Below are 576,716 nucleotides of genomic sequence, written 5' to 3'. Positions count from 1 at the left end.
TCTCTGTATGGCAATAACAATTAACTTTCGGATATTTCCAAGAACATTTCACTCCCATTTAAAATAACTCATTCCCATCTAATCCAGACTCTTTCCTGTGGCACACATTTCTTCTAACATGTTTTAGGCCATGCACCTTCTATAGGCATCCAGTTTGCTCACAGGAACTTTATTCATTCTTTATTCATGGCTATAGAACAACAAACACATGCTGTTCTATAGCCAAAGCTTTTCTTCCACTTGACATCATGGCAACTCTATTGAACTCTTACTGCCTTCAGAATTATTGCAAGCACTCAACTTCAAGTTTCTATCTTGCTCATCACTCTGTATGAAAAACCCGTGCCAAGCCCTTTCCAATATCTTGTGTTCTCCAATGTTAGGTACTATAGTGACAGTACAAGTCTCTATAATTCAGCAAATACTCAATGTGTGTGTGTGTGTGTGTGTGTGTGTGTGTGTGTGTGTGTGTTTAGGGAGTATATGATAGTGGCTGGGTAGTTGTTTTGGTGATATTTAAAATCTATAGCTAAAATAATATGCTAATCTTTACTTTTTATCTATTATTTCCTGGATACGTAAAACAGATTACTCACTATGTATTTATTTACTCAACAGGTATGTATTAAGAGTCTACTTATTGTATTCCAGACATTTTTCTTGGCATGGGTACTGTATATACCAATGAACAAACCAGAGTAGATATTATTTTACAATAAAGATGTTCTAGTTGTAGAAGACAATTAAGTCAGAGATGGAGACATAAGTTGTTGGTGAGAAGGTAGAGAGTGATTTCATAGTATTTTCAGGAATGATTTCAATAATGGGGTGGCATTTAAACAATTGCCTGATGAAGCCAGGGATAGATCTATTCAAATAGTATATTTTTATGAATATAAAGAGGTTTCTTCTTAATATAAAAGCTTTATTTTGCATGTCTAAGAAGTTGCTAGAAGAACATTGTGGAGCTGAGGTCAGGAAGCAAGTGGAAGAGTGAGAGGGTATGAAATCAGAGAGCAACAGAATATTTATGACTATATGCCTATATTAAGAGTGAATGTTTGTGACACAATTGAATATTCAAAACATTGCCTTTTTTCAGTAAGTGCTGTATAATCATTTTGAAACAACCTCTTGCAAATTAGAAAAAATAAACTTACAATGGAAAATGTTTGGCAAGCTTTTATAACATAATTTGAAGCATTCATCAAATCAGTAAAAAGAGAAACATTGTTTGTTCTTTAATTAAGAAGAATGCATTTCATTATGTCAGCAAAGTTTTAACCAAAAGGCATGCATATAGAATATATTTAGTACACAATAGCAAATCAATATTAATGACAGCTTATACAGTACAAATTGATTTTGCAGTAAATAAAAGCTTGAAATAAAAAAAAAAAAGGGAACAGCTTAGTGGCACATGCTCATATAACCTTTAACAATATATTCATGCTATGAATGTAATTTAAAATATAAAAAAAACAATAAAAGTATTCAGACACAAGGGTTCCCTCTCCAACAATAATTCAAATATTTTAAATAAAATAGCATTACACAATTTTTTGAACTAGAAATAATATAATCCCTACGACAAAATAACCTGAGGGTTTTCTATTATCATGAAAAATGTGAATCTGTTAAAGACTCATGGTTGTTTGATGATTAAATTCTTGACCTATATTTCTAGAAACAAGAGAGGGGCAGCTATCTGCCAAAGTAATTTTATAGGTTCAAACTCAGAACTAGATTTTAGAGAATCTAAAAGTCATAAGGGCCTGCTTAACAGATACCTCCATTTATCTCCTGTGACAGTGAAACTCCTGCAATTTTGAAACCAAAGCAGGTATGGAACATGTGCATGGTGTTAGAAACACTTAATATGAAAGGAGAAATAAAACCCATCCCTGGAGTAATGATTTTTATTATTTAAATAAATGTGTGGATGATTCTCTAACTTTCTCATTGAGAAGTCACAAGAAAAAGATTTGTAATATACAACGGGCAGCCTTAATTAAATGGTAATCAAAGGAGTTTGATTAAAGTTTAAGTTTGTTCAGATGAATTATTTAGATAACCAGAATAAATCAGGGAGGAAATATTTTTTTATTATTATTACTACTACTACTACTACTACTACTACTACTAGTACTACTAGAGCCCCAGTGCACAAAATTAAGGCACTCCTGGAGGTCCCTCAGCCTGCCATGAGCCCACTCACAGTCTGGGACCCCTTGGGGGATGTCCGACTGATGGGGAGTGGGCCTAAGCTGGCAGTTGTACATGGCCCCAGGTGGTCAGTGCACATCATAACGACTGGTCATTCTGATGTCAGGCTGAAACCAACTCTCTGACATTCCCTGAGGGGTACTGGATTGCAAGAGGTTCAGGCCAGGTCAAGGGACCCCACTGGTGCACGATCGGGGCCAGGGGGGGATGCGGGAGATTGGCCAGCTGGGGAGTGACTGGGAGGGCTCCAGGGCGTGTCTGGCCTGTCTCTTTCAGTCCCAATTGGCCAGACCCAGCAGCAAGTTAACCTACTGGTCAGAGCATCTGCCCCCTGGTGGTCAGTGCATGTTATAGTGACTGGTTGAATGGCCTTTGCATATCATTAGTTTTGATTGCTTGCACGACTGGCCAGACAACCAGGCACTTAGTATATTAAGCTTTAACTATTCAGGATTCTTATTGTTTTGATAAAAGTGGAAAGCTTTTATGATATATTTCAGGTGCTTTATGGAATTTTATTTTATCTGTGAGATTTTGTAAAAGTCAAACTTGAGAATAGATGATTATAAGAAAATCAGACTGCTGAAAGAGATGTCAGTAAAAGGTACAATGCTAGTTACTTCTAGGTCACATCATTAAAGTAATAACCTGGAGACAATGTCTTTTTTTTCTTCCTTAAACCATACTCTTAATTGTATAGTAGGAAAGAACATTATTTCAAAAAAGGCTGCCTGGATTCTTAGAAACCCAAACAGGCATGTTCAATCTTCGTTCTGGAAAATTCAGTGTTAGTATTCCTTCCCTTATTGTGATCTCATCTGTTTTCCTTACATTTATCCTGCTACTGTATGCTCCAGCTAAGGAAAGAAACAAATCTCCATTTCTATTTTTCTAAGACTTATTCTAGAGACCATATTGCCTGGGTGAAAATTCAAGTTCTGCTGTACACACAACATGTACAGGATGTGGCAAAAGTATGTAATACAATACAATAATTTATACATAATAATAGAAAAATAAACTGTTTTGTGTACTCACAACTGCAAGCCTACTTTTCTCCCACCCTGTTGTCTTTGTCATGTTTTTTTTTTTTAAATAAAACATTGTGTTTTCTTTCTTTTTAAAAATATTTTATTAATTTGAGAGAGGCAGGAAGAGGAAGAGAGAAATAGAAGCATCAATAATGAGAGAGAACAATTAATTGGCTGCCTTGTGCCTGCTCTTCACTGGGGATCAAGCCAGCAGCCCCGGATGTGCCCTGGCCAGGAATCAAACTGAGACCTCTGTTTCATGGGTCAATGTTCAATCACTGAGACACACCAGCCCAGCAAAACTTTGGGTTTCCCATCTTTTCTCCATGAAGATAATCCTTGTGCCTAAAGCACAAAGGTGTTGTGAGGATTGAATGTGTTTATATTGACAGTGTAATGATAGTTGTTATCTTCCCCTATAAAATGTAATCAGAATTTTTATTTAAACAGAGTTTAGTGACCTTTTCTTTAGCAGAATCCTTGGACTTGAGTTTATTGTCATCCTTTCTATTGTCCTGTTAGCATGTGTGTAATCTAGACATAGACCACATCTCTTTACCTTCATGGAACTGTTATCTATGAGGAGTGCTGCCCTGCAGATGGCCAGCTGGTCCCTGGGAAATGAGTGAGTTCAGGGCAGCGCTCCTGTTGCCCAGGTGCAAGGCTTGCACTGGTGAAGGTGGCTTTAGCTGAGCTTTAACTACAAAAGGGACAGAGAGGAAACAGTGAGCATTGTAAAGGTAAGTACAGCTAATGAGGGCATGTGTGGGACAGGATAAATACTTACATGTTATTTTAGTTTGAGCTCCATATATGATAGGATATGTGGAAATGCTAGTAGGCATGTTAGTACAAGATTACAATAAAACTATAGATATCTGTTATCATTTTTATTATGTTGATGATTCTGCTATTTTGGTTGTTTCCTCTGATGGCAAGAGGACGTTTATAAACTTCCATTTATCATATGCACTTTCATTATTAACATGGGTCTATGCATTAGTATTGACCCAGGAGTCAATTAAATCAGATAGCCAGATGTAATATGTGTAATAAGAAAATTGAGAGCTAGATGTAACATAAATAGTATTGGAAATGGTCTCTGCAAAGTGCAAAAACAAAATAAAACAAAACTACCTGAAGGCAGGAGCATGATGTTTATTAAAGAAGAACTAGATATGACTGCATTTTGGACAGAATGCAGTACTTTCCCTAGTTTTTGCAGCCACAACTGGGGAAAAAAAAGCAAGGGGTTTGACTTGATTCAGACCAATGCAACATAAAAAATGTGGGTTTTAATTAGGCATAACTCAAATAAAGAAGATAAGGAAGATACTGAGGAGTATGTAAAATTATAGAAGCTGTACATCAAAAAGTAAAACTCTATTCTTTAGTTTAATTACTATGATACAGATTCCTGAACTGTTTTGGTCCATAGGTATTTCAGTGTTTCAGTCCTTTATAAGATCAGTCCTAGGCCAAATTCTAACAGTTTTGTTCATTAAAGAAAAGGGGCTGAACATCCAAAGAGTAGAAGATCATTGGGTTCCTACACATGTCCTTGTGCTTATCTTGAAACTGAAAATATCTGCAACGCCTCACACACCTCAGCGCACAGTGTGCAGGCATACGCTATCGCCAGAATCCTGTAGAATTGCATTCATGCAATAGCACCCTCACTGTGCTGTCTGTTCTTGAGTTTTAACTTCTGATCCATGTTTACATCCAGTGCCCTCACAAATATCTGTGCATCTTGCTACTGTCCTGAAGTAATATATATAATGGTTTCCCAAGTGCTTTTGAAATCAAGTTAATTTTTTCCCCATTTCATTGTATTGCCTCTAACCTACCTACATGTATTTCTGCTGCTTACTTTTAAAATATCTATTTATGAGTCAGGCGAGCACCATAATTCAACCTGAAACACTTTATTTTATTAACCGCACTTTTCCTCTCTCACAAAATGTTCTTCTCTGTGTGTTCTTCCTAGTAAAATTATAGCAAATCTAATGTCAAAGTCTAGTTGTACTTGACCCATTCTGTTATTTATTCTCTGTTACAGAAAACACACACACACACACACACACACACACACACACACACACTCTAACTTTCATTAATGTATGCTATATTTCTTTTTAAATTCTATAATATTTATTTAACAGTAATATTGTATGTACAGAGTTAGCTCATATGCATATGCAAGCCTGTTTTGAATTCACTAGTGTTAAAGATTGAATTGAGTTCAGCAAAATGTTTATTGAAATCTTAACCCCTTATAACTGAATGTGACCATATTTGAAAACAGGGTCTTTGCAGATATAATCAAATTAAGATGAGGCCATTCGAGTGGGTCCCAATCGAATATGACTGGCGTCTTTATAAGAAGAGGAGTAAATTACTATGAAAGGAGAGAGGCACATAGGAAGAAGATGGCTAGGTGATGATGGAGGGGGAGTCTGTGGTGATGCACCTCCAAACCAAGCAGCACCAAAGATTGCTGGAAATCATCAGCAGCCAGAAGGAGGGAGTATGGCTCTGCTGATATTTGATTTCAGCTTTCTAGTGTCCAGAACTGCAAGAATAAATTTTAGTGTTAAATAAACCTCCCAGTTTGTGGTGGTTTGTTACAGCAGACCTGGGAAACTAATACAATTAAGATAGAGGTAAACAGCCGAGACCGGTTTGGCTCAATGGATAGAGTGTCGGCTTAGGGACTGAAAGGTCCCGGGTTCGATTCCGGTCAAGGGCATGTACCTTGGTTGCGGGCATATCCCCAGTAGGAGGTGTGCAAGAGGCGGCTGATCGATGACTCTCTCTCATCGATGTTTCTAACTCTCTATCTCTCTCCCTTCCTCTCTGTACAAAATCAATAAAAAAAAATACATAAAAAAGGATAGAGGTAAACAATGAAAATGAATGCACTACATCCCAATGCATGAGAAAAAGGGTGTTTTACACTTTAACTAGAGACCCAGTGCACAAAATCAGTGCACAGGTAGGGTCCATAGCAGCTACAGGTTGGGGATGCCTCCCTTTCCCTAGCCACCTACCACTGCCACTGCTGTCAGCCCTGCTCCCTGGTCAAACTTCTGGTCAAACTCTTGGTAGAGAGTACAATTTGTATATTAGGCTTTTAATATAGAGGATGGGGTCCTTGGAAATATGATTTTCTTTTTTGACACAAAATACCACAACTGAATACAAATAATCACCTGATTCTGTATAGCAGTCATTAGTTTACAAAGCGCTTTCAATTATCATGTTTTCTAAGATGCTGAATATCACATGGCATGTCACATGCAGCGAGTATTATCATGGCTTTGGTATGTGAGCATAGGCCTGTGGAACTGCAATATCCCATCACAGATACATATATACAGGCCATTTAGTCTTTCAGAAACTCAATTTGTAAGTAAAAGAGCCAGCAATTTTATTCTGATTGCTGATTCAAGAGCTTGATATTTGATCTACTGTGTCTCAAAATCTGATGTTTACTAAGGATACATTTAATCTTCTTCATTCCCGTTCATTTAAAATAGGTCAAAAGATAATGTGTTTAACTGTATTCAAGAAGGTCAGTGTGCCTGAGAAAATTTTCTGATTGAATGAAATGTTTGGTATCATTTGTACAAAAAAAAAAAAAAAGCAATTTTTATTAGAATATATGAATAAGTCATCAGCCCTAGAATCCTGGTGCTGAATTTCGAATCTTACTTTTCAACATCCTCTTTATACGTTTATAGCACATCTAAACATTTTGCTTTCCAAGTAGTCATACCATTTTCTAGCTTTAATATTTGCCAGAAGTAAATGTCGCACCAACATTTTAGGATGCAGGTATAGCAAATAACAAGAGTGGCTAGATGTCCTAGGACAAAATCATGATCACTGCTACTGTGATGGTATTTGTGCAAAGACATTTTCTGTCTCCCAAATCCAATTTCTTGAGTCTATTAATTTTCATGAAGAGGGTATTTAGGAAAGTTGAACTACTTATGAGCATTCATTTAACACAAAATTTAAACTAATGGAAATTATTATTTTCTATTTAGAAATATAATTATTTCCTTGAGATAGTTTGATTTATTGTCTGGGAAGTTGTATTCATTTATTTGGATACTATATATAAAAATGGTTATATAGTGCAGGAGAAGTGCAAAGGAAGAAATAAAACGTGTACTTTATTGTTTCAGTTTATGCTGTTAAACATCATCTCCCTGCAACACTGCTCATTTCAAATACACAAAGTGGGGTTCTGCAGAGCTCCTTTGTGGCTGTATGCAATTCTTCAGGTGACTGTACAGGTATAGAACTTTCATCTAAGAGGATTTGTGGGTGACGTCCCTGTGAACTAATTAAACAACTAACATGTTCAGATCTTTAAAGAATGTGATTCCAGCTACCTGTGTTTACATGCTGAGAAAGTACATATTCCATTGGAAATTTTCTTATAAAGACATTGTCTTCTGTTCAGATCTATTTAATATGAATTGAGGCATACAAAAATAGCACGTTGAGATGTAGTTATTGGTATATTGCTATTTTTCAATATGTAAAATTGAATTTAAGTAATAGACTTAAATTTTCCAGGACTGCACAGTTAGCATTCATTGAGAGACAGAGCCATGTAATGTTGGAGGGCAGAGATTCCAGAATCAGATTCTGGAATAGCATTCACTTTGTGGATCTCCCTCAGATATGATGTGTAATTGTGGGCAATAACTTCACATATCTGTGCCTCCATTTTTGTTTGTTTTGTTTTGTTTTGTTTTTAACAGGAATAAGGACAATTGCTGTCTAATAATTACTTGTGATAAAGAACCTAATGTTCAATTATAAATTAAATATCAAATGATAAAACATATGTATGAAATGAACCCCTTGAGACTATGTCTTATTTAACATGTCAAATTTCTATAAAAATATGTATACATATTTAGAATTTTTTTCCACCAGAAGTTAAAACCATGTAACATTTTGATATGTTGTTATTCTTTAATTATTTTGAAGAATATTTTATTGAAGATAATATATTTATTTATTGACTAAAATATATTAACATATTTCCATGTACTTAACCAAAGATTATAAGGATCTATACAGTCTAGCTATACAGTCAAGAAATTTGGCCCTTATCAGGATTTTATATAATTATTTTGCTGACACTGATTTTATTTCACAAATTTTGCTTCCCAGGGATATAATATATAATCTTACAAATAAATTTTTTAGATTGTATTTAATAAAATAGTAGAACATGATATAATCAATTACTCTGCAATGATAGTCATCATTGAAGGGAAGAAAGATATAGTGTTTTTACTAGGTGGTTATAGGTATCATAGAGAGATGATGTGAATAAATATAGATACTATAAATGCATTCAAATAATGCACATATCTATGTGCTCTAAAATACTAAAATTCCTTTTGTATAATAAGAGTAAACAGTAGGTAATAGCAAGTACTGAATTTTGTGGTTCACTGAATGGTAGGTTGTTTATGAAATACAATGCTCGGAATATAATGATAATTGTGTACACATAAAACTTGCTGCTCTCGAGTTAGATGTAGGCATCTGTAGGCTTCTGTGCATTACTTACTTGAGACTTTCCTTTTGGCATTGCAGTTATACTTTTGGATCTATTTTCCATTTTTATACAGTAGTTTATATTCAAAACTATTACATTTATTAACCATACCAACTATAGACTTTGAAACCAGCATGACAAAAATAAAAAGTTGGAACTGAATCTGACAATCTTAAGTAAGGATAACAAACCTAGAGGGAAATAATTAAATCAGGCTTAAAGTTATGGTGATGAAATGCAAATCTGAAATTGCCTTTTGGTCTCTTAGGAGAACAAATCCAGGTAGGGGTGATGAGGGAGAAAGAAAATTCTCTCCTAGCAACTCAAATGAGCTGCATCAACACTAGTGACCAAAGAGGTATGAAGTGTTGCAGACTTTGCATCTAAAATGATCAAAGGGTACAGATGGGAAATCTGACAAAATGGAAAAGGTAATAGGTTCCATTCACAGTTTTGCACACTCACTCTTCTGGCCCTCAGCCCACTAAGATTTATAATGTTCTGTATCAGTTCAGAATCTCTGACTCTTTAGCTAACCAACTGATTCTTCAATAACTTTAGATTTTCATATATAAATTTAAAGGCTGCTTTCTTAGATTTCATTTCCCTATGGCATTCAATGCCTATAGTATCATTTTGGTGATTTTAACCATTGGGCTAAGACAATTCAATTCAAGGTAGATATAATATCTCCAAAAAGACATAAAAATGAGGTAAATATAATATAAGCAAGACATTTTATATTATATTATTTATTTTATTTTATTATTTTATTTTATTATTTTATTTTATTTTGTTTTATGTTATTTTTTATTTTATTTTATTTTATTTTATTTTATTATTTTATTTTATTTTATTTTATTTTATTTTATTTTATTTTATTTTATTTTATTGGTGCAAAGGGCCTGTTGGTTGTGTCTAAAAGTCCTGGGTTACCAAGTGGAAAATACTAGATAGGATACCATTTTAACATTTTCCAGGAATCATTGGTTGGCTCATTTTTGAGGAAGTATTTAATAAAAATAGATGAACTTCAGAGTAAGTAAAACAAGCCAGTACATCACAGATTTTTCTCATTTTATTCTTTACTAGAGGCCCAATGCATGGAATTCGTGCAAGAGTGGCCTTCCTTCCCCTGGCTGCTAGTACCGGCTTCCCTCTGCACCCATGACCTGGGCTTCCTTCTGGCACCTGGGACCTGCACTTCCCGCAAAGCCCCAACTTTGTCCGAAGATTGTCTGGAAGGACGTCTAGTCTAATTAGCATATTACACTTTTATTATTATAGATTCTTTTTATTCATGATTAAATAACATAAGAAAACATTCAAAAGCATTAAATTATTCAATAAACACATTTTAGTACTTAAAATGTACAATGAAGTTTCAGGTTTAGAATATGCGAGCTATCCCTGCCAAGTATAATAGTGAAATTGAGTTGAAAGATGCAAAAGTAATAACTGCAAAGATAGATTTGTGGTGCTGTGGAAACAAAGAGAATCCTGCAAATTACTCTTCTGGTGGAGCATTTCTCCTAGATCTCCAAGGATTACTGTATAGACTAACCAAAAATAAAAGGAAATTTTAGAGAATGCTATCATAGATGGCACATATATCAGGGCATAAAGACAGCAGATGTAACTGGTGGCAAAAGACCTCCAATCTCTATTAAGATAATTAAATTTTATGTTGTGGATCAGGAGGAGTCAATGGTAATTATGGCTTCATCAATTTTTATTTATTTTTTTTAGCAATATGAAGACACATGTGAAGCATATTCTTAACTAAGGCAATGATATTGGTTAGGAAATATCCAATTAGAAGACTCATAGAAGATAGGGAATTGATAAAAAAATAATAATAATAATAACATGACCTGAGGCACTGACCTAGATTAGAGGGTAGGACATTTGAAGAGATACCATCCAGGTTTAGTTGATGGCACCTGGTTGATATACTGAGGGGACAGCAAGAATGAGGAAGAGCCTGAGGCTGTGCCACTGTTTGGCTATCAGTCAGTGTTTAGTTAGGAAAACAGAAAACATACTAAATATTTCAAGCCAAGAGAAATTGAGGCTGAGCAATGATAATTCAGGTCTGTAGGCTATAAAAGTAAAAGAAGTAACTCAGGAATGAATACCTGCAGGAGCAGTTTTCACCTCAATGGTGGAAGAGTAGGATTTTGAGGATAAGCACTACAGGGCTGGTGTTCATTCTTTTAGGACAGATTTCAGCATTATTTGTACGTGGACACCCATCCTACCCTGATTGCCCTGGTCTTTCTGAGGGGGTTTAGAAAAACCTATACAGAGAGTGTCTGAAGAACATAGGGGCTGAGTCTATTCTAACCTACATTGAAGTGATACCAACATGAACTCAAAGAAGCCTCTTCTCCCCATCTAACACATTCCATCCACACTCTGTGCTCCCATGCGGCCAAACCTAATAAAAAAAGGATAAAAGAGTGTGAGTAGTTCCCAGCCCCAGCAACCAAGACAAGTAAACAGAGGGCATGAGTTGGGCTGAGAGACAACAAATACATAACTGGACTGGGCATTTCAGGATAAAGCAAAGCACTGAGGTACATGTGAATTTATAGTCTTAGAATGGCTGATTTAAGGTGAAGGAGAGGCAGAAATTGGGCTTAGAAAAAGATAATCTTTGGGTTTGTTTGATTCAGTTTATAATTCTCCTTGGTTCTACCTCTAAATAGTGTTCAATATTCTGCCAATAACTTATTCTCTCTATGCCTTGGCTTTCTCATTTACAACATGGAGACAATGATAGTATCTCCATCATATAAATTTCTACAGGGAAGTTAACTTTGTTATCATCTGAATGGAAGCAATATACTAGTAAAGGATTTCAAAGGCTTTGAGAATGGATGATAAGTCCATGTAGGGCATGCAGATTATCAATGGAAGGTCATACTGTCCACCAATAGTTCAACTGTTGGTGTAAAAGAAAAAAAAAGTATTATTAGATATCAGGAAAATTAAAGGTGATTGTATTGAGGGAAGTCAGAAGTATATGTTAAGAGGAGAGTGATTATTAAACTCCAATGATCAAGAATAGTGATATGACAATTCAAAAACAGCCAATGTGCCTTCAAAGATATGAAATTATTTATGATATTTTTGTAAAGCTCTATAGAGAGGATAGAGAAAGAAATGTTTGCAATCGGCTGAATGAGAAATTCTGGCAGTGAGATATCACTTAGGAGACTGGCCCTTCTCAGGAACTGAGATATACACAAGTGAAAAGCAAGCAGCTGATGACAGGAATGGAGACAATGAAGCAATTACCTGAGGAGGTGGAAAGGAGTGACTAAGAACTCACTTGGAGAGATTAGCTTTTCAAAGTTGCAAGTACATATACTTCAAGGACATTGGGATGTGATTAGCATAGAAAGAAAATGAGTCAAAGCTTTAACAAAAAATATTGTTATTGATTTCAGAGAGGACTGCGGATGGAGGGAGAAGGATAGAAACATCGATGATGGGAGAGAATCATTGGTTGGTTGCTTCCTGTTTGCACTCCATTGGGAATCAACCTACAACCTGGCTGTGTGCCCTGACTGAGAATTGAACCCTGACATCTGTATTTATAGGTCGACGCTTAACCACTGAGACACAGCTGGGCATCCAGGCTTTTTAAAAATCGGTGTCAAATAAGGAGAAAAGCAGAGAAATAAAATGGCTGCAATTGCCTAGGTTGTAAAGTGGTTCTGTACTTGGGTCAGATCTGTAAGCAAGGAAATGAATTAATGGAAGTTTCTGAGAGGAACATTATAATAAATCAGTGAGAGCTGGATTTAAAGCATCAGTCCCACTATTTACCATCTGCCTAATTTCAAACAAGGTATTTAAGCTCTCTGTGACAGTAAAAAGGAAATGTTATTTTTTTCCCTTCAGATGAGTATATAGAGTATTTAGTACAGTACTTGAAGCATAGTAAATGGTTCATTTTGAAAAAGATGATGATGATGATGATGATGATGATGATGATGAAGAAAAAACTGTTGATTAAGAAATTGAAGTGGTTAACCATGGTGCCAATGTGACTAAAGAGAATGTAGATCTGGAGTGAGAATGATTAACACAAATAATTGGGAGTGCTCAGGGAAGTAAGACCTTCCAAATGTTGAAGTCACTTTCTAACATCTGAATAGCACTCAGATGCCTCCATCTTCTGAACCACATTGGTTCTCTGTGGCTTTCACCTGGGGGTTCTCAATTCACTCCATGGCAAGATAATTATAATATTTAATTAACTTGACCTTTTTTCAAAATAAAAGCATAATAAGGATGGCAGTGTTCAAAAAAAGCCATGCACTGCACAATGATTAACATTGCAGTCAATGATAAACTGTGTGTATGATGGCGGTCCCATAAGATTATAATGGAGCCGAAAATTTCCTATTGCCTAGTGGCATGGTAGCTCACTTAATGTAGTTCAACATATTACTCAAGCATTTCTGGTGAAGCAGGTGTGAGACCAAACAGTCACACAGAAGTATAGCACATATAATGATGTACAGTATTTAATACTATGAATATTAATATAGTATCTAATACTATAAAATGACTATGTTCAGAGTTACTATACTATAATTTATGTCATTATAAAATGTACTTACTTTTTCTACTTATACAAAAAACTTTTCTGTAAAGCAGTATGCCGAGTTACACTTGCAGCAGCCTCATATATCTGTATCACACAATTACATCATTTTCTCTTGTGCTTGATGTAATCTCATGTTGTTTTGTTCAGTAAAATGCTGTACAAGTTTATAGTCTTGGAACAATAGGCTATAGTATAGAGCATAAGTGTATAGGAGGCTGTACCAACTATGTTCTTATAAGTGCACTCAATGATGTTCACACAATAAGATCACTTGATGCATTTCTTGGGAGGTATCTGTTATTAAGCAGCACATGACTACATTAACTTAAATATTAGATATATTTCAGTTACTGCAATATGTGAAATGTAACTAGTTCTTCCTTTTAATTTGCAAGCTCTATATAGAACATTTATAACACTGAGAAAATAAGCTAAGTACTTTAGAATTTATTTAAAATTTCAAACTTCTTCCAAAAAAGTTTGCTGTTTTCTTGGATCTCCCACTTCAGGAATGCTTCCTGATTTTTGGTTAACATATTCTTGATGTCACATACATTGGAGAGGTTATGTAATCTCTCAGTGTTTTCATTTATGTTAAAATGCAGGAATGGCATATTTGTTGCCAAATCATTTTTAGAACTAGCAAAAATTCCTGGAAGGTTCCTCTGAGTTAGCATGTGTTCAGTAAATGTAGGCTCTTGCTATCACAGTTGTTAATATTATTATTTTTTCATTAACATACTTTTTGAAAGGTCCTTCCCTTTAGAGTACATGCAATTCAGGCCCTTTTTGCATGATACACAACTTCGCCAGACATCTATTCTTTATGCAGCTATTAGTTTCTCTAAGTTGTAGCATCATTCTTGCCTTTTGGAGCAGAAATCCACTATGTTTTATTTGTCCTTTCTTTTTGGATTGACTGTCAACTCCTTCTTGAAAGATATAATTAATGTAGCTCTGTCCACAAGCAGAGCCATTCCATTGTAAAAACACTTGATTTATTGTCAGAAGCCCAGGTGGAAAATTTAGTTCTGCCACTTACTTTTTCTCTTCAATGCCTCCATTCTTTCATCCATAAAATATAAAAATATCTACACTCCCACTCTCTAGTTTTTTGTATGATTTGTGTTATTCAAATCTATGTGGAAATGCTTTGAGAACTATGAATTACCATGCAGGGAAAGGTATCATTATTATTGCCTGCACATGCCTGCTGTTTTTTAAATATTTTTCACTCACAATCTGTCACCCAGTATGTGAAAAAGGTAGAACATATTTCTTTAGGAGAAAGAGAGAGAGAGAAAGAGAGAGAAAAAAAAAGACACACACACACACACACACACACACACACACACACAGAGAGAGAGAGAGAGAGAGAGCGAGAGAGAGAGAGAGAAATTAACTCTACAGTAATTATTGAAGGTTCACTCTCACATCTGCTCTAAGTGTTTCATGATTTTGCTTTTGTAAATACAACTTAAAAGAAACTATTTGTCTTCAATTAGCTAACAGAGGCAAATAAAGTTGAAAGACTGTTGTATTAGTCAGGGTTCTCTGGTGAAACAGAAACAATGGAGAAAAAAATTAGATGATAGATAGATAGATAGTTAGATAGATAGATAGATAGATAGATAGATAGATAGATGATAGATAGATAGATGATAGAAAAAAATTGGGTCATGAAATAATGGAGACTAAGCAGTCCTAAGGTTTGTAGTAGATAAGCTTGAGATCCAAGAGATGCAGATGGTATAGTTCTAGTCCAAGCCCAAAGACTCAGAACCAGGGCAGATGGTGTAGTTCTAGTCCAAGCCTAGACTAAGAACTAGGAGAGCTGATGGTGGCATTACAGTCTGAAAGTCTATAGGCTTGAGACCCAAGAAGAGCCAATTTTTCAGATTGGCTCTAAAAAATTATCCCAGACTTCTGGTTTCCAATTCCACAGTAAGAGAGCTTGGAATTTGCCACAGTGTCTTAACAAAAAAGTAAAAAACTGAACAGACTGAAAATCAACAGCTCTTCCTGGATTTGTAAGAAAGCAGAGAACACAGAGTAAGCCACTGCCCCCAATATCGGAAGGACAGAAATAAATACAGATATTTATCAATGGAAAATGCCATGGGAACCAGTGCCAGAGTAGTAAAACATAAACTATAATTGACCAAGTTCTGGAGCCTCAATCTGGACAAGTTCGAGAATTAAAAGAACTTATAAGGGGTCCACAGAATATTGTGAGGAATATATACCAGGTCCACAGAGTAAACAATGAAGAAAAATTCCCTTATGCTTCTAAAAGAGAGAACTATTTTCCTTCCTTCCTTCCTTCCTTCCTTCCTTCCTTCCTTCCTTCCTTCCTTCCTTCCTTCCTTCCTTCCTTCTTTCCTTTCTTTCTTAATACAGGAGTTCTCATTTATCTGCAGTTTTGCTTTCTGTGGTTTCAGGTACCTGTATAGTCAACCACAATCCAAAAAATATTAATTGGTATATTTCAGAAATAAACAGTTCATATGCTTTGCATGCTCTTTTGAGTAGCATGATGAAATCTTGCACTATCCTACTCTGTCTCATGTGGGACAGAAATCACCCCTTTGTCTAAGATTTTCATGCTATACATGTTACCTGCCTGTTAATAACTTAGGAGCTATTTCAGTTAGCAAATAGATTGGTTCTGTATTAGTGTTTGTGTTGAAGTAACCTTTATTTTACCAAATAATATTTTACCTTATTTTACCAAATTATAAAACCCTTATTTTACCAAATATTTTACCAAAAAATAGTTTAACAAATGTTTTACCGAATACCAGAGTGTAATAGGAGTGATGCTGACAATTCTGATCTACCAAAAGAGAAGCCACAATGTATTTCCTTTAAGTGAAAAACTACATAAATATAAGAAAAAAACATTGTGTGTATGGGGTTCAGTAATATCCTAGCTTTCAGGCATTCACTGGGAGTTTTAGAACATACCCCCTGTGGATAAGTAGGCACAGGGGTGGGAACGGAATCTACTGTTATGTCAGAGCACTCTGTACTTTTTAATAGGGCCTGCCCTCAGGGGATGCTAATTAACAGGAGCCTAATTTCTGAGGGTATTATTAGAGTCTAGCTGACCTGGCGAAGGAAGTTGCCTAGCTTTTGCTGGCTCTAGTCATCCTGCTCCACCTAAGACAGAGAAAAACTCAGAAACACTTGTTCTTAGTACAATATCATTACACCGGCACCCAAAAAACAAAGTGAACAAACCAAAAACATGACATGCTTACCCTGTTTCTCCAAAAATAAGACAATGTCTTATATTAATTTTTTGCTCCCGAAGATGCGCTAGGTCTTATTTTCAGGGGATGTCTTATTTTTCCATGAAGAAGAATAAGGTACACATTTATTGTTAAATGAAAATAAAGGAAATTTATTACCTGTATATGGTACGGTAGTACGGTAGTTGTCAACACAAACCAGACAAACTGTGAATCCTATAGTATCAAGAATTTACTCATTTATTCAGTGACAATCATGTCATCATCTTCTGGAACATCATCATAACAATCCAATTCCTGAATTTCCTGGTGAATTTCTTGTGACTCCATTTCTTTCAGAATCAGTGGACCAAATCTCTCATGTTTAGCCTAAGGGGGGCCTTATTTTTGGAGGAATGCCTTATATTTCACTCAGAAGGAAACCTGTAAGTAGGTCTTATTTTCAGAGGATGTCTTATTTTCAGGGAAACATGGTAGATATTAACCTAAGAAAGTATGCTCAAGATCTATGTGAGGAAAACTAGAAAACTCTGATGCACAAAATCAAATACATAAGTAAGTGGAGGGGTATTCCATGTTCATGGATAGGAATACATATGGTTAAGCTATCAGTTCTTTTCAAGTTGATCTACAAATGTAGTGCCAGCCTACTCCTAATCCTAGTAAGTTATGGTAAATATCAACAGGCTATTTCTAGAGTGTATTTTGAGAGGCAAAGGACCCAGTATGGCTAACATAATATTGATGTATAACAATAAAGCCATGAAAATATGTGCAAGAACTTTAAATTCACATTACTAGGTGAAAGAAGCTAAACCAAAAGTCTACATATGAAATGGTTTTAACTACAAGACATTCTGAAGTAGACATGAAAATCAGTGGTTGTCAGGATTTGCTGGTGGGATGGGGGAATGATTAGATTGAGCATATAAGACTTTAGGAAAGTGAAAGTACTCTGTTTGACACCATAGTGATACATTTACATATTTGTCTGAACCCACTGAATGTACAACATGAAGAGTGAAATGTAATATCAAGTGATTTTAATGTGTTGCTGTAGGTTCATCAGTTACAGTAAATGTGGATATTTATAATGTAGGAGGCTATGCATATGTGGGGCAGAGTATATAGGAAGCCTTTCTATCCTCTCCTCAGTTATGCTCAGAACCTAAAACTTTTCTCTAAAAAAAAAAAAAGCAATGTAAAGCACATTTCCAGTTCCATCCTCAGGCAGGAGGAGTTCTCCTCTATTTAGGGAAGGGCCAGTTCCCCCCCCCTTTTTTTCTATTTAGGTTTCATTTGATTGGGTACATGCCTTTCCCATTGGAGAGCATACTCTGTTGTACTCATTCTACCCATTCAAATGTTAATCTCATCTAAAAACATCCTCACAGATATACCCAAAACATGTTCATTACAATGTCTGAGCAAGTTAAAGCATAAAATTAACCATCACAACAGTTATTTTTTCTTTATTGAAATTGCAGTTGTTTACATGTAATATTAGGCTCTAATATTTTCAATTTAATAATTTGTTCTAAATTGGATTTCTGTAGGAAACATTTGGATAATAACTCTAAGTTACAAACCAAATTTCATCTTCTAATTTTCAACATCCTGTTTCTGGGACTCTGTGATAGAAGGACTGTGATATGCATTTCTATGTATTACAAATACATAGCAGTTGTGCCACATGTATTTCTCCTAACCTATTAATGTGGCCACTGTATTTCTGCTGGCGCTACCCCTTGTAGGAAAATTATGTCAATATTAATAGAATTTTGAAACTGACACTATTATATTTTTAAGCAAATAAAATCATACAGCAGGCTGAATTCATGTTAAATATGTGATACTTTTCATAAATCCAATATAATTATATAAGCTTATTTTTTTTTTTAATTTTCAGTGTGTTTATTTATTTAAAAAAAGAAATGGAAATAAAACTCAAAATTTAAAAGTGAAACACCAAAATAAATGTATTCTAACATGACTTTCTTGGAATGATACTTAGTAGGATAGGAAGGAAAATACATTTCTGTTTATTTTTATTATAAATTGATTTTTTTTTTTCTGAGCACTGCCAACTCATTGCAAATCAACTTACCAGCACCTTTTAAGTTGAGATGTTAATTCCCTTTAAAAAAAAATAAGGCAAGCTGATTTTTAGATAGCAGAGATAGAGTCCTTTGAAACCAAAGAACTTTCAAGACACCATTTTAATCACTGAATTAAAATATCCACATGGAGCAAGATAGGCTACATACATTTATATAATGCATAGACTGAATTTAAATGTCTTCCAAGTACTTTTCATAGTATTTTTACCCTACTTCTATTAAATTAAAGGTGAAAAAATTGTGTAGAATTTACGGAAAGACTCAAAAAGTACAAATTCACATTTTATTGTAAGCCTAGGGGAACATTAAAAAACAACTTTGGCCTTGTAGATGTGGTACAGCGGTTGAGAACATGCCTAGGTTACTGGCCATTCCCCTGTAGCGGGGATGCAGGAGGCAACCTAGCAATGATTCTCTCTCTTCATTAATGTTTCTATCTCTCTCTCCTCTCTCTTCCTCTCTCTGGAATCAATAAAAATATATTCTGAAAAATGTAATCTGACTATACATTTTATATAGTAGTTGTGTCATTTAAAAGTAAACTAGAATATCCTTATCCTCGAAAGCAAAGTGTGGAAAGACATGTACCAGAGCCATTTCACTGTATATTGTAATATCCTACTTGCACAGTAGATTCTGTAACTTGAAATATCATCTTCTGCAGGTGTTTGATTACGTGCATTGAATTCATCCAGTGATATCTGCCTCTCACTAATAGATGACACTATTTATCCAAAGGTAAATTGGGGAATTTTGTATCATCCTCAACAACAATGATTTTTATATTTCACATTAATTTACAAATAAACATTTCTTTCCTTGATTGGTTCATTTTGAGCCTTGTTAAATTATGGTTCTAATTAGCTATATATTAAAGTAGGCTATGCATCAGCAAGTAAATATTATCAAGCTCACCATAAACACATTACTAAACTTTTATAAAACATTTGAAAAACACATCATTGATTTTTAATTTTGGAAGTCACATTGTTCATTGATTAGCATCCCTAAAATTATTTCTAATTAGTGTAGCCATGATAAAGATTCTTGCTTTATGAAGCAATTTTACTATTATTGTCATGAAACATGCTGTTTCATGACAATAATAGTAAACCTCATCACTTAGTTAAGGAAATTGGAAAAAAAAAAAAAAGAAGAAGAAGAAGAAGAAAAAGAATAGCATACAGACTTTCTTTCAAAAAAGTATATATAATATATATAACAGGGTAGAATAAAAGTAGGTTTACAGATGTAAGTACACAAAACAGAGTTTATTCTTGTTTTATTATTTATTATCATATTTTTCCATATAAACGGATGTAAAGCTACTTTTACCCTACACTATATAATATGCTATATATTATATAGAATACCAGAGGCCCAGCACACGAAATTCATTCATGGGTAGGGTCCCTAGGCCTGGCCAAGATCAGGGCCGATCTGTGGGGTAACTGGTGAGGCACTGAATGGGCCCCTGCTGATAATAGTCTTGGCCGACCTGGCACCACCCACTCATTGGCCCTGCCTCCCACCACCACCTCCAGTTGTCTCCCTCTGCAGGGCGACTGGTGGGGCAATCAGGGAGCCCCTGGCTTCCACCCACTTTGGCTGGCCTGGGGCCTGCAAGCTGGGGATAGATCTTGAGTTGAGAGTCTTCCCCCTTGTGGTCAGTGTGCATCATAGTAAATAGTCGTTCTGCTGGTCATTCTGCTGTTTGGTTGATTTGAATATTAGGCTTTTATTATGTAGGATAACATATATGCGTATATGTATGTAATATACTTCTATATAATAAAAAGGGAAATATGCAAATTGACCCTAATGGTGGAATAATCAGAACAATCACTCCACCAATCACTACAAGATACAGTGACCACCTTTCGGTTCCTTCCCCTGGCCAGGAGGCTCCATTCACCCCATGGCAAACGGGGGTGGTGACAGGAGGCGGGGTCAGCTGCCCGCATCCAGGGAAGATACTCCTGATCTCAGGTCAGGCCTAGAGACCATACTCACACATACATTTCATGTGCTGGGCCTCTAGTGTATTCTATTATACTTGAAATGGTAGTGCCAATTAATTGTAATTTTATCTAACAAACTTATCTTAAAAGACATTTACCATCCTTAAAAGAAATTTTACTGTGGTTTGTTTTCCTCTAAATAGTACCTGTGTTATTCAAATGTTATTTTATCCACCTTTTTCTGGATAAAATTGTCAAAGATGTAAATCACTAATTAATCATTTGCTTTCTCTCCATCTCTCTCTCTTATACAGTATGGATTTAAACTATTTGTCAAAAACTTGATTTCTGCCCAGTGTTGCTCAGTGGTTGAGCATCAACCTATGAACCAGGAGGTCATGGTTGGATTTCTGTTTAGGGCACATGCACAAGTATCAAGCTTGATCTCCAGTAGGCAGCCAATAGTTGTTTATCCCTCATCAATGTTTCTATCACTCTCCCTCTCTATTCTTTTTCTAAACATCAATAAAAGTATAGTAAAAATAAAAACTCTATTGCTCAAATTGGGAAAGAGGTTCAATGGATACATAGGCAGTTACACTATGAGCAGTCATTATTGTATTCTATTTTCTTTTACTCACACGCTGGGGAAAAATCAGGTGGAAGAAAGGCAACTACAGATTAAAGAATGGAACACACAAAGCTTATGTTGTGTTCATAAATTCCACAACAAAATGAGACAATATATAAGGAACAACATTTTATTTTTTAGATCTATTAGGAATAAAACTTTTAAATGTAACTAGTTAAAATTTGGACTCATTTCTTTGTGAGATAATTACATTTAGTATTATTAAAGAATCACGTCTAAATAAACATTGTTCTGCAGTATCTTTGTACTCTAAGAATAATTCTGCTCTCAGGCTAATTTACTCAAATCTTACTAGATCCTACTCAAAATCTTGTTATTTTATCTGCCGGAATGTAGAATTGATATCAGAAGATGAAAAACACTTAATTTTATAAACATTGGTTAAATTAGAAAAAATGGTTTTAGAAATTAGCTTTTTTTAAAAATAAGAAAAATATCTGTTCTATACTGCAAGGAACTGTTGGTATATATTTTAAACTATCTATATATTCACTAATATTTTGGACCTCAATATGGAGAAAATAATTATTATATTGTTGGATTCCTAATCAATATATGTGAATCTGTTAGTAGTTTTCAATAAATGCTGACTATGATGACTTCTATCATCATCAGTATGAAGTATTATGCATTGAATAAATCTTTTATAAATACTACAGATAAATTAATCAATACCAGTGCTTCATGATTAGGTATGAAGAAGGTAATTTTCAAAGATTATCAGATTTTTACAATATATGAAAATATATCAATACATTTACATTTATTTCATGGCATATTATATGTTTGCACAGCAATCTTTATAGTAGAGAGAACTTCAGTTTGTTGTCATTGTTTTCTACTTTGTCTTCATATTCACTTCATGTACTTCCCTCAGTATTAGTTTCCTCTACTGGGTAACAGAAGAAATTGCAGACAGGTTATTAGTAACTAGAGGACCGGTGCATGAATTCGTGCACCAGTAGGGTACCTTGGCCTGGCCTGCGGGATAGGGCCAAAACTGGCTCTCCAACATCCCCTGTGGGGTTCTCGATTGCAAGAGGGTGCATGCCAGGCTGTGGGACCCATCGGTGCATGTTCGGGGCCAGGGAGTGATGAGAGAGTTTGGTCAGCTGGGGAAGGACCATGAGAGGGGATGTCCAGCCTATCTCGCTTAGTTCCTATAGACTGGACCCCAGCAGCAAGCTAACCTACTGGTCAGAATGTCTGCCTCTTGGTGGTCAGTGCACATCATAGTAAGCAGTTGAGTGGCCTTAGCATATCATTAGCATACTAGAGGCCCACTCTATAAAATTTGTGCACTGGGAGGTGGTTCCCTCAACCTGCCCTGCACCCTCTCGAAATCTGGGAACCCTCAGGCAGGTAAGAAGGCAGAGTGGTTAGAAGCAATCAGGCAGGCAGAGTGGATGGGGGTGATAGGGCAGGCAGGCTCTCTCCTCCCAACAGTGGATTCTGAAAGGAATGGGGCACCCTCTTCCCTCTTGTCACAGTCCGTTTGAAGGATGGCCACACCCATGAAAGCATGAGACCCAGAGTTCCTCAGCACCCTGGCAGCCCGGGGCCCACAGACCCTTCTCACCTCCAGGCATCGGTGGACGGTTAAAGAACCTGCTTGCCACCACTGCACCACGGAGGCCCAGGACTCACAGATCTCTCCCGCTGCCATGTCCCAGAGGCCCAGAGCTCAACAGACCTTTTCCACCTGCGTGCCTCGGAAGCCCAGGGTTAAAGACCCTTCTCGCCCCTGCTGCTGCCACTACCACCACCATGCCTCAGATGTCCAGGGATCACACACCCTTTCTACCTGCATGCCTCGGTGGCCAGGGCCCACTGTTCAGTTGTCTGCCCTGGTGGTGACAGCCTTAGGCTATTATTAGTATAGATTATGCTTTGATTGGTTGAATGGCTGACTGGTCAACTGGACACTTAACATATTAGGCTTTTATTATATAGGATAATGCTCCTAATGTCGCTATTAAATATTCGCATAAGATAGGCAACAGGTAGGTTAGTATGTTGCTCTTTGTAAGAATACATGAGGAATTCAAGTCACATCCTTGATTTTCTACTGTTTAACTTCAAAAGAATTACTTTTTATTAAAATCTGTTCATGTGTTCAAGCCTAAGGGAATTTTTTTATTAAATAAATCAAACTGATACATTACCATCCTGTGTACCTTTTCAATTGTTCTCCAAGAAAGTGCTGTAACTCTTCAGTAACCCTTGTGCTATTTTAAACATAAATAATATGAATTGACTTGCCCTTTTCTATACGTAAAAATAAAACTACCACAAACTTAATAGAATAGATGTTCTAATTTTGTTTTTATCTTTGTTTTCTCTATTGAGTGTTTTTTGAAGGGCTGTTTAACTCTGCAGCTTAAACTGCAGACAGCCTATCTCTAGAGTTAAATGGCTTTTGTGAAATTGCATGCATTATTACTTAATATGTTAACTTTTTAGGCAGAGGACCACAAAACTTTCCAGTTCATAATTTGACATCTATAATCCCAAAATATTTAAAATTGAGGTATTTATATGAATCTATAAAAAAGTTTTCTCTGTTGTTTGCAACATAATTTTGCAACTGTTTTCTATATGAACTCAACAGGAAACAACTTTTCTCTAAGAAAAATTAATTAGTCCTTAGAGAACTAAAACTGTGTATGATCTTAGCCTCACAAATGACATTCTCTAACTCAGTTAACTGGTGCATCATGGTGATCTTAATTTAGTACTAATTTCTGTAAAACTATCTTGTATTTATTAAGTGCATTTTTACACTTAATTTTAGTAGAGTAATATTTTTTCCCCAGAAATTCAGAATTAGCCCTCAGTGAGGAGATAACTTCTATCTTCTTTTAACAAGCTTTTTTATTTTTGTGGGAATTGAGATGGGGCAATAGATTATAAGGATTAACCAGCTGAAAATGCAGTACTCACTGTGCAGACATAGAGAGAAATTTAATCTTTAAGTCTACAAGGATAAGTGCTCCAGACCTGACAGTTTACTTTATTTCTGATATTAGACTCTGTAAACAAATGTTCACTATAATACAGACAGTAAAGACATCCAATGAATACCAAATTGAGAATAAAATGTCTTACAGGAATTTATCCGTTCATAGTGTCTTAATATGCTCTTGAAGCTTCTCTCTTACTCAAAGGGTCCTTAGCACTAACATTCATTTGATTTAATCTCCCCTAACTTTTAGTTCCACACACTTATAACATTTATGAATAAATTTCTAAGAGTAAATATAATTTAATTACTAGTCTGAATATGTCTCGCACAGTCAATGGCTATTAATAGAATTTCTAATTGCTGACATATATGAAAATATCTACTATTGGTACTGAATTCACATGTAACCTTGTATTTCTTGTGATGATTCTACTAAAACCATATCCTTATTAGTTTATGTTAATGTCATATCAAGTATTAATATCTTCATTCATGTATTCATAAAGTGTTAAAAGTATGAGAAAACTAACCTATATCTTCTTTATTAAGGCCTCTTAACTTTGGATATAGGATGCAGTAATTAAAAAAAAAATAAACCTACGAGTAGAAAAATAAAATTTTAAAAAATTACAACCTCACCAGAACTAAAATCACAACCAAATTGCAATCTATTGGGGTCTTGTATCTTTAGATAACATAGTTATTTTAAATATATTACAATTTGGGAAAAACAGCCAAACTGCAAATTTTAAGTATGCATTTGATTATCAGGATGACAACCTTCCTGTTAAACATTTTCTTCGAGATAAATCATAGCTCTCTCTACTGCAGCTCTTACCAATGGTTAATTATTCAGTCTTTATAAATGTTTGTAATATACACACAATGACATATAAAACACATATAAAATGAAAATACTATTTTATAGAAAAAAATAAGAAAATGGTTATCTTTGTAACCACAACTTAGTCAAAAATAAACCATAATAGACAACTCTAAATCTGTTGAATGAGCACATCTCAATCATAGCCTCTCCCCTTTCTCCAAATGCAAACACTTTCTTGATTTGGCTTCCTTTTGCTTTTTTATGCCCACCAAATTTATTATAGTTAAATGTATCTCTGTCATTTAAAGAATTCATCATCACTGTTTTATAGCTCTGATCTTACAAGTCTCTTTCATATAATAATCTCAAGTAACCTTTACATCACTGGTAAGATTTGCTCTAGTATCCTAGAGATTCACAATGGAGCTATTATTCTTTCCATAACACAGACTGTCAAGCACTTGAGGAGGTGTCATAATGTTCTAATAATCTTCTTCTGCAGATTAAATATGTAATTTTAACTCAGTTCTTCTCCAATTAGTCCCCGAATCATTGTCATGAAAATCACCCACAGAACTCATTAAAAATATTTATTTTTAGACCTTATTTCAAATCCATTGAATAAAAAATAACCCTCTAATTTAGGGTACAGTCATCATCTTTTCTTAGCCTGTTTCCCAGGTAGTTACAGACTCACTTCTTCTAAAACACTATGGGTAGGCAACTCTGAACTATATTAAAGAGCAGTGATGAACAGAAAATCTATTTAGGAACTTAAGCTTATTTTTTTCTAATGACATGTTCTAACCTTTCTTTTTCCATTCTTTTATTTTTGCAATAGTTAAAGACTAAGTGTCCTAGATGACAAAGAAATAACTATAAAAATGTGAATGGCTCAGATGACATTATCTTGGTTAAAGTTTACAGAATAGATTTTTTTTTTTAAATAGAAAGGATAATTTTCCACTTTCCCCAACTCATTAATGAGTATCCATTAAAAAAAAAGTGTCTTTCTCTCCAAGTACTCAAAAAGGGAAACCATGGCTTTCTTGGGGAATTCAGTCTTGAGATTGAAATGATATGAATAGATAATTCTCCCTTTGTTTTCCATCTTTATTTCTAGACATTACTTTGCTTGGAAGAGAAGTGTCTAGCAATTGATCAGTCATACCCTTTGTCACTTAGGTGCATATCTGCCCTCCTCATCTAATATCCCTCCTCAGGATCAGTCAGATGAGGAAAATACATAAAACCGTCAGAGTATAGTGTCAAAGAAAATAAGTATCAAGATTCTTTCTAAAAGAACAATGGTAGTTGCAAATGCTGCTAAAAAATCAAATAACAAAAAAGATACAGTTTTTTTGACATCGACATTATGGATGCTCTCATCAAGAGCTGTATTCATATATCCAAGAGGGCAGCAACTACCTTAGAAATGATGCATGCATGAGTAGGAGGTAAAAGCATTACAAAACATTTTAATGTAGACAATTATTTTTTAAAGGTTTTTTTGTGAAGATGAAGGAACAAAGAGTAATGCTGGATAAATAACAGATTTGCTGATGATTTTATTGTTTTGTTGCCATCCTTGCTATAGCTACACTGAGAAGTATTTAATTCTGTTCAGATTTTTTTTGATTATGTACCTTCATCATTTGAAGGTAGGAGAAGAGATCATTGATTGTAGAAGGATCTTTGTAGAAGTGAGGAATGGGGAAATTCACATTATTAAAACTGGGGAAACTAGGAGAAAATGAAAATTCATATGGATATCTATGCTCGAAAACAGTGAAAAACAAACATTCCCAGCTTTAAATATTTAATATTATATATATATATATATATATATATATATATATATATATATATATTTACTTTCTCTGTTAATTAGTAGGTGAGAGTGTGTGTTTTTTTTTAAGTGAGGAGATATTGAGGAGATTGGAGAAAGTTTGAAATTTTTGTTGCAGTTGAAGAGATCTTCAGACTTTTTCTGTAACAGAGTTGAAATTAGTAAATTTATAGTAACAGTAATCAGCCCCCTATGATTATTTTTATGGCAGTTTTACCATAAAGAAAGGGACTATGTGGATTATATAGATTTAGAGTTTGGATGAAGTGAAAAACCATGAAATGATGAAAACAGCAAAGTATTTGACAAGTTGAGGGTTTTGGCCTCCCATTTGTTTGTTTTCAGCTTTTGGCAACATCAGCAAAAACAAATGTAGATTCCTCATTTTAATATCTAGTTACACATACTTGGAAAAGTCTTCTGGAACCTATTCCAAGTAGAGAAGAAAGTTCTAAGAGTAAATGACAAAAGTAGTTTGTACTCTGGGGCAAAATGCAGAAAAATGGTCTATATAAAGAGAGGAGAAAATGAAAACAATAACAAAGCAAAATTTTTTAAAGAAAAATATGTGTTTTTCAAATTTATACATTGCTAAAATGTATATTAAAGTTTATATATTTTATTATAACTGGATTATTTCTAACTTTAGGCTACATGATAGACATGAAAGCAAAAAGAAGGTTTTCAGAGATTAATGTGTATTGCAATTTTTAAATTTTCTCTTACACCACATTTCCTTCTTTTTACGAATCAATATATCTTTAACACTGTAATCTAACACTTCTGGCTGAGCTGGAGGGCATAAAAATGCAATCAATTTATTTCTGCTTAATAACTATTACAGAGCCTTGATGTAAACATTGCTTATGACTATTTGTATACTTACGTTAAAAATTCTAAGCACAGAATAAGCAATCTTTGTAATTCCAAATCTGTAATATTCCTTTCAATCAGCCTTATTAAATATAAAACATATGCAAATTAAACCCAAACAATAAGAATTTGCAACTATAATGTAATCATTTCTATATCTTAAAATTGAAAATGAGTCAGAGGAATTCTCCCTTTGGCATGCTTGCAAAGTCAGGTTTGTGTGTGGGTTTGTGTTTGTGGGTTTTTGTTTTTTTTTTAACCTGCAAGTGCTTTAAACTTTAACAAACCTCACAATAAATGCCTCTTACAAGTAAGCATTTTAGAAATGTGTGCATTCTTTAGAACTATGTATAAATGCATAAACAAATAAAATAATAGGCTCTTACTTTTTAATTTCTCCTTATAAATGTCAAGGACAGTAATAATAAATTAGGAGTAAATAATGCCTAATATATAGATATGAATCAAATAATAAATTAGTAGTAAATAATGCCTAATATAAAGTCAATCTATATCAAAAGTTGAAAAAACCATTGCTCCTGATTATACTATTTTCAAGGTACATTATTACTTATTTGAAATAAATTATTAAAAAGAAAACTGCCTTCAGAAAATTGTACTGTTAGTTAATACATATTTAATTAACTATAGTTTAAGTAGTTTGCCACTTTATTTCTACCATGAGCTAAAATTTCCTATACACATCGTTTAACTTTTAGCTTTACTAAGTTGTGGTAAATAAAACAACTTTATTTGACTGTATTAATTTTTTCATTCCTCATACAGGCATTCATTTTTGTATTTGTTCAACAGAATTTTTACTACTTACATAATATTTTAAGCGCTATTTAAAATATTGCAGATAGAGAGCAGAATACATTTGAAGAAGGCTTTGCCTAGACTTCTAATGGTAGCTACTGTCATAATGATGGTTCCATCAATGATGACCATGTATTTGAAGGTGATCTAGGAAGATTATAATGGAGTTGACTTTCCTGTAAGAAATGGAAGAATATATGGTTCAGGAGGAATTTTGTTCTTTTTGTCTGACAGGAGCAATATCTGTGGAGGTTGGCAATAGATGCCTTTTCTCTCTCACAACACCTCAATTTTGAGTGTACAGATTATAGCTCAGTCAGTCAGCCCCTGACCTGTCTCACCACACACAGAGGACTCCACCCCACCCATGGTCCTAGCTACACATTCAGAGGATGCTTCAGCCCTCCCAGATACAGCTTGATGGTTAGCAGAGTACATGGCTATAAGTTCCTTGTTGAGGATTCAAGATCCTGTACAAGGACATGAGGCTACAGGAGCTACCTTAATACATATCAAGTGCCACTGCCACTTTAGTAAAAGCTATCTGTGGTTTGGAGCCAGTCTGTCCCTGTACTTTGGAAATGTTTTCATGTCCCAGTGATATAATAAAGTATAGATACATTTTATTTCTGCCATCAACTCAATGCCAGAGAGTGCACGTTTTTGTCACATCGTGTCAATGAGACCAAATTAAATTTCCAAAGTCAAAATATTGAGTCTTCATTTCTATACTCTCTCCATGTTAAACACCTTTCTTTAAAAAAATGAATGCCATAGAGATTTTAAATTTGATCACTGCTCCAACATGCAATAGCCAAAACCGCATTACTAAGGCAAAACCCTGTGTTCCTTTATCATTCCGTCTTTATTTCTTATTTCTCCTGACCCTGAGGCCACCTTTTTCTCCCAGCTGAAGTCACTGTTATAGTGATCTGTGCCTTATCCAGCCACTTTCTCCTCAATTTTTCCAATCAATCCTGCCCACATTTCTGTTCATGGAGCAGCGTGGGCAGTTTTAGTGTTCTGTTTCTGGCTCTGTTGGAAGGTGGCAGGGGGAGGGCTTGTGGCACAATAGTTATAAAGTCTACTATAGGGTACGTAATATACTAGCCCTTCACATTCACTCAGCGCTCACTCACTGACTCATGCAAAGGAACTTCCCACTTTGCAAGCTCCATTCATGGAAAGTGTCCTATACACATGTACCATTTTTTAAATATTTTATACTGTATTTTATTGTACCTTTTCTTTAAATATGTTAAATATGTTAGAGACATAAATATTAATCAGTACAGGAACATTATTCAGTACAGGGACATGCTGCATAGGTTTGTAGCCTAGGAGTAATAGGCTATCCCAAATAGCCAGTATGCAGGAGGCTGTAACACCCAGGTTGTATAACTACACTGTGGTGTTCATACCATGATGAAATCACCAAACAACACATTTCTCAGAACATATCCCCCTTGTTAAGTGACACATGATTGCAATTGATAAAACACAACACAAATTCCAGGTAGAGGAGTAGATCAAGAGTGACTGAATTGAGCCTGTCTGGCATGGCTCAGTGGTTGAGGGTCCACCTATGAACCAGAAAGTCATGGTGTGATTCCTGGTCAGGGTACAGGCCAGAGTTGCAGGCTCAATCCCCAGGAGGAATCATGCAAGAGGCAGCAATTAATGATTCTCTCTCATCATTGATGGTTCTATCTCTAGTTCTCTCCTTTCCTTTTTCTGAAATCAATAAAAATAAATATATACTAATAAAATGGTAATATGCTAATTAGACAGGATAGATCAGATGTCTTCCTGACAAAGCTGCAGTGGCTGCGCGGGCTGAGGAGGGCAGGCACCTGCAGTGGCCATCAGTGGCAGTAGCTGGCAGTGGCAGCAGCAGTGGGTTATGGGAGCCGTGCCTTCCCCTGATCCGCCTGGTTGCCTCCCACAGAGGGTGGTCAGCCTGTGGCTTAGGTCTCCAGTAGGACATCCCCTGAGGGCTCTCGGAATATGAGGGGGAGCAGGCCGGCCTGAGGGACACCCCCCCCCCCACATCCCCCCCACATCCCCCGCCTCCAGTGCATGAATTTTTGTTCACTGGCCTCTAGTAAATAATTCAAAGGAGTGACTTCATTGAGAGGATAGAGCTGCCTTTTTAAGAAAGTAAGGGGATGCTGCTCTTCACTTGGCAAAATTCAAGAAACATTTTATGTCTTTATAGCCTGCCCCAAAGATTTCAAACTTGCCACCCTCACAATTATACGTGTCTATCTTGTCCTGCTGGTGTGGCTTGGTGGTTGAGCATCCACACATGAACCAGGAGGTCACTGTTTCAATTCCAGGTCAGGGCACATCTGGGTTTTGGGCTTGAATTCTACTAGGAGGCATTCAGGAGACAGCCGAGGAATGATGTTTTTCTTGTGGATGGCTTTATCTCTCTATCCTTCTCCCTTTATCTCTTTCTAAAATCAATAAAAACATTTAAAAATAATTCTCGCTAATTCTCTTTCTACCCCCCCCCCCACCATTGATTTCTATTCCATTATTCGTTCATATAATGGAGCAATACTGGATAACAGCTCTCTCATATTCATATCAATATTGCTTTAAGACCCATGCAGAATAATTTCTAAATCCCAAATTCAGATATTCATATTTTTAGGACCAAGGATCTTACTGTTTTAGCATTTCTCAAGAGTCCACTCTTGGTCTAATCAACTTTGACCAGGTTATTATTTCCAAACATGACTGCCAGAGTGTTTTCCTTATAGAAGGATAATTCTGAAAAAGAGTTAACGGTCATTGAGTTGGACAGGCATCCTGAAAAGTGTCTACTATGTTGTTACTGATTATGGTGCTTCAGGGTAAATGCTGCTGTTTCCACAAATCTTTAAAAAAGTCTTCATGTTTATTTTCCAAGGTTTCATACTTTCCTTAGATTTTCTTTAAGTCAATACAATAAACGTGCTAGCAATCACTAAGAAAACGTAATAAAACTGTGGGTTTTTTTCCCGAGTTATTAGTTGCAAGCTCACATTTGGTTCTTACATGTTAGGAAAGAGGTAAGCTAACAAACTCAGCGTTCTTTAAGAAGAGCATTTTGATTCGCATTAGGAACAGAGAAGTGGATGGCAGTGAAGTTCCCCTTTAGGTGTGTGAAAAGACATGACTCAGCAATATATGATGGTCTGTACATTGGTTTATATCAAAGATACATATCAGAATACTGTAGCACTCTAAAACTAAGCTCAGTAATTACCCAGATTTAGATGAACTATTTTACACATCACAGAAATGCTCTATTTTAAACTTTCACCCTGTATATCTTATTTCTCATAAAAGATTCCTTTATAGTTCAGAGACATTTTGGCTAGGTTTTCTTAAAAATAATAACACTACTTCTTTATATAGTCTTCAAAGAACTTTTCTTCAGATTATCTTTTACTTTTTTTCACATTATCTTTGTGAGATGGATAAGTTATTATTATTACAGATGAAGGACTTTGAGGCTCAGAAAGATGAAAGTCTGTTTAGTGACAGACTCAGAAGTATCTTTACTCAAAGAAGACTTTTATGAAGTAAATGGAGTAATGCTGAAATGTATCTCTAGGGATACCCCTTGGAGAGAATACAGTGAATCACTAAGAAAATGGCGACCTGTTTGGAGGCCATGATTGCCTGGATAGATAAGGGAAATATCCTCTTCCCAGGAGAAGACTAAATATTCATAAATCAATTTTGGGACAGGGTGGCGATGTCACAGCTAGCCTGGACCATATTCATGGTGCAGGAGTCTTGGGGACTGGAGAAGATGAACGTAATTAACTGGAGTGGTCTTTGGGAATCCAGTCCAGGTACAATGCTCAATGAGAAGTTCCTGGCCCAACAACAGCAAAAGTTTTGTAGATTTTAAGAAACTTCTATGTGTGGCATTTGTGTTTATGCAGCAATCTTTCTCGTATAAAGAAAAGGCTATATAGAAATCATAAGTAAAAACAGTAATTACAGGGTAAAACAGATGTGAGAACTTATCTTTTATTTTTCCTTCTAAATATAACATGAGTATATAAAATTTAAATTGTGAAAAGAGCAAGGAGAACCCACTCAAACATAAATTCTCTCTCTCTCTCTCTATATATATATAGTATGAATATATTATAGGGTATAAACATTTATTTTAAATAAAATACAATGTAGAAAATAGAAAATTGCCTAGACAACTTCAAAAAAAATGTTAGCACAATTTTAAGAAAGCTATATCTACATAAACATTCTCAGAAGAGTTGTAGAGTTGAGCCAAGACTTCATTTTCAGTTATATTTAATCTTAGAGTTTTTCTTGAACAAAAAATTTCCCTTTCGTAGCAATAACACACACACAACTATCTGGCATACATTTATATTGTACGCAGGTGTATTACTTATTGGCATGTGTGTGTATGTGGGAGTAATCCTTGTTTATTTATTTTGTGTGTATGAAAACAGTACCAATAGCCTACTGTTTACCGTAAGCCTTACCTATAATATAGTCAACTAACACATATTTTGTGTTATATCCATTATAAACTGTATTCTTACAATAAAGTGAACTAGAGAAAAGAAAATATTTTAATAAAATCATAAGGAAGATAAAATACATTTACCATATTTACTGAAAAATATGCATATAAGTGAAGGTTTGTGGGAGAGTCATCAGTCTAGGACACAGGTTGAACCTTGTGAGAGTAAGAGAAGGAAGGTCGTAAACTAAATTTCAGGGAGGTTGTCAGGAAGCCAGTTTTCCTCTTAGCAGTATGTCTCCGTACCTGGGCCATCCCCAATAATTGCTGGAAGTGGACCAAAGGAAATCTGCTCTACAGCATTGCTATGGGGCGAGTCTCAGAATGCAGCAGCTGGGCTGTGGTCCATTACATTCTCCAGTAGGAGACCTGGGCAACACTTGTCCAGGCGGATGTGACAGTATGTAACCCTATACTGTGTATGTTTGCATATCTCATATGCATGTATTCCATGTGCATTCAATACACTTACCTATTTTGTGGTAGTAATAAGCTGTTGTTCCACGTATTTTGTAGAAAAAATATTCAAATCCTATGCATATATAAATATGAATACAAAATGTAATTTATATACCTGATTACATAAACACACACATAGATATACATTTAATTACAATAAATTATAATAACTCATAATTATAAAATATTAAAGAATAATATGAAATGCTCTATAATGATTAGAGAGTAGAGTATTTAATAATTTCCACAAAAATACTTTATGGTATGGGGATAAATTCCTTTAAGATGTACTGTAGGGAATAAATACCTTTTATTCATGTAGGATTAGGGTCATGTTTTGACATAGTCACAAGGCATATTGTGATTTAATAATAGCCTAACATTTGTATTTAGTATATACTTTGTATGTGATGTCATTTGGTATTTTCAGTAGAATCACCTAAAACAGTCCTAATAGTAGTAGGGAGTTAATTTAGTGAAATTCAGTATAAATTGATGAGTCTATATATATATATATAAAGCCAAAGTGTCAGTCTGACTATCTGACTGGTAGCTATTACTGCAGGGGCAGATGCTCAATGCAGAAGCTGCCATGACGGGTACTGGCCATTTGAAAAGAAATGGCACCATGGACCTGGCATGGACAAATCAACACTCAGCTTCCCCCAAGTGGGGCACAGGCCCTGAGCGACGTCCCACCAATGCTGCCAAGACTCCATGGTGCAAAATTCGGCCCACAGAAAGTGTTGCTGTGGACACCAGGTAATGATTTCATGTAGCAAGGCCCAGCTTTCTCTTCTTAGCAATTAGCCTCTTTTAAGTTTCCTCAGCCCAGGAACACAACTTTATTTATAGCCATGTCCAAACATTTTACAGTTCAGCCAAATGTCTGTGAAGTGTTTTCCCGTGCCTTATCTCATTTGATCCTCACAGAAGTTCTGAGGTAGGTAGGTAGGAATATTGGTGGAATCCTATTTTCTTTTCATTAGCCAGAAAACAGATATTTAGAAAGATTAGAAACTTGACCCAACTGAAAAGAAGTAGGAAATGGCGGAACTTGAAAATGACTTCAGGTTTTCTCACTATGCAGAATACAGTCAAACACTGCTGCAGTTACATATTTTACCCTTTGTTCTCCCTGGGTGATTGACAATAATAATCTACCTCATGTTGATATTTACTGCTGTGTTGCTTACAATTACCTGAAAGAGAAGTTGGGCTGGAAAATATATATATTGCTAAGTTGATTCACACATGCATGATACATATAAAGCTCTCGCTGGCATGCCAATCACACATGTGTGTTTTGATCTGTCATTGTTGATGTCAATATCATGTATTTGGTTGACATCTTTTATAGAGAAAGGGTGAATAACAATATCAAAATATTTCTTCTAATTCATTTCCTTTCAATGTGCACAAATCTGTGCATTGGGACACTAGTTTAATAATAATAATTAAGCAAATAGCAATTCAATGTTAAGCAGCCACATAGAGAAATGATGACCATCAAATAAACACATATTTGAAACTCAGAAATTCTTTTGAATTTAGGAATTAATAGTTTTTGTACCTTTAGGTGAAGTCCCTGTTTCATTTTTTATTGGCTACCTGATGATATTCGCTGACATTTGACAATTTCTAATCTAGACCATTACTAAAGATTTTCTATTTTTCTATGAATTGCATTCACGCAGTATTCTCCAAATTCTTCACAAAGAGCCGCAGCGAAACAGCAAGGCAGGCTAAAGAAAAGTAATTTCTTAAACTTTCAAAGGCATACATCTAATGACTCTGTTGAAAACAGCAGAGTGGAGGTGTTATATTTGCTGGTGACAAACTGCATATTTATGGGTAGTGTTCCCTGAAGCTATGAAACCAGGAACCCGTGGAGGAAAATTGCTTTGAGATTCATATACACTACGGAGAAAAATACAAGAAATTATTTTACTCTTTCCGCTTTTGCTTTTTTCTAATGAAATCTCCTTCTCTACATGCTTTCCAGGAGGAGGGGTGCGGGATAAACGATGCTGTTTCTACACTTTCTGGTAACAGCGCAGTTACAGTAATGCCTGCAGACCCAATTTTTAGCTTGTATTTGGGGGTTTTAGTGTATACCATGATAATACTGGGCTTAGCAAAATATTTTGAACCTTCTGTTTTTGTTGTTTTATTTGAATTCCGCTTTCAAGAACCTTCCGCAGCAGCTTACTAATAGAAAACAAGCGGAAATTCAGCCTTGCTCTTCAGCTTGAACTTTTCAATGATTCTGTTTTCTGTGTGATCATCGGAATTTTCCTCCCAGAGCTGGAGACCTGCTGAGATGTGTTTTTAAGTGCAAAAGTGCAATATTAACCTCGTGTAGCAGGAAGGGAAAACTGTAGCTTTTTATGTTTTTAGTCTTTTCTTCTAGAATGCTGATTGCAAGTTAACGGGTAATAATTTCCATCTGGTTGTGTCTCACACCTGCTTTACTTCCCCCATTCGCATCTCTCTTTTTCCGCTGTTTCTTACAAGAGTGATTAATATCTACTGTATGAATACAAATAGTTGCAAATGTTGTGTCTCGCATTGTTTTCAATGAGAGCAGGCTTTGGTTACAAAGCATCTGAAGTTACAAATTTATAAGCAAAGTATAGTAGATTTAAACAAATATGAAGAATTCCTGTGAGTTAATTCTATTTAATCCTTCCTAAAGCATCCGTGTCTTGTAAACTCTTGAGAAGATTTTTGACATAAATTGCAAATTAAATCAAGTTATAGATCATTTTCTTGCAAATAAATACTTTTGGAAGCATTATTCAAACACCTGGGAGAAAAATACAAAGTCTCACAAAATAAAGCATTTTCACTGTTGTATGTACAATGTGCTTTGCACAAATTAAATGTTAAAAATCCCCATTTGACTTTGCAAATTACACTGAATGAGGTTGTGGAGGTGATGGGAGAGTATTTCTGGATTTTCATTCATGAATGCACAAACATTACTATTCAGACAAATCTTATGATAATATATCAACTACCTCCTTGTTTGATGGGCAGTGACACTCTATGGTAATTCAAAATACTTGTCAACTTTTTATATGAAAATCCACATTTGTTATATGAATGGCAATTCATAAGGACAATGAATATAGCAGGTAAATGCTGATCATTTAAACATTGATAGTGAAATTCCCAGAAAACAAATATTGCAACGTTGTTGAATGAAATTTCTGTCTTCACTTGCAAAGTCTAAGTATCTAACTCTTTTCAAGAAAAATTTAGGATCCATGAATACCACTCAGGCAATTCCCGTTATGTAAAAACTGTGTCTTAAATATTTTTATCTTTTAAACCAAAAATCCCTTAATATATTTCATGAAATACCTAAAATTGTTGTTGGATATTTATTCCAGAGCATAATCACCTGAATTAGAAATATTTAAAAGTTCTTAATAGTGTCATGTCTTTTAAATCTGTTCATTGCATTTCTAAAATTTCTCCCATTTTAATTTGTATTCTCTTCTTCTAAGTCAACATGTTTTGAACTTGTGGTAAATGTTGTTTATAACCTGAATGTGATTATAAAACTACATCTTACTTATTGCTTAATAGATCTTCAATTTAGAATCAGTGCACTCAATTTATCTCTACTGCATTTAAACAAATACTGCATTATAAAGTTTAGACCTGACTGACACAAGTAAACAAGTAATCTTGATAAAGTCTCATTAAGGAGAAGCATTTTTTCTACCTTCAGTGAAGTTGCTCTTCAGAAATAATTGAACAGTAATTAGTCATATTTAATTTTCCTTGGTATGTGTTATTTATTAATGCAAAATAATTTGTTTAGATTGAGGCCAAATTAGATTACCATGTTTTCCTTGACGTCTAACATATGTATATGTTTATGTGCTTTTAATTTGAAAACCTACATAGAAGAACTATGAAGCATTGACTCTAGAAGTAGATATAAGCATAAAAGAACTGTTAGTTATGGTTAAATATTGAGCATATACACTATGTGTAAAACACATTTGATTAGATGATAATATTGAAATCAAATCAGACACCCCTCATCAGTACCATGTTAAGAAACTAGCCACTATTTTTTTTCAAGTGAAAATATTCTAGTACAATCTAGGTATGTTTAAAATATTTTGTTTTCAGGTACAATTCAATAGTGGTTAAACATAGTTTTCCATTTTATACACAAGTATAACTTTCCTTCTGGAAAAGTTGATTGCCCTGCCAAATATGGTTTTTCAGATCTACAGCAAAAACAGCTTATTTCCTGTATTAAATTCCAGTTGCTATCTGTGGCCTTCACAAAACTGCAGACATCGTTGTATCTTCTCCGATGTGTCATGCCATGATGAATGTATACTTCCTTGTTCTGCTACTTTTCTGCTAAGTTTTAGGCAATTAATTTCCTAGGACATTAGAGAAGTAATTTCAAAAGATAAAATTAAAATTAGCGAATTGTGCTGTTATTAGCAAAAGTTAAAGTGTTTTGGTTCCTTCTAGATTTTAATACCATAATGCTATTTAAAAGTAACAGTTTAGCCCTAACTAGCTTTGCTCAGTGCATAGACCACCTGCCTATGGAGTGAAGGGTCCCAGGTTCAATTCTGGTCAAGGGCACATACCTAGGTTGCAGGCTCTTCCCAAGTACGGGCCCTGGTCACAGCTCATTCAGGAGGCAACCAATTGGTGTATTCCTCTCACATTGATATTTCTCTCTTTCATTTACTCTAAAAATCAATGGAAAAATGTCCTCAGATGAGAATTTAAAATAATAAAATAAAAAATAACAGTTTAACTGAGGTGCATAAAGATGTGGGAGATGAGGACTTCTGTCCTACTCACCAGGGTACAGTGTACATCTGAAATTTCGGAAATAACTGAGTGGGTGCATTAAAAATAATGCCTACATTTAGGGCTGCCCAAAATTCATAAAACTCCATTTGTAGTAATCATTGATGCAGAATCCAGCTTTTTTTTTCCTGAAGGACAGAGAGAATACTACTTGTTGGATTCAGCACTGGGAGAAGATGGGAAATATGGGAAATTTCCCCCAGAGACTTCCAAACCCACCTCTTAAAGAATCTAGCAGGGAAAAAGAGTGCTTGGCCATGATGTGAATATGATTCAACCATTTAATTAAGCAACAGAATGGTTGTTTGTTTGTTTGTTTTTCTTTTCTAAACCAACATAAGGATTAATGGAGATTTATAAGAATACAGTCTAAACATTTACATCATTGTACATTGTGTAGCACAAGAATGATTCCTTGACTCTTTGACTCCCCAATACTTCCCATTTCCTTTCACTTCTTATTCTTTAACCCCCTTATCTAGAGACCCACCCCTCTCCAAGTATGCAACATAGCTCTGCCTGCCTCTGCTTCACATTTGTCCCATAACAAACCTTAATGGGGTTTTAATAGTTTTAGATTTCAGCAGGTCCTAAGGTTGGGGGAGGATCCTGGTGCTCCATGTGGAGAGAGAGGAAAAAAAGTGGGCTATGGAAGCTGCCAGACCCTAGTTCTTCCTCCCAGTGATGACTGATGGTTTACTCCTAAATTCCCTAGGGACTGGCACAGCCTGCCATCTGGGATACAAATTTGCTTTTGTGTAGCTTAGAGTATGCTCATATAAGAAACAATATTTTATCCGTTAACATGATTTTTTTCTCCCATTTCCAGCAAAAAGGATTGTTGAATATTATTTTTTTTATTTTTATTTTTTAATATTTTTTTTTTTTATTGATTTGTACAGAGAGGAAGGGAGAGAGATAGAGAGCTAGAAACATCGATGAGAGAGAGAGTCATCGACCAGCTGCCTCTTGCACACCCCCTACTGGGGATATGCCCGCAACCAAGGTACATGCCCTTGACCGGAATCGAACCCGGGACCTTTCAGTCCCCAAGCCATTGAGCCAAACCGATCTTGGCAGATTGTTGAATATTATTAAAACAAATCCATGGCATTTAAAAATGTCTTATGTACCTGAAAAAAATAATAGTTGCTTCATCTTTCTGGACCTTCCCATGCTTCTAGAACACATCTCCCTCTTGGTCTTCTTAGTTACAACAGTAATTTCTTCTCAATCACTTCTAGTAATTTTTTTTTCTAATTTTCTCAAATGTGAACACTATAGGTTAAGGTCAGGGTTCTGAATTTGTTTTAATCTCTCACCTTTTTAGTGACCTCATATAGATAGACTTATATAACATCTTTTGTGCTGATAAATATCAGATTATCTTTGGAAAATTGACTCATGTAACATCCCAGTGAACATCTCTAATATGATGTCTAATTGGAATGTCAAATGTAAACTGACTGCCCTGCACAAATATAAACACATACACACACACCACAAACACACACACACACACACACACACACACACACACACACACACACGGAAAATGTTCAGAAAACACTTTTTAAAATAATCTATTTTTTCCTGCAATTTCTTATTAACCCTGTTCTCCCTCATCTTTCTGCTTCCCTATGTCTCCTTTCTCTATACTTTCTCAGCTTCTCTCTGGAGTGACTGACTGTTCTGGTCTACTCTCTGCAGTATTTCCCTCAAAACTAATGTGATGATTATTGACATTTTTACTGAAGTTCTTTCTTCTCTTACTATTTTTTTCAGTTCCTTTACATTTATTTATTTTTATCTTTATTATTGAAAGTATCACATAGGTCCCCTTTTCCCCCTCATGGGCCCCTTTAGTCCTCCCCACTGCCTATCCATGGGTTATGCATATATATGCATACAAGGTCTTTGGTTAATCTCTTCCAATCCACCCACCTCTCTCAGCATTGCTTTACCTCTGAGATAATAAACCTTCAGGAAAACTTTTGCATTGACCTTATTATTTCCTAGCTAACCCATGAAGTTGCCATTGCTAATAACACTTTTGAAATGCCTTTTATTGAAACACTCTGATCAAGAGCTACATTAGAAAACCAGTTTCATTACTTTATCACCTTGCCTTTGTATCACAGCTAAATTCCGAAATCAGACTCTTGGCATCAATCAGAATGCAATCAGCCTGCCAGAGACGGAATTGTGAAGTGGTTTGTTGTTTTTTTTTGTTTGGGCCTGGAGAGAGGTATTGCACGCTTTGAATACAAAATGCTTTGAATAAAGTTGCAAATGGAAAGTATAGCTTCCTTAGACGAAGAACAAGAAGAAAAATACTAAGGACTCACATGCAGACTTAGAATAAGAGTGTCAATGTGGGAAAAATGCATGGAATTCATCTTTCGATAATTGGGAACATTGTGGCATTCCACCCCTGAAAGCAGATGCCAGCAGTTTGTCTTCTAAATGTTCCAGTATGGTGAATTTTGACTCAGTATTTCTCAGCATGAAATTCTTTGAAAAATATGACTATATACTAAAGTGAAGCATTTGTGAAGGTATCATTAGCATATTAGAAACACTTGCGTTCACCTTTGCTGTCAGAACAAAAGAGTGGGTTCACGAAGAACAGGGAAGAGACAAGTCCCTACTGATTATGTTGTCTTATTTTAAGCCAAAGCAGCCTGAATTTTATGAAAATGTTAATTTTTTGAAAATCAATAGAAATATTCTACTCACATTATGGTCTCAGTTGCAGAGCAAAATTTCAAATTTTTCTAAAAATAGTATTTGCAGTATCTGCTCCACAATTAAGTTTAAAATTCTCCCACAAATATAATTTTATATTTTTTAACATTTCAGCCAATGACAAGGGATATATGCGGGTATATGTTTGTTTAAACATAGAATAGATGAATCATTTGCATCATGAAGAGTGATCATATTGTTAGTTAATTAACAATCTAACTAAGTTACACATATTTACCAATTACCATAATTATACTTGTCAGTAAAGCAAAATTTTTCATACATTTGACTAATTATATGATAGTGTTTGATGGCATACTATTATGGCAATGAATAGTGTCAGACCTTAAGAGAAAATGTTGTTAGGTAAAAATTAAAGCAAATATGAAAGGTTGTATAGTGTGCATATCTATTAAAATTTCAAGTATACATTTCACATAAAATATGTTTCCTTAGCTAAGATGATTTCTGTGACCCTAATGTATATCTGAAATGCTCACTTGTCAGTATTAGTTAATAACTTTTGATGCAACCCCAAGTAATCATTTCTGACTTCACGCTGTTACATATGTTATCTATGTTACTTTACTCTGATCTCTTACTGCTAATCATTACTGAGGAACAGAATCCTGCTTTATGAATCTGCTAATTATTTATAATGGCTGTACTTTTTAAAGCAAGGGGCACTATTAATTCAGGTTCAGACATTAGATTGCTATTTCTGTACACTTGGCAATTATAGTTTTTGCCATGTGTGGATATAAAGTTCTTTAAAGGGTGGCTGGCCCTTAAGCAGATGCTTTATTCATTAGAAGAATTCTCACTAGCTATTTAAAAAATAAATAAATCCCCATATCACCTTGGTTTAGCCCATTTTAAATGTATTCCTTGCTCACCTTTGATGGTAGCTTACATGAACCTTTCTTCCAGACAGCGCTTCTCCAAGGGGTGACTCAGACAGCCAGGCTGCTTTCTACCGCTAGTTTTTCTTTGTTTTCAGAATCTGAGTAGACACAGAGTGCACAAAGCAACGCTAAGGGTCAGGCTTAGAGGAACTTTGTATCTCTTCTGCTCACACTACTTTGACCCGTCTCACCCTACCTGCCAAAGGGGCTTGCAAATGTAAGTTTTCTATGCTCTGGAGGAAAGGAAACTAGACTGAAACACATCTGCCTAGTTCCATCCAAGTAAAAGAAAGAAAGAAAAATGCTGACAGGTTTTATAGCAAACCTGTTTCTATATAAAATGCCTATATATATATATATATATATATATATATATATATATATATAATAGGAGTTCCTCTGAACCTTTAACTCAGGCAGAAAGTGAACTTAGGAGGAGGAAAAAATATTATATACAAATGTAACAAATTTGTTCTACCTTGATGAACCCCTTCCCTTCTTAAAAAAGGAAAAAGATGGTATTTAGGGATTAATACAATAGAGAGAATTTTTAAAAATCACTATTATAAAAACTGTATTTGTATAGTAATAGTCTCACTCAAAAATTAACCTTTTCCCCCCCTATTATTTGAGCAGTTGAAAACAATGACAAAAAAAGATTTAAAAAAAAGAAAGAGAAAAAGGCTTCCCGAATCCAATTGCTGATGACTAATTAATATAAACAGGATTCTTTCTCCTTCTTATGAGACAGTATCATGTAGGGGAACATTTTCACTTATCCCTCATTATTCTTTTGGATATTCTAGTCATTAAACTGACATAAGACAGATAAACAGGAGGAAACAGATGTTGATGTTTGTATGTGTAGAAGCCTATAGAAATGTGAGACGAGAAAGTGACAAAAGCAGGCAGCTTTCATACGTTAGACAGAGAACAATACACTGTGAAGAGCTGAGGAGACAAAGAGACTTAGGCCTGGTGACTAATTAGTGAAGGAACCGGGCAGCGCCTGTTGACCCAGCCTGTCTGCCCTGAGTTCCCTATCTCTGGCAACAAGGCTGTCTCACTGCTCTGGGTTCAGGGAGGTTATCTTTCACGTGAAAGGTTTATTTCCTGCTTTCAGGGGAACAGAAAGGAGGGTCAGAGTGTCCTCCTTGCACAAGCTGTTTCTCAAGTAACTTTAATACAAAATAATTAATATGCCAAAGTGTCACATCTTGCGGTGGCCTGGCCAGCACTCCATCAACATCAAAGTACTAACACAATCAGGAGACTAATCTGCATGCAATTTAGACTTTTATTCCAAGGAACATAATTTTCTTCTTTTTAATATATAGTTTATTGATTTTTTTTTTTTTACAGAGAGGAAGGGAGAGGGATGGAGAGTTAGAAACATCGATGAGAGAGAAACATCGATCAGCTGCCTCCTGCACACTCCCCACTGGGGATGTGCCCACAACCAAGGTACATGCATTAACCAGAATCGAACCTGGGACCCTTGAATCCTCAGGCTGATGCTCTATCCACTGTGCCAAACTGGTCAGGACCATATTTTTCTTTAAACATCTTTTTTTGTTTGTTTGTTTGCTCTGCTATGAATAATATATTTCATTAGAGAAAAGTACAAATGCATTTTCAGAAGTCCAGGTTTTCAACTCTTTTTTTGTTATTCCACCATTACCTTGGATGAGAAATTGATATAAATGTTAGGAAAGGTAATGGGTCTTCATATTCCATACACAAAATCCTAAGGGTTTTTGAAGTAATGTTTGAAAAATATTGTCACTAAAATGGAGTAATTATGAAAGCATGAGCTGAGTAATTGAAAACACACATTGTATGATGTGGAAGCTCTGATTAAACTATGTGTCTGTTACCCTTGTAATGAGCTAGTTATTAATAATAGGAAAGGAGTAAATGGGAGGCCAGCCATTATAGGTATGTCATTTGGGCAGCTTCCGGAAGCTGCAATTTCCCCCCAGGGAACCACTGGCCTATTACTGCAGAATCCTTGTGGGTAAAGGGTCCAACAAAGAAGAAATACATATGTGTGCAGTGAACTTGGGGTGACATAGAGAAGGTGCTTGTAGTCAATCAAACCTAGGAACAGAGATCATTGGTCAGAGTAGGCAGGGCCACCACAAGCCCACAGAATTTGTGGATAAATAATTCCCCAAACAGAGGAATTGCCTCTCTCTTGTGGTTCTTGGTTACCTGTTGGCTCTCCCATTATTTTGGCTTTGCTCTTGCCCACATTCCTTTATAGCCACATGGCCCATAGCCATGAGGACCCCAGATACAATGGGCTAATGGACTGCAGCTAGGAACACAATCTAAGCTTGCTTGATGCTGGATTGGATTGCTCCAAAATGGACCAGAAACTCTGGACACTGGCTTTGATTCTAGTCCTATTTAAGTCACAGCCACACTGCTTCCTGGGGGTGGGGGAGGGTGTACAAAGGGAAATGAAACCTTGGAAATTCAGGGTGTCATTCCACAGGAATAAAGCCTTCTCCAATATCTCATCCTCTTCTGCAAGTTTCAGAAAATTTTTTTTCTCAGGACATCACAAGACCACCCCCATGAGCAACAGATGGAGATTAGAACCCCTTCCCTAAACTATCTATAGGTGATCCAAGGTTAACAACAACAAAGCAAGCATGAAGTTTAGAGCATGATATACTTTGGTAGACGGATATTTAAATGTAGGCTCTTGGAGGGGAAGAACTGGCAGTTATCAACTTCAGGGCTGAGAAATACATTATTTCCTGTATGTTTTCCAAGCGCATTATTTCCTTTATGTTTCTATGTGGCAACCCCAGTTGGAGAAAGTGTGAATGCTGAGAGGTGCCGTGAATGTTTCTTGTCATGATCTCTCCCTCCTTCTCTCTCTCTAGATTATATAATAGCATTAAGAACTGTAGGGGAGGAAAAATAATTTCCCATTACTATTCTAGGTTCTTAACTGAGACTCCTGCGTAGTAAAAGGCAGATTAACAGGAAGAAAAATCCACAGAAGTTTAATAACATGTATGCCTCCCACACACATGGGAGATATCCAGAACACTGAATAACTCACTGAAATGTTGGAAGGAATCAATTCAAATACCATCTCCAGCTAAAGAGAAATATGTTGTAGGGTGTGAGAGTCAGTTATAGAAGGATATCAGGGAAAGAACAGCAGACATAATATGACTTCTATAAAAAAAAAATTGTCAGTTGACTCCTCCATTAATAAAAGTCTCAAGTGATTGATGTACTCACCTCCCTTTTCTTGGTATAGAGAGGCATGCATCCTAACAAATGGAGTTTGCTCTATCAATGTAAATTTCTCTTACAAAAAAGTAATGTCTACTTGGTTTTTAGAGCTTCTGATAAAGAGGCATATTTTGGAATGGTAAATTTTGGTCCCTTTTAAAAACATACAAAAATGTTGCTGCACATTTTAACACAAGTATCTAGTTTTAAGGGACTAAACTTATTTTGCATTTCTGTATTTCTAAAAAAACACCACACAAAACAAAATAAAAAAACACCACACACACAAACAAATAACCACATGTCTTTCTTTTCCCCCCAAAAAAATGTTTATTATTCAAAAGTCTTTTGAAGTTGGAAAGGAGCAAGCAGTAGGGGGGAAATCAAATCTTCAAGAAAATCTTCTGTTGTTGCAAAAATGAAACAAAACAATAAAGTAACTATCTCCTAAATTATCATACTAAGAAAAAGAAAATAACCTGGCTACTAGTGCTCAGTGGTTGAGTGTCCACAGATGAACCACAAGGTCATGGGTTCAATTCCTGGTCAGGGCACATGTCTGGATTGCAGGCTCAATCTCTAAGTAGGGGTGAGTGCAGTAGGCAGTTAGTTGATCAATGATGTTTCTCTCTCAAGGATGTTTCTGTCTCTCTATTCCTCTCCCTCTCTCTCTAAAAAAATAAATTTAAAATAATAACAATAATAAAAGAAACTCAAAATGGTTATACATCCTAGCCATCGAAAACAGTATGAACTTAGAAGGAACCTGCCTTGAGAGGTCTGCAGGGAAGCTACCAGTTAAGTGGACATTTGCCAACCCTGCCAGCTGCTTTTGGCTGCTGGCTCAGCACTACCAGTTATACCCCTCCTTCATCCCTATTTTACTGCTTTTCTGCATAGTGTGGACATGGCAGTCTTTGTTATAAATGTATAGCCTTTCCTTTATTTGGTTTAATTTGGTCTTTTAAGTACAGTTGCTATGTCTGACACGCCCCCCACCCACCCCCACTGAGAGCATTTCTCTGTACTTCTAACCTACACATCTGAACTCGTTTTTCAAAATTATTTTCAGGACTAATCTCAATTAGTATTTCCAGTCCAATTATAAAATGCCAGACTGTTCTATATCTTTGCCATTATTCAATGCATCAATATGTATGGAAAACGTGTTGCATGTAAGCCCTGTACAGGGCATTAGGATCTGGCAATGAGCCCACCAAACTTGCTTCCAGACTTTATGAAGACCACAGTCTATGAGGATAGATAGAAGATTAAATAAATGAGCCCAATGAGTTAACACTTGTTCACAACTTACTAAGTGCCAGAGACAGTTCTACTAAGTAATATGACTTATCTAATTTAAGTTTCACTGCATACAAAAATAAAAAAAAAGAATTATTTTCCTCCTACCACTTTTAAGTTTTACTGGCTAAACTAATAATCAAATAAATATAAAAGATAAAATATGGGACTTGAGCACAGATCAGACAGGTAAGGCTTTCATGCCCTCTTCTTGATTTAACGCTGGAGGTGATGATTGAAAACTCAAAGGGCAGAAGTGTGTGTGTGTGTGTGTGTGTGTGTGTGTGTGTGTGTGTGTGTCAGGGTGGGGGGGGAGTTCAAGAGACACTCAAGATGTGCGTTGGTGGTATGCAGATGACTTTGAGCTATAGGCAATGTTAGCCTCAGGTTCCAGAGAAATCTCTGCCTTCTCTTCACCTAGAAGGACTGAATTAGGGGCCTGGATGCAAAATAAAGAGATTATTAGAGATGACCTTTTGACTTATCTCTAGGGCAGGACAGACTTAAGATTACTAAAGGTTTGTTCTCATCATCCTGCAGTCACTCTTTGAAGCCCCTGAAGTGCATACCTTGTCCCTAGCTTGGATGTCTTATATACCTCCATCCCCCTTTTTACTTCTGAACCTCTCCAGCCATGGAGTCTCTGACTCTCTCCTGTATGCAGGTTCCCTTATATATGTATGTACTAAATTTAGTTATTTTTTCTTGCTAATCTGTCCCATGAGCCTTTGATTATTAGATAAGCCAGAAAAACCTGAGGGTGGAGAGGAAGGTTTGTTTCTCTCCCACAAAGGCAGATCACTGGGAGGCAGAAAACCAGATGTTTGGTGAATGAATGCTTGTTGGGCCATCTTCAACACTGGGACGGTGAGAGGACCTTGGCCACACAAGCATTGCTGGGTTTCTCCTAGTCTGTCACACTAGTTGATATTAAATTATATAGCTTCTTTCTTGGAGTACCTTCTCTATCTAAATTATTGTAAGCAGTTGTGAGAAAGTCAAAGTCTTTTTGCTGGGACTTCGATTTTTAAAAAAATAACCATCTTAAAATAATCACTACACCTTAAAAAATATCTTAGGGTGTCAAACTCTGCCTCCCCTCACATTTGAAATTAATTCCTTTTATGAATAAGAAAACTGAAGCATAGAGCATTTGAGTAACTTTCCTGAAGTTTGATATGTAGTGAGGGGTTTTGAACTCTAGAAATATGACTCCACCATATATGTGTGTGGATATGTATGTATGTAATCCACATACACATAATATGGGCATGCATTGTATTTGCATATTTTATATGGGTACATATTTGTATATATAAACAAATTATAAAATGTATATAGAAAATATTAGGAGATATATTTTGTAGACAGAAGGGGCCACATGCTAACTTGACAAGCTCAGGGAAGGCCTGCATGGCAGTCTTGCAAATTCAGAGACCTAAAGCAACCACAAAAAGGTCTGAAATGAAACTTTTAACTAAAAGTAGTTATGGTGGGTAGTTAAGTCCTAGGCCAGTATCTTCACTGACAATGTCAACCTTTACCTCAACTGAGCCTATCTGTTGTTTTTTGTTGTTGTTTTTTTTTCATCTATAATAACATACCCTTGAAGTTTCTGGGTAACTTTTAACTCCCCTTTTTTTTTTCTGGACCCCTTGGGGCACAACCAAATGTGCTGGGTGCCAGGAATGATGTCTCAAATTCTTTCATTATCATGTTAATTGTTCCTGCAGCCACCAATATATATGTTCATCATTTTACTTTTTATCTAATTTCAGGGATTTCCCCCACTTTGCTTTCCACTGCCTTACTCTATCTCCAATGAATTTCATGTAAAACACTTATGTCCCTCCTTTGGTTGCAATGTATAAGTACATATGTAACATGCCATTCTCCGGAGCATTATCTTAATTTGTTGAGGTTCTGTTGACAGTTTGGACACTGCAGGTTGACATAGGTTGACAGTTTGGCTCAAATAAACTCACAAAAATTATTTACAGGTTTCAAAGTTGTTGTTTTTTATGTTAACATTACAATATAAAATATTAATTAACACCATATTGGCGTGTGTGTGTGTATATATATATATATATATATATATATATATATATATATCTGTGTATATTATACTTAAAGACTTACTTGTATATGCATACATATGAATATTACCTAAGAATGAGATCTGAGAATTGTCTGTTTTAAGGTGTGTTAGAATCCAAACTGTTAGATCATTCTGATTTGCCCCCAAGGTTGATAAATGCTCACTTGGGGGGGAAAGAGAAAAGAATAAAAGGCCATAGGCTGAGGCTTTGAGAACCAAAACAGAGATGACTGTATACAACTTAAAGGTCAGTCTCCAAAGAAAATAAATGTTTATTTGTCCAAGTTTTCTGTCTTTGGGCTCATATGTACATAGTTGCCACATTATAAGATCTGGGAAATAAATCTCAGTTGAAGGTGTGATCCTTTATCTACTTCCTATGTGTGTGTGTGTGTTCTCCATTCAAAATGCAATCACAAATGTTGCTTTTATAAATCTTAGGCCAATGATATATGAGTCTGAATTACTTTTCAAGAGGATATTTGAAAGTATTCCAGGCAAATTGTCAGTTTTGAAGAGCACTGCAATCAACTACTTGCAAAAACAGAGAAGACTAAAAAGATACATGTTTCAGTACACTTCTTAAAAAACAATTTGACAAAGGCTATTACAAGAATTCTTGTCTGTAGTGAATGGATACATGACACAGAAACACAGAAATATAATTAGTTTCAAAAGGCATTTTCTAAGGCTTTAGTTCCTGGAATGTTCAGTCTGGGTTCTAGAATTTTGACTGAAACTATGACTTTTGAAAAGTTAGTTGAGACAGTTTGTAGGATTTTGTTTTTGTGCTGATATGTGTTCTATTCCACAACCCTATAAGATAAGAAGAAGAAAAGTTTTTTTTAAAAAATATATCTTATTGGTTTTTTACAGAGAGGAAGAGAGAAGGATAGAGAGAAACATCAATGAGAGAGAATCATCGATCAGCTGCCTCTTGCACATCCCCTACTGGGGATGTGCCCACAACCAAGGTACATGCCCTTGACCGGAAATGAACCCGGGACCCTTCAGTCCGCAGGCTGATGCTCTATCCACTGAGCCAAACTGGTTTCGGCAGAAAAAAAATATTTTTAAGGAACAAAGAACTGGTGCTTTTTGTAGAAAGGTGTTCTTAACTTTTCCCCTTTTTATTATTCTAGTCACAGGTGGTTTATATTATCTTTCCTTTCTGCTAATGTTTCAGTACACTTTTGGTTTGTGAAATTCTTCACAAACTGTTTCCCATTTTCACTGCTTTCCCAAGGGCCCTGCCTTCCATCCTTCCTTGTTCTAGTTTTGACTTTACTAGTGTCTGAAAATCCACAAATTTGTGTTTGTAGCGTCCAATTAAGCTGATTATCAAGAGAAATGGGAGATGCATTCTCAATTTCAATGCGATCCAGGTGCCAGGCAGTTGCAGCTGACCCAGTGGTTATATAGTCCTGTTTCTGCAGGAGTCCCCACATGTTCTCACTTATGGGTCTTCTGGCCTCCAGGCCCGCAGCTCAGCAGCTCAGCACATCACCTTCCAATGCAGGGAAGAAACTGCATTTCCTTTTGCTGAACCCCAGCGGGTGAGGACACCATACTCTCTGTTGAGGCGTCCTGTCCATTGATTTTGCTGACAAGCCCCTTAGCAGTCGGGGAAGAAGGTAAGGCCTTGGGGAATCACCGTAGAGGGGCTTCAAGAGGAAGCAGAGCAAATATTCAGTGTTTTCAGTTATTTCAGCTTAATGATAAACTCTCTCTCTCTCTCTCTCTCTCTCTCTCTCTCTCTCTCTCTCTCTCTCTCTCTCTCTCTCTCTCTCTCTCTCTCATCTCTCTCCAGAAAATGCCTGTTACAATCCCAGCATAGTTAATAGGTTTACTTCATCAAACATTTGGAAATGACAAAGGTCAATCCAATGAATCACCAGAGTAGTAATGAGTAAAATTAAAATTCTATCGTGCACATACCAAAACCAGGACCACTCAAACCGAAGCTGAAGCCGGGCCTCATGACCAGGATTGCATTGTTTTAAAGCAGCTTATAAAGTGAGGAGGCAGGGACAGTTTATTCTTCAGAGGAATTGATTATAATGTTAGTATTTTCTTAAATCAAAGGGGATTGGTTAGTACTAGTTACCTCACATCACTTTGGGAAGCAACTTAATTTTCTTTAATGACTTCCAGAGGCATAAACAAGAATTAACCCAGGTCAAGTTATCTTGCAAAATAAGCTCAACTGAGCTGTGGTTGCATGACTAAGCTGGTTTTGTGTGCTCCGGGAATTTTAAGGCTGCTGTGTTTGTTTTCTGTTTCGCTAACTTCTATGTAAGTCGTTCAGTTTAAGAGATTGATGTAAAATGTTATCCATACAAAATGAATATCAGCTTTGCTGGTAATCTCGGCACAGTGGCTCATTGTCTATCCTTCCGTGATCCTCACTTGTGTCTTTAAATTGCAACCAGCTCTGCTGCCTTGTCTGTCTGGCCACTGGTGTATGAACTGCAGTAACTTCTCTGTTTTTATTGATTAAAATTCCACACTCATAACAGTCATATGACCTGTACTCCCGTGGTTTTAGTTCATGATTTTCCTAGTTTGATGCTTTATGGGCCCTAACAACAGTGAAAGTTAGCAGGGTCTCATATGTCTGTTTTGAGTTGGTTTGTGGCAGGAGCCTGGATCTGCTGGTAGACTTATTTACTTTTAAAATCTTAATCTGTTGGTGCTCTGGAAGGTTTGTCAAATACCAGCAGAGTGTCTTTCCCGTTACCCAAAATGATCATCTCTGAGTCCTTCCTGGAATCCCTTTGTCAATAATTCCTACTGGTTGCAGATATCTGGAATTTTATTCTTTAATGACACTAACCATATTACAGGCAGACATATTCACAGATTTATATAAGCAGTCATATAAACATTATTTATATTTACTCACTTGATTAGAATTAGAATTAAATAGGGATTATTTCTAAGTGTATTAAAGTACAGAAAGCAATCCATACTAACAAGTAAGGGGACAGATATGCACACATACTTCTGTTACTCAGTGTAAATATTTGTGGTGGTATGAGGGGAATACAATGCACATTAGTATAATAAGTATCTTTGAAAGCACTTGGAAAAGGGGATGAGAAAATGCAGGCCAGGTGTACAGAACCGAGGGCTAATTTTAGATGCTATTAAATTATGTTTTGACATAAAATTATGTTCTGACATAAGTAAAACTAAGCATCTAACATCTGAGAAAACAGTGTTTATTAAAATCAGTATACACAATGGTGACAAACAATAAATTTCCAGGAGGAAAATCTTTTGTAAACACAGTTATACAGGTGTTAGGAAAAGAGATTAAAATAGATATCCAGCTTTCTCTATTTATGTATTTTAATTTGTATAAACTATAATCTTCCCTGATATTAGAAAAATACTGTTTAAACAAGGTTAATAGTACTTCCAAGTAGATATATGATTTATATGAGTAGGAAAAATAAAAAAATGTTTGATAATAATTTTTTCCTAAAAATAACTTAAAATTAATTTTAAAGAGCACCTTCTTATCAGAAGTGGAAAAACCCAAAGTAGATTATTATCCTTATTTTGAGTCATATCAAAATTGTTGTAGCAACAGGCACACTGTTAGAACTTTTGCTGTCACTTAATTCAGACTTTGCTAAAATGGCATGGGCATTGAAATGACTAATAAATACACCGTCTTAGTCTTTTCTTATAAATCAGGATTGTTAATTGCTACAACCATCCAACCTTGATTATACTCTCTTTTTAAAAAATTGAAAATCAGAGGAAAAATGGCATTTTTATGTAATTGAGATTTTGTTTATTCATAGAGTATTTTGTTTTCTTTAGAGCTGCCACACATCTGGATAAGACTGAAAAATATTAACATCTTTCCAAGTGTGATTTTTTCCCCTCTAAACATTTTCCAAAATGTTGATTGCATTTTATGTTTCACTCTAAATGTTTGGTAAATTCTAGTTTTAGCTACAAAATATATATTATGTCACCTTATTATCTTTGAAGTCATTTTTTTTACTCTATCATGCCAAAGTTAAATATTGTATCAGTTGAAGAGAAATAATAAATTTAGTAAGGAATTTTAGAATTGGAAGAAATTAAAATAAGGTTATCCAACAGTAATATTTGTGGTTAATAATTTTAAGAATTAAAAATTTCATAATGTAGGATTTATAGTATAACAAGTATCTTTGCCTTATATAATAAATGCTATTTAATTTTATCTCAATTAAACAGCCTTAAACTCTAAAACCATTAAAATGAGAACTTTACAAGGGATTACCTGTTAGTCTCATTACTGGGTAGCACATTCTTTGAAGTTCTACTAATTGGAATCATAAAATAAAATAAATTACTTAATAATTTTTTTAAATAATTCAAAACGTTATTTTTGCTAAAAAATATTATGTGGATCCACTAAAACACTTTTGTAAGCTTAGAAAAATATAATGGTTAAGTTGTATTGAATAATTTTACTCTGTATTCTAATTCTACCTAAAAATTAAAATGGGAAATATATCCCTTCTTTAATATAGAAATAAATAAAATAAGAGTTAAAAATAACAAGTTGGCAGAGAATCCATAATTTAATGGAAGAATATAAAATTTTATCAAAATAAGTGGAAAGTAACTCCATAATATCAAGAAATATAAAGCTTACTGACATAAAAGTCAATTTTAATATTGACTTTTTAATATACTATACTATACTATACTATACTAATTTAATATACTATAACCTAATTACATTTTCAATAAAATTAAAATAGTAATTTTTACCTTTAGACAAAATAATATTAAATATATGTTAAATGATAGTTATTTAAAAGCAACCCAGAAAACTTAAAAAGAAGCATATCAGGAATATTATTTATTAGTCATTTATGACAGTTTTTGATCATGCTATATATTTTCAATTGATCTATTTTTCCAGTTCATTGTTTCTTTCCTCCCCCCCCCCCCCAATCCTTTAAATAATCTATTTTCTCAATTTGGATTATCAATACTTTATTTATTTATTTATTTATTAGTTCAAGAATTTCCATTTAGTTTTTTTTTGAGTAGATTATAGTGGTAAACTTCTACATTATTTTAATGATTTTTTTAACATATTAGGCATAGTTAATTAAAGTTTATTACTGGTAACTTTAACATTATAGTTCTGTATAGATCTGTTCCTGTTGTCTTCATATCCTCCTGTTCTGGAATTTAAAAAAAATTATATAAGTCATGAAAATTACTTCCTTCTAGTAACTATTTACCAACCTGTCCTTTCTTGTAGCTAAACTGGAAACACATTACACAACCTGGTACCAACTAAACAGATTCCACACTAGGTTATAGCTCTTATAATACTCAATTTACATCTCAGCTTGCTTATTGCTAGTCTGAAGATCTCTGAGTCTCATTTGAGAGCATGGAATATTTACTGGGTTACTACTTAGAACTTCATGGGTAAATAGGATTGTTTTATCAGTTCCAAGGGGAAGCATAGTGTTATGTATATTTTATCACAATAAAAAACTTACTGATTTAAATTGGTAGTCAATAAATTAAATTTAAAATGATATTATTTACATACTTTGTATTGAATCTCCTTTAAGAATTTTTCCACAGTGAATGAAATCTCAATCGCATTTAACATCTGTAAACATATTACATCAGTCATTCTTTCCATTTCAGTGTCATAATTATTCATATTTTTCTTTCATACATTTGGACTCAGATATAAAAGATGCTGTCTGATGCATTGAGAAGGGCCCAAAATAAATTAGGTTTTATGTTATTTGCCTAATATAGTAAGCAAAATAATAATTATTATAAAGAATTGAGAGAAAGTATCTGTGGAGGAGGTCATAGATGAGATGGAACTGGGAAGAAAACAGAAATGTTTCCATGCTTATACAAAGTTTTAAACAGAGAGCACAATTTGCCTTCAATAATGGCGTGAAAATATGTGAATCGTTTTATTAAGTGCTCAAACATTTAAAGGCATATTTAGAGATACATTAAATCAACTATTTCAAAATTTAAAATGTTTCTTCTTTATAGGCCATTCATTCTTGCCAATTCACAATCTCAGCTAAAATGGTATAAGACTTTTCCCCTTAATTTATTATGCAATGATAATGCCATTAGGTCTATTTTCCTAGTTCAACAAAATACAAATGCCAAAGTCTGTAAAACAACATGGAAAAATAATTGTATATCAGTCTCAAATGGATCATTATTTTTCCACTGTAGGGGAAAGCTTATTTTGCATCTAGTGGAGTCATGGGGAGTAACAATCTACAATACAAGGGAAGATGGGCATCCGTTTTTCAGCAATCTGAACATTGCTATGTTCTTTATGCCCCAATAACATCTTTCTGTTGTCTTTTATATGGCTGCAGCACCTTGTACTGAAAGAAAAATACCAACAGCTTAATAATTAAATCCCTTAACAGTATTTCAATCAAGTGTAGTAGCAGAAGGAATCAATATTCTTCTTTAAGTATAGTTCCAAAATTGCATGGTTTGGCAGCAAAACAAAGCCTCTTGATTTGACATATCCTTTCCCATAATCATTGAAACTTCAGCTCTCGCTATGCCTAATCTAAAGGTACTGTGATATTTGAATGTCATTTCTATTGAGCAATTTTGCTTTTTTTTTTTTTTTTTACGAATCACCTCCTGTCTTCCTTTTAAGCAAAAGCAAACAGTGTGTAAGCCTTACAAAACTACAAAATAGGGGATTCTTACTGACATATAGATGAATCTAACAAAACTAATAAATGAATAAAGAAGTCACTGGTAGTCTATAGTATCTCAAGTAAATTAGCAATTACAAAAAACCCAGGAGAGCCATTTTGCCTTCACGTTTGCATTTATATTATAATTCCTGAATTGTTGGAGGTCATGGATATCTTTCAGTTTTCTATTTTAGAGTTGGCGCCATGGCACAGGTTCATGTTTTGAAAGAGAAATTCATTCATCTTTGATCTGCCATGCATCTTTTTGAAATTTCTTTCCTTAACTTTAAATACCCATGGGTTTCAGTCCATTGACAGTTTATCCTAGTGTACCTCTTTCACTATTTTTTATAGTCACCACAGTTCTTTGTGTCTATTTTCCAAAGACAATCATTTAATAGACACAAATAATTTTTTCCAAAGAACTAAATGAAGTCAACATATTTGTACCTTTTTATCACAGATCCATTGTTTTTTTATTTCCTGTTTTCATTTATAGACCTTTAAAAATTGTCACAATCAGCCGGGACCGGTTTGGATAATGGATAGAGCGTTGGCTTGGGGACTGAAGGGTCCCGGGTTTGATTCCGGGCAAGGCCATGTACCTTGGTTGCGGGCATATCCCCAGTAGGGGGTGTGCAAGAGGCAGCTGATTGATGACTTTCTCTCATCGATATTTCTAACTCTCTATCTCTCTCCCTTCCTCTCTGTATAAAATCAATAAAAATATATATTTTAAAAAACTGTCACAATCACTTAATTTCACCAACAGGTGTAACTGTACCTAAGAACTACATTTAATTTATTGACAATACAAATATTTTAAATATACATTTCAAAAGATTATTATTTAGCAGTTATAAAAACTTTGACACTATCAAGGTCGCTTTGTATAAATATTCAAAGGAACATTAGAAAAATAATATGTTTTGCTGATTATTAACTACTCCAAGTCATGATGCAACTAGTAACAAGTAGTGTGGCAAAACTGAACTAACTTCTTAAAAATATGTTTTTACTGCTTTCAGAAAGAGGAAGAAGAGAGAGAGAGAGAAAAAAAAATCAATGATGAGAGAGATTCATCAATCAGTTTCCCTCTTCATGCCCCCTACAGGGGCTTGAGCCAACAACCAAGCATGTGCCCTGACCAGGAGTCAAATCAATGACCTCCAGATCCCTGGGTTGATACACAACTGCTGAGCCACATTGGTGGGCTGAACTAACTTTTTAAAATGATAATCAAATACAATATTTTACAGGAAGAAAAGATTTATTATACCAAGTACTTAGGATCTAACTATGGATATTTGGCCACTGTTCTGCTCAAGGGAAGTTTTATAACAACAATAATGTTGCTATAAAATAATATAATGGCAGACAATGGGTAATTCTCTGTATTGCTTATGCCAAATTCTTGATAATTTTAAAAAGAAGCAGCAGATTGAAATGAGATACCCCTCTGGGGTTTTCACTTTAACACTTCTCTATGTAAATGGCACTTATCCCAAATGAAATATTTACTCTAAATCAAAATGCAACAATTGAAAACTAAAATGCGTATTTTTTTTTGTGGCATTTGATGTGTTGATCTTGAAAACACTAGAAATAGTTATATTGAAGAAACTAGTTATTCATATTAGAAAAAGAACAATTATTAATATTTAGGTTAAGATAGAAGAAACATTTGTATAGGTTTATTTTAATAACTAGGATAAGAATCAAACTGAGAAGAAAATGTGTGAGATCATTTTACAAGTTTTCCTCCCACAAATAGTCTACATAATTTTTTTCCCATTTGCCATTAGACCATGTGGTTAATGTATAATTTAAAAAATAAGATAAAGAAAATTAGGAAAGTCTACAAAGACAATTCAAATATTCTGTTGTACCATGGTGCCATATTGTATTTTACACTAGATTAAAAAAAAAAAAAACTTACTATTTTGGGTTTGTTTTATCTGGTATATTCAAAACCAAATGATTACTCAGTTATATTCCTCATTAATTCATGGTGGCAAATTTAAGGTTTAAAAAACATAATAAGTTGGGGCTTTACCCCCCAAAAATATCTCTATAATCTTCAGAAATATATGGTAGTTTCTCTCTCTTCTCTGCTCTTATATTACCAAGTTTCCAGAAAAGACAATAATATAAGATGATTTTGTCAAGCATTGTTTTACTCAAAAGCCATGAAGAGGACCAAATCATAATAAATCTAAATGTCTCAGTATTTGAGACATTTTTAGAAAGGAATGAACAATACCTAGTGAGGCATGGAGATTGGGATTAAAGACAGTGGACCAACTTTTAGCATTAAGATCATGGGCAATTGAGCTCACCATTGAAATCTGCTTTGCTCCTGTATAAAATTGAAATAGTTCTATTTGTTAGCATGCTTTCAGGGAAAATTTACAGAAAGGCCAACTTAAAAAAAAAAAAAGCTTTTAACAATAAAGAACTTTATTAACCCATCAAGGAAGGAGTTTAGGGATACTCCTTGGTCAGAGCCAATCTGTGTTCTGACCCTGTTTCTCTCCTACCGTCCTGTCTGCATGTTCTTCCATATGCTGGCCATGTCTCTCAGTATGGTTTCCCTTAAGGACGGAAGTTTCCATCCAGAAACCTTCAGGACCAAATGCTTCCTTCGTCACATCAGCAGGAAGAAAACAATACATATTACTCTGAGCTTTCTCTTTAAGATTGATAAAGTATAGGTGTCCCCCAAAATGTACAATATATACATTTTAACAGAAGATAGCTCAATTTTGAAAATGAAATATATTTTAATAAATACTGCCTTTATAGTTATTTAAAGTGTGTGTATACATTTTGGGGGGGGCACCCTATATATTTTAGAAAATATCTAGCAACACGATGGACTAATTGATAGCAGCAGGGAACTGTAAGCCAAGCTAGCCTGATGGTGGACTGGACCCAGATCCCACATGGGAAGGAGACTCTGGACATTAGCTCTTAATTTTAGCTCCACTGAAGCCCCAGCTACACTTCTGCTCTGACTGGACTAAGAGAAATGGGACTTTGGAAAACAAGGAATACAATTACATGGAAATAAAGCTTTCTACTATACCTCATCCCCCCTGGGGGATCTCCGAAATGCTTATCCCACCAGTACCCCAAGGACTCTCCACTTCAACTTGCAACCAGGAGAGACTGACCCCTCTCCTATCCTGTAACACTAGGAATGAGAATAGTAATGGTCATGGTGTATATTCAGTGTTCATCGAACTGTATTTTTCATCAAATCTCTGGGTTATTATTTATAAACTTATACTCTCTTTTAGTCATATTAATTTTCTTGCCCCTATGTTAGATCATTCTACAAGTTGTGATATTTGTAACTGCTGAATGCCAGGCTCATTGCCTTAGTGTGGCAGATTAAATCTTTCTCTTTATCTCTAAATCTATACCCTTTATTTATCATAATTATATTTAGGACACCTTGAGTCTATGAACTTTAATGAAAGGGACCAGTGTGCTGGTTACAGGAGTCTGTACTTCATTCTAAGATATTCATGGTCAATAAGGGCTTTACTCTCTAAATTAGGCTTAATTAACCCTTATTACATTATTGCTTTCCCCTCTCAGTAAGTCTGTTATTTCCCTTAAATTCCCACCCAAAACTGGAGCAGCCTCTAACTGGACAATTCCATTTTCTGAGTGCTTTTTGGACACCCACTTTATTTTATTTTTAAAATATATTTTATTGATTTTTTACAGAGAGGAAGGGAGAGAGTTAGAAACATCGATGAGAGTCATCTATCAGCTGCCTCTTGCACGCCCCCTACTGGGGATGTGCCCGCAACCAATGTACATGCCCTTGACCAGAATCGAACCCAGGACCTTTCAGTCTGCAGGCCAACACTCTGTCCACTGAACCAAATCTGTTTCGGCTGGGCACCCACTTTAACTCTTTGTTTAAATATCATGTGCAATGACCTTTTTGGTTCATTAATTGCTTTGTAGTTATATTTATTTGTTGGAAATTAGATTAAAAGCAATTGACTTATTTGTCAAATCCTGATAAATGAAGTATATTAGTTTCCTAGAAATGCTGCATGAAGTACCAAAAGTTGGGTGCCTAAAACAACAGAAATTTATTGCCCCGCATTTGTGGAGGCTGTAAGATCAAAATCAAGGGTTTGGCAAGGTTAGTTCCTTTTTTTATTTTTGTTTTTGTTAAAACTCATTTGAGGATTAACAAAAATAAAATTTCCATTGATAGTTTTTTTTGAGGGATTGGAAGGGAGGTTGCAGTGGGGGGAGAGAAAGAGAGTGAGACAGAGGGAGAGAGAGAGAGAGAGAGAGAGAGAGAGAGAGAGAGAGAGAGAGAGAGAGAGAGAGAGAGAGAGAGAGAGAGACATTGATATGAGAGAGACACATTGATTGTTTGCCCCCTGCATGCATCTCACACTCACACCAACCAGAGCAGAAATCAAACCAATGACCCTTTGGTGCATGGACTGATGAAATATCCAGCCAGGCAGGGTTAGTTTCTTCTGAGGGCTGGGAAGAAGAATCTATGATTTTCTCCTAACTTCTGGTAGCTTCAGGCCTTCCCAGGCTGATAAGATGGTGTTTTCCCTGTGTCTGCACATTGTCTTTCCTCTGTATGAATATTTCTTTGCATCCACTTTTTATTATTTTATTTTGTTATTTTATTTTATAAAGACATTAACCATATTTCACTAGGACTATCCGTCATGACCTCATTTTAACTGAATTATTTCTGTAAAAACACCATTTCAAAATAACATCACATTATGAGATATGGAATTAGATTCAATATGATATCTTTTTTAAAATAATTTTTAAATGTATTTTTCAATTACAATTGACATATTATATCCTATTATATTATATTTATTATACAACATAGTGATTAGACATTTACTTACTTTATGAAATGATCACTCTCGTAAATCTAGCATACATACATAGTTATTACAGTATTATAGACTATAATATATCCCATGTGCTATACTTTTCCAAGCTCATGACTATTTTAATAATTGGCAATTTGTTTTTCTTTATTCTCTTTCACCTTTCACCTTCCCCGTAACTATGCTCCCATCTGGAAATTATCAGTTTGTTCTCTGTGTCTATATGGAGTTTTTTCAAGAGTAGGTTTAGGTTCACAGCAAAATTGCGTAGAACATACAGAGATTTTCCCAACACGCATAGATTTCTCCATTAGCAACATCCCCCTCCAGAGCGGTGCATTTTCTAAAAGTTGTGAACCTAGTGAACCTATTATTGACTCATCATTATTACCTCAAATCCATAGTTTACATTGTGGGTCTGCCTTGGTGATGCGCATTTTATGGATTTGGGCAAATTTGGACCAATTATATATGTCCACCATTATAGTGTCATACAGAGTATTTTCGGTGCTTAAAAAACCCCCTGTATTCTGCCTATTTATCTCTTCCTCACCACAAATATGTATTTTAAAGCTAGAATTCAATTCGTTATAGGGGAAAATTTTTTAATTAAAGGATCAAAAAATTGAACTGCTAAAATTGGCTTATTGCATATTATCTTACAGCATAGGTTTATAAAATAAAACTAGAGGTCCAGTGCATGGATTCATGCACATTGAAAGGAAATTAATGAGAAGAAATATTTTAGAGGATGGGGAGGGACCACAGAGGGCTCTAGGGTATGTCCAGCCCAACTTGTCCAGTCCTGATTGGCTGGACCCCAGCAGCAAGCTAACCTAACAGTCGCCCCTGGTGGTCAATGCACATCATAGCAACTGGTCAAATGGTCTAATGTAGAGGTGTCAAACTCAATCAGAGAAGGGGCCAAAATCTAAAATCTAGCCTAAATCGTGGGCCGAATGGTTTACTGAACAGTCATAAACTGTCATTGTGATGGAAATGCAGTGGAGTGCAGTGATGACAGCGTGGTGCGGGCCACATTGCAAGGCCTGGCGGGACGGATTTGGCCCGCGGGCCTTGTGTTTGACACATGTGGTCTAATGAATGGTCAGACACTTAGCAGATTAGGTTTTTATTACATAGGTTAGGTAACAACATGTAGAAAGGTAGCCTTAAATTTGAGAAAAGTAATATTAGAAACTATATGCATTTACCTCCTTTAAATGAAACTCTATACTTGGAGTATGATAAAATGTAATATTATTAATGTTCCAAATCAAATACAATCCAATTTCATAAGAGCTTTTGCAAACAAAAATTTATTTTGTACATTGAAACGGCTGCCATGGTCTAGTTTTTTCTTCCAGGTTTTTAAAAACAACCCACCCTTCTCACCAACCATTAGTCACATAAACTAAATTTGGAAGAAAAGTCTTTTGTTGTTTTTTTCCTCAACACACTCTTTCATGTTTGGAATTTTGTCTTTTGTATTTCACAGCCTATAAATCAAAATCCTTGAGGGACTACTGCCATTCCAGCCCAAAGACCTGATTTGGAATGACCCCAAGTTCATTGGTGGGGTATATTCTCCTAAACTCTGCATTGGCAGTTTGCTGTGTCATCAATCTTGTTCAGCTGAACAGCACAACAATTTGTCAGGATTGTACCACATAAATGATAGCAAAAGGTTACTGTTAGGTTATGAAGTTTTCTGACAAATGCAACATGCCAAGGTTTATATAAGTGTAAAACAAACCTTAAACTCAAGAATTGCTTTTAAAGGAGACTTCTGCCTCTGTTTTATAGAGATATTTTGAAGTCCAAGTTTATATTCTTCAGGTTTCAGGGATGCAACCTGAACCACAGCAGTCGACTACATTCTATTATATCTTTTATAAGATCATCTAATATAGGGGTGTCGAACTCAATCAGAGAAGGGGCCAAAATCTAAAATCCAGCCTAAATCGCGGGCCGAATGGTTTACTGAACAGTCATAAACTGTCATTGTGATGGAAACGCAGCGGAGTGCAGTGATGACAGCGGAGTGCAGTGATGACAGCGGAGTGCAGTGATGACAGTGCGGGCCACATTGCAAGGCCTGGCGGGACGGATTTGGCCCGCCGGCCTTGTGTTTGACACATGTGATCTAATACTAGAGGCTCAGTGCAGAAAACTTGTGCATTCAGAGGGGGGCATCCCCCAGCCTGGCCTGTACCCTGTCACAGTATGGGAGCCCCGCAAACAATCACCCTAAAGAGGTCAGCCCTGCACACACATCCAGGACTCCTGGATGGATTGCCCTAATGAGATAGGCTGGAGCCAGGGTCCTACCTCTGCGCTGGGCGGAACAAGAGCGAGGGACCCCCAGAGCCTCGGGGCAGGCCTCACCATGCAGAGCCTGGGGAACCCCAGGCAGGCTTCATGCCATGCACAGTGTCAAGCCCAGCCCCACCCCTCTGTGCGCACAGCCATCTTGTGTAGGCATGAGGGCATCATAGCATGATGACCACTTAGGCTTTTATTAGTGAGGACTATTTTACTGAACTAGGTGATGCAAGAGTTTTGATATCAACCTCAATGTCAAAGGCACAGGAATATGATTCCATTATTCTTAGGAATAAAGACCTATGATAATTCAAACCCACTGGATTATCATGTATTTGGCATTCCTTGTTAACAGTACAAATGGTTTACACAGATGTGTAGCATTTCTTTTGAAGTTGAGGATGAGAATATGTTGAAAGGCTTCTAATCCATATATTTTGTTATTTTTATAATCTACTTATACTATCCAGAAAATAAAAATTTGTCAATTCTTACAAAATAGGTTGATAATGAAAAAGTTGATAAAACTCTGTATTTTTATTCTACACTTTCGATATGTAAATATTCTAAATATTTTCTTAAAACATTTACCTCTTTCAGAAGGTCTGTACAGAACATCAGTGCAAATTTGCTAGATTTGTTAAATACATTGGGAAATCAAATACTCATGTAGTTGAGGAAGCCTAAAACTCATGTTCATTTGTGTTACTTATCTTTAATTAATCACAGTATTTAGTCATTGTACTTGCTTTTATAACTTGGTCCTGTTCATTTGGCAGGGCTGGAATCTATTTGAAGATATTCACTTATTTTATTGCCAACTAATGTAATTTTAATGACACATTATATAAAAGGTCAACATTTTAATATAAAATTAATAGTAGATTTTTTTTATTATGGTTTCGTCCAAATTGTCATCAACAAAGGAACATTTACATTAGAAAGATCACAGACTTCAGATACAGATATAGGACAGGGTTCTGCTGTCCCACTTTGAATTTTGTGCAAACTTCTTAGCCTTCTCTTCATATGAAAAATAAAAGATTGAAAGTTGCATTCTAATGTTTTTTTAGTTTTAAATTTGTATCTAGACCTACATTTTAAGGCCCTATCTCATGGTCAGACTCTGTTATTACAGAGGTATGGCACTCTCCAGGGTTTAATGTCATTTTCATTCAGTGAGGTCCAAGGACCTCGGAAATTAGTTGGAAATTGGTCATATGTCATATGTGACCTTCCTTGGTTTGACCCACAAAATTCTAATCATGATCAAGACAGGCCTACAGGAAGAAAAAATCAGTGGTATCCATACTATACAGGCTATCATGTTGATTTAGTTCACCAGCCCATTTTCCATCCTTCAATTTTTCATCCCAAGAAACACCAGTCTGCATTGGTTCAGGATGCTCTGTATGAATAAGTGAAATGTAAAGTCAATATATCACTTTAAATTGAAATACCTCTACTATTTCAATGTTGAGGCAACCATAGCCTTCAGAGTATTTCACTGCAGAAACTGCACTTAAAAATAAGAAGAAATTAACAACCTTATAGATGCAAAAGCAATGCATTAAAACCCATTAAGCCATTCTCATGTAGTGGTATGCATTGCCTATTCTGATTGTAGGGTCATTCTTATTCCTCCCTAATTTTGAAAGCACAAATATAATCACCATTTATTACCAAAGTGAACTAAGAATATGCATCTTTATTGGTTTTTATTCTGCAGGTCTCACCTGTCATCTAAATGCAAATATATTATTTTGTAACTGTTAATTTGGCATTATATAGCTAACTTATTTCAAGGAGTATTTAGAAATTTTATTTAGCTATTTTGTCTCCAAAGCCCAAAGCAGTTATTTTCAAATCTATGCACAAGACATTATTTTCAAGAGGTAGTTATTATTGGGTCAACAGTCAATTTAAAACCTATCTTCTGCATAAGGACTCTGCTCAGTTATTAATGAATAAAAGTAAAAGCACTCACAAATAAATGCAAAATACAGAACATGTGATAATTGTGCACCTGTTAGATATTACAATAGCAGAGACATCGAATGTTGACCCATATTCCCAGTTATATTCCCCAAATAATGTTTGTCATTATGATATTATTATCATTATATTTGTCATCACTTTTAAAAGGGATCTGATAAATTTATAGACATTTATGAGATTTTGACTATTTTAATACAATTTTCTAAAACAAAAAAAACTGTAGTATTTGGGGTGTAATCTATATGTCTGAGCATCTCTGATTTCTTAAAGGCAAATTCAGCCCAACATCATTGGTCACTACAGAAAATAAGTTCTTCAAAAGGATGTCCCTAGTAAAGAAATTGGATTTACATGAGATGGTACTTTTTCTTGTGTAAATGATAGGATTCCCTAAGTACTCACTAAATCTCAGAATAAATACTATTTCCGTTGACATATAGATGTGCCTGAAAACAATGTGAAAAGCAAATTCATTGATATTATTTTTTTCTCAACATCCTTTCATTTTTTTTTACCTTATTTTTTTTTGTATTTTCTTATTTTTCTGTTTGCAATAGATGTTGTATATTAGAAACCTGATTACCCTACGCAAGGGTTTCTGTGGTAAATGAAGCTCTTATACTAGCATATACTAGGTTCTCTCTCCTATTCTGGACATATCTAAATCTTACATTTAATCAACAACAATTAAATAACCAATACAGAGCTTGATTCCTATGGCTCAGCAACATAAGAAAAATTCCATTTATCTAATAAAATGAATTTTGCTTCAAGGTGCAGTGAAAGTTTACATTGGGAAATACACTGAATTGTCCTCAAGGGGGACCTACCAGTAAAATAAAGTTTATATGAGGAATTTTTTTGATAGAGTTGAGTATGGTACTGAATCGATAACCCCGTTAAAAAATAAAGGGGGGGGGTGGTGACAAAGAAAAGCATTATTTTCAGAGATGTGCAAGTGAAATATTAGGTCAGATCACAAAAGCTGTCTTGCAATCAGCAAAATTTTAAAAATGTTACTTCCATCTCGGAATTTTTTTTTTCTTCCAAATTTCAGATGGCTGTGAGTGTAAATTTGATGCTAGAGAATATATTTAAGAAAGGTTTCAACTAACATTTCAAAATTTGGTCACACTGCAAATGTAACTGCATTGAAATAAAATCATATGTATTCAATAGTGCCAGAACCCACAGTGGAAGAACTACATAGGCTATGGGTTAGTAAACATTGACATTTGGATCAAGTTCCAACTGAAAATTTTTAATTTGAATAATAAATTTGTTAGTTGTTCTTAATTTTTAGAGCATTATGAAGTTGATATCTAATGACTCTAAACACTATTGATGTACATTTTCAATAGCTTCAATAATGAAAAAAACATTGAAAACATATGCTTAAGAGCTAATGACCCAATTTCTGTCATCCTCATCTTAACAAACATGTAAACAGCATTTCCTGATCCATCATCTGTAAAACAAGCATCCAGATGATTTCTAATGATCTCTCAGCCATAAATGTCTTCAGATATATGAAAATGTTTTTAAACACATTCCACTAAAATTTCATGGAAATATATATTTCAGTCAAAATACTAAATTATATTAATTTTTAAAACCATAGATTAATTTGCCAAATTTTCCATTTGCTATAAGGAATGATACTGCTTACATTTTTAAAATATTTTGAATTCTCTGGAGCTCCAGATGTTCTCAAAAACAATTAGGAACTGATACCATAGGCCATGCCCTGGATCTTCATGGGAGAATTTATGAGGGATGTTTTCTTTTGGTTAAAGATAATAGATTTGTATTAAAGCATCACTTCTCTAGAATCACTCCATTCTCTCTTCTAAATGTTTCTGAGATCTCTGTGTTCTTGTAAAATCCATTTTAGTTGTCTCCACAATTAGAATAGTCCCACGGAGTATCTAAAAGGTGTGAATGTGTAATCCTCCACTCTGTTAAAAGTCCCATGCAGTTATTATCAACATAATTGAATGTATTAAGCGATTTTAAATCCCACATACATGGTGGAGTACAATAATCCCCTTCTAACTGGGAAAAAAACAACACAGGAGGAGAAATTCATGGAGCAGATCACTCAATGTGCCTCAGGCTTCCTATTGCTCCAAGTAGTTTCCTGGTATACATGTCTCAACTCAGCTTTCAGTTACTGTGTAGTTTTCCTCAAAGACCTTCTCGTTGCTTCATCGTCCTGTTCATGTTAAGATCTAAAATGGGACCAAGTACTTGAGATAAAATTGAGAGAACAGTTGTGAGAATTGTGAAACCTATTATGTCCCAAGTTAAGTATCCTGCATTTGTCTTGTGAAAAATACCAATTTATTAAGGAGACATAAGATGGCACTTTATTTTCTAAGGCTACTCTCAGCTAAAGGCATGGTCCTCAAGTTGGCGGTTGACTTCTCTTTAACTTATGATGGGGAGAAAGATATCTACATTCTGGGAGGGTGAAAGGCAGACCTGAGAATTGGAGAAGTAGGTTGCAGAAAATAGCCTATGAAACTTGAAAATGTGGCTGTGTAAGAGAGAAAAAGATTTTGAAGGAATGTATGGTCCGTGTGTTCAACTTACAAAATCAGTTTATAACATTCAAATTTTCCAAATAACTATTAAAGAGTACAGGAGCAGGTAAGAATATTTTATTCCCTTGCAGTTTACATATTAATAGTTATCAGACACTCATATTTCTAATATTAAAGTATTAGAAAATGGTAATATATTTTATTTTGTTGTATATTAAGTGTTAATAATTAAAGTAACAATAGCAATTTAATCATATAGAGATTGCCTTATATTTAAAAAATTCTAAATATGTAAATCAGGTGGTTGTTTACAAATTTTAAGTGCCCTAAATCATGGCTGATTTCAAAATGTAGTGGGGTGCCCCAAATACAATAATTTTGGGGAGTTGTATCAAAATTATAAGAACTCAGTGATAGATTTTTGTCTCGGAATCCTTCGTTTAGCTTATGTCATTTTAATATTTCTCTTGCTAATTTAGGAAAAATCATAACACACTCAACCACCCTAAGGAAAAATACAGAGCAATGTTTCTTGGGACTTAAATATTTAACTAAATCTTAATAAGAATTCAAATATTATTTCAGTAGCAGTAGAGAAGGAAAGATAATTTACTACATAAAGCTTAAAGATATTTTTCAGATCTGAAATTCTGATTTGTCTGTAACTCCTCATTCTATCATATTTCATCAGATACATTCAAATGACCAAGACCAGTTATTTGCACTTCAATTTCAAATCTCAGTTTCATTTGAATGTGTTTACATAGCCTCAAAAATTATAATACCTTTATTCTCTAGATGAATCAGGATGAATGAGTCCATTAAATGTATTCACTAAGATTGTAGAAAATAGGATAAAAGATCTCTTTAATACAGGAGTTTTAAAACTTTTGCATCTCATATCAACTAATTATGTACTGAAATTCTGTGACACACCAAATATATATTTTTTGCCAATCTGACAAAAAATAGATATGATTTTGATTCATTCACATCAGATGGCTATTGTGTAGGCTATTGTTTTTGTTTTGTTTTATTTAACAGCTTAAGAGAAAAAGGTCAGTGCCCCTGACTAAGTAGTCAGGTATGTCATGTTTATAAAATTCTCTCAGCACACCAGTGTGCCTGCTGAGGCACACTGGTTGAAAAATTGCTGCTTTAATGCCATTATATGAGCTGATGAATGATGTTTTATTAGAAGTTAGTACCTACTACTAGACCAAGAATTGATTAAAGGATTATTTTCAGTTGAGTTTACTAAATTACCTTCTTTCTCTTTTCCTTTTTAATTTTCTTTGCTGTATTTCTACTATATTCTAAAAACATTGCTTGAGGTTAGCAGCCTTTACTTCATTGAACAAATTTTATTCTTTAGCAACTTCTATGTATTATACCTAGTTCTAGAATGCTGAAATACACTTGGAAATAACAACAACAAAAAAAGATAAGCTTTCTTCTCCTATTGATTTTAATTTCTAATGAGGGAGATGTAAGTTACAATACACATAAATATACACTTAATTTAAACTAAGAAATGCTATGAAGATAATGAAACAAGGTAGTGTGTAGTGTGTGATTAAGCAAGTCTTTCTGAGAAAATCACACTTAAAACTCAGATATTAGAGAGATCTATTGATATCTGGTAGTAGCTAGAGTCTCAGGAAAGGAATCTTAGAGGCAACAGCATGTACAAAGGTCCTGAGGTGGGGTCAAGCTTGGCATGTTTGGAAATGTTAACATATTACAACATGGATGTAATTTAAAGACATTTTGCTACGTGAAAAAAAGATAGTCACTAAAAGATAAATACTGTATGACTCCACTTACATAAGTTGCATAGGCTAGTCAAACATGGGGGCAGAAAGTATAATGGTGGTTTCAAGGAGCTGGAGAGAAAGTGAATGGGAAGTAAGTCTTTTAATGGGCCTAGTGTTTCAATTTTATAAGTTGAAAAAAAGTTCTGAATATTGATGATGGTAATGGTAGCACAACGATATGCATGTATTTAGTACCACTGAACACTACACTTAAAGGCATTTAAAGTGTTAAATGTTATGTGTACTAGTATTGTCCCTAAAATAACGTTTGGAAAAGAAAGCACTACTTTTATGCTGTGGCAGCTTTTCTTGTTACCTTATTTTTATCAATACATTTTCTAAGAGAATACTAGCGAGAACTTAACTTAGAATCTACTTTGAAAGTGTGTATGTGACAGGGGTTTATATTATAATAATACAAGGTTTTCAAACCAGATAAACAAAATGTGATTCTATTTTGTTAGAGTCACAGTGCAATCCTAGAAATAAGCCCACAGTTTATTTTATTTGGTTTCAAATTATGGCAAAAAGACAAAAATATCAGAAAAGAAAGAAAAATAGCAGATAATACTTCTGGTTCATTTCTTATTTACTTAGAAACAAAATGCATAATATATTTAATTGTCTATATAATGATAAAATGTGAGGATATTAATAATTAATGAGCAACTTTCTTTAATTTATAGTTGGGTTAAAAATTAATTAGCCCTTCATTGGTCACTGGAAGACCTTCATTTAATTAAAATCACTAATGGCCTGAGGAGCAATGCTTATAGTACACTGCAAGTCTGAATTAATAATTAGTTTGATGCTGAAAACAAGTATAAACTATCAATATAGTAACAGGTTTGTTTAAGTAAGATTTATGTGTGATTAGCTGAGTCTTACAACAAAGGCCAAAGATAAGTATATTTATTTTATTATGCCACGTGGACAATGTTAAGAATTTTTTGATAGTGGTTATAATTTTTAATGTTATTTTTAAATTAGTTGATATTTAATATTACATTAGTTTCAGGTGTATAGCACAGTGGTTAGACAATCATATAATTTACCAAGTGATTCCTGTGATATTTCAAATTCCCACCTGGCACCATTCATATCTATTACAACATTATTGACTGTATTCCCTATGTTGTATTTTATATGCTGTGACTATATAGTAACTTCAAATTTGTATTCCTTAATCCCTTCACTTTTTCACCCATCCCCCAAACCCTCCTCTCTTTTGGCAATTATTAGTTTGTTCTTTGTATCTAGGAGTCTCTTTCTACTTTGTTTGATTTGTTCTTTAGATTCCACTTATATGTGAAGTCATGGTATTTGTTTTTCTCTGTCTGACTTATTCCACTTAGCACAATATCTGTAGATTTATTCATGCTGTTGCAAGCATAACACATTCATGCTGACACAATTCCATTATTTTTCCTGGCCAAAAATAATGGAATTGTGTCAGCATGAATGTGATATTCCATTGTATTTATGTACCACATATTTTTTTTATCCATTTGTCTATTGATAAAATCAAATTGTTCCCCTGTGGGGTGTGTGCTTGGGAACCACTGAGCTTGACACTTTTCCTCTCTGAGCTTCATTTCTGAATACATATGCATATACCATGGGAACTGTAATCTCTTCTCTGCCTACCTCACTGGGTTGTCATGAGGAGGTTCTTGAGCTAATAAAACTAAAAATGTTTCATCAAGTAAGTGACGTCTAAATGGGAAGGGACTGTTATTTTTAAGCTCATGGGTACCCTCGCAGTTAGCAGTTGCTGATTAGGGGAGGAGGGCAACCCAGCACTGACTGCAAGATTGACCTCCAGTTGGTCAAGCCGTCAGTGGCTTTGGACGTTATGAACCCTGGGTTTTTATATATTCGAATAATATACAATATTTAGTTTAAGGAGATTACCAGAAAACTATTTTTAAATTACATAGCTGTAATCCCACTTCTAGGAATATATCCCAAGAAACTAGAAACACCAATCAGAAAGGATATATGCACCCCTATGTTCATAGCAGCACAATCTACAATAGCCAGAATTTGGAAACAGCCTAAGTGTCCGTCAGCAGATGATTGGATCCAAAAACTATGGTACATCTACACAATGGAATACTATGCTGCCATAAAAAAGAAGGAATTCTCATCATTTGCAGCAACCTGGATGGAATTGGAGAACATAATGCTGAGTGAAATAAGCCAATCAATGAAAGAGAAACACCACATGACCTCACTCATTTGTGGATAATAAAGAGCATTATAAACTGATGAACCAAAAGATAGATATAGAGACAGTGTATCAACAAGTAGACTGTCAAATTACAGCAGGGAGGGGAGGAAGATCTGGGGGAGATAATAGATCAACCGAAGGACTTTTATACATGCATATAAGTACAACCAATGGACACAAAACTCTGGGGAGGGAGGGGATGTATGGGAGGGAGGGTGGGGGCAAAAAAATCAATAAAATATATAAAAAAAATAAATTAATTATTTAATTAAAAAAATAATTTACAATCTTATTCTTGATTTTATACTGGAATTTATAGACCAAATCATTTGTATCTATTTAACATAAAGAGAAATGAGAAACCTCACAAATTATATTCCCCAGGTGAAACTTCATATGTATATTTTTAAAAACTAATTTTTAGCTTAGTAAAGAAAACAACAAACAGCCGAAACCGGTTTGGCTCAATGGATAGAACGTCAGCTTGGGGACTGAAGGGTCCCGGGTTCGATTCCGGTCAAGGGCATGTACCTTGGTTGCGGGCATATCCCCAGTAGGGGGTGTACAAGAGGCAGCTGATTGATGACTCTCTCTCATCGATGTTTCTAACTCTCTCTCTCTCCCTTCCTCTCTGTACAAAATCAATAAAATATGTTTAAAAAAACAACAACAACAAACAAATGTGAAATCAACTCAAATATTGAAGATTATAAGATTCCCCAATATTTTGAAAAAAATATGGAAATCATAAACCTTTAGGAAGAGAACATCATTGAAATAGCTAGGACAATAAACTATGTCATTTTCTTGATAACATTCAGTGTATTGAAGCAAGGCAAAGCAATTTGGATAGGATCACAATGCAGGGACATGGCCTCAACATGGAAGAGCAAACTACATTATTAACTTGCAGAGCCTTATTTCAAGGCCTTCAGGGAAATTTTAATTATAAGATCCAACAAGTACACAGCTGTTGCATGAAAATCTACTCCTGGTCATAAATTAAATATGTACCCAAACTAGTTAGATAAATATATAATATTAAAAACTGTGTACTGTATTTATAAGGGAGTTTATGAGCACTGTAAGATCAGGGGTTCAATTTCTGGTTGGAGCACATTCCTAGGTTGCAGTTTGATCCCAGGTATGGTCACATACTGGAGGCAAGCAATCAATGTGTCTCTTCCATTTCTCTCTCTCTCTCTCATTCCTTTCCTCCATCTCAAAAAAAAAGACTAATAATTAAAAATATATTTATAGGAGGATTTATTCTGTGTTATTATACCTTATGTGGGCAGAAGATTTTATAAATTTACAAATATGTTTTCATAGAAATTACCTCAGTTGATCCTCACAACAGTCATATGTACTAAGTTGAGCAAATAAAAGGTCTTTCCACAAGGTCTGCCAAAAACTGATGATCAGAGTTTAAATGGCTTTTGTAAGGTCACATGCCAAAAAGCCTCCGTCAACAAAAGAAACAGGGTCTTTGGTTAAGTTCTATTTTGCCAATGGTTCTCTGAAAAATCAAATTATAGAAGGGATAATTTAAAAAATGACTGAAGTAAACTGCATCTATAAATACATAAAGTCACACAGAAATTTAAAAGAATATAACATTTATTTCCTAATCATGATAGATGGAATTTCAGTTGTTGACATGTAATTGTACATAGCAGTGAAAGCTTACCCTCTAAAACAACAGCCCCTGATTAAGAAAAAGAAACACAAGAATCAAGATAAAAAGCAGTGCTGAAACATTTTATTTGCCAATTCATCTTTTGCTCTTCAGTTTATCCAGATATGAAATGGAGGGGAAATGATCATCAGGCTTTTTTGTTATAGTCTAAACCCAATAACTAACTTTCAATCATGTGTTTTCAATTTATAAAGTCTAGAAATTGTCACTGTCACCCTTTGTGCAGTGTAGTTCGGAGGCTGTAGAAAGGGTTTAACTGATGACAAATAGTGATTGTTTTTGACAAAACACAGGAAAGCTGTGCTTAAGCTGTAAATATGCTATTGTAGATTATTTTTATTCTGGACACTGACTGTTATGCTAAGTACCAGACTTACCCATGAAGAGCACCAAGACTCGTTTTAGAGATGCACAAGTGGACAGGTAAGATGTAATGTGTTCAGTGCTAACTTGGGACCGGCTTAGTGCTAGTTGAGGAATATATAGATATGAAACATATCAGGGGAAATATGTGGTATTTATAACTAAAGATATTTAGGAGGCAGAATGTCTAACTCTTGTAGAGAAAAGGAGATTTAGTATCTTGTTTAGTTATGTAGCCTCCATCCTGTCTGGTACACAGAATTAGCCAATGCAGTTCCATTATTTGAACGACATAACAATCAATGGCCAAAGTGACTTTTTAGCTAAGTAGGACATTAGACCAATTGTTAAAATTCACTCCCAAAATGTTGTATTTGTCATTTTCATGTGGCTCAATCAAAATATTTTCTTCTCTATGGCTCACATTAGAATTCTGGTTCTTTGGAATTTCTATTATTGTTTGTTGTAGTAATAAATAATTGAAGATGCCGATAATTACTGCTTACTCCACAAAGGCCTGCTTATAATCTCTCAACACCATAGCTAATTCCTGACATGGGGAGCTCATGAAATTTATTATTGTTGAAAAGATAATAAATGATTTGCAGAATCATTTAATAAGGTGAACATTATTATAAAAAAGTAAAGCACTGTGGCTTCTGTTTTTATTTTTATAAGTGAATAATATTTTTTTCTGATATAATTGTATAAACATTTTATGAAAATATTGATCCACTATGTTTATAAGCTGGTTAATAATGTTTTGGTAAAAGATCTTAAATAAAAAGTTCTCATTTGGTGTAGTATTAGATCAAATTCAATGTGTATTATACCAAAAAAAAAAGTACCAATTTAGAATGAGATTTACATGAAGAAGAATTTAAAATAATAAATTGAGAACATTGATCAGTTATGTCTGATCTTTTGCAAAATAATATTTTGCTTAGCTGTTAAGACTGTTGTTTGAAGGGTTTGACTTGAGCATTCTAATATCAATGTATTTGAGAGGATTTGGAATGCGTATACTAGTAAGTGCATAGTTTTGTAATAAATATTTTTAAAAGGTGCACAGTTCTGTCTCTCTCTTAACAGTGTTCCCATGGCATTAAAGCCTCATTTGGTGAAATCTAAAATCAAATCAAGGATCTTTTTATTAGTTTACAAGCCAGGAAGATAGAGACATTTATTTTCTCATATGTTGATTATTTTTTTTTAAATATATTTTATTGATTTTTTACAGAAAGGAGGAGAGAGGGATAGAGAGCTAGAAACATTAATGAGAGAGAAACATCGACCAGCTGCCTCTTGCACACCCCCTACTGGGGATGTGCCCCCAACCAATGTACATACCCTTGACCGGAATCGAACCTGGGACCTTTCAGTCTGCAGACCGACGCTCTACCACTGAGCCAAACCGGTTTCGGCATGTTGATTATTTTATGTAATAAAATACCTTCATGTCTTGTGTAAGTAAACATGGTTTCAGCATGTCACATTCTGAACACACAAGCCTTTATTGTTTAAAGCAAGCTAAGGAAAGAATATCTTCTACTCAGAATTGCTGAAACAAATCAGGAAAATAAAAAGAGTTCAGTTCCATATTTTCAAAGAATAGAGGAGCAGATAGAGTTGACCTCTCTGTTAAGACATCACCCATATATAAACAAAAGTCATGTTATTAAAAAGTAATTAAAAGTGACAAATATTTTAGAATATAGTGAAGTTAGAGGTACTCAATTTCATGAGTAATTTTTGTCCAGGGTTTTGTAACCCCAGTGCCTAGAAGAGTATCTGACACAATGTCCAGAACAAAGATATTGTTAATTTAATAAATATAGTTTTAAATAAATGAGTGATGGATGAATAAATTAGTATGTAATTAAAGAGGGTGTATATTGATTCTTATATAAATTCATAATTTTGTTGCAGTAGGTTAAAAGAAGAAATCTATCTAAACTATAGAATAGAATTGCTTTTAATTATTCCTTATAGGCAATTCAAAAGTATATGAAGAAAAAAAATTTATGCTCCTTCCAAACATTGGAATATATTCATAATCTTCCTCTTTTAGTTATTAAGATTGTATGTGGGCCAAGTGTTCATGATAGGAATTGATAAACGGTATGATCACAAGTTAACACACATGCTGAACAAATATTTTGTTGCTTTTACTGTCTGAAGGACTCTGTGCTAAACACTGAGATATAGCCATTAATAAGCAATCTGTGCTTTTGTCTTCATGAAGTCGACATTCTAGCCCATGGTTGTTGTTTATTTAAGGATGACATCTTAGGTCTACACAAGGAACATAAATTGGAGACATTACCTTTTTGTTTGAGAATATGGAGCTCAATTATCATCTTTCTGATTTGTCTAAACAATTCTGGGTAGAGATTTTTTTCCCCTTAACTTCCTTTCAAAGCCAAAAGACTACATATATGGGATTACAATCTGATACTACATTAACTTAGACAAAATAAACTGGGACTCATAAAACAACAAAAAGATAAATAAAGTGAAAATTTATATAGAGGGTAAAGATTTATTTTTTGAGAATCATCACATCCCTGCATATGAAAGTGCATATTTATACATTTAGAACATATAGAAACCTTTGGGATTCTAATTTTAGCAACAAGCCGATGTGTCAATGTGCAAGTCATATTTAATACTGGCAAAGAGCCAGTCACTTTCTTCCACAGACAGCACTGGGTATTGCTCATAATGATCTTAGAAGCAGGTGCTTATACATTTCTGCCATTAGTATAAAGGACATTCTATATCAAGTCAAATAATAAAAACACAAAAGTCTAAAAATTTATTCCAGTACCTCTGATTCAAAAAGGCAACTGTATGTTGTTAAACTCATTAGGAGATGATTCCAAACTGTTAAACGTTCACTTCATTCATTTCCTTCAGACAGAGGAGCAGCAGTAACAAGGAAAGCAGGTTTTCCTGAAAGCCAATTATGGGACTATTTTACTTACTTATTTTATAAATGCACACTTTGTCTGACTCTGTGAGTATGGGTGAAGAATATAAAGACTCAGACCAAGAAAATTATACCATACTTGCAGGCTTTTTGTAGGGATTCTGTCTTTTCGGAAGTTCTGACTTCAGACGCAGACTTGGTCTGTTTTATCTATGATTTTGCTCCCTATGGCCACGGTTGATTAGATTCCACATGTCTCAAAGCAGTCAATCTATAGCTAATTGATAAAATATGAAAAAGGAACAGATGAAATTACTTTTTTCCCCAAGGAATCTGAGAAATTAATAAATTGAGGCAATTTGGTCATAGCAAATGCTGTATTTCAAAGTATTGATATGTACACAGTCATAGGGGATTCATGAACAACCATGGATAAGCCTTGCTATATGTAAATGCAGTACTCTTCTAAGTGGGCACAGAAGCTTTTACACCCAAAGAACATCTATAGATATCCCTTATGTCATATATTTTGGAACTGATATCATACAGTTCCAGTACCTCCAGATTCACAATAAGACAGAATTGTAGAAATAACATCATTTAGCCTTTGATGGACACTGTATGTCTCATGTTGCATTGCAGTCCTGACATACCATTTTTATATAGTTGCAGGTAAAATTAGGAAGCTAGGCATCTCCTCTTTAATGTTTTAATCTTTGTAGACTCTCTCCTTGTATAGACCTCTCAGAAACTCCAGGCATGGCCTTTTGGACTAAAGTACTTCATAATTTAATCATTTTAAACCTGGGAACTTGTAGTTAAGTGTATAGTCAACAGAAACATTCTTTTTGTTAATGGCCCACCCAACAGAAAATCAGGAATAACAGCTGAGTGAAGCTTGGTAAACAAAAGAGCATAAACAGTGATATCTGGCCTCTCTCTTCAGCCCATTTAGTTGTGCTTTCCCCTGCATTGGAGTGATGTTTCTCACCTGACACATTATCTGTCAGAAACAAATCAGGTTCACCTTTTCTAATTCTGTGATAAAAGAATAATTTTGAAAGCTGTTGGTTATTCCTGTTTCTCCAATACTAATTATTTGAATCCAATCCATACACATTTCCAGGTATTCTGTGCTCTATCTGCATCTGTATCTCATAGCCTTCCTATTATAATTCCCCTCTCTCCAAACCTGGTCTGTGTTGTTGACTCGCACAACTGTTCATCCATGTGTTTGAGTCATACACTTCTAGGTCATGTCAGTAAAAATTATTTTTATTATTAAAATAGTTAAAAGAAATTAAATCAACCTTAAAAACATTTCAGTAATTAATGTTTCCTTAGAAATATAATCTTTATTTTAACATAATACAATTATAACTCAAGGCAATTACAATTATCTAGAAAAATATTAGGAAAAATTACAGTGGTAGAAGAAACATCACACAGACTGACTCTGCTCTAATCAGAATTACAGTGAATAACATATTGTAGAAAAATGAGTAAGAATGCATGTGTATTTCAGATTTGGAGTTTTCAGTGTACATACAATTTTCATTACTAAAACGCTGACTTTTGCCTTAAGTCCTCAAATAGGAAGCCAATTTTATTCCTTGTTGGGTATGAAATTATTTACCCTTCTGCAATTAATTATAAATCACACTTGTCACAATTAATAGAAGACATGTACTACATTTTAATCCTATCTTTCTTTTCTGGATAATAAGCAAGTGTGGTAAAGTGAAAGTGCATTCTTGTTGCAAAACTCTGTTGCCTTTTTCTGACTCAAGCTCTTTTAAAATTATATAGAGCACTGTAAATTGAAGAGAGTGAGCTGGCCAGAGCAAAAGCCTCACCCGTGATACTGCTACCAAAAAAAAGAAAAACAAAGGCACAGTTTCCAAAGAGCTAAATGCCAGACTGTGTCCTGACATTCACAGGTTAAAAATAAGGCTGCCTGAGTTAGAATCAGTAATTATTTTGTGTTATTTTGGTTACTAAGGGCTGTCATTATTCTGCTTAACTGACATTTCAGCCATACTTAAACTGACTATGGCTAAGCATTACCCTTCTCATGACCTCAGTAGAAAAATATAGTAATATGAAGAAGCTTGAAGTATCTTATTATGTCTGTGCAAAAAAATATATTCTTCTGTCAAATGAAGCAATATTTGTGTTACAACATATTGAGCTCATAAAGGCTTATAAATGTATTTAAAATTCATTTAAAGCCCATTTACCCATTTACATTTCAGAAATACAATATGAGCTAAAATATTTGTAAATCAACGGGTTTTTATTCCCTCATAACACAGGCTGACTAGAGTCCTCTGGTCAGACACACATGGCATGTGCACAGTTTGGAGAAAATTGCCACTAATATTCTGCCTCCCTCCTGTGGTGTCCATGCTCTTCAACTTACAGTGGCCACAAGTGGCACAGCTCTTTAGCTTTAGAGACCAAGAAAAGCGATACAACAGAATAACCATTCAGCACTAAAAATCAAAATAATAAATGTGAAATACAAACTGCAATAGAAACTCTTATAAGAAAGAGGTCCCCTAGCATCAAGTTGCCCAGAGCTAAAACTAATAATATGTTTATCTACCATGAGGGTTAGGGGTGGGATACCTTTACATCCATGAACAAGACCTTTTATGATACTATTATTTATTTGTTTTCTTTAAATGTATTTTTATTGATTTCAGAGAGGAAGGGTGAGGGAGAGGGAGATAGAAACATTAATGATGAGAGAGAATCATTGATCAGCTGCCTCCTGCATGCCCCCTACTGGGGATCATGTCATCAATCCCAGGCATGTGCCCTGACTGGGAATCGAACTGGTGACCTCTTGGTTCCTGAGACAACACTGAACTGCTGAGCCACCCTGACTAGGCCATGATACCATTTTTTAGTTAATCCAATTTACTCATTTATTTAGTTCCTATTTTTAGAGGAAAGGCTTTGGCTTATACTCCATATTTCTCAATTTAATAGTTTTAATGGTTGTGACAACAATTTTTGGTCTTTTCTCAGTTTTATTTTCAACTTTAATGAATATAATTTGTTTATTTTGTTTCTAATGTTTCAACAGTATCTCTTCTCTTGATGCCATTTGAGCCTGTGAGTCAGTGCTCCTGATTTTCTGTCCAATTCTGTTCTTTTTCCTGCTTGTTTTTAGTAACCTTAGAAGCTATTGCTTTTCTATTACAATGTTAAGGTTGATAACATGGCCATTTTTCCTGAATTAAGTCTCATGCATGATTTATAGTGGTTTGGCTAAAATCTATTTATGTCAGTTAGTATGACTATAAAAATATCACAAGGTGCCAAAAAGTAGATATGTGCTGCTCAAAGGAGATTCCTCTTAGGTCAACATAGAACGTGCTCTTTTTTTTTTTTTTTTTTTTTTTTTTTTTTTTAACATTTATCACTTACTCTAAAATTTGTCATATTTTAGCATTTCTTTACTTCTTATGTTTGAAGCATTTATTTTAATTTTATTTATTTATTTATTTATTTTTGTAAGGCTTTTTGGTGGTTCTCAGTGGTTCTTTTTACTTTATTGTCTTGCTGAGATTCCAGGGCAATGTTAACGGTCATTAGCTTTTGATGCCCTGGTTTCCAGCAGGCATTTTAGGAACTCTCTGATCCATGCTATTTTACTACTGCCTTTTAGCTATCTCTATAATTTTATTTTATCTATTTTTGCTTCATAAAATATATCACTTAGAAAATATATGTATTAGATAATTATTAACTCATAGTACCACTACAATGAAATAAATACTTTTCAGCAATGCATTGAGTACTTCACACTTTACTGGCAAATAAATAGTATGACTTATATTTTCTTTAAAACAATATAAATATCTTACCCTAAAATGCAGATATTTAAGACAATCTTTTATTTTGAAATCTATTATGCTTTGAAAATTTGTCCTGATGGTTACCATGTTGTGTTTAACAGGAACTGCTAAAAAAGGAGAAATAGCCGAAACCGGTTTGGCTCAGTGGATAGAGTGTTGGCCTGTGGACTGAAATGTCCCAAGTTCGATTCTGGTCAAGGGCATGTACCTTGGTTGTGGGCACATCCCCAGTAGGGGGTGTGCAAGAGGCAGCTGATCAATGTCTCTCTCTCATAGAAGTTTCTGGCTTTCTAAGCCTCTCTCTTCCTCTCTGTAAAAACTCAATAAAATATATTTTTTTAAAAAGGAAAACTAAATATTTACAACTGTAATAAAGAACTTGCAGGAGCATATGCATGCCATCATTTATGTAGAAGGGACTGCTAAGTATTTGATGAAAATAAATCGGAAATTTTATTTAACTTTTAAAGACTGACCAATGGTAAGGACTGGGAATGTGTGGTTCTGTATAGTCCTTATCAACTAGTCACCTTTGAGTAACCAGGGGAACTTCCATAAAAAGAAGAGCCAACTGAAGTTCAGATCCTCAGTCATTTAATTACTGCCTGGAAGTTCTTGCGAGTTACTTTACAAACTCTCTGTGATTCAGGTTACACTTATAAAAATGGGTATAAGAATGCCTCTATGTTAGCTTATATTGAAATCTAAATGTGATAAGGCATTAAATGGTCAAATAAAAGGATAGTACATAGTTGGAACTCAAAAAAAAGTTTTTTAAATCTTCGCCTGAGGATATTTTTCCATTGAATTTTAGAGAGTGTGGAAGAGAGAGGGAAACACAGAGAGAAACCACATCGATTGGTTGCCTCCTGCAGGAACCCAGATCAGGACCCAGTCAGGAGGAGCCTGCAACCAAGGAACATGCTCTTGCCCAGAATCATACCTGGGACCCATGGGTCTAAAGGCCAATACTCTATCCACTGAGAAAAACCAGCTAGGGCTGGAACTCTAAATTTATGTTGAGTTCTAAAGAGGATAATGTCTATCTTCTACCATCTTACCAAACATTAAAAAAAAAAAAGGCATTTTATGAGGCAGTATTCCTCAAACTGGTTTTATGACATACTAATTCATGCGTTAGCATTTTGAGTGCATTAAGAAAGATAGCATTAATTCATTTGACTGGTTCCTTCTCCAGCAACTAGTGTAATAAATTATAACATAGTTCCAAATGCTAAAAAATATATAAATTTATACCTTATTATTTTTGTCACACCCAATTTTATCAGCCTACTTAAAAAGCAAAAATGTAATAAAACATCTGATTAAATCTCAATAGTGACTAAAATATTAAAATTATATTAAATTCATTTTAAATATAGTAAAAATCATACTATAAAACATGTAAACTCTGGCTATCTACAGTTTTAAAATGTGTTTCATAAATTATGCATTGAAATCAATACTTCAAGGGACAAACAAAAATAACCTGAAACTAAATTTTCCTAAACATTCTATTAGTTTTACATAATTAGTGCCTTAAACTGCATATTAATGATTTTTAAAGCTAAAAGAAATAATATGGCACTGCAGTTTGTTAAAAGAATATCAAAAATTTAATAGAATACTTAGAAAGCCATTTAAATCCAATTAGAACTGTATGTAGAAATGGGACTTTTCACATCTGTAAGGTTGACGGTAAATATTTATTTTCTGAGTGATAATTGCTAATACTCTGCTTCCTAATTGCTTTTCTATATTGAGTAGCAGACTCAAAAGCAGTTTGAAGAGATTGCACTTTTCAAACTTTAATAACAGACTATCTAAAAACAAACATTTGCTCACTGGAGTGCTAAGGTTCTATTTTAAGTTACTTTGAAATTGGGTTAATAAGGCTGCAAACCTTTGTTTCCAACATGCTGCAGTTAGCAGCCATTTAAAAGGGTAATATTTCCCTCACTACTTTCAAGGATTTCCCAACTACCTCTCAGGTGTAGTATTTTCCATTCTTGTATTTAAAAAATGAAAACAGTATTAAGGTGCTTTAAAGTTTAAACAAAAATGTACATGTACTATCCATGGGCTATCATTTCCTCTGAAAAACAGACATTTCTGCAGAACTGTTTTTCCTTTGGGATTATAGACATTCACCTGATAATTTTTACAACAAAATCTACCAGCGTAAACCCATGCGTTAATATGCCCTCTGACATGTTCTGTTTGTTACATTAGTGGAACACAATTATATTTAATTCCAAGCCCTTCTAACTTTGGTCCTTCTTGCTTTTTTTAAATCTTTGCCTGTATAGTATATTATTCTCCTCAACATGTAAGCATACTGTCGTATCTACCACTTTAAAATTTGATTTTTTCATAACCCACTCCACTTTGGATTCCCCTTTCTCTTATCCTTCCTCATTGCAAAATTTCTTGAAAGAGTTGTTCCTTATTGTTATCTATCTGTATCAAATCTTTTTTGAACAAACAGCACTGGGGTTTTCTTTACCTGAAATATACCAAAACCACCCTTGGAAAGCATTGTGAAATTCACCAGCTAAGCCTTCATCAGCACCATTGTAACCTAGCGTGACATTTGGCCCAGGTGTTGCTTCCTTGTCCTTTACTTTTTTGTTTGTTTATCTGTCCTTTGGGACATTCTCCTCTCACATCACTGGCTAATTCTCTCTGTCTCTTTTACATATCATATTTGAAAATCGTCTGTATGAATGTTTGGTGTCCAAATACATGGCTATGTTTATCTTTGACCCAGATACCACTTGTAGGCTCACATTCACCTATCATCTTAGAGAACTCCACTGTGAATTCATAGTTGGCTCCTTCACATTTTTTACAGCTCTCTGTTCAAATTTCCTCTGGTGAAATGATCTTGACAACACTACCGTATTTTCCGGCGTATAAGACGACCCCCTAATTTTACAGTTAAAACATAGATTTAGGCCTATATTCGCTGTATAAGACTACCCTCACTTCTGAGGCAACACCAGTTCTTTTTTTAATAGACCGCCTCTCTGACTCTGGCCAATCTGAGCAGGCTTTTTACTAGAACACAGTGTAGCTTCAGGTACAGAACATGTATAATTTGCATGCAGAAAAAGCCTGCTTGGATTGGCCAGAGTCAGAGAAGCGGTCTATTAAAAAAAGAACTGGTGTTGCCTCAGAAGTGAGGGGTAGTCTTATACAGCGAATATAGGCCTAAACCTGTTTTAAGTGTAAAATTAGGGAGTCGTCTTATACGCCGGAAAATACGGTATATAAAAAAAACAACAATACACTATTCTTTGCTAGATCTCTCGCTCTCTATTTCTTTAGCCTCTCTTTAGTTACACTTAAAAATATTGTCCAGTAATGTTCTTATGATTACATCTAGTTTAAATGAGGAATGGGAAATATCTGTATTCTTAGGAACCATCTATTTAGCTGATAAATAAGTAAAAGAGACAGTAGATGTAGCTCGGAGATAATAGGCAATATGGAAATCTTTACCATACACTCTTTTTATAAAAATAAAGGAATAAATCTATCTAGGGAAATACATTTTTCTCTTATTTTTAAATATTTATTTTATTTATTTCATGAAGGGAGAAGGAGAGAGAGATAGAAATACAAATGATGAGAGAGAATCATTGATTGGCTGCCTCCTGCACTGCCCACACTGAGGATCAAACCTATAACCTGGGCATGTGCCCTGACTGGGAATCTAACTGTGACCTCCTGGTTCATAGTTGACGTTCAACCACTGAGCCATGCTGGCTGGACTAAATTTTTCTTATTGTTAAAGAAAGTGCCAGAATTAGGTGAGTTCACCAATTTCTGAACATTTCAAATAAAATAAAAACTTTATTCTATTATACTTGCTTCCTGCAAAAAATAATAGAAAATAAAAAAAAGACATCAGATAGTATTGAGTTATAGGGATAAAGATATAAATCCAAGAGGTTTTCAATCATGAGAGTTTTCAAGGCAGAGATAACATCTTCACCATAACATAATGCCTAGACTACTTTTTATAATTTAGAAAGGGTTAACAAGTGAATATAATAATTAAATGCTTCATTGCTTTTTGGTTAAATTAATCTTCTCAATTCTGATTTTGCATAATTACATATTATAACTAAATACATGGGTGAACAGTACATAATTAGGTCACTCACACTTACAATGTCTATAGGAGGTGACGAAGTTATACATAACTATTCATGCCTTTTGCAATTATTCACAAAGAATATCTTAATAAAGAACCTTCTCCAACCTATTATATTCCTACTAGTATAGTTATTTCTCTCAGTTATCCTCCAGATTTAAAAACATCATTCAAAGGTTGAAGGTCGACCTATGAACCAGGAGGTCATGGTTTGATTACTAGTCAGGGCACATGCCTGGGTGTGGGCTCAGTCCCCAGTAGGGGGCATGCAGGAGGCAGCCAATTGATGATTCTCTCTCATCAGTGATGTTTCAATCTCTCTCTGCCTTTCCCTTTCTCTCTATATAAAAATATATTTTAAAAAAACTCCAAAGACCATGAATCATGTCTTGATCACCTGTGTGGTAGTTACCATACTTGGTATGTTGACTTTCATCCAAATAGACTCTTTTTTAAAATAATCAACTATATATATTTTTTCTTTATTGATTAAGGTATTACATATGTGCTCTTATCCCCCCCCCATTGCCTCCCTACTCCTTCACCCCCTCTCGTGCCTCATCCCCCTAGTGTCTGTGTCCATGATTAGGCTTATATGCATGCATAAAAGTCCTTTGGTTGATCTCCCCCCTTCCCTCCACCCTCCCCTACTTAATGTATTACTCTGTTGTTGTTGTTTTTGTTTTTTAAAAAAGTAAGACATGATCTTAGGTTATAAAAATCACCTCTTTGAAATACAAAGGATTGTTACAGTATGAAGTCAACAACCGCACATCTATTTATATATTTATATAATTAATGCTTAGTGTTTACAGGGAATAGCAGTCCATATATCACTCTATTCACTTGCTGTCATTCCCCCCCCCCCCAAATTTCATGTCTCTAAAGGAACATATGCTTTCATATGTGAGGAATAAGCATGAGATAACTATAAGGAACTTTTGTAAATATAAGTTCTGGGAAATTGACAAGCTGGCATAGAGAAACTGAGATATTATGATTTAAATATTTTAAAATTTATTTATTTGAGAGAGCAAGCATTGGTTTGTTGTACTACCCATCCACACATTCACTGGTTGATTCCTGCATGTGGCCTGGCCAGGTATTGAATCCACAGCCTTGGCACACAGGAATTACACTCCAACTGACTAGAAACCAAGCTAGGGTGCCATTATTATATCTTACATAATAAATGCCTGATGTACTAAGTATCTGGTCATCCATCCAACCAATCAAGTGTAATACATAATACACTAACAATATGTTAAGGCTATTCAACCGCTCTCTATCATTTGCACTGACCACCAGGGGGCAGACGCTCCAACTGGTAGGTTAGCTTGCTGCTAGGGTTTGGCCAATCGAAACTGAGCAAGAGGACATGCCCTGGAGCCCTCCCTTGGTCCCCCCCCCCCCAGCTAGCCAACCTTCTGTGTCCTTCCCTGGCCTCAATCATGCATGGGTGGGGGCCCTCAGCCTGGCTTGCACCCTCTCTCAATCTGGAAACCATTGGGGAATATTGGAGAGCTGGTTTCAGCCTGATCTCACTCAAAGGAGCTGCCCCTGGAGGTCAGTGTGCTGCTCAGCCAGAAACTGGGCTCATGGCTGACTAGGGCAACAGTGGTGGCAGTAGTGGAAGCCTCTCCAGCTTCCTCAGCAGTCAGACTTCCCCCGAGGGCTCCCAGACTGTGCAAGGGTGCAGGCTAGGCTAAGGGGACCCCCTCCCCTGTGCACAAATTTCATGCACCAGGCCTCTAGTAATAATAATAATAATAATGCCAACAACAACAATAAAACACAGGTCTCCTCGTTACAAACATTTTCTTTCTCAAAAAGTAACAGATTGTGTGTGTTTTGTAGTATGCCACTTCCTAAGATTACTGTGCAATAAAAACTCTAAATTTCAGGAGAATTTCCCCTTGCTATCTTGATCCACTCATTTTTATATAGAATTGTTACTAGAAATTTCAGGAGAATTTTCAGGAGAATTTCAGGAGAATTTCCCCTTGCTATCTTGATCCACTCATTTTTATATAGAATTGTTACTAGAAACTCTTTACTGAAGTTTAAAATATGGAAGTTGGAGATGCTCTTCAAAGATATTCAGTCTCAGCTAAAAACACACAATAACTGCTAAAATAGAAATTATGTGGGAAATAAGTTTAATTCATTCAGGTTGATTCCAGATTTTATTCACAGTAAAATTATACTCCTCATCCTGTATCATTAAGCAAAATCTTGGCTGGAGGAAGCATTATTTTGCTTTAGAACAGGGAAGCGTGAGAAGTGTTTTCTGTGCTTTGAACTTTGGCTGACACGGCTCACAACTACAGTCATATGTAAACTCAGGTGATACACCCATAAATGCATACTCCAAGTAGTTCTGGGTATCTGTACTTGTATTTAAATAAAGCATAGTATACTTCTTACTTTTTAAATAGCAAAGATGCATGGTATTACAGTTTTATAATCCTCAATTCTAAATAATAGGAAGGATCTGTTATGAGTATTGTTTACTTTGTCACGTTCAACAGAATTATTATTCTGATTCTTTTTGTCTGCAAAGTGCTGTTTAATACCCTGGCATTGCAATTGCTAACTCATCACAAAGGATATGATGGCATTATGCTGGCAGTTAAGAGAGATTTGCTGTTTAAAGCAAAATAATTCATTGTTCTGAACATTTAAAAGCACATTTGGACAGTACAAAAGTGCCAAGATCATCACTCAAACTACCTCTCTATCACTCTCACCTTCACCTTATGCCTTTACTTGTGAATATCACTACATTGTTTTATCACATAAGCCAAACAGCTTAAATATAAGAGGAAAGAAAACCACATGTTATATTGTCAAGTCATTTAATTAGAGGATGAAAGATGAAACACAACCAATAATATTTAAAAGAAAATGCCCTAAACCCTAGGCCTAATTTTTAAATCAGTTTTCCATACTGAAGTTCATAAAGATGAAAAGAAAGACAATAAAATAAGAACTAAGCTACACTGAATCGAAGATGTGTCTTATGTCTGAATGTATGGAATGAGGACTCAAAAAACTGAATGCACTGTCATGTATTATGATTCTACAAATAATGCACAGCATCATGAGAAAAGAATTGGAAAATCCAAATTTTAGAATCCTTTTGCTGGGCTTTTTGTACCATTTAGTAGCTTGTGATGGTGCACACACTGTTTAACTTCTTTATCCTTCACTGGCCCCATGTGTTGTTGTTGTTTAAACATTATGTTAGCGGTACCTTTCTCATAAGTTAAATGAAATGATGAGTCTGTATCACTAGCTCATAATGCCATAGCCGTAGTAAGTGCAGAATAAATATTTGAAGAATCTCTGAGTAAAGCTTAACAGAGATACATAGAAAGCTAATCTTCTTATTTCATAGTGTGAAGGATCCTTTAAGATCAACTGGCCGGTCTCCCCATGAATGCTGTTCTCTCCTTTGGCTCTCACAAGAGGGCAGTATAGCAACTGCTGACCTGTCTTTGACACAGGATTTACTACTCCAGGAAACACATATGTCATGATGACTAGTTCCTAGGATCCTATTTAGATAACTCTAACATTTAAGAAATGTTTTCTTTGAATGAGCAATGCATATCCCTCTCTAAATAGTTTGTTTATTGAAGCCAAAAGCAGGGCCTTGTCTTCAGGATCCTTTTCATTTACTGGAAGCCGACACTCATGCCCACTCGGCAGCTTGTCTTTATTTTGAAATGAAACATTTCTGGTTTCCCTTTCATGACAAATTCCAAAATGCTATGTACCTGGCTTGCTTTCAGATTCAAAGCCGTCTTCAAACACAACATGCTTCAGTAGACACAGTGTTTTTGTTGTTTGTTTGAATCCCAATATAAGTGCCTTTTGTTTTTTAGCTTCTGGGGATATTCAGTGCTTTTCAACCTGCATTCATTTCATTGTTGTTTTCATTGGATTTTGTTATAATTTGGTTTTGTTTGTTTATCTGAGCCACATCCCCCTTTCTGAGCCATGTTCAACAGAATACCTAAAGATCATATTGTTTATTTCATTTATTTTTATTTTTTATTGTTATTGTTGACACTATTATGGATATCCTCCCTGCTTCCCCCCACTCTCCACCAGCCTTTGCCTGTCTCCACCCAGTCCTGGACGCCCCCTTCCCTCTGGCCACCACCACACTGTTGTCTGTGTCTATGTGTTGTGCATGTATGTTCTTTGGCCAATCCCTTCACCTTCTTTCATCCAAACCCCCCCCCCCCCCCCAGCCCTCCTCTCCAATATGACAGCTGTCAGACTGTTTCCATGTATTCATACTTCTGTTTATTTTGTTCATCAGTTTATTTTGTTTATTAGTTTCCAAATATAAATAGTGAGATCATATGATATTTGTCTTTCTCTGTCTGGTTTATTTCACTTGGGGTAATAATCTCCAGGTCCATCCATTCTGTCACAAAAGGTAAGATTTCCTCCTTTTTTATGGCGGTGGAATAGTCCACACGTGCATATTTGTGAACCATCCAAAATCAATGCGCCACACCTTCGGGCTTCTTTCTAGTCAATTAAAAGCTTTGAATAAGGCAGCCCTGAAAACTGAATTTTGGTTCCTCTTCTTCCTGTTCACTTTTTTTCTTTTCCTCCTTCTCCTTTATCCTTCTTGTTATCTTTTCAAAAAATTATTAAGGGTGTATTATTTGCCAGACTGAATAATTTAACTACGTTATTTTATTTAATTCTCATAACCAGTAGACAAGGAAGTTACTATTTTTTATTATTCAAAAAATAAAAACAAAAAACTGATATACAAACAGATTGTCACTTTCTTAGTCCCAGGCTGCTTGACATTGGAACTCAGGAACTTCACCAGGAGAAAATTGTGGACAAGCAACTTTGGGACATACCTTTGTAAACAGTTGTTCATTTAGTTTATTGCACTGTTAAAAATATATTTTTTATTGATTTCAGAGAGGAAGGGAGAGAGAGAAATATCAAGAGGAGAGAGGAACATTAATTGGCTGCTTCCTGCATGCTCCTCACTTGGCCATGTGCCCTCACTGGAAATTGAACTATGACCTCCTTGTTCATAGATCAACACTCAATCACTGAACCATGCCATTTAGACTATTGGACTTTTTAGTCTATATTTTAGACACTGTATTCATAACAACTTTATGAATAACTTTGTCAACTATCTTAATGACTTTTCAATATCTTTCCTGAGGGGCAAGTAACTAGATATTATTCATCTCTCAAACCTCAACAAAAATAGCTACAATCACAACAATAAAATATTCAACCACAAGCCTGTGTCTTTCCTGTTATAAAGTGAAACCAGAAGCAAGAACAAAAACAGCAAGCAATAGTGACTAGGAAAAATTATTAAGGGCATTAGACACATCTGACTTTGGTGTCAGGCTTTTTACCTTCAATAAGTTATTTAATATTTTGAAGGTTCATTTGCTTAAAAATTATTTTATGTGTTCTACAATCTGCAAAACTATTAGAAATACAGTACCTGGCACATTATTGTTAAAGTAAGCAATGCTAAAATTTAGCACGTGGTAGATTGCACAATCATGGTAGGAATGTAACAGCCAGCATAGGCTAGTCTATGCAGTGGTAAGAAATCTCCCAAATTCGATGACTGATGCTAAGCAAGTTTATGTCTAACTAACCCTGTGTGTCTAATGTGTAATGACGGGGGAGGGGAGATTTACTCACTGGAATCATTGACAAACCTAGGATGACAGAGGTTCTTCTGACATCCTTGCTCCATTGCTGACACAGAAAAAAAGAAAGGAGTTACAGCCAATCATATAATGACTTTTAAATTTTCCAATGGATGCAATTAGTACACTTACAATCACTGGTCATTCAAATCTTACATACTTTGTATGATTTACTAAGCAGTCTATGGAAGGAGGAAAAGGACATGAGTGCTTGTTGAACTGTGTATTAGTTGGGGCTCTTCAGAGAAACAGAACCAATAGGATGCCTGTGTGTACACATAGATTCTACATGTGTACACAAGAGACAAAATGATTCGTTATATGAAACTATATCACATGATTTTGAAGGCATAGAAGTCCAGACCCAGGAGAGCTGATGATCTAGTTCCAGCAAACAGCCTGGTCTGGAGGAAGCAGGAGACCAGTATCCCAGCTCAAAGAGATTAGGCAGAGATAAGGAAACATTCTTCCTTACTAGGTCTATTCTATTCAGGCCTTCAGTGGGGTGGACGGCCCACCCACATTGGACAGGAAAGTCTGCTTTACTCAGTCTGCCAATTCAAGTGTTAACCTCATCTAGAAACATCCTCACAGGCACATGGAGAAATGATACTGTAAGCCAATATCTGGGCACCCCGTGGCCCTGTCAAGTTTAACACATAAAATTAACCATCATGAACTGTGAATCCAAAAGACTGTAGATATGAAATATCTATGAGAATTTTCAGAAAAATAATCCAGACAAATGATTTTAAATAAGTAGGAAAAGGAAAGTTACTTCTGTGAATTTTTTAAACTCATTTACAGAAGAGGAACCTTCCCCCTTTTTGTTGTTAGGAAAGTACTCAGTGTAAATGAATAGGGTCCTTGTGTTTTAATCTCATGGTAGAGAGACCTGGACTCCATCAATTTCTTATTTTCATGTACAGTCACAGTTCTTCCCATTCACACTCCATCTTCCTATCTGCATATGTGTCTAACACACTTCAGAAATTAAACCACACAGCTGTTCCTGCAGCCATATGTTTTAATGTAAGTTCTTCTTTTCAATATTATGTTATTTCTTAGAATTGTGTCATTCTTATGTGTGGTTCCTCTTTTATAGTGTGCCACTTCAGGATCAGAGGATTTAAAATAAATGTGCATACAATTTTATGTTGCATTTATGTGCTTATATTTTCATTAGAATAACATTTAATCACCATGAAGTGCTTAGAATTTCATAGCCAATAACTGATGCTCGCTCATAGGAAGTAATTTCTATAAACCAAGGACAAACTACACACAACTATATTTTTGGTTGTCTAAACATTATTAACATTAATGGAATAGGTTAGTCTTTATGTGAACTGAAATGCTCATATACATGGTTTGCCAGTGGCATAGCAGAATATAAAGAATCTCATTGTTGGTAGTAACAGATTATTGAAAAAATAAAAGTTTTGCTTTTTGACTTGGTAAGTGGTTCCACCATTTCAAAATAAGAAATTTAAGTTTACAAATCAAACAGAAGAAAAAAAAATACTTGTAGCCACATTAGGAATAAACAACTCTAGAACAACTCTAGAATCTAAATGTTGAAGTCATTTTATTCCAAAGGGTGAAACACTGAGATTGTGAATTTCAGACACTCTGCTTTCTTTCTGGTGAGCTGTTCATTCCATCTCATTTGATCCTTCTACATCTGTTTTGTAGTTATCTTGATATTCTGGCTAGCTAAACACAGTTGTTATTCCCGGTCTGGTTGATCAGAGACACACCTGCCCTTCAGATGTTTCAATATTCTCTGATAGCTGTGGTGCACCATACAAAGGCATTTTAGATGACAAAACGTTTTAGAAATTACCTAGCATGACCTCATCGCTTTGTAGAAGAGGAAACATTTTTATAAAAGGGACAGATGCAGCTTCTGTCACTAACAGAAGTATCATTAATAGCTTCTTCTTTCTTAACACCTTACTGAGCATGCATTGCATGTAAATGAAGATTGCTTTAGAGAGCTGTGGAAAGGTGACAGGTTTGTTCTACAATATCTTATGCAATGAAAAGATCAAGGGAAAATGTCATTTGTGTTCCCTTTGCTTTCCAACCTTTCAACCTTGGTACTCTGAGACCTAACTTTATGTATGATCTCAGCATACTGACAACACAAAATCAAGAGACCACTAAGGATGAGTTGGGGAGCCCCGGGTCTTTTATAAATATACTACTAAAATGTCACTTGACCTGGGACACATTGATCTAGATCTAACTCTCATATGATAAAGGAAACATTGTTATATCCTAGTTTTAAGCCTTTTAAAACAAGTCTTTTAAAATTCCAGTGAAATGAGCAAAACCACTTTTCAGAGAAAGGACCATCGTCCACATCTTATTTATCAAATTAGATTGTCAAATTGAAGAGTGGAATTCTCTCAAAAGGAAAACAGCCTTTGACAGCAAATGAATCACATGTTGCTGGAAATTATAAAACTCTTAAACAGCCAAGATCATTCAAATATATAATCTAGGGCCTGGCACATTCAGTTAAAGGCAATAAGGCAGCAAAATATTAAGATTGAAGACACACATTCAGGTTCAAATATTGACTTAGACCCTTATAATAAAATAAACTGTCCAAAGTTTGATTCTGTATCTATTATTTCTATTTGTACATGGAGGTAAGCAATCATGTATCTAAGCGAATGATGACAGTACAGTACTACACTCAACATAAACATTTGAATTATAACTGGGAGATTAGGATATGGGAATTCTGGGAAGGTCATTATTCTTCTGTTCACCACACTAATAATTTCTTCGACCTCTGCTTATTGGAATTTTCTATCCTCTCTTAAAGGCTAGTTTTATACCTACCTTCACTGTAACATCAATTTTGTTCATTCTTACTGCAAAATAGCTTGCTGTTTTGAGATTTTTTCAAAATATATTTTTATTGATTTTTTACAGAGAGGAAGGAAGAGGGATAGAGAGTTAGAAACATCCATGAGAGAGAAACATGGATCAACTGCCTCCTGCACACCGCCTACTGGGGATGCCCACAACCAAGGTGTATGACCTTGACCGCTATCCAACCTGGACCCTTTAGTCTGCAGGCTGAGGCTCCATCCACTGAGCCATACTGCTTAGGGAGTTTTGAGATATTAATAGATCCTATTATCTGGGTCATTCATTGACTTCCTCTGTACTCTGAACTTTGTATATATATATCTAAACCAATTTTGATTTATTATATTTTATTAGGCACCACATTCATATTTCCTTAAGAATCCAGATGTGACAGTCATCTCAAAAAAATCTTCAAAAGAGGGAAAGGACCATATTCTCAGGCCTGAACTTAGGAAAATGGCTTCCATCGCATGAAATGATAGTTTGATCTTGTCATTGTGTTTCTTTCTGTCTCCTAATAATAGCCACCCACCCTCCCCAGATGCCATATTTTCTTATTACAGATGTTGGACCTTCTATTTGCTATGAAATAGATAAATTCTGCCTATTTTTTTGTGAAAAGTGAATTTACTCATTCTCTCTTTTATAGAGCCTTAACATATGCTTCCATAGCACATCCTTGTGTCCCTCACTTCTCTGCAAGGATATTTGTAAATTGTGGAATCTGAAATATCTATTATCTGCCTTAAATAATTATCCTAATCGTGTTTCTTCGCAGACATCAAGCAAAGGTTACAGGTTCTCAAGAGTTGTTGCTCTGGGAACACAAAGTAGTTTATGCATGAGCATCATGGATTTCCTCCACAATCCGTGTCACTACTTGACTTCCCAATTAAAGAAACTAGAAACAGGAGCAGAAGAATCAGCAGGGGTGAAACGGAGGTCTCCCTTTATGAGGTGTAAGTGAAGTAGTTAGCCAACTCCCCAGTGCTCTGAGAAATTGCATGAGGTCACTGGGGAACTGTTACCTCTTTTGTTACCTGCCAATTTAGATTTGTTCATCTGTTATACCCGATACTATACCCAGACATCTGTGATGCCCCCAGCCCCCTCTAAAGCTTGCTGATACACCAACATTTTAAATCATTCACTTTCCAAGTCCTTCCTCTCTTTCTATTATATATAGGTTAAGGAATCCTAGGTCTTTCTCGTGATTATCATTATAGCAAATAAACTATAGAAACCCTTCTTTTACAGTAAAGTTAAGTCCAACATAAACATGAATGCATAAGAACAGAGCAGCTTACAGAATTGTAGAATTATTCCATCCATAAACCCCGTTTGAATAAAGTCATGTTCATGCACAGGTATCAATAATGATAGAATCAAGATATTTCATGACTTTCTTGGACTTCTGTGAATTTTTGAAAAAAAATAAAGGAAATGTATATAGACACTCGGGTCCTCTGCAATGAGGAGAGGGACTATTTAACTGTATAAGTATTTCTTCTGATTGCTAGTAAAACTCCTTCTGACAGAACAAACATGATTATATTAGATCAGCCCCATCATTTTACAGTATTTACAGAATCTTTTTATAACTTTTTAAAACATATATTTTTTATTGATTTCGGAGAAGGGAAGGAAGAAGGAAAAAAGAGATGGAAACATCAATGATGAGAGAGAATCATTGATTGGCTGCCTCCTGCTTTTCCCCTGTTGGAAATTGAGCCAGTAACCGGAGCATGTGCCTTGACTGGGAATCAAACTGTGACCTCCTGTTTCATAGGTTGACGCTCAGCCACTGAGCCATCCCCATTGGGCTCCACAACTTTTTTTTTTATAACTCTACTTTTCCTTGTGTTCATGCAGGTGTAACCAGTACATAAAAGTTAAATTTGTTCAGATTATTTAGGATCCTTTGTGAGGTTTACTTACTAATTCCTGATTAGACAGCTTTTATTGGGATGGGAATGATTACCTCTATCTCTTCTATTGACCAAATTACATCTCAGTATTTCAAAAAATTTTTTTATATTCTTAACCAGTATTTATTACCCACATCAATATAACTCAACCATTCTTTTTTATTTTTTTTTATCCACTACTACCTTTTACTTTCTTCAAAATGGCCAATCATTTTAACTTATTTTTAACAAATAACAATGATGATTTTCAGTGTATCCTGAAGCAAATATGTATTGGTACATACTAGAAAATCTATAGTAATTACATGTATGTATACTTATGATCATGTAAGGATATTGACAGACATCTCATAACATTTTTGTCCATGTGCTTCTATGGAGAGAGCCTCAGAGTAAACACTACATGAAAGTGAGAGTCTTTCTTCTATATATATAGCATATACGAGATATCCTATCAGACTTCTTTTCAGGGAGTAGGTTAGCTGACAGCCTCTGGCCATTCACAACTAAAGACTCCATCTTATCTTTTGATGGCCTTCTTGAATGACTCTCTGCTAACGACAGAACAAGCTGCTTAATACAGGGTCTAGACATTTCTGCCTAACACAAGCCTTCTTTAGTGACCACTTTCGCCTGAAGCTCCTGGTTGATGTGAAAGAGCTTGACCCAAAAGTTTGTCATGGACCCTGTTAGAGGAAGGGCTTACTAAGTAAGAGAAAAAATGGAGTTTTAAAGTAAAACAAAAATAAATCAATTAATAATGGTTTAAAGAAACCAGTACAAAATCCATATTTTATTTATTTATTACTAAAATCACATAAACTCTTAGGGGAGAAAAAAAAATCTACCAGGCTGAAAACAGAAGAAAAAGTTATAAGTTTTTGTTTGTTTTAATTTTACCCAGACACTCAGTTACAAGACGAAACAAATGTACACTTTGTGTTTTGGTTATTATTTTTAATTATCTGCTTCTTTTGCATGGTGATTAAAAATTCACATAAAATTATAAGTAGATATATACACATTATTATCTCCATTTGAAATGCCAAGAGTTCTAAAATGGATACATTTTATGAATGGTTCACCCTGCGATTTATCTTTACAATGGCATCATTACAAAGATCATTTTTGAGCAGCAATAGACTTTGAGAGCCCTAGAAGCTCCATGACCCACTCTCAGTGTTAGAATCCTAAGATGCCTTTAAGATTTCTATCTCTTTGTTGTACTGGTACAATGCAATACCAGAGGCTGTAGAAATGATGAATTTTATTCCCATGAATAGGTTACTTTATCTTATGATAGGGAAGTAATCCAGGTGGATCTGACCTAATTATATGAGCCCTTGGGGAAGAAAAAAAAAAAAAGAAAAACAACAACAAAACACACACACACACACACACACACACACACGAAAAATACAAAACAGAAGAGTAGAGTTTTCTTAGGCTAGAAAGAGAAAGGAAGTCTTAAATTTGAAGCAAACAAAGGATTCAAAATACCATTGCTAGCTTGAATATAGGAAAAGCCATGAAGCAAAAAATGGAGGCAGCTTTGAGGAATTGAGAGTGGCCCCCAATAAACCAATCTCAAAGATAAATAAAGAGACCTCAATGCTGTAACTATAGGGCACTAAATTCTGACAATGACTACAATGAAGTGAGGAACAGATTTTTCCCCACTCCTCCAGTTGAAAACTTGAACTAGCATATACCTTGATTTCAGCTTTGTGATACCTTGAGCAGAGAACTCAGTAATGGCATCAATTTGCTTATTACCTACAGAACCATATTATTTTTACAGTGTTTCATGCACCAGGGCAGGGAGAGGATTCCTTCAGCCCAACCTGCACCCTCCAATCTGGGTGGGAGTCCTCGGGGGAAGTCCAACTTGGACCTCTGGCTCCTAACCGCTCACCTGTCTGCCTGCCCTAACCACTCTTTCTGCCTGCCTGATCCCCCTAATTTTCCTCCCCTGCCAGCTTGGTTGCCTCTATTAACTTTTTTTTTTTTAATCTTATCCCCTTCACACACAATTGTATTTGACTTCCTTATTAGCTTCTCCCTGTCACAATTTTCCTCTCTCCTTTATGTAACACTTTTTCCTACTGACTCATCATTTATAAATTTTTCTTTCCTCTTTATGTCCTATTTCTGTTCCATAATCCTTTTTCCATCTTTTTCCTACTCTCCTTCCCTCCCCACATTCCTTCTTTCCTTTATCTTTACCCCTGCCCTCCCTCCCCTTTTCCTTCAATCCCACCTTAATTTTTTTTCTTCACTTCCTCCCTGGGACCTGCTTTGCTCCCTTCCTCATTTCTTCATTCTTCCCATTCTTCTTTTAAGCTCTACTGGCTCCCCTTTAAAACTTCTCTTCCCTCCCTCTTTCTCTCTCATCCACATTTTTCTCAACTTACTTCCACTGTTTTAATATCTACCTATCTGCCTAATTATTCACTATCATTTATCTTTTTTTTTCTTTTCTGACTCCTACTTTTAAAATCTGTCCCCAGTACACAACTATACTTGATTTTCATTATAGCCCCTACAGTTCACTCACAGATCCTCTTTCCTTCTTTAACTTTGCTCTCTATTGACTCCTTTATAAAGTTCTTCCCTCCCTCCTTCCTTCCCTAAAGCTTCCGTTGGGGCAGAGCATTCACCCCCAGCCCAGGGCTCAGCCCTGGCCAGATGTGCACTGTCCCCTCCCCCGTTTCCCAGCCTCCTCTGCTGTTGTCCTGTTCCCATTTCCTGCCCGGGATGCCCGGCCAAGCGAGAATGGCGGAGGCTCGTGTGGTCCAGGCAACGCTGCAGCAAAGCAGGAGTGCCTCCACCCAGAAGTCCTCAGACCTTCCACCACTCCATTTGGACCTTGGGTGCCTTCCTGCCAACAGCTGTCACTTGCCCTCCTCCTGCATCTGGGCAGGGATCCCAGCTCCACGCTGCCTGAGCACCACCCCTCGCCAGGTGCACCTGTTCTGCACACCTCCCCTCATTCCATTGCCACCCTCTGCTCGTGCAGTTTCCTTTTCTGCTTCTGCATCTTTTCTTGTTCCCTTTCTATATTTCTGTTTCTCCTCTCCAACTGTCTGCATACAGGCTTGCTTTCCTCTCCCTCTCCTCTCTTATAATCTCCTATCACAGTAGCCTGCAAACTCATTAATCAACAGAGCCAAATATCAGCAGTACAATGATTGAAATTTCTTTAGAGAGCCAAATTTTTTAAACTAAAATTCTTCTAAAGTCACTTCTTTAAAATAGACTTGCCCAGGCTGTGGTATTTTGTGGAAGAGCCACACTCAAAGGGCCAAAGAGTCGCATGTGGCTCCTGAGCCACAGTTTGCCGACCACGGTCCTATCATATCCTATCCTACCCCAGGCCTTGCAGCTGCCTGAGCAGAGGGCAGGGATGCAGCCTGATGATCTGGTCATGATGTGACACTGTAATGGACAAATCTGCATATTCCTCTATTATTAGATTAGATATAAATTACAGTTATATTATCTCATGCTTTGTAAATAATTAGAAAAAAATTTCACTCTCCAAAAATAAATTGTATAATTCACTATTTTGTTTCATAGAGAATTTTAAAAATTAGTCATTTTTCAATAAACTATTAGCACTGATAATCTCATAACCAAATGGAAACATTCTTATTTATAACTTGATAATAGAAATTCAATAACTTTTCTATAAACTTTGCAAGAAACTATTTTTTATTTACATTATGTCCAAATACCGTAAATGAATTTTTCTAGAAAGATGACCAAGCATTTTGTATATTCTAATGAGAGTGTAACACAAAGATTTATTGGTGAAATTATAAAAAAGCAAGGATATTCAATTCATAATATGACATAGCATAACCTATATTTCTGACCCTACTTATTTAAGGGTAGGCTTTTCCATAGGCATCTACCTGCTTCTGACCATGAAGATTCTCTTTGGGCTTTGCGATAATTGCCTCGCATAAATAATAGTAATATGCACTCATACAACATGTTATTTATACCACAAAGTAATGGAAGGATTATGTAAAGAAAGTTGTGATAGGAGAAGAATTTGCTGAGTGGCCATCTGAGAAAACATATTTGAACATTATAATTTTGAATTTGTATTACAAATAGGGAGGGGGCTCTTTTCCCCTTCCCTACTTGGTAGTCCATTCTGTGGGACTCTTTCCCCTCCCTACATGGGAGTGTGCACTTGTTCTTCAATAATTCTCCATCTTTGCTATACCAAAAAAAAAAAAAAAAAAAAAAAAGGAATGTCTGTACTGATTACAGGAAAATGAAGCTTAGGACAGAAACACTGATTAAGAAGAAATTTTAGTACTTAATAATGACATGAGCCTTCACCGTACATTATTCTGTTAACATAGAAGAAAATCATATTTTGGAAATTAAACTGGCCATGTTTGGCCAAAGACTGAAATAAAATGTTGATTGGCCTTTGCTAATTAACCAAATGATTAAACTGTGGTTCACTAGCGTGAAAGTATTGGAATTTATTTTATGTGTTTGTATTATTCCCTAATGGGAAACATGTCTAATTAAGTACAAAAAGAGAATGGAAAAGTTGAAAACATTCTGACATGTTAATTATCTTGATATTTTTTTCGTAAGCTTCCCTCCATATCCCAGAATAAAATTGTACACTTTTCATTAATTTATATACATGTTCTGTGTTTTTCTCTCCAAATCTGCTCCATTCTACAAGTTAAGACATAACCTGCACCCATCAGAAGCTCACAGCCAAGCGGGAATGTAGACCACACACAGATTCTTACAGTGAATAAGATCTGTAGTTTTACTCGGAAAAGAAGACAGACTCCTTCATGCACTGAAGGGGGAACGTCCATCACCGCATCAGCGTGTGAAGGAAGATTTACAAAGCAAAGCCCTTTGAGCTGCATCTTGTTAGAAAACTGAACAGAAAAGAGCGATGGGTTATTCCAGGCAGAGAGAAAGGAATGTACAGAGACATGAAACAAACGCTGTGGCCCAGAATGCTGATTAATTCAGAGTCACTGGAGAGGGATATGGGAGATTATCAGTAAATATGCCACAATATTGAAGACCATCCAAACAGATTGATGCTATTACTACATCCTCATTTGTTTATAATGAATTAGCTTCTTCCAACAATCAAAACCACAGTGTGAATGTGAATTTAACCTTACAATAATGGCTTCGAGGAATACTACATGATTTTAGCCTCTCCAGTTCTCAGTCTGTGTTCCTAGTACTTACAGAAAGAACTTCATATGCATCGCTTTGTTTAAACCCTTTCAATGGTGCTCACCCACTCACAAGACACCTTTTTGTAGAGATGAATTTTTCTTCATCTGCTTAGAGCCTCATCATGTCAATACAATAACACCATTTTTTTTTTTTTTTAGTCATTTCTAAGAACAGTAAGAGCAAAGATGTATTGCCCTTGCTGGTTTGGCTCGGTGGATAGAGTTTCAGCCTGCATATTGCAGGGTCCTGTGTTCAATTTGGGTTAAGGCAGTGGTCCGCAAACTAAGTAGTCTACAGAGCCAAATATCAACAGTCCAACAATTGAAATTTCTTTTGAGAGCCAAATTTCTTAAACTTAAGCTTCTTCTAACACCACTTCTTCAACATTGACTCGCTCGTGGTATTTTGTGGAAGAGCCACACTCAAGGGGCCAAAGAGCCACATGTGACTCCCAAGCCGCAGTTTGTTGACCACGGGAAGGGAACATGCTTGGGCTGCCAACTACCTCACCAATAGGGGGTGTGCAGGAGGCAGCCAATCCAAGATTCTCTCTGATCATTGATGTTTCTTTCTCTCCTTTCCTCTTTGAAATCAATATAAATCTATTATTTTTTAAAAGAAAAGAGTAAAGATGCATCACTAGAGACTAAGGCAAAATTATCTATACCCTCATATTCCCACTTATTGTATACCGATACAAAAATTAGAGAAGGCTGATAAGAAAAACAAAACACTGGTTCACTTAAAATACAGTGTTGGAGGGTGCTCTATGGATAGACCGAATTGCCAGAAAGACAAACAAGAAGGTTCTGGAACAAATTAAGCCTAAAACACCACTGAAGTCCAAAAATGATAAAACCAAAGTTTCCTACTTCCGACACATCATAAAAATGCAGGTTCTTTACAAAGGACAATAATGCTGAAAAAATAGAGGAAAACTGGACAGGAGTACGACCAAATATTAGGTGAGATAACTCCATAAAAGAAGCTGAGCAGGGCTATGAGGACAAGACTTTGTGGACATCATTCGGTCACCAGGAGTTGGGGCTGAATCAACAGCATGGAACCCACATACACAAGGACTTCCTTCTTTGACTTTTCACAGTTTTGTATCTTTACACAAGTCTGTAAATTCTGCTTTTCTCTGTCTCTTTATATTGTGTTAAAAGGCCATCAGGCCAGCACATGTTTATGGTTCAAAAACTTGCTGGAATACCACTGGCTCTTTGAATCATTTCTTCGCCTCTGCCTTTTTAAAACTCAGATGACCCCTTTAAGCCTTATAGGACAATTTATGTAACTTTATTATATAATCCCAGCTTGCTTTGCCTGTTACTTATTTTACATAGTGCCCTAACCACAGTCTAAATTATTTGATAGCAGGGAAACATATCTTACTTCATAGAATCAGAGTTTAAAAAAACACTAAGCAAAATTGGAATCTAAAGAAAGTTTTTGAGCCAACAAATGGTTATATAAAGTATTCATAAAAAAGTTTGGATTTTAAACTGTAGGCAATGGTTAGTTAAGACATTTTACCAGAAGAATAGAAAAATAGTAGTTTCACAATGAAATTAGTTTTTAGCAATATATTTCTGTTTGCAATAATTGATGGATATTGTGAATTCATTTTTCAGTACTTACTCCTAGTATCCCCCCTTGTACTGCCTTGGCTGGAAAGCAAAAGTAATGCATTTTCCAGAATCCATTGCAAATAGAAATCTAGGTGGAATTTGAGTTTCTCTAATCAGTACACTAATGGGAGGGAGGCTGTGAAGACCTGTTATTGGTTTGTGAAAGAGGCAAAGTGACTTGTTGTCTTAGATTAGATCATTAGCAGTATCATTCTGGAGTCCTTTACTATCATGGTCATGGCTAAAGTTGCTCATTTAGTGGCTCCACTTCTGTGATGAAAATGTTGGAAAATTTTCCTAGAAGTGTAACCTACAATCTATTTTTTTTTTTTAGCTCCATTAAAGATCCTGTGAGTTTTCTATAGGACTTAATACATCTCTTTTTCTTTAGCTAGAATAGATTATTTTTTCTATAACTAGGGACCCTGACCAATGAAGCGTGTAAAGAATTTAATAAGAGCAGTGAAGAAAGGAGACAGCAGGTACAGTTGCAACAGATGAGACATAATGAGTGCCTTACAAAGGGAAAGCCGAGGCCTATAGATACTGAATTTTGGGATATGACTGAGAGGCATCTTTGAAATAGATATACAGGTTACAAATTAATTGAATGGAGAAAAAATGATCTTTAACAGAAGTTAGCAAAATTTTACTATAAAGATCTATCTATGATCTCTGTTGCGGTTATAAAAACCTATAAAAATAAAAGGATGGTATGCTAATTAGATGGGACATCTTCCGGACATCATTCCAGTTGTCCTTCCCAGTGAAGCCAGGGCAGGAGAGAAGCCGGCCCAGGTCCCAAGTGCCTGCAGGTGGCCCAAGGGAAGCCACCTGGGTCTCAGTTGCCTGTTGGTAGCTGGAAGAGGAAAGAAGCCCAGGTCCCGGGTGCCGGAGGGAAGCAGGTGCTGGTGCCAGCAGCCACCCAAAGAAAGGCCTGCTCTTGCGTGAATTTTCATGCATCAGGCCCCTAGTTACCTATATAAATGTAAAACCTATTCTTAGCTCTTCACCTATAGAAAAACAGAAAGGGGCGTGGTGCTGTTGCTTTTGGTTGAGGGCATTGTTTGCTGACGTCCGATCTAGAAGAACACCGAGAGGGGAAAAAACGTGATATCAAAATATCATTGAAACTAGAGGCTGGAGGCATGAAATTAGTGCAAGCATAGGTCTACCTTTCCCTGGTTGCCGGCATCGCCTTTCCTCTTGCACCCTGATCCTAGGCTTCCCTCTGACCACTGGCAGGCACCCGGGACCCAGGCTTCCTTAGGAGCCCCAGATTCAGAAGGTTGTCCAGAAGGACGTCTGGAAGAATGTCCAGTCTAATTAGCATATTATACTTTAATTATAGATAAAAAGGAATTCCAAGGGGGAGCAGATATTTGGGAAAAAGGAACTCTATTAGTTTGATTATATTTCTTAGTATCAAGAAATGAGTAGCAGATATTAAAGATATGTTCTATGGAAGAAAATATGACTATTTTCTATAGACATTGAAACTGATCCTTCACCTATCTGATATAAACTTGTAAACTACAAATATTACTACATTGAAAGTTCTATAAAAGATGCTAAAATGTGGCAGTTTATCAACCTTGGTAGAAATATAGATCAGTGGAAAATCAAGTCAATTATATATGCATGAAATGTTTTCCCTTTCTAATTTCAAAATATCGTTGGGTTGAGTTCCACAAGATTAGTAAACTACTTAAAATTATATGAAACATAAATTAACTCTAGTATAAACTTTGGAGTCCTGCCCAGCAGGTGTTGCTTAGTGGTTGAGCTTCAACTCATGATCCAGGAGGTCAAGGTTTGATTCTGGGTCACAGGGCACATGCCCAATTGTAGACTCCTCCCCTATTTGGGGCGTGTAGGACACAGCTGATCTTTGATTCTCTCTCACCATTAATGTTTCTAACTCTGTCCCTCTCTTTTCCTCTCTCTGAAAAAAAAATTCTTAAAAACAACTTTGGAGTCTTGATTTTTATTCTAACTTTCATATCTCAACCTTTTTGAGAAGAAGGGGGTTGCTGAAATTGTTAAAATCTTTTCAAAATGAACAATTAAGAAATATATTTAGAGGGGATCAGCTAGCTAATTGACTATATTAAAGGTGTGGATATTGTTAAAATATGTAGCAAAGAATGTCTTTTTGTATCTGTCACATGTTTATTGCCAAATCTTGTATATTTATTTAAGGTCTTGATTAAATGCTTTTTAAAGATATTATTCCTAGGGTCCCCTCAAGAACAGATAGTGGTATCATTCATCTAAATTTTGGAGTAGAAACAGGCTCAATTTTATTAGGTTTTTATAGAATCAATGTATTGTATAATCCTAATACTGGCAAATCATCTCCCAATTCTTACTACTTATTATTTTCATTAAATCATTTCACTAAATCCAGCTTAAGAAAAGCAAATAGAAACAATGGAACCAGAGGTCCTTACTAAATAAAAAAAATCAATGGAGTAGTCAATATTCAGGGTGTTTTGTGGGTAAGTTATAAAAATGGGTTTTTAGCGAAATACAGATTACTAGAGCAGAGTTCAGGAGGACATAAATAATAAAAACTAGAAAAATGAATCTATATAAAACCGAATCTCTGTGTGGTCTGTTGAAAAGCCAATTGCTTTGTGATATCTTTAAAATGGTTATTTTCCTGGGATAAAATTCCCTTAACCACACTATTTTTATTAAGTAAGTATTTATCAACTGCTGCGTTTATGGCTTCTGCTTGTTGAGAGAAGGAAAAAAAAAAGTGGTCCCAAATGTCTGAGTAATAGTATGTTATTCTCTACTGTTCTCATTTAATTAAAATGCTTATGGGAAAAATATCAAATAAAAATTTATAATGATCATATGCCATTTTATAATGACGATATATCATTGGTTTTTAAAAAAAGTATGTAAACTTGTTTATTTAGTAGTATATCACTTTTAAGCCAACATTTCTTAACTTTAGCTACTCTATTTTCTGCTTCAAATGGCATAATCATTCTCATTTTATTGTCTAGGTATAAACAATATAATAATCGCTCCTTGGTTAGTGATATTTCCTTGGTGCTTAATACCATGAAAATAACAGGGCATTGCTTACCTCCTCAAGTTCATTAACAGTGCCTATCCTGAAATGACTTGGTTAATGATCTTATATCTAACACGGCAAAATTTGCTTTTGTCCCATCTGAATGTTCTAATTATTCATTTTTATTCCATTGGAGAAAACTCTTAGCTCTCCTCACTTTCAGTGTTTTATTAATTGCATCTATTACCTTATAATATAGCTTTAGGAAACCTATAGGAAAACATAATATGCCATAAATATCTCCTCTTTCTTTATTTTCTTAAAATTTCTTTTGGCCAAATAGTAAATAATCTTTATGATACAAAATGGTTTACTTTATGTATATGAACTCTATGTTATACTTACTCAGAAGCAAAACTCAAAAATGAAAAATTATTCAAAGGATAATGCTTGGTATATTTATTCTATTCTGAACAACAGGATCTTGTTTCAGAAAACCATGCCCGTGGGTCCTGGTAACTCCAAACATATCTAAAATTATCTCTACCAGTTTTATTTTAATAGGGGCCAAATAAGAGTATATAAGTGAGTAGACTCTGGATCTAGGACCTGAATTGGCCTCCCAGGTCTACATCTCTATGGCATGGGCAAGTTATTTAACCTCTTAGTTACAGCCATGAAATAAAGAATAATAGTAATAATAACTTCAATGCTATTAAAATCAAATGATAAATACTTTAAAGTGTTTAGGTATATTCTGACACAGATTGAATACACACACACACACACACACACACACACACACACACACACACGTCTATTACCTATTATTTCTTTCTTACTCTCAATGTCCCAAATTTTTCTCCTTCTCTCCTGACTTAGAATGAATCCTTATGTCAAAACAAAATCTCATTGAGCCTGGCCGGAGTGCCTCAGTGGTTGAGTGTTGACCTATGAACTAGGAAGTCACAGTTCAATTCCTGGTCAGGGAATATGCCTGGGTTATAGGCTCCATCCCCAGTGTGGGGCATGCAGTTGGTGGCTGATCAATGACTCTCTCAACATTGATGTTTCTACCTCTCTCACCCTCTCCCTTCCTCTCTGAAATCAATAAAAATGTGTGTTTTTTAATCTCATTGAGAATGTAGAACTGATACAGTGGGTAGAGACCCAAGTATTCATTTAATGTATGTACTCTTATCTAACTAACCGTAAAACATAAGGCATGGAACCCAGTTTGGATTCACTGTAGGAAGTGGTTTTCCTTAACACTGTGGCTAAGAAAAAGTTTCAATCCACTAGGTATCCTATTCTGCTCTATTTTTTTCCTTGTTTAAATTCTAAGGCCTACTGAGAGATGCCCACTTCTTTCTTAAAAACTCAAGAATCTTATGCCTTGTTGTTATTGTTTGTTTGTTTTGCTTTTTTGCTTATTCACTTTCTCCAAACCATATTTCTTAAGTATGGTATCTTCGCCAATGTATTCTAGAAGAAGAACTAGTTCTTCCATATGCTGTATCAATTGTTGGCCACTGGTTTGACAACAGAGTTCTCTCTACAGTTGTCAGATGAATTTTTAAAAATTCAACCACTCAAAAACATATGTGATATGGGAAGTTTAGTGATTTTTTTTTAATTTCAAAGAACATTTTAGTGTATTGCAAATGTTAGTTGTTGTTTGTTTTTTTTCTACCATGAGATAGTCAGCTTTTAATGATTTTGTATGTTGTTTGTTAAGACAGCAGTTTAATGTTATCTGTGAAAAGTAATATTTCTTTCCTCAAAGGACAAAAGGAAGAGAAACAGGATATTTTAAAAAAAGAAAAATAGCAAATTTGACTTTCTCTTTTTTCTGGGTTTGAAAATGTTCTTATAAATAGAATTTGGAGAGGACTTTTATTTTCCTCCCAAACTGGCATATAGAAACATGAATTTCAGAAAAAGAAGATCCTCTCAATTAGTCAAAGCCAATTTTCTAAGAAAAAGTCTTTCTTAAGTATTTGGGGTTTTCCAGTACCTATCTATTTACCTTATAATTAAATATAGTGAACATACTTGTTGAAAATGATTTATTTTAAAGCAGAACTTTATTTTAAAAAATCAACATCTTTCCCTGAGGAATTTTGCATTTAAGGATATTTTTACTATGTAGACAGTCTTCTATTGGTAATTCCATTTACTTAAAAAAGACAAGGAGGCATGAGGTAACAGAATGAAGGGCATTAGTATTAAAAATGTACATTTATAATACACATAAATTATTAATTGTTGTTTTCTCTTTAGCAGTAGGCAATTCTAATATAACTTGGAAACTACAAACAACTGGCCCCAGGGCTGTGGTCTAGAGAGGCAGACCTGCATTTATGCACAGTAGAGCTTATGAATTAAAGGAAAAGCCTGCAATCCCCGCCTAGAGATTTATAAAAAGTGAAAGATAAAAATATTTTCATACATTCCTTATGGAACAAAGGCTAAATACTCTATTGTATTCTTAAAGTTGAAAAATAAAATCTCTACATCTTTTATGCCTTTTTCACAATCAGCACTCTGCCTGCCTGCCACTGTGTAAGCATTGATTTTCTATTGATGTAAAGAATGTCCATTTTTTTTGAAAATCACAGATCAAAAGGTAGTGTTCAGTATATTTTTTAAAATATATATTTTAAAATATTTAAAATATGTATTGCTTTTTAGAGAGAGAGGAGGGGATGGGAGAGGGAGAGAGAGAGAAACATTAATGTGAGAGGGAAACATCAATGGTCTGCCTCCTGCATGTTCCCCATTGGGAATCGTGCTGAAAACCCAGCACCCCCTACCCCTCCACACACACACACACTCACACACACACACACAGGGAACCAAGCAGATGCATGGGTCAACACCCAATCAACTGAGCCACACCAGCCAGGACAGTATCTTCTTGATTTATTTCTACACTGGTTGTTCCTACACATTTCATATCATCTTCAAACCTTCTATCTCCTGATTTAATTCTTTCCCTCTTACCTCCCAATAGAGTGAAGACCTCATTTCATCTGTAATCCCATTACATCTTACCAAAGCAAAATTCTTTGCTCTCTTGTCTTACCACACCAATTGGCAACACATCGATTATCCAAAATCTTAACCATTCTGCTAATGAAATACAAACTTATTCTCTACAGTTCAGACTGGGCACACTCAACAATACCTGAAAACGTTTCATAATTATTCTATTTAGTTGTTTCATTATGCATTCAGCTCTCTGTCCTGTTCACTATAACAGAGTGGTAACTGACATATTAATTTCTCAAATGCAGTTCAGTAAGGATAAAATAGTAAATGTTTACATTAATTTCAACCTAAATTGGCATTGTTTGCCACATGTGTAAAGATGGTATTAATCTTCCCATATTGTCATAGATCAAGTACCCTTAGAGTTGATCAGGTTCTGCTTTTACTCTCATATATGACTATTTCTATGAGATGTAGGTGTTCTAGGCTCTTGATCCTTAGTATGTTCTGTTTGTACCACTTCCTTCAGATGGTAGTCTATGCTCATCAATTTTGCCTTCCAGGAGACATGCCTACTCTGTTTCTTTCTTATTTGTCTTGGTCCAGACACCCTTTTTTATCAAATCGGAAACTATGGGAAACTTGACCCAAGGAAGGCAGTCCATTGTCTATGGTTTAATATGCACCATCTCCATTTCTGAGCCAGAGTGTATAGTCAACATGAAGTGCAATTCTACCATTCATGAAAACCCCTAGAAATTCCATCCAGAACCCTGGTTAATTCTCCTATTGTCCCCACTCTGCAAGATTCTTTCCTTATTGATATAGACTTTTTTTGATCCAGGATACATTCCTTTCATCTCATCTCCAACTCTAGAGAAGTCCAGAGCCCCTCTTTCCACTTTAGAGGAATATATGTGCCCTGGGTTGTTGAGGGGTAATCTCCATATGAAGGGGGACATCAGAGGTCAGACAAAATTTTTCTCCTGACCAAATCATCAACAGTTGAACAATTTACTATCATCAAATACTTATCCAGTTGGCAAGAAAATAGATATTGTTATGCTTACACACATGCCTGCCTCTAACTCAGTGGCACTATTTCTTAATGGTGCTTCCTTAGATGAGGCTCCAGCTTCCTGGGTTCGCACTCCTGCTTCCACTTCACTTCCCCATCTATACCATTTTTATTCTTGTCTGCTGTTAGAGGAAAACTGACTGTAAAAAGATGACTGAATCTTTCTTTTGGTTAGCCTTTGGCTTTTAAACTACATATACAATTATTTGTATATTTTGCTTTCTTATTTATACAGCTGAAACCTTAGACGAAGCTGCTTGCCTTGGAAGGTCCTGGTTGTCTCATGCCCTTATTACATGATTATCTCTTGTATGCACTTCAGGTATCAGCATAACACATCTTCTCTGGGAAGATGTTTCCATTCCTCTCAGACCGGATTAGATGACATTTGGGAAAGTGTTTTCATCCTGATATTATCCCTTCATAGTGATACTTAACAAATGGGCCAGCATATGTTTCTGTTTCTCTCTGTTCAATGCACTGTAGGTGGCTTGCAAGCAGAAGCTGGGTTTTTCTTTCTTGTATCCTAAAATTAGAGGCAGGGCTTAACACAGAGCCTTCCCTTGTAAACATCTGAAATGAAATGTGGTAGCTCTCTGCCTCTCTCTGGCATATTTGGAGAACCTCTATCCTTATCCTCTGAGTATTAGAACAATGTTGTAAATACTCTGCCATTGGCAGTTTCATACCACTGAACTCTTGTATGTCCTCTAAAATGGCACATTAAACAGCAGGGTATCTATTGACTTAAATAAGTAATCTAAAAATATTTTAGACTTCACCATAAACAACTTTCCTTACTGTTAACAGCATTTGAGGAAAGCACTTCAGAAATACAGTTGACTGCATAAAACAAAACTGACAGTCTAATTTTAGGTCTCAAAATACAGTTATAATAATGTCTACAAAAGAATTTTTGGTTCCCTTAATTTTCAATATGTAAAAATAAGTGGATAGTTGTGAATTTAAGTATCCATGTTGTACCCTAAAGCTTGTTTGTAACATCTGTGTTAAAATATGTAAGTGTAAATAAAGGAAATGATGAAATAGAATCCTTAGCTATTGATATCTAAAAATAAAATTCAACAAGATATTAGCCAATCGATCTAAATATATAAATAGAGTCAGATACTAAGAGGCATTGAAAATAATCTTTCCTTTCTCTAATGTCCTAGACAAAAATGGTGCAAAGGCATTCTAAATAATTAGTCTTCAATCTAATAAATTAACATATTTTTGAGCTGCAATGCAGGATTTATCAGGGTCATAATGCCCATTAATATAGATTGCCCTTAGAACTATAAGGCAGACTCAGTAAGAAAGGGGCCCATGGAGAGAGGAACCCAATGAGATGTGGGCCCAGTGATGGCATTCCACATACTGAAATAGGGACCCTCTTGACATGATTCTTCTGCATTTGAATTGCAAGTGCCCCTCCATGTTGGTTACTTTTAGCAACAGTATTATATTTTACAAAATGCAAGTTCATGTACATACAATATAAATGCTTATAGGGAAGAATCCAACATGTGAAAGTTAACAAATTTTAAGGTTTTCTATTTTTAGATGCATTTATTAAAACTATGATGATTTCTTATTATTGTTAATATTTTAGCATCATTCCAGATTGTGATCATCAATTTTTTTTCAAAAGCCTATTTAGCATTTGTAATCTTATTCAGATAAAAATGTAAAAAACAAACAGACAAACAAAAAAACTCTGAATACTATGGAAATAGTTTCAGATGATTATCATTTGCTAGTTTTGAAAAACATTTCATTAATAAAAAATCTTTATGGAAAATATTAATGACATTGTCAATTAAAAATAAAATAACTAAACACATGTAGACATTGAGAAAATAGGGGTGATATAGGTGATTCTTCAGAAATGTTTATTGCCCCCAGATAATATATCTCAACTTCTTATAAAGGACTTATAAAAAATAAAACAAAAACTACACAGACATATTGGAAAACATACAACTCATAGTATATCTTTGTCAAAGGTGCTCAAGAATAGCATTTTTAAAGAACATTAGTCTCAGTGACTTTATCTTAAATTTTCATTATTTCCTGACTTTTAAGTAACTTAGAATGAGTTCCAATATTCATTGTATCTATTTAGGGAAGTGAAGCCTTAACTTCTAAAAATAAAAAAGAATCTTAAACTAAAAATATCTTTCAAATCATTTTTTTTCTCCACATATGGATGGTGCCTTAAACATTGAAATTTCAATGTGTCCTACACACATGTTCAGATTTCATAGGAATCACAATTATTTTTTTGAGTTATTATTTCACTGATATTGGCAGAAATGTAGAGTGCACTTAAGGTAGCACAAATATATTTTTGACTAGGATATTTGTTACAACTACCAAAAATATTTAATAGTGATTTTGACATTGTCTTAGTATTTACTCAAGTAAATACTTTACTTTTGTCTACTTTAATATTTATAAGATTTATTTTATTTTTTCAAATATATTTTTATTGATATTAAATAGGAATGGAGAGGGAGCAAGAGATAGAAACATCAATGATGAGAGAGAATCATTGTTTGGCTACTTCCTGCATCCCCCTATTGGGGATCAAGCCTGCAACCTGGATGTGCCCTTGACTGAAATTGAACCTGGGACAAAACAGTCTGCAGGTGTTGCTCTAACCCATTGAGCCAAACTAGTGCCATAAGAGTTATTTTAAATATTCTTACATGAGAATAAACAAATTGAAAGTTAGGAATTGATTTGACTCTTCTTGGGAATCTTCTTCATCTTTTCCTCTAAGTAAGAGAAAAAAGTAATGTCTCTTTGTTTTCTCCCTACTTTTTCTGGGATCTCAGTAGAAGAGTTTTGTTATATCTTTACAAAGCAACAAAGAGAACTTCAGGGAGAGTGCTTTGGTGACAAGCATGAAAATGTGTAGATAAGAACCCTACAAATGTGACTCTTCTGGTGTCATGCCCAATTTTGATCCCTCCTAGTTAAAATCAATACTTTGCAGTGCTAACTACTTTTGTTAAAGTTCCTCCTTGGACTAAAATGTCCTCTCCAACTTTTTACCATAACAAATATCTCCTTATCCTTCCTATGCAAACTAGTTAGGAAGCTATTTCTGTTAGGAAAGCTGGTGATAAACAGAAAGATGTCTGTTGAAATGGAAGGCATGGATAGAATTGACATGTTACTTTAGGGCAGTGGTTCTCAACCTTTCTAATGCCTCAAACCTTTAATATATTTCTCATGTTGTGGTGATCCTCAACCATAAAATGATTTTTGTTGCTACTTCATGACTGTAATTTTGCCACTCTTAATGAATCATAATGTACATATCTGTGTTTTCCAATGGTCTTAGGTTCTAAAGCAGTGGTTCTCACAGGTTGAGAACTGCTAGCAGGGTCACTTGAGAGACGGTTTTAGCCTGATCCCACAAGGTGAGCGCCACTCAGCCAGAAGCTGGGCTTACCGCTGGCAAATGCAACCAGTGGTGGCGGGGTCTTCTCCTGCCTCTGTGACAGCACTAAGCATGTCCGACTGATGGCTTAGGCCTGCTCCCCTTGGAGAGACATCAGTCAGACACCCCCTGAGGGCTCTCACACTGCAAAAGGGCACAGGCCAGACTGAGGGACCCTCCCAAGTGCATGAATTTCGTGCACCAGGCCTCAAGTTTATTTATGTAAGCACATGGAGGTTTTATTGACATATCTCCCAAGAAGAGGATAGAATAATTCTCAGTCCAGTCCATATTAGTTAAATTTTAAAAATAAAGATTTTATCTGTAGGAACAGGGCATTTACCAACCACAGGAACAGAGAATATGAACCAAATATTAACATTATCACCCATGAAGGGCTCACCATGGCCAGTTGCTATTTTTAAAAAAAACATAAATTAGGTTGTCTTAGTTCAATACCTTTGAACATTTGAATGGTATTATTAATTTTCTTTATTCTCCTTCTGTTATCATAAAACTATCTTTAGATAATATTCACTTCTTTCTTTGTCAATAGAGAATCTCTCTATACACACACACACACACACACACACACACACACACACACACACAAATATACAAAGTGTCCCCACAGGAGTTTGGCTGAGAGTTCTATCACTTGTTATGACTTACACTGACCACCAGGGGGCAGCGTGAAACAAAGGAGGCAGGGAAGGGAGCAGCCAGGGAAGCGAGGCCCTGGCCTACAGCTGGAACACCCCGATTGGCTCTGATTGCCAGCCAGGCCTGGGGACCCTACCCATGCACAAATTTCATGCACCAGGGCTCTAGTACTAATATAAGAACTTTCTATTTTGATCTCTTTAGCTGCTATAGGTATCTACATAGGTTAATCCCTCACCATTTTGATTTTATGCATCAGGCTTTTGAGATTGGTTAATGTCAGTTTGTTCTTGAGCAATGAACTTAATCTTAGCAGAATTCTGAGTCTACAGTCGTAAGGGCAGATACTAAAATCTGGTTAATATATCATGGTTTAGGCCTCCAGGTGGACTGATGGTAGAAAACTATTTTATGCATGTTCTGCTTATATCTGACATCAGATATAAAAATTTCCTATTTCCATTTTCATGTTTACAAGTCTGTATCTCGTGTATTGTTACAAGTACTTTTTGGGCAGATACCATTCATTTTTCCACAGCACCTAGCAAATTGCTCTGTACATATTGACTGCTGAAAATAACATGAAATGGTAAGTGTTTATATAATTTTATCTTTATGACTTAAGCATAGGAAAGGCATTATTTGCTTGGTCACAAACTCTGTATTTGATACATATTATTAAATTAAATTACTTATTGAATGCTCTCGAAGTGAAAATTAAAACCCTGAGAAGCAGGGTATTATTGTGAATATGACATGTTTTCAAGATCTTGGGCTTTAACTGATAGATAATAATTTAACATGAAAAAGTTGAATGCTTTAGTAAAATTAACATTCTTGTGAGGGATAGTGGTTATGTACCCTTAAAGAACAGATTGCCCATAACATGCTCTGTTTGTGATGAGATATTAAAGACCAGCTCTCATAATTTTTCACTCCACATTTATAGATTTGTTTCTGCTGACAGATTACTGGAAATGTAATTAAATGTGCAGTTTAATTAAAATGGAAAATAAAGCAGTGTTTCTCAGAAATTCAGTAGAGCCCAAAGTATAGCAAATGTGAGTGATTATGTGTCTCAATAGCATGTAAACTTATTTTTTACATACATATATTTTTATAATTCTCAAATATAACTACATATATATATTGCTTGATCCTCCAAACAGCTGTGCAGTGTTATCACAAAAAAAAAAAAGATGTACTTCCAGAATTCACATAAAGTTTAGAGTAACATTTATATATGAGTATTTATCATGTTTTGCTTATCAAGTTGATGGGATGTTGTATGGATTGAGAAACTCACAAAAGATATGTCTACACTAGATTTCAATCCATTTTTTATTTGTTTTAGTTTATAAAAGGCCAGAAAATAAATGTTTTCATGTTTTCAGCTTTGTGGGCAATATGGTCTCTGTCAAAACTACTTTTTTCTGTTATTATAACATGAAAACAGCCACAAACTATAATCAAATGGGCATGACTGTGTTCCAATCAGTCTTTATTTATGGACACTGAAATTGAATTTCATATAATTTCATTTAGCTAGTCTTATTTCTTTTATTTTTAACCATTTAAAAAAGGTAAAAACTCTTTATTAGCTTACATTAGATACAAAAGCAGGTGGCAATCCTAATATTCTCCTAAGTCTTTGCAGATGTATAGTCTACAACCATCCTCTTGCACGCCAAGGCCCTTCCACCCACACACAAAAACACCACTATTTCTACATCACACTATTAAATAAACATCTATAATTTCAGTTCCTGTTATTCTCTGCTTTGCTCATTATATTTATTCTAGTTTACTCTGGTGTGTGTATGTGTTTTCTGATTCCACTAACTCTATTGTTTCTATATTTTCAGTCATGCTTAAAAATTCCTTCCACATTCACCTATGTTATAGACATTTAAAGAATTTTTTTCTCAGCATTTTTATGTGTTAATTTTTTAGTAAAATTATTCATTATTCAAATTAGTCATGCATAAAATGTTTTTATGAAAATATATCTAAATTAACACTCTGGTTTTTAAGTATTTGTTCCTGGAATATGTTTTCATATGTGTCAGATCAAAATTGGTATTTGTTTTTTGTTCCAAATGGCTATTCAGTTGACCCTCTATAGTTAATTGAATAATCCATCCTTCAGTTTTCTAATTTTATTTGGCACTTTGCTATCTTCTGGTATCTATTTCTGAATTGATTTTGATTTCTTCAAATCACTTCTTTACTTATGTATAATCTACATATTTAAGAATTTACATTCAATGTATATTTGAAGTTTATATGTCAATTCAATATAACTTCCTTTTCAAAATTGTCTTGGTACTTCCAGTGAATTAATTTTGAAATACAATTGTTAACAGCTTTCAAGTAAAAAAAAAAATTTCATTCAAATGTTGATTGTATAAAGCTCTTAAAATACAATATTTACCTGAAAATTGACATGCTTAATTTTTCAACTAAAGAAATAAAATATATCTTTTTTTCAAGTTCTTTAAATTTTTTTCTTAATAATAAAACACTTTTTTAAAGTTATAAACTCTAATGTCAGTCAGTTTTCTTTCATTTTCCTAGTAGATCACCTACTTTATTTTTTTCTATCTGAATATAGATTTTTCTATATAGTTCTGGTATTTTAAAATGTCACCATTTTTTTTTCATTTTTCTCTTTTTATTCCCAATTACAGTTTACTTTCACTATTTTCTATTGGTCTCAGATGTGCAGCATAGACACTAGGAAACCATACATACACTCTACAACATTTGAATACCCACCTGGCACCGTACACCGTTATCACAATGTTATTTACTATTTTCCCTATGCTGTACTTTATATTTCCATCTGTACTTCTCAATCCCTTCACCACTTTTATCCAGTCCCCTAACCTCACTCCAGTTTGGCAATCACTAGTCTGTTCTCCGTCTATCAGTCTGGTATAATTCTGTTTGTTCATTTATTTTATTCTATAGATTTCACAAGTAAGTGAAATCATATATTATTTGTCTTTCTCTGACTGACTTACTTTAGTTAGCATCATACCCTCAAAATGCATGGATGCTGTTGCAAATAGGCATGACTTCATTTTTTTTTATGGTGGAGTAGTGTTTTATGGAATATATGTACAGCAGTTTTCTTATCCACTCATCATTGATGAACTCTTGTGCTGCTTCCATGTCTTGGCTATTGTAAATAAAAATGCAGTGAACATAAGAGTGCATATATTGTTTCAAATTAGTTTTTTTGGTTTCTTCAAATTAATACCCAGAAGTAGCTTTGCTGGCTCATAATGAGTTATCACTTCAAACCTATAAGAATGGCTATCATCAATTAATCTACAAAAGACAAGTGTTGGTGAAGATTTGAAGAAAAGAGAACCATTGTGGACTATTGATAGGAATGAAAATTGGTGTAGCTATCATGTGTATGTTTTTTTTTTTTTTTTTCATTTACAATTTTATGGTCTGGTTCAATTTAAAGATTTATATTATTGCAAAATCTAGGGAATTTGTATTTTATTTACCCTTCAGATTCATTTTTAATTTCCTTGATTTTTAAAATTTTTTTAGTTAGATAGCTGAATTTAATACACTACCTGCTTATCTTCTTAGTCATATGGTTTGTCTCTTCATATAACATTCTTATATGTAGTACATTTCTAATTTTGTTTCTTCTGGATGAATAATTAATTATTTTGTATGGCCATTCTATTTCCTAGCCCTTGTATTGAATTTTTAAATTTATAAGTGCTTTCTATTCCAAAGTGGTATCTATTTATTTCTAAGGTTACTACTCTTTCACAACTTGGATTTCTCATTTCTGTTTTTAGTTTTCCTCAAATGCTCCCTGATCCTCAATTTATATTTATGGAAAATAGAATTGATTAATGAATGTAGAAAATATTAAGTTGCCATACAATTGTGCAAAGCATTCTCTCCAATATACCTCTCACTTCAAAGAGAGGGCTATTCTCAATAATTATATAATTTAAAGAAGATGGGTATTTAGATCTCCCTTTACATTTCATGTACAGAAAACAAGGTCGGGAACATGCTCAATTGCCATAATACGGAATTTTATTCTGATGTAAATAGCACTCTTCTTTCTGTATGAGAAATGGGAAGCTATTGCTGGAGCTCTGGAGAGACAGGATAGTGGCGTGGGCCAGGGGAGATAGTGGGAAGCAGTCACACCAGATTCAGAACATGTTGAGGACTTCAGGTAGATTAGAAGACTAAAAGTGAGAATCTAGGACAACAACTAGCTCATTGGATCAATAGCAAAAGTTAAGCAGTTGAGGTTAGCTAAAGTAGATTTACAATTATAAAATGACAAGATTAAGAATTTATACTAATAAAAGGGTAATATGCTAATTAGATTAGATGGACCAGGCATCACCTTCCAGACGTTATTCTGGATGTCCTTCCTGACAAAGCTGGGTCTCGGCCCAGGGGAAGCCAGCAGGGGTCCCAGGTGCCTGTGGCTGGCCAGAGGGAAGGAAGTCCTGGTCCCAGATGCCAGAAAAAGGGAAGCCAGTGCTGGCAGCCTGGGGAAGGACGGCCTACTCTTGTATGAATTTTTGTGCATCGGGCCTCTAGTACGAGTATTATATATTATATGCAAGTAGTTTTCCAGATTTCCTGACAAGAGGGAAATATTTATTTATCTATTTAATGATTTCAGAGATAAAGAACAAAGGAAAGAGAGATACAAATATCAATGATAACAGAGAATTATTGGCTGCCTCCTGAATGCCTCCAACTGAGGCCTGAACCCACAATCCAGGGCATGTGGCCTTACTGGTAATTGAACCATGACCTTCTGGTTCATGGACCAGTGATCAATCACTGAGTCCATGGTCCAGGCAGCAGTGATTTTGTGGTCATTTCTATTTTGTCAATGGAATTGATATAAGTTCACTCACTGACAGTGAGAAGAAAAATAAAATTGTAGGATAGAGAGAAGAAGTTGAAAAATGGTCATTTTGGAAAATTTAGTTGGGAAATACACAGGGTGGAGCAAAGGTAGGTGTCTAGTTGTGAGTATGTGGAATATAAAGTTTATTCTTGCAATAAATATTACTATTTATTATTGCATTATTTTCCATCTGAACACCTAGAAACCTACTTTGGCTCACCCTATGGTACAATTAGTAGGAAAAAAATAATCATTTGCATTATGTGTTTTAAATTTAAAGACAATAACTTATAGGGTATTATGATATTTCTGTAGCAACTTCAACCTTTAATAGAAAGTGTTTATTTTTATCTTCCATCTATAAATTTCTTACCTCTTCCCTCTCTTTCTCACACACATAAACATACGACACAGATATTTATGTGTTGTCAATTTCTGAAAAGTTTAAATATTTACATGACTTTTGTGGTCTTTTCAGCTCCTTTTCAACTTTCTAAAAATGGAGAAATATTGTTTGACTCCTTTAAAATGGTATTAAAGTACAACCATCTTTCTTTCCACATCTTAATGCATAGTTTTCTGATTTGATATAAAATCAGACAAAATTTGGCTGAAACTGGTTTGGCTCAGTGGATAGAGCGTAGGTCTGCAGACTGGTTCGATTCCAGTCAAGGGCATGTACATTGGTTGGGGGCACACCCCCAGTAGGGGGTGTGCAAGAGGCAGCTGGCTGATCTTTCTCTCTCATCGATGTTTCTAGCTCTCTATCTCTCTCCCTTCCTCTCTGTAAAAAATAAATAAAAATATATTTAAAATCAGACAAAATTTAGAAGAAGCAACACTGATAATGTCCTAAAATAATTAAGTTTATGGTAATGAATTTAAATATAAATAGCAACAACTTTGCAGGAAATACACCCAATAGGTGAGTAGTTGCTTTTTGCTCAGGTTCCTATTCTGACTTTTTCTCTGTTTCACTTACTCACTGTTGTGCTCTGTAGGTTCTGTGATTGGCAAAGCAATCCTCTTTATCTCTGAGCTCTGATTTTTGTACCCTGGAACTCTGAAAGAGAGAAAACATGTATCTTCCCTGAACAGCGTGTACATGGCAGCAGATCCCTTCTTTAGTTCTACTTTTCACTTTTCAGAGAAATTGGTAATCACAATAGCACAAGTGTCAACAAATGAACCATATCGCTATCACCCCAAATCATAACCTGTTTTTCTCTTGTAACGTGTTCTCTTCTTTTGTGCACTCACCTTTAACTTAATTACATATAGGAAGAGTCCATTTATATGAATACTAGAGGCCCAGTGCATGAATTCATGCATGGATGGGGTCCAGCTGGTCTGCCCCAATGGGGGCCTACTGGGCTGGGCTGATGGAAGGGAGGGGCTGCGGGTGGTTGGCCAGGCCAATTGCACCCCCAATTGGGATTTTGGGGGCTAACTAGGGTCCAGGCCAGCCTCAGGGGCTGATCAGGCCCAGATCAGGTCCATTGGCTGCCACAGTGTGTGTCATAGCCACCAGTCATTCCTGGTCATTCCAACATTCTTGTCACTAGGCTTTCATATATATACATATATATATATATATATATATATATATATATATATATATATATATATATATATATATGTGTGTGTGTGTGTGTGTGTGTGTGTGTGTGTGTGTGTGTATGTATTTTCATAAAATCATAATTGTAACTTGAGAGGTCATGACTATTTTTATCACTGCTATTTACTGAGTGTATATACCGTATTTTTCGGACCATAAAATGCACTTTTTTTCCCCCAGAAGTGGGGGGAAAAAGTCCCTGTGTCTTATGGTCCAAATATAGCCTACACATATACTTTAAAAAAAAAAAGTTTTTTTACTTGCCCGGCTCTGTGTGGTCTCTGTGTGCTTGCCCGGCTCTAAAATGGTTCTAAATGCTGCTGTTTACTTTACAGGGTTGATTACATATGTTTATGACTGTGATGTTGGGTTTTAATGCACATAAAATATTTTAGGACACTATTTGTTTCAGAATCTTTTTTTCTTCATTTCCCTTCTCTAAAAACTGGTGCGTCTTATGGTCCGGAGCGTCTTATGGTCCGAAAAATACGGTATATTGTGAACCAGATACTGTGAGAGTGAATTATATAAATTATCCCCTTCATTATATGTAATCACTAAAATCTCACCTCCAAAAATATACAATTATACTACCAAAGATAAGCAAGCTGAGAGCCATTGCTCATCAATATCAACACACCAAATAAGTGGCAATGCCAGTATTAGACCCAAAGTGGTCTCTACCAAAGTCTAAACATTTTTTAAAATATATTTTATTGATTTTTTTATAGAGAGGAAGGGAGATGGATAGAGAGTTAGAAACATGGATGAGAGAGAAATATCTATTAACTGTCTCCTGCATATCCCCTACTTGGGATGTCCCGCAACCAAGGTACATGCCCTTGACCAGAATCGAACCTGGAACCCTTGAGTCCGCAGGCCGACACTCTTATCTACTGAACCAAATAGGTTTTGGCAAAGTCTAATTTTTTTTTTTCAATTTCTTGGGGGTGGGGAGGGGATGACATAAGGGTTTTACAGTAAAGATCTCCATTATACAATATATTCAGTAAATTTCTAATGAAAATTCAGAAATCAGTAACTAAAGGGGCTCAACACTTTTAAAATATTGGATTCCTGTTATGTAAGAAGCAAAATTCACAACAGTAGAAATGTATTAACTAGAAAGATTTATGGAACTTTAGAGAGGAAAGATTCTTGTTTGAAGAGTGTAATGAGAAAATTATCAATGCCAGTAATGAGTAGTTAGTAATGACAGGCAGAACATATGGTTACTGACAATATGTGTTAAACTGTGATATATGAATACTGGAAGCTTGAGGAATCTTTAGATCAGCTTAGAAATAATAACCTAACCCTACCTACAGTTTATGTTGTCACTCTCAGCACCAAATATTGAGCAGGGCAATGAATGAAAAGTCTGAATTTTTACTGATCTCCTGAGTCCATTATGAAATTTTTCCAGCTTATGGTGACCAAAAGATGGGCTTACACAGCATATGAGACCAACAGAGAAATTATTTTAGCAGAACGCATGCACTTGAGGTGCAGTAAAAAAGCAAAAGGATAATAACCTAAGTCATCCAGATATGTAGGTATTTGAAATACCTTTAGATTTAACAAGTAGTTCCAGAGCCCCAAATTACCATTGGCAATATGAAATTTAGTTTGAACGCACTTTGTAGGTAATACTTAAGAGACACTGTTCTCTTTCTAGCTTCTTGTGTTTTTTAAGGAGTGGGTGCCCTCTATAAAATTTTCTCTCACTTAACATAATAAAGCCTATAATTAGGCTTTATGTGATAATCCAAGTTTTCTTTTAATGTATCAATATAAATAACCTTTTATATAGAAGCACTATGCTTAGTATAGACATTCAAACACATATACATCTATACTTTCAAGGTAATAGAAAGTGATTGTGTTCACATTTCAATTTCTTGCTTTAAATACAATCTTTCATTTATTTTATGAGTAATTATATACCCTTGTAGCTGGGAAATCATTTTATTAAGCAACTCTGAATAAGCTGGGAAATTGACAAGCATAGCTAACAACACCTTCTTAAAGATCAAGCTTCTCATGCATCAACATAAAAAGAAAGTATAGATTTCATTTGTCAATTTTGTATGCTATAGATGCAAATCTCTACCAAAGTAAGACTTAATTTGATCTATTTTTAGTTAGATATTATTTTCCACAGTGATTGAACTTTTATTGAGATGCCACATTTTTACATTGCCAACTTTTGCAAATACGAGAAAAGTTCTTTTTACTAATCAGTAATATCAACTTCATATTACTAAAATGACTTTTTAAATCATATCAACTTAAGATTTTTTTCTATTGTTTTCTGTTCATATCTTCTGACTTTTAATTATAATATCTCTCCTTTAATTTCCTATTTCTTCTTCTCTCTTTCTTTCTCTCTTTTCATCTAGTATGTCTTTATCATTCATCCAGTATAAAATTTAGGGGCTATAACATATTTTATCATTAGTATTATTATTTGTGGATGACTCATATAATTATGTATCCCACTCAAAACTATTTCCCAAGCTACAGTCTCATATTTTCAGGTGACTTTTGTGTAATACCTAGTAATATCTAATTAAAACCTCAATATCAACATATTCCTATCTGAATCTAGTATATTTCCTAACCAGATATTACTATTTCCTTCCATCTTTCTAATAGTGACAGTATCATCATTTCCTGGACCACTCTTAAAAACTCTGACCCATTCTTAGTTTCATTATGTTACAGTTTATTATTTCATTAAATAACTAGGATACATGTACCTTTTCTTTCTTTCTCTTTTTGTGCTAAGTTAAAGGCATTAATTAGATTTTTTTCAGAGTTTAACTATAAATTTGCCACAGCTTTTTTATCCTGCAGTTCAGCATGCAGTGATAATCAACCATCATGTATTCAATCAATGTATTTTGTTTATTAAGTCTTAGCATGGGCCAAAACCGGTTTGGTTCAGTGGTAGAGCGTCGGTCTGTGGACTGGAAGGTCCCAGGTTCGATTCCGGTCAAGGGCATGTACCTTGGTTGCGGGCACATCCTCGGTAGGGGGTGTGCAAGAGGCAGCTGGTTGATGTTTCTCTCTCATTGACATTTCTAGCTCTCTATCTCTCTCCCTTCCTCTTTGTAAAATATCAATAAAATATATATTTTTTAAAAAAGTCTTAGCATGGGCAGTGTTCTCACACTTTCTTACACTGGGCTCTTATTCTGATTTCTCCACTCATATCTAAAGTTCAAAAACTACTAAAAATGTTTTCCTCATACCTTTTATCCCTTACTATTGTATATGGTTTGGTAGCATCACAATGGCATGAAGTTAAGCACTCATGTTAATTGACAGTCATCCTGACTGCCTAATTAGCAAATATTTAGCTAAGTACTAATGTTGGACTGTGGTATACTGTATGAAGATGGAAAAATTGAAATAGGACTTAATGGATGATTTCAGGATTACCAATAAAGAAAAGTGAGTTGCATCTGATTTATTGGACTGATGTAGTGGAGAGAAGAGCTGGTGTATGGGTATGCAATCTGCATAGTCTCACAAGGCCTCACTTCAAGAAGGTCCCATGCTTTGCTTAATGCTGTGGCCATCTTAAAACCCATGATAATTTTTGACAAGAGTCCCCATGTTTCATTTTTTACTATTGATCCAATTATACAACTGGTCCTGGTATCATGGCAAGAAAAGCATCAAGGCTAATGTCAGGATTTTGTATAGACCATTGTGTGCGTGTGTGTGTGTGTGTGTGTGTGTGTGTGTGTGTGTTTATGCTTTATCAATTCCGTTCTCTCACCTTATCTCAAACAAGGTGTTATTAAAAGTAGCTTCTTAATATGTGAAAAGCATTGTCTGTATTCAGATCCTAGAGGCCTGATGCACAAAATTCATGCAAGAGTAGGCCTTCCTTCCCCCTCGCTGCCAGCACCAGCTTCCCTGTGGCATCCAGGACCCTGACTTTCCTCGCAGCCACAGCCCCAGTTTTGTCCTGAAGGTCATCAGGAAGGATGGCTAGTCTAATTAGCATATTATGCTTTTATTATTATAGATGGAATTTATAGTGTTGCATTGCATTTTAGCATTTTATTTATTTATATCTTAAAGTTAGAGAATATGCCTTACATAGCTTTTTATTCCTCAATGGAACCTATATCAGTGCTTTCAATATGGTGCTATGTAGTTTCTGAATACATCTATTCATGCACATATGCATACTAAAATATTATGTATACATATGAACATATATAAAGTGGTAAAAATTTATACAATTAAAGCATATATCTCAATATATATAATATTTTTTGCTTAATATGAAAATAAAGTGTAGAAACTTTTGTTGAATTTCATTTTCTAACAGTCTTCCATTGAGCATTAAAACAATGTATGTCTAGCAGAAACCAGTTTGGCTCAGTGGATAAATCATCAGCCTGTGGACTGAAAGGTCTCAGGTTTGATTCTGGTCAAGGGCATGTACCTTGGTTGTGGGTACATCCCCAGTAGGGGTGTGCAGGAGGCAGCTGATCAATGTTTCTCTCTCATCTACATTTCTAGCTCTCTTTCCTCTCCCTTCCTCTCTGTAAAAAATCAATAAAATATATTTAATAAACAACAGCAATGTAAGTCTGTTATATTTCTCAATTAGCAATAACATGTTGGGGAAATGAATATGGACAGAAAATTACAAGAAAAAAAACACAAGGACATAGTTAGTAAATATTTCAGTAATCACATGAATAGAAACTAAAAGAATGAGATATGAATTTTCAGCTATTAAATAAGCAAATTGAAAAAAATCCTCTTGCTCAGGAGTAGCGAGGGGTCAATTCATCTTTTCTCTAATGGTGTTGAGGAGCAATAGGGTTATCATGTGTTCTGAAAAATGTTCATATATTTTGCTTAGTAGCTCCGCTTCCAACAGTCTATCCAAATGCAATAGTCAGTGATTCGGGAAAAGATTTATAAACATATGTTCATACAAGCATTATTTATATCGAAATCTTAGGCACATCATTTATGTGTAGTGTGGGGAAGAAGATTAAATTAAATATATTACACATATGTTGTACATTTTTTTCTTTATTTAGATTTGAAAACGTTGCATAGCCTCCTGCATTCCCAGGGTCAAATTCAGCATGAGATGTCATCTAGAGAGGGAATTTGCCGAGTCTGTCTCTCAGGAAACTATCAGAGTCTAGCATTACATTTTTATCTTCCCAGTTTCTATAGCCTGACCAGCATCAATCGTATGGTGGATGCTTCTCTGTCACCGGTGAAAATGATCCTTATAACTCTTCCCAGGGAAACATAAGAGGGAACTCAGGATCAGAAGTGTCCAAGCTTTCAGTTTCAGAGATTACCTCTGTAATAAATTCTGCTGACTGATACATTGTTCCGTTTTCTGAAGTCATCTTTGACATAAAGAGCAAAGCACAAAACAAAACCCCAAACCACCTGCCCGCTGCCTGGCTTTCCCCAAGCAGCATGTTCCGCGGTGGCTCACTTAACTTTCTTCTTTTGATCCTGCAAACACAGGAGACGCACAAAGTGGATGACAGCTTCACCTTTGTGTGGCTAGCGGAAGCTGCAACTTCAGAAGCCCTTTAAAACCAGTGTACATTGCATCATTGGTTTTGCGGGGAATCTAGAGCCCTTAACCCGAGTACAGTCTCATGGGCACAAATCCCTTTTGGTGAATGGATTCTTTTTCTAGAAATGGATTCTATTGCTCGGTGACGCTGGCAAATCCCTCTGCGTGTCATCCACGTAAGGAGCATCTGCCTGTTGAGTTCCATTGTGACTGTCCACTGGATGTGCTTACCATGCTTTTATCCAGGGACAGGCCCCAAGAAGACCAGCAGAAACACATTTTGCTTTCAAGTTTGTCCCTAGGATGCTCATCGCTGGTGTCTCAGCAAAGGCTTCAGGTTCATTTTATTTCATTTAACTAGTGGAAGCCAAATAAACAGTCTTCTCTAGAAAATGCCATAATGTGAGGTTTTAAAATTAAATTGCATGACCACTTTCAGATCAAAAGTTCTTTATGTCCTTTTTCCCCTCATAATTAATCCTTCCTGTGAGTTCCCAGGGCTTCATCAACACGGAAAGATTCATAATTCTTTCTTTTCAATCACCAAAAGCAAATAAGAACTTATTTCTGGATACTATGCGAGGAAAATCTCATTTAAATCAGACGGGCATGAGGGAGAATATAAAAAAATATAATACAGCATTGGCTCATTATTCTGATGCTATTGTTTCTGCTCTGCTTTTCCCTGAGACTTTAGGTTTTTGGAAACTTCCAAATTCTAATTGACTTCTAACAACTTCTATAGGAGTAACTATGCATTTAACTGCACAATTCCTTTCACACTTAAAAAAAAATCCAGTAAAGTTCTTTTTTTTCATTGTGTCTGTTAGTTTGTTTAATCATACCAAAACCCCAAACCAATTAAATGCCTCCACATTTTGCATCACTCAAGCTAAATAAAGGTAGTCAAATGTAGCCCCATTGTATTAAAAACATTCCTTCCTATGCCCTTTAAGTTTTTTTTGTTTGTTTGTTTGCTTTTAAATAGACACCTTTTGACTCAGGAGGCCGAGGGTCCTGTCTTCTCTGGATTTCTTTGACCTTTCTTGAGGCAGGAGAAGAGGGAAGGGTGATTGGAAATAAACTAACATTTATTAAAAGTTTACTACAGATGCACAGATTTTTGCTATTATTCACAGAAACCTTCCGAAGGGAGGGCTACCTCCTTGATTTAAAGAGAAGCCTCCTGAGGCTGAGCAGTGAAACAGCTTCCATGGGTTCAGGCAAAGGGGAGTTTCAGCCAGGATTTTGCACCCGTGTCTCCTGGCCTAAGAGAACGTGCCCCCTCACAGCTACAGAGCTGTTAAGCGTAGACCTTATTGTTCCTTTGAACCTCTGGGCATGAGCACTTTTAGTACCAACTCACCAGAGCACATAATGCTTCTCTCTTCGTGGCTGCAATGATGTAGGGACTTACATAATTCTAAATATATCCGCCAGTGATCCTTGGAATAGCCATCCCATTGACATTAACTCCTACACATGTTCACTACACTGCCTTAAACGGGGCTGCGCCAGCGATGCAGCTAATGAGTGAATGAGGGCTGGCTTGGTGTTTGGGAGAAAGTGCTGAAGTTATTGCAACTGTTCACATCAATTCTACAGACAGCTCACCCGTCCCGGAACCCCTGGCGTCCAAAGCTATATACAATACAAATCATTTTGAATTTATTCCAGAGTGATAAGAGGGGGAGATGTGGATGTGTTGCCAGGCTCCTGGCACACGCCAAGATGGGTAGGAGAGGCATTGCAGCTCCTATTCATCTTCCCAAATCCGAGGCTGACCTCCAAGGCAAAAAGCTCTGTCTCACAGAACGCCCCCCCCTCAATGCCTTGAGTACTTTGGGGTGAGGCATCAAAGGGCATCACTCAAGTTCAATCTCATGGCTACTCCCCCCTGGGCTGTGGATCACGGAGGACTGAGCCAGCAGTTACATGTTCAGCAGGCTGTGACGACTTCGCAGGGAAAGAGAAACACGTATTACCAGCCTGCCACCTCGGTGCCTGCCCTGCCTGCTTTTACTCCGGTCCCCCCCCCCACCCCACCCCTATCTACTCTCCCACTCCCTCTGACAGTCAAACCCTTCCTGGCTCCCCAGCTTTCCCTCCCTCCTCCCTGCCTCCGCAGACACTGACAGTCTCAACTGTCCCCGGAGTCCTGGTCTCGTCTTATTTCAAGAGCTTTGGCACTAAAGATGATGCCGTGGGTACCAGGGTGTTTTTATTTTATTTTTTGGGTTGTTATTATTATGGGTGGCATTGCTTTCCCCATGACCTTGCTCAGGGGGCTAAAGGGTGTCCGATCTCCATACTATAGGATGTGTGCAGCCCTGAAATATGTACGATGGGGGAGAAGGAAAAGGAAAAAAAAAAAAAAAAAGGAGGCAGTGGGGACGGAGGGACCTGGGAGCCAGGGAGGAGGAGAGGAAGGAGGAGAGGCTGCGAGCAGAGGATCAGGCGGGCAGGCGGCGCCAGCCAATCAGAGGCGCGCTCGGCGCTGCAGGAGCCGGAGCAGCGAGCGGTTCCAGGAGCGGGGAGCCCAGTTCGGGCTCCGGGAGGGAGGACGGAGCTGCCCCGCTGCTGCGCCCCGAGCCTGGGAAAGTCCCCTCCGCTTGCTTCTCCTCCATCAAGTTCCCTTCCAGCAGTTAGGGCAAGCCCGCCAAGGTAAGGCTTTCACCCATGCCACTTTGCCATGGAGGGGCATTCATATCTCTGTACGGTGGCGGGGCTGCTGATGCAGTTCTGAGTCAAAATATATATGTGTATGTATTGGGGGAGATCTTCCCCTGGGCTGGGTTTCCCAGGACCTGGTGCCAGGGGAAAGTTGTAGCTGATGCTCCCTAAGCCTCAGCGCCAGCACACATATTTTTTATTTATTTTTTTATTTTTTGGTTACCCAGGAATGTGGCTACAGAGCCTATGGAATGTGAGCCCAATAGCCCAGCTGGTCTCTGTTTATGTTTGCCTGTGCTTGTGCCCTGCCCCTGAAGAAGTTGGAAGGATACTCTCTGCAAGGCACATCCGGATAGGGATGGCCTCAGCATCAGCTGTCATGTCTGTCTGGGAAAGTGAGGGGAAATCACGGTCAGGGTGGAAAGGGAGATGCTGAAATTGAAATGTTGATAGTGCTCTTTAATTATTGCCTTTCCAGTATCCTCTAAAATTACACGCTATCTGAGCGCCGAAGCTGCAGCAAAGGAAGGAAGGCTCATTCTCTCTTTTCTTTTCATTCTTTTTTTTTTTTTCAATGCCCAAATCACTTCCATAAATGCTTATTAAAGCTTAAGATGAAACTTTTACTTCTTTTAAAGGGCGCTGTAAATGATGCATGAAAAGGAATTAGGTAGGCTCCTGTGATCTGTAACATACTTTATTTAGTACATGCACTTATTATATATGTTAACTCTGATTCATTCCCCTTTCTTAACTTCCTCAACCTGATTTGTTTGGGTATGGAAATAACGATTATTTTGTCTTCATTTTCATGCCATACAAACAAGGTAAAATTATGCTCTACGATGTTTATATGCCTCGTGTGTGTGTGTGTGTGTGTGTGTGTGTGTGTGTCTGTGCTGTGTGTAGAGATGCAGAACTAGGAAAAGCTCTTCTATGTAACAGGTGAAAAAATAGAATTTTATTAGCTAGTTATTAAAGTATTACCTTATATTAATACCTAGTGTATGTAATGAACTTTTAGGTTAATCAATAGCCAATGCTCCTTGCTATTTCCCTGCTGGAAGTTAAGAAATACTAAAATGAAAATCTTAGCTAAAATTATTATGGTCTTCCGTCTGCACAGGTGATGGCATCAGTGCTTTGAGCCAAGAGAGACAGATCAGAGAAAGGTTTTATTATGCAGCCCAGAAAACACCAGAAAACAAAATCTGCAGGCTCTGACTGTGTTTTTGGAATCTTTATTTTCCACTCTAGGCTCATCCACAGATTGTTCAAAGCAGGGGCCTTTCTTTCTGCAGTAATTGCTCTGCTCTGTTTTAGTGGACTTGTCTTATCAGAGAAATATTTATTTCTAAATCAAGAGTTTGAAGTCCAGACTAGATCTCATATGCCCCTTACTGCCTGTGGAAGGAAAAGGGAGGAAGGTTTTGATGCTAGTAGGAATCAGTTCTGTAGTCTTAGCACTCTGGTCCAAGCACCAGTCATTTCATTCTTTTTCAAGCCTCATGTTATCTATGCAATTTCGGATTTCCTGATGATAAATTAGCCTAGTGTACGGCAAGCCATTCATTTACTTCATGCAATGGGCCTGGGTGATAAGTATTTTATAAACCACAGTACTGATGCTTTTTCACAGTTAGCCAACTTAAGGGGTCATGGAAACAAATGTATACTAATGGTCAAGTTGGAGCTTCTATCCTGACAACACTGGGAGGTAGCAAATGATGATTTCCTATTCAGATTCAACAGAAATGTCCAAGTGAAGATAACCCAATGGCAATAAGGAAAATAGTAGAATGGAGATAAATGAAAAGAAACTCTAGCTTTAACTCTCTTTCCAGTGAATGTTGAATATAATTAGTTATAGTGGTTGTGAGCTTGGTGAATAGCAACCAACGCTTGAATAAAGGCTATCCTAGTACATTGAGCAAATTGGAAATTATTATTCCTCTTAATGGCCTGTTTCAGATGGTATAGTGGAATCATGAGAATGAATGAGTTATTTAGTCCCAGGTTATACATTCTTTATATGAAGGATGCTATATAAAGTAAATATAAAGTGCATTTGCCATTTGGCTCATATAAATAGCCATCTTACACTTCTTTTTATTTTTATTTCTGTGGTCTATTGAATACAGACCACATGTTTAAAAGTGTGCGTGTCCTACTTCACCTGGATGTGACTTGCTGGTGGTTAGAAGAATGCAGCATACCATATATATTTGCAACCTGAAGTAATTGTCCCTTAGAATCTACACATGCATGTGTACTTCAAGTCAAGGATAAAGCATATTTAACTTATTGACCTGGAATAATTTACTTTTCCTGAGTAAATGCATCAGTTGTAGCAGGGTCCAGTGAAAAATAAGAGAAAGTGATTGAGAGGTTAAAGATAGCAAGGGTGAAAGGTGATCTTTTGCTTTTCTTAATGAGCACTTGAAAATCTTTGATCTCATTAATAAAATACTTTCCTTATAGTTGCATTAGACCTGCCATTACACTATATTCTGTATTAGAGCTGCTTGGCTTTGGTACCATTGACATTTTGGGTTGTATAATTTCATGCTAGGGTGACTGTACTGTGCTTTGTAGGATTCCTAGCAGAACCATTTTCTAACTACTAGGTAACAATAGCAACACCCCCAAATTGTAGCAACCTAAAATATTTTAAGACATTGTTAACTATTCCTCATGTAGGGGGGGCGAAATTGTGCCCCTCTTCTACTGAAAACTGCTGCTCTAGGACAAAAATGCGCATGCAACAAACTGAGTCAGCAACTGCCTATATGTGTAGTTCCATTTGGGTGTTGTATGATAATCCTTCTTCTCTTGCTGTGAATGAATTTTAACTTTAAGGTGGTTCATTTGATCACTAATGAAAAAGTGTGGAAGAGTTTACCTATATATTATTTTCCTATAAGCTGAGAGCCTTGTCTGTATATTGTCATATACAATATATATTTATATATATTGTATATGACATTTATTGTTTATATGTTTGTATAGATTTTTATATATTGTATATGACATTGTATATGACAATATATTTTATTGTCATATACAATGTTTATATATATTTATACATATAAATATATATAAACATATATTGTCATATACAATATATGTTTATATATATTTATTATCATATGCTAACTTTTATGGGAACAAGAGGAAATAAAAACTGGAAAAAGGAAAGTGTAGAGATGTTGAGTCTGAAGACAAGTTTCAGTTGTATTTGTTATTTCAGTTGTGTCTTTATTATTAATGATCAATGGAAGACACTGATTTTTTTTTGTATGTATATGTTTGGGGTCTCAGAAGACATCTTCACTCTGGTTATCCTATGAGCTTGGAATAGTTTATGATGTTCAAAGATTCTGGAAGTAAAAGTAAAACATTTTGGTTTCAAAAGCCCAATTCATAACTGGTAGTGATGTTAAGCATAATGGAACAAAATATAAGCTTAATGCTTTTTAAACATGGCAGAACTTAGATCCTGTCATAAATTACTTGCATCACATGTCACTTGTATATATAAACCATTTTTCCTCATTTGTAAAAGGAAATAAGAATAGGCATGGGAACCAAATAACAGAAAATGTTTTAATTTATAAAAATCTATACCAATGTTTGTCAGCTATCACGGATTCAATGTCTTAGGTGGTTTATTTTATGAGAATTGACTTAACATGATAAATCTTCCATCTATTTTGGGAAAGGGGAGGTAAAATCATCTCTAATAAATGGTAATATTAGCTCTTAAATGTGTTGTTTTTTTTTTGGTGAAGTAATAAATTGTCATTTTGAAATATCTGATTTAAATTATGAATGAACCTTAATTTACTCACATATTTCTATTCTTTCTCATAGTATTCAAGTTTATAATTTGTTTTAAAATATATAAATGTAAAATATGGAATGCACCTTGTAATACTTTCTTCAAAAAAAGCCACTATTATCAATTTGGTAATTTTTAAATGATTTTTTTAAAAAATATGGGCAGCTACATATAATTATGAAAATAATATAGATTTAAAGTAAAAGTTATATAGAAATGTATACATCAAATAGTAAATGTAAACAAACATGTATTAAGATAAAATAAACACAATTTGATATGATACCCAACTAATTTAATAGCATGTTTACTCTTCAATGTAAACATGGAATTATATAGAGAATTCATGAACATTTAAGAAGAATCCAATATGCCTGTATGCACAGAACTGATATTTAACTCTGGTTTAGTGTTAGGGACACACATTTGTTTACAACTTTCTCTATTCATTAGGTCCAATTTTAGATTGGACATATAATTTTATAGAAATAATATCACTCATTTAATTAATCTCCCATATTTTTTTATTATTAAATTAGGAGTAAGAGAAAGCCAAGCAAATTAAATAATTTAGAATCTATTATTGCTGATAGTGTTTTGACTTTTAAGTGTGTGTGAGTTCCACGGAAATTATGGACAGCGGGGGATGTAGGAGCAGATGAAAGAGGAATGTTCGCTTTAGAGTACCCTGACATGCCCTGATGTTGCTTCTGTAGCTACCAGAAATTCTGATATGCAAACTTCTACATTGATGAGCTACATCAATTTAGGAAACTTTTTGGTAAGTTGAGAGTAAAATTAACAAAATATGATTCCTAAAGATATTTGAGTGAAATATATGAATAAAGGACATATTTCACTTATCTGAGCTCTGAAGGACTATGTCTTATTCAGTATTTTACTTGTATCATGTGGATATGATAGATTGACAGTAAACTGAATTTGGGTATCACAGATGACTTCACTGAAAAGAGGAATTGAACTATCATTTCCATTTTGTTTTATCTTTAGGTGACCATAAATAGCTTAAAATAAATATTTATTATTATTATATTTAGGCCTATAGGGCCAACATATGTGACTTATATATAACTATGATGTGACTGGCAAGTTTACATAATTCCATTATTTTTACTCATTATAACTGCTACCGAAAGTTTTTAAAATAAAATATTTGTATTTGGGTTCAGCTCACAGTTACCAGTGGGATTTAAATGAAGACAGGATGTCATTGAATCTATTCAATGATAGTTTATTGAGTCATCATATGACTAAGAATTTTTTAAACCAATATTGGCATTAGCAAAAGTGTAACAAAACTCTTATTTACCGGTATACCAGATGAAAGTGAAAATTAGTATACCAGGTACAAAAAACAAATTGCAATCCACTGTCAGAGACAGGAAAAGGCAAATTCACTTTCATGCAACTTCTGGGAATAAATCACTAGGAAGTAATAAAAAAAAAAAAGAAGAAATCCCTCAAAAGTTAAAATTAAGAATATGAATCAACATAAATAATGATGAATATATGGAAATTTAGTGTAACATATTAAACTTGATACAGAAATTTATATGTACTGTGATTTCAAAGAATTCCATTTAGTCCGATAATGTATTGGGACAGAAATGTGTATCCTCCCCAATTTCTCTAGATGCATATTATCTATATATATTTTAAACATGTAATTAGTACATTCTTACTCTAATAAATGTGAAATATGATGTATCATAAATGAGTCATGAAAATATAAACAAAATTTATTTTAGTGGTAAGCAATTTTCATGCTTTATGGAGAGCCTGCTTGTTGGTTGATTCAATTTCACTTAGTGATAGATGAGATAGCTTTGTGTTCTTGATTGTACAGTAGACTAGTGCCAAAGACTGTTCAGTAGGATTTTTCAATTCCGGTGACTGAAATTCTATTGTTGGGAAGGGTGAGAATTCCCCGCTTCTACCTTTCTTTAATTCTTGCAAAGGGGCTAATAAAATTGACACAAGACTGGATTAATGGAGGAAAAAACAATTTAATGGTTGTGCATGGGAGAAACAATATGATGCTCAGATCATAAAATGTGGCTCAAATAATGATGAAACTAGGCACCTTTTAATATTGTTTGAACAAAGAAACAGTAACTTTGTAAGAAATTGACAGTGCAAAGGAAGTTCTCAGTAGAAAGAAGTCAAAACAATGTTTGAACTTGAGTAATAAATTAGCAAATGTACAGGTTTTTCAGACTCTGGATTTTATAACTCTTGTGATAAAGTTGTCTCGATGTTGTATAGAACATAGAGATGGCGGGGGGAAGTGAGGGTCAAGGACACATTGTGTTTTATGTAGGATAGAGTTCCTAGGCCCCATGAAGGGAAATGATTGAGGAAAAGGAAGTGTTGCGGTAGATAGGAAGAGATTAGTTTTGTACATTTTTAGATATAGGTGTCCAAGTGGAGATGGAATGGCATTAGTTGAATATGTAAGTGGAAAGTTCAGAGGAGAGCTATCTGTTGGATGTAGAAAATCAATAAATCACACATACATTGTATTTTAAAGTAAAGAGACTGAATGAGAATGAAAGATGAAAGAGGGACAAAACCTGCAGCAATCAGACACCCATCAGCTGCGAAAATTAAGAAATAAAAAAACAGCACAAACAGTTAAGAAGCAGTACCTGAAGAGGAAGCAGGGAACCCCACAAGTGAAGTATCTTGAAAGACAGGGAGCCCTTGCTGGCTTGGCTCAGTGGATAGTGTATTAGGTCTAGTAATAATTAATGTCGTTTTCTAATACTTTTGAAAATCGAATTTATTTAAACAATACAACAAAATTTAATCAACAATATAGTTGCCGTTGTTTTCTACTACTTGTGCCCAACGCTCAGGAAGCATTTTACTCCCTCTGTTGTAAAATTCTTGTGATTTTGATGCAAAAAATTCGGTCAATGCATTTTTGAGGCATTCTTCATTATTAAATTTTTTTCCAAGAAGAAAGTTTTGCAAAGAACAAAACAAATGGTAATCGGAAGGGGCAATATCAGGAGAATATGCAGGTTGAGGGAGAACTTCCCATTCCAACTGGCGCAGTTTTTCAGCAGTGATTCTTGCAGTATGCGGTCGTGCGTTATCGTGGTGAAGAATTACGCCCTTCTGATTAATCAGCGCGGGTTCTTTTTCTCTTAAAGCTTGGGCTAACCTTTCCAATTGGGCACTATACACTGCACTTGTAATGGTTTGGTTAGATAGTAAAAGATCATAATGAAGAATTCCTTTAAAATTCCACCAAACACACAACATCACTTTTTTCGCATACAAGTCAGGTTTTGGCGTGGGCTGCAGAGCCTCATTTTTGTCCAACCATTGAGGCCGCCTTTTCAAATTAACATACAGCACCCAGTTTTCATCTCCGGTAATAATTTGCTCTAAAAACAGCAAACGGTTTTGACGAGAGAGGAGCGAACTGCAAATTGTGACTCTTTGATTGTGGTTGTTGTCGGTCAACTCATGAGGAACCCATTTTCCAAACTTTTGGACTTTGCCAAGTGCACGCAATTGATTGGAAATTGTTTTTTGTGAACAATTTAAAGTTGTCGCAAGCTCTTGGTGGGTAATTTGAGGATTTTTTGATCAAGAAGAGCTTCTTGATCAAAATTGGACACACGGCCTCGACCACTCTTGTCCTCTAACGAAAAATTTCCCTCGCGAAATTTCTCAAACCAACGCTGGCATTTTCTGGCTCTAACTGCATCTTGACCAAGAGCACTACAGATGTTTTTTGCAGCCTCACTTGCTTTTCTTCCTAATTGGAACTCGTAAAGCATGCAGTGCCGAATATGCTCTTCATCCGCCATCTTCTTAGCCCTAGTTTTGCAACAAAAACCAAACCAAACACAAACTTTTTCAAGCAAAACTTGTTAATTGCACTTCACACGTTCTGTAGATACCACGTGTTTGAAGGTTATGTCAATACAAGTCAATGCCAAGCAAGATTTTAAAGGAATGTTGAAAACGACATTAATTATTACTAGACCCGATAGTTCTGCGGAGTAAAGGGTCCTGGGTTCAATTCCAGTCAAGGCACATGCCAGGTGTGCAGTCTCAGGCTCCTGTAAGGGGCTTGCAAGAGGCAGCCCATCAATGATTCTCTCTCATCACTGATGTTTCTATCTTCCTCCCTCTCCCTTTCTCTCTGAAATCAATAAAAATATATATTTTTAAAAAGCCAGAGAAAGATGGATTTTAAAGTAGATGCTGTTTATTGAAATGAAACTTCTAAGCAAAGATTCTGGACATTTTTATTTTCTGTATAAAAATTTCACATAATGGTATTTTTAAAAGTTCACCTTCAAAGGACTTTATTTATTATCGCGGCTTACTTTTTTAAGACTTATCTCTCTATTTATAGTAATCATTTTCAAGTCGATATGAGCCTGACATTAGAAGCAACTGGAAAGTTTCTTGATGTCATAAAAGCAAATATTGACACCAAAATTATTGGTTTAATTATCTATGGATTTTATACATTAATATAGATCTTGTCTGCTAATGTTTTTATTGACTTTATATAAGATTTTATGTTATAATTATTGCTTTTCACATCTGAAAAGTGAACAAAAAATATGTTTCTTTATTGGTAACTCTGAAAATGTTGCTTCTTGCCAACTCAAAATTATGCTACAAGTAATTATAATATAATAAAAGTATATATGAAAACTTTCCTGTAACCAATATTACAATTAAGGGGCTGTATGTTTTGACTCCACTGTCCTACAAGTGAATTATGTCCAGCCTTTGAAGTGGGGGTGAAAAAAACATTAAAAACACAGATATAAATCTATAGTTTCAGCTGCAGTTTTGAGATGGCTACGACATTGTGAAACTGATCTATAAACACATTTTATTTCAGTGATTCTCACATCAATTAAAGTGTTCTTTTCATACAAATATTCTAAGACACACACAGAGAGAGAAAGAGAGAGAGAGAGAGAGAGAGAGAGAGAGAGAGAGAGAGAGACCTCTTCCTTAATCTAAACAGACAATAATCAATTTTATTCATTAATAACTTATCAATTGAGCTTCACTGAAAATATTCATATTCTCTGATGTATTAAGTGATGTTACTTCTGAAGCTCAGTTTCTTTTAAAGGAGTCACAGTACTTTGAACAATTTAAATATCTAAGTGCTTTATATGGCTACATTGAAAACTAATGTGGTAGGCAAAACAATGGCCCTCAAAGATACCCAAATCCCAATTCCTGGAAGCTGTAACATGTTGCGTTCCATGGCAAAGGAGGGCTAAGAATGAAGAAGGAATTAAGATTAATGTTGCTAATCAATTTCACTAAAACAGGAAGATGGAGATAGAGGCAGGCAGGAAGTCAGTGTGAAAACACGTGACAGGAACTCCATCTGACTTTGTTGGATTGGAATATGGATGAAGAGTGCCAAGCATCTCATGCTTTGGGCATCCTCTAGAAACTGGAAAAGGCATGGAAATGGATTCTGCCCTAATCCTCCGGAGGGAAATGCAGCCATGCTGATATCTTGATGTTAGTCTGTTGTGACTCATTTCAGATTCTAACCTGTTCCTGGTTGCACTTCTGACTTCAGAAACTGTAAGATATTGATAATAACTTTGTAATGTTGGAAGCCACTAAGTTTGTGGCACTTTGTTATAGTAGCAATATGAAATTAATATAGCTAGCATAAGGAGGTATATTAAGTTCTGCCTTTTTAATAAGCAAAGCATCATGTGAGTGTTCTGAGAATGAAGATGTAACAATTATACCATTAACCTGATAATGATGTTATTAAATTAATGAAACATTTATTCTGTAGAACCTGCAGGATGTTTTCTAAAAGAGATTATAAGTGTTCTGGCTCAGTAGGTCAGTTGGGTAGAGCATTGTTCCAAGGTTGTGTATTCAGACCACAGTCAGGGCACATACAAGAATCAACTAATGAATACGTCAATAAGTGGAACAACAAATCTATGTTCTCTCTCTCTCTTTCTCTTTCTCGCTATTTTTCTACCATCTTTACTCTAAAATCAATCATTAATTTAAAAAAATAACATAAAGTACATTTTTCTTAATGAAAGAAAATAATGGCTCCTACCTAATATGTACTCTTTGTCCTCAATAAGTAGATTGTCCTGTTATTTATATGAGTTTACTAACCTTCTGGTTCCCATGTTCAACTGTGGTTTAGAATGTATTTGAGCCAAAACCGGTTTGGCTCAGTGGATATAGCATCGGCTTGGGGACTGAAAGGTCCCGGGTTCAATTCCAGTCAAGGGCATGTACCTTGGTTGCGGGCACATCCCCAATAGGGGTTGTGCAAGAGGCAGCTGATCGATGACTCTCTCTCATCGATGTTTCTAACTCTCTATCCTTCTCTCTTCCTCTCTGTACAAAATCAAAAAATATATATTTTAGAATGTATTTGAGTTATTTTATACAGCTATTTTAGATAGATTATTTATGTTATAATGCAAATGTTGACACACAAATAGAGTAAAATATAGAATGTATGACATAATAGCCCTCTCCTTGATACATGCTAGCAGTGTAGGACATATTTATTCAAATCTGAGCAATTTCATTTTTATAAAAGCAAAATTACCATAGAACATTCTATAGCTTGCAAAGTACAAAAGATATAACCCAGTGTGATTATTAAAGATGGATTTAAAATGAGGATGTGGAAATCTGTGTGCTTTTTATGATGTGACTACTTTTCAAGAAAGTGCCTGAGATGCTGCTTAACCTCAAAATTCTTAAATGGGGAAAAGGTTATTTATTCTCTTAGCTTGAATGGCTTTTTCTCATGTTTAAAGCATAACATTTATGAGAATGTTTACAGAAAAACGTTGAGCACAATGTAGATGTATAAAAAAAATAAAAGAATGAAGTGGGGCAAATTATCTAGGAATGTTTGGCTAATTATACTTTTAATTCAATCTTTAAAAAGTCCCATGGATAGTGTTTGCTTACAACTGGTAACAAAACCCTATTTAGCACGTGATCTTATCAATGGCAGTATATCCTGCCCACCTGCACATGAGCTAACCTATGACAGGAGGGAGAATCCAAAATAGTCATGCAGACCAGTCTTCCCCACTCAGGCAGTGGGTGATGTTAGAGGCACGAGGACAAATTCCCCATCTGAGTGTTGTGTTCTTAGCCAGTGTGGTGATCTGCTTCCAAAGGCCCAACTGGTCACCCAGAGGCAGAGCAACTATGAGTTACATGTTCATCCCTGGTGCATGATCAAGTATTATTTTATTTCCTCTTAAGTGCCCGGCTTTTCTGATCTGTTGTATTCATTCTATTAACTTCTTTTTTTTAATATATTTTATTGATTCTTTACAGAGAGGAAGGAAGAGAGACAGAGAGCTAGGAACGTTGATGAGAGAAAAACATTGACCAGCTGCCTCCTGCACACCCCCTACCTGGGATGTGCCCGCAATCAATGCACATGTCCCCAACTAGACTTGAACCCGGGACCCCTCAGTTTACAGACCAATGCTCCACCGCTGAGCCAAACTGGTTTTGGCCTATTAATTTCTTAAGTGGTACATGTGCTGTAAAACAAGCCAAATAATGAGAATAGTTTCCCTTTCTCTAATCCCTTCTCAGCTGAACTATTTAAAATTATAATTTTTATTCACTATGCCTTTCTTTATATAGCTTTAAAATATGTATGTCTAAACATATCCTATATAATAAAAACATAGTAAGCAAATTGCCCCCTCTACAGAGAGGTCATCCGGAAGTTCATCCAGGGGGTGGGCCAGCTAGGGGAAGGGAGGGAAGCCCTGGCCGGCAGGCAGCAGCCACTCAGGACCCTATCAGTGCACAAATGTCGTGTACTGGGCCTCTAGTATATGAATATTTACATACATCGAGATAGCAATATGCCCATATAGACCTTTTCAACACTCTTCACCCTTGTTTCCAGCCTTGTTTCTGCTTTATGTCCTGCCACACCACATCTTATCCTCCTAATTTTTGTGTTCCTATATTAACTTAGGCAAGAGTAAAAAACACCATAGACTGGGTGGCTCAAAAACAGGAATTTGTTTCTCACAGTCCTAGAGTTTGGAAAGTGCAAGATTAAGGTGCCTGCCAATTTGATTCCCTTGTGAGAGCTCTCTTCCTGGCTTATAGATGGCCCCTCCTTGCTGTGTCCTCACACAGCAGAGAGGCAGAGAATAAGCACCCTGGTGTATCTTCAATAAGGGCACTAACCCCATCATGAGGGGCCCATCTAAACCAAATTACCTTCCCAAGGCCCATCTCTAATACTATCACATTGGAGGATAGAGCATCAACATAGGAATATTCCCTATTTTCAATTATCATTATTATTATTTCTAAACATCCTATTTCTCCCTGCTGCCATTGTTGAGTGTACCAAGCATTCTATCCTCTTCAGTCAGCTCCAGTCCTCATTCACTTCTTTCTCCAAAGTCTCCTTGTGTGACTCCTAAAGAATATACCTGGGGATTAGTTATAGTCAGCTATCCTTCTGAAACCTTTCAATTGTAAAGACTAGTCCACACTCCTTCCCTGTACTGTTTCAAGTAAAATCATCCAGTAGGTCATTCTTCAAGACAGTTTAAAGGTCATGAACATTTGACTACTGTACTCACTCTATACTGTAAAGTGATGTATATTCAATTCTTTTCCCCTTTATAAAATTATATAGTAGATTGCTAAAATCTGTGATTTTTTGTGCTGTCAATCATTTCTATATGCACACCCCCACACCCTCAGGTTTATTGGATGTATTATGCAAAGTAAAGTTCAAAATGATTGAGAGTTTTTAAACAGAATTTCTGGTACTTTCACTAAGGAAATTTTACTTTGAGCATTTAGCACTTACTTGAGTAATAAAAGGAAAAACTCCTGAAATGACTAGGTTTGGTGGCATTTGGGTATCAGTGGTTTGAAATTGCCAAGACATGAATCACCTTTTCCGATGAGATGCTCTCACCAACTTCAAAGGCTGCTCCTGTGTGACTCAGGAGATATGTAACATCGAGGAAGAGCTTGCTTCTCTGAGTAGGCATCCCACTCCTTCCCAGTTCAGTGCTAAGAAGATTTCATGTGTATGCAAAAAAAGTATTTTTAACACAAATTAAGTATTAGCATGCTGGAAATGCTGACTCTTAGAAGTGTAAAATTGTGGCTTTCAGAGAGAAGTAAAGAGGACACTCTGTCAGCATCCTGGAAATGATACTTATTCTTTCACTAAAGGAAATGCCAAATGTTTAGAATGAAAAAGCAACACATTAGCTCAATGAAAAGGCTAGATTGCCCTAATCGATAAACTCAACAAGAATAGTTTATTCTTAGCTAATATGTGTTTATGTCTCCAATGCATTAACAACAAAAAGCATTCTTTGCAAAAAAATTTGATTCTCTCAGAGATATAAAATATTTAAAATAACAATTGCTTCCAATCAGATTGTGTTTAATTGTTATTGATCTTTCTGCTGTAGCTAAATGTCCAACTCGAAGTCTGCCCTTCAGATCTTTATCAAAGTATACATTTTTCTAAAGAACATTGCCATTCACTCTTGTGCATATTAAGTTTACATGTAATACCATTACATTTACTCAGTTTATTTCATTAAATTTGCTGCATAAAAAAATAACATAGTTATGAAATATAAAAGTTGAATATTTGGGTAAAACATGTTTCAATGGACCAAAATGGTGAATTTAGGTATAATTTTTCTTGTTAATTCTCACCAGAGGATATTTTTCTATTGATTTTTAGAGAGTGGAAGGGGAGGATAGAGACAGAGAGAGAGAAATATGGATGTGAGAGAGAACATTGAATTGGCCCAAGGATTATGCCTGCAGCCAAACTACAAGCCATTGACCAAAATCAAACCCATAATCCTTCAGTCCATGAGCAGGCACTTTATCCACTGAGCCAAACTGGCTAGGGCTAGGTATAATTTTTATAGAGTATAGAAATGTAATATACTGAGAACATTTTAGGCAAATTATCTAATTATACTTTGAACTCAGATTTTAACTAACCTATCGTATAGTTAGCCTTGTTAATTGGAAGTCCTTTCTGGAACCTCTGGAGGTGGGACAGGTATCATTAACTTCATTTAGTGTAAGAGTGAACTAAAGCCTTAGAAGTTAGATGCATAGACTTGCTCAGAGGTGCACACTTCCTAGGTGCTGAAACTGAATGGAGCTGGCTCTGCCTCTTCTATCTTTATGCCCCTCAAACATCCCTCCTGAACCCTTGACAGTGGTTCTTAGCTGATGGCCTGCCTCATGTTACTGATATTAAATTTCTAAAATCAATAGGACAGTCACCTCCTCCAAATCTGTCCATGCAGTGGTACCTATACTTCCACCCCTGGTCTCTGTTCAAATTACAGTGTTACAGAAGGCCAAAGAAATACCAAGCACGCTTCCTAGAGAAAGGGGTTGGACCCGGTTTATTGAAACTAGTGGACTCAGGGATACTTTCCAAATCAGAGTGAAGACACAAGCAGAGAGCCTGTCTATATATATATCCCGCTGGGGTTTTTGTCTTGCCGATATGCCCCCTGCCCACTTCGTGGCCCTGCAGGAAGGCCCCCAGGTGTCAGGCCACATCCAATGGTCCATCCTGGCACCAGCATAACAACCCTCCCTCCCCACCTGTACCAGGGCCACAGTTCCATGGTCTCTGCATTTAGATCACAAATTCTGCAAGACCATTTTTCTCTTCAATAGTAAAGGAAGATCTCTGCTAATAGCCACACCCTGTTCTCAGGATTCCCCGCTCCAGACCCTCCCTAAATCCTCCCTTTAACTGACTTTATTATCAAGTCATCCCTCTGTAAGGATCATTCCCTTAAGTGTGCATGGATAACTCCATCTTAAAAAAAAAAAAAAGAAAATAAAAAATCTCAGGACCCCAACACTCATTTACTTTGCTCTGATTTAACTTAGTTCAGTCATCTCAGCAAACAATACACCATTTGCACAAATCGAAAAAGTAAGAGATCTCCTTTATGCCTTTATCATCCTCATTCCTCACATGCCTTAATTATTAAGTCCTAAATATTCTACCCCTAAATTGTATTTAATATATATATTTTCTACCTTCATTTCTCCTGCCACCTCACTAGTTCACATCACTGTGACCTTTTCTACCATGTTTCTTCTATTTTGCTTGTACCAGCAATGTCCTTCAAATTGTTTACCATATACTGCCAGCAGAATCTTCTTCTATGTCAATATAAGCCCTTAAAGATAAGCCCTTAAATATAAGCCCTTAAAGAAAATATAAACCCTTAAAGAAAAGATAAAATTCTTGCTATGGCCTCTAAAGCCCTATATGAACTGGCCCAGCATTCCTCTCCAACTTGACCTTCAATTATACCCTCTCAGCTATACTTTCTTGCTTTCTTCTCCTCAAATATGCTAAGCCTGCCTTGAGGCATTTGAACTAAATTGCTGTTCTTTTGTCTGAAATATCCTTCCCTCATATTTTTCTAAGGCTAGCTCTTTATCTTTTGTGCTTAATCTAATCCTTTAAAAAATAATGCCCTCTTCCCTAAAGTAACTATCTATCATTCCAGCTTATTTTCTCATGCTCTTCAATGGTACTTTTTATTTATTAGTTTATTCACTTCTGTATTTCTCACCTAAAAGTACAATGTAAACCCTACTTGAGCCAGGTTCTTGTAAGTTCATTTACTTTTGGATCCCCAGTGTTATTGTATGGCAGGTAGCCCAGAATATATTCTAGAAAAAAATATAAGCCAAATATATTTATAGACTAAAATGGAAACATCAGACTTTATAAAAGGAAGTTCTCAAAAAATTGAATTGAAGAATACCACATATAGACATAGTACACAAATCATAGTGTAAAAATAACTACCACAGACTGAACATACGCAGGTATCTACCACTTATATAAAATAAAATATTACCTTCATCTCAATATCCTTTTGCATGTGTCTTCACCATTCCTTCCTCTTCCCTACATAGTGTGCTTTTCCTAACTTCTTACAATATAGATAGATTTTTTTAGTGTTTTTTTTATATAGTGGAGTCATTCAGTATTTTTTTCATTGGGTGTCTTCTCAGTATTACTTTTACAAAATTCATTTTGTTGAGTGAATCAGTAGCTTAATTAGTTTACTGCTCTTAAGTATTCTATTGTATAGATATATTACAATTATTTTACTGTTGAAGGACATCTGGGCTGTTTCAGTTATTAACTATTATGAAAAATAAATCACATTCTTATGTATAAGTTCTGGAGAACATATATGTGCCATTTTATTGAGTATCTACTGGGTTGGAATGCTGTGTTATAGGGTATGCATATATTGTACATTAATAGATATATCCAAATGTTTTTTCAAAATTGTTGTATTAATTTACATTCCCACATCATCATATGAGCATCATTGTTATTAGTTTCAATCTTGTTCTTCTAGTCACTATGACAGGATCAGAATACAAAACTTCATTGAGTTCCTCCCAAACTGTACTTTTAATCTTTAAAGCTACAGTAAAACTAAACTAATAATGCACTAACATTTGTGTCCTGCAAATGGATTTATCATTTGCTTTTTTTCCCCAATTTTTTTTACCTTAGTCATAAGTAACCATATTTATTTCTCTGAATATTGCAAACAAGTTTTAGACATTAGATACCGACTTTCAAAGATTGAAAACTGAAAGACATTCTGAATTTAGAGATTGGGCAATTTTGACATTTATTGAACATTTTCTTGATTTACTTTGACAGTTTTTCAAGTAGAATGGTGAGATGCAATATAATTACACTGTACTAAGTATATTTATTTCAGATACTAGAGAAACAAATTATGCTTTGCAACTTGTGATGATAACATATAAATGAGAAAAAAAACAAACGTGTGCTAAAAAGAAACAAGCTGATTCATTTTGTGCATCATATTTAAAACCTGAATCAGGCCTGAAATACCATTTGGAGAATATTCTACCCTAAGGACAAAAAACACACACAAAAAATACCACTTTTTTATTTTTTTAATAATCCCTCATTAAATAATACAAAGGTAATTATTAACCACCAAAAAATAGTAGTAGGATCTTCAGGAAGCAAAAGTTTGCATTTTTTTAAAGATGCATACTTTCTCTTTTTTTTTTAATGTTTGCTGGCATAGTGGGACAACCAAATAGACATGTCAGAGGCACTGGTGAGCAGCAAGATCAGGTTCTCGCCTCTTGGAGGAAAAATTCAACACAAGAGACAGAATATTGCAGCAAGAGGCAAAGTCTGATATAGAAGTGAATGTACATCTGAGAGACAGTGAATCTCAAGCGAGGGTCCAGAGACCTGCCTGGTTCTAGTTCCTGGCGTTTTATCTTACTCTTGCCCCTCCCATGTTCTGCGCTTTTAAAAAATTATATAATATGTCATTATTATTAGCCACATAATAATATGATACTTATTCACATATATTCAAATAGGACTTATTATGTATTATAAATTTCCAGAGGATTAGAGTTTTAATTTTTATATGTTATAGCACTAAGATATGGTTGCATTGTTTATTTTTATTTAACTATATGTAAAAATAAATACAGATTTATTTTTAAAAGTCAGATGTAGACAAAGCCTAAAGTACAAAATAAAGTCCCCCTATAATCTCACTTCTCAAAGATAATATTTGAAATTGTGAATATTCTTCAAAGCACATATAAGTACTAGAGGCCTGGTGCACAAATTTGTGCATGGGTTGGGCCCAGCTGGCTGGGGGAAGAGGTGGTGGGCAGTTGGCTGGCCAGCCTCACCCTTGATAGGGGTCCAGGGGAGGATCCCCTGGGGGAGGGGCCACAGGGAATTGGCCAGTCAGCTCCACCCACAATCAGGGTTAGGGGGCCTGATTGGGGATGGGGCCAGCCAGGGGCAGGAATCATGGGCAGTTGACCCTGCTCCCTGGTTGAACTCCCGGTTGAACTCCTGATCCAGGGGACAATTGTCATATTAGTCTTTTATTATAATATATAGGATAGGATAATCACTTTCTTATGTTATATATTGCACATATACCACTTTTAAATATTTTTGTGCCATATAATGCACAGTTGAATGTTCCAGTAGCCTTAAATATTTCAATATAATTTATTTTAATGTTTTTATCCATTGAGCGGATATATCAAAATGCATTTATCCAAACCATTATGTATTTCTCTTTAGTTTATTTCTGCCAACATTTCTGCATTATTTTTGCATTTGTAATTATTTTTCTTAGCTTAGTTCTTATAGTGGAATTATCCAACACATGAATATTTTTATAGATTCTAAATTATAGTTCCATATAATACTTTAAGACATTTGAAAATCAAGGACATTTCTTTGTGTCTTTGTCTTTCACACTACCTTTATTACTTTTCAACAGCATCTTAGTTCTATACATTCAAATGAAAAAATAGATTGGAATGAAAATCACTTAATAATTTTCATCCTTTTCAGAAATCTTTGGAAAATACATAAAATAATGCATGAAAGTATATTATGGAAGCACAAAAAATAAAGTTTTCTGACAAGTTTTATCAAGATGTCATGAATAGAAATAATGTAAACTTATAATTTTATGAGAGGAATTATGTGATTTGAATGAATGGTCCATGTGACATGTTTTTTTCTCATTTATATGTTGTTGCTGTTTCTATTTTTTCTTCAGATCTCTTTAAAGCAATAATCTGGGCCAATTTTAAACAAGACATAAAAAAATAAATTTAAAAACCTAATATCCAAGGATATACAATGACTTCCTTTGTCATTACATAGTGTCAGTGAGTCATAAAGAGAGATAATAATCTCAATAATATCTTTTTGCCTTGGTAAATTACACAGAAAGTCATATAATTTTAAATGGATTATGTATAATGAATATGTTAAATAGTATTTTCTGAGACTAAAGGATTATACAAAATCTCTCAAAAAAAATATTTTTGAAGAATACAGGATAATGCCATCTGACATGAAGTTTGATAACAGACTAAAATATGTCATATAATCAGAAAGGAAATGAATTTATTGATTCTTTTATCTTATGGTTGCTTCACTTTGTGAACTTTTCATTAGTTACAGATAATTATAAATCCACTAAATATGGATTTATTACTGGGTCTGTATTACTTATCTTTTCAAATTTACTTATTCAATGTTTGTAAATAATAAATATGACTTGAAAATATATATTTTAATCATTATAAACTAGAATCTAACACTAATATAAGTAGGACAGAAGAGACAAATCAAGGTAACAATATCCCCTAAACAAATAATTTTACACATAAGCATTTATCAGGCAATCATGGAGATGCCACACTCAAAGTTAAAAAGAAATCCTACAATAAATTATGGCAATATTGGAGAAACCAATTAAAATCTTACCTTTTTAAAAAAAAAAAAGTTCTGATGTACTGGGAATTGATTATAAACAGTAAGATCATAGAAAACCAGAAGTAATTATGATGAAATAAGTATAATACCTGTGGGAGGGAAGGTTAGCATACACTTAAAATTTAGTGTATTAGAAATTACAAAAACTTAGAAAAAATATTGCAGATGAAACGTGGTTATGTTTAAAAATATATGTCTTAAAACTCTAAAGAATAAACTTTACGAGGCTAATATATTTACTGCGATCTTGATAAAGGATTAAAATTTTTATTTTATGATAATAATAAAAAATTTAGAAATCTCATCATCCATAGTCATAATTATAAAATAACATTATTATACAAATAATACATAGAACTATGAAAATAAAAATAGGCAACAGACAAAACAAAATAATGCAGTCACAAAGAATATAATAACTATGAACTCCAGCCTTATATGTAATCAATTCCAGTAATTTTATGCCAAGATATTATTTTTCCAAGTTTAACTTTGAAACAGATAGAAAGTATAAATGCTAGTAATGTTGTGTTGAAATGACCGCCCTCCCTCTTTGCCTAAGACACTCTGTTTTAAGCTCTTGGAGGGCAATTCAACAACTGACATTGAAAGCAATACAATATCCTAAATACTTTTGCTCACTCTTTCCAGTTTCAGAAACTCATCTCCAAGCAACATCCTTAAATATGAAAAACATATGTTTAAGGCACCTGCTTTTGTAATAATGAAACAATGGAAATAATCTAACTGTTTAACAAAACCTGGGACCCTTCAGTCAAAGCTCTGTCCAAACTGGCTAGGGAAAGAAAATATTTTTTTAATTACATGCATTACACACCCATCATTCCTTCCTCTCTGAAATAAGTGAAAAACAAATAAAATATTTTCACATGTTTTGCATATATGTTTTATATTTCCAGAGGTCTGAAATCACTATGAATGTACAAAATGATTCTCAATGGTTCTCTTGCCCATGCTTCATCAAATTAAATACAGATGCCTCAGGATTGCAATTTCTTTAAAATGATCAATGAAAGGATCAGAAATAATCAATATTTATAGCATGAGAATCATCAAAAGAGATTTCTCAATACTTAACCAAAAAGGAATAATTTTCTTTCCCCATAATTTCCATATAAAAATATAAAATTTTAAAATATTTTAATTTATAAATCAGATTTATATTTACCTTTACTACTTGAGAGTTTACTAAAGTATTCTTAGTTTACAGTTTTGTGCTCTTGAGATTCATCTATGAATTATGCATGACAATTGAAACAAAAAGAGTTGAAGTGTGAAAATCTGTGAGAAGGATTAACACCCATGAATAGCCTTAAGGTTAAAGCTGCATATGATTCTCTACTCTACATCAATATTTATCATATTGTTAAGGTTATGAAACTTTATGATATTTAATGACAAATGTGTTTCATTTCAAAATATAGCAGGCATATGAAAAACTGGCCTGATAGCTTGTCAGTGCTGATCTCTTTTGCACTGGAAATGAAATAGAAGGGACTGACAAACTGCCATCTTTTAAAGAGAGACTAATCTATCTGAGGCCGGGGATTAGGTCTTGAATCTTACTCTTGTGCCCTTTGTGCATACCACATGCCAAAAATTCAGTAGGCACCAAGTAGTATTGGCAAAACAAATACATAAAAAGCAAAAATGTAAAAAAGCACACATAAAATAGTCCCTATAATATCCTAAAACGCCTGTAAGGATGAACCTAAAAATCCCCAGGTAAAAGACAGTCATCTTTTCAACTCTAAATAGAGTTTTCCCTAGCCAGTTTGTTAAAGTTTGGAGACACAGGGGATAACAAATGAGACATAAACACATGTTTGATGCTGTGTGTTTAACCATTTCTGGTGTTATATTTTATGCAGAATGTTTAAACTTCCAAAACTGTGATGTGGCATCATTTTGTCAGGTCCTTTGCATCAATGTCCTTGAAGACTGTTGCTGACTATTCTGTTACATGTCCTACTGCTATGACCTCCTTGTGTACTCTGAAATAATTTACCTAGTTTGATTAACTCAATAATAAGTTCATGTTATTATTAATATATACATTTATATAAATTCTACTTGATTTCTAGAATTCTGTTCGGATTGATCATCTTGATTTCTTTTTCCTGCTGTGTGCTTTCTCTAGATGTGTGGAGATTTTTATTATTCCAACGAATTTATGAATTAAGGACATATTTACTATAATCTTCATAGGATTATATCTATAGTTGTGCTGGGCTGATTCCAAAATATGACAGCCCAATGTGGCATCTTTTTAATTGTACTAAATAAGAACTTTGTCATATTTCAAATATCTATAATAATTAAAGAATAATATGCTAATTAGACTGGGAGACCTTCCAGATGTCCTTCCGACGAAGCCATGGTGGCAGGGCCAAAGCAGAGACAGGGGCAATCAGGCCTGGAGGGGAGGGCAGTAGGGGGTGATCAGGCCAGCAGGGGGCAGTTGGGGGCGAGCAAGTCAGTACGGGGGATATTTGGAGGCGAGAAGGCCAGAGTGGGAAGCAGTTGCTGGCGAGCAGGCTGGCAAGCAGGTGAGCAGTTAGGAGCCAGCTGTCCCAGACTGAGAGAGGAATATCCAACTGCCAGTTTAGGCCCAATCCCTGATTGAGTACATCCCCCAAGAGGTCCCAGATTGGAGAGGGTGCAGGCCAGGCTGAGGGACACCCACCCCCCCAAGCACAAATTTCGTGCACCAGGCCACTAGTCTATAATAATAAAAGCATAATATGCTAATTAGGCTGCATGTCCTTCCAGAGGACCTTCTGGATGAAGCCAGGGCTGCAAGGGAAGCCCAGGTCCCAGGTGCTGGGCAGCAGAGGGAAGAAAGGACTACTCTTGCACAAATTTCATGCATCACGCCTGTAGTAGATTAATATGTCTAGACTTTTCCCCCTCTCAATTTTAATAGTGAATATACATTTAACACATTTAATAGTGAATGTACATTTATAAGATGCAAATTAATGTATACATCTATAAAACAAAACAACAAAAAAATCAAGTCAATACAATTTCCAACTTTTCACCTATTCTTTTTCTAAGGTTAAATTTGTTATATTAACAAATGTCAGCATGCCGTTAATAGTAGCTCTTTGAAAAGCAACATTTATTTGTGGATATCAGTTCAAAATCATAAATGATCCAAGTGCTAGATTTAGTTGGTCTTTTTAGAGTAATTACTCAATACAGATAACATAATAGAGTCTGAAATGAATACAAAAACATGGTAGGATCAAACTTGATAAATTTATTATGATTTCCTAAAAATAGTTACTTAAGTGATAGCTATGGCTTTAATATCTTTCCTTTAAATATCCTCTTCAACTATTTTATTGAAAATATTTTCCTTTTCCTAGAAGCAACTGGAATGCCATAACTAAATTGATGAAATTATTTTTCCTTACTTTCCCGCCCCACTCATCCAGATACTCATTACACACAGACTGAGGCAGTCACACTTGCCCATATTTTGACAAGACTCCAGTACTCCAACTCTGCTCTGATGTGAAGACAGAAAGCTATGTCAGGATGATATAAAGCGACATCCTAATTTTCTGTGCTGTTTCCTAGTCTGCAAACTAATCTACACCATTAAATCTACTTTAGGAAACAAATCATGTATCACTATATCAAAGCTAGAGATGAAGAGCAAATGGATTTATTTTTATGTCAGTGAAGAATATGCATGTTATTCATTAGTTGTGGTGGTGTCTGTTTTTAAAACTCTAACCATTTGATCTTTTTATTTGAATGGAACTGTTGTCCCTACTAATAGGGCCTATCAATAAACCAAAAAAAAAATATTAACAAGTATAATTAATAAACCAGAGAAATGCTAAGGATTCCTTATTGTTACCATTCAAAATAATGTAAACCAATAACAAAACTATAAACTGTATGCCAATTAATTAATTCATTGAGTTTTTTCCTTTTGTAGGTATTAAACTCATCTATTTTTTTCCTTAATATAATACTCAGTATTGATTCTGAACACTTCATGTATTTTTATTGTTAACTCTATAAATAATTTATAGGATATTTGTGAATATGTGTTTATTAACAAATATTCTTGGATTTTAGGATGCTGCTGAGATTTTATGTTCTTTCAAAGTAATCTGTGAGTATTGTGCAAACATTTCTGCCTTGGATCTTTACATAAAATAGATATTTGTGATTCAATTTTATAAATTTATTTTCTGTTTTAGAGCTTAGAGCTTCTAGTTTCAAGCAGTTGAACAACCTTAAAATTAAATTTCACGGTTGGAATAAAATTTCATTTTTCTATGACAGAACTCCCCTCCATATTATTCCCATATAGGTAGATATATTAATGGGGTTTCAATATATATTGATTATTTGGAGCTATGGAATTGCTAAGATTGCTATGTAATGGCCAATTGTATGTATCATAAAAATGCTGACAGCATAAAAGTAAAATACACTATATATTGAAATACAGTTTTACAAGTTACTTCAGTAAAATATTTTTGTTTATTTTGAAGTATATAAATGTTTGCTTATTCTATGAAATAAACCAAAGAGATTGCATGTGCTAGTAATGAATGACAGAATACCATGGAGAGAACCACATCATCAACAGGCATGATTTGTGTTTATTCCTCTTCTGTGTATTTTGGCTTCAGATCCTCAGAAGGTAGTGGAGGCACAGAAATGGATGAGTAAATCAGAAGTCTTAGAACACTGATCCTGGAAGTAGAGCAGTTAAGTTACAGTTCAGCCTCTCTTGTAGTTTGAAATTAGAACAGAATAATCAGAATGATCATACATAATAACAAAAATTATTTTTGCTTCATAAATATCTGTGTATTTATATATATTTACTTATATCTTTCATATATATGAAAATGGATATATATATATATATATATTCACAAAAATATATACACAAGCTTTGAGTAATTATAAAGGCAGTGCTTATTAAAATATATTTAATTTTTATTTAGCAGCTATCAGTTGTTAAAGAATATATATTTTTGGGACACCCAGTATATTGCTTCTGTGGCACTTTTTTATTTAATTTATTATGGTGGCACTTATTTATTTATTATGGTTATGGTTAACAAAATTAAACAGGTTTCAGGTGCATAACCCTACATCATCTGTACACTGTATTGTGTATTCATATCCTAAGTTAAGTCTCCTTTCATCACCATTTATCCCTTCTATACTCTTATCCTCTACCTTCCTCCACCTCTCCCTACCCCCCTACCTCTAGAAATCACCACACTGTTGTCAGTGTTCATGAGTTTTTTTTCTTATTATTATTTTTTTAATTTTTGCTCAATCCTCTACACCCATTTGGATTTTCAAATAAATAAGTTGAGAATGACTGAGTTGTATTTGTATTTAGAATCAACAGATTCCATGACTCTAAAATGCTTCAGATTCCTAAATATGTATAACCATCTGGATACCTATGAATGGTGAGAAGTCAAAAACAAAGTAGGAAATGATAACAAATAGCTATACCTTGCCTCACGCTCACCCATGCTCACTATATAATAGAAAAATAGTGAGGATCCAAATATACAAGTGTGTATTCTTTTTTTAAAATATATTTTATTAATTTTTTACAGAGAGGAAGGGAGAGGGATAGAGAGTTAGAAACATCGCTGAGAGAGAAACATTGATCAGCTGCCTTCTACACATCCCCTACTGGGGATGTGCCAGCAAGCAAGGTACATGCCCTTGACCAGAATAGAACCTGGGACCTTTCCCTCTGCAGGCCAAAGCTCTACTCATTGAGCCAAACTGGTTTTGGCTATAAGCGTGTATTCTTATGTAAAGTGTCAAAATGTCCTTACAATACAATAATTGTAGCACTTTTAGGAGACAAATATGTATTACTTCAGTGTTATATGCATCATAATATAGAGTACCATAATTAACTCAATTTTATGATATCAGATCCCCAATTAAGTCTGTTTAGATTTCTCAGGTACAACATAAGCAGGTTCCAAATTAGACTAGATTCTCCACACTTACTATCTTCTTGAGATCAACTTTAAACATAAAGTACCTGATGTCAAATACTAAGTGTTGTCAATTATTAATATATTTGTAAGGAATAAAAAACTATGAATCAATACCAGAGAAAACACAAACACAAAACTTATGGATTCATAATCCTTTAAAAGATTTTATTGCGTTCAGTTTAAGACTTCTGTTAAGTAAAATGAAGTTTGTTTTGTCACACAAGCTTTCATTCTCATTTATGTTTACTGTATTTAAATGTCTTATCAATCAGAAAAAAAGTACTTAGCTAATATGCCATGACAGGCAGGGTGTTGTACTTGGAATACATCTCTAATCTTCTCTACTGAACCTTGGGTTTCTTCTCAAAATTGCACTCAAGGCTGCCACAGCCAATTGAATGGAGCTAACACTGAAGCTGAAACCTCTTCACCCCAATTCTAATGATCATTTATTCTTAAAATACCCATTCCCTGTCATTGAACCAAAGCAACCAATAATCTAATCCAAGTGAAGGAAAGTTATCCTGCTCATTTGATTTAGTACATTGCAATGTGATTTTAATAGAGAAATGTGTTAGTTATAAATATTTCTGTAAACTGACAAACTTGGTAAGTATTTTTAAACCTTATATATAGTAAAAGTAGCATTTACTTGTCATTAATTTAATATTTATATGCAATATAAAACAATGCATTAAATATTTGTTATTTTCAATAACCATTTGCAATGCAGCTCTTTTTAAAATGTTTTAAAATTGATTTCAGAGAGGAAGGGAGAGGGAGAAAGAGACAGAAACACCAATGATGAGAGAGAATCATTGATCTCTGCCTCCTGCACACCCTCTACTGGGGATATGCCCTTACTGGAATCAAACCCAGGACCCTTCAGTCCATAGGCCGATGCTCTATCCACTGAGCAAAATCAGCTAGGGCTACAGTAGGGTTATTGATTTATTATTTAATGCACCAAATTGTTTCTTGAAATCAACTTTATATAATTTATCTATGAACTTAAATTCCAGACAGTGATTAACAGAGATTAATGGTAAGAAGAAAGTTTTGTTCACAAAATATTTTCATGGTTGTAGTTAGTATTTTCCATATGTCATGAAAGTGAGTTATCTTCATTGTAACTTTTTAAAAACTATTATAAACCAAGGTTGTTGTTGTTGTTGTTGTTGTTGTTGTTTGAACTGTAGGACTTTGTTAGACAAAAAGTGACCAAATAATTTGTAGCTATATTTTATCTAAACAAAATAGATATATTCTGGTTTAGCCAAAGATTTTAATAACCTTTTCTTACTTCCCAGCAAAATTTCAACAAAGGAATTCGATTTGAAAAAGAATAATATAGTCATTTAAAATATTTTCTTCCCAGACTCAGTTATAAAAAGGAAGATACTTTGATTTGCTTCATATTCTCTTTTGAATCTGGAGGGGATATTATTTAAATTCAAAACTTCCATATGGTTTCCAAATGGAGGAGATGACCTTGAGAGTGTAGATCTAGCCTATGTATTGTTAAGCTCTTTAAACAGGAGTGAGATATCCCATCTAGATGCCTATAAGTCAAGGGCTATGCTACGAAGTAGGAAGTGGCTGTGAAGTCCAATCTGTCAAACACTTTAATGGTTTCTCTCATGAAGCCTTGAACGGGAAAAATTCACACACCACAACACTTTTTTTGTCTTCCTTTTTCTAAACACAAGGCTCAGATCTCAGTGTGAGCCCACGAAAAACTCATTTTGAGGTAGAGTCTTTTGGGAAATATTGAGTAGACTTAGTGTTATTTCTTTTATGCCTAGGGAAAAAAGGTCCTGAGGAAATACAATTTGGTGATTATAGCCAATGTAATCTTTGATTCCACATGTTTAGCTGTTTTTCCTTTATTGGTAAAACATATCTTTCTTATATTAAGAAGTTGGTTAACATTTCATTCATATTAAAAATGGAAAGCTTGGCCGAGACCGGTTTGGCTCAATGGATAGAGCGTCAGCTTGGGGACTGAAGGGTCCTGGGTTCGATTCCAGTCAAGGGCATGTACCTTGGTTGTGGGCATATCCCCAGTAGGGGGTGTGCAAGAGGCAGCTGATCGATGACTTTCTCATCGATGTTTCTAACTATCTCTCTCCCTTCCTCTCTGTACAAAATCAATAAAATATATTTAAAAAAAATAAAAATAAAAATAAAAATGGAAAGCTTGAATTAATGTATTGCTTAGTCATAAGTACTATGGAGAAGAGCAGTCTTGACCACTTTGAACATTAAATTTTCAATTATTTGCTAGTTTTCTTTTATGTGCGTGAGTTCTTGGGCAGTTTTGGGCACATGTAATGCATTTTCCTCACACATTTGCTTTTTAAACATATAGTTTTATTGATTTCAGAAAAGAAGGGAGGGAGAAAGAGAGAGAAACATCAGTGATGAGAAAGAATCATTGATCAGCTACCTCCTGCATGCTCAACACTGGGGATCAAGCCCAGAACCCAGGCATGTGCCCTGCCTGAGAATCAAACTTTGATATCTTAATTCATAGGTTGATGCTCAACCATTGAGCCATGCCAACTGGGACACATTTATTTTGAAATTATTATAGATTCACAGAAAGTTTTAAAACATAGAAGGAGCCTAGCCAAGCATGGCTCAGTGGTTGAACATGGAACTGTGAGCCCGGTTGGGGGCTTGACCCACAGTATAGGGCATGCAAGAGCTGCCAATCAATGATTCTCTCTCATCCTTGATGTTTCAATCTCTCTCCCTCTCCCTTCCTCACTGAAATAAATAAAAAATATATATATTTAAAAATGTAGAAGGAAACCCCATGCATTATTTATCCTTCTATCCTAATATTAGCGTCTTGTAAAAATATAGAATTCATATTTGTACAATCCACAAAGACAATTCCAACAATTGTATATGCACTCATTGATGTATGTCTGTATGCATAGTCTTTGCAATTTTGTCACATGTGTAGTTTATATAACTACAACAGCAATCAAAATGCAGAATTGTTCTTTCATGCAGGTTCCCTACTGCTACCCTTGATAGCCACTTCCCAAATTTAAACTCATGTACATGGCAACCACTAATATGTTTTCCAGTGATATAATTACTTTATTTCGAGGATGTTATACAATTCCCTTGAGGTCTTTCAAAGTTGTTGCTTTTATCAATATAGCATTTCCTTTTATTGTGAGTAGTATTCCATGCTATGAATACCTCAGGTTTGTTTAATCATTTACCCATCAAAAGGTGTTATCTTTCATTTTTGATTATTAAATGTTAAAAGATTTCAAACTCTTGTCATAGAATTCCAAGATCTGATTCATATCTGTATTGGTGTTCGTCAAATAGTCTTTCTCATCAGATAGTGAATTTTTTTATTCTTGTTATGACTAGAATTTTTTTTTTATTTCATCCTGGATAGTTGAAAAGTACGTTAGGAGACTTGATCCCATTTAAATCTTCTATCTTAGCAATGACCCTTTCAAGCTTATGGTGTATGTTCTGGCTTTTTTTGTGGGCTGTGGTTCCAAATTAATTTTCAGAATATTTGTGTGTTTTTGTTGATGTTATTGTTATTTTTAATTTCTTTATTGATTAAGGTATCCCAGATTTGTCCTCAACTCCCTATTCCAATCCCTCATCCCTCTCCACTCATGTCCACAACCCCCTATTGTTCTTGACCACTGGTTATGCTCATATGTATGCACATAAGTCCTTTGGTTGATCTCCCTTTTTTCCCTACCCTCCCTTAGAGGTCTAACAGTCTGACTCATGGCTCCTTATCTCTGGGTCTGTTCTTGTTCATCAGTCTATGTTGTTCACCATTTCCCCTAGATGAATGAGATCATGTCCTACTACTGGAAATATAAGAATAAAAAATGAGACAAGCAATAATTGTTATGCCGAAAGGCATATGAATCAGTCTGTAGTGAGTTTCTTTCTGGGCCAACAGTTCTTTTGAGACCCAATTTCAATGTCAAACAGTTCCTTATGTGTACATGTCAGCAATGATATTTCAGTTCTGGATGGTGGACAAATGGTGGTAATGCAGGTCTGACTCTCTGGTTAGGTCCTGGGCAACCTGCAGTGATACACAGCTGCTGACTGCTATTATGGCAAGGTGTCATCAGCATCTTCCATCTCTGGACTTTTTCTCTTCTGTCTTCATGACTGGAGTAGTCCTGTCACTTCTTCTCTGTTGTCAGAATCCACATGGTCTCAGAGTTGTTTTCTGAAAATATACATATTCTCAACCAAAAGTTAATAAAGGAATATTTTCTATAAATTTGACTTGGGATCCTTTTTCATTTTTTTGCCCGAATGATTTTCCTCTGGCTTGTTTTACAATAATACCATGTGTGTTTTTTCATGGGTGTCTTGCTGTTAGCATTACAATTAATTTTCTAAAGTACAAATTTTCTAGATATAATTTACTTACAGGATATTTTTCCTTACATGATATTCTTCTACTTTCCATCTTTTTTATTTAAATATTAGGAGGCTTTTGAAAATTTTATAATGTAGTCTTAATAGCTTTTAAATTTTAATTTTTTGCACTATAATATGACTGTTTTAGGTTCATTTTCTGTTGTGAGATTTTATCCTGAGATGAACTACCAATAAAAAATTTAGTTAACACTTTAGGACAGCTTTTTATCCAGTGCAATTATTTTTTCTAGAATATTCGCTTATTTCAATTAGCCAATTTAAATTAGCCTGAAAACTTATCTACTATTTTACTGTCAAATTTATTACTCTAAAGCAATATTATTTTACCATGTAAATATTAGGGGAAAGGATTATATTTGTGATGTTTTGTTATCTGCATTTTTATGGTACTCCTGGGTCTCCGGCTTGACCACGGATGGTAGAGCAGAGGCCATGTGGGGAAAAGCTACGAGGCTTCTTTTGCTCCCTCGCACTGATGGGGTGCTGACTGATGTGGGACTGGATCTCCTCATGCCACAGGTGGAAGCCTGGAGACACCAGGCACGTGGCCACTGTGAAAGGATTAGCCCATCACTGCCCTGGATGTGCATGGGGGTGGGGGGCTGGGAAGGAGGGGAAGACACCCATGCTGTCTCTTATGCTTTTATTCTGGTCATTTGGCCAGAGAGGCAGGCTCCTAATGGTTTGTTATTGTTGGTTGCTGGTTGTAGGTCTCTCTGGTGCCTGGACCAAGATTAATGGAAATAAAAAAAAGCCCAGGAAATTCACTCTGATCTTCTTCCTTGAGTCTTGAAGTCCTTAGCCAGTCACCCTTTGTCCAGCTTTCAGAGCCTTTTTATAGTTGTCTTCTGGATTATTTCTAGGTTTGGTTTTATTTAGAATAGAAAATGGGGGGGTACTGAATCTACATAATGTCATCTGTATATGTAATATTTATTGAAGAAATGGATATAGCATGTGTTTATCCAGATCAGTAAACATACTAGCTTTATATGCAGCTGTTAATGAAGTAGGTAGCTCATTTTCAACAAAGATATTGAGTGAAATGGGGAAAGAACAGAAAGATGAACTCCACAAATGGAGGCTTACCTTCACAAAGCACAAATGTGGACAAAATTGAAAGAACTTGGAGATTTATATGTTCCTATCTTTAACTCCATCTTAACAAATAGTGACCATATTAAAAGTAAAATTTTAATATGAGAAATGATAAATCTAGTGCTATTATCAAATTATATGAAGGATTTAGTGATACCGGTTTCCCTGCAATTGATATATTATCTATGAAGCACAGGATTTTGTTTTATTCTATTTTTTACCTAATCCTAAATTAATGTTGAATACTGTAGGTGGATTTTGCTTTTTTTATTTCTCATAAAATATGATCTTAAAAGACATAGGGTAGTTAGATTTTTAGTTATAAATAAATCAAAAGCTTGATAGCAAAGGTATTGAAAATTACTTATTAGGAGGTTTAGTGTGAGACCAAAACAATCATCTGGAGAGTCTAAGAAATATATTAAAATGGAAAAGGAAAAATAAAAGATATCAAGAGGTACTTTCATCCCCACATCTTCAATTAATATAGATCTTTAAGTTATAAGTAAATATTATTTTGTTTTACTGGTTGAAATAGTTAACTTGGGTTTGTGATAGTGGGATTTGGAATATCTGCAGTCAGAATGGATACCAGTAATTACTGCTTTTGTTAGCAATACAAAATGATTATTGAGAAGAGAAAACCCTGCCTATAGCTCATTTCTTGCAATTACTTTTTTATGAATCAATGAAAAATAGGTGTAGAAATAGCACAGTATTGGATTTTTTTTTCTTTAAGGAAAATGTTTAAATATTTCCCTAGTTTTTCCTGTTACTACATAATTAAAAATAGAAGACTGTAATTGTCTAAGTGGTAAGGAATCAGGAAATGGACATGTATTAAAAAGTACTCACTGGGACCTCTGGTTCTTGATTCTTAAAGGTTCATAGGCTATAATAGAAAATTTATATGTTGGCATGAAAAAGGGTTAACTTGTTTGTTTTCATTTTCTGTAAAATGAGATCTTCAAATGTATGACAGATGATGGATCAGAGGACTGTTATTCAAATATGACATTTAAATTACATCTCAGTTTAGAGTCAGGATGGCTTTCATATCCTGACAAGATTGGTTATTTACAGCCTGAGCTCTATCTCAGGATTCATATGTTTGGATTCATTCTATCTCTCTTTGAAATATTGCATTTAGCTTCATGTTTCCTTTCAATTCACTTGGAGAACTGAATTACTTAGACTAATATGGGATAGTGGAATGAAAATGGCATTGGCATTCAGGAGACCACATGTGAATTCCAACTTAACCACATAGCAACCGCATACGCTTGCCAAAAGCTTTTAACCTCTATGCTTCTTACATTCCTTACTGAAAAATGAGGATTACAGGTATTTCTGCCCTTTGTACTTTGAGGTCTTATTATGAGGATTAAGATGAAATGAGATGATGTAAACACACTGTATAAATTATTGTGTTATTACTATGGTTTCTAAAATAGTTTCTTTACAACAAAGTCATGGTTTTATAAAATTAAGCTTAAAGAGGCAGCATGCTTTCTTTAGGCATAAGGGTCAGCTAGCAAAGAGTATGTCAGAAGGCAATCTTGCCGAAACCTGTTTGGCTCAGTGGATAGAGCGTCAATCTGCAGACTGAAAGGTCCCAGGTTCGATTCCGGTCAAGGGCATGTACATTGGTGGCGGGCACATCTCCAATAGTGACAAGATGTGTAGTCTGCTTGCTATCTAGACTGCTTTTCTCTGAGGGTCAGGGCTTTGCATGGTACTAGCTGTGCACTGAGGTTTTCCATCAGCTTCTGCCTTGATCTCTATTTTGTTCTCATACTTCCCTATGGCTTTGGGCTTGATATCAAATCAAAGTCTCATAACTTACTCTGTTTTCAGCAAACATTCAATGGGGAAGGTCAAAAGGGGGCAAGGAGTGTGACATCTGCCAGCCTTTTGGGTTCCATTTGGAAAAGGATTCAGCCTGTGGGTTGACTTGTTTTATGAAAATATTAGTAAAGTGGCAGATTGAATCCCGAGGTCAAGGATCAAATAACACTGTGGAGAACTTCAGAACGGACATATTTTCCTTTGTAAATTCAATACTTTATGGAAACATAGTTCCCCTATTAAAATAAAGAGGGATTTTATATGTGCATCTGAACCCAGGGCCAGAGATCACTTCTCCATGGCAGTGCTCTTGGCTGTCAGTGATTTAGGGGCTAAAGTAAATTGCATTTCCTTTCAAGGGCCAAGGCTGTAAGCAGTTCGAGGCTGATTTAGCTCACTCTAGGTAAGGAGAGAATCTCTTGAAGAGAAATCATGTCTGAGTCAAGTTAGGAAAACTGGCCTAAGTGAAGGCTACAAATTCTTCTTCCAAAGTGGGGTCTGTTCCTGAAAGTTCATTACTATTTGAATAAGGAAGTACAGATCATAATAATCTCAGTCACCGGCTTAATATAGTTCTCTGTGCTGACTCATTATCTCCACCCCCATCCTGCTATTTGCCCCAGGTAATAATACTGTACAGCTGATGACTGCTAGCATGGCAAGAAAGATGTTCTCAGGCATTCTTGGGGTTCTGGTGACCTCACAATTTCTTTTCTCTGAGTCATTATTTATCTGCCTCCTTTGTATCAGTGCCTATTTGAAATCCACTTTGCTGATCATCTCTTCATGCCCTGAACTCAAACTCAACTGCCGTTCCTTGGCTCACATGAAACTCCAGGAGTGGGGCTTGAAAGGAAATGGAGTGAAATGAAATGAGCAGGATTGGGAAGACAGGACATTTACCCCAGTCAGGTTCTCAGCTAGCTTGGTACATGTTCTTAGGCAAATGTGTCAGTAATGCATCTTCCTTTCTCTCTTGTAAAACACGGAGTCAGACAGGATGTTTGAGGAAGTTGTTAACCTGTTAACCGGGGAGTTCTCTTTTTAATTATGCAATGTACAACGGGCGCATACTCTTTCACTAGGACGTGTCAGTACGTCACGCCTAGTGGACGTAATTTTATATTATTATTTTTTTATTTATACTTAATTAAAATAAATGAAATATATATTTTTATATATAAAGCACAAAGGAAAATTCAAAATTACAAACAAATAGAAAAGAATACCAACAAAAAAATGGAAACATGGAATTAAAAAATTATTAATTTTACAAACAATTATAAAGATTACAAAAAATATATACCGTCCCTCTCAGGGCACAACATATATTTCAAGGATATATTCATACGTCCTACCTGTTCCGGAAATTGTTTATGTTTGAAGTATTTATAGGTCCCGCTCAGTTAACAGGTTAAATATAAAAGGGGATGGTCTAGAGCAGGTATTCAGGTCATGGGCAGTGAAGTAAGACCACCCATGTTCAATCCTGTCTCAACCAGATTCTTATTGTGTGACCTTTGTCAAGTGGATTACCTTCCCTGAATTTTTTTTATACCTTCTTTTTATTATAGGATGATATAGGAGATTGTATTGATTCCTGCAATTGGAAATATGAAAGTAGACAAGAAAAATATAGCCCCCACATTCTAGAACTTGCATTCTATTTGGGATAAATAAGCAAACAAACAAGATAATGGGTGAATATGTTTTGCCTTTGTTGGTAAATGCTGGGGGGGGGGGAAATAAATGAGTGCTTAGAGAAAATATACTGGGTGAGGGACCTCATTTTAAGCAGGATAGTAGGAGAATCCCTCTTTGAGGTGATACAGTCACAGGGCACCATGAAGAGTGAGAAGGAACTAGCAAAATAATTATCTAGATCCATAGGCCAGTAGGTACAGATTTCATTAAGGGTCTTGAGTGGTTGAAGCAAATGCAAAGAAAAAAAAGTGCTTGAGTGAACAATATTTTCTTATTTTATTTTATGTTAAATAATATATATTAGTCATGTGGCATTTTCTCATTTCCATGCCTGAAAAATTTACCAATTCTTAGGCACTTGCTCCATAAACAAATATTTAAAAGATGACTTTTACATAATTAACATAGACATATTTACTTTAAAATGCTTAGTTTCTGAAAATTTAAAGGAGTCAGGACTATATTTAAGATAGAAATATTGTTATTAGGGAGTAACAACAATAGCCCTTATATCTCAGTCTCAATTTTAATCACATTTATGGGAAGAATATTCATCACAATTTTTACTGCACATGTTCATTTCAGGGGAAAATAGAATTTTTTTCTAAATCAAGTATTTTTTTATATTTAAAACTATAAAACAGAGAGAAAAAATTTAGCTGGAGATATGTGTTAGCATTTTAACTAAGTTGAAGTTATTTTAATAGATGAAATTCCAGCTGATGTTAGATTGGGAAGACAATTATCATTGAAGAATCCTATATGAGAACTAAGAAATGAAGAGGAATGATTTTAATCATAAAAATATGTGAAGGATTATGATGTTTTTAAATAATAAGATATGACAAAATCAGCAAAGCAGTTTACCTATTATAAATGCTATACCTCATGTGAGTTCATTGTCATTGTATACATAGTACTAGTTGTCTAATACATCTAACATATTTATGTACATAGTGAGGTGACACATGACTGCAGTGTATATTTTGAGTAGTCTAGATATTAAAAGGTATTGAGAAAATTAGACAGATGTATGCAAAAAAAAACAAAACTGAAACTAGACCACCTTTTTACACCATACACAAGAAGAAACTCAAAATAGACGTAAGACTTAAATGTTAGACTCAAAAGCATAAAAATTCTTGAAAAAATCAAAGGCAGTGAAATCTCAGACATTTCTCTTAGCAGTAGTTTTTCTTATATATATTGCTTCAGGAAAGGAAAACAAAAGAAAAAATTTAAAGAAAATGATCAACAAAATGAAAAGACACTTCCCTAAATGGAATAGCATATTTGGCAATGATAGATCTGACATAGAGGTTGATGTCCAAATAAAGAAGTTGCAAAAATCACACACACACACAAGCAAGCCACCCAACTTGAGAAAATGGACAAAGGACCTGAATAGACACTTCTCCAAAGAAGACATGCAGTTGGCCAATAGACATAAGAAAAGATGCTCAAAGTCTCTAATCATCAGAGAAATAGAAATTAAAGCTATAATGATATCACCTCACATGTGTCATAATGCCTGTCATCAATAAATCAGTAAAAATCAGGTGTTGAGCATTGACCTATGAACCAAGAGGTCATGTTTTGATTCCCGGTTAAGACACAAGCCTTGGTTCTGGGCTCGATCCTCAGTGGGGGACGTTCAGAAGGCAGCAAATCAATGATTCTCTCTCATCATTGATGTTTCTATCTCTCTTTCTCTATTTTCCCTTCCTCTTTGAAATATATAACAATATTTAAACACACACACACACACACACACACACACACACACACAAAAAAAAAAAATAGGTATTGGTGATGATGTTTAGAAAAGGGAACACTCATGCATTATGTGTGGAATGCAGATTGGTGCAGCCATTCTGGAAAGCATCATAGAGTTACCTCAAAAAAATTAAAAATGAAACTGCCTTATGGCTCAGTGATCCCACTTCTGGGAATATACCCAAAGAAGCTTGAAATACAAATTAAAAAGAATATGTGTACCCCTATGTTCATTGCAGCATTATTATTTATAATAGCAAGTGTCCATCAGTAAATGAGTGGGTAAAACAGCTTTGGTTCTTTGACACAATTGAATACTACTTGGCCACAAAAAAAAAAAAAGAGAGAGAGAGAGAAAGAGAGAGAGAGAGAGAGAGAGAGAGAGAGAGAGAGAGAGAGAGAGAGAGAGAAAGGAAATCTTACCCTTTACAACAGCATGAATGGACCTGGAGAGCAATATACTAAGTGAAATGAGCCAGCCAGAGAAAGACGAGTGTCACATGAACAAAATAAACTAACAAACAAAACAAAAACAGACTCATAGAGAACAAACTAGCCCTGTCAAAGGGGAGAGGGTTTACAGGGCTGGGTGAAAGATGTGAAGGGATTTATATTAAAAAAAACAACAACACAAAAACTCATAGACACAATAGAATCAATATGGTGATTATCAGAAGGAAAGGAGATGTGGGGAACAAGGAAGAAGGTAGAGGTGGATAAATGGTTATAGAAGGAGATTTTATTTGGGGTCATGAACACACAGTACAATATACAGGTGATGAATTGTAGCTTTGTACAACTGAAACCTATATAATTTTATTAACCTATGTCACTCCAATAAATTCAATAAAAATTAAAAAATATATCTCTCAAGATGTCATCATGACAAAGCCTTGATCACCTTTCCAGTTTCAGGTTTATTTTTTATTCTTAGTTTCAATTTCCTACTCATATTTTTCCCCCTTTTGTATTTTTCTGTATTAAATTTCAGAAATATCTTAGGACATAGATTTTAAAATTTGTTTGAATTTTTAATTTTTTTTTACTTTGTAAGCAATGATGTCCAAGATCTCCTTTAAATATATGTGGGATCTTGTGTGATACAAGCAAGGCCTGTTTTATAAGCTTAGCTGTAGATTTATGTGGTTGGCTCGCATCCAGCTTGTTCCCTTAGCAGCACACTAGGCGTCTTGTTATTGAACCACTCTGAAGTCTTTGCCCCGACTACCTTACCTTTTTATGTCTTCTCACGTACCAGTATCCCTTGGAGCTTTAGGGAGCCTCTTAGATGGTAACCACATGATCAATATTTCCTCCTTGATTGATAGGTCATTGAAAACAAATTGCGACAGAAAATGTAGAAGGACCTTCTGTATCAGGGTTCAGTTTTCATAGGATGGGGGGATTTCTTTCTTTTTAATATGGGTTATCTTTCACCCCCAACTTTCTCTTTTCATCTTTTCTTTACTCTTATGTTGTGACTCTGCTTCTTCAGTATATATATTTGTGTTTCTCTTTTCTTTTTCCCCCCAATATATTTTTTATTGCTTTTTAAAGAGAGAGGAAGAAAGAGGGCTAGAGATATAGAAACATCAATGAGAGAGAGAGAGAGAGAGAGAGAGAGAGAGAGAGAGAGAGAGAGAGAGAGAGACATCATCAGTTGTCTGCTTCCTGCATGCTACCTACTGGGGATGGATATGTGCCTCAGTAGGGAATTGTAACCATGACCTCTTGGTTCATAGGTTGATGCTCAACCATTGAACCTCACTGGCCTGGCATCTTCTATCCTGACCTATATTTAGCTTCTTAACACATCCCATTGGTGATATTTGATAGTAATTAAGAACGTACACTTTAGCACCAGGTTCCCTGAATTGGAATCCCAGAATTACTCATTATTAGGGGTGTGTGTATGTGACCTTGTTAAATTACTTAGCTTCTCTGTGATCCATTCCTACTGTCCATTTAGGATGTAGCCCTTAAGGCTCTTTTATACAAAATGAGCTAATTCTTGAAAGATCTTTGAACATTGCCTGCATGCACTATCAGCCTCTTCTAAGTGGGTGTTAGTCACCATTCTTGTCTTTTACTCTGCCCTCTCATTAAGCATTTGAAACTATTTCTCCCATTAAATTTCTATTTCAGCCACTATTCACTGTGAATGCAGATCCTAACCAATGATACCCTTGCCATAGAAAGCCATTGTGCTTTTATTTTCAGTAAATCATTGGAAATATGGGCATGCTGAGATGAACATTTATGCTTATAATAGGAAAATTCAACCTATATAAATAAGTTGGAATGATTCCAAACTTAAAGAAGCAGTGCAATAAGAAGTAAGGCCTAGGTTTCAAAATTTAGCTTACTGTGATCACATTAACAAACCAAGATGTAAAGCTCTGATATATCAGGATCTTTCTTGATTTAAATGTTCTATTTTTTAATTAATATTTTTTTTGTTATCTATTTCTGATAAGAAGGAACAATTGGTGACTCATCATTATAACAATGTTTGTCCCAAAGATGGGTCAGGGACTTTTACTTTTCATTGATCATAGAAAACATAAACAGATGTGTACATGGCAGGCTTGATGAATCCCACTGATTAAAATGTTAGAAAACATTTTTTGTAGTACTAAATGTTCCAAGGAATTTTATGGAAGATTACTTCTACTGCACAATGAGGGATAGAAACCATTTGGAGGCTGAAACCTGAAAACAATAGAAGAAAAATGCTCTATGTTTCTCTCAACCCAGTTTCTGGAATTTTCTCTGACTACATTTCTCCAGGTATAAAATGGGTGGTAAGGATGAAACAAGGGAACATATGAAAAGAGCTTAGCAGAGCCTGATAGGGAGTAAGGTGTTAAGTTTATTAACAGACTAGTAGCTCTGTGCACATGATTCCATGTGCCAGTAGCTCTCTGTGGGGCCTCGCCACTCTATGCCCCCTGCCGAGAGGCTCTCTGCAGCCCAGAGGCCCATTTGCAGCTGGGTGTGGAACGCTGCCAATTCCGAGCATCCTCCCCCCCCCCCCCCCCCCAGGACTGAAGGACTCGGGCAGGGCTAAGAGGACTGAGCACCGCCTTCTTACGGCTATGGGTGCCACCATCTTTGTGACGGAGTGAAAGTTAATTTGCATTTTACCCTTTTATTAGATAGAATATTGAGGTTATGGTTTGCATTCAGCTGAGAGATAATTCATTGTAATACCAGCTTTAGACTCTTACCTTCCCAGGGCCAGTCTTGCATCTCTTCCTAGTACTTTGCCCTCTTTTTTCTATTCTTAGTCATTGTTCATTTCCTTCTTTAAACATGTCCTATTGCTTGCATGCAAGTATCATGCAACGGGGCATACTGCCTTCTATGTTTTATAGGACATTTAGGAAAATAGTTTATTTTTCCATGTGAAATTTATATAATGTTTGGTGATTTCTATACCAAATACAAAGGTAAGTAGCCTTGAATGTATCTGGATTCCCCATCTTTTATTTGGTTTAGCCAATTCATATAGTTTTTATATCAAGCTCTCTATGCCAAGCAATGCTCTAAGTGGATACAGACATTAATTTATTTATATCCAGAGTTTCTAATACTGAAAAAATAACACATCAGTGAGTAGCATATTTAATAAAGCCCTGCTTCAGTAGTATTTATATTAAGTATCTGCATGCAGTTTAATCTGGTTTAAGCATCTTTGGACTGCAGCCATGGAAAGCCGTGAGGGTTCTCACATGTAATCTGGGGAAGCTTTTGTCCTTCTTGCAGAGTTTGGGGATTACTGGGCTTCTCCATGGCAATTAATCATGCAGCATAGGCCTGGTGTGCTGTGTTTTTAGGAGCACTGTGTGATCAAAGAGCAAGTTGTGTAAATAAATAGATTTATCTCAAATAAACACAGCAAAATAGAATGAATTTCATAGGCATAATATCTCTTGTAGGCTCAGTGGCCAAATTCTCTGTTTAAAGGCTCAGAATTATAATAAAGCAGAATTTGGAAAAAGCGTGCCAACTGCTGGGTCGCAGACAGAACAGAGACTTGCAATTTATTTACACGCTCAGTAGATAAATGTGTGCATCATATAAATTGTTCTGTATGCTAGGGAATAAATTGAAACTGACATTCTCAAACATTTTCTTGCCCATGTCAAATATGTAATTTTTTCCCATAAAAGGGACATTTTCATACATTGTGTTGACAACATCGCATTCCTTCATCAGAAGCTATCTAAGCTACAATTCATCAAAATGTGATTTCACCAAAATCATATATATCATAATAATTTTAATGTGTTCATATTTTCTAAGAACTATGTATCTTTAATATTAAAGGACATTTTTAAAATTATTATTACTGTTAGTTTGCTGGATACTTTAAATAGTCAATGCAGTGTAATGTTTAAGAGTTCAGTATCAATAATTAGAGAATTCCTGAGATTAGTTAGAGGCTTCACCACTCTATATAACATTTTGACTTGGGCAAGTTACTTAATCTCCTCTGTGAAGTTAGTACAAGATTCAAAACTATCTCATAGAGTCTTGTGAGGATGAACTAAGTTATTGCATGCAAACTAGTTGGCAGGGTACCTGGGACATACTTGGGGAAGGAATCCTATATAATAAAAGCCTAATATGCTAAGTGCCTCGGAACCACTCGCTATGACATGCACTGGCCACCAGGGAACAGACAGTCGACCAGTTGCTATGACTTGCACTGACCACAGGGGGCAGATGCTCCAACCTGGAGGTTAACTTGTTGCTGTGGTATGGCTAATCAGGACTGTGCAAGACAGCTGGTCACTTCCTGGAGCCCTCCTGTGGTCCCTCCCCAGCTGGCTAACTTTCGGTATCCCTCCCTGGCTCCCACCATGCACCTGTGAGGTCCCTCAGCTTGGCCTGCGCCCTCTCGCAATCCAGGACCACTCGGGGGATGTCAGAGAGCTGGTTTCAGTCCAATACTGCAGGCTAGGCCAAGGGACCTCACTGGTGCATGAATCCATGCACTGGGCCTCTGGTTCTATAATAAGTCTCCCATGTTTCTGCACATTTTCTGAGTAAGAGGGATTGGCATCTTTTTATAAACCATAGACCAGAGATAGAATAGAGATAGGTAGAACCATAGATCATAGTGATCCAATAGTTCTTCAAGAAAAAGGAAAGATTTCTTTCCTTACCAATGTAATAAAGATGATGTCTCTTTCTGTGGAAAGATTGAGCTTGTGGCTAGGAACTAGCTTGAAAAGATCAGGGTTTTCTAAACTTAGGGTTCCTTAATATGTATATGCATGTACAGTATACACATGAGCTGTTTCACATGGTCTCGTGTCACTTGTGAGGCAAGGATAACTAATGTGAACATGCAGCCCCTGTTTCCTGCCGTGTCCTGAATAGTGATATCCTTTTACACTGAGTGAAGAAACCCATGTTGTATGCCACCATTTATAAAACTGGTAAACAGGTTAACTTAAAATACAAGTGGGTAAAATCCTAAACCCTTCACAGTCATTGATTACATGTTTAGCACTCAATAAACATTAGTTATAATAATAATAATTAGTAACAGTGTTTATTATATACGGAGATCATAACATAAGAAGTACTTAGTGTTAAATTTCCCAACTCATCATGACCAATAATGTGCCAACTGACTAAAACAGTCCTGCAGCAATTCATTTAATGTTGGTTTTCCTTTTTCTTTTCTTTTTTAATGAATGACAATTTCTTTCAGTTAATAAGATTAAGGTCTATCTCCTTTCTTTCTTCCTTTAAATAATACCTTACTTGTGCAAATGTTTTCAGTATTGAAAATAAAGATTATTATACTAGTGGCCCAGTGCATGAAATTTGTGCATGGTGGGGAGGCTTCCCTCAGCCCAGCCTGTACCCTCTCCAGTAGGAACAAAGATTGATTGAATTTTTAGAGCTTCTTCAAATTTCAGCAGAATGTTTTTAAAAGCCACTGTGCCTCCAGGCCCTGACTCAGTGCTTGAGTGTTGAACTATGAACCAGGAGGTCAAGGTTTGATTCCATTCAGGGCACATGCTCAGCTTGCTTTTGGGCTCAGTCCCCAGTAGCAGGTGTGCAGGAGGCAGGCAATCAATGATTCTCTGTCATCACTGATGTTTCTATCACTCCTTCTCCTTTCCTCTCTGAAATCAATAAAAGTATTTTTAAATAAAAAATAAGATAAAAGCCACTGTGCCAAATAGGTAGTGTACAGGCAGTATTCAGACTGAATTCACTGTAGGAGTTATTTGACTCGCATTTGTTATTTTCTTCATGGGCTCCTATTCTCTTCAGTCATCTCCTCCCTCTGATCTTATGCTCACCAGCTACCTTCATCTGATAAACTCTTTGCTTCTTATACTTATCTGAATTTTAGCCTGGTATTAGGTGATTCCTAATATCCTATCAAAATGTAAAGTGCTATAATTTTAGGAATTTGAAAACATGGGCAAAGGAAAATAGAAAACAATATGAGGAGATATTTCTAGAGTGGACAGTGAATCTGAGTAGGAGGGAGAGGAAGAAATATATATGCTGGATTGTTGATTTAGGAAAAAGAATTCAGTGTCAAAAAAGCATAACTCCGGAAGTTTCTCTCTCCTATAGTTGTTCCTCTCATCAAGTATAGACAATGTTTTTTTTCTGTTAATAAGTGCTTGTTATAAATTAACGATTGAAAAGGCATTATATTTATAGCTTTTCTCAGTGTATGTTAGTTGCATTGCAAGATATAAAATGTTAATGAACTATGGCCATGCCCCTAAGAAAATCATTATGTTACAGCTTCATTATACAACACAGTCTTCTTGCCTGTTCATCACTTGGCACAACTCAGACCTTGTCTCAGTGAGGGATGGTGTGGCACTAGTTTGACAGCCACTTTTGCACAAGAGAACAACTGCTTTAGGTGGCTGCAGAATTCCTCCAGTGTAAGCATGAAACTTGGAATCTATCCAGTTGAGAAGAATATGTTATGATATAATTGAAAATTCTTTGAATATAGTTTCAGATTTTTAAAGGGTTCTGAGCATGATCTTTTGGTTTTATTAATAACTGTATTGCCAGTTTAAGATACTATCTAGTATATTTTTATTTAATACTAGAAGCCCAGTTCATGAGATGCATGCACTGGTGGTGGTGGTGGTGGTGGTGGTGGGGTGTTAGTCCCTCAGCCAAGCCTGAGCCCTCTTGCAGTCTGGATCCTCCTGGGGATTGGGCCTAAGCTGGCAGTCAGACATCCCTCTCACAGTCCAGGATCACTTACTCCTTACTGCCCTTCTGCAGTGAAGGAGGGAGAGGCACCCACCACAGCTGCTGTACTTGCCAGCCATGAACTTGGCTTTGGCTGAGTGGCACTCCCCCTGTGGGAGTGCACTGACCACCAGGGGCAGCTCCTGCATTGAGCGTCTGCCCCCTGGTGGTCAGTGTGCATCATAGTGACTGGTCATTCCACTGCTTGGTTGATTTGCATATTAGGCTTTTATTATATATGATACTATCCAGTTCTTTAGCTTGCAGTAAAGATATGGTGATAAGAAGTATAGGAAGCTGAGACTAGCCAACTTTTTCACAATTTACTTTTTGAGGATGTATTTTTATATTCTTAATAGAATCCAGAGTCTAGAATCATAGGCTTGAATTTTTCAGCTATAAGTGTGATGTTGGAGATGCAGTAACAAAGGGAACACAAATTCAACCTATCCATAGTGACAAAAATATTTAAGAGAAATAGTCTTCTAGATATCTATCTATGTGTAACAAAATGACCCATACTCACTGCTATAAGTCAATGACCTTTGTTTTTATGTTCACAGTTTCTGTGGATCAGGGAATCAGATAGTGCACAAAGGGCATGACTTCTCTCTGTTGTGCTCATTTCTGGAACCTTATAAGCAAAGACTTGAATGGCTTGAGGTTATCTAACAACTTGGCTGCTGAAGTCTGAAGACTTCTTCGCTCACATTTCTGGGGTTGAGGTTAAGACAACTTGAAGGCTGGCTTCTTATGGTCCTGTCAGTTGGAGAGCCAGTACATAGCCTCTTCATGTGACTTGGGCTTCCTTGCAATATGGCAACCTAAGGATGGTGTCTCAGAGCTCAAATTGCTGAGAGGCGGTTGCAGAGCTTTCTAACGCCTAGCCTTGCAAGTCACAGGTGTCACTATTGCTCAGAGCAACCACAAGTCTGCCCTGATCCCAAAGGAGGTACAACTAGTCAAACTAAACTTTACTGTTGGAGGACTGTTAGAGTTTGTATTAAAAGTGTCACCTAATCTAATTTTTTTTTTTAAAGAGAAAGGGATATCTTATCAGTTGCTTCAGAATATTGAAATCTATAATTAGAGGATAAGTCATTTTTGTTTCTTTTCCTCCAAAATATCTCATAAAATGGGAGCATCTTGGTCATTTTTAATTATACAAAAAGATGTATAATAATATTTTGGTTCAATATTTTAACTCCTTTTACTTACGTATGTATTCTTCTGGAGAATCATGTCAAGATAAGTGTTTCAAAGGCTAGTCAAATTAAACACAGGGAATTTCCAAGAATGAAAGAACAATTTCCAGGTAAAGAAGTAAGATTAAAAGTAAATTCACTCAATTGCATGACAGCCCAGTGTGTTTTCTGTTTGTTTGTTTTTTAATTTCTTTTCATTTTTCTGTAACAAGTCCATGGGGTATTGTTAACAACAGACTAGGGGAGGAGGCTTGGCTTGATTTTTATGTCAAAAACTTAGATCTGACAGGATGAAAGTATAATATTAAGCTGCATGATATCATTTGATGCTTATAGGTATGAATGGCTTGATCTCCTATAATATCCACAAAATTCCTTAACTGAAGAAGTTTGATGCTTCTATATTTAGCATTTGTGAACATTTCAATGCTTTTTTAAAACCACCATTTTGTAGTAATTTCAAGCTCATTTAACCATATCATATCACAACCTGATGGAGAGAGGTATTAATATTGCTTCAGGTGACTGACTAAAGCAGATTATCAGTGAAACATGAGCAGAAGAGAATTGTTTTGGTTTGTAGTCCTCTAACAACTATTTCCATTAACAGTTTATTTTATGCTAGATGGATTAAATGAATTACTCTGAATTAATATATATATATATATATATATATATATATATATATATATATATTCTCTCATTGAAAACGTAGATTACTAGTTGTGACTATTAATTGAGAGAAAAATAGTTCATCTGTAAAACAGTGTTAAGTTAGAAATACTCTCCATCTTCCAGTCCTTCAACCTCATGTTCCTAGAATGACCTGATGTTGATGTTATGTTTTTCCTCAACCAAAGGCAGAGATTAATGTGCTGGATCTTTACTTTAGCCAGTGGTCTTCACACATTTTGTTTTCAAGACCTATTTATACTTTAAAAAATTATCGAAGACCCTAAGGGACCATTTTTTTATATGGGGGTTATCTATTGTTTATTATATTAAAATTTAAACAGGAATTCTTATGAGAATGTCTCTCTACATACTTCACTAGCAACATAGTTTTTAGAGAACTATTTTTGCCAGTTTAAGAAGTAAAAAATATCTGCAGTTTTTAAAAAATGTTTATTGTTGAGAGTATTATAGATACCCCTTATCCCCCCCCCCAATTATCGCCCTCCACCAGCTTCCTGCCCACCCCACACAATTCAAGTTTTGCTAAATATGGATGAGGTTGCATGACTTTTCGTAAACTTTAGTTTTTGTGTTAAAACTTATAAGCGCACAATTACAAATTGAGGTTTCAATTTTTTTTTTTTTTACTTTTTCAGAAACTTATATATTTCAAGAAATTAAGTTTATTCATGAGGTTAACTTAAAATGTTTATCCAATTTGTTTTTTACTTTATGTCACTATTGTTGCTTTCTGTGGCTATTTATATTTTTTGTTTATATGTCAGTATTTTCATTTGTGTTTTCTTTTTAAAAAAATATATTTTATTGATTTTTCACAGAGAGGAAGGGAGAAGGATAGAAAGTTAGAAACATCGATGAGAGAGAAACATCCATCAGCTCCCTCCTGCACACCCCACCCCTACTGGGGACGTGCCTGCAACCAAGGTACATGCCTTTGAGCCAAACCGGTTTTGGCTTCATTTGTGTTTTCTAGTTTATAATTACAATGTTGGGAGCCAGCAGTTCTGGACTGTGAGAGGAATGTCAAACTGCCTGTTTAGATATGTGCAATAGCTAATCAGGATGGATTATGTTCACTAACAGAGAAATTACTAAGGCATATCATATATTGCCCAAATTTTAAAGCTTTATTTCTCATGTATGAAAATTCTGATGATGAGTGCAATAAAATCAAATCAGTAGATGCTAAGAGATACTAAATGATTTTTTTAATGTGGATTAATATTATCTTAGAGTGTATAAACTTTCTACAGTTAAATTTTCATATTGGAAGTTATTCATTTTCTGAAATCATACTATTTTAATAAGAGATTTAGGTTGACATTGACATATTTTGATAGTATATCTGTGCCCTAGTAAATGTGCAAGTTTTAATAAATACATAAAATTCTCCTTATTTAAAAAAAATGATACTAAAACAGTTAGGCAGATAGCATTTTGAAGAATCTTAATACTGCTCAATTCCTTATAGAATTATGAACTTCTGGAGACAGGATTTCCCTTACTGTTGCTTTCTTCCACCTCCCTCTTCTCTCTTTCACTCTCTAAGGGTTAACACCTATTGGTACTTTCGTATATAAAGGCTTTATTCAAATTTGTTGCGTTGGATCAAAGATCTAAGTAATACAAATGGATTTTTTGCCCTCCATTGTGTAAAGCATTATAGTTCAGCACACATCATTAGAGTATCAACATGATACTCTTTCAGGTTTTGAGAAAATGTGACAATAAATAATGTAGTGCTCTTCCTTCACAGAGCTTACAATATAAAGTCTTGTCTTAGTACGATGCGTATTAATGTGCATCAGCATCCATTAGTTCTTGTTGACTCATGTGAACTACGCTGAATGAATATTTCTTGCTGCCTTTATATAGATAAAGACATTGTACCTCAGAGACATTATCCAAGTCCCAGGACCATTACCTGGGGACACACGGATGGATGTAAAACCAAGCTTTTAAAATCTTAACCTAAAGTCTTTCCTAGTATTCTAAACTAGCTCACAGCTGGGCATCTGAGTCCTTCAGCTGCTTAAATTAGTTTAAATCATAAGGACCAAGATTTTAAAAGGACATGCAAATATGATTTTTAAATTACCACGGCTATTCCCCCAATGAGAAATATGGAAGAATAAAAAGGCCTGAATATATTTGATACAAAACATTTCCCACTTTTAAAGCACATAAAAAGAAATTCTGATCACTGTATGCCAATGTGTTTTTTAAATTCACATATAATTTGTGAATACTTATAACAGGAAATGAAAACTGTTGGATCTCATCATGTGCAGTTATCTTAAACTGGGGGGAAATGGTATTGTGGAAAGAGTAAAATAAAGTTAAAATGTAGGCATGTTATGTGTGACATATGTCATACAGCTGACACATTTTCTCAGAATGGTTCTGGAAATCTTTTAGGAAATAAGGATTACACTGATTATTAATGTGTACACTATTTTAATAGAATGAAAAAGATATTCTAGTGAGAGTGCCATTTTAGTGAACACGTGCATGTTGCACTGCTCTATCCTTGGACTTGCCTATAAGAAACATAAATTCTTAGCAGCAAATTCTGTTGAAATCATGTATATAAAATTCCCAAGTTCAACCAAGTTGCTAGGTTTTTATTTTTTACATTCTCTATTGTCTTACTAGGTATCCATTCACATCTGTAACCACTTTTTTTTTTTTTTTTTAATATATTTTATTGATTTTTGTACAGAGAGGAAGGGAGAGAGATAGAGAGTTAGAAACATCAATGAGAGAGAGTCATTGATCAGCTGCCTCTTGCACACCCCCTACTGGGGATATGCCCACAACCAAGGTACATGCCCTTGACCGGAATCGAACCTGGGGCCCTTCAGTCCCCAAGCTGACGCTCTATCCATTGAGCCAAACTGGTCCTGGCCACATCTGTAACCACTTTTGCCAACAACAATCACACATAAAAAGCTGAAATATTTACTAGCATGTGTGTAGATATATTTCGGTGAATTGATATATCCAGATATTAAAATAAGCAACTATTTGATTTCTTAACCTATCAATGTCTTGCTCACTGCATGTTCTGACAGTCATGGTGTGGGGGTTAAGGTACTTACAAGACTGGGTAGAATATATATGTTTGTATAATTGATTTGGGCCCAGACATTTTACATTGCTGTAAAACTGATATGATGGGATGATTTTCTATTTTCCTGTAGTAAAAGATATAGTAGGTCATGGTATGTTTTTTGCACTGCAGGATACTATTGGATTTTGTTTCTAACATAACAAATGTATCATAAAATTTCTTCCTATTTTTTTTTTTAAGATGGGACATCATGTTTAATCTACTTATGTTTAAACTAGAGGCCCGGTGCACAAATTTGTTCATGGGCGGGGTCCCTCAGGGTGGCCTGTGGGGATCGGGCCCCAGCTCACACCCCCAGCCTTACAACCCCACAGCCCTGCAGCCCAACCTGGCACCCTGCCATGGCCTGGTGCCTCCCCCTCACTTGCTCTAGCATCCTGCATTTAGGGCAATAAATCAATTGGGGCTGGGCCCATCACTGCTACTTCTGGTCACCATCTGTGAGGTGAACAGGCCCCTGCTCACACCCACCTTGGCCTGTATCACCTGCTCACCTGCTTCACCATTGCACATGCCACATTGCAAATGCCCACCATGTTCTATGCTACTCCCTGGTGGTCAGCGCATGTCATAGCAAATCATCAAACTCCTGGTTGAACAATTTGCATATTAGGCTTTTATTATATAGGATGCTTCTGAAGAGTCAGTTTCTGACCTTACAGGCACATAGTCATAACATCCTCATAGCTTCTTGCACTGCTATTGACACATACCAGTTCTCTAATTTTAGACCCATGTTGAAACCATGAAAGAAAAAAAAATTTTTTTTGGTTTACTGTCCAAATATCTAGGGAAAGTTAAGGTCAGTGAAAATCAAGAATCTAGAATTCATTTGCATTTTCAATATAAGTCTCTTTCTAATTCTTTACTCTTACAAGTTTAATATTTCTCACTCTGTCCCTTTCTCTCTTGATTCCTTCTAAAAAGCTTAGGAATAACTATGATTTCAGATAATACATTAGTATGTTTTATCTTTCTAGAATCAGAAATTTCATAAGAGGTGTATTGCAAGCATTTCATATTCTTTATTATCTGACTTAAATTATTCATTATTTTAGATACTCTTATAATAAGGCTAATATGATGGCAGCCCATTTTTTTCCCTAAAACAAATTATAGAGTCTTGTATACATAATTAATGCATCAAATTCTGCTTTTAAAATATCACTATCCCTTCTGTCTTTTTACTAGATCTTTCCACTGTGAAAGACAAAGGAACTGATTTTCTTTAAAATACTCATATTCTTCCTACCACTTTCCTGACCAAATGTTTTAAAGGTGGCTCACTGTTTCTAGGAAATGTCTAAAACCTGTGGCTGGCTCTCAAGTTTCTTGAGAATCATTGGGATGCAGCATTTTCTCAGGCTCAGGGTCCAATCTTCCCTTTGAGGTAACCTCATGGCCCAGTATCTTCTCACTGATAGAAACTTCCACTCCATTTGGACTTCTGACACTGAGCACTTCTCACATTTCCTCTTACCCATTGCATTTTACATAGTGCCATTCATTCTTTGGCTAAGCTCCAACACATCTCTGTCACTATGCAGTTTTTCATCATTCTTCCATGCACACATTATCCTTCCCACAGCATGTGCTACCTATGAATTCACAACACAGACTAGGTTGTTAGTAAACTAATTCAACTCATCTTTCCTTACTCACAAACTAATTCAACTCATTTTTCCTTACAAGTGGACCATTTGTGGGAGGCAGGGAAGTGTTGACACGAAGAAACGATGAGATGATCTCTAAAATTAGTTTCCCTGAGAAAACTCTTTGATTTTATTCTCTAAGTGGGACATTATTCCCAACCTAGTATTTGGCCTCATCGCTTCACGATAATGATTCCCCACAAGGTGGCCATGTTCCCCGGGTGACTAAATCCATGGATTCTCACAGTTTTCATCTCCCTTAATCTCTTAGATGTCCCGGCACTGATTTGTCTGCCTTATTCGTGAGAACTTCTAGTGAAGTCATTGCCTGCATCTCCTCCTTTGCCTCTTCCTCTGCAGCTGCTCTTTTAATCAGCTTTGCTTTTACAAAGACTCTTAATGCTGTGGGTTGTTAATAGACAATCCTCGATCTCATGCCTTTAATTATTATCTCGAACTGACGACTCCCAAAGAGTATCTGTAGCCCTGACTCATTCTCTCATTTTCCAGAGCTGCTAGCTGCTTAGCTGGCACCACATCTTAAAATCCTAAAGGCAGCTCGGGTTCCACCACATCTGAATGTGTGCCCATCCCCCCTCAGCCACCAACCTCAATGCGGGCTGTCCCATGGCTCCTTTTCTCCAAGCCATTTAGCCAAAAAAAAATAACCCTCAGCAACTCACTCCTGACTCCTGTATTCAGTTTATTTCTTTTATGGCATTATTTAATCAGTTCACTGGTATAAGAAAATATTATGTTCGAGGTGGCTTCCAGAACAGACATTTTTTCTCATAGTTCTGAAAACTGGGAAGGCCACCATTAGGGTCTTCACATGGCCCATAGAGTGAGCACTGATGTTCCCTTTTATTTATAAGGAGACTAATCTCATTGTGGGGGCCCCATCTTTATGATCTCCCAAAGGTCCACATTATCTCCCAAAGGTCCTACTTATAAATATTGTGATATTAGAGATTGATGCTTCAATGCATGAATTTGTGGGGCACATGGACATTCAGTCTATGACAGATCTTATCATCTAATGATCTCTGGGATCTGACCCCTTCTCTCCATCTTCATCATCAGCACTCTTTTTTATATCACTGTCCTATTTTATCTAGACTCAATCCTCCTTCCCCTCCCTTGCTACAAGAAAACAGGTGTTTTAATAAGAATGTGAATCTAATCATGACTCTGATATACCAATAAGTTTCCGGGGCTTCTCACTGTGGGAGGATAAGCTGAGCATAACCTAAAAGATTGCCTGGAGCTGCCACTCACTTAGTTATCAGCTTCTGTTCACACCTCATTCTCCCACCTGCCAATTTTTTGTTCTATCAAGAGGCAGACACAACAGCTTTTTTTTTTTTTTTCCAGTTCCTTAATATTTGCAGACATTTGAAAATGCTCTGTTCTTGCCCTAACCGATTTGGCTCAGTGGATATAGTGTTGGCCTATGGACTGAAAGGTCCCAGGTTCAATTCTGGTCAAGGGCATGTACCTTGGTCGAAGGCATATCCCCAGTGGGAGGTGTGCAGGAGACAGCTGATAGATGTTTCTCTCTCATCAATGTTTCTAGCTCTCTGTCCTTCTCCCTTCCTCTCTGTAAAAAATCAATTATATATATAAAAGAAAATGCTCTGTTCTCTGCCTGAATTTTCTCCCTGTTTCTAATATGTTTACTTGGTAAGTACCAACTTATCTTTTTTACTTTTTCTATATTGAGTAAGGTTTTACGTATGTGCCTTATTGTTCCATTGCTCTTGCTCTCACTGCCCTTATCTTTAACACCTCAGCTCAGCTGTCAATTCTGCTCATGAATAGATAAATTCCCCTTTATATGTGTTACTAGATATTTCTTCCCCACAATTTGAATTAAATATTTTAAAATGTTAATTATTTAAATGGTAATTGCCTTAATATCTATCTTCAACCCCACACAGACCCTAAGATCCAACAGCATAGGGTATTTTCCTAGTTGGCTTACCTTTTACCTCCATTTGCTGGGACACATAGTGGGCCTTACTTAAATACTTCTGACTAGATGAGTCTAGCAAGTATTGCCTTTACATACGCTTGTATTTTTATTTGACTTTTGAAGTACAATCCATTCTTAGAATACATACTTTATCTCCAAGTTTCCATCCCATCATGCCTATAAAGTTTATTAATTATTAATATAAGTAAAGGAGTATTGATTGATTGCCTAGAAATATCTTTGACCAGATGCATTTGTGAAGCCATAATAAGTGAATTTATATATCAATGCAACTGTGATAGACAAATTCTGCAGACAGGAAAAGCAAGTAAATCCCCACAAATCCCCCATTAATACCAGATTTAATGCAGCACAGGCTATGCTGCTGACGCCTGAAGGAAATTATGCTTGTTTGCACTCTGGAGGGATCTAAACCTGGATAGAGTGTTTTTATTTAGGTAGCTGAGCTGCTTTAAAAGAATGATTGTGGTGTTGCTGACTAACTTGGGTTCCAGTTCATTAGGGTATATTTCATAATATATTGTATTTTCTCAATATATGTAAATAATACCAATTTGCAAGCAGCGCTTTTCACATTTCCTCCTTATTATATCCCATTTTGGCCACAGTTATTGAGCAGCACTGGGACTGATTTCTTTTCTGAAAAGAAAATTAACTATCCATGATTTGGAGGTTAACTGATACATTAGCTGAAGAGAAAATCTATTTAATGGACCCCTACAGGATTTTTGCCACAGCAAGGACGAATAGGCAGACGGAACCAAAGTCTGTATCTGTAGGAAAGAGAAGAGAGAAATGGCATACCATTCAGCACATACTTTTTGAGTTTTAAAGTGTGATAATTATTGCTGAAAGAACAACAAAAGCAGGCAGTAGGATTCTCACACAATACTTACTTTATTTAGATTACTAAGTCCCTTATATATTTACTGTCACATGATATTTGGGGAGAGGACATGTGTATCTGCTAGGAGTTGTATAGAATGAGAATAGTTGGAGATGGTGTATCTCTCCTGTTACAAAGATCATTTAAGTGAAGGCAAATTCAAAACACACACCAAATAGGTTTATTTTTTTAACTGTAATATTTCCTGCAAGCTTGAAGTAAATGATAATGCAAAATAAGAATAACTACATGCAGATATTTGCATGTGTATTTTTTTCCATTTCCCCTACTGGGTATCTTTGGCATCAGATTTCTAATGCAATCATAATCATTACAATAATAATAACTTCACCAGTGAGTTCCAACTGAACGGAAATGTAGGAAACCACTTTACTTGCATCATTTCATTTAACCTCACAACCACTCTGTGGAGTTATTGTTCTTTCTGTGGCCGAGACACATTAAGAAAAGCTTGTGAAGTTGCTAACTAATTTAGGTTCCAGTTCACTAGGATAGAAGCCATGGTGTGTTGTATTTTCTCAATAAATGTAGCAAAAACTGATTTCTCTTCCCTGCACCACCAACATTCTCATTTTGTAGTCAATAAAGCTGATGCTTCTGAGGTGAAGAGAATGCCCAAAATAACAACATGGAGCTAATAGGCGGCTGCATCAGGCTATGGATCTAAGTCTGACCGACTGAATCTGCTTTTATACACCGTCTGATCTGACTTTTAAATGTTCAGCCTAATGACCAGACATGAATCTTTTTATTCCATTTGGCATTTAGGGAAACCAGCTCTCTAGCAAATAGATTTAATTATTAGGTTTTGTGTTAGCCTTCAGGCCTGATACAATATAATTAAATGTACCTCTGTAAACAATAGTCCTTATACTACTGCTTACTTAGAAGAACTGGAAATCTCAGCTTAGATGAACTTTGGTCATGGGACTGGCCATTGGTAGCCAATGTCTTTGGCATTTATGGCACTCTCAGGAAGGGCTGTCAACAACCTGGAAAGATGTGAATAAATTCTAGAATTTTTTTTTTCTTTCATTTTTCAATACACTTCAACTGTCAGAAAGCAAAGATTGTAAAATTACACAAATTCTTTTAGAAGAATAAAATTTTACTGTAGCAGATATTAATGTTATTTTTAACTGTTTTAGAATTAAGTATAATTATATTTTTCTTTAAATGTAGTGATTATTTACTAGAGGCCTGTTGCATGAAGATTTGTGCAAGAATAGGCCTTCATTCCCCTGGGTTTGCTCCTGGCTGTCTGGGAGCCTGCAAGTCCTTGCTCCCTGCAGAGCACCACTCTTGTAGCTCCCTCCACCCCCAACCCCACCCACCCTCTCATAGCAGGTGTCCCACCCCATCTGGAAGCTCCATGACTGTGTATACAAATTAACCTGCCATCTTTGTTGGGTTAATTTGCATACTCACTCTTGGTTGGCTGACGGCATCATGGAAGTATGACCAATTTGCATGTTTTCCTTTTATTAGTGTAGATAATAGGTATAATTTTTCCTCCTGACTCTCATTGTACATTTATAATTTTAGGCTAGGATTGTGCTAGATATACATAGCATAAAAAAGAACATTTTTAATTATTATAAATAAGATTAAAGTTTGCATGTTTATCAATATTGGAACTCATCAAAACAACCTTGCTTTGAAACACATGAGTAGTTGGATTCCCCTTTATATTAGACATTTAATCATATTAGTTCTGTTGGCTTTTTTTCCCATCAAAAACATGTTATGTAAAATGAATGATTAGATATTTCTGACAATTTTCATAATGATAGTAAGTTTTCTAAGATAAGGTTTTTATTTCCTTGCCAACTAGAGCAGAAAGCAAAGTAGAGACTAGCCTTTCATTGTTGCTGGGATACATCATTGAGAAATATTAAAGGAAATTATATATGAGTCTGATTAGTGCTTCCTTGTCTGCAATCAAAGACTTTAAAGCTTGCATGTTATGTTGCTAGTTATGTTATTCTATTTTGAGTCAAAAATTTCAAAAATTGGCTGAAACTGGTTTGGCTCATTGGTAGAGCGTCGGTCTGCGGACTGAAGGGTCCCAGGTTCAATTCCGGTCAAGGGCATGTACATTGGTTGCAGGCACATCCCCAGTAGGGGGTGTGCAAGATGCAGCTGGTCGATGTTTCTCTCTCATTGACGTTTCTAACTCTATCTCTCTCCCTTCCTCTCTGTAAAAAATCAGTAAAAATATATATTTAAAAAAAATTTTTCAAAAATTACTCCGAAATATTGAATGAGTAATTGGTTAAAAAATATGATAGTTCAAGAAAGTAATAAAATCCTCGAACTTGGCAAATCATCTAAGTAAATTAAGTGAGGCAGAGTACAATCATAAAATTTTATACTGATTAATTTTGTAAATCTGTTGTTTCTAATTTTTAGATGAGCTTTTTGTGGTAAAGACACACAAAAGAATGATCAGAAATTATAGAAGGGAAATGTCTATAAAATATGTCTATCATAATTTCTTTAGCTTTATATAATTACTTAAATATTTATAATGCTATATTTCCAACCAAATACAAACTATATTGTCTGTCAATCTACAAAAGTGAGTTTATCAAGCAGTCTTTCTCAGACATACATACATAACCATAGGTTTTCTTAAATGAAGATAGCTTGCTATTGTAGTATTTATAAGGGCCTATTAAGGAAAATTTTGTCAAAAAGGCAAATATAGAATAAAAATCTTTGAATTTGTTGACAATTTTGAGCAATTATTATGTTCTCTTTGAATTGAAGGCATCTTCTGATAGACAAAATGCTGTAATCTTATTATGGGTCACTAAATTTTTCTCACTGGCCTTTATCCATAAAGTTATCTATTACTGTGTTTTAGTTACCAACCTCTGACATCTGATATATATGACAGCATAGAGAGAAAGACAGACAGACTGGGCAAATGAATATTAATCATATTGATTAATTATTTTTTATTTGTTATTCCTTGGTCCAATCATGGATATAATTATATATTCTCAAGCATTCAGTCTTTAATAATTGATATTAGAACAATGAAGAGTTTACCTTTATTTTCTATTTATGTAGTATCCATGCTTTTCTGAATATTCTTCAAATGAGTTTGAATAAAAATCAGAACTCTATGGTTCAAAGTCTTGGAATCTTGGATATTGTGGGTGGTACAATACTCAATTTACAATAAAAATATTGCACTATTTCAACTTAATGGGAAAGATCAATGGTAGACAATGTTTATTTGAAGTTTTTTTTTAATTATTAAGAAATTATAGTCAATATATATGGATTACATTAATCCTATAAAATCCCTGCTGTCATATAACTTTTTACCAACTTTCATTAATTATTTTTAAATCTTTTACTAGATATGAAAACTACTGACATCCGGTTTTTCTTTTTGAGATGATTATCTGTTCATTAATTAATGAAGTATTTTTTTCCTACTACCTTTAGGGACTACTATAGTGAAGTTTAATTTCTGAAAACACACATTGTTGAGGAGTATATTAATATCAAGGGGAAGAAAAATATAGTTTAATTCTTATAAGTAAGTGTACTCACTTCATAATGTAATTTTTATTTTTATTTTTTAAATATATTTTATTGATTTTTTACAGAGAGGAAGAGAGAGGGATAGAGTTTTGAACCAAACCGGTTTCAGCCATAATGTAATTTTTATTAAAGTTATTGGAATGATATTGCTTAATAAGATTATATATTTCAAGTATATATTTCTATGACACATGATCTGTATATTACATTGAGTTCCCACCACCCAAAGATTATTTAAAAATAATATTTTTAAAAAATACAAGTGGTGTTATTAAGGACTAATCTTAGTGCTTACATCTACATTTTCACAATAAGAAAACTTTGAAAAAATAATACCAATTGTAGTAAACAGTATACAAATCTAACTGTTACTTCTCAGTTTCTTTCTGGATTCTCTGCCAGCCTTCGTTTTTAATAATTCAGAAGTACTGTTGATTTTAATGCAGCTCTTTTTATAATCTGAGGCCTAATTGATCTGTATTAAGCTCCCCCAATTCGCACTTCCCATCACCTGTCAGACTTTTCTAAAGGGTTAAAAACAAGTACATGCTATAGGTATAAATATATTATAATTACTTTTTCCTTTCTAGTATTTTTAATGAACTGTTACTAAAAATAAATAATTGCTAGCCATTCCCAAATCTCAAACAGCTCGTACTCTGCAAGTTCATTTGTAAGCTACTGTTAGAATTTGAAACCTATGTCCCCATAAAGCCTGAGTGATGAATGTGGTTAGGACACAAAGCCAACCTGGAAGATTCTATCTAAATCAAAATGTAATTAAAATGTAACACCAGTATTATTATAGAACCTGGCCATTATTTATCCAGCTCTTCTTTGAGAAGCACTTTCCGATTTTAAAATTGGAACACTTGAACTTCATCTTTCTGTTCCGTATCTCCAGTTGTTCGTAAACTCTCTCCTCCCTTTCTTCAGCCCCACATTTCAGAAGCTCCCACTTTGATAATATAAATTGAGGTACTTTATCAGTATGGAGAAAGCGTCTCTTGGCAATAAACCATTTGAAGTTACAAGGTCCTCATAAATCCTATGGTTATCTTTCACTCTTGCCTTTATGACTATATTCTGTTTTGTGATCATTTTTGCATATCTACATTTTTCAGGAAAGCAGATCCACAATTGCCAGTATATTTTACATTTTTATAAACTCAGGAAACTAATATATAGCACAGCTACATCATAATCAAATTAAATCTGTATCACTATACAACATAATTTATCATAAAAAGATATTACAAGATTGTAAATCCAACACTTACTTTTTGAGATGACAAAAGCAAAAGCCAAAGGCAGTACTCATTTAACCAAGCATATGTGTCTAGCTAATTTACACAGCTGAGTTCAAACACAGAGCGTTGATGTTGTATCATGTAATATGAATATGCATGTATGAAATATTTGTGTGTGTTTTTATCAGTAATATTTTCCTATATTTACTTGGCCCTTGAATAACATGGAGTTTAAGGACACTGACACCCCTCTACCCCCATACAGTTGAAAATCCACATATAACACTTCATTCCCCCAAAACTTAAATTTTTCTCAGAATCTGCGGGAGATTAGTTCCAGGATTCCTGTGGTTGCCAATATGTGTGGATGCTTAAGTCCTTTATATAAAACTAGGGGCCCAGTGCATGGGTTGGGTCCCTAGTCCTGGCTGGTGATCAGGGCAGATTGGAGCTTCCTACTGCCAGCTGGGGCCTTCCTTCATTCCACGCTGCCCCCTTGTGGTCTGCGCTTATCATAGTGAGTGATAGAACTCCTGGTCTCCCAGTAAAACTCCTGTGGGAACACTTTGCATATTAGCCTTTTATAAATGTAGACTAGAGGCCCGATGCACAAAAATAGTGCAAGAGTAAGTCTTCGTTCCCCTGGCTGCCGGCACTGGCTTCCCTCTGGCACCTGGGACCTAAGCTTCCCGTACAGCCCCAACTTTGACAGGAAGGACAGAAGGATGTCTGGAAGGACATTCAATCTAATTAGCATATTACAATTTTATTATTATAGATTATTATATATATATCACTGCATACAGTCATTCTTCTGTATCTGTGAACTCCCAATCTTGGCTAAAAAAATAAGTACAGCCCTACATGGTTTGGCTCAGTGGATAGAATATTGGTCTGAAGACTAAATGGTCCCAAGTTCAATTCTGTTCAAGGGCATGTACCTTGGTTGCAGGCACATCTTCAGTAGGGGGTGTGCATGTGGCAGCTGATCAATGTTTCTCTCTCATCAATGTTTCTAACTTTCTATCCCTCTCCCTTCCTTTCTGTAAAAAAAAAAAAAAAAAAAAAAAAAAAAAAAAAAAAAAAAAAAAAAAAAAAAAAAAAAATCAATAAAATATATATATTTTAAAAAGTATAAGTATCTATTGAAAAGAAAGTCTATGTGTGGACCTGCCTATATGTTGTCCAAAAGTCCACGATATATATTTATCTTATATTCTCAAGTGCTTCCCCAGATTCCCAATGCTAACAAGTTCTGACCACTTGTAGTCACACGTATAAATCCCTTTGCTTTTGTATATGCTATTAAATTATGTCCTTTATAATAGAACTATTAAATTTGCCTATAAAGGTGCCAAGTATCATGCATTTCAGTTGTCATATCAGCAAATGACAGAGAGATTGTTAGGAAGCTTAGAACTTCCTAGATCACAGCCCTTTTGGTGAGCATTCACCAAATGAATGCTCCTTTGGAAGGAACCTGCTCTATCCTCTGAAGTAGTGGGAGGAATGGGGGCATTGTTTCTCTCTTAGAGATAAGCAGAATCTTCTTCAGATACTTGTCTAAATTCTGTGCACATATTGCAAACTTCTGTTCATCTGATTTAAATGCACAGTCTTTTGGAAAATTAAACAACAAAACAAAATCAACTTTGCTTGCATTACAGAAAAACTAGAATGAGAGCTGAAGCTCATGATTACATCTTTAAACATTTTCCTAATGTGTTGTTATTTTGAGTGGTAACTGTCAAAATAGTGTTACTAGGTGTATGTTGCTCTGTTTATAATAAGACACTTAACTCTTTTTTCACCTACCTTTTCAAAACCACTTAGAAGGTAGAAGATAATAAAATGCACTCTCTGCTCAGAATTTTTTGGGAAGGAGAGGAGAGAGGGTGCTTTTCCTAGTGGTAAGATCAATCACCTACAGCAACATAGTTCTAACTCTCTGCTATTAGAAATTCCAAAGCTAAAAATGTTAAGATGACACATTCCATTTAATTTTCAACTTAACAATGTCTAATGTTTTCTTATGATATTGAGATGGTTTACATTTTGTGGAAATATTATAGTTCTTTCTTACCTAATCTAAAATTTTATAGGTTTAGAACATATATGAAGATTATCCAAGCCAAACCCTTGTTAGAAAACTCTGTTGTGTAGAGAGATATCATGGAATTTTTAAAATTATTTTTATTCTTCTGTTTTTATAGTTTAACATAAAAATAAAAAGTTTGAAATAATCTATATATATAAAAGCCTAAGCATCCACCTGACTGACTGTTCAACCTATGGCTATGATGTGCACTGACCACTAGGGGGCAGATACTCAACACACAGGCATGGAAACATGGAACACACTGATAAATCTCAGAGGGAAGCAGGGAGGTAGGATGGTGGAAAGAGATTAACCAAAGATCTTTTATGCATACTAGAGACCTAGTACACAGATTTGTGCACTGGTGGGGTCCCTCAGCCTGGCCTGTAAGGGATTGGGCTGAAACCAACAGTCTGACATCCTGGATTGTGAGAGGGTGGGTGTAGGCCATGCTTAGGGACCCATTTGGTGCACAAATCCATGAATTGGGTCTCTAGTACTCAATAAATTATAATATATACCACTCCATAATATATATCAAGTTATAATATACACTACTTGTTGATTTCTTTTTACATGCCCATTTGTTTGATAAAATATTGGATACTTGAGAAGATTTAAATATCTCTGCAAGATATAGATAAATAAGACTTGGTTTTGAGAATGGGAAACAAAGTCTAAAAGGTAAAGTGACATATACCATAGCACTTGGGCATCCAAAGTTATATTAACAAATTCTATATTTTCCTACCTGCATCAGTTTTTGTGAAACTTCATGGCTTAAAATATTGCTTATTATCTCACACAGTTTCTGAAGATTTGAAGTCTAGGAGTGGCTTAGTTATATTGTTCGTACTCTGGGCCTCTCAACAGCTCAGTTGTCTGCATTCATCCTGAGGCTTAATTAGGACTAGAAAATCCACTCCCAAGCTCACACATAGTTGTCTGTAGATTTCAGTTCCTCTCCGGTTATTGGATTTAGGTTCCTAGCTCTTCAACAAATGGGTGGGCTTCTCTGTAAGGCAGTAGTTGACTTCTCTAAGAATGATTGATCTAAGATGGAAGGAGGAAGAAAGGGAAAGACACTCAAGATGAAAACTGCAGACTTAACAGTCTCAAGGGATATGCCCTCAGTTTTGCTATATTGTTATGATAAATCAGCCACTGAGTCTAGCACACACTTACAGGGTAGGATTAGAAAGTGTATATGTGTTTTGTTTGTTTGTTTTTTAAATATATTTTATTGATTTTTTTACAGAGAGGAAGAGAGTGGGATAGAGATCTAGAAACATCGATGAGAGAGAATCATTGAGCAGCTGCCTCTTGCACACCCCCCACTGGAATCAAACCTGGGACCTCTCAGTTCACAGGCAGATGCTCTATCCACTGAGTCAAACAAGTTTCTGCAGGAAGTGTATAGTTTTATTTTCAAGATCACACACTACTCTTATAAAATGCTTCAATATATGTTTTGTCACATTTAAATTACTGTGTTTAAAACTGAAGTTAGTATTGCCCTCATCTATTTTATATACTAAGGAGCTAATATGCTAATTAGATTGAACAGAGACAGTTGTCTGGATGACCTTCTGGACAAAGCAGGGGCTGTGAGGGCCAAGGCCCTTGCACAAATTTGTGCATTGGGATATATATATATATATAAAGGCTAATATGCTCTAATATGCAAAGTGTCCCTCTGCCCATCTGACTGGTCACTCTGACGCACACTGACCACCAGGGGGCAGACACTCAATGCAGAAGCTGCTGTGACATGCACTGGCCATTTACAGAGAAACAGCAGCACAGACTTAGCACTGACAAAGTATTACTTGGCTTCTCCCAAGTGTGACACAGGCCCCACCACCACCCTGATGTGACAGTCCACCAAATCACAGCTGATGCTGCTGAGACCCATGGTGCAAAATGCAGCCCAACCCAGCTCGGAAACTGTTGCTGTCAGTGCTGGTAATGATATCATATAGCAACTCCCAGCTTCCTCTCCCTAGCAACTAGTCTCCTTACAGCATCTTCAGCCCAGGAACATGACTTGCTTTATGGCCAGGTAGAAACAATTCACACTTTAACCAAATGTCTGTGAAGCATTTTCCTGTGCCTCATCTCATTTGATCCTCACAGAAGTACTGAAGTAGGTAGATAGGAGACTCAATGGAGTCCTGTTTTATTTTCATTAGTTAGAAAGTGGAGACTTAGAAAGCTGAGAAACTTGACCCAACTGAAAAGACCTAAGAAATGGTGGACTTTGAAAATGACTTCAGGTTTTCTTACAGTGCATAATAAAATAGTCAAATGCTGCTGCAGTTAAATATTTTACCATTTGTTCTCCCTGTGTGATCCACAATAATAATCTGCTTTGTGTTGATATTTACTGCTCTGTTGCTGACAATTACCTGAAATAGAAGTTGAGGTGTTTCACTGGGCACCAAAAAGTTTAGCTACATCAGAAAGCCTGTCTAATTAAGCAACTTATGGCTAAGTTGACTTATACATGCGAGATACATATAAAGTTCTCGCTGGCGTCAATCACATATGTATGTTTCAATCTGTCACTATTGATGGTGAATTTGGTCGACACTTATAGAGAAAGGGAAAATAATGATATTAAAATATTTCTTCTAATTAATTTCCTTTCAGTGTGCACTGGACCACTAGTATTATTATAAGAGTAAAAGTGAATTAACACAGTGATGGCTTAATGCATTTTGTTTGAATAAAGAAATAGCAGGGCTATGAAAGGCAATGGTACTTGTGATGAATGTTTATTTAAAGTATCATGATGTAATTCTGAAACAAATATTTATTATTCTTTTATGTTAAAATTCACATGCTATTTATTTGGCTTTTTATTTAGATACTGGAATGTATACCTCAGTCATTTTGAATGTGAAAATAAAATATTTATTCAATGATTGAGTGTTAATGGCCAGTTATTGTTTATTTCACAAAATGTCATATTTACTACAGAAAGTGTCAGTGTTAATTTTCTTCTTGGTCTAACGTTTTATATATAAAGTATTTATGTCTAATATTTCCAATTTTATCTAGTGATATAATCTGAGTTTCAATTTTAAAGATATTTTAATACTTTTTTGTGAACATTTATTTTATAAGTAATTTTAAATATATTTCAAACATATAACACCTCATACCTGAAACTTGTTTTAAATTTAGTGAGAAATCCAGACCTTCTAAAACTTGCAATTATCCATAGCAAATGTAAAGCTTATTCTCCAGTTTATTTTGTTTCCATTGCAATTAATTCAGCAGTTTTCAAATGTAAGTAGATAAATTGAAGGATAATTAGTTTGGCTCATTTTAAGATGAAGAAGGATTTTTTTGGAAAGAGTGAACCAAAAAGATAATGATGTAATAAAAATGGAAATTATGATGATATATACTTATCTGTGATAACTATTAAATTTAAAAATTATTTAATTTCTTCTCTTTTCAATAATAAAGGGCATTTAAAAGTATTATGTCAGAGTAAAGTAAAATATCTACTTAGATATATAGTGTGTTGATTTGTACTTAGTGAAGATGGTCATTAAAACATAAATTCTAAGGGCTTCTCCAGTATATTAATAATAATGACAGTAGTCATAATATAAACTATAGTTTATTTAATACCAGACAATAATACACTGACCAAATCTTATGTGATTAATTTATATGTTTGCAAATTTTAGAGAGGAGCTTATAAAGGATCACAGAAGTTATAGTAAATAAATTCCCCAAGGTACAAATAAGAGCCAAATTAGGACTGGCATTTCAACTGCTGGATTTCAAAGTCTGGTTTTGATTCTGCCTCTTACTCAGATTACCTTTGTGGAAGACTCTTCTTATACAAAGGCTTGATGGATATTTTACCATTGTTAATAATAAGTACTAGTATGTATCCATTCAGATTTTTTTCACTTAAGGATTTTTAAATGGATTTAATGGATACATTGGCAAAATTGTTCCACTTAGCAATGATTTATCCTTATTTTTCACATAATTAGGAGTTCATACACCATGTTACTTTTTAAAATATTTCTCTCATTTTTAAAATATTATTGATTTCAAAAGAAATCATTGATTGGCTGACTCCTGCACGTCCCCACACTGGGGATTGAACCCACAACCCAGGCATGTGCCTTGACCAGGAATTGAATAATGATCTCCTGGTTCATAACTCAACACTCAACCACTGAGCCATGCTGGCTGGGCACATTGTCTCAATTTTACTGGCTCATTATTCCTTTACATGCTTGTACCCATTTTATTTAAGCAATATTTATGAATAAAAATTTTTCCACTGGGATGAATCACCATAAAGTTCTAAATTTTTACACATCTGTCATTACTTTTTATAGAAAGCATTTTGGAATTTGAAAGATATTTTCTACACACCTTTATTAACCAATTAGAAAATGTGATAAATTGAAATGTTTCTTTTACAATAGCAAGGATGATTGCTATACATGTAAAATTAAGTAAAACATCTGAGCAATAGTTTTTATGATATTTTAAAGACAGCTGCTATCCAACAAGCCCAATATTTCCATAGGTGGAGACATTATCTTTATTACTCTGGTCAGGAAATAAATATTTTCTTTTCCTTGAAGAAATATTTGATCTCTATGATGTATGGCTCTAACTATCTCTAGTCTATCTCTGATGTATGGCTTTTATAAGGACATCCATCCCTCTTGCTCATGTTCTAGGTAGCCTCATGAAATAACTTGGTTCATCCTCACAAGACTATAAGATAGTTCTGAATCTTGTACTAACTTTGTAGAGGAGATTAAGTAACTGGCACTGTTTAAGTGAACTGGTGAACATAATTTACACCAATTTTTGCTATTTACACAAATAAGTATATTTTAAGTGGTATCAGGTAGCTATTGCTGCATAACAAAACTCACCAACTTAAATAATCCTATATAATAAAAGACTAATATGCAAATCAGCTGGTGGAACAACCATTCACTATGACACATACTGACCAGCAGGGGGCAAATGCTCAATGCAGGAGCTACCCCTTGGTAGTTAGTGCACTTCCACAGGAGGGAGCACTGCTCAGCCAGAAGCCAGGCTCATGACTGGCGAGTGTAACAGCAGTGGCTGGAGCCTCTCCCTCCTCTATGGCAGAGCTAAGGATGTCCTACTGATAGCTCATGACCTGTGAGAGGGCTCAGGTCAGGATGAGGAACCCCCGACCCCACCAAGTGTATGAATTTCATGCACTGGGCCTCTATTAATAATAATACTTCATATCTCTCTTTCTCTGTGTATGCCAAGAAATCAGGAGCAGCCAAATTGGGTAGCTTTGGCCCAGGTTTTCTTATGAAGTCACATATAAGAAGGGTTGGCAGGAGCTTCCGTCTTCTGAAATTTTAACTGGGTGTGAAAGACTCTTACCTATCTGTTGCTCTGGTTGGCAGGAGGCCTCAGCTGTTTTCCATTTGGGCTTTTACTTGAGTCTCCACATGATGTGGAAGTTGATTTTCCCTAGGGCGAACAATCCAAGAGAACACAAGGTAGAAACCTTCATATTTTCTGTAATATCCTTATTGGTTGTACAGGTTGACCCTAATCAATGTCAGAAGAGACTACCCAGGTATGTGAATACCGGAGGTATGTGAATATCTTGGGGATCACAGATCACTGGTGACTTTACCTTCACTCAAATGCCTAATTCTCATTTAAAGACCATTCAACTGTGCCCTACATAAATGTTTGTTTCCAAACCATTCTTCACCCTGAAAAAGTAAAATGAAATTTTATTATTGTATTGATATGTCAGAAAGTAATGGCTAGTATATGTCACAGCATTTTTTTCTCACTAATGGTAATCTCCTGTTAACTAAAAGACTTTAAAGATAGCATTGTTCTTTGTCTACTAAGCTTTAAAGATAGCATTGTTCTTTGTCTACTAAGCTTTAAAGATAGCATTGTTCTTTGTCTACTAAGTAGAATTCTAGCTCTATGGTTATTTTAGCTGTCCAGCACTGTCAGTGAACTTTTATTTTGAATAGAGTTAATTACTTATTATTTCTAATGTGACTTATGGTATCAAATGTGAAAATTACATCTAGTTTTAATTTTGCTTTCTTATTCTCTCTGGTAGCCACAAAATTCTGCATTTACTACTGGCACTCATATCTCCCTAAGTGCTAGGACTAAGAGAACAGCGAAGTTAGCTAAAAACACAGCCATTTGAAATGTTGGCCAGGCAATGCCCTTTAAGGCATTTCATATGTGAAAAGTCTTTAAGTTATTTTTCTTTCCTTTCATTAAGACTCCCTCTCTTCTACTTTGCTCAAAATGCTTTTACAAATAAGATGTGTAATTATATTCCATTCTTTTGGTGAATGTGTGTCTCAGAAATCGAGTTGAAATATAACGTGGAGATCAGCTCTGTCCAGGCTGGAGTTTGTATCTTAAAGCTGATGTTTCTATTCTAAAAACAGAACATCTCAGCTTTGGGAGAAATTCAAAAGTTATAGGGACCTCACATAAATCTAAAGCTAGAATCTTCTCTGCCAAAGATAATTCAGTTAATATCGGGTCTAGTAATATAATTAATGTCATTTTTAAACATTCGTTTAAAATCTTGCTTGGTGTTGACTTGTATTGACATAACCTTCAAACACGTGGTATCTACAGAACGTGTGAAGTGCAATTAACAAGTTTTGCTTGAAAAAGTTTGTGTTTGGTTTGGTTTTTGTTGCAAAACTAGGGCTAAGAAGATGGCGGATGAAGAGCATATTCGGCACTGCATGCTTTACGAGTTCCAATTAGGAAGAAAAGCAAGTGAGGCTGCAAAAAACATCTGTAGTGCTCTTGGTCAAGATGCAGTTAGCACCAGAAAATGCCAGCGTTGGTTTGAGAAATTTCGCGAGGGAAATTTTTCGTTAGATGACAAGAGTGGTCGAGGCCGAGTGTCCAATTTTGATCAAGAAGCTCTTCAAGCTCTTTTGGTGCAAAATCCTCAAAGTACCGTATTTTTCGGACCATAAGACGCACTTTTTTCCCCCCAGAAGTAGGGGGGGAAAGTCCCTGCGTCTTATGGTCCAAATATAGCCCACACATATACTTTAAAAAAAAAGTTTTTTTACTTGCCCGGCTCTAAAATGGTACTAAATGCTGCTGTTTACTTTACAGGATTGATTACATGTGTTTATGACTGTGATGTTGGGTTTTAATGCACATAAAATATTTTAGGACACTATTTGTTTCAGAATCTTTTTTTCTTCATTTCCCTTCTCTAAAAACTGGTGTGTCTTATGGTCCGAAAAATACGGTACCCAACAAGAGCTTGCGACAACTTTAAATTGTTCACAAAAAACTATTTCCAATCAATTGCGTGCACTTGGTAAAGTCCAAAAGTTTGGAAAATGGGTTCCTCATGAGTTGACCGACAACAACCGTAATCAAAGAGTCACAATTTGCAGTTTGCTCCTCTCTCGTCAAAACCGTTTGCCGTTTTTAGAGCAAATTGTTACCGGAGATGAAGAATGGGTGCTGTATGTTAATTTGAAAAGGTGGCCTCAATGGTTGGACAAAAATGAGGCTTCGCAGCCCACGCCAAAACCTGACTTGCATGCGAAAAAAGTGATGTGTGTTTGGTGGAATTTTAAAGGAATTCTTCATTATGAACTTTTACCATCTAACCAAACCATTACAAGTGCAGTGTATAGTGCCCAATTGGAAAGGTTAGCCCAAGCTTTAAGAGAAAAAGAACCCGCGCTGATTAATCAGAAGGGCGTAATTCTTCACCACGATAACGCACGACCGCATACTGCAAGAATCACTGCTGATAAACTGCGCCAGTTGGAATGGGAAGTTCTCCCTCAACCTGCATGTTCTCCTGATATTGCCCCTTCCGATTACCATTTGTTTCATTCTTTGCAAAACTTTCTTCTTGGAAAAAAATTTAATAATGAAGAATGCCTCAAAAATGCATTGACCGAATTTTTTGCATCAAAATCACAAGAATTTTAAAACAGAGGGATTAAAATGCTTCCTGAGCGTTGGGCACAAGTAGTAGAAAACAACGGCAACTATATTGTTGATTAAATTTTGTTGTATTGTTTAAATAAATTCGATTTTAAAAAGTATTAGAAAACGACATTAATTATTACTAGGCCTAATATTTGAGGCCTTTTAGTCACAGGGAACTCAATTATATCCTAAAGAAACCTTGGCCAACCTTGGTAAGTTGTTCTGTGAGTTCTTCCTTTTACTGAGTAAAAAAATTAGACTGTTTTTCAGTGTTACCATTTTTTATTTTGGGTAAAGCATATCATAAATGAGTGCCCATGCAGATGTAATATCTCTAATTTCCACACTGTTTTTCATGAGAAGTCAGGGCCATCCTCATGGTCATGAACCATTGACTCAGATGTGATTCCTGCTTGCACTTCATCCCAACCCCATTTCTCTGCTGCTCCAGAAATAAATGAAATACTGCTATTATAAGTTAAAACTCTAAGGCTAGCACATTTCATAGTGAAGATGTACTGAGATCTGAATGAGGTAGAAGTGTTCTCAGGCTCTTAAGTGCAGGCATATTGGAGACTATCTTTAGATTTAGAATAAGGATTGGTAAAATGGAATGACACAGAGAAGAGACCCAAAACCAAAGTTTATCATGCTAATGTTATAAATTCACAAGGAAGAAATAATCTTCGGTAATGCATTATGAGTATTGTGATATTTTTAGTGATGTCATCTGGTAGAGATGTGGGCGTTTTATTATATGTTTTTTCATTAACAGTAAAGCATTTTATTATGTAACTAAATCTTTTTTTTCCGATTCCATACTCAAAACCTATCATTTTTAAAATAGATATTATTTTATTGATTTCAGAGAGGAAGGGGAGAGGGTGAGAGAAACATCAAAGACGAGAGATAATAATTGAATAGTTGCCTCCTGCGTGCCCACTACTGGGGACTGAGCCTGCAACCAGAGTAGCTTCTAATAGCTAAAAACAGGAAGGAAACAGATTCTTCACAGCCTCCAGAAGGAACGCAGCTCTGCCAATATATAGATTTTAGCCTTTAAAACTCATTATGGACTTTTGACCTCCAGAACTGCAAGCAATAAATTTGTGTTGCTTTAAGTCACCATCTCTTTGGTAACTTGTTATAGCAGCAATTAAGAACTAATACAACAATTCATCTTTTGACGACTTTTAGATGGTACCCAATTGGCCTTTTTCTTGTTAACAACTCCATCTTACAATTATTTTTTTATTTCTAAATGTTTACGCATATGTACCACACATAATTATTTTCCGAAGTAAACCCAAAATGTTAGACACAGTCTGACATCTCGCTTTTTTTTTTTTAATTAGCTTCTACAGTGTATATTTACATTTTAAAATCACAACTGCATTAGATCTGGTAAGACATTATAAAAATCAACATAAATTGCCATACCTCTTTATATTTAGAGATCCTTTGACTTAAAAAGTCAGACACCACTAAAATCTTTCCCTAAAGAAAAACCCTAAGCCTTTCAGCATTAGCTACAAATACTTTCAAATATTTAAATTTGAAACAACAGCATTTTTAGAAAAAAAAATTCTAGAAAATAGGAAAATAAGAATGATTTATTAAGGCCAAGTAATGTTATTACAAAAACACAAAAAACGGGATCCAGTTTTTAATGTAAACATAAATGCAAAAATCCTAAAAATAGCAGCACAATGAATCAAGCAACATATAAAAATAGTAAAATTGAGTTTGCTTCAGAAAACTCATGGTTGGTTTAAGTTTGAAATACAATAAATTTCAAAAAAATTATAGACCATAAGAGATTTATTTCATTATTTTCTCAATACATAGGAAACAATATCAGATAAAATTTAACACAATTGTAATAACGTGTTAAGCCAACTAGTTAGATAATACTAATTTCTTTAGCAGATATAGTATTTAAACTAAACATTTATATTTATTGGTAAAATAATAAAAATATCCCTGCATTTATTAGTCAGGGTTCCCCAAAATACAAAACTAATAAGATAGATATGTAGAAATAATATAGATAATTATAGACAGAGATAATATAAAGGAGATTATGGGAGTTGGTTCATGCTATTCTGGAGGACAAGCTATACCACAATATAATATCTGCAACTGGAGAAGCCAGAAAGCCAGTGGTATCACTCAGTGTAAGCTGGTGGTATCACACAGGGGAATTACTACTGTAAGTCTTGAAGTTCAAATGCTGGAATACAAGGAGCTTCTATGTCTGAAGGCAGGACACTGTGTGTCCCAATTCAAGAAGAAAGTGAGCTAATTTTCTCATGCTTCACCTTTTTGTTCTACCTAGGCCTTCAATGGATTGGATGAAGCATGCTTACATTGGTGAAGGCAGATATTTACTTAATCTACTGAAAGAAATACTCATCCCTTTGCAGAAACACCCCCATAGCCATCCAGAAATAATGTTTTATTTTATTAGTCAAGTTGAGGAATAACTCACCATACATCCCCTAGAAATCAAGAGCAACTGAAGAATGATTCATTAAAAAAATAAAATGACTCATCAACACTTCCAGTTAACATTATATAAGAAGTTCCTATCAGTACAAAGAAAATGAAATAGGAATGTAAGAAATGGCAAAGAAAAAATGTTATTGAAAGTAAAAGGACTATGTACATAAACAATTTAACAGATATATAGTTAAAATTGATAAATAAGTTTAGCAAATTTGCTGATAAAATGCCAAAATGTAAATGCTAATTTTATATATCTGCCAAAAATTAGAAATTAAAAATACTATTTATATATACATTGGATAACATTAAGTACTTAGGAATATATATAATGTAAGGTATATAAGACTTGTAAACACAAAATCCCTCAAAATATTATGCAGAAAAAACAAACAAAATGAATTAGAGGAAATACATGCTATGATCAAGGATTAAAAAACAGTAAATATGAGAGTTCTTTCCAAATAGATTTGTAGATTTGGTGGAATCCACATTTAAAATAATTCAGCAGTATATATATACTTGTATGTTTGCATAAATTGACAAACTGAATGTAAAATTTATGTGGAAATGCAAAAATTCAAGGATAGCAAAGACAATCCTAAAGAAAAATATGGTTGGAGGACTAACTATGTTTGATATCCAAAGTAATTAGAATGCTACATAGTATGAGAGGAAATAGAGTGATATAGATTCAAGGACAAACCAATAGAATAATGGAATAAAATGGAGACCACAATCATTTTCCACATATATACAGCCATCTGACTAGTTTTTTAAAATATATTTTATTGATTTTTTACAGAGGAAGAGAGAGGGATAGAGAGTTAGAAACATCCATGCGAGAGAATCATTGATCAGCTGCCTCTTGCACACCCCATACTGGGGATGTGCCCGCAGCCAAAGTACATGCCCTTGATAGGAATCGAACCTGGGACCCTTCAGTCCGCAGGCCAATGCTCTATCCACTGAGTCAAACCGGTTTTGGCGCCATCTGACTATTGCAATGACAGTGTTGTCATGCCATGCAATGTTATAAACTTGATTTTTTAACAAATGGGTCTTCATCAATTAAACATACATTTCAAAAAAAGTATACCTTGACTCTTATTTCATGCCACATTCAAAATAAATTCGGTCTGAATGGACTATAGTTCTAAAAGTATATGTTAAAACAACATAACTGTGGAAAAATTCATTTAGGAGAATATTGATGTGTTGTTGAATGAACTCAGAAGTCACGGTTACAGTAAACATTATTAAACTGAAGTGTTTTTAAGTTAATAACTCTGTTCATCAAAAGATGAAGAAAGGAAGAAGCAAATCACAGCAGAAATATTTCCTATGTAATAAAAGGCCAGTGAGCTTAAGCGTAATGACCAGAATGACCACTGGACCAGTCACTTTGAGGTGCATTGACCACTTCTTTGTCCCTCCCTTGGTCCGCAGATACCAATCACAGCATGGCAAACAGGGAACCACAGTGAACTGGGGTGGGTGGGGTGGGACAGGACTGGGGACTGGCGAGCAGGCAGAAGATGGCCCTGATCACTGGCTAGGTCTAGGGACCCTACCCATGCACGATTTTGTGCCCTGGGCCTCTAATATATACAAATAACTGTAGTTATGGCAAAGCAATCATATCAGAATCTGTAGAGTCCTACAGTCCAATAGAAAAAGAGGGACATTGCAAAAACTGGGAATATTTTCAGGTATTCTACTCCTAGATATATGTGTATGTATCACAGAAAACAAAAACAAAAACTCATATCCACATCTGCATCCAAAGATGAGTATGTGGATGTTTATACTGCCATTACTCATTAGAGCTCCAAACCAGAAACATTGAAATGTGTCATTTCTTACATTCCTATTTCATATATAGGTCCCATGCAATGCTGTACAACATTGAAAAGATTCAATTACTGCTATTATTATGGCTTAGGTAAATCTCATGTACACAATGTTGTGCAGAAGAAGCCACTCATAGGGATAACATCTCATATCATTTCTATAACTGAGATAATCTTTAGAGGTAAGAGTTTAAGTAAAGGCTTTCTTTCGTAGGAGAACCAGTGACCTAAAGAGGGAATGTGCAAGACATCTAGAATGCTAGTAATGTTTTAATTTTGGAGCTGACTACACAAATGCTTTTGCTTTGTAAACATCATTATTGTATATATATTAAAATCTGTATGCCCTCCTATGTGTATTATGTTTCAATGAAAATAAATTTATTATTGATAGATACATTCTCAATATAATAGATATACAAAAGAGAAAGATTGATCGGAAAGAAACACAACCAATTTAGGAACATCCTAAATCAGGAATTAAAATGTAGCCAAGCCTGGGAGATTGGGTCTGGATGTTATTAATCAAGTTTGCTTTTTCTTACTTGGCAACTGAAATGCTTGCCTCTGTTTCTCTCTCTATGCTCTCCTGTATTGTGCTTGTTTTAGTCTATGGATATAAAGCTGTGTGCTAGAAATGCCTGGTGTGTGTGGGGGGGGGGAGGGGGGAGGTCACTCACCTAGGCCCCCAGTCATCTTCTCATAGACATCCCTCTCACCAAAGATTTTAATGACTGAACCAATTCTTGTGGTTCTTTTTGTTGTTGTTGTTAATCCTCACCAGAGGATAGTTTTCCCTTGATTTTTCTTTTTTTTTTTTTAAGAGAGAGAGAGAGGGGGGAAGAAAGAGGGAGAGACAGAGAAAGAAAATATCAATGTGAGAGAGAGACATTGATCCCATTGCCTCCCCCATGTGCCCTGACCAGGGCCTGGATTTAGCCAGCAACCTAGGTACGTGCCCTTGACTAGAATAGAACTCAGGACCCTTCAGTCCAAAGGCCAACTCTCCACCTACTGAGCCAAACCAGATAGGGCTTGTGGTTTTTATTATGAATGCAGTTATCTATCAGAAAACTTTGAAGGAAAAATAAAGTTTATTATTTACTGTACCTGAGGTAAACAAAGCACCTGGTGAGGCAGAGGGGGACATAGCAGGGTCACAGGAGGTTGGGGAGAGTGCCTTGACCTTGTGTTCTACTTTTATTAGGGTCCAGGGTTGGGGGCGGAGGCTACAGTTTTGTAGGCCACTTACTATTGGTGAACTTAAAACATAAGGGAGGAAATTTAGAGCTGGGAAGAAGGAAAAAAGAGTAAAATAACCCAAATGGTCAGTAATCAAAAATCAATCAAGATCTCTTGAAACAAAGGAGCTCCAATGGCTCTTTATCTTGAAATAGTCATCTTTAAAGCTGCTGTCTTTTTGAAGTGAATGCCTTGGCAATCAAAGCTTAAGTCAAGCACTTGCATTACAAAAAGTAAAGCCAACTGTCAGGGTTTTCACTATTCCTCTCCAGGATTTTGATTATTTTTTTTGCCAATAGTCTTCCCTTGCTTACTCAGGCTGTCTCCACTCCTGTGTAATTTTGGAGCTTGAATGTGACCTGTGACTTTGGCACAACCAGGTTACCAAAGCTGGATCATATATTAGGTGAGTTTTCATTTTAAGTTCTCACAATTATTTAATTATGTTATCTATCAGAATTTAAAATCTAGATTCCAAGGGGAGAGTCTAGCTCAGTTCAGATGGCTAGTTTGGGCGCAATCTTAGGTGAGGAAGACTGAGTAGTTTAATAATTAGGGATACCTTAACCAAAGATGTGAGTTAAACAGATTTAGTTCTTAAAAAAAAAACAAAAAAAAAAAAACAAAAAAACACCAACAGCATATTGTTGGGAAAAATCCATTGAAATACCTGTTGTACTCACCATCGGTGGTGTGGCTGATTAAAATAAAATGGCATTGTGTATTGATTCTGAAAACTTTTGTTCTCAGACATTCTTAAATGTATAGAGCTTTTGTTTATGTGGATTATATCTATCAACATTTTCCATATAAGGTATCAAAAGTAAGAATCTATAAAATATTTATTTTAATTCTATAAAATAATAATAATCTGTTTTTCTTATCACCTGTTTTTGAAAAGTATATTTTCAGGAACAAAATAGAATAAGAAGAGTGATGTTATTTTACATTTTCAGATCTTTTTAATATCTGACATAATAGAATGCAACTCATAGATATTTCTCTCTGTACTTTCAATCTGTTGCAGTAGCACATCTCTCATGGTCTCTGGAGAAATCAAGAGGGAATCAAAATGAAAAATGAATCTAACATCTTAGTAGAGTTATACAACAAGTATTGATCTGTCAGACCCCTTCAAGCACTCCCACAATTTCTTGGACAGCCCCATGATCTGTTGATATAATGGAGGGAGGGTATTTTGGGTGCCAAATTGACTTGAGTTCAAATTCTGGATGAATCAACTATAATTTGTGTCTCTGAACCATATTTTTCTCATCACTCAAGTGGTCCTGATACTACATCACAAAATTATCGGGAGATAATTCTCAACATGGCAAGTGATAGAATCAGAAATTATACACACCACTAAGAACATTAACACTAATAGTTTCTTTTCCATTGAACCTTTACGACACCTCAAGCTTTGTTGCATTTGTTTTTCATGAATTAAATCATAACAGATCTGTGAAGTAAGTTACGTCTTGACTTCCATTTTAAAGATAGAGAAACAGAGACAGAAACATTGGATGCTTAATATAACACAGCTAGTCAGTAAAAGAATAGGCTATGAACTCAGGTATTCTAATGCCAGAGCTCTTGTTCTTAACTATGATATGCTATATTTGTTTGACAATTAAGATATAAACAAAAAATTTCAGTGCATTGTCTTTAATGACATACTTATATAAAACCTAAAAGGTATTCTTATTTATCTAATTTAGTTAGGTTCAGTAATGATTTCAATTTTCACTTGTGTTTGGACTCACATCGCTACAGATTTACTGTCCCTTGTTAGTCCTCATGCCAAATGCAGGAGTGATTTGCTTGGTAATAACTAATACTTCAGCAGTGTTTAAGATAAGCTGGGCACCATTCTAATTTAATGATCACAACAACACTCTAAAGTACATGTTACTTTGTGTGTACATTTTATAAGTGGAGATTGAATTGTTATAACTTCTAAATCTTTTTTATTTACCTATAATATTATAGAGAGTGGGCAACAGAGACAGAACTGTGATCTAAATCTATAGCTTTTTAGTAATAGCTTACTATTTTATTTGAACTGCTATCATCTCAAAACACTAAAATTACATAGCAGGAATATATAATGTCTGGTAATGTGGAGTGTCAATTGCAAAGCATCCCTTTCACCAGTTTACTTTCATTGATTGGTTATTCATAAGTGGTGATATTTGATAATGTTGTTTTGTTGTGCTGTTTTGTTTATGTTGAACTGCTTCAGAGATAAAAATTCAGTGAGTGGGAGGAAGCAGGAGGGAGGGAGGGAAGGAGGGAGGGAAAGAGGGAAGAAGGGAAAGGAAGAGAGAGAGAGAAGGGAAAAAAGGGAAGGGAAGGGAAGGGAAGGGAAGGGAAGGGAAGGGAAGGGAAGGGAAGGGAAGGGAAGGGAAGGGAAGGGAAGGGAAGGGAAGGGAAGGGAAGGGAAGGGAAGGGAAGAGGGGAAAATTGAAAATCCTTACAGAACATTTCTAGGAATAATCATTTTCTTTTCATTGAAAACAAAATGATTCAATAACAGAGGAGGTCTGTGTTGGAGGCCCATAGCTGGTGTATTAAATTAAAAGTGCACGAATGCTGAGTGAGGAGGCACAGCCCACCTACACAGGGTGGGCAGGTAACTTCCTCACCAACTGAGCTCCTATCTAGGGAAGTAAAACCTCCCAGCCATTTTGACTGAAGGTACAGTTTCAATGCGCTCACACCAAGAAATCAAGTCAGATGATTTACTTACAGATCCCAGAATGGGGGACACGACCAGCTAGGGGAAGGGCAGTCCAGTCCTCCATCCAGATCACAAGCAAGCAGGAGATGGCAAGCAGGGTAGCAAGCACTAGTTACTGAAAAGGCAGTTGGGCAGAGGCCATTAATTTTTCTTGGGCTAACTGCAAGTATATTTTTTATTTTATTTTTAAAATACATATATATTTATTGTTTTCAGAGGGGAAAGGAGAAAGAGAAAGAGATAGAAACATCAATGATGAGAGAGACTCATTAATTGGCTGCTTCCTGCACGTTCCCTACTGGGGATGGAACCCACAACCTGGACATGTGCCCTGACTTTAAATGGAACCATGACTTCCTGGTTTATAGGTCAATACTCAACCACTGAGCCATACTGGCTGACCCAGTGGTTATTTCAAAAGGTGCCCTGGGAAAAGCAAAGCAGGAACTGATGACAAGAATTGCAGAAATCTTAAACTCAGGTCCTTACTTAAATGTCTATCCCAACTATGGGTGTGAGCAGGTTGGTCACACTATAAAATACTTAGGCAGCAACTCAAAATAGCTGCTTCCTTCCTCATCCCAAGGTCACCCACACAGATACTATTTTATTAAACACAGAGTTGTTAAGGTCTTTTCAAAATCACATGAATAGTTTAGCATGTTTATATTACTTCCTATATCGCCTTTTTAATTGTACATATCATTATTGTTTATATAAGAGAATTTATGTGCAAGTATACTTATTCCTCTTTGCATGGTTTGTTTCTATTTTTATGGTTTTAATATTTTCTATAGGAATTTCTATTAGTAAGAAACAAAAGGATAGATGCCAAGTTAAAATAGGAACTAGCCTCAAGGGAAAATAAATAGTGGCTATGTTAGGCAGTAGGTAATAACTTTTCCACATTTTTAATGTCTTGGAGGACTATAGTTCTCCTCCCAGGCTCTCACTCTATTCCATTAAAAGGTCTTAAGCTTACCTCACAGTCCCAACTGCCAAAATCATCAAAGGTTTAGTGAAAACAATTTTGTTAATAGTATTTTAAATCAAGGGATAATCTGAAGCAAGCAAGCTAGCTGAGGAAGTTATTTTCACACTTTTTAATAAAACATGGGCTCCAACTGTAGCAGTAATTTTAACTTCCCATTGATTGTTAGTTGAAACTACATAGAAGAAGATGTGCTATTTGCAGAGTTCTTCATAAAAGTTTTAAAGATCATACATTTCAACATATTCAACTGACAACTCATGCTTTACTGCAAATAAAAATAATCAGACTTTGGGAAGAAATAAACAATTTATGGACCATAAACCAAATGAAATAAATTGTATTCCTTAAGCATGTTTCTGAAGTGAAATGAAATTTAAATAAAGATGACATGAATAACAGCTCAATATTACATATCATAGTGAGCTAGCTTAATAGTAAACAATAGAATTATTTTAACATTTTAAAGATTAAGGATATTTTTTCAGTAAACCATCAGTTCTACTCTTGTATATTTATCAGTAAAGATTTATTTTTGCAGTTAGAAGTAAAAACTCAGCTACTGTCCATATTTGACCTTAAACATGATCATTAAAACTCATATTTTTTCAGCTTCCGGTTTATGATTTTTAGAAACTCTATTTAATGTTCAAAATTTAATCTTTATATAATACATGCATTGAATATATATAATGTAATTACTTTAAAGGAACTATATGCAAATTTGTTAAATAAACAAAATTAATGATTTTTAACAATAATTCAAATAAAATGGTAACATAGAAATTTTAAACTATGCCTCTTGTTAGAGGTATTAAAATAAACTTTTGCAATTTTGAAAGAAGAAACAAATAACTTTGAAAATATAATAATGGACAAAGCAATTATGACTTTCTAAATCATTGGAAATAATATAAGCAAAATTCATTCTTAACAAACAAATAAATCACATATATCTAAAGAGAAAACAAATTGAGGTCATTTTTGGCATAGTAAATGACTGGTAGTCTTTTTGTGGGGTACAAAAAGTCCCATCGCATGGTTTTAAACTATAAATTGCTTAGGACAATGCCCAACAATTGTGATTCTTTAAGTCTAGGTGGTGGCTCTAGAATCTGCATCTTGGGCCATCTGAAGCATTTGGTAAGCAGGGTGTTTGCAGGTTATCATTTGTTTGGTTTAAACTACCTTGAAAAGCAAAAAAAATACATTTTCTTTTATGGGATTTAATGTAATCAGTAGCCCATTACTCTCATGATCAATTTGAGAACTCTCTGGGCATATACTGGTAAATATGATTATATTTTTATAAAGATAAAATGCATCCAGTGATACCTCATAACTGATAAAATACAGTTGAATTTCACATTTCTCCTTTTTCTTCTTAGGGAAGGCTTATATGAAAAATCATCTCCTAATCTTGCATTTGTGTCTTCTGCTTTGTCCTAGGGCATTACTTCTAAGATGGTAGAGATCACATATTCATGAAAAAAAAATGTTTCTTTTTTCTAAGTTTTGATATCTTCACTCATAATGCAATGAGTATACATTAAAGCCATGCAGTCACAGCATTAATACCTCAGAGAGCTTAGATACAAACTATTTTGAAACCAAAGAGAAACAGTGAAAAGAATCATTGTGTTTTGTATTTTTAAATTTTACTTCCACCATTTATAGCTATAATTCAACCTATTATCTTAGTTTACAAAGTACTCAAAATATTTACAATTTTAAAAAATGTATATAAATGAATCTTACACGATTTACTTTATTTAATTATCCTAAGAAAAACTTTAAAAAATATGTCTATCTTTATTGACTGCAGACAGGAAGGGAAAGGGAGAGAGAAATAGAAACAATGATGAGAGAGAATTGTTGGTCGCTGACTTCTGCACAATCGTGATCAAGCCTGCAACCTGAGCATGTGCCCTGACTAGGAATTGAACTGTGACCTCTTGGTTCATAGGTTGACACTCATCCACTGAACCACCATGGTTGGGCATCAGAAAAAACTTTTTGATGTAACTTTTGAGATAATACATCCAGAAGAGAAGTTGGTTTATACATCATGCATAATTTTTTATAATAAACATATATTTATTACTAAATGTACATCTATACTAATGGTTTATACTGTTAAGTATAAAACATTAAATTGGGTGCATTTAAAGATCAATTGGCTTTATTAAAAGATTCATTAATCAGGCAACAACCCAACTAGCAAAAAAGAAAATTGCTCTGCCTGGCTGGCATGGCTCAGTGGTTGAGACTTGACCTATGAACTAGGAGGTCATGGTTTGATTCCAGAGTTGCAGGCTAGATCCCTAGTAGGGGACATTTAGGAGGCAGCAGATCAATGATTCTCTCTAGTCATTGATGTTTCCTCTCTGAAATCAATGAAAATAAATTTTAATAAAAAGAAAGTTGCTCTGTCCAGCTGTAGAAAAAACAAAAGTTTTTAAAGAGAAAAATGGATGGGGAAAAAATGAAATTATTAGCAGAATGCATTGTTTCTGGGAAGGTCACCCTCCTAAGGGGGGAAAAAGCGATATACTTGGTGGATTATCTCTCTAGTGCTGAGCAGGTAATTTCCAGGTTGACCAGTTAAAGGTTACATCCTGGGAAGCTGAAACTGCAACAGGTTAAGTATTAAGTCTTGGCTTGCTTACATGGAGTTCAGCATAAGTGACTTCATTTCCTGACTGTTGTCTCTTTTTAACAATCACAACTCTCAGCTTAATGGAGAGATGTGATTAAAATGTAAGGCATAGCACCATTCTCAGCTAGCACTCTAATTCTCTCAGCTTTACAAATGTTGTTGACTCTTTCTGTTGTATCCATAGGTCATGAAGTTTCGTCGTTGTTGTTTTAATCCCTGTGATATTCAAAGGTCATGTTTTTGGATTCATATTTCTTAAGTCGATCATTCTCTTCTTTTTTTTTTCTGACATTCAAGTCTCAGGGAGAACATTTGATTAGTGGTTAGAAGCTGCAAACACACATTTAAAACTTTGGAGAGAATACAGTTCATCTAAAGCTTAGGATAATTATAAGCAGCATAATTCCTAATGTTTGGGATGAACTTTGAAGCAATGGTCCCCAAAACCCAGAACAATCAAAGTCAAATAAGTCAAAGAACCCCTCCCCCACTGAAGGAGTCACCTTTTAAACTAAATGGCTTGCTCAGTGATCTTATGTAACTGAGTTTCAAAGTCTGCAGACATGTTAACCCAGCTGCAGCAGGTGGTGTTGGCCACAGCATGGCCACCTCCTTACTAAACTAAAAGATCATCAAGGTTCCCCTATTATCAAGGACAACTTTGGCCAGAATCTAAGGATCTTTGTTGAACAGTAATTGTATTAGCAATGATTCTGCAATATTTTCAAGAGTTGAGGAGGGGGTTCTGATCATAGATATATTTACATTTACTTCTAACCTCAAAAGTATGGTCTGGGCAAGGGAAGCAAATCCTAAATCCTAAATGCCTCCTAGTGGGTCATTCTAATACATGATGTAAACCCATGGGCTTTGACTAATCAGGTATCTCACTTCATTTTTGGAAATTTAGGGACACAGCTGGATAACCTAAGAGGCATTGCCCTGCTAAGCTCCAGCTAGCTAGACATTCACAAGTCCAAGGAAACTGATACCCACCCCAGACAAAGCAAAACACCGATGCACAAAGCGTTCTGTTAAGGAACTACTGTTAATGGATTTGTTTGTAGGGTTTGCAATGTTTACCGTTCAAACTGGAGGTCAGTGAGGTTTTTAGGTCATAGATGAAGAAAATCTGCTAGCCTAAAATGAAGAGTTGTTCTACATACCCTATAAAGATGTGAGATTTCTTGGTCAGTCTGGGCAGATCTATTCTAGATAATCATGAGCATGTGGGGGTGCAAGTGTTCTGAGATTTACAGAGGGGTTTGTGTGTAATTGGCTGCATACAGTTTTAATTAGAGAAAGGTTTAAATCAGACACAGGATGTTCCAGTCATAAAAGTGAAACTCTATAAATGACTTCTAAGGAGGTTCATGATTGTTTGTGGTGACATTGGAAATAGAAGAGAAATTGGTCACAGGGAAGACCAGGGTGTCTTTAGCATCATAGATGGATCAGAATTAATTCAGCAGACAGAAAGTGTCTGAGAGTGTTATCCCTCCAGGGTCATCCAGAGTAAAAGAAAGAAGGAGAAGTGGAAAGGGTTTTGTGTTTAGTGCCTTGGGTGAGAGCAGTCTACCCTGATACCAGCTGCTTTTCTTCCCCTCAATTTAATTTGGTTGTGTCCAACATTGTACCAGGCCAGATGGCAGGTTGAGCCTTTTTTAGTTGTGAGATGGGTCTCCAAGGCTCAATGCCTTTTAGTTTTCCAGCAGAGTCAGCGGTGAAGAGCATTGGTAAGGCTCTTTCCAGTAGGGCTCGAGAACTGTTTTTCCCTGAAGACATTTCCGAAATATCAATACCCAGTCACTAGGTTCTAAATGGTGACCAACAGGATTTTATAAATTTGGATCTAGGAGAATATCTTTAACTTCCTGATGATAGACTTTAGTATAAGACATTACTTAGAGTAGCTGGTAATACTAGCATGAGTCAACAAGGGATCCATAGTAAGTTGTATAGCATCATACATTGACATACCAGTGACTATTTCATGTGGAATGAGTTTATCTTTCCTAAAGGGGACACTGAATAATTAGTAAGGCCAAGGGTAACACTTTAGGCTAAGGGAGTCCAGTAGTATCAGCATATTAGAGATTTTAAATTTGAGGATCCCATTAGTGTTTTCACCCTTGCTTGATAATTAAGGATGATAGTGACAATGATAATTCCAAAATATGTGCATGACTTATATGATTTTCCTAGTGAAGTGGGGATCTTGATCACTGGAGATAATAGAAAGTACACCTCAAGTGAAGATTAGCTTTGTGGCAAAGAAGGCTGGAAGTCTTTAGCCCATCCGGAAAACATACATTCAACAAGAACATATTGATAACCTATACTAAATGGCAACTGAATGAAGTCTAACTGTAGATGCTCAATGGGAGTATGTTTGATGCCTTTGGGAAAAAAAATCATTTTTCCCCAATGTTATGGACCTTAAAGGACAGATATTGATGCTAAATCATTTTGGTGATTTTATAGAAGTCTCCCTATACCCCACCAATGTCTAATCATACTTTAAGTCATCTTAAATGTACCATGATGGGTGAAGGTATGCAAAACGGGAAAATTAAAGTTTACTAGGGAGCTTCAGAGAGCCAAGTGGTCATCTTAGGAGTCCCGTAGCCTTCACTCTGATTAATTTACAGCCATTGTTTTCCCATCTTCATGTCTCTAATTCATGAGCAGACTGTTGACATGTTACTAGGACTTCTGAGGACAAAAGTGTGCTAACAGGAGGGTCATTTTTATTTTTATTTTTTGTAGAAGCAGAATATGCCCCAGCCTGTTCAGATTCTGTAGCTGCTGCCTTTGCACTAAAGCCACCTAGTACATTTCCCTTATACTCAGGTTCAGTCTTCTTAGCATGCTCCTCAATTTTGATGACAATGATTTCAGAAGAGGAGAGAATAGTAGTAAAAATATCATTTACTTGTTCATTTTGTTGTTGTTGTTAATCCTCACCTGAGGACATTTCTCTGTTGATGTTTTAGAGAAAGTAGCAGAGAGGGGTAGACACACACACACACACACACACACACACACAGAGAGAGACACACACACACAGAGAGAGAGAGAGAGAGAGAGAGAGAGAGAGAGAGAGAGAGAGAGAGAACATCGATGTGATAGAGACACATCACTTGGTTGCCTCCCACACCGCCCCGACCAGGACCAGGGTTCAAGCCTGCAACTGAGGTACATGTCCTTGACCAGAATCAAACCCCAGATCCTTCAGTCCCTGAGCTGACACCCTATCCACTGAGCTAAACTTGCTAAGGCTAGTCTGGATCCCAGTGGACATAAGAAAACACCTCTGTTTTTATAATATCCCAAAATCATGGATGACCCCAAAGGCATATCAGCTATCAACATAAATATTAAAAATCTTCACTTTTGATAACTGGCATGTTCTGTTAAGGGCACTGAACTCTGCTCATTAGGCAATTTAGCTTGTGGGAGATTTCTTATTTCAAGTAGTGCTTAATATAGCTTACATTTTTTTTCTATCTGTTTTACAACATGATCCATCAACACACAAAATGAGATCAGGGATAGTCAAAAGGGATATCTCATAAATCAGAACCCAATGTCATGAAGTGGGATATTACTACTTTCTAAGACATTGTTACCAACCCCTTCTTCAACTTTGGGTAATAGCAGCAGGATTGAGAATGTTGAAACAACGTTTAAGATGAAGATTAGGTGGTGGGACTAGAAGGATCTCATAGGAGATTAGTCAGTTTACAGATAACTATTCAGAGTTGAGAAGATGTGGACAGCAATTGGAGTTTGTAAATAAATGCCATTGTCTAAGATTAAACCCAATGAAGCTTCTACTAACTTTGCAGCTGTAGACTTAAGGCAGTGGGATAGGAACAGGAAACTAAATCAAGTTGTATGCCACAATAGGCGATAGTCCTATGTTTATTGCAGGTTTCTTGCATGAGCATTCCCAGAGCTTGGTATATCACTTTCATGAACAAATAAGGTGAAAAGTATTGTATAGCTAGGTAGTACTAGGGCAGACAGCTCTTGTTTTAGTCTTATAAAGGCCTGCTTATGGTTATCTTCCCAAGGAAAGGGTTCAGGGACTGAAATTTTAGTAAGTTCTTAGAGTGAAGAAATCAGTAGACACAAATTAGGAAGCCACATTCTGCAAAAGCCAGGGAGGCCTAGTAATCCACAGATTTGCCATTTATTTGTGGTTTTGGACAGTCTTGGATTAATTCTTTTCAGAGATAGCTGGATTATTTCAGTGGTTAGATTATTACCTATGTAATGAACAATGTTTAGATATAATTGTAATTTCTCCTTAAAGACTTTATGTCTGTTTTTAACAAATTGTTGTAATAGGTGGAATAATATGTAATAATAATAAATGGAATCCTTAATATACTTTTAATCTAATTGTTATGACAAATACATGGAATTATTTATGGCTGCTTCTTTGGTAACTGAGCATAGCAGGATTTCCTGGGGAACTGGAGCATACCTAAATCTTGATGGAGCACTTGATAGTAATAAGAAAGGGACTTGGTGAACCCTTGGGGCATAACTGTTCGTGTGTGTGTGTGTGTGTGTGTGTGTATGTGTGTGTGTGTGTCTGAATGTGTGCAGTTGATTAGTTGATTATTTCAAGTACAGCCCAATAGTTCAACAGTTTTTGGCTGTTAGGGTCCACATGAATGCTTAAAAAGGCTTAATAAAGATATAAGGCGGTAAACTACTTGGAGTCAGGTGGAACTTGTGACAAAGAGTGTGGTTAGGTACATGCAGACCCTATGGAAAAGCTCCAAGACTGAACATCTACTTCCGTAAGCAGAGGACAGGGAAAGACCAAACAAAGAGGCTGGTTACGATGTGTCTCGTAATTAATAGAGTTTTTCAAAGAAAAAAAAATATATAAGGCATGTTTTGGGCAGCTGCTAGCTGAAATTACTCCTGCGCTACTTGGCAGGAGCTAAAAAATTATAGAAAGCAAAGGTGGGAAACAGTCACAGGAACTAGCATGTGAATGCTACCAGGTACAGGAATTACCTTCTTATAAAGTAGGATATCAGGACAACAGCCTATCCCAATACCCAGCACAAAGCAAGGGAAGGATTCTGATTAATTTCAGAATGAACAGGAATTATGATATTTAGGATCAGACAGTCTCTGCAGCAGGCATGAGGCATGGGGGGTGAATTGCAAAAAACAACCTCTTTCTAGCCTGGGTCCAGCTTACAGGGCAGATTGCTTTCACTCATAAAATAGTCTGTCCTCCAAAGATGTTCCATTTTGCAACAGTAGGGAAAGGATGAATAACTATCTTGTTAATAGCTCTCAAATCCTTTACAAATCATCATCTCTACCTGTTAGGTCTCTGGAAAGGCAAAGTCCGCAGGTTAAAGGGGCTGGTGCAAAGAATGATCAATTAGGTCTTCAACCTAAGCAATTAGGTCTTCTACTGTGAGTGTAATGCCCAGGATGGCCTCAGGCTTGAATGGATATCGAGCCAATTTGGAAAGGGGTTTAATGATATCTATTCAAGTTTTTATACACTCTGCACTTTTTATTCTCCCAAGGTCAGTATGAGAAGTAATGCACAGGCTTTAGGCAGCTTTGTTAAAATGGGGGGCGGGGGGGGGGGGCGCTTTGGGAAAATACTTTCTCTCCTATAACAAGGACCTATTGTAAAGAATATAAAAGATCCAGCTCAGGTTGGTCAGGAAATTCTAAGGTGAAGTCTCCATTGGAGGCAAAATGTATTAGGCCTTTCAATTTAGAAAGGAGATCCCTACCTACTAGGTTGACTGGAAGTGCATAATGTAGCAAAAAGAAATGTTTTTCAATAAAAGGTCTGAAAGTTATTTGTAATGGTTGAGAAAGAAATTTTTGAACTGTATTAGATATTCTCTCTGTGGAAACATTTTTTTTTCTTCTCACTTTGAGGGTTTGTTGTCCTATGAGCCTGGGGTTTAAAGTGGAAAGCATAGCCATGGCATCTACCAGAACTCAGCAGTTTTGCATTAATTTTCATCTTATATTTCCCTTGGCTGTTTAAGGGTATTGCTATTGATAGTAGTAGTTTATCAGGAGGTCCCTAAGAGTCCTATCAGTTTGTGGAGAGGACATGTGGGAGCTCCTCTTTGGAGATTTGTAGAATTTTCATAGGATCTTGGAGGACAATTTTTTTTCAAGTGGCCCAGTTGATTATAAATGAGATATTGCTTGGGCCAACCTTTTGATGTTGGGCCCCTAACAGGATTCCATGTGGGAGGCCAAGATGTTATTCTAGGTCTCTGGCCTTGGAGTTATTGTAACTGTAAGGCCAATATTTTGTCATGTCTTTGTGAACTTGTTCCAAAGTTCTTTCAAAGTGTTCAGCCATGGTCATGAGTTCAGTCAAATTGGTGTCCTCCCATCCTGTTTTATTTTGTGTGTGTGTGGTTTTTTTTTTTCCTTTTTATTAATCCACTAGTTTTAGGAGTTAATCTACTTATAAGTTGAGCAGCTGGAGCAAGTTCGGTGATGTACCTTATCATGTGGACTCTAGAATGCCATAGGAAGAGTGCTTCCAAATTTGCTTTACAGTCAGGCACAAATTCATCTACCTTTTTGTTTACATGTTTTAATAATAGACCAATCAGTATATTATTGGTGGGGAGAGGTCCTCATTTCTATCTGTGGCTTGTGGTATCCTGCAAAAAGGAATTTTCTGAGATTTACATGGTAGGATGGGACATTGTAGAAAGCTTTATTGATGTGGAATCAAATCCCTGAGTTTACAAGGTCCCATTTCTGACACAACTTTTGCTGTGAAAGAGAGGGCTAAGGCACTGCCTGGCTAAAGAAACCAAACACCTATATTGCCCACCTCATTAGGCTTTTATTATAACAGCAGTTTGAGATAAAGTTTTTTTTTTTCTTTTAGATACAATCAATAGGTCAAGTAATCTTGGGAGGACACATATTTTTGCAGTGTCCTTTTAACATGGATACCCAAAGATTAAGCATAAGGATTCCAGTAAACATCTGAGGTTTGCTTGTGCACAGACTTGTTTGGAAAGGTCAAGGAATAATTAGGGACATCACCTTCAGTACTCCCCTTAAGTCCGAATTCAGATAAACAGGGCAGGCTGCCTTCAGCACACTTGCCCTTTCTCGGAATATCCTCCTTACAAATTTTCCACCCAAGTCTTGTGTGCTTCCCAACAGAGAACTTTCTTTGTCTAGGCATTAAATATCTCAGATTTTATTACCTTGCAGTGGCCATGCCTATTCTGACCACCCTTCTAGTTGTGACTGACAGATAAGCATCTTCTCATATCACCAAGACCTTACTGGGCATGCATCTGTTGTCCAGACTTTCCCCAGAGATCTGCAGGGAACAGACTTGGAGAATGTTAACTACAGCTTCATGCCAAAGCTGTATAAATGCCATGCCTGTATTATTTAGTCTCTGCTTTACTCCTTTCCTGTTGAATAATAACCAGGTTATTATAACAGTATCAGATGAAGTTTAGGTTCAACAATATAAAAAAAAAAAGTAGTTCCCTTTATCTACTTACAAGGTACATTCCACCATGGTGATCATAGGATACAAAATGAGCATTTACAGACTTTGAATAAACTTATCAGTGAGGGATACAACAGAATAATAAAGGTATTTCAAACAGTTTTTGAAGATCTGGCTATATATCAGTATTTAAATGAGTGTTAAATTAAAATAAGGTTACTTAGAGATCTAACTGATCAATGTCCTTCAGGACAATAAAGCCATAACCTTTGGTGTTATATTTTCTAATAGCCATTTACAATTAACCTGCCAAAAATCTACAAGTAATCAAGTAACTTTACAGAGTATCAATCTTTAACCAATAGCAGATAACACATAAGACAAAGGAATATTCTTCTTGATACTTAGATAATCTTTGAGCTTCATTAAAATATGGCATTGAAAAGCCTATCATATTTCCACTGTCCTTTTCCAGTCTTTAGTTATTTTTTAATAACAATATTTCTCTGGCCTCTTCTTTTATACACCTTGCTCCTCTCTTATTACTGTTTAGTTTGTGTCACCATTTTATAAATTCTCTCCCCATTCTTTTGACAGAATAACACTTCCCCAGAGAGAAGGAAGTAATTAATTGTGTGAATTTAAAAAGGGCTCCCTGCAGGGGAATAGGCATCATGCTAAGTAAGAGTAAATATAAATTGTTTGAGATGTCAACAACTGGAACACACACAGTCAATATGAATTTAGTGGCAAGATTATCAATAGATGGGTCACTAAATGTGAAATATTCCTTTTGAGAGTTAATGGTATCTTTATTTGGAAAGTTCTGACATTCTTAGTGTTTCTCTGTGAGCAAGCAAATGCTTCAAACAGATTTTTCATTCTAATTTTAGACACTTTGGATATTGCATTAAAATTTTTTTCATGTTTTGAACAGCTATAATTAAATGCTATTTAATGTGCCCTTCAAAATGAGACACTTCAATAATTTACTGTACTACATGGCACAGTGCTTAAGTCCAGAGCAATGATTATACCAAATTGATCTCTTGACATTTTTCATAGCACTTCATTTTCAAAATAGTTGATCTTGTACACATGCATATCAACCAAATATATTGCAATTCAAAGGCGCTCTTCAGCAAACTGTCAAACAAATCTATCCTTCTTCGATGCTTAATTCACTTGAAAGCTAAATTCTATAGATTTGATGGTTACCTAAATGAGTTTAATTACTCTTCATTTTAGGGCCTCTGAAATGTTTCTTCTTGTTTAAAATTACTCAGTTTGCATTCAGCTCAAAATGTGTGGTTGGTACTTGTCACTTGGAAGCCTAATTTAAATGAAAATTTAATATATTTATGTGCCTGGTTGTGTTAGCATGGGCTTTTTCCTGGTATAATTTTTAAATTATTTCATTCCTTATTTCTTTGTCTTCCATTTTTTTTATTAACTACTAAGAAATAGGTTGGTTATATAGGATTGCATTTTATGGAAGCTTTTTGTTTTCAACTTTTTCTTTTGCTATGCCTTCTTTTTTTGATTATTGCATTCTAACTTCATTATATTTTATGGTATGTCAACTCAGATATTCTTTTGGCCTCTCAAATTGGTAAGTACATGTGCGATTACATTTATATACAAGCACCAATTACAGAGGCTCTATCTATAGTTTAAACAGGAAGTTCAGGCTCTATAAGGATTGTGCCCATTACATATTTCTGAGATTTCTTAGTGTGCCCATCAGTAGGTCTGCAATATCAGCCCATTTTGCATGATGGCAGATGCCAGAGAGCTGCATTCACCAGGCTGTATTACCTAGAGCTTAATCATCTGATTGCTGGAAGTAAAGTAAATTTGCAACCGTAGTGCCAAGGTAGCTGTGTCCCTTAAAGCTCTGTAGAAATGTTTAATGTTCCCAATGGAATCTACCCCTCATTGACCATGCCTGCACTTCTTAGTGTCTTAATAATCTTTGCTGCTACCACCACTGGTGAGCTATCAATTATACAGGCTCAGTGTAGTCTTTCAATGAGATTTGTAGATCAGGACAATGATGGTAGTTAAGGTAAGGGGAAAGATTTTCCTTATCTCTGAGCCAAGCTTAATTAAGCTGCTTCCCTCCCCCCAACATGACTGCTTGAATTCCAAAAGCAAAGTACTCTGCATTAATACACTTAGGCTTTCTCCCCCAAATTCCAGTAGAATACCATGGTACCTGGGTTGATAATCAAAATTTGCCATAATTTATAATCTGAATGATCACTTCTTTCCAACAACATAAAAAAATTAGTTCTCAAGTTTAGTCTCCAAAATGGATGCCCCCAGTATGTTTTATAGTTGTTGTGTGTGTGTGTGTGTGTTTTCTGCTTTTACAAAATTCCCCTTTGAACACACCATTGAGTTCTTTTCAATTTATTCTTGTTATTTTGGAAGCCAAAAGGTTGATAGTAGAAGAAAGCTAAAGTACAAAGGTTTAGATTCTTATCTCCAGAGAGTTATTCTGGGACTATGTACTTGAAGAATGGGGCATGTATTAGTTTCCTCTTCCTGCATAACTAATTGTCATCCTTGAAAGGAGACCCATTTATTATTTTTTTTTAATTTTTGTGCATTGGAAGTCAGGCATTACTTTACTGGGCCTCTTCTCAGGTTTCCATAAGGCTGCAATCAAGTTGCCAGTTTGACTGCATTCTCATCTGAAAGCCTGAGTGAGGAAGAAACTGATTTCAAGCTTATTTTATTTTCTCCCAATTGTCTGACTCTGACTCATGGTAGCTTGCTTCTTCAAGGCCAGGAGAGTTTTTTTGACTACAGAGAAGGTCTTTATCTCTCCTTTTACTAGATTAAGATAGGTCCATGTAGGATAATCTCCCTTTCGATTACCTCAAGTCAACCTATTTGGGACCTCAGTTAAATCTGCAAAATACTTTATCTTTTATCAGATAAATGAACCTTTGCTCTACTTTGCTGACTAAAAGCAAGCCATGTCTGTACTTAAGGAAATATTATAAATGACTCATTGGGGTTATCCTAGGGCAGCAATTTTCAACCTTTTTCATCTCATGGCACACATAAACTAGTTACTAAAATTCTGTGGCCTGCCAAAAAATATGTTACTTTTTTTTTTGCCGACTTGACAAAAAAAAGTGTAAGTTTGATTCATTCACACAAGATGGCTCTTGTCATTTTTTTATTTGACAATTTAAGGGAAACGAGGTCAGTGCCCCTCACTAAACAGTCAGGTATTGCATGTTTTAAAAATGCACACAGCACACTAACGTGCCTATGGGAAAAAGGTGGAAAATCACTGCCCTAGGGTATGTCTGCCACAGGGAGCTTCTGAGCTCTCCCTGAATATGTTTAGTATAGGCAATGGCCTACTTCATCTGCCAATAGAAGCTTAGTAGCAGGCTCTTTAACTATATAATATTGTGTGTGTGTGTGTGTGTGTTTATGTTTGAATATGACATTTGAACACGTGGCAAATGCATTGCTCAAATATAAATTCTAAGGAAATATGTATAAAACAGTTTTCATTAACCCAAATGGTTTGGCTCAATGATTGTTTATATAATGTGAAGCAAGATTTCTCGAACATATGTCCTAACTAATTTTACTTTTACTAAACCCAGTAAAGTTATTTTTCATATTAGTAAAAGTTAGGAGGTTACAAAGCAAGTACATGTTTAGGAATATAACATGTCCTAGGAGGGCTTTTCTAGAGTCTAGACATTTTTCTAAATTTTATTTCCTTGTGCCCTTTTGTCTTTGCGGTGAAGAAACAGAAAAGGTTCTGATTCAAGGTATTAAAAATACCAATGTGATAACTTCATGAACAGTAAAACACAGACCTCAGAGTATTATACAAATTGAACAGAATTGTTAAACCAATATAGGCACAGGACCAGGCCCTGATTGGTTATTTTAATATTTCCTGAGTGCTGGTTCTCTGCCAGGCACTGTTTTAGGTTCTAAGGTGACACTCTTCTCAGCAATGTTGAATTAAAAAAAAAAAAATCAGTCCCTCCACTGACAGATTTCAGAGATGACGTAAGATACTTCACCTTGTAAGACTAGATGAAATATTAGTACTCATCTCATATGATTATTAAAAAGGCAAGAGAAAGCCCTAAAGACTCCACACACAAAAACTATGACATCTGATGAATAAATTCGGCAAAGTAGTAGGATATACAATTAATACCCAGAAGATGCTGGCATTTTTATACACCAATAATGAACTATCAAAGAGAAACTGGAAAAAAAAATCCCATTTACTATTGCAATAATATAAAATAAAATTTTAAAAAAGATACCTAGGAATAAACTTAACCAAGAAGTTAAAGACCTGTACTCAGATAACTATAGGGCAATATTACAGTTATATTAGAATATTGCCCTATAGTTATATAATCAGCAAGTCAGCCATCATAGAAAGCTTGTAATCCAAGTATTTACTTTTCCCAAAACTTTGTGGTACTTAATGCCACATATTCTGTAAGGCTTCCAAAAAATATTTTAAAAAAGTATTAATAGATAGGTAAATAGATATTTATATAGATATTAAATATTTTTTCACTTCATTTTGTATTCCTTTGCTTTCTAATTATCTTATATCTGTACGTTTAATTCTATTCAGTTCTGTAAAATGATGCATCATATATATTCCTGGCATGGTCAGATTATGAAGGTAAGATTATTTAGTCTTGTCTAACTAGTCCCACAGATCATTTAAAAATAAAATAAAATAAAATAAAATAAAATAAAATAAAATAAAAACTGTCAAGTGATGACATGAAGTAAAATAGGAATCTAATTTTTTCAATGATATCAATTTTAACACTCTTGAAATTATTAAGTATGAAATTATGTCATGGACATGTTTTCTTTGAGGGGATTGATGGTGTGGGCTAAGAGTGCATTTTTCATGTGCTAAGTATATGCTTGGATTCCTATTAAGTAGAATGACAATAATTTATTGCCAAACCCAAATACTTTTAAGAGTGGAAAGGGAAGATGTTAATCACCCTGTCAGGACTACAAGGATAAAACGAGACTGTCTCCAGCAAACTGGGATGTGCTTACCAAACTGAAATCCTGCCCCCAAATAGGACATTCTTCTCTGAACCTTCCTCTTGGCCCCTTACATGCTGCCATGCTTGATACCAGGTAGGATCCCCACACGTCTGTGCTGTACTCCTCCTGTCTTTGCACCTTGCGTGCTCTCCTGCTCTCCTTCCTTCCTTATTGGACAAAACATAGTTGAGTGCCCTCCTCTTTCCCTAAGTGACAGGTCCCCTCCCTGTACTCTCCAGCACAAGCCCGCCTTTCTGCTGCACCCAGGCTAAATTGAGCAGTCACTAAATGCCTGCTGGTTTTCCTAGATGCTGGGTTTCGTGAGGACGCATTTCCTTCTTGACAGGATAATAATTTGATTATACTGATTATGTGTTCTTCATGCACAATCCCCATTCCGGGCTGATTGCTCTCGGAGTTTTATTATAGAAACGCCTCAAGGCATAGTTAGTTTTGTAGACAGAAATGCTTTATGCATGTTAAAAGACTTGGCTTTTTGCTCTAAGAGCAGTACTGGAGGACACTAATCCACAAGTTTATGTCTTAAACAGCGAGTTTTATGTGTTTGGCTTGGTTTTCTCCACACACCAGGATTTGACAGAGATTCCAATGGCTGTGGAGGGGAGAAGAGCAAAGGAAAAGTGTAAAGTTAGACACAGTGGCTTCTCAGCAAAACTGTCCTTTTCCCTGTTATCCGAGAACATGGTCTAGGAAATGAGGCTGAAACAGGAAGAGAAACTTGCCGATTCAAAGGCTGAGGGGGCTTACCTGTTTCCTACGTGAATTATAGGGAAATGAGTTCTGTCCATTACATACCAATATGTCCTAGAGTCAGTGTAACATAAATGACAGAACTCTAACTGAACTGGGCCTGAATATCTTTCTGAACACTTGTCATTTTCAATAGTTGATCAAATAAATAGGTAGCACAATTTTCTGTCTGACATACCATAAAATGCCCTTAAAATATTTCCAGTAACTAGGAGCATTTAGTAAATGGGAACACATTTTTCCCAGTTGCTTAGTTCAAATTGTATTGGAGTTGTCTTAGACGTATATATATATATATATATATGTTTTTTTCTCTCTTTCCATATTTAAGTTATCAACCAATTCTTTTGACTTGACCTTTCAAAATATATCTAAAATGTGATCTCACTCCCTTAGTCCAAAGTTTCTGGTCACTTGTAGCCAGGTTTCTGCCTTTGCCCTCTTTGCTCAGTTCTCAGTGGAGCAGCAGCAGGTTTACTGAGTTAAAGCAAGCCATGCCCCTCCTCGGTTTTAATCCACCTTTTCAGATCAAAGCCAACTTCCTGGGATCCTTAGGAGATCTGCCCCTCCCTTACTTCTCCAACTTTATCTCCTTTCTGAAGTCCTGATTGCCCCACCCAGCCACCTCATTGCTCTAGGAAATAAGTATCTGAATCAAGGCTAGTCTACCCCATTCTCCTCCCTCAGTATCCCCACCACAACCACTCTCACCTCCTAGATTGATGCTAAAAGGGAAACTGAAGCTCAATTGTTAATTTATGTCCACAATTTCTCACTACTGCCTCCAAATTTACTGAGACGTGTACGAGACACTGAGTCCCTTGGTTGCTAAGGATCCAGGTTCTCTCTGTGGAACTATTTAATAATAACCTATAGAATAATGTATTTTTCTTTTTAAAATAATGAAATTATAGTTTTATTATTTTAGTTACTTCTATCCACATATTGATGAAATATAAAATAAAGTCAGATGGAATAAGCTTTAGTTTTCCATCCATACTTCTACCTAACCTGAGAGATACTTAAAAATAAAATTATAGCCCAAACTGATTTGGCTCAGAGGATAGAGCATCAGCCTGCGGACTGAAAAGTCCTAGGTTCAATTCCAGTCAAGGGCATGTATCTTAGTTGTGGGCATATCCCCAATGGAAGGTGTGTAGGAGGCAGCTGATAGATGTTTCTCTCTCATCAATGTTTCTAACTCTCTATCTCTTTCCCTTCCTATCTGTAAAAAATCAATAAAATATATTTAAAAAATAAAAAATAATAAAATAAAATTATGAACTAAGAAAAGAGAAACACATATTTTGGGAAATAATTTATTTTTTAATCATACTGTATTAAAGTTATTAAGAGATATTTAGAAGTGCATTAACATTGTTAAGAGATATTTAGACTTGCATTCTGAATTATGCGATGAGGCTCACTTTTTCCTTAGTGACAATATAATTCAGAGATATCTAGTATTGGAAGTTAATGTATCATCATTAGTCATAATAGTGCAATTAACACATAAGCCTAGTGTTGTTATATTTTCTTATAGGAAGATGACTCACAGTTTTTAAGATCATTGATAGGATATACTGTCACGTAAAATATTTTCGAGCAGGACTTCTTAAACATTAGTATCAGGATTCCTTGTTGAGGTACAGACTCCTGGCCTCTGGAGTGGGACCTGGGAATTTGCATTTCTAATCGCTTCCTGGTTGAAGCTGATGCTGCTTGTGTATAGAGCATATTTCAGTAACACAATTTAAGTCAGGCACACTGGCTCAGGTTATTTTTTATTACCTTTTCTTGGCCATTTCATGAATTCATCGAGCACCTTTATTGAAACAAAGTGAAAGCTTCAGACAATTATTAGGAAAAATCTTTTGCTGTGGCATGCCTTTGGCTTTAACTAAGCAAATGCAGTTCATCTCAAGAAAGACAAGAACATCTTTGCTTTCTCACCCATTACCTCTGAATCCTTCTTCTTGTCTAAAAACTACCCTTGAAAAATGTCTTAAATGAATTATCAGTTTGAAAGGGAGTTTTAAAATATATAATTTGGGTTCCCCAATACAGTAACTTCTTAATCTACATATTAGTTGATAAACTTTTATTTGCTTTAGTGGTGTTGAATCAGCGTGCAGTTGTATCTGTTGCAGCTAAAAAGAATAGTAATTATTAAAACATTACTAGTGGAAAACATATTGTGTTTTGAGGACTCAGCACAGCTGGGCTCTGCATACTACCTCAAGCATCAGATGCTCCATTTGCTGTCATTTGTTTAGAATTATTTACACACATGAATGGGAGAGCAGAAGGGGGCGGGGGGGAGAAGGGGAGGCACCAGGCATTCTTATTATCACAAAAATGTGTTGAATTTTGTAGATAACACATTCATATGGCTTAAAATAATACAAAACGAGAAAATATATACAGGAAAATGTCTTCTTATCCAGTCCATTTCACCTGATTTCCACTTCTTTCCAAATAGGAGATACTGTTTATTTATCATATATTACTTCAAAGATTTTTTTGCATGAATAAGTACATACAAATGCATTGATTACCCCACTTTTAAGCACCATTTAGCACACTATACTATATATGGTATTCTGAAATATTTTCTTTTAACAATATATCTCACTGATCTTTCCATATCCATACATGAGGTATACATAGTGTCCCATTGCAAATGGACCTGCTATAATCTCTTCAACTAGTCATCTGTAGCCAGGCATAAGCAGATAAACTTTGACCAGTAACAGAATGATTCCATTGAACAGGGTGTTAACACAAAATAAACTCCCCATAGATAATATACTAGTTATGTGATTAAGTCTTAAAATGTCTCTCATATAAAATGAAAAGAATATGCTAACCACCTTGATTCTCCTTTTCAATTTTAATTGGTATAGTTTAAAAATCTGGAGAAGAAATTACTAGAGTAGAATTTATAAGCTTATAATATAAGCTTTATATTTTTGTAGAAGTTGGCAAATGATCCACCTATGGAATGGCCTATTTTACATAATTAGCAACCATGTGTGAGAGGGCACACCTCCTTCCACTGCCTTGCCCAATGAATTAGCACTTGGATTTCTAACAAATTGGTGAGTGAGAAATTGGATGGCAATGTAGTTTTAATTTACATGTCTCTTATGATGAGTGAAACTGATGATTTTCTTAGTATGGTTGAAAGCTTTTTAATGTTTTCTTCCCTGGGAATGGCCCATTGTACACATTGCCCAATTTGGAGGAGTGAGTTTACTGAGCACTTTGCCTGCTGTTTTTCAGCTTCATGCCACGTAGACATTTTCAGTTTTTATAAACTGATTTTAACAATCTTTAATTTTATTATTTCATAAGTAAACACACACACACACACACACACACACACACACACACACACACACACAAAGTCTTCCACATTGCAGTCGAATACAGTTTGTGGCTAACACTATAGTTATCCAGATTAGTTGGCTTATTTATGTAACTCTTCATTTCTTGCTAGAGACAGGCTGTTTTCAGAAATTTGCTGTTTGTGTGATCCTGGGAGCAGGCTTGCCTGCTCAGCCTTGCTGAACCACACCAGGTCCCAGAAGGTGTTGTGCCTACCTGACACCTTTCTCCCATCCATTGTCCCATTGCACCCTCACCCTCAGGAAGTTTACTTTTTGCCGAAATTCACTACTAATGACTACACTTGCTTCTGAGATCTCCTTCAATGGTTCCTTGCCTCCATGCCCTTTATGTAGCATAGGGAAATCACTTTGGTTTATTTTGAAAGTTTTTGAAAAATCTCACATTATTTTTTTAAAGGGAGAGGAAGAAAGAGAGATAGAAGCATCTATGATAAGAGAGGATGATTGATCAGCAGTCTCCTGCACATCCCCTACTAGGGATTGGGCCTGGAATCTGGCAAGTGCCCTGACTGGGAATTGAACCATGACCTCCTGGTTCATAGGTCAATGCTTAACCAATGAGCCATACAGGCTGAGCACATATAATTTAGATTCTAGAGATTAAATGTTGCCAGGGACAGAATACTAAGGTTGAACCCCCAACTTCCAGGGTGGGTGTATTGGGAAATAGGGCCTCCAAGGAAGTAATAAAGTTAAATAAGGCCATAAGGATAGTGATCAGATAGGATTGCTGTCTATAAAAAGAGACTCCAGAGAGCTGTTTTTTCTCACTTTATCCCTCTCTCTTCATTTGCATGAATCAAGAAATACAAAAAGGTTGAATTCTAAGATAGTTAATAGGGAAGGGAGAATATATGAGTTTCAGTATAGCCTTTATAGCAGATGTGAATGAAAAGAACTTCAGGATCTCATGACCCTCCTATTTGGATGCATGTGCTCACAAGTAAATTTACAACTGTTTGGTTGCCTTACTCAAATGAACACAATTCTAATTACACTTGAGAGATTTATATAGTCCAGCCAGTTGGAGGTATTATCTTAGGTAATAATTTTATCAGTCATACTGAACAGTTGTTGTTAGTCTCATTATAGGCATATGAACTCAGAGTTTAGCAGATATTTAGCTTGCCTAGTTAACACAGTTTACTCATGATGAGTGGCAGAGCCAAAATTCAACTCAGATCAGCCTGACTCCAAAGGACAAGCTATATAATCAAGAATTTTCTCTCTGATTCGATAATTCACAAAGTTAACAACACAGTATAGTTGAAATAGTATAAACAATCATTTTCTTCTGTTTAACCAAATTTACAGTGAGCTTAGTTCTAAAACCATGTAAAAAATGCTAAGCCAGACACCATGCACAAATTAATTGCTTTACAAATGTAATGTAACAGAATATTCTATCAGCTAATAAAGAAAAACCTTGGTTTTCTGTTGGGTTTAAATGTGCAGATTTTAAATTAATCTGTTGAGACAAAAGAGGCTTGTTGTTTACTGATTTGAAAGAGTAAATGCTTTCTGTGGATACAATGTTCATGGGAAAATATTGAGTATTTAAATTTTTGTACATTTTTAAAATTGTGATATATGTTAGTTAAAAATAATGTTAGTCTGTAGTCAACATAAAATGCTGGTTAGTATAATAAAATATCAACACGGACGTCTTAATTTTCTTCATCTCTATTTGTTTGGTTTAATTGTCAATTGTTATTTTTAATATTCTGGGATATATATGCATATTCATTTTTGAGAAAACATAGAATCCAGGGAAGAAAATCCAGAGGATTTTTGTTTTGTTTTGTTTTCTAACTTTTTTCTCTATATCCAGTTCTATTGTTTTTATTTCTTTATTTTCTAATCATGAACAGGTAATATTTTTATATAATAAGAACAAAAAATAAAATCATAATAATGTTTTCAGGATAAAAACCTAGACCTAGGAAATATGCTTTTAATAATTTAGAAAGGAAAGGAGTTATAAACACTTATTAAATATTCCCAATAAAGATGTACTAGCTGGAAATATTTTTTATTTTTGTATCACCACAATGTAGTGATCATATTAATAAATGTGACAAATTCCTTGATAAATATATACATGTTATCTAATAATACACTGTAGGTCATTACACAGTTTTGTTGTTTTATTTTCACCATGATTCAACAAAGTTATACTTTAGTGGCCAATAAGAGTTAACAGGACTGACCATAGGGACTTGATTACAATCAGAACTCTCCTATACTCAGTTTTTAAAAATAATTTTCAACACATTATCTACTTTATTTCTAATTGCTAAGAGCTATAAAATAGCATAAACAAGATAATGCAATAACTAGAAATATGAACATCAAATTGCAAACAAAAACTCAATGAGTTTTCTGACAGTGAAAGTAAATCCCCCCCCCCCTTTTTTTTTTAGCTCCTTTAAAAGTTAGATATGGAGCCCAGCCTGGCACAGTGATTGAGCATTGATCTATGAGCCTGAAAGACACTGTTCTGTTCCTGGTCATTGCACATGCCTGAGTTGTGGGTCCAATCCCCAATAAGGGGCATGCAGGAGGCAGTCTATCAATGATTCTCTCTCATTATTGATTTTTTTATCTCTCTCTCCCTCTTCCTTCCTCTCTGAAATTAATAAAAATAATATATATTTTAAAGTTAGGTATTTAATATGTCTCATTCTATTAATATGTCAAAATTTAGTAACTGGGGTGGGTGGCAGTGGGGTGGGACTGGGGACTGGCAAGAGAGCAGAAGGCAGACCTCTTGGGCCTTCCCCCTGGTCCAGAGGTCCCAATAGATCGCCAGATGGCAAATGGGGAACCCGGCTCCGGTGCGGTGGTGGGGTGGAAGTGGGGACTGGCAAATAGATGGAAGATGGCCCTGATCACAGGCTAGGCCTAGGGACCCTATCCATGCACAGTGTCATGCACTGGGCCTCGTGTGTGTGTGTGTGTGTGTGTGTGTGTGTGTCTAAACATCATGCACGCCTTTTCTATTTAAGATACTTTATCAAATGTTCTCATTAATTAGATTTCAGAAGTGCAATATTCAGAGTTAAACAATGTTGAGGTTTCCATAGACTTATATTTTTTGTGAAAAACTATTTAAATACCATTTAAAATTCAAAGTATGTTTGACTCCATACTTTACATGAAACTGTGGCATATCAATAACGTGCTAATTTTTTTACACATAATATTATACAAATAGTTATATTTTAGTTAAGCCGACAAGTTTATATATAAATTAAAGAAATTAACATACCCCAAGAGGGAAGAATTATATTCCTATTTTTCATATGAAGAAGACAAACCAGTTTGCTATAGAAGTGGTTGAAGGAAATATACTTTGGAAAAGCTTACAATTTTCAGTTTCATTTTAGGCTTATTATTCCTACCATGAAGTATCTTTTTGGGTATGCATCAATTTGGGGCATTTATGTTTTTACTTTCTAAAATGTATGTTTTCAAAAACCTTTTCAAAACATATGGGTGACACTTTTAAATTATGCATATATTGTACATTACAGGAACAGAAAACCAGAGCTCTAAGAAAAGACACATAAGTATTACACATTCATTATCAAGACATTATGCAAACACTGTTTCTTAATGTTTAGCTTTAATTTCTTTTCAGGGTATATAAAGTCCAGATTATAATTAAAATATATTCTTTTTTAAAAATATATTTTATTGATTTTTCTTACAGAGAGGAAGGGAGGGAGGTAGAGAGCTAGAAACATTGATGAGAGAGAAACATTAATCAGCTGCCTCTTGCACATCCCCCAGTGGGGATGTGCCCGCAACCAAGGTACATGCCCTTGACCTAAATCGAACCTGGGACCTTTCAGTCCGCAGACCGACGCTCTACCACTGAGCCAAACCGGTTTTGGAGAAAATATATTCTTATATTCAAATCATGGGAAATAACTCTAATACATTAACATAATGCATGTAACACCATATTTCATGTAAATAGAATGCTGTTCTTACTTTTAAGAGATATGTATTTGTATTTATTCTCTAAGCAATTCTGACAGAATTATTCATATTCCCTTGATGGTTTCCATAACACTTATTAATTCTCAGAGATGCTATGAGGTTATTAGTCCTATTCTATATATGTGAAATTTGACTAAGGTCATGTGACTAATACATGGGATGCTCAGAACTGATGCAAGCACAAATTGGTTTTATTTGTTCATTTAAATGAATCTTGACTATGTGTCAAGATAACAGATCAAAGTTTAATTCTGGTAGGTGGAAGATTAGTTTGGAAGACATACAAATAAATGTATGTCATGTGATAAATATGACTGTAAGAAGGAAAAAAATCCTTTTACCTTTTAGGTTCTTTACTATAATTCCTTTAATTAGAAATATTAACAAGACAAAAGCATATTACCATAGTTAATGTACAATAATTTATACATGACATGGGGCCCTCATTAGAAAATGAAGACCTTGAGAAGCAGGTTAAGTTGACATTATGAGTTAGACAAGGAGAGGAGTAAATTGTAGAAAAGTGACAGAGCATCTTAGTCAGTTTGGCTCAATGGATAAAGGCCCTGGGTTCAATTCTTGTCAAGGGCATGTACCTCAGTTTCATGCCCCTCCCTGGCCCAGGCCTTCATCTGGGAGTGTGCAGGAGGCAACCAACCGATGTGTTTATCTCACATTGATATTTCTCTCTATCTTTCCCTCTTTCTTCCACTCTCTATAAAAATTAATGGGGGGAAAAACCCTCAGGTGAGGATTAAAAAAACAAAAACAAAAACAAAAAGTGAGAGGGCTTAAGGACTAGTTAGTTGATTGGTGAAGGAGTGATTGGAAGGATAAGAGTTTATTTATTATAGCAATGTTTACTTATACAGATTTCTGTTGGCCTTAACCATTCTTGGGAACATCTTCTCTATGGGAGTTTTATTTCCTAATTTTAGGAAGGTCAGAGTTCCTTTTTGTATCTGGCATTTTACAAGTGCCTTTAACTTAAAATTATATATATGCCAAAGTGGCCTGTTCTGAAGTGGCATATTCTGAATTCCTTCATGAGAATTAAAGAACTGGGGACTTTGAAAACAGAGTGGCTGCGTTCTAAGGTCTTGGTTTGCTTTTTTTTTTTTTTTTTTAATAATTAAAACAGAGAAGTGGACTTTTTATTTAGAAGAAAAAGCTAATACAGAGGCATCAAGACTAGCAAGAGCACAGTATAGTCAAGAGACAGTGAGCATATTAAAATGTGAGCAGGTCATGGGAATTCCTGGATGAGAGATGTGGAAAGGTACCAAATATTGAAAAGCTATGAATTTCTTATGGAAATTTTTTTTAGTATATTCTGGAAGTGATGTCAACATAGAAGAATTTTAAGCAGGGAAGGTGTTAATGTAGCTAGGGAAAGGCATTGAAGGATACCTTTGGACAAGCGTCGCCCCTGCTATTTACGTTATATAATATCTATGCTGCCAATAACACAAATATAGCATAAAGTATGACTTCTGACTTCAGGTGAAAAAGAGAGGAAAGTAAGATCTGCATATTTTAATATCTGTGATAAAAATTGCAAAGCAAACTATCACCAGAAATAAATTCTCTGGATTTATAATAGAGTGCCATCCATTGTCTTCCCATATTTTTCCTTTCCTTCCTCTGTACTTTATTCCCCAAACCCTACCCTATACCCAAAACCCTGGAGAAAATAGTGCCTCAGTTCAATGGTTATTAAAGTAGCATTAAGTTTTTAGCTCTTGGAAATAGGAACACAAAATGACTATGGCTTTATTGCATATATATATAAAGCCATAGTCATTTTGTTAATGTATTAGAGTTATTTCCCATATTTTCCAAAATATGACACAAATATATATATAGATTTGAGAGAGGAAAAGAGAGGAAGAGAGAGATGGAAACATCAATGATGAGAGAAAATCATTGATCAGCTGCCTCTGGCATGCCCTCCCACCCCCATTGAGGATCAAGCCCACAACCCAGGCATATGCCCTGACTGGGAATGGTACCATGACCTCCTGGTTCAAAGGTCTATGCTCAATCACTGAGCCATGCCAACCAGGCTGACTGTGGCTTTAAAAAGACTGACTTTTTTCTCTTAATTCAGGAAGGCAGCTCAGAGTTCACATGACAGCTGCTCTGTAGGGTCCTCTGGGATTGAGTTGCTTGGTTCCTCTCTCTCCAGGCTGAGACTCATTCTAGCCACACATCCAGGATTCATGCTGCAAAATAGAGGGAGGGGAAGAGAACATAAAATCCATGTCAACAGCCTTCTGAGGAAATTTCCTGGGAAGTTAACAGACAGTACTTCTGCTTGTATGCCATGGGCTAGAACTTAGTAATTGAGCAATATTCCACTGCAAGCGAGGCTAGGAAATTCAGCCTTTGTACTGGGGAAGTGGAACATAGGAACTTCAGTTTGGCAAGATGTGCAGGGTATTCAGTGACAGAAACCAGAGAGTGAGGATGCTTGAAGTCTTTGACCAGTAGGATTCCTTTAGTATTTTTTATGTATAATATCAAACTAAATAATCATTTAATTTTTTTATTTTTTAATGTAGTATATTGATTTCAGAGATTCAGGGAGAGGGAGAGAGAGATAGACATTAATGATGAGATAGAATCATTGATCGGCTGCCTCCCTGCGTACCCCCACTGGGGACTGAGCCAGCAACCAGGGCATGTTCCCTAACTAGGAATAAAACCAGCAAACCTTTGGTGTATGGGACTAAGCCCAACAATAGACCCATACTCGCCACGGCTAATTTTGTAGTTTTTTAGACATAGTAGAAATATTTTATGCACAGATTTTTGCACTATGTAATGAATAAGACGTGACTCATAATGCTACAGAATATGTGCAATTGCAAATTTTATTAATGAACATTTGGCTCAATATTTAATGGCTTCCTTAATATCTAATTTTCTCTGTATTAAAGGAACTTGAGAGAAAAAGCAGGTTTTTGTTGATAAAATATAACTCTGTTTGTTTTCCAATACATTTGTTTCTTTGATTGTGACAGGCTTTTAAGTGAAAACCAAAGCATAATATTAACCAAATCAGAGTGCTTTCAAAAAGTTTTTCTGTAACATGTTCTTACAATTAATTACTTTCAATTGAAACTTGGCATTTTAACACCACTCTTGTTGTACAAACCCTGAATTAATTTGTCTATTTCCCATTCATTCATACTACATTCAACAAATGTTTATTTAATGGTGACAATATGAAAGGGAATTCACTAGCCAGTACTGGAGATGGAAATTACATAGACATGGCATGAGAGCCCTACAAAATATGACACAAAGAACACATTAAATGGTTCCTATATATTGATAAATACTTAAAATGCTAGCCTGCAATACTGAGAAAGAGCAGTTATATCGAAGTATGATAGTCAGAATTTTAAATGAAGGGTTTGAGATTTTGCCTTACTTTCAAGCTAGTAAATTATGCTGCAAAGATTAATAGGTGCTGGCAGAGAATCTGAGCCTGCATCAGAAACAAGACTATCTTCCCCATAGTGCAGAACGTACCTTGAGATTTGCTTGTCCCTCCTATCCCCTTGGCCAACTTGGAGAAGTCCAGGTACAGGCCACACACACTGTTGACGAATCCTGAATTATAAATTCCCAGTTTTGTATGGGGTCTGCTAGCACACTTCTCCAACCTTTGTCCTAGAAGATCATGCCCTGTCAAAAAACATATTTGTCCGAAACAGGTTTGGCTCAGTGGATAGAGCGTCAGCCTGCAGACTGAGGGGTCCCGGGTTCGATTCTGGTCAGGGACATGTACGTTGGTTGTGGGCACATACCCAGTGGGAGGTGTGCAGAAGGTGGTGGATTGATGTTTCTAACTCTCTATCCCTCTCTCTTCCTCTCTGTAAAAAATCAATAAAATATATTAAAAACAAACAAACAAACAAACACCAAAAAACAAAAAAAACAAATCTGCCCTCTGCCTGGAAGGACGGTTCTAGCTTTCTTCCAAGGCTGTTTGCACGCATATATCCTTGAGAAGAAAGCGTGAAAGGAACCTCTGAATACCTCTTTCTCGGAAGACCCAGAGAGAAGGGTCTCTAATAGACGTCTTTGTGGAGAAATACCCTTTAGTCTAGGTCTTGGAGGATAAGGTTTACTAAATAGAGTTTGGACAGTAAGGCTCTTGGGAAAATTGGAATTGAGGCTGGCTAGCATAGCTCAGTGGTTGAGCATTGACCAATGAACCAAGAGGTCACAGTTTGATTCCCAGTCAGGAGACATGCCTGGGTGGCAGGTTCTATCCCCAGTAGGGGTTGTGCAGGAGGCAATAGTCAATGATTCTCTCATCACTGATGTTTTTGTTTCTCTCTCTCCCCTCATCTCTGAAATCAATAAAAATATATTAAATAATAAAAAGAAAAGAAAATCAGAATTGAATGAGCCATTCAGGGAGAAATAACTGTAATCAAAATTTAATGTTTTCATCACTGTCTCTAAGAAGTTTAAGTGAATATTTCCAACAGAAAAAAAACACACAATATGTAAAAGTTAATGCTTACTAATGTACTGGTTATTATTTACATATTTCATTGTATTTTAGAGAGAGTCTCATTTTAATACATCTATACTAATAAAAGGGTAATTATGCTAATTAGACTGGGAGACCTTCTGGATGTCCTTCTGGATAAAGTCACAGGTGGCTGCCTGAGGCTCAGCTAGGGAGTGATCTGGCTGGCAAGAAAGCAGTTAGGGGGCGATCAGGCCAGCAGGGGAGCCATTAGGGGCATCAGGCTGGTAGGCAGAGGTGGTGAGGGGCAATCATCCAGGCAGGTAGGCAAGTGGTTATGAGCCAGCAGTCCCAGGTTGTGAGAGGGATCCCAGATTGGAGAGGGTGAAGGCCAAGCTGAGGGATACCCCTCCAGGCATGAATTTCATGCACTGGGGCCCTAGTATATGTAAGTGTATGTGTGTGTATATGTGTATATATATATATATTTTTTAAAACAAATGCAATTTATTATGTCCAAATCTTGATGCTATGAGAATATTTTGAAATAGTCAGATTACAAGTGAAAAAATATTGATTTTAGAGGCAATTTGGGGATAAAATTGCAACAAATTTAGGTGGAATCTTCTACAATTCCGTGAGGTTTATGAGTATTGGATTTTGACTAAGTAAGAGCTATTTAATTCAGTTGACACTGATGGAGAAGTGTATGATTAATTATTAAATATATAAATTATCAATTGAGGGAAAAAGGTCTAAAGTTGTAGAGAAAATGCTAAATATAAAGAGTAAAGGACAAGGAGGTAAAACAAAAATTCAGAAGTCAATATGAATGGAAATTAAACAAGGGCTAGACTTAGAATAAGAGAATGATATGGATATTATTGATTATTGGATCTGAAAATGATGGAAACCATAGATTCAGGGTCAGACAAATATCTGAGAATGCATCTTGCAAGCAGTTAGTATTGGGCCTGTAATAACTAGTCCAAAAAAATAACTCAAAAGTTTTAGAACACACATCCTGAACATAAGTACATACATACATACTACATACATATAATAAATAATTATTCCTTAAAATAAAACATTGGCTTCTCTTAAGGATTTATAACTTTTGTCTTATATAAGGACATTAGAATTCAGACCTAATTTAAGTTTCCTAACTTAAATCTACCTGACAGTGTGATGGACTTTAATAATTCATCATGGGAAAGTTAAATTTCATTCTTTTCAAGATGATTCATCTTCTCATGAGGAACAGCCTTCTCATTGATGGATGTGCAGGTCTGACAGATTTGCATTAAGCAACATGTTCCCATTGACATGCGCTCCTCCATATAGGATATCCTATACATCTCACAGTGAAAGCACTTCCAAAATACATGGACTTTCCATCATACTCTATCTTCCTTTGACATTTTCTATTTAAACTAAACTTGCTCTATGCAAAGTCAGATAAATTTCCACCAATAATGTATAACGCCATAGCTGGGAAATTGGTGGCAATTATAACTCTAGGCTTGTTGAATATGTAAAATAATATATCATCCCACACATATGGAGAATGGAATGGCAGATTCCTGAAATAAAGTTGACAAAAGTATTATTAACAAAGACATTTTCAAAACAAGAAAAGAAGCAAAAAAAAAAAAAGTTTCTTATAAAACAAGAGAGAGAAAACCTAAGACATTCTCTACACCTCTTTGGAATCTCAAGTTTATAATCCAAGAACATATTGGTAAGAAAAGTTAGTCAAAAGACCCATGTTATAAGCAGTTACTTTGAGGGTAAATGGGAGAATCCTTTTGTTGAGAATAGTGTTTTTCCAGTATTCTCTGATAGAATGACTGTATTGAAGAGTTATAAGCGGCTGATATTTCCTAACCTTGGGTGATGTGAGTAACTCTGTAAGTAAGAAAAGTCATTTGTAAATGAAGCATGGTTATTAAATCAGAAAGTCAAAGAATTAGATAGCTGAACGTGCTTAAAGTTAATTCAAGTACAAATCTTTCTTCATAAATGAGAACTACAAAGCTCAGAGAATAAAATGCTCATATAAATGGGATAGTTTTCTATAAAATGAATCTTTGAGGTCATGTTTTTTACTAAGTACAGCGTTACTAATTCTACTACCAAAGAGGGAACAGTCATAGAAGCAAGAGGACTAGTCTCTTGCAACAAAGTTATATACTTAGATTAGGTACTGAGCAGAGGAGAGGGTCCTGTTATTTGGAAATACTTTTTTGTTTTGTTTTATGAAAATAATACTTTTCATAGAAGAGGTTCTTGTTTTCAAACAGAAAAATTCAACTTGGCCATGGACAGCAGCAAATACATTTATTGGAAGCAAATTAGATAGCCATCAAAATTGATGAGGAGCCTTAAGAATTAGTTTATCAAAGAGTAAATACCAATAGAAGTGAGACAGTAAGAAACAATATTAAGTACTTACCACTGAAACTGTGGAGCTAGATGACTCTTACTTTGTGCATCTGTCACTGACTATCTATCACAGCTGCCAGATTGACCACCACTACATCTGGCTGTTGAGACCCTTACACTGCTGTGAAATATTTCTCGATTTTCACTACATACATACATCAGTTGTTCCATGTTGTTGGAGGGTGTGAATAACTTGTATGTCACAAATGCAATTTATGATTAAAAAGTTAGAAGATGAGCCCAATTAGCCTGGCTCAGTGATTGAGTGTTGACCTCTGAATGTAACAGTTGGATTCTCAGTCAGGGCACGTGTCCTGGTTGTGGGCTCAATCCCCAGCGTGGGGCGTGAAGGAAGCAGCCGATCAGTGATTATCTCTCATCCTTGACATTTCTATCTCTCTCCCTCTCTCCTTCTCTCTGAAATCAATAAAAACATACTGAAAAAATAAATTAGAAGAAGAACGTGTCTGGTTCCTAGGTGTTCTGAGGTGAAAGTTAGGGCTCTGTCATCTATTGCGGTATTCTCATTCATTGGTTTTATTATTTTTATTTTTATTCTTTCTTACTTATGGAAGGTTTGATTTCCGGAATTAGAGCAGAACATTTTCTTTTCTTTTTTTTTTAAATATATTTTTATTGATTTTACACAGAGAGGAATTGAGAGGGACAGAGAGTTAGAAACGTCAATGAGAGAGAAACATCAACCAGCTGCCTCTTGCACACCCCCCACTGGGGATGTGCCCGCAACCAAGGTACATGCCCTTGACCAGAATCAAACCCGGGACCTTTCAGTCCGCAGGCCGACGCTCTATCCACTGAGCCAAACCGGTCCCGGCAGAGCAGAACATTTTCATATGTGGGGTCTGTCCTCTCATAATATAGTAAATAAAATTGGTATCAAAAGTACCATAGTGATGTTTATATTTGTTCTTTCATTTCACAGATCCTTATTTACTACTTTTTATAACTGTTGTAATAGATATTCACAATCATGTAATGTATATATAGATTAAAATGCATTTATGTATTTTTAGAATGGAATATATGATCATTTAAAAAAATCTCATTCAATATGTCAATAATGCATTACAAAAGCCACTTTTTTCATTTTTTACTCATGAATTATGCTTTGTAAAACAACTTAGCATAAAAAGAAAATGTTAATTTCATTTAACAATCAAACGAAGTGGTGTGAAAGTATTAAGATAATATCTTCTGTATATTCATCAACTTTACTTCAAAGAAGAAAGGCTAAAGTTTCTTATTTTGAAATTTCTTATTTAAAAGAAGAAAGAAAATTTTAATATAAAATCATCCAATTTATTAGATAAACTGCAAAGAACATTACAATTATATCAAAAATTTTATTTAACAAGATATTGAGACTCAAAGAAATTATATGATTCACATAAGTACATACAATAAGTAAATTGTCAAAAAAAAGGAAGAAAACCTACATTTTCTGACTTTTCTATGTTCTTACTATAGTGGAACTAGAATTACATTTCTCTTTTCAAGTCTTTTTATTTTGTATTTTTTAAAACCTTCATTGTTGAAAGTGTTACATATTTCCCCTTATTTTTCTCATTAAGTGAAAAAATGTTCTTTATTTCAAAAGTATCACAAAATTTAATTTTATTTGCCAGATTATTAAAATGAATTCCCAATTCTTTTCTAATACAATACTTAAAAAACTGTGAAGTCAAAATTACTGTTAACCTTAATTTGTGGACAAATACATTGGTTGGAAAGCGCCTTGCTTTGGGCCTCAATTTGATTTTAAAAAAGAAGAAAAAGGCATAGTTTTATTAATTTCAGAGAAGAGGGAAGAAGGAGAGAGAGGTAGAAACATCAATGATGAGGGAGAATGATCAATCTTCTGCCTCCTGTACAACCCACATTGGGGATTGAGCCTACAATTTGAGCATGTGTACTGACCAGCAATCAACCATTGAGCCATGCCAGTCAGGCTCATGTGATTTTTAAAAATTCATTTTCTACTTATTATAAACATTTTTACCAATTGTATAAAAGAGTTGTATAATGACTGATTATTTATGCTCAATTTTTAAAATAATTTATACTGTCATGTCAAACATTTTGTGGTTCATTTCAGTTTGTGCTGATTTACAGGGGTGAATTTAATTAACTGAGAAAGTGATTCATCTAATATTTTTGCAGGATGGAATAGCTATAATCTTGAATCAGTATAATTTTCTAAATACATACTGAAATACACACACACACACACACACACACACACACACACACACACAGGCTGTAGAACTTGCTACACAGTTTTATTTTTCAATAAACTAATTAATATCAGTCAACATTTTCTCTACCAAATAATTTTGTTTTATCTTCCAGAAATCTTTCTCAAGTTTTACTTTATTGTCCAATTATATTAAAACCGAAGTCCAGCCTGGACCGGTTTGGCTCAGTGGATAGAGCGTCGGCCTGCTGACTAAAAGGTCCCGGGTTTGATTCCGGTCAAGGGCATGTACCTTGGTTGCGGGCACATCCCCAGTAGGGGGTGTGCAAGAGGCAGCTGATCGATGATTCTCTCTCATCGATGTTTCTAACTCTCTATCCCTCTCTCTTCCTCTCTGTGAAAAATCAATAAAATATATTAAAAAACAAACAAACAAAAAAAAACCTAAGTCCAAATCTGCAGCATTTCATTTGAAAGACAAAACCTTTTTCCTTTATGTTCTTTCTACCACCCTCTTTTCTCCTTACAACTTTCCTCGCAAGGCTGATGGAATTATGTGTAGTGTCATTCCCATACTTTAATGTATGCCTCCCCTGTATGTTAAGACTGCACCATAGAGTAGCATCCGCAGGCTCGTCAAAATCCATGCAAGCTATGACTGAGCCAGGTGATATGCTTACTCACAATCCATTGTGCCAATCTGCTCTCTGAGAATGGGGGAGCTTTCAGGTTCATTTCTTCTTTTTTGTTTTCTTTTATTTTACTTGCTGAACAGGCTAAAGTGCCTGCTGGATTGTTGTGATGGTCAGTGACAATTTTTCAACTCTATGGAGTACTTTGTTGAAGTTCAGTGAGTCACATGTAGTAGGCAATTAATGCCCAGTACATTTTTATCACATCCAACAAAACTGAATAAATACAAAAATAAACAAAACATTTGCACTTAGCATGGAGTCTCTAATAGATCCTGTGTTGGAAGCAATCATACCACACTCAGGCCCACATTCATCATTGGTTTTTGAACATTTAAACACTCCCTAAGGCTGCATTTTTTATGTTTCTAGAAACATGTAAATATCCTCAATACACATTTAGTCTAAATGTGTATGAAGATTAACAGTATGAGTAGGGAGGTCCATGTAAAAATATGTGCAGTGTGCAGGCTTATGAATGTCTATATAATAATTTGCACATGTTCTTTTCCTATCAGCATCACACTGCATTAATAGTATGTTTTGCATTCAGAGCAAATACTTAAACCTACCAAGTTCTGTTCTGTATATCATTTTCTCTCTTTCCATTAGGTGGAAAATGGTTGCCTGTGTTCACCTACTGTGAAGACTAAGAATCAGACCACTGCAGCTTTGAATCTCTGAAGTGTTTCAGGATGTAAATGCAATCTGATCTTTCCCTGGTGGACAGTTAAATCATGGACACGCTAAACACTTTACTTTGGACTGTCCTTCCGAAGGATGCTTTGGCTTCTCTCTTGAATGCTCATTAAGCATTTGCACCTGACAAGGAAAAGAAAGAAAACTGTGACCTGGAAAGTTATCTTACAATGAAAATTGCGAGCACATCTTGCATCTGTCCAGTCCTCGTGTGTCTCTGTTTTGTGCAGAGGTGTTATGGAACTGCTCACCACAGCTCCATCAAGGTGACCAGAAATCAGACCAAGCACATCGAAGGAGAGACCGAAGTCCACCATCGTCCCAAAAGGGGATGGGTTTGGAATCAGTTCTTTGTTTTAGAAGAACATATGGGACCCGATCCACAGTATGTTGGAAAGGTAAGCTTTTGTTGTTTGGGTTGTTTTTCCTCTTTGGGGACATATTGAGCTGATATTAGGGTTGGGTGGGAGTTGAATTTGAAGAGATATGGAGTGGTAAGTAAATTATATCCTAGAAGACTAATAGTTAAACAGTTTTTAAAAAAAAGGTTGCAAAAAATGAACTTTACCAATCAAGTCACATCTCTCTAAAATCGATCCATAAATTCTAGACTGAATGTTCTTTACCAACATATTACTCTTTCTGTTCTCATACTAGTATATAAAGTGAAAACACTTAATTTCATAAATGACTTTATTACCATGCATATATATTCACAATGGCATTAATTGGTACAATAATATTTACATTTTTTAAATTTATTACAAATACTTGTAACAAATAAATTTATTACAAATACTTGGGAGGCTAAAAAGAAGATACTATATCATTACAATGTTAATAAGTATAATTCTGTTAAAGAGATTGTACCTGAATTTGTCAGCCTTTATAAGCACACAGATATTTTTCTAACCCCTCATATTATATTCCATAAAATGTTTTTGTATATTTTTAATATATTAAATATACACTAGATGTACAGTTTTTGCTAAATTCCAAAATAAGGAGATTAAAATGACCAGTAAATTCAGGCCAACTTTCCTTTCTCTCAATACCAGACAAAACAATTTAATGGCTTACCAAACGCTATAGGAAATTGTGTGCTCAGTAAATGGGACCGTTTAAGCATGTGTCATCTGGGCTCTAGGGAGAAGAATCGAGTGGGAAGTGGTGAGGTCTTCTGATGAATTACTCATCGATCCAGGAAGCAGCCACACTTAGGTTAGATCTGTAGCTGTGAGAGAATCAGCAAGCACAGCGGTAGAATTTCCATGACTGTAGGCTTCATCTCGCTGCTTGGCTATTTATTTTCACTATAGCATTGTCAGTACCAAAAAAAAAAAAAAGTACTTAATCCAAGCCATGGTGCTGCCTTAATGTGTAGGCAGTGCAAGATCTCAAGCCATCTGTTCTACCCCTTACCCGACCAGGGCTGGATTGCAGCTGTGTTTTCCATATAAGGCAGGAGCTGTGGAGTCAGAATATGGAACACACATAAAAAGATCTCAAACAATTCCATCATCCTCATATGCATATTAAAACAAGACCAAAAATACTATTGTCATCCTACATATTGTTTTTCCTACAAAGTACCCCATGAAGCAAATGGGAACGCATGTATGAAATAAATGCATAACATATTGAATTATTAGAAAAACATTTTTGTTATGAACTTTATAGTCCCTTTACTATAATCTTTAAAAAGGAGAGTAAAAAAAGAACAGAAAAAATTTTTTCCATCAGGAAAATTATAATTTTTTATGTTTAGTTATATTTCACATTATGAAGCAAACTAGAGGCCTGATGCACAAAATTCATGCAAGAATAGGCCTTTACCCTGGCTGCTGGCATCAGCTTCCCTCCAGGACCCAGGGACTCAGGCTGCTTCCTTCCTCCAGCTGTCCCTAGGCACCTGGCACTCAGCACCCTGGCTGGCTTCCCTCAGGCAGCCTGCAGGCACCCAAGACCAGGCTGGCTTCCCTCCATCCCAGGCTTTGTCAGAAAGGATATCTGGAATGACATGCTGAAGAAGTCTGGCCAAATTAGCATATTACCCTTTTATTATTAGAGATAACACTTACTGGACTTTTGATAAAAACTCAAACCTATGTATTTTGATACATAACAACTTATATTTTTATGATAGTTTTTTAGTCAATGATTAGATTTATAATGAGGTAATTAATTTTGTTGACATGAGTCAATATATATCATTCACCACTCAAACATTTATATGTAGCTAAGGCCATGATCATAAGGCCATTTCCAATGGTAAATAGTATAACTAAAATACATATACACATACACACACACACACACATATATGTATACATGGATCGTATATATACAAATCATATAAATCATATAAATTTTATATGTATGTATATTTGATGATCCATAATTTTATTCCAGAATGTAATGGTAAAAGATATTTTAAAATAACTGAATATTTAATATACTGAAGATATAATAGCACATTTGTTAGAGAGTAAACCCTTCACTCCTGGAACTAATTATATGGTAATATCATTATAGTTGTGAAATAAAAGGGTTCTCTCTTTCTTTAATATATTTTTATTGATTTTAGAGAGGAAGGGAGAGGAAGAGAGAAAGATAGAAAAACCAACGATGAGAAAGAATCATTGATCACTCACCTCTTGCATGTGCTGCACTGGGGACTGAGCCCAGAACCTGGGCATAAGCCCTGACCATGAATCAAACCGTGACCTCCTGGTTCAGAGGTTGATGCTCAACCCCTAAGCAACACCAGCCAGGCTAGGGTCTCTCTTTTAAAAATCATTTTAAAACACCATAGACCATTTGGTCTACTTTTTAGTTATTTAAAAGTTGAACAGTGTAGAGTAAATCCCATTAAAACAAGAATATAATTTCATTTAAGATGCCACACATAACCTAAAAGGGCTGCCATACATCACACCTACTGTTGAGCAGACTCATTGCCTTCAAGAGATAATAATGATTAGGTAGCAAAGAGCGGGGTTTGACTTATAGCTTCTCTGCTTATTATCTGTATTAAAACTGGCAAGTCTATTTATTGTCCTGCATTTCTGTTCCCTTACATGTAAAACTGAGAAATACTGTGTGACATTTCAATTACTAACTCATGTATATTAGAGAGTCTGGTTTGGTAATTTAAACTATAGCCTACATGCTTAGTAATTCAGCCAGTTGCATGTTTTGGTTTTACCTGCTTACGAAAGAAGTTTTGTTTTATTTTTGGATTGGTGAAAACAGTTTTGTGAGACTCAAAGTTAATATGAAATCCACTATCAGTTTGCATAAAATTTTATTAGCATACAGCTACACTCATGCATTTATGTTTTGCATGTAGCTCTTTTTAAGCTAAGTTGTAGAACTGAGTAGTGGCAAGAAAGATTAAGGCCTGAAAAGTCTACAATATTGACTAATGACAATTTACAGGACATGTTTGTGAGCTTCCAGTTAAAATGTCTATCTTACCTACTCTACTGTGAATACTTTCAAAGCAGTTTTGGGGACAATTTCATCTTTGTTCACACAGTATCAATCTCAGTTCCCATTATAATGATCAAATGTGGTAATTCACTGGGAAGTAGTCCATATAAACTATAACCATTTGTAGTCATATTGGGTTGTGATAATTATTGATAATTATTGAAATAAAAATATCTCTCACTAATCATTGTTTTTTTTATGGGAGATACTTTTTTGGAGGTCTTTACTTGATCAGTTTTGCTGTCATACTACTTCCCTATAGTCATTCTAATGAATGTTCATTAACTCTGCTATAATGTTTTTTTTTTGTTGTTGTTGTTTTGTTACATTACATGCAAGATTATAGCAAATGTCCTGGTACACATATCATTTAGCATACACATAAGTGTATCTACAAAGTGATTTCTAGAAGTTGAGATTATGATTCAAAGATCAATGCATCTTGAATTTTGGTAGGAATTACTTGATCCCTTTCTGTAGATGTTGTGTTTGCACTTCTCTCGGTGATGTATACTAATAAGAGTGATTGTTTTTCTAAGTAATACCCATAGATGGGACTATAAACGTTGGAATTTTGTAAATATAATCAGTGAAAAATTACATCTCTCTGTAATGTTGATTTCCATTTCTCTTACTATGGGTGAAATTGATTATCTTTTCATATTTTTGGGGCTATGAATATTTCTTTTTTTTTTTTACTGGCACTTCATGGCCCTTCATTTTATATTCTTTTAGTTAGTCTCTTTAACTTACCAATTAGTACTGTTGAATATAATCCTATAATAATAAAAGGCTAATATGCAAATTGACCAAACGGTGGGACAACCAGTCACTATGACATGCACTTACCACCAGGGGGAAGATGCTCAATGCAGGAGCCACAGTGGTTGGTGCACTTCCACAAGGGAAGCCCCACTCAGCCAGAAGCCAGGCTCCAGGCCGGCTAGCACAGGAGTGGTGGCGGGAGAGAGTGCTAAGGAAGTATGATGATGGCTTAGGGAGAGGTCCTAGTAGTACAATAATTATTTGCCAATAATTTTTCACAGTTACCATTGTTTTTGAATTTATGATTTTTACTTTATAAGAGTTTATTATTTTAATACTAGAGGCCTGGTGCATGAATTCCTGCATGGATGGGGTCCTTCTGGGTGGCCTGCAGGGATTCAGCTGAAACCCACAATCCAACGCCACTTGCAGCTTCTACCTGCTGCTCCCACTCATTCTGGTCCCACTGTGCCTGCTGTAGGCTCACACCCAATCAGTCCTGATCCAGAGAGGCTCACACTGCTGCAACAGCTCTCTCCATCCATGAGCCCTGTGTCTGGCACCCTCCCAAGGGGAGTACTCTGGGGAATCTGGCTGAAGCTGGCTCTCCGGCTTGTGAGAAGGGGTCCCAGATTGCAGGCCAGGCTGAAGGTCCCCACCAGTGCACAGCAGGGCCAAGTGAGGACTGTGGGAGGGCTCCAGGAAGGCCTGACTCATCTTGCTCAGTCCCAATCAGCCAGACCCCAGCAGCAAGCTAACCTACTGGTTGGAACATCTGCCCCCTGGTGGTCAGTGCAATTCATAGCAAGCAGTTGAGCAGCCTTAGCATATCATTAGCATATTACACTTTGATCGATTGGTTGGTTGGTTCTGCTGTTGAGTTTATCTGCATATTACCCTTTTATTATACAGGATAGTAATTCTTAGCATTATTTTGACTAAAACTGTATTTTTATTTAATTTAGATTCTTTTGAAATTTTAGGATATTGGTTCAGAGTTAGAGGCAGTAATTAAAAATGCATTTTTAAAAACCGAATATCTACAGTCTATTACATATATTAGAACATATTACCAGTTGAAAAAAGAATGGTATAAAAATGGAATTGCTATATTAGATTGCAGAAAGTGTTATTTGAATATATTTGAATCCTTAATTTTAGCACTAGCTATTGGCTGTATTGCATGTATCTATTGATATCTAAAAAATATATATATCCTTGTTCAAGTTGTAGCAGCAAAGAGTAGTGACCCTTATGGTGTACATAAGGAATATTTAATCATGTGTAATTGGTCAAATATAACCAAGAATACATACTAGAAATATGTCTATTAACACACAACTACTGGTAATAAGTTTTTCGATCTTCAAGTGGTAAATGTGATTAGCTAAACCTTGTGCTCCATAAATACATATTATTTTCATTTTGAAAACATTATAATTGACTTCTTTAACTGGCAAAACATTCTCATATAAGGAACAAAGAAAATTCTGTGTTTATTCAAGATATCTCTAAGTAGATATTGTCCATATTAACAATATTATGCTGGGTTTAGGGGTGAATTGATATTAACATATAGTTGATAATAAAAGCTTATAAAAACTTTAAAAAATTTCAGGGTAAACAAATGAATTGCATTCTTCATATTTACTTTCTTGCATTTATGGTGTATCTGCTTATAACTTAGAATTTCTTAGATATAAACCAAAATATGTGGAAGATATTGCTTGTATCTGTTAAGAGGTTAGTTCTAAAATTCCACAAGTCTCCCTCACCTCCCTACCTATATCTTATTGTACATTTGTGTGTAGAGGAGTGTTGACTCTATGATATTATTCACAATTTGTTTTATTGAAAAACAGCAAACATATGGAGGGTAAGCAAGGAATTTTGGCAGTATAATGGAACTAAGAAATCATCTTGCCAAATCCCTCAAGTAATAAAGACCAACGATGCTTGAAACAGTTAAGTGACCTCTTCGTGGGAAGAGGGATTAGTTATGGCACTGCCAGAGAAGAAATCATAACACATCTGATTCTTTAATGAAAATTAGTTTCTGGTATATAGTGCATGAAATCCTCCTTTCATCATCACTATTACTGTCATTAATTTGTACTTCTTTCTTTCTTTAAAAGAGAACCTTCACATATCTTTGAATATGGAATACTGCAGTTTTAAATTAATAGATGGTTTTAAGGTGAAAAAGATAGACTACATTATATAAAAATGAATGACAAGGTTTAAGCTTTTTGGAAAAAAATTATGGTAGCTTTAATGACATCATGAACTCTGAATTTAAATTAAATGCACAGCAAGAAATGGTCCCAATTGTCATTTAATATTGTCAAGATGATAATTTTATGAAGATTTTATCATAACTTCCTTAAAATGGAAAACTTCCTGTATCAAAACATGGCATTTAAATTTTATACAGATGACAGTGTTATGACGTGATGGCATGTGAAATTAATTATGGTACTCAGTTTTATATGGATATAACTTTCTCAATAGTTGTAATAGAAATTTAACTATTTAGATCCATCCTATAGGAACTTGAAAGCATTAAAGACGAACTTGACTTGGCTTATATTTCATTTAATTGGTAATGCTCTATAATTACTTTTCAATAAATCAGATTTCATTAGTTTAGTTGTATTTTTAGAAAATAAATTGTAATTTATTTGAATAATTTAAAAAGTGTTTAAGTGATTAAATAGCTTTAGCATTCATTATATAGCCTTTCTTAATGCTACAGTGACAATTTTAAAAGGTCATCATTGCAAAGCAATAAATATAGTATGGGTATATCAAACATTATACTACTATACTAGTATAATTGTACTCGTGTGTGTGTGTGAATATTGCTAAACCAGAGGTGACTTTGACCCCTGGGGGCATTTGTTAATGTCTGGATACATTTTTTTTTTTTTTTTTTGCACTTCAGCCGAATTGTCTATTAGTTACGGTTGGCGTAATCACTAAGGTCAAAGATACCTAAAAGAAAAATGTTTAATGCATTTTAAAATAAGAATAAAATTTGAACCCTAGCCAGTTTGGCTCAATTGATAGAGCATGAGCCTGTGGACCAAAGGGTCTTGGGTTCGATTCAGGTCAAGGTCACCTGCTTTGGCTGCAAGCTCCTCTCTGGCCGGGGCTCCGGTCAGGGCCTGTGCAAGGAAAGGCAACGAGTCAATGTGTTTCTCTCATATCGATGCTTCTCTTAGTCTTTCCCTTTCTCTTCCACTCTCTCTAAAAGATCAATGGAAAACTATTCTCAGGTGAGGATTAACAAGAAAAAAAAACAAGAATAAAATATGAAAGTGAATAGAATTCAGTAAACATTATATTACTCTTCATATTAATAAAACTGTAAATATAATTTATTATTTTAGTTACAAAAAACAAGGCCATAAAGTCAAAAGGCCATAAAGTCAAAAGGCCAATTGTTGAAAGTGCTAATGTGACAAGTAGGGATGTGGTATTATTGGCATCTAATTATTAGAAGCCAGAGATACTGCTACACATTCCATAACATATAGACAGCACCTTTCCCTCCCACCCAGCAGAATTACCAGCCCAAATGGCAATAAGTGTCGCTGTTTACCTGAAATTGACATCCTCATAATGTGTTTTTCTTGGTCAAAGTGTTTTAGAATATTTTTCCATGCTACTATATCACTATAAGGATATTTTACATGATTCTTTTATAATATACATACAGATTAGTTTTAACTTTTAGCTTTTTTATACATTCTGAAAATAAATTTTCTAAGGTATAATTGTATTCCATTGTTGACTGTGAATTCTAATATACCTTGGCTTATTACTGACAATTTATGTGCTCTATGTGTTTGTCTTGTTTTTTTCTTTTTCTTTTTTTTTCTTTCTGTTTTTATTCTACAATAATGATGTCTACTGGGATTTCTCTCCACCAGTTTGGAATTTTTATATTGTATGTGTTTTTATATTTGTGTTTGCTCTAAATTTTTTTGCATGCATTTTTTACCTCAGTGGTCAAACCTTCATATTTCTAACTCCCTCCTGAATAATAAGAACATAAAAATGGTCAAACTTTTATCACTTAATGCGTTTTCTAGTTTTACATGCCTACTAAGCCAAATTATTTTTAAGCTAGCACTTAGTTTTTCTTCTTAGTAGTATTATTGTATGAAGCGTATACTTATTTATATGCCTAACATACTTAATAGCATTTAACTCCTATTTGATTCTATGTTAAACTTTTTGGGTTCAGTTTACTGCTTTCTGAAAGATGAGGATGTGCTATTTATTTGTAACATGTACTTTATAAAGTTTAAAGTTGATAACTATCCTACTACAGTTATCGTAAACAATATAACTATAACAGGGTATTTAAACATTAATCACTTCTTTTTTATGTTCTATTTGTCTACTATCTTTCTCATTGTTTTAAAAAGTACCTTCCTGATTTTTCATTATTGTTAAAAACATTTCAACATTTTTTTCCCTTAAATTTACCCACATTTATCAATATATTTGTTCCTCATTGCTTCCACATTTGTTCTTTCTCTGGGTTTGATTTTCTTATTGTCTATACACAACCTTTACTCTTTTTTAAAATTAATTAATTAATTATTTTTTTAAAAATTTTATTGATTTCTGAGAGGGAAAGAGATATAGAAACATCCATAATGAGAGAAAATAATTCATTGGCCTCCTGCATGTCCCACACTGGGATTGAGCCTGCAACCAGTTATGTGCCCTGACCAGTTATCCAACATTTACCTCCTGATTCATAAGTCCACCTTCAACCACTAAGCCACATTGGCTGGGCTGTTTTTGTTTTTTTTAATTCAAATTGTGGGCAGTAAATGCTCTGTTTCTTTTTTTAATTGAATCATTATATTTTTGTGTAGGATTCTAGGATCAGTTTTTCATTATTGTTTTATTCTGGACTAATTTTGATAATGAGAAATTTGCTGAAATTCCATTTTAAATTGCTTTTTCCCCCCCTCTTGGGTTGATAATTAGGATTATCACTGAATCTATGAACTATAGATCCACTGCTGTGTCTGGGTTCTGGGCTTTCTGGTTTGTTTGTTTTCTTCTTGTTGTTTTTCTGCTTCCTTTGTTTTTCTTGGTCTGTGTATTGATAAGCTAGAGCTGCCATAAGTATTATAAACTAAATGGATTAAACATAAACAACAGAAATTTATTGTCTCACAGTTCTGCAAGTTTGAAATCTGAAAAATCAAGATGCCATCAAGGTTGGTTACATTTGTGGTTTCTGAGGGATGCATTTTTTCAAGCCTCTCTTCTAAACTTATGAATGGCTGTCTTCATGTTCACATGATGTTCTTGGTCAGATAAAATTCAACCCAACAGTTGATATCAGCTGTTTTGGTATAATTATTAAGATATTTATACTTTTTAAAAATATAGCATCCATTATTTCTTTGAAAGTTTCTCATATATTGTTCTATTTTAAGGTTCTATTTGATGTAATTTCTGTTTGATTTACTTATAGCACTTTAATGCTCTATTCAAATAAGTTGAATAGTTAAGAATGTTCTTTGACTTAACCATGAATATTAGCTTTAATATATGTTGAAATTTCTAATTATTTTGATTTATTTCCTCATTTTTGACATCTTTTTATGAAGTAATGTGTAATATCATTTGAACTCTATTTCCTGATTATTTTAATAATTGCAAACCAACTATTTAAACAATTTTGTTGAACTTTTCCAATTGTTGTGCCTGATTGCTTGATGAATTATTTCTTAGTTTATTCACTATCATGGAGATTTGATTCTGATATTTCTTTTAGAATTCTATTTTTATTTGTTTTCAATAGTGTGTGTGATATGTAAGAATAGGGATTTTGGTGAGATTCCTAAAAAAAAAAAAAAGAAAAAAAAAAAAAAAAGCTTGAGAAATATCCATTGAGAACCACTTAACATTTTGTCAGCTGGCAACCAGTTAGTTTCATAAATCTGAATAAATATTATTTTTTAAATTTTGACTACTGTTTCTTGTCCATGTATCTTATGTAAATAGCAATAACAATAACATCAATAATACTATAAAATAAAACATATATCTTTCATCTGAGATATAAGTTTGATTTCAATATATTACAGGAAAACACTTTTAACAGAACACAGGCTTCCTTGCTAATTTTCAGAGAGGAAAGGAGAGGAAGAAAAAGATTGAAACATAGATGATGAGAAAGAATTATCAATTGGCTGCCTCCTGAATGCCCCACACTGGGATCGAGCCCAAAACCTGGACATGTGCCCTGACTGGGAATCAACCTGTGACCTCTTGGTTCATAGGTCAATGCAAACTACGTGGGCTGGGTTCCTTGCTACTTTTTAAAAAGCTGGTAGGTAGATAATTAATTTCAATGTCTTGCAATTGTTTTCAAGTAGTCTTGCTTTATTCAGATATATTTATTCTAATTTTATACCTTGAGTAGACTGAAAGTCATGATTTCTAATCTTCAGGATAGATAAAACCAAGTTCTTGGTATGCAGGGCAAGTATCAGGTTTGAATTCTCTGAAATATCAGCTTGGATGCTAGACAAAATGACCTTCCTATGGCTAGGTCTTTTTTTCCTTCTTTGTCCCTACAGAGATGTCTTTCACTGTTTCTAGCTCAGTTGAATTGCCTTTATCCTTTAATTTTATGCACCATTTTAATCAGATATAGTAAGAGACATGTCTTTAGTAGCTTTGACTGCCATTTTTATGGTCATATCTTACCTCAGGTTTTTCTTTGTATAATAATAAATGTTAAATTAGAAAATATTCTTAAGATTTCTTCTAGATATAAATAATAGTAATCTTTTTACCATGTTTTAATATTTTTATGCAGTAGACTTAAAAATCTAAATGCCCCCAAAATATTAAAGAGAAGAAATATGCATTTCAAAAATCATATTTCACTTCTAAATTATAGATCATTTACTTCACCATGTATTTGCCTTAAGGAAATGGATATTTTGCAACATATTTATTGGATTATTCTGAAGGGATCTCATTAATTTTACTGATTTTTATCCAACAAATATTTGAATATTTAATTGCACTGGACTTCACATAATTAAGGCATTTAATTTGTACTCGAAGGAACCACTGAGCTAAAGCCAGCCCAAGGCATTTAATTTGAAATTAAACTTGGTTAGGGGTTTTCAAATACATCCAGTTTTTTTTTAATTTATTTTGTTTTGTTTAGATTTCATAAAGATAATACCAGGCATTTATTACAAGAAATACAGAGTGAAATATAATCAATTCCTTCCAGTAGGAATATTTATGTTTCCTATACATGATTTATTTGTCACCATATTCACAAAAATTAGAATAATATATTGTGTGAAATCTTTTTATACACTAAAAGAACATAATTATAACATGAAATTTAAACAGTAATATATATATATATATATATATATATATATATATATATATATATATATGCCAAGTGATCAGAATGGTGGAATGGTGGAACACCTGAAATGACCAGTCACTGTGATGCACACTGCTGTGGACAGCTGGCCCGATGGGGTCCTGATTGGCCCCCCCAACCTCCTGTATTCCCCCTGCCCATTGGGGGGTAAGGGCTGACTGATCTCCCACAGCAACAGTTAAATTTACTACCTCAGAAGTTATTGTCTCCAATCCAGAGGACTGAAGCATATACAACAATATTAAGCAGTGATGGAGAAAGGCTATAAATTAATGTGAATCTGTGTATTCTCTGCTTATTTGTGGTAAACTGATTCATCTTCCTCAGTCTTTTTAATTGTTTCTGTCAGACATTAATAATACAGAACATGTGAAAACTTTCATATCCCTCAACATGCCACTTATCCTGATCCTTCTCAACAGCTTTAGCAACTGACAACTGTTTGCATTCATTAATAATACCCTGCTGGATTTTGAAGAAAACTATCTGAAACTAGTTTAAATAATAAGACATGTTTTACTAACTTGCAAGCCTGAAGAGTAGAACAGACTCCAGGCCCAGTTAGAATTAGAGATATAAATGATGCTCTTAGAATTCTAAGCAACATCCTGAAACTGCAAACTCGTAAGTATGCAAGGTCCAACTCTAAGATCTATAGGAGATTGTACAATCAGTTTCTGTGCTCTGTTATAAAAAGAATTCCCTTACTTGCAGTTACATATAGAGGGATTTTACATGCCCAATTACTTGCCAATTCCACATGTTCTGGTCTGAATTATGTTTAACATAATTAAACACTGTGGATCTAAAAGCCTAACTTCAATGTGTGAAAACTAGAGGTCCAGTGAACGATTTTGTGCATGGATGGGGTCCCTTGGAGTGGCCAGTGGAGATGGGGCCCCAGCTTGTACCCCCAACCTTACAGCCCCAATTTAGGCCCCCAGTAAAAGAACAGACACCCCCACAGCCTTGCCTGGCACCCCGCCTTGGCCTGGTGGTCAGCACACGTCATAGCCAGCAGTCTAACTCTCAGTCGAATGAGGGGACAATTTGCATATTAGGCTTTTATTATATAGGATGTTATGAAGACTGGAGGATCAAGCCTGAATCTCTATTCCTTGGTTTCAAATGACCTACATCATTACTGTTCAATGTATTTGTATGTGTGGGGGTGTCTGTTCTTTTACTCAAACCATGACTTAATACAATAGATTACTTTCTGGACAGCAACAAAATCTAACTGAGTCATTAAAGCACAACTATCTTTCCAAATGGATGTTGAAAAGCCCATAGAACTGGCAGAAAAGCCCACCATAGAATCCATGTTGAGATAAAGCAGGAACCAAGGGAAGAAGAAGCTACGCAAGGAAAAATGTCCGCAGACCATTGCCACAGACACTTCTGCCTCTGGACTTGCACTGTTATTACCAATGCATTGTTGGAAACATGGACATAAGTAATATCTACTTTGTCTGTTGGCCTTGTGTCACTGATTCAGTTTTGAAGCTCCAGACAGGAGCAGGTGTTGGCCCAGCCTAAGTCATATGCAAGTGGCCTGGCTGCTCCCAATAGGAAGATGCAGTCTGGCTCCTGAGGTTCCATAATTGAGACAAAGCTCTTTTTTCTGTCAAAAGTCTCACAATGGGGTACTGATTTTTCCCAAGTCAGATGTGGAGCGCACAAAAGACACAATTATAATATATGCATGAGTGGGCATGTGTGTGCACATGCACACACACACATACACACACACACACACAAATAGTATATAGTATAAAATAATTCTCAATCTATAATGGGAAAGTTTAATATATTTGAATTTTATTTTACTTCATTATTTTATTTTATTGATTATGTCTCCAAGATACAGTCAATACATTTTATTTTAAAATGCATCCTATTTTTAAATAAATAAATCTCAGACTAATTAGAGGTCACTGTTTCTTTTTATTTATTTATATATTTTATTGATTTTTTTTTACAAAGAGGAAAGGAGAGAGAGAGAGAGAGAGAGAGAGAGAGAGAGAGAGAGAGAGAGAGAGAGTTAGAAACATCGATGAGAGAGAAACAGCCATTAGCTGCCTCTTGCACAACCCCCACTGAGGTTGTGCTTGCAACCAAGGTGCACGCCCTTGACCAGAATCAAACCTGGGACCTTTCAGTCTGCAGGCTACCGCTCTATTCACTGAGCACTGAGCCAAACCATTTTTGGCTATCTTTCCTTTTGAACTCACTTCAATGTCCACCAATTTTTTTTTTTTTAAGAAAGGGATTATCTATCTATCTATCTATATATCTACATAATGCATTTTTATAATGATTCACAAACTTTTTCCGAAACATCTTGTCTGCTCTGTAATTGCTTGTTCAGTTCATTAGCTGCTTTGCATGCATGAGTTCTTTCTATTGTTATATCAAAATTATGAGAAGTATTAAACGCGTCTGTAGGACTCAAGGCAATATAAACTACTTTTAATTAAAATAAGAGGGCACTAAACAGAAAGGAAATGCGGTAAGAGAAACATATATATATATTTTTTTACTTGGAATTACATCCGCTCTTACATGACCCATTATGAGTTTATGCTGTGTTTCTTCTACTGGCATTGCCATTGTTAGTCTTGTTCTTTGAACCCTGTTATTATTGTTCCATTGAATTAAATTGACCATGAAGAGGTTTGATTTTTATTACTATTTTTATAAACATTTAGATGCAGAAGAATAAAATAATATCTAATTATCATCAATTATCGGCACAGACATTAAGTCAATGTTTATGTTTCTGGGGGAGGAGCGTCAAAGGCAGTGCAGCTGTGCAAGACTAAGACTTTCTGAAGAGTGGTTAATTTGCATGTAAGCAGTTTCTTCTATGCTTTGAGGCTGAATTTATCTTGGTGTCTATAAGAGAAGTTGAAAATAGCAAGGGGATAAGTATATGGTACATTTATTGTAGTTAATGGATCAAAAGCACATCTTTGATCTGCTATATTTTACTCTGGCACAAATGTTGATGAGATAGCTGTAGTTTTCAACCTTTCTTGGATGTTAGAATTAGGTGGGGAGGGAAGTTCATAAAAACCCTCAACTTCAGACTGTACATTGGATCAATTAAGTCAGGAAATCTGAAAACAGGAGCCAATTATCACCATTTTTAAAGCAAGCAACACTGTCCTAAATGAGTGTCTTTCAGAACCACTAGTTTTTAGGCTCAGTTTAATAATGATACATTAGGATACCTTGAGCCAGGGCTCCTCAAACTTTTTAAAGTGGGGGCCAGATCACGGTCCCTCAGAGAGCTGGAGGGCCGGACTATATGAACTACTAATTCCTACTGTAACACCTCAGCTGCGCTCACTGCCCAAAAAACCTGGCGGGCCGGATCAGACTCCTCTGCGGGCCGCATGTGGCCCGCGGGCCGTAGTTGAAGACGCCTGCCTTGAGCAAAGTGAAAAGAATCTTCAATGGTGTCGAAAATAGCTATACTCTCTGTTAATAATGGCACCTGAAAAATAATGATTATCTTAATGGAATGTATATGAGCTTAATCTTTTCGCATGATCTGGAATGAAGCTGAAACTTGTAAATAAAAGAATGCTTCCCCTCTAAAGAGTGTATTGTTAATGAAACTGGGTATTTTTTCTCTCTACATACATGTCTTTATGTTATCTTCATTATTTTATTTTATTTGTATTGATAATATATACGTACATAACAGGGAGGCAAATGAGCACAAAAGCAATTATAGCAAAATTAATATTCTTCTTGACTACCATTCCCTTCTCACAGCCTTTCTTTAATGATAAAAGTAAATATGTAAGATTTTAGTTCCTTTCTTTTAACATGACTGGATTTTATCTTGACGTCCTACTTTGGTATATGAGAGCTACTGGTTTACATATCCTATCTCTTTTTTTTGTTCTTTCCATATAATTTTATAACGAACAATGTTGTCTTCTTATCATATGTAAGTTATGACATGTTCATTTCTTCCCCATTTAATTATAGATAGGCACAATTACTTCCCACTTTTTGAGATAAGAATAAAAGATACCCTATCAGTGACTTCAGAAAGCATTACGCATTGATATAGATGACAGGGATTTAGTCTAGCTTTGTCACTAGTACCCCTGGTTACTTCTCCTAGGCATATTAATTTATATTACATTTTTTTCCTAAGAATATGCACTATTCTGGGGAGAGGTCAGGTTATTGACATTGATTCAATCTACTAATTTTATTCAGATTTCCAAAAGTCTTCTTATACTGATTTATGTCTCTCTGTGAGCTCTAAGTTCTATAAAACAGTTATCATCTGAATAGGCCTACAGGTACCATACTGAACAATTCCAACACCACAAGGATTCCTCATTTGCCTTTGTTAACCACACCAATTTCCCCTCCTGCCACTAGTCCATCCCCCGATATCTCTAACCGTAACAAAAATCAATCTGTTCTTTTCCACAATTTTGTCATTTCATATATTATAGGAATACTAGTGACCTGATGCACAAAATTCATGCACATTAAAAATGGATTAATTAGAGGAAGTAATTTAATATTGCTATTTGCCCTTTCTCTATAATAGAAGTTTCAGAGATGAAAAAATTAGTAAAATGTATATGAAATCATTCCTCCTATTAGAGTCTGGGGCTCACCACAGGACCCAGAGTCAAGTCCCCGCCCATCCACATGCACCTCAAAATCACATGAGACCCAGACCTGGCCTGTCCTCCCCTCCCCCCATTGGGCTAGATCCAGACCCTGCCAGGCCTGCTCTTGTCAAGCCCTGCCAGGCAGAGGACACAGCCTCAGTCCCCCATCACAGCACTGTGCAGGGGACACAGCCTCAGGTCCCCCATCACAGCACTGTGCAGGAGACTCAGTCTCAGGTCCCCCATCACAGCACTGTGCAGGAGACTCAGCCTCAGGTCCCCCATCAAGCCCTGCTGGTTGGGGGCATGGCCTGAGGTCCTTTGTCAAGCCCAGCCAGGTCAGGTCCCCTGTCCTGGTGCTGGGGTGGGGCACAGTCTGAGGTGCTGGTGTGGGGGGTGTGGCCTGAGGTCCCCTAGCCCAGCACCAGGAAGAGAAGCACACTTTGAGGTCCCCCGTCAAGCCCCACTGGGTGGGGGACACAGTTTGAGGTCCCCTGTCAAGCCCCACAGAGGCAGGGGAGGGCATAGCCTCAGGTCCCTGCTGATTTCTCATTAAGGCTCCTTATGGGAACTTGTCGTCAGCTGTGGGTGCAGCCATCTTTGTGATGGAGTGATGGTCAATTAGCATATTCCCTCTTAATTAGATAGGACATAACTTGTAACCATTTGGGATTGGCTATTGTTCATTCAGCATAAATCTGGAGATTCACTCAAGTTGTTGTGCTCAGTAGGATTCCATGATAGAAATGTGCCACAGATTGCTTAACCAATTGAGTGCTGAAGGAACACAGTTTCTTTTTTCCAGGATAAATGTTTAGGCATGCAATTGCTGAGTTGAATAATAACAGCATATTTACTTTTTTTAAGGAAATACCAACTTTTCTAGAGTGAATGTAATATTTTATAACCTCACCAGCAATATCTCAGTGATCTAGTTCTTTACATCCTTCCCAGTATTAAATGTTGTCACGGTTTTTTATTTCAGCCATTCTGGTAAGTGTGTTGTGGTGGCTCATGGGATTTTAAATTTTTTATTTTTTTTTAATTTTTTTACCTAATTAATGACTATTGTTTAACACCTTTCCACGTGCTTATTGGCAATGCATATCTTGGATTATATATCTTTCCAGGTCCTTTGTTCACTTTCAATTTTTTTAATTGATAAGTTTTGAGTTCTTAAATAGGATTGATACCATTTGTTGGATATTTAGTTTGCAAATTTTTGCTCCCTTTCTCTAGGGAGCAATTATCTATTTAATCTCTTCACAGAGATTTTTCTAGAGAACTTTTTAAAAAAATTTCAGTTAGCTCCAGTTTATCTTTTATGCATGATGCTTTTGATGCCAAGTCTAAGATTTCTTCTCCTAGTGGTGAGGTACCTACATTTTCTCTTCTTTTCCCCTCACTCCCCCAAAATTGAATAGTTGTAGGTTTTACATTTATGTCTAAAATGCAGTTTGATATAACGTTTTCAACACAGTATGATGTTCATGCCAACATCAATTTTTAAAAAGAATGTTGCTTATAGAAGTCAAAATATGCAGAACCAGCATAATTTATTGTAAAAACTATCCTTCCTCTGAATTGTTTTTGCACCTATGTTAAAAATCATTGGAGTGTATTTGTGAAGGTCTATTTCTGGGTCATTTTTCTATTCTAATAATCTGTGTATATATATATATATATAAACCAATACCACACCTTCTTGGTTACTGTAGCTGTAGAACCATCATTAATATCAAACTATAAAATTTTTCTTCGTCAAGATTGTTTTAACTAAGTCAGGGCCTGTGTCTTCACATAGAAATTTTAGAATAAGCTTGGTTATGTCTATAAAATATGTTTCTGGGGTTTTGATAGGCATTTCAGTAAACCTATAGATTAATTTGGCAAGAATTGACATTTTACAGTGTTGAGTCCTCCAGTTCATGAACATGATACCTTTATTTATATTTGGTCTTCGATTTCTTTCATCAGCATTTTGTAATTTCCATTGTATAATACATCAAAAATCCTTTGCATGTTTTATTACTGTGCTATTTATGAAGTGTATGGTTTCATTGGAGTGATTGTGTTTTAATTTTAGTTTCTGTATGTACATTATTAATATTAGTTTGTGTTTCTTCATTTTCTATACTGCAAACTTCCTAACTCAATTATTTGTTGTAAGAGTTCTTGTTTTCCTGTTTGTTTTATAGGTTTTCTACATTGATAATGATGTTCTCTTTAAACATGAAGAATTTTAATCCTACCCCTTGATGTGTCTGCATTTTTATTTTCTGGTTTTGCTGCACTTATTAGTACCCTAGAGGCCCAGTTCACAAAATTCGTACACAGGTAGGGGCCCTAGGCCTGGCCAGCAATCAGGGATGATTTGTGGAGCAATCGGGGGGCCCCTTGCTGGCATCTGCCTTGGCTGGCCTGGTGCCACCCACTTGTTGGCCTGTCCCCTGCTGCCAGTCACTTCCCTCTGTGGGGAGACTGGTGGGGCTATGAGAGGGGTGGGGGGACACTGGCACCTGCCTTGGCTGGCCTGGGGCCTGTGGACTGGGGCAGCTCCTACATTGAGCATCTGTACCCTGGCCATTCCACTGCTTGTTCTACCTTTTGATCAATTTGCATAATTAGACTATTATTATATAGGATAGACAATACTATGTTGAATAAGAGTGATGAGAGATGACATTTTTGCCATGTTCCTAATCTTAGGGGAAGGGTATTCAGTTATTCTCTATTAGGTACAATGCTACATTCAAGTTTATTTTAGACAATTTTTTATCAAGTTGAGTCAATTCCTCTCTTATTTCAAACTTGCTGAGAGTTTTTATCATAAATAGATGTTGGGGTTTGCCAGAAACTTTTCTGCATTGATTGGTATGACCATGTGTTTTTTCTTCCTTATCTTATTGATAGAGTGGATTACATTGATTGATTTTTAAAAGCCAAACTCTAGCCTTTTATACGTGGACTAAATTTCACTTCATCTTTTTATACACTGATGATTCCATTTGTTTAAATGTGTTGAGGATTATTGCATTTAATTCCATGAGAGGTATCAGTGGATAGGATTATTTTTGTTTTGTTTTTGTACAGTCTTTCCTTTTGGTATCAAGGTAATATTGTCTCATTAAATTGCTTGGGAAATGTTCCTTCTTTTTTATATATTCTGAAGGATATTTTGTAAAATTGATATTACTAGTTCTTTAAATATTTAGTGAAATTACTCAATAATACCTTCCAAAGTAGAGCTTCCACCTGGAATTTTTATTTATGAATACAATTTCTTTGATGCTATAGGCAATTTGGATCATCTGTTTCATTGTGGGTTTTTTTGAGGAAATGGCCCATTTTTCTGAAGTTTTCAAGTATATTAACGCACATTTTTCATAGTATAGTTTTATTATCTTTTTAAAGGCCTGGGTATATGTGGTATTATCCCATATTTTATTCTGAATTAGTGACTTTTGTCTTCTCCCTTTAAAAATACGTTTAATCTTTCTAGGTGTTTATCAATATATGTATTTCTTTAAAGAATCAGAAATTTGTTTAGTTTATTTTAAATATTTTTCCTTGTTCTGCTTTTATCTTTATTGCTTATTCCCTTCTATTTACTTGAGTTATGTTTTTTTTCTTTTTCTAGTTCTTGAGGTAGGAACTAAAGTTATTGACATGAGTTTTTATTGGTAGGTATAAATTTAACTATAAATTTTGCTATAAATTTTCTTCTCAGTACTGCTTTGGGTGAGTCTCACATATTTTGATATATTCTATTTTGTTTTCATTTAGGTTCAAATATTTTTGTTTCCTTTAGGACTTTCCTATGAATAATTTGTAATTGTCTTTTAAAATTTCCAGATATTTAGAGAATTTGTTCTGTTGTCTTTCTGCTGTTCTTTTCTAGTTTGATTCTGTTTAAGTTAGATAACGCATTCTGTATGATTTCAATATGTTTAAAATTTTTGAGTTTTGTTGCATGGTTTATCTTGGCGAATGTTTCATGGGTACTTGCAAAAATATACACATACTATGAATGCAGTATTTTTATAAATAGATTATCCTATCTATATCAATTAAATTCTTTTAGACTTTCTTATTGTTCACATTTGAATCCTTGCTGACTTTGTGCCTTTAGTTCTATCAGTTGATGAGAGCAGGTATGGAAGTTCCCAACTGAATTGGTGAATTTGTCAGGTTTTCTCTTTAACTCTGTCACCTTTTGTTTTATGAATTTTGAATCCCAACTCTCTGGTGCTTCCATTGCCTCTAATGTCCTTGGAGAATCTCAAGACAATAAAGTCAAAGATCTTCCTGGACCAGACCACCTGGGGTAGGGTCTCTCTAGAAAAACATCTCAAAAATGTACTGCAATGATGCGTTATCTTCTTCCAGAATATGTTCAAGCCATGCCTCTTGAGAATGCAGTATCAAGACCCTTGTCTTAGTATGTTTCACTCTCTCTTTTAAAACATATATTTTTGTTGATTTCAGAGATGAAGGGAGAGGGAATAGGAGATAGAAGGATCAATGATGAGAGATAATTATTGATTGGCTACCTCCTGCACACCCCCTTACTGAGGGTTGAGCCCACAACACTGGCATGCGCCTTTGACTGGAATCGAACTCCAGTTCGTAGGTTCATGTTCAACCTCTGGGCCACACCTCTTTCCTAAGGCTAAATTGTAAACACATTGTGCTCATTCTCTTGTCCTTCAAACCTTAAGTTTTCTTTCGTAGTAAATAGAGCAGTAGTAGTTGTAGAATTAGTAAGTAATTTTCACTTGTTATTGCCCTTCACCAGACTCTAGACTGTTATAATGATTTTATTCTAAATGCCAGGCAATGAAGGCTATTAAAATGTCAATGAAAAAAATTGTAATGATCATGCTTATAATCTAATATATTTGTAAGTGTGTCTCTGCATAGGTGTCTCAATGACTTACCCTTCTATTGAAGTAGAAATAAACTTCCTACCATAGTTATTCCATATCTGTGGAAGACCATAACATTTATTTGTTCACATTAAAGCATAGTTTGTTGTGTGTAACATCTAATTTTATATTCTACCATCTATTGTCATATTTACTAAATATTTTTTTTTTTTTTAAGGATAATGTTTGTTTTTTTGTTTTGTTTTTTAATATATTTTATTATTTTGTACAGAGAGGAAGGGAGAGAGATAGAGAGCTAGAAACATCGATGAGAGAGAGTCATCGACCAGCTGCCTCTTGCACACCCCCTACTGGGGATATGCCCGCAACCAAGGTACATGCCCTTGACCGGAATCGAACCCGGGACCTTTCAGTCCCCAAGCCGACGCTCTATCCATTGAGCCAAACCGGTCTCGGCCTAAATATTTTTTAAAGATATACTTTAGCATGCACTTATGATCCAGCTCGCTTTGGTGCAAATATTTCTAAAAAAAACAAAAAACAAAACAAAACAAAACAAAAAAAAATGTGATAAAACTATTTTTAGTTTTGATCAACTGAAATCCAGACAACAAATAACACCAGCCATATAACTACCCATTGTATGTGGTGTCAAAAATATGTAAATTTTAAGTTCCATAATATTTCACCAAAAGTGGTCTGTTGTGGAACACCACAAAATAAATAAAGTGAAGATGGAACAAGAGCTGTGAAAACGGGGGGAATGTCTTGCTGAATTTTTCAGAGTATTGACCCGGCTTGAGCTAGTGTAAATGAATAAGGAAATCTATTTCTTTTCCTCCTGTTTCTGTCACATTGCCTGTGAGAATCTAATTCACATTCGGAGTTTGAAATGGAAAATAAAAATAGAGCTCTGTTTGGCTTCTGCTGTGTCAGATAATTACTTTCGAAATTCTGTAACTGAAAGCCAATTGGGACTGGAACTGTGTTTTTGCTCCTGAGAAACAGCAGTTCTGTCATGTGCAGCTACAGGTTTGACTGATTCTGCTAGAAGTTACCTTTCTGCTTAGTGAGCATGTGTGACTGGTCTGTCCAGTTGCAAGTGATAGGAAAGCTGTTAAGGGAAAGAGGAAGCCAGAAAGTTCACATGCTTTCACATAGTACAGATATTATCAATGGTGGGCTACAGTAGGTTTACAGTTGCTTGTATAAAAAAATAATACAATAATTAATAAGTAATAATACAAGAATAAAATGCATTTGTTTTTAATATAAAAAATACACAACTTTTAAAAAATTATTATTTTAGAGGCACCCAAGGATTTGTTTATTGATTTTTATAGAGAGAAATAAAGAGGGAAGGGGGAGAGAGAGAGAGAGAGAGAAAGAGAGAGAGAAAAAAAACACAACACATCCATGTGAGAGAGAAACGTCAATTGGTGAACTTCATATGTGCCCATCCCCCCATCCCAAGATCAAACAGGCAACGTAGGTATGTGTCTGATCTCAAATTGAATGTGCACCCTTTTTTTGGTGTGTGGGACAATGCTCCAATCAGCCTGGGCAGGGTAATTAAAGAAAGATTTCTCTTCCTCCCCTAGTAAATACATAATGCATGTTAATAGTGTGTGTGTGTGTGTGTGTGTGTGTGTGTGTGTGTGTGTGTGTGTGATCTAGAAATATCATTAGTCTCACATCTCTAATGCCTGTGCCCATTGTCAGTGCCTGGCATTTGGTACATTTCAGGTGTTTACCACCACAAACAGCGCCATCCTAATTTTCAAATGGGGGAACTAACTTTGACGAATGGTCTGTTTGGTGATGAGTTAGAGATTTGTATTTCTAACCAAAACCTCTCTTCTGAGCATGAGACTCCTACAGGTATTATAAATGTCAATCACACGCTTGGAGGCCTTGTTTCCCTCTCAGATTAACCTGGATACAACTGACCTCCAAGTCTTTCTCCTCACAGAGGTCGTACCTGGTTCCCCTGAAGCATCCTCTTATTAGTCATCACACCTCCATCCACTCAAGTGTTTGAGCAGCATACCTGGTAATCATCCTTGACACCTCTTCACACTTACCTCTCCTAAACCCAGTCTGTTAGAGACTACTGTCAGCTCCTCATCTAAAATGTATCTCCTATCTGTCTAGTCCTCTTCATTTCAAACCTCCCCACCGCAGCTTATTCTGTTGTCATCTCCCACCCCAAATACCGCACAAGCTTCCTAACTGATATCCCACTTCTCCTGCACTGTTTACACTCTCCCTGCTCTGGCGGCCACATTGATCCTTTATAAACAGGATTCTGGCCCATTATTCTAGGGCTTACAATCCTTCTGTGGCTCCCAGGTGCATGGAGATGAAGTCCCAGTTCTGTGTACACAAACTAAACGGCATGGTCGCCTCTGGATGATTCCCAGCTTCTTTAGCTTCAACACCTTCTACCCCTCTCACAGCAACATCTGTTGTTCCTCTAAACCTTCCAAATCAGAATGCCTCAATGGTCTGTGTATCAACAGCTGGAATCCTCACTGGATTCTAAACTTCTTCGATGCAGGCATGTTCCATCTTTTATTCATCATGTGCCTCTGGATAGGCAGCAGATAGCCAAGTACTGGCACATAATATATAATCTATTGTTGTTGAATAAAGGAAGAAAGGAAAGGAAAGGAAGGAAGGAAGGAAGGAAGGAAGGAAGGAAGGAAGGAAGGAAGGAAGGAAGGAAGGAAGGAAGGAAGGGAGGGAGGGAGGGAGGGAGGGAGGGAGGGAGGGAGGGAGGGAAAAAGAGAAAAGAAGAGAGGGAGGAAGGGAGGGAGGGAGGGAGGGAGGGAGGGAGGGAGGGAGGAAGGGAGGGAGGGAGAAAGGTAGAACCAGAAATGAAGCACAGACCTCCTGATTTTTACAGTTTCTGATTTCATCTCTTATATTATATTGATTATAAAAGCTAAGGTCAGATTTTTTAAAAATCAGGGATGTTTAGCAAGGGGAGTAAAGAAGACTCAAGGGCTAGTGGGGATATTCTGACCATGTATTCATCCCATGAAAAAGCCTGGAATATAGTTGAAATAAAAATAGTTAAATGTTCCCAGTGAGATTGACATTTATGGTTATTGTGCTTATATTACATGTAGGGTAATAATAATGATAATGCAATTATATACACTGAATGGCCAGATTATTATGATCTCTGAACACATAATAATCTTGCCACTCAGGGTATATCCTATACAATAAAAGGCTAATATGCAAATTGTCCCTTCGACCAAGAGTTCAACCAGCACTCCCTGTCCCTTCCACCAGGAGTTTGGCCACTCAGCACATATATATATTTACATACTGAGTGGCCAGATTATTATGTATTCAGAAATCATAATAATCTGGCCACTCAGTGTATAATTGTGTCAAATACTTTGCATCTGAAATCACCTTATTTTTTTTCTTTCATCCTGTAGTGAACTGCATCATGCTGATTTGTACTATTGAATCTTCCTTGTTTTCCAAACACTTTTTATGTGGCCAGTATCAACCTGATACCAATACCAGACAATTACACACACAAAAAAGTTACTGGCCAATATCCCTAGTGAATATGGATGCAAAAATCCTCAACAAAATTCAGTAGCATACTAAAAAGATCTAACCTCATTGTTATCAACATCTTATTAATTAAAGTAAAAATTGTGAGAGCAACTCTTAAGAATCTGAGTATATGTTTTTCATATATGATGTAGCAAAGTTCTTTTGAATTTTTTATTGCCCCTTGGAATTAGCTTTCTAATTGACTCCTATGTTGAGTACTTTCTAGTTGACCTCATAATTGGCTACTGACATATATAAACTGGAATTACAAATGTATTATTATTAATAATTACTACATTTGTGATGTCCAGTATTTATTTATTAGTCATGCTTTGAACTATTTTAAATATTTTACATGCATGAATTTATATCTACCTCATAGGAACATTTTGTGGGAGGCAGTGCTATTATTTTCACTGTACAGATAAAATAACTGACACCCAGTGAGGTTAAGTAACTTGCCTAAGAACATACAACCAGCAAATGGAACAGGCAGAATTTTCAGATGGAGTCTGGCTTCAGAACCATGAGAGATTACTTTTTTAATAGAATCGCCTTATGACAGTTAGGGGGAAAGAACTTCCATTTTAATTTTAGAGCAGTGAAGACTGCTTCCTTAGATGCTTGAACTCACTCAGAACCCAGAACGGTGGAGAAATGACAAACATGATACAGATGGTTGCCCTTCCCCCAAAACAAGCCTATCACCATTTACTGAAAATGTATTGACACTCTCGTAACTAGTCCCTATCATTAGCTAAAAGCGGCTAAAAGCTCAGGTGGTGGGGACAAGCAGGAAAGGCCTTGCTAAATGATGAGATGTAAATACATTTTTAAAGTCAATTCCAAAAAGTTCAAATTTCCAAAGAATTCAAACTTCTCCATTAAGAGTAAGTCACTATTTCAGATTGCGACTAAAATATAGTGGAAGTTAGAGTCATTGTTGCAAAGTGGGCACATGATCTTTTATTCATTCCATTATTGTTTTGATATTTAAATTATATGGAATTATGTATCTTATATCATGTTAGTACTTAACCTCAACCTTACCAATGACAAAGCATTAATGTATAATCTGGTAAGAAGCTCATTTTACTAGAAAGCCCATGCAGTTGGGAAGATGGATTCCATGAGTGTAGATGCTAAGTGTAAATTTAAATGTATATAAATTAAAGTAAATTAGTAGCATTCACTTCTCAAATTGAAAAACTATCCCCAGAATATATGCTTAGATAAAAATGTTTAAAAAATGATACTCAACTTTCTTTCTCATTATACACTTGAAATTAAAGTTTTATTTTTATCATAATGTAATGATATAAATAAATTAACTGACAGAAATTTCACCAAATCTTTTGCAAGAATAAATTTTCTCTTTTTATATCATCATCTCACTATGGCTTTCTTAAAAAGTGTATCCATATGTCTCCAAAGTAAACAAATTGCAACCTCAGCTGCAGTTGCTTGGTTACTTGTTTTAGCACCCAGAGTAGCAGGATATTTGAGGATTTGAAAATAACAGCTTCATTTTTTCCCACTGCTTACTCTATACCAGATTATAAGCAAAATGATAGGCACAGTCTTACAGGATTTTCTATGAGCATTAGCTAATTATAGGCAATGAACAGTAGATATTAAGAGAGAGATTTGGATAGATTCCACAAACTGGTAAATATTAATGAGTGCTTTATCCAATTAAAATAATTACTACCTATCTGACAAAACTTCTGACATAATTATTTTATATTGGTTTTTAAAATATATTTTTTTAAAAATTCTTTGGACATTTGTTAGAGGTGGTATATTTTGAATTGATTTATTTTTTATCACCTATCAAAGTTTTGTCTGTCATTCACTATTTCTCTTTCTCTTCTCTCTTTTCTCACTAGATTCTTTTTTAGGTCTCATGACAGACTTTTAACTTTCCTGCTTTGTTATATACGTCTAGAGGACCGGGGCATGAAAATCCATGCACTGGAAGGGGGGTCCCTCAGCCCTGCCTGCCCCCTCTCACAGCCCAGAAGCCCTCAGGGGCATGAGGCAACCTGACGATCAGGGGAAGGCGACACCCCATTACACCCATACTGCTGCCACTGCCAGCAGTGCAAGTCTCCACTGGCCCTGGGTTACCTGAGCCTTGGGCCAGCCCTGGGAAGTGGAGCGTGGCGAGGGGAGGGGGCAGAGGGGACTGGGAGACTCCAGAAGCAGGTGGGTGGAGCATACAAGATATTTTCTTAAATGTACAAAGTTTTTTTATATAATTATTTTAATGCATAAAAATAATAGATCTATTTTGTCAATGATTTTGAAATTATTGATCATTAAAATTGATTTTATTTCAATTCTCTGACAATAATACATATTGAAATTTTACCTAGTATAATACCCAATGTGGTGTGTATGGGTAAGTGGCTAAGTGTCTGTGGATTGCACTGAAGGCATGGGGGAGTTAGAGTTCAAATATACGCTATCAGGAGGATTGAGGAAGTTATTTTAGAATTGGCAGGAGCCTCTAGCATGCTATTTTCTTCTCTTCACCTTTTATTTTTCCATTTTTAAGTAGAGTTAAAGTCCCATATATTTAAGGAGGTTAATTATAGCTATATAGGTTGGACTATAACATATTACTTTCATTTTAATAGATTTGCCTTTAAAAATGTAGGTGAATCAGCACAGCTGGTGTGGCTCAGTGGTTGAGCATTGTCCTATGAACTAGGAGGTCATGGTTCGATCCCTGCTCAGGACTCATGGCCAGGTTGCGGGTTTAATCCCCAATGTGGGGTGTGCAGGAGGCAGCTGATCAATGAACCTGTCATCATTGATGTTTCTCTCTATCTCTCCCTCTTCCTTCCTCTCTAAAATCAATAAAACTATAATTTAAAATATGTATGTGAAGCTGTTGCTCTATTTTGATAAAATCAAAATTAACAAATGTGTGTAGCAATATGGGGACTGCAAAAAATATACTTAGTGTATATAATAAAGAAATCTGGCCTATTGACATTTTTATATCAGTGTCAACACACCAGGGCCATCTTAATTTAGAAAGAATCGAAGGCTTTATTTTTAGCATTCTCTATTGACTTTTTTTTCCTTTTGCTTTTCTTAATTGATTATTTAATCTAATACAGTCTTAAAAGTGGACCATGGAGAAAAAGCAAAAGCTGAAAGGCTTTTTTCTTATCATTTTGTTGTGGTAATTACTTAAAAAATAAAAGAATACTATTTTGACTATTTATGAAAGCTGTAAAATTTTCTCTTCTAAAGAGACTGACTGATAAAAAATGTATATCATTCTAGTTCTTAATGTTTATAAAAGCAGTGCTCTCATATTAATGTGCTAAGTATTTTGCACTGATTTTTAAAATATAAAAAAATGAATTAAGTAAAGTTAAGGAATTCATTCATTATGGCTGAGTTCCTGAACTTTACTGAAAATCACAGTATAAATGTCAGGATTATGTTAGTTGTGGCATGTTCGGATATAGTAAGTATAGATGCACTTTATTTGTTTTTTATTTCACAAGTAATGAATGTATTCATTATGAGAATATTGAAAAATGCAAAAAAAATAAAGGACAATTTAAAACTCATTATCTGTAGTACGTATATTTCAAAAACATTTTAATAACATTCTATGCCATTGTAGAATTTTCTCTCCATGTATATTTACATTGAACAATAGGATAATGCCCCCCAAATAATTAGCTTTAAAAACTTGTATAATTATCTTTTAATTACTAAATATATTGATACAATAGCATTCTCATTTGCTAGACATTTTATTTTAAAATAATACATAATTTGTCTAATTATTTATCTAATATTTAACATTTTATTTGTTTTCAATGACTTATTTTTATATAGAATAATGCAATAAATCTTATCATACACCCAACATTGCAATCCAACTTTGATTTTATTTTAATTTTGCATTTGATACTTTTAAAATATCAAGAATTTATTATGACCCGAGACAGGTGTCAATGACTTTAATTAGTGCAGATTGAAAACTCGGGTCTCCTACACATGAGCTGGTACTACCGTATTTCCCTGAAAATAAGACATCCTCCGAAAATAAGACCTAGCGCAACTTTGGGAGAAAAAAATTAATATAAGACACTGTCTTATTTTCGGGGAAACAGGGTAGCTACATAACCTTCGGCAATGTATTTAATAATTTGTCATCAGAAGTGTAGTTAGTGCTCTTTTTGAAATTAATGAAGTGAAAGAAAAAGTGGTAAGAATGAATCTGGTATGGTGGAAGGACAATGCCTGGGGCAGTTGAAACTGTTGATAAGACACAGTGTAGAAACCTAAGACATAAGTTACACAACAGACTGGGAGGTTCCAGTTAGTTCAAGAACCCATTGTAAAATTTAAAGCGAAGGGGGCATTTAGAAATATATATGATTATTTTCAAATGACAAGAAGAGACAAGTGCATGGAGGCAAATATGCTTTTGTTCAACAATTTTGTAAATGATTTTGTAAATTAAAATCACTGTCTCAAGAGCTGTGCATGGTATGCAGTATAATAAATTAGTATTTATCTATGACATATATAAATCTTTATTTTCCTTTTAGTTTTTTAATATTAAACATCACAGTATTTTATTCACTATTAATGTTAAGTACATGGTTAATATTGAATAGTTCTCATACATTGAAAAATATAGATCAATGAATTTTTATGGATGTTTATATCTTAATAACCACCCCCCTTGACCAAGGTGTAGAGATGCATTATTCAATACTATAGCAAGTGTCTTCTGAACATTTGAAGTGTTGCTAGTTCAGACTGAGAATTTCTGTAGTATGTAAAATAAAGGAGCATCAGGGATGGCTCAGTTGATTGGATCCTTGTCCCATAAAACAAAAAAGGTTGTGTGTTTCATCCCTGGTCTGAGAGTGTACAAGAGGCAACTGATTAATGTTTCTCACATCAATGTCTCTTTCTCTATGTCTTCCTCTCTCTCTCTCTTTCTAAAATCAATAAAAACACATCCTTGGATGAGGATCAATAAATAAATAATAAAAGGTGTATTAGATTTTAAAGACAAAATGAAATAATGAACTCATTAATATTTTTAATGTTGATTATAGGAATAATTATAGTATTTTAGATGAAATAGGTTACATTAACATATCATTAAAATTATGTTTACTTGCTATTTTTAAAATATTTTGAATGCAGCTGGTGGAAAATTTTAAATTACATATGTGGCTTGGATGATGTTTCAGTTGGCCAGCACTGATAGAGATCACTGCTAACTTCCCAGGTAGTATTTGAATTTTTATTGCACATCTATTTGGGCTCATCTGAATTCACCTGTCAGATCATTGAAAGATGAATTATTGGCTTCCAGAGAATGAAAACAACTTTTTTAGATATTTCCTATTTATATCTGTACTATGAATTTTGTTATATTATACTTTCTTAATTTTGCATCCTGTTAAGTTTAGTTTTTGTGCAGATTTTCTCCAATTAAACACATTATCTTTAGAAAACACAGCCTGTGCCTTTTTTTAAAACATAAATTTGCTCAAAACAATGTAGAATATTATGCACATGGTACATAATTAAAATGTATTAATGACTGCTGTGTGAATAAATAAATGTTGAAGTACAAAACTTAGAAATACAATGTTTTTACACATGTATAAAGTGAAGAAAATAATAGCTGCTTGTATGATTTTTATATATATTGTGTCTGGCAAAGTATGTATTCGATAAATAGCACAGAGCATTTTAATGTTAGAATCATATAATTTAAATTGCACGAAAAGCATATTACTGCAAGGTACTCTTTTTTATTGTTTTTTCCTTTATTGATTAAGGTATTACATATGTGTCCTTAAACCCCACCCCCTTGTGCCCTCACTCCCCCTAGTGTCTGTGTCCATTGGTTATGCTTATATGCATGCATACGAGTCCTTTGGTTGATCTCTCCCCATCCCTCCCTTACCTTCCCTGTGAGGTTTGACAGTCTGATCGATGCTTCTCTGTCTCTGGATCTGTTTTTGCTCATCAGCTTATGTTCATTATATTCCACAAATGGGTAGATAATGTGATATTTATCTTTCTCTGACTGACTTATTTAGCTTAGCATTATGCTCTCCAGTTCCAACCATGCTGTTACAAAGAATAGGAATCCCTTCCTTTTTTACAACAGCATAGTATTCCATTGCATAGATGTTCCACAGTTTTCTAATCCACTCATCTGATGATGGGCACTTAAGCTGTTTCTAAATCTTACCTATTGTAATTGTGCTGTTATATAGGGGTGCATATATCCTTTCTGATTGGTGTTTCTAGTTTCTTTGGATATATTCCTAGAGGTGGGATCACTGGGTCAAATGAGAGTTCCATTTTTATTTTTTTTGAGCAAAGTCTATACAGTTCTCCACAGTGGCTATACCAGTCTGCATTCTGAAATCCCCCTAGTAAGTGTTTCCTTGTCTTATAACTTTCAAGTGGGATGTAATTGTTTGTACTCAATGACATGTCGTTATATTCCTGTGCCAAGGCGATAATGATACATGTGGATAGAGTACACAATTCATAGCGGGCTCTAACAAATGAAGCAACATGATCCCTAAGAACTTGTGAGAGTGGCAGGGAGAGGGGAGCGGCAATGACAGGATTGCCTGCAGCCCCACCTGAACATCTGTTTGGCGTTGACACCTAGGAATTCCTAGTTCCATAGTTGGCAAACTGCAGCTTGCAAGCCACAAGCGGCTATTTGGCCCCTTGAGTGTGGCTCTTCCACAAAATACCACGGCCTAGGCGAGTCTCTTTTGAAGAAGTGGCATTAGGAGAAGTTTAAGTTTAAAAAATTTGGCTCTCAAAAGAAATTTCAATTGTTGTGCTGTTGATATTTGGCTCTGTTGACTAATGAGTTTGCCGACCACTGTCCTAGTTGAAAGGGTGTTAAGTTTGAATGTCAGAGCAACATCTCCCAGGTTACAGTGAGAGATGATTATTTAAAATCTAGTCGTGTGTTTCTTTTTCCTTCACTCTTGCTGCTTTGGAAATTGAAAGCACCTTATATATTAATATGTACATATATAAGTTTTATGAATGTTAATTTATGTCTTTCATGGTTTTATTATGTCTGATCTATTCTTTCCACATCCATCACTTTCTATAGAACTCATTCAGGGAGGTTAAGAGACTTATCTAAGTGTGCCTTATGAATAAATGGTAGGATTGGGATGTGAACAGAAGCCTGTCAGACTCAATGTCATGTTCTTTCCACTGCTGTATCCCGCCTTCCGGTTACAGATGGGCACACAGCAGATGAATTTATAATTCTGATGCATAAACCCACAAAAACTCTCCAAAGGGTTTTATCAGGGTCTGTCCCTATTAATTAGGCAGAAGCAAAGTTAATGCAGCTTAGAGCAGCAAAGAACATTCGTTCAAATACATTTTGCATTTGTAAACCAGATGTCACATTTAAATGTCTTAGGCTACACAAAAGTTTAAACCACTGTCAAGAACACAAAGGCATTTAGTGAAATTAAACTATTTAAATCAACAATTATTGATGTATTACTGCTATATGGGCAACACAAAGTAAAAAATCCAGCCCTTCAAAAGCTGTCCTGCTACACTGAGAAAGGTCTGAAGGATTAGCCAGGTGGAGAGAGGGTCATGTCCATGCAGAGCTTTTTCAGAACTAGAAACGAATGATTTCCGTCATTAAGAATGAGGTTTGAACCCTGCAACACCTGTAAGTTAGGGATAATGTCATCCTCCTCATTTTATAGTGGAGGAAACTGAGTCCCAAGCAAGTTAACAAAGTAGCTTATTCCAGCTCCCAGGACAAGGAAGCTTAGGATGCTCATGGGGATTCAGTAAACTGGTCACCAGATCTAGACTGTGGACTGCCATTCTGTAGTGTCACCCCCACTGTCTAGTGAAATAGCCTTGAGGATGTGGCTTTTTCCTCCATAAATCTGGATTTGCTTGGTCACGACCCACTCACTTAAGACTGTACTGCATGAAAATCCATTTCGTCCTCCCTCGGTGCCATGGGAAGGTGTGCTCTTTCATTTTGGCATTAATATGTCCCGTGCCAATCTAATGTTTGAATTTAAAATAGATTTTAAAATCAGAATATATATTTCCTTCGCAGAGAAGAGTTTCAGTGATTTTAAACATGAGTAAGTATGTATTCTAGATAGGAGAGATATAGCATCTTTATATGGGAATGTAGGATGCCTTAGATGGAGCAAAGAAATACAGAAAGTGGCAAAAGATTACAGATGTGCAGAACAATGCTGCCCCTTGCTTTTCATTTCACACGAGGCATTGCCAGCATTCTTTTCCCCTCTGTTCCCGTCACATTTTCTCTTTCCACCTACAGTTCTCTCTGGACTTCATCTCTTTTGAATGTTTAATTAGTATGGTAGAAACTGATGTTGAGAAAGAATAAACGATGGCAGATATCCATTCTTTAGCAATCATTCTTCATTATGTAATGCAGCTTATCTTAGAGTGATTTCAGTGAAACCATATTTTATATAAAAATATAAATAATGTAACAATGTTTGAATGTATCACATCAATCCTTTTGACACATAGAGAACTCTGATATTGCTTACACTATTTGTCTTTTTGTAATTTTGTCATTTATGGTGATCCTAATTAATTATTCAAGAAGGTTCTAGGGCATACATAAATTTCTATTTTCTAATACCACCTTTAGAGTTAATGTACCTATCTTTTGCTGTCATATATAAATTTTAAATATTTTTTTTATTTTTCAATATATTTTTATTGATTTCAGAGAGGAAGGAGAGGGAGAGAATCATTGACCGGTTGTCTCCTGAGCTCCCCACATTGGAAGAGTGGCCTGCAACCCAGGCATGTGCCCTTGACTGGACTCAAACCTGGGACCCTTCAGTCCAAAGGCTGATGCTTTGTCCCCCGAGCCAAACCAGTTAAGGCTAAATATTTTTCTTATATGTAACTTTTAATAACATATTTATTTGTGAATTTCTTCTTCTAAAAGGCATTTTAAATAACGGTTTTCCCAATTTAATTTTAATAATTCAATAAGAAAAATACTCAGGAACCCGGATTTGATCACTTGTAGCACATATTATCTGACAAGAAAGACACATTCCTTCAATCATGCCATAACAATTTCCACAATCAAACTTTTATCCAAGACCAGTAAACTGTGACTTGAGAGTAACTTTAAGATGTACTTTAATTTAGGAAACATTATTAACAATCTAAAAAAAAAAAAAAATTACCATATAGAAATCATCAAGGAACGAGATTACAATAAAGCTAGAAAATAAGTAAATGTTGCCTCCAGTGAATTTGCAGCTGGTGATGGAAAATCATTTCACTCTTCAGGGAAGTTATTGAAGCAGAAATGGAAGTCCACGTGAACCAGCCTGTGATGTTCTGCTGTTCAGTAAATTAGATAACCGAGGGAAAAACGTGTCTAGAAGCAGTGTAAAGGATTGCCAAGATGAAGTTGTTGTTGTTGTTGTGTGTGTGTGTGTGTTTTAATTTTATTTAAACTCTTAAACTAATAAGATATATTTACATATTTAATCAGAGTAAAAATTAGCTTGTGCAAATGAGATACTCTACTTATTTACAAGGAATGAGAAAATTATGTTAGGAAAAATATTGGCCTAAGAAGGATTACTTGTTACTTTTTATTTAAAAGGAAATATATAGCTTTTCTTTTTATACAGTTAAGCTCAAGACCTAATAGAGCAGGTGAGTTTGGTTTCCGTAACTATATCTAGTTAAATGGTGAGCACCTTCTGTATTTATGAAAATGGAAGTGGTACATGAAGATGTGGGTAACTTCAACATTAAAAAATAGCAACTACAGTTATTTATTGAGATTGTTAATATTATTTTTTTAACTGTCAGAAATTTGTAATCAGTTTCCTTCTCAGCTCATTTATCTTCTTAACTTGTCATGTATAGAAGCTAATTTCTCTGACTCATCATTGTGAGTTAGTTTTGCATATGAAGTCAACTTGGGATGCAATTTCATTCTTTTGCATATGAATACCCTGTTGTTTTTTCAAAATATATTAAAAAGTGTGTTTCTTCCTCCATCAAATTATCTTGGAACCTATTGAAAACTAATTCACAGTGAAGGCATGGGTTTATTTCTGATTTTTTTTTCTATTCCAGTAATCTTTACTGCAAAAGCACATGGTTTTGATTACTGTAGCAATGTAGTAAGTTTTGAATCTGGAATATAAAGTCTCTCGAATTTGTTCTTTTTCATTGTTGTCTTCTGTTTACTGTTTGCTTCTCCTGACTGGGATACATGTAGGCTGTAGCAGGGCAGGTTTCCCTGCATGCTTGCTCTTCGACATGTCCCGTAGTGAGCTCCATGATTGGCATATAGTAGGTGTTCCAAAAATATGTGTTAGATGAATAGACTCCTACAAGTGATTGTGGGATAAAACAATAATTGTGGGATAAAACAAAAATTTTTTTTTGTCAGAGTAATTTCCCAAAGGGTAAAGCCATTCACACTTTCATCATATTCCTTTCCTCTCCCTCAATATGCAATTACTGCTTTCTTTTTTTGGGAAAAAGAGAGGCTAAAATAAAGAGTAATGGCAGAGTTTTAATGGGAATGAAATCACAACCCACTTTAATATGTGGGCAATGATTTGAGACCTTATTTTTCTGGAATTGTAGTACTGCTTAGTACACTCTTGAGATTTTCTCTTCTTTTAAAATCCTGCCAGAGGTACTGTATTGTCAATTAGGTCCTTATTGGAAGATAAGAACAGACATTATTTTTTTCTAGAGAAATAGAGGCCCGATGCATGATGATTCATGCAAGAATAGGCTTTTCTTCCCTGGCTGCAGACACTGGCTTCTCTCCAGTACCCAGGACCTGGGCTTTCGCTCTGGCTGCTGCCTTCTGCCATTGCTCAGGCCAGAGGCATCTTCCGCCTTTGCTGCGGCCCTGCCACCCTCCTGTAGCTCCCTCCAACCCCACACCCCTCCCATAGTAAATGTCTCACCCTGCCACAGCTGTGCACACTTGCTGCCCAGGGGCCCAGGGTGTCTTGGGCAGGGCAGAATGCCTGCATCATTGCCATGGCAATGACACAAGCTTCCCAGCCTGGCCACCACCATCTTTGTCATGTCAATTTTCATATCAACATCTTATTGGCTGTGGGCACTGCCATCTTTATTGTGGAGTGATGGTCAATTTGCATATTCTATCATTATTATATAAGATAGGTATTCTTGTTCCTTATTTATCTCACTCCAATTCCAAACAATTTCTCTTTTTTACAATTAGCAGTGGAATCCTCAACTATTGATTGACTCCTTCGATGTCCAAATATTTGGCACACTTGATAGAGCTCTCTAAAGTAAAGCTGATGGGTATGGAATTATGAAATCTTCAAATTTGAAAGATATTTTACAATTTTTCATCTTACATCATTACAGGCCCAAGCTAAGATCATCCACACCTTTGATTTCCCAATTACTATGTACACATGCAAAAAAGTTGGACAATGCAGCAAACTTACAGGGAAAAACAAAGATTCATTTCAAATATGGTGTAGGAGGAGAGCTCTGCCCTAGATTACCAGAAAAACAAGTGAGTCCTAGAGAAAATAAAGTCTGAAACATCCCTGGAGGTAAACAACAAAGCTGAAGCTGTTCAACTTTGGCATATGGTGAGAAGGCAGGGTTCTTTGTAAAGACTGGGAAAATAGAAATCTGCAGGAAAATAGGAAGCCCAAATAGCGATCGTTGACTCCATAATAGGTATAAGTCTATGGGAGCTAAGCAAGGATGTTGAAAACAGGACTTTTTGTAGATATTACTCATTTTTAGGGTTGTCATGAGTAGAAGCCAACTCAATGGCATGGAAGAGATACACACATGTTAATATCCCCAATCTGGGATTCAGGGGATATCAAACAGGTAATTCCTTTTGCTCCCTTTTCCCTTCTCTTCATTTACAAGATTCTCTAAGAATTCTCATAAAGAAGTTAAAATCTAAGAACTGAAATTCAACAATGCCATTGCCTATCTGTGAAAACCTCTGATGTTTCTAGTGAAATAATTGCATTATTTATTTTCTTTTATATATTTTCCCAACCTTTTAATTGTTAGCATTAGTCTTGTGGCTGAACAAAGTGCCTTAAGGACACCATACAATTTTTACATATTAATTGATGCAAATTTAAAACTGATGGTGATGTATTTTTTTCTTTTAAGCAGCAAGTGTCTGATGTATTAGTGACCAAGTGACTGTTATTACTTATGGCTTTTTTTTTTTTCCCCGTTCACATCAATCACTCATTAATAATAGTTCAAATGAGTTTAATCCATATGGTTATGGTGTAACTACAATGTTTAACATTATGGAATGAAGAACACATACATTTTAATGATACCATCTTACGATCATTCTTGTCACCTTGCATCAGTTGTCTTTTATGTATTGAAGAAAATTAGGTAATAGTGGGATTACTATATAATATTTCTGAATTTATTTCTGGCTTCAAACTGGAATATGGTAAACATAAGTTCCTGCTCAAAAAATGTACATACATTATGTAGTCCAAAGTATAATTTTAAGTCAGTGACCTATATTTTTAACATATTTTGAAATCCTAGTTAAAAGCAACTACTATCATCTTCTTAAACTTTTAAAGTTATTGTACCCCAAAAGGACAAAATATTATCTGGGTTGGAAATTCTTCATTAGACTAAAAGCTATAAATTTTTAGGTACTGTTCTTAACATGGTCCAGGGTGAATCGTTTTCTAGGTAAGTTACATTAGCTTTTTAAATGCCATAGATTACTAGTTAATAGTCAGTGTATTAAAGCAATTCCAGAGAAAGATTCGGGTTGTTTTACTTGAGTGACTAAATTTTCTTTTTGTTTTCTTCACTCTTTTACTTTTTCTATTCTCCAAAGAGCAGCTCGTTAACTTTTATTAATATGTGATCAGATATACAAGGATTACCTATTCATGCTTTAGAGCAGTATGACATCTGTCCTTCAGCACAAAAATATCACTCATGTTGCAAAATCTCGAGACTCTAAGAGTATATTCACACCACTGGGTTCTATGATCAGATCTTGCTGGTGTTGTCTCGATAGCACTTCAAAATGGACTGCTAAAAAGGGATCATTATATATGACTAAAAATCAACTTTATATTTTCTCATAATTCAATATAAAAATAAGGAAAATCTCTCAAATAATAGGTAGCTAGTTAGACTTCCAATGTAATATTTTACTGGTTAGTAAATCAGCACCCTGTGTGCATACAGAGTAATTCTACTTCTCATACCTTCCTTCTAATCCCTTTCATTTGGTGACTCATGGCTGTCCAACTTAAAGATCTGTGTTTGATTATTCTTATTACCTGATTACCTGTGTGTAAAGGCTTTCTCTCCATATTTTAAAAATTGTATCTGTACTATCGCGATTATTGCTCGCTCAATGAATGAAAGAATAAATGAATGAATTTATTCACCCACTTTTAGTCATAATTTCTTGCCTAATAATATCTAATACAAAACATGTGCTTTTCCAGGATCTTAAAACCAACCAAGACAATATAGCCAGTGTTTTCCTTGGGCTTTACCTATGTTGCAGACTGTGTGTTGCAAAAAGAACTGAATATTAGAGAACAGGTATGGTAGAGATGAGGTAGTCCTGAGAGTGCATCATTTTGTTGCTTCACAAATGGTTATTATCATAATTAATCGATTGTCTAGATGTTCCTGTGGTGGTTTCCCATTGGTGTTACATGAAACTAATTATTTCAAATTTAACCAGACCAGCTGAGAGTTTAAATAATCCATTCATAAAATGACCATCTAAAAGTCATTTAACCAATTATATAAATACTTAAAATGAGTATTACCAATGCCTAATATATTCCAAATACATTTTGTAGTATTTTAATGTAGCTTTTGCTATTATGCAACTATATAAATACTTTTAAATTATAATTCACATCTATTTTTAGATTAGACATAACTTCTGAAACATTTTGACTAAGTGATTTATTTATTCTAAAGACTTTATGGAAACAGATCCAAATCTTAAAGGCTAAAGTATACAAATTATTGGAATTTTCCTTTTATTAGAATTCTAATTTGTATTATAATTACTTACAAGATGTATATAAAGCATAAAGCATACAACACTTTTAATAGATTCTTTAGATTGACAACTATTTATTTTAACTACTTCTGTTGCTGGCCAACATAGGTTAGCCCTTTCTCTTTTAAATATAAATATATTTTATTATATCAACTTTTAATCCGAAACTAAAACATATTATGTCAATTTCACTAAAAAGCATAGAAGAGCATACAAATATATCCTGAAGATAAGAGTCAATTGTAACCATTGTTATTTCTTTATGAAATTAGTTGATAAAAGGCATGCCACTTTTCCCCAAAAGCATGTATAATTACTTATGATTATTTTACAAAGGCTTATAATTTACATATGTCATAACAATAGCTAATATAGCTATCTCATCTCTTATTTGACTTATTAATAAGAATGTTTCAGAAAGGTTTTAAAAGTATTTATTTAGTGAAATTGTTGCTGTATACTCTTCTATTTTCTCGTCAGAAACTGATGCAAAGTTAGAGAATATGAAGTAGGCTGCCTGTCGATCAAATGATTGATCTTTTCTTCTAGGTGCTAAAATGATGACAAGAGAAATAAAGAAACAAGTACATTTTTATACATGCACATAACTGTCTTCACACAACTCATTTTGCATTCTTCTCTTAGTAGTTAATTTACTAATGAAGTGTGAATCTTTGCAAACTATGCTTCATATTTTGCTAATGTAGTTTTATTTTTTTATAAAAGTAGTTATGGAATTATTTTATTCAATCTTGCTGAGTGATTCTCATTAGAATTTTGTCCCTATGTATGTCTTATTTTCAAAAAAGAAATAAAATTATTCCTGATGTCCAATAATTTGTTTCAGTTGACTTCATTTTCCTAAAAAGTACTCCTTTCCTCATGCTGTATAGCCTTTTTTTTTTTTTTTCATTCTGTCTTTTCTAAAAAGTCATCTAAAAGTTCAGAGACTTTAAAATAAACCTTAAGATTTTCACTTTACTATGGCAAGAAACCAAAATGCTATGTGAATAGGTTATATTTTTCAATGTTCCCAAGTGTCAGAAATGAACAAAAGGTAAGTAGTGGAGGTTATATGACCAAAAAGGTTTCATATAAAGGATAACTGTTTAGAGCTCTTAGGAGAAACAATTCTTTAAATATATGGTTGTGATTTGATAAAGTACTGAAACTATTACCATCCAGAGTTGTAGCAGTGGCATTCCCTGAAATTTTTAACTGAGTTTTGATATTATGAGTTATAATATAATATTTAGTATGAACTATGCACAATTTAAAAGCTATTACTAATGTGTGAGTGACAAAAAGTAGGTTAAAATGGTCTTAATGTTATTTGTCATTCTTATTGAAAACCTCCTCTTGCCTGAAATATTACTTTTCTAATTAATATCTGCTAAAAGAATATTCTGTCATTTTAATTTTAATAAGTGAGGCTTAACTAGCATAACTCAATTAATTAAAAATTGGGGGCTGCTTATTGGTTAAATCTTTAATACTATTTAAATTTTCAGTGAATTTTTTATAACGGAAAGAAAGAAAACATTCTACCATGAAGTTTTTATTATTCAAATTGAATAACTTATCTAGAAAATACATTTAATTAAAAATGTTTGCCTCTGTGACAAACATATATCTCTTATGGCAATTTCAATAATTTTAGATTGAAATTTTCTACTATATTTTACCGCATTTTCAACTTTAAAATACAATGTCACACAACTTAAAAAAAAATTAAAAAAACCAAAACACACACACACACAAAAAAAAAAAAAAAAAAAAACACAACATTTTTCTACAAGTATGGAAACAGTATTCTTCCAAGGGATTTGATGGTCATTTATTTTCCCTATTCTATGTTGGTAGTAAAATATTGATTTGGTAGAATAACAGCAAGGGATATTGTTTTTCTTTTATAAGTATTACTAGAGGCCCAGTGCATGAAAATGTGTGCACTCTGGGGGTCCCTCAGCCCATCCTGAGCCCTCTCACAGTTGGGATCCCTTGGGGGATGTCCACCTGCTAACTTAGGCCCATTCCCCAGGGGATCAGGCCTAAGCTGGCAGTCAGATATACCCCTGGAAGCCCAGGAGTCCTTGAGGGATGTCTGACTGACTGCTTAGGCCCTGCAGGAGCGGGCCTAAGCCATCAGTCAGACATTCTTAGCATTGCCACAGAGGCAGGAGAGGCTCCAACCACCGCTGCTGCACTTGCAGCTTGCAGCCCTCAGCTTGGATTGTGGCTGAGCAGAGCTCTCCCTGTGGGAGTGCAATGGCCAGTAGGGGGAAGCTACTGTGTTGAGTATCTGCCCCCAGGTGGTCAGTGCATGTCATAGCAACTGGTCCTTCCAGGTCATTCTGTCATTAGGTCAATATGCATATTCTTTTATTATATAGGATTAATTTCTCTTAAATAAATAAGTAGATGTCTTTTACACATATTTGTAAAAATATCCATATTAATCACATGTGGAGCAAAATTTCAGAAAAATAAATGATTGTAGTAACTCATAAGACACTGTGGGAAAAATTGATAATCAAACTATGTATTAAGTCATTGATAGACAGTTATCAGAGAATACAAGTAAGGTTGGAATATAATTGTATGTTAAATTATTCCATTTGTATTTTATAGCTGCACTCCAATTCTGACAAAGGTGATGGATCTGTCAAGTACATCCTTACTGGAGAAGGTGCTGGGACCATATTTATCATTGATGATACCACGGGTGACATCCACTCAACGAAAAGCCTGGACAGAGAGCAGAAGACCCACTATGTGCTCCATGCCCAGGCTATTGACAGACGGACAAACAAGCCTCTTGAACCGGAGTCTGAGTTCATCATCAAAGTGCAAGACATCAATGACAATGCTCCAAAGTTCACAGATGGACCATATATTGTTACCGTGCCTGAAATGTCAGATATGGGTAAGAAAATAATTTTATACTTTGAGTTAATATATTTTGAGGATCCAAAAATATGTTTTGAACACCTGTTTTAATGTGTGTGTATGTGTGTGTGTGCATGTATGTATGTAGAAATTTGAAGAAGTTCTAAAATATTTTAATACTTCCACGTAGCCTAAAGTGTTAAGGAATATTGGTTCTAGTTATTATTCTATTTAGTAAAATTAAACTTCTGAGTATACTGTATGTGTAAGTAATGGTTTGATCTCAGGAACATACTATCATTACTTGGAAAAAAAACAGCAATTCTCGATTAACTGACAGGTTTTCCTGGCCAGGTCAATTTTTCTAGTATATTGTTAAGAAGATAGCAACACATTCAAAACGGCAATTTGCATAGATAAGGAAAGACAATATAATTTCGTAAGTCTTTTGGTATGTCTGTTAAGCTTATAGTTTATGAACTAATTAAAATTGTATTAATAGTACAAAAAAATAGCTACATGAATCAGTAAAACATCACACGTACACTTAAACATTTATATAACTTACATGTATGTTAAATATCAACAACCCTGTGAAGTATTTTGAATACCGCTTTTAAAATGTATGAGTGAAATAAGCCAGTTAAAGAAAGACAAATATCACATGATTGTAATTAGTTGTTGAATATAATGAACAAAGCAAAATGACAAACAAAATAGGTCTAGAGATGGGATGCATGGAACAGAATAACAGATTTTAGTGTGAGTGTTTTGTGGGAGGGGACAGGAACATATATGCATATATGCATAACTCATGGATAAAGACAATAGTATGAGGAAAGCCTGAAGTTGTTGAAGGGGGATAAAGGGAGAAGATAGGAGACATCTGCAGTGCTATCAATAATAATAATAATAATGTACAAAATGGCATACAAAACTTAAGTAACTTTCTAAATGATCATGTCTAGAAATGGCCCCCCCCCAAAAAAAAAAATCAACTCCAGGTTCTTCTGAATGCGAAGCTTACCCAGCAGTTAATAAATTATAGTCTAAGTTTCCAGTCACCTGGTGATCTGCCAATTTCCCCACCACTCAGACACCTGTGGTCCAGCTATTTTAATTTATCCTTATCTCATGTGATGAATTTCCCAGATGTAATTAAAGTTCAGCTGTGGTAATAATAATGTTGACCATTCTTGAAACTTAAAGCTTAGATTTAAAACATATTATTTGAATAAAGATTATTTTCAACATGCGTACATTAGAGGCATTGGAATATGAATGTATGGATAGTGCAAGGAGAAGCTCCCTTTACTTTAGGTGCTTAAGAATAGGTGGTACATAGATTCTAATCCAAAATAATAAAAGCGTAACCTGCTCATTAGACCAGATGTCCTTCCAGATGACTTCCAGGATGAAGCCGGGGCTGTGGGGGAAGCCCAGGTCCCATTACCAGAGGAAAGCCAGTGCTGGCAGCCAGGGGAAGGAAGGCCTACCTACTCTTGCACGAATTTTGTGCATCAGGCCTCTAGCTTCAGAAATAAAAAGCTAGCAATGCTATAGAACAGGACCAGCAAACAATGGCAGGGAGACGAAGCCAGCCTGCTGTTTGTTTTTGTTAGTAATGTTTTGCTGGAACACAGTCATAGCCATTCATCTTTATTCCGCCTGCAGTAGCCTGGGTACTGCTGTGGCAGAGTTGAGTAGTTGCAGTCAGGACTAACTCACAAAGCCAGAAACACTTCCTGTGTTGTAAAAAACAGAAATGTTTGTCAAACTTTATGGTAAGGGCCTTTAGGAAATGAGGCCAGAGGTAGGGGGAATAATCTGAGGATGGTGTTGTAGTCCTGATAATAGACCTGGCATCTACTGATTTAGGGCAGTCGGTGTTCTGTCAGCCTTGCTGAATAATGCATTATACGCAGAAATATGGCATTTGTTACAAATAATAAGGTCATGCTTATTTCCTTTACACTGACACTGTGAGTGATCTAACTAATACTAGCCTTACCTTCTGTGTTACTAAGAGAACTCAGTTTTGTACAGGGTGGCACCATGCAGAATCAAATGTTCACCTTCCATCACTTCTTTTCATCTAGGAGTGGCCATGTGACTTAATTCTAGCTGGTATGATGTAAGTGGAATCCAAAGAGGGAGATTCCAGGAAAGATTTAGGTCTGCAGACTAAAAGTCATAGCTGGCACACATATGTCAGGATTGCCATGTTCCTTTCTTGCTGCCTATAATACAGACGTGGTGTGGAAATGCAGCAGCTGCTAGCAACCACAGGAGCAAAGCCTCTTGCTAAGTGAGACGGAGCAGAGAGAGAAGAGGGTCTGGGATCATGCTCCAGTCATGGCCTGCCCACCCCAAAACATTTCCTCTGAAAATAAACCTCTTTCTATTTAAACGCTTCCACTCAATCTCAGGTGCATGAAGGTACATTGAACCCAAATTGGTACTTGGCCAAATTGTAGGTTTTTACATGGACCTAATAAGCAAAAAGTAGGACCTAATACTGAATCTAAAGGAACAGGGAGAGAGGTTTCACCATCAGATAAACACTCATACCATGTTCCATTCAGTGCTTTGCTTTGCAAATAGTACATGAAGTCCTCACTCCTCTCCCCTTTCACTGTGTAATTATGATGTTAGTTGATTTTGCTATAATGGCAATGTTCCTTTCCGGCTGTGGTGTTGCTCACAGTTTTCAGAGACCTAAATGTTGCTTGCCATCCATCAACTGTGGGATCAATTCTATCTGTACAAGTTCCGATCAGTGGATAAAAGGAGATTGGACATTTCGCATTTAGACTTGGAGTTCTACAGAAAATCTAAAATCAATCCCCACAAAACAAGCTAGTTTTGTCAGGCTCTGAGGCTACGGTTTGCCATAGCAGTGTGCTAATGGCCACTGAAATAGCTCCAGAGAATATTTATTGAGCACTTAGCATGTGTCAGGCATTGCATGCTGTTTGAAATAATTTCATGCTTGCATAATCATGAAGACAACATTAGAATGATCTTTGTTTTACAGAGGATGAAATAGATATGTAGAATTAAGTAATTTGCCCAAGATTGCATGTTTAGTGAGAAGTGCAATTGGGAAATATTTCTAAGCTAGGCATAGCTTTTCCTTTTGAGTTTGCATTTCTTTAATATAGTAAAGTACTAAAATCTGGATCAATATATTTGTTGAATCATTACAACAAAAAGTAGGTGTTCCAGAAGCCATTTGTTTACTAAACCAGCAGCGGGGGGTCTTATTTTTGAACCAATAGAGTAGATTGGATGTTGTTATAGTGTTCCTTTTGTTTAAGACATAGGATTTGGGGATGGCCAAATACCATGGAGAGAAAAATTCTTCATAATTGCCTGGAAGTATGGGAATAACCATTTATTTATTCTAAAATAGAATCCCTAAGGAGACCAATAGGTACATACTTTTGGGGGAAAAAACCTCTGAAAATCTCAAAATTATGTATTATATATTAGGCACAGTGTGGATAAAGACAATGGACTGGTTCCAGGTAGGCATGTTTATCAAAAGCTGAGAAACCTTTGTAACATGGATGGTGTGGAGTGGTCCAGGGCCATTCTCTGGAGTGGAAAGTAGCCTCATTAGCTCAGCTAAGGAGTGGAGTTCAGATGGAGGACCAAGTGTGCTCATGATATTGGGACAGGGTGAAAGAGTGGGACAGCATGAAAGCGTATATTTTTCTCCATGTATAAGAACAAAGTAGCCTGGCCTGTGTGGATCACTGGTGGAGCACTGACCTATGAACTAGGAAGACATGATTTGTTAATCCATAAGGGCTCATGCCTGGGTTGTGGGCTAGATCCCCAGTGTGAGAAATGCAAGAGGCAACTGAACAATTATTCTCATCATTGATGTTTCTATCTCTCCCTCCTCCTTCCTCTCTGAAATCAATGAAAGTATTTATTTAAAAGAACAAAGTAAATGATTAAGCAGTAAAAGTATAAACTTTCAATCTGCTAATAAAAAACATAACCACTAAACAACAAAACAAATACTGCTGATAAAATACTTTAATATAAGCTCTGAATCCAATAAGCAATAAGAAATAAGACATGAATTTATGTAAATAAACATTTAAAAATACAGATGTCACATAATAATGCTAAAGCTAATATGGTGAAAGATAAATAAATATGTCAACATCATGGATGGAAGGCAGAGAACTAATTTCATAAGGGCTTTTTTGTTTCTTTGTTTATTGTTGTTTATTGAGATACCATTGATTAATAACATTATATAAGTTTCAGGTATCCAGCATTATAATTTGGTATCTGTATCACCAACATAGGTCTAGTTTTCATTCATCATCATATATTTCCCCCTCCCAACCACTCCCATAACCCTCTTGTTACCAACTTTCTGTTTTCTGTACTTATGAGTTTGTTCCAATTTTGTTTGCTTAGTTTATGTGTTTGTTTGTTTCAGATTCCATATATGTATGTCTGAAATCATACATTTTTTTGGCCTGTTCCATCTGACATTTCACTTAGCACAATTACCTCAATAGCCATCTCTGTTGTCACAAATGGCAATATTTTATCATTTTTTGAATGGGTAGTTAAGTAGTTCATTATATTTATGTATCATACCTTCTTTATCCACTCATCTGTTGATGGATGCTTAGGTTGTTTCTGTATCTAGGCTATTATAAATCATGCTTCAATTAACAAAGGGTACATATGTCTTTCTGAATTAGTGTTTTTATATACTTCTAATAAATATTCCAAAGTGGGATTGCTGGATCATGTATTTATTTTTTTATTTTTAAATCCTCACCTGAGGACATTTTTTACATTCATGTTTAGAGGGAGTGGAATGGAGAAGGAGAGATCAAGAGAAACACTGATGTGAGAGAGACACATCAATTGGTTGCCTCCCACAAGCCCCTGACCAGGACCAGGAGTCTGCAACTGGGACATGTGCCCTTGTCCAAAATTGAACCTGGGACCATTCATTTGCAGGCTGATGCTCTACCCACTGAGCAAAACAGGCTAGGAAAGGGATTACTGGATCATGATAGTTTTATTATTATTAATTTTTGTTGTTGTTGAGGAAACCCCACACCGTTTTCCATACTGGCTGTAAAAATTTATAATCCCACCAAAGGTTCTATATGAGGCTTTTTTAAAAATAAAAATACACTACACTCAAATTGAAATGGGAAAAATTATATTTAAGGAGATTCATAGAAAAAAATAAACACACTGTAATTATCACCTCCAAAATCTCAAATTTTACTAGTAATTTAAGAAATCGCAAAGGAGAATGAGATACTAATGTTCACCTACCAAGTATGCAGGTTTGATAATCACAGAATTGTTAATGTGCAGAGCTATTAGCAGAAGAGTAAATTCCCTTAGGTTTGGATAGGAAATTGACAATATCTATTAATATTTAAAAACAAACATAGGAATTTGTTGGACAATCTCTATCATAGATAACTATTCTATAGGTAGTACACCCACTTGGATATGGAAAGATGTAGGTAAAAGAGTGCCCACTGCATAGCATTCATAGTATTCCCAAATTGGAAACATGCTTAAAGTACAGATAAGGAAGTTTTCAAATAAATGCTTCTTCAAACATACACAGATACCCTATGCAACCTTAAAATAAATGGACTTGTATGTATATGCTGACATACAGAGATCTCTATTATTTTTGTAAGAAAAGAGTTTTCTGAAATGCATTTGGAATAGCCTTCAGTTTGAGAAAATAACTGTATTGCAGAATATATGTGATGGACATGAATACTTAATTTTAAAATGTCAGTTTTTAATACTAATAAGGGCCAGCAGTGTAGATGGGTGACAATAAAATTTTCCCTTTATGAAATCACTGTGCTGAAGATAATCTCATTAATTGAGTTTTGAATTAGCTAGTCATTAAAAAAAATGTTGTTTTTCTCCTCTTGTATCTCTCCAGTTCTCTCTGGGAAGAGGAAGAAAGATTGAAAGCATGTAATCTACTGAGAAAGTTGATAGTGGCTAGTAATAAAATGGTAAATAAAACAATGACCCTACGTTTGAGCAGCTTGCAGACATAAAAACAGAAACATTTTAATGTTTGCTTGATAAGCAAAATATAGGGGAACTCTGGAGTGGGCAGAGTCTAGCTGGCAGATAAGAAAAAGATGTCCTCTGTGAATCTAACGTAATAAATAGGGGTTTGACAGTTGGATTAGAAAAAGGGGGGGGGCATTTCTCATAGACAATACAATGATGAGAAATAATTCTCCCTTCCCTGTGAGTAGAAGGGAGTGTGTGTGTGTGTGTGTGTGTGTGTGTGTGTGGTGTATTTAAAGATGGATAAGCGGGCCGAGACTGGTTTGGCTCAATGGATAGAGCATCAGCTTGGGGACTGAAGGGTCCCAGGGTTCGATTCCGGTCAAGGGCATGTACCTTGGTTGCGGGCATATCCCCAGTAGGGGGTGTGCAAGAGGCAGCTGATCGATGACTCTCTCTCATTGATGTTTCTAACTATCTCTCTCCTTTCTTCTCTGTACAAAATCAATAAAATATATTTTAAAAAATAAATAAATAAAGATGGATAAGCGGGATCATCATGTAAATGATGAATTCCCTTTATATCTTAGCAAAATATGCTATGAGAATACAGAAAAGATAGCACCAGAGATTTTCAGGGTGAATTTTTTTTTTTACCAGATTATTATTTTTGTGTATCTGTAGTGTTAAATAATGGTCATGGAGCCCTCCAAGTAATTGCTGTGCGCTGTATTGCCAGAGAAAAAAAGCCTAATGTGCTCACATATTTCTTGTCAGTGGGTAATAATAAGCAGGCCAAGCCTCTGGTATTCTGGATGGTTTAATAAAGAAAGATACAAAATAAACTGTAGTGGTTTTCGATGCATGTTTTCATAAAGCTTTTCTTTATCTCTCTGATTTACATCATGTAATTTCAACCACTATCTAGGGAATCATATCCCTGAGGGCAGGGTTTTTTCCCCCAGACACTTTGGACTGGATTATTCTTTGTCTTGGGAGCTGGCTTGTGCATTGTAGGGCTTTAGCAGCGTCTCTGGTCTCTGCCCACTAAATGCCCATAGCATCCTTCCCACTCCTGCCATATCCTGATGTGTGCAGTCATTGCCAAGTGCCCTCTGGGGGGCAAAACTGCTCTCAGTGGAGAACATCTTTCCTAGGGAACAAGCAAGAGAAAGGAAGGAAAACATTTTGAAGTAGAATCACGAAGGGAAGGATACGGTATTTGTTACGTTTATAGTCACTTCCAGAAAGAATGCCATAATGTTAGAATGTGAACAAAAACCATCTGTCCGCCCAAGTAAGTCATTTTTATGTTTAAATATTAATCGCCACATTCAAATGCACAATGTGATGACAACAGCAGCAAAAACATTTGCATACGTTTTCTGTGCTTAAAGGACAGTCACATGGCATGGGCTCTCATTTAAAAATAATTAAATTTACTTTTCTAAAGCATTAATTGAGAAAAGGTTCATTTGACTTACGATCAGTGTCTAGTCAGCTATTGGCTGTCATATTGCTCTTTAGACTCTATTCTAAAAATGGAGTCAGATTAAACAAAGTGCACATATATGGACAGCATGACAGTGTAATGATATGAAGGGCCATTTAACCGGAGTAGACCAGGGAGAGACTAGTACGCATTGTACTGCTGCATATTCAACATTTTCTTCTGTGATATGCAGTCCATGATTGCCCCAACCGTGATGACTTTACTATGTTGTATAACGTGTTCTGCAGAAGTGCTTTTTAAATTTGGTTTTACATAATTTTACTAAATGTCTCTTTTTTCAGAAATGAGACTTAAGAATAGGAAATGAAAAGTCAATAATACTAATTGTCATGTGGAGCAAAGAGGAACATTACCATGAATTAAAAGCATTCCTGCCTTTTGGAGTCAGCATTTAAGCTCTTGTGTGACAGTTTAGAAATGAAGATAGAATGAATGAAATTGTATATGCAAACAGTATTGCTATTCTCAGAAAAAAGGACGGTATATGTCCGGACTTTTAGTAATATTGCAAAGACATTATTTAAAATGTTCCCTTCTATTTGTACGTACATGTACCAAGATTTCTGCAACAACAGTCTTGCTTTCACAAGGAATCAGAAGTGTTTAGTATAAATTTAAATATGGTTGCAGTGCAGGCACTTTAAATTTTTAAAAAATGCTTTACAACTCAAGTTGTTTCAAAGAAAACATACCAAACCACAATCCAATTTGCCTGAAAATAAGTGTCATATCTTCTTTGTTTTCCACATTAACATATTTTAAGGAAATATATAAATATCTACCTATTCTCTTCTATGTATTAATAAATATATGTATAATTGAACATTAATTAAAAGGACTTTAGAAAGGATAACAAATGATATAAATAATGTTTTTAATTTAGTGGAGAGGTCAACATATTAGTTTGTATCAAAATTGCATGCATTATTTATAAACTTTCACTTCCATTAATTACTGAAACTTAGTTTGGGATATTAAAAAAAAAAATATATATATATATATATATATATATATATATATATATATATATATATATGTGAAATTTTACTATCTGAAGCTTAAGTTCCTCGAGGCTTATTCTTTGGAGATGCACTGAAACCTCCCTAATCGTTTTTCTGTAATCTTTGTTCCCCTCTCTGATCGCACACCCACAGGCTCATTTCCATTTGCAGCTGTGTTCTGTGTTGCACAGCAACAAGTAGGCACACCAGCTGTGCTTACTTTATTGCACTGTTTGTAGGGGGACTGATTTAGTTCTGCCCAAACATCTAGGGAGCTTCACCCTGGATCTCTTCCAAGATTTTAGTAGACGATTTTAAATCACTACCCTGGGGCATAATCTTCCAAATGAGGCCATTTCAGTACTTGTACATGGTAAATTAGAGTGCATTTGAGTCATAACACAAGACAACTGATAAGTAGTAAGTTATACAAAAATATAAGGTTCATGCTTCTTTTCTCATTTTTTTTTATCTGACACCTGTTTGTCTATGTCAGTTAGCTGTTGTATAACAAACCAACATACAACTTAGTGGCTCAAAAATCATTTATAAAAGACTATCAGAAACACAAATTGGGAAAACAGTCTCATTTTCAAATCCATTGAGAACTATAAAATGCTTAGGAATAAATGTGGTCAAGCAAGTGAAAAATCTGCACAATGAAAACTGTAATATATGGATGCAAGAAAGTGAAAATACATACAAATGGAAGACATGTCATGCTCATGGATTAGAAGAAATAATATTGGTAAAATGTCTATCCTACCCAAAGCACTCTGTAGATTCAGGGCAATCTCTATCAAAATCCCCATGGCATTTTTCCAAAATAGTAGAAAAATCAATATAAAATTTGTATGGAACCCCTGAAGACCTAAAGCAGAAGAAATCTTGAGAAGTAACAAAGATGGAGGCATCACATTTCCAGATTGCAAACTATGTTACATAGCTATGTTACTAAAAAACAGTATGGTTTCAGCATAAAAACAAATACATAGGTCAATGGAACATGCTAAGAGAGACTAGAAATAAACATATGCGTATATCAAGTCAGATAATTGTTGACAAAGAGCTGAGAATATATAGTGGGGAGAGAATAGTCTATTTGTCAAATATTGCTGGGAAGACTGGCCAGTCACATGCAAAACAATAAAACTGGACCCCTATCTTATACCACACACAAAAATAAACACAAAGTGTATTAGACAGTTGGATGTAAGATCTGAAACTGAAACTACTAGAAGAATACATATATTTTATTTTCTTTTATTATTTATTTATTTATTTATTATTATCATTATTATTATTATTTAAAATAAATATTTATTGTTCATATTATTACAAATGTGTTTCTCTTCCCACCCCCCTCAATTGCGCCCCTGCACCAGGTTCCCACCCCACCCTCTGCCCTTTCCCCACTCCCCATTGTCCTCATCCATAGGTGCACAGTTTTTGTTCAGTTTCTTCCCGCACCCCCACTCCCTTTTTCCCCGAGAATCGTCATTTCACTCCCCTTCCATACCTCTGATTCTATTATATTCACCAGTTAATATTGTTCATCAGATGTTTTAATTCCCTTGGTTTTCAGTTTCACTTGTTGATTGTATTTGTTGTTCATAATTTTTATCTTTATCTTCCTCTTCCTAAATAACCCCCTTCAGCAATTCATATAATTCTGGTTTGGTGGTGATGAACTCCTTTAGTTGTTTTGTTTGTTTGTTTGTTTGTTTGTTTGTTTGTTTGTGAAGCTCTTTATCTAGCCTTTGATTCTGAGTGATAGCTTTGCTGGGTAGTGTTTTTGGCTGTGGTTCTTGCTATTCATCACCTTGAATATTTCTTGCCATTCCCGTCTGGCCTGCAAGGTTTCTGTTGAGAAATCAGCTGACAATTGTATGGGTGCTCCTTTATAGGTAACAACCTGCTTTTCTCCTGCTGCTTTTAATATTGTCTCTCTGTCTTTTGCTCTTGGAATTTTAATTATGATGTGTCTTGGTCTGGTTCTCTTTGGATTCCTTTTGTTTGGGATTCTGTGTGTTTCTTGGACTTGTAAGTCTATTTCTGTCAAGGTGGGGGAAGTTTTCTGTCACTATTTCTTCAAATATGCTTTTGGTATCTTGCTCTCTCTCTTCTTCTGGGACCCCCATAATTCTGATGTTGGTTCACTTGAAATTGTCCCAGAGATTTCTTACACTATCTTAAACTTTCTGGATTCTCTTATTTTCTTGCTTCTATGGAGAAGTTCTAAATCTTTGTCTTGATTCTTGCGATCTTCCATTCCGTTTTTAGGACTCTGTGTAATATTTTTTTTTTTACTTCAGACAATGTTTTCTTTATTTTTACTTGATCCCTTTTTATTTCTAGTTGATCCTTTTTCACATCCTCATAGGTTTCACTTATTTTATTGGCCTTTTTTAGGAAATTCTTGAAAAGCCTTATAACTGTAGTTTTGAACTTAATGTCCATTCTTTTCTTTTCCTCCATCTCCTTCCTTTGTGCATCTTCTCTGCATTTTAGTTGTTTCCCTGATTTGATGGAATAAAAAAAAAAAACAAGTTTTGTGTGCCAGGTGTTCTGGTAGAGCTCAGTAACACAGCTTTCCCAGTTACCTGAGATGGACAGTCTTGGTGTAGCCCTTTGTGGGCTGTGTGTGCAGTCTTGCTATTAAGCCTTGCTTATTGTTGGTATCACTGGGAAGTGTTGAACTCCAAGCCAGTTGGCTGTGAGGATCAACAGTTCTCAGCTAGGAGGGCTTCTGTACTCTGCTTGGATGGGGCAGAGACTCGGGGTGGCACAAACAAGCTTTGGTTCCCTGTCAGTCTTGCCTTAAGAAAGTCCTGTTCACGGTGAGTCTCACAAGATTGGTTGCAGGCACATGCACCTCTTTGGTAAAGGCACAGACAAGCTTTGGATTCTGGTCAGTCTCTCCTTAGAGAAAGCCAGCCTTTGGGAGAGCTTCTGTGCTCAGCTTGGATGGGGTGGAGTCTCAGGGTGGTGCAGACAAGCTTTGGTTTCCTGTCGGCCCCTGCCCAAGTCCCACAGTAATGGCTACTGCCTTCACACACCTTGGAGAGATCTCTGCCCGCTGCCTGACAGTACAGCCTCTCCCTGACTTGGGCCATCTATCAGAGTAATAGGGTGATTCTGTTTTCCTCCTGAACAAGAAAGCCAGCCGTGCTTTAGCTGTCCATCCTCTCTGTGCGCCAGGAGTAAGCCAGCAGCAAACTCAGCTGCCTTTCGTGCACACAGTTCTCCGCACTTTCACAGTTTCTGAGGTTCAGTGCACCTTCTCTCTTCTTCCCACAGGGCAGAGCCTCCTCTTAGCTGGCCGTAGGGTACTTCAGGGTGATGCCTCCCCTGTTTTCCAGTTATAAATTCAAAATTGTTGTGGTAGGCTGCATTCGGGTGTCTACCTTATGCCGCCATCTTGGTTTCTCTGAATACATATATTTTAATGACATTACATATTAAAACATTTTCATTTAATCGTTGATTGATCCACCAGGTTATATTTTATGATACTTCTGATTTCTAAGTTTCTCCATTAACTTTTATGAAAGTAGACTCCATATGGGACTCCCCAAATTAACTGATTAATTTATAATATAAATTACTTTATTGGATCAAATAGTTTCACCGTAAGTTGAACCCAATTCACAAATCACTGCATTAGAGTATATGCTTCCCAAATTCTATTCTAAAAATTCAAATGTGCCATGAATTCACCCATGCAGATGCATCTGGACTGCCCTGATTTACTGCCAAGGGAGCAAATAAGAAAAAGATAGAGGATAATGTGACTATTAAATAGGATTCAAAAAATTATGAATAAGTAGAGCAAAAGAGTATATGGGAAAGAATGTCATATTGTATAATAGATAGGCCCATGATTGAATGCTACCTTCTCCAATTGTCACTGTAGAACCTTTGAAATCTCAGTGCCTATATCTGTAAAATGATTTGAAATGTATTTTTCAATAAGCTAATATCATTATTCAAATAAATGGCTTAGAGCAGAGGGCTTTCCATATCATTGTTATTCAATACATATAATTTCATAATTTTTTATGAAAGAAATATATATGCATCCCACACCCCAAAAGGGGTGGGGCTGGCAGGCCAACCTCCTGCAGCCCCTCCTCCCAGCTGGCCCCACTCCCTATAGCACCCCACCACCCTGATTGTCCCACATCCCCTCCCTTGGTTGGCCCCACCCCAGATTGACCCTCCCACTGGATCAGGAACAAAGCCAGCCAGCCATGGCCCCTCCCCCTGTCTGCTGTCCTCCTGATCAGCACCCAAACCCCAATTGGGGGCAGGGCTCACTGGCAAATGGCCTGAGGGCTTTCCCCCAGTAGGCCTGGCTCTGATCATGCCTGATCAGTGCGGACCTGTTGGCCAACCTCTCACCATCTCCTTCTTTCCACAAGCCCAGCCCTAATCTGCCTGATTGGGGCAGGTTGGCGGGATCCCACCTGTGCACAAATTCATGTACTGGGCCTCTAGTGAAATATGAAATTTAGCATTAGGCATTCTTATAAAATAAAGGATATAATTGAAGATACAAGGATATTAACACAAGCCAAGATATGAAATAGAAGAGTAACTTTTGTTTTGGTATCTAGTTGTTTCAAAAGCGTTGGTGAAGAAGGATTTTTCTTTAATCAAAAGATTCTCGGGTGAATACTCAAAACTTTATAGAATGGCATGATGACTAGAATACTGTGCTATCACTCTGTTTTGTGAAATTACAGCCCTTCTGTGTAAAATGACATTTAAACTGTAGCTTGATGACTATTGCTTTTTTACTTTCTCTGGAAAATTCTTCTGAGAATTTAGCCTTAAGAGATTTCTTCAGAGAGGTACTCTCAGCCTGCGTAAGTCCTCAGCTTATTTTTACCCAAATTCCCAATTCAACATTGAGTCACTGGAGATTTTTATCAGAGCTGTGAACCCTGACAAGTCATGCATAATGACTTGCAATCTCAGAGAATGTTTGCTTGGTATTAAAATGGCATATTAAATATTTCAAATGGGTCTGCAGAGATGTTCAAGGAAGTCCACTCTTTCTGCTTCTCATTGGCATGTAACTTTATAAAATGTGTGCTATTTATAAAGCTATAGTACAAAAAGAAACTGAATGAAAGGAATGACACAGGGCAATCCGCAAAGGAAACAGGATTTCATTTTTATTGTAGAAAAGATATCTTGAAAGCTTTTTTATGTACTTAAATCATTTTCAGATTTGTATAAGACATCAGCTGAGGGAAGCTGATCCGTAGCAAGGGAACATTTAAGAGTGCACCATAGGAAATATTTACCATGGAATGATTATACACTAAGTAACTAATGAAACTTTTAAATGCAATGCTTCTCTGTTTATTGTTTTTCATGGAAACGATTGTGAAAGTTAAGAAAACATATAGCACTTAATTTTTTTTTAATGAAAACTAAGTATGTAGGGAAGGGGCCATTGATTTAGTATCTCTTGATCAAATCCATATAATAATTTTCGAAGAAAATTGAATTATTATTTTAATATTCTGGTGGAATAATGACCTTATAGGCATAACTTTATATATTTTCATTTGCAAATCTAGTAGCACAGGAGATGATAATAATTATTTCTTTTCTACTATCTGTGCAATTAGGGCACGTAGCATAAATAAATTAGTTAAATGGTCCAACATAGGACACTTTACACAGACATAATGTATAAATCTTGATGATTTTTTTCACTTAAACTTTTAACCAGAAATAAAAATTCATTAAAATTACCAACATAAATCATTAATTTATTTAAAAATGCCAACATGCTATATCACAAATAGTGTCTAATGTTTAAAAAAATCAAATACCATTGCCCCAGGCAGTTTGGCTCAGTGGATAGAGAGTCAGCCTACAGATTGAAGGGTCCCAGGTTTGATTCCTGCCAAGGGCACATGCCTGGGTTGTGGGCTCAATACCCAGGGTGGATTGTGCAGGAGGCAGCCAACCAATGATTCTCTCTCATCATTGATGTTTCTATCTATCGCTCCCTCTCCCTTTCTCTCTGAAATAAACAAAAATAAAAATAATTTAAAAATAAAATACCATTATTTTTTGCTTTAATTTTTTTCTTATGAGATTAAGTTCTAATTTTATCTCATTTATGATATACGTATCGGGTATCAAATAGTACAGGAAATTATGCCTCACTTTTTCTTGACTTGTAACCCCAGACTCTTGTTCAGAATTTGTTAAAGGAACAACTGTAAATTCTGAGAATAAATATCATGTTTCCCACTGCAATTGTAGCACACTGTGTTAGTTCGCTAGGGCCGCTGTACCAAAGTACTACCAACTGGGTGGCTAAAACAACAGAAGTTTGTTGTCTCACTGTTCCTGAAGCTAAAAGTCTGAGGTCCAGATGACAGCAGGCCATGCTCCCTCCTAACTCACTGGGAAAGGATATGTTCCAAGCCTCTCCTCCAGCTGCTAGTGGTTTGCTAGATATGCTTGAATCCCCTTGGCTTGTGGAAGTATCACTCCAATCTCTGCGTCCATATTCACATATACTTTACCGTGTGTGTGTGTGTGTGTGTGTGTGTGTGTGTGTGTGTCTTCAAATTTATCATTTTTATAAAGACACCAGTCTTGCCGGATTAGGGGCCCACTCTACTCCAGAATGATCTTATCTAAATCAATTATATCTACAGTGACCTCAATTCCAGGTCATTGTGCTGGAATTTAAAACTCAAACATATAAAATTTCAGGGGAAATAATCCAACTCATCACACACATTTTAAGCGTTCTTATTTCTTGATGACTTATATGTTTTAAATGAAAAAGAAAGCTTTTTTTTCCCCTCATTTAAATCCTTCCCAAAGCATCAGTGGTTTTTATAATTTTCCCATCTGAACTTTAAATTAATTAGAGTCTAGATAATTTTCTTTGGGCCTGAAACTCCCTTATTAGTTCTGTTTGGTAAAAAAAAAAAAAAAAAAAAAAAAAAAAAAAAAAAAAAAAAAAAATCCTTGAACACTTGAGCAAGAGATTTGTTTTTCATCCCTGCTGTTTATCTCTCCTGCTGCTATCTCCTGGGGAAAGTTGACTTTTTCTTGCTCTGTGCTATGCATATACCTCTGCTCCCTTCAACCAGCTATCTGTTACTCAGAGTGGCAGCCTGATGCCTTCAGATCCCACCAAAGTACAGAGAGAGAGGTGATTTGCTGTTCCTTGTTTCACACACAAATAGAACTGCTGGTACTTGTGAGGCCTGCAGCACAGAGATGTGGTAAGGACTGTAGTGTGTGGCCCAGGAAGAGGGCTATGGTATTTTCTTTTCTTCCCTTCAATAGCTTTCCTGCTGTTTACTTATGATATAAGTAACCATCACTTAGTCAATCCCTCCAGTCTACTTTTCTTTCTTTTCTATCTCCTTTCCTACTTTGTTCTTCCTCTTCCATTTGTCACTCTATTCATGCTTCTCAGCTTTCACTTAACAAGGCTGGGTTTTATAGACACCTCAAGCCAAGCAGAGTGCTCTTTGTCCTTCATGCAGTGATCCAGCTCATCGCCATCAATGAGGTGTGATCTTGTACTGTTTCTTTTTCTCAGCTTTCTCCATGAATGATTGCTTGGGGACTATTTTAAGACGTTAAAAATGATTTAGACTTAAATCACTATTGCAAAACCAGAGCAAGTTTCAAAAGCTTGGGATTGTATGTGTGGCTTCCTAATGGCCATTTTTTCACAACATTCTATCTTGTTTTCTCTTCTTGAATCTTAGTCATCCCTATATGCGAGGTATTATTAGCATTTTTTTCCTATCAGGTTAAATATTTTACTGGTGATATTTTATAACATTTTATCCACTTTTATAGTCTGACCAGGGAAATCACTACAGATTTTAATTAGCTTTTGTGAGGTACCAATGAAAATGTCTCCCAAATCAACATTTTTTCTGTAAATATCTACCTACTGGTATACTCTAAAGAAGTTGGAGAGATGAATATTGGAGCAAGTGTCTTTAATAGTATATAATAGTAATAATTATACTTAGTAGTGAAAGAGATAGTTTACATATCTTTAGCTTTGATAAGTGTAATAAAACCAGAACATGTAGTGCTAGAATCTGAAAATTCATGGTACACCCAAACAAGGCTTCTGAGGATGGACTAGCACTGAGGCAAAAAAGACTTTGTGGGTTTTTTTGCTTTGTTTTGTTTTTGCTTTGCTTTTAATATTGAGATCATAGATTCACATGCAGTCATAAGAAATGATATGGAGAGATTCCTTATGCTTATATCCTTAACTCAGTTTTTCCCAATGGCAACATATTGCATAACTATAAAATGATATTAATATTAGTGGATGTCCTCTGTGTCCCTGTGGCTGTCCATAGAATCGTGCTTTTTGAGGCGATGCTGGAATAAGAATTTCCAGAGGCCCCCACGGAAGGATGAGGTATCTTAGAAAGTTTTATTTCTGTGGAATTAAACCTCCAAACATCCAATCTCTGGCTTTTTTTCATTGAATATAATTCTCTGAAGATCCATTTCGGTTGTCACACATATTAATAGTTTATTTATTTTTGTTGCTAAGTAGTTTTTGATAGTATGAATGTACCACAATTTGCTTAATAATTTCCCCATTGAAGGCTATCTGGGTTGTGTTAATTTGGGAGCTACTGTGAATGATGTAACTATGAATATTTTTAAACAGGTTTTTATGTGAACATATATTTTTATTACTTTAATATGAATGCCCAAGAGTACAACTTGCTGGGTTGTATGGTAAATATATGTTCAGTTTTACAAGAATCTGCTAAACTTACATTTCCAGCAGTATATGAGTGACCTAGTTTCTCAGCATTCTCACCAGCATTTGGTGTTGCAATTGTATTTATTAACCATAATTAGAGGTTTCTTTTAGAAATAACTTTTTCTGGTTATGCCTAATTACTAATTATATTTCTGCTTAGAATATCAATGTAACAATACTATTTAGCCTAGAATTATAGTGTATTATTAAAAGTCATACATTTTTGGTCTGCTAATAAGAATTTTTAGTTGCACTTCTCATGCTAATTCTTTTAAGTTCTCTAGGATCCCTCATAGGCAAAGGAGAAGCTTTGTTTAAAGTTCTGTTGGAATTTAGAATCATAATAGGTCTGTCATAACTACATATTTGTAGTAATTACTAAAATTAAAGACTGATAATTGTCAGTACTTCCATAGTCAAGTACCAAAATGAATGGAAAATTTTACAGAAACTTACTTGATTGTGGAAATATTTTTGTTTGATATGAAACCTGTGTTAGTAGGTAGAATTTTCTAGTGTGGCAAATTAAATATCAAGTATGCACTTGTAGATGACTCATCAAATACATTTTGTAAATAAATGAGAGCTCTTAACCACTAATTCTACAGTAAAGCTGTATTGCCCTTAATAGATGGTTGTCATGTTACACTTAGATCAGTTTTATTTGGGAATAACTGGATATTAGATCGATTTATCTAACCATTCAAATAATGTTTGAAAGGTATAAACATAAACTAGCATAATAGACACCAAAAAGTAGTACCGCAATATAGTAGTTAAAGCTTATAAATTACTTTAAAATGCATTTTAATCACCAAAAAGTTAGTGTGGTAGAAATATCCTGATACCCATTGTGTAAAGATAATTATATTCGTACTGTGCAGAAGAGACTAAAAGAATGCTAACTGAACCATGGGAACCAGTTAGGAGTCTCATTAACTGTCCATGTATAAAATAAAAAGAGCATGAGTGACAGAAATGATTTGAATGGGCTGTTTTATGGTATTAATAATTTAATGTCAATTCAACCACCTTCCAAAACCATTCCACCCCTGGTTTTCTGAGCAGTCATGTAGCAGGCAATATACACTCTCATCACAGCTTTGACTTTGCCCACAATTAACACCTATTTGACTTTTAAACATCAATTCAACCCAAACCTAATTATGATAAACCTAGTTATCAGCACAAAGAGTCATATTCTATTATAGTTTGGACTCAGGAAAATAAATTAAGGAATATGTTTGGCCGATACATCTAAGAATTAAATTTAGCAGGGCAAATCCATTATGGTTCTCCATAGATATCTCAATATAACTCTTTCTGTGAACAAATTACTTACATGCTGAATGCCATAACATACTAAAATTTGTTTTCCTGAATGCACAGGTACCTCTGTTCTGCAGGTGACAGCTACTGATGCAGATGACCCTACCTATGGAAACAGTGCCCGGGTGGTTTACAGTATTCTCCAGGGACAGCCCTACTTCTCCGTAGACCCTAAAACAGGTTAGTGCATTTATGTATGATTTGTGTGCAGGTGCACGTACAATGAAAGAAAACAATGTTTTAATAGTTGACCCTTGAACAACGTGAGCTGGAATTATACAGATTCACTTAGCTGTGTGTTGTTTGTTTGTTTTTTCATTGCTTACATATAGTACTATAACTGTATTTAATTTCTTATTTTCTTAATGATAATTTCTTATCTCTAGTATACTTCATATAAGAATACAGTATATGATACATTTAACATACAAAATATGTGTCAAGCAACTGTTTATATTATCACTAAGACTTCTGGTTGACAGTAGGCTATTAGTAGTTACGTTTTGGGGGAGTCAAGAGTTATCACATATTTTTATAGTGTGGGGGAATCAACACCTCTAACCCTTGCTTTGATCAAGGGTTACCTGTATTTTTGTGTATTCTTCTATATCTGACATTGTTATTGTAACACATTTGAAAATGCGCTCACTTTTCAAAAATAAAGTGATTGGATAAATGAAGATAAATTAACTCTTTCCTCAAGATTTTGATTATGCAATATTCATGCCTATACCAGTAAAAAGCTCCTTATATTAGCTGTATATATACTCTCTCCTTAAAACAAACATGAGGCATTATGGGAAATGAGATTTTCAAGTTTAATGTTTGTTTTATTTAGATATTAGTTTAATTCTTTGCCAAAGAAGGTAAGTGACTTATTTTGATTATTTTATATTTTATTTGTATTTGATGTCACACAAGTTGCTGTATATTACATTGGAGAATTGTATTGAACTGACATATTTTCCTAAAGAGAAAGAATTCTCAGCCCTTAAATATTGTACTAATTATGAGAAATTAACTGAGAATAAATCCAAAGACATATCAACATTTTTTTTCAATAAATCCAAAGACATATCAACATTTTTTTCATGAATCTGCCATTTTCCTCTCTATTTTTCTGGCCAAAACAATCAAATGCTATCATATTACTTGATGTGATGCCAAAATGGAAGTGAAGGATATTCAATAATGCATTATAGGGTTATGTTGCAACAAAACAATCTCAAAACCACTAAAAGCTCTGGCCTCAGTGACAATTTGTTAACATAAACTTGGCTAAATATAAAACTCATTTTTAATGTAGACAGCTGTACAGTACTTGTAAGTCTCAAGTTTACTAATAATTTCAAGGATATACCAATTATGAGACAAGATGAAGCAAGGAGAGAGATCCAGGGAGAGCCACCTTTGGTCATAAATACCACTATATATATATATATATATATATATATATATATATATATATATATATATATATATATAATATATATGTTAATCTGGCAATCAAAATTGTGGGGCAGAAATATGTATACGTATGTTTCAACATTTTTAATCTGGTATGGAGGTTTGAAATTAGTTAAATATATTTGTTTTATTAAAATATATGTGCCCTAAAACATTGTGTAAATTTAAGGTGTTTGACATGGATTTGATTATTTCTATATTGTAATAGGATTGCCATTTTAGTGACAGAAAAATTTTAAGACATCTCATTGACATTATTGTTGTTCATTTTGTTCTATTTTCCCAATAATCGTGCTTGTTTTATATAAGAAAGAAATACATTTTTCACTTTAAATATGCATCTCTCTAAAGGAAAGAAACAAGAAAACTTTGTTCCAATTACCTTGTTTAGTATTGTACACACATACACACACTTACATGCAGGCACACACATGCATAAATATGCAAACACACACATGGGCTTTAGCCCACTGATTTTCAACCAGTGTGATATCTTTAAGAATACTTAAAAAATGCAGCACCTGACTATGGAGATAATGACCTCTTTTCCCTAAGATTGTCAAACAGAAAAATGACAACAACCAACAAAACAATAGCCCCCTAGTGTGAATGAATCAAAACTATACCTATTTTTGTCAGATAAGCAAAAAATATATGTTTTGGTGTGCCACAAAATTTTAGTAATTAGTTTGTGTGTGCCATGAGGTGAAAAGGGTAAAAAAATATTGCTTTAGCTCATTAGCTATCCTATACATAGACAAATGTTTATTTTAAAAAAATATTACAATTACTTAAAATAATAAAATAAAATCCTATATGAATTTTGAATAATTTTTTATGTTCTTTTTGAACTTTTTAAAAAGCAAATACAATTTTGTGTGTGTATGAGTGTCTGAATGTCTATTTGAATGTTTGCACATGTTGGGTATGTGCATGTTCTGATATATACTTTCGATACGGTAGGCTTCTGAGGACAAGATTTGACTAGTGCTGTACTCTGCTGTAATTTGTGCATTAGTGAAGCAAATGTATCTGTAACACAATATTTAAATAAATATTGCAGTTGGTTATACATATTTATAGGTTAATTAAGTACTTCATTAAACAAAAATATTATTTATAACTTAAAATAGGCTCTGCTTACATACTGCTCTATGAAATTATCTTGGCTCTTACATTGTCTTTGCTCTTTTCTTTAAGCACAATAATTCACTGTGCGAAATGTGTGCCTGCATGTTGATGTTTTAATTTCAATATTATAGTGGCTGAAGTATCATAGGAAACTGTGGATCTAAAGATTCTTTAAATATGCAATGTCTTAGTTGTTTGTGCTAATGGGTTTTATAACCTAGAATGCTCATTATTGTCTTTAAAGTTAAGACTTCTTTGGTAATTTAAACTTAAAAAGACCTAATACCATGTAATTACACATCCCCGAAGTAAAAAATTTAGTGGAAGTCGTGCTTAAAATAACTTGAATAAAGTACAAATAAACATACTAAAAACTTAACAGTTGCTATGGAAGGGATGTTATATAAGAAATGTTGGCATAGTAGTTGCTTATAAATGTACATTTTAATAGTAACACTTCCATTCTGTCCTCTTATTTGGCATGATTTTATTTCAACACATTTCCAAATACTTGCAATAAATAATAATTATAATAAAGCAGAACTTTTGTGCTCACGTCGTGCTGTGCGTGGTTATGGTTAAGATCAGGACTTTGGGCTGCATTATTTTATTATATTAAAAGGGACAGTTTGGTTCTCACAATGACTTTCTAATGCTGAGCTTCCTATGAGGCCTTGTTTCCTATTTTATAAACAATCTAAGAATTGCTGCATCCATGCATTTGAATTATGTGACCCTAGAGTAGCTATACTATACATAATTGATTTAATAAGTTCTGTAATGTTTGACACTGAAACCACATTAGTCAATATGAAACAAATCTTGTGAATAATTTATTGTTTTGAATAATCTTTGTAACTGTTTTATGTCATTTGTTTAGTGTATAACAATGAAAGTAATGATATCTTACCATTTTTAAGATGCAGAAGACAATGAAAGAATAAACTATAGGAGATGACAATGAGATATAAAAGACATAAATCATTGCTACCCAGATTTATGCAAAATCATGTTAATGTATAATTAATGAGGTTAATTTGTTTTAATATACGATTTTAATTCAGCCAGGAACACTTCAGGTTATCAACAAAAGGAGCCATTTTCATGTTTATGAACACTGCTAACCCTAAACAAGGCATTTTTAGGAAGACAGCCTAGTGCAGAAGTCATACGTATGAATAGGTTAGGGAACAAAAGTCAAGAGAAATCTGGGCTGATAGGTGTTTATTAGTGCAACTCAAATCTTAGTCCTAGCCCTGTTAATCCAGTGCTAACTTCATTAAAAATGAATCAAGATTTTCAGAGTTCCTATGCCTTTTTATAAACTATGCAGTTTCTCTTAGGTAGCAATAGCAGAAGCTGAATGATCGAGGTGCTACAAAAAGAAAGTATGTTTTCTGGAGTAGGTCAAAGACAAGAACAGAAATCTATTCTGTGTCTTTCTAGGGTCTTAGAAACAGAATGGGGGATTCACAAGGAGCAGTTGTGCAGTTTTATTATTTTTTAAAAAATATTTTTTTATTGATTTCAGGGAGGGAGAGAGAGAGAGAGAAATATCAATGATGAGAGAGAATCATTGATTGGCTGCTTCCTGCATGGAACCCGCTGAGGATTGAGTCTGAAACCTGGGCATGTGCCCTGACCTGGAACCCAACGGTAAGCTCCTGGTTCATAGGTCTCTGCTCTAGCTCAACCATTGAGCTATGCCTGCTGGGCAGTTGTGCAGTTTTACATTATGAATGCAAGTCTGTTTATGGTCATGTCATTTTTAGCCATCTGATGATTTTCTACTCTAGTTATTTCATGTCAACAATATATGAATGGCTTCGTTATTTTAGTTAGTGCATAGATGTTAAGTCTGTGCTTATGTTTCACAGATTGGACTTATCTTCTTCATGGTCAATTCTGGAAATCTATAATCTTGGATAAAAACCTGATGTCAGGGAAAACAGAAGAATAAAGTGGTTTATAAAATTCTATTTAAGCTTTATCTACAATTTTTATAATCTAACAAGAGTGAAGACCAGATATTTTGACCATAATATGAAACAATAAGTGAGGCTCTAACAGGTTTGGCTCAGTGGATAGAGCATTGGCCTGTGGACTGAAGGGTACCAGTTTCAATTCCGGTCAAGGACACATGCCTGGGTTGTGGGCTCGGTCCCCATTGGGAAGCATGCAGGAGGCAGCTAATCCATTCTCCCTCATCATTGATGTTTCTATTTGTCTCTGAAATCAATAGAATAAAAAAGTATATTTTACAAAAGAGTAAGTGAGAATAGTCAATAATGGTGTCAATGTATCTGCATTAATAATACTTTAAATAATATAGTTATTTTTAGCTAACACCTGTCTTCTTCCATCACCATTTATCACCTCTTTACCCTCCCTACCTCTCCTTACCCCCATTTCCCTCAGGCAATCACCATACAGTTATCTGACTATTAGGTTTTTCTTATTTTTGCTTTTTTCTTAAACCCTTTACCTTTTAAAATATATATATTTTTATTGATTTCAGAGAGGAAGGGAGAGGGAGAAAGAGAGAGAAACATCAATGATGAGAGAGAATCATTGATTGGCTGCCTCCTGCGCATACCACATTGGGGATCAAGCCCACAGCTGGGGCATATACCCTCACCAGGAATAAAATCATGACCTCCTGGTTCTTAGGTCGATGCTCAACCATTGAACCATGCCAGCCAGGGCCCTTTACCTTTTTTACCCAGCCCCTTCCCTCTGACAACTGTCAGTCCTCTATACCTGCACCTGTTTTTATCTTGTTAGTTAATTTTGCTTATTAGATTCTATTTCTGAGTGACATCACATGGTATTTGTATTTCTCTGACTGGCCAATTTTACTTAACATAATACTCTCCAAATCTATCCATGCTGTTGAAAAAGGTAAGATTTCTTTCTTGTTTACCTTTGAGTAATATGAAAATCTACCTGAAAATAGTTTTCTTTTCCCCAAAACAATAATTCATAGTTATTAATAGGAAAAAAATAAAACTGATAGGAAAAATTGATTCATTTGAAATATGGTGTTGAGAGGGCTCCCAAGGATACCCTGAACCTCCAGAAAAAGTGGATCCTAAACCAAATTAAGCCTGAATTATTCCTGGAGGCCAAGATGAGAAAAATGAAATTGCTTTACTTTGGTCACATCATCTGAAGGCAGGGGGTCTAGGGAAACAGAAGGCAGAAGGAACCAAAGAAGGCCATATAAGAAGGAACCAAAGAAGGCCAATTGACTCCAAAAAGAAGCCATAGGCATGAGTCTGCTGGAATTGAGCAGGGCTGGTGAGGACAGGACATTGTGGGCATCACTCATCCAAAGGGTTGCCAGGAATGGGAGCTGACTCAATGGCACAAAACACAAGAAGTTAATATACTTAAAGTAGGGTCCACAAGATCTGCAGAAGGTAGAAGTTTCCACAGTAGACTATGGTTTGTCAATTTTTCTTTTTCATAGTCCATCCCTAATTGATATAGTAACAATAATAAGTGCATGCACAAATTATAGATACATTTTCATTCACTCAACTGCATAGTAAACAAAAATAGTTAATTGTTAAACTCAATGCTAAAAAATTTGCTTCCCCGTGGGAAAAGTGGAATGCATTATTTCAAAACTATGTCATATTTTCAATTTACTTTAAAAATTGTCATATATTATCTTTTTTAGAAGAACCTAAATTGTTCCTGAACTGAAGAAATATGTATGGGATTTAACAACTTAACAGAAAAGTCTATTTTATATAGCATTTAACAAATCAAGAGCCAATGAAATATAGTAGATATTAGTGGTTGTCCATTCAATATCAATTTATCATTTTGCTCATTGTATTACTACTCTTATTTTGTTCATTACAGTAACAGACTCACTTAAAAAGCTAGATTTTAAGCTTCCTCATACCTGCCATGTCATAGTTTGGCCAGTGAGATATAAAGGATCGGTTAGGTTATTTTTACACACAGACACATAGAATGCTGGTATCTGGATCTTTGTGAAATGTGCTTTCCAGACCAATCAATCACCTTCATAGTACAATGCACAGCCCAGACATGTGTGGCACAGATTTCCTGAGACCACTTTTAGTGCTCTCAACTCCAAAGCCACCTTCTTGAGAGAGCATACCGCTGTCGGTGGATGAGTGGCCACTTTATACTTCTTACCCAGAAAAGGAGGTTGTTCACAACAACTTAAAGCAGATATGATATTGGAGGATCAGAGAATGGAACCAAAGACATTTTATTCTGGTACATTGAGAATGCATTTCTAAACAAAACAAAAAAATTACTTTGCTGCTACTTGGGAAGTAGCAGCAAAGCCCTTTATAAGCACTTTAGATATCAGATAAAATTCTGAATTGGTAGTAAGGAAATCATAGCATCATATTGACATGAATAGAATTAACAATATCTATTGAACTTAACTGCTCTGGGTATAGTTCTAATGGGACAAAATTATAGATTAGTGTTCTATATAAATCAGTTAAGCTATTTGTTGCAGCCTCAGAGGGATCCATGCAATTGAATCAACTTGATTTGGACACTCAGTGAATGTTATGGTATATAAATTATACATAAATAAAACTGTTAAACAAGCAAACAAATAAGTGAACCAAATTGAATGCGCTTTTTAATAAATATTAACTTCTTGAAACAAAATTGACCAGCTATTATTTAGAAGGAAATAATTAATCTCATTGTCTATAAAATAAGAGTTACAGGAAATGATAGAAATCAATGTTGGTTAGTTGTAATAAGTTTTATACTATTTCTTTTTGGGGAAATATAAATTTAGCTTTTTTCTTTGTAATTTCATTCCATGTATCCTACACCTAAACAGTTGATGTTGAGAAAATTGCCAGGAATTAATATATTGGTATCTCTAGTCTTTAGCTAATAGTCAGGTAAATATATTACCTGAATGATGATGTCAGGTATTGAAGAGCTATATGACATGAAATATTTCAAATTTAAACCTGATTAAGATCATCTATGGAGTGTAATCACTAAGCAATTCAAATTTTCCCCCTGTCCTTTAAATAATTTCTGAGAGGCTATTTTTTCTCTGGCCCAAGGACAGAATGTATTGCAATCGCAATGACATCTTTTGATTTTTCCCTAATCAAATAGCTTAGATATTTAAATTGAATCTCTACTGCCTTAGGATAAAATTCATTTGTGTTATCTATCTATCCATCTAATCTTCCACCAACCTCTATATTTCAGCCAAGTATGACTTGTGCATTATTTTTCTACTTAGGCTCCTACTCTATTCTGGCATGTCAGTCTCAGGCCAACTTCTACACATATGATGGTTTCCATACTCTTTAGTCAGAACTAATCCCTCTGATCTTTGTGGTTTTTATGTTTGTTTGTTTTTTTGTATACCTCACAAAACATAGCAAGTACTTCTTTCTTTCGCCTGAGAACTCCTTTAAGGATAACGTGACCATATTTCTGTTTTATTCTGTCTATCCTGTACAAATAGAATCATGTTCATAATTATCTTTACTAAAGGATATATTATCAAAATGTATAACATTAATTTTGTAAAACTTCAATAGAAATAAATGGCTTGTTCTCATTGCAGATTTTATTAGTAATTTTTATTGTGATTAGTACTACTTTTTTTAGTACACTGCATATAAGCCTCATGCTTTGTCTTTTATAAACATTTTTTAAATATCTTTCTATTTCTGTCAATCATGTAATCTAATTTAGGATCTTTCTCAAATGATTGCCATCAAATCAGTATATAACTGCTTTAGAATACTAAGTATTTGAGATATCATAATTAAAAAAAAAAAAAACCTAGTGAGTTTCAAGGTCACAAAGAAAACTATTTCTGAGGAACAAGACATGTCTAGAACACAAAATTTTTGAGAATTTCCATTATTCATCTCTGTGTCTTTCAAAATGATTAGTATGACATGTAGAAGACAACACTAGTCATTTATAGGAATAAAATAAAATATGATTTTTAGATAGTTGTTTTCAAATAATATTAATCTAATATTAAATATCTTTTTTGTTATTATCATAATTATTTCATTTTTCAAAATAATTCTGTCTCATATTAAATTTAGACATGTTGAATATATAAACCAGAAAAGAATAATGAAATTGAGGTTTTAAAAATATTTGTTTAATCATTTTATCTCTCACATATTTTTTTTTTCTTTTTCCTTATTCTAAAGTGCCTACCTCTCCCAACATTTTGAGATAAGTCTTCCCTTTGAAATAATAATATTAGGTACCAGTTAATAATGCAGATTTTTTTTCAGTAGAGGGAGTTACACATATGTTGTTATATATGTGATTTCATATGTATGCTATTTTGTTGTGTTGACAGCAAGCTTCAAAACTTCATATGTCAAATTTTCTAAAGGTGTTAACATCATAGATATTTTTAAGCTTAAAAATGTCGAATTTTGTGCCAAAGAAAGAACATTTGCGGGAAGTTATAATTCATTACTTTATTTAGAAGAAAAAAAAAGTTATACTTTGGGAAGCTTGTGGTGAACATGCTCCACCTTAAGATACTCATGAATGCTGGTTTAAACACTTTAAAAGTGATGATTTCAATGTGAAAGACAAAGAAAGTTCAGGTCAGTTGTAAAAGTTTGAAGAACAATAATTACATTATTAGGTGAATATGCATTTCAAAGTAAAAAACAAGTTGCAGAAAGATTAAACATTGCTCAGCAAATAATTTCCAATCATTTACAAGCAATGGACAAGATTTTAAAGGATGGAAAATGGGTGCCACATCAACTGAACAAAAAGACAGATGGGAAACCAAAAAATCATCAGTAAAAGGTAGCTTCAACGGCACAAAAGAAAGTCATTTTTGCATTGAATTGTGACTGATGATGAAAAGTAGATTTATTTTAGAATTTCATATGCACAAAATCATGGGTTGATCCAGGTCAACCATCAACCTGTACTGCAAGGCCAAATCGCTTTGGAAAGAAGACAGTGCTCTGCGTTTGGTGGGATCAGGAAGGTGTGGTGTATTATGAGCTTCTAAAACCAGTATTAAAGGTGAAACAATTAATACTGATTGCTACCAACAACAAATAATCAATTTGAACAATTTTGAAATGACCAGAATGTTCCAGAAGACCAAAGTAATTCTGCTTCATGATGACATACCATCACACACTTACAAACCAGTTAAAGACATCTTAAAAGATCTTGCCTGGGAAGTATTAATCCACCTGCTATATACACTAGACCTTGCTTCTTCAGATTACCACTTGTCCTGATGGATGACACATGCACTTTGAGTAGCACTTCAAAACATATAAAGAAGTGGAAAATTGTGTTTCTGAATAGTTTGTCTCAAACAATAGAAAAATTCTATTGGGACCGTGTCCACAAATTACCTGAAAGATGGGGAAATGTGTAGCTAGCGATGGACATTACTTTGAATAAAGCACTTTTGATGTTTCTCTTGAAATTATTGTGTTTTCTTTGAATACAAAATCTGCATTATTAACCAGCACACCTGGTAAGTGGCTCATATTCCCATCCCATCAAGTGTGGAAAGAAAATGCCCTCCTGCCTAAGTATTTTGCAGGTTCCTGATGTGGAAAGAAGTGGGGAAGCAGCTTCCCCTCTACTTGCCAGGTCCTACCACCCAATTTTAGGTCTCAGGGCTCCTGTCCTTGCTCTGATTCTGCTGAAGAACAGAGTGTCTCTTCATGCCCCTAAATTCTATTAACACAAGGATCTGGGGGAACCAGGATGTTCTGAAGGTTAAAAAATTGTAGAGGAACCTTAAACTGAAACTTAAATGTTTCAAAACGTTTTCCTCAATCTCTGTTATAGGAGAGATAAGGTGCCATTTTACTTAAAAGGGGCCCTCTCTCCCTCACTTGCTGGGACACATTTTCTTGTTTCTATCTTTTTTTTAATAAAGGTTTTTAAATATATATATATATATTTTATTGATTTTTACAGAGAGGAAGGGAGAGGGATAGAGAGTTAGAAACATCGATGAGAGAGAAACATTGATCAGCCGTTTTCTGCACACCTCCCACTGAGGATGGGCCCACAACCAAGGTACATGCCCTTGACCGGAATCAAACCTGGGACCCTTCAGTCTGGAGGCCAATGCTCTATCCACTGAGCCAAACCAGCTAGGGCCCTTGTTTCTATCTTTCTAACATCTTCCAGAATGCTCCCTAGAACTTCCACTGTTATCATGCAGAGAAACATGGGCCTCTTTTTGTGTCCCTTTTGTTCACCTGACCAGTGCAAGAGAAGGAGCTTCACCTTCCCTGAGTGGCATGGAGCAATTGAGTCCTTCCTTTTAAACCACATGCATTTCTCATTTTGCTAAGTAAATATTTCCCCAAATATCCACAGTTTAAGAATTTTAATATTTCGCTGTATTTCTCATCCTTTTCTCTAGTTCTACAACCAGTTATCATTTTTGTTTATAATAATCTACTCACCACAAGCACTTGTTTTCTTCGCATTTCTTTACTCTTATTTATTTTTCTTCTACTTTTTAAAATTAAATGTGTGTTTGTCTTTTTTTTTAAAAATACATGTTTTTATTGATTTAAGAGAGGGAAAGAAAGAGAGAATAGAAACGTTACTGATTGCTACCAACAACAAATAATCAATTTGAACAATTTTGAAATGACCAGAATGTTCCAGAAGACCAAAGTAATTCTGCTTCATGATGACATACCATCACACACTTACAAACCAGTTAAAGACATCTTAAAAGATCTTGCCTGGGAAGTATAATCTACAATATTATATGAGAGGGAATCATTGATTGGCTTCCTCCTGCTCACCCCGTAGTGGGGTTCAAGTCCATCACCTGGGCATGTGCCCTGACCTGACTGGGAATTGAACTGTGACCTCCTGTTTCATCGGTCGATGCTCAACCACTGAGCAACACTGGCCGGGCTTATCTTCTGTTTCTCCTTTTTCTTTCTCTTGCTTTCTCCACTTTAGTCACTCAGATTTCTTATGCTTTACTTTAAAAAAACAAACAAACAACTTTCTGATTTTTCCTGTGAATCAGAGGATGACTAAAAAGTTTCACAGAATGATAATTGTAAAGAAACTGTTATGATAGCAGCAGGCCTGTGGGCTGTTTTTGTGAGAAAAAAATAAAAGCCCTCCCTATGGGGAGAGTTCAGGTATGTGCAGCCATGCACAAGCCTGGGAGTACACCAGAACGTACTGATAGGCAGGCTTTGCCACTGGCACATCTGTGCTTGCATAAGACCTCAGGAGACTGTCATTCTCAGTTTAGGAAGCATTCATCCGCAGCAGGAGTAATTTCAGTATTAAGAGACAGGGCTTTGTGGTCCCAGTCCTTTCCTTGTGTAGAATGTGTGTATGAAAACCTCAGAAAATTAACGTACATGCAAATATATCATAGAAACCACTTTGAAATGCTTATTTATATTTATAGTATAAATTATATTTGTATTATTTGTATTTCATTTCATTAGCTTCCTATACAGTTATGGCCCATAATTAACATTTGTTCCACATTCTTAAAACATGCATCTATGCATTCATTATGTAAATAAATATTTATGATGCCTTATATGTGGTATTTCCCCTGCTAGCTGAGCATTTATGGTTTTACTGATAGCTTCTACACACTCAAAATGCTCAGCTCACTCTATCATCAGTTGAAAACAAGAAGTAGCTTTATGCCTCTCAAATGCTTCATTGTTGCTCACATACCCTCACTCCTGTGAGCACTGACTGTTTTATGGACTATAAGATGCAGCTGATTGATAGGGGTGGCAGATCCATAGGAGAAGTCTTTCGTTTAAAGCACTTGATGGTTATATGTAAATACGTCAATAATATTAACACCCTGGGCTTTCTGACTCTTTGATTCCAGTAACTACTACCATAGATTTTATTTTTCTGTATTTCTATGGCATCAGAACACATTGGGCTATAAAAAAAATCAATGTGGCAAAATTACCAAGTGAAAATAATGTTCTTAGGGGGGAAAAATGAAAAACTTTTCAGAGGACATCCATATTTTCAACTGTAAGTCCATATCAATTATTCATCAAGATAATATCAGTATCAAGAATGTGACCTAGCTGAAACCGGTTTGGCTCAATGGATAGAGTGTCAGCCTGCTGACTCAAGGGTCCCATGTTCGATTCTGATCAAGGGCATGTACCTGGGTTGCAGGCACATCCCCAGTAGGGGGTGTGCAGGAAGCAGCTGATCGATGTTACTCTCTCATCGATGTTTCTAACTTTCTATCCCTCTTCCTTCCTCTCTGTAAAAAATCAATAAAATATATTTAAAAAAAAGAATGTGACCTATTCTGCAATATAGGCTAGAGTGTCTGCTTTCCAAATGAGTACTGCTCTTTGCAGAACTGATGACATAGTCCCCGAGTTAGAAAAAAAATAAGCATAGGCATATATAAATGGGAAAAGATGGAACTTCTGTGAGATTGAGAGGGTGTGGCATTCATATTATTTAAAAACTAGAGGCCTGTTGCAGAAAGATTCCTGTAATAGGGCTTCCTACTGCGGTCACTGCCCTGCCTGCTCTCCTCCCTTCTCCCTGCCCCACTTGGTTGCTTCTCTGCAGCTTCGCTGCCTTCTATGCTGTCTTTAGTCTTCTCTCTGGCCTGGGTATGCAAATTAACTGCTATCTTGGTTGGGTTAATTTACATACGTGCCCTGATTGGTTGGTGTTTGTGGCTTGTGGGGTAGCTAAGGTGCAGTCAATTTGCATGTTTCTCTTTTATGAGGTAGGAGGTTCACAGAAGGAAGACTCCATGTAGGTTTCAGAAAGGCACCCTTGACTAAGGGACCTGGAGCATGAAAGCCTACAAAGTGCTTCTCTAGGCAAGGCCCATTTTCACCTGAGGCAGCGGGAGGCTGTTCACTGAATAAACACTATAAAGGTTTAGATGGGTTGACTTTACTTTCTCTCCCTGGGAACACAGTAAATACATTCAAGACTGGCTGTCCACATGACTTTTGTATGGTTTTCAAATCTTTTATTAAAATATATTTTTATTAAATTCATTGTGGTAAAATTGGTTAATAAAATTATCTAGGTTTCAAGTGTACAATTCTGGAAAACATCATCTTTCTACAATATTGCATTGTGTGACCCAAAGTCAAATTTAACATCATCATACAATAATCTTCATAAGGGCTTTTTATTATCAGGACCATTGTGGGGGTCATCAAAGTGAAATTTTTCAATTTGTGGCCAGAAAATAATTGTATTCTCTTATTTTAGAAATATTTAACCTTTCTCTGTATATTTTCTTCCTTTGTTAAAAAGCTGGAGCCTTTTGTTAAGAGTATGCAATCAAACCACTGTGTCAAATTTTCTTTGGATGATTTTCTATAGTTTTGTCAGGTTTATGAATAAACCTTGAATAGAATGATCCATGTTTTATAGTTTTCTAGTGCCATGATTAATAAAATGGAACTATTTAAATCATACATTAAGAATTAAAATATAAACCCTTTATGATAGCCGATATGCATGCAGTAAAAATAAATATGCATTTAATATATAATTTTGCATTTATAAATAATTTAAATAATGCATCAGTTTTACTTAGTTCTAGTAACATGAATTACATGAAATATATAACTGATATTGATCTATCACTAATTGTTCTCATCCAAATAAAGCATGAAGTTAAATTCACTTTATACTTTAAAAGTCAGAAAATCACCTGCAGCAACTGTTAAGTATTAGGATATATCTGGGAGCAGGGATCATATTTTCAGCACATAAAGCATGATGTGTTCTACTTCCCTGCAAAGTTGATTTATTTTTTAATAGGCATTACATTATGTGTTTCACCTGGAGCTTCCAGTTATTTCTATAACTCATATAAAAGCAAAAGTGCTCATTGTAAAATTCACTTCAACTGATTCATTCATTGTCAGTATTTATTGCTTGTTCTGTGTGTGCAAGATTATGTGAAATGCTAAATTATGTTCAGTTAATGGGAGGAAATTAGTGTAAATTTCTGACAGTCTTCCTTCTTGAATTAAAAAACAAAAAAATTACCAGGACACAGAAAATTTCCAATCCAGCCCTTACAGTTATTCAAATGAACAAGGTGCATCATATTTTCTCAATAGATTCAGATGATATTTGATGTTATTTGAAACAGCTTTTATAAATAGTAAATGTATTTAGTATTATTGAAACGGGGTGGATCCTGTGATAGTTCTATAGATGAAGTCATTTTATTTATTTATTTTAAAATATGTTTTTATTGATTTCAGAGAGAGGAAGAGAGAGATAGAAACATCGTTGAGAGAGAATCATTGACTGGCTGCCTCCCGCATGCTTTCTACTGGGGACCAAGTCCATAACCCAGGCATATTTCCAGACCAGGAACGGAACTGTGATCTCCTAATTCATGGGTCAATGCTTAAGCACTGAGAAATACCAGCCCTGCGGTGTCATTTAAAACAGGACTCAACTTTAAAAATGTTATCGGTGGAGACAATATTTAAACAAACTTAGTCTTCTGTGCCATTAAAGTTTATGTTGGTTATGATACAACCTTATATGCTGACACAATTGATTCTAGGTTACTCATAAATGCATTTTTAAAAAAAATATATTTTATTGATTTCTTACAGAGAGGAAGGAAGAGAGATAGAGAGCTAGAACCGTCAGTGAGAGAGAAACCGACCAGCTGCCTCTTGCACATCCCCTGTCCGCAACCAATGTACATGTCCTTGACCGGAATCGAACCTGGGACCTTTCAGTCCGCAGACTGACGCTCTACCGCTGAGCCAAACCGGTTTCGGTCATAAATGCATTTTTTTAACCTCTAAATGAGGATACAGCCGAAACTGGTTTGGCTCAGCAGTAGAACGTCGGTCTGCAGACTGAAAGGTCCCAGGTTCGATTCCAGTCAAGGGCATGTACCTTGGTTGCAGGCACATCCCCAGTAGGGGGTGTACAAGAGGCAGTTGGTCTATGTTTCTCTCTCATTGAAGGTTCTAGCTCTCTATCTCTCTCCCTTCCTCTCTGTAAGAAAATCAATAAAATATATTTAAAAAATAAATAAATGAGGATACAAGTTTAAAAAAAAGTTTTTTAATTTATTTACATGAAAGGTTTAGAGAAATTATAAAAGTGTACACTTACAGTAAGATAATGCTAAGTATTAAATTGATTAAATTCCATAAAATTATAACTACCACAGCCTATTAAGCCATGTTAAGATCAGAACAAAGTAATGAGACTGGTTTATATGGTAGAAGGAATGGGATTACATCAAAATTGAGTAATTTTTTTATTATTAACTGAAACATTTATGAATGGTTGATAGTGATCTAATTTTTGAAATCTATGAAATGAAGCAATTGATTAGCTTTCAGTAATTAAAGGTATTTTTCATGAAGATATATAACACTATGGTGGTTAACAAAACTTCCTCAAATTTCAATAAGACTCAAATTTGCTTACTGGGCTCCAACTTAAAGGAAAGTTACAGGGACAAAATATAGTACTAGCATTTTCTTTGAAGTCCCGACCTCACCTAGAAAACATATAAATTGTGGTTAGCTCCTGAAAACATAAGTTTATAAAGAAGTTTATAAAGGGGAGAGTTCTGAAACCCAATTCAGATGATAAATATGTATTTCTGCTCTGCCTTATACTCCCCATTCGGTCCACTTTCACCAACACATGACCCTGAGCTTGTTTCTTCCCCATAAAATGGGAAAACCAATATCTGCCCTAATTCCCTGTTAGTTATGAACATTAAAAAATGTATACACATTCTATCAAAGATATACTCATATTATTCTCTATTCATATGAATGAATTAGTATATCATTTAATTGCAGTAAAGTCATATTCCAATGTATATTAAAAGTAAATGTCCAAATATTTAATTTTATTTTACAGTAAATAAATAGAGCAAGCACAGTGTAGTCAATCCTATTTTGACATCCATGTTTGAGGCTATTTTCCAGCTTTTGATTGCTGATAGTAAAGATGTAATAATTTCTAAAAGTTGTTTAGACTCCCCACACTCATAAGGATACTTAACTTTGGTTGTTGTCACAAAGTTTGCTTTACCTAGCGCTTGCAATAAATTCTGACTTGGACTCTTAGAATTGAAGTTATTTGAAATGTCAACTGGGAGAACACTAACCAGTTCCTGATTGCAGCCCACAGGATACTGATTGCAATGCTGAAACCTGGGTAAGGATCAAGCACATGAACCATTGCCAGTGAACTTTTAAACAATAATTGCAATTTTGTGGCTATTTTTATAACTGACTGTATGTCAGGCAAACACACACACATAACCTCATGCATTTTTAGACTTTTAATGTGTCCTAAATTTTACATGAAGTATACTATAGAAGAGCTATTTCTGTTGTATAAGCAGATACACTAATCATTCTTTTTTTTTTTCTTTTCTGGTTTGCAAGGTGCTATTAAAGAGCCCTGCAACCTTAGATTTAATACTGAAGTGACAATGTAAATATTACCCTTTGTAGCAAAGATACAACACAACCACACATTATGCCCTTAATGTGTACTTGTTCCATAAACAAATCATTAGTTTGGAGACAGAAGGTCAATGCAGAAAAAGTAATAATTATAGCTGTATCTTTCCAGCAGATTGCTGCAATTTTTCTTTGCACACACACAGATCCAGAGCTATACCACTGCTCCCCAGCCCTTTCACTCATGCATGCTTGAATGTATGCACTTGGTCACACATCAGGAGGAAAGTATTATTTTGCCCCATGGAAATCAAAATAAATAAAAGGACAGCACTTTCCCACTAATAATCTGAGCCTCACTCTGTCTCAGGCACTGTTCTAGGTGTTGTCTTGCACTGTTTTCAATCTGCATCAAGATCTTCTTTCCTTTTAACATCATTTTTCTCCTAGGCCTCCTTCGCCTGAGCCTAATTTGATTACATTATGTCATCCATCATACATAGTTGACCTTGTCATTCCTTTATTCAACAAATATTCATTAACATTCAATAAACATTCATTAGCATTCATCTCTTCCACAGGGCCAGAGACTCTAGTAGACTATATAGATAAAAGAGAAAAAAATTACTACACACACACACACACACACACACACAGGCACACTCGCACACAGAGCTTAATTATGAATTAGCTTGACAAACCATGTACCAGGGACTGAAGAGAGATAATTGTTAAACTAGAGAAATGTGAACTCAAAAATACTAAAGATATTTTAATATCTATCAAAGTTTATATTTTACCTTTAAGACTTTCTAAATTGGCTTTTATATATTGTATATATACACATACACATATATATGCCAATTAATATATATATATATAAATCCAATTAATATATATAAAGCTAATTAATATATATATAAAGCCAATTAATATATATTAATTTAATATATATTTAATTTCCTTATTTTCTTATCAGATAACTTATGAATTCAAAATATATGTGGGTATAGAAAAAAATACATTGTTCATTAAAAATACTCAGTTTCCTAAATAGGCTTTTTGGTTTGCTAAGTAGGCTTCTCATTACCTGCTCTTTATTTTTCAGTCATTATTACTCAGAACAATCTTCAAAACAGTGAACAGTTGTGGTGGGAGCATGCAGCTTGAGAGAAAAAAGCCTGAAAAACTTAAATATGCTCTTCCATTCATTAACCATTGAGAAGACTAGACCTATTTATGTGGTAGAAACTTTCTTATACCTGGAGGCTGGGATTGTGTTCCTCTGAATGTTTTGTACATGTATGTGCATGCCCACGCTTATGTATGTAAAGTGTGCAAAGCAGGGATGTGGGAAAGTGCTCTGAGCTGTGATGGATTGGATGACATTTGGAATGGAACTTGACCTAGTTTGGTTAGCTTCAGTTTTCCTGGTAATATTTCTTAGAGGCATCATTCAATTTTATTTTTATTACTTACAATCTTTATTTTCTATGCAAAATATAAGTCCAGTTTTAGAGAAACTAAAAGGCATGGCCTAAGTGAGATATCAAGATTTTTCAGGACTGGATGTGGAGAGGGGTGCATCTTACTAATTATATGGAAACTAGAGGCTCGATGCACAAAATTAGTGCAAGGGGCTCAGCCCTCTCAGCCTGGCTTCATCTGGAAGGTTGCTTGAAAGGACATCTGGTAGGTCATTCATCTGTCTGGTCTAATTAGCATATACTGCTATTGATAATAATAATAATAATAATAATTATAATTATTATTATTATTATTATTATTATAGACTAGTGGCCAGAAGCATGAAATTCTTGCACTGAAGAGGGGTCCTCAGCCCAGCCTTCCACTCTCACATACTGGGAGCCCTCAAGGGAAGTCCTACTGATGGCTTAGGCCTGCTCCCTTTTCAGGAGGCAACCAGGCTGATCAAGGGAAGGCACCAGCCCCATCACCGCGCTGCTGCAGCCACTGCGAGTCTCTGCAGCCACCAAGGTATTTTCATCAACTTCAGTCCCTTCACCATGAAAACAAGACACCTTTCTTTAGGCATTTTCTAGATGTGTCTTTCATAGGATATGACATTTCTTTCTTTATGTTTCTTTTTATCCTCACCTGAGGATATGTTTCCATTGATTTTTTTCCCCTTTCCTTCCACCCCAGGCTTTAGGCCTGACATCTCTGATCACAGGCTTGGCCCCTTCCCAAACCTAAAGCTTCCACCCAAGGCTTTAATCTTGGAAAGGGCCCTCCCCCTGCCCCTCTGATCACCAGCTGGGAGTGACCTGGGTGCAAGGAGGTTCCCAGTATCCAGTTTTTTGCAAATTAACCACTATCTTTGTTGGGTTAATTTGCATATGCACTCTGATTGGCTGTGGGCATAGCAGAGGTACAGTCAATTTACATGCTTCTCTATTATTAGACAAGATTATTATAGATAATGAAATCCTGCCCAATCAAAATTTCCCACAAAAGATACACTTTAGTTATTTTCGATGATTTTAATCTACTTTTTAAAAACTTTTTAAAACAGTAAGTTAATTTCAACTCTTTTACTCAACTTTGGGAAATAGTAATTGCTCAAAATTGAAAACTATAGTTATTTTTATTCTAAAAGTGGAGTAAGAAGTAATAAGAATGTAACACTCAGTAAGAGAATTGTAGTAATTATATATTTTGAATCTTAATTTTAAAGTGTTGATAAGTTCTCTAAACTGCAGAGATGATTTAAATGATATTTTGCAATAAATAATTTTACATAATAACAAAACAAGTTCTTTGAAGCTCAGAAATAGAAATCTAGATATAGAGTTTACAATAATTAAGGTCATATAATGAACTCCTTAAATATTTTGGTATAGTCTCTTCCATTAACCAAATTATATTTAAAACAATATTTAAAACTATTTTAGTGGATACTGACTCATGTTTTTCTTCTTAGGTGATTGTCTTTGATTAATTGAAATTGGCAAGATTTTCTTCTTTTTCAAATTGCCTGGGAAATTGCTAGACATGCAAATTTGCAAGCCCCACTCCGAACTCCACATAGATCTAGCCACTAAGATCTAGAAGATAAAAATGGGTTTGGATTTTATTTTTTGATTTCTCCTTGGGGTTGTTATTAACTGACATATTTGCTGTATCTGTACAAGGTCTGGAAAAGAGTAGGAACTCTGTAAATTTTTGCTGACTAAAGAACACACAGGTGACATCATTTCTTTTTTTATTTATCATATGTGTATGTGATATATACATACATAAGCGTGTTTGTATGTATGATACAAACGTGTATCACAGTATTGAGATAGACTGAATTTTTCAGCAATACAAATGTTCCTTTTCTCCCCTTCAGATAAAGTAACCATTACAAAAGATTGCACAAGCCAAGCTTGATGTAATATTCTGTCTTGATAATTTAGTTGTTTTACTTTATAAATGCCTATTCAAACAGCGAGTGAAAAAATAGCTGAGTACAAAAGGAATTATATTTAGTATTTCAGATTTAGATACTTAATTTCTTATTTAAATAAGCCTCAAAAATAACAATGGTTAAATACAGCAAAATAGACTATTTTAAAACTGATCTATATTACTAAATATTTGTCTGAATAGGTGTGGTGCTAACACAGGAAACAAATGTTTGCATTGAAATTCTTCATGGCCGAGACGTCATCCAGTCAGGGAACATAATGGTACTGAGCCTTACAGTCACCTTCATTTCGTGATTTTGACAATTAATTAAGAAACATTCATTACAAGACCATTTTTAATTATTAAAAAATCCCTTTCACTCATACATCATTTAAACCACACTGACCTCTTTGACTTTCATTTATTTTTATTCAAAACTGAGCTCAGCTGATGTCTTTTATTATTTTATGTAGTACTGACTATAATTCTCTGCAGACATTCCTGATAGTTGTAGTTATCTCCTATTAATTAAATAGATAGCATTTATACTTTAAATTACTAAAACAGGTCTTTTGATGATAGTGGTCTAATGCCCTAGAAGAATACAGAAACATTTAAAAATAAGTGGAAAATCATTATTATCTTATGTTTCTTCAATGCTAATTAGAGTCATAGAAATAAATAGAATATTAAACAGGATTTGTGTCAGTTTAAAAGTCTGGGTGAAATTATTCTTACAATACATATTCAACAGCTTTCACAAGTTCAAACAAAGACCACACATGCACAGACTCAGAGAGAATATCCCAGAATTATCTCATTCAAACTCACGGTGAAAATGAAATATAGCCGAAATCAGTTTGACTCAGTGAATAGAGCATTGGCCTGCAGACTGAAAGGTCCCAGGTTTGATTCTGCTCAAAGACATGTACCTTGGTTGCAGGCACATCCCCAGTAGGGGATGTGCAAGAGGCAGCTGATCAGTGATTCTCTCTCATCGATGTTTCTAACTCTCTATCCCTCTCTCTTCTTCTCTGTAATAATTCAATAACTATGCTTAAAAAAAGGAAAAAAGAAAATGAAATATATTGCATATAAAGGTTTCTAATTTGTCACTATTTGGGCATTCATTTCTGTTAATTCATCTTATCTCATATATTTAAATATATATATATATTTTACATGAAGAAAGTCCTTGTCATTATCCTAAGTAAGTCAATCAAACAACTTTAATCTTGAGGAGAAAGGAAAAAGCTTTTTGTGACTTTTATTAGCTTTGTTATTATCGATAAAACTGAAAAGCCAAAAATATGTTTAAACTAATATTTTATCATTGTACATGTTAATTAGAGGATAAGAAGTACAACTGAAATGGTGATCTGGCATTGTAAGTTCCTATTGCAGATGGCATGTGTTAGGGTGCATGTTTGGACTACCAGCCACATGAACAAGGAAGGAACAACCTAAGACAGGCACAGTCGCAGAGGGGCCATCAGGAGAGAATTTGGGGGTCAACAGAGGTGGGGCACAGACCCTTACCAACCCCCTCTGCAGCATTGCAGGCGCCTGAACCTTCTCCCATTCAGAGGAAGGTCTCCTGCCCCCATGGCTGCTTCACTTCCCATGCGCAGCTCAAATTGGGACCCAGATAACAGACAGAGACTTGGCTGACAGCAGCTGCCCTCTCACTGCAACAAGACTTGTTTGAGAGGTCTTATACCCATGGTGTGGGCAAGTGGGTTTTTAATATCCAAGTCTAGCCTAGTAGCAAGAGAAACATTTTTAATGGGATTTTTAAGTAAGGTTAAAAATAATCAATTTGAGGACATTAAAAAATATAAAACTTTGAAGAACAGGATACTTTAGCACAAGGATATGTTGATCTTTTAATGAAATAATATAAATAGATGCATATGTTTAGCTGCTATTTAAGTTGGCAAACAATATATAAATTATACATAAATATTAATATTTAAATAGTTGATTTAACTGTTGAAATCATTCCTAAATTTGTGTCAATAGGATTAGCAAACTTGTTTATGTATAAGTATGTGTGCATATTGTAAACACATATCTATAATAATCCTATCTAATAAAAGAGTAATATTCAGATTAACCATCACTCCAACACACAATATGGCTGCCCCCATGTGTCAAAGATCCTGCCCCATGTGGACAGAAGATGGCCACCACAAGCTGGCCAGCAGGGGAGGGTAGTTGAGAGGGACCAGGCTTGCAAGGGAGGGCAGTTGTGCCTGATCAGGCAAGCAAGGGAGGGCAGTTGGGAGGCACCAGGCCTGCAAGAGGGGGCAGTTGGAGGTGATCAACCCTGCAGAGGAGGGCAGTTAGGGGTGATGAGCTGGCAGAGGAGGGAAGTTTGGAACAAACAGGCTGGCAGGGGAGCAGTTAGACATCAATCAGGCTGTCAGGGGAGTGGTTAGGAGATGATCAGGCTGGCAGACAGAAGTGGTTAGGGGCAATCAGGAATGCATGTAGGTGAGCAGTTGGGAGCCAGCAGTCCTAGATTGTGAGAGGGATGCTCGACTGTCCCTTTACTGGGATCAGGTCCACACGGGCAGTCGGACATCCCTTGAGGAGTCCCAGATTGGAGAGGGTGCAGGCTGCCTGAGGAATACCACCCCCCTCCAGTGCATGAATTTCGTGCACCGGGCCTCTAGTAAAAGCATAATATGCTAATTAGACTGTATGTCCTTCCAGATGAAGCCAGGCTGTGAGGGAAGCCCTGTTCCCAGGTGCTAGAGCGAAGGTGGGGCTGGCAGCTGGGGGACAGAAGGTCTACTCTTGCACAGATTTCATGCATTGGGTCTCTAATACACATATATATGTGTGTATTTGTATTACAGTTATCAGTCTCATGAATAGACAATAGTATGGTGTTGCCAGAGGGAAGAAGGGGTAGGGAAAGATAGAAGAATGTAAAGGGGGTAAATGATAATGGAAGAAGACTTGGAGTGATAAATACAGAATACAATATACAAATGCTGTTTTATAGAATTGTATATCAGAAATCTACATAATTTTATTATCTAATGTCACCACAATAAATAGAATTAAAAATAATGTGAAAAAACTGATTAAATATTAGATTTAATAATAAATTAAACTACTAGATTTTTGAAATCCTGAGAGAGATTATATGATGTTAGCATATGAACAATATAAAATCTGTCTTAATAATTAGCTGAGTAAATATTAAGTGTGTTTATTTACAAAAAGAAAATAATTTTGACAATAAAGTTCTGAATGTTTAATTTATTGAACTGTTATTTCAGATAGTAAGATAGAGTTTTAACTATTTTGTACAGATAAAATATTGTGAAATACTTAAATCATTTTAAATATATATTCTTGCCTGGCCAGTGTGACTCAGTAGTTGAGCGTCTTTCTACCCAGGAGCCAAGAGATCACTGTTTGATTCCTAGTCAGAGCACATGTTCTGGTTTCAGGCTTGATCCCCAATAGGGGGTGTGAGGAAGGGAACCTATCAATGATTTTCTCTCATCATTGATGTTTCTATCCCTCTTTCCCTCTCCCTGAAATCAATAAAAACATATTAAAAAACACAAAAATATTAATTTCTGTTAATACTATATTAGTTATCATTATATTCAATTGTATTTCTTTATTTTTGTTACTTATTAATTTAATTTTTGGGGGAAATTATTTTTTCAGCAAAATCTTAATTGATAATTTAAAAATGAAAGTAGCCCTAGCTTGTTTGGCTTAGTGGATAGAATGTCAGACTGTGGACCAAAGGGTCCAGGGTTTGATTCTGGTTGCAGGCTCTTCCCCAGACTGGCCCTGGTCCTGGCATGTGTAAGAGGCAACAAATGGATATTTCTCGCACATCGGTATTTCTCTCTGCCTTTCCCTTTCTCTCCCACTCTTTCTAAAAATCAATGGAAACATATCTTTGGGTGAGGATTTAAATAATAATAAAATAAAAATAGAGGCATATGTTATCCAAATGTAAAAAAAATTAAGGAAGAGGGTTTTAATTGAGAACTATAATAAAATTATTTTTTCTTATATTTTATTTTCAATTACAGCTTACATTCAATATAATTTTGTATTAGTCCAGATATATAGCATAATGGTTAGATGTGGAAAGCCCTTTTCACATCCCACGTGATTCAGGGTTTGGGTTCTGGAGGAGGCCACAAACAAACGAAAGAGACTAGAAAAATATTAATTTGAGAAATGAGGGCCAAGTGGAACCCCAAGAGAGGACTACACCCTGCTCTGGCCTTGCCATCCCTTTTATTAAGACTAAGGGATACACCCATAGCCTTTAGGTAGCAATGCTAATAATAGCCTATCAGCAAGGATTTACATAAGACCAACAGGTGAAGGCTGCTTCAGCTACCATTGTCTCAAATAAACAATGAGTAATTAGCTGTGACCTTTCAGAGCTTCAAGGTTGACCAGCCTTTCAGATTCCCTTTCCACATCTCTCTACTAGTGAGGTCAATGGGCGATGGCTTCCAGCAGTTAGACAATCATATATTTTACAAAATATTATCCCTGATATTTCTAGTACCCACTAGGCACCATATATAGTTATTATTACATTATGAACGATATTCCTTATGCTGCACTTTACATTCCTATAACTATATTGTAACTACCAATTTGTACTTCTTAACCTTTTCATCTAGTCTTCCAACCCCCTTCCTTCTGTCAACCAGCAGTCTGTTCTCTAGGTCTGAGTCTGTTTCAATTTTGTTCATTCTGGTTTTGAAGTCTTAACTTACAATTGCTCCCATATCCACTCTTGCAGGCTAAGAATTTAAGAAGCAAGAATAGAGGCATTCAAAATTGATTCCTCCAATCAATTTTCATGTACTTTAGTCATACTTACTTAACTTGCAGACATAGGAGATAATCGGGTTCATATTTATAAATATCAGCTAGCATCAATATATATTTTGCATATTGTAAAATATTGCAAAAATAAAAGATAAAGCTATAAATTATAAAGTTTCATGAAAATAGAACCATTATATTTCCTCACTAAAGCATTTTCCTCTTAAAAAATTGTCATTATTTGAAAGGTTCCATAAATGTCCAAATGCCTGTTTGCAACATAAAGGAAAACATTTTTGAAAGTGTTTTGTTAGCTTTAATGCACAGTTGCATTATTATAATAATTAACCACCCAGGAAAACAGTACTGCTAGATGAGTACTTTAGTGTAATTTATAGCATCTCAGGATTTTAGATGACCTTTTCTCATCTATGTTTCACAAAATAGAGAATGATAGCACATTCATTCCCCATTTTTTTACTATTTACCCCATGTTTTCTTTGTTCATTTTGCATTGTTTCTAAAATTATACCAGCAAAATAAGCCTATGTACTAATTATCCTCATATATATAGTATTTTCTTGTTCTGGCAATGAAAGTATAGGAGCAGTATGCTATAATTTTAAAGACGGCTATACATTGTTTTATTCTGCACAGTTTTGCATTAATTTGTACACTATACATGTCTTGGGTAAAACACAACTCAAAATTAATTCATGGATAGAGAAAAATAGGGCAGATACAGTGGCATGTTGTTTATATATCATTACACTGTTATAAATTGAATAGGAAAGCAATAATAGATAGTTAATAGAAAAGAGATTGTATTTTATCAAACAAGTTAGGGGACCCCAAGCTTCTAGAACTGAAATGTGCACATGATACAAACTATGCAGTTAAGTACATTTCAAGTGATAAAACATATATCTATGACATTGAAATATAAATTTGCAGTAAGAATTTTTTATAGTGATATTTACCTCTATTCTCCATAGTACTAGTAAGAAACAACATACTAAAAGACTAAATAATCCATTTGTTATTTCCCCCCCTTAAAATATCTGTGAAATTTCATCAGCTCCATACCACTGTTCATATTGGTAACATATGACAGCTTGAAATAAAAGCCAGCCTATTTAGATACATTTAAAATATATAAGAATAGTCAGCATCTTGGACATTCTGGGCAAGTATTTATATTTTTACTAGTGGCCAAGTGCACGGATTCATGCATATTAAAAAAATTAAATAGAATAAATATTTTAATATTACTATTTACCCTTTCTCTATAATAGAAGTGTCAACCAAATTCATGATCAACAATGACAGATTGAAACACATGCATAGAATTGTCACCAGCGAAAGCTTTATGTGTATCGCACATGTGCAAGTCAACTTAGCCTTCTATAGTATAAATTTGCTTAATTTGGTCTGCTTTCATATGTAGCTAAACTTTATCCAGCCCAGTGAAGTAACCCAACTTCTCTCTCAGGTAATTGTCAGTGACACAGCAGTAAATATCAACACAAAGCAGATTATTATTGTAGATCATGCAGGAAGAACCAAGTAAAAAATTAACTGCAGCAATGTTTGATTGTATTCTGTGCAGGGAGAAAACCTGAATTCATTTTCAAGGTCCACCATTTCATACTTCTTTTCAGTCAGGTCAAGTTTCTAAACTTTCTAAATCTTCACTTTCTGACTAATGAAAAGAAAATAGGATTCCACCGAGTTTCCTATCTACCTACTGGAGGACTTCTGTGAGAATCAAATGAGATGAGGCATGGGAAATGCTTCACAGACATTTGGTGAAAGTGTGAAATGTTTGCATCTGGCTATGAAGCAAGTCTTGTTACCATGCTGAAGAAACTTCAAGGAGGCTCATCATTGCTAGGGAGAGGAAGCTGGGTATTGCTAGGTAACTCTATTACCAGGTGCCCACAATGACTGTTTCTAGGCTGGGCTGGACTGTGGGCTGCATTTTGCATCATGGGGTCTGAGCCATGTTGGGTGTTATTTGGTGGGTGTTGCTCCAGGGTGGTATCAGGGCCTGTGTCCCACTTGGGGGAAGCTGAGGGTTGCTTTGTGGGCACCAGGTCCATGTTGCCAGTGTACATCACAGCAGCTCCTGAGTTGAGTGTCTGCCCCTTGATGGTCAGTGCACATCATTACAACTAGTTGAATGGTCAGACACTTAGCATCATATATATATATAAAAGAATGATAAATTTGCCCTAATTGGTTTGGCTCAGTGGATAGAGCATTGTCCTGCAGACTGAAAGGTTCCAGGTTTGATTCCAGTCATGGTTGTGGGCACATCCCCAATAGAAGATGTGCAGGAAGCAGTTGATCAATGTGTCTCTCTCATCAATATTTCTAACTCTCTATCCCTCTCCCTTACTCTCTGTAAAAATCAATAAAATATATTTAAAAATACATATTGAAAATCTTACATTTTTTTAAAAACCCTCTTTGATACAATTGTTGCAAATACTAAACATTTTAAAAGCTCTTAATTATCAAACAAATGCACTGAGCAAAATAAATTTATTCAAACTTGGCACTTTTTATTATCAGCAATTGTATAATTAAAAGCAATAATATAACTACCACCTGGTGTGCCTTTTATATTTAAAATAGATTCATAGACAGTTTGAATAAATTATATAAATAATATTGGAAATCTTGGAAAGTACATACTGTATTCCTTTTAGGGTTTGTTAAATGGTCTTATCAATTAAGAAACTTAATGAAAAAGTACCATATAATTTTTGTTATATGTAGAATTTAATGAACAAATTGAACTACCAAGCAAAATAGAGACAGACTCTGTTTTGGGAGCAGGCAGATAGCTCTGCTGAGAGGGGAGGGATGTTGGATGAATTGAACAAAAAATGTGAGAGAACTCACTGAAATGGATAGTAGTGTGGTGATGGTGGGTTGAAGGGGGTAGAGGTAGAAGAGGGGATAAATGGCAATAGAAAAATTAAATAAAAAATAAAATTGATCTGTATATATTAAAAAAGAATAGAAATAAACTTGTTGAGTCATGCAGGTAACAAGTCTAATACAGTTTTTGCTGTTTACTCAAGGGCCAATGTTGCAATAATTCACCTCCTTGACAAGCCATGAGATGTAATAGAGAACCTGTCTTGTGTTGACATGACATGCACATGCTGTCATTCCTTGCTGGGAAGAACATAATATTTTATGCTCAGATACCACATATAAAAATGAATACAAAAATGCAAACATAGATGCTATATACAAAAATGCAAGTGCAAAATTTTAGTATAAGGAAACAATTAAAATAACAGCTAAGAAATAACAGCAATGCAGGAGTAATTATATGTGAATTTAGAAATATTTGCAAAAGTAGCTTTGATTTTGAATAGAAGAAATGTTCTAGTTATCAGAAGACTAATTTTAGGTACAACACATCCTCAATTCCCTCTAGTGCAATTTGTCCCTGGGTAAGGCTCTCACACAAGTGATTAGAGATCAGTGTTGTACTTGGGAAGAGAGGCCCTGCACTCAAACCTCAGCTGGCTAGCTCACAGTCCCTTTGGGAAAACTGTAAACTTTTTGTTAAGAATGAAAAAGAACTTCTGGGTGTTAATTTTGTATCCTGCTACATTGCCCAATTCATTTATTAATTCTAGTAGTTTTTTCATTGGAGTCTTTCAGGTTTTCTATATACAACATCATATCAACTGCGAATAATGACAAATTTTACTTCTTTTCTAATTTGGATGCCTTTTATTTCTTCTTCTTATATGATCACTGTGGGTAGCACTTCCAGCATTATGTCGAACAGGAGTGGTGAAAGTGGGCATCCCTGTCTTGTTCCTGTTCTTAGCGGAAATGGTTTTAGTTTTTGCCCATTGAATATGATGTTGGCTGTAGGCTTGTCATATTAGGCTTTTACTATGTTGAGGTATGATCCCTCAATTCCTTCTTTGCTGAGAGTTTTTACAGGAAAGAGTGTTGAATTTTGTCAAATGCCTTTTCTGCATCAGTTGATGTGATTATGTGATTTTTGTCTGTCAATTTGTTTATGTGATGTATCGCGTTTATTGATTTGCAGATTTTGATAGCCTTGCTTCTCTGGAATAAATCCCTCTTGGTCATGGTGTATGATCTTTCTAATGTAATGCTGGTTACAATTTGCTAGAATTTAGCATCTATGTTCATCAGGGATATTGGCCTGTAGTTCTCTTTCTTTGTAGCATCTTTATCTGGTTTTGGAATTAGGGTAATTCTGGCTTTATAGAAAGAGCTTGAAGTGTGCCTTCCTCTTGAATTTTTTGGAACAGTCTGAGAACAATAGATGTTATTTCTTCTCAAATGCCTGCAGGAGAAATTGCTATTCCTCACCTGGTCTAAGAAACATGAGATTCTAAGTGATGAAAATAAATAATACTTTTCAAGTTGTTTCAAAGTACAGCTCCTTTGAAGATAGAAAAGCAAGTTGTTTTATTGAAATTTTCAGTCAGTAAATGCATTTAAAGCTGATTCTACAAAACTAAAAGTATAGTTTCTAGACAACTTATTTCCAAATACACAATATTTAAAATAAATTGAAACCTTTCATTTCCTCAGAGACCATAGATTACAATTAGATTCAGCTATCTAAACAAATTTATTTAAAATAATTGAAAAATATTTGTATTGTATTACAAAATGTATTTTATATAATACTTAGAACACAATAATATTTTTTAAGAGCATAAATATCTCATAAGGCTTGTATGAAGGTATTGATAATATCAACTCTTGATTGTGAGATTTATTTTTCAAAGTTTTATGTGGAGAGTTATGTTATTGGAAAACTGACATATTTTTCTACATATTATACAGACTAATTTATTTTTAAACATATGATATTAAATGTATTTCTAATTATAAATTATCATTTTTCCAGTTTGACACATTATCTCCCAAATTAAAAGCTCATATACAAATAGATCTTCATTTAGTTAGATAGCAAACTGAATATTAATGCCACAGGAGAATACAGATTTAACAAAATTCTAATCTAGTATTTATAGTTCTCATACACAAAAGAGATTATTACTATTCTAACCTTGTTTTTTAATATGTTACATATCCTTGTAGACCAAAAACCAATGCAAAACTGACAAATGTATTTAATTGTCCTACCTTTTTCATTCATACACCATTCTATCACTATTTTTTATCATTATAATCAGCTTAGCCCTACTTTTTACTAGGCAGTTATATGGTTAACTGGGCAGTTATAAATGGTTATTCTTTGCCAACACACACATACACAAGCTAAATTGGCATTTATATTTTTCATCTTTATTGAAGTATAGTTGCTATGTAACATCGTATAATTTTTTCCAATGTGCATGTACAGTGTGGTGATTTGATTGACAAATATGGTAAGAATTGATTACCATAGTAGAGTTAATACCTCCATAATCTCCAATAATCACCTTTTTTTTTCTGTGTGATGAAAATGTCCAAGAGTGGATTTTGGACATATAAAACAGTATTGTTAACAGTAGTCATCATGCTTTATAGTCGGTTCCAAGAGTTATTGAGCTTGTAACTGGAATTTGTACCCTTTGACCAAAATCTCCTCATTTCTCCCACCACCCATCTCTGGCCACCAGTATTTTACTCTCTGTTTCTATGAGTTTAGTTCTTTCAGATTCAATGTATAAGTGATATAACCATTCATTCATTCATTCATTCATTCATACATGGATACTTAGTTTGTTTCCATTGTGTAGCTATTGTAAATAATACTGTGATGGACATGGGACTACAGATAACTATCTGGGGTCCTGATTTAATTTCCTTTGGATATTTGATTTCATTCCCTTTGGATATATAACCAAACATGAGATTTCTCTATCAAGTATTGGTTCTACTTTTAACTTTTTGAGGAATTTCCACACTGTTTTCCACAGTGGCTATCCTGATATGCATTACCATCAACAGCAAACATGGGTTTTCTCTCCACATTTTTGCCTCCTATTCCTTTCCTTTTGGTAACAGCTCTTCTAAAGAGGTGAAGTGATTTTTCATTTTGGTTTTTATTTGCATTTCTGAAGATTAGTGATGTTGAGCATCTTTTCATGCACCTGAAGCCATTGTATTTTTTCTTTAGAAAAATAAAGTCTATTCACTTCCTCCAGCCATTTTTGAATAGGATTGTTTCTTTGTTTTTGTATTGTTGTTTTGTTTTGCTATTGAGTTGCATCAATTTTTTAAAAAAATATTTTGAATGCAACTCTTATTAAATATGTGATTTGCAAATAGAGTCGTCTCCCTTTAAATGCAGGTTAGATATCAGATACCCACAGTCCATGCCAGTTCAAAATATATAATAGAAAAACCCAGGAATAAACAACTCCTAACTTTTCAATAAATTAGACACCATTCTGTGTAGCGTGATGAGATCTCACATCATCTCACTCCATCCTGCCTAGGATGTGAATCATCCCTTTGTCCAGCACATCTGATTGTCTGTGCTGCCCACCCATTTGTCACTTACAGGCTGTCTGGGATGCCCGATTGCCTGCCACTTTACTGCAATCCTTGTGCTCAAGTAACATCTGCTTTTCTCTGCAGTGACCACAAGTACACCAGTAGTGAAGCAGGCGATTTGGATATGCTGAAGAGAAGCTGTAAAGTGCTTACATTAAGTAAAAAAGTGAAAGTTCTCAACTTTCCATATTAGAAAAGAAAAAAATCATATATTAAGATGGCTAGGATCTATGGCAACAATTTTTAACCTCTTTCATCTTATGGCACACATAAACTAATTACTAAAATTCTGTGGCACACCAAAGAGTATGTTACATTTTTTGCCTATCTGACAAAAGGAAGTATAGTTTTTGTCTTTTGTCATTTTTTTTTTTAATTTGACAACCTAAGGGAAAGGAGGCCAGTGCCCCTGACTAAATAGTCAGTTATTGCATGTTTTAAAAATTCTTGTGGCAGAGCGGTTAAAAATTGCTGATCTGTGGCAAAAAATAACTTTTCTAACTATGAAATTGCCTAATTTATAAATTAAATTTCATTACAGGCGTGTATGTATACATAGAGTGCATTTGTTTACAGGAATGCAGTACTATTCACAGTTTCAGGCATCCAGGGGGGTGTTTTGGAACATATTCCCTTTGGATAAGGGGATGACTGCCGTATGCCCCCCCATTTTGTAGGTTGCCTTTTATTTTGTTGTCTGTTGCTTTTGCTCTATGGAAGCTTCTTCATTTGATATACTCAAACTAAGAGTTTTATAACTTCAGGTCTTATGTGTAAGTCTTTACTCCATTGATTTCTGTACATTTACACAGAGGGCCTGGTGCTAAGTTAGGGTCCAGGTAGAACACTAATGTCTAAAGATGAATGCTTAAGTGGCATCAACAACATGGCTGAATAAAATGTCCTTATAGTACCTCCCCCTCAGCAACAATGATTTGGCCCCCAATCCATGCACAAAAGCTGTGGAATCCAACAGCATATATTAAGAGACCCGGGAAGAGACGCGTCTACCCTTGTATAATAAGCATACAGACCTCATCCCAGTTGTGGGCCCTGCAATAGAACTGGCTCCTGACCGTCTTAGTCATAGTGAGGGATCTCCAGTGGAACACTGTCTTAGAGAATGTCTTTGTCCAGATTCCCAGTGTAGAAGTTGTAGCACACCATTGAAATAGACAAGTTTGGACACATTAGAGATGTTTAGAGGGGAAAAAAAATTGACTTTATCCAAGACATCCTTTCACAAGGCAGAACAGCTCAGTGCCAAGTGAGCCGTTCTAGACCTGCAATTTCCCCTGGATGCAGGACGTGAGAGTGTGTGAGTGAGTGCCTGGCTGCCCCAGCTGTGTGAGACATTGCCAAAGAGGCATGCTTTTCTCTCTCGCCCCATCCAGAATATTGAGTTGTGAACTGCATTACTGGAGGCAGGAATGGGTTAGGAGAGTAGCAAGTAGGATGGTCAGACATGGAGTACCTAGCCAGGGTTGCTTAGTGGTTAAGTGTCAACCTAAGAACCAGGATAGAGGCCACAGTTTGATTCCTGCCAGGACACATGCCTGGGTTGTGGGCTCAATCCCCAGTAGGTGGCATGCAGGAGGCAGTCAATTGATGATTCTCTCTCATCATTGAAGTTTTTCCTGTCTCTTCTTCTCCCTTTCTTTCTGAAATCGATAAAAATATATTTAATAAAAAAGAGGTGTTTAAAAAGATAAAAGGACATAAAGCATAATGAATACATCACACACTCAATCAAGAACCCTCCCATTGAGCTTCAGGGTTACCTTAGATTCTGATTTCCCTAAATAGTCCACAGACACGCCCAGCACTAAGCATGCTTAACCCCAAGGCCCCCCACATTGTGGTTGATTCTCTGTGTGCACTCAAAAAGATAAGACTAAATTTCAGCAGCCAGCTAGGCAGCACACACATAAAACCAGCTGAAATCTGTGGGCCAGGAAGGACCCCAATCATGAATTGTAGCTTGCCTTAGAGAAAGCCTGAGGGATGCTGCTGGCACTTGGCCTGGTATACTGCAGGTTCCAGAGAAGGCATACAAATTTAAGATTTCTGCCACAAGAACAAGCGAGAAGCGTGAAGCAGGCATTTCCGCAAAAGGTCTGAGGAGCCACAGAATTCCTAGCAGGGCTGACAGGAGGTGTTTCTCCCCTGCAGTCAGTCAGTGAAGACTCAGGAGGAGACTCCTAGTTGAAAACACCACACCACAGACTTTTTGCTTTGGGCATGATTGTGATGGTGCTGACACTGCTGTGTCTAGTCTGCACTCCAGGTCCTCAGATGTTTTTCCAGGTTTGATACAGTCCCTGCTCGATTTTTTGTTAATCTCCTTACTTTCAATGAGCAGATCTTTGGACAACTTCCATCACTTTGGTCTTATTCTTTAAGATGGGCTGTGATGGAATGGGGCATGCTTGATTGGGAAGCAGTAACCGTCACTGATTTTCTGCCTTTATTGTTCTCAATCACATAATTTGCTTTCCTGGCCAATCATTTGTTGTGGCCTCTTACTTGGAGCATTAATTGTAGATTTTGTACACTTAGGGACCATGATGACAAACAGTATTAAGCACATTGTATAATTTACAATGTCAAAAGAGTGGTTGGCATGCATGAACATATTTAATAGAAATGTAGTGTTTTCTATATTCCACCAGTTTCTATTTTTGTTTGATTGCTTGTTGTTGGTTTTTCTTTAGTAATGTTAGTCTCTTTCACCTGGCATTTTATGTAGTTGTGTACCTTTAGTAAATTCCAATTTAGTGTAGATAATTGTCTTAAGTTAACCTACATGTCAATGCTGCTCAAAAGGAGGAAGAAATTTTATTCCTATGTCCTTATAGAAATTTATTTCTATGTCCTTATAAAATTTATTCCTATGTCCTTATAGAAAAACTTCAGTAGAACTTGTTTAAATGGCAGTATAATCCAATGGTGGTTATTTGCAAGTGATTTTGTTTGGCTTTATAATATGTTCTCTACTAAGAATTTATATTTTAAGAAAAAGTTTATTAAAATATTTTAAATGCTGATCCTAAAATTGTGCAATTAGCTTAAAGAAAAAGACAAAAGTGAGATTATGAGTAGGTTTTAGAAGATAATGTAAAATTATATTTAACATGACATCCCGATAGTAATAGTAATTCAAATTAAAATGTTGAAAAGTGTTGCTTCTCCTTCTTCTTCTTTTTTTTTTTTGTGTGTGTGTGTGTGTGTGTGTGTGTGTCTGTGTGTTAGAACTAAGCTGCTCAGAAGTAAATTCCCTGCTTACTTGCATGGATGGTAGCTTGAAAGGAAATTGCACTTATGCTGGTTATGCCTGAATATATTTCACAGCCAGAATTTCAATTACTAAGAACCTTACATTAGTGAGCCAGGAGAAATCTGTCAGTTAAAAAAAAAAATGACGTGAGTATACTAAAAGTATCTCTTCTCGTGGGCTTCCTCTGTGTATAGGAAGAATCAATTTGCTTTCATCTTAATCCCAAATAGAAGGAGCAATTGACTTCGGGGAAATCCTGTAAAATTTATTGCTGACAGCCCGTGAGAGAGTACTTTCTAAGGATGACAGAGCACATGAATTGATCGTGCTTCCAGTGACACTGTGATAACTGATTCTCTCAGTCCCCAGTGCAGCTCTGAAGCAGGTTGTCACTTTTCCCTGCAGTTTGAAAGGACCATTTGAGAGAAGACATCCAATCTGGTACTTAATTAGTATGAGGTACCCACTGCCTTTGCTTGTATGCAGGTAATATACAGAGACATGGTTTACTAAATATGTGAGGAAGGAAATGTTGAGTTTAGTATAACAACAGCATTTAAACATTGGCAAACACAGTAATGAACAAAATAATGCATTTTTTCCACAAATACTAGCTGAAACCAACTCTAAGTTATGAAGGAACAATCTTTTGAAAGATTGTTCTAAGTGAATTTTTTTTGGGGAAAATAGTATTTATGTCTCATCACCTTTTCAGGGGTCTTCAAACTACGGCCCGCGGGCCACATGCGGCCCGCAGAGGAGTCTGATCCGGCCCGCCAGGTTTTTTGGGCAGTGAGCGCAGCCGAGGTTTTACAGTAGGAATTAGTAGTTCATATAGTCCGGCCCTCCAGCTCTCTGAAGGACCATGATCTGGCCCCCACTTTAAAAAGTTTGAGGACGCCTGAGTCCTTTATGGATGTGTGTGCATAAATGTATGGACATATACATATACACATATTCACAATATGGTGTACACACATATATATATATATGCTATACATTTAAATTAATTATATACATTTAATACTATATATCTATTCATATATCTTCACATCCATTTATATATTCACATGTTATCTATTTTATATACCCACATATAGTTTACATATTATAAAGTTCTTTCAAATACATGTGATGTAGACATGACATTCTTTGTAGCTTCAAAATACAAGACAAAAAAGAGAATATTATAGATGTTTTCCTGCTTCTTTCTTCCTCTCCATCAGGGTCCCTGATATCCTAAACTCACAGGAATCAAAATCAGAATCAAAATGCGTATATTCTATCTCTAAAAGCTTCTCTAACAGGTTGCAAATTATCTTCATTCAATTGTCTCAAAGTTTCTGCAAAGGACTCTAAAGAAAGACTGAGAAAGACAGCAGTGCCCTGTCTCACCTTCCTCTACTGAGAAGTAAAAAATGGCTGCACTTTACCTCTCAGAGAAATTACTCAAGTGTCCTTTGAGGAACATTCATCAGTCACCTGCCTCCTCTAAGAGAGGCGATGGTTGAAAATATGGAAGAGAGGATCTTATTATAGAAAACTGGCAGCATTCGGCCCATCGACCACTTCTTCCAATCCATTCTTGGGCCAGGAAGGGAATGTTTCCCTTCACCTTAGCCCAATAAAGAAGGTTCCATGGCAGTCCCAGTAAGGGTATGTCATGTGTTCACCGGATCTTGAGGACCCAATGAGCTGGTAGCAGAGGCTACAGAACATAGGCTAGAGTAGCCAAGTCTTTATTTCCATCAAGATGGAAATTGCTTTGCCTATCAGAAAATAAAAGAAATCGGGGATCCTAGTCAGGAGGACACTCTAAAAGGCTAACCCTTAATCAGAAAAAGGCTACACTCCCTTGATCCAAAGGATGAAGTAGAAATGCTAAGTGAAGTGCCAGAAAAATTTTGGACATTGTCTATATTAAGGTGATTGCCCTTGCAAGTCCCCAGTCGGTAATGTCAGAAATGGTCCCTGGAAAAGATCAAACAAAGACCATCAATGATTGGGAGGGCACCAACCCAAGATTACAGTTAACTCTGCCCTGTGTGACTGTGTTGCTTTCAGCAAATGTTTCCCTTCATCTGGGTAAAAATCTTGGGCAGTTAAAATAATGTAGCAAAAATAAACCGCCAGTTCCTGTGCCATGGAGGCTTACAGGCCTGAAGTAGATCCAAACGTGGGGTCCGCTATTCTGAATCAGACTAGTGTTATGTAATGAATAATTTGGTCTGGAATTTTTAATGCCTAAACAACAAAACAAAAAAACGTTTTATAGTATATATTATATAGTATATATATAATATATAATATATTATATAGTATATACCTGAAAAGCTCTGGGACTTGTCTGAGGTTCTAGCCAGGAGTCTCAGAAAAGGATTAGCTCACAAAGCAGATGGAAAGGGATGATGGAAGTAAAAATAGTTTGATTTTTGGTTACAAGACTAAATCTAAATCTAGGTCATTCAAAATCCAACTAAATGCCCCCCAAAAATTTAACCTGAAATATGAAGCCATTTCACTATTTAGCAATCCTTCCTGGAAAAAAAAATGCATTATTGTAAGTTAAAGCAACATTTATTTATTTACTTATTTCCTATCTTAATTTTGAATATAATTTTCCAATTCTGATATCTCCTTAGCTCATACCTCACGTCTCCTTTATTCTTTCGAATGTTTTCTTTTACTGCGGTCTCAGAATTCTCAATCAGTACTTCACACCCAGCTTGGTTATTTCAAACACTCAGAAGGCAATCATTTCAATTTTGCTTTATAAGCTTTAATCTTCTCCTTTCCTTCCCAACATCATCAAAACAGAAACCAAACTTATTCACATATCATACCATTTTGTAGTCTAGTTACCTTATGAGGAGCATGCTTCCCATCCCTATATAAACTTTTTATTGCTGCAGTCTTTTCTTAAAATAAGGATGCCTGTACCCTCCTTTTAAAAGGGCCGTCCCATTGCCTGGTTCTTTGCCCAGTTTCTTGCCTACTAATGTCCACTTTTGCATCAAAATTGGTCTCAGAGGCACGTCTACTGGTGACTTCCTTGAGGGCCTTCAGTAAGATTTTCCAGCCATCACTCTGAGCTAAATCTACCTACTCTGCTGTGTTAACCTTTGACAAATTTCTGTCAGACTAGGTCTGCCAGAAGTAATACATTAAATAGACACATCAAATAATGTAAAAATTGCCAGTAAAACAAAAAGTCTCAATAAAATTGTAGTTTAATCATTTGGTTTCACCTAATGTGAATATGATAAAAATGTTTTAAAGATGAAATAGAATTGAATAAAATTAAAATTAACAGTAAATTGTAACTACCAAATAAATGGCCGGTATATTTTACTGTATGAAAATTATATAAAATTTTATTAGGAACATGAATAGCACTGATAGCTATTATTGATTAAGTGCTTCTGAATTTCAGATGACTTTTATAACTTCACAAAAACTTCTTCTAAGAAGTTAATCAAACCTCAACAACTTGCATATTTTATTGTTCTTCTCTCTAAGAGTGGAAGCTGCTGTTCTGAGAGGTGAAGTCAATTCAGAGCTAACAAAACCGCCAGACCCTATGACAGCCTGATCCTGAAGTCTTTGCAGTTAATTTCTGGGTTTCATGAAATGAACCTCATGACCCATAATTCTTGATTTGATTATTTGTTATTATTTGGTATTTATTCTTTCACAGACTCTTCTCCCTTCAAATAAAAACAGAAGTGTAGGTTGACACGTTTAGCTTCATTCCTATGTGTGGTTCAAGGAGCTTCCTCAAGGTAGGTTAGAAGAGCTGGGAAAGTTTTATCTTATAATTTTTATGAGTCTCACACAAAATTGCCTTCTCAGAGAATCTTCTAGATGAAACCCTGTCACTGGTTAAACGTTCCTTCCTTTTTCTTAGCACCGTCTTTGACAGAACTTGAGTTATTGTGCTGCAGCTACTGGTGGCATGTCTGACCTCTGATGGTCATGGTGGTGCCTCTGTCTCAAATTACCTAGGAAGAGCAATGGGGAAATGTCTTTGACAAGCAATTCTGGTAGAACCTGTTTTTAAAAAAATCCAGAGATATTTACTGGCAACTTTATTCCTAACAAAATTTTCCAGGAAATATTTTACTCATGTATCCGTCCTTCCTCCATTAATTTAGAAAGTGTGTACTATAAAGATAAAGGAAAAAGAGTGATGACAGTATTTGTTAGTGTTGATTTTTAGTTACTCTTAAGCTGAATGGCTTTTGTTGTTGTTTGTTTTGTTTTGTTTTTTTTATATATCCAAAGGTTTCTAAGAAGCCAGTTTCATATTAGTATTTGTTATGTGGTATATTTTTAATGCATGGGTCAAAACAAGCAGTTTATAGATTTTCATGCCATTTGTTGTTTATTCTTGCGGGTGTGAATATATAGATTAAGAACGTATCTGGGGGTGGGAAGTAATTCACTATGAATTCTTGTTTCAGCTTCTGTCTTAATTATATTCTTGCTGGAGAAGTAAAGAAAATATGCAAACACTTCAAGAATCCATAACTAGGTTTACAAAAAAGGCAAATGTTTTTTATTACATTTAAACAAATATATTGTTTTCTAAGTTAAATTTTTAAAAAATCTTCCATGTACATAATTTAGTTTGTTGTGAAGAATGAGAAAAGGTTAGTTGGAATCATAAAACAAAAAGTGTTATAATGTTAGTCCGAAACTAAGTTTTTTCTTTATTTTATTTTATTTTTTTAATATATATTTTATTGATTTTTTACAGAGAGGAAGGGAGAGAGATAGAGAGCTAGAAACGTCGATGAGAGAGAAACATCGACTAGCTTCCTCTTGCACACCCCCTACCGGGGATGTGCCTGCAACCAACGTACATGCCCCTGACCGGAATCGAACCGGGACCTTTCAGTCCACAGACCGACGCTCTACCACTGAGCCAAACCGGTTTTGGCATTTTCTTTAAATCATTATTAAAATGACTCCTAGAAAACTGACACTGATTATCAAATAAGTCATCATCAAAAGAAAGGGATTTCATCTACAAAATGGAGTGAACATCAATAGAATAACTAAGGAGTGGAACACAGAAGAGAAAGAATTAATTTGGCAGAGCCTGGAATTTGGCTCAAAAGCTGAATTTGAAAACAAGCAGCAAAACAAACAAAATATGAAAATCAATTAGTATTATCTAGTTACATAAAAGACATTACATGACATCAAATCTGAGTCCTCCCCTCTATTTCTGAGCCATTAGCTAAAAGCACAGGGTAGCTGAGGTGTGTCTAGATCTGGTTCTAGAATTCAAGTCTCCATTATAGACCTTTTGATAGTTCTGTCCACTGTTAGCTTTAAAACCCATTGCATCACCTTTTTCTGTCTTCATAGCTTCATTTTTGAGTATTTTTGGATTTCACGTAGTTTCCATTGTAAATGCACTCCTAACAGGTTTACTGATTTCCTCCATTATTTCATACTGACAAGTGAAACTAGCATTTTCAGAAATGATGGAAGGACCTCCATCCCAACCCTCGCCCCCCTCCTCCCAACCCCCATCTCATCTATGGCATATCTCCATCAGTGTGAAACCAGTCAAAGAGAATGCAGCAGCAAAGCCAAAGGCCAGTACTAAGGGATCCATCTGTGGCTTGGCTGAGTTAACTGAGGTGTTCAGGCACACCGACCCTCCCGTTTCCTGGACCAGTTCCCTGTGTAAGTGCTGCTGCAGAGAGGAGATTGCTGCTTCTAAATTGCCTCTGCCTGCTCGGGCTGGCCTCTGGGACCAACCACAAAAGCCATCCTTAAACGGCAACAATCTGTATTAGCCAAAGGGATTAACAATTTTGCTTTTTTTTTTTTTTTTGGCTTTACTTTAGGAATGTCATTGAGAACCATAACTCCTCTAATCTTATCACGTGAGCCCACCCTTTTTCCAGGGGAGCTGGGTTGTAAACATGACAAAATATGCAATTAAACACACACACACACACACACACATACACATTGTATTAATGTCTTTCAATGCTAACTCTTTTATTGTAGTTCTCATTCTCAGCTAAAATAACTTTTAATCTGAAAATCCATTATCTTTCAGTGAGTAAGTTTTCACCTTCATTTTATCCTCATCCTGCTCATACTTCTCCCTGCCTCTTCTATGCATATCTTTTATCATTTTAAAGACTTTGTTGTCATTCATAAAGTACTGGTCTGTCCCTTGCATCACTTTTCTTTTATTCTCTGCTGTTTTTCACTATTTTCCATGAGAATGTTTCAACATGTTTTCTATATTAAATTAATTTGAATTTTTCAGTATTGATGCAATAGCTTATTGTTTTTAAATTTTATTATAATGTAAATTAAATAATTTGTGTTTTATAAAATACATTTTCCTCAAATAAGCATTGTTTTCATTTGTATTTCAGTCTTTCCCATCTCAGTAAATCACACGTCCCTTCTAGTTGTTCAGATCAAAATACACAAAAAGTCATTCTGAGTTTTCCTTCTTTCATACCTTACATCCAATCCACCAGCAAATCTCATAAACTCTGCCTTCAATATATATTCTCAATCTAATAATTTCATTTCATTTCTCTTTCCAATATAAGAGAAACATTTTCACTTTCCTTAGAAGATTTTAATATCATCTGTCTTATCTCTCTGACCCTCTTCTTCATATACTGCATTCTCCACAAAATAATTGAAGGATCATTTAAAAACTCACATAATCATGTTAACTATAATAGATGATATCATTGCTTACATTCATCTGCTTCTTCTCTTTTCTATGGTATACATACTTCCACCCCTGCTACTTTGAGATTCTCAGGACAAAGAATATACACATCCTGACCTTATCAAGAGGCTTGGCATGATGACTTGTAGGGTATGAGATGTGAATGGAAGTGATATGGGCTAGTTCCCAAGCAGAAGTATTATACATCTCTCCTTCTTCATTCTGCCTTGGGGTATGGTCTTTCAACAAGAGTCCCACAATAAAAAAGAAGAAATGTAGTAGAGCTACAGCTGACATTAGGTCAGAACTCAGCCTATCCTGGCTAAGACCTTCTTGGCTTTCTCTGCTAGAAAACGCCCAGTAATTCTACAAATTGGAAGCCAATACTTCTTTGAGAGCCTTCAGTGCCTTCCATGAGATAGTCATTTCTATCCCTTCATTCTTATTTTACTTTTCCTCTTTAAATTTTTTTAAAAATTGATTTCAGTGAGGAAGGGAGAGGTAGAGAAAATAGAAGCATAAATAATGAGAGAAAATTATTGATCGGCTGCCTCTGGCACACCCCCTACCAGGGATCGAGCCCACCACCCAGGCATGTGCTCTGACCTGTTATTGAAATATATCCTCTCGGTTCATAGGTTGAAGTCCAACCACTGAGCCACACCAGCCTATCTTCTCCATACATTCTGTTGCAGGCATATTGATTCACAGAGTTCTTGGACTCCTTCAGCCTCCTCTAGCTTTGGGTGGTTTGCATTTACTTTCACATCTGCCTAAAAGATTCATCTTTAGACAAGCCCGGGAATCATTCTCTTCATTTCCAGATCACATATCACCTTTCTAAAAGGCCTTTCCTAGCCACTCTCTGTAATATTCAAACTGCTTCACCTTTTGCCACACACCCTACTTTACTTGTCTTCATATAAACTGTTGCTTATATCTTTCAATACAGACGTAATAGTAGAGAACACATATGACTACTTACACATGCAAGTTCTAAGAATTTTCTAGGTTTCATTTCATTTTATCCTCTCAATAATACTACAAAGAGAGCACTGCTGTTATTATTTTATAGATCAGGAAACTGAAGGATAAGTAGTTAAGTAATTTAACCAAATTCACAGAAGATTTAAGTGAACAAGCCTGAGATGAAACTGGACATTCCCTAAGCCAGCCTGGAATTGTCTCAGGTATATGCATGAAGTCTCTTTGGGACTGCACAATATTCATCTAAAAGCTGCTGAAATCACCTACCAAGATCAGAGTGGGAAAGCTGGTTTGATGTAACCTGTCATTACTATTTCAGTGGCCTAGAAACAAAAAGATGCTATTGGGGCCATAGTAAACCCCTGCAAAGGGAACTTATCTCTTGTTCATTTTTTTTCCTGTTTATCCCTCCTATTTTTTATTTATTTTTGTAATTATTTTGAAAAGCACCCATTTATATGATCTGCATTTTAGTATCTGATTTATCACAGCTTTCTTGGGGGCATTATATTAAAACCTCTTCCTAGCTGTTGGGTTGCAATGTCAGACAAGAACCTTGGACTCCACTGTCCAGGGAAAAGGAAAAGCAACTCTCATGGATCATCTGATTATTATTGCTTTGCCAGCTCTAGGCTTCCAGACATAAGTGATTTGGAATGATTTAGAGACATAGCACAAGAAACAGATTTTGTTTATGTGTTTCCTGTGACACATGCCACATTATTAGAAAAAATGTTATGCTTCATCCCTAGGAATTTCCTATCACTTGTTTTTTTTTTAACTGCATGAAAGATTGATCCCTGGAAGCTTGCATCTCTTGGATCATACTTTTAGATGTTGAGTAGATTTTCCCCTGTCAGCACATTCCTTTGGTCAGTTGATCTGGAAACTAAATAAGTGGTTTTCTCATTTTTTCTCTCTCAAAAAGCCACAGATATTAATCACTTACTCAAAATAAAATTTCACCTAAAGAAAGAAGCTATGTATAACTTGATCAGTTGTCTTTTGTCAGCCAAATTAAGTACTATTTTAACTTGCATAATTCATGCAAAATATTTAGTAAACACATAAATGCACTGAAATGTTTGATCTATACGCACTTACTCACTTACTGTCATTTTGAAGGGAGAGAGAATGGGAAAGAACACCTTCCTATAAAACATGGCAAAAGAGAAAAAAAATACAAATGTCCTGTATGTGCTGCATAATAGGAGGCACTCTGGTTTCTGTTAGATGCCATGCAGTTAAGGGGGGAGGGTATTCTGAAAATGTAGATACAGTGTTGGCCGGTCTGGATCTGCATTTTTAGCAAGTTCCAAGGAGAGGCTGATGCTGTCATTCCAGCAACCAAACTTGGAATGTCAAAAGTATAAAAACCCTGAGGGAAACTACAATACTTGGGCCATTAGGCTATATTCAACATTGATAATCATCTTGTCATTTTTTCTTATCAGTTATTCTTTCATTTAACAGGTATTTGATAACAACTTGGTTTATGCCAAGCTCTTGTCTGACTGAGGTGTGTGCAATACTATATCAGCAAACAAAACAAACCCATATCCATGAATGCCTAACTTACATTTCACTTATTGGGCATGGTGAGGAGAAGACAATAAACAATAAAAACATAATATAAATAAAATCATGTAGCATGTTAGAAGGGGGCAATTGCTATGATTTACAAAAATGAAATTAAAACAAGTTATAGAAAAGGTCAGGTTTATAGAAACTAGTTTAAACCAAGATTTGATATTAAATAAAAGGTGTGAGGCTTGGTGCATCAGCAGTGATATTTATTCCAATCAGAGCAGGAATAAAAATAATCTACCTACAACTTGAAGATTTCCAAAAGTTCTACTTTCATTTTCCCTGGAAGGGCGAAACTCTATTAAAGAAGAGGGTGCAGACTGTTATTAAATATTTTCTTTCAGATTTGCTTGAGAGGAGATGGTATTTATTTTGTTACATCTGGTTGAAAGAGTAAAATCACATTGCTTATAAAATCCATAGTTATGCAAATAACTTATAAAATAAAACTTATGCTTGCAAAATGCCAATAGAAGTAGAGATTTGGCTAAGAATCTGATTACATCATGATTTCGGCCTTTTTTTTCATTTTCTTTGCTATTCAAATATGTTTTACAAACTTGTAAGTAGGAACATAGCATGAATAAATTCTGTCAATAAAAGACATAATACACAAAAAGCTAATTCTAGTAATTATAATAATTGCATATTTTATATAAAATTTTATTTTAATGAAAATATTTTAATATTATATATATAATAACACATCTTGGAGTTTAAAGATAGCCGTACATGTGAAAATTGCTGGTCAGACTTTTTAAAAGTAAATAATTAAAATTCAAATTGTAAATAAATTTTCTTATACTGAACATCATATGAACTGAACATTTACAAAACAAAGAAAATAAAACTTTCATCACAAGATCAGTGATTAAAAAATAGCATGCATTTTTGGTTGGAAAATTTTATGCATGGTTCTTAAACCAATAATGATGGAAGTGATTGATATTTATTAGTTAAGCTCTAGAAGTAGGTGAACTTATAAACCCACAGTTTATAATCCTTTTATGTAGTTTTTATTGCCATAAGTGAAACAGACTATATAAAAGCCAGGGGAGGTCTTTTTGACTTGGTAATTGAAAATCATTGATTGAGTCAGGTATATTTCAGCAAATAGTGGTTTTATGGGTGATATTTCACTATTCAATGCCACTTAACTAACAGAAAAACTCCTCTTTACCTTTCAAAAACCTTCATTTGGTGACATTATCTATAATAAATATACATTTTGACTAAGATTTATTGAGAATGTCTATTTTTACTCTGCCAAAGCATGTAAAAATAATTTTAAGTTTTCAAGATAATTTCTTTGGAGAATTATATTCTGTATAATCATGTTAAGCTTGTTAAACATATCCTTTAGCCATTTCCTTTCAAAATCATAAAGCCAGTTTTTAATGTAAAACAAAAAAGTAAAATAGATAGAAAGATGAGAGAGACTGAGAGAGAGAGAGACAGAGAGAGAGAGAGAAAAGAGAGAAGTAATAGATTCACATAAGTGATAGATTCATATATACACATAAATACAGTTTGCTTTCTAATAATTTATATTCCTTTTTTGTCACAAATACATCATAATCATCACTCACTAATTGCATTTAGCTTCCTTCAAATGTCTTTATATAGTTCTAACCATCAAATGCAGCTCCAAAGATAAAGGACTTCATTACCAGTGGTTTACAAGACAATCTGATCTCATTTCTTCCCGTCTTCCTAGAGTGGTTCTGAAATAGTAGCACAATTGCAACATCTTTGACATGAGAATTTATCTGGTCATCCTGACACATAATAATATAAGAAAACAATTGAGCACTGCTGTATTTTGCTTATCATTTTGCTGTGTTTTTCTAGGCAGTGACTAAGCGCTTTCTACATGTTCTTTTATTTAATCATTACAATAGTTTAATTATAACCTATATGGTTATATGAGAACAAATGACCCATCCTATATAATAAAGAGGTAATTTGCAAATTTACCATCACTCCAACACAAGATGGCCACCCCTATGTTGTCAAAGATGGCCACCCCCATGTGGACACAAGATGGCCAGCAGTGGAGGGCAGTTGTGAGCAATCAGGCCTACAGGGGAGGACAGTTGGGGGGAGCAGGCCTGCAGGAGAGGGCAGTTGATGGTGACCAGATCAACAAGGGAGGGAAGTTAGGGGTGACCAGGCCTAAAGAGGGGGCAGTTAGGAGGGACAGGGCCTGCAGGGGAGAGTAGTTGGGGGCTACCAGGCTAGCAGGGGAGGGAATTTAGAGGCAACCAGGATGGCAAAGGAGGGAGGGCAGTTAGGAGTGATCAGACAGCAGGAGAGGTCAGTTAGGAGTAACCAGGCCTGAAGGGGAGGACAGTTAGGGGCTACCAGTCTGGCAAGGGAGGGGAGTTAAAGGTTACTGGGTCAGCAAGGGAGGGCAGTTGGGAGTGGCCAGGCCAGCAGGGGAGGCCAGTTAAAGGCGATCTGAGAATGTGACTTGGATGGGAATTGAACCCCAGGCCCTTTTAGTCCACAGGCTGATGCTCTACCCACTGATACAAACCAGTTAGGGCTATCTGTTTTTTTATTAATTGGATTTGATGGTAGAAGGCTGTACTGGCAAATCTGAGTATAATAAATATACTATAGAGATATGAGATATCACAAGAACCAGAATATATAGTACACTTATTGTTCATCTTATTTACAGAGAGAAGCTAGGTTAGTCCACTGGAGGCCAATTAATCTAGTGTGAATGAATATAATCTAGTGTGAATGTATATTCACTTACCACATCACACTGTGCCCTGTACTTAACAGCCTCCAACGGCCAGAGCAATCTTTTCAGCCTGCTGTGAAGCAAAGAAGGCATGAATGCAAAGCTTTAAAGGAGAGCAGGCACCTACACAACACAAGGCGGTGGGTACAGACAGTGAGTTTATCATCTTCACCTAAACAATGGTGCCTGGGTTAGAGACAAGATATAGATACTTTTATAAGTGTTGATGATTAAGAACCTGGATCACAAGGTCATTATGCGAAATAGCATGCCTGGCACGTGGAAGCTATTATGAATTATGTATATACACACATACTTAGAGGTACTTGGGAAGCATGATAGTATATAATAAAGGCTTGCTAATATAGTTGGGATGGCAGGACACTCTTTAAAGAAAAGATTTAGGGAGTAGGACAAAGGTTTTAGAATCAGCAGGAAGGACATCAGAAAGCATGAAGGAAAAAGAATTGTACATTTTGGTAAGAAAATTGCAGAGTTAGAAATGCATTTCTAATTGGAATTAAAACAAAACAACGCAAACCACTGGAACTACAGTTTGAAATATTGCCAGTGCTGAGCCAACAAAACAAATAGCTCACTATTCTCATTTCTTCAGGGGAAATATGCAAACCAGAGAACAGTGCAGAAATTGTGAGGTTTCCAATTTGAATATTTGCTTTGAAGGGGGAAAAACACGTCTATTTTGAACAAAACTGAAAAAGAGAAATGCACCTTTTTTTTTAAAGCAGATGACAATTATATTGAGTATGTAATATGTGATATGTACTGTCTAAATGTTTTCATGAATTAACTCATGTAATTGAAGGTTAATTGAATAAAATATGTATTATTGATGTTTCCATTTTATAGTTAGGGAATGTTAGGCGAGGAAATGCTGGGATCCAGGTATGAATACAGGCAGCTGGCCTAGAGCACTAGACCCTTCTTCAATCATACTTTATGGATAAAGTATTTTTATTATGCATTTAATATACAAATGTAGCTAAGAGAGAATCCCAAAGGCTACTACATGCAACTAATTACCAAAAAGTGGAGTTAAAATAAAAAGGAGTTGAATTGTTTAAAATATTAAAGGATAGTCAGATATTTTGAGTTAGGTGTATCATGACCCAGTCGATAACTTGAAAATAAACTTCAGAGCTTGAAAAATGGTTGATCCAGTGACCTTGCTAAAGTCCCTACAAAGAAGAGATTAAGAAATAAAACATATAATAAAAATTTGAGTAAACAAAATTCTGTTACAAGGCAAAGAAAACATTGACAAATTGAAAATCAATTGAGATCTCAAATGGCATACAAAGAAGTAAGTTTTTAAAAAAGTTCCATTTATGTATAGTTGCTTCTGCTTCTAAATTAATTGAGAATATGTAAAAAACCCACTTGATACACCTCAATTAACCATAGGAATGAAATATTTTAAGTTACTCACACTAACAATTGATGCTCTCTCTTCAATTAATTTCTGTTTGAAAGATTTCTGAAAGGAAATACCAGTGTTAGATAACCGAACTCTTGCCTAGTGAGCTGATGCAATAACTTTGATAAATGGTGCTTGAATCAGTAGAAAGACATTTATACGCTCTCTCAAAATCTAAGAGTGAACAGCATTAAAATAAGCAGTGAAAGGTGCTAAATCAACAAAAGCTATATGATTTCTGGGTTTATTTTAATAGAAAAAGCCTCTAACTAACTAAATCAATGCCTCATTTATCCCTCCTTTCTTGCCAGTATTTGCCATAGCAATTCTCTTCTTAGTTCAATCCTGTTCCACACTCCTGTCTGATTAGTCTCTTGTTCACTAATATAACTCATTCTTCAAATTTGAAGTACTGTATACAAAGAATCCTCAAATATTTCCAGGGACCCAGATATTTATATTCAGTCTGCAATACATTCATTATTGCAATATTTTTTCTACTCACTTCCTAGTCTGCCTTAGGTGTCTAGCTCTGTTTCTGCCTGATCCCTCTACTAAGGAACAAAATAAAAAGGTATTGGATGGCAAAGGAGCAGCCGAAGAAAGAACTTGATATGAGAAGTAGAAAGCAACCACTTCCTAATTCCAGGATTCTGGTTCTCTCACAAAATACAAAAATTCATAGCTACATTAACAAAACAAAACACATCCACAGGCACCAAAACAAGCAGGAAAACAATGGATTCCTACTCATCCCACATGAATGTAGAAACAACATTAAAAATGCAAAGCTACAATAGGGCAGTGTTTATGTACTATATTATTTCCAGTTAGCAGACAGATAGCCTGACAAAGGAAGGGCCACATTGATAGTTAATAAGTGAGTGGCAGAAGGGGGCTATTTATGGGCAGTTTAAATCAATAACCGAAGAAATTAAAAAATATTCAAACTTTCTTAAATTAGTTTAAATAGATAGATGATAGATAGATTAGATAGATATCTATCATCCAATTCATTTTATATACGTTTAAGGCGATATCATACTTGATTTAGCAACTGCATTTCTCAACCAAATCAGCTTCTCCGTTAACCAGGATGGTTTTCTTCCTTTCTCAATGATTACTGGTTATGTGCTGCTTCCACCTTTCCTTACAAATTCTCTGGCATGTGGCAGTGTTCACAGTGTTTGAGCCTTTTCCACAAATTATTCATTTGCTGATATCATCCAGCTTAAATTTTTTAAATATTGTCTTAATAATGACCACATTTCTCTTATTACTCTGAATTGCTCCTCTGAACATACCAGTACCATACTGAACATCTGAACATCTCTGCCTGAGTGTCTAGTATGCATATCACAGAGCATGTTCAAAATCAAATTGCTATGATCCAGTCACCTCCCCAAAAACAGTGCTCACAGTCTTCTAGATCTCAGCCCCAAAATGTCGATTTCTTTTATTTTTATTTCATAGCTCATCTCTATTCTATCAGCAAGTACTATCTTCAAGATATATTCAGTGTTTGACCACATCTGCTCATTTTCATTTTAACTAAGTTTATTTTAATTATCTCTTAAGCTATCTCCTTAATTCCTCCCTTGTTCCTCCATTTGTTTTCAAAACAGTAGCCAAAGCAATTATGTTAAACTAGAAGCCTGATGCACAAAGATTCCTGCTAGAATGGCTTTCCTTTCCCTGGCTGCTGGCACCATCTTTCTACTCTGGTCCAGCCCCTTTCCACTTAGGCCCCAGAGCTGCCTCTTTCTGCTCCTGGAACTGCCTCTTTCTGCTCAGGCCCACTTTCCCAAGCTGCCCAGAGACCCTGAGAGACACAGGTTAGGGCAGAAAGCCTGAGTCGTCACCATGACAATGATGCAAGCATCCCACCCCCATCACTCAGCACCTGTACATGCAAATTAACTGCCATCTTTGTTGGGTTAATTTGCATATCACTCCTGATTGGCTGGTGGCATAGCAGAGGTACGGTCAATTTACATGTTTGCCTATTATTGGGGAAGATTATATCAGATCATGTCACCCATTTGCTCAAAAGCCTAGCAATGACTTCCTGTCCCATTTGTGGCTAAAGTAAAAAGCATTTCAATACCATAATGTACATGCAGTAAATGATCTGGCCCAGCATGCCATTCTGTTCTCATCTCCTCTTCCTGTTCTTTTTGTTTCAGAGATGCTGATCTCACAGATTTTTCTCAAAGAAGCTAGAAAGCTGTATATTAGAGTACTTGTACTTATTACTCCCTCTCTTTTTTCTGCAACATTTTTTTCCTCACTTCTTTCAAGTTTGTTTATTTGTAGCAGTCAGTGTCATGTTCACAAATATTTAACAAGCATAATTATGTATTCTTGTGTATAAGTACAGGGGTGGACACAAGTAGGTTTATAGTTATGGGTATGCAAAAGGGAGTTTATTTTTGAGAAATATTATTGTTTACTAATTATTGTATTAATTGCCATATGAATAACTGTAAACCTACTTTTGCCAACCCGTATATATGCTTATTGTAGGTTTCACTGGTATAAGACATGTAACACTCAATTTATAAATAATGATAAAATATGCTTTACTCTTTATATAGTAAAATCTATATAGCTTATTGATTCTTACAGAATGCTTGCATTGATGTTTGCCACACTCTTGCATCCACAGGCAACCTTTTGTTACAATTCAATGAATATTAACAAAAACCTACTGCAAATAAATACTTGATTACTATGATATATTAACCAGCAAAGACGTTGTTGGAGTCATTGATGAACAAGTTTAGTTCTGGCTTGTGAGTCTATTGATATTTTTGTTTACATTAATAAAGAGTTTGTACAAACTTTACTTTTTCATCAACTATATGAGCTACTTTTTTTCTGCTAAGTTGGACAGTAGTTTTTATTAGTTACACTAGTATTCTTCAACTTTTTGTATTCCCAATGTAATGGCTTAATTATCTTTAATATGCTTTATTTATGCTTTCTCCTTTGCTTACTCTGCAAGTCTAGAAAATGAAAAAATAGTAAAGTAATCCTTTAGTTAGTATCATTTGCTGACTTGCAAATAAAAATACCCCCAATGCCAATGATTTTTAAGTGACAATATGATACAAGTAACACAACTGAACATAGAGTTGGAAAAAATGAGCAATAGCATTCTATAACATTTTATAGAATGCACTCTATAAATTTTTAGAATGCATGACAGCATTGTATAATATTTCCACCATAGGGTAAAATAGACATAAATAGCAATAAGAATATAAATAATAGTAAAATATATTAATTCAATCATAAAGTGATGAGTTTTCAGTATTTATTAATTTTTTACTATGATGTTGACTTTTACATTTGCATACTTTAAATTTTAACAATGACCTCATTTAAAAAAGCAGCTCTTCAAGTTTTTAAAATTTTAACACTCAACTCTTTTGAGTTGTACTAGGTCAGTGGTTGGCAAACTGTGGCACCTGAGCCACATGTGGCTCTTTGGCCCCTTGAGTGTGGCTCTTCTACAAAATACCACAGCCTGGATGAGTCTGTTTTGAAGAAGTGGCGTTAGAAGAAGTTTAAGTTTAAAAAGTTTGGCTCTCGAAAGAAATTTCAATCATTGTACTGTTGATATTTGGCTCTGTTGACTAATGAGTTTGCCGACTCATAATATATTAAATACCTTAACTGGATCATTGAAACATAGCAGATGCTAAGAATGTACCCATCATATGATAATTTCTCACTTGAACCATTCGAGAGTGTGAATCAATAAGGCTTTCACACATGAAAAAACTTTTTTCCTCACAAATGAAACGTTTTCTATAAAATTTTAATGTTTCCTTGACCTATTTATCCTTCCTGCTGCTTTCTGTAATCTGCACCTGTGCTTACTAGTATAAGGGAATTCATAATTCATTTTCCTGTTCACATGATCTCACCATATTGTCTCTTAGTAATACTAGAGTCATAATATGCAGTTGTTAATTATTAACTAGAGGCCTGAAGCATGAAATTCGTGCATGGGGGTTGGGGGCAGGGGGTCCCTCAGCCCAGCCTACACCCTCTTAAATCCAGGACTGCTAACTCCCAACTTCTTGCCTGCCTGCCTTCCTGCCTTCCTGAATGCCCCTAACTGCTTCTGTCTGCCAATCTGATCACCCCCTAACCACTCTCCTGCCAGCCTGATTGCCCCTTCCCTACAGGCCCTGTCACTCCCAACTTCCCTCCTCTGCCACCCTGGTCACCCCTAACTGCCCTCCCCTGCAGGCCTGCCCCCCCCCCAACTGTCCTCCCCTGCAAACCTGGACCTCCAACAGATCTCCCCTGCAGTCCTGGTCCTCTGCAACAGCTCTCCCCTCCTGGTCTGATCACCCACAACTGCCCTCCTTAGCAGACGTGGTCCCTCCCAACTGCCCACACCTGCTGGCATCTTGTGGTGGCCATCTTGTGTCCACATGAGGGTAGTATCTTTTACCACTTGGTGGCAGCCATCTTCTGTTGGAGTGATGGTCAATTTGCATATTACTCTTTTATTAGATAGGATGAGTTCTGGTGCATGGGTGGGTGTCAGCTGGTTTGCCCTGAAGGATGTCCTGGATCAGGGTGAGGGTTCCCTTGGGGCATGGCGCAGCCTTGGCAAGGGGCATGTGGTGGTTTGCTGGACTGCCATATCCCCGGGCAACCCAAACGGAGGCTCTGGTATCTGGGATTTATTTATCTTCTATAATTGAAACTTTGTAGCCTTGAGCAGAGGCCATGCCAGCCAGGGTGGGTGGAAAGCTTGTCTTCCTCCATTGCTGGGGGCCAAGCCTCATGCTCACTCAAGGTCTATGGTCTCCATCATATTGGTTGGGTTAATTTGAATACTCGCTCCTAATTGGCTGGTGGGTGTGGATTGTGGGCATAGCAGAGGTACTGTCAATTTGCATGTTTCTCTTTTATTAGATAGGATAATGACTTTCTCTGTGAGTTAATGGCAATTAGACATGTAAAACTAAAATTTTTATTTGTCAAAGTTATATAATCAGTATAATATATTCCCCCTAAATGTTAAACATATATTTTGTACTATTTTTAAAGTTTCCAAAAAAAAAAAAAATAGAGGTAGTGTTATGGTTAAATGATTAATTTTGTTTTCACATTACACGTATTTGAAAGATCAAAGGCAGTAAGAATGCATAAGCATTCTTGAAAGTCTTAAAACTTTACTACATTCTTCAATTTATTTACAATTCCTTATGTTGTAGTTTGAATATACTACAACTATCCTGACTACATCCTAATTCTTATTCTAAAAATCACAATATTCACTTTAATTCTCCACAAGTATGTTAAGGATTCAATGTTAAATTGTGTGCCAAAAGAAATACAACATATGTATATGCAAAGTCTTGAAATTATAAAGATATTTTCAGGTTTTTGATGAGTTTGCTTCAGTACTGGTTTGTGTTACATATAAAATATATAAACAGTTAATTGATATTGGTATAATATGATAAACAGTTAATTAAAAATGGCAATTTTTTTAGATTATTAGAGTATAATGTAATGCATTATAAAATAAAATCATACTCCAAAAGAAAAATAAAACTTTCTTTTAGAAATCAAGAAAGAAGCCCTAGCTGGTTTGTCTAAGTGGATAGAGTGTTGACCTATGGACTGAAGGGTCCCAGATTATATTCCAGTCAAAGAAACATGCCTGGCTTATGGGCTCAGTTCCCAGTAGGGGATGTGCAGGAGGCAGTTGATGGATGATTCTCTCTCATTCATGTTTTTATCTCTTTTTCTCTCTCCTCCTCTGAAATCAATAAAAAATGTATTGTTTTGTTTTGTTTTTTAGTCAAGAAAGCAAATTACCCAATAAGGAAACTGGTATTTCAGGAGGAATTTTCATTTATGGGTTTATGTTGTCATAGAACTAGACAGTCATTGGTGAATGTATACATTGATAAAGCAATACTTTAATTTTTTAAAAAATTATATGGCTTTAAATATACCAAATGTTTCCATGTATAAGACACACTCATGTATAAGACTTTTCCAACCCAAAATTCAGAAATCAATATTTTAAATACAAACGGAGCACATTTTATTTAGTAATTACCATAGGTAAACCTCTAATAAAGAGGTAATATGCAAATTAACCATCACACCATCACATGATGGCTGTGCCCACTGTGGAGGTGGGGTTCCTGTAATGAGCAATCAGCAGGCACCTAAAGCTGTGTGGTGCTGGTCCAGAGCGAAGGACTTGAGGCTGAGCTCCTGCTTACCGGGGCTTGACTGGGGACCTCAGGCCATGCCTCCAGCCCCAGTGTTGGGACAAGGGACCTTTGCCGTGCCCCCCACATGGAAGGGCTTGACTGGGGACCTCAGGCCATGCTCCCTGCCCAGCAGAGCTTTATGGGGGACCTCAGGCTACACCCCTTACCCCAGCACTGGGCAAGGGGGCCACAGGCCATGCCCCTTACCCCTGCACTGGGCTGGGGGACCTGAGGCTGCACCCCTTGCACACTGGGGCTTGATGGGGGACCTGAGGCTGTGTCCCCCACCCGGCTCCGGGCCAGGGAACCTGAGGTTGCGCCCCTGCCTAGTGGGGCCGGCTGGGTCTGGGTCTCACACGATTTTGAGGCACATGTGAGTGGGCAGGGACTTGATTCTGAGGCCCATGGTGCACCCCAGACTCTGGTGGAGGAAGGTTTTCATATTCATTTTACTATTTTATTTCATCTCTGACACTTTTATTATAGGGAAAGGGCAAATAGCAATATTAAAGTATTCTTCTAATTATTCCCCTTTTAATTTGCATGAATTCCATTCCCAATTCCATGGGACACTAATCTTTTACATAGCATTACTCTGATATTCTAAAGTATATCACTTTATTCAGTCCCTATTGCATCACTGCTCTCTTCTTCATCACTATTAGTTCCAGACATATCAATTTCTTCAACTTCTGTTGTATCACTACTGTCTTTTGAGTCACTGTCTATATATGTGAGACGATCTTCATAAACTGGTGGCATTTTCCGAGCTAACTTTGTTCATATTCCCATGGCCAACCCTTCTCTCCTCATGAAATTGAAGCACAATTTTTTCTTTCCTGTAAAATCAACAATATTCATGTTACTTGCAAACAATTTTGCCTGACATTGAATAAGTTTGGTTGACACACATAGCCACTCTGGTGCCACTCCATAATCCAAGTTTTAAGTCTGTGTTCCAAGTTTGATCATTTTCTGGTTTTCCTTTTAAGGCCTTCTTTTTTAGCATCTTAAGGAGTTGTTCTTCCTGTTTTCTCCACTGTCTGATCACACTGTCGGTGGAAGGAGGTCCACATTGTCTCTCTGCAGCTCTATTTCCATGCTCTTTTGCACAGCTGCTTACATTCAGCTTGAATTGTGGAGTAAGACAATAGCTTATTGGTATTTATCTTTTTATTGTTTAGGCATCTTAATGGGCTCAGAACATTCTGGTCCCTGTTGCATCTGCCCACTCTCCAACTCCACCTCTAATTAAGGTATCAGCTGATATCAATAACAATAAGGCTTGTGATTGGAGGAAGCCTATTTGACATGGCAGCTGAGCACCCACGCGGCTCCCTCCTTGGCTGACTTCCATGTATAAGATGCTCCTAGATTTCAGTCTAAAGATTTTAGAAAAAAATAGCGTCTTATACATGTAAAAACACTGTTGTTGTCTCAACAACCCATCTTTCAAAGGTTTTTGAGATATTTATATTAAGTACCCTTTCTTAAATAATAACTTTGACTTAAAAAACAACAGCTGTATATAGCCCAGGCTGGATGGCTCAGTCATTTGAGCATCGTCCTATACATTGAAAGGTTGTGGATTCAGTTTCCAATTGGGGCACTTACAGGAGGCAATTAATCAATGTCTCTTCCTCCCTTCCTCTCTCTCAATCTCTCAGTAAAAATGTATGCTTGAGTGAGGATTATAAAAATATACATAAAGCATGTTTAACCTTTTAAAATTCATTTTAACCATCATAAACAAAACTAAAGAGAAACAAATAAATTACATAAAAATAAGAAGCAGAATAATGGAAAAACAATGGCGTTAAAACAAAGCATAATATATCTATATGATTAACTTAATATTTATTATTTGTTTCTGCATTTTGAGTCCATGAATTTTTTATAAACTACATGAACAGCTATTTTGGGAAAATAATACTTTAGTTCTAGATTTATAGTTTTCATTATTATTTCCAAGAAAATACATTTTTTCTTAAATGGAATATTTCTGCAAACATTCAATATCTGGTAAAAATATTTTATTTGATATTTTAAAAATGAAATTATATTATGAATTCTCTTGATCAAAAAAAGGTCAATTAAAATCTTGTTACTTTCCATAGAGTACAAATTTCCAGATAATAAGAATCTTAATATTTTCTTATTTATATTGTATTCCATGTGTTCATTACACATCAATTTTATGGAGGTCAGTTTCATATTTCCTCTTTTCTTTTTCTTTCAAATGCTATTTTTTACCTGGACTGATATAGTATATTTACATGTGTGATAGCTGAAATATTTGAGATATATGTTTCTGTATATATAATATTAAAGCATATGCAATTCAGTTCTGGTGAGAAGGATAGGGTAGAAGACAGAGAGAGGGATGAGGTGTTAGAGGAAAAGACATAGAAAGCCAACCATCAATTATTAGGAATAAATGTGGGTTTGTGTGCATATGTTTGCATGCATCTATGCATATATGGGTATGTATGTGTTTACATGTATATTTTGAATTGAAATGCCATTACGGTGTAGCAAGCTAACTTAAAACTCAGAACTTTCTAAACAACTGTGGTTTTGGAAGTCAAGAAGTTGAGCAGGGACTATCAAGGCAATTTCTTGATTCATCTGACATTGACTTGCTAGCATTCAGATGATACTTGGATTTGAGTGGGGCTTCAAAGATGAGACCACTCATATACCTGGTTTGTCAGTGGAAAGAGCTGGAGAACTGAACTCAGATAAGCCCCTTGCCTGTTCCATAGGGAGCAGAGTAGCTTGACTATTGACATGAAAGCTCACTGCTTATGTAGGTCAAGGTAGAAGCTTCTAGTTCTCCTAAGTCCAGGGAAGACATTGCCATAATTTCACTTCCACTGCACTGCATTCGCCAAAACAGACATAGGCCAGCCCATACTAGTGATACGAGTATTCAGATTCTTAAATAAAGCAGACCAAAAACTGCTAATGGCAACTTGGAGCAAGATGGATATTTAGTTCTTTGCATTTTTGCTCTTTCTTCTGTTGTACAAAAGACTGAATCCTCAGTTTTTAGAGTCATTTTTTCCCCCAGTTACCTCAGGCTATCCACCACCTTTCTGACATCTGATTGATTATAATTAGAACTGTGATTCCAATGCTATTAAAACCCAACCTGACAAAGAGAACAAGAATCTTGTCTGAAACCACACTGCCAGAATGTAGACATCCTTCCAAAATCTATTTCAGACTCAGTTGCAGTATTTCCCCCAATTTCATCACAAGGAATCATAAACTCAGAAGGTAGTGATGTATGGAATGAATATAGGCTCTGTGGTACCTATTTATCCTTGGGCAATTTTTTAACCTTTCCGTTTTTGCAACCCCTCCTTGATAAAAAAAAAAAAAAAAAAAAAAAAAAAAAAAAAAAAAAAGTAGAATAATATGAATAATTTTCAAAGGCAGGTGATGCCAGGATTTAGTGATGATCAAAATAAAGCATTATTCATAATCAATAATATTAAAATCATAATATGCTAATTAGATCAACATCCTTCCACACGTCCTTCTGGATGAAGAAGGTCTGCGAGGAAAGCCTGGGTCCCAGGGTAGATCTGAAATTGGTAGAGCTGGGCTAACCCAGTGGCTTGCGCAGGCTGGGCAATGTGCTGGGCTGGGCTCATGCTTAGGGTCCCTCCCCTCCTACTTCGGGGGCCCTAGCCCTGGAGGTAGTCACCTCTGTGATGATGATGGATGGCACATGGAGGTGGCGTTGCTGCACAGGGCCTTGTACACACACCTGTCTGTCCCACCGCAAGGCCAGAGGGAAGCCCATGTCCCAGGTGCCAGAGCAAAGCTGGTGCCAGCAGCCAGGCCTACTACTGTGGCAGTATCTAATGAACTAAATTTTTACATTTCAATCTTAAATTGTTTTTAGTGAGTAAGAATGCAAGAAAACATTTTGGAGAATCTTGCTGTATATGAATCTCATCATTCAGGGAGCATACACATATGGTAGTTCTGTGAGTTGGATTCAACAAGCAATGTTTATATCCACAGATGAGTTTTCAATGTTATGAACTTGTATTCAGCAGAGAGTAATTCCGTTACAAGCCCCTACATATCAAGGTGATTGGGAAGCAGTAGTCAATAGGTAATTTGCAGGCAGTGGGGCACCTGCAATCATTTACTAGGAAAGTAATAAGAAACAAAACAACATAATACAATGGTAATCACATCCTGTTGATTCAACCCAGCATCACAGGAGAATAAAAGGCAACAATTCCTGTTAACAATTTGGATGTAAACATTGCTAGTGAAGCATGTCTTGCAAACATTCACTATATGCCATTACCAGTTACCTAACATTTATTGTAAACAGAAGAGTTTTCTTTGTTTCAAACAAAGGAGCAATGCAGTAATTTATGATAATTACTTTAGCTGCTTCATATATATATATATATATATATATATATATATATATATATATGCTTTTTAAAATATATTTTGTTGATTTTTTACAGAGAGGGAGAGAGAGGGATAGAGAGTTAGAAACATCGATGAGAGAGAATCATTGATCAGCTGCTGCTTGCACACCCCCTATTGGGGATGTGCCCACAACCAAGATACCTGCCCTCAACAGGAATCGAACCTGGGGCCTTTCAGTCTGCAAGCCGATGCTCTAGCCACTGAGCCAAACCAATTTGAGCTTATAAATATTTTTAATTAATTAATTTTCTTTATTTCAGAGAGAAAAGGAGAGGGAGAGAGAGGCAGAAATATCAATGATGACAGAGAGTCACCAGTCAGCTGTCTTCCACATGCCCCCGACTGGGGATGGAGTATGCAATCAGGAAATGTGCTCTGATCAGGAATCCAACTGTGACCTCTTGATTCATAGGTGGATGCTCAACTATCGAGCCACAACTACTTCATATTTTTTTCTTTACAAATTTATGTAATGAAAAGGCCATATTTATGCCCTTATTAGGTTTATTTGGAAGACAAAAGTAAAGCAGATTACTATACTGTGTATATGAATGTATGGCAGGAAAACCAAAAAAACAAAGACTTCATTTTTTACTTGCATTGTGTAAATACAGTTTAACTTGTCACATGATTTTAGGCTTCATAGTTTTGAATATATGTAATACCATTGCACATTATTTTTTTGTCTTTGTGTGTGTGTGTGTGTGTGTGTTTCCATATATACATTTTTTTGGCATGACATGATGGAGATTAAAAGTAAACAAAAGTATAAATACATACTGGTAAAACTTCATCTTTCTATCTATGGTTTTTTAATGTATAATCTTGACCTTCCTGCATTAGAATCAGTTGTGTTAGTTGTTATAGGTGTTGGGGGAAGTCAACAAAACCAATTTATCCTCCAGCTGGACTGGAACAATCTGAAGTTCCTCTCCCAACTTCTGCCCTTGAAATATTACTTATACCTGTGGTTCCCATGATAGGAGCTATTTTCAAGGACAGGCATTTGAGAAGCAATGTGTGGTTGAGGTGGTGTATGTGACATAATCCAGGTCACTATATGAACTCTTAAGATTTTAGCATGTAGTTTTGGAGTTCTACTAGTCTTTGGTCACTTGATGGAGAAAAGATAATATTTCAAAAAATTGTGTTGAAACAAATGAGCATCCACATGCAAAACATGACATAGACCTTATACCCTTAAAAGGGGTAACTCAAAATGAATCACAGGCCTAAGTATAAAGTGCAAAAATATAAAATTCCTAAAAGAAAACATAGGAGATAGTCTCCATGACTTTGAGTTTAGCAATGACTTTTTAGATCAACTCAAAAATCATGACCCATGAAAGAAATAACTAAAAAGCTGAACTTCAAAAAAAACTTAAAAACTTCTACATTGTGAAAAACACTGCATTGTCAGGAGGATAAGAACATAAACCTAATCTAGGAGAGAATATTTGGAAAATAGATGTTTAATAAAGGACTGTTCTAAACTATACAACTAACTATTAAAACTCAATAAGAAAAAAAATCCAGTTAAAAAGGGGCATTGATCCTGTATCAGATATGTCATTAGTGAATATATTCTCCCAGTCAGTAAGTTGCTTTTTGTTTTGTTGAAGTTTTCTTTCAATGTACTGAAGCTTTTAGAGTGATATATTCCCATTTGTTTATTTTTTCTTTTGTTTCCCTTGCTCAATGGAAGTGTGCACAAAGATTAGTTAGACTAATGTCAGGAAGTTTATTTGGTCTATTTTCTTCCAGTTTTATGATTTTAGGATTTACATTTTAGTCCTTAAAACATTTTTTTAAATATTGTATGAGTAGTACAGTTTTTATTTTTTTGCATGTATCTATCCTCCACTTTGTAATGATTAATGTTTTACTTTTATATTTATAGTATACAGAATATTACTTTAACTATTTCATTGTAAAGCATTTTCCTGGAAAATAATCTTATACTTCTTCCCACCAGAGGTAAATTCCACTTATGATGTATCCTTTTTAGAATGGCATCTTTATTTTGTTTCAAATACTAGAATATATATTTATTTTACAAAATATATTAATTAATTCTTACCTCATTCTCTTCTGCATCAGCTCAATCCCTTCTTAGATAATTATTAAATGTTCTAATACATTTTTCTTTTTAATAAAAATGCTTGAGGCTTTTTTGTATGAATGAATTAGAGGAATCACTTATTATCATATAATTATAGTTTTTTATAAGAATAATTTTCATTTCAGATTTAGCTTCAGGAAAGTTTTTATGAACTCTTCAATTATATATTCACAAATTTTGAAAGTTGTGGGGTCTCTTTTCCTGGTGCCCAAGGCTCTCCTCTTAAAGTCATTACACATCTAGTAAATTAATTCAGTAAGAAATTCCAGAAGTTTGGTATTTTTATTCAAAACAACTGGTTGGCTGTTCCATTCCACTTTTAAAAGACTATTTTTTACTTGAATATACAATCAATTTTCTCTCATTATATCAAGATATTGTTTGCAAACGAGTTCAACACTATATTTAGTAGTTATTATAATTGGCATCATGCTATGAATTGCACTGCTAACTAATCAAGTGTGTGATTGAAGCCATTGGTGTCATTCTCAAAAGTGGCATGATCCAGATTTTTTTTTTAAATGAAAGTAAAAAGGTGGTTGTTAAACGTAGACAAAAGTTTGGGATAGCAACTATATTTATGTTATATATTTGCATCCCCATAAAGCATATATACATATAGATTTAGATATTTATTTATAAAATAGATTATCTACCTGAGGACAGTTTTTCTTATTTTATGACAACTAGTGGCCCAGTGAATGAACTTCTTGAACATTAAAAGGGAATTAATTAGAGGAACTATTTTAATATTGCTATTTGCCTTTTCTCTATAATAGAAGTGTCAGAGATTTAAGAAAATTAGTAAAATGTACTGGTATATAAAATCTGCCTCCTGTTAGAGACTGGGGCATGTCATGGGACCTAGAGTCAAGTCTCTACCCACCACCCTCACTTGAAAATGCAGGAGACTCAGACCCAGTTGGCCCCACCCCCACTGGGTGAGACCCAGATCTGGCTGGCCCCACCCCTGTCAAGCCCCTCCAAGTGGGGAGCACAGTCTCAGGTCCCCCAGCCTGGCACTGGGCAGGGGGTGCAGCCTCAGATCCTGCATCAAGCCCCGCCAGGTGGGAGGGTACAGCCTCCTGTCCCCCTGCCTGGTGCTGGGGTGGGGGGCACAGCCTAAAGTCCCCCATCAAGACCCACTAGGCGGAAGGTGTGGCCTGAGGTACTCAGGCCTGGCACTGGGGTGGGGGGCAGGCACAGCCTGATGTGTCCTGCCCAGTGATGGGGTAGGGGGTGTGGCCTGAGGTTCCCCATCAAGCCCAGTCCCCCCTCAAACCTCCCCAGCATCAACAGCAACACATCAGCACTGAAGGGGGACTCCAGGCTGGGTGATGTTAGTCCTGGGGTCAGAAGTCCCCGCCCCTGACCCTGCCCACAGACTGGTTGTGACTGGGATACCATAAGGGACTAATTAGCATATTACCTCTTTATAGGTATAGATAGCATTTGGGTAAACTTGGCCCTCTCAAACATGTGTTTAATTTTTAAATTTAGGCCTCTCTTAACAAGGCTCTCTAATTTGTGCATATATGTATGTTTACTTACACATAATTACAAATAGATATATAACCTTTTTAATCTCTGTTGGGTTTAATTATTAATTCATGAGAAAGTTCATTAAATGTCTCCTTTGTCCCTATAAAATAAAAAATGTGCCATTGTGTGTGATAATTTTACTCGGTATCATAACTTCATTTTGCATATGTACTTAGATCTAGTTCTTATTGACGTTTTCATTTCTTTCCAAATTTCGTGAGTTTCTTAATCTTGATATATGTTAAAATGCTTCCCACCTGTCATCTTCTTTCAACTATCCACACTTCCCCAACATTTTCCATCGTCAAACTTTGACATCACTGTCAAGATACTATGTAAATTCTCTGCAGAGAGGAAAAGTAATCTCAGATCATCTCAGCTGAGAAGCACGAGGTGAAAAGTGTCGAACACACCAGCACAATGAATATACTAAGGTTGCAATCTGCCCTATAGTAGCTGTCCACCCCAGGGAAGGCAGAGATGGGCATCTTACATTTCCCATGAATAGGAAATGTGCTTGATATGATTTAATTGGACAGTTAAGAAACATTGATAAGGTACACTTTGCCTCAGAAGCCTGGCTTTTCTTTCAAATGTATTTCATTAAAAATACATTTCTTAAAACAGAAAAAAAAAAGAATAAAATTTTCTATGCCATTTCTCAATTATTGAATAACCCATTCTGGGTTTTAAAATATGTGTTGCAGGAGTTATTAGAACTGCCTTACATAACATGGACAGAGAAGCCAGAGAGCACTACTCGGTGGTCATTCAAGCCAAAGACATGGCTGGGCAAGTCGGAGGGCTTTCAGGATCCACCACAGTCAACATCACCCTGACTGACGTCAACGACAACCCGCCACGCTTTCCTCAGAGTATGTACCTGTTTCTCCTGCTTTGAATGTAATACCATTCCTCTATATAAAGCAAAATGAAATGCTTGCATCTATAGCTGCATATTACTGTTATCTTAAATGGAATATTTTGTTTTGGTGCCATATGGTCTCCCTTCTATAAACAAGACTGAAGAATTCATTCTACCTCCTGTCTCCTGAACCTGGTAGATAATTGTCACTGAGTTCAATGTGTGTTTCAGTTGGTATCACAGATAAACATTTAAAATGATGTAGTCAGCGGAAACTGGTTTGGCTCAGTGGATAGAGTGTTGGCCTGCGGACTGAAAGGCCCAGGTTTGATTCCGGTCAAGGGCATGTACCTTGGTTGCAGGCACATCCCCAGTAGGGGTTGTGCAAGAGGCAGCTGATCGATGATTCTCTCTCATCGATGTTTCTAACTCTCTATCCCTCTCTCCCTTCCTGTCTGTAAAAAATCAATAATATATATATATATATTAAAAATCAATAATATATATATATATTTTTTTTAAATGATGCAGTCATACTGGGTGATGTTATCCTGCATTAAATAAAGTATTTATGAGTTACCAAGGTATTCATAAAGATATTCAAAACACTCTTGGGTATGGGCATTCTCAGGCAAAATAATTGCATAGGTACCTATTTTTACTAAAATTTAAAAGAAAATCCTCCATATTAGGAATGAATGCTATTCATACACACACTCACACACATACATCATCCAACAATCCAATATTAGGCTACAACTAATAATAAGATAGGATTTTGGAGTAGAATATGAGTCTTAAGAATGGAGAGCATAAACTAGCAGGCAATTCAGGGAGAAGTATCAGTTCTGTGTGCTTGGAAGGAAATTATATTAATTATATCTGGAGGGACAATAAATAATTCTATTTGAATTTTTTGATGTGGTAGAACTATAGATAACATTTTATAGAATGATTTTTAATTTAAAAAGTCCTGTAAGGGATCTGTCCCTTATGTTCTACTTACACAGGATGTTTCAAAACTGTAATAAAATAGACTATGTGGTATGTCAGTAATAACTCTTTACAAGTTAGTGCCAAATTTCTTCCCCAACTATATCTCTTTTTAAAAATATATATATTTTATCTTCTTACACATGATGTTTCAAAACTGTAATAAAATAGACTATGTGGTATGTCAGTAATGACTCTTCACAAGTTAGTTCTAAATTCCTTCCCCAACTTTATCTCTTTTTTTAAAAATATTTTTTAATTAATTTTAGAGAGAGAGGAAGGGAGAGGAAGAGGGAGATAAACATTGATGTGACTTAGAAATATTGATCAGTTGCCTCCTGTACCACAACGGTATCAAACTTGCAATCTGGGCATGTGCCCTGATCAAGAATCAAACTGGTGACCACCCAACTGAGCAACACTGGCCAGGGCTCCCCAGCTTTATCTCTTAATGTTGGTCTCAGTACACCTCAGGCTCAACCAGGGTGGAATACTGATCATTCCTAAAACATAGTAATACTTTGCATACCTTTAATTCAACTTAGCATACTCCACCCTCAAATTTTTTGTTTGTTTGTTTAAAAGCCCTGCAGAATTAACCCTGTTGCAGAATTAGCAGAGTTTATATTCTTAATTTCCTATTACATAGCACTATCCCATGTTCTTTCACGTTATCTTTATTTCCATAGGTACATAACTCCTCACCTAGTATGAACTAAGTAAGAACAATGCTTCAATTGTCTTTGTAAACTTAAGAGTTCAGGACAGTGCCCAGCCATTGAAAAATGATTTCTAATGAGTGACTGGGTCAAATTTATTACTCTGTCAAACTACCATTGTTAGAATACATACAATTCAAGTTCCCCATTGCGCAGAACCACTTTAAAATATTGGTCCTAGAGTTAAGATTATGTGGCCTGGTTCACTGGCCTCCGCCCTGTGAAGAAAGTAGGTCTGAAAGAAAATCATAAATCATAGCTAGGATAGAATACATTAAACATAACATATAATTAAATTTAACTCATTTTACAAAGTACAGTGTACTTTTATATTTAGGTTATCATTTAGTCCATGTAATATGCATATACATATACATCACTTTCACACAGTGCTATTATTTCACAGGATTAGAAAACTGAATTTCAAATACTTTTAAAAGACAATGAGTAATAATGCTAAACTCAACTGAATACAAAATTTAATATAATTTATAATACTAACTTGTCTATCTAATTTTCAAGCAGATTATACCATGACTATTGTTAAGATGTATATTAATATCATAGATTTTAATAAAGAGAAAAATCCAGGTTGGGAATGGCTGGGGGTTGGGAGGGGGTCAAGAGAGGAAAAAGGAGACATATGTAAAACTTTAGACAATAAATAAAATAAAATAAAATAAATCCAGTTCTACACAATAGGGCATCAATAAATGCTTGGTCAAAATAAAATAGCATCTCTAATTCTCTCTCTTCCTTCTTCTCTCTATAATCTATTTTTTTTAATTTAAAAGTCTATTAAAATTGATTTTAAAATTCAACAGAAAAATTGTAATAGTGATGAATATAGAAAACTATGTATGGGCTTATGGTAGATTAGTAACAGTTTTGCTTTTGGAATTATCCATTTATAGTGAAAACAAACATTTTACCTGACAAGGAAACCATAAATGTGTACCCTCGTAGTGAACTCGTTATATCTAATGGGATCTACCTGTCCTTGGTCAGTAACAGTCTGTGCAGAATGACTGACCGTTGTCACCCCTGACACACTGCAAGCTGCACTTAGTTTTGAAACAGAGCCGGAACCTACCCTAACTGGTTTAAAATATATTTTAGTTTGCACTCATGTTGCTCGAACATAATGCTGCTTTCAAAATGATTTAGTGTCACCCTGACAAGAGTAGCTTGCGGTAAACTATTTTTCATTTACCCATTGCATTAAACTCATCAAATGGCTACTTACACATATGAAAACTTTGTAAACGCTTGGGAGGGAATTACAGAGACAGAGAGAGAGAGAGAGAGAGAGAGAGAGAGAGAGAGAGAGAGAGAGAGAGAGAGAGAGAGAGAGAGAAACAGAGAGAGAGAGAGAGAGAGAGAGAGAGACAGAGAAACAGAGAGAGAGAGAGAGAGAGAGAGAGAGAGAGAGAGAGAGAGAGACAGAGAGAGAGAGAGGGAGGGAGAGAGACAGAGAAACAGAGAGAGAGAGAGAGAGAGAGACATAAATGCGAGAGAGATACATTGATTGGTTGCCGCTCACATGCACCCCTATCAGGTTGTGGACTCAGTTCCAAGAAGGGAGCATACAGGAAGCACCCCACCCATGATTATATCTCATCAACAGTGTTTCTATCTCTTTCACCCTCTCCCTTCCTCTCTGAAATCAATAAAAAATATTTAAAGAATAAAAGTGAGAGAATGTTCAAAAGTGGCACACTGTATCTTCACTTTGAAGAGAATAATAACTTCATAGGATAATCTGCTTTGCTATAATTGACACATCATAACACAGAATGTGTTAGGTTTAAAAATTTTTAAGATATTATTTCAGAGTGCAGTGAAGATTCTCATACTGGACAATTGTGTGGCATTCAAATAGCTATAGTATCCTATATAATAAAAGGCTAATATGCAAATTGTCCCCTCGACTGAGGGTTCAACCGAGGAGTAGGGACGGCCATCTACTGCCCATGGCACCTCCACCCAGTCACTCCATCCCTGATTGCCCCCCACTCTGATCAGGCTGGCTGAACCACACCTGTGCACAATTTCATGCACTGGGCCTCTAGTTAGTAACTGCTTTATTTATGTATTAAAACATTGCAAGCAGACATTAATATAATGCTTAATGATTAAAATTCAATAGAAGTTTCTTAGATGCAGGAAAATTCCTTATTGCTTGTGTGTCCTTTTCCTAAGTTGAAAGCAGCATTTCTGATGTAAACTATCTGCATAACACAATTTAAAATAGAGATTTAGAAACTCTCTGGGTAATCTTGTTAATGTTAGACAACATCGATAATTCAGATATCATGGTATCTAACTATTTATATGCCAATCAATTTTTTCCCAGGATCATCTATGCATACATGTTTTATATTCAGCTGGTCACTTTCTCATATAAATACTATTCATGTAAGAAAAATATTAATTAGTCACAACGAATGTGATGATCAGATTAATTAAAGATTTTGAAGGCTGTGGTTTGGGTTAATCTTAGGGAATAATTTATACGCTTAACTGGCAAAGTCACTGAAGCAAGGATACAGGTCTTTTAAAAAGTAATTAGAATTGATGCTATCCTGGTGGAAAAGGGTGTTAAAAGGGACAAGCTTAATTGAGCAAAATGCCCTTTTATTATTCCCACCAAGTCTTTCTTTCTTTAATGTACTTCACCTAATCATGAACATTTTATGATGCCTTCTAAGAAATTATATGAAAAGGATCAATCTAGCAAATAAAATTATAGCACAGTCAGAAATAAAAATATGAAATAATTGTATTTGTATCTTTATGCTGTGTACAATTACATAATTTAAAACAAAAATAGGTAATGTTAGCACTATTTAAAGATATCTTTAAAACTTCCTAATGAGGTAGACTCTAACAAAAATCTAGCTCTACAGTCAGACCTATATAATAAAGAGATAATATGCAAATTGATCCTCATGCCCTCACAAGATGGCTGCCTACAACCAGGCCAGCAGGGAGGTTAGAGAAGGACAACCAAATGACTGAACAAGTATGCCATGTAGGGTAATTAGGCTGGCAGGGAGGGATAGTTGGAGGTGACCAGGCCAGCACAGGGGGGCAGTTGGGAGCAACCAGGTTGGCGGGAGGGGGGGGGGGCAGTAAGAGGTGACCAGGCTGATGTGGTGGAGGGGAAGTTAGGGGCAACCAGGCTGGTGTGGGGTACAGTTGGGGACTGTACTATAAAATATATTTTCCAGTGATTCTTCACTGCTACATAATATCCTTGCATTATTGATAACTGTGAAAATAACTCCTTTCTCTAGTAAATGCTCTAAAAAAGGGAGGGAACAAGGAAAACTCAACCATTAATTTCAAGAGGGAAAATTAAGATTTGTTCTCACAAAACCAATTATAAAATGTATTTCTGAAAATTGAATGATCTTTGTCTCTCTATCTGCCTATTTCTCTTTTTTTCTGTCTCAAGCTAATAAGTGGAGATACTTTATAGTATACACCTATAATATGTGCTTGTATAAACAATATGTGTGAGTATACATGTTTGTGTGTACATGTGTGAAATTGCCATCTAGCTATGTGGTTTTCTAAATTCACTTTAATCCTCTTGAAGATGGTATAGCATAGTATATAACTTTTTAAAACTTTTTTTTATTGGTTTTAGAGTGAGAGGAAGGGAGAGGAAGGGATAGAACATTGATGAGAGAGAAACATCAACATCCATTGCATTACCTGTGCACCCTTTATAGTAGGGATCAAACCTGCAGCTTGGACATGTGCCCTAATGGGGAATTGAACCAGCAACCTCATGTTGCATGAGTCAATGCTCAACCACTGAGCCACACCAGGCTCCAGGCTACATAACCTTCTTCTGAACTCAGAGTACCCTGAGGATCCTTTTGGCAACAATAAAAATGCTCACTGGACTGTAGCTTAAAACTGTTTAGATGGTTGTTGTTTTGTTAGTTTGTTTTTCCCAGAGAGTAATTATAGAGTAAATATATTGTGGGAAAACAAAAGATTATTCAGCATGTATATTAATATTCTATGAGTTACATACAACCTTTATTAATGTTATTTAGATAAATGTTCTTTATTTTTTTGTCCTGAATAGCTAGCTGACTTTTTCTATGTGAATAAATTAATGGCAATGGCAAAACTTCAGGCTTTTAGTCAAACATTTCAAAATTCACTTTGATTATATCCTATAAAGTTTCTCCACTGTGTTTTTCACTCCCATAGAAAATTCCAATTCTTATAAATTAACAGGTAAATGAAAGTGTGTGTATTACCATTATAATTCAAAATCATAATACCTAATTATTTGTGGACTGTTGTTTCTCAGGTGTCAGAATTTTTAAGGGTAATTCTATACAGAATTTATATATCTTCATGGTTAATACTGGCATGCTGTTTCTGTTAGAATTAGTATGTAGAGTAAGTTTGATATAATTTGTTATTTTAGGATAATTTAATGTGCTTTATTCCATTGTTAGGCATAGTATACTAACGTGCCTTAGGGCATAAATGAATTATATTTGAGTTTAAAGTTACAAAGGTAGATTTGGATTCAATGCTTAAAGACAAATATTTAAGCATTGAATTCATGCTAGGCTCTTTAGAATATGCTTTCTACTCTATCAGGTTCTATTTTTATATATTAATAATATTTATTATCAGAGACATCTTAAGCTCATTGAGTTCATTTACATTTATCATAGTGTCTCTGTTTTTAATTCCCACTTCTATTAATCTTGTAATTCTCTAGCTAGGATATTACCTTTGTGCCTTATATAATATGTACTCAGAGGCTGTATTTTACAAATTGTTTGTATTTTTTTATCTTATTAGAGAGAATCTTTCATTATCTTTATTTCTTCATCTATTGAGGACAGTGGTATTTCTATGTCTTGGCCAGTGTGAATAATGCTGCAATGAACATGGGCATAACGACTTCTCTGGGGGTCTTGATTTCAGTTCTTTCAAATATACTCAAAAGTGAGATTAATGATTACATGGTAGTTCTCATTTTACTTTTTTGAGAAACCTCTATACTGTTTTGCATTGTGGCTGAACCAATGTATATTTCCACAAACAATGAATAAGGATTTCATTTCTTTAGATTGCACCAATATTTGTTATATTTGTCTTTTTAGTAATAACCGTTCTGGCACATAATAATTATTATTATTTTGATTTGCATTTTTCTGATGATTAGTGATGGTGAACATATTGTCATGTACCAATTGGCTATTTGGAAGTCTTCTTTTGAAAAATGTCTATTTAGTTCCTCTCCCCATGTTTGATCAAATTGTTCAATTAGTGTTTAGTTGTATAAGTTCCTCAATTTCTGAATATTAATCTGTTATTATATTAATGATTTAAAAATATTTGCCCCATCATATAGGTTGTCTTTTTAATTTTGTTGATTCTCTCCTTTGCTGTGCAGAAGTATTTTAGTTTGGTGTAGTCCTTTTGATCTATTTTTGCTTTTGTTCTTCTGTGCTTTTGATGTCATAGCCAAAACATTGTTACTATAACCAATGTCAAGATTTCCCCCTTTGTTTTCTTCTAGGAATTTACATTTTCAGTTGTTAATTCATTTTGAGGTGATTTTTGTATATAATGTAAGGCAAAGGTCCAATTTTATTTTTTATATGTGAACGTTTTATTTTCCCAATACCATTTGATGAAGAAATTATTCTTTATACATTGTGTACTGCTGGCACCCTCATCATAGATCAGTTGGCTTTCTATGTATGGATTTACTTCTAGGCACCCTATTTAATTTCCTTTTTTATTTTTACTTATTATAAAATTACTTTAAATTATTTTTAGAAGCTGACCAAGAATACATGCTAAATAAATATATAAAAACACTATATGTATTTGCCATAATTTTCACCAACTTAAGTTTATTGAATGAAGTAAAAATCACATTCACATGTAGGCTATATTCTTTTTTTGTTTTCACTTTGAATTTCTATATTATCTGGAGCAAAAGTGGAGATTGCACGATAGTTTTGCTCAACATCAAAATGCAAATTTGATCTCACTCATCTATTTTTCTGTTGTTTCTGGGTGTGGAGTTGGAAAAAATATTTTAATTCAGACATCTACAAATTCTTCATATGTAGGCTATTTTGCATACAAGTTAAAGTTCATGTAATTCTAGTACTGTATTACTAAGTGCTATACTAAAATTTAAAACTTGAAAACAACTTAATGTTATGTTCATTTAAATATTTTTCTAAATATTTGAATGTATTTTCTTGTAAAATAAATTTATTATCACTGAAATGTTTAATATAAAATACTTTTCAGAGCATTATCAGCTGTATGTTCCTGAGTCAGCTCAAGTTGGTTCAGCTGTTGGGAAAATCAAGGCAAACGATGCAGACACTGGTTCAAATGCTGACATGACATACTCCATCATCAATGGTGATGGTATTGGAATATTCTCCATCTCTACTGACAAAGAGACCAGAGAAGGGATCCTTTCCTTAAAGAAGGTAAAATGAATATAATGTCAGTGATTTAGGCAACTCACTCATTTTTGCATGAATGAAAATTTAGCAGGGGTATGAATAATCCATATTGTCAGCTCATTAAGATGATAAAATATCTCCTCTTTAAAATGTAACTACATTTTAGTTATGCAACATTGTGAGTGGCTCTTTGGATACTCTCTTAGAAATTATATCTTGTATGTTGAAAAACATTATGTTGAATACACCATGTATGTGCCCCCTGGCCTTTGTTCTAAGATAACAGATTTATCATCAATGTCAGTTATATTAATATCATTACTCTATGTTCTAATTAAGAGGCTTTTCTAAACTACACTAATGTAAAATCTTTACCACAGTATCCAAAATTCTTTAGGATATAGATTTATACCTGATGGTCATGGATCCATCAAAACAGCTTTGGTAAAACCATTAACCTTATCCTCAATTCTTTTTTTAAAAAATATATTTTATTGATTTTTTACAGAGAGGAGAAAGGGAGAGAAATAGAGATCCAGAAACGTCAATGAGAGAGAAACATCGACCAGCTGCCTCTTGCATACCCCCTACCAGGGATGTGCCTGCAACCAATGTACATGCCCTTGACTGGAATTGAACCTGGGACTTTTCAGTCCGTAGACCGACGCTCTATCCATTGAGCCAAACTGGTTTCGTCCCCATTCCTTTTTATTCTTAAGAATTTGTCATTGGATTGCATCAATTGTTTTTTGCTTTTAAGAACATATAAGGTTCATGTCCATATTTAAAAAAAAAAAGTGGATCTAATAAAATTACAAAAATTAATTTAAATGTAACACCTAGTGAAGTGTATCTCAGTCTTTAAATGTTTAATGACTTCAGCTTAAAACTCTACTTATTCAGATCCTTAGACTAATTGTTGCATATTTTGATTCAGAAAGACTGGAGTGGGTGGGGCCAAGGAATTGGCCTTTTTAATTTTTTTTAGTCCTCACTGGAGGACATGTTCTTTCATGGATTTTAGAAAGAAAAGAAGGGAGAGGAGGAGAGAGAAACATTGACCAATTGTCTCACATATGCACCTAAAACCTGGGTATGTTCCCTGATCAGAAATCAAACCTGCAATCTTTTGGTGTATAGGACAACATTCTAACCAACTGAGCTATGTACTGACCAAGGTGGAATGAATTGACCTTTTAAACAAATATGTTCAGAACACAGGCTGAGAAATTTTACCCCCATGTGCTATTGTAGATATTAACATAAATGTAATTATCTATCTATCTATCTATCTATCTATCTATCATCTGTCTATCTATCATCTATCATCATCTGTCTATCCATCTATCTATCTTTGTTTTGTATATACTTTTCAATTTGCTCTATACAAAAACACATTAATTCTTCTATTCATCACAATTTTATATTGATTTAAAATTCAAGATTTCTGAATGTTATGCAGGGGCCTACAAAGTAGAACTTAAAGTTTATAAAGCAGTAGTCATCACTGGTCTGTGTAAAATAATTATATCTTTCAGATTAGCATTACCAATGTCAGAGTTATTTTATTGCTATGTTTTATGTTGTAAAGTATAGAGATTTAAAACCTAAACTATATAACTCAGTGTTTTAACCTTCAAGGGGTACTGATTCAGATGGCAAGAAATGGATTCAAGTCTGTCAAAATCTGTCCCTTATTTCATCTCTAAAGCAGCTCACGTTAGCCAGCAAGGCAGAGCAGCTAAACTTCCCAAAGATCAAAATCAGCGGTGCTCTCTAAATCAGCTTGCAGGAGTGCTGCACATTCCTGTCCATATCATTTCTTCATCAGAAAATTGCCAAGTTAAATTCACCAGGCCATGGTATGGCACCTTGAAAACACACTTTGATAACTTTCATTCATTGTTTAATGGAGCCTGACTGGGCTGAAAGGGAGAAAAGTGATAAAGATGAATGCAAGTTGATGCACTTTTTCCTCTGACATAAACCTCTAGCTAGGGATGTGTTTCTTCTTAGGAGTCTATCTCTGAATCCCTTCTTGGGCTTTTTATACCAATTTGCGCTCTTTATAAAGTTGTCCCTTTTTTTTTCTTCTTCAATACGGGGTCCCAACCCTATTTGCTCCTAATGAATATCAACAACATCATTTGTAGTATCACTTTTCCTTTTAAAACTATTTAATTACATACAGATGCCTATTGGTTTAAACCAAAAAATCATGAATTTGTCTCCATATTAATGAAAGGTGATGGAAAATATGCTTTTCCTGTCAGATGAAATAAAAATTTTGTCCTGTCATTAAAGCAATATATGACATTATATCAAGTCTTTTGATTTTCAGTTTTCTTATGTAAACACCTTACAAGGTAGTTATTGAACATAGATAAAATATGGTCAAAAGACACTAAGTTTGGCCTGGCTAATAAAAAAGGAAATGGGTTTCACTGTAGCCGTACTATATCTAATCCAAATAACCACGTTTTTAGTGGGCTGTGTTTGATTTTTTTGACATCATTACATTGCTTGGCATTACATGAAAGACTAAGAATCAGACTGTCCTTTGCCATGAACTGTAAAGTTTTGAGGCCATGAACTACAAAGACCAATAAACAAGGCATCCTAAGACATTGTAAGTATGTAGATAGGCAAATCCATGATCATACTTTGTGCATAACAAAAAATAGTTTTCCAATTCTAATGAATTATTTATAAAAATTGAATATTCATTAGGGACTTTATTATTAAAAACCTCAGCCAACCAGATATTTTTATTCTTAATAGGTTCTAATATCTAGAAAGTAATACTCCTGCTCAGCCTGGTGCTGAAGAGGGAGGAGTCCATTTCAATTCAGTGAAATCTATTGCTGTGTTTCTAATAACTTCTGACAGAGAAATGCCAAAATAGTACAGGCAAAAATGTGCTCCTCCAAATACAATATAACTAAACATTAATGAAAATGACTCAGAAAACAACAAAACCAGAAACTTAACCACAACAACAGGCAACAGCAAACTTTTCTTTAATAAAATGTAAATTAAATAAATAAATAAAAATATTCCAGTAACTAAAGAAAGTAAAATTTACAGATTTCTAAATAACTCTCAAAAACAAATGATTACTTTAGAAAAATTGAGATTTTCAGTTAGTTTTTTTTTGTCTATTAAAAACTTATAAAATATTGTGGTAGCCCAATCTCATCCATGTTCCCATGACCTGAGAAGTTTTCTAGGTTTTAGTTTCTTCATATCAAGTTTTTAAATTAAATGGTTATTTTTCCTTCTATGCAATCACCAATCTCTGGGAAGGCCAATTATCCAAGGCAATTCAGAAGAGGTAAGGAAAATAAACACCAGTAAGACTGATCTTACTATTTATAAAGTTCCTTAAGGATCCTCATTCTAATCAGCTTCTCCTTGTCCCTTAGGATAAAGGAAAATAGCTGAGTTTCTCCATAGGGAATGATCATTCTCTGAAAATGCCAAGAGAATAAGCTTCAAGAAGCATGCTAGTACAAAATTAGTGACAGAAATAAGGATGAAAAAAAAATCTCTTTTTCTTCTCATAGATATTACAAAGGAAGTTCAGCATCAGTGGGTACTTCCCAGGCTTGCATTCAAAGCCTGGTCTCTGCATCAACTGCACTAACATCACCATGGAGACTTTTGACACTGAACTCTGTTTTCTAAGCTCATACATCTGAGCTCATTTTAGGTTGTGGAGTCTATTGTGTTCATCATGCTAAACACTTCCCAAACATTCAATTCTTATCTGCAAAGGTACTTCCTCTTAGAAAAAGGACAGACCTGCTTACATGCACCTAGGTTTGTATTCTTATTATTAATTTCCATAATACCCAGTCTTATAGCACTAAATACACAGTGCTATAAATGTCTGTTTACTATTTTATATGATTCATTAGACCATATATTCCTTGGGACAAAATGCCATATTGACCTTATTTATTATTATATGCTAAGTCAAATTCATTATTGATGACATATGTAATTAATAGAGAAAAATAAATATTGGTTGACAATTTAAAAAAAAAGAGAGTACACTAAAAAGATTATAAGATTAGTCAAAACTGAAAGCTAAAAAAATAAATGAAACATAAAAACTATACAGAACAAAGTTGATTATACCATAATATCTATAATAATAAAAGTGTAATATGCTAATTAGACCAGATGCCCTTCCAGACCACCTTCCTGAGGAAGCCATGGTGGTGGTGGGGGCTGAGGCAGAGGCCCTGACTGCCAAGGTAAACTGAGGCCAAGGCAGAGCCAGTCACCATGGTGGCAAGGGTCCAGCCCCTTGTACAAATTTCGTGCATCTGGACTCTAGTAATAAAATAAACAAATAGGTGAAATGCTTTTACTAGCAACAGAGAAAATAAATGAAAAACAAAACAATGAAATTGAAATGTCTGTATAAAATTTATTGCAAAATTCCAATAAAATATTTTGAGCTGAAAACTTAAAAGTTTAGTCCAGTTGGCATGGCTCAGTGGTTGAACATTGATTTGTGGACCAGATTACAGTTCAATTCCTGGACAGGGCATATGCCTAGGTTTCAGCCTAAATCCTCAGCGTGGGGCATTCAGGAGGCAACTGATCAATTATTCTCTCTCAACACTGATGTTTTTATCTTTCTTCCTCTCTGAAATCAATAAAACTATTTTTTAAAAAAAGTTTATCAGATTCTAAAATATGATGCAAAGTTTAAAACCAGCAAGGTGAAAAATAAGATATGATAGATGCAAATCAATGATATGAGATATATTGTTTGTTTGTTTTTTACATTTTTATTTTATTTTAATTGTTTAAGTGCATATATATATAAATTTAACAAATCAATACCAATTTTTTAAATTTATCTTTTTACTGTTGGTAGTATTATAGATAATCGCTTTTAAATTCACACTTAATAAGTTAACTTGGCAAGGAGATTACTTGTACAGACTTTATGGTTTGTTTTTAAGAGAAAATAGATGTACTTACATCTATTCAAAACTAGAAAAAAATACTTGTTTGAAAGTGATAACTGTCATTATTTGGATCTTGCATTTTTTCCCCCTGGCAGCCACTGAACTATGAAAAAAAGAAGTCCTACACCCTCAACATAGAAGGAGCAAATACACACCTTGATTTTCGCTTCTCTCACTTGGGTCCCTTTAAAGACGCCACCATGCTGAAGATCATTGTCGGGGATGTGGATGAACCACCTCTCTTTTCCATGCCCTCCTACATCATGGAAGTCTATGAAAATGCCAAGGTTGGAACTGTCGTTGGAGCAGTTTTGGCACAAGATCCTGACAGCGCCAACAGCTTAGTAAGGTAAGGTATGCTTCCACATTTCAGACACCTAAATATTTTGATTGTGTCACAGTAATTTAAAATTTATAAAATAATACTTAAAGATGTTATATCTGTTATTTTTCTGTAATTACAATTAAATTATGTTACTGGTATTTTATATCTGAGTCATGTAGTAGATGGGTTTCTGTCAAATGAAGAATATATGTAGTTATATCCATGAGTATGTTTTGGACCACACAGATTAGTTCTTACACTTGACTTAATAGATATGGATATAATTCACTGGAAACATTATTGAATTGAAGTTGAGAAACCTTGATTCCTTAGTGATAGGAAGTATAGTTACAGAACAAAGGAGGAGGGGGCTGGGAAGAAGGTTTATCTGACTCCGGGTTCTGATACAATAGCTGTGTTCCTTTAGGAAATCATCCACCCTTACCTGCAAAAGGAAAAAAGACTATCTCTCAGGTATTATGATAAAACATTAGGCATTGTGTATAAAATGTTAAGCAGAGTGGCCTGCACCTAGAAGTCATTTATAATAATAACTGTCAACTTGTCCAAAGCTGACTAGACACTGACACTATAGGAAGGCATGTGGGAATTCTGGGGTCTTGACTGACTGGCTGTGTGATCTGATAGAGTTTTTCAACCTTGGAATGTTAATTCCAAAATATATGAACAAGGAATAATAATACTGCATAAATATGCAGATATAATTAGATTAGATTGATACACAGTAATTAGCACAGTCAGTATGTGCTCAGTAAATATTTTATTATGTTACTACAGTATGTCATGCAGTGGAGATTATTAAAATTTTATTGTATAATCAGAAAGGTTTTTTTTGTCTCAATTATAACAAAATCAAAAACTGCAGACATGTAGAAGTCCTCAGTTACCCTGAATTTATTCTCTTGGGTAATCCTAAGGTCTTAGAAGCTAGAAAATCTTAATAAATCTGTCAGCTTGTCCCCATATTTATTCTGATTCTCTTGAGTTCTCTTTATTTTTTTAATTGTTTTAAATGTTTTTTTATTGATATTTAGAGAGAGAGGAAGGGAAAGGGAGAGAGAGATAGAAACATCTATGAGAAAAGAACATCATCAATCACACCATCAGTCTGCTGGCTTCTGCATGCCCCCTACTGGGATCAAGCCCACAAGCCAGGCATGTGCCCCGACCAGGAATCAAACCTGCAACCTCCTAGTTCCTGGGTTGATGCTCAACCATTGAGCCAAACCTGTCAGAGTGAGTTCTCATCTATTTTAACAAAGGGTGATAGAGTAACCATTTCCATTGGTATCTACATAATGTTTGTGAAGGCTCTCAATTTCCTTTTATGTAAGCATGATTGTTTCAGCTTAAAAAAAGAAGTCCACAGTACCTATGCATGGAGAGAACCAATGATATGTGCACAAATGTATGCATTCAATATTCCTGCTTTATCTGTGAGTGTAGAAGGAGTACCCTGTCAATGGGCGCCCTCTCTTACACTGAGAGCAAGAGCTGGGACTGCTTGAAGAAGCAGGATATGCAAGTATACAAAATAGTATGCATAAACCCAGTTATAAAAATTGATATGTAAGGGATAGAAGTAAGAGATGACATAATTAGTTTTCCAACCAGAGGAAAGCTTGCTATGCTTCAGCATTACATGCCTAAGTGACTGAACAACCAAACAACTGGTTGAGTGGTAGCTACGACACATACTGACCTTCAGGGGGAAGATGCTCAACACAGGAGCTACCCCCTGGTAGTCAGTGCACTCTCATAGTGGGAGTGCCACTTAGCTGATCCACGGACACCAGATTCAGGGCTCAGGGTTGGCCACTGCAGCCTGGAGAGCTCAATGGAGCTGCCGTGTGCCTACTGAATGGCGGTGGTAGTGTGGTGGTAGATGCAATAGGGCGGGATGAGCAAGAGTGGCTGTCAGCAATGGCTGGCGGCATTAGACTTCTGGTTTCGGCCCTAACCCCACATGCTATGCAAGGGACCCCTTTGGGTGCATGAGTCTGTGCACTGGGCCTCTAGTTTTTAAATGGCATTTCTGATACTTAACAGAAAGTATAATTTGTTCAACTATATTTAAAACTGTAGCATTATAAAGGATATTTGCAAATATGGCCCATCTTTTATCAAAAGGAGCCAAAACCTAAATATTTAATGCTATTAGTTTTACATAAAGTATTTGATAAACTTTAGTAAGACTTTTTTTTTTAATATTAAGATATTAATTTGCAGTCTGTACCTTTTAATTAAAAGAGGTGGGAGGCACAGTCAGTTTTAATTAAAAGGTACAGACTACATAATTAGCATTTTAATATTAAAAAAGTGATATTTAAAGTACCTTATTTGATTATTACAATAGTCCTTAGGATAAAGAAATTAGCTCATGCACACAACAGCAGCAGCAGTTTGAAGTCCAGTAGAGATAAACTTGAAAAAATTGCATTCTTTGATAGGATGATAAAAATATGAAAGTGTGCATGGAAAAAAGTGCACACAATCTTGTAGACATAGTGAGTTGAATTTTTTAAGGTTCAAAACCCAAGTTAAGGTTGAGACAGATAAAGAATAGAGAAAATCAATGTAGTTTTTATGTATATCAGGAGCACAGGTTACCTGTATGTGAAGGGCAAGTGCTGAGATTGTAGAAAGACATTAGACAGAGACCGTGAAAAGGCTGTGTGCTGACATCTTTAAAATTTATCCTGCAGCAATATCAGTGGGGGAGAGAAGAAGGACAAACCATTATAATCAAAGCAATGATGGGAAGATTTGCAATTCAAAATAAATAATAATAAAATTTTTAAATGTTATGAAGAGTGGCATCTATGTGCCCAAAGGGTAGGTCAGAGGAAGAAACATTAAGATCAGGGACAAACTACTTTCACTGTTGCTCTGTAGATGCCAACATATCCCAAAACATCCATTCCACTTAGCACAGTGGCTCCCATGCAAAGTTTCCCCACTAGAGGACATTTGACAATGTCTAAAGACATGTTCAGTTGTCACAACTAGGCAAGGAATGCTAGTTACCTCTGAGTAGAGATCAGAGATGGTGCTTACAACCAAGAATTATCTGGTCCTAAATATCAGTAGTGCTAAAGTTAAAAAAACCTTGATACAGAGGAAAACTAAAATGGCTGGTTTACTGGTAAAACTGGAATGCTAATTATATTCAGGGAAAGCGATTTTGAAAAGAGATTTTTGGGAAATGTATACCAATGAGTATGTTTCACATACATTTACAGCCATGTAATATTTTAACTATACACTTTTTTATAAAATAAATTGTTTATGTATATTGGATTGACCCATGATAATATTAATTGCCTCAGTAAATTCTGTGTATTATTGGGAGCATTAATTGAACATCCATTATTTAATTGAGCATCCCACTTGTTGGGATGCAAAGATGATTGGTGCATTGACTCCAAATGCTAATACGGAGAACAAATCAATCAGCATATGCATTATTCTTTCTGCTTTGTTTTGGTTAGACAACCAAAATAAATCCTTCTGAAGCTACCTTAAAATAATTAGATTCCTTAGCTGCTTTTGCCAGGTGTAATTTACATAATTTTTATTTCTTATTTCAATAAAAGTATGTCATTCATATGGGCCTCTGGGTGCAAACAATGATTACAATCAGAAAACATTAACAAACACAAAAACAAGCCTTATACTTTCACCTTTCTTGGGGACTAAACATTTGTACTAATTAAGCAAAAATGCAGTGAAAAGATGTACCTTGCCATGTGCCCTGAAATGCAATTAACTCCAAGTCTGTGGAATTGATAATGAAAGGGAGTTTGAGTCTTTCAGACATTTGTGAAAAGCTTCCTGACTTCTGTCTTTTGTATTTCAATTTTCTAAATTATTAGTAAGACTCTTCAGATTTCTAAGAGCATACCATGTCTAGCTTTTGTCTCTTTCAACTCACAACAAGAATGTGCAGTTGGCAGCAGTATAATCACCACCTTTGAAAAAAGTAAAATCAAAACCAGGCTATTTACCTGCAATGAAGAAACCTTCAATTTAAGCAGGCTGCATTCAATTGCTGGCATGCTGCAAATGGAAATCAGAAACTCCCCAGTAGCTGTGGAGAGATGAGCAATATCCTATCTAATAAAGAGGGGATATGCTGATCGACCCTCACTCTGTTGCAAAGATTGTGGCGCTCACAGCCAATAGGGAGGGAATATGCTAATTGACTTTCATGCCCTCAAAAATGGCAGTGCCCACAGCCACAAGATAGTGGGGCCCAGTCCCCTCAATCTTCCCAGGGCCGGCTCAAGGCACAGGCAAGCCTTGGATTGAGGCTGCCCAGCCGCCCAGAGCTGCCTGAGGCTCAAATAACCAGGGCTGGCCAAGGCTTGCGCTGCCTGCAGTGCTTGCAGCAGAGTGTGATGGGGCATTGCCATCCCCTGATTGTTGGGTTGCCTCCTGCCCCTGAGGGCTCTCAGACTGTGAGAGGGGGCAGGCTGGACTGACGGACACCCCTCTTGTGTATGAATTTTCATGCACTGGGCCTCTAGTATTTATGTATTTTAATCTTCACCTGATGTTATGTCTTTGTTGATTTTTTTTTTTTTTTTGAGAAAGAAAAAGGAGGTGAGAGAGATAGGGAGAAACATCAATGTGGGAGAGAAACACTGATTGGTTGTCTCCATACAGGACCCAACTGGAGATGAAATCCACAACCTGGGTATGTGCCTTGACTGGGAATAGAACCAGCAACCTTTTGGTGTACAGGACAGTGTGCCAACAGACTGAGCCATCTGGCCAGAGAATATGAACAATCTTTGGTTGAACAAGAGGAGCTAGAGAGCTTTCTGTAAATGTGATCTTGTGACTATAAAAATAGTGATCATTTATGGCTTGTTATCTATAAGCTAGGAGCTTTATATAGCATTTCAAGAACCCGTGTAAGAGCTCTAAGGGGTCTACAGATGAAGAAACTAAAGCTCGAAATGTTAAGTAATTTGGCCAAATTTACATAGTGATAAAGTAGCAGATCCAGAATTTAAATCCAGTTTTGTTTTCCCACCAAAACCTTGTTTGTTTGTTTTTTGTTTGTTTGTTTTATATAGTTTATTGATTTTTTTACAGAGAGGAAGAGAGAGGGATAGAGAGTTAGAAACATTGATGAGAGAGAAACATCGGTCATCTATCTCCTGCACACCTTCTACTGTGCCCTCAACCAATATATAATACATGCCCTTAACCAGAATCAAAACTGGGATACTTAGATCCACAAGCTGACTCTCTATTTACTGAGCCAAACCAGTTAGAGCAGTTTGTGTGTTTTTAAAGCCAGAATACATGGCCTCTTTTTTGTTTGTTTGTTTGTTTTGTTTTGTGTTTTAATCAGGCCTCTTATATATTTCAACAACAACTTCTAATAATAACAGTCATCAACAATTGCATTTGTAGAAGTCAAGGATCATAAAGTCACAAACAGACTGATGTCTTACGTGGTCAGAAAGCCATCGAGTAAAGCCAGGACCTCAGGTCTACTATTTGGATGCATTTCATGCACTGGAAAAATGAGATGATGAAAAGAGTCAAGCCTCTTTTTATAGTACAACAAGGGTAGTAAATGTAATAATACTAAAACATATAGTACTTGATTTAGTAAAACACAAAAAAAAATTGTTGAAGACCTCAATAATTTCTCATAGGAGGAAGAGCTTTATTGTAAATCTATATATATATTCGGAATCTCTAAATACATTCTACCATCCTAACTTCTTTCCACTCTGATTTAAAGTCTGCATATATCTATATATTTACTTATTGTTGATAACATTTTTATGGTTTCTTTGTATAACTTTAAAGCAATTAGAAGGAAATCACAAATATTGTGCTTAATTGTTTTAAATGTTCAACATGACACTATTTAGGAAGCAATAGCCCATTTATATGCTAACATTGGGAATAAAATTGTGACTAGAGTTGAAAATATATGCCAAATGAAGAAAAAAAATTCTAAAGTATCGCTTAAAAAAAATAAGAGTTGCAAAGAATTAAAAGTGTTTAATCTTTTGAGTTTACTTGTAGCCTCAATGAGCAAATGCCCTCAGTGAAATAACTGCATTCTTTATTTTTGTTTTCTATTTTATTTTTTCCATCACCATTATCCTCTCTGTGCCCTCTTCCACTTCCACCCACCCCCTTCCAGCTTCTCAATCATTGCACTGTTGTCCATGTTCATGAGTTCTTTATTTATTTATTTTTTGACTGTATTATTTTTGGTGTGTTTGTTGTTGAGTTTTTATTGTTATATTATTTTATGTTTCTCGGAAATTTTCACATAGTTCATGATGAGGTGGGAATTAGATATACAACATTAATATTAAATGTTAAAAACAGCAAAATTAAGAGATATTTGAAAATAATGATAAGGTTATATTGCAAAGTTCAACAATAAAAAAGGCATAATTAAGAAGGTTTGGATATAGGATTCAAACTTTTGAAAAGAAAGACAAAGAATAACTGGAAATTTTTTAAAAAAAATATTTATGTTGCCGAAACCAGTTTGTCTCAGTGGATAGAGCATAGGCCTGCGGATTGAAAGGTCCCAGGTTCGATTTCAGTCATGGGCATGTACCTTGGTTGCGGGCACATCCCCATTAGAGGGTGTGCAAGAGGCAGCTGATTGATGACTCTCTCTCATCGATGTTTCTAACTCTCTATCCCTCTCTCTTTCTCTCTGTAAAAAAATCAATAAAATATATATATATATATTATATATATATATATATATATATATATATATATATATATGTTAAAGATATTACCTGATATATTTTTATTCTATAGACCCAATTTGCTTATAAAAGTTTAATTTATTGAAAATCTAGTATAGTTTAATTGGATCCTTAATGGCAACTTTAATATACCCTGATCAAAACTGTAATTGCCTTCTTTTTTATTTAATTATTGTTGTTCTTTCTCTTGATTTTATTTTTCCCCCTATATTTATTTATTCCCCCTATATTCTCCTCCATTTATTCCCCCTATATTCTCCTCCACTTCCACCTACCAACCTACTCCCCCCCCATCACCACATGGTTATCTCTGTCCCTAAACGAGTTCTTTCTCTTTTTTAGTTTTTGCTCAATCTCTATATCCCTCTTATCCTCCCTCTGCTGTCAGCCTGCTGTCTGTCTATGATTATATTCCTAATTTACCTGCTAGTTCAGCTTGTTCACTAGATTCCATATATGACTGAAATCATATTGTACTTATCTTTCTCTGACTGGCTTATTTCACTTAGCATAATATTCTCCAGGTCCATCCATGCTGTTTCAAAGGGTAAAATTTTCTGTTTTTTATGGCTGAGTAGTATTTCATTGTATAAATGTACATGACTATTTTTATTCTCTTTTCTACTGATGGGCACTTGGACTGCTTCCAAATCTTAAGCCTCCTACTTAAAACCACAATTCTTTGTCTATAACTTGCATTTTATAACTGTATCACATTCCATAGAGCCAAGTTAGCATATTTACATTGACTAAGAAATTTACTGCTAAATGTCATGCAAATATGACATTTGGGAATGTAAAAAATGATTGAGAAAAACCCATTCTTCTATAGAAGAAGATAACTGAGGACCAAATACCAAATGACTGGCTCCAGATCACACAGCTAACCAATCATAGAGATTTGATCAGAACATGGTCATTTCCATGCCTTAATTAAGGTACAGAGCACTTGTAAATGTTTTCCTTTTTTTTTTTTTTTTTTTTTGCTCAAGTTCATTGACACCCTGGCATATAGTAGTGACCTTCCCAAGTCACAGTCCTGACCCAGGAAGAGAGCTTAGTTTCTGGGTGGTCTGGTGTTGTTTAGCCTGGAATGAATAGCTAAATCTTGGATAAGAGACACTCTTTTATTAGACTACTGACTGGAGACTAAACATCCTAATACATTAGTTTCATGTGACTATTTCAAAGAAATTAAAACATGCTTTAAATGGTTCCATAGCGTTTCTAGAACTCGGGATTCTTAGAACGTATGCTATTTTAAAAACTTAGAAGAGTAACTAACAGATGGGGAAACATGATTTCTGATGCCAGAGCTTTCCTTCAGTGAGATGATTTGTTTCATTGGATTGCTTTGGTTGAGAAAATTCAAAAGCCTTCCAAAATAGCTCTGCGCTCTGTGCACTGCCCCTTTTTAGAAGCACACTATGCTCTTTATCAAGTGACAAGATCCGTATGCTTTGGAAAGACTATTTTCTGGATGCATGGCTGTGGGATACATTGTATTCCAAAAATTGAACAAATGGAACCTTAACATTTTTAATGAATCTTGTTTGCTTGGTTGGTTGATTAAAGACAAGGCCAAGCTGCTGAAGTATCCCATAGGGTGTATATGGATTAAATTTGATCCCATCTATTAGTCAAGCTCAGTCAAGTCTACCAATACAGCTGTTTGGGAGGCAAAAATCCCAAATAAATCTGCTTTACCACTCACGTTTTGTGTCTGCAAGTATCTAACATGTGACATGTGAGAGAAATCTCCTAGACTTCAAGCCAACTGATGTTGCTCCAAGTAAATCACTGTAAGATTTTCAGTGCATACATTTTCAATTAATTTATTATGGTAAAATGGCCAAACTATAATCAAAATAATAAATGCTTCTGAGGAGTGGAATTTTGTTATTGAAATGAAAAATAACTCTTCTAATATACTTCAATATGACTAATTTTCTTGAGTCTATACCTATGTAATCACAGGGGAATTGAGTGCCAGATGATGAACTGGGTAATTGGTTTAAAATAGCTTCTCTTGAAGAAAATAAAAATATGGGAATAAAGGTAATTGCTACTGAAAATGGCTGTTTGCTACCATTATAACTTGTTTGCCTCTTTGTTGGCCCCTTTATTCTAATTTGAATAATGAATTTTCATCTTATTTAAGTATAAAGCATTTATTTTCAATTTTGACATAGAATTAATGTAAACATATTTATTATCTGGCCATCGATCGTACTAGTTTGAAATACTTTATTTTTCCTTTTTTGTTTATTAATTTCCCTAACTAAATCGATATCTAAATAATTTTCAGCTTTTGCTATTTCTTCTCCTTTTATATTTTTATTTTCTGTACTCCCTCAAATAAATATTTTTGGAATGAATATAGAAAGACTCCAATATTGTCTATTCTTTAGAAAAGGAGCTTATTATGTATGGACCTAGGTTATATTTTAATCTCTTGTACTAATGAGCTTTTTGATAACATTTCCATCACTCTGTGCTTCAGTTTTCTTCTCTGTAAACATAGCCTACAGATAATAGTGATCTCACGCAGTTGTTTTGAGTATGTAATGAACTAGCATTTAGAAAATACTTAAAGCACAATGTCGTACATTATATTTGCTCAATAAATGTTAGCTTATGTTACCTTTTACAGACAGCTTTCTTAAGTCTCACATATTACCCTGATATAGTCTTTATTATGGGGAGAGTAGAATTTGAAGAATATTTTTAAAAATATATATTTTATTGATATATTTTTTTTATCAATAAGGAAGGAAAGAGAGATAGAGAGTTAGAAACATCAATGAGAGTCAGCGATCAGCTGCCTCTTGCACACCCCCTAATGGGGATATGCCCACAACCAAGGTACCTGCCCTTGACCGGAATCGAACCTGGACCCTTCAGTCCCCAAGCGGACGCTCTATCCATTGAGCCAAACCGGTTCTGGCTGAAGAATATTTTTAAATATCTTTTCCAGTTACATATACTCTAGCTTCAATTTACACTGGTTTACTTGAAAACTGTGGACTACATTTCTAAAATTTTTTAGGTTTTACCATTAATCCCAACTTAGAATCTATATCACTTATGTAAATGGTTACCAGATATTATATTTGCTGGATGTTTTTCAAAAATATCAAATTAATATTATCATTTGCAAAAAACTATATATGAAAGTTCATAAAATATTAAGATGCCATGTTTACCTTTTTAAGGTTTATAAAAGGAAATAAATGAATTTTATTATAAAAACTAGAAGCCCAATGCAGGAAAGTCTTGCAAGAGTAGGCCTTCCTTCCCCTGGTTGCCATCAGCAGCTTTCTTCTGGCACCCAGGGCCCAGGCTTCCCTCGCAGCTTTGACTTCATCAGGAAGGTCGTCCAGAAGGATGTCCGGAAGGATGTCCGGAAGGATGTCGGGTCTAACTAGCATATTACGCTTTTATTATTATAGATTATTTGATAGTTACCTACTAAGAATATTGTCATCTATTTTTTTTTATTTGATGAGCATCTTAATAGAACTATGCCACTAAATAGCATTAAATTATTCTATATTTAGTCTCCTAATATAGTTTTGAATAGTTTATTTTTTTTTCTAACATTTCTATTTACCCTTTTTATGAGTTTTTATTTCTATGTCTAGGCAGAAATCCAAGGTTACTTAAGCAGAACTATTTAGTTCTCCCTGAGTTGAAATTCAATTGCAACTCCACAAATAAGACTCTTGGGACCCAAGCATAGCTGATATCTAGCCCTAATGTTGCAGATATCTCCAGGGTGTTAGGTTGCAAAGAAAATTAAAATGGAAATAGTAAGAGTCAAAGGACACATGCCTAGCATTATACCCACCATTTCTAAACATATTTAAAAACAGGTTTTTATTCTATAAATTCAAATAAAAATATATTTGTTCTAAAAGCATTTAACAACTAATACTGGCCCTTACATTAGAGAACTCTGTGCAAAGTCTGTAAAAGAGAGGGGGTTATTTTGATAAAGAAGCTATACATTTTCAGATCTTTTATTTTGCTTACAAACAGAAGGAACCCCCATTTCATTTCAGACTGACAGTTCTGAAGTGATCAGATTTCTAAAAAGGGCCATATTCTGCCATATTTCATAGGGCTGTATTGACAGAAACATAATCTGGACTTCTGCTATTAGTTGCCACAAGAAACTTTCAGGTTGAATAATGTTTCAATTTGGGGTCCCATTTTCGGATTCAGAAACTGTTCTCTAGAGAGTACGCCCAAATGAAAAGTTTCTCAAAGACAGGTTAATAGTATCTAACTTTAGATAATACATAGGTGGGCAAAAGTAGGTTTATAGTTGTGAATACACACAACTCAGAATTCATTATTTTATTATTTACTTATTATTGCATTATTTATTATTATTAAATTACTTCTGCCCACTCCTATATAAAAACCAGAATGCTAATTGATTATATTTTAAGGGATGCTATCTTTTTCATTCATCAAATCTTCTCACACCCCCTAAGCAGTTTAGCATTGGGCCTCTAGGTTAGACATATTAGGAGGTTTTTTGTGTGTGATATGAATTCAAGTAAAATAAAAAAGTAAAACAGTTTCAGAGTGCCATGGCCTAATGTTTTGGAAAGCCCAATAACATAGATCTTTCCTACTCTTCTGTAGTGTTAGAATCTGGTGTCTCTTCTTTGAAACAGATTTGCCTTATACTTCTTATTTAAATTGCTTTTACTGTTGAACTTCCTTCAATTAACATGTAATTATTATTAGAGCAATTAGTGCACAAGTGTCAATTTCTTATTTTGATCACACAGTAACAAGTGGTACCCTTTGTCCCTTTATATCTGTTATTTTTACTAAAGAGCTCCTAGTTAGATACTCTATAGTCTTAATCTGCATGGTAATATTAATTTCTGCAATATTTTGGCCTTTGTATGTATACACAAGTAGGTATAAGGTTTCACACTTTAGCAATATATTCTAAACTAGAGGCCCAGTACATGAAATTTGTGCCTTGGGTCGGGGAGGTAGGATGAGAGGGGCAAGGAGTGTCCCTCAGCCCAGCCTTCACCCTCTCCAATATGAGACTTCTCGAGGGATGTCCAACTGCCCTTTTAGGCTCTACTGGGATCAGGCCTAAATGGGCAGTCAGAAATCCCTCTCACAATCCAGGACTGCTGGCTCCCAACTGCTCTCCTACCTGCTTTCCTTATTGCCCCTAACTCTTATGCCTATCAGCCTAATCACCCCTTAACCACTCCCCTGCCAGACTGATTGATGCCTAACTGCTCCCCCACCAGCCTATTTGCCCCTAACTGCCCTTCCCTGCAGGCCTGGTCCCCTTCAACTGCTCTCCCTTGCAGGCCTGAGTCCCCCCAACTGCCCTTCCCTGCAAGTCCAGTTATCCCCAACTGCCCTACCCTGCAGGCTTGATTGCCCCCAATTGCCCTTCCTTGCAGGCTTTGTCCCTCCCAACTGCCCTCCCTTGCTAGCCATCTTGTGGTGGCCATCTTGTGTCTACATGGGGCAGCCATCCTGTGTATTTGAGTGGCAGTCAATTTGCATATCACTCTTTTATTAGATAGGATGGAGGCCTGCTGTATGGGTGGGAGCCAGCTGGTTTGCTCTGAGGGGTGTCATGGATCAGTGTGGGGGTTCCCTTAGGGGATGGGGCAGCCTGAGTGAGGGGCCAGTGGTGGTTTTCAGGCTGGCCACACCCCCTGGTGACCCAAGTGGCTGGGATTTATTTATCTTCTATAATTGAAACTTTGTAGCCTTGACTGGAGTCCAGGGCCTATCAGGGTGTACAGGAAGCTTTGCATCCTCCATTGCTAGGGAAACCCAGGCCTCCTGTTTGCTCTGGCCACAACCATCTTGGTTGGGCTAATTTGTATACTCACTCCTGATTGATTGGTGGGTATGGCTTATGGCTATAACAAAGGCACAGTCAATTTGCATGTTACTCTTTTATTAGATAGGATGTCTTGTTAATACATGCCTATCAGATATTTGGATTGTTTTTCAATTATACTCTGTTCTAGAAATTAAGATGAATTCTGTGATATTACCATGCTCACAATTACTTATTCAAAATATTTGTCCAACTTCTGAGATTTTCCTCAGGCAAAAGGTCTCTGTTACTTTCAATGGAAACTCTTATATCTGTGCTTTGGAACCCAATCCTATCACCTTTTTAGGTATTTCACTCTTTCAAAATGATAACTTCCTTCAAGAAAGACAGTGCTTAATATTTCCCTTCACAGAAAAAATAATAATTTGTTGAAACTCACTTCTCTGATGACACAAGGCTTCATTTTTTCCCTTGATCTCTGTTTCAGGTAATGATGCCCAAAAAGTGTCATAACTCATGGGGTTCATATTCTCACTTTCAATATATTCTTGAATCCACTATAATAACAATCCAATCCTTTCATATTTTATTGAAACTTTATTCTCAGGTTAACCAGTCATATCCATCCTGCCAAATCAAACCAACCTTCACTAACCTCACTCAGCTTAACAGAATCCACCGGGGCTGCCTGTTTATAACACTTCTCTGTTGATTTCTCAATTGCCTAACTCTCCCAATTTTTCTCTTCCTTTTGGCTGTTTCTCTCCTTTCACCAGCACTTTCTTTTACACAAATCCTGGGCTGCCTTAGGCAAAAAGTGCTATAGTGTTCAAATCCTTCACTTTCTTTATTCTTGCGTTTCTCTTTCAAATGAGCTTATACCATTCCCATTACCTTAAATTTAAGCTGATATATCTCAAATTTATATTTCCTGTTCAGAAAACACACTTAAATTTCACACCCACATCTAAGTCTGCACTTTTTTATTACACATGCTTATCTAATTGACATCGAAGAATAATGGGTTAAGGTGATTGACTTCTCTCAAATTGTTTTTCTCCCAAAGAGAGTATTTCCCTTACCTCTTAAAAAAAAAAAAAAAAAAAAAAAAAAAAAAAAAAAAAAAGTTTTATTGATTTCAGGGAGGAAGGAAGAGAGAGATAGAAACATCAATGATGAGAGATAATCATTAATTAGCTGCCTTCTGCACCCCCCTCATTGGGGATAGAGCCCGAAATATGTGACTTCCTTATTCACAGGACATGTTCGAACACTGAACCACACTGGCCCGGCTCCCTTACCTCTTTGTCCAGATCTCTAAATGGGCTTATCCATTATATAGTTAGATCAAACACACATACACACACACACACACACACACACACACACACACACACACACATACACACTGTCCCAACTATGCCCCAATTAATTAATTATCTGCCTAGACTTAGTGGAACAAAAGTAGGTGACTAGGAGTTAGCCATAACGGTCTATCCCCTGGTACTTTAATGTCTAGACAGCTGAGCCAAACTAGAACACAAGGCACACAAGACAGAATGAGTATGCAATCACACAGGGTTTATTTACCTATTCCTAGTTGGTCCTAGGCTCTGGCAGAGCCACCCGGCGATACACATGGAAAGATGGATGACGAAGACAGAGACAGGCAGGCAGCCACAGCTGGTTCAGGCTCACACAGGAGAGCAGTCAGGGACTCATCTCAGAGAGCGACGTGGAGTCCTCCTCTATCAGGCCGGAGACGCCAATCAAAGAAGGTCCAGTGCTTATATAGCCAGTGGTAAACATCTTGTGTCTTATCAGTGTGGGCCAGATGGGGTGCCTTATGCTAAGAGCAGGGCATTTACACTTTAACAAAATGTTATAAACTTCACCATGTTTATAACATTTTGAAAGTTACACACTATTGTGGTCTCCACACAGCAAACATTTCACACCATAATCATTTCACACATTAAAGGGATTTTCTTATGATCATAACACTATAACACATACACACAAACTAAGTTACTTGGGATTTCTACCCTTTACTGCTGCCACCTCAACAAAAAGTCCCAGTGGTTGTGTCTTATATACAGTATACCATCATGTAATACAGTTGTTTCCATTCCCTTCTTTCTCCCCACCCTTGTCCAAAATGGCATAATTTATATTCTGAATTGTTTTTACATTTCTATAACCCAAGATTTAAAGTAGTCACTGTTATCCCCCCCCCAATAACATAAAATAAATCGTGTTAATGGAAAACCATTGCTTTTTTCAAAAAAGCAAGAACCCCTTACCATGTGCTGCAGGGCTTGTCCATCATACTCATTTATTCTCCTGGCTACATGGAAAGATACATTTGTTTCTAAAGCAAGTCAGGCTTTTTCCTTAAGTTGGATCTTTGCATGTTGGTTTTCTATATTCAAGTGCTCTTCCCTTGGCCCTTTGCATATAATAGTTCACTTTTTATTCAGGACTAAGGTAAAATGTCACTTAAGCTGAGACTAATGCAAAGGGAAGAAGTACTAGAGGTTTAGGAGAGAAGACTTTTCTTCTCTTCCTATGGTTTGGAATATTTTTAGAACACATGATTGTTTATTATAGTTTTATTCATATTTAAGTTAATTAAATATTCTGAATAATGTGAAACCCCAAAACTTGGGGGTAAAGAAATAAATAATTTAAATCCAAAGTGTAGGCCACTGTGAGTTAGCTGAGGATCAGCTGACCTGAGCTGGCTCTTATTTGCTGGCTCTGTTCATCTCCAGTGTGTTCCATCCTGCATCGGCTCATTTACTAGTAGTTCTACTCCAGGCTGGACATTTTGAACTGGGACAACTCTGCCCATGCATCTCCCATCTTCCTCTGGGGCCAGTGGACTAGCCTGGCATGTGCTTCTTATGTCAGTGGCAAAGCATTTGAGGAAACATGTAAAGTCTCATGAAATCTAGGTGCAAGTATGGTCTATGACCGTGGTCAGCAAACTGTGGCTTGCGAGCCACATGCGGCTCTTTGGCCCCTTGAGTGTGGTTCTTCCACAAAATACCACAGCCTGGGCGAGTCTATTTTGAAGAAGTGGTGTTAGAAAAAGTTTAAAAATGTTGGCTCTCAAAAGAAATGTCAATCGTTGTACTGTTGATATTTGGCTCTGTTGACTAATGAGTTTGCTGACCACTGGTTTGGGACACCACTGCTTTCAAATCATTCTATTGCCAAAGTAAGCTGGAGGCCACTCCTACTGTGAGAGAGCCCTGCAAAGCACATGAATTGGAGAAGGAAGAGTTGTGGTCAGTAATGCAATCCACCTTCCATTTATTTCATTTCTCAATCATTGCTTTAAAAAAGGTGCTAGAAGATGGATATACGATGATAACGAAATGTGTGGGGTTTTTCCCCCATTTTATTTTTATGATCAAATCTCAGCTACAATTAAACTCTCTGACATTTCCTTCTATTCTAAAATGCTTGTAAAGGTAGCAATGAGAAATTTTATTATGCATTTGATTTTTTCCTTCCAATGTACTATTGACTTCCCAGAGGTGATTTTTTCCTCTCCTTTATTAATCATTGCATTTCTACTGTCTACTATTCTATTCATGGAATTTGGTAGGTATTTTTTTAATTATTAGTTAAACTAAGCATAGCATTAAAGACAAACTGTGATTAAAAATAATTGATGTCACTCTATGCAAATATAAAGTTGCCAGTCCAATCTGAAGAGCCAGACATAAAAGTTAAATATACATATTTAAATGTGTGAGTTTCTCACTTGCTTCACTTTTATATTTTTTATAATAACATCAAGTATCTATTTTCTTATCTAGATACTTCATTGACTACAATGCTGAAGATGACAGGTTTTTCAATATTGATGCCAATACTGGATCTATTAAAACTACAAAGGTTCTTGATAGAGAAGAAACTCCGTGGTACAACATCACAGTTGCTGCTTCAGAAAAAGGTAAATGACTTGACTTTATGTACTATAGGAAAATCTGTCACTGTACAGGAGGATTTATACTGAGATTTTCTCATAAGCAGGTCTCTTACCATTTTTATTTTTGATGCCAGGATCTAAGAGAGTGCACAAAATGTATTAGACACAATTTTACTCATTGTCAGACACAGTGAATACATCATATTCTTTCTCCTTTACCTTAATCCTGGCATAGGGGTGAAAAATTGCATCATGGGCACTTAGTCCTCATGCCTGAGTCAAAGCATTTGGTTCTCCTTCTAACTGTGCTTACATCATGCTTATAAGTAAGTCATCAAGGGATTAGAAGAATGGTTCTTCACACACTTCAGTTTGGAAGAAAAAGAAATGAAAATTGATCGTTGTTCTTGAATAATTTCAACAATATAACACCCCTCCTCAAGCTTCAGTTATCATTTAGAAAACGTACTGTAAAGTAATAACTTGGAATTTCAATATGTAGGTATATGCCCTCTTTGAGAGAAATATAGGAGATACAGAATAATGCACTATGGTTAATATCTAAGTTCAGAAAAACACAAGCATAAGTGTCAGTAATTATTTGTGAATTTATTTGTGTGTTTTTTAAATATATTTTATTGAGTTTTTACAGAGAGGAAGGGAGAGAGATAGAGAGCTAGAAACATCAATGAGAGAGAAACATTGACCAGCTGCTCCTGCACACCCCCTACTGGGGATATGCCCTTGACCAGAATCGAACCTGGGACTTTTAAGTCTGCAGGCTGACTCTATCCACTGAGCCAAACTGGTTTGGCTATTTGTGAATTTAAAAAGTTGTATATGACTTTGTTCAAATGAAGTTAGAATAAAACTAAGAAAATGGATCTATCATAACAATGAATTCTTTCTTTACATATTAAGTGATCAACCAAAGTCTAAATTACCCTAGGTCTAGAATTTATGTTTACAAAAATTATGTAGGCATTTAGAAAAAATTATATGTATTTTTATATATGTACACACACATATATATTCATTAGAAACACACACACGTATAATCAACTTCGCATTAAAAAATAGTGCTATAGAACATGAAATTATGCTCTTTTTCTTTGCCCTCAGAGGTTATGCCTCCTCCATGTGCCCTGTTCTAGGAAGCCACAAATCTAGATTCTATTTATCAAAATCAGTAATTTTTAACTTTGTCTCAAGGCACACATAAAATAATTATTAAAATTCTATAGCACACCAAAACTATATTGTATTTTATGCTGATCTGACAAAAAAAAGGGGTATAATTTTTATTCATGTACATGGGATGACTATTATTGTGTTGACTGGTATCATTTTTAAATTTGACCGTCTAAGGGAAAAGAGGTCAGTGCCCCTGACTAAGTAATCAGGTAGTGCATGTTTTAAAAATTCTTGTGGCACACTGCTTGAAAATCACTGCTCTAGTTGTTTTAGTCTGTTCAAACTTCTAGGTGCTTTAAAGGATAAACTTATTTTTCAAAGTTCTAGAGGCTGGGAAGGCTAAGATCAAGATGCTGGCACATTCAGTGTTTGGTGTGGATGAGCTTCCTGTTTCATCCATGGCTGCCATCCAGTGGTGTCCCTACAAGGAAGGAGGGCAAGGAAGTTCTTAGAGGTCTCTACTATAAGAACACTAAACTTAATGATGATGCCTCCACCCTTATTACCTAATCACTTTCCAAAAACCCCACTTCCTAATGCCATCTATTGGCTGTTAGGTTTCAACATATGAATTTTGCACATAATATTCAGTCTATAGCAATACATTTACTTATTGGCAATTCATATAAAAGAATCATATAATTGGTGTTCCTTTATTACTGGCTTACTTCTCTTAGCATAATGTTTTCAAAGTTCATCTACATCATGGCATGTCATTAATTCAGTCTTTCTTATTGATAAAAAAAAATCCCATAGTATAGATATACCACATTTTATTTATCCAATAGAGGCCCAATGCACAAATTCATGCACCAGTGGGGTCCCCCCACCCCCACCGCCCCATTGCACAAATTTCATGCACTGGAGCCTTAGTTTTATAATAAAATCAAGTCCATTTCTAGTGGTGTTTTGATCAAAAATATACTGTAGGTTGCTCTAAATCTTACCTCAGTCCAAATAATATTTGCATCAAGTAGAAATTAATGTATGCCTATACGTGAGTTCATATATATCATGAAAATTGTATTATGTGCAATAATTACCAAAGGAGAGGCCCATTTTCACTGAATTAATGTCTTAAATATATATTTACTTTTTAAAAAATATCTGCCAGTACGTTAAATGGGAAATGAGTTCATAAATATCTACTTAGTAAAAGAATATAGTAAATTGCAGTAACCTGAATTTTATAGATGCCAATAAAAATGCTTTAAAGACAACCCAATGAGCAATACTAAAATGTAATTTAATCCTAATCATAAACATGTGTGTAGAATGAGCACTAGATAAGACTTTATAGCCCTATGGCGAGCATTTTAGAAAACTGCACAGCAATGCTCTGATAACTTAGCCTAAGCGCCTATTAAATATCGGAGGCTCTTTCAGGTACAATTTTTGTAAGTGCTAACCTCACCACTAGCCACACTGTCAGTGTCTCTCTAGTTTATTCTTTGTGGAAATGCACTTGATGCTTTTTTTCATTTTGAATTTTCGAAAGCCATTCTATGTTAGAACCGTTTAGCTTCACAGTACAGTTGAGAGGAAGGTACAGAAATCCTCATATACTCTCTGCCCAGATGCATGCTATTGTCACTGTGCTTATCTTGTTACATGAAATCTAACTCTCACAAACTTGTTCATATTTGCAATTTTCCTTAGCAAGAAAAGAATTTCTTAAGGGCACTTTTTCCTTAGCAAACAAAGAAATTGGTATTGCTTCAAGTATGATAAAAAATAATAATGTCCTTTTCTTACATATCTGTCTATACATGGATACCTCAGTATATTAGTTATCTATTCTGATATAACAGATTGCTAGGAAATATCCAAAAACAATTCAATTTGTTCTAAGGTAAAAGAAAATGACTGGCCCACATAGCAAACAATAAAGCTCACGTTAGTTAGGATTTAGACTTACTGCAATTTGATCAGGTCTCTATTTTCATTTCTCTGTGATATTTCCTTTTATATTTATACTTTCTTTTTATCTCATCTTTTGCCTTAGAGTCGCTATATAGTAACAAGCAACAAATACTGCATTAACTTGTATATATATTAACAAGATGAATCCCACCTTAAATCAGGGTAAACTCATTCATAACCAAGGTGAAATTGTCATTTTTTAATAACCATTAAAAATGTTACTCCAATCAGGTCATTTTACATTTTTCATTCACTGTTTTTAAAAGTTGCATTTTATTCATGAAATGTGCATATACGTGGATTAATTACTATGGCAAAAGGTATATGTTCATCACATTGGCTCAAGATAATCAAGGCTCATATTTTATCTTCACTTGTTCTCAATTACATTCAAACTTTGTGGGTTCTACATGTGGAAGAAGTTTGGTGAGGCAGTTATAATACTCGTTCTATTTTTTGTTGTTACTTAGTTATTTACATAACTAGAGGCCTGATGCACGAAATCTGTGCAAGAGGCTCAGCCCTCACAGCCACAGCAGCTTGCCTCAGTCCTCATAGTCCTGGCCTCCTCTGGAAGGTGGTCTGAAAGGTCATTTTGCTGTCTGGTCTAATTAGTGTATTATGCTTTTATTATTATAGATATGTTGATGCATTTAAGGGCTTACTAATTACACTATGCCAATCTCAGTATAAAATTCTGGAAGAACTCAGCTGGTGTTGCTCAGTGGTTGAGCATTGTCTCATAAACCAGGAGGTCAAGGTTATATTCTCAGTCAGAACCCATACCCAGGTTGTGGGCTAAATCCCTGGTTGAATTGTACAGGAGACAACCAATAGATGATTCTCTCTCTCATCATTGATGTTTCTATCCCTCTCTCTCTTTTTCTTCCTCTCTCTGAAATATATAAAATCATAAACAATATTTTTTAAAATGCTGGAAGAATTAGAGCAAAAGTGTGTATTAAAGATAAAAACTTGAATGACTGAAGCAATTATGCATAGCACCGATAGATATTTATTTTATAGTTTTCCTTTCTCCTTAGATTTTCAATACCTCTTTTAACACAATTTCTTCCTGATATACAAAAAATAAATAAATAAATAAGCTTGCTTCTCTAAAGACATAAAATAAAATAAAATCAGAAAAGGTTTTCTACAGTTTTCTGCCATCACATCTATCAACCTACTTAGCACAGTATGCTTTCATCTGCACAGATCTGTCTTCCTCCAGGTTCCCGTGAGTCGGTTCTCCATGCCATGTGTGTGACCCCCTCTCTAGGCTTGCCCTGCGTCCTCACTTGCTCACCCAGGGACATTGCACTGTCAATTGTTTTCCTCTTCCCTGCACTTGCATTTCCCCTGTCTGATACATAATGTTCTGCCCTCATAAATAGTCTTAATTCCTATGTGAAAATACAATGGACTCTCACAAACAAAACCTGAACACCGACCTTCAGTGTTTCCCTCCTGATACAACTCTATCACTCCATCTCCTCTACCAAAAACCCCTTGGAGGAGTTACTTACTAGTATACAGTCACATGCAGCTTAGTGATGGGGATAAATTCTGATAAATGTGTCTTTAGGTACAATTTTGTCTTTGTGTGAACATCGTAGAGTGCAGGTATAGATCTGGATGGTATAGACTGCTACATAACCTATACTATATGGGATAGCCATTTGCTCTGTAGTAGAGGAAAACATTTTTTTCTCTCTACACTTCTATGTTCTTGGCTTGGATATCCCTGTAATAAAAGATTAATAGGAGAAAAACAAACATGTTTAATAGCATGTCGACCTCCTGTCTATAAGGAAGAGAAGGTAGCCAGGAAAACTGAGTACCTCACAAAATGATGGAAGCCAAGCTTCAGCTGAAGACAAAAGATAGGTGTTGGGGTTGGTTGGAGTCAGTTTGGGGAGGTTACAAGGAGAAACACAGTAAAGGAGGGTAAGATTGATGCAGATTTCAGTAGCTGTCTTCAGCTTCCATCAAGGGTCCCTAATCCCCCACAGCTCCTCCTGGTGTAGCAAGGGAGATACTCATGCAAATGCAGATTCCCCTTACATGTGTTAATGTCTTTTACAAAAGTTAACATCTACTTGGTTTATAGATCTTCTCCCATGTCTGCTAATCCTTACAATTTACCCCCAAAAAATATACTTTTTATGACAAATAGACATACTTTCAGGTGAAAAATTTTGTTCCCCTGCAACCCCTGCACTACAAATCTGTACAACATTTGAGTGTACTGAATGCTGTGGCAAGTGTAACACAGTGGTATTTGTGTTATACATTGTGCTACATTAGAGAAATTAGGCAACAGGACATGTTCAGCCCATACTGAACTGAATGGAATTGCTATCACACATACATCCCTGTGCACCCTCTATCACCATGCTCTTTAAAATCCACGGTAAAAGCAATCTTGTGTTCATTGCTTTGCTAAAATTACTTTTGTCCTCCATATTGTAAAATCTAACGTCTAACATTAATTTCACCGTTTGCTCAAAAAAGCAACAGCATGTAGCAAAACTGACAACTCCCTCAACAAAGAGGTTCTTTCTTTGTTTTAAGAACACATTATTCTCCAGATTCTCTAGCATCTGTATAGCTATTATAGCATAACTTGCATTCCCAGCTGCAGCCCATTGTACTATGTGAGGTCCATGTGGCCAAGGGATCTGCAGGGAATGGCCTGGGGGCCCCCAGATGACCAGGCTTACAAGGCCTGCCCTCTCCTTTGCTCTCTTTTCCTATTTTTAAATGTTAGCTAGCTAATTATGACAATCACACAAGTACATTTTATCCTCAAACTCCAATTTTTCTCTACATCTGCTCCTCCAGAGGTCTTATCCATGTTAGTTAGCAATGATGGCGATAGCCTTCAGATTCCTCACGTAAATCACTGAGTCATATTCAGCTCCACTTTTTCTTTTGTTCCACATCCAATTTTTCAGAAACCTCTGTCAGCTATGCTTTAAAAAAATATTCATAAATCAACCACTTTATATTATTTCCGTCACTCCAACCACTGTCCAAACAAGCACCACCTCCACCAAGTATTCCCTGTAGCTTCCTGAAAATTCTTCTTTAGCCAATAACCTGCAGAACTGCCAGAATGTTTCTTTTAAATCACAAGTAATGCCAATGCAGTCTCGTTTAATAAGATTAAATACTCACAAATAAATTAAGGTGACAAAATATGACACTCATAATGGGTGAACCAAGTTTTTTATACATATATCCTGCCATACAAAGACTAAAGGTAAGGAATATCTTGTTTTTGCTTTAGTTCTTGAGTATGAATCTTAGCACATTTTAGAGAGATTTTTTAAAATTGAATATAGACTGTTCTGGCTTTTGTATTATTTTCATTATATGTACTTCTCCAGTTTTAATTCTATGTTCACAAAGGCTGTTGATTTATAGCTCATTGATAATTATTGTATTATCATTATCACCCTTTGATTATTTCATTAGACAGTAATGCATGATATTCAAGGGCACTATATCTGAAGTAAGGCTATCTCTATTTAAATTCTGTTTCTCTTTAAAACAAGCAGTTGGAACTTGGGCAAGTTACTTAACACACAGGGTGTCCCCAAAATGTATACATATTTCAATGATTAGTAATGTCAATGGGTTAAATCTGAAAAGAAAGAAACATCAATTGAACTGTCAGAAAAAATTGTGTGTGCTTTTTTTGGGGGGACACGCTATAGTAACTTATTTTTAACAAAGGATTTTAATGAGAGTTGCTTTAATTTATAAGCATTTCTATTGGTTTATTTCCAGTTCAGCATTTGGAGAAATATTGTCAAACTTCTTAATATTATATCAGTGTGGTTGGTGTTAAATGGTAAATTACTTTAATTAACTCTTTTTTTTTTAATGTTGAAAGTACTTTAAGTGTTTATTTGGCACTTATATTACCTATTCTATTAAATGTTTGTCATTAATTTTACTAATTTTTATATTGTACTGGCTCTTTTTTATTGATATAATACATTGTATTATATATTATAGAAAATCCATTGTCAGCAAATATATTCACTCATTTTTTGAAATTTCTTCCTCTTTGTGGTATATTTGAAAGGACATTAAAAAAAAATGTCACTTTTGAATGTAACCAGTTTTATCAGAGCTTTCTTTGTGATTGGGGCACTTGGTGTTTTGAAAGCTTTTATTTACTTAACTAGCAGCCCATCGAGCAATATTGCTGCAGTAGGCCACCTGCTGCTTCCGCGCAGGAGCCACACTGCTTCTGTGCGGCTTCTGCAGCAGGTGGAAGCCAGCCTCTGGCGTCAATGGGAGCGGGAGGGAGCCACACCATTCTGCAGAAGGAGAGAGTGAGAGAGCTGCTTCCTTAGGAGGCTGCCCATCATCCCTGTGCTTGGCTGCAGAGGCTGTGGGCCGGCCCCCTCTGTTCTCCAGAGGCCCTTCACTGAGGCGGGATGCTTGCCTCAGCGATGAAGCAAGCATTCTGCCAGGCCGCTCATGCTGCCCACTCTCAGTGGCAGCTCTCACGGGACTGGGTGACTCTAGCAGGGTTTAGGGGATTGGGCGCCACCATCTTGTGGCTATGGTGCTACCATCTTTGTGATGGAGTGATGGCTAATTTACATATTTCCATTTTATTAGATAGGATGTATTACATATTGATATTTTTTCAAATTAGACACAGTTTTGTTTTACCCATTTAAGTTCTTAATTATTTAAAATGTATTTTTGTTTATCGTGTAATTGTGGCTCTCCTTATAACAATAATGCTATAATTTTACTGAAAACCATTTCTTTTTTAAAATATTTTTATTGATTCAGAGAGGAAGGGAGAGGGATAGAGATAGAAATATCAATGTTGAGAATCATTGATCGCCTGTCTCCTGCACGCCCCCTACTGGGGATCCAGCCTGTAACCCAGGCATGTGCTCTGACTGGGAATTGAACCATCGCCTCCAGGTTCATAGGCTGACACTCAACCACTGAGCCACACCAGCCAGGCTGCAACCATTTCTTGATCAGTCCTCCTTTACCCACCGATCTGCAATAGCATCCTTACCATATATTAAATGTCCATATATAATAGATAAGTGGTTGATTCTTTTCTGTTTCTGTTTGTCTATATTTTTGACACTATCACATTCTCTTAAGTTCCAATTCCATATAATGAGGCTTGAAAAATGGTAAAGCAAGTATCTTTTTTTATGCTTTTTCCTTCATATCTGGATAATCTTTGCATTAACTATAATATTCTATTATCTATCAGAGTTCTATGAGAATTCACGCATAGTTCTATTTAAATTTATCTTTATTTTCCCCAAGTGGAACTTGACATCACAAACTGTGTATATTCTCTCACAAGAAGGGAATGATTTTTTGAGTAAAGGACTTTACTTCCTATTTTTCTCTAAGTTTATTTATATTTGAAACCTTGAACTTTTTAAAGATCGTGTGATTTTTTTTAAAACAACTGCTGTGCTTTTCTCAGTTTAATGATGAAACTGATTTTCATCCCTTACACTCTGACAGCATACAATGATTTCTGACAACTTTCTCCCACTCCAGTTCTGAATAACATGTAATTTCCTTGATATGACAAAAATACCATTTTAGCATTCATGGCATGCCTTGGTGTTCATTTTTCATTTTCCTGTAAGTTAATGAGTTTAGCAAGGAGTGCCATCATAAAGTTGTCTTTTGCCAAGAGTCCTGCTGTAGCATATGGAGCTAGTGACAAGCTACACTATTAAGGAGATTTGTTTAAAACCAAACCTCTAAAGTGTGCATGGAAATACTAAATACATCCCTGTGTGTTTTGCAGACAATCCTGGTTTGCTGAGCCATGTCACAGTGGGTATTAGAGTGCTGGATGTCAATGACAATCCACCGGAACTTGCCAGGGAATATGATATTGTTGTCTGTGAAAATTCTAAGCCTGGCCAGGTAAGTTAATTGTTCGCTTCCTGTCATTTGAATGGAAAAAAGGGAAATGCAGCTCTATTTCTGTTATTTTTTTTCTTTTTCATTTTATTGAGTTTGTTCATTAATAAAATGATATAGGTTTCAGGTGTAAAATTCTATAATACATCATGTGTATATTGTATTGTGTGCTCACCACCCCAACTCTTAAAATGCTATTTTTGTGCCCAGTGAAAATAATTTTACAAAGCTTTATTTTAAGTACCAGATAGATTTCTTTTTAGAATCACAGGAAATAAAATGTTCTCTAAATCCCAGCTGTAATTCAAAAACTAACTCATCTGTGCATGCACTCATCATGCCAATAAAATTATACTGAATGCTTTGTGTGTGGCCCCATAGTAAATGAAAAGGAGACCATGACCTTGTCTGTGCTAATGAAGCTTTGAGACTAGATTGGGGGAATGGACTGGTGTTTCCATTTTGGAGGGCCCAAGGGAGTGACATGAGTAATCATTGTGTGATACTGGTACAAAGAGATGATTAGGTATTAATAATGTGAAGAGTGTGTATGTATTAAGGAGGTGAAAGAGCTAAGGAAGCAGAGAAGAGCTTGAAAATGGGAAATGAGTCTGCATGGATTGGGGCACCTAGTTAAAGGAGTATGGCAATTCTGAAGGAAGGCCAGGTGGTTGAGGCACATAAAACAAGTGAAGGACTTTGAAGCGAGTTGGGGGGAGAGGGGATCAGGCCTGCAAGGGAAAGTAGCTAGGAGGACCAGGCTGGCAGGGGAGAGCAGTTGTGGGAGATCAGGCCAGCAGAAAGGGCAACTAGGGGTGACCGGGCCAGCAGAGAATGGCAGTTGGGGGAGACCAGTCCTCTCCTGCAGGCCTGGTCCCCTCTAACTGCCCTCCCATGCAAGCCTGGGTCTTCCCCCAAGTGCCCTCTCTTGCTGGCCTGGTCACCCACAACTGCCCACAATTGCCCTCCCCTTCCAGCCATCTTGTGGCAGCCATCTTGTGTCCACATGCAGGCAGTTATCTTTGGCCACATGGGGGCGGCCATGTTGTGTCTTAAAGTGATGATCAATTTGCATATTACTATTTTCTTAGATAGGATTAAGTTTGTCACCTCTGGTACTTAAAATTTTTCCTAGATCACCATTTTAAAAGCAGTAAATAATTTTATGTTACAAATATATAATGGTTTACTTACCAAATCCTGTTTTTAATGTCCCAGAAATGTATGCATATATCCTAAATATTATTTTATTAACACACATTATAAAGGTATAATTGATGAGAAAAATCTTAAAAATTAAAAAATATATATAAGTACAGATTTAAAACATACAGCAACTAAATATGGAATTTCCATTCTTGGTAGTAAGCGTAGATTAGACATAGCTAAAGTAAAAATAAGTGAATGGAAAAAGAGATTATAATAAAATGTCAAAAAGATGAAAAGAAAGTATCAATACAAATATGAAAGACATGCTACTCGCAGGTCTACTATATAATTTATTCAATTTTCAGCAGCAATTGAGCATTTACCAGTAGATAGTATTGCTCTTTTATTCGCATAGCTGTTACTGTTTTCAGAAACTAATTACTAGACTTAGCAGCTCTGAATTCTAATGAAATTTGATTAAGTTATGTGATTGCTTCTTTTTACCCTTTAAAAACTGTATTTATATTTAGCATCATTGCCGTTTTTTAATATTGTATGACTTTAGCTGTCACTATAAGATAATTGGGTTCTTTATGTTGCTCACATTTGTTTCCAACTCTTTAACCAAAGTGAGATTTGTCCATTGAAGGGATAAAAACATCATTTTTAAAGTGTTGCTTATTATACTTGTATTTATACTATTCATTGCAAATGTGTGTGGTCAATTGTAAAATTAACCCTGCTTACATGGAAAATGGTTGGTTATGGAAATTTTCAGTCCTGGATTTATTAACCCTTATGTGTGTAGCATTTCTGAAGAAACTTTGTGTAATTTGGTGCAGGTTTGGAATAGATAACTCTGTTTAAATGATTTGTGAAATAGGTTTTTTGAAACATATTTGCATTGTTCAGCTCTATAACACTTAATTTTAGAATTAAAGACATTTCTAATATAGATGCTGTGCATCTAAATATAACAGCATCTGACTGTGGCAAAGAGACTGGTCTCTTATGAAAGCAGAGTTTTAAACCATATAACAGTAGAGATCAGGTTGATTCAGGTATTAACATAAACTGCAACAATATATTTCCCTGAGTTAATATATTTTCCTGTTCTTTAGCATGGGGAAGCAAGGAGGGTGGGCAGATGGGAGGTAATCAGTCAAGGACCTTGTATGTATACATACGTGACCCATGGACACAAACAATGAGGCGGTGAGGTCCTGGGGATGGGGGAGGAAGGAACAGGGGAGGTCTGGAGGGGGCCAATGGGGGGAGGAGACATATGTAATACTTTCAACAATAAATAATTATAAAGAAAATAAATTATTTTTAAAAGGAAATCATGCATGCATGAAATTAGAAGTCAGTTCCCAAAATAGAGTAAATGGAAAGAATTTTTTTAAAGAAGAAAATAAATGAAAGAATGCTTTTAATCTTCTCTCTCTCTCTCTCTCTCTCTCTCTCTCTCTCTCTCTCTCGTGCATGTGTGTTTTCCATTGTAATTAAAGTTGGGAAATAAAGTAGCCTATCTAATAAAGAAATGATATGCAAATTAACCCTCATACCCTCACAAGATGAATGCCTATGACCAGGCTGGCAGGGGGTTAGTGAGGGATGACCAAATGACTGAACAGCAGGTTGCATGGGGCAACAAGGTTGGCAGAGGTGGGCATTGAGGGGTGATGAGGCCAGCAGGGAGCGAGCAGTTGGGGACGACCTGGCCATCAGTGGGGACAATTATGGGTGACCGGGCAGGCAGGCAGGTGAGCAATTCAGAGCCAGCAGTCCAGGATTGTGAGAGGAATGTCGACTGCTAGTTTAGGACATCCCTTGAGGGGTCCCAGATTGGAGAGAGTTCATGTTGGATTGAGGGGGACCCCCTCCCCATGCACAAATTTTGTACACCGGGCCTCTAGTATAAAATAAAATATTTTATTACCTACCACAAGTCTCTGCCTCATGACATCCAATACAACTTTGCATGAAAAAAAGTAGATCAGTAGAGATTTTACACTGTGTCAAGATTCAAGCTCATTTAATTAACAAAAGTCAATATAATTATATTAGCAAATATATTCATTATCCCACAGACACCAGAGGGCATGAGTGGGTGTGGGTGTGAAAAGAATGAAGGGATGAGGACACACATGTAATACCTTAATCAATAAAGAAAAAAAAAATAAAGCAAACTTGTTGATTAATTTAAAGAAGATGCAATGTTTTCCGTAGAATGCTCTTTTAAAAAAAAATCTATATATTTTTATTGACTTTAGAGAGAGAGGTAGAAACATCAGTGAGAGAGAAACAGTAATTGGCTCTCTCCTGCATGCCCCCTCCTGGAGATTGAGCCTAAAACCCAGGGGTGGGCCCTGACCAGGACCTTTTGTTGCATGGGACAATGTTCAACCACTGAGCCACAACTGCCAGGCATAGAGCGCTCTTTTTCATGTAAATGATTAGTTAGGGCTTGATCACTTACCTAATAGAAGATTGTTATTTTTATGAATTTATGACATTATATTTTTTCCTTAAAAGTTCTCCCGAAATAATAGATTTTAAAAAACATTTAAACAAGAGAATATTGGATAAAAGAAATAAAAATTCGTTCTAACTAGCTTTTGTCAAAAGTAAATATTTAGTCATGGGAATTATAAAGAATTATTTTAGTAATTATTTATAAATACAACTCTATTTTTATTTGTTTCTCCTTTGGTTGATTAAATCTGTATTCCTATAAGTCAGTGTAGATAAGTTATAACTCTGGTAGTGTAGAAAATACTCATGATGGAGACATGTGAATTATAGGTTATCTACCAGAAGTTTAAATCTTATGGAAATTATAAACATTAGTTTCTTAAGTATTTATCCTAATAAAAGTCTGAGGAGACAATACATGGCAATCCTATTTGCTAATGAAAGTGAAAAGGTGATTAGTAAAACAGAAAAATTGAAATATTCCATCTCATATCCAAAAAATATCTGACTTCTGGATAAAAATGGAACAACATTCTAGGTGTTTGGAAGCATTCCTCAGAAATATTATGGAAAAAATTAAGTACAGATGTATGACTCACAATTCTACAACAGTTCAAGATGAATGGTTCACTCTGAAATAAAAGTTGTGATAAACACCTCATCATTTTCTATGTAGATGGGGCCAAAAACCCTCTCACCAATACATATTTGCCAAATGAATTCAGATTTGAAATGACCTTTATAAACATGGAAATATATTTTACTAAAGGTAATAGAAAATCAGGAAATACAACATAATATGAATTATATCAGAGTTTTACAAAAATAATAAGCTCCTGTTTGTAAAAATATTAAGAAAATTTAAATAACATATAAACTAATTTTGAAATAAGAATATAATTGCCCAATAAAGCAGTGTTTTTCAACCTTTTTTGGGCAAAGGCACACTTGTTTCATGAAAAAAATCTCGAGGCACACCACCATTAGAAAATGTTAAAAAATTTAACTCTGTGCCTATATTGACTATATATAAAGTAATTCTCTTGAATAGGAATCAAATAAACACAAAGAAAGTATTTTATAATTACTTTATTATGAATATTAAGTAAACAAAATAGTGAAAAATTATAAAATTCTTGTCTTGTCTGCACCTACGGCACACCAGGCAACATCTCGCGGCACACTAGTGTGCCGCGGAACAGCGGTTGAAAAACGCTGCAATAAAGTAATAACAAGAAACAAAATAGTCTTTGATTTAAATTACTTGTCCCTACCAATCCCCTTCAAAATTACTTTCTAGGATAAGAAGTGAACTTTTAAATGTGACAGTATCTTATAAGAGGTCATTGCAAAATAAAATTGCAATTGGAGTATCACAATGAATGAAGACTAGAGGTAATAGGACATTTATTTTCCAAGAGAAAAGCATATTTATTTTATTTAACCCTGAACACAACCTTGAAATTTGTCTTTTTTATTTGTCTTTTAGTAAGTAGCTGACATGTAGAGAATGTAAATATGTTTGTTATATGCACACACTGTACTCTCCATAGAGAGTACATATAATGATGAATAATCAGAATCTAAAAATATTTGAGAAAAATATTTTTAGATTCTGATTATTCATCATTAGTCTATAATAATAGTCAAGAGACAATAACAAGGAGGAAAACTATCTAAACAGAAACTATATATATATAATATATATATATACGGCTAAGCAACCATTTGACTGTCCAACCAGTAGCTATGACATGCAATGACCACCAGTGGGCAGACACTCAATGCAGGAGCTACAGAGCTGCAGTGATGGCAATGGCAATTCTCAGGTGAAGCACCCCAGAACCAGAGAGGAGAGAGCCCCGTTCCCAGGGTGCATCACCCAAGAACCACCTTCTTGCAACCCGGGACCTCTCAGGGAATGTCAGAGAGCTGTTTTCAGCCTGATTGCCACAGGCCAGGCTGAGGGACCCCACCTGCCACGGGGACCCTGCTCACTTACTCTACAGAAGCCCTTCGAGCCCCAGCGCTGCCCCAGGTGTAGCTGGCTAGGGAGGGGCCACGGAGATTAGCTCCAGGGTATGCCTGGCTTGTCTTGCCCAGTCCCACCCCACTGGCCACCTTCTAACTAATTTCCTTTCAATGTGCACGAATCAGTGCACTGGGGCACCAGTGCTTTAAATAAAAAGGAAACAAAAAACGAACAAATATATTGTGAAAGTAGGATGAAGACTTTTTGGGGGATAGTAGGGGGAAGGGCTTTCACCTAGATCTCTTGCTAAAATAGTACTTTTTGAGTAATGATAGGACATAAAGGAGTGGGCCATGTGTATATACAAGGGAAATGGATCCATCTAAATCCTGAAGCACTTCATGAAACACATGCTTGTCTTGTCCAACTCTCACTGACCTCACCTTCTCAGTGCTTTTATCTTCCTCATCACCCTGACAACATCATGGGCTTAGTACATGGAGAGGAATTTTAGTTTTAACTGTAGTACATTTTGATGATTATTTCACTTGAGTAGTATTGGGTAAAATATTCTTCAAAATCTCAATTTTTGTAATGGATAAACAATATTTCACATGCAGGAAATGATATTTTATGGCTCTTTTTGCTCTCTCTCTCTTCCTCTCTCTCTCTCTCTCTCTCTCTCTCTCTCTCTCTCTCTCTCTCTCTCTCTCTCTCTCTCTTTCTATTTTGATTTTTCCTGCATGTGAAAATAGGAAAGGCTGTAAAAAGGACAACTAAGCATTCGGCGAATAGCTTGTATTTAAAATTGAGGCATATACAAATAAGGATCATTGTATTTATTCAGAAGCATCCCTTTAATTTTTAAAAGAGGAAAATATTATCTTGCTCATTTGTTTGGATATTTATTTTTTTAAGAGTATACTAATAATGGCTATAGCTACTGAAATTTACATTCAGTTTTTAGGCCATCTGGAATACGTTATTTACATATGCCAATATTCTCTGCTTCTTAATGTGCAAGGAACCCTAATTTTGGAATTGTTTTCTCTCACTAGAGATGAAAAATGTCCCACGAAGCTCTGAGTGATGTGGTTTTGCCTGTGCCATTATTTTACTATTCAAATTTCAGGCACATCACACTCCTAAGGAGACTCAGTTTCCTCCTCCCTAAAATACAGGAGCTGCACCACGGTCAAAAAGGTTTCCTGAGACATTAAAAAAATAGTAAAAATAAAAATACAACTACCCTCCTTTTGCATTTACTGATTGAGACTAACATATACTCTAAGATCATTCTATATCAACACTAGGATAATTATATTTCTACAAACAATACTTCCTGTCTCCCCAAACAGATGTTCAAACAAAATCTTAAAACTAATTGGCCCCAAGTCACTGTGGGTGATAAAGGGGAAAGAAAAAAAAACAACACTAATGTGTGTGCCAGGCTAGAAAATAAAATGTGAATACTTATAAATTGTATCCTAATATATTTCCTGAAATCAATGCAGATAAGAGCAAGCTAATTGGTACTTTTACTAGTAGAATGCGAAAGCACTCAAGACCATACAAGAGGTCTTTTAAAAACCCTTTTGTGTTAACAGCTGAAAATGTAATATAATTAAAATCAAGGGACTAGCCGAAACCAGTTTGGCTCAATGGATAGAGCGTCAGCTTGGGGACTGACGGGACCCGGGTTCGATTCAGGTCAAGGGCATGTACCTTGGTTGCGGGCATATCCCCAGTAAGGGGTATGCAAGAGGCAGCTGATCGATGACTCTCTCTCATCGATGTTTCTAGCTCTCTATCTCTCTCCCTTCCTCTCTGTATAAAATCAATAAAATATATATTTAAAAAAATTAAAATAAAATCAAGGGACTAAGCCAAGTTAAATTTACTATTTGGTATTTGTTTTTCTCTTTAGGTTATTCATACCATCAGTGCCACTGATAAAGATGATTTTGCCAATGGACCACGGTTTAACTTCTTTCTTGATGAACACCTGTCTATAAATCCAAACTTCACCCTGAAGGACAATGAAGGTGAACATAAATACATATATATATATATATATATATATATATATATATATATATATATTGTATATATATATATATTTTTTTATCAGTTTTGACTTGATATGGAATAAGCCTGAACAGTTTTGCTATATTCTTTTATATCCATGGACAGCTTGCAAATCGGCTTTTAAAGTTAGTTTGATGTTAATATGTTATGATCTGTGAATAGCTTGTGTTTAAAATTGAGACATATGTACAAACAACTTCCACTGAATTTATTCAGAAGCATCCCTTTAAACTAGAAATGTGAATGTAATGTGCTCTTGGGAAAATTTTAAGAGAAATCTTAGCTGACAAACATATTTAGGAGAGCTGCTGGAACTGCTAGGGGTGGAAGAATTTTAAATTAGGAAAAATGAAAAATGAGTCCTAGGAACAGTTAAAAAACGAAATGCAATGTTTGAATCACCTTGCATTAGTAAGATTGCCAAGATGTGCTGTATGAATTACATTTCCTCTTGTTGTTATGCATATTTTTCAAAACATGGGTAGATAAATATGCATAAGTACAGAGTATGGGGGTGGGAGAACACCATACTTTAATGAGAGAAGATTTATCATGGTTTAGATCCCTATTTGGTAGATTCCTCCAGGTTGTGTAAAAGCCATTCTTTCATACATAAAAAAAAAAAACAAACATTAAGTCATTCAATATGTACAATTTCTGATTAGCATCAAGTTTCTTGTCTCCCAGATTATCTTTCACTACATTTATCTGAATATGCTTTTAATTGGGATTTAACACTTATCTCTGAATAATGAAAAAAGAAATAATGGCATATGTGTATGACAAATTGTATTTAATTGACTATTGTGCTATATTTACATTTGAAATCCCATTCTATAATTCCAAATATACTTAGTGGAATTAACCATATTAAATATGTAAAAAATCAATTAGTATTTCCCCATATTGTAAATAATTGGATGATTTGGGTAGCATTCAACTTTCTGTCCTAGGAGATTGAAATTATGTCTAGATATCCATATTTATATTTCAGTGGGAACTAATTTGTGAAGTTCTTCCTACTAGATTAGAATATCTGGAATTTGTGAATTTAATTAATAAAGTCTTACTACAGTGACTTGACCACATTTTCAATGCTAGAAACTCATATATAAACATTTTAAAATGTATTTATAATATTGAATTAAATATTTTTATTTAATTTATTTTAATCATACATATAAATGCTTGAATCAGCTGCACAATCTCAAGTATGAGAGAACTATGGACAGTTGTGTAGAGGTAAAGATGTTTGAATTTGCTCTAATGGTGTGGCTCAGAGGTTGAGAATTGACCTTTGAACCAGGAGATCACGGTTTGATTCCCAGTCAAGTCACATGACCAATTTGTAGGCTCAATCTCCAGTAGGGGGTGTGCAAGAGGCAGCTGATCTATGATTCTTTCTCATTGATGTTTCTAACTCTCTATCCTTCTCTCTTCCTCTCTGTAAAAAATCAATAAAATATAAAAAAATACTGTCATAAAAAATATAGAGATATCTTTAAGCATGATACTTTATCCGACTGCATCTACAGCATATTTGAACCTCTGTTGGTGAATATATTCTCCCACTCAGGGTGTTGTCTTATCATTTTCTTGATAGTTTATTTTGCTGTTCCAAAACATTTTAGTTTGATTGTAATCCCATTTGTTTATTTTTTCTTTTGTTTTCCTTGCTGGAGGAGATATATTAGGAAAAGTGTTGCTATAAGAAATGTCCAAGATTTTACTATCTATGTTTTCTTCAAGAACTTTTATCATTTTTCTAGACTACCAGTTAAATGTTTACTCTATTTTGACTTTCTTCTTGTGTATGGTGTAAGAAGGTGGACTAGTTTTATTTTTTACGCATATTGGTCCAATTTTGCTAATACCACTTATTGAATAGACTATCTTTACCCCATTGTATGTTCTTGTCTCCTTTCTCAAATATTAATTGACCACAAGGTGTCAGTTTATTTCTGGTTTCTCTATTCTGTTCCATTGATATATATGTTTGTTTTTATGCCAATACCATGCTGGTTTGATTATTATGGCCTTATAGTATAGTTTAATATCAGGTAGTATGGTCCCTCCAACTTATATAATTCTTCTTTCTCAAAATTGCTGTAGCTATTTTGGGTCTTATGTAGCTTCTTATAAATTTTTAGAATATTTGTTCTAGCTCTGTGAAACATCTCATTGATATTTTGATAGGAATTGTGTTGAATCTATGGATTGCTTTGGATAATATGGTTTTAATTTATCCTATACATGAACATGGTATATACTTTCATTTATTTGTAGCTTCTTCACTTTCTTCAGTGTCTTATAATTTTCTGAGTACAGGTCTTTCACATCCTCAGTTAATTTATTCCTAGATATTATATTTTATTCTTTTTAAAGTAATTGTGAATGAAATTGTTTTCATAGTTTTCCTTTCTGATAGTTCATTATTGATGTATAAAATGCAAATAGTTTCTGGATATTTATTTTGTGTACTGCTACTTTACTGAATTCTTTAGTCAGTTTTAGTAATTTTTGGTAGACTATTTAGGGTTTGCTACATATAGTATTGTGTCATCTGCAAATAATGCCAGTTTTACTTCTTTCTTTCCAATTCCAATGACTTTTATTTATTTTTCTTGTCTGATTGCTATTGGTAGGACTTGAAATACTGTGTTGAATAAGTGTGGTAAAAGTGGCATCCTTGTCTTGTTCTGATCTTAAAGGAAACCCTTTAGTTTTTGCCCATTAAGTATGATGTGGGCTATAGTCATATGTAGCCTTTATTACATTGAGGTATGTTCTCTTTGTTCCCACTTTGTTGAGAGTATTTATCATAAATGGGTACCAGATTTTATAAAATGCTTTTTTCTGCATTGATTGATATAATCATGTGTTTTTTATCCATTTAAAAAATGTTATGTATCATGTTTAGTAATTTGTAGGTGTTGTACATTTTGTATTCCAGGAATAAACCCTTTAATGATGGTATATGATCTTTTTACTGTATTGCTGGATCCGGTTTGCTAATATTTTGTTTTCTTTTGTAATGCATGTAACTGACTTTATCTTTATTTGTGGAGGCATTTACCTCAAAGATAGTTATCTGTAATCAACCATTACCAGCCACAGGCTGAATCCTTCCCCATCACCTTTGTTTTAGAGGTCTTAGTTAATTTCAATAACTGATCATATGGACTTCATTTTTTCTTCTTCTCTGCCCACACTTTAAATTCCAACTTTTATGTTATACATTCATATAAAGCCCACAAAACTCTAGGTTCCTACCCTCAATCCCACTAAAAGCAGAACCCCAAGATACATATGCACACAGTCATTCTCAACCTGCAACCTCTTTGGCCCCAGGTGTGCCATGTAGTTTCCCAGACATGTAAGCAACAAACCTCTTCCCAAAGTTACCTGGTGGTTATTGCTGAGGCTGTCTTTCAATCATAATAATAACCACAAGGACTGGTCCACCCACAACATAGGTTATTCATTGTGTGAGTTGAGCACATGACAAGGTGCTCCTTAAGTATGGTACTAGGACAGGAATAAATAGATAAATGAGAGCAAATTCAAAGAGCTAAAATAAATAATTGGATATCTAAATCTATGTATAAATATATAAACCTGACAGAAGACCAAGGTAGTATTTTTAACCATTGTGGGAAGGATAATTCAAAAAGTACATTGAAAGAGACCAACTGACTATATATCTAGAGAAACTAAAATTAGAATTCCTTGTGCATATATACACAAATAAATTACACATAGATTAAGTAATTATTTATACAATAAAAAATTTAAGAGCTTTAGAGAAAACTGAAGTGGACTACATTTTGTAATTGGGAGGGAGGGATTTTTTTAAATAAAAGACATAAATATCACATTCATAAAATAATGGTAAATGTGATACTATTAAAATTATTTTATTTCTGCATCAAATTATTTTCAAACAAATCTTGAAAACAGGTCATAACCTGGTGTAATATATAGCCATGCATATAAGTGAGTAAGGATTGATATCATGAGTATATTTAAAATACCCCACAAAATAAACTAAACATTCCAAAGAGAAAACAAAACAGTTAAAGGACAAGTTAGAATAAGTAATTAACAGAGTGATGCCAAAATAGTAAATCAACATATGAACATTTGTTTAAAACCATTAATGATCTTAAACATAAAAATATAAAGATAATTATATGTCACATGTAACTCCTTAGCCAAAATATAAATAAATCTGGGAATGTCAATGGTTCAACAACCACGTTTTGAAGATGTGTACTGGTAGCATTCACACCTTGCTACTGGGATTGTACCCTACTTGCATGATAGCTACTATCTATCTACTTGGTCTGGACACAACTTTATGGATGCCTGGCAGAAGGCTCCACATTTCTGGGTCAGAGATAAATTACTCGATTTCTCATGACATGGGAAGCAATATGAACTTCATGTTTTCTCTGATTTCCCTTACCCCAAAGTCTCAAGAGAGTGACATGAAGTGGCCCAGGTGCACACAGGGGAATTTGGGATTAGGGAATCCTAATATTCTACAATGGGCTGCCAGGAAATCAGGGTGGCCTTTGCCCCAGAGGTAGTCATTAAATGGATTGTATTGGGTGACAACAAACCTGCCTTCCATTCTGGGAGGAGACACACACACTCTCTTTCTTGCTAAGACTCTTCTGAATGAGAGCTCGTGCTGTGTGCTGTGACATCAGTAATCAAGTCCTTTAGGGCTGACCCAGGAGCCTTGCGTCTTTGGCCAGCCTCCATAAAAGCAGAGCAGGCTAACTTGTTAGCACATGGCTACGATAAAATCACAATTACTTCATATTTCTTGACGCTTCGTTGGATTAACTCCAAGTAAAAACAATTGTAAAGAAAACATCTGTTTTCTATTGATAAATTGTTCCTATATGTATGCTTAGCTTATCCCGGAGACAGATGCCTTGATAGCATTTCTGCCTGGAATCTTGCAAGCTAACTAATGTCCTCATGCCAGATTAGGCCTTCGTCCATTGATACTTTGAGGGAATTCTCCTGTATACCACCCTCAGCTGCTTACTAAATAATTAAATTTAAACCATATTCCATGTTTTCCCAGATCTTTACTATCTTCAGTAGATCTTTTTCTGGGTTTTTTTTTTTATCTCTCATTAATTTGAAATTTCCTAATTTATCTGAACATGGGAGAACAGATGTCATTTTTAGTGTCCCATCCTATTTATATAAAGTCTTTTACTTGGGGCCTGCTTTTTTTTTTTTTATAATTCACTGTGACATATGCTGGGAATATATTGTTAGAAAACACCAGCATGCAACATATATATATATATATATATATATATATATATATATATATATATATATATATATATAAATCCTATCAAAGAAAATATGTCCATTCAAAGAAAACAGTCCAAATACTGACTGCTTTAGTTAACAGCTATTTCTTGCTTTTTTATAGAGATGGATATCTCTGGTGAAATTTTCTGTCTTTTTAATATTTGTGGTTTTTTTTTTTAATACTTTCCTCTATTTTCTTGAACACATTAATCTTAATGATTTTATAATCAGTGTCAGTTAATTTTAATATCTCAATAAGGTGACAGGTTTTTGTGTTTGATTTTCAGAGGGGTACTGGAGAGGCCAGACTGGGACTGATGTCCTATTTGTTGTTAGTCTAGTAATTTTTTGCTGGATGTCAAGGTAGTCTGTAAACCTAAGAGTCTCGAGGGACAATGTATTTCTTTAGAAAATAGTCATCCTTTCCTATATAATAAAAGAGGGAGATCATTACTTTAATCGCATCAAAGTGGAGTTCAACCAAGGCCAGCTTTCAGTTTCCTTTAGGTTCCGTCTACTTCAGGTTTGTCAGTGTTTCTGGTGCGGCCCTCCAGGACTTCAGGTAGGTGCCTGTTTGTGCTCCAGGGCCACTCACCCTGATCCCTGCCTCTAACCATTGTGTAACTACCAGAGATGGCAAAACAAATCAGCAACAACAATAACAACAAACTTCTGCTTTGCATTTCAGGGGTATTCAGTTTAGAATTTTAGCTTCCTCCTCCTAAACGTCCAATTTCAAGTCCAATTTCAACTTTCAATTTAACAGACGTCTTTAGGGGATATCATTTTTGTGGTTGAGACTCCTCAAGTTCCAAATTAATTACAGGCCCTAAGACTTCTATAAAAATCCTCCTAGTTTCCCTGTCCTGGGGTTAGAATTTCAGCCTCTTGTCAGTTCCTGGTATAATAAGCAGCTACATTGTAATCAACAGCTCACCTCATCGCACTTTTGACCTCTGGAATCTAATCCCTCTAGTTATCTCGCTATAGCAGCTGTCTCATGCCATTAAACAGAATTTCTTGAAAGATTCAGGCTTTTCTCTTTGTTATCAGTGGGAGTATTGGTCAATCAGAAACTGCTCTACTCAGGCCTACATTTTATAAAGCAAGAGTCTTTTGGGAACAGTCTCATTCAATAGTTGGGATAAAAACTGAGCTTGGAAGAAAGGACGCTGTTCAATAATCATCTAATCTGGAGATGCTGGCTGCCTAGATGTTGGCTGATTTGAAACAGATATCTGTCCTTTGAAATTTAATTAAATTGATTCAGGACCCCATCCTATGTACTGATCAAAACCAAGATACTCTCCAAAATTTTTATGCACACGTACACACACACACACACCATTGAGCTCTATTTCCTAGTCTGAAGTTTTACAATGGCTGTCCAGCACATTCTACTCCAGCTTCAAACTATATTACTGTTTACCACCATTCCCCTCCCTTCTGAGAATTTTTTTTCTCTAAAAGGATTTCTGTAGTCAGCTCTTAACTAAACATTGTTTTTTTCTTGCCACTTAATCTTTAAGGTGATATGCACTCTCCTCTGTCCACAAGGCAGTAGTCTTAGCTGGCCACAATGTAAGGCATTAAAACACCCACCCCAAAATGTAGGAAAAACTTGTCACCTAATTAGGGAAATAAAGGTGATATTCAGTGTAACTGACAATTAGGGCAGGGAAATGTGAGTTGCTTTAGAGAGATCACTAAAAATCATATTGCTGAAAGAAGAAGAACAGGGTTTGACTTAAAGAATAAATAGCATGTTCCACCAGGTAGAGCCAATCAGAGAACCCTTTCCAGTGAGGTGGGAGATGAAGAGGGCAGCATCAGTTAAGCCGATCAGAAGGATCTAACAAGGGAGATGCGGCAAAGCCGAGACACAGGCATTATAATTCACTATTAACCTTAAGTAATAAGCATGTGCTATATTCTGCGCTCCAAAATGAATAAGATATAATGCCCTGAATACTTTAGGGACTCTGGTAACAAACTGTGGTAGATAGAAAAAGACTGTAATAAACAGAAATATTCAGTGGTTATCTTAAAAGTTATGAACACTTACTAAATACTAAAGACTTTGATTTGGAAAATAATCAAGTGAAGGAATTACTTTCTTTTTGCAACATACTATATAGTAAAATGTATATTGTATTGTATGTTTGATAATGACCTTTTTAATCATGAACTAATAATATATTGATAGTGAAATAATTTTATTTAAAATTATGGTTCAGATGGTTTTTAAGTTCCAGCACTTTTAAACTGTTATTACTCTAAAACAATAAAAAAAAAAAGCATAAAATGTTTCCTGATTAAAATGCAGTTTTTCCTGCTGTCACCTACTCTTTAAATAGTGATAAGTAAGTTTTTAACGTTAGAATAAAAAAATCCATTGTGTAATTTTGACTTAACCCAGCACCTAAAGCAGACGCACCATAGCCATGCCACAAAGGCTGTGAATAGAGGCTTGCACCAGGAGTCTGTGCATACAATTACTGTGTTCATTTATACTGTATTATAAAAGGATAACCTCATCCCCCAATATAAAATTGCCCTTAGTCTTCAGAGTAAGTCTGTTCTGCTTCATTCATGATCTTTTATGCTGCCTCTTGAGACTGTGTTTTACTTGAGGCAAGGCGTTTCACTAGCCTAATTCTTAGGCTTAATACCAATTGTCAAGTGTATTTACCAATCTCACACATTTTAGCAGGGGGAAAAGTAATTTACATCTCTGATACACTTGTATCTCAGTTTTCAGGGTCCTAAATAGCATTTATTGTGCCTTTCAAATTTGAAAATCCTTATAAGTTTGCTGAAAATTTGCTATCAAAGACAGCTGCTACTTATATTTACCTGTTTTCTTCTTCTCATATGCATTTTCCACTGTTGTAGACACTAGCATTTTAAAAAAATAAATGAGTTCAAATAACACATTCTCTTAAAAGTAATTAAAGAAATGCACTAAAATTTTCCATTTTAAACAAAAATGGAACAAGAGCTTTTGTAGACTGTCCTTTTCATCTTGTAGCAACGTTTTGAAGATACTGGTTTTTATTTAATTTTAATATTTTTTATTATTTCTTTGCAATATTTATTTCTACTTCTAAAAATGAGGCCATATTATTTATAAATCTTCAATAACTTTTTAGAAAAATATTTAAGTAGGGAAATGCTGCTTCTCATGGAATATGGATTTAATGAAAGAATATCTAACTTCAAGTTTACTAGTGCACTACATTGAGTTTAAGATAAGGAATACTTTCAACTTTGACCATGTAGCTAATAAAAAGGTGTCTTTTCTTTCAAATTTCATCTCATTTGTAGTGAAATACAGTCATTTGGTTTTATATATACTGGAAACCACGGAGAATTTTAAGTTTATTTTGTGTTTTTTTAGCATTGTCAGATTTGTAGTGGTCAGTATTTCCAGTTCATTTCTGTCCTTCAAACCAGAGCTCACAGCTGGTGGTGTAATTTCTCTTCAGAGCATAACCATTTACAATTCTGTTTTTAACCACAGGGCTTCATTCCTAAGTAAAAGAGGGACATAGCCTGTCCTGGGAATAAGGCTTCCAATGAGCCTCAAATATCCCCTGCTGGATGTGGGGATGCATTGGGGCAGCTGTGCCTGCTGAGTCACTCCCTGGAGGCAGTGATGAGGCTGATTTTGCTCTGCCATGAATCTCTTTCTCCTCTCAGTTCAGTCTCATTCAGTCTTCACTCACAGCATTTATCCAGTCACGCCTGATAGAATCACGCTATTCTTTATGCAAGGTGGACCCCAAGGCTTGACAGTCCATATGCAGTCTTGACCCTAAAATGGGGAAGTGTGATTTGCAGATGTAGTGATTTGATTTGTTTTAATGAACCTGATGCTCTAGCTAAATATATATGAGCTTTTCTTATCTCCTTATTTATTTTAGCCCCTGCTGATTTTTAAAAAATTTTATATGTCTTTTGCAAATGGTTTTGTCAGCTCCTACTTCCTCTCACATCCTTATGCTATACTACTCACAGTGACAACAAAAGGACAGCTGACCCATACTCACTAAGCAACAACCAAAAAAAGTAAAATTATAAAAACAAAATTAAGGTACGGCTAATTTTACCATTTTTTTGCCACTTCATTTTGCTTTCCTTCTTAATATGCACTTTTGCCTAGTTCCTTCCTTTCTTGGAACCAGGTGACGAAAATGCCACAGGAATAACCTACTCCACCCTGTGCCTTTAGGCAGGGGAACCTGAGGCAAAACTCTTGGAGGTTTTATCCTTATACTTTCCTGCAGTGTTTATAAATGTCTGGCTGATCCATTCCCTACTAAAAATAATAGCATTTGTTAAAGGTAAAAAAGAATAGGTAGAGAGGGTTTAACCTCCTTCTTCTTCTTCTTCTTCTTCTTCTTCTTCTTCTTCTTCTTTTTCTTCTTCTTCTTCTCTTTTTTTTAACTGCTGTGTTTAAAATATATATGTATATATTACTGATTTCAGAGAGGAAGGGAGAGGGAAAGAGAGATAGAAACATCAATGATGAGAAAGAATCATTTATCAGCTGTCTCCTGCACGCCCTACACTGGGGATCAATTCTTCAACCTGGGCATATGCTCTGACAGGGAATCAAACCCTGACATCCTGATTCATAGGTCAGCACTCAACCACTGAGAAATACTGGCCAAGCTAAACTCCTGTTTTTATCTCTAATTTAAAAGTTATATTATTGTGTTATGTTTATGAATCATTTTGAATTTGGGGTTGGATTTCTATTTTAAAATGTTCCTTTTTTTAAAATTCTCTATCTTATCTGCCTAAATTAACATTCTTATGCAAATGTATGTGATATTCATGAACAGAGTTGCTGATATTCTTCAAGATATATATTTTTGTTTCATATAGATTTATATTCTTTTTTTAAGTTCTCTAATATACAGAGTCATGTATACACTGGTAGACATGATTAATATCAAAGAAGGACTGGTCAGTTTCAACTCTGGTTTTAAAATGTCTGTAATAGATGTAGCTTTCTTACATAAAGAGATGTCTTCCTGCTGTGAGTCGGAGAATATGGTTCAAAAGGAAAGGCAAAATCACATTAGAATAACTACTTTATGGTAATGGATAGTAATAGATTGTTTATTAATTCCCTTTGACAGAACAGTCTAAATTTCTCTACATACTTGGTGGAATTGATAAAGTTGGTTATAATTACCCATATTATTTCTAAATCTAAAAGGACAAACCGAACACAATGGATGGTTTTGTTTATCTGGGCTTTAAAATTTATCAGGAAGGAGTGTAGCAGATGGTCAAAGGAATGACATTCCAGGGTGCAAATAAGAACTTAATGACATGTTGAATCATACATTTGTCGTTTGGCAGAAACACAAGAGAAGCCAGGAGAATACTCACAAACTTAAAAGAACTTAGATCTAAAAAGTGAGGTTAGGTAAATTCTAAGATTAAAAGAAGGGGAAGTCAGGTAACATGAGTGAAAGAATATTCCTTCAGTGAAGAACACGAGAAGGTTGTGATGCTGAATTATTACAAGATATATTAGTTCATTTCTGTTTTAATTTTTTAATATGTGTCAACACAATAAAGACACCATAACAAAAGACAAATTTCTGCTGAGTGTAGTTCACATCATTATGTATCAAGTACCTATTGTGTGAAAGGAGCTTTGCAGGAAAGCCAAAAAGCTTTGTTTCATGTGTGGGTTTGATAACAGTTGAATTATGAATGGATCTTACTACTTCTGAGGGAAAAAAGGAAAAAAAAATGAAAATAATATGAAGCCATGAATATTTATCTGACTAACAGAAGTTAATGTGCTATTTCCAACTTTCTCTTCAGACATATATACATTTTCTTAAGTCCGATAAGAATTTCAATAGTTTCTCCTGTTCTGATAGATTTGGAAATATTTTAATAGGTTGCACCAAGAGGGTCATTAAACTGGCAGACATGGAATGAGGAAGAACAATGCAAAAGTAACCCTGTACCCTGTGCACCAGAGGCCAGCGATACCAATAGGAAGGGAACTGGTGTAAAGAGGCAGAATGACATTGTGGTTTTGAGTTCTAGAATATAATGTGATTGTATCCTGATTATTCACTAGCTCTATGGTTTCAGCCAATTTACTCTCTGGGACTCAGTTTCTATATTATCAAATTATTATTTATAGTAAAAATGATATCCCTTAAAACATAAGGAATTTAACACACTGTCCCTTTGTAAAAAAAAATAAATATAAATAAATAAATAAATAAATAAAATGTATCTTTATTGTTGAAAGTATTATAGAGGTCTCCTTTCTTTTCCCCAGTGACCACCTTCTATCCCTCACATCCTCCCAGGCCTTCACCACACTATTATATGTGTCCATGGGTTATGCATATCTGCATACAAGTTATTTGTTTGAGCACTTCCTGCTCAATGCCCTTTTCTTTTGAGATTTGTCAGTGTTTTCTATGTCTCTGGATCTATTTTGTCCATCAGTTTATTTTGTTCACTAGAATTTAACATCCTCTCCTTTTTAAGGTGTGTGGATTATTATGCAAGCATTTACTGTAGTGTATAGCATTTTAAAAGTACATAAAAATACAATTACTATTTTTTTCTTTGTTGACTTTCCCATGATGTGTTTGCTATAAGAAGAGTGCTTCAAATCACCACTAAGTCTAAGAAGTTTATCAAATGATCTGTTTTTCCTGTATATATATTATCTATACCAGTGGACCTTAAACTTTTTTGTACACGAATGTCATCTAAATATTTGCTAAATGTGTAGATGTCCATTCCTCTCACTTATATTCACAGTTACCAGGTTTGAGTTTGGGACCACTGACTCACCCCAAAGTTTAGTATCTATTGCTGTCTCCTTCCTCTGCCTTCCACGGTTCCCCCTCTCCTTGAGCTTGGACTTTATTAATTTTTCAAATAGGTTTCTCAATGTGAGGACCAATATTAGTTGCTCTTTAGGAACTGCCCCTTTATGTTCCCTTTTCCATCTCATAAACTAAAAGACAAATCACACATACCCATTTTATTCACTAACGTAAATGTGAATCTTGAACGGCTCTTTACTAAGTACGTTTTGTTTTGCTTATGTCTGTCATAGATAACACAGCCAGCATTCTGACAAGGCGGAGGAGATTTAGTCGAACTATTCAGGATGTGTATTATCTCCCCATTATGATCTCTGATGGTGGAATCCCCTCTCTCAGCAGCAGCAGCACCCTCACCATCAGGGTTTGTGCATGCGAGAGAGATGGGCGCGTGCGGACCTGCCATCCCGAAGCGTTCCTGTCCTCCACTGGTTTGAGTACAGGAGCCTTAATCGCTATTCTTCTGTGTGTTGTCATTCTCCTAGGTGAGTCCTTCTAAAACCTAATGTTGTATGATAGCAATTCTGAGTATACACAGCAACGGCCAGTAGTCCACTAGACAAGAGAGAAAGATGGAGAGAAGAGAAGGATTTTGACAAAATTAAGAAATAAAAATGTATAAGGTGAATAGTAAAATGTGGCTGCACAATTTCATTTCAATTTACTTTCTCAAGACTACCATTAATCTAGATATAATTTGATTCAGATGTGACAAAAAAAAGTTGAAATAGCAAGAAAATGGAATGGAATATGAGAGAAGTCATTTTGGAAACTATTTTAGAAACAATTGATATTCTAAATCCCATATTGAACAGGCTTTTACAATTAATTTCAAAGAGCAAAAGTGGTCTAGTTCTAAAATTAATCTCAACACCAAATTTTTAAAAATTGCTTTCTTGTAGAAATGTCTATTAGTCTGAAATATTACTTAATCTTCTATGGTAGCTGAATTCTAATGTTATGTAGTATAAATAATTTGGGCCTTAGAGATATTAAAATTTATTAAAATACAACAAGTAGGACTTTTATTTGATTAAAAGAAAAATACTTCCTCTAATTTTGTATTATTATTGTAAAAGTCAAATTCTTACAACAAACTCATTTGTAGCTGTTATTGCTATAAACTTATTAGAATTGTTATTTAATACACGACAGCAAATCTATATTTTTAAAACAAGAAAAAAATGATGTAAAGGGCATTTCTGCTTTATAGTTTAAAGAGGAAATAGATTTGTTTTTCCAGTGTGTTCTCTCCCTTCTATATTTCTAATAGCAGCAGCCTTCACTTTTGTTCTTTTCTTAGTACTATACAAAAACAAAACAAAACAAAATAAACAAAGCAAAAGCTATGTGAAACAGATATATTTTTTTAAGATATGTTTCCTGTTTGGTTTCTGGGGTAGAAGCCAAGTTACCTGTACAGAAGGAGTGGAGAGCAAGGTGGGATCTGGCTGAAAAGTAGAATAGAGGTTCAGGCAGGGTTGAGGCAGCTGAGGGCTTCTTGGACATGGTACACGTGGAGGGATTTGTTCTAGAAGTATAGATAGAGATTTAAAGTAGTGAACTCTCATCATGAAGTTTGCATTAAAAATAAAAAGCCGAAATTGGGTTGGCTCAGTGGATAAAGTGTCTGTCTGCGGACTGAAAGGTCTCAGGTTCAATTTCGGTCAAGGGCATGTACCTTGGCTGTGGGCTCATTCCCAGTAGGAGGTGTGCAGGAGACAACTGGTTGCTGTTTCTAGCTCTCTATCCCTCTTCCTTCCTCTCTGTTAAAAAAAAAAAATACACACACACACACACACACACACACACACACACACACACACACACACATATATATATATATTTAAAGATGACTCAAAGTGAAGCAGAGAACAGATCTCAGGAAGGCAAGAGAGCACCAGGCAAAGTGAGTAGGAAGAAAATGAAGCATCTCGTTCAGACATAGCAGCATTTGGATCAGCTAACCTTGAGTAAAATGGCAAAAAAAGGTGGCTAATGTCACGATTTTTATTTGAAATCAGAAGCTATCTTGGATAATAATGTACAGGTTCCCTGATGAAAATATTTATTAAAATTTTAACTGAACACCTAACCATTTTTGCTCAGTGGGCAGAGCATTGGCTTGCTGACCAAAGGGACCCAGGTTGGATTCTGGTCAAGGGCATGTGCCCTAGTTGCTGGCTAGATTCCCAGTGGGGAGCATGCAGGAAGCAGCTGAGCAAAGAGTCTCTCTCATCATTGATGTTTCTATCTCTCCCTCTTCCTTCTTCTCTGAAATCAATAAAAAATATATTTAAAACAAATTTTAGCTAAAGCACATGAGATTCCACTTGAAAAAGTGCAATGTTAATAATTTCATTTCTGTGAAGAGAAATTAATGTCTGTGACATAGTGTCCTTTTTTGAAACAACATTCCACAGTCAAAAAATAAAAAGCTGATAAGAAGTGTTCTTGGATACATTTGATACATGGCTAAGTTAGAACAGTATCACATGCCATCTTTTATCTCTGGCTGACTGTGATCCTGATTTTCCCTGAGCTGGTGGACTTCAGAAGTGCACTTTGTTGGAGAATATAAAGTGGTAACCGACCAGGACTGATCTGTGATAAACTCCAATATGATCATTAAGTCAAGAAGAATGCGGTAGCAGAGGAGACCAAAGGAAAAGTCAGCAAAAAAAAAAAAAAAGAAGTTTAGTAAAGAATAATGGCACAAAAGTCAAAGGAAGAAAATGTATCAAAGGGAGAAGACCACCCACAATGTCAAAAGTGCTTAGAGGTTGATTAATTGATTACCAAAAAGTATCAATTGCACTTAGCAACATGGGTATGGAGGCTTTGTGCACCATAACAAGAACTATTTTATTGCAGTATACTCTTTTGCAGATGCATGGTGGGGGAGAAGGAAATCGGAAAAATCAGACTTCCTCGAGTGTTTTTGTTGTTGTTGTTTTTGTTTGCTTTTTATTTTTTCAGAGAGAGAAAGTGAGAAGGAGAGAAAGATAGAAATAATCAATGATGAGAAAGAACCATTGATTGGCTGCCTCCTGCACACCTCCTACTGGGGATGGAGCCTGCAATCAGGCATGTGCCCTGACCTGGATTCCAACCTTGACCCCCTGGTTCATGGGTCAACCCTCAGCCACTGAGCCACAACTGTCAGGCAGGAGTTGTTGGTTTATATATATGATTGATCACAGTACTGTTTTCTTTAGATAGTAACACATTACACTCTTTGTCTTTGAAAATTAAAAACAAACAAACAACAACCACCTCATAAAGAAACAAACAAACAAACAAAAAAACAGGAAAGAAAACAACTACAAACATTGATCCCTTTAGGGTTTTTAACTTAAAACCACAAAGTATAGAACTTAATGACTTTAATATAAGTTCTTCCAGAGTTGTTATTCTGACAGGTTGTTCAGTTGGGAGAGGCATTGTTACCGTTGGCTTTTGTTATTATTTATCTTCATGAAACTATTTTCCTTTACTATGCTAAGACCTTAAAAAGCAATTGAAAAAATGTTAATATTCAGATCCATTAAAGGTATATTATGTAAAGTAACATTTTATTATTTTATGAAACAATATTTTAATTTAACTTACTTTATAAAATTTGATTTTCCCTTTGGGATAAATACAAGGACATTTCTAAATTTTATGTTATCCCTAAGCACTAAGGAAGCCAAGATGCTATTTTTATTGAAATTCAAATATATTCTTATAGTTTTACCCAAAGGTAACCTAGTAATTTCTTAAACTTGGACTTAAGCAATCATTTATAAAGTACTTTATATTCTTATGACATTTTAGGTGTGATTATTATTATTCAGAAGATACTAATCAACACACTCAGAGTGTAGTAAACAATGTTTGTTAAGGTGTGAGTTTATAATTTCTAAGGAAAATATTAACAACACCAGAGCTAACAAATCTTCATGATAGACTTTGTAATTCTGAAGTGACATTTAATCCTAAAAGCTAATATATCATGAAATTAATATATTAGAAATACGTTTTTACTAGTAGCTATTTGTTTGTGAAATGACCTTAATTGTATAAATCTAGACCTCATTTTGCCATTAACTAATGGTATGACCTTAGGGACCCATTCAGGCTTTTTCTATTTTATGAAAATACAGTTTCAACTGGAAGGACCTAGAGCAATATGTAGAATTTTGTAGTGCTTATTTTTGTTTTACAATATTATAATAACACATATTACTATATACATATTATTATTCATTATTTTACAGTATGTTCAGACTCTATCTATGTATATTGATATATTAATTACCACAAAAAAAGAGTGCTTGAAAATCAAAAGGCCTAAATGTAAATGATAGATGTGCAGATTGTGAGTAGGACACTGTCTGGTTATAATTACCTTTTTCAGATCTGTTTTATAGGATGGATAGGAGAGAATAAAGAGTGAGCCTACATGGTACAATCAAAATGCAGTGCTAGAGGAAGGGTATCTATATGCCCTTCCTCTCATTGGAGTTGACATTTGTTTCCCATCTTCACCCCACCACTTGTCTGAGCACCAGGCAGCTGGAAAAACAAACCTTAATTACACAGCACAAGAAATCACTGAAACAGGATCTGAATCAGACCTTTGCAGTCCACACATCACATATAAGCAGGTGACTTAGATGGGTACATCAACTAGACTGTTCCTACTATGGGATGTCAATTTCTTGATAAATGGAGATCAGAATGAATTTAAAATAAAGGAACAAGAAGACAAAGTGGAATTGATTAAGGAGATAAGTGTCAACCCATTTGTCACTAGAACTATTTTAGATGACTTTTTGGGAACCCCTTGGTTTGAAAAAAGAAATTTCAAATTGAGAAGTGCCAATACCAGGAATAATAGACAGATGGAAAGAGCTAATAAAAATAATCTCCCAGACTCCGGACTTGTGTCATCTCATCCAATCAAATTTAATATTATGATATAATCATATAAAAATAATTAAGTGATTATTTTAGAGTAAAAAATATCTATTAAAATATTTGAGGAAAGTATGTTGGGAGTCAGTATATAAGGTATTCAAATGCAAGTTGTGTGACAGTTTAGGTTAAGAAAACTCAAAACTCTTTAGAACTCCAATCACTGAAATGATGATATAAACCAACAAACAAAAAACAAAACAAATAGAAAAATGTTTTTCCAAAATTCAGTCCTTTTTTCAATAAAATAAAATTATGGTATTTAATAAGTTTATTTTAATTTTCTTAAATTAAAAAAATCAAGTGGCTTTAAAATTCTGGCCAAACTCAAAAAGAAAAGAAGAGAAGAAAAAGAAACACTGACAAAGAATCAATACTCATTAAAATAAAGACTTCTTAAAAGAATACAGTTTACTCATGTTTTAGTCCAGATCATCTAACCAAACTTCATAATACCATAAAGTATTTATAATTTTGAATTAAGAAGAACAATTTCTGTTTCTCTTCAACCCAATGGTTTTGTCATATTCTGTTTTCCCAGATAACCCACTGTAGGAAGAGATACCATGTCTTATATGTATGGTTTGATAGATTGGTGGGAGGGGAAAGGAGGGAATCATTTCAATATATTCATTTCATTGACAGTTTTTAAATAAAGATTTAACTCTCAAAGTTATGTGTATAATTATTATTTTCACTCATTCTCCTTTAATAAATCTGCTCTTGAAATTTTTAGAAAACATTTAGTCTGATTTTTAAATATTAAAAAAAGAAAATTCAAGTAAAATTGTGTTTGGTATCATTAGTAACCATAAGCTGATTTAAAATATATTTTAAAATTATTTTCTCACTGAGGCTATTACTAAGCATGATTTTTCACTTATACAATGCTACATTGCCAGTTTTACGCAGATGATTCTTTGTCATCCACTTGAGAATTAATTATGAAATCTCTGCCGAAACCGGTTTGGCTCAGCGGTAGAGCGTCGGTCTGCGGACTGAAAGGTCCCAGGTTCGATTCCGGTCAAAGGCATGTACTTTGGTTGCGGGCACATCCCCAGTAGGAGGTGTGCAAGAGGCTGCTGGTCGATGTTTCTCTCTCATCGACGTTTCTAGCTCTCTATCTCTCTCCCTTCCTCTCTGTAAAAAATCAATAAAATATATTTAATTATGAAATATCTACTGTGTGTTTTCTGCTCTAGAAACACCTACCAAACAACCATGTGTGTAAAAACGTTATCAAAAGCACATCTCATCATCCATGTTTCCACATTCTTCTTCAAAATTTTTATATAAGTTTATTAATTTCAGAGAGGAAGGGAGAGGGAGAGAGAGATAGAAACATCAGTGATGAGAGAGAATCTCTGATTGGCTGCCTCTTGCATGTCCCCTACCGGGGCTCAAGACCACAACCTGGGCATGTGCCCTGGCCAGGAACTGAGCTGTGACTGCCTCATTCATAAGTCAATGCTCAATCACTGAGCCACACTGGCTGGGCTTCTCTGATTTGATTTGAATTTGCCTTTGAGAAGAGGACCATGAGTTCGTATTTATTCTGATATCCTTATAAACAGCATTCCTTTCACTCTTATAAGTGTCTCAGATTGTATGATTAATTATATGTTGAGCCCCGTATCAAATCTGCATGTAACAAATCTAGGAATATTGGTCACTGAAAAATAACTATCCTGGAAATAAATATATGTAAATTCTCAAAATTCAAACTTAACTAGTATCTACATTTTGGATTAAAATATGTCAGGAATATTTTCTTAAGTTTGGGGGAATAAGCAAACATAAGCTATCATAATAATAAACCCAGCATCATCCCCTTTGTTCATTAGGCAAATATAGTACTAATATTGGTGACATGAAAATTACCTCCATACTTTGACAATAACATTGAACCAGTTCTTCCTCTGGATGCACATAAATCCCCTTGACATCAACCACCAATTATTTCAACATAAAGGAAAATAACTTGATTTATTGATAGAAGTTAGAAATTTTGCTATAATAAATTAGGCAGTGTGTAGAAATAGATATTTTAACTTAGAACAGCCTAATCATAAAGATGAGCAGAAATATATAGTGGATGATAAATCTAAACCTCTGAATACAGTGAAGTCAGCTCCTTGAGGATGCTGCTTAGGCCACTGAATTAGAAAGCTCTAGGCTGGATTTACACTAAAATTAACAATGAAGTATTAGATGTATATTGACTATATTAAGTGAAAACCTCTTTAAAAAAAAAAAGTACTGTGTTAGAAAATGTCTTTGAAGTATAAGCAACCTGGATAGGAACTGTTTTATTCTGTAGGATAGGTTTTGTGAAGCAGGCCTGCATAGCATCAGCATTTCACTTTTAGTTTGCTGTAATGACTCCTTTTAAACACAGTGACACAAAGCTTCCCTGTGCCTGCCTCAGTTTCCCCCATTACACTTTCCCATGACCTTGTCAGGACCCTTTCATTCCATACTTCTTGAGATAATTCTTTGATCCTATCTGAAAATGTTTTCTCCTCGTTTTTGTTCATCCTCAGAGCCTCCAATGTGCCATAAAAAAAAAAAATCAGATTCCTCCCAGTGTACTGTGACCATCTTTTTTTACATGTACAGAAGTAGAATTCTGTCTCACAATTATCCTTTCCACTTCTGGCTTGAAGATCTATTCTTCTTATTCTCCATATTTTGAAGTATTAAGCCCATGTGCATTATGATATCTATTTCAAATATAGACAAAAGTGATCTATATTGCTTAGGGGCATACATTAAAGGGGTTAAACAATAAAGAGAAGCAAGGAGACCATAACAATAAAAGTAAGGCTAGAAGTTGCTTTTTATTTATCAGAACAATACTTTTAGTTTCTATTCCATTCTTTACATCAGCCCAATTTGGAGAAGGAAGGAATCTACTCAGCAGATCTATGAACATTTAAGCCAATCAAAATTGGGGTCTAGAATTCCATAAAGTCATGAACTCTAGGTCTCCATTTTCATCATCAAAATAACATTAAGATCAACTACCCTGTTTCCCCGAAAATAAGACAGTGTCTTATATTATTTTTTCTCCCAAAGTTGCGCTAGCTCTTATTTTCAGGGATGTCTTATCTTTCCATGTGCTAGGTCTTATTTTTGGAGGATGTCTTGTTTTCGGGGAATCACGGTAGCAGTAGATTCAGTTAGCTTTCTTTTTTAAAATTTCCTATTTTTTTTATTGTTAAAAGTATTACAAGAGGCCCTTCTTTTTTCCCAATTGACCCTTTCTAGCCTTCTCCCCACCCCCACACACACACCTCCCAGATCTTCACCACACTATTGTCTGTGTCCATGGGTTGTGCATACAAGTTCTTTAGTTAATCTCTTCCCTTTACTTTTTAGAAATAAGAGGTAAAAGGAAAGTTTCTAGGGTACCAGGTATGTTTTTAATTATAGATTACCTAACCCAGTGTTTGTTTTACAACAATTTAAAGCTTACATATAATTAAGATTGCTGAATAAAATAGAGTATATCAAAATTCAAAAAATAGATAAAATGCAGGATAGAAATATGATTTTCAGATTAAAAATATTTTTAAATAATGAAGATGAATGTGGTAATGGGAACATCATAACCTTTGATGTGAGAAGTCATAGGTTCTGGTCCAAGCTTTCCCACCTGCCACTTGTGCGATCTTGGGCTTAGATTGTAAAAAATCATGTGAGCACTTTAAGTCTCAGTGTTCTCAGGTTTAAAATGAGCAAAGCCCCAGCTCTGTTGTGAAGATTAAGGAAAGACATCATGTAAAGAGGAATGTGCCAACTGAAAAATTCCTAGGAAATCTAAATTATATGCAGATAAAATAACACCTTTGCAGCTTGATAGAAAATGCAATTATTAATACATGATGCCATTTTTCTAAAGGAAAGTGGACAAAAGGGAACAACTATGTAAAATATCCCTGCTTTGGTTTCCAACAAAGCATCAAAAGTACAGGATTTATGGCAGAGACCCCTTCCTATTTACTGTGTTGCTCAGCCAGTGAGCTCAATGGTTAAACAATGACCCATGAACCAGGAGACAGAGGTTCTCTTCCTAGTCAGGGCACATTACTGGGTTGCAACCACAATCCTCAGTAGGGGGCATGCAGAAGGCCGCAGAATGAGAATTTTCTCTCATCATTGATGTTTATATCTCTCTGTCCTCCCATCCTCTCTGAAATCAATAAACATACATCTTTTTTAAAAAGATTTTTAAAATAGCCTGTCTCCAGTGTATCTCCCTAGAAAAACTACCTGTAGATAGACGCACACACATCATCATTTTTCTAGTCAAAATTTCATATTTCACTTCCATCGTCAGTTTCCCTCTGTGTAAACAATGAATGGCTATATGGCAATCCCCAAATGCATAGGCCTGGCAGATGAGAACACTGTGGCATTCTAGAAAAAATCAGAAATGCCTAATGTTTTATAAGGGTAATTGCTTTTTAAATTATTTGAGATATTAAGGGGGGGAAAAAAAGCCCTTGAGGTGTTATTCAGAGAGTGCAAAGATCAGGGTTGTGTTACAATGCATGCCTGAATGGGATGCGGTTGATGACCAGGATTGGAAATTGCTGATGTCAAATCCCCACACTTTCCCTCCTTTTTTTCTCTAATTCTTCATTCTCTTTCCCTTTTCCTCAGCGATTGTAGTACTTTTTATCACCCTGAGACGCAGCAAAAAAGAGCCCCTGATCATTTCAGAGGAGGACGTGCGGGAGAACGTGGTCACCTATGACGATGAAGGGGGCGGGGAGGAAGACACAGAGGCCTTTGACATCACAGCCTTGAGGAACCCGTCTGCAGCTGAGGAGCTCAAGTACCGCAGAGATATCAGACCTGAAGTGCAGCTCACGCCCAGACACCAGACATTGTCCACCCTGGAAAGTATAGACGTTCAGGAGTTCATTAAGCAAAGACTGGCGGAAGCTGACCTGGATCCCAGTGTCCCTCCTTATGACTCTCTTCAGACTTATGCCTACGAGGGTCAGAGATCAGAAGCTGGTTCTATCAGCTCCCTGGACTCGGCCACTACGCAGTCAGACCAGGATTATCAGTACCTTGGGGACTGGGGACCAGAGTTTAAAAAGCTGGCTGAACTCTATGGAGAAATAGAATCTGAAAGAACAACTTAGGGGGTCAATTCTTTCACCGTTCTAGAATTTGCTGCCTGAGCAAGCGAACACATAACCTCAGCCATGACAAGGAAGAAGCGTGGAAACAGTACTTGGAACTGAGCAAGCTGTACACAGCCACTGTAGAAACAAGTGCCCTTTTCATGATCGAAACTGGGTTGTTGAATCAGGAGAAAGTCAAATTAAACTAAACACAACACAGAGAAAAAGCTATTGTACCTTGTGTATATTTTCAATTGCTCAATAAAGTCTGTGGTACTGTTTACTGAAGAATACCTGGATTCAACCAAACAATGATATTCGTTTCAATACCTTGTTATTATTATTTTTTTTCCAAAACAAAACTAAGTAGAAAGGTTCAAAATCACATATGCCTGATTTCTAGGGACGGTGCACTGCAGAATAAAACTTATGAAGGTAGTCAAGACCTCTTTGTCCACTTTTCTGAGTGGATTTCTGAGACCCACACTCTTATTGTGACAGATCTCATTAGCTTTGTTTTACATTTAAAAGACGTGAGAGATAATCCAATCCACTAGGCTGCTCTGATGTGGAATTTTATGGACCATTTTTCTCTGCCCTCCCCACTTCTTTTCTCCATACAGAATGGATGGAGCATGGGGATTTGCTGCTTGCACTCTAATGTATGCAATTTCTGTGCACTGACGGTGCACTGCTGTCTCTGTCCCACAGGCCCCCTTTTATTTTAAAAGAAAAAAACACACTTTTTATTAAATTGATAAAATGAATGGTTTGCGGTATACTCAGCCAATCTGAAATATCAGGGAAAGATTTAATGTAAAAATTAGCTATAAACCTCACCCCGCTCAAACCTTTGAGGAACTTCCTATTTCTCCCCCCCCCCCATTGGTTTTAGTATGTTTAAATCAGCAGATTTGATCATTCCTATAACTCAAATTAGTTGTCAAAATTTTTGTAATTTGTTTATACTTCAGTACAGTTGGCTTATTTATGGCATGGGCAGTCATCAAAAATATGTACATCGCCAGATAAGAATGTAGTCTGAAAAGATTATCCCTGGTACCTTATAGACTTCAAATTGACTTTTATCCCTTACATCGGTTCAGACTTGTCCCATCTCACTGACTGATGAGCCCTTATAATGCTTGGGATCTGCAGGAAAATATGGAAGACTAGGGGCAAACAACAACAAAGGAGGTTCACACATATTGGACTTGTCCCCAAAGTTTCTGGGTTTTAGGGTCCAAACTATGAAGATGGCTTTCCTCCCTAACTCATAGGCTTGTGTGAAGATCCATAAGTATCTGCAGCAATGCTTTGCCAACGATAAACTCTTTTGTTACATTAAGGCTTGCAGACACCATCTAATTTTCTAATTCCATTGGCTCAAATTAGATGGTTGCATATGTCTTGGATAAAATGGATTATCATGGGAGAATTGCATAACCCTTCAACAGCGAAGCAACTACTAACTATACATACAATAAACAGGTTTACTTATTTTAATGTTTTTCCAAATCAGATAATTTTCTTAGAATTTCTTGGGGTTTTGCATCCAAATTGTTTAGATAATATTTGTGGTTGTTGCTTTTGATCTTGAAATAATAATTCATAGATAATTCATAGAAATAATAATTCAAAATGACCACATTTATGTACCAATTGAAATTCACAATTAACAATATTTTCAAAGGGGTGTTCTTTGATTTGCTCTTCAAATTTATCATATTCTAGTGTCCTCCAAAGCTAAATGACATTTTCTATCTAATTTTACCTATGTGCAAAATATTGACTATTTGCCTCTGTTCGTAACTGCCCTGTGCTATCATATTTCAGTTTTGAGGTATGGGATGTAAGTATAATTTGAATAATTCTCAATTTGTGTTTTAAGCCTGAGGAATAAAATGTAATTTAATTTTTATAACATTTTAACTTTCCAGATACTACTTTATCGCTTTTTTATGTCATAAGAGTGTGCATTCTGGCCAAAAGCTAGATCAAAGGAGACACGGAGGTCTTGGGGAATAAGCTCTGAGGGACCCACTCTGATTATGGAAGTGTTGGGCCACACTCATCCTGAACAATCTGGGAAGAACTTTATGAATCCTGGTGTTTTGACTTCCCTATGCAAAGATGACCAGGAAGTCCAGGTCTCAGGAGTCCAGTAGGCTTTGGGGTTTAGACTTTTGATAAACTATCCACAGCTTTTGTTTTGTTTTATATTGTTTTGCTTGTTTGTGTTTAATATTCACCCAGTAACTTTACAAATTATTTGAACGATGAAAATGTATCTGTACGTATAACCATTTACATAAAAGCCAAGGGCCTCTTGCATGGTTTCAAGTACTAAAATATTTCCCTACTTTTGTAGGAAAAACAAAAAGCCAGATCCATCTAATTTTTAATTGCACATGATAATGATAATGGATTGCTTCTAAGTCACTGATATAAAATCTAATATGGAGGCAAAATGGAGCTTCTGTGGTATTGAAATATTATATTTCTATGTTGATTTCTTTTAGAATTTTATTAATGAAAGCATTACAAGCATTATTTTTATATGGCCTATGAAAGTAGGCAATTATATTATTATCATAAGTATGGATTGGGTCTCATATTTTTTATTCTGCTACTTTTAGTAACACACACACACACACACACACACACAATAATGATGTATAAATGATGCATTGTAAATGCACTGAAGTCATTTAACATTCAATACCTTGCTTTAAAAACTCAAGTTTATCAATGTTAGGAGAAAATTTTCAACATGTTTAGTGATCAGAGAGTTGACACATCAACTCTGAGCATTCACTAGCCATAGATAATCAGCTCTGGAACCATATATCATTTCATATGGAATCAGCTATGGGATCAATAATGTGCTCAGCACATTTTGTATATCATAATTATATTCATAGATCTAAATAAAATATAACTTTGAAATAAATGTACTTCTTTCTAATAAGATAATTTTTAACCCACAGAGGCAATACTAAATGGTGACTGCTAAGTAGAGGAAATATAAATTGCTATAATAATTTTTATCCAAGATTTTATTATGCTAATTTATAAATTCCAATATTCTTTGTGAAAACAGTAAAGCATTAATAGATCTTAAAGAAATTACTACAAATCCACCATCAGAAATTATTTCTATAACAAATTTGTACAAAATACAGATTTAAAGATGAGACTGAAGAGGAAATTTTCCCTAAGAAAAGGCTCTGTACCTAAAATCTGGTACAAGGAGGAAAATATTTTGGGAGAAATTGTATTGACATAAACACACATATATGTGCACACACATGCATAACTCTTCTTGGAGAATATTGGAGAATAAAGGAATATATACAATAGTGACTTGGATATTGATATGATCCAAATACAAGAAGTATGCAAACCTTTATATAGCATTTGGAAGATTCAGGTAGAATTCAATGAAAAATCTTTGGCCTTCATTGTGTATCCAACCTGAGCCTAACTTTCAGTGATGTCAAAGACTGACGCTGATTCATAGATGTGGTTACACAGAACAAAGTTATCAAGCTGTAATAAATCATTATTTTAGAAATGATTTAATAGTACAGTGCAGCTATTAAATACTATTAAATAAGTTTTTTGACTTATATGCTTGGTGTAATGCAATGTAGTAAAAAATCTGGGTAGAAGGAGAGAATCATATTGAGTCCAACATTCTTAGTAGCAATATAGAAACATTAAATATACAACTGTTCTCTTTTTGCTGTTTGTGCAGACCTGCACTGATGAGTGTAGCTTGTTTTTGTTTGTTTGTTTTTTGTCTGGTTTACCTGAATATATAGGGAATACAGGCAGAAATGTAGGTACACTGTTTATTTCAGCAACCATAAAAAATTAGCAAATAACTGAACAAGGTAATAAGTGTAGAAGGATGTGCATAGATCCAATACCTTTATAGGATAACTTTGCATCTGCTTATTAGTATGAGCATTACTTGATCAGCTATTCAACAAATCAGAACTCTAAAGCTACATATTCTGGAAAGTTCCAAACTTAAATTGTACTTAGTTTCAAGATTTGGTAACATTGAATTAACATACTGGCTTTCCATTTTAAAAGACCAAACCTCAGAACAGTTGTTGAGAGATCTGACTCAAATTCAAATTTCCTTTTTTTTACCCTTTAGGGAGAAAGACTATTTAAATATTATTTGAAGGAAACAAGACCATTTCAACTTTTATTTTCTACCTCATCTGCAGAAGGTAAATTTTTTTGTTCTATAAGATTAGGAATCTCATAAACTATACAATCTGAAGTAGTTCACAAGCATTTGACTAGCACAACCAGCACAGAACCCACTCACTTTTTCAAGAATTCCAAATATATAATTTAAAAATTAAAAAAAATCAATACCAATGATTTTAACATTTGAAAATAAGTGTTCTTGCTTTGATTTATACCAATGAAATATGTAGTTGTTCTTTTTAATAAAGGAAGAGATGAGAGAGAAAAAATAAATCATTTTTTCAAGAAGGGTTTAAAAAAATGCTTTTAAGTTAATGAGTAAGAAAATCCTTTTCACTTTGCTGAGTTTATGGAAATAAAGGATATTTGCCCTTCAATACTACAGAGACATCAAACATATTTTAGTAATGATCCAATTTTTAAAGTCTTAGGTGAAATTAAATGGAGAATATAGTCACTCAAGGATTCTTAAAAATAACTGTGAGGAAGGTATGCAGTTTATAAATTAAAACAAGTTAATTGGATGGTTTGCATGTGCCCTGACTGGTATCAAGCTGTGTGATTTTCTGGTTCATTGGTTGACAATCACTGAGCAACACTGACAGGGCTGCATGGTTTAGTCTTATTACCCAGCAATATTAACTTTGAAAATAAAAAAATTTGGGCCATAGTAGTTAGTGCCACCCTAATAATTTTATCCAACAATTGTTCTTATATAAAAAGGCTGCAAATTCTTATTCTAAATCGACTACTGGCATTTTCAAAATGCTATTTCAGATGCCTTAGATCCCAACAAATATGCATGTATTCTAACACATTAAATTGACTAAGGTCCTCTAAATATGTACCATATTTAAGACTATTCCAGGCCCTGAGAGAGATGTAAAAAAGTCTCGGTGACTCTATTATCAATGAAACTAGAGTCTCACTTGAGAATTCAGATCTACGTGTAAAAACTAGAAGCTATATAAAATAAAGCAAAGTGGAATGTATTCTGCAATGTGCTGGGATAAAAATGCCAGGAAAGATCCAACCTCACCTGAAAGCTGTGCAGCACTGTTAGTCCTCCACCGCAGGGAGACTGAGACACATCCAAAGGGAAGTGGAAGCACAGCAAGCAGTTTCAGCAAATGTGCAAGAGTGATTATGTGAAATAGATAATTTATTGCAGGGAAATTATGTAAGTTGTTAAGAAAGTTGAATTTAGATTTAAGATGACTGAATGGAACTAAGTCTTAACCAGTCTGAATGCCATTGAGTTTCAGAAAAAGCAGAAAAGAGGGCATGACTAGACTTTTCTTTTAGGAATCTGAATCGTTCATTAACATCTATCATTTGGTAAAGAAAGATTCTGGAGCTTTGTGTACCTACAAAAAATAAATAATATTTGGCTATTTTGATTATTTTCAAAAGATAATTACTTATTTTAGGAGTCTGTCTGAGAAATTTTTTTAAATGTCATCAGTAATATATATATTTCAGGCATGGAATTACTTAATTTTTATCATTTTTATCCTAATAAAAATAAATTAAAATGAAGGCAAGAAACATGCTTTTAAGAATAACATTTATTATTAACTATATAAATGTGTTGAACTTCTATAATCACATTTTAAGTACAAAATATTTTTGAAGTAAAAAAAGATAATATTCAAATACCAAAGAACAAATTGATGCCTTATTTAAACTATACCAGTTATTTTTAATGTATTATTTTAATACTCTACAAAAAAGATGGCACATGTTTTAGTGTTTCATTATATAAAACTACACAAGAATTTATTTTCAAAAGTGCCTATCATACAGCATGAAGATTCAATGACTTGTTAATATCACAAGTAGACTTAGCCTGAAATCCCTACTTTTATATCTTCTGTTTCTCACTTTTTCTTTTTTGACATTTACTCGCCTCATATTTTTTTTTTACAAACCTTGAAAAGCTATATAAGAGCAATTTCTATATTTCATGTGTTTTTCAGAACAAATTTAAGAAAAATCTTTTTCAGAAATAGAAAGTAGTTATCATGTTGTTTTCAGGGTTTTGTTTTTCTATGCATTTCTTCCCCCTTTGTCACTAATCTTGCTCTTCCTCACAAAAAAATAATAATAAAAGAAAATTGCATTCAGAAAAATACTCTGTGGAAGTCACTTTCCTATGAGCTTGAGGTTTCATTCCATGATGTGTTTGGTTTTGTAGCTCTTGCAACCCTGTGGGTTTCCAATCTCCTCCAATCCATCCTGCCTTCATTCTTCCAAAGACAGCCGGCAGGGGAAGCCATCTTTGTTCAAGTTAAATTTATTTCAAAAGGCTTTGATGACCCATCCCATGAGACCTTAAAATCAGAAATGAAATGAAGTGTTTTACTTTTGCAAAAGCATTTTTAATATAATGTTTTAAAAGTTGAAGTATAATTATAGTTTTAAAAAAATAAGTATTATTTTATGGATACCCTTTCCTCCACTTAAAAGAAAGCTTAGAAAATTGGTTTTCAAGAACAGATGACACTGAATAAATCTCCCAGATTTCATCACCTATGTTTCTCTTTCCAATTGCACATACATTTCAATTTGATCACACAATGGTAATAAATGGCAATTAGCCTATCGATTAAAGACCAACTTAAAAATTACTTGCCATCTCATCTTTTAGTTTAGGTTGAGATACAGTGCATAAGCTTCTTTTAAGTTGTATTTCACTAAATAATTCTCAAATTATGATTTTCAAAAATTGGAAGGATATGTACTTCTCACCCTGCTACCAGTATCTGTCCTATCTTTCACTTGTCCAATTTAAAGTTATTTGTCCCAACTACCCTTTACTGTCTCAGTTTCAGTTTGAGAAAGTAAGTGACATAGGAAAAGTGAAATGCTTTATTGGGACAAATAGTCTTGGGGGGAAATCAGGTCACAATTCAGCTTCCTTTATTATTAATTAAAGTCTTAAAATATGAACCTGTAAAATATTAACATAAATATTTAGAACGAAATTAATCTCTGGGGGGAGGGTGAGTATCTTAGGAGCTCATACTTTAGAACATACTATGAATCTGTGACTATAACTACTCATCCAAGTTTAAATGTCAAAATAAACATTGTTCAAATTCTCTCTTGAAACTTAAATAGAATAACAACACCTTTATATTTACCTCACAGAGTTATTGGGAATACCAGTTGTGATTTTTTGTGCAAAACACAGAAATTAGTAAAGTTCTTAGCAAATTAAATGGTAGTATTATGGTTTCATTTTTACTCCCTCAGTCTCTCCAACCTCTAGACTCAGAAAGAGGTGACCTGGGTTAAATATTATAGGTATCAAAGCTTTGCAAAGTTTCAATACACTAAGCAAGGATATGTATTTCCCATCCAGGCAGGCAAAAATAGAGTATTAGCTCATTCAGTCTTTCACTTCATCATGCAGAAGACAAAGGACATTATAATCTCTATTTCACTGTGTGTATTGGATTTTCTTTAATAACTTCAGTACATAAAAATCTAAATATAAGGTTAGTCTGATAAATTACTACAATTTTATGAATTGTACTTATTTTTATTTCCTTTCTGTTTCAGAATCTTTTTTTATAATATCAGTTTATATTGTTGATATAATTATTTTTAAAATGAAAATTAATTCTAATTTTTTAAATATGTGAATGAAGTGTTTAAAGTAAGAATATTTGGAGGTTTATGAAACTCAAAATTCAAAAGAAACAAAAGTCATTAGCATATTCATGAGATATATTTTGTATGACAAAGGAAACACTTCTATGGGGGAATTACAGGAACAGGACTTAAGTATAATAATACATTGCTATTATATAATTATTAATAAATGCCCAATTGTAATAAATGCTCAGTTACCATCCAGTGCTTGTAAATTCTTAGAATAGAAATAATGCAGGATCTGGCAGAAAACCTGGCAAGTACTTCAAAATCAATTTCCCTTCTACCCAAAATCCAGAGATATCAGATTATCAATTTTTATTTATACATGATTAATTGTGATAGAGTTTTAACTCTGATATAGTAGAGAGTCTATTATTCAATTTCAATGAAAGAAGAATGCTCCTATTTTAGGAGGTGTTGGACAAAATAAAATTTTTATTTAGAAGTTAGTTTTTCATTTAACAAACAATAAAACTTCATGTTCCACATATAGGAAAATAAACATTTGTTTTCATAAAAGATAGCTTCCCATTGTGGGAGTTAACAGGAGTGCATTTTATTGGCACATAGTAACTTAATAATTAATATTAAGGCAGCTCTTATTGGAAACAAGAGTTGATCTGGAGGACATTTTTGCTTTTCACTATAGCCCAGTCACACACCAGTCTCTCTGTTAGAGGACAGCCTAATCTTGTTTGCTAAAAAGGTAGAAATTCCTAATAAATATAACAGAATATCACACCTTTCTTTTTGTCTTTTCTAAATCTTATTATGTCTCAATAAATTTGACATCTCAGACTCTTATCTTTGGTAGCTATTTCCTTGTCTGTTAAAGAATAGTTTCTTAAATTTCCACTTATCCTTTACCTCAGGATCATTGAAGCAGTCCCTCACACCCAGCAAAAACAAAACAAAACAAAAAACCACACACAAACAAAGAGCAACCCCCAAAACAACCACAGCAAAACAAGTAACAAAAAAGTCATTGTGCTCGTGAAATTGTTCCATTTTCTGAGAGTATTTCTCCCTGGCACATTGAAACACTCTTTTTTTGCCCGTGGTTTCTTAAAGAGGACTAACCAGCAGCTTAACCAGATTCTACTTCATTGTTTTGAGAAAAATTAAATGATAAGGGAACTGAATTTTTAATTCACAAATAAAGGTTTTGACAATATAATTTGCTATAGAAAAGTACGTATTGGGAATGTGAAATAAAAAACATTGTGTTGTAAAATGCTAGTGGCCTTGCCAAGAAAGTTAAAGCCAGGAGTAGATAGGAAGGGGTTACAATATGGGAAGTTTGGAGATTTTATTTTATTTTTTTAAGATGGCCATTGGGAAAATGACCAGGGACTGAGCCAGGGAGGAGTCTTCAAGCAAGGTACATGCCCTTGATCAGAATTGAATCTGGGACCCTTTGGTCCACAGGCAGAAGCTATGTCCACTGAGCAAAATCTGCTAAGGCTCATCAGTCATATTTTTTAATAACACTTCCCTACCATATACACTGGTGCTGACAAAAGTGAGCTTGGGAAATCAAATTGAAAAAGTGGCACAAAAAAACACCAAATCTTTGAGCAATAAAAATGCCTCATGTCATCCAAATTGTTACAACAAAAGACTCTAGTATGATATAATCAGGACAGATGGCTAATGTCAGTCACTTTTGTATGACATTTAGAAAGCAAATTCTTGGTAATAGGAAATAATACTCATTATGGGTTTCCTAAAGGGTAAAATTTTCAGATAGAAATTAAATTGGAAGGAGAAATAAAGCTACCCTGATATTATTTGGATGGAGAAAATTTAAGAATCAAAATCAAATTATTATAGGAAGAATAGCGATAATTTTGGATACATACAGTTTACTGTACGGTAGGTCTCAAGTCCATGTCACAATTTGCAGTAGACAAGATTTTATAGCAAGCACAAAACACTTGGGATCACACATATGTAACACCTTAATCAAGGAAGAAATTAAAAAAAAAAAATACTTGGGATCAAGCCTGCAACCTGGGTATGTGTCCTGACCATGAATCAAACCCTGACTTCCTGGTTCTCAGATCAACACTCAACCACTGAACCACACTGGCCGGGCTGCTTTAATTTTTTTTTATATTGTTTTTTAAAAGTATGGTGTCAATCTTATTCTAGTATAAAATAAAAATTAGGGACCTTTAACATACTTTTATTATTAGAATATTTTAGATAAAACTGGAAAAATCCATTCTTTGAAAACCTGATTGAACTCTGTAAAATTATCTGGGCCTACATTGAGGGACAGTGGAGATGAGTGAGATGTTTAATACTTTTAGGAATATTCAGATTTTTCTCATTCTTCTTGTGTCAGTTGTTGTAAAACTAGAATTCTCTAGGTATTTATTATTTAAAATGTTTTTAAATTTTCAGGAGAAGATAGTAAGAAGTATCTTACTTTAAGATAAAATATATATTTTTTTTATTGATTTTTTTACAAAGAGGAAGGGAGAAGAATAGAGAGCTAGAAATATTAATGAGAGAGAAAGATCGACCAGCTGTCTCCTGTGCACACCCTACTGGGGATGTGCCTGCAACCAATGTACATGCTCTTGACCAGAATTGAACCTGGGACCTTTTATTCCACAGACGGACGCTCTATCCACTGAGCCAAACCGATTTTGGCATATCTTACTTTTTAATACCTATTGCATCAGCATATATTTACTTTTAATACTCAAACATTTTTCCATCTCTCCTTTTGCTCCTTTTTCAAACTTGAAATAATTTTGCCAATGTTATCACTTTTTAGTGAGCAATATTCAATTTTCATTTCTTTCTATAGCATATTTTAGGTTCCTAGTTTCTGTTAGCTTCATACCTATAAAATCCCTTCTGCTTTAGCAATTAATCTTTATTGGACATTTTAAGTTTGAAAGTTAACTCATTTAAATAAAGATTTTTCTTATTTTTAAGTATTAGCCTTCCAATATACAAATCTCTCCCCCATCTTTTATAACTATTTTATCTGCATTTTTTAGGGCAATGCTGTCTGCTGTAACAGGAAAGAGTTTCAGTGGTTTAGAAAACAGGGATTTATTTCCTCTTCGGTAAAGTTTAAGTGTTCCAGATTTGTGTTAGTATCTCACCTAAGCATTGATTCATTCCTTCCATTTATCTCTCTGATATCCTCTAGGTCTTGAAGTCAAATGACGGACCCTCTACAGCCAGTTGCCTTCATAAAAAAGACAGACTGATGCATTCACATTCTATTTGGTGAGAGATGGTGCCATGGCCCATACAGATGCAATGAAAGGTATGAAATATTACTGGATATCACATTGTTATAGTTCAGTGCCTAAGGAATTCACTGGGGTCTGGTCATGTATGCATTCTTTTCCTATGCACATCAGAATTCCAGATTGCCAGAGGTAAGAGATGTTCAGAATAAACCATATTTTTTGCACAATTTAGGTACCACAAACCAGCTTAAGTTTCAGATTGGGAGAAGTGGGAAGTCTCTCAAAATCTAAGTCCTCAGATGCCAGGTAAGGGCCAAATTGCAAGCAGGCCTTTGTAAGGAAAGTGGTCTTAGATAAACTATATTAATTATTTTCTGCATATTTGACTTGTTTTGATGGAGAAAGTGTTCAATTTAGCACCATTATGCATGTTAGATTTTGTGGGGGTTTTTAGAAGCTCTTGATAAAATTGAGTTCTTAGAAATTCCTAATTTGCCAAGGATTTGTATCATAAATGAGTATATCAATCAGGGTTCTCTAGAGAAACAGAACCAGTATGAAGTGTCTGTAAGTATATACAGTCATGCACAACATTATATGTTTTGATCATTGATGTGGTCCCTCAAGATTATAATGGGGCTGAAAAATTCCTTTCATGTAGTGATGCTGTGGCCATCATAAGATCAAGAAAAGCATTAGTTGCCGAAACTAGTTTGGCTCAGTGGATATAGCATCAGCCTATGGACTGAAGGGTCCCAGGTTCGATTCTAGTCAGGGACATGTACCTTGGTTCCTGCATACCGGTGGGGAAGGGGTGCAGGAGGGCAGCTGATCGATGTTTCTCTCTCATCTATGTTTCTAACTTTCTACCCCTCTTCCTTCCTCTCTGTAAATAATAATAATAATAATAATAATCAATAAAATATATTAAAAAAAGAAAAGAAAAGCATTATTCACATGTTTGTGGTAATACCCTTGAGCTGCCAATCATATCAAAGTATAGCATTTATAGTAATATCTAGTACATAATTCTTGATAATGATAATAAGCAAAGAAGTTACTGGTTTAAATATTTATACTACTGATACCCAAAAATGTGGGTGGTGTTTGAGTCTGAGTTCTTGTCTCATAAAAATCAGAGAATGATGTCATGGACAAAAACAATTAATGGAACAAAAGTTTATTGGAAGAAGCCAGTCCTAGAAAAGGAGCAGCTGGGGTTCCAAGAGCAGGCCAGTGTCCAGAGCTTCCTTTCCATATCACAGTCAGGAGTAGTTTAGTATCAAGCTAATTGAAGCCTAACTAGAGGCCCGGTGCACAAAGTTCATGCACAGAGGGTGGGGCTTCCTCAGCTCAGCCTGCACCCTTTCCAATCAGAGTCTACAATTTTGTGAGTGTCTAGAGTTAAAACTCACAAAATTGTAGACTTCCCAAGATGAAGACCACAAGATTTATCATGCTAGTCTGCAATTAGCCTCTAGCAATTTGTCAAAATTACCATTTACGTGTCCCTACTAGTGTTTACCCCAATGGCTTCTCATCCAGGAATGCAAATCTCGGCTGATAGTCTGTTTTTAATGTGTAGAGGGTTTATTTGGCTTTCTGAATTTCTGCTTTTTTTTTTTACTCTTTGGAATCTGTGAAGATTTCCTTTATGTAATTGTCTGCTCAACAGTGCCTGTTAAAAATATGTCTTTGTATTTTATCAAGTATTAGAAGTGCTTTCCTCAAAGATTCACCCCCACCCCTAAGATGTCATATCCCCTTATTACCAGAAAGACAAGTACTTTTCATTTCTACACTCTTATTTTAAAACTCTCATTTTAGAACAATTCTATAAAGGCTACACAAACCATGCCAGATGTATCTTAAATACATGTATCTTAAGCCATGCCAGATTGTATCAAAAAGCATCATGTTAATATGCAGTCAACATAAAAATTAAGATACCTTATTTTATCTATGTTATTTAAACTGATTGTATGTGTTATCCTTGAAGCACATTGCAATTAAGTCACCAAATGTTCATCAAATAAAATAAAAAGTAGTCTCAGTCACTGTAGCCAAATTTCAAGTGCTTAATAGTTTTATGTATCTACTGGCTAATGTATTGGACAATTCAGTTCTAGTACTTAGCCACTTTAATGTGTTGTTATTAGATAACTTCTCTGGTTATTTTTTATTCTTATGACATACAGAGGTTGGAATGCAGATTTTTCTCCTTGCACTGTACCAATATTAGGATAAGGGAGGCCTTAGTTGAATTATTTACTTTCTTTTTATCTTTTTGAGGCCAGAGATAATAGAGATTATAACAGAAGCTCAATGTCTTGAACCCCTCAAGGCCAAGCCATAAAAAGATAGACATACATGTGTAAGCATGACAACCTCAAAAAAGGAGAATTTGATTAATTTCACCAATCTTTCATGATAACTTTGAATACAGAAGATCTAATTAGAAAAAAATGATTTTAATGATGATAATAGCAAGGGGGGAAAATGCCTTTATTAGGGAATATTTGCTCTGAGAAAATCTAGAACCAACTTATTAAGAATGAACAGAAATTAGCAATGTTGTTAGGCACAGGAGAGGAAATGTAATGTCAGGAATAAAAATATTCACAAACAATAGAACAGTATTTGGCTAGAGAAAAACTCTAATTCTGATCATAATAAAAATACAAAACTGTGAAATATTAAGAACACATCTCTTAGCATTAGTCTGTATTTCCTTTGTGCAAATACAGAATAGTAAATATACCTCATCAATTTTTTAACAATTTGTTTTTATTTATTTGAGAGAGAGAGAGAGAGAGAGAGAGAGAGAGAGAGAGAGAGAGAGAGAGAGAGAGAGAGAGATTTGTTGTTCCACTTTTGAATTCATTTGTTGATTCTTGTATGTGCCATGACAGGAAATCCAACCTGCAACCTTGCCATATGGGCGTGATGATCCAACCAACTAAGCTACTTGGTCAGGTCAAATAGTTTTTATCATGTTCTATTATTTGGCAGAAATTATTCCCAGACCTTGACATTTTAAAAATGCAGGCAAATTATTTGCTGTAATGAGAAACTTTTCAACTCCTATGTTGGACCTCAGAATGGAAATACCAACACAGAATTGACTACTAAATGAGCATCCTGCCTGTAGAACATGGATGAATTGTAATATTTGTTATTAAATTTAACCAAAAGCAAAATATATACATTGTTATAATTTGATGTATTCAGATAGGTGACTCAATATGTGTACTCTCATTATTAAATAGAGTACAGCAGAAGAAACATAAATCCTGAAAACAAAGTCTGGCACTAAAAATTAAATGTGAATGAGTCATAAAATATCTTCATAGTATGAATTGTAGAAGCAATTTGGTCACATAATTCTCTTGGTTACACTCATACACAAATACTAATCATTACCATGATGACATTTTCCTTTTGAAGGTAGCAATATATAAGTATGGTTAAATATTTAGTGTAATGAAACATATACAAGTGAATATTTATATACAAATACAAACTGTGTATATATATATATATATATATATATTCATTTTTGCATATATGTCATAGTGACATGCTACAGAACATTATCAGGAAAGTAAAAGAATTAAAGAATTTATTAATTTACCTCTGCCTATTCAAGAAAAATTTTTCTTGTTTCCTCTAATAATTAGTAATTTTAAGTAAAAGAACTTGTAAATGAAATAATTAGTCTGGTAAAGTTTATGTGAGATTTATATATGTATATATTTATATATTTGCTTTTCCAGAAAAGATAGAAAAAATCAGACATTTGAAACCATGATGTTCTAATTCTACTGCTAACTTGAGTACCCTTGTTTTTGCTCAAGCTCTAGTACAGACCTTTCTACTAAGATGCTTTGAGTCTTATTCCAACTATAGTTTTATATATATAATTAGAGGTCCAGTGCACAAAATTCATGCATGGGCAAGGACCCTAAGTCTGACCAGCAATCTTGGCCTATCTGTGAGGCAACAACCTGCTTGCCAGCCACCCTCCCCCTCCTCCCCTGCTCTTCCCTACCACCACCATTGGTCACCTCCCTCTGCAGGGCGACTGGCAGGGCAATTGAGAGGGGGGGGCTGCTAGCACCTGCGTTGGCTGGCCTGGGGTCTGCAGGTTGGGAGAATGCAAGCTGGGGGAAGCTCCTGCAATGAGCATCTGCCCCTGGTGAGCAGTGCACATCACAGCAACCGGTTGTCCTGCCATTCAGTTGATATGCATATTAAGCTTTTATTATTTAGGATTTCTAAGCTGAAAATGAGAGAATATGAAAGTTATATAAATGACTGTCTCCCTCTCCCCATTAAAAACTGCTTTCCATTTTCTAATTAATAGTACAGGTGTAGCCAGACTAACATGGCTCAGTGGTTAAGCATTGACCTATGAACTATGAGGGCATGTTTTGTTTAATTCCTGGTCCGGACATATTCCTGGGTTGAGGGCTCAATCCCCAGTGTGGGCATGCAGGAGGCAATCTTTCACTGATTCTCTCATCATTGACGTTTCTATTGCATTCTCTGTCTCCCTTCCTTTCTTATATCAATTTAAAAAATAAATAGTAAAAAGTATTAATACCTTACATTTTACATAACTATCTTAATTACTAAGTATATGTAGTATGGCTCTGAAACCAAGTCTATGTTCATGCTCCTGCATGGGATTCTCCTATTCCCAGCAACACTTGAGTGATTATTTCAACCTTGTTTGAAGTCATTCTTTATGTTCTGCTCTTCCCTGTGCTAGACTGCTAGAGCAATTCAAGCTGAAATTATCATTTCCTTGCATCATTCCCTCTATATTAATTAAATAAAAATAACATTCTCTTGAAATTTCTCATTTAATATTGCACATGTTTGTTTGTTTGTTTGTTTTTTCTTTTATCATTATTTTCAAATATCTTTACAGTAGATATAAGTAAATACATCAGGTAAAATCTGCTGTCTACCCATTATAAATGACCTCATTAGCTTTCTGGATATATTCTGAGAGCTCCCACTGTATCAGAATTACCAAGGGGCTATGAAAGTTTATGAAGGCTTCAAGGTGTTTTCCAGTGAGAAAGCAAATATAAATTGAATAAAATCTGAAAAAAGCCATCGTGTATATTCCTCACAAATACCCCCCTGGTTCCTCTATTGGTTAAACATTTTGACCTACCACATGCAGGCAACAGCAGTTCCACCATGATAAAGAGCCTAAAATTATATATTTTTATTGGATACAATTACCTCACTTAAAGTTAAAGCCTTAAGACAACTAGAAATATATAATTACAACACTTTTATATTTAAAAAATGAAGTCCCAACACTTAAAGATCAGAATTTAATGGGAGCTACTTTGAAATAAATTGCCACATGTAGTTGTAGGCTAAATTATCCACAAAACTACCAGATGGTTAAAGATGTTTCAGAATATCAAGTGTAAAATTTAAAATGGCACAACCAGATTTAAAGGGAGAGAAAATACATGTTCAAGACTTTCAAAGTAATGCTCTGTCAGTTTTACAGTAATGATCTTATTCAAATGGAAGAACTTTGTGTGAAAAAAAATTCTAATCAGAATCATAGATGTTCGTATTTAAAATGTTGAATTCCAAATCAATTGTTCTACCAACAACCTATTGAATTTTAACTACATTTTCCAATGGACCTATTTGGAATTCCTTAGAGATGGTCTGTAGGGTCCATTTGCTTCAGAATTGCTTTCATTTTATTGATCGGATAAGAAAAAAGCAAATCAGAGAGGGATTATAGAAGCTTAATTTAAAAGCAAAAGGTACAGGATGGTTTTGTCATTCCAAAGTGAACAAATCAATTAGGATTTGTAGTTCTTAGATGACAGAAATATTTCCAAGGTGATCACATGATGAATTTCAGACATATCCATTAACCAGACTCTCACTTATGAATATATCAAATTACTGTGTATTAAGCAGAAATGATTGTGGCTGGTCCATGATCAATAACTTTTATTAGATGTTTTAGTTGAAGGCTATTTTGGGGTAAAAATAGCTTCCCTTTTAATAGACCCATTTGATAAAATATCCATTAGTGGTCAATCTTTTTTATAACTTGAACTGTTGTAGCTGATATGCAGAAAGCCACATAGAAAAGAATGGCATCAATAAAAAGTCCGGGACCCAAGAGTTGGCTATGCTACACCTAGTCTCTAATGAATAAAATGTATCTATGTTTTACTCATCCTCACTTTCTCATTCCCATACCACCCTACTACTCATAATTCAATTCCATTAAGCTTACCTTTTATTTCTGGTCTTTCTTTTCTAACACTGTGTTCCTCTGTTTTCTCTTTGTTGAGTTTGGTGTTCTTGTTTAACCATAACTTAACTGATTTTGGCTTAGACATTAATAACTTGTTTTTAATTTCTCCTCTATTATAATAAGTAGTGCTGTGTCTTTGTAAATCTCCTGCATAGCATAGGCAAAAGGAACCATGTATTCTTAAATCCAGCTACTTTTCTTGCAGCACAAAATGAGGAGAAAAAAGGCAAATTGCATATTAGAAAATAATATGTTTTTCCTCATTTTACAACCACAGAGCTAGTTAAGAAGTCAGTGTTTTCCTCCCATTATGCTTCTGGCAATATTTTGCTTCTATTTGGCATTTCTGCATTGAGAAAACAGTCAAAGGCATTAGAGTTATTCGTTGTTAAATGACTATACAGCATCCACTGCCAAGCATTTATTTCGGAATTTAAAACATATTAAGAAGTCGCTCATGGATTTTACTGTGCATCTGGAATTTAGTTAAATTCTTGAGTATCTAAAATGAGAGAAAGTCATCCTTTTACCTTTAAAAATTATATTTTTCTGGTACTATAAATATATTATCCTCCATGACATAAATAAGATGTTTTGAAGCAACATCTTCTCAAGGATATTGCTCAGGTTCTTTTCCCATTCTGTGCATTAGAATATTAACAAAAATGACAACATGGGGGTCTATTTGCTACAGAAGTTAGCATGGATCTGGCTTTCAAATAGATAATAAAAGCTCAATAACTATTTATAGAACAGACAAATAGCTTCATAATGAAGAAGAAATAACTAGTGAAATTATATTATAAAATAAGAATCATAAAATGAGAGGTTAACACACACAAAAAAAAGGAGTAAGTACATATCAGTTATATATCACGTGGTTTAATTTTAATTGCCAAAACTCCTATCCAGAGATTTAACAAACATCATTTTAAAAGGGATAGTACTGGTTTTATATGTACATTTTTCTCTCTTTTAGTCATTTTATGCAGTATTAATCAACTTCTGTTAAGTTTTCCATTTAATGCCATGGTTTTAGATCTCAGTCAGAGAAAATGTGTAATCCCCACTTGCTCAAGCAGTGAATTGTTATTAACACTTTCTACAGCACACATCGTACTGACATTTAAGAAACTGCTCTCTGTTGAATGCAAGTTTCCTCTTTTTTGTGAAAATTCCTTTTTTCTATAGCTTTCCTCTTAAACTCCTTTTCCTCACTCTCCAAGATTTTCAGTATTCCTAAATTGTGGGATAATGGATTGCTTCGATGCATTTATTAGATGAGTATGATCTGATTTAAAAATTAAAAAATAAAAACTTAACTTCCTGCTTAGATATCAGCATACCCTCCTACAAATTTTCAACTAACAACTTGCACCCCACAGTTCACAATTTCAGACTTTATCCATGTTAAACAATCATCTATCAAACTATAATACCGCTTGAATTTGGTGTTTAATTCATTATATAATTTTGTGGGTTTTTTTAAAATCTTTATTGTTGAAAGTATTGCATATGTTCCCTTTTTTCTTTCCCATTGAACCCTTCTGGCCATCTTCTACCTCCTCCCTCCACCCCAGGTCTTCACCACCTTGTTGTCTATGTCCTGGAGTTATGCATATATGCATACAAGTTCTTTGAGTGATATCCTAGTACCCACCTCCCCACCCCTACCTTCCCTCTGAGAATACCAATCAGAATGATTTTATATTTATAGTTACTAATAAGTAGAAATAGCAGCATGCCAACATAAAATTATTTTTTATTCATTCTTGATCATAGAGCTTATTGTAGTCTTCTGAGGTTGCATCTGTAGCTGGCAAGATTTGGAGTTTTAAGAGAAAGAGCATTGGCGTTTGAAGCCTTTTGATGTAATGTTCCCCAGACTCCTCACCTCAGATCCCTGTCATCCATAAAATACTTTAACTGAATAAAGGATGGTGAGAACGGGGGACTGCATCTAAGTGCCTGTGACATACTCCTTGACTGAACCTGTGATAAGACCAACTTTGCTTCATTTTTAAACTTTGAGGATTCCCTGAAAAAAGAACCACAGAAGCAGAAAACAGCTTGTGTGTGTGTGTGTGTGTGTGTGTGTGTGTGTGTGTTGAATTGACACATTTTTTCCTTAAGCGATTCTTTAAGCCAAGGGCATGTCTTCTCATAATTTTAAATGACTTGCTTCAAGTAGCATTTTATTTGATGTTATATCACACATCACCACTTTCTTTTAGTTGCAGTATTATCTTAGATTGAATTTTATTGTTTTAATTACATTTATTAGGATGGCATTGGTTTGGTTAATAATATTTCAAGTATACATTTCCATGATATATAGTCTGTATATTGCATTGTGTGCACATCACACAAAATCAAATCACCATATATTTGGCCCTTTTTACCCTTATAATACCCCCACAGTCCCTTGCTCTGGTAACCACTAGACTGCTGTCTGTATCTATGAATTTCAGTTTTATATCCCCATCAAAATTCCAATGACATTTTTAAAAGAAATGGAACACAAAGTCATCATATTTGCATAGAAGTATTGGCAAAGCAATACTCAGGGGGAAAAAAGAACAAAGCAAGAGGTATTAAATTACCTTATTTCAAATTATATAACACAGCAATGATAATCAAAATAGCATAGTATAGGCAGAAAAACAGACATAAAGACCAATGGAACAGAACTGAAAGCCCAGAAATAAACCACATGTATTGGGGCAAATAATTTTTTTACTAAGGAGACAAAACATACAATGGAGAAAAAAAAAAAAAAGCCTCTTCAATAAGCAGTACTGAGAAAATTGGAAAGCCACGTGCAAAAGAATAAAACTAAACTATAGTTTGATTCCATGTATAAAAATTAGTTCATATTTTAAAATCCTAATTCTTAGTATGTCAGAATGTGAACTTATTTTAAAACTAGAGGCCTGGTGCATGATATTCGTGAGTTAGGTTGGTGGGGTCCCTCAGTCAGTGTGTGCCCTCTCACAACCTGGGACCCCATGGGGGATGTCCAGCTGCTGACTTAAGCATGGTCCCCACAGGCCAAATGGAATGAAGAAACACTTGGGATTGAGCCTAAACTGGCAGACAGACATCCCTCTTGCAGTCCAGGGTCTCTAACTCCTTACTGCCCACCTGCTCTTAATGCTGCCACAGCTAACATTCCACCAAACGCAGAGCATTGTCTTCTTTCCAAAGTGATTTGGCCTTGCAATCAATGTTGATGGTTCATCTGGATCAACCCATGATTTTGCGCATTTGGGATTCTCAAAATATAAATCCACTTTTCAATGCCAGTCACAATTCGATGCAAAAAATACTTTTGTGCTGTTGAAGCAACATTTTACTGACGACCTTTCGGTTTTCCATTTGTCTTTCATTCAGTTGATGTGGTACCCATTTTCCTTCCTTTAAAATCTTTCCCACTGCTTGTAAATGATTGGAAATTGTTTGCTGAGCAACATTGAATCTTTTTGCAAGTTATTTTTGAGTTTGATATGCATCTTCACCTAATAATACTTATATTTGTTGGTCTTCAAACTTCACAGCTGACCTAGATGTTCTTTGTCTCTTTGTCTTTCACATCGAAATCATCACTTTTAAAGCATTTAAACCAGTGTTCACAAGTATCTTGAAATGGAGCATATTCACCACAAACTTCCCAAAGTATACAATAACTTTTTCTTCAAAATAAAGTAATGAATTATAACTTCCCGCAAATGCTCTTTCTTTGGCACAAATTTTGACTTTTTTAAGTGTATATATATATATATATATATATATATATATATATATATATATATGTGTGTGTGTGTGTGTGTGTGTGTGTGTGTGTGTATGTATATATATATGTGTGTGTATATATATATATATGTGTGTGTGTGTGTGCATATATATATATATATATATATATATATATATATATAGTAACATCTTCAGAAAATTTGACATATGAAGTTTTGAAGCTTGTTATCAATACAACAAAATAGCATACATATGAAATCACATATATATCAATGTATATGTAACTCCATCTATTGGGAAAAAAATCTGCATTATTAACTGGTACACCTAGTAAATTGGCAGTCAGACATCCCTCTTGCAATCTGGGACTGCTGGCTTCTAACCACTCACCTGCCTGCCTCATCACCCCTAACTGCCTCTGACTCAGCTCCCGCCAACCTGGCTTTATCTGGAATAATGTCTGGAAGTTCATTTGGCTGTCTAGTCTAATTAGCATATTATGCTTTTATTACTATAGATAGGTTCATTGATGGTATAATTAGTCAAGTTAAAGTGATGTTTCAGTGGGAGGCAATCCAATGTGACCCTTATTCCCCAATTGGGGAATTTTGTCCCAGAGACTGATACACATGGAGAGTGGAAAATTGGAAGGAGTACAGCATGTGATGATAAAGGCAAATGCAATGATATTTCTGCCAGCCAAGAAATCAACCCTTTCTTGTACTTGTAGCCTTCAAAATTATGAGACAATACATTTCTGCTATGTAAGTCACTGATTTGTGATAGTTTGTTACAACACTCTAGCAAACAAACACAAGCATCATTTCTCTCTAGCATGCTTTTGATAAAAATGTTTTGAAGTGTTTTTGAGGATATAATCTTTATGAAATACATGGAAATGAGTGTTCTGTGTTACACAGTAATTGCAAACGCAGTGTTGTGTTTTAACTTTCAGCAACCTTACTGATGTACTTCAAGGGCAAATATTTTTATCTTTTTATTCACTGATATAATCCAAGCAGCCTGAATGGTATATTTAGCATATGGTTGGCACTCAATAAGTATTTATTGCATGAATGATTGAATTCTCTTATGAGAGTTGAAGGGTGTAACTATTACTTCTCCTTGAGTAGATTGCTATTCAACCATGTTATAGAAGAGGCCCAAGGGAGTAATCATCAGCAAGTCAAAGAGATATTCTAAGCAAATATTATGGGTCAGATCTGTAAGGGAAAAAAATTATTTTGAGCCTCTAAATTCCCAAATTAAAGAAAATACCAAAATCCTATTTTCAAGCTTTTGTTCCTATATATCCGTCATTGATCCATGATACTAGGAAGACATATTGAGAAAGTAAAGCCACAATGGAAGGCAAATTTCTGCAACGTACCTTCTTCTAATCATTAAGAAGATGACTTTAGGCAAGCTTTTTGTCCATCTGTCTTTTGAGAAAGTATAATAGTGATTGGACTTAGTCTGGCAAGTCATCAAGAGGTACATGTTAAATCACTGCTGTCACCTCATTCAAAAGGAAAAATATGAATGCACCCCACTTTGACACAATTGCTAAGCTAAAAATGAAAAAGCAATTCACATATTCAGAGTCTACAGTTGCACTGTTATAATAGAAAAGGAGTAATAAAAGTACTAATTTGATCTGCGTTTGTGGGCTACAGAAAAATCTTGAAATCAGTGTGAGTGATGATAGCACAAAACTCAAGAATGCATCTAAAGGGAACAAAACTAATCCCTTATTATACTTGTTGTTATATGATTTTCTGGTCTGTTAAGGGACCATTTCTGATTATCCCAATTCATAATTTTACTTTAAATGAAAGTCTATAAGAAATCTATACTGAATTTTTACTATGTAATCCCTGTTCCTTAAAACAAACAAACCAAAAATCAGTAAATACCGAGAGTAATATTAGATTATTTTAATTGCATTTTAGGTCATAATAAAAAAAATTTTTAAAGTCTGGGGTGGATAGACATGCTTAAATCTCGCCTGCTTCTCAATTAAACTAGTAGAGTAATGACAATATTAGGCATGTATTTTATCTGATTTTGAGTAAAGTTTCCTAAGGCTTCAACAACTGCCCAGATCAAGTAGTTTGCTGTCAATGAAAATTATCAGACAATCTAGTTTCCATATTAATTTTATAAGAATTTTAAATTTGTGTAGGCCAATAGTATGTAAATAAATATTATTTGCATGAAAAATATCCAAACATATCTCAAAAATAATTGACAAGTCTATAGAATCTTTACATAAACAAAAAATGATCATACAAGCTATATGCAATTGTGCATGATTTATGGATGAATTTAAGACTAAAGAAATTAGTGGGGATTGTTGTAAGTAAGCATAAGATTGAAAGTCGTTGAATATAATTATTGTTTGTACTTACAAGTGATTTAACTTGGTCATAATATTTCACTTCTTGGAAGCTCAGTTTTCTTATATAGAAAATGGAGGCAAATAATTTACTTATAGGCTTTTTTGTGAGTTTTAGGGACTATATGCAATCCTCAATATCTTAAGACCTGGCTGTTCAATACATAAGAGCTCTTCATATTAGTATGAATATTAACAGTCATAGACTAGACCCAAGCAAGTTGGAGTTTCAAATCTAAGTGAGTTTTCAGCATAGAGGAAGGTCTTTAAAATGAGATATAGGAGCAAGGAAGATTAGCTACTCTATGGAAAAGTACAATTTTTTATCAATATATAGGTGGATCAAGCGAAATATAAGTTCCTAAAGAAAATACATCTTTAAAAATGAATGAAATTACCAGATATGAATAATAAAAGTTTTATTTTAACTTTATTCCTAAAATACAAAATATAGAGAGATTGGGATAAATTGGGTGAATAATATAAATGAAAGGAAATAGAAAGCTTCCTGGGTAATGACAGGTTTTAACAGAAAGTCTTAAAAGATGATTTTAGAGACAAAATAATAGGAAGCCTATAGCATAAGCATAAAAAAACAGCTACTTTGGCCTGTGTAGAATAATCAGAAAATAGGACATATCTCAAGATGAGATATCAGCAGTCATCAGTGAATGTAGAAAGAAATGCTTGAATGATTTATAAGTGGTTAGGAAAGATGATTCATTTTTTTAGTTCCATTAGACTAATAAAGTATTTACCCACAGAGCGACTTGAATGCTATAAGACTGCAACCAGTAACAGGTGTGAATCCCGCTGCTAATATTCATATTGTTAGGCCGACAATTTTGGATGTCAGGCAAAAAACTTTTATTTGAATATTTATTAAAAACCAAACACCGATTGTCACTACACTTTGTGCGTGGAATTTCTACTATGTTACTAATAATAAGACACAGAAACATAAGAAATTAACTAATTTAATTTGTGGCAATGTTTTGTGAGTCCAGACTCCTTGCACAGTTTTCTCCTACCTGGAAGCATGTAGTAGAGGATCTTTCAAAAAATATATTCCCAAACTAAATTGGATACAGACCCTGACATTATTTTAATATTTTGCTGACCAATGAGTCCTCAGGTGAAATGTTCATTGGAGTCTATGGGAAACCTTTCAATTTATGATCAAAGAAGATACATGCAATTTGCAGCATCTTTTCAATTCCCCCTTGCCCTTAACTTTTACCTTGAATATGGTTATTAGTCATTAGCAACCATGATTATACTAGCACCATAAAGTGAGCTGCCAAGTTGTTTTTTTTCTCTTTTATATACAGTAGAATATTATTTTAGGACTGGAATTATCTTTTTCTTGATCATTTCATAAAATTTAGTATATGGATTTTCACTGACTTTTTATTTAAATTTATTTTAATGTTGTGAGTATTGATAAGAAATTTCAGATAACATATGTCTATTGAGGAAGTTTTTGTCATGTACACATTCCTAGAATTTACCCTTTTATCTTTTTAATTTACTCTCAAGAGATACTTCTACTTAATATCTATTCAATTCCTAGTCCAATTTTATGTTCCCAACATTATGTAGTTCAGCTGTACTTTATTTTTTAACTTGCCTTAAGGTTTTAAAAATATTATTAGTTATTTCAAAGAACCAAATTTAGTTTCTTCTTCCTCTACCTCCTCCTATTCTTTCTCCTTCTCCTCTCTTTCTTATTTTCATTTTCATCTCTATATATTTTTGTATCTCAATAATTTCTTCTCTAACATTTTTTTTTCTATTCTATAAAGGCTAATTTGTTATTATTGTTCTAACTTCTGAACCTTTAATCTTCAATATTTTTAGTTTCTAAATCTTACACTTAAGGATAAAAATATTTCCATCTACTGTTTTACATATATTACATTATATTTAAGATATAGTGCTTTCATTGTCATTTTTCTAAATATACACTAAATAACTTTTAATTCATCCTTTTATTACTTAAATAACTTATTAATTTTAATTGTAATAATACCTTTCACTGTTATAAATACCTGGTAAACCCAGAAATAGCATGTTTCTGATAATAGCACTAAATCCAAAATGTTTTGTAAGTTATCTAAATTTTTATGAGTCCTTTTATGGTAATATATATACTAGAGGCCTGGTGCACAAAATGCATGCATTGGGGCACTGGGCGATCCTCAGCCTGACCTGCTGCATTCTCTCCAATCCAGGAGCCATAAGGGGATGTCCTATTGACAGCTTAGGCCAACTCCCCATGGTTCTCTGCTCTCTGTGGGACCTGGCAGCTTCACCACTGCTTTGGCGACCAATCTGCATCACCCCGCTGTCCCTTCTCTGTCTGCGGGGTCTGGGGGCTTCACCACCGAGCGAATGATGCCACCACAGCCCGCTGTCTGCTCTCTGTCGGTGAGGCCTGGGGTCTTTGCTGCTGCCACAGCAATGAAGCCCCAACACCCTGCTATTCGCTCTCAACAACAAGGCTGAAAAAACTGGGGAACTTCAGTGGGGTTGAGAGGATGGGGGCCACCATCTCTTGGCTATAGGCACCACCATTTTTGTGGCAGTATGATGGTCAATTTGCATATTCACTTTTTATTACATTTTATATATATACATATATATGTATATAGATAGAGATAGAGAGATAGAGATATAGATGATAGATATAGATATAGATATAGATGATATGGATATAGATATAGATATAGATATAGATATAGATATAGATATAGATATAGATATAGATATAGATATAGATATAGATATAGATAGATATAGATATAGATATAGATATAGATATAGATATAGATATAGATATAGATATAGATAGATAATTTTTCATGTATAGTGTTGGAAAGTATAAAGTTAAAAAAAAAAAAAAAGAACACAAAGGCTTTAACCAGTTTGGCTCAGTAGATAGAGTGTCAGCCTGCAGATTCAAGGGTCCCAGGTTTGATTCCGGTCAAAAGCATGTACCTTAGTTGAGGGCACTTACCCAGTGGGGAGTGTGCAGGTGGCAGCTGATGGATGTTTCTCTCTCATGAATCTTTCTAACTCTCTATCCCTCACCCTTCCTCCCTGTAAAAAATCAATAAAATATGTATATTTTTAAAAACCCAGAAGGATGATATGGAGGAAACCCAAGTTAGTTACCATTGTGTGTGTGTGTGTGTATGTGTGTGTGTGTGTGAGTGTGTTATTGATTTCAGAGAAGGAGAGGGAGAGAGATAGAAACAACAATGTTAAGAATCATTGATGTGCTGCTTCCTGCATGCCCCACACTGGGGATTGAGCCTGCAACCTAGGCATATGCCCTGACCAAGAATTGAACCATGACCTCCTGGTTCATAGGTTGATACTCAAACACTGAGCCACACTGGCCAGGCAGAAGATAGCATTCATTAACTGTATATCCCTGGCTATGTTGTTGAATCTCATTGTTTTCTTATCAGAAACTTGCTTGCAGTGATATCCCTCATGTTTGGGGAGATTAAATTAGATAATTTATATAAAACTACTTTCCATCTTTATAGCACTGTGTAGCTTTCAATATAACAAAATGACATGTTTCAAAAAGATGAAAAGCTTGACATCTCAGTAAATAGAACCATTTGGTGATGAATACAGCCCTCTAGATATTATGGTGGAAAATAGAAAAATGAAACCATGTTCTTCCTGCAATATAATGTGGTCCAGAAAGTATAATTTGAGACATAAGGAAATGTTATGCTGCACAGATCTTAACTAGAAGGGGTTGTCAAAAACTATGAAAGGTTTGAAGCTCTAACCTATTTGCAAGCTAACAAGTTAGTTTCCCATTTTCAAGGATGCTGGTGGAAAGCACAGAACCCCTGGGTTAGGGAGTGAGAATGCTGTTACTCTGAGAGAGCAGCATGAGTTTCCTGTTCACATCAGTTCCCCTTGCTCTGCCCCCAATTCTCTTGAGGCAATGGAGAGTACCCCAGTTGAAAGCTACACCCAGGATGGAGCTCTGAGCAAGCCTGCCCAACATTTCCTTGGAGAATGGCATTATCTTTATTAACCTGACCTGAAAATGTGCTTTCTACTCCGTAATGGGATACTCTATGTTCCAAGGCTATTTGCTACACAAACATCCTTTAAATAATCAGAGACACAAACTATTAATGATTCACAAGATTATCAGAAATGTATGAGATCCATTGAGGATTGTCTTTCCACATGAGTGTTTACTACACATTTCTTCCCACTAATAACATTCATTATTTTTATTGCAAATCATATATGCATTTTTATCTGGAAAGCATAAAAATTGATGCAGCTCCTACAATGGAATATTTTGAGAACTAAGATTTTGATATTTGTGTTTAACAGCTTGATAAGCTCATATGAATTAAATGAGAAAGAGAAAAATCACATGATTCATGACAAAAGCATTTATTTGTAATTTCTAAATAAAAGTCTTTCTCCTAGACTATATTTTTATCTCGAAATAAAATCACAACTTCTATGATATTTCACCTCCAAGAAGTGGGGTAAAATAATCTAAATGAATGTCTTCTACTTGTAAAATCTGATAGCAAGTACCAAAAAATATGAATTACACATTTTCACAAAGGAGTTGATGGTTTCATAAGATCATTTGGGCATGCATAGTACATAAAAGATTAATCCATGTTAAAATATAAATCACTGAAAAAAGCATGCCGCTAGTCAGTATAATATTGCTAATTGCCCATTTCAAGGAAGATCCAACTATAGAAATCTCCTTGACATTTTCCTCAGGCAAAGCAATTGAGAAAAATCTACTTAGTCTCTTTGCAATTTCCCTTTTATCTAAAAGAACTTCATTTATACCCTCTTTATATAGTAATCCCACTGATTCTCAAGCTGGCTTCCTTCTTTTAATATGCTGTTGGAACTTTATAATTTTGCTTTCAAGGCTACATGCTGGTGACTCTATTTTCATTCTGCCTAACTTCCAGTTTTGTTTCCATATGAAGAAAGATATTCAATAAAAGTTACCTAAAAAAGGAATCTCTGATATGCTTGCAGGATATAAATCCAAGGCCTTAAACTGAAAAGTTAACCAGACTAAGAACAAATTCAAACTTGGATATATTGTAGACTTAAATTATTATAAAAAATAATTCATTTTGAATTAAGATTCTCTGAAATGCACCATTGCATATCTATCACCCAAAATTTTAAACTATAATTTGAAGGGTAATATTAATGGTTGAAAATTTTGAGAGATGTATCCTGGGCATAACTAAATACATATTGACATAATTTCAGATAACATCAATTTTTATGTGAATCTATGACAGTGTTATTTATTACGAGTATATGTTACATTTTAAAACAAACTGCCATGCTCAAGAACACCATAGGCTATCTCAATAGTAATTTATGTAAGACAGACCTGGGGTATTTACTTGACAGGAACAATATGAGATAACAATGTGTTGAGAAACACAGTATATCTAATTGAAACTTACACACCATTATTGAGAGCTTCATGTGCCGAGAAAATGAAATGATAATCTTTGATAAATCTCCAGAAACCACCAACTCAGGGAAAAATATTTCTCTCAGTTCCTAGTATTCCAACTTTACTTGAAGAAGAAGTATGCAGAACAAGTGTTAACTATCTGATTTCATTTATATGAGGAATCTAAAGAACAAAATAAAAACAGACTCACAGATACAGAGAACAATCTGGTGGTTCCCAGAGGAAAGGGCGTTGGGGGGCTGGGCAAAAAATATAAAGGAATTAAGAAGTACTGATTGGCAGTCACAAAATTGTCAGGGGGAAATAAGCTAAACATTGAAAAGATAGTCAACAATATTGTAATACTATGTATAGTGCCTGGTGGGTACTTGAAGTATCAGGGGAAAACACTTTGTAAAATATATGATTTTTTTTACCAGTATTGTACACCTGAAACTAATATAAAATAATATTGAATATAAACTATAACTGAAAAATAGCATTACAAATAAATAAATAAATAACCTATTTTAAGCTAGGAGTAGGCTTAATGTGAATTACCCTAGAGAAAAATAAGGAAGTTATACACAAATAGTTTCCAACTAAAATCTATGAAGACTATGCAAATAGAGAGAAAAAACTTATCATTATAACGATGGAATGGATTACTTTCTTTCAGATTATCATCAGCAGAGTATATGCTAAAGTATCACTCCCCAACATTTCATGACTATTCCTTGCCAGCAGTGGCATGTGAAAATACCTGCCCAGCACTGATACCCTGTAATTCTGACAGTTAACCTGTAGATTGCTAAAATTTCCTTTTTCTTACTGTTTTTTTTAAATTATTTCAATATAAATAATATGAAGTAAAATTAATAATTGATTAGAGGAGGATATGAACATCAGATTATTCAATTAATTTACTTTTTTAAAAAGTTTTCTTTAAATATTTCTTTCAGTTAAGAGAAACATTTTCAACAGTACAGAACACTTCAAATTTTTTTATACCCATACTAGAGTCCTGGTACACAAATTTGTGCACTGGTGGGGTCCCTTAGCCTGGCCTGCACCCTCTTCAAATCTGGTACCCCTTGGGGGATGTCAGACTGCAGGGTTCGGGTCAAAACTGGCAGTTTGACATCCCTTGAGGGAAGTAGTAGTCGTCGAAGCAGCAGATGGCCTGGAAGAGCCCGAGCCAGGACCAGAAACTGTGCTGCTCAAGCTCATCCTGAACCCACTGTGCCTGCAGCCTCCACTGCTGGGTAAGCTCACTGAGTGGCTCTCCCACTGTGGGAGTGCATGACCACCAGGGGCAGCTCCTGTGTTAAGCATCTGCCCCCTGGTGGTCAGTGCATGTCATAGTGGCCAATCAAATGGTCAACCTGTCCAATGGTTGACAGGTCACTTAAGGTTTTATATACAGATGATAGATGATGATGATAGATAGATAGATAGATAGATAGATGATAGATAGATAGATAGATAGATGATAGATAGATAGATAGATAGTTGATAGATGATAGATAGATAGATAGATAGATAGATGATAGATAGATAGATGATAGATGATAGATAGATAGATAGATAGATAGATAGATAGATGATAGATGATAGATAGATAGATAGATAGATAGATAGATAGATAGATAGATAGATGATAGATAGATTGCCATGAATTCATAGGAAATTGGTTTCTGCTGCTCAGGCTTCTTTCCACTGGTTCTCACAAAACGTGCTTCTCTGGGTAGAGCAGGCTGGCACTTCATTGAAACCCAGGCACTTTTCTCTTTGGCTTCCCTCTTTTGCTGATCACTTTCCTGCACAAATTTCAGGAAGCTATGCTGGCTCTTAGAATGCATAATACACTCAATATGAACATTAATTCTTTAGGCAAGAATCTTGCTCTTCACATGTTTGTTTACAGCAATGTCAACTGCATGCTGGGTGACATTACAGACTCTTTCTGTTTTTCCATGGGAACATTTGCAGGGAAATTTTATTTTGAACATTGCCCATTCTTTTGATGTTTACAATATCACCTTTCTTGTGGGTTCATATTTATTGATTTCTGAAAGTCCTAGATAACATATAGCTGTGTTCCTCTCCTCTTACCCTTCTGTGGGTCATTTTGGTGTGTCACTGGTGAGTTATTGAAACATGGCAGTTTCTGCCACAAGGTTAAATTAATTCATTGTTTTCACTGGGATTGGTATCTTTGAATGACACTAAGATTACAATGAACTAGTCAAATTTCAGTCAATCTTTTTCAAAGTCATCAAAAGAAAATTAAATGTATGGAGGAGTGAAATTTTTTTAATAGTGAGTTTTCAATTTTGGTGGGTAGTGTTATTTAGGACTATAAGCCTAAAGAAGACTGGATCTGTAAGAGTGAGGTCTGCCTTATATCCTCTGGTGGCATTCTCCCACCACTCTGATAGAGGTTGATTCCTACTTATCTCTGTATCATTGCTTTTATTTCATACAGCTCCTGGTGCTATCCTATATAATAAAAGGCTAATATGCAAATTGCCCCTTCCATCTGGAGTTCAACCAGGAGTTCAACTGGGAGTTCAACCAGGGGGCAGGGACAGTCAGCCAAACATCCAGGGCCTCTGCCCCTGGCCAGCCCGGCCTAATCAGCCCTGATCGGGGTGGGCTGTCCAGACCCCACCCATACACGAATTTGTGCTGGGCCTCTAGTAATAAATTATGTCAGATCAGTGCTGCATAGTTCTCATAGTCACTACTTGCTACTTACCAGAGAAATATATATATATATTTTTCTTCAAGTACATTTTTATTCAATGTATATTACTTTTATTATTCCCATAATATAACATAAGTATATCATATATGCTACCCAGAAGCAGAAGATATTAACAGGTTTATTTGTAAGTTTTTAAAAAATGAATCATGATGATTATTGAATCCAGAAATTGTGCAGGATTTTTAATAGTTGGCCTTCATTTTTTTATTTCTTTTTCTTTGCATTGAGTACTTGAACTTGAGGGTAAGTTTTGATAGGGTGACTTTTCTCTAATTTCACTCAATTCAAAACTTGTGTGAATGTGACTGAATAAAAAAGGATTAAATTATTTGTAAAATCCAATTTGCCACACTATAGCAGATTCCCAGAAACACAAGACTTGAGGCTTTAAAGCCATCTAACAGGCTGTGTAATTTGGATCTAACTACAGTTGAATAACCTTGAAGAAAATAGCAAAGTACCTTGAAAGAGTACATACGTGTGTGTCAAATAAAGTCCTGCTGAGCACACTCAACCTGTCTTCTTTCCATTCTGCTTTTTTTCAATTCTAGTTTGTTGAATTCAAACAAGTTCTTCCTACCTCTCATTGTGTCTCCCTATTTCTATCCTTTGCTTCTTCCTACCTCCTTCTTTTCTTTCTGATCTAGGCCCTGGGCAATACATTCATGTCATATAGTGACCAAGATGGTTCTCTTATAACTCCCTTTTATTTGACCAAATATAAGAACTGATCTCTATTAATGTATGTGTGAGTATGTATGTCTGTGTTTGCATATTGTGTGGTATGAAGAGAGAAACAGAGACAGACAGACAGAGACCACAAAAGGAAGAGAGATTTGTGAAAATCATAGCTTATTTATTTTGATATTTTTATGATATAATACATCTTAAACTAAAAGCAAGATACTCAGCCTTAGCCTGTTTTGCTCAGTGGATAGAGTGTAGGCCTATGGACTGAAGGGTCCCGGATTTAATTTCCGTTTCGAGCATGTACCTGGGATTCAGGCTCTATCCCTGGTTGGGGCCTGTGTAGGAGGCACATTCCCTGGGTTGTGGACTCAATCCCAAGTGGGGGCATACAGGAAGCAGTCGATCAATGATTCTCTCACCATTGATGTTTCTATCTCTCTCTCCCTCTCCCTTCCTCTATGAAATCAATAAAAATATTTTTTAAAAGAGACATTCAGCTGAAAATCAGTCAACAGTATGAGATATGGTCTGAAAAATTCCCATGTATTCTACTGCATTCACAAATTTCTGTCCCAATGAAAAGTCATAGTTTCTTAGTCTCATTGTCCTCTACAGCTCTGTCAGATGTGGGCCAGGAATCTGGTTTGGTTAGAAATTGGTAACTTCAGACTCATTAGTTTATGGCATTGTTTGTCTGAGCTTAATCATAAAACATGTTTTTATGTCTTCAATATTCACTCTTTGTCTTTATGAATGCTGTGTTTCTGTTTGCGTGGCAATTATAAGCCTGGGAGACAGAATCATTTCTAAATTTGTCCTCACTAATGAGGTTCTGATATCTCATAAGCACTTGATACATCTCTCTCCCTAAAGAATTATCCCTGAAACTAAATCTTATTAACAGGCATGTATATTACACATGAAAATGTCCCTAACATTCCCAAAATTCTAGCATCAATAATGTCAATAGAACATCTTATCATTGCCACAATGGGATGTGTCCTATTTGTATACTGATAATGCCCATAGTATACTTAAACTTGGTTTTATTTTATCTCACAGACATTGTTTTGGCTATCTTACATGGGAAAGCATTATTTCAGGCCAGTTTGTGTCTCTGAGTCAAACCTATTTCTAATGCATTACCTATGTTCTTTTTCACTGGCCTCTGTAACCAATCACCACAAATATGCTGACTTAAAAGAGCAGAGACTTATTCTCTCACAGTTCTGTTTATCACCAAGCAGAAATCAAGGTTTTAGCTGAGTTTGTTATTCCTTTTCTTTTTCCAGCATGTCAAGTTATGTTCCTTGTTTCATGGCCCCTGACTCTATTTTCAAAGCCAATATGTATTAGCTTACAAGGGTTGATATTACAAAATACCACAGACCGGTGGACCTAAACATTAGCCAGGCCAGTGTGGCTCACTGATTGAATGTTGACCTGTGAACCAGGAAATATCAGTTCAGTTTCTGGTCAGGGCACATACCAGGTTGTGGGCTTGATCCCCAGTAGGGAGCCATGCAGGAGGCAACAGATCAATGATTCTCTCTCATCATTGATGTTTCTATTTCTGTCTTCCTCTCCTTTCTTCTCTGAAATCAATAAAAATATGTTTTTTAAAAATACCGCAGACTGGTTGACCTAAACATCAAAAAATAATTTTCTCTTAAAAAGGAGGCTAAAGCCCAAGATCAAGATATTGGCAGCTTTGGTTTCCTGGAGGCCTCTCTATCATAGGTGTATGGTTGCCTTCCTGCTGTGTCTGCACCTGCCTGTCTCCTTGTGCCTAACATCCCCCTTCCTGCATTCTCATCTCTCCTCTAATAAGCATATCAACCTATCAGATTGGGGCCCACCCTAATGATCCCATTTCAACTTATATTACCTCTTAAAGGCTTTGCATCCAAATATAGTTATACTCTGAAATGATTAGGGTTTAGAGCTTCAACATATGAATTGGGGGTATGGCACATATACTTCAGCCAATGACACAGTAGTATAACACTTTCTGTCACTGGTTCTGTCTTCCTCTTCTTCCATTGCAGTGCTAATTTTTAGTCTTTATCACATATACAATTATTTTCCATATCTTCATCATATGTTAATAAAATTATTGCATATATAATGTTTATTTAGATTTCATAATAATGTGATAACTCATTATTCTATGGTCTCCTTTTCCTTTCCTAATCTATGGCACTTTACATCCCCTCCACTCAAGCTGTTGCATGTTTAGTAAATAATGTCAACACTTCTCTTTCTATGTACATGGAGATGTTGGAGTAAGCTTGATATAATTCTGTATGATCTTCTCTTACATTTTATTTCTCACTTAACGAAATATCATGAAAGTGTTTCCAAGCCTTTTGGTAAATATATACATATATTACACATACATATATAAACTATATGTATAATGTTTAATAGCTCCATAACAGTCCCCATTTAAATGTACTATTTTTTACTCGACCATTCCTTTTGATGGATATTAGAGCTTTCTACAAAAAATGCCAAAATAATCACTGTATATTTTATATTTTGATACTTTCATCTCTAAATATCTATAATAATAAAAGCATAATATGCTAATTAGACCAGACATCCTTCCAGACAGAGCCGGGGCTGTGAGGGAAGCCCAGGTCCCCGATGTCAGAGGGAAGCAGGTGCTGGCAGCAGGGGGAAGGCTTGCACAAATTTTGTGCATTGTGCCTCTAGTTCTTGTATAAAGTACAATACGATTTTTGACTGAAGAATGAATATTATAATTTTAATTGTTATTATCAGATTGTTTTGAAAAAATTACCAATACACATTTCTCATAGCAATGTATGAGAACACCACATTCTTATATTTCTGCAAGCACTTGGTGTTATTCATTTTTCCTAATCATAAGAAGTCAAGTAAATATAACAATATTTACTAGTATTCAATTTCCTTGAAAATCTCTAAGATTGAGCATCTTTCCTTCAATCTATTGGCAGCTTGAAGATTCTCTTGAGATAGCTTTTGCCAATTTTCCTTTTTTTTAATTTATATTTTATTGATTTTTACAGAAAGGAAGGGAGAGAGATAGAGAGCTAGAAACATCAATGAGAGAGAAACATCGACCAGCAGCCTCCTGCATACCCCCCACGGGGATGTGCCCACAACCAACTCACATGCCCCTGACCAGAATTGAACCCGGGACCCTTCAGTCCGCAGACCGATGCTCTACCACTGAGCCAAACTGGTTTTGGCGCCAATTTTCTTTTTTATCACACTGGATCTTTTTTTTAATAAGTAGCAGGTGTTTAAACAGTATAAATACCAACATTTTATCCCTGTAAACATCTGTTAATATCTTTGTTTAGAAGTTGTATAATGGTATAGTTTTAAATTAAAAAGTATAAAACTTTATACAGTCAAATATAATATATTTTATTATTATGAGTTTCTTCTCTTCTAAATCTCTCTTTCACTTGGGTACACATTTATTCCACTAACATTTCTTCTTTAAACTTTTTTAACTTTAAGGCCAGTTTATTAAGCCAAAGGACTAAATTTATCTAAAAAATGTTCTCCTGAAAGTTATTATTTGTTGTTTAGAAAAAAAGAGAGAGGAAAATCAACACTCTTTCAGTATAGTCACATATACTGTGGCAGTCACACCTCTCTTTAGATGAGGATAGTCCTTTGTTGGTCAAGTCACTTTCTGGGTCAGTAGGATTGTAGTCTGGATCATCCTCGCTGTCCTCCAGCTCCAGTTCATTTATTTCCTGGAACAAAGACTCAGCTATCTCCACATTGCTTCCAGCATCCTCCAAGAACTAGATAGCCAATATTATAACCTATTTCAAATAGCTATTTCCCATTTAATGTATTAGTTCCTGCTTGTTCTTTGTTCTTTTATTTCTTCTTAACTTCCAAGAGTTCTGCATCAACCTTGGGTTTCCAACATTAGAAATTCTCAATTGTTATAGGAGTGCCATGAAATAATTGCTTTTAGCTTTTGCTTTTTCCTCCCTTTTGTTTCTTTTTCTCTTCTCTACTAGGTTTTATTTGATCAGCTCATCTAATGTTTCTTGCAGAGCTGTTACTAGGATCATTATCATACCAAAGTTTTCTTCTGCTTGCAATGTTAATAATTTTAAAATGCCTGAGACATTATTATCTTCTAGATTTCCCTGGGAGAATATTTCGTAAAGAGGGGCTTCCTCCAAGTATTTTTCACTGCATATAAAGTTGATGATCAGCTGGATAATTTAGTCATTTTCTCCAGCCTCAGATGGCACAATAATGATGACACTGAGAGCATTTTCTGATGATGCTGTAAAGGAGTCAAGGTAGATGGACTCCACAGCCTCCATCTGGTTGCTCTGATCCTCTCTTTAATCTGCCATCAATCAATCAGGGCTCTCGCTGCTGCCCATGGATCGCACAGACACCCAGGCAGCATACTGCAGTCCATTCCCAGGGATACACCTATGTGTAGTTCTTCCTAACTTTATAATCTATTATTATTCTATCTATTCTCTCCAAAAAGAAAAAAAAAGGATTATTTTCAAGTGGCTACTAAAATCAATATATGCAATATCCTTTTTCTTTTTTAAAAAAATATTTGGTTAACTTTGCATAATTCTTGGAATGGGGACCAATATAACTTTTAACCATTATCTCCCATTTATTGGAAGGACTCAAAAACCAATTATAAAATATCCATTTCAATATTTTGCCTCTCTCGTCAAACTTCCTTGCATTAAAGCAAAGATTGTGGCTGAGTTTTGCCATTCTCTATTTTGTGTTGCTTTTTTCACCCCCCAGTGCTTACTCAGAAATCATCAATAGTTCTTCCATCTTTCAATTTCTATTACACTATCTCTCACACTTTGGAGTGCCTACTTTTTTTTCTGGAACAGAACGTACTTGAGTACTTTTGATTATATATTGGGATTGGAATCAGGTCAACAAGAGAAAGGGACTAATCAAAGGGTTTTTCACAAATCTACTATTCTCTTTCAATTCCTCTTTTTGCAACAGTAAATCTTAACATGATTTTCTGCATTGCTTTTATTTTTTTTCCTAGTGATGGAAAATTTAATTTTTCCTTTATTTCTGAAAGTTATTGATCAGAGCTACAATTTAATAGTAACCAAAATGATGATAGGGAAGGAAATATTAGAAGGTTGACTTTCAAGTCAACAACCTGTTCCCTTTAGAGAACAATGTCTTGCAATTCCAAAAAGTTAAGGGATCATGCAATTAAATCATGTTATTGCTTCCATTCTAAGAGAAGTTAACCACACACAGACACTCACACACAAATACACAGGAGGATGCTGTAAGCTGTGGTTCTATCATCTATATTTCATTTATTTCTCTAGATACAGAATATAATTTTACTTATTGATTTTTAAATTTATTGGGGTGACATTGGTTAAAAATATTATTTAGATTTTAAATGTATAGATAATACATCATAGAACTGTATGCTTTAAACCTATACTGAATTTTTTTAATGGTGGATCAAATAAGTTTACTTGCTGTCAGCTGTCTATAGGTGTCAAACATAGAGTTCGTTATGCGTTTTAGTATCTACATAAGACCAACCATAGGCTTTCTTTCACTTATACTCTACAAGTTAGAGATATCGCCATTATTTTCAGTTCTCCAAGTGCAATAAATATTTAGAAAATTTTTCCTAAGGGAAGGTTTACAAATTTCTCTTCTTCACTTTTAATAGTGGCTACAAGGGGTTAATGAGGGGGGGGGGAAAGGATAACTGTAATACTTTCAACGATAAAGATGAATTAAAAAATAATAGTTATTTTAAAAAAGAATATATGTGGTAAAACACCTGGGTCACCACGTCAAATGCATTGTCAATTGTTTAGTCACAAGACAAATTAGCAAGTTTGTCCATGCCAGGCAAAGTGCAGTGGGAAAATTTCATCCATTCACCCATCTTTGTTCTAACTATTTCTCCCCACTCTCTGTACTTCCTCATTAAGCTTCTTCTACACTCAGTATTCCTGGGACATTTCTCTCCCTCTCCCCATAGCAGTTTTCTAAGGGAACAGAAATTAAAAAGTGGAGCTAATTCATTTTTAGTGGAGACATTTGTAGAAGAGCTGCATTTCAAAGAATGTAGAACCCAAAGGTGAAGCTTAAAACGCAGATATTTTAAAATTGCTTTCTCCTCAATAAATTGAATGATGATTTTCTAAATTATAGGGAAATACAAGAATAGAGAAGTTTGGTAGTAATTCTCTCTTCCTTAGATCTTGCATTTCTAAAGGGAACAATCCCTTTATAGTACACAATGGACCCATTTTCAGTACATTTTTAATTAGAAGTCACTTTAATTTGCCAAATTTAAAACATTTTAATCATTCCTTATAAAAAGCACATAGAATGTCGCATTCCCTTATTTTGGACCTAATCAAAAAGTGAAAAATAACAACAAATAGATGCTGACTTGAAGTCATGAACACCAAGCCCATTTCTCTACTGAGGCACAGACTTCCCTTGTCTCCATGTTCCTACATGCAATTCCCGATGGGTATTTCAAGTATAACATTTCTTAAAATAATCCTACCTGTCATTATTCCTCCACCGTTTTCCATTTTTATTCTATGTATCTTTAAAGCTCATTCAGTGGTCATTATTGTCTAAGTTTATTTTCTTGTTCTGTCAAAAGTTGGTATGAGTATTTTGTAAAGCATTAATTTTTTATGAAAGCAGACAACTACATCACTTGACTGGGAACAACACCACTACTTTAAAGAATGTACAGCACAGGATAAATCAATTTTACAAGTGGACATAAAAGAAGAGGTGTGATGGAGATAAACCCAAGATCCCACCCACCCAGGGCTTCCTCATTTTAGAGATTATTCATGGATAGCAAATGTTTTGAAATGTAATACCATTGATAAAATTCCTCCTATTTTAAATTCAGTATTGAATACTTCTGTCCAATAACATCCTCAGTTTCATATATTTTTAAGTGTAGAATTCTTCCTGAAATGTACCTGTAGGACTATTAACATGTATATCAACGTGAGATCATTTTGTGAGAAGTTGCAGAGAAGAGAGGATGCCCTCTGATTCACAGCATTTATGTACTTATAAATATTCCTATAAATGTCTCCTTGGAAGTTCATTCGGCGGGGGTGGCAATTACTTGTCTACCAAAAATTTGCATACAACATGATAAACAGAACCTGCAGATGAACCAAATGGGAAATCAAAATTCTTCTGGAAAGTATTAAATTACAGTAAAGAAGTTATTACAGTGCATCTAATCTCTGTTTGAAGACTGTCATTTCTCTAAAGCACAGCCACAGAACAAATTAACCTAAACTGATGCTCCAAATGAGAAGCTGTGTGGATGTGTTTATGCCTAATAATGTCTTCAGCTTTGGGGGAAAACGCCCACCGGGGCAAACTCAGTTCTCCCTCTGCCTCCTCCTGTACATGCATTATGTAAAGAGGGTTTGCAAGTCTATCTGGGAATGTTTGTCTAAGTAAGCACTGCATCTTATAAATGCCTACAATCTTCCCACTTCCCGTCAGTTACCTGCTAATGCGAGTCTTGTTACGCAGGCTTTCCGGTCACTCATTTTTTTACTTTACATAATTACTCTTCTAAGCATTTGACAAAATTTGCAAATTGCTTTGTTGTTTTATTTTAAAACTTGCTTTTAATTGTTGAATTGCAAATCTGATGTATAGTTATTACACAATTTGCAAATCATCTTTTTGAGAATAAAGTGCACATGCCATACCTCCTTTATCACAGTATGTCTCATGGTGAACTTTCCTGCGAGGTTCTCATTAAGAGTGCCTACTCCCTCTTTTCCCACCCTCCATCTTTCTTTCATTTTCTCTTTCTGTTTCACTTTGCCTCTTTTACATATTTCCCCCCACAATCTGTTTCTTTCTTTCATTTTCTATCTCATACTCATTTGTTTTTGTCTTCTCACTCTGATTTACACACACACACACACACACATACACACTCCATGATTATTCTTATTCTGAGGAACTCTAGTTGTCTTCATAAGAACCCCTAACATTTCTTATTTTGATTATATCTAGATATATTAAGGTTGTTGTTTTTTTCAGTTGCTGCTTTTAAGGAAATATTTTTGACCATTGTGTCTTCTGTGTTTTCTGACACACACACACACACACACACACACACACACACACACACATATATATATATATATATATATATATATATATATATATATATGTCAGAAATATATGTATATGTATGTGTGTGTATATATATATATATACATATATATATATATATATATGAAAACTAATTTCTTATACAAAGCTTTTCCTGGTTTCCACTTTTATATAATGCTCCTTATATTAGGTAAACTTAATAAAGGCAAACTAAAAGTCATGACAATGAGCAAGTTTACTTGATAACAATTTCAAAAATAATTCTGCAAGCATTTTACTACATGAGGAATATTTGCTGTTAGTTTATGGCAATTACATTTTCCCAAATTAAAGAAGTGGCTCCTATTATTATTATTAGTTTGTTATTAATTCATTTGTTTATAGCTGTGGATTTTGGATTTTATTTAATATGCTTCAGTATTAATTTTATTGTTGGAAATGTTTACTAGCTGTATGATAAACACATTCTAAATATAAGTAAAATATTTCAAATATGGGTTATAATTCTTTATAAAAATCCTGTAAAACTGACTGTTATTCTATGTAGAATTTTGTGTGTGTATGTATGTGTGTATATATATATATATATATATATATATATATATATATATATATATATATAATAGTTTTATTTATCTCTTTATTTTTCTAAATTTATAGTACCCTATCTCTGTTGTTTTTAAACATAAGATTTGCTAGTATATAAAATATTTTGAATTACTATCTTTTAAAAAAATACTAAACTATGATTTTAAAGTACAAGAGAATAATTTCATTTTGTATGAGCTTTTTTAGACTGGACAGAGTAAAGACACACACAAACACACATTCATCTAACGTATAATGTATATAAAGTAAATAGCATTGCATTTGTTGTGTTGAGTGATATAATTATTTTTATCTTTTAGCTTTGCATTTAACAATTTTATTTTTTTCTCTCCCCCCCCTTTTTAAAGTTGATCAAATTTCCTTTTCTTTCCCCAAAAGTAAACATTTTCCTTTTTCTCCCCCAAAAAGTAAACATTCTAGTCCAGTCAGCATAGCTCAGTGGTTGAGCATTGACTTTTGAACCAGGAGGTCACAATTCGATTCCCAGTCAGGCCATATGCCATGTTTGTGGGCTTGATCCCCAATGTGGGGTGTGCAGGAGACAGCCAATCAATGATTCTCTCTCATCATTGATGTGTCTATTTCTCTCTCTCTCTCTCTCCCTTCCTCTCTGAAATCAGTAAAAAAAAATATTTTTTAAAGTAAACATTCTATTTCTCTTCCACAAATTATGTATTTTTAAATATGTTTAGATATGAGTACATTTTTCATATCTGTATACAAATCTGGAAAATTATCCACCATTTATGCCTTTGAATAGTCCCTCTTGCCCACTTTCTCTTCCCATTTCCATATAAATAAGAGTTTCCAATGATAAAAGCCACATACTTTTTTTTGTATTAATCTGATTTCAGAAGTGGCATTCCATCATTTCTGTAGTATTCTAGCCTTTAAAAGCTAGTCAAATAAATCCAGCCCATATTCAAGGGATGAATACATTAGTACAGGAATCCAGGACAAGGATCATTCAGGGTCCTGGTAGAGATTGCCTGCAAAGATAAAGTATTTAATGATAAGAATTTATCTCTGAAATCTATGGCCAATCACATTGTCATATGTAATAGAATTGATTTTTTTTTTGTAGCTTTATCTGATCAAAAAGTGTTATGATGTTCTCATAACAGAAAAACAAACTTTAAGGTTTTTTTAAGCTCATAAATTTTTACATGTAGCAGGCAAACACCATAGCATAAATCATTCCTATCATGTCTTTGTTTTTAACAAATTTGATCTCTCAAAGGCTGAGGGAATTTTAGTATTCTTGGCAAATATCAGAGAGTAGGATGCCCCTAACTTCTGTGTGGTTCAAGAGTCAACTGTATTATGGGGGAGGGGGGGTGGAATTCATTTGAATTTTGAATTTGTGTGTATCTGTGGGTGTGAGTATTTTGGGATATATGGGTGTGGTGTGAAAAAGAGGTGAGAGAGAGAGAGAGAGAGAGAGAGAGAGAGAGAGAGAGAGAGAGAGAGAGAGAGAGAGAGAGAGAGAGGGAAAGAGAAAAACAAGAGCCAGAGAAATAAGAATATGATATTTAGTTAAACATTTTTAATGAAATCATTCTCTGTTTAAGAAAATATTTGTTCCTTTGAAGTTTATGAGGTTTCTTTGGGAAAATTTTGTTTAGACATTCAATCATTTACCCCGTTCTTTAATGGCCAATTTCCTTTTCCTTAAAACCCACCTCTGCAAATTTCTAACTATAGATAGAAATCATTTCTAACTATAGATAGAAATCATTTCTAAAGATAATGATTCTGCTGAAATTATATAGCTCCCTTCTCTCTCGTTGCATTTTCTCTTTCCTGTCTGTGACACCATCACACCACTATGTTAATACCAATAATTTTCCTTTCCAAAAGTGTTTTCATTGAAAAGAAAAATCAACAAGAACTACTTCATATTCTCACTCTCCTATTCAAATCGGGTTACTATATTCCCTTTACATGAACTGGGCTGACATCTATGTTGCTTTTTTATTGTTGCTGCTACCTCACTTCTAACACTTTTTTACAGGGCCCCCATTTAAGACAACAGACACAATACCCCTGTGCGCTGATACTAACATGCTTTACTATTGGTAACTCATGGCTTTACCCTCTTTTTAAAAATTCATGGTGCTGACCTTCCTCAAGAGAAACTCCATCCACATGTTTATTCATAATGCCCTGACCTTTGCCCTTTCATCACTCCTTTCTTCAGTTCCAGAAAGTTAGTTTATTATTCATAGTCTCTTTCAAGCTGTAACTGGCTGGTGGCAATACTTCTCTGAGCTTAACAGGACAAGACAGGCTTTATCATCTCTTGCCTTCCTTGTATATCCTCTACATTTCATGCTAACGAAGCTGGATGTGTCCGAAAATTCCTACATTATTAATGAAGTCCCAGGGACACTATTAATCAATGTCATTGTTATTCTCCTTCCTAACAGACAGTCTATGAATTCATATTTAGTATTTTTACCACAAATGTGTCAAGATTGAGTATTTCCTATTACAACATCTCTTAGAGTTCATCCAAGCTAGCTGATTCATTGTGTTGCCTCATATTTTATACAGTACTGACCACATTTATAATTCAATTTCAAAATTATTCTACTAGTATCTTTCATCCTCCTGAGACTGTGTATATATTTGTTCATCCTTGTCCTCTGACTTTCAGTCTGGTGGCTGAAATAAAGAAACACTTAGAACGTTTTGAAAGTAGAAAAACTGGAAGTTGATTCTTATTTGCCTTTGCATGCTTAACCAGATTTTTTTTTGGGGGGGGGGCGGGGGGGATATTATCAAAGTAGAGATGAATAATCATTTTTATTGATATTATGTATTTTCTAGGCTCTGTTAACCAGTATTTTCCAAACATAAACATGGAGACTATATGTATAAGGTTTAGTCCTGAAAAACCAACTTAATTTTATGCCACAGGAAAGTAACAGAGCTTTGAAAATAAATAATGTCTTCTGGATTCATAACACCTGAGTTAGAGTGATGCTCTAGTGCCCTGATGTTGAACGTTTCACTTAACTTTTAGTGCCTTCATTAGCATATGGTAAGAGAACTTCATTTTAGAGAGGAATAAAAAAATAATATAGCCCATATGTTTAATTTCTTGTTTAAATCACATTATTTCTTTCAGGCTCTAGATGAATAGCATAGTTGCTTAGAGCACTGTCTTATGCACCAGAGGTTTGCCAGTTACCACTTAGGTTGTGGGTTTGATCTCCAGTCATAGCACCTAACTGACCAATGTTTCTCTTTCACATCAATTCTTTCTCTCGCTCTTGCTCTCGCTGCTCTCCTTTCCTCTCCTCTTCTCTCCATGGATTTATGAGTAAGCAATCATACTTCATGCAAATGGCAGTTATTCAGCAGTTACTTTAAAGGAAATTATCTTACATATGTTAAAATTTTAATTATGAGATAACCCATTTAAATGCTCTTTGACTAGCCTAGCTGGCATAGCTCAGTGGTTGAGTATCTGAGTGTCAACCTATGAACCTGGAGGACACAGTTAGATTCCAGTCAGGGTACATATCAGGGTTGTCAGCTCAATTCAGTAGGGGGTATGCATTAGTGATTCTTTTACACTTTAATGTTCCTACCTCTCCCTCTCCCTTTCTCTCTGAAATCAATAAAAAATATATATATATATTTTAAAAATATTCTCTGGCTTATTTATATTATTTTATGTAATTAATATTTAAGAGACCGGTATAAACTAAGCCTTGTGGATAAAGTAATAAAATGATAATAAAGAGTTCTGTTTCCATGGAGCTTATTTTTTTTAGTAGAGGATATTTAAAAATCAATAAACAAAGATTTTAAGTGACTGCAGATAGAGATAAGTGTAATGGACAAAATAAAACTAGATAGAGGGTGACTGGAGAAAGGATATCTTGCAATTATGTAATCAATGAGTCAACACTATAGATAGAATTTAAATGAAAGAGAAAGTGAGAAAATTCATCTCCAGGCAGAAGAAATAGAACCTACAAAGATTTCAAGTTAAAAAATTAGTTTAGTTCTATGTTAGTTTGCTAGCACTGCATTAATAAAGTACCACACATTGCTAGCTTAAAAAAAGAGAGATGCATTTGAGGCTAGAAGTCTGGGAACAAAGTGTTGCTGGGTTTGCTTCCTTCTGAGAGCTGTGACAAATAATCAATCCCATCACTCTCCCCTAGCTTCTGGTGGTTTGCGAGCAACATTTTGTGCTCCTTGGCTTCTAGAAGCTTCACTTTGCTCCCTGTCTTCATCTTCACATGGGATTGTCTCCATGTACAAGTCAATCTTTTTTTCTTTTTATATGAATAGCAGTCATATTGAATTGGGGACCCAACCTACTCTACTATGACCTCATCTTAAGTCATGATATCTGCAATAACCGTATTTCAAAGTAAAATCATCTTCTAAGGTCCAAGTGGTTACCACTGCAACATATGAATTTTGTGGGGGATGCAATTCAGCCCATAACAGACGGTGTAACAATAAGCATTTGCTGTATAACAAACCTTCCGAAGATTTAGTGATCTTAAACAACAACTATGCATTTCACCCATGATGTCCTGTGTTGGTGAAAAGATCAGGAATTAGTTTGTGGGTAAGCTAGGTTTACTCACGTATTGTGTCCAGCGGATGGTTAATGAAGCAATTCTGCTTCCAGAGATTGGTTGGTGGCTGAGGTGACAGGTACCACTAGGCTATGTGTCTTTCATGTTCCACCAGGGTAGCCCAGAGAGTTCCACATGTCAGTTCCCCAGAGTGAGAAAGGAGAATGACCGATATACAGTGCTTTCCCAACCTCTGCTGGATCAAAGCAAGCCACATGCAGGTTTAAAGGGTACAACTCTTGAATTGAGAATTTGCACCATCACATTATAATGGGTCTGGATACAAGGAAATAAAATATAATTTTCATAATTTACCATAGTTTGCCCCAAAGAACAAAATAAGATTTGTGTGAATACTCACATTTCAATTTAACCATTTTTTAAAAGTGGGTAATTTAAAAATATTTTTTTTTCTTCACTGTGTATATGAATAAAGGGAAAACGGAATAGGGAACAAAAGCCCAAGATTTCATTCTCTCATTCTTAATCCCACAATTTCTTCTCCTGTTCCCATGGTAGAAGACTTTCATGAGCTACTCGCTTTTCTTCATGTCACACACATAATTTATAATATATAGGGTATTGATTATTTTTTCATGCCAATGAAAAGCCAGAAGTTTTAGATTCTAACTCCCAATACCATTACAGAATTCTAGACACAATCACTACAATCAATTTTTACCTTCTAATTTTGAACAAAGATCAATAAATAAAAGTACAATTAGAGTGTTATTATACAATTTAGACATATTTTGATAGGTAACAAATACTACCAAAATGTCTTTAAATAAATTGTTATGGTAAAAAAAAAAAACTCAATGATTTTTCCCCCCTTGTACAACCAAACTTATTGAATGGCCACAAAATATACAAAAATATATATATTTTTTATTGATTTCAGAGAGGAAATGAGAGGGAGAGGGTGATAGAAACATCAATGTTGAGAGAGAATCATTAATTGACTGCCTCTTGAATGCCACTCACTGGAGACTGAACCTGCATCCCAGACATAGGAAATCCAACCATGACCTCAAAATGTACTCTTTTCGACATTCAATATTACTTTGTGGTGAGACAATTATAGAATTTAGAAAGTGATTCCCCTAATAATTATCATACCACATGGTACCATATATGATCCTTACTATATAATTGACCATATTCCCTATACTGTATTTTACCTTCCTATGACTATTTTGTAACTACCAATTTGTACTTCTTAATCCCTTCACTTTTTCATCCAGCTGCCCCACATACCTCTCTTATCTTAAAACCCTCAGTTTGTTCTCTGTATCTCTGTTTTCTGTTTTGTCTACTCATTTATTTTTGGTTTTTAGATTTCACATATAAGTGAATGCATACAGTATTTGTCTTTCTCTGTCTGGCTTATTTTATTTTGCCTGATGCCCTCTAGATCTATCCATGTTATCACAAATGGTAAGCTTTTATGTTTTTTACTAGAGGCCTGATGCACAAATTCATGAGGTCACTCAGCCTGGCCTGTGGGATTGGGCCGAAACTGGCTCTCTGACATCCCCTGAGTGGTCTTGGATTGCGAAGGGGCAAAGGCCAGGCTGAGGGACCCCACTGGTGCATGATCATAGCTGGGGAGGGACAAGGGAGGTTGGTCAGCTGGGGAGGGGCCACAGGAGGGCTCCTGGGCATTTCCAGCCTGTCTGGCTCAGTCCCCAGCACCAAGGTAACCTACCAGTCAGAGCGTCTGTCCCCTGATGGTCAGTGCACATCATAGAGAGAGGTTGAACAGCCTTAGAAAATCATTAGTATATTATGCTTTGATTCATTGAATGGATAACCAGACAGCCAGATACTTAGCATATTAGGCTTTTATTATATAGGATGTCTGAGTGATATAACATTGTGTAAATGTACCAGAAACTTTGTATCTACTCATCTATTGATGGGTGCTTAGGCTGTTAATTTTTCCCAATTTTTAAAGTAATGTTTTTGTAGGAAATACCTATAAATGTTTGTCCAATAAAAGGTGTATGTAGCCAGCTTTGTTAATATGTCAGCTATTGTTCCATAGCATTTCACTGCACTGACTTACAAATACTAACATTTGCATATCTTTGCCTGAAGGTTTCCTTTGTTGGCAGAAATCTGTTTTTACAGTAGCATAGAGGTCAGGAAGGCTAGACAATGATATTTTTCTTGAACATCCTTCAACCTAATATTAATGGGGAAATACCCTACTTTCTTTACCTAATGAGTATGCAAACTTCATGGCACTTATTCTAAATTTTCTGTCATTGTTTTCTGGCAGGATTAAGCTATTGTTATCACAGTAGTAACTTCCTTGGTTAACACATTGTTTTTGACTGCCTATACCTCTCTTTTCACTTTCACTTCACCAGTCCTCCACCTTTAGTCTGAGTTTCTTGATAACTTCCAAATATACTACTTGCATTTGAATCTTTGTCTCAAGATATGCTTCTGTGCCAACCCAACCTAAAACAAAGGAAAACATGTTATGCTATTTGATTTAATATTTATAATATTTTGACATGCATAATTAAAATATATAGCATTTAACTAGTATATTATAATTTACAGAGACATTCCTAATATTGTGGTACTTATTCCTCCATGATCCTCCCTTTGCAATGCACCCTCTTGAAACTTATTTTTCTTGTAATTCTCCCAAAACAATGCACAAATCCATCTTCTGTGTTTTTCCTCCTGTGGTTTTCTGTGACATTATTACTGTTCAATTGATTGCTTTTTATTGTATGTTTCCACAGGATAATTACCTCTAATTTAGGACAGACTCAATATCATTGTGAATATGTATTTATATACATTTCTTACCTTGCATACTAAAGATTCTAAAAAAATAAAGTATAAAAAGTTTACAGAGTAATAAGTGCAGATCTTGCTGCTTGCATGCTTGACTCTAGCAATCATAGATGTTAAATATTTCTGAATAAGTGAAGGATGTCAGAAAGTATATATATATATTTAAAATATATTTTTATTGATTTTACATAGAGAGGAATTGAGAGGGACAGAGAGTTAGAAACGTCGATGAGAGAGAAACATCAACCAGCTGCCTCCTGCACACCTCCCACTGAGGATGTGCCCGCAACCAAGGCACATGCCCTTGACCGGAATCGAACCCGGGACCCTTCAGTCCGCAGGCCGATGCTCTATCCACTGAGCCAAACCGGTCGGGCTCAGAAAGTATATTTGAAAGATGTAGCTTGGGAACTGAAGTAGAAGTCAAAATGTTGAGTATTTTTTTATACAAACGAAAAAAAAATACTTTTCAAATACCCATGTTCCAAAATGTACCTTATTGCCAGACTCAGTGACTGCAGACTTTTTATTGACCTCTGGATCTTATAATTTCATATCTAATTTGAAATCATTTATAATACATAGAAACCTGGCTTAATGCACATTTCATTGGTTTTAAATGATTAAAATAGTTTTCAATGAATTAAATATAACAATGCATTTTTAAAATATTGTATGTCTAAAAGGACCAAGGCTTCAATTTTAGCCAAATAATTATAATATTGCTTGTAAAGAAATAAGTATAACTAGTTCAATAATTTTACATATAAAATAAAGCAAATGATTCAAATTAAAGCAAAATAATTTTTAAAGATGTTTCTTTACTAAGTCAAAAATGAAAAAGTTATAGCTATTACCATAGTTTTAATCATCGTTGCATTTGTAGTCTTTAAAAAACATCTTAATAAAAGATGCCTTTTTAAGATTATTTCTAAGCAAGACAACACAAAGCACAAAATATTTCATAAGATGACTTCTTTTCCTAGTAGGCTTTTGTTTTGTTTTGTTATTTTGTTTGTTGTCACTGTTGTTCTTTTCTTTCCAAAAACATAAGAAGTGTTAAGGAAAGATGTTTTATAATAAGAGCATCTATAGAAGGAAACTGGAAAGTGTACTGAGAAGAAGGCTTCTCTAGAAAACAGGTGAGCATTTTTCTTGCTCTTTTATCCCCTTTTTTTCTTGCATGTTCACTTTTATGAGAGTCTCAGAAATGTCCTTCTCAAATCCCAATTTCTCCCTGCACTCCCATTTAATTGTCCTCTCTTTACTCATCCTCCTGATAGTCATAGTCTGCGCTTCTTCCTGAGCATAGCTTGCCAAATGCATACTGGCACCTCTGGCCTCCTGTGCCATCAAGATCGTCCTACCCTGTTCCTCTCTGCCAGGAAATGCCCCCTTTATTTGTAGTTCGGATAGCAGAGAAAAGAAAGAAAAAAGAGAACAAGATTAAACCAGGCCTCAACCAATTTTACCTCCTTTTAATATTGCAGCCTATTTCTGACCTGAACAGTTTTCTTTAGCATGGCATGTAGGGCTGGGAACTAGTAGATATGTTCCTAAAACAATACAGCAGCATTTTAACCATGTAAGAAATAGAAAAAAAAAAAAAAAAAAAAAAAACGTATCTAAAATACTATTACCATGGCCAAAACCGGTTTGGCTCAGTGGATAGAGCGTCTGCCTGTGGATTGAAAGGTCCCAGGTTGGATTCCAGTCAAGGGCATGTACCTTGGTTGCGGGCACATCCCCAGTAGGAGGTGTGCATGAGGCGGCTGATGTTTCTCTCTCATCGATGTTTCTAACTCTCTATCCCTCTCCCTTCCTCGCTATAAAAAAAAAAAAATCAATAAAATATATTTTAAAAATAAAATAAAATACTATTACCATGGTCTTAAATGTTTTTAAGAATTTAAAAATATATCTATGGAATTTAAAAAAGGACATATTGGAGAGAGCATGCCTTCTGTATTGAAAAGCAAGACTATTCAATCTATATCAGTGGACCGACATTTAGAATTGACCGAAAGCTCATTTAGGATGTATGTTTCATACACCAGTTGAGTCAGCTTGAGAGAACATAAAGGTGACCAAGCAACTCAGAGAAAGAGTTGTAATGGGATGTCCCACACCATGTCAAGAATAGTTTCCCAGGCACTTACCTGGCTGGCTCCCTCTCCAGTAAAAAAGAGAAAAGACTGAAGCAGTTGCAGACCACTTCAGCTCAGGGAAGTCACCCCTCCATTCTAAATTTCTTTATGTGCCATGTTTTACACGTGGCCTCTCTGGACACATATGCCGACACCATACCTGCCAGTGAAAGTGTGTCTCCTTAATCAGGAGTGTCCCAAGGAAAAATTCTGAAAACCTGGTAAGAACTGACAGTTACTAATGCCATGTTTTATTCAGCTCACTTTATTCTGAACCTCAGTGATACAGGGGAAAGCCAAGGGCCATCCCAAGTACCCTGGGCCTGGGGGTTACACTCAGACCAACAATTAGCCATGCACCTAGACAGGTTTCAAACCCAGTCGAAACCACTAAATCCAGGATTATTGGGTCATACACACATGAATTTCATGGTTTTTTCTGAACTGGTGAAAATGACTTGTACAAGTGTGTGGATGTGTGTCCTTTTACCTGGGGAAAGGATGCAATCTTTCATCAAATTTTCAAACTTTGTTATAAAAAGATTTTAAAAAGCATCATCCAACATTACAGGCAGCTGGAATTGACATAAGAGTCTGCATTAGCCTCAAAGAGCAAACCCAGAAGTCCACAGAGCTTATCAGAGGCATTGCTTCCTGGGAGACATACAGACCAAGAGGGAAACTAGCAAACAACTCATCTCACAAATACTAACAAAATGACTCCAGCTTCTTCTGAAGTTAACACTGCTATGTTCAATACGAATCTAATTTAATGGTACAGGTTTTTATTTCTATAAATCTGCCTTTTTCCTATGAATGGAATACCTGTTTGACAGTAAATTAATCTCTTATTCACAAAAGGCTCATGAATATTTATTTCTATGCTCATATCAAAGCATAATTTAATAATGCTGTTTGTATCTTCAGAATTCTCTAGTCCCCTGTCAAAAAGTCTACCTATATCATCTTGATTTGTTCCTAATATCCACATGTTAATGATCAGAGGCCCCATAGGCAATACAATTTCTAGTATCTTCCGTTGCAACAATTCTCATGGAAGGCTATTAAATAGCAACACAGATTTTATCAACTCATATCGATAAAATCTGTGTTGCTATTTATATGTATGTCTGTAAATACATAACTCATTATTCCTCCATTGACTAACCTCAACAGGGAAAATTTTAAAAAATAAAGGCAAAAATTATTACTTTTTTTTCATGTAGAAAACATCTTGATGTATTTTACAAACAGAAGGTACAAATATGTTATAGAACATGTTGATGATTTAGAAAAAATAAACCTGTTTATTTTTTGGATGGTATTAATATATTCTTCATTAAAAATAACTTATTAATAGCTATTAAAGCCTTAAAAACTAATTCATGTATCTAAATTTTATAATGTTCTCATTTGAATAGACATTTTGAGTCTAATTTAAAGATTTTATATTTTGAGATAAACTTTATCTCAAATATGTTTGTATATATGTGTTTTGGGCAAAGTATAATTATTTGACCAATATATGGATGTAGAATTTTTTCCAAGTTTATAAACTACAAATTAGAAAACAGATTCACAGAAATGCATTCAGAATGTATGAGGTAGCTAGCATATGTGACTTGGTTATTTTATACATCAATATACTTTTAAATCTATTGTTACCATTCGTGCGATTCATACCCATTTTCTAAAATTTACATGCACATGTTTGAAGCAGCAGACATTTCAACAGCACAATTCATTATATTTAATCTAAATCATTTAAAAAGTATATTAATGTTTAATGCTTTATGTGCGAACAACTGTGGCATATGTTACCTTGCTTAAAAAAGAACTCTGCAATATGGGCTCTCGCTCAAGTTAACACACCCAGCTTTATGATATATTCATTGAGATTTAGAGAATTTATTCTAAAGACCACAAATTTTACACGTTTATCTCGATTTTTAAAAAATGTTCTCTATTAGCTTAATTAGCTGAGTTATCCTATATAATCAAGAACTAAAATGCTAATTATGCTGAACAGTAGAATGACCTTTAAGACAAAGCTGGGGCTGAAAGGACCAAGCCCCTTGCACAAGTTTCATGCATCAGGCCTCTAGCGCTATGATAATAAAGGAATCCAAATTTAATAGCGTAAGACAAGTTTAATCGCACATATTCTGCATGCTCCTCACAGACCAACCAGGTACTAAGCTTTTTGAAATCAGTAAGCGTCAAGGATAATGGGACTCAATCTAAACACAGGTTTCCAGGATCACAGGGCCCTCATGATCCACCCAGTGAGTGGCTCACAGTGCTGCTGTCCAGAAATGGTATATTTTATGGCCATACATATTTCATTGACTAACGCAAAACACATGATCAACTTGTTAGGAATAAATTTCTCTAACAGAGGAACATCGAGTAGCATTTTAATAAAAAAAAATGTAATCTACCTAAGATAAATTATTTCAGAAAGTGTTTAAAATTATTCTACATTATTTAATTAAAAGGGTAAGCTTTTCTTTCCCCACTACTAAAATAGTTAGTATAATGATTTCCACAAATATTTACTGAAAAGTGGACTTATAAAGAGATTATTGAATTTCATATATAATTCTCTAATTTGAATCAGACATTTTATATATTTATTTATTTATTCTGATGACCACACATTTATCTTGATGTTTCAAAAATGTTCTGTTAGCTTGATTGTCTGAGTTATGCTATAATAATATATAAATCTCCAAATTTAGTAGCTTAAAATATATAAAATAAATTTATATATAATGCTGTGCAATCTACATATACACTGAGTGGCCAGATTATTATGATCTCTAAACATATAATAATCTGGCCACTCACCTGACCTCTAATATCTATAGATATATACACACACACACACATACACACACACACACACACACACACTGAGTGGCCAGATTATGAGTTCAGAGATCATAATAACCTAGCCACTCCGTGTATATTGCATGATTTTAGAAATAGCTAAAAGTCTCTAATCTTTGGTTTTCTTATCTTAAAATAATGTTAAAAATTTCAGGGATGGAGGGATATTTTATTACTCAGATAATATATATCTGTCCTTATCTAAGAACAAGACCATTTAACTTGAGAAACTTGTGGCTACTTAACAGAGTCTAATTAGAAAAATTATGTATCCACCCCTAGCTGAAATATATATTCGGAGGAGGGGGGAAGTTTGTGTGTTCTGTGATGCTGACATAGTGCTTGATGTAGTAGAAAAGCATAACTAGACATTATTGTACCAGCTCGTTTCTCTATAGGGGCTAAAATCCTGGTGAAAGAAGTATTCTGAATTCCACAATGAAATGATTGGAAGCCCAAAAGACTGAGAGTGGCACTGAATAATAAAAACCAAAGAAGCAACTGAAGCAATGAAGGAAGTACTTCAGAAAATAGATGTAATATTTCTTCATGTCAGTTGATAATCACTTCAGTGAGATGCATCACTTTGATACCAGTGGAAATTCTAGGGGTGACAACTAGAAAAAAACAAAAGAAATTCTGTAAAAACATTTTCAGGTATAGAGGATCAGAGAGATGAGGCAGCTTTATTTTCAGAGTAAAAATCATAAAAAAGAGTTTCAAATTGTTAAAATGTTCTTTGAGTTTGGATATTAAAATATTAGATTATAAGATAGGGCCACTGCCATTAAAGTCTTTGAACTCTATCTATGGGAATAGAGTTTAAACATACAAATTAAAAAAAAAAAGCAAGACTAACATTGAAGAGTTGTTTCAATGCATTTCTTCTACTTGAATTGTATACATTAATAACACATATTATATATAATAGCCGTCATTGTGAAAAAGAGAATTCTTTCAATATACATTACTGAAACAAATATTTTTGCACATCTGCTTCCTAACTGTTCTTAGCCTTTGCATCATAATAAGAAGAGCACTCCATGTCTTCATTAAAAATGTAGACTAGTGCATTTAAAACAAGAAATGTAGGAATGAATAAATAATTATAATTCTGGGTAAGAGCTACAATTAAATAAATATGGGTTTGTCAGTTAGCTTTTGCTGGTGACAAGACTTCGAAGGGCTCTATTGGGCTTTGCTACACTTAGGATGTATGCACATGCTTTTTTGATTCTGTCACCAGGCTGACGGATTAGATCTTTTCTCATGACAGAAGACAGGAACAAGAACTCAAACCATATTATTCAAACCTATTTAAAGTTTCCTCATGGGAAAGAAGTACATCAAGTCATCAGATAAGACAAATAACATGGTCAACACTAATGATGGTGTAGAAATATAGTCTACCTTGCAGGAGGCATGACAAGAATGGAAAAGAATAATATTGTTGCAAGAAGAAAGACAGCAATTGGGAACAATGATGCAGTAGTGCTGAAGATTAGATGTTATATGGTGTGTGGATTCTAGAGGCACAGAAAATAATATATTCACAAGCTTTGAGTTTAGAAAGGGTTTTTATGGGTCTAACTAGCCCGTAAAACACCAGTACTGCGAAAATGTATTAACAGGGAGAGAGAAAGGCAAAAGGTGAATGGGGGTATGTAAGCTATAACCAGATCAACTAGGTATCACAGGCAAGAGTGATGAATTTCCATTTTATTCTGTGCAATGAGAAAGTGTAAAGTTTATTTAGTAAAAGAGAAAAGGTGCTATTTATGTCAGTTCAATATATATTTACAATGTCTTTGTTTGAGCTTACTAGAAGCAGTATGTAAGATAACAATTTGTGAGCAAGTGACTTATTTAAAATGCGCTTCCAGGAGAATCTAGGAAAGGGCAAGAGAAGGAGGAGGAGGAGGGGAAAAGTCAGGCCAGATGACCATAAACTTGATCCATGTGAAGCATGAATTAAGATTCGGTGTTGTCCCTCCTCAAGACAGGGGAGCTGGGGCTCACACAGTGGTACCAGTCAGTGATGACTGAGGGCCATATTCTGGAATGTAATTCTCTGGCACTTCCTGCTGTCCCTGAATTTGTGTCCAGTAGTCTGAATGCAGCCCTTTGAGAAAGAGCTGCGGCCACTGCCTGTTGGAAGGGAGAGTGCACTACAGCCAGAGACACCCCAGGTGAGGTTAGGGGTCAGAGTCAGTGTGCCCCTGAACCCAGGTGACATTCTTTTTCCTTTGAATTAATTTTATTTGGGTGACACTGGTTGACAAAATTATATGTTACTTTATATATATAGTAGAGGCCTGATGCACGAAATTCATGTAAAAGTAGACTTTCCTTCCCCCAGCTGCTGGCACAGGCTTCCTTCTGGCACCTGGGGCCCAGGCTTCCCTCCAGCCACTGGCAGGCACCCAGGACCCGGGTTTCCCTGGCAGCCCTGGCTTCATCCAGATGTCATCCAGAAGGACATCCGGAAGGATGCCCAGTTTCATGAGCATATTACGCTTTTATTGTTACCGACTAGAGGCCCAGAACACGAAATCATGCATGGGTAGGGTCCCCAGGCCTAGCCTGAGATCAGAGGCATCTTCCACCCCTTCGCCAGTCTCCAGTCCCGCCCTGCTACCAACACCCACTGTTTGCCATCTGGCCATCTATAGGAGCCTGCAGGCCTCGGGGAGGGACCAAGAGGTCTGCTTTCTACCAGCTCGCCAGTCTCCAGCCCCACCCTACCACCGTCCACCCTGGTTCCCTGTGGTTCCCTGTTGGTCATCTAGTGTTCAAAGCTTGCAGGCTGTGGGGAGGGACTGAGAGGTGGTCAGTGCACCTCATAGCGACTGGCTATGATGCCGTTATAGTCACTGGTCTTTTATTATATAAGACTATATGTAACTAATTATAAATACACACATATATATATATATATATATATATATATATATGTATGTGTGTGTGTGTGTGTGTGTTTCAGGTGCACACTTCTACAACACATCATCTGTACTTTGTATTGTGTGTTTACCACCCTAACCCAGGTCTCCATCTATCACAATTTATCCCCCCTACATCCTCTGCCACTTACTCTCCCCTTGCTATCACCACTATTGTTTGTGTCCATGAGTTGTTTCTATGTTTCTTTTTCTTTTTTTGCTCAATCCCTCTTCACATCCCCATCCAACCATTACCTCCAACACCTCAGCAACTGTCAGGTGACATTTTTGTAGTGCTATCACACTTAATATGTAGTTATCTAGTACTTATTTCCCAGGTACTTTCTTTGGTATTATCTCCAGTCAGTGCTAATTTTTATATGAAAAATGTCTCTAGTCTAGACCCCTTACCATGGTACTGATTCCCTCTTCTGGAGTCAATAATGTGCTATGTGGAAATGTGCTTTATGTTGTTCCCCAAAAATGTAATAAAAGCCCTGGGCAATGAGTTGCATGCATCCAGTTGTCTTGATCTCTTTCATCCAGACAAAGATTTGCCAAATTTGTACCTAAGAACTTACACTTCCTAACTTTTTAAGGTGACTGTCTTCAAAAATTTCTATTCAAAAAATAGACATTTATGGAAGGGGAATGTAAGATAAAATTTAGCAAAAGTAAACCTTTTTTAGTGATAACAACATTGATACTACTCAGAAGTTTCCTACCACGATAAATGTGGGGTGTAATGTGTTCTTTAAAATAATGACTTTAAAGAATGTTTATAAAGATATTGACCAATAAGTAAAAATTTTGATATTTAATCATGAAATAAATCCCTGAGAGATATTTTGATTGTATACCTCAAACTGGCAGAGACTGTGTTGTATGCTTTTGTATAAGGGTTATGAGCATTAGGCCTTTATATGCCTTCTTATATTTTTTTCCTCATTATTAATGTACTTACTTATGGAGAGCAGAATATGGAAATAGGAGTTTTTGAACTGAGAATTGAATTGGTTTCCTTGCCTGAACAGGAGTTATTATTGAACAAGGAATCTAACGGTACATGGAACAGCCTCCACAGATGGCTTATCACACTCCTTAGGGTGCTCCACCTGCTAGAGTTGTTGGAATACTTTAGATACTTGGCAGAGATAATATTTAAAGAGAGAATGACATCAGCTGCAGCTTCATTGACCTCAGCCTTATTCCTAATCTTGCCTACCAGGAGCTCACAAATGTGCTGTATTACTGCACACACAGTGTTCAAATTTTCACTTAAAACTCGTCTATTGCAGCCTGTTAATTAGAAACTAATGTTCAAGTTTATTAAGGATATGAAATCACTAGACCAGGTGTCGGCAACCTATGGCTCCGGAGCCGCACGCGGCTCTTTTGAAGCTTTGCCGCGGCTCCGCAGGGAGCTGTATCACTTACCTTTGCTGAGCTGGAACAACCAGAGTGGCTGGAAAAATTACATTTTTACGTTTTATGGTAGACATGACAGCACATCTAAACACACTAAATACAACCCTTCAGGGGAAAGGAAGCACAGCCCTGCACATGCTGGAGGAGGTTTTGGCATTCGAGCGCAAGTTGACAGTGTTTGTCAAAGATTTACAGAGAGGTACACTGTCTCACTTTCCCTCTTTGAGAGAGTTCAAACAAAGTCCTGATACGATAAATTTGGAATATTTGATGTCTGCAACCACCACAATGCAAAGTTCGTTTGGGAAACGATTCTGTGAGTTCAGAGAGGAAAAAACCACATTATCCTTCCCTGTCACTCCCCTGGTGATCGATGCATCCCTATTGAATATGACTGCATTTGCAGGTGTAAGTCAACCTGATCTTGAGATGGAACTGGCCGATATAGCCGACAAAGATATATGGGTGTCCAAGTTCAAATGCTTGACCGCTACTCTTGAGGATGTTGCCATTCTGGCTCAGAATCATAAATGGAGTGATATTGAAAACCTTCCCAAACAGGACAAACTTGTATTCGAAACATAGAATACCATCCCCAACACTTATATAAACATGAAAAAGTATGCATTTGGAGTCCTGTCGATCTTTGGCTCCACATATGTATGTGAGCAGGTCTTCTCCAACATGAACTATATTAAAAACAAACATCGATCAAGCTTCACAGATGACAACTTGCAAGCCTGTGTGAAAATGAAGATAACGTCTTTCAGCCCTGATGTGCAGACACTGTGCACTGAGGTTCAGGAGCAAAAATCCCATTAACCAGGTAAATTAAATATTTTAATTAGCTATTAATTTGCAAAAATATATTTTACATTGTTAAGTGAAAAAGTCCTTTTTTTCTTCAGATTGACAGCTAACTGCACGATCCGGTATATAGAATTAAGGTAAGAAACAATATATGCAGTGTTACATTTGTTTTAAATGTCGCAATGGTTTTGCGGCTCCCAGGTTTTTTTTTCCTTCGGAAATGGGTCCAAGTGGCTCTTTATGTCTTAAAGGTTGCAGACCCCTGCACTAGACATATTTTGTCTTTCGTTTTAGTTGCGGTAGCTATAATATAAAATCCATTATCTACATTTTTTAAATTGCAATACATCCTATGTAGTTTGAATTTAAAAATGATCAGGAATGCATGTCATTTTCCTATTTGTCATGACGTGGTTAGGCAAATCCATTTTTATCTCAGGTACTCTTAAAGGTGGGTTCATATTTTAGATCTCATTAAATTAAAAATAGAAAGGCAAAAACTATCAACCAAGAATAATGATTCTTTTTCTCTAGTTTCATCTTGATAATAGACATTTATTGTTCACCTTCTGTTTTAAATTATGGTGTGCTGAGTTGAAAATGGCAATAGACTTCATTTATTCTGGTTATGTATTACCAGAAGTAACTGGTAGGATCATTTTTTAATACGTACTGAGAAAGTTTCTCATATGATAAAACTCTTATTGCTAGATAGTACACTATAAGCCTGGTGCTGATACAGAGATCTTAAAAATTGAAATTAAAAAAAAAATCCTCATTGGAATTAAGGCAAATCCTCCCGCACCATGCTAACAGCATATAAACAGAAAAGATTATGAATGCAGTATAATTGAAGCAAAGTGAGATAATTATATCAAGAAAAACTTTTCTTTTGTATTGATCTCCATCAAATTTGTCACTAGATATTAAACATTAACTAAAGGGTGATTATTGTCAGTTACTTTATTTGCCAGTTAAAATAAGTGACTGCATTAGCATTTTCAATTATGTTGACATTCATTGTCAGGAACACCTTGGAGGAAAATAAACCTGCATCTCTAATATTGCATTTCTGGGAGTCAGAGACAGTGTGAGGTCATGGGAGGGGCTCTGTCAGTATTACTCTGAATAGGAGAGAAACCTGGGGATTACTGATTGTGGGAAGACATTTCAAGAAATTCTTGGGATTGAAAACATTTGATTATTTTGTTAGTTGCTTTAACTCAAACTCAGGGGAAAAAGTAAAACAATAATCAGAGATCATTAAAACTAAGCACAGTGGCCGAAACCGGTTTGGCTCAGTGGATAGAGCATTGGCCTGCGGACTGAAAGGTCCCAGGTTCGATTCCAGTTAAGGGCATGTACCTTGGTTGCAGGCACATCCCCAGTAGGAGGTATGCAGGAGGCAGCTGATCAATGATTCCCTTTCATGGATGTTTCTAACTCTCTATCCCTCTCCCTTCTTCTCTGTAAAAAGTCAATACAGGAGGTCATGATTTCATTCCAGGTCAGAGACATGAAGGGGTTGCAGGCTCAATCTCCTCTGGGGGGCATGTAGGAAGCAGCTGATTAATGGTATTATCTTATCATTGATGTTTCTATCTCTCTCTTCTTCTTCCTTCCTCTCTGAAATCAATAAAATATGTTAACAAACAAACAAAAAACCACAACTAAGGGCAATGTTCTCAACTGCCTGTTAAATACAGGCCACATTTTGAAATATAGTAATATAAAAAAATAAATTCAGCAGATGGTAGAAAACTGATTATTTAAAATGCAGTTTAATAGAAATAAATATGTATCATTTAAAAAGCAATTCCTTTTCTTTTTTTTTTCTTTTTTTTCAAATTTATCCTTATTGTTGAAAGTATTACAAATGTCCCCCTTCCTACCTCAATGACCCCTTCTAGCCCACACCCACACCCTGTCCCAGGCTTTCACTACTTTTCAGGCGACTGGAAATGAAAAAGAAATCTGGGGTAGCAATATTGATATCTGACAAAATAGACGTCAGAGTGAAGGCCATAACAAGAGACTAACTAAAAAGCAATTCCTTTTAAGGAATTTTCAAGATTATAAAAAAATGTCCAAATGTTCCATTTTTTAAATGGTAAAACCAAAGCTCAGATTTTAAGACATATACATCAATGCCCTTTCTACTGTATTATATAATAGCAACATCATAGATGCTCATCTGCAGTATATCAAATATCATTTTGTTGATAACTGATATTCCCTTACAATATTTTTTTGAAAGCCTATTGACTTTGTGTAAAAAAATTGTGGGCAGATTATTAAGGCATAATGGAGCCTTTATATGTATATATATAAATGGCTCCATATTTAAAGAATCTATCTTTATACATATACATAAAATCTATCACAATTCTATTTGTTATTTACAAAATTCCCCATCTGGTCCTTGTACTTAGAGAGTTGGTAGCTACTTTTAACTGAATGTGAAGTAAAATTTTTAGATAGGTTAGATAGGTTAATTTAGATAGCTAAAAATGGGAAAAAGACCACAAAATTCAGAATCTGCCCTAAATATGTTCAAAGGCAGAGAATGAATAAAGCATGTACGTGGCAAATTATAAGGCAGTGATTAAAGAAAAACAAATGTTTTCCATATCGTTCTGCTCTTAGTCCATTCTGTACATCGTTTTTATTTCTGTAGACAACTTTAGATGACTAAAAATAAGACTCTCTTATGAGAATTTCCACAATGGTTACTGTTATTCAGTAAGTCAATAACCCCAAAGAAGAAATATAGATATTATCTCTGTGTTCTCACTTTACAAGGAAGAGTTAACTCTTACAATTACCTGTGTTCCTTGGATAGTAAGGATTAATAAGCAATCTTCTAAAAGAGAAAAATCAGGGGAAAGGGTCAACATACAGAGTTAAATTTTTCTTTTTTTTGTTTGGATCTGTGGGTTGGTATTAAAGAAGGGTAAAAAGTAATTCTCTTTTCTCTGATCCCTTCTGTTGCTAGGCAAAATGTTGCTTCCTTGGGTGGAGTATTTTTTATGAGAAGGAAACTGCTGTTCTGATGGCCCAATCAAATATCCTTTATTTATTTATTTTTAATTTTGGCCAGCATCAGGCTATCTACATCAGTTATCACTCTTCAGTATAAGTTTTTTTTTATTCTAATACATAAGTTCCTGACTTTATTTGCATACATGTTTCTGGAAAGCTTTAGCCAATTGACCACATAATTTACGTTGTTTTGGTTTATCAGCGGGTTGTCCCAGGCAAGTGTCCTGAGAGAATACCTTGAGAATCCAGACCATGATAATTTTTGACAATCTCCATTGTGTTAGACTTTTGCTGAGCTTCCTCTTAATAAAATTTTACTTTTATTTGAATAAAATAAAGATGCAGATTTTGTATGAAAAGTAACAAGCTTAATACATTCTATAGGGATTTGCACAGTAACATAAATTGGTAGATTGTCAGTTGAGCTTGACTATTTTAAATTAAGACATTTCTTTCCAGGTTCCAGGTAAGATATTTAAAAATTCATATGAAGTACAGTAAAATATTCCAATCGTGCTAAATATTAAAAATGTGTTTTGATAAATAGAATATAGGTTTGTTTGAATTCTTTGTGTATTAAATATTGAAATGTTGCTCCCAATCATCTATATTTATTTACATTTTTTGACTGTTCAAGCCTGATGTGAAAATATTTCCATATACATAGATAAAGATTGTGAGATTTGTTGAGTTTATCACAACCCTGCTTTATTAATCTATTTGAAAAAAAAATAGACTTGAATAAAAACTATTCTGTAAGCAACCTTGATCATCAACAAGGCAGTCATGTTACCTGTTTTGAATTTTCTATTTTCAGTTGTTTATCTTAAGTAGGCTTTTGCAAGCTTTGCATTATAATCAATATTCTTTGCTATTGGGTAGTTCTTATCTCCTCTGCATACATAAACTATGCATATTTTCGCATAGTCTCACTATTTGCAAAAATGACATAATCAGAGGTCTTAGGAATGTCAATTAAGATTCAATAAAGAAGTCCTCCTTGCTTGATAATGCATTGCTTTATTCCAATTAAAACAGGAAACTGGCCTGGCCTGTGTAGCTCAGTGGTTCAATGCCAACCTATGAATCAGGAGTTCAAGGTTGGATTCCCAGTCAGGGCACATGCCCAGGTTGTACACTTGATCCAGAGTAGGGAGCATGAAGGAGGTAACCAATCAATGATTCTCTCTCATCATTGATGTTTCTTTAAAAAAAAAAAAAAGATTCCAAAATTAACCACTTATTTTTTTTTTTTAACTCTCTTGTAAATGAACAAAATAATGCCAGTATTCTACGTTGAAAATCCCTTTAATAACCTTGGAATATATCAAATTTTAATAATTTTATCAGAGTCATTTGGAAACTGTACATTAAATATACACACTTTATGACTATTGCTATCCCACCTTGCAGTGAGTTTTCCTTTTTCCTGACTTGAAATCTGTGTGGCGAAGGAAAGCCTGAAAGCTAATGGGTTGCACTCAGGCTGGGACCTCAGAGCACTGCTTTTAGAATTTTGCAGAAAATGAAACAAAACCTCATAATGAAACAAATTATACAATTAAATAAAAAGCAGCAGCTGGGAATTGCAAGGCTTTTATGTGAAAATCAGCAAACATTGCTTAACGTTTTGGAATCGGATTGTTATCTGCTGTGGAAGGTTCCCAGCGGCAGCTCAATTACTACTGCTCATCGGGAACTTGCATTTCCGCAAAACATTTCTTCTCTGCTCACCTCAATTATGATAGCATGGTGCAACAAATCCCTTCACTTAGGAAAAAACATGTACTAAGACCTGATAATGCCAATTTAAAAGACTTGTTAATTGTTCTCTATTCAAATTTAAGCACTGCCTTCTATGATTTTAAACATTCAAGCTGCTCATTGTTAAAAAGGCACTGAAATGTGAACATTTACCTTAGATTATTTGAATATGTGTAATATATACTAGATGTTTTTGCATATGTATGCATGATTTCAGCACACCTCTATATTTGACATGCTTCTGATTTGAAAAATTTCATATCACTGTTGCTATAAGTATTTATAGTTTCTAGTAATGTGAACTGCTTTTATTTGAAAAGATAGCATATAAAATTAAATTCTATATTTGTTGAATAAACTCATTCTCTTTTGTTGGGGCAATCAATATGACATTAATAATACCTAGTTCTAAAACAAGCTATTTATTTATTTATTTATTTATTTATTTATTTATTTATTTATTTTTACATTTTTGAAATCTCAATCTCTTTGCAATCAACTGCTAGTATTACTTTTTGGTATTTCTTTTTTCCCTTCTTATTATCAAATAATGGTAGAATAACTAATATTAGTAGTATGTTTTTTAATATTTATGAATAGTAATAACCTATTTGAAAACAAGTGACGGAGGACTTTGGGTGTTGGATGGGGTGAGTGTGGGATTGGTGGGTTGCTAAGAAGGAATTCAGAGCCAAAACCCAAACTATAACATTATATTTATTTATAAAATCACAGAAGTAGAAAAAGTAATTCCTAGAAGAAATGGGTTTAGGAAACAAGTTACAGAGGTTAAGGAAGGGGTTCTTGGAGCGTTGAGGGAGGGAGCTAATAGTAACATATCTGGGAATAAGGTACAGGAAGGAGAGGGGAAAGGGGAAGGAAAAGGCATGGACATTTCCCCGAAAGGGATCGTGTACTGGGTCCTCATCTAAGGCTTTTTAAGGGTAGATAGTTTAGGAAGGTCCAGGGAAGGCCTTCATAGAATGCTCAACAGCTTTCCGTGTGTGTCCATTCAAGGTTGTGGTCTCTGCTGGCTGATTGGTCATCATCTGAGCAAGGGCTCCTTATTCAATGCAGCTGAGAGCAGCCCTAGGTTTTCTGGTCTGGCTTTATTGCTTTTCTGGGCCTGGAACTGAAACACAATTTAGGCCTACATGTTGTCCCTAGGGAGGAAAGATTAGGGCAGTGGTCGGCAAACTGTGGCTAGTGATCCGCAGTTTGCTGCTCTGTTGACTAATGAGTTTGCCAACTACTGCTAGACTCTATTACCATGTAGTTGGAAGCTGTGGCACATTGTGTTCAAAGAGGTAAAGGGTAGTATATGACAGTGGTCGGCAAAGTCAGTCAACAGAGCAGCAAACCGCGGGCGTGGCACACGAGCCACAGTTTGCTGACCACAGGGTTAGGGAATCCAAATCTCATGACAGAAATATGCTAGGGGAGGAAAAGTCACCCTGAGGGCAGGCTCACATCCTACAATTGTTCATCCCTAGGCACCTAGGACTTTGCACTGTGGTGACCTTCTGTACCTGGCCCGTCCTCCTTGATCTGCTTATGTCTAACTGCCTATCACACAATATATTTAATTACTAATGTCAGCAGATATTTTCTGAATATCCAACACATATTCTGCATTTTGGTTATCAATAAATTTGGCTTAAGTCCAGGCTTTATGGAACTTTGGAACTGGTGGGAGAAATTACCAAGATAAATATGCAATCCTATATAATAAAGAGCTAATATGCTAATTAGACCAAATAGCAGAATGACAGTCCAGGGCGGGGCTGCATGAATTTTGTGCAAGTATAATATAATGATATAATGTTATCTAAACCATTCATGGATGACCAGAAAATAAGTTTGAAGAAGACAAATAGTGAAGACCTCAGAATAATGATGTTTTAGCATGTTAGAGCTTGAAAGGGCAACATTCTAAAGAGAAAGGTTATTAATCCCAAGGCTCAAAAGTGATAAACAATCACTTTGCTCAAAGCAGTATCAAATAACTATAGTTAAGGCAAAAGGGAAAAAATAATAACAGAAAAGAAAGAAGAAACTATAACCTGAAGAGTATTAGATGTTATGAAAAAGTGTTTTGATTTTGCTCTTATGATAACTGAAAGCTAAGCCAGTTCTTCAGATTGAGAAGTTTTACTGGACCTTTGTCCCTAAAAAAATATCCAATCTTATCTCATAGTCTTAAATGGATTGAGACAAGCAATGATTTTAGTGTCATAAAACCTTTCATCTCAGGAAACTATTTTCTTTAATTTTTGCTCAAAAACTAGCCAATTCTGATCTGTGTTCATCTTTATCTTGTAATAACCAATAATAGTCACTGAACACTATTATTTTCAGTTTTTTAAATCACTTCAATATCTAGAGGCTTCAGTTTTACCATTTCTTTTTCAAGTTCCTTCCTACTACGAATCTCCAACTTTTTAAACTAGTTTCTCTCTCTCTCTCTCTCTCTCTCTCTCTCTCTCTCTCTCTCTCTCTCTCTCTCTCTCTCTCTCTCTCTCTCCCTCTCTCTCTTCTCCCAAATTCTGTGCCATATATATTTCAGGTTGTTGTTTTTTTAAATGTATTTTATTGATTTTTTTACAAAGAGGAAAGGAGAGGGATAGAGAGTTAGAAACATCGATGAGAGAGAAACATCGATCAGCTGCCTCTTGCACACTCCCTACTGGGGATATGCCCGAAACCATGGTATATGCCTTTGACTGGAATCGAACCTGGGACCCTTGAGTCCACAGGCCAACGCTCTATCCACTGAACCAAACCAGTTAGAGTTATTTTAGGTTTCTAATAATGAATGAACCAATGCTATGCTGGCAAGTACTTAAAATCAAAGAAACAAAAAATGAAACAAATTTTAAAAAGCCTTGATGTACATAGAGCATTTGATTATTTTTTTAACTTTAATAATTCCACCACTGTGTTTCTGTTAATGAATGTGGAGTTAAACCATCTTGAACCATCAACAGGAAGAGCCAAACACACCATAGCACTTTCTGTATTAGTTTAGTTAATAATAACAAAGATAACATTCCTAATCCAGGTTGCATTTCATTGAAAATAATCCTATTATTTCCTTGCTTTTTAAATACAGTTTTTCAGTTTCTCTCATGAAAAAGGGTATTAATTTCTCAACAGCTTTAATTCATGTGCTTTGAGCGAGAACATATGGTGGAAGTTACTCGTGCCCAGTCTGAGCGTAGGTCTCGAGTCATTGCGCACTTTCGTCCTCTCCTTTACCCCTCTGTCCACTTTGAAAGTCGGCCCAGACCAGCCAGCTGACAGATATTAGAGACATGAGAAGAGATGAGTCATCAGCCAAAAATAAGCACGAACTGCCAGCTCCCAGCAAAGCCACCATCCAGAAATAATGGCAAGCCTCACTGGGACCAGACCAGACCAGATTAGCAGAAGCACTCAGCCATTCTATAAAGCACTGAAAAATAATGGTGATTGATTTTTAGCAATTAACCCATTATAAATTGCCAGCAATCCCAAGTGTAATATTTACAACCCATGCTACATTGATCCAAAAGTGATGCTTAAATCTTTTTTCCCTCTTTTTTTTTTCTCTATCTACACACACACACACACACACACACACACACACACCCCTCAATCACCTAGTTGACAATTTGAGGAATTGTTAGACATCATTTAACTATCAATTCCTTCTCCTATTATTAATATTCTTTGAATAATATATCTACCATCTTCCTGGTTCCTTTCATTGCTTTGCCACTTATTCTCATAAATTCATCCTTTGAATTTATTAGGTGACATTCAAATATTTTCCCAAACATGCAAGCAGATTAATTAATGAAAGCCTTTGTCCGCAATTACCATAATCAGGTTCAGTGGGCATGTGCACTCAGGGAAGAAAGAAAGAAAGAAACAAGCCTCCCTTTGGAAGTTCATCTTTTAGACTATAGCTCTTTATATAAAGCAGCTTTTGTTATCACATAATTTCACCAAACCCCCTGCTATTTAAAACTGCCACTCATTTGGTGAAGGTGCAATATACGACAGTGGACCTCATTATACAGAAATTTTATTGAGGTTTGCAGGTGACTCAGTGTCAATTTAAATATTTCTGTGACCACCGAAACTGGTTTGGCTCAGTGGTAGAGCTTTGGTCTGCAGACTGAAAGGTCCCAGGTTCGATTCCGGTCAAGGGCATGTACATTGGTTGCAGGCACATCCCCAGTGGGAGGTGTGCAAGAGGCAGCTGGTCTATGTTTCTCTCTCATCGATGTTTCTAGCTCTCTATCTCTCTCCCTTCCTCTCTGTAAAAAATCAATAAAAATATATTTAATAAATAAATAAATAAATAATAAATATTTCTGTGACCAAGTTAGTTAGGTGGCAAGCGCCCTAACAGCTCTAAAAAGCTTGTCTGTGACCACCAATTTTGTGGTTGCTTCTGAGATTCCCAATAGCAGTAGCCTTTCTTTATACTAGGCAGACAAGTATATGCACTTTAATGTATCAGCAAGAACCAAGACATGTTGCTGTGTCCTGTTCCTGAGAGGGCCCTGTGTCCATCAGCAACAGTTCTCACCATGGAACCCTGGACTGCAGAAACCAGCTGTCTTCCACAAAGAGGGACTGTCGATTCTGGGCTCCACATAGGTGGAGAACTGCCACTAATATGCAAGTTACAATGTGCTTCTTGTGATCTAATGAAGAATTTGGGGTTTCCACCAATTAAAAGAAATTATAACCTGAACCACCAACAGTTCCCAACATGGAACTGACCAGAAAACCAATTAGATCGGGAGTTCAAGGCAGAGAGTGGAGTTCAGAATCAAGTGGAGCTGAGAAATGATGAAAAAGGCCCAAAACCTGTTTACCAAACTAAAAGGGGTTCATTTTCCTGACCAATGAAACACGAACAGGAGTTTGCAGCAAAAAGGGTAAAGGTTTGTTTTAGAAAATGACACCAAACCCACATCCAGAGGTGAATTATTTCTCTAAGAGCTGGCTCATAATGACTTCTGAGGTTGGTTTATATCAGGAGAAAATCACCAATCATGGTGACTAAGGGAGGTAAGATTGTGGTTTCTATTGATTGGTTCACACTAGAGTAGGGGGTAGTTGATCATTGTGTCTGGTCCTGATTTCAGCCATGGCATTGCTGTCTGGTTTTAAAAGAGTGTAGTTGCCCACTGTTTTATCTCAGTGGTTGAGCATTAACCTATGAACTAGGAGGTCATGGTTTGATTTTTGATCAGGGCACATGCCCTGCATTGTGGGCTAAATGCCCAGTTGGGGGCATTCAGAAGGCAATGGACCAATGATTCTTCTTCATCCAGGCCTGCAGGGGAGGGCAGTTGGGGGTGACCAGGCCAGCAGAGGATGACAGTTAGGGGTGACCAGGCTAGTAGGGGAGGGCAGTTAGGGGCAATTGGGCAGGCAGGGGAGCAGTTAGACATCAATCAGACTGGCAGAGAAGTGGTTAGGGGGTGAATAGGCTGGCAGGCAGAAGCGGTTAGGGGCAATCAGAAAGGCAGGCAGGCGAGTGGTAAGGAGCCAACAGTCCTGGATAGTAAGAGATATGTACAATTGCCTGTTGAGGCCCAATCCCTCCAGATTGGAGAGGGAGCAGGCTGGGCTGAGGCACACCCCCCCCCTCCAGTGCATGAATTTTGTGCACCGGGCTTCTAGTTTTGCTTATATATCTCTCAGTGATGTATATAAATAATTTAACTGAAAATGGGGGTCAAGTTTGAAGAAAGATCTTACAGGCAATATAAACAGTTCAGATAATGTACATATATTAAATATTAGTTTATATGCTAATTATGGGCCATATGGTAAAGATGCACATTTTTCTGTGAATTAGAAAGGAAATTATAAGATAATTCAAGTAAACTTTGTTTGGTCTTTTTTGTCATTCTTGGCTACATTCAAATCAGTTTGGATTTGAAAAAGCTGTGATGAAAGCCATGATTAACTAGTTAGATTTCCATAACTGGGGTCTAATTATAAGTTTAGATATTTTCTTGTCTAACAAAGAAAAAGCCATTGCTGCTGACAGCTGCACCAGCTATAAAAGCTGGGAACTAAGTAAAGGAATTTGAAACAGCTGTGACATTGTCAGGTAAAACCCTGGCGTTTCTCTTCTGTGAGGTGAGAGAAGACACATCATTAAGCACACAACAAAACAGATCCTTATGCCAGCCTTCACCAGTCCTCCCAGGCTATAAGATTATAATTGCCAATTTTTCAAGCAAAGCCTACAAGCATTAGAATTTTACATGGAAAGCACTGTATTGAAATTACAAATAATTCACAAAACTTCTCTGGAAAAAAAATTTCTCCATACATTTTTTTATTTCCTTATATATGACTAGATTGTTTCAGTTATGTTAAAGACAGTTATGTTAAAGAGCAGAATTTAGAGGTGTCTCTATAGAAGTTTGATAAGGTAAAAATATTTTTATAACATTAAACAGTAGCCATGAAACTCCCATATTTTTATTGAAAGACATGTGGTAAATGTTAATAAAATTATATATGTATTTATCTTTATACCTATTTAGCTATATATCTATATACATAAGTATATTTTAAGTCTAGCAGAGTTTTATATCTATAATTTACATATACATAGATGTTTATGTATAAATATATGTGTTAGATATATATATATATACCTAAGTATATCACACTATTATATAAAACTAGATGCCCCTTGCAGGAAGATTCCTGCGATAGGGCTTCCTGCAGTCTCTGCTGCCCCACCTGCTTCTCTCCCTTCTCCCCACCCCACCTGGTTTCGTGCCTTCTCTGCCACCCCACTTGCTTGCTTCTCCACAGAAGCTTAGTTTCCTCTGCAGAGCTTGGCTTCTTTCTATGCTGTCTTCAGTCTTCGCTCTGGCCTGGATACACAATTTAACTACTATCTTGGTTGGTTTAATTTGCATATTTGCCCTGATTGGCTGGTGGATGTGGCTTGTGGGTGTAGCGAAGGTACAGTCAATTTGCATGTTTCTCTTTTATTAGAGAAGATATTTGCCTATTTGGCAACATTTAACTATAAAATACATGAGAGGAAAAAAGTGAGAGAGAAGTGAACTACTTGATTTTCACATTAAGACCTTGTCACTAAAACTTAAATTTTATCTAAGAAAATCAGAAGTTCTGTGATTGAAATGGTTTCATTTCCAGAAGTTCATTATACAAACTAAGGCATGGGAGCACTTAGGCGTCGATCAGTCTGGCAAGGGAGTGGTTTCATAGAGTCTTCCACTACGTGGCTTCATTTTAAACATTCATTTAGCACACGTGTATGACACAATTACTATGTAGTAGGCACTACCTTAGGGGTCTGCAGTTCATGTGATGAACAAAATGGACACAGCCTCATGTAGCTTTTAGTCCAGAGGGAGAGTTGGACAATGAGAAATGTCAACACAAGATAGCTTTTATTTTCCTAATCCTAAACTGCACATTTTTTTGCATTTTAATATTTTGGATTAGCATTTATTGTCTAACTAATAGTACCTTTCTGCTGCTGTGGTGATTCAGGCAGCCGTCTTTTTAGTAGTAGAAGCAGATGTTAATTGCCATTGTCTGCCTATGGCACATTTGGTGGGCTGTTCACACGTCATTATTATCAGTGGAGTCAAATGTTTTATTTGACAAAATGTCTTATAGCTATTTGGGGAAAGATATTCACAACCATAGCAGTAACTCTAATTAATGCATGAACCTGTTCAATTAATTAATTAACTTAAAGGTCTCTTCACCTTACCAATGAGAAGAAGAGATGTAAAGCAATATTGTAGAAAATATATCTTTTCCTTTCTGTGCATTAGTCTGCATGTTTTTTGCTATTGCCCTGTAATAGCATAAAGAGCAATAGTGCATGGAAAACATAAATAAAATTTACTGTAAATCAAATATGAATTGGAAAAGATGAACTATGAATTTAAGAAAGGTTTAGGGATACCTTCACCAATTTATTTTGCGTATAATTACTTCCTTTTAAGGGCATGAGTGGATAAATGTTGACTATAATTCACAGCATTCTTTTTGAAAGCTTAAATTGAAAATGATACATAACAAAAAGTAATATATATATATTTCCTAGCAGTATATAAAATACTTCTGGACCTTTCAATCAGACATAAACCTAATAAAACATGTGATAATGAAAGCCTCTGCTTAAAAAAGCAAGATAAGTGGTAAGACTTGGGGGAAATTTGCAAAATGTTGTTAGGCAAAGTTTCTGATGAAATGACATTTACTATGAGATTTAAAAAAATAAAAATAATTTGCTTTGCAAAAACATCTTTACTATGAATTTGTCCAAACTGAGCTTTTTTGGAGGGAAAAGAAGATACTGTTAATAATTAGATTGGTATCATATCCAGAAAAAAACAGGGAGCATAGTCACACTAAACAAAGAATAGGAGAAGACTGTACTAGGCAGAGAAAAATGTAAAATAATTAAAGATCATTTAATATGTGCTATTAACTTAAGATTGTTTGCCTAAACCCGTGGTTGGCAAACTGCAGCTCATGAGCCACATGCGGCTCTATGACCCCTTGAGTGTGGCTCTTCCACACAATACCACAGCCTGAGCGAGTATATTTTGAAGAAGTAGCATTAGAAGTTTAAGTTTAAAAAATTTGGCTCTCAAAAGAAATTTCAGTCGTTGTACTGTTGATATTTGGCTCTGTTGACTAACGAAGGAGGAAGAGAGTAGAAGAGCCACACTCACGGGGCCAAAGAGCCACATGTGGCTCACGCGCCGCGGTTTGCTCAACACTGCCCTAACCTATACTGCTCCACCGAAACTTTTGTAGAATGGTAAAGGCAACCCCTTATCCAAAGACACAACATTGTTCTTTAGCTAGAGTAAGAGGGACTTGTCACAAATGGATTGTGCCCGTATAGATGGGATCTGATTCAGTGGTTAAGACTGAAATAACCAGAAAATTGCAAAGTCAATTCAATTATTTTACCAACCCTAATCACCAAATTGAACCGCATGGAGTTATTTAGGTTAAGAATAATTTATTTCAAAGCCGTAACTATTATTTTTGTTTGAGAATGGAAATCAATCATTTGTGGAAGCTCATCATACAATGAGCCTATGTGAAGGGAATCTGGTATTGTCCAAAATTAATTATTGACTTTTCTCTGATTTAGAAAGTTGAGAGGTGAAAGGCAAACACTGTAGGTTTTTAGAAATGTTCTGTATATATTTAAGGCTAACGGGAATCTATTCAGAGAATGCGGTTGTGTAAATAGGTTCTCAGAGTGCTTGTTGTCTGGAAGTAAGACAGTAGTGCGGAAAGACATTTCCCCCGCTGTTTTTAATCAGCCACTCTCAGTATTGTAATAAAAAGGAAACAGGAATGGTTGTTATGTACACAAATAAAACCCCTCAGATTGTAATCATGGAATGAATATTGACTTGTCAAACTATAGCCCGTGATGCCATATGTGGCAGTGGGAGATTGTCACAATGTTCCATGACTAAGTGAAACTCAATTAAATTGAAAACATGCATACATTGTACTCTGCTTTATGAATATTTTAAACTGATTGCTTTGAAGCCTTTTGACCTAACGAGAATGAAATTATAACAACTGTCATCTCTTAATCCCGCCCCATGTGGAATGAACCCCATACTTGGAATCTTTGTTCTATAATAAAAGAAGATTAATTGGTGCAATCTCCATGACAGTCTAGTAGAATTGCCAGATTCCAACAGAGAACAAAGGAGGAAAGAGCAAGCTGGAAGAATTTAGTATTCACTAAAGCAGAAGCCTTCATTTTTTTTTTTCTTAAAAATATTTAAGAATTTTGTAGTATACTACTTTATGATCTAAAGATTTTTAAACACAGTTGGAGTATTTATCCTATAAATAATGAAGTATATAAATGAATGAATAAATAACCAGAACTGTTTCTGGCATTTCCTTAAAGTAGAATCAGAGGGTTGGGTTACAAGTCCCTTGGGAAATTTTATAAAACCATGAACCTTTTTAAAAAGAAATATAATACAATATTAAGTGAATAATTTTATGACATCCATTTATTCTCACATCCTGTTCTCTAGTATCTAAGCTTAAAGCATCTGTTATAGAGTTTAGTTTTTATTTGTGGGTGTGTTTGCTTTTTTTGGGGGGGAGGGTGTTCATATTAATAAAAATGACAAAGAAGGGATAAAACATGATAATAGTAAAAAATAGCCTAATATGTGTAATAATCATTAATTTATTCCACATTAACATTTTCTAATGAGATTTGAAGCCAAAGGTAAAAAACATTGATTAGTTGAAAACCTTGAAACAAATGGAAATGATTCATGCACAACTCTCAAAAATGTAAAACAAACAACATTATCAACCATCTACATAGCATATGTTACACAATTTATGATCACATAATATTAAACCTATTTCTGTAAAAATTTCTATTTGAAGTCACTGAAATGTTGCTGTTTTAGATTCAAGGATAAATCACAAGTGTTGGTAGACATGTTTAAATATGACATTGAATGTGGAAGCTAAGAGTCTTGAAGTAAATAAATATCCAGAAGAGAGAGAGCACAGGCAGATAAGGTGAATAAACTGTGAGTGAAAGAAAGAAGACAGGAAGCATTTAGGAAAGTTTTTAGTACTCTCTAGGCAACTTTTAATGGACAAAATAAGATTCACTTTATAAATAATCAATATATTTAAAACTTCGCTGTATTTTTTTAAAAAAATATTTAATTTATTGCATAAAGATCATAGATAGTTAATGTATATGACTTGAAGAATTTGAAGATAAATAGGCATTGTTTTTGTGATAATACTATTTTGAAGATTTAATGAAGAATGGGATTCTTCAAATGCCCTTCCTAACATCTGTATGGATGTTTTCATGATACTGGCTTGATTCTGCTTTACAGTTATGAGTATTGAAAAATATCATTAGGCTCTCTTGGTTTATGTATCACTTCAAGAGATTCTTTAAGAAATCAATATTAATGTGCAAAAATATAATACCATGCAATATAGTGAAATTGAGATTATTAGAAAAACTTAACCCTTAAGTTGAGTTTGTTAAAAATTGATCAAGAATATAAAATTTTTGTCACAACACATTTGAAATACTTTTAGAGTTGGTGGCAACGTAAAACTTTGGCCTAGCATGTAATGTGGCTATTTATAAATAATTCTCCTCATGGTTGGGTGCCAACAGAACCAGAGTCACTCAGTTAAACATTACAAAATTACTACCATACATGATCATTTTTGTCATTTAGGTTTTCAAAAAACCTGTAGAAAGTATAAATGTTATTTTGACAAAAATGTGTGTTTAGAAAAAGCCACCATCTTAGATTTGAAACTCAGATTTTTCTAAATTGATTTTATTATTTTAATTCCAAATGTAGGTCATGATTGCTATGAATGATTGAAATGTTCTATAAAGTATCTTGGAAAAAATCAGTCTACGTATTTTAGGGGGTAATGGTTTATTTTTCTGAAACTTTACAGAGCCCTAACTGGTTTGGCTCAGTAGATAGAACGTTGGCCTGCGTACTGAAAGGTCCCAGGTTCGATTCCAGTAAAGGACATGTACCTTGGTTGTGGGCACATCCCCAGTGGGGGGTGTGCAGGAGGCAGCTGATTGATGTTTCTTTCTCATTGATGTTTCTACTCTCTATCCTTCTCCCTTCCTATTTATAAAAAATGAATAAAATATATATTTTTAAAAATAAAATTCACTCATTAAAATACATTTCTGTATTAGTTATGAGTCAGGCATTCCACAAAACAACCCAAATATTCATGAACTGATAAATGCACAAATTAAATAGAATATTATTTAAAATATTATTTAACAATAGTAAGAAATGGAGTAACAGATACATGCTACAACATTTTGCCATGTGAAAGGATCCAGTCATACAATGATACATACCTTGATATTTTATTTATATAAAACTTCTGAACATTACTCATATAAAATTGACAAATTTGCCAAAGCCAGTTTGTCTAAGTGGATAGAACATCAGCCTGCGGACTGAAAGGTCCCAGGTTCGATTCTAGTCAAGGGCACATATCTTGGTTGCGGACATATTCCCAGTAGGGGGCATGCAGGAGGCAGCTCAACAATGTTTCTCTCTCATCGATGTTTCTAACTATCTCTCTCCTCTCTCCCTTCCTCTCTATAAAAAAATCAATAAAATATATTTTAAAAAATTGAAAAATCTATAGGGACAGAATATAAAGCCATTGGGAGTTTGTGAGGAGAGAAGGAGTTGACTGATAATGGCCATGAGATTTATTTTTGGCATGATGGAAATGTCCTAAGTTAGATTGTGTTAGTGGTGGTGCTACTCTGTAAATATACTAAAAAAAAAAAAAAAATCATATATTTAAAACAGGTGAATTTCATAATACGTATGTTATATCTCAATAAAGCTGTCTAATTATATACAACTTTTAAAGATTAAAGGAGCTTAATATACTAACTAGTAAAATTGTTTTATACTGTAACAAAATCTTGAAAATTAGTATAACAGTAAGTCATTTGCTTAGATATCTTTATACTAAAATATTCCAGGTTTAATATTTTTATTGATCTATTTTTATGAGTATTTATTAAAGCATAAGCACTAGAAATAACAACTAATAACTAATTTGAATGATATAAAAGTTTAAAAGCTTTATATTTTATTAAATATTTCTATTAACATACATGTTTGCTATTTCACTTTAATATATAAGGTAGTTACTAAGTATGCTTTCACTTCCTTTGAGTAAATCTATACTAATAAAAGGAAAATATGCTAATTAGATTGGGAGACCTTCCAGACATCCTTCCAGACAAAGCCATGGTGGCGGGGCCAAGGCAGAGGCAGTTAGAGGTGATCAGACCAGGAGGAGAGGGCAATTGGAGGGTGATCAGGCTGGTGGGGGGCAGTTAGGGGGCAAGCAGGCCAGCAGACAGAGGCAGTTGGGGGTGATCAGGCTGGCACGGGTGGCAGTTGGGGTTTATCAAGCCAGAGGGGCCAGGTGGGACAATTGGGGACTAGCAGGCCGGTAGAGTGGTTAGGGTGATCAGGCAGGCAGACAGATGAGTGGTTAGGATCCAGTGGTTCCGGATTGCAAGAGGGATGTCTGATGACACTGTGGGATTGGGCCTAAACCAGCAGTCAGACATCCCCCAAGGGGTCCCAGATTAGAGAGGGTGCAGGCTGGGCTGAGGGACAACCTGCCCCCACCTTGTGCATGAATTTTATGCACCAGGCCACTAGTATTAAAATAAACTAATAACATTCAAAGAAATACAATAGGCTACCAAAGAAATTTTATTTATTGTTACATGCTAAAGGAATTTATATCCAACCACATTTTTTTTTAGCAATTCTGTACTCTTTATTATTTAAAATGTACTTTATAGATAATTATTGTCACACCAGGATTAGTAATGGCTGAAAAACATGGTATACAGGTCTCCCAGATTATCATAACCAAAAAATTTCATAAGAAAATTTACTTTCAACAGAATCTCTATATTCAGCTTGATCTCATAAAAATATCTGACTTTTCAAGAAAAGGGATTCTGTGGCAAAATATGACTCATGTTATGATTACATTTTGGCTGAGGGTAATCAAAATTTATAGGAATATACATTTTAATATAGGATGGGTTATAAAATAAAAATCAAACCAAAACACTTAAATTATTTTTCAACTTTTTTTTCCCCCTGCGAAACTGAAAACTCAATGTGTTGAAGGTAGCGGAAAACCAAGGCAAAGGAGAGACATTTCCTCCTTTGTTTTCAGACTGAACACGGGGGTTCATTTTAATGTTGCAGATGCATCCCTGGGTTGGTGAGGGGGTGGGATAGGAGTACTGTCCTGGAAGGTTCAGAGTTTATTCTGTGAGCTATGAAAGGTTGATGCATAGACAGTGATTAAACGAGAACCAGGATAGCAATAGTCATAGGTAAGAGAACAGCATGCATAACAATGATACTTTCAGAATTCATAAGATAGTTGGAAAGTAATTGTTTTTCTCATGATGTTATTTTTATTAAAAGATAATGACAATGCAGTCTATGGTTAGATGGAAAGGTAAATTTTTAAGGAGACCTCAAGTCCCAGAATCAGAAACTTGTGCTCTGAAGTGTGATTGCTGTTCTACATTTAATCCTAACAGCTGCTATATCAGGTCGAGAGGGAATTGTAAAGCACCCACAGAAGCTGCTGCTCTTACCTGAGAGCCCTGCCTTATCCATTGTGAGCTCAAGAGGAAAGGCTGTCTACTCTCCCGCATCCCAAAGTCACACTGAGTTTTAATGTGTTCTTTTAGCCTCTTTCAAAACACGAAGCTCACTTTTTTCCTTTATTTATGACATCTGGTTATATACCAAATTTCAAGTGCTCATGTTTGACCAGGTTTTACAATCTCCTGCTCACTAATATTTACTTCCTTCGACTTTGTGAAGTGACTTCCTTTCTACCTAAATAACATATCATCTTGTGTTTGTGCTTGAGTGACTATGTGGATGATTTATCTGTTTTAATCTCCTTCTGTTGAAGTACCACCTTAAAATCATAGTTATAACAACACAACTTGTATTGTTTGTTTTTTTTAGATTGAAGATAAACTATGTTTTTCTCGGTTCTGTTCCTCTCTAAGGAGTTATTATTCTTGAACTCAGGCCAAAAGAACTGCCTGCATCTGGGATCTGCTGTTCTCGTGGTCCAGGGCAGGAACAGAATGAAACAGAGCTAAACCACACAAGTGCACTGAAGGCTGACAAAATATACTCAGCCTTCAGAAAAGCATGACGAGGACTGGGAGAGAAATAAAAAAAATAAAAAAAGGAACAATTCATACTTATACCACAGCCACTCCCCTGGTCAAAAATATTTGTTTTCACTTAATGCAATTAAACATACCTTCTCTGAAAGATTCCATCCAATTATTCTATCAGACTTAAAGTTTAGGACCTCATGATTTGCATCAAGTCAGGATTCAGTTTTACTTGATCCAATATCTGTAAGCTATGGTTTGTTTCATACACACACACACACACACACACACACACACACACAGCAAAGAATAGTAGAACAGTTATAAGACAACCATAATAAATTATCAATTTGGAAAGAATGAAAGAGTAGACGCTTAAAAGTCTCTGGTCAAAAGCAGGTTTGAAGACCAGACAAAAGTTGAGAAGTCTCTTAAATAAATTTCCATTTATTTAAAGGAGCATTTTATTTGCAGGAAGTTGTCTTGGTGTAAAGGATCATGGCAATCGCCAGATTCCATCTCTGTACAATGTAGGTCCTTTCTAACTTCTGAGTGTCCCCAGTGCAGGGACAATCTCCAAGCCTCTCAGCCTCCCTTACCATTAATGGTGTGTTTTTACCACTAAGGATAACACACCCAGGTTATGAAAAGGGTTTATTTTGGGAAGCTTTCTCCAGTTCCTCCAGGCTAAAATATGAGCCCCTCCCAAGTGCTTTCTGCTGCTTTTCTTGAGTAAAACTTTGCTTCCCAATTGACTCTTCTATTTGTGCTGCTATATACTTTTATGTTCTTTAAATAAGGACCTTGGTTGACCTGTTCTTCCTGGGAATCAGCTCTCAAGCAATGTTTCTCATATACTAGATGATTAATACATAGCTGGACTTGGCGAATAAATATTTTTATAATATCAATACTGTCCAATCTAAAGTTATTTTTGAAGAAAACATTGAAGGTCCAAAGATCAAATTCTTTCTGAATTTTTTACCAAAATTAGTTTCTTTACACAGTTGGCATTAATATTTGTCTAATAAAGTTTTCTATTTGGGGTTGGAATATTAGAGTTCAACATTTAATTCATGAATAAAATATGATTGCATACACCTTACCAATGGATCCATTTAAACATCTTCCTTATTTACTTTTCTTTTTAATTTATATTTCTTATGTGGATGACCACCAGCTAGTTCCCCTCCCTAACCCAAAGGAATAAAGTTCAGCTTTCAGTAAAAAAATGTTTTCAAAATTTTTACGTTACTCAAAATTTAATTAACTGGATTAATTTTTTATTAATAGATATTACACATTATCACAAAGCACCTGAGATTTATTTTTAAATAAACACAAATAGTTAATAAATTTAGAAAAATCATGCTAGAAAAAATCATTTTTAATACAACAAACCCTGTCTTTTTTTCTTTTAAAGATTATAATCATTTGTGAGACCTTTTACAATACTCTAAGGCATCTTATCTTAGACTTTCAATATATATTACAATTTCTAGATAGCACCTGTGTGTATATACAATATATTGAACTAGTTGATGCTTTGATTATGTGGAGGGAAATATTGAAATTAAAACTATGTAAAAGTTAAAATGACCTTTATTAAAGACAAGGGCTAAATTACAGATGGCTAATGAAGTGGGGGGGGGGAAACTGTTTCTAAGCTTAAAAATCCTTTAGACATAATTGAACTCTAAAATCTTACTTGGCTACAGAAAGAATATTAGTCTATTAATATGCGTTCATATGGATATCCCTAACTTAACTAGCAATCTAAGTTGTTAAAAATCAACAACAACAACATAGAAATAAAAGTGCCAGAGTTTAGTTAGTGGACTAGGAAGACAAATTCTCATTTATTTTATTTAAATAATTAATTTATATTGCCAAGCAGTTTTAATATTCCATTAATTTGTTTAACCCATGGTGTTATAAAAGCAGGTTACTGGAATGACTGCATTAGGAACTCAGAAATACTAAAGGCATATCTAATTTCAGGATTTGCCATCTGTTACAGTTTGAACTGTGTATCTCTGAATTCGAATGTTAGAGTCCTAACCTCCAGTAACAGAATGTGACCTTGTTTGGAAATAGGATCAGTGCCAATGTAGTCTTTTAAGATAAGGTCATACTGGAATAGCATGGCCCCCTAATGCAATATGAGTAGTGTTCTTGAGAGTGGAGGGGGCGGGGAAGAGAAGGAGTTTTAGGCACAGATGCCCATAGAATCCCATACTGAGACAATGTCATCTAAATATAAAAGAAGGCTAATATGCAAATTGTCCACTTGGGAGTTTGACTGGGAGAGTGGAGTTTGATCACTCTCTATGATATGTGCTGACCATCAGGGAGCGGTGCAGAACATGGCAGGTAACCAGCGGCAGGGCTGGGGCACTGAGGGAGAGAGGTAAGGAGGATGTAAGGAGGAGGCAAAGAGGTGGGGACACCAGGCCTAGGGACCCTACCCTGCACAAATTTTGTGCACCAGGCCTCTAGTGTGAACATAAAGGCAGAAATGGGAGCAATGCATCATCGATAAGTCAGACAATGCCAGAGATTGCCCGCACATCACAAGAAGCTAGGAGAGGCATGTGCTTCAACCCTCAGAAGGAACTACCCCTGCTGATACCTTAATCTTTGACTTGTAGCTTCCAAAAGTGTCAGTAAAATTTTATTGTTTAAGCTACGTTTTACTTTTTTTATGGCATTTCTGGGAAATGAACACATCAGCAATTCATTTTCTCCCATTGTCTTAGTCAAGTCACTGTCTACAGAGGATTTACCACTTCAGGCTGATCCTATCCTTTCCATTATGACTACTGTGATGGGTTGATAATCAAATACTATGTTTGTATGGTTATTACCTTGTTTCCTTTAAATCTCACTTACAGGGGATAGCACACTCAGTATGAGTATGAGACTTGAACTGACCCAAAGATACTCTGAAGTGTATATACAATCTCAATTTTGCTATTCTTGAGAAAAAATACTCTAAATTGTATGCATATTATTATTATTACAGTGTCTTTTAAAAAAGAGATACAGTATTTGTATCTCTTAATTTAAAAAGTGTGTGATAACAATGCTATATTAAGTAGTCAGTGCTATTGATAATATTAGATTTGAAATATTAATATATCAATGACATTTGTAAATTTTCATATGCATATTATTTTTAACCTGAGATGTTTTACATTTTAGTAATATTTTTGGTTCAATGTTCTCTGATACAGTTTCTCCTACTCTTTATTAAAATTACAACTTCTGATTGAGTGCTTTTCTTGGAAGATGTCAAGATAACCTTTTTGTCCTAGAATATGCTGCACTATCAGCTGAAAAATAGGGGGAAAATACTGGTAACAAATAAATAACATGTTTTATGGTCTATTGTATAGTAATAGTCTTATTAGATCAGTGGTCAGCAAACTGCAGCTTGTGAGCCACATGCATCTCTTTGGCCCCTTGAGTTTTTAGCAAAGGCCAGCTTAGGAGTACCCTAATTAAGTTAATACAATGTACCTACCTATATAATTTAAGTTTAAAAAATTTGGCTCTCAAAAGAAATTCCAATCCTTGTACTGTTGATATTTGGCTCTGTTGACTAATGAGTTTGTCAGCCACTATATTAGACTATTGAAACTTTTGTGGAAATTTAAAAGTTAAAATGATAATATGTACATGTGTATGTATGTGTATATTTTTATGAATATAAATATAAACATATATGTAGATACATAATTATTAAATATTATATATCTTTTTCAATAATGACACAAATTGTTGAATTAATATATGTTGGAGCATAGAGTATGAATTGAGTGAATAATAAAGAAAACAACAACACTTGTCTTTTAGGCAGGAAGTGTTTTGCTACTTAAAACTAAAAAAAAAGAGAGGTCAAGAAAGATATCTCATTGCCTAGTTACTGTGGAAAGCAAAATATTAAAAATCAGTCACATCACACATCATCACTAAGTATGCATTCATAATAAATAGCTATTTTATTCAAAGAAGATATATGTACACAAATAACTGAAAAAATAAAGTACTCATGCAGGGAATTCCTATCCATTTATATAGACACATCTTCCTCAGAGAAATGCATCATGACCCTCCTCTCTTGAAGCGTGGGCTGTACATGGTGGGTTATTTTAGAAAAGTACATTATGGGGGAAAAAGACATAACTCTACAGGAGAGAAACATGACACCATGACCTCAGAAAGCTGATAATGTGAACATCAGCAGTGACAATTCATGGTGATAATACACACTTATGATATGAATATGGCATTTTCCACTGTGGTCTTCCTCTCCAGAATGCCATAATCATAGTATAATCATGAAAAGAACAGCAAACAAATCCCACTTGAGGGATATTCTATACAATAACTAACTGGCAATTCTCAAAACTCTCAAAGTCATCAAAAAAACAAACAAAGTCTGAGAAACAACCAAGGTGAGCCTAAGGGGACATGGTGACCCCATGTACTGTGGACTCCTGGTTGAGATCCTGGGAGAGAAAAAGAACATTAGGTCAAAAGAAACAAAGTGTGAATGAAGTATGGGCTTTAGTAAATGAAAATGTGTTTAATGTAAGATGTTAATAATAGGGGAAATACAATACTTTACAAAAATTTCTATTTTTTGTGGAAAACCTATTTTACAGAGCAGTTCCTAAAAGCAGAACACAAATTGAATAAGGAGTGGTGCTTCACTCTTGAAAAGCAGGACGTCTATATTACCTGGATCTAGCAAATCCAAAAACAAAACCAAAGAAAAACATAACATCAGTTAGTTCTCTTTACCAAGAATTGTACAGGAAATATTAATGGCCAAAGAGGGGAGCAGAGAAGCCAGACTGGCTCTCTTCCAGAGAACCAGAATAATCAAACAATGCTGGAGAGTTTGAAGTCACACTTTATTACGAGCGGGTCCAGAGGAAAATGTCTCTCAAATTCTGAGCCTCAACATGGAGGAATTTCCCCTATTTACATGTTTTTTACCTTCTTTGTCGCCTAAGTATGGGGTGTTTCTAGCCTCCTTTGCAAGTTCTTAAAGAGCCCCTATGTGCTGGGGCTTTGAGACTTCAACCAAAGGCCTGGCCTGGTACCAGCACTGATAATTTTGTCCGGGGGAGGTTTAATGGCCTCTCTGAAGTGGGAGTAGTCTCATTTTCCTTATTATTTAAGCAAACGAGCATTTACAGAAGCCAAATAACAGGGTTAAAACTTTATACAGCAGTTTTTATATAAGATGGAAGCTTTAGTTCAGTTTCTGATCCTTACAGAAGAATCAGAGCCTCCTGGACTGACTACAGTTCTGGCTGAGAGACAAGCCATAGCAGCTCCATACAAAGGGAAATTTTTTGGAGAAACAGAACTTCAGACAGAGAACCTTTGTGACTTTTTATTGTCTTTTCACCCTAAAATTCTTCCTGCTATTCTTGTGGTTAGTTCCAAATGATAATCAGGCCATGCTACATTCTTGAGATATAAAGATTACAGTTTTAACATTTTAAACAAATGTCATGCTTTGTGGAAGTCTACATATAGAAAGAAGCTGACAGTGTGATGTCTGTCTGAGACTCTTTGTTCTCCTTTCTTTTCCTTTTGTTGTTCACCGAAACGAGGTAACTAACTGAAAAAATTTGTTGTAAATTTGGTCAGGTTTTTTTATTGACATACTATAGCATGGCACCAGATTCTATCTAATTCTGGAGATGACGGAATGAGTGGGTAGAAATATTTTGGGAAGTGAGGAAGCAAGAGTCCAAAAGCAGATCAGTTCAACCCTGCAGTGCTTGTTAAAAAGCGGGGGAAAGTTGTGAGGAGAGATAAAAAGTGGGGCCCAGCTCCAATAATTTCAAGATGAAGACTAGAAAGTGTAGAAGTTTTAACTAGAATAAAATTGTTCTTTAAAAAGTGTTTAAAACAACACCACTTATAAGGTCAACTAAGAAAGATAGAAACAGGTTAGATATTTCTTAAAGGCTTTCTTGGTTCATATTAAAATAATAAAGAGAAAGAAAAATTAGAAAAATGACAGAATATGAAAGGAAGTTCACTCATTGCAGTCAGAAAGATGGGACATTGAACATATTAGTTGTTTATTTTTCTTTTTTTCTTGAATGAGGCTTCTAGAATTTATTCCAGTTAGCACACCATCTCTGGTTAACCTTTGAATTAGAAAATATATTGATTTACATCTGTGACATCAAAATTGGAGATCAAAACAAGCACTACAAACATATAACTCTCCCAGAAAGTAACAAAGGAGTTAGTAACATTTCTTTATGCTCACCTGTTTTCTAGACAATATCTCATTGATTTCAAGCACATTTTATTTACTGTTAAACAAATCTCATCTTACCAACTACATGCACACTTTTTAAGAGCAACAATTGAGCTTTATATTTCTTCCACAGCTTATTAAACATAATAGGACCTCATTAAACTTTTCTAATGGGCAATTTATTTTTATCTCTGTAATGTTTTCTATAAATAACAAGTAGATGCTGCTAGTTGATACAGTGTTGACATCAATTATACCAAGAAGTTTACTTCATCTTATTGAAAAATAGTTACAAGATTCTTTAAAAAATGAAGTAAAAGATTGGAGTGCTCTTCAAGAGACTTGAACGTTGGTATGAACATTTAGCAAGATTTTTGGAATTAGAATGCTTTTCATATCATTTATCTTCATTCTCCTCCAGGCAAATGCTGCACCAAGAAGATTATAGGTAGTAGAGGCAATTACACGTGTCTAACCTATTAAAAGTGTTCTAAATTCCATATAAATTAAACATGTTTCCAAGTGTTAATTAACTAAAATGTATGAAAACTTGATTATAATTTGGCCTCTGGCATTTGAAAATTATTAATCCCCTTAAATCATCTTCCTTATTACTTCCCTTTACAAAAATTCTCTAAATGCAGTGAAATTATAAATCATATAACAACAAAAAAAAGTTTGTCTCTCCTGGATTTGAAAATTACATACTTGTTTTCAAATCATAATACTGATCATCCAAGAAAATCAGTTAATGTCCAAAAGCCAAATTTTGAAAAAATAGTACCCGAGGCTTTAAAACTGGAACTTACTTTCACTGAAAGGAAAGCACTGTTTTCATTTAACAATTATGAATTTTGGTCACACACTATGGTTTGAAACAATGCCCAAAGCAAGAATATGGGAAGCCTTTGCAAATGGCAATTTATAAGATTATCATCTCTATTTTATGAAGAGATATTCTGGTAAAATAAAGCCTAATTCTCTCCATTGCAAGTCATCAATTTATAAGGAAGGTCATATAATTATCCCCAACTTAAAAGATGGCCTGTTACCTGTGAAGAGTTTGAATTTATTTATTTATTTTATTTATTTGGGGGGGGGGGAGTATAATCTTTATCTACTTGATATTACAGATAATTACAAGTTTGGCATATTTTGTTCCCATCAACTCATATTGAAAGTATCTATGTATATTTTATAAATCTTTTATAAATCAGGTATATATGATAAAAGAAACTAACACATCTATGTTCCAGAATTTGTTTAATGGAAAACAAAATAAAGGGCTTGCTAGCTAGGCACAGTATTATTTATGTTTATTTCTTTATTCTCCTTATCTCTTAGTTTAAGATGTTCTTACTCCTTCTGATTTTCTATTGTTACTAATAAGTCAATCTGATACATGGGCCTATTTTTTAAATGTATCTTTATTGTTAAGAGCAGTACAGATGTATTGCCTTTTTCCCCCCTCCCGTTGCCCATCTTCACCCAGTTCCTGCCCTGCCCCAGACCTTCACCACACTATATTGTCTGTGTCCATGGTTACGCATGTATACATACACATTCTCTGTTTAATTCTTCCCCGCTTTCCTCTGAGAGTCCTCAGTTCCTTCTAAGTGTTAGGCCTCAGGTTCTGTCTTTTCCATCACTTTATTTTGTTCATTAGATAGGCCTCTCTTGAAGTTGAAAATATTTTCCTCTAATATTAAAGTTGCTTTTCCTCCACTTGCTAACATACTTCTTACTAAAGTTTCCTGATTTTGCTTTCCAAAAGTCTGTTTCATTTTCTTTCAGAATTTCTATGCTTAGATGTCCTTTCCTTGTTCTAGTTCGGGGTTTGATAAACACATCTAAAGGGTCAAATCTGACCCTCTGCCTGATTATGTAAATAAAGTTGTATTAGAACACAGTCATGCTCATTCATTTCTGTGTTGACTATAATCTCTCACCAGAGCTAAGTAGTCATGACAGAGACATATGTCCAGCAAAGGCTGAAATGTTTACTATCTGGTTATTTGTTTAGAAATGTCCAACACTTGATCTATTCTAAACAATCAATTAAAGGCTTTTAAGCATACACACTTCCAGTTCAGTGCAAACAGAATAATCCTTAGGAAACAGATTTACAAAGCTCTCAGGTAGCTTTTATTGTTTTAATTTAATATATTCCACCACCACCCCCACCCACCTCACCCCTACCCCAACCCCACCCCAATCTGGCTGTGTTTAACCGGGAGCTTATATTACCTTCTGAAATATTCACGTGCAATCTCTCTCTCATTCGGCACTAGCCCTATTAAATGCCTTTTTCCCCTTTTGCTTACCTATGACCCTAGTCAGCCTGGAGAATCAGATTAAGATGCTCAGGTAGCTTACCTAGCAACAGACATTCAAGCAGAGGGACATTGCATGAAGCAGCTACTGGTGACATGCTAGATCAAGCAGGTCAAACTCAAAGGCTAACACGGGCCAAATAAACAAGGTTTAAGTTTATGTGGGCTGCAAAAATACAGAAGCTTCAATTTTCATAAAAATGTAGCTTTATTTAAAAATATATAGAATATGAAAAAAACAAGAACAAAAGCAATGATAGCATTAATGTTTTCTTCCTGACACTTGGCTTCTCTTCCTCTGCTCCTATCTTTCCTACTTCAGGAGAAATCTTGTTTGCAGTGATTACTTTCCAAACTGACCCATGGTGAATGTCCATAATTCTGGATCTGGTAGGAGACTTATTTCCTTTCGTAATTATAAATAACTGCTCACACTGTTATATTGGCTGGACCACCAAAATATTCGTTGTGGGTCGCATGCAGCCCACGAGTTTGACATGCTTGTGCTAGATGGTCAGATAATAGGGCAATGGTTAAAAACTGATAGAAGGTAGGTGAAAAAGTAGCAGAATGTAGGGTTTCTGAAATTCAGGCTCAGGGTGGGGGAGAGAGCATGCAACATGAAGATATTGTCATCTCTTTGCTATACCTGATGTTAACTGCAGCCCCTTCCTTCCTTCATTTCCGAACTTCCTTTGAAAACCAGAAATTTAATGTTGGTGTTTATAGAGTATGACTTAAGAGGCTGAGGTGTTTCCTCCTTTATCACAACTAGGTAAATCATTCCTAAATGTATTATTGCAAAGAATATGATTGATACACCCCATTGGAAATTGTAGCATATATTTTAAATACAGATTTGCTTAGTCAGAATTTATAAATTGCAAAAAAAAAAAAAGAAGATAGAATATTATTTTTTTAAATTATAAAGAGCTGACAAACTAAAAAGGGAGAGGTGGTTCTAGAAATAGGGCCTCCTGCCCTGAGACCTCACTTTCATCTTTAAGTGAACTACAGAACACCTGTCCTGGTGCAGCCGCGGCTGGATTGAGACATTGGTCCAACATCTTGGACTATCTGGGTTTTTGAAAGACAGGGTGAATAAAGGACTTTATTTACTTTGGTGTGAATGTAGAATTGGCCCATAGATTCCTGGGGCAGTGATCAGAATTACACAATTTCCAATAAGCACTTGACCTAGGAGGTCCATAATTCCCAGACAATGAAGGCATGAAGGCACCTTCTGTGTGTGTGTGTGTGTGTGTGTGTGTGTGTGTGCGTGTGTGTGATTGTACATCAACCTGCTCATAACCTCTAGGCTCGCAAAGCATCCCTTAGATGCCGTTAAACCTGTGGTTCAGATTCCATCCTAATCCTTAGCCTGGGTTAGTATAGGCTTTGCAAAAATGTATATTGAGAACATAATAGAAAGTGAGCTTACTACTAAATATCAGGGGCCCAAAGAGGGGAAATGCAATGTGACAGGGAAGCCACATGGGAAAGACAGACATCTAGAGGAACCTTTCAATGGCCTGTGATAAGAACTTCAGTAAAGGTTTGCTCAGAGCATCAATGTAGGGCTAGTTCAAGATAGTCACTTTGCTGAAAAAATTCCAATGGTTTCCTGTTTGCACTTTATTTAATGTTCTTGACCTGGATTTAAAAACCATGATAAATTATTGGCTACACTGGGTCCTTCTTTCTAATAAAATGTAACTTAAAAATCTGTAACACTATATCATCTAAGATTACAAATGTATTTTATAATTTCCCTTTTCATTTTATTCTGATGGCAAGTTATTTGAGGGAGAATTCATAACCTAAAATCTCCATTATAACCCCAGAAAACATAACAGTCCCTAAATTATTTATAAATCACCTCCAAACAAAAGATCCAATAACGTTATGTTTGGTAGTGTTAGAAAAATTATGGGAAGAAGTAAAAAAGAAATGTCTATGCCTGTTGTAGAAAGCCAGAATTGTATTTAACTTTGCGTTAGTGAGTCAGACAGATCATATTTAACCTTCTAAATAAATTAGGTTCTCATGTCTTGATTTGTACAAATTAACTAAAGAAGAAGACAGGATTGTTTTGATAGCTCTTTTTTTTTTTCTTCTGCTTAGAAAGAATGAATCATTCAAAATCTAAGACCAAACCGAGAAATACCGAAAATAGAATTTATAAAAAATAGAAACAATAGGGCCATTGTTTCCACAAACAAGCAGCAAAGCCTCTTTTTAAATGTCGTGAAGCTCTTAGAGGTTTTAAAAATAAAGTGAAAACTAAATCATGTTGACATCATAGCCTGCAGTGGAAACACACTGAGCCTTAAATATTAACATTTGGTGCCATTTCTAGTCATATGAATGTTGCGATGAAGACCAACTTCAGCTAATCTGTCTTCTCACAGTTCAATGTCACAGTATAATTCCAGACATGGACTAAAATGAGCTAAATATTCTGCACACCAACTTCTCAGCAATGATTTGTTTTCCTAATAAAACGTAACCAGTATTTTCTATTTTGAGCAAGTATGATATAAATAATATAAAGTACAGAAAATGGGGGGAAACAAAGAGAACAGGCCAACATATTACATACAGAAAATTAGTTTTGTATCACAGGTTTAAGAATCTAAGGACCTAAAGTTCATTTCAATCTACACTTCGGTGAATTTACCCAAGACCCTGGGGGTAAAACAAAAACTAGTTATTGCCGGGAAATGGAATTGACTGCACCATTTTATTGTAGTGAGAGTTTTTCAGACATGATAAACTATATACCGGAAATGACTGAGCTACCTCATTATGAAGACTATAGTTTTGTATATCCTCTTAAACTTTAAAACAAACAGCCAGGACCAGTTTGGCCCAGTGGTAGAGCATCAGTTTGCGGACTGAAAGGTCCTGGGTTTGATTCCGGTCAAGGGCATGTACCTGGGTTGCGGGCACATCCCCAGTGGGTGGTGTTCAAGAGGCAGCTGGTCGATGTTTCTCTCTCATCGACGTTTCTAACTCTCTGTCCCTCTCAATTCCTCTCTGTGTAAAATCAATAAAATATATAAAAAATTTCTAAAATAAAAAAACAACTTTAAAACAAACAGAATTATGTTATAACATAATATTGAATGTGGATTGTTCTCAGAAAGCTTTTCATTATCATGTGTGTGTTTTTTTATTGTCACACATAGTATTAGCAAGTTAGGAATGACTACCAATGTGTGTCCAATTTTTATTTTAATCAATATTTTTCCTACCTCTAATATTTGACATATCATAAGCATAACATGTTGTTCATAAAAATAAACTGAATATATTAGTTTTCTATTGCTGCCATAACAAAAACACCACAAATTTTTTTGCTTCAAATAATGTATACTTATTATATTGTAGGTTTTTTGGTTTGTTTGTTTTTTTAAGCATTTCCCATCTAAAGTCTTGATGATGGCAGGGGCTGCCATTGCCAGGGACACTTCCATTTATTCTGCAAATAGGTTAAATTCTACTAAACTTTATATCTCACTGTGCACTCATTTTACATCTTCAGGTAAGTCTTTAGGTTGTTATGTCAATCTCTCATTGTATTCTTTACTTCTGATTGTTCTTTTGTAAAATACATTTTTACTGATTTCAGAAAAGAGAGAGATCAAAATACCAATAATGAGAGAGAATCACTGATCAGCTGCCTCCTATATGCCCCATACTGGGGATCTAGCCCACAACCCAGGCATGTGACTTTCTGATTCCTAGGTCAACATTCAACCACAGAGCCATGCCAGCTGGGCTATTTCTGGTTGTTATTAAGCATTCATCAAGCAATCTCACTGGTTTGGTCCTCCTCTGTCCTTCTAGACTACAAGCAGCACAAGGGCAGAGACTAAGTTTGCCTTCTTCTCCCCTGCATTCCTATGGGTAGCACAGATTGTCACAGATGATCAGTGCTCATTGCAGCGTTAGTCAAGAATGAGCTAATGAATGCATGCATGCGCTTCTCTCTATTTCTTCTATGTAGCTCCCTCTCCACTTGTCCTCCACTCTGTAGTTTATAAAGTTGAACATACCAGTCCTCTGCCTAAACTAATTCTATGGTTCACCATCAATTTAAGAAGAATGTTCTCATATCTCACTATGGCACATTTAACCATTGCTTTAATTAGGAGAAAATACTTATTTAAATAATGAGCCCTACAGCTCCATTTCCTACCCTCTATTCCAAATCTAAGGCAGAGAAAAATAGCATAATTAGAATTATGGAAGTAGCATCCTTTCTTAAAAGATTCCTCTGAACTTAACAACTTTCTTGGGGATTAAGGACCCTGAAAAGTACCCAGAATTAAGGAATCATTGAACAAAAGAAGTTTTTTCTTATTTCCTTTGTATTTAACTTTTCACCTATATTCTGCACAGCCCAGTTCACTTGCCAATTCAGGAGCAGCAGCCCTGGACATTCACCAGGCCCTTTCTACACACCATTACTTCCTGCCTCCTATTATTGTCCTGCTACCCAAACACAGCAGCAATTTCAAACAAATTACAGTTGCACAAATTCGCCACATTCTATTATATCATTCACGCAATAAATATTAATCAAATGCCTACATCATGCCAGACAGATTCCTGTTCTTAAGATACTTCAGTAAATGAAAACCAAACTATGTTATAAAGTTTGCATTCTAATATTATGCATTCATATCTTACATAGATTAGAGTCTTTCAATAAAGTGTAGCTACCCCAATTCTATATGGATAACCAAATGCCACCTTCAAATCCCGATTAAACCTTATATTTAATGGGAAGCCCTCCATATCTGTCCCCTAAACTCTATGCAAACCATTATTACAGAACTTAATATGCAAAATTATAATTGCTCAGGGAACATACAGGAGGCAACCAATCAATGTGTTTCTCTTACATCGATATTTCTCCCTGTCTTTCCCTGTCTCTTCCACTCTTTCTAAAAATCAAAGGAAAAATATCTTTGGGTGGGGACTAGAAAAAAACAAAAGAAATATAATTTTCCACTTACTCTTCATACTCCTAGAAGGATGTCCTTATGATATTTTTCTATTGGTAACTCTGTCAGTATTCTTATCATAGACCATTAGCTTATCTGGACTATACTCTGTTGCAATTTCTTCTCAAGTGTGTGAAAACTGAATGAAAGACTAATGAGCATGGATATAGATAAATTAGATAGATAGATAGATAGATATAGATAGATATAGATATAGATATAGATATAGATATAGATATAGATATAGATAGATATAATAGGTAGGTAGGCAGGTAGAGAGATAGATTATATATATATATATATATATATATATATATATATATATATATGGCTGACTCAGTTTGTAATTTCACATCTTCTAGCAGGTAAAAGTATAAATCAGCATAATAGAGGGGGCCAGAAAGCTGATCGGTGATTTCAAGATGATTTCATTTTTATCTTTCCCATGGGTAGAATTTAACCATTCATTACTGGCTACATTTTCTACATTTACTTCGAAAATATGTTCAGCTGTTAAACCTAAGTAATGAGATTCATATTTCAGAATCCAGGGAAACGCATAGTTTAAAGTAAAAGAATCAAACAATGTATTCCAACTCATTTTGGCCCGTCGATAACCACAGTTGAGGTCATCTTTGTCACAGATGACAGCTCCATTGTTGTTTCTTTCTTTTCATGCTTAAACCCATTGGAATTAGTAGGTATTCGAAGTGTGAATACATTTGGGGGGGACACCTTGCATATCTCTAATCAGTGGTGAAAGGAACCAAGGCTAGGTTTGGAACCCCCAGACAGGGAACCTCGCTCACTCCCCACATCTCCCCACTGCACTCCCTGGATGTCTCCCTAGGCAGGCGGCCCAGGAATACGGGAGGCTTGACTTCCTTCATCGCCCTGGGGAGGCTTGAATTGGGCAGTGGCCAAGGAGCCAGGTAGAGCAGGTAGAGGCTTGGCCTCCTTCATCTCCCTGGTGATGAAGGGAGTCAAGCCTCCTGCCCACTTGACTGGCTCCATGGCTCCTGCCAGCGCTACCATTTCTGTGGCTATGGGCACTGTCATCTTTGTTGTGTAATGACAGTTAATTTGCACATTACCCTTTTATTAGTACAGGTGTATTGATGTGCATGATTGTGTATGCTTCGTGTTTAAACTGAAAAATAAGAGAACTATACTCTATTTGGAAAGAGAATTCTCTGTGAACTTATTGCATTTTGGCACATCATGTGACCAGAGACACTGAGAGCCATTTTCATTGACTGCGTTTTTATGGATATTTGTATAACGAATAGCCTTATAAGATAGAGACAGTGGCTTTCTCCAAGGCAGAAGACAGGTGTTCTAAAGTTTGGTAAAGATAATGTCTACCCTCTCAGCAAAGTTTGGTAGGATTTGCTGGCTTCTTTTTATAAAAAAGTGTAGTATTTCCTAAGTTTAGGTTTACTCAGCTCTGATGCAAATCACAACCCTTAAGGGACCAATCTAGGGCTCCTTGCATTGTGTCCATGGGCTGGTGGTGCATGGAGAATGGTGTAAATATGAAGCTCGTGTTCCCTGCTCTAATAATAATTAAGTCCTTTGTCACTGGCCTAGGAGTCTTGATCTTCTGCCAGCATTTCTGAAACTGGCAGGTTCATTGGTTCATTTGCAAGTCTCTAAATGTCTCTTCATGAAATCATGATAAGAAACATATTGATACTATGTCTGTAACATTTAGGTTTTTCAGTAGGCACAAATATCTTCCCAGGGATACAACAGCACAAACACATCTATGTATATTCACTTCAAGATCTAAACTGAGTTTTTATAGAAGGTTCTGTATTCTCATTTGTTTCGATACAATCAATCACTCCCTCTTTTTTTTTAATCACTCCCACTTTTATTTCTTTATTGGGTTATCCTGATTTAACCCAATAAAGAAATAAAAAAATATATAAATTACTTTGAAGTTAAAAATGCCTTTATACTGGCAAAGGACGTTTTTGAAGTTTAAATAAATAAGAAAAATAACATCCATATAACAGGTTTGTTCTAAACTATAATTCTGAATTTCATTCCCCAACAAATTTTCAATCAAGACTCCTCTCTTGATTCCAGTGTTTCTGATGTGTTTTATACTGAATATCAGCAGTAGGTGCTGCTACATTTGCCTGTTCTCTTTTATATGCTATTTCTGTCAATGGCACCCCCTTCTCTGATTTGCTCAAGCTACAAACATAAGGGTCATCCTCAATATTTCCATCTTACTCCACACAGGCAAGTTATATTTCAACTGAATATGATCCATTATTTTTCTTCTTCATCTCACTGCTATTGACTTTTATTTAATCCTATATTCTCTGAATTATACTGAATTATTTAAAATATATATATATATATATATATATATATATATATATATATATATATAGATAGATAGATAGATAGATATATGTCATTGATTTCAGAAAGGAAATGAGAGGGAGAGAGAGATAGAAACATCAATGATGAAAGAGAATCATTGATTGGCTGCCTCCTGCATGCCCCTCATAGGGGATCAAGCCCACCATCTGGGCATGTGCCCTAAGTGGAATCAAACTGTAAATGCCTGGTTCATAGGTGGAGCCTCAACCACTGAGCACACTGGCCGGGCTGTGAACTGAATTCTTGACGTCTTTATCTCTGGTCATCAATGTAGGTACAACACAGAAATTCATGGAGACTTGCCTGAAATTTTTAAATGTTAACTAATGTAAATTCCAATATTCATTTACTAGACATGGCTGAGATCAACTATATATTGATTAGATTCTGTATTCTTTGTATGCAGGAAACATTTTTTTTTTCATTTTTCCTTTCTATCTTTCAGAGTCTTTTTTTCAGCCCTTTGCATTACCCAATACATCTCTAACTTCATTCAGAAATTCCTCAGATACTAAAAAATGGCAACCACTTTTTTCTTTTAGTTAATCAACTCTTTCTACACAAAATTGTAAATACCTATTATGTTTTATTTTCTCCCAATCTGCACATTCATCCTCTTTACAATATCTCACATGCTAATTGATTGCCTTTTAGTACATAGATATTATCAAGACACTACTTAAAACAAGTTCCATTGCCCAAAGGATAAAGCTCTATAGTGTAGCAGAAAATGGATGCTTTTTTCTAAACTGCCCCAATCTAGCTTGATTAAATCTATTACTTCTCTCCTCTTTGATTCCACCAACCTTGATTAACTCTTCAATATACTCAAAGGGAAACATTCCCTTTCCATCTACCCCAGCCTTTGCTCATGCTGATTCCTTTTTCTGTGGCACTTCCCATGCCCTTTTCCCTATTTATCTACTTCAAACCGGTCGGTCTATTGTAAATTTCACCTCCTTTTGCAAACTGCCAGGACATCTAGGAGCAGAATTAGTTGTTCCATCTGCTTTGTTTCCACAAGAACCTTCACAGTTCTTACACAAACTCTAGACTCTGACTAAATTTTTGTTTATTTAAGGAAAATGTCTAGTATTTGCAGATCTTTGAAAATATTATTCACAGGTTTTCCTTCTTTGTAGAAGAATTTATTTATTTATTTATTTATTTATTTATTTATTTATTTATTAGATATCAACTTGCCTTGGTCAAGTTGTTCAGAAAGGACACTGCATTCTTATTGATGTCTTATGAAAGAGGAATCAATAAATAAAAATACGTTTTCTCTACTAAAGTGAAACGTAAAAATGAGAAAATATGAGATAACATACTCAAGTACTCTCTGCTCATAAAGATTGTCTGTTTTTTCACTAAGGAATAACTAATGTTCCACAAAGTTGCTTTTTCTCCCCTCAAACTTAATCAAATTTTTTTTTCTGACATCACTGGATAGATGCATAATGCTTATTATTATTTCATTTAAAAAATCACAAAATTATTATGAATCAATGATCTTCATATTGTAATCGGGAGATTTCTAAGATGCCCCCTAGTATTTCCTTCCCCTGGTGGTACACACCATACAATTCTCTCCTCTTAAGTGTGGGTGGCAACTATGATGCTTGCAATAATAGAATATGGCAAAGTGATGGGTTATCATGTCCATGATGAAGACTTACACTGCACAAGGCTCTCTGTTAGTGGGACAGAGACAGGGAGGATCTCTTTATGGCTTTGAAGAAGTAACCCTCCATGCTAGTAATGACATAGCCAACCTTTACATGCTGATACCACCTTCACACAGCCACAGAGAATTTTTTCAACAACCTCAGTGAACTTGGAAACAGATTATTTCCCAGCTGAGCCTGAAGATATGAATGCAGCTTAGCAGGAACTTTACTGCAACTGTGTAACCCTGAAGAAGGAGGTGGGTGGTGGGGGGGACAGCTAGGCCATGCCTGGGTTTCTTCCCCACATACAGAGTGGGGCAAAAGTAGGTTTACAGTTGCTCATATAGAAAATAATACAATAATTGATAAATAGTAATATAAAAATAAACTCTGTTTTGCATACTCAGAGCTGTATACCTATCTAGTATGTTGTGTGGTAATGTATGTGTATTCTTTTAGGTCACTAAGTTGTTGTTGTTTTCATTTTTTTATTTCTAATCCTCACCTGAGGATATTTTTCCATTGATTTTTAGAGAGTGGAAGAGAGAGGGGAAAACAGAGAGAAAATATCAATGTGAAAGAAACACGTTTCTTGGTTATCTCCTGCACATTCCCTTGGCCAGAATGGGACCTAGGACCCGGGACCCTTCTGTTCATAGCCAATACTCTAGTCACTGGACCAAACCAGTTAGGGCTAAGTTTTGGTGTGTTTTGTTTGTTTGTTTTTATCAACTTGTCATGCAGCTTTAGAAAACTAATACAGAGCAACAATAGAATTCTAGTACACATACTTTTGGCTGCTAAAGTCAGGTGCAATCTCCTTCTCTGGATCAGCTAATATGGAATTCTTTTAGATTAAATACTGTAACAATTTCTTTTCAAGATTCAAACCATCTTAAAGACCTATTCAATCATTACTCTAATGCTATTAATCTCTGATCAAAATTCTATTTAAATATATTAATATCTGACCATGTTCATTTCAATTTCTTGCTTATAAGCTTTGTCCCATTTTCTTATCTTATTTCTCTTGACCTTTCATTCCCTGAAGTTCATTTACTCAGAAGGTAATGTGTTCACCTGAACACATTATTGCAAAATATACAAGAGTAAAGATTTTAGCCACACTTGTTTAAGATTCCTGCCTCTTGAACCTTTGGCTTCCAGTCTACACAGTCCTCCTCTGGTGGATAAATTTGGATGGCTACACTTAGACTGGGAATTCAGCTATGAAAAGGTGATTTGGCACCAAGTTAGTTGTAACTTAGTCTGATACATTTATATTCAGAGTAACTTTCATATATTTTAAAGTTATTGCCAACTTTCCTGAAATCTTCCAGAAATATTCCTATGGCCTGAACTTTTGACGAATATAAAGGTGTGAAACCAAGAATTTTTATAAAATGTGCTATACCATGCATTCTTTTATTCTAATCAGAGGAAAAGTTGCCTTCTCAGTATCCAAATTTGTTGGCTCTTCTTGGTACTTTGTAATTTTTTATGTATTCTTATCTCAAGTTCATTTAGTTGCCAATATTATTTTTTAAAGTGTAATGAGATTATCAGCCAACTACAAAGCTGTTCTGATGTTGTAACAGAGGAATAAAACCATTTTAAGCATTCTAAACATATTTTAAAAATCTGAAAAGTGAAACCCAAACACAATATGCTAAAATTTACTCAAAAAGTTGATATGGTTCAAATATGTCATTCAACTGCAATTCTAAAAGACACTTTGGAATGCTTTACTAAACACATGAGAAATAACAGATGCCTGAATGGGACACTTATGGGAGGTATTCCTTTTGTTGGATTAACATTTATTTATTGAAAATTTGAGAAAAAATAGATTAAAAATAAGTAAAATGTGGTATAATAAATAGAAAATATTTTGACATCAAGAATGAAATTATAACAAAATGCAGGTGATATTAAATATAGTAATTCATTAGAAGATATCAATTTCAAAAGTAATTCATAAATAAGATTGGATTTTGTGAATCCATTTATGTAAAAGAATTAATGATAATAACATATACCAAAAATTTAAATCTATTGTCATTTGACATAAAATGCCAGTATCAATAGAGGTAAGATAAAACTAATAAAATGTCATTTTCATACACATATAAAAGATAACCATAAACGAATACTTAAGATTAGTCACTAAAAAAGAAATTGTGAAGCACCATGAAATTTTACAGGTTATGTATTAAATATATTTAATAGAGATGTCTCCAAATTTAATAATAATTCTATAAGTCATATGACAATATGTAAAATTCACTCATGAGATCTGAAAATACTTTTCTAACCAACTAATAATTCTACATAATAAAAAGCTAATAATCATATCAACTGAACGTGGGATAACCAGTCGCTATGACACTCACTGACCACCAGAGGGCAGATGCTCAATGCAGCAACTGCCCCTGGCAGTCAGCCAGAAAGTTGGTTCACAGCAGCGGTGGTGGGAGCTTCTCTTGCCCCTCTGGCAGTGCTAAGGAACCCTTGGTGTACATCCCCCAAGGGATCACGGACAACTATAAGGTGCAGGCTGCGCTGACGGGGCACACACACACACACACACACACACACACACACACACACCCTGAGTGCACAAATGTCATGCACGGGGCTTCTAGTAACAATAATAAAAATAGATCACATATACTATAGGAAATGTTGAAACATTTTCCTCATCTGTTTAAAAAATATAAAACTTTTAAATGTTAAGGACGATCGCAATATGAAGCCAAAAATATTACAGAAAAATATAAAAGCATCTCTGGCAATTAATAAAAATATGCTATTTTTATCTAGCTCTGGAATTTGTGAGTCTTAAAAATGTAATATATTTTCTTCTCTCATTTTAACTATATAGTACTTGCACAATTTTGTAGTAGCTTTTTTATTTTCCCTTAAAATGCACCTTTTGCTATGTACCTTTGAATCTATCCCAACTTTTTTGTGGAAAGTTCAACAGAGAATTTTCTGTGGAATTACCTGTTATCCAGTGGTAGGCAAGGGATGTTTTGTTGCATCTTTGAGCAGGTAGAGATAGCAGTAAGGACATGTAGTCAGGAATACATTCCCTCCCCTCAGGCAGATTAGTCCCCAACAATCACATTACACAAAAGGCTAGAAACGTTTTTTGTTTTTTTTAAATCCTCACCAGAGGATACTTTCCCACTGATTTTTAGAGAGAATGAAAGAGAGAGGGTAAGACAGAAATATCCACGTGAGATAAACACATCGATTGGTTGCCTCCTGTATGTGCCCAGACCAGGGCCTGGAATAGGGTGCAGGCTACAAGGTAAGTACATGCCCTTTACCAAAATCAAACCTGGGACCCTACAGTCTGAAAGCCTACACTCTATCCACTGAGCCAAACCGGCTAGTGCTTGAACCATTTTTGAGCAGAGGATCCTTAAGGGAACTTAGCATGTTTTTAACGTTTCATAAGCTGCAACAATGTGAAAAAAGAATGTTGACAGGGTGTGACAATTATTTCCTTGAGTACAGTACTTAGCAGTTACTGTTGGGGTTTGTTTATCCCCCATCTCATTAGTGGTAAAGGATATATTAAGAGGTGATTCTGTGAAGCACATACCATCTGAAAAGTCAGACTCAATTTCTGCAAAAGCTTTAATCTTATGAATTCTTGGAGAAATGGAGAGCATGACAGTGTGTGTTTTTTTGGTTTCATGGGGTTCATTAGTTCAGTCAGATTTTGATTCAAAGAGAAATAGTTACAATTGCTGGTTTTCAACATCATCATTGGTACATCTATACTGATAAAAGGAAAATATGCTAATTACACCTAATGTCTTTTGGACCACCTTCCGGATGTCCTTCCTGACAAAGCTGCCACAGCTGGGAAGGGCTGGAGAGAGAAGACAGGGCCTCTGCAGCCGCTGTGCACCGGAAGTCCCGCCTCTGCGTGTGAGCTGCATAGGAAACACCCTTTTTTTTTTTTTTTGCTAAGCTCCCAATACACCACTGGTAGTGTTCTTGGTAACTTGCATAATAAGAATCCAACAAAATGTGGATATCTTTCTATTTGGAATATAATTTGGCAATAGAATCAGTACAGTATGGATACATGCTATAGTAACGATTAACATTTTGCTAAGGCATTGATTTTCAACCAATGTGCCACAAGAATTTTTGAAAACTTGCAATACTGGACTATTTAGTCAGGGGTACTGACCTCTTTTCCCTTAGATTTTCAAATGAAAAAATGACAACAGCCAACATAATAATAGCTGTCTGGTGTGAATGTCCTGCCTTGAACCCTAAATATATAGGTTATATAATGAGATAAGGTTGCATTTGATTGGTTAATTCTTGGTATCAGAAATCTCTATCTACCAGTATCGACACTTGATTTAAAAAAAAAAAAAAAACATTTTGTTTAACAGTTAATCAGTTAATGGATATGTGGGTGGTTGTAGATATTTTAGCTATTCGAATTAATGTTACTGTGGACATTTATAATACATGTTCTTGTGTGGACATAGAATTTCTTGTCCCTTGGGTGGATGTTTGAATGGAATTGCTATAATACATGTCAACTTTCTTTTTAAATTGTCAAAACAATTTCCAAAGCAGCTGCACTAATTTACTTTTCCGCCTACAATGTGTGTAGGTTCCAATTTCTCTAGATCCACGTCCGAACTTCTTACTTCCTGAATTAGGTTTCCCTAGAGAAACAGAATTTAAAAAATGCAAAAGGAGATTTACTAAGAGGAATTGGCTAATGCAGTTATGGGTGTTGAAAACCCCATGAGCTGCTGTTCCTGGAGACCCAGGAAAGCCCCTGATGTATAATAATTCAGTTCAGGTCCTCAGACCTGAGAACCATGATAGCTTAACTCCTTGTCAGGGGCCAGAGAAGAGACGATGAACCCCTTTCAATGCTCCCTATTTAGAAAGGTGTTTTGCCCTGTCCAAAGACAATGGGTTGTCTTGTGTTCATTGGACCCCCAAAATAATGGATTTGATTAATAATGAATTAGTGCCATTAGCCCCATACTGGTCTGTTTTAATGGACTTTCCCTCTCCATTGAGTTATGCTACTGAGGTTACAACAAGCCCACAGAATGATAACTCTGTCACTTCTTTGTTCTGCTTCCTATGGGGAGAACGAGAAAACATTGAATCTATCTTAATTGTACAAATATCTGTTTTGAAACAAAGGGCCAGTATTTCCATGGGAGATGGGCATGGAACATTTACTTATTTGTGTGGTTAAGGGTAATAGGATCCATCTTTTTCTCATTGTTTTTGTTTTGTTTTTACCATAACTGAAGACAAAGAGATGACAGGAATACTTTTCTAAAAATCTAAAATCTTTCTCTCTCTTTCTCTCTCCACATTCACTCTGAAATAAGTAAAACCATACCAGTAAGGTTCTAGGCCAAGTTCTTAGCTTTCCTACAAAGAGTCATATTTGTTCAATGCTATTGATAGTTCTGCTTCCCTGGAATTTCTGTATATTTTACACAAGAAATCTGGAAATGCTCTCACCACCAAATATTTCCGCAATTTAGTCACTGTCTAAATTCTTTATCACACATTGATTTTTTTCAGAGAGAAAATAGCCTCACCAGAGGCATACATGTTACTTGTCAAGTTGGATTTGTGTGTTTTTACACTAATAGCTAAAAATCGGGGCCCTGTGCTTTAGAGACTGAACACCGGGTCCCTGGAATAGCAAAGCTCTGTACTATGAAAGCAGATATTCTACAAGTAATGGATGACAATATTTCAAGCTGAGCGAATAACACAAGGGGAGATTGATAGACACAGAACCTGTAACAGACAGATGCTTTAGATAGTTTATCTATTGAACATTCCACGGCATTTCTGTACTATGGATCACTAAAATCACCCTATTAGTCTGCTGCTATTATAGAAACTTTCATGATTAATGATCTGAAACCGGCCCAATAAATATAAGAATAGAGGAGGATATTCCATTCAAGGTTGTGGAATATATTATAGCTCAGTAAGTACTGGAGTGGCCACAGACCAGAAAACAAGTGGGTGTCATGACCATAATTTGTTCTGGATGTTCCATCACACACATTGTCCTTTGTGATGGCTCTGCTGTGCGCAATATACACTCAGTAATAAGATTAATGCTCGTTGTGATATATTAAATCTCAGCAAATTGAGGGACAAAGGGTGTGCAAAACAAATTGTAAGACTAAAATAAATCTCCTGGCATCGGCCTATTTGATTAGTCAAGATAGACCAGGTTATATCGCAAAAGCAAATCTCAACAGCTACATTCAGCAGAGGTGTATTTCTTGCTCACGTCAAATACAGTCTTGTGTTCCATACCTTTTTGGATGTCTGTCTTTATGTGGTGCCTCAGTAATTCAGGTGCTTCTATTCTATTGCTTCTCCATATCAAAACATGGACACTTGGATGCCACAGACTCCTGAGAGAGCACATGGGGTGCTCATACTTTTTCTTAATTGCCTCATTCTGTTGTTGGCACAGGAGTTTAGCGATAGCGCATTGGTGAGTACTGGGCTGTGCCTCATTAACTACAAGGGGGCCGGGGAATGTGAGTCACTCAGGTGTAAGAAAACAATGGACTAGAAATACCTGCAGCGCTACTGGAGAGATATTTGAGTCGGTTTTCTAAGCGAGGTCTTGGTAATATGATGCTGACTTACTTTTGCTATCATGTTTTTACTTTTTTTTTTAAATATATTTTATTGATTTTTTACAGAGAGGAAGAGAGAGAGAGAGAGAAACATCGACCAGCTGCCTCTTGCACACCCCCTACCGGGGATGTGCCCACAACCAATGTACATGCCCTTGACTGGAATTGAACCTGGGACTTTTCAGTCCCCAGACCGATGCTCTACCACTGAGCCAAACTGGTTTCGGCATGTTTTTACATTTTATTTTGTGTTAGAAAACACTTCTTAGTCAATCCTGCTAGGGACTGGACTATTAAAATATTCCAGTTAGTATGAATTCTTAGTTACTATGTTTAGAGAAATTAATTTACCTGTATAAGAAAATTATAAGATTGCATCTGATTGTACAAAATACCGTCTAGATGGCAAATCATCTTCTGTTTGATTTCCACAGAACCCATATCCCTACACTGTTTTCTTCCCACCAATGTGATGCTCAGAGCTGGGAAAGAATTAAGCATATAATAAAGAGGCATAGTGAACAAAATTGAGAGCTGGTAGAAAGCAACTCTAATTTCTCTCTGAAGTATATTTTGGTCTCTTCACACCACCTCTAAAATAGGCTGCAAAAACTCAGCAACTCCACAGCTCAGTGCCATGCATTCTACTATGGACTCTGAGCACAGATATTCAAATGCCTGAGCCAAATTTCTTCTTTCCTGGTCAGCATCACTCTCTGTACAAAAACAGAAAAGATTTAGCACTTATTTGTCCCACCAAGGGACATATAACTTCCATTCTTCTTAAATTGAATACCTTTATAGTGTCTAATATTAAGAATCTACATGGCTTTTTTAATTCCGTGGGATTCATGGGAGCGGGGGACTTATATAATGTGTAATTACCGTCATGTTTTTTTAGTTCATGACTATAATATTAAGGTTAAATGTATTTAGGCCTAGGCATTTTGGCTCCGTGTATAGATCATTGGCCTGCGCACTGAAGGTCCTGGGTCCAATTCTGGTCAACGACACATGACCAGGTTGTGGGCTCCATCCCCAATAGGATGCTCGCAGGAAGCAGACAATCAATGATTCTCTCTCATCATTGATGTTTCTGTTTCTCTATCCCTTCCTCTCAGAAATCAATAAAAATAAAATAATAAATTAATAAATTTATTTAAATAGTTCAAAACACAAATAATTATTGCAATTTAATTATAGTTCATAACACTTTCAGTTTAATGTTTTTAGGATTTGCAAACTGATTAATACCTTTACTTTTCAATAATTATTAAATATTTAGAGCTATTTCTATTTCCAAAGAAAGTTTATTTTTAATGTGATGTGTAAAACTTTGCTACTAAAAGCATGCCATAATACATCGAATGGTCCCCTTGTTTCATCAATATTATAAGTGATTCTTTTAATTGAAATTTAAGTGAAATTTTAAATGAAACATGCTCCATTATAATTATATTTTGCTAAGTAAATTTTGAAGCTGGAATAATTATATTCCAAATTATCTAGTACATTCTTACATGTTTTATTCTTTATTGCTTCTAATATTTGTCTCTATCACTGTCTCTTATCTCATAAAACCTATGCTTACCTCACATTTTTCATATTAAAATATATATGAAGGATAATATTGGCCAAGGAATATTTATTTTATTGAAATTTGTGAGACAATGAGATAAAGGGTCAAGCAATTTGAGAATAAAATATGGTTGCAAATTTCATATAAATTGTTAATCTTATAAACCAGAGATTTTCAATGGATGTGCAGCAAGAATTTTTAAAATATACAATACCTGGTTTTTTAGTAAGGGGATTGAGCTATTTTACCTTAGATGTTAAATAAAAAAATGACAGCTAACACAACAATACCTGTCTGGTATGAACAAATCTGAACTATACCTTTTGGGTTGTTTTTTTTTTAAGTGAACAAAAAATAAAATATATTTTTTGTGTGCCACAGAATTTTACTAATTATTTTTGTGTGCCATAAGATGAAAAGTTTGAAAATTCCTTATTTAAACACTTGTATAAATAAAAGAACAATTTAAGTTGTATTTTGAAAATGTAAGCATCTCATTCATTAATAGAAAGTGAATGCTCTTTTATATTGTAAAAAATATGCTTATTTCCTAAATCCTCATGACTGTAAGATCAATAATATGTCTTTTTTCTTCCCCTGTAATAGATAATTTAAAAACCTCAGTAAAATAGCACCTTCAGGCAAACAGACGTTTTAATAAATCCCAAAGATTGAAAGAAAGGTGAGAATAAAGAAAGCCAATAAAATGGGCACAAATAAAAGTCTTCAGACAAAAGGAAAATTTCTTCATTTCTTATTTTAAAATATTTGACATGTATATTTGTAAGGTAAAACATAGTAGTTTGAAAATAACTATCCCACATCTATTGAAAACCATCTCTAAGTTTTCTTAAATTTTTCTTTTGATGTTTCTGCTATTTCTCAAGGAAATCTGAAAAAAACTTTCTCTCTCACTAACATGTGAGAGATAAAGTGACTTGCTCCCTCCAGTTACTTACCTAATCTTAAGCTACCATTTCAGGTTTGGGATGACTTTTTAAGATATTTGTGGACAGAAGGTAGTCTGTTTGGAAGTTTTGCTGCTATTAATTACTCATTTTTAAGAAAAGATTTTGAGTTGTCAATCATTTCAACTATTCTTCAATAAGAGTAGTTTGACAACTTCGCGTTGTCTTTAGAAAGCTGGGTGGAGTAACTGAATTATCAGAAGTTAAACAGAAATCATGTTTTTCACCCATCTCCATTCCTGCTGATTATTTCTAGAGAAATTTTTAAAAGAAAAAAAAACAAAAACTAATCCTCTAAGAGTTATATGACCTTTATGACCCAATTTATTTTAAGCATCTTCCTTGTCATTAGATGATACACAATAGTTCTAGCTGTATTCATACCAAGAAGTTGGTGGAAACATCGATTTGCCTAAAACAACTATCTCAAATTTAATTATGAAAGGATGCACTAGTTGTTCATAGATTAATGATAATTAATTTATAAAAAAAAACATTCACTTACCTTTGCTGTTTTTATGATCTAGGATTGACTTCCTTGTAAAATATCCATAATTGTCTTTGTCAGTAAAGTGAATTAATAAGACAACTAGAGGCCCAGTGCATGAAAATTCATGCATTAGAGAGAGGGTCCCTCAGCCCGGCCTGCCCCCACTCTCAGTCTGGGAACCCTCAGGGGTGGGAGGTGACCTGGTGTTCAGGGGAAGGCAATGTTCCCATCACACCTCTGCTGCTGCCACTACCAGCAGGGCAAGCCTGGGCTGGCCCTAGTTACCCGAGCCTCAGGCGGCCCTGGGTGGCTGGGCAGCTGACATTCAAGGCTTGTCTGCACCTCAGGCTGGACATGGGTGCTGGGCAGCCACCATCTGATGCTTGCCTGCACCTTGGGTAAGCCCTGGGTGGCTGGGAGGCTGAAGGGGCTGGGGGACTCTGGAGATAGGCGCACAGAGCAGCTGGATCGCATGGAGGCCAGCCTGGCTATGCTGTGTGCCTGCCTCCCCAATGGGGCTAAGGGGACTGGGCACCACCATCTGTGGCTGTGGGCACCATTATCACTGAAGGCATGGCAGTCAATTAGCATATTCCTTTTTTATTGGCTGTGGGTGCCACCATCTTTGATAGGGTGTGACAGTCAATTATTATTGTATATAGGATTGTTTGAAAATTCTGATTGAAAACAGCCTGAGACTATATTACTGTTAACTTCAAATAGATTACATTTTGAATGTGGTTTGTTTTTTTAAAAATCTATCTACCTATCTATTCATCTATTTATGATGCATGTTATTACATTTGGAAGTTCTTTGTGCAAATTAATTGCATACTTCTAAGTGTTGTTACAGGGTTCCAGGGCAGGAGGATTAAGGAAACTGAGATAGAGAAGTTAAAACAAGGCCAGTGTGGGTCATTTGCAGCCAGCTTGTACCTAAAAAGTATTATCTTCCCCAGCCAAGGACAGCAGAGCAGTTAAAAAAAAACTTCCCTGAAGAGAGAATGCAGAAAGGGAGGGGAAAGGGAAAGGAATAAAAGGGCTGTTTTACCCCTGAAGCAGACAAGCCAGCAGTCTGAAGACTTGGCAAGATACAGTTGCCAGGTGCTTTTCATGAATCCTAGGAAGGCCACAACAAAGAAAAAGGGGACCTTGAGTGTTAGCCTGTACCAAAGCAGTCAGCAGAGGAATTTTGAAGCCTAGAGACAGGAGAGTGTATGATGCCTCAGACCCCCATCCAGCCTGCTCTTCAGATTAGCTGAGAGCCTGTCTATGTTTCATAAGCCAGAGGTACAGATTCGCTTGCTTTGCTTTTGCTTTTTTCACTTAAGGTGCATGCTTTAATTGCTTTAACAAATTGTCTTTTCACAACAGAGTCAGGGTCTCTCACATAAATTCATTGGTTGGGAACAGCTCTCTCACACTGGTCAGGGAGCTGACCTGTCCAGAAACACCTCTCCAGTTTCTGTGAGAGGTGCCTATAACAGTGTCTGATTGTTTTATGATTTCCACTCCTGTCAAAATGAGATGTTGAGTTTTACTAATGCTCTCTTGATTTTAAATCTTCAACATAAGTGAATAAAATTGCTTGTCATCTAATACACCTTACACTATAAATTAAGAAGACATTTGTTATGTTGAAATAATGTGCTATAGTAAACTTGGTGTGGGTACCTCTTTTCTTTAGTGTTAGTATAAGTGGGCTTTTTCAATTTCTTTCAGTATTTTGCTGTAGTTGCTGAGTAGTTTCTTAGCAAGGAAAGAAGGATTAACTTGACTAAAACTCAGTTAAAATGCAAATGAAATGAATTTCTGGGCAATAAAGCATGCATTAAGCTGGAACACTAATGAACATCATAGTAAAAAGCCCCTGAAATATTTCATGCACATCTATCCCATCTTTATGCTCATTTAGATGTAAGTCTTCCAATAATTTTAGAGGCTTTGCATTTCTGCTTACCACAAACATGATTAACAACAATATTGCTCCGTTTTCTCCAGAGATGGTTTCAAATCTACTTCATTTTTTCTCTCTCCTGAAACCAAACCATGAAGCCAGAATTTTAACTGACTTCTAACATTTATGCTCATTTCATAGAGACTATTGAAATTCAATATTAGTGGCAGTATCTATCTATACTAATAAAAGAATACTATACTAATTAGACCAGACATCTTCAGAATGTCCGACTTCCTTCCAGACAAAGCCACAGTGGCAGGGGCTGAGGCAGAGGTGGTTAGGGATGACCAGGTCGGCAGAGGAGCAGTTAGTGGGTGACCAGGCTGGCAAGCAAAGGCAGTTAGGGGCTATCAGGCAGGCAAGTAGAATGGTTAGTGGTGATCAGGCAAGCAGGCTGGCGAGCTGGTTGGAGCCAGCGGTCCGGGTTGTGAGAGGAATACCAAACTGCTGGTTTAGGACATCCTCTGAGGAGTCCTACATTGGGGAAGGTGCAGGCCGGGCTGAGTGACCCACTCCTGTGCACGAATTTTGTGCACTGGGACTCTAATATATATATATATATATATATATATATATATATATATATATATATATATATATATATGACATATATATATATCAAATGACTGGGCCTCTAGTATAATATAAAAGAGCTAAGTATAGTTATGAGGTTTTGGTGTTTGTCTTGGGACACATTTTATATTTACAATGATGGAAATTTAATACTTACGTTACATTAGTGCTTTAATCATCAGGCTAGAGATGGGAGGAAAAGTTTTCAGAATGGAAATAGAGACACTAATTCCCATTATCAGCCTGAAGATGGAAGAGAGCTATTTGTGAGCTGCAGAGGAAAGCCTTTAAACTTGATTATGGATTTTGCTGAGTCAGGTGTCCCTTTTGTTGAGATAAGTTAGTGTTTAAGCAAAAGTGACTACATCATTTCTTTTACCTTGTTACAACTATTCACATTTTGCTAAAAGGACTTTTAAAAATTAAGAGGATTTTAACATATTGTCCTATTTAATAACGTAGTCTATTGTTATACTAGATGGTAAAAAGCATGACTATTAGGGAGTAAGGACTATTCCAGAACAATAAAATGTTAATAAGTGCTCAAGGTCAAAAAAATATAGGGTAGGTTGAAAACTAAATCTACAAAAGCTGGTACATTGTGAGTTTAAATAGCTGCAAAAGATTCATGAAGTCTATTCTATGCCAAGACCAGTATCCCTGAAACTAATTTAAATGATTAGTTTCACTGTTTTTTCATGTCCATTCATTAGAAAGCATATGGTATAGCTTCCAAGATTATAGCAATAAAAAAGGACCATTTACTACTCAAGGCAATACTATGAGAAGTAAGGTCAAATAGAGCAAAAGAAAAGTAGCTTTAAAACTAAAAGCCATAGGAATGTATCATTTAATATGCATTATCCATTTTATGTATAGTTTGCTTTTGATATTAAAAAGAAGGTAATTTGGACTCAATTCCATGTTTCCATCTCTCTTCTGTGGGAAAAAAGAATCAATGAACTAGGTGGGACCAATGCATTTCTAAGTAGGTGGCCCCATCTACTCACCTACTTTGGAAGACTATCTTTGGTCTCTATTTTTCTGAAAATGGGAATATTAGCTTTGCCAACTCTTTCATGAATAAAAGATGCTTATCAAGGATAAGCTCTGTCCTCTAAGAATTACCTCAAAGAATTGCCTGGTGACTCAGAGAGCACTTTTAAATAGCTGAGGAAATCTAATTGTTTTATGGTCCTATTTAAATTATTCTTCCTACAGTTTGAATTGAGCTGTTATTTTATCATAAAACATGCACTTATGTACTCATTTACATTCATATAGTCATGGAGTTCTTAATCTTAGCTTCTTTGGAACAATTAATTCTATTCCAGTCATGCTCTGGGCATTGCTCCCCCCGCCCCCCCTCCCCTGCCATTCCTATCTGGCTCTACCTCTGCCTTCTTTTTGAGTTCTTCCCTGTTATTAAATAGAATAGTCAAATATACACTTACATGAATATGCATTTACCGGGCTTATCTGAAGCAGCAGTGCTTTGTCTCTATGAAATGTTTCTGCTTTCTAATTTGTAATGTAGCATTTATATTTTATGGGTAATGCACTCTTTCAGTCAGTAATGGTGGTGTTTGACCGTCCACATTCTTAGTGGATACTTGCCACAAACCTTCGATTTTTAAAAAGCAGAATATGTGCAAAACTCAATAAAAGGAAGTGCAATAAAACAAGGTAAGCCTGTGGTAAATGGTTATAGAAGGCCCAAATAAAGAAATCAAAGATCCACTGTGGCAGGAAAAGCATTTCCCATATGGACATAACTAACTTGCAACATAGCAGCCAGTGAGTTATACGGTTGCTAGTAGTTTTTGTTGTCACATGAGCCTTCCCATTCTTATCTTTTCCCCAAGCCTGGACTGTAAAATGATCAAGTGTCAGGAAGGCTTGTTAAGTAACAGAATGACTATAAATTTGGTGTTCAATCTGTAGCCTATTACTTTTGAAAAATCCTGAGAAATGTGGATGAAGCACCTTGCCTTACTTTAATATCTCTAGTTGAAGATTCACTATCATTGTGTAGTTATTTATAAGCTCTTGGCAGCTATTTTTTTCTTCCTTTTATTTTCTTTATGTTACTTTCTATCAGAAAGCATTATTTTGAAAATGGTTTCTTCAGAGTTCCCTTCTGCCTTTGACAGCTCACCACTAATTTCTAGATCTTTCTTAACAGTGATGTGTCTTCCCGGGTATTTCCAAGAATATTCAATTTAGTGTCATTTGACATTTTTGAAATAAGTGGTCTGCTGCACACTCCTTATCTCTTCATTCATAACATGATTCAATGCCATGTATTTTTTGTTTTCTCCAGCTTTTTGTGTGCTGCCCTATATTCTTAAAATAGGATTTTTATCTCATTGAAAATTTGAAAAACTAATTTAAAAATCCATATATATATTACATATATAATATATATAATACATATATATGTCATATATTTTGAATAAAAATCCATCTACCTATCACCTCATTGTTTTTATTTATTAAATGCTAAGTGTCTTAATATCTGCAATAACATCCAATATTTAATGAACAAATATAAATAAACAGCAAATATTTTATTTAACTGTTAGGAGCTAATAAAGTTTTAATATTTGTTAACTGTCACACTAAGCCTATGGTGTTAGTATTACAGCTCTCCACATTTTTCTTTTGAAGAAGTTGTGGCAAAAAGAGATTGAATAAAGGGTGTGTCCCTGTTGTTGTCAAGTCAGAGCTGATCCTGGCACACCCCACTGTCACTTGTTAAGCTATATTGGACTCTAATGTGCTTAGTTATCTGACTCCAAATAGGTATGCTGAGTTCTGTGGTGCACAGTCAGTGACTAGCTGACACTAACTTTTGAAAATGTCATGTTATGAATCACCCAGAGAAAGGAAAGAATGCCACCAAACTCATTTCACATATGGAAACCTTTAGTGCTCAGTTTGCTTCCACATGGCAGTTGCATAGGATAACCTGAAAACAGGACCACAGACAGAGTACCTGCTTCAATAGGACTTTCTTTGTAACTCTAAATTTTCCCATCCAATCTCTTGCAGTTGTTGATGAGTTTTACCTTAGCAAAGGCTTGACAAGACTAAAATAGATATATAGTGCCATGGAGGAAGTTTCTATAGTAACCAGAAATACATCAAAGAGAGGAGCACAAAAATGTAGCATTCAATTTACACTGAAAGATAAATCCATTCTATTTATAACTCTAATACCATGTTGGACTCAATTTTAATTCTCCTCTCCAACATTTGCTAGTTAATTTGTCTTAAAAGCCCATATATCATTGGTACTTGAAAGATAATTGAAGAGAAGACATCCACATTTTCTATCATGAAAGGGAAATAGAGAAAAGTGAAAACAAAAAATGTTTAGACATGAATTTAAATCTCCATATGCTCCTGGAGTGCCCCCATTTATCCATCCCTCCTCCCACCCACACATCAATTTCCTAAGTAGTCTACATCCTATATTCCTGAGCATTCAGCCCCTGAAGACCATTATGCTCATTTACCACAGTTCTGACCAGATACCCAAGTCTCTCTTCTTTGTAGAGTTTTTATATATCTTACTTTGACCCAGTCAAACACCATCCTCCCACTACATACCCCCTTTATAAAATCTGACCCTCAAGTTCCTAAAATATTGTTTGTTATAAGTTAAATTCTTATAATGATATCCATTTCTTATATAAATCTCCTTTTAACTTTTAATTTAATTAAAACCTAGTTATTCCCTAAAAGTGTGACCTCGGTGTGTATGTGTGAACTAAATATATGTGTTTTCATACTCCATGTACCTGAAGTTGGCATAGGTAAATCCCTTACAATGCATTACTTCCTCTCAAACATGATTCATCTTTTAAAATGCCACTATCTTTAAGACTATATTTAAGATGATATTCATACTATCTCTTATTATTGAGATGATCTCTTCCCAGGGAATTCTTCCATTTCATAAAATATTTGCTTTCTTGATTTACTGTCTTTCTCTCCATCATTACTCTTATACACTTGAATTATAAAAAGCCATTCTTCCATAATTGGTCCAACAGGTAATCGTGTGTACCTAAAACTCATCTCTAAGTCATTTCTCTTGATTTCAACATCTCAATTGATGAGCTCATCATTTTCCTACCTAGGTCAAAATCTGGAGCCTTCCATAACTCATCTTTTCCTTACCCTTTATTACCTACTCATCAGCAAGCTCTATAAGAGGAAGACATAGAGAGGGTTTTAGACCAATTTAAGCAGTCTTTATTTTAATCTGAATAAGATCATGATCCATTGGAAGTTTCTAAATTATGGAATAGATTTGACTGTTAAACAAATACCTATTGTAGTCCATACAGGGATGATTGAATTAGAACACTAGTGGAAGCAGGAAGATCTGAAGGAGGTTTTTACAATTTCAAAATGAAACAAAATATTGGTACAGTCATAGGTGATTGCAGCAGATGAGAAGTGGAATATTCTTCCAGATGTTCATTCCAATCAGCCCAAGCAGCTTTTCATGCTAATACTCAAAAAAAAGTTCCATTTGTTGTTCCCTTGCCTTTGAGGACATTCCTCAGTTCTTTTGCAGGGCATCACCTAATTTCATTAGAGTCTATTCAAATGTCACCTCACAGAAGCCATCTTAACTCTACCAGACCTGAGGCCCTGAACCTAACTGTCCCCTTTATCTGGGTTCTTGAGCATTACAGAAAAAAAAAAATCAACATGATAGAAAAATGTTAGTTACATGCAAACAAGTGGTTAGATTAAGATGGAACTTGGAGACATTGTAGAAAATAGGTCTGCCTTTTATCTAGAGCCAAAATTCCACCTCTGTGTGCCAATCCACCCAGTAGCAGGAGCCTTGTTTCACACAGAGGTACTTCTTGCAAAGTGAGCACCAGATGTTGCTCTTCACCTTCTTGCATGGATTGTCTCTGTAAGACACTCCAGCATTTTGCTTGTTGTAACTGGAGTGCTTTTCCATGCACACAAACAGATATGATTAGACAATGTCCCAGGGGGAATCTCTGGGAAATGATTGCCTGGGGTCATCCATTGAGGGCAGGGTTCCTTTTGTGGGTGGCAGTGGGCTGATGTTCTGTATTCACCAATAAGTTGCAGGCACAGTTTCTGAATATATCTGGTGAAATAAACTGGCTTTTTTCAACCATCTTTGAGAGTGGGGCAGTCCATTAGCATATTTCCTCCTTATCGGCTATGGGCGCCATCATCTTTGCAATGGCATGAGGGTCAATTAGCATATTTCCTCCTTATTAGATAGGATAAAATCAACATACATATTTATGTATATCAAATTAAATTGTTTGTTTAATCAAATAATCTTTCTGCCAATAATAAATCATATTTTTATTTGAATTTTAGCTATGGATGTATTAAATTGCATTAATTTCAACTGTATTGCTATTATCTAATCCTGACTTAGATTTTTCTTCACTAAGAAATAAATTGCTTAAGAGTAACTATGCTATTATTTTCTTCCTAAACAATGTCAAAGGTGTAGTTTATTTACATGAATTCCATATTACTTTATCTAACTTAAAATGCCCTTTATGCGATATATTTGGGCATTTATATTCGCCTTCATAGTGCAACGATCTTCCCACACATCTCCAGCTGTCAAATAGCAGGCATTTCATTGTGTGTGGGAGTGTTGTATGACAGCCTAATAGATAAATGACATATTTAAACTTTTACTGTATTAAAGATTTTTGTCTAAAGCATTTTGGGGTTACTTTTACTCTCTACAGTAAATGACATATTTGAGAAACTTGAAGCTGATGTTTCTTTTTCAACCTGTCAATTTCAGTTTCAGAAAACTACACTGTTCATGAGTTAGTGCTCTAAAATAGATTTTACATATTCTGTATATTGGTTCTGTTTTCTTAAATAAATGACTTGCAGAAGTCTATCATCTACATGTGCCTAATTTTAAAAAAATAAATATTGATTATTTATATTAGATTTTTCATTGAAGAGATCATTTAAGAATAAATTCAGTTAAATGTAGCATATTACTAACATTCTTCATTAGAATCTCTTTCTTCTTTTGTTTTTGAATTATACAACTTTCTTCTTCAAACACTACAATTAGCTCTTCTAATTGGCTAACTCTTCCTGTTTTTTAAATGTTTATTATATTATTCAACATTTAGTATTCTTTTATATATATATGTATAATTATTATTACCTTACCCTCTCACCTCCAAAACTATATTTGGGCTCAAATGTTTAATAGTCATCTATCTGTAGATAAAAAGTTTTACAGTAATAGAAATATGAACTTTTCCTTCTTTCTTAGAATGTTGTCCAGTGTTCTGTATGTGAATAACTTGTTCAGAAAGAGAGTCATTCAGTGATACCTAGGAAAACATTTCCTGGAGTAAAAACAATCACTACACCAAAGATCAGACCCTAATCTCATTTAGTACACTTGTAAAATAGAGCTTTTGATAAATTCAGAAGCAGATGCCTCTGTTGTCTGTTATCAGTGTGTGTGAAACCCTTCAGTGGAATTTATATCATAAAGACTCAAACATATGTAAGTATATGTGTATGTATACATGTATATTTATGTATGTATTCACTATCTATCATGTTTCATGCATATATTGCATTTCATCAAAACTACATTTCCACAGGGTTACAGCAGAATTTCCAGGTGGTGGGAAGACCTACAACCAGGCACTCTGAGTATTCGAGCATGGGTGCTGAATGGCTCAGGGGACTAGGTTCACAAAGCTGAGCATTGAATGAAGCTGGACTCTCTCTTATAAAGGGTACCAAGTTCTTTATCTGCTTTTTTGCAGGCTCTTGCAGCCCCTATGATGGTTTTAAGGGGGGGAGTGAGATTAGGACCAATGACCTGGCTGGTGCCAGCAGTCAAACCCCCTGTGGGGGCTGTGCATGGTTTATGGCCCCTGTAAGATAACCATTCAGGAAACAGGTTTTGCAAGGCTGGATACAAGCAGGAAGGTTGGGGCTTAATTATAGGTTAGCATATGCATCAGAATGCAGGTTGAGGGGGCAGGGACTCAGGCTGCTAGCCTAACATGCCTTCACAACTGATTTTAAGCTGTGCCATTGTTTTATTTATTAAGAAACAGTGAAGTAAGTTTATAACTTAAATTTTGGCAAACAATCCATTCTAAGACGTATCAGTTTTAAGAATATAAAATGTAAAGAACCATTACATGGGGTCAGAAAAATGCCATATTTATTTTTGTATCTTGCAAAATATTTTGATGGGCAACAATAAATACTGTATGATTTCCATTTTATATGTAAAGTTCAACAACAAGAATAACTCAGGAATGGATGCTATTCCAAGGGAGTTTTTGTTACAGGAGCTACATAAAGAGGATTTTGGGGTATAGAAACATTCTGTCTACAGGAAGAGGTTGCATGGGTGTGTTCATGCTAGCTTTAGGGGAAACTAGTGTATACTTATCTGGGTAAATGGCTGTATATATAATTTGTACTTCATATGTAGTTATGTCTGTTTATCTGCACCCATATTTTACTTCAAATTATAAATAAGCCAACCAAAAAGTACAGATTTTGGACTTGTACTAGTCAAGTAAGTTCAGTTTCTGAACACTTATACATTATTATAACATCGGATGCTATTTTAACCTCTCAGCTTTTTTCCTCATGGGTGAAATCAAGAATATATTACTGAACTAAGAGATCTGTGAATAATAAAATTATTGTTTTTTTATATCTTTTTATTGCAATCCTTATGCATTATGTGCAGAATTCCATCAACTCTCATAATAACACCACAAGGAAAGTGCTGATATAGTTTCTATTTGAGAGATTTGGAAATAATTAAATATCTTGCTTAAAAGAATTACAGCTAGTTAAGTGACAAAGCCATGATCTTCTTTCTTATATTCTATATCATCCTTTCAAATACAGTATTAAATGCCATGATGCATTTATAATACTACTAATAGCCCTGCACATAAATCCTTGTGCCAGTAGCTCTCTGCCAGGCCTGGCTGCTCCACGCCCGCTGCCCAAAGGCTCTCCACTGGGGCGACAAGGCAAGTGTTATGTGCCCCGGCCTAGCCAGAGGCCCATCTGCTGCTGGGAAATGCAAATGACTTCCCTCCCTGTTCTCAGGAACTCCAATAAAGAGCTTCCTTCCTCCTCCTTGGCTGGATTTCACCCTTGTGCCTCTGCCACCAGCCCCTCCTGTCATTCCATACTCCACCTTCTGGTACCTGGACTTGACCTTGGCTGGAAGTTGGGGGCCACTCAACTCTGCTCAGCTTGCCAGTTCCTCCTCCCCAGCATGGTGAGAGGCTCATCCACAGTCAGGCACAGCATGCTCACGCTGCCCACTCTCAGCAGCCACCCTTGTGGGTCTGGGTGCTGCCATCTTTGTGATGGAGTGACAGTTAATTTGCATATTATCCTTTTATTAGATAGGATAGTGATCAGGAAGCTAGGGGCTACAAATAAATTTTCAGCTCAAATTGGTATAGGAGAATTTCTAAAATGACAATGAGGTATCACCTGAAACCTGCCAGAATGGCTACCATCAATAGATGACAAGTGCTGGAGAGGATATGTAGGAAAAGGAACCCTAATAACTTCTGGTGCCGCTATGGAAAACAGTATGAAGTTTCCCAAAAATATTTAAAATGGCAGCTCATTTGACCCAGTGACCTCACTTTCCTAGAAGTGAGGTCACTGGGTCAAATGAGCTGCCATTTGACCCAGTGACCTCACTTCTAGGAATATATCTTAAGAATCTCAAAACACCAATCAGAAAGAATATTTACACCCCTATGTTCATAGCAGTGCTATTTACAATTGCTAAGATCTGGAAATACAAGTGTCCATCAGTAGATGAGTGGATCAAAGGGCTGTGGTACATATACATAGTGAAATGCTATGGGGCTGTAACAAGAAGAATCTCTTACCCTTTGAGACAGCATGGAGGGACCTGGAGAGCATTATGCTAACTGAAATAAGCCAGTCAGAGAAAGACAAGTATCACATGATCTCATTCATTTGTGGAATCTAATGAACAAAAATAAACTCATAAAATAAATAGATCAAGAGTCATAGAAGCATGGAGTAGAGTGACCAATCTCAGTGAGAATGCAGAGAGTAAGCAGTGGTCACAGATTAACCAAAGGACTTATATGCATATATGCATAACCCATTGACACAAACAATAGGGAGGTGAAGGCCTGGGGGTGTTTATTGGAGGGGGTCAATGGGATAAATAAGGAGGGGGAGTCTATAATACTTTTAACAATAAATATATTTTTTCTTTAAAAAGAAGAGAGAGACTTTATTATCTAGTAAAGAAACTTGAAAAATAGGCAAGAGGGTACCTCAGAATTAGCAATGTCTGGAATAAAGCAATAGCCTGCTAACACATGCCTCACTGCTTGCTGTCAATCCACAGAGAAAAGTCTGAGCACACTGTGGCCAGAGTACTGTCATATTGTTATGACTGGCTGTCCACAGCGAAACACTGCGGCTAGGGAGCAAGGGAGAAACAGCTTCTTACGTGTAGATGTATGTATTCTCTGAATTGCATGTGTACATTAATACAAATAGAAATATTTTTAAATGTTTGCCACTGCAATCATTTGTGTTATGTTTAGAGAACAATATTCTCATCTTTGTTTTCTAAGCCTTTCTTATATTTTAAAAGTGAAAACATGTCTTCTTTCCCATGGTCATTTTGGCCCTTTCTCAGCACATGCTATTGATACTATTTCGACTTCTATAATTCCCAGAATCTGAGGTTCTCTGAAACGCTTTCTAAGTAGCTAGCTTCTTGGACTGAGTCATATAGGGAAAATAGAGAGAGGAATTGTACCTCTGCGTAGGGGGTAAAATTATGATTCTTCTCCCCCAGTCTCCTTTTTCCCCATAATTGGAAAGGGAAGTGGCACCCATCAGGTACTAAGCATGCTAACTAAGGCTTACCCCAATAACACTTCCATAGATGATCCATAGTTTCCTGTCTCTCTTTGTCACCAAAGTGGGTTTTCAACTGCCGACAGGAGGGCTAAATCAAGAATGGAAGTTAAATTGATCATATGATTGCTTTTACCCAGGGCTCCTTAGTGTGTCTCTGTTTGAATAGGAAGCTCAAATTGAAAATCCAAAGGCAAATAATCTTTTACTTATTCATTATCAGAGATTAGGCCTATGGGTTTAGGCAATCTGCAGCTGACTCAAATGCCCCAGTGGCTTAAAGAAATTAATAACTTCCGAAATTAAGTCAGAGCACTGGGGCGATATGTTAAAACAGCAGTTCTCATCCTTGGCTACGCATTGTAAATGCATTGGCAGCTCTTGGAAATTTCAATACCGTTCTCTATAACAGGCCAATTAAAACCTAATCTCCGAGGGCACATCCAGGAGTAGTATTTTCTGAGATGTTCCCTGGATAATTCAAAATTCTCCCAAATATTACCTGCATAGGAAGAGAAATAAGACATCTTGTTATACAAAGCATTGCATCAGTGTCAGGAAGCATTTAACTTAATAAATGCCACATCTTTTTGGTTGACTTTAACATATTTTGGAAATGGTTTGGGGTTACTTCATTTGCATACTTAAGCAGAGAGTAGAGGAGAAAGGGTTAGGATTTCCCCCCTCTTCAGTATGTAGCACTAATGAATCTGAGCACAAATGCTGAGTCAGACCCCTGCCTCTTTTTCATTTGTCTCAGCTGAGTAGAGACAAAATGTACATCAGTTAGGGAAAGGGGAAAAAAAATACTCTCAAAATGCTGAACTTGCTTTTGCTATAAGTAGACCCAATTACTTTCCTGGTTATTCTACACACATAAAAGGTATCTGATGCTCAAGCAAGTTTCAAATTACAGGCAGGAGCTGGTCTTACTTGCAAGTCTTAATCACCTGTAGCAGTGTCTTTTCTAGGTCATAATCATGCTTTGTCAGCTCTTATTTATTTTTTCCCCAAATGTCTTTGATATTGTCATTCACGATATGCCTATAGTATATTTCTTTATCAAATTCATAAAGCTACTGGAATAATGCAAAAATATAAATAGAGGCCTGTGCGTTCACAGATGCATCTTATTTTTCTACTTAATGTAAATTTCTCCCAAATAGTAACTTCACTACTTCTTCATACTCTAAGGGAAATAGTTTTATTTTCTTAATACCTTTCCTTACAAAGACTTTGCTTTGTTTCTCATTTTCTATATTATAAATGTATGTGTGTGTATTTAGATATACAAATGTGTGTATGTGTATACATATATTATATATACAAATATATATATATATATATATATATATATATATACTCTCCTTTATGAAGTACATATGACAAACATTTCACCATTAAACTTTACTTTTACTCATTGAAATGAGATAATGCCTAAAGTTATTGATACTTCTTAAAATGAAAGAAATATATACCTTCTATATATCATATAATATGCTCACTACCTTTAGTCTCCTTCCATTATTTACCCGCCATACCCTATTATGTAGTTACTTTAATTTTGTTTGGGAAATTATATTAAGAGGGAATAATGGGGGAGGAGGAGTTACTTTATTATTTGGCTGGCTAATTGACTCAATTTTTCTTTTAAATTATTTTTTAATATCGTCTACATTTTTAAAAATAAAAATTTAAACATAGTACTACATGAAACTAGAATGAATGCACAAATAGAATGTACTTTTTTTCCACTTAACATTAAGGTCTCTATAATAATTTAATTATGAGAAACTTGATAGTATCTCTAATTAACAAGTCAAACTTATATTGACTTAAATATAGAAATGAGTGATATTAATATTCATGCAATCTGTGCCTTATAGCTTAAGTTCAGGTACAGACTAACATAAATGACACCTCATTGGTGGTAGATGGGGCCTTCTGAGCTTTTAACTGGCCTTGAATTATCTTTCACAGATGGCCAGGGTGTTAAGCAGATGGCTGTCTTCCTGACCTTTAAAAGCTTTGTTTTGCTTTTCATAGTTACCTGTGCCTTTTAAAGGCTCAAATTCTTTTCTTTTTGTATAATTAGCTCTTATATTTCTGTCATGTTTAAAATATTACTTAAAATAGCAAGAGCTCACATATTACTGAGTAGACGATTTCAATAAAATATATTTTCTATTGTGTGAGGAATTTTGGAGTAAATAACTTTCCTGAATTAAAAGACATATGCATTCCTTAGCAGAGTGTGCAGATGGAATAAACATCTTTCCTTTTCTCATCTCCTTAAATGGAAATTTATATCTTACATAGATGTGATATAGGAGGGAGAATAAGAGAGGACATAGTGGGAATAAATACTCCATTTCCCACAATGAAGATAGAGAGGCCATTTTATAAAGGATCTATGACTAGATCTGGTTAAAGAGGATTGTCCTCAACATTTGTCTAGGCAATGTGTCCCACAGAACTAATATCTCAAGGAACACCTTGATACTAGGAACTCTTGTGTTTGCTCAGAGATTTCAGTATTGTGGAATGTTTCAATTATCATGTACTTTGAAGCTTGAGAAATGTTTATTATATAATTAGATATTTCTTATCAACATGCAGATGAAAGTATTTGAATTTTTTATCCAATAGGTAATCATTTCCAGATTCTTTGGGAGGGAGGAGGGGGTTGTAAGCTAAGCAGTATGTGATAACAATCATAGCAATTGATGTCTTCTAGTGCTTGCCCTCATTTATGACACCCGTCCATACTGATCATCTTTCTTTGCTTAATATGAGAAGAAAGTTCACACCACTAAGTCACCTCATTTCCACTTCCTAGAATTCAATCCCTTGTCCCTAAATCTTCTCATGTCTGCTTACTTCTCATTATATATTTTCTTACATCACTTTCCTTCTTCTACCAGGTTTTATTTATGTCCTGTTATTTATAATAGTGTGAAATTTATTTTTTTTACATATCTTTGTTTACTTGAGTGTGTTATTTTTTCTGCCAAACAATATAAACTCTTTGAGGTCAGAGATTATTTCTGCCTGAACTTTAGCACCTCAACTCCAGTACAGATTAGTGTCTCACAGAAAATAAGCACTCAAGAAATATTTTGAAGAATGAATAAATAACTAATCTTTCGTTCATGCATATTTATAAACCATCATTCTTTTCCTTTTTCTAGATGTCTGTTCTAAGAGTTATTTGAATTCTTAGTTGATTTTAGTCATTTTGTAAAGTATTGTGTTCATGTTGAATCAAAATTCTGTAGACTAACTTGATGGCTGTACTAATATTATGATTGATATATTTATGAAAAATAAGTTTGATTTTTATCTCATCATTCAGAACATTTTAAAGAATGCCTTCATTAAAAAAAAATATTTAGGTTTTAATGTTCCTCTGATTATAATAATTTTGTGTATGGAGAACACTCCAAACACCGGATATACATCTAAATTTTTTTAATATTGTGCAAAATTATACCTGAGTTTCAGATGAATTTTATTATGTTGAGCAAAATTAGAGAAAATAAAGGCAAACATGGTAAACTTTTTTTTAACTGCTTATGCAGATCTTATCACAACACTTAAGGGATATAAAATAATTTCCTCTGAACTAAAATATTTATCATTAATGTTTATTTTTTGCTTTTTAAAACATAATAAGAAAGTAAAAATTACAACATCTCCCCTTGTGAAGTTCTAGAGAGGACCATAATATATGAGACACTGCTTGTACTGCATGTATAAGAACTCAGTTTATATTAAATATTGTCATTAGTTCATTTTTGCTGTTGGCATTTTCTTTTATCAGATGTACGCTATTGGTTACACAAAGACTTTGTGAGATCCTATAGGCAAGATCTAGGTTTTCTTCTACTTGGTTATTGTTAAGACTATCTTTATATAAACTAGTATGTATTTTTCAAGTTTCAAGAAAAATATAACTTTTGCTCAAAAAGTTTTTAAATGGGAGTTTTCTTGCCATTAAAAAGAGTAAACTTGAATAACTGTCATATAAAAACTAAAGAAAATAAATTCATAAGATACATTAAAATGATAACATTGGCTCTCAAGGGTTGTGCTCTTCCTAATATTATTTTCTACATTAATTTTTTTTTTTTACCTCATATCTTTTTCACATTTGATTTAGAAAGTTCAATGAATTTTTTCCCTCCTGTTTGGCAACTCCATTGATTTGGGGAAATCTCAAGATAGGTCAAAGCCAGCAAAGCCATCTGCTGTGGAAGGTGGAAAAGTAATCCCTTCTGCTTCCTTTTGGCAGCATGAAATCTCAGTTCACCAGTCACATCTCCTCCCTCCCACTGCTGAAGACTTTGAATCTTGAGTAAGTAAAGCAAAAGCTCTATGACATTTGGATATTTTTGATATCAGAATTAACAGAGTGGGGAGCCGAATGGCCTCATATGAAATGTCCAAGTGAAATGAAACCCAGCAGGAGAGTGGAACAGGTCCAGACATAGTTGTCCCAGGGAAGCAGGTAGCGAGGGTCAAGTTGGACAACAGCAGTGTTCTGGGGTGGCTAATTGACACTTTTTCATAATCATTTCCGTATTTGGAGCAACCAAATTCTCTATCAATAAATTTCACTCACAGCCGAAACCGGTTTGGCTCAGTGGTAGAGTGTCGGTCTGCGGACTGAAAGGTCCCGGGTTCGATTCCGGTCAAGGGCATGTATCTTGGTTGCAGGCACATCCCCGGTAGGGGGTGTGCAAGAGGCAGCTGGTCGATGTTTCTCTCTTATTGACTTTTCTAGTTCTCTATCTCTCTCCCTTCCTCTCTATAAAAAATTAATAAAGTATATTAAAAATATTTAAAAAATAAAAAAATAAATTTCACTCACAACTAAGTTCACTAGAGTTTCATTATAATCACCTGGAAGCAAGACTTGAGACCAGTTTAGGATTTGCACTAGAAGAGCTAGGATTGGTGCAGAAGGCAAATAATGAAAATTCAGCTAGTTTTGAAAAGTCTGGCAGGCAGTTTTCAAGCATTTGATAAATGCCAACTGAAATAAAGTTCTGATGAAAGACAAGTCTTATGGAATCCATTTAATCAGGATTATGCAACACCCATGGCACATGGTCATGTAAAACACTGGCGGGTGTGATTCCGATGGGCAGTGAAGAAAGCAAAACAAAATGTCCAATTCTCAACTGAAGTCGAGATCTCAAACCTTGCAACTACCTTGTATTAGAAAATTTCTTATTCTTACCTCTTTATTGAAACAACGAAATACGTTTTCTGGTACTCCATGTGCTACTTGTTTTGGCAACTGTTTTCTCTACACCAATAAACTGAGAACACAGAAAGCAATCAAACATAGGTCACAGTACTTCTTTGCTCTGGGAGTCTATATCACTCTCCATGTGTTAATAAGGAGAGATATTGCTTGTCTTACTGGGACATCACAGACTCCAATTCATAAATGACATCTTGTTTATGGGACCTGACAGACAAAAAATATGAAGCATCCTGGCTGCCTTGGTTGGGCATATACATGACAAGTTATGGAGATATATCCCAAGAAAATTATTTAGCCTGCTACAAAATTGGAGACTACATTGCCCAATCAAAGTAAAAACCATAGTACTACATTTTTTACTCTGACTATCCTACTACAAATAAAAGAGAAATAGCCCTGGCAGGTTTGGCTCAATGGATAGAGTGTCAGCCAACAGACTGAAAGGTCCCAGGTTCAATTCCAGTCAAGGGCAGGTTCCTAGTTTTCAGGCTCCATTTTGGCCCTGGTGTGTGCAGGGGGCAACCAATCCATCTCTCTCTCTCTCTCTCTCTCTCTCTCTCTCTCTCTCTCTCTCTCTCTCTCTCTCTCCCTCCCTCCCTCCCTTCCTCCCTCTCTCCCTTTCTGTGTGTGTGTGTGTGTGTGTGTGTCTCCCTTTCACTCTCTAAAAATCAATGGAAAAATATTCTCAGGTGAAAATTAAAAATAATAAACAAATTTTAAAAAGATAGAAACAATTATTCAAGAGTCTCATTGAATTCAAAGGGAATGTCTACAATGTTTGGTTGTACAGGTCTGACCTACTTAAGGCTTTGAATGAATTCCAGGATAGAAAAAAATTATTTAAATGGCCCAGGATGCAGATCAAAGACCTTGGTCACTTGGCCCTTATAACCTATCGGATCAGTTTCACTAAATTTGTGTGGGTAACATTGCTATGCTGTATGAGATTGACAGTTTGTGCTAATCTGTGATGGAATATTCACAGCACTGAGGCCTATGTTTTTGGATAAATCCCATACCCTTTTTTGTAATAATAATAATAACCTATTCTTCATTACAAAAATGTTTTCTGTTTTCTTTTTTATTGAATTTATCAGGATGACATTGATCAATAAAAGTATATAGGTTTCAGATGTACAGTTCTATAATACATCATCTGTATTGTGTCCACCACCCTAAGCTAAGTCTTCTTCAATCACTGATTATCCCCAAGGCTTATGTGGACACTCCTACATGTTGATTGGCCTTGTAGTACTAGTATCCCAGTCAGTGTCTAGTAAGAAAAAACAAACTGTTCTCAGTATTTTAAGCAGACCTGAATTATTTAATCCATGCAGGTGCTATGAGACATAATACTCAGTTGACTTCTGTGGCTTGCAAACAAGAAACCTGAATGGTGAAGATGTATTTTAGGCTTATTAAATGTACTGTATATTAGGTACATATGGTATAAGTTATATACCATAAATTAAATGTATTAAATTATATTAGGTGCATATTAGATTAAAATGTAATAAAGTATAAATGGAGTTGCACATATGGTGACAGAAGATTTGACTTGAGTGGTGGGCACACAATGCACTATACAGATGATGTGTCATAGAAATGTGCCCTTGAAACCTATATAATCTTATAAACAACTAGAGGCCCAAAGCACAAAATTCATGCAAGGGATTTGGCCCTTGCAGCTGCAGAGGCTTGCCTTGGCCCTTGCAGCCCCAGCTTCGTCCGGAAGGTTGTTTGGCTGTCCGGTCTAATTAGCATATTATGCTTTTATTATTACAGATTGCTATCCCCAAAATTTAATTAAAATGCATTTTAGGTATATCCTATCTAATAAAGAGGGCATATGCTAATTGACCTTCATGCTGTTGTAAAGATGGCAGCACCCACAGCCAATAAGGAGGAAATATGCTAATTAGCTGCCCCACCCTCAAATATGGTGGCATCCACAGCCAATTAGGAGGGAATATGCTAATTGACCGCCACTGCTTCAAAGATGGCAGTGCCCACAGTCACAAGATAGCAGCATCCAGTCCCCTCAGCCCTGCCAGAGTCCTCCAGTCCCCTCATCTCCCCAGCCTCCCAGGGCCAGCCCATGCGCAGGCAAGCCTTGGATGGTGGCTTCCCAGCTACTGCCCAGGGCCAGCCAAGGCTCAGGTAACCAGGGCCAGCTGAGGCTTGCACTGCTGGCAGTGGCAGCAACAGAGATGTGATGAAGTGTCGCCTCCCACCCTTGAAGGCTCCAGGACTGTGAGAGGGGGCAGGCCGGGCTGAGGGACCCCCTACTCCAGTGCATGAATTTTCATGCACCGGGCCTCTAGTAAGTTTATATTAAATGTACTATTGATATTTTGCTTCTTTCATCTTTTATGCATTATTTTATTTATAATTCAGTAAATATTTTTGAGTATGTATGTAACATATTTCAGTATCTGTACTGAATTGTATAAATCTATAAATAAGCATGACAGATGCAGATCCTGATTTAATCTAATTTTACTGTATTCTCATCCCATATCCAGTGGGTGTCTCACCTCCTACTTCTTTGCTTATGACACTTTGCTTGAAATTCTATTTAAAAATTGAAAATTTTCCCCTGGATACTATCTCTTTTTGCTGTATCATGTTCTCATAGCACTTTTCACTAAGTGGATTATATAATATTTAAATTAAATATGTTATGTCCTTTTTCCATCCTAAAAATAAATGTTGCAGGCAAGTAGATATTTTCCCTGTTTAAGTCACAGATGATGTGTCATAGAAATGTGCACTTGATATCCTCCCAAACCTAGAACAGCTGTTAGTGCTAGTTGGTACACAAATAAATATTCTTTGTAGGACTGAATTCATTGGGACTTATTTTTAGTTAACTGAAAGACTCTTGGAAAAACAAATAGTTTTCTTTCACTCATCAGAAGAAAATGTTTTATATTCAAAGGTGTCTATAGAATACACTATGTTCTTAACACATTAAAATAAATACTTCAGCAACTTTATATTTCAAATTCACAATACTTTTTTGAATTTTATTATAACTCTTTTATATTGATGTTTCTGGTTTCATTATACTTTCAGCTAGTATTATTGTCATGAATTCATAAGCAGAGAATATACCCAGAGTGAACCCAAATCTAACAAATTAGTATGATAAAGGAGACCAAGTGAGGTAGATGCCATGAAATGTCATCATCTTTTCATCCAGACTAGGAAATAATTGTAAGTTATAATTTAGTGATAGTGGACCAGATATAATTTAACAGAAAAAAATTGTCATTATTTTAAATGTCTATCAGAAATAGATGTGCTTTTTTTTTCTGTCAGGATTGTATTGGGTATCTGTACTGGGGGGGAAAAACACTTTCGGAAGTTTTAAAGCAAAATCTATTTATTGAGAAACCATTGCTTTGGATAAATACAATTTTAAAATAACATGCCTAAGAAAGTAAAACAAACTCACACTGTTAGCATTTTTATTATAGAATACAAAGCAGTTTCCTCATTAGTGAATGTTAGTAAGGGGACTCCAGTGTCAACCATGGTGAACTTGATAAATATGTAAGTGGACAACTGAACAAAAATATTAAATTTTAAAGACACTGCCTATTTCATCAAAGATTTATTTAATTTGACAAAAATCACATGTGGATGTATTAATTCAATATAATAGCCTAATTCCTTTATTTCCCTGACATCTCCATTATGAATATATGAAAACAGCAAATAAGCAAGAACATTTGTTCAGTTATTTGTTTAATAACATTGATCAGCTCCTAAACTGTATGACTTGTCTGATTCTTTGCTTAGAGATTTGCACCAGGCAGAGTATTTGGCACCTGAGAGTAGATACCCAATACAGATTTGTGTAATTACAGTAGGAATACAGCACATTTATAGAAATGTGAATTTGATCAAAAGTAGTGGTATGGATAGTAATAAGCTTGGTGTGGCACACGAGAGTGGAAATGTTCATGGAATAGCCTGAGGGGGTGGGGAGAAATGGAATGTGGAAAGGAGAAATTAGGGACAAAAATAGGAAGTTCGGGTCATAAAGAGTACAGGTCTAAAAAAGCAGAAGAAAAGCTAGAAGAAGCTTGGCAAATTTGCCAATGCCTCTCCAGTCACAAGCAGCACTTCTGACAGCTGCTTAACAATGTGATACAGAATCCTGCATCATTGGCATGGTTTTCTGGAAGCTGTTCATAGTGCTAGGTCTTTAAGTCCCCAGAAATTATAAGGCCCTATTTGGTTCCTATGTTTGTAATTATTTCTGGAAGTATGCAAAGACACTGAACATCAGTGGGCATGATTTTATTAAACCACAAATCAGATACTTCTCTTACTACCTGGGAGGGTTAATATAAATCATATATTGTGCATTTACTAGTCTCAGTAATAATGAGTTAAAAGGATTTATTGCAAATTAACTCTATATAACTGGAAATTCCTAGAAACAAAAAGCTTTTTATTGAATGGTCTCTGAATTAGTGCTTGACACACTGTGAAATCAATCCCTATACTCTTTAAAAAGCTGTAAATGTTTTCCTAGAACATATTTGTTTTTTTCTTTCATATGGTCTCAATTTATTTAAAAAAAGGTGTGTCGGGGGAGGTGTGATGGTGCTGAGTTTGTACGTAATATCATCCCACAGAGAACCTAGTTGGTTAATAGAAACATTGCTAAAAGTACAGCAGTACATACAAGATTTTCCCTTAGGCTATAAATAATACATTACTTTGGTGTTTAATCCAATGCTGACAAGAAGAGAAATGAGTTGGCACCCATATGGTGAATATTAACTACATTTCTAGCTATTGTTGCACTTAAATATTTAAGGCCTTATTTATAGAGTGCAATAAAATGAAATAAGGAATTAGTATATTTCAGATGGAATTGTAAACAAGATTGTGTATAGTAAAGACAGAAAATATTTCTTCTCTACAAAATCCGAGTTGTCTGCTTAAAAGAAAACCTGCAAAAGCATAGCTTATCAAGATGGTAAATGCATCTCTTCACAAGTAATTGGAATCCTGATTTAAGTATTGTTTGTGTGAGAATTCATGGCATGATGTCATGGTGACAAATAATTGTTTTGGTTTTTTAGACTCTGCTGCTATCTGTGTCTACATAGCAGGACCCATTTTGCAAGAACCTCAGTTTTGTTGTATGTACAATAAGAAGAAGAAAAATGATTCTACATTGATAGTATCATTATAACAAAAGAGATATTTTCTAAAATAATATAAAAGTTATCTGGGTGGTGTTGCTCAGTGGTTGAGCATCAACCCATAATCCAGGTGGTCACCAGTTTAATTCCCATTCAGGGCACATGCCTGGGTTGCGGGTTCAATCCCCAGTAGGGGATGTGTAAAAGGCAGGCAATTGATGTATCTCTTGCAATTTTGATCAATGCATCATATTTTCTAACTTCTACAGTGGAAAACTTCACTATTGCCAGCAAAGCCCTCTGAAATTTTTATTTTGCATCATTCACTAGTAAGTCATAAAATTAATTCTGATTTCCCTTAGGAACAAAATTATCCCTATACATTCTAAAATACTTTTGTTGGTTTAATTTTACCTTCTGCTGTATGTGTCCTTCACACTTTTTTGGGCACTGTTGTGTTGTGGAAAAGTCTGAGCAATCATAACTTTATGTAGAGTCTCACAAATACTTCAGCTCAATTCTCTGCATAAGTACATCTATACAGTGTAGTCCCCTAAAAAGTGCACTTCAATTGAATTTACAAGAACTTGATGTTAAACCTGGACCTACCACATACTACTTAAGAGAGCTGGGCAAAACAGCCTAAATTCCTAAAGTTAGAATACTAGTATATCCTACCTTATTTTAGAGCAGTGGTCAGCAAACTCATTAGTCAACAGAGCCAAATATCAACAGTACAATGATTGAAATTTCTTTTGAGAACCAAAATTTTTAAACTTAAACTTCTTCTAATGTCACTTCTTCAAAATAGACTTGACCAGGCAGTGTTATTTTGTGGAAGAGCCACACGCAAGGGGCCAAAGAGCCGCATGTTTGCAGTTTGCTGTTTGCTGACCATGGCTTTAGAGGATTGTATTTGGATTTTCAGAGCATGATGTTAGACCAAAGCTCCCATTCGCACATGGCCCATATAAGTTTAGAATTGGAAACAGAAAATGGACCATAACCTTAAAGATTTCCTTCACATAGGATATTAGGAGACAATTGGTCACCCTGCAGAAGTTAATTGGTCATCCTGAAGAGGTAATCACCCCATCACCCCATTATTTGGTTCACATTCTGAAACTAATGATGCTACACATGCATTAACAGGGTAAGAAAAGAATTACTGCTCACATGAGGAAGCTTTCTGGGAAAGCAGGGAAGCCCCCAAGCAGTCTGAAAATAGCTTGAGAACCTGGCTTAGTTAGGGTGCTATGTTTTGTATGGGGTGGGGATGGAGTAAAGGTTCCCTCATATGGACCATGGCTTCTGTGTTCTAAACTTTCCACCAGAACCAAAAGAAGCCCCCAGGTTTTCTTATCAGTTGCTCAGATGTGGGGGCAGAGGGAAGACCTGTGAAGGATCTTGAAAACTGTAAATAATCCAACCTCAATGAAAGAGTCAGACAATTCATAAAATTGACCCCTGATGTTTGATGGAAGATTTAAATGTTTCATTTAATTGACTTTGAATTTGTTTAACTAAGCCATTGCTGAGCTTGATGAGGCCTATAGCCTGAAGCTATGGCAATGTGGTAAGGACTGTAAAAATTTCCATTGAGTGTCTCATTGAATAGCCCAGCATCTTGTATAATAAGTTAAATGTGTGACTTGGTAACTATCAAAAAAGCCTAGAACTCCAAAAGGGATGTGTACTATCTTAATGAGATTTACATAGGAGGAGCACAGTATTGTTTGCACTAATATCAGTGGACTCGATTGATCAGTAAGGATTTGTATTCACTTGTCTGAAGTCTACATACCTTGTTAGAGTTATATCTGATTTTGCTTAATTGTATTCTTAAATTCTTATGTGTTATCTGTCCTCTTGAAATATATTTTTAAAATTAGTATCATATCCTTTTGTTTCAAGCAGTTTGGTCTTACCTTTAGTTCTTATTGCACTTTCTCCCATTCCACATACAATTTCATTTTAAAAAATAAAAATCCTGTTAGTACTACCTTTGAAATATTTTTATACTAGTGGCCTGGTGCACAAAATTCATGCCCCGGGGCAGGGGCGGTCCCTCAACCCGGCCTGCACCCTCTCCAATCTGGAAACCCTTGGGGGATTTCCAACCACAACCTTGGACTTCTGGCTCCTAACTGCTCACTTGTCTGCCGTCTAATTGCTCCTAACTGCCTCTATCTGCCTGATCACCCCTAACTTCCCTCCCCTGCCAGCCTGATTGTTCCTAATATCCTCTACTTTGGCCCCCACCACCATGGCTGTGTCCAGAAGGAAGTGGGACATCCAGAAAATGGCCAGGTGACCCAGACTAATTAGCATATTAACCTTTTATTAGAATAGATAGATTATGTAGGATAGGATTGCTTAAATGGGGGAGGGGTTTTTTGTTGTTATTTTTTTTTTCAGCAGGAGGAGATGCTCATGGCAGAAAAAAATACCTAATCTCTATATCTGGACTAATAGCCAGCCATATGCACTATACTGCCAAACTGGTCATTTAAAAAATGTAACCAGTTTCTTACACCTTACACCAAATAGTTGTTGCCCTTAAAACCCCTTCCCAGACCCCATTTTAGTTCTGCCTTCACAGTTTATCCAGATTAGGTTCTGATTGGCCTAATTCTAGGCCAGTCAACATCAAAAGCTCCACCTCCTAGGTAGCCATTGGTCCTGATTGGTGTGTTTCTATGCCAATCAGTGCCTCCAGGCCTATCAATGGGCCTGATCAGAGAGGCAGAGCTGATCAGCATCCCCCTTGGAGGTCTGGAGAAAAAGAAGTGTGGTTGCTGGCCAGGCCCTGAGAAAAAAGAGAGAGTCAAGGGCCTATCAACAGCTGCTACAGAGGCTATAGATCAGACTTTGCTTCTCTCTCACTGGGTCTCTTTTGGGTCTGATCTGCAGCCCCCTCAGCAGTCTATGCTACAATAGATTGTGGTTCCCATAGCAGCTCCAGTCAGTGCTGGTTTGCCATGGCAACCCAGAACTGACTTCCAGTAGATCGAGCCTTTGATTGTTTTAGATGTTATGACCCTGGGTTTTTATTAATTAGGATGGTTGTGAAATGGAATTTCTGGAATGGATTCCAGATTCTTTGTTCACTGAAGTCAAAGAATGAATCCAGGAACAGAAGATGGTATAGCAAAGGTGGAAATTTATTAAAGAACAAATACAGACTCTCATGAAAAGAGGGGGAAGAGTTCCACAGAATGGACTCCTACATGGGGAGAGGAAAGGGTCCCACTGAGTTCCTTTTCCCTGTGGCTTATAAAGGCTGCAGATCCTGGTGCCTTGATATCCCCTCTGATTGGTCACTATTCCCTCAGACTGGTTACTATAGGTCAAATGGGGCATGTGAAGTTCTCCCCCTCTCCTTCCTTGTTGTTTTCCTATTCCCTTTAGGCTTTCTTCTTCTGGATGAAGGGCTTCCTTCCCATTGTAAATACAGACCTTTTGCTGTTCCCAGCTCCCTCATTCTCTGGCAATGTACACATTGCAGCTTTTCAGCTTTCTTATTCTATGGAAATATACCTCCTGCTGCTCTACAGCCCTGTGCTTTCCTCCATGGTCCCCTTGAATTCTAAAATTTTCTAAAGCCTGTCTTTTTCACCCCTAAAAATTAATGTTTCAGCTGTGCATAAATAATCAAATAAACATGAATAAATTTTTATGTAAATTCATAGAACATTTCAAGATAACACTGTCTTTGCTTCATTGTCATGCAAGGAAACACATACTAATAGAGTAATTTGCAGAAAGCAGGAGGATCAGGGTTCGTGCTATGTTAATTAGAATTGAAAGGTTTACAGTTTGGTTGAGGTGGAAAATTGTCAGAGTCCATACATGGTTTGTTCAAACCAATCCCATGTTCATTGGCCAGCAGATTATTTCTTGACTTCCATTGAGGATCTAATATTTGGGCTCAGACGTAGCATGTTTGGTCATTTTCTCCTCCATCAGGATTTACAAAACAATGCAATCTGTTAAGATGTGGCCTTCAAGAGTATGTAATACCACTATCACTGCAATATTCCTAAGAGTATAGACTTAATTTACTTAGTAGAAATCAATCTGTGATTTGGGAAAGTGGGAAAGAAAAATAGAGGATTAGTTCATCAATGACAGAATCTGAAGGAAAATTATACCAAGGGACAGGTAATTAGTGCTGTTATTTTGTTAGAGCGGTCTAGAATTTCACAAATGAGACAGAATTCTGAATTTAGCAAGCTTTCACAGGATAATTTTTAAAGGGATAGATATAGTGGAATATTTAATTATTAACAATAATTGTTAGGAAAAATGTCAGAAGAAAATTGGAATAAAATTTTAGTTGGTTAGTGTCAAGATTTCTAAGAACTTCCCAGATAATAATCATCTATTTACTGGTATTATGATAAAACATGCATACAAATATTCCTTGAGATACTATACAAGTGTTGTCTCATATTCAAACAAGAAGTCACTAAGCTCAGTCAAAGTTCAAAAGGATGCAAATAAGTCTCCATTTGTCATTAAGGACTATTAACAGAGATTTTGTGGAGAATGTCATGCTGTAGTACCACACTTAAGTGACACCTATAGACTGTAAATGGACCCTGAATTCTAGACTTTCTAACAATGGCCCTATCTGGTACTTCAGACCAGCACAAACACCAAGAGGATAAGTTAGTGAGCCTCGAGACTGCAGTTACAATATTTTTCTTTTACTAATTGAAGATGGGCTCTTTGGGTGAGAAATTTGTTCTGGAAAGGGTCTATACTCAGCCCTCCTCACTGAAAATCAAAAATTTTAAGTTCTTGGGATAAAAATGCTAAAAGAAAGAAAATATAGCCACCTTTCCAATGTACTGTGCAGAATAAACTGCCACCTGCTGTTAACAGCCACTCCCCCTGACTCACTCCATGCTTATTTATCTACCAATTCACACATTCCTTTGCAAAGAAATAGCTTCTGCGCAAAGTATGAATCACATTTTACAAGAAGTTCTATGTATTCTTTTTACCAAAATGTTGATTATGTTATTTATATCTGTTGCCACTTTGCCTTATCTCTCCCCAAATTCATCATAGATCTCTTTTAGTTTAATAGACATACACTGCCTTGTTTTATTCCAATGGCTGCCTAACATTCAATTGTGTGGATATGATAAGATTTATGTAATCATTCCTCTTCTGAATAACACATGAGATTTTTGCACAGATTAGCTATTGTAAAAAATGCTGCATTGACTAGGTTTACACTACAGATCTCATGCTCTAGCCTATATAAAATAAATACTTCTAAGGGAAATTACTGAGCATTAAAAAGACACATTTAATATTTAAGAAATACTAGTCAATTATTTTTCAAAACTGTGATTAATTTATAGCCTGCTCAGAAACGAGGGATACTTAAAATCCTTCACTGTCTTCCCAGCAGCACATTCCAACTGCTTCTTAAGAATTTTGCCAGTGTTTTCACCTTCGGAGCTTTCTCTATATATCAATTTAAATTTTACTGTTTGTGACAATTGAGAACAATTTAATATATTTTGACCATGTGTATATATTCTTTGACAAATGACTTCCTGTTTTATTTTTGCTTGTTCCTGATGGCATAGTAGGTAAGAAACTGTCCATCAACATTACTTTGTCTTTGAAAGAAAGAGCAAACATTTAAAAATGAGTGTATTGATTTCAGCATTCAAAGATGCTGACTGCAACACCAGGTCAACAATTTGCATTAATGTTGTAGTCTCTCACATTTTTGCGGTACTCTCAACCTTCAACCAAATATTGGGAACTGTACAAAGAATGACAAGGATCATCCTGGGGAGTTAAGCAGAAGAAAGAACAAGTAATACCCATCTTAAGGACTTTGTTTTTTAATGAACAATCAAAATATCTTCAGAGAAATATAGATTGAGTGACCAATCAATTTTATAAGTTCATACATGCTAAAAATAGAGAATACATTGTATATGATTAGGATGGGAAATGCACAGGACAGTGAGAACATTTTACCTGTGCAGATTAATTGAGTGGGTGACTTGGAGTATGTTAGGGGCAATAGAGATGAGAGAATTGCATTGAGTTTGGACAGATTCCGAGAAAAATTCATCAGCATTTTTTTTTAATCAGATATGGCAAGTGAGGGAAAGAGAGAATTAAGAATGTTATCCTAGCCAAAACCGATTTGGCTCAGTAGATAGAATGTTGGTCTGTGGACTGAGGGGTCCCAGGTTCGGTTCCTGTTAAGGGCATGTGCATTGGTTGCGGGCACATCCCTGGTGGAGGGTGTGCAGGAGGCAGCTGGTAGGTGTGTCTCTCTCATTGATGTTTCTAGCTCTCTGTCCCTCTCCCTTCCTCTATGTGAAAAATCAATAAAAATATATTTTTTTAAAAAGAATGATATCCTACTTTATGAAAAGATAAAGATATTATTTACTGAACAGGGAAAAATTAGAGTATAACAACTTAAATAGGTAGACATTTGGGTATATTGATGTGAGGCATATCTGAATCCTAATTTATTATAGAAAAATGTTTAAATAAATCAGTATATGTTATTTCTCATCTTTACAGAACTAATGATGGTGATTTCATTTTTAATCACATAATGTAGGGTCAATTTATTAGGTATATCTATTGAGTATATTACATGGCCATAGCTGAGTTTAAAATTTAAAAGTACTTTCCATGAAACAGATGATATTATCTATTTTATAAAGCCATTATCCAATTTAGTTTCTTAGATGTTTGAATATAGAGTACACAAAAGTAAAAGCTCACAGAATTCCAAATAAATTATGATCTTTATTCTTTTCTTTTCCTTGCACATTTTTTTTGCGATTCGAATAACTATACTTACTTTGTTAAATCAGTTATCTTTAAACTGATGTAACTGAAGTTCTTTTCTTCTGTAGTTTTATTGAATATAAAAGGTTACATTACCATTCAGTCACCAATTAACTGTTGCAGCCAAAAAGGAAACACATAACATACCTGCATACCTAGAAAAATAAGAGAAAGACTTAATGGAATATTTTAAAGGTGAAGTTGAAAGGTTGAGAGGAAGAACAGAACAAAAGAGGGAAGGGAAGAAAGTCCTAATTGGAGAGAGCAAACACAGTTGTGCTTTGCTATTTCTTTAAGAGACGGTGCTTCATTCGGACTCTTCTGGAACATCAGCTTTACATCCCATGGTGCAGTTAAATATTTAAGAAAGAGGAGTGTAAGAAATGATCAAAAAGGCTCTTCCCCAAATTAAAGTGGAATAGATCAATGAAAAGGATTTTTTCGTGCAAATCCCCTGATCCCCTTCTTTATAGCTGAGCATTTCATTTGCTGTAAAATTACAGTAGCCTTTGAAAATTTGATTCCGTTTATGTTCTCATTTACCCTTGGTTTTTAAATACTATTAATCCTATTTTCTCCCACGTTCCACCAGGCACATTTTCATATTTTTATTCTCAGTACATTTTCTTTGTGAAAAATGATACATTGTTTTCATTGATAACATTGCCAGTTTTTTCATGTGTATTGATAAATGTTTGTTCATATTTATCTAAATATTGAATAGCTTTAGAGCTTACGTCACTTATTAGGGTATTAAAGGATCAACTTATTTATAATTATGCATGTTTTGTTAATACTAAATATCTTTGAAACAATCTTAGACTGATTGGTTAAATGTGAATCACAGATTTTATTCCTAATGGATATTCATTGAACTGTGTTGATCTTTTAGTTCATATATATAGTTTATTGATTTTTTACAGAGAGGAAGGGAAAGGGATAGGGAGCTAGAAACATTGGTGAGAGAGAAACATCAACCAGCTGCCTCCTGCACAGCTCCCACCTGGGATGTGCCCTCAATAAAGGTACATGCCCTTGACCAGAATCGAACCCAGAACCTTCCAGTCTGCAGGCAAACACTCTATCCACTGAGCCAAATTGGTTTTGGCTAGTTCATATATTTTTTTACATGCCATGGTCTCTCCTCACTATTTCGTGTGTAATGGGATGAGCATGGGTTCACAAATATGATCAGAAATTTATCTGGCTACATAGACAGTAAGCTGCCAGAGCGTATTTCAGTTCTCCCAGCAAAAGGGATTACCCCCAAATTATTACCTGACTAATAATTCTCTCCATCGCATGCACCTAAATCCAACTCCCAACAGGCACCTAGGTTCATAAAAATAGGGCATGAACTAAGATTTAAGTTGCCTCATTACCATATTTGTTCACCCTAAGTCACTATCCTTTTGAATTATTAGAAGAGAAAGGAACCAGAGTCTGGGTTCTCTTTTCCAGGATGCAAACACATGCTGTATAGCTATCAGCATAGCCCAATCCTGGCTCATGTCTTTCTGATTATAATGATAGTCTAAGGCCTGACTTCTGACTTGCATGTCCCTTCAGTAAAGCTTTTCTCCTCCTCCTCCTCCTCCTCCTCCTCCTCCCCCTCCCCCTCCTCCTCCTCCTCCTTCTTCTTCTTTTTCCTCTTCTTCTTTTTCTTCTTCTTCTTCTTCTTCTTCTTCTTCTTCTTCTTCTTCTTCAAATATATTTTATTGATATTTTACAGAGAGGAAGAGAGAGAGATAGAGAGTTAGAAATGTCGATGAGAGAGAGACATCGACCAGCTGCCCCCTTGCACACCCCCTACCGGGGATGTGCCCGCAACTAAGGTACATGCCCTTGACCGGAATCGAACCCAGGACCTTTCAGTCCACAGACCAATGCTCTACCACTGAGCCAAACCGGTTCGGCTTCTTCTTCTTCTTCTTTTTCCTCTTCTTCTTCCTCTTCTTCTCCTTCTTCTTCTTCTTCTTCTTCTTCTTCTTCTTCTTCTTCTTCTTCTTCTTCTTCATATATATTTTATTGATTTTTTTTTTTTACAAAGAAGAAGGGAGAGGGACAGAGAGTTAGAAACATCGATGAGAGAGAAACATTAATCAGGAGGCACACTCCCCACTGGGTATGTGCCTGCAACCATGGTACATGCCCTTGACTGGAATTGAACTTGGGACCCTTGAGTCCGCAGGCCGATGCTCTAGCCACTGAGCCAAACTGGTCAGGGCTAAAGCTTTTCTTCTTCATGCTACTATGTAAAATCATGGAACTGGTCAAGAACCCCATTGGCTATCAGGTGTTAATTGCCTATCTCACGTGATGATTACCCAGCCTAATTTCAATGTCACTTTTTTTAGGTTAAAAAATGTATAAATTTCCAATGCATTTATTTCATGCTCATTTCAGTGTCATCATCCAGCAAAAGCTCAGTCTTAGGTAAGTTTATCTCTCAGGACTTCTCTGCAGTATAGTGGGGCCTACCTGGTGAAAATCACCACCACAGGAAGTAGTATCATTTGTGTAATAATTTATAGTTAAGTCATCACTCAAACAGTTAGTCTATTACCTTCCCTCCAAGTATCAACACTTCTCCAAACTCAAATCCAGCAAATTCTCTTCCTATTTGTTTCATTAAGTAAATGAACCATTAGAAAAGAACTTCTACAACCTCCATTGTCCCATACATTCAAGGAACTACATCTGTGCCTATGATTCTGCCTTCATTTCTGCCATGAAAACCATTTCATGACTTTCACTTGGACGCAGTAAAAATGCCCAGGAGCTTCCTGTGGCCTGTAAAAGCCTATGGAATCTGCTTCCTGCTGCCTCTTAGATATTATCTCCCACCAGTCTCTACCTGACTCACTGGTCACAAGATGGATACCTGCCTTTAATGTGCCCTTTGCTTGAAATGCTCTTGATCAAATGACCACATGATGCACTCCCTCATGGCTTTGAATCTGAGAATCTGACTCACACTAATAACATCTGCAAGAAATGCTGCATGCAATCCAGTTCTCACACTGCTTATCTAAAGTATGTCAGTCTGATGGTGAGAAATTTGCAGTAGCTGGAACAGCATATCTTCTTATAAATAAATTATGTGGTAGATGTAAACACGTCTTTAATTTTCTGTCTGGATACTCCTATTAACAACAACAAAAAATGATGATTGTGCATCTGTCAAATTGACTGTATATTGCAAAGAAATTGAATGGAAATGAACAAGAGGAATTACAAATATATTGATGCAAAAAACAAGGTTTACAATGTGAAAACAAAGATTTAGCTTTGCATTGAATTCTATAGCAATTAGCAAAATTATTTCAATTATAATGATAGAAGAAAATAAACGTGATAATTTTGTGTTTGTAATAGTTTCCTATTGCTGCATAAGGCATTTTCAATTACTTGGTGGCTTCAAAAAGCACCCATTAGCCAGTCAGTGATGCTCAGAAGTTAAGCATTTACCCATAAACCAATAAGTATAAACCAGTGGGTTTAACTCCTTGTCAGGGCACATGCCCTGTTGCCGGCTCCATCCACAGTGAGGAGTGTGTAGGAGGTGGCAGATCATTGTTTCTATCTCTCTATTTCTCCCCCTTCCTCTCTCTCTAAAATCAATATACATATTTAAAGTACCCATTTATTATTTTACAGTTTTCATAGGTCATAAACCTGGGCATAGCTTCAGTGAGTTCTCTATCTTTCTACTTAGAAATTACAAGACTAAAACAACACACCAGCTCTGTTGTTAATCCTCATCTGAAGCTTGAGACCCTCTTCCAAGATCATTCAGGTTATTGACAGAATTTAGTTATTGCATTTGTAGAACTGGAGACCTTGGTTGCTTCATATATAAAGAAAGCCATGGATGCTATCAGTTCCTTGAGGTTACCCCAACTTTTAATTCCTCCTCAGGCAGGAGTTTTGTGTTTTGTTCTCCCTCGTTAGTTCCATCAGAGAGAATTTATTTGATTTCTTCTTGTCAGAGTCTCAAATAACGGTCTTAAGCAAAATTTTCTTTTATATTTTAAGGAAGTGTCAGAATAATTTTTTCCATCACAGGATAAAATGTCTTCTAACCAAATAAAATGACTATAAATTGTGCTAAGTTTGTGAAAGCATATGAGTATTAAATATAATATTAAAAACAGTGGGGGAGGCAAATGGATACTAGAGTGAAGGAGGGAACATCTATCTAGGTCAGCCTCTCAAATAAGACCTGAAGGGTCAAAAGGAGCTAGATATCTGAAGATTCTCAAGGTAAATATTTCAGGAAGCAGGGGAGGAAATTCAAAATCCCAGAGACAGAAAAGATCGGAGGTCTTAAAAAGAGAGAGAGAGACCTGTGAAGCTAGTTAGTAAGAGAGAACTCATTAAAAAATGACACTGATACTAGTTATCATTCAAATTTCATTCATATGATTTTAAAAACCATGTCCTTCTTCCTTATTCCCCCAGAGGATTTATATAGGCAGAGAATGTAACCATTTTTTCAAGTATGTATATCCCTGGATCTTAGCACACTATATAAAATATATTGTATATTTAATATATTAAACTTTTTTTAATTTCCAGGGTTCATTCAAATGTAAAATAAGAAATAATAAAGTCTAACTTTTAAGTATTGATATAGAAATTAAATATAATAAGGACTGAATAACAATACTTGACTTAGAATAAGTACTGAAAATTGTTAAATCACATCAGATCTCATAAATCCCAACAAAAATGGTGGCAGCCATGGAGCTGGAGAGAGCAGGAGGCTTGAGTTGCTTCTGGCAATGGAGGAAGCCAAGCTTCAGCAGCCCGGGCTGGCCCAGGCCTCCACTCAAGGCTACAAAATTTCAATTGTAGAAGATAAATAAATTCCAGATATCAGGGCCTCCACTTGGGTTGCTGGGAGGTATAGCCAGTCTGCAAACCCCACAGGCCCTCACCCAGGCTGGCCCATGCCCCCAGGGAACCCTCAGCTGGCTCTCAGCTGGCCCCTACCTGTGCACTAGGCCTCTATCCTATCTAATAAAAGAATAATATGCAAATTGACCATCACTCCAATACACAAGCTGGCTGCCCCCATGTGGACACAGAATGGCCACCTACAAGATGGCCAGCAGGGGAGGACAACTGGGAGGAACCAGATATACAAGGGAGGGCAGTTGGATGTGATCAGGCCTCCAGGGGAGGGCAGTTAGGGGTGAATAGGCCTGCAGGGAAAAGAAGTTAGGGTGACCAGGCCTGCAGGGGAGGGCAGCTAGGGGCAAACAGGCTGGCAGGGGAGCAGTTAGGCATCAATTAAGCTGGCAGGGAGTGGTTACGGGTGATCAGGCTTGCAGGCAGAAGTGGTTAGGGGGAATCAGGAAGGAAGGTAGGCAAGAAGTTGGGAGCCAGCAGTCCTGAATTGTGAGAGGTTGTCAGTAGGATCAGGCCTAAATGGGCAGTCTGACATCCTTCCAGGGGTCTCAGATTGGAGAGGTTGCAGGATGGCTGAGGGACACACACATACACTCCCTCCCTGAGCATGAATTTTGTGCAACAAACCTCTAATGATATTTATAAAGCCAAGGAAGACATTAAAATATTATTTTATGTACTATTGAAGGAAAGATGAATCTTCCATGAAAACTGACTAATGACATTCAAAATATTTCATATTTTATATTTTCTAAGAAACTAATTGGTTATAGGAGAATTTAAAATCAATATCTATACTGACCACATATCATTTTGTAAAGTTCCAAAAGGACCTATTTCACAAAAGCTGTACCCATAGACTATCACTGACTTAATAGTGTGAAACTAAAATAAAAGTAAGCCAAAGAATAGTTTTATATGTAGATAAATCTACTTTATCAACTAATAAGTGAGTTAGAAATATGTAAAACATCAAATATTGTCACCCTAAGAAATGGAGTCTGGATATTCTAATTAATGTCATTGGAAAAGTTGAATACTTGAAAGACGGCACAACACTTTGTGTGCAAATAATGACATTTCACAACTCTCTCATAAATACTTCTTGAAGAGGAGTCCATGTATCATTTGAGAGTATATATCAGTTCAATTTCATCTGAACCAAATGACATTTTCAAGAACTTTTATATCTTTATTTGATGGTTTCTTCCAGCACTATAAGTATTAATAGGTGATCAAATTGAAGAATGTTTGTTCTGACCTTCACATAGCTCCATTTCACCGTTGGCTTAATATCTCTTACAAAGCACCTGAAGTGCATTAAGTAATTTCTCATTTCTCTATGATTCCATGATGCCTTTGTCACAAAACAAATGATAAATCAATAGATGTGTAGAAATCCAAATAAAAGAAAAGCACACAATAAAGTATCTTCTACTTTCTTCTGACACCTTGATTCTTAAACTTTCAGCAGAAAAACATCTAGATAACATTTCAAATCTACTCTGTTTTTGTAAGCAATTTTGTTCATTGCTAGATATTTAGTGAAGAACAATAGCTATATATATTATGCATGTATGTGTTTAATAAAAATAAAAGCAGGAAATAAAATGATCAAGAAACAGAGGTATGGCACATGTGAAAAGATACATAAGAGATCTTTTAAACAAATCCTACAAAATCATATTTATAAAGCAAATTAATAGTTCATAATCTTGGATAGTATTTTTAGATTAAAAAGGCATAGAAGGATATGTGCCTACAAAATGATGAACCTACAAAAGAAGAGGTGAACATGTTAAGAGGATAAAGAAGTTCAGCCAGCAGAGTAATATGAAAAATACTGTGAAGTTAAATTTGCATTCAATTAGAGAATCAAGATTTATTGATAAAGAAGCCTACCAGAAAACAAAAATCATGATAAGTCAACTTTTAATAAATCTATTAAGGCACAATGAAAAAATTAATATAGAAATTGGCATCAAGATAACTAACAAAATAGAAAATAATAGGCAAGTATTAATTAACCAAATAAAGGAGTAGAAGAGGAAGGTAAGTTACTAACAGCATTAATAACACTTGGCTCATCAGTGAACAAATGTTTACATGGAGCGAGAATATCACAAGCGATGAAACTAAATGGCTTGGAATTGAATATCAGTGTTGCCTATACAGGCTATGTGACCATATGTGAAGCTACGGCCCACATGGCCTCTGGTTCAATGACTTGGAGAAAGGGCTGACGTGCAAATTAATACACAAGACAAGAAATATAAATTTGTAAATTATAGGGAAGACAGTTGTGAGCTTGATACAAGGGATCAAGTTCCACTGAGTCTCTGTTCCCTTCTGCTTCTATTTACTAGAATACACAATTGCCTTTCAGGAATACAAACAGACATATCAAAGGTGATTGTTTAGTAAACAGTAAGATTATAGATCTGGTTGGGGAGTTTGCTTTAGGCCATTGATTCATCAGTGGTGGATAATAAAATGCTGATATTCACTCTGTGAATATAAAAGAGCCTCATTCAGCCTTCTGACCTGAGTTCTCCCATTTAAATTAATTACTGTTGATCTTGGTTCTCAGCAACCATACCTTATTATCTGCACCTTTGTTTCTTTACATGTTCATTAATAGTTTATCATTAAGTGCCTTCATAGAAATAACACGCTTAGAATAGTGCTTTGCCCTGTTGTCTTGTTTTCTGGTAATGATACCTACTATATTAAGTAAATTAATAAAATAACTCATACAGAAAAGGTGAGATAAAAGCATATGTGTGTTTATTGAGGAGCTTTCAGATCTAAATATTTTATTAATTTTTAAATTAAATTTACTGGGGTGATCTTGGTTAATAATATCTATAGATTTTATGTATACATTTTTAATCATACTAATAATCACTAGATTATTCCTTAAAATCCTGGAATTGATCATTAAGTAAATTACCAATATTAATGAAGTTTAAAAGTATATAAGAAAAAATATTGATATTAAAAAGCAAAAAAAAAATGTTTAAAGTTTTTATAAGTGGCAGGCCTAGAAGGTATGGAAGATTTTTTCATACAGGCATGTAACTTCCTTGATTTTTTAAATTTATGTTCATGAGTTATATTTACAATTAATTAAGATACACTTTGAAATATATTATTAAATTATTTATAAATAGTTTTTACC

At 35.4% G+C, this 576,716-nt stretch overlaps 1 protein-coding gene and 1 pseudogene across 3 annotated transcripts; one reads left to right on the top strand and one right to left on the bottom strand.

The window, feature by feature from the left end:
* Positions 1 to 127,754: 127,754 nt before the first annotated feature.
* CDH18 (cadherin 18) lies at positions 127,755 to 434,749 on the top strand. 3 transcript variants are annotated; one of them, XM_045571580.1, is made up of 12 exons: positions 127,755 to 127,976; positions 239,162 to 239,646; positions 280,868 to 281,162; positions 299,874 to 299,993; positions 363,518 to 363,685; positions 371,703 to 371,890; positions 376,950 to 377,203; positions 393,637 to 393,773; positions 402,688 to 402,809; positions 410,333 to 410,450; positions 423,063 to 423,205; positions 432,351 to 432,482. In XM_045571580.1, the coding sequence occupies exons 2-11, from the start codon at positions 239,419 to 239,421 to the stop codon at positions 423,155 to 423,157; spliced, it is 1,725 nt and encodes a 574-aa protein (XP_045427536.1). In that variant the 5' UTR covers positions 127,755 to 127,976; positions 239,162 to 239,418; the 3' UTR covers positions 423,158 to 423,205; positions 432,351 to 432,482. The 3 variants fall into 3 exon arrangements, with proteins under 3 accessions (XP_045427536.1, XP_045427535.1, XP_045427534.1); XM_045571579.1 differs by having other exon boundaries at positions 423,060 to 423,205; XM_045571578.1 differs by having other exon boundaries at positions 127,771 to 127,976; positions 422,954 to 423,205; positions 432,351 to 434,749.
* Positions 434,750 to 468,939: 34,190 nt separating this feature from the next.
* LOC118703032 lies at positions 468,940 to 469,737 on the bottom strand (annotated as a pseudogene).
* Between the last annotated feature and the right edge of the window lie 106,979 nt (positions 469,738 to 576,716).

The sequence above is a fragment of the Pipistrellus kuhlii genome, unplaced genomic scaffold (assembly GCF_014108245.1).
Source record: "Pipistrellus kuhlii isolate mPipKuh1 unplaced genomic scaffold, mPipKuh1.p scaffold_m20_p_4, whole genome shotgun sequence".
Classification (NCBI taxonomy): Eukaryota; Metazoa; Chordata; class Mammalia; order Chiroptera; family Vespertilionidae; genus Pipistrellus; species Pipistrellus kuhlii.
This window is presented reverse-complemented; position numbering and strand designations above follow the sequence as displayed.

What these genes read in the sequence shown, in the direction of transcription:
- CDH18 (XM_045571578.1), top strand. Translation starts at nt 239,419, where the DNA reads ATGAAAATTGCGAGCACATCTTGCATCTGTCCAGTCCTCGTGTGTCTC. An exon ending in CTCCGTAGACCCTAAAACAG is followed by an intron (nt 299,994 to 363,517) that starts GTTAGTGCATTT and finishes TATGTGTTGCAG; the next exon opens with GAGTTATTAGAACTGCCTTA. An exon ending in CACCCTGAAGGACAATGAAG is followed by an intron (nt 410,451 to 422,953) that starts GTGAACATAAAT and finishes TGTCTGTCATAG; the next exon opens with ATAACACAGCCAGCATTCTG.